Source organism: Oryctolagus cuniculus, chromosome 7 (assembly GCF_051225735.1).
Source record: "Oryctolagus cuniculus isolate XC-2025 breed Fujian yellow rabbit chromosome 7, ASM5122573v1, whole genome shotgun sequence".
Lineage (NCBI taxonomy): Eukaryota > Metazoa > Chordata > Mammalia > Lagomorpha > Leporidae > Oryctolagus > Oryctolagus cuniculus.
In genome coordinates, this window is record NC_142873.1 from 95,205,689 (window position 1) to 95,782,404 (window position 576,716).

General features: G+C 40.0%; 2 protein-coding genes and 2 pseudogenes across 8 annotated transcripts; 2 read left to right on the forward strand and 2 right to left on the reverse strand.

Moving 5' to 3' along the window:
* The first annotated feature begins 385 nt into the window (after positions 1 to 385).
* Positions 386 to 172,965, forward strand: PIGK (phosphatidylinositol glycan anchor biosynthesis class K). 4 transcript variants are annotated; one of them, XM_089300478.1, is made up of 12 exons: positions 406 to 582; positions 6,098 to 6,151; positions 9,485 to 9,576; positions 40,258 to 40,393; positions 43,825 to 43,936; positions 49,030 to 49,126; positions 52,970 to 53,087; positions 53,275 to 53,385; positions 65,579 to 65,751; positions 96,107 to 96,191; positions 151,354 to 151,554; positions 172,674 to 172,965. In XM_089300478.1, the coding sequence occupies exons 1-11, from the start codon at positions 490 to 492 to the stop codon at positions 151,549 to 151,551; spliced, it is 1,269 nt and encodes a 422-aa protein (XP_089156604.1). In that variant the 5' UTR covers positions 406 to 489; the 3' UTR covers positions 151,552 to 151,554; positions 172,674 to 172,965. The 4 variants fall into 4 exon arrangements, with proteins under 4 accessions (XP_051712305.1, XP_089156604.1, XP_051712302.3 ...); XM_051856345.3 differs by lacking the exons at positions 151,354 to 151,554; positions 172,674 to 172,965 and adding an exon at positions 146,044 to 149,731 and having other exon boundaries at positions 386 to 582; XM_051856342.3 differs by lacking the exon at positions 172,674 to 172,965 and having other exon boundaries at positions 151,354 to 152,858.
* A 12,423-nt stretch (positions 172,966 to 185,388) lies between these two features.
* Positions 185,389 to 390,575, reverse strand: ST6GALNAC5 (ST6 N-acetylgalactosaminide alpha-2,6-sialyltransferase 5). Of its 4 annotated transcripts, none has more exons than XM_002715552.6 (5): positions 390,429 to 390,575; positions 389,388 to 389,615; positions 212,180 to 212,589; positions 205,992 to 206,099; positions 185,389 to 189,898 (listed from the first exon to the last, which is right to left on the reverse strand). In XM_002715552.6, exons 1-5 carry the CDS (start codon positions 390,441 to 390,443, stop codon positions 189,667 to 189,669), a joined length of 993 nt encoding a protein of 330 aa, XP_002715598.1. In that variant the 5' UTR covers positions 390,444 to 390,575; the 3' UTR covers positions 185,389 to 189,666. The 4 variants fall into 4 exon arrangements, 3 of the variants coding, with proteins under 3 accessions (XP_002715598.1, XP_089156607.1, XP_069934338.1); XR_016210963.1 differs by having other exon boundaries at positions 189,762 to 189,898; positions 205,992 to 206,095; XM_089300481.1 differs by lacking the exon at positions 390,429 to 390,575 and having other exon boundaries at positions 389,295 to 389,432.
* LOC127493898 (U2 spliceosomal RNA) lies at positions 276,552 to 276,655 on the reverse strand (annotated as a pseudogene).
* A 65,518-nt stretch (positions 390,576 to 456,093) lies between the features above and the next one.
* Positions 456,094 to 471,520, forward strand: LOC100344583 (succinate dehydrogenase [ubiquinone] iron-sulfur subunit, mitochondrial pseudogene; annotated as a pseudogene).
* The last annotated feature ends 105,196 nt before the right edge of the window (positions 471,521 to 576,716 follow it).

Sequence of the window (576,716 nt, forward strand, 5' to 3'; positions counted from 1 at the left end):
GCAACAGCCAGAGCTGCGCCGACTGGAAGCCAGGAGCTGGGAGCTTCTTCCAGGTCTCCCATGTGGGTGCAGGGGCCCAAGGACTTGAGTCATCTTCTGCTTTCCTAAGCCATAGCAGAGAGCTGGATTGGAAGTGAAGCAGCAGGGGCTCGAACTGGAGCCCAAATGGGATGCTGGGGTTGCAAGCCAGGGCTTTAACCACTACGCCACAGCGCCGGTCCTAAAACTTTTTCTTATTTTATCTATTCTACAATACAATAACTAAAAATGCAGCTACAGTTATAAAGCCAACATTCTCCATTCACGCGGCCCCTGGAACACTAGAACTCGGTGGAAGCGTGGACTTCCACAGGCTGGAGGGGGGCGGGACTCGAGGAGGTGGGTGTGGCGTCGCAAAAAAATTCCCACAAAAACACGCGGAAGTCCCCCGCGCTGCTTTACGGCACTCGCTCCGCCCCTCCAGGTGCGGGAAGTCCGAAGCCGACAATCATGGCCGCCGCCTACTGTGTCCGCCAGCCTGCGGCTCTCTTGGCGGTGTTGTTGCTCTTGTCCTTCGGCAGCCTGGCCGCTAGTCAGATCGAGGTAGGAGTCAGCCTCTTTTGACGACGGAGCCTTGGGAGGACGGCTGTTCCGTGGGCTGTGAACGCCCCGGCTGATGTCCGACACAGCAGCTGAGTGAAACCTCTGAGCCAGGCTGGGCTGCAGTTGGGGTTTCACCGGGGGTGGGATAGGACAGGATGGGTCCGTTTCAGCCTTTGAAAACGAAAATTTAAAAGGATCATGTCCTCGGAGAAAGAACTGATCCTTTGCTCCTACGTTTGTGCAGTGCATAGTGGGGAGGTGGCACCTCCAGTGAATGGCAGCTGCTTTCCTACGACTGAAAGGCATCGCTCTCTTGATAGCAGTCAGATGGGTACAGTGTTTTTTCCTGATTTCCACTCCCCCTATTTTTAAAAAACTGGCCGCCCGAACTTCTGGTCGCCTTGTAACGTTTTCACTCTCCTGTATTCTGATGATTCCTCAGTCCAATTCTATAAGCAAGATCTCTAGCTGCATTTCCAGCTTGCGAAGGGACCGAGGTAATCAGATATATTTGGAAATCGGTGTCCAAAGATTTTTCTTCTGCTTATCCCACCTCCTCTTAAAAAGACACTGAAAAACTAAGCCTTCCTGTTCTCCTGCATTTCTTAGCCCAGAAATGGTGCTCCTAAGCTAGAAATACAAGTTGTTGTATCCCACATTTTGATTATCACTAAGTTGAATGTTCTGAACTCTTAAGATTGCTTTCACTTCTCCAGTTCCACTGGCTTCATTCAGGCCCTGGCCATTTCTGGTCTAGATGATTGCAGTTACTCTTATTTCTTCTAGGTTTCTGTACTCCATCACGGTGATGCTAGTCTTCATAAAATGTTAGCTGGATCAGGTTATTCTGATTGAATCCTTTCATTAATCTTTGTTCCATGGGTATAAAATAAAGAAAGTAAACATTTTAATCTGGTCCCTGCTTCCTTTAATAGTGTTCTCCCCATTACCTCAGCCCTTGAACTTGGACCCTAACTTTCAGTTAGAAAAAGATAATTGAGCATGCACTCTATATATGTTCATGCATTACTGATAATTTATGTATTCAATGTGTATATAGCATATTTTTAGATAATATAAATATGAGTAGAAGTTCTGTTTTCCCTTCTTCATTCTAGTGGATTATCTTGAATACTTTGTTTTGGATACCATACAATTGCTGTGCTTTTTCACTTTATTATGTTTTATACATTCTGTCCTTTTTTTTTTTTTCTTTTTTTTTTTTTTTTGACAGGCAGAGTGGACAGTGAGAGAGAGAGACAGAGAGAAAGGTCTTCCTTTTGCCGTTGGTTCACCCTCCAATGGCTGCTGCGGCCGTTGCACCGCGCTGATCCGAAGGCAGGAGCCAGGTGCTTCTCCTGGTCTCCCATGGGGTGCAGGGGCCCAAGGACTTGGGCCATCCTCCACTGCACTCCCGGGCCACAGCAGAGAGCTGGCCTGGAAGAGGGGCAACCGGGACAGAATCCGGTGCCCCGACCAGGACTAGAACCCGGTGTGCCGGCACCGCAAGGCAGAGAATTAGCCTGTTGAGCTGCAGCGCCGACCCTGTTTTATACATTCTGTTTTCTCTATTTCCTAAGATGCAGTAAGAGGATAACTTCTAGACCTTATCCAATCCTTATCATTGACTTTTTCTGTTGTAATTTGCATTAAAGCTTTTTCTGTTGTAATTTGTATTAAAGCTTCATCTATTGGAACCTATGTGTACTTTGTACTATTATTCTGTCATCTCTCAGGTGCAAGCGTTGCTTAACTTGTCTGCCATGAGTCAGTCAGTCTTCCTTCCTATCTGTTCTCCAAGTGCAGTGCAAATCTGATTGTGTCATTCTTATGTGCCTTACTGTTGCTTTGAAGAATAAACTCTTCATTGAGACTCAGAAACAAAACTGCATAATTGACCTCTGCTTATATTTCTTTTTTGTTGTTGTTGTTAAGATTTTATTTATTTGAGAGGTTGAGTTACAGACAGTGAGAGGGAGAGACAGAGAGAAAGGTTCTTCCTTCTGTTGGTTCACTTCCCAGATGGCCACAATGGCTGGAGCTGCACCGATCCGAAGCCAGGAGCCAGGAGATTCTTCTGGGTCTCCCATGTGGGTGCAGGGGCCCAAGCACTTGGGCCATCTTCTACTCCTTTCTCAGGCCATAGCAGAGAGCTGGATTGAATGAGGGGCAACTGGAACTAGAACTGGCACCCATATGGGATGCTGGCACTGCAGGCAGAGGATTAACCTACTGCACCACAGCGCCGGCCCCTCTGTTTATACTCCTAATTTGTGTCCCCCCCCCCACCCCTTTTCTCTCTCACCTCTCTCATTCCTCCACCCTTCCTTTTTCTCACCTTTTCTTTCCTCTTTCAGTCTTCCAGTTCTGCTAGTCTTTCAGTTTTTCAAAACTATTAGGGCTCATGTTCCCTTTATCTGAGCTTTTCTTCCCTCATATCTTCATCTTTTGGATCTTAATCCAAATGCCACTTCTTTAGAGACCCCAAGTCAGGTCCCCAATGTTATACTGTTTTTATTTACTATGGGTCTTTCTTTGATAGGATTAATAGTTTTACCTTAACTGCTTAATGTGTGTCTAGTTGGATAGCAGCCTCCTTGAAGGCAAGTAAGTACTGAGAGAATAATTGCTCATCATTGTATTCTGAATATTCAGGGCAGTGATAAGCACATGATGTTCAATCAATGTGATGAATTTATAATGTTACATTGTAGTGAAATAGGTATTCATGCTTGTCTTTACTGAATGCTGGTATTCTTGAGAGAAAGCAACATACTTTTTAGTAATTTTTCTATCAGTGTACATTATATAGTACCTGGCTTATGATAGATGCTCCATTAACTACATGGAATGAATAACTTTATAGTGACTGTATTGCCTAAAAAATCATGAAAGAGTTTTTTCATCTCAAATGTACACTAAAGTCTTAAGGAACTGACTTTGGAGCTGGAAGGTACATTAGATAATGTTTGAGTCAGTTATTATTTTCTATATGAGGAAAGTTGAGTCTAAAGTACTAAATGGCTTTTCTTGATCTCACAGCATACTGGAGAGAAACATCTGGTATTTAGCTCAGGTCTTCAAATTCTCAGACTAATGCTTTTTCTACTGCAATGTATTGCTTTCTTCAGCATCTAGTTTTCTTGAGAAAACTATGGTGGGTGAAAAATTTTATTTATGTGTACACCACACACACATTTGAATGGAATTTTTTATTTTCATTCTCCCTGAAATTTTTGTGTTAGCCAAAATTTAAAACTGCTAACATTTTTTAGGCAATTATGTGTTCTAGTTACTGTTACTACATTCTGTGAGTCAGACAATATTATTGCCATTTTCTAGGTTGGGAAATGGAAGGACAGAGAAGTTAAGCAGTTTTTCTAAGTTTGGAAGCAAAAGAGCCTAACTTTGATTCCAGGCACTCAGATGATTTAGTAATTACACTATGTGGGAGCAGATCTGTATGATTTATATCCTTTTTTTTTTTTTTTTTTTTTTGACAGGCAGAGTTAGACAGTGAGAGAGAGAGAGAGAGAAAGGTCTTCCTTTCCATTGGTTCACACCCCCCCCCCCCCCAAATGGCTGCTACAGCCGGCGCAGTGCTCCAAAGCCAGGAGCCAGGTGCTTCTCCTGGTCTCCCATGCGGGTGCAGGGCCCAGGCACTTGGGCCATCCTCCACTGCACTCCCGGGCCACAGCAGAGAGCTGAACTGGAAGAGGGGCAACCAGGACAGAATCCGGTGCCCTGATCGGGACTAGAACCCAGAGTGCTGGCGCCACAGGCGGAGGATTAGCCTAGTGAGCCGCAGCAATGGCCGATTTATATCCATTTTTAATAGATAATTAAAATCATGTTGATTAGGTGTCAGCATAGTATTGGATGCTGAAATTTTTAATGTCTCAATATGCAGATATAATTCCTACTTTAACAGATTAGTGAAAGGGTACATCAAATAACACTGAAGTATATTATCGATCAAATATCTTGGTGAATTCAAATAAATTACTAAGCACATAAGACTGGATGTTGAATGAAATTAGAAGAATTTGGCACAAAGTAAGAACAGATGTTGAATGAAGTTTTAACAGGAAACATATTAATTAGAATCCAGACATGACATAAGCCATTCACAATTTCAAGACTGAATGGGAAATTATAAGACAGTGAGGAAGCCCTGCTGTGTGTGTAAAATGTTTAAAAACAAACAGCTTTCACTAATATTACCCTGCAGCAAAAAATAAAGCTCAACAATCTTCATGGATGCCTCAATACATTTGTTTGAACTTTAATATTGGTTAATATTGTGACCAGTATTAAAGACTGACTCACCACAATTGTAGAGATTTTAGAGAATCAACAGTAATGATTATTAAATGACTAAAGCATTGAAGACTTCTATGTGACATTTAAGGGGTGATAATTTTGCTTCGCTTGAGGGTATAAGGGGATTATGTTATGTCTCACAACAAACTCATGGGGATAAAAACTGTATTACCTGAGTGAAATATTAATCTTTGAGAATTTCCTGGCATAAACATTTTAATCTTGAATTCTTACAGCAGAAAATGATCACTTTAGTAGAGGGATTACCAAAATATAACCTAAGAGGAAACTTTGAGATTTGTAGTTGTATGGTACAGCCTTTATGTAATAGCTGCTTGTGCTGAACCCATCATCTGTGTGGTTTCAGTGTTCTAGGAGAGACTCTTGCTTTGTTCACTTCTAGTCAAGGCATTTAGACCATATGTTCCTTAATTCAAAAAATATTCAAAATCATAAATAAGTTAATGATATGTAATGGGAGAAGATGGTGAACACAATGGAGAAAATAAATTATGGTGGAGAAAATAGTGAGGTTAGGTTGCAATTTTAAATAATATCCTGGTTAAATCTGTTGAACCAAGTCCTGTGTTCTCTATCGAGCGTGCTTTCTTTTTTCTTAATTGTTCTCAGGGTATGGGAAATAGGAAGATGTGAACTCTGTAAAATGCTTTTATTTGTATAATGCTTCATAATTTTTAGAGCGGAAGCCCTTGTACAGGCATGTTCACAGTCTGTAAAATAAGTCTGGTGTAGGAATGGCATTGCTTTCATTCTGCACATTAGGACGCTGAGTCTTACGAAACATTAGTATCTTGATTAAGGTTGCTATGTTTAATCAGTGTGTAAACCACAAATAAAACCCAGATTTCCAGTTCAGGACTTTTTTAAACTTTTTTTAACTTTTATTTAATGAATATAAATTTCCAAAGTACAGCTTATGGATTACAATGGCTTTTTTCCATATTGTAACCTAAGCTGTAAGTTATTTTTTTCCTTATTTCCATAAGATCAAATACTAGAATATTCATAAACTAATGATGTTATGAATATTCACAAATTTATTTCCTAAACTTAAGATGATTGTTATAATGACTCTTAAAAAAAAAAAAAAAAAACCTGTCCTTTGTTGGTTCTTATTCTGTGAAATTGTGGCCTTTTTTATCTATTTGTTTTGCTTTTATTTGCCTGTTAGGATCAAGCAGAACAATTCTTTAGAAGTGGCCATACAAACAACTGGGCTGTTTTGGTAAGTAAATTCTCCAAAGATATACCTTGCTGTTCACATTAGATAAATGTCTGAGAAATTTTGTGGAACCAAATTTTTGAAAATAAAATTTATTTTTCTGTATTTTTTTAAAGATTTATTTTATTTTATTTGAAAGTCAGAGGTCTTCCATCCGATGGTTCACTCCCCAATTGGCTGCAATGGCCGGAGCTGTGCCAATCCGAAGCCAGGAGCCAGGAGCTTCTTCTGGGTCTCCCACGTGGGTGCAGGAGTCCAAGGACTTGGGGCATCTTCTACTGCTTTCCCAGGTCATAGCAGAGAGCCGGATCAGAAGTGGCACCTATATGGGATGCCGGTGCTTCAGGCTATTTATTTGACAAGTAGAGTTACAGACAGTGAGAGAGAGAGACAGAGAGAAAGGTCTTCCCTCCGCTGGTTCACTCCTCAAATGGCCTCAACGGCTGGATCTACGCCAATCCGAAGCCAGGAGCCAGGTGCTTCCTCCTGGTCTCCCATGGGGTGCAGGGGCCCAAGCACTTGGGCCATCCTTCACTGCCTTCCCTGGCCACAGCAGAAAGCTGGGCTGGAAGAGGAGCAGCCAGGACTAGAACCGGCTGCCCACATGGGATGCTGGCGCCACAGGCGGAGGATTAATTTAGTGTGCCATGGCGCCAACCCCTTTTTTTGTATCTTATAACAAACTTTTTATTTTGACCTGGTCATGTTTTAAATTGACTATTTCATTAATAATACTGTAATAATATGCTTTGCCCACAGTATGTTAAGTGGTAACCTCAAATAGATATGAGAATAAATTGGCAGAGGGAGGGGGGGCTTGTGGCACAGCAGATTAAACTGCTACTTTTTTTTTTTTTTTGACAGGCAGAGTGGACAGTGAGAGAGAGAGACAGAGAGAAAGGCCTTCCTTCGCCATTGGTTCACCCTCCAATGGCCAGTCCAAGCACTTGGGCCATCCTCCACTGCACTCCCTGGCCACAGCGGAGAGCTGGACAGGAAGAGGAGCAACCGGAACAGAATCCGGTGTTCCAACCGGGACTAGAGCCTAGTGTGCGGGCGCTGCAGGCAGAGGATTAGCCTAGTAATCCGCGGCGCTGGCCTAAACTGCTATTTCTAATCTACCTCCCTTCTAGTGCACCTGGGAAGGCAGTAGGTGATAGCCCAAGTATCTTGGGTCCCTGTCCCATATGGAAAACCTGGATGGAGTTCCTGGGTCCTTGTGTTGACCTGGCCTTATCCTGCCTATTGCAGGTATTTGGGGAGTGAGCCAGCAGATAGAAGACAACCTCTCTGTCAATGTGCTTTTCAAACCAATCAATCAATCAATCAATCCGTTTTTTTTAAAAAAGAGCAAACTGGAGTGCTATTATTAAAGGAAGCATTTCTTAATTTTAAAAATTTATTTTCTTATGGACAGACAAAATGTATGTATTTATGTACAATATGATATTTTGATATACAAGGGTACTTTTAAAAATTCATGGAAAATGAAAAGACTAATTTATTTTGGTTCAAAAAACTTTGGAATCTTTACATACTCTTTTCTTAATAGGCATTTCCACAAATGTTTTAAAGATTGCTTGTACGTATGAATTTGCATTTTTTAGATTCAAAATGATCTTACCATTTTTGTACAAAAATCATTTTATATTTAAGAGTTTTTGATTATCATGAAATACTTTTTATGGACTTTTTTGAACTTTTTATGCACTTTTATGAAGTACATTTTTATGGGCTACAGTGCACTATTTATTTCAACACCATATAAACTAAAACTAGGCAGCTAGTTTTTCCTTTGTAGACTACCAGCTGCTCTATTTCAGTTCTATACAGGACATGACACATTATTGTCATTCCCATTTCCATCAGAAAGTTGAGTACTTATTTCCCTATACTTTTACCAATATTGGGAATTTTCAGATTTTTTGACACTTATCAATTGTATTTTTAAAGTATGATTGAGTTTGAATGAGCATCTTTAAGAGTTTTGTACATTTTAAATGCGTTTGTTGTGAGATGTTTTTTCTTTTACCCATTTTCAAAAGTGTTCATTTTTTTCTTATTGAATTATAATTAATATTAGTTTTTGAATATGATTTCAAGTTTTTACATTTAAGCTATAGTTTTGTGCTGTTTTTTGACATGGATTTATATTTTTATGTAGTTGAAATTTTATTTGATTTTTAAGTTGGATTCCAGGTTGAAAAATTTACTTTAATGAAAACAAATTGTATAACTCCTCTGTTTGGCAAGAGCAAGAGCATTTATGCTATTCTCAGAATTGTTTTTATACCTACTATAAGCAAAACCATGTAGTAGGAGGCAGGAGTATGCTTGGTGGATCTCATACCAAGTGATGCCAATCTTTGTTTACTTGACTTAGAATGGCTTTTTAAGAACATGGACTTTTTTTTTTTGACAGGCAGAGTGGACAGTGAGAGAGAGAAACAGAGAGAAAGGTCTTCCTTTGCCGTTGATTTACCCTCCAATGGCCGCTGTGGCCGGCGCACCGCGCTGATCTGATGGCAGGAGCCAGGTGCTCCTCCTGGTCTCCCATGGGGTGCAGGGCCCAAGCACTTGGGCCATCCTCCACTGCACTCCCGGGCCACAGCAGAGAGCTGGCCTGGAAGAGGGGCAACCTGGACAGAATCCAGCGCCCCGACCGGGACTAGAACCCGGTGTGCTGGCGCCGCAAGGCGGAGGATTAGCCTAGTGAGCTGTGGCGCCGGCTAAGAACATTGACTTTTAACATGAAATTAGATTTTCCTACTTGGTATAATTTTTGGGAATCTTTCTTTTTAAGTCTAAAAATTGATTGAATTATTTCTGGTTTTCTGTTCATTTCAAGAGCTTCTTTATAATACATCCTCTTTTGTGGATAAAACCCTGTTTTGTATGTCAAATTTTAGTCTATTTCCTGTGTTTCTCACAATTAAGGAAGCAATCCAGAGTGAAATGAATGTGATATGACTTAAAACATCTAATTTTCTTTTGTATTCTGTGAAAAAATTATGGACATTGTCTTTTGTTTCTAAAGAATTTAATCTTAGAAACAGACATATTAAATAATCATAAAAATTGAGAGTAACTGACTTGGTTCAATGTTTAATTAAATTCCCTGAATTTAAATTTAATGGTCTTTTTTGTTTAATACTAGTTATGAAGGATTGCTGTTCAGAAAGATTGGTTTTTATTGATGGTTCTCCATGTACTTTGCTGTTTATAAGCTTGAAACTCTTTTTTAAGCCATCCCTATATCCTGCTTAAAGACAAATATTTCTATAAGTCTATGGTTTATTTTGACTCATAAAAATTGTTTTTTTTTTAATTCTTTAGGTGTGTACATCTCGATTCTGGTTTAATTATCGGCATGTTGCAAATACTCTTTCTGTTTATAGAAGTGTCAAAAGACTAGGTATTCCTGACAGGTAAGAAACCTTAATAAAACTTGACTTTGAACCCCAGTGAAGATCACACTTAGATGATTGTTACTGTATTTGCATTTTCATTTTGCTTTTGAAAAAGATAAAGAAACCTGATTTGAAGTTTTATTTATGTTGTTATTGTTATTAGAATAGACCACTATGTATGGATAGTTGTATCTAAGATGATGGCAAATTAAAAAAAGAGAGGGAAATCAAGTACTAAGGTAAACAGATTTGATAAAATAGGATTGTTTAGTGTTTTTTTTTTTATTAGATACCTTAGAGTTTTTGTTTTACTTATTTATTTATTTATTTATTTATTTATTTTTTGACAGAGTGGACAGTGAGAGAGAGAGACAGAGAGAAAGGCCTTCCTTCGCCATTGGTTCACCCTCCAATGGCCGCCGCGGCCAGTGCATTGCGCTGATCCGAAGTCAGGAGCCAGGTGCTTCTCCTGGTCTCCCATGGGGTACAGAGCCCAAGGACTTGGGCCATCCTCCACTGCACTCCCGGGCCACAGCAGAGAGCTGGCCTGGAAGAGGAGCAACTGGAACAGAATCTGGTGCTCCAACTGGGACTAGAACCTGGTGTGCCGGCGCCGCAGGCGGAGGATTAGCCTGTTGAGCCGCAGCGCTGGCCGTTTTACTTTTTCTTAAAAAAAATGTATTTAATTTGAAAGCAGAGTGATAGAGAGTAAGAGAGAGATCTTCTGTGCACTGGTTTACTTTCCAGATGACTGCAACAGCTGGGGCTTAACCAGACTCAACCCAGGAGCTGGGAGCTCCATCTGAGTCTCATATGGGTGGCAGGAACTCAAATATTGAATCATCATCTGCTGCCTCCCAGGCACACTAGCAGGGAGCTGGATTGGAAGCAGAGCAGCTGAGAACTGAACTGGCATTTCAGTATGGATGTGGACATTCCAAGCAGTGGGTTAACCTGCTGCACCACAACACCTGGTTCTGCCAGAGGGTTTTTTTTTTTTTTAAACTTTTATTTAATGAATATAAATTTCCAAAGTACGACTTATGGATTACAATGGCTCCCCCCCCCCCCCCCATAACGTCCCTCCCATCTGCAACCCTCCCCTTTCCCACTCCCTCTCCCCTTCCATTCACATCAAGATTCATTTTCAATTCTCTTTATATACAGAAGATCAGTTTAGCATATATTAAGTAAAGATTTCAACAGTTTGCTCCCACACAGAAACATAAAGTGAAAAATACTGTTTGAGAACTAGTTATAGCATTAAATCTCAATGTACAGCACACTAAGGACAAAGATCCTACATGAGGAGTAAGTGCACAGTGACTCCTGTTGTTGACTTAACAAATTGACACTCTTGTTTATGGCTTCAGTAATCACCCTAGGCTCTTATTGCAGGCAACAGAGGGCGCTTGTTGATTCAAGCAGAAAAGGAATTTATTGAAAGCATATTGATTACTTCACTGAATTGTTAGGAAAGCTAGCTCTAGCTAGTCAGGAACAAGGAAGACTAGATAGCAGAAAAGACATCTAAAAGTCATGGCATGAGACCAGTCCGGTGACAGTATTTCAAGCTGCTGAAGGCTAGACTCAGCCACTGTGTGATTGGTACTGTTGCCTTTAGAAATTTAATGTTGCTGCTTTCTCCTGCTGCCAAAATCTAACCTTCATTGTCCTGGCTGCTTACTGTCTCTAACTCTTATAGAGTCCTTTTTGTACATGTCATATTGGCAGAGGCTAGATCAAGCACCATGTCTGTGCTGCAGGGTTTCTGGAAGAATGATGTATGGCATTATTAGCTTCTGTATAGGAAAATTAGCTCTGCTTTCTGTGAAGACTCATAAACTGGGAAGTTTCCTATTTGTTGGACATGAGTTCAGATGTAAGTCTCCACACTCATACCTCTACTCACATCCCATCCTCTACATAGACTTTGTCTATTACAGATTTGTTTTCGCTACTATCAAAGCAGGTACAGCAAGAAACTGCCATGAATTCAGCTATTTCGGTTTGATTTTATAAACTACTGTGAGGCATTGGGGAAGGATCTTGTTTTTTTTTTAAAGATTTATTTTATTTATTTGAAAGAGTTGCAGAGAGGGTAGAGACAGAGAGAGAGGTCTTCCATCCGCTGGGTCATTTCCCAGATGGCTAAAACAGCCGGAGCTGCGCTGATCTGAAGCCATTAGCCAGGAGCTTCTGGGTCTCCCACATGAGTGCAGGGGCCCAAGGACTTGGGCCATCTTCTACTGCTTTCCCAGGCCATAGCAGAGAGCTGGATCAGAAGAGGAGCAGCCGGGACTAGAACCAGCACCCATATGTGATGCCGGCGCTGCAGGCCAGGGCTTTAACCCACTGCGCCACAGCGCCAGCCCTAGGGAAGGATCTTTGTAGTCAGATATGAGTTTGAAATCTGACTTCAGAGGAGATTTTGTCTAAGTCATTTTTCCATCCTCGCCCACTTCTGAATCTTACATGATGATAGTGCTTTCTTCTTTTCAAAGTTCAAGTACTTGCAGTAAAAACAGATATGGATAAAGTGCTGCAGGAGCAGAAAGGAAGCAGTGCATCACTCAGGAAGCAGTTATATTTTGTTCTATGTAAATAGGTCACTTTAGCCTAAGAAACTGATAAAAGCATAATGCAGTTTCTATATTTCATCTGGAAATTAAGGCAATTAGCTATTATTACGATTTTAAAATTACATTAAATTAAGTCTGAGAAGGAGGTTGATTTGTTCTGTCAAGTGCATAATTGTAATTCTTGGCATTTGTCTGTTGGTTCTTTTAAATTGAGCTGTTTAGTCCTTTGCTTTTTAACTGCTATTGCTTCTTTACCTAATGTATTCCTCAGGAGAATCACTATGCATTGTTGGGTAGAGGTTTTTACTTTGGTAAATGAATCTTTATGTGTTCTGTGAATCAGCTGTTAGGATACATTGAAATAATTTACATATGCTTTGGAGGAAATTTTTAGAAATAGAAGATACTATTAAGATGTATTCTGTATATTACATTTAGTAAGTTTGTCTCTAGGTTTATGAAGGAATTTCTGTAAAAGCTTATTTCTGTTTTCAGTGGTTACTTGTCTGTGTCTCTGTTTATGAAGTCTTTGTTGTGAGAGTGAATTGGGGATTTAAGCAGTTGATAATTTAAACCATTTAAACTTGTTTGTTAATTTGACAGAGACAGAGAGAGAAAGAGAAAATGGGCATAGACTGACAGAGTTCTCACATGCTGGTTTACTCTCCAGTTCCTACAGTGTCCAGGACTATTGGGCTGGGCTGAAGTGGAGAGTCGTGAACTCAGTCCAGGTCTCCCATGTGGGTGGTGGGCACCCAACTTCAAGCCATCACCTGCTGCCTCCCTGGTGTACATTAGCAGGAAACTGGAATCAGGGTGAAGCTGGGATTTGAACCCAAGCACTTCAATATGAGATGCAGGTGTCCCAAGTAGCATTTTAATCTCTAGGCCACGTATCTGCCCCAAACCATTTATTATTTAACAAATCGAAATCAATAGAAAAGATTGTTGTGCTTTTAGTGTATTATGGTAAATGTTCCTCTTACTGGTGATGTATCATTTTACTCCAGCCTAGAATTGAGTATAAAAGTACAATTGTAGATGACCTTTAGTCAGAAAGTAAGAAATTGTTTTAATATAACAATTTGAAAATTTGAAGTCATTAAGCACTGTTTGTAATTTTAAAATTTGAATTTTAATTATGTATATTTTATACATTATGGAACACTTTCAGTAACTTCTATAATAATTCCTGAAATAATATTGAGGGGAAATGATTGATCACTACATTTAATAGCAATTATGAGTAATGTTCTGGTTTATTGGCCTCTCAAAAGAATATTCATTTTTTCTTTGTTTTGAAATAGAATGTGTTTGCACTAAGTCTTCCTGTGTGCTTCAGTAATAACTTAGTTCATATATAAATCATTTACTAAAGCCTTTGAAATAGATGATTGTCTTTTGTTTTGAAAGTTCTTGTTAATTATGCTAATCTGGTTTGAAATACATTAGTTATAGCCCTAGTCTTCTCATTTCTCTCTGGTTTTATCTTTGGATTTTTAGATACTCCAGCCTTGCTAAACTATTCCCTAGGCCTGAAATGGCTGTTAGTCCTTCTAGTGTGCTGCTACCTAGGCCTGCCTTGGATTCTGAATCAGTCATGGCACACATTAAAAATATGTATTGCTCAGATTTGGAAAATTCTGATTTATAAAATCTGAAATGAGGCTAAAATATAAGCTCTTTATGTGGTTCTGATATACAGTACAATCAAATTTGGGAAATGCAACTTTAATTTTTACCTTACCTGCCAATTTCCGTTTATTCAGGTATAGTTCCTGAGTCTGTCTGTCTTTTCTTTCTTTCTTTTTTTTTTTTTTTGACAGGCAGAGTTAGACAGTGAGAGACAGAGAGACAGAGAGGAAGGTCTTCCTTTTCTGTTGGTTCACCCCCCAAATGGCCGCTGCGGCCAGCGCGGTGCGCCAATCTGAAGCCAGGAGTCAAGTGCCAGGTGCTTCCTCCTGGTCTCCCATGTGGGTGCAGGGCCCAAGCACTTGGGCCATCCTCCACTGCCTTCTCGGGCCACAGCAGAGAGCTGGACTGGAAGAGGAGCAACCAGAACAGAATCTGGCGCCCCAACCGGGACTAGAACCCCGTGTGCCGGCGCCGCAGGCAGAGGATTAGCCTAGTAAGCCACGGCGCCGGCCATTCCTGAGTCTTAAAAAGGCATTTCCTGACCGTCTTGTTTGTTTTTATAGTATCTTGTGGATACATTCATTATAGCATATTTCTTCTAGTTGTAGTATGTCTTACTCATAGACCATAAACACTTGGATCTACCTGGCACTCTAGTAGGAGCTCAGCAGGTATTGGAGAAATAAGCAAGTGCCTTGGAAATATTTTTTTGTCAGCTGTAGAAAGCAAACACAGACTTGACATTTTTTTTTTTTTTAAGATTTATTTATTTAATTTGAAAGGCAGAGTTACACAGAGAGAGAAGGAGAGGCAGAGAGAGAGAGGTCTTCCATCCGCTGGTTCACTCTCCAGTTGGCTGCAATGGCTGGAGCTGCGCTGATCCGAAGCCAGGAGCCAGGAACTTCTTCCAGGTCTCCTACATGGGTGCAGGGGCCCAATGACTCAGGCCATCTTCTACTGCCCTCCCAGGCCATAGCAGAGAGCTGGATTGGAAGTGGAGCAGCCGGGTCTCAAACCAGCGCCCGTATGGGATGCCAGCATTGTAGGTGGCAGCTTTACCTGCTATGCCACAGCGCCGGCCCCCCAGACTTGACTTTAAAAGTAGAAATATTTATATCCCCTAAATTATGTTAGTATAGTTTTTAGAAAATGTTAATTTATAGTGAAAATACTTTAATAGATATGGTGCCAAGATTTTATATTATTTCAAAATATTGACTCAGAAAAAAGTGCTGTTGGTTCTGGGGGAGGGGTAAGGGAAAATATACTCAATTTTATAGCTAAGCTGCCTGCAAAAGAGGTGTCTTATAATTTGTGCTCAAACTTTTTCTGTAACTGTATTCAGTGCTTAGATATTTTGTTTTTATATGCCTGGTTTGAACTTCCTGAAATGTCTAACTATTTTTAGGCAATTTTCTGTCTTCAAATAATTGTTTGGACTAAGTCCCTATTTAGCTACTTACAGTGTGCTTAATAAGATTAAGATGAGGAAGAGAAAAGGCATTCAGCAGAGGTTAGGTTCTGAAGTCAGTAGTGAGCAAAAACTGAGCCTTAATTACTCTCAGAAGTTTAAGTAGCTCATGAATTACAGGATGATACTATCTTTCATCAGGTCTGACGTAGTCAGCTTTTCCTGTAGTGCTAGCACAGATTATTGTTTTCGTTATTTGAGCATGGATAAAAGTGGTTTTCTTATGATTAGGAGCCACGTTATATGAAAACTGTGCATATCTTTAACACTGTAATTATGCTGCTCATGCTGAGAGGCACATGGCAGTTGAGGCTGGCTGGGAAAATGTAGAATCGCAGTTCCCATATCAGGTTTGCTCTGGGAAATAAAAGCATTTCTTATTAGGCTGGAGATCTGTCTTGTTTACAGCAGAATGCGTAAGATTAAATTTATGAAGTAAAATGTGTATGTTTTTCTTAAAATATAATTTAGCTTTACTATAATTTGTGTGGATATAAGTTTATATAATGATCCTTGTAAGGAACTACCTATTTCTATAGTAAAATCTGTAGTAAAACCCAATAGCTTTTTTTGAGTCTATTTTTTCCATATTTCAATCATTATATGAGTCTCATTCTTAATTTAAATCTTTTATTTAAATCTCTTATTCAGGTATTTTTAGTATATGCAGAATAAGTATCAAATCCTTATCCTGGTACTCAAGGATTTTTGCCATCTGGTTCCACATCTGCTATTATGATATTTCATTTCAACCCCTTTGTGCTCCAGCCAGTTCCTTCTTGTATGTTCTTGTGTTGGCTTTCTCATTTGATTTTAACAGGTCCCTTTATCTACAATTCTTTCCTCCCCCTCTACTTTCTAGTTTTCTGATATCCAAATTCAATTCATGCATTCCCTAAGGCTTTCTTGCTTCTTCTTGCATAAATATTATTTTGCTTATTCTTATGGGACTTTTCTTGTGCTGGTCTAATTTGCTCAAGGCTGGATGTGATACTCTATGTTCCTGGTAGTGTATAAGTGAGTGAATTGTGTTCTAAAGATCCCTAGCTAAATGAGACTTTACTGATCTAGACCAGAAAGGAAATGTTTATGAATACTGTTTATTTGTATCTCCTTTAATTTTATTTCTCAAACTCAACAGAGCTGAAAGTGCTTGATTGTTGATTTGATAAACTATTCCCTAACTCCTACTTTAGGGATCCATGGGCAGAGAACAATCTTACTTCAATACTTCACTCTGATTTCTTTCAGACAGAAAGTTATAAGAATTTTGCCTAAGACAAGTCAACTTCAGCCTGATTTATCTGCTGCCTTCCTACCATTTAAATCACCTTAGGATGTACTTTTTCTTTTTCATTCCTTGTCCTTTTTAATTTCTTTCTCAAGAAATAAATTTTCAAATTAGAAGTAGTATATACTTAAAAAGTTATATGAATCATGATAATGTTTCAGTAAATTGGAAAAGAAAAAATGCTAATTACCTATTATTGTTTAAAAATCATATTGGTAATATAACTTTCCTGTTGCTGCTTATACTGCTGTGGAGTAGGCCTTATGTGTAAGAGTGCATATTTTAAGATAGATAATTAATGAACTATCTCAGCAAACTTAATTCCTCATTAATAATATGGAAAATATTATAGTTCCTTAAATGCATTTGTGGCTTTTTGTCTAATAAGGGCAGCCAAAATGGATCCCTGGTTCTGGCCTCCTTCCTATACCCTCCAGCATACTTCTTTATACTGAATTATTTCATTTATTCCTTGAAGCCTTTATGGGAGATTGTTTTTTCTCATTTTGCATATTAGAAATGTTTGCTCACAGTGGCTAAAGACTTGCTTAAAGTCCATTAAATAAAAATTGAAGCAGAATTTGAATTCAGGTCTTCTGACTTTATGATCAGAGCATTTCTTTTGTATCACACCTATTTCCTACCTGGGAAGTTAAAGCAGTTACTGTTTATGTATATTTACAATTGGAGAATTTTTTAAAAAAGATATATTTATTTGAAAGGCAGAATGACAGAGAGAAGGAGAGAGAGAGAGAGAAAATCTTCCATCTGCTGACTCAGTTCCCAAATGGCTGCCCTAGCCAGGGACTGGGCCAGGCCAAATCCAGGAGACTTTGGTCTCCCAAAGGTGGCGGGCCAAGTACTTGGGCCATCTTCCACTGCTTTCCCAGGTGCATTAGCAGAGATCTGGATCAGAAATGGAGCAGCTGGGACTAAAACTGGCACTGTGGTAAAGGGATGGCAATTTTGCAAGTGGTGATTTAACCTGCTCTACCCTTCCTCCCCCCTTTTTTTAATTTTTTGCCAGGCAGAGATAGACAGTGAGAGAGAGACAGAGAGAAAGGTCTTCCTTTCCATTGGTTCACTCCCCTAATGGCCCATGCTGCGCTGATCCGAATCCAGGAGCCGGGTGCTTCCTCTCGGTCTCCCATGCAGGTGCAGGGACCACTTGGCCATCCTCCACTGCCTTCTCAGGCCACAGCAGAGAGCTGGACTGGAAGAAGAGCAACCAGGACTAGTACCCGGCGCCCCAACCAGGACTAGAACCCAGGATTAGCCAAGTGAGCCACGGCGCCGGCCTAACCTGCTGTACCTCAATGCTGGCCCGTTATTTTATTCTCATGACAATCTATAGAGATTGGTATAACTGTGAACATTCATCATTTAAATGCCTTACTGAATTCTAAGATGTCTATCTAACATGGTAAATGTAGTGACTGTAGGACAGTCAAAATAGTTAATAGGGGCTGGCACTGTGGCTTGCTTGGTTAATCCTCAGCCTGCAGCGCCAGCATCCCATATGGGCACTGGATTCTGTCCCGGTTGCCCCTCTTCCAGGCGAGCTCTCTACTGTGGCCCGGAGTGCAGTGGAGGATGGCCCAAGTGCTTGGGCCCTGCACCTGCATGGGAGAACAGGAGGAAGAACCTGGCTCCTGGCTTCGGATTGGCGCAGCGCGCCGGCCGTAGCGGCCGTTTGGGGGGTGAACCAACGGAAGGAAGACCTTTCTCTCTGTCTCTCTCTCTCTCTGTCTAACTCTGCCTGTCAATAAAAAAAAAAAAAAAGTTAATATTAGTTTAAAAAATATAAGGAATACCTCTTTTTCCTGTTATTTTTTCCATGGTTTTTCCTTATTTCATGCTTCTGTACTTCAGACAGCTTTGTAGCTGTTTATTCACTGCCTCTAGTCTCTTTCTCCCTCCAACTCATCCTACACACAGCTGTTAGAATTATCTTTCTCAGACACCAATTCCATCTTTTCACTCCCACAATCAAAAACCGGCAGTGACTCTCTGTTGCCTTTCTAACAATTCTAAAAATTTTAACCAACCTTCAGGCTTTGACTAGTGTTTTTTTTAATGTCAGCATGATTTGTTCCTGTGTTGATTTGTTGTGACATCTACTACATAATATTAGTCACTCTTGTTTTTATTTTTGACTTCTGTTCCCACCTACAGCACCTAGGGTGTCCTATGTTTCTCTCTCTCTTTCTCTCTCTTTTAGATATTTAAGAAATTTATTTGAAAGGCAGAGTGACAGGGAAGGAGAGATATCTTCCCTCCAGTGGTTTACTCCCTAAATGGCTTCAATGGCCAGGTCTGGGGCAGGGTGAAGCCAGGAGCCTGGAGCTCCATTTGGGACTCCCACAGGGGTAGCATGGACTGAACTGTTTTCCCTGGTGTGTTAGCAGGGAGCTGTATCTGAATCAGAGTGCCTGGAACTTGAACCAGTGCTCTGATGTGGGATGCCTGTGTTGCAGGTGGCCACTTAACCCTGTACACCACATTGCTAGCCCTCTATGTTCTCCTTTCTATTCATAGATCCTTCTCTGTGTTGTTTCATTATGTAGGTCTTTGTAGAATACTCTGTACAAGAGGTCACTGACTGACTTGTGAGAAAGCCATTACAGTTAGTTTGTAAAATTTAAAAAATAACAATATGCATATAGCTTTGACATTTAATCCTTTTACTATTTTTATATTATTTTAATATACTCATGATCATATATTATTTTGTAATCTTGCCTCTTTTTAAAAAAAAATATTTATTTGAAAGTCAGAGAGATGGGGAAAGGCAGATGTTTAACACAGAGTTCCTGTCTGCCAGTTCACACACAGAATGTTTACAATTGCTGAGGCTGGCCTAGGTTGAAACCTGGAACTGGTAACTCAGTCTGAGGCTCCCACATACACAATATGAACCCAGTCACTTGAGCCTGCACCTGATGCGTCCCAGGATATTCATTAGTGGGAAGCTGGAATCAGGAATGGAGTCAGGACTTGAATCCAGTCACTGTGGTGTGGAATGTGGGTGTCCCAAACAGTATTTTAGCTGCTGTGCCAAACATCCTGTCTTTCCCCCACCTTTTTTGATGAACAAAATGACTGGCATTATAGTAAATTGTATTTTGAAAATAATTTGCAGCAGGGCTGGTGCTGTGGCTCACTTGGTTAATCCTCCGCCTGCGGCACCAGCATCCCATATAGGCGTCGGTTTCTAGTCCCAGCTGCTCCTCTTCCAATCCAGCTCTCTGCTGTGGCCTGGGAAGGCAGTGGAGGATGGCCCAAGTGCTTGGGCCCTGCACCTGCATGGGAGACCAGGAAGAAGCACCTGGCTGCTGGCTTCGGATTGGCGTAGCTCCGGCCTTTTGGGGAGTGAACCAACGGAAGGAAGACCTTTCTCTCTGTCTCTCTCTTTCACTGTCTAACTCTATCTATCAAATAAATAAAAAAAAAAAAAAAAGAAAATAATTTGCAGCATACTTTATTTATTTTTTAAAGATTTATTTATTTATTTGGAAGGAAGAATTACAGAAAGGCTGAAGAAAAGGCAAAGAGAGAGAAGGCTTCCATCCACTGGTTTACTCCCCAGATGGCTACAATGGCCAGAGCTGGGTTGATCTGAAGCCGGGAGCCAGGAGCTTCTTTTAAGTCTCTCATACTGGTGCAGGGGCCCAAGGACTTGGGCCATCTTCTACTGCTTTCCCAGGCTAGAGCAGAGAGCTGAGTCAGAAGTGGAGCAGCCGGGTCTCAAACCAGTGTCCATATGAGATGCCAGCATTGCAGGTAGAGGCATCACTCACTAAGACACAGCACTGGACCCCAAGGGCAGCATACTTTCATAGTTATTGTCATGATAATTTTTTTAAAAGATTTACTTATTTATGTGAAAGGCAGAGTGCTAGAGAGGGAGAGACAAAGAGAGATCCAGCATTCTCTGTTTTACTCCTTAAGTCACCAAAGCTGGGAGTCTGGAACTCCATCTAGGTCTCCTACATGGGTAGCAGGGGCCCAAGTACTTGGAGCATCATCTACTGCTTTCCCAGGTGCATTAGCAGGGAGCTGGATTTGGAAGTGGAGCAGCCAGGACTCAAACCAGCACTCTGATAGCAAATGTCTGCACCATATCACAGGCAGCAGCTTAACCTGCTGTGCCACGACACTAGCACCCCGTCACGATAATTTTGTTTCATGGCTTTTTTTTTTTTTTTTTTTAAAGATTTATTTATTTGAAAGGCAGAGTTACAAGAGGTAGAGGCAAAGAGGGACAGAGAGGTCTTCCATCCGCTAGTTCACTCCCCAAATGGCTGCAATGGCCTGAGCTGGGCTGATCCGAAGCCAGGAGCCAGGAGCTCCTTCCAGCTCTCCCACTCCGGTGCAGGTATCAAAGACTTGGGCCATCTTCTACTGCTTTCCCAGGCCATAGCAGAGAGTTGGATCAGAAGTGGAGCAGCCAGGACAAGAACTGGTGCCCGTATGGGACTCCAACACTGCAGGCAGCAGCCTTACCTGCTAGGCCACAGTGCCAGTTCCTGTTTCATGGCTTTTAATACTCTTCCTTTTGTCTCCTGTCATTTCCCAATGGTTTTTTTCTCTTATACTTTTTAAAAATGTTAGTAATATGGGTACTTATGTATTCTGAACAATCTGTCAGTTTGACTCTCATGTTGTCATGTTGGCAACTGATTTGACACACCACATGGTATTCCTGATGGAGAACTATATAATATCTTCTTCTTATTTTTTTGACAGGCAGAGTGGACAGTGAGAGAGACAGAAAGGTCTTCCTTTACCGTTGGTTCACCCTTCAGTGGCTGCTGCGGCTGGTGCACTGTGTTGATCTGAAGCCAGGAGCCAGGTGTTTCTCCTGGTCTCCCATGCGGGTGTAGGGCCCAAGGACTTGGGCCATCCTCCACTGCACTCCCGGGCCACAGCAGAGAGCTGGCCTGGAAGAGGGGCAACCAGGACAGAATCTGGTGCCCTGACTAGAACCCGGGGTGCCGGCACTGCAGGTGGAGGATTAGCCTATTGAGCCGCAGCGCTGGCCAAGTATATAATATCTTAAATAAAGATACATTTAGAATAGAGAGGAAGCTGAAATGTGCCCTCAGGAGAATAATGACAAAGGTCAAATGATAATTTTGACCAGTACCTTCTTGCTTGTATGTTTACATATTAACTAGGACCAATTTGCAAGACTAAGAAGACCCTGAAGGGGGGAACATTGGGGAAACTTCTTTATTGACTTATAAATAGATAAAATCTTAAGATGTTGAAGACAGGAGTACTTCTTCCTTTAGCAATGTCACAATATCTTCACTGTTGTCATTAACCTTATATCTGCTAAGCTGTTTTCCTTATATTTGTAATTTAGAATTTTCTTGGCTATTGTTGGGTCTTGTTTTTCCACATTGTTAGAATCAGTGTGCAAAGTTCTCAAAAAAAACCTTATTGGGATTTTGATGTATGTTGCCGTTTGGTAACATTTAATTGTTCTATAATTTTTATTTTTTGCTATAAACACCTTTGGTAGAACTTTTTAGTTTTTTCTGTTATTGTAAATGACCTTTCTAAAAACATGTTTGCTAACTTCTGTTGCTGTGCATGCAGTTGATATTTATATATTATTCTCAGTGCTTGCTGAACTCTTATTAATTCTGATTAACTTGACTATAAATCCTTTTTTGATAGCAGTAAAATCTGTGAACAATATGAATTCTTTCAAATCTTGTTTTTTAATTTTTTATCTTAAGATTTTGATATTTGAAAATTTTAGAATAAAAATGACCTTTAAGGGTCTCAAAATTAATAGTCTAGAAAAATATTTTATTTTCTACTTGAGAAAAATACGTTCCTGAGAGGTAAAATGACATTTAAGGTCAACAACCACCTGGTGACACACTAGAATTGTGATATAGTGATTATATTATAGTGTGTTGCCCAGTTTATCAGTGTAAATATTAAAATAATGGAAAAGAGTAAGTGAAAGCCTTTAATTTAAATTGAAGATAAACGTTGATATGCCTTAAAAGATGAAATTTAGATAACTTAATATACTTGATTTACTTTTACAAATAGTAATAACCAAAATTGTAATAGTTTATCTTCAGAGCCTTTTTCTATAATAAGCTGTTCATTTATTTCAATTTGAGGATGATTTAGCAAATTATTTTAGTTTTTTAAAAAGATTTATTTATTTATTTGAAAGAGTTACAGAAAAAGAGGGAGAGACAGGGAAAGAGAGAGAGGAAGGAGAGAGGAAGAGAGGGAGAGAGGGAGAAAGGAAGAGGAAGAGGGAAAGAGGGATCCATCTTCCAATTGCTAGTTCACTCCCAAAATGGCTGCCATAGTCAGGGGTGGGCCAGGCCGAAGCCAGGAGCCAGGAGCTTCATCTGGGTCTCCCGTGAGGGTGGCAGGGACTCAAGCACATGGGCCATCTTCTGCTGCTTTCCCAGGCACATTAGCAGAGAGCTAGATTTGAAGTGGAGCTGCCAGGACTTGAAGTGGCACCCATATGGGATGCCAGTGTCCAAGGCAGTCAGTTAACCTGCTGCGCTGCAATGCCAGCACTAGCAAATTATTTTTATTCTTATTTTTTGTATTTTTTGCAAATTATTTTTATTTGCACTGTGGTACTCCCAATTTAGTGGACCTTACTGATACTTTACATCTAATATTTATGTCAGAATGTACAGTAGCTTGGTTTCTTGAGTATTTCTAGTGGCCTTTTAATTTGCTTTGTTTAATGGTTGTTTTAAAATAAATTACAAACCAGTTTGAAATTCATATGCTTCCAAAGATTGTGTGAATGTAAGGACCTTAAATGGGAGGCAGTTTGGCATAGTGTTTAGGAGTATAGGCTGTCTAGTCAGACTAGTTTAAATTCTAATTTTCTTATTGAGTGAGACAGTAAGATAAAGCCTGGTCTGATTTTTAGAGATGGACAAGAAGGACAATGTAGCTTATATTGTTTTTGTTTCAGATTATTGTGAAGCAACACAAAGCATGTAAGGGTATGAGTTTATGGCTACAGCTTCTCTCTGCTCCCCTAGTTTCTCACTTTGGGGATGTTTGGCAGTGAGCATAGCCTGTAGAGAGAGAGAAATCTGTAGATCAGAGGAATTGAGAATGGTCAATATGAGAAGGACTTCAATCTGCTATCACATGTGAGGGTATTTCAGAAAATTTGTGGAAAAATCGAATTAAAAGATATGGTTATTTTGGTACAAAATGGTTCAGTCCACTCAGTTTTTGCATAATATGTCTTTTCCATGAACATTTTGAAGACTACTTGTAAGGCATTTCCTTATTGTGCCTGAGGTTCTTACTTAAATGTTTTACTTCTTATTATATCATCAAGCCTTTAGTAAACCTAGAGTAAAATTTTAGGTGTCACAAAGGGTTAATAACACCCTTTCTGCATAAGAATCTGATTTTTGATCACTTTGTAACTTTGTTCCTTTGGAAATATGATAAAGGAAGGTGTGATATTGCTTGTGATAAAAATGTCCCATTATTAATTTGATGACTGTAACTGGACTATGACAAATAAGTAATAAATACTTGAGAAACACCTTTCTTTGTGATGATTTTTATAATTGAATTGTTCTTTTTAGACTCCTTGAAAACTGTATCTATGAAGTTGCTACATAAAATTACCAGCTTCAGTGGAGCATGAATTTTCTAAGCCAAAATTAATATTGTGCTCACCTGGTGTAAATCTTATTCTTTTATACCTGAGTTGTCACCTGAATGACCAAAGAGAACAGCATGGGAAGAACACACACACACACACACACACACAAACCACTCTGTCAGCAACAAATTCTTTGACATGAAAGAGAAAATCCTGAGAAGTTAATGTGTATTGAGAACCTCTGCTGTTTAGAATACATTTGTCAATTTGTGTAATTTCCACTAAATTAGAGATATAAGGAACAAAAAATAGTAAGAGAATAAAAGCTGAAGCCCCCAAGAAAAAACTTAAGTACTTAGGTGCAGACAGTAGAAGTGACGTCAGAATCAGTCAGATTCAACTTGCCATTTTACCACAGAAAGTGGTGATAGTAATGTTTCTAAGAATGTTCTGAACTCTTTACCTGCTATGCCACAATGCTGGCCCATTTTGAGCTCTTTTAATGTAGAATCGATAGAAACAGTGTTCTTTCTGTCATGATGTACCTGACTCTTTCAAGGGTATTAAAAAGATAAGTGAAATGGACATTTGTGAATATGATTTTATTTCCTTGGAGAAAAGATATTTCACAGAATTTTTTTTTCTTGACAGGCAGAGTGGACAGTGAGAGAGAGAAACAGAGAGAAAGGTCTTCTTTGCCGTTGGTTCACCCTCTAATGGCTGCTGCGGCCGGCGCGCTGCGGCCGGTGCACCGCGCTGATCCGAAGGCAGGAGCCAGGTGCTTCTCCTGGTCTCCCATGGGGTGCAGGGCCCAAGTAGTTGGGCCGTCCTCCGCTGCACTCCCGGGCCACAGCAGAGAGCTGGCCTGGAAGAGGGGCAACCGGGACAGAATCCGGTGCCCCACCGGGACTAGAACCCGGTGTGCTGGTGCTGCAAGGTGGAGGATTAGCCTAGTGAGCCACGGTGCCGGCCCATTTCACAGAATTTTATACTAATGGTTTCCAAGAATTTTGCCTTAGCATGAGTGGAAGGCTACCTGACTCAGTGAAAGGTACCCTGATGTTAAATTTTTAACACCTATCCATTAACTTATGTTTAAAAGTATATTTCTCTCTCTAAGATTTCAAAAGATATGTTATTTTAGCAAGTAAAACTCATATTAATCAGATCTTAATTCATGTAAATTTCTGTTTTTCTGTAAAAAAGAAGTATAGGCCAATCAAATAAGACCTTGTTAAGAACCATGCTCTACAAGTGTATTTTAGGGTTTATTATATGGCAAGTAAAATCTGATGTAATTTCTTATATTTCATCTAGTTCTTCTGATATTTTTATTCTTAATTACTAGGCTTAATAAAAATAGATATTCAAATGTTAGTCTTTTAGGAACTATTGTGTTTAGTTAATTTTATTTACTCAAGTATGTTGTTTAGACATTGCCTTTTATTTTTTGTTTGCATTTCAGTATTTATTTAATGTTTGACTCTTGCAGTAGGCTTTCACAAGTTGGAGAACACTGAGAAATTATTTTTCCCAGAAAACTATAGCTGCAAGTTACCAAACAGTATAAATATATGGTTAAGCTAACATTAGTAAGCATCACCATTTTATTAGTTACATTACAAAACAAATTATCAGATATCCAAATAGTAAATTATACGCTCAAAGGCACATAAAATATTAGATGTCTACTCAATTCTTTAGCAGAAATCTGACTTTTTTTGTGAAAGGGTTTGGGAAGAGAAGGAAAAATATGTATTTCAAACAAAAGAAAATAGCTGGGAAACAACTTCTAGTAAGTTTGGAAGAAAATAGCAAGAATTCCAAAAACTTTATAATTGAAATGTTTTCAATCTTAAAAAAATGTACTAAACTTATATGTTCTTCATATTCTATACTAGAGAATGACAGCATTTTATTAAAAGTAGTTAAGAGCTCCTATGAAGTGACCAGGTAAATAACCATGTATGTCTGGCTTTCAATATTTGAAATGTCTGAAAGGATAAACCACAGAAGATCTAAAGTGTTCATAGTGCCTATGTTTTATTTCTGTATGACACAGATACCTTATGTATTGATAAAATTATGGTGTGGGAATAGATTGAAAGAAGACATAATTCAAAACTACGCAATTTCAGGAAAGGTAATCTTTTACAGATGATAAGCAAATTAAAATTGTTTTTGAAAAAATCTTATACGAGAGAGAGCAAGAAATCTCACTGATTCATTCCCTTTATGGCTGTAATCACCTAGGTTGGGGCAGGCTGAAGCCAGGATCTGGGAACTCAATCTAGGTCTTTGATGTGGGTGGCATGGATCCAAATACTTGAGCCATTTCTGCTGCTTCTTGCTTCTCAGGTGCACATCAGCATAAAGCTAGAATTGGGAGTGGCCTAGGATTCCTACCCAGGCACTCCTATATGGGATGTGGACATCCCAACCGGTAGCTTAACATCTAGGCCAAATGCCAGCCCTAGTAAACATATTTTAAATGCTAAACACTAAGGATGTTTTGCAAATTTCCAAATAGATTGCTTATAACTCAAATGTAAAAATTTTGTCTAGCTTATAACTTGATAAAACTGCTTTTCAATATTTTTATGGATGCGTCGTCAGATTTATTACCCAAACTTTGTTGGCTAATATATATGGCAAGTTAGATCCTGTCTCAAGCTCTGCTTGGAAGACAGTAACATCAGGCACCCCAGTTTTATGGTTGCAGCAGTTGTTTCTGGGACCACTTGAGTCTTGGCAGCATATAGGATACTTTTCCAGATGTAATAGTGCTGCATTTGTCTTATGGACTACATATTCATGTTTCATCTCATCTTCTAATAATGCTGAAGTAATACACACTGGAGTTGCCCCAAGGTTTGCAATGCCATGAACAGAAGTACAACAAGCAGGTTCTTCATGAAACTTGATTTTTACAAGGCTTATCTAGTCATAAACAGTCTGGATGTTGGTGCACTTTTATCAGAAGAACAGTTGAGAATATGCAGATCTTGTTGTCATAAATTGTTTCACATAGTTTTACTGTTTTAGTGATTCTGTACTTCTTAAGTTTCTCAATAAATTTGTTTAAGGTTAAATTGATTGGATTGTGTGTAATAAGAAATAGCATGCTCTTGTCTTGATTCCTATAGGAGCTGGATGGTTTATTCATGCTGGGTCAACTTAGTTAAAAAAAAAGCAGAGTTATGAACCAATTTTAGAAATTGTATATAGAAATCATGTAATGAAACTGAAGTCTTCTTTAATATACTTCCCCTCAAATTCTCTGTGCTTTGTGTATAAAGTCGGTAGTAACAGGAAATGGAATGAACCTCTCCCATGAAGCAAAAGTTCTTTAATCTAGCAACACTGAGGTAATAGAAAGGAGTACATCAAGGCTTACCAGGTCAGGGTCAGAATTGTAAAATACTCTCCCAATTTCTTTTCTTCTTTTTTTAAAGATTTTATTTATTTATTTGAAAGGTAGAGTTACAGACAGTGAGAGGGAGAGACAGATAAAGGTCTTCCTTCTGTTAGTTCACTCTCCAGATGGCCACAACGACCAGAGCTGCACCAATCTGAATCCAGGAGCCAGGTGTCTCCTCCCAGTCTCCCATATGGGTGCAGGGGCCCAAGGACTTGGGCCGTCTTCTGCTCTCCCATGCCACAGCAGAGAGCTGGATTGGAAGAGCGGCAGCCAGGACTAGAACCTGCACCCATATGAGATGCCGACACTGCAGGTATAAGATTAACCTATTGCACCACGGAGCTGGCCTGTCCCAATTTCAATATAACACTTTTGTGTCCAGATTACCTGCTCTTATGAGGACTTCTTAATGGAGTAGTATTATATTTCTACATGTCTCTTGCCCTCATAAAACTTGAGCTTAGCAGTAATCTGCATTGCCCTTCAGCAACTCTGTCATGTGTAACTGTAAAAAGAAGTATTGGCCGGCACCACAGCTCACTAGGCTAATCCTCCGCCTGCGGCACCGGCACCCTGAGTTCTAGCCCGGTTGGGGCGCTGGTTCTGTCCTGGTTGCTCCTCTTCCAGTCCAGCTCTCTGCTGTGGCCCGGGAGTGTAGTGGAGGATGGCCCAGGTCCTTGGGCTCTGCACCCACATGGGAAACCAGGAGGAAGCACCTGGCTCCTGGCTTCAGATCGTTGCAGCGCGTCGGGCCGCAACACGCCAGCCGTAGCAGCCACTTGGGGGGTGAACCAAAGGAAAAAGGAAGACCTTTCTCTCTGTCTCTCTCTCTCTCTCTCTCTCTCTCACTGTCTAACTCTGCCTGTCAACATGAAAAAAATAAAATAAAAAAAAGAAAGAGATGTTTTTACTCATTGAAGATTGTGGTCTAATATATTGCTGGTACCACGGTAGAGGCAATACAGGTGATGGGAGTGGCTGTGGCTGTGAGTGCAGGACAGAGGTCTGTGGTGATTGTTGGTGGGTGCACTAGGCCTAGAGTAGGTTTGTTATTTAATTTGGAAGGTAGAGACAGATATACGCACACACACACACACACACATACACACAGAGTGAGAGGATAAGAGAGAGAGATGTGAGAGACAGAGAGGGAGCTCTCTCATCTGGTAGTTCACTCCCTGAATTCCCCCAAGAGCTGGCCCAGGCTCAGGCCAAAGTCAGGAACTAGAAGCTCAATCCAGGTCTCTCACATGGGTTGCAGGGATCTGCCCAGCTACTTGAGCCATCACCTGCTACCTCCCAGAGTGTGCTTCAGGAGGAAGTTGGAATCAAGAGTAAGGTAGGGAATTGAACCTAGCCACTCCAGTGCAGGATGTGGGCATTACAAGCAGCAGCTTAACAACTGTGTCAAATGCCTACCCTCGGCATAGGTTTGAAAAATAATTTAAATCAGAGTGTCTCATTCTTTAAGCATTATTAGATAGATTTTATTGTAATTAAATTTGGCAAAGATCCTGTTTTTAAATGTGAGAATAATCAAAGTTTTTTTTAAATTAAAAAAGTATTTGCAAAGAAATTTTTAGCATACATTACTTCGACCTTTGTAAATGGAAGCACTAAGATGAGATTCTTGAAATGAAATGTTCTCTTAATATTTGTTGATGTAAGTGAAGTTAATTAAAGCTTTTCTTCTGGCTCTGCTCATGAGTTAGAAGTGTGATGAAAGGAAGTGTATGCCATTGTGCCCAAGAATGTAGTTGCAGCTAAAAGTGTGTGGCTTCTAAATCAGATCTGTCTTCTTATCAGTCATGCAATTTTGGACAAGTTATCTGATCTCACTGAATTTCCTTATTTTCAGAGGATTGAATGATTTAGTGAGAAGTAAGTAACTAGAAGGATACCAGCCTGGTGCCTGTCACACAATAAGCTCAATGAATGTTTATTTCCAGCATCCTGTTCTCTACTCCATTGCCTCTAGCAATTTGAATCACTGTTTCTATGTTACTACTGGAAAAAAAATTTCAAAGTTCCTTTTCTAAAATTCTTGCCTTCTCTTTTGTTTTTAATATGATACTAAAATTTTGTGTTCAAAGGCATTTTTAGAAGTTATATTATTCAACATACCTCTTCTCAATTTAAAACAATTTTCTCTTTTACTCCCTAGAAATTAAGTAGAGTTATTCTGTAACATTGGTTCTACTTCCCCGTTACTTTGAATTTTTTTTTCTTTAATCTTAGTGAAATGTCCAAGCCAAAATTTATAATTTGGATGAAGTTTTATTCTAAGCCTGAACACTTTAATATAGAGTGGTTAAATCAAATCCATGTGAATAGCATGTGTGTGTGGCCAAAGCCAGGAGCCCAGGAGCTTCATTCAGGTCTCCCACTTGGATGACAGGGGCCCAAACATTTAGGCTATCTTTCACTGCTTTTCCCCATGCCAATAGCATGACGCTAGATTGAAAGTGGAGCAGTTGGGACATGAACTGGCACCCATAAAGGATGCCGGCATTGCCGGTGGTGGCTTTACCCACTACGCCACAGTGCCTACCCCTCCTAGTTGACTTTTATGATCAAATTGAAGAACAGAGCACTGGCAAAGTACTCTTCACCACCAATGTTGCATATCTCTGTGTTTTCTCTTTTGCCAAATGAATTTTTAAAAACAAAAGGAGTTCTGCCTCCACAGAAGCAGAGCCATCTAAGTTCTCTTAATGCAAAGAATACCTGAGCTGTCAGCTTAATGCCTAAAGAAAACTAAGAGGACCTATTGATTTTCTTGCTATTTGGGAATAGAAATGTACCAGGGAAGGCATTTTAATGATGTGTGTATGTATTTTGTAGGAAATGAATGATCATATTCTAGAAGGTTGTTTATAGCAATCTGAAGATATACAGGTAGACTTTTCAAATCTATTGTTGCTAAGCAAGATTCCAAAATATTTCTCATAAAGTTATTGAGTTAGGGAGAATGATTGAATCAGTACAGATCATTAGTCAAAAAATAGCAAGAGAAAATTTTTTGTTAACATGAGGATTTATGAAACATTTCACATAAATAGTTTATGATGGATGATATGTAATGTATCAAGGTTTCAAAAGTTTTATATGTTTTGGAAAGTAATAAGTTGTGCTAGATCAGTGATATTTGTGATTGCAACCATTTTTGATTTCAACTATTTCTGTGAGCCATCCAAAATGTTAAAGAAATACAATAACTTATTATATTGGTACTGTAATAGCAATATTACATTATTGAATTTCAAGTCTTAGGAGTGGTGTATTTCAGTAAATCAGTAAGCTATTTAGTGTGGAGTTGAGCAGTGGAAAACAGGAAGAAAGACTTGGAGAACTTATCTACACATAACATTGATATTAACCTTGACAGAAAGTGGAAAGGGTGTAGGTGAGGCATCTATGTTACTTGCCCCACCTTTCATTATGGGAAGAATGGTTAATCTTGGGAGTGTGTTCCCTGCTTCATCTCTGCCTCCAAACACACATACCAATGACATATGCAGATGTAGAAAAAATGATGCTAAAATTCATGTGGAAACACAAGAGACCCCAAATAGCTAAAGCAATCTTATACTAGGAAAACAAAGCTGGAGGCATCATAATACCTTATGTCAGGACATACTACAGAGCAGTTATAATCAAAACAGTCTGGTACTGGCACAAAAACAGATGGATAGAACAATGAAACAGAATAGAAACTTCAGAAATCAATCCATACATCTAGAACCAACTTATCTTTGACAAAGGAACTAAAATCAATCCCTGGAATAAGGACGGTCTCTTTACCAAATGGTGCTTGGGAAACTAGATTACCATGTGCAAGAGTATGAAACTAGACCCCTACCTTACACCTTACAGAAAAATCCACTCAAAATGGATCCAAGTCCTAAATGTATAACCCGATACCATCAAATTATTAGAGAACTCTAATATTGGGGAAACTCTGCAAGACATTGGCATAGGCAAAGACTTCTTGGAAAAGACCCTGGAAGCACAGGCAATCAAAGCCAAAATTGACAAATGGGATTACATGAAGCTGAGAAGCTTCTGCACTGCAAAAGAAATGCTCAGTGAAGAGGCCACCAACAGAATGAGAGAAAATATTTGCAAAGTATGCAACTAATAAAGGGTTAACATCCAGAATCTACAGAGTTCAAGAAAGTCAACAATAAGAGAACAAACAATCCATTTAAGAAATGGGCAAAGGACTTGAACAGGCATTTTTCAAGAGAGGAAATTCAAATGGCCAACAGACACTTGAGAAAATGCTCAGGATCACTATCCACCAAGGAAATGTAAATCAAAACCACAATGAGGTTCTACCTCACTCCAGTTGGAGTGGCTCTCATACAGAAATCAACAAACAACAAATACTTATGAGGATGTGGGGAAAAAGGTTCTTTGGGCCATTGTTGGTGGGGATTAAACTGGTGCAGCCACTGTGGAAGACAGTATGGTGATACCTCAGAAATGTATATATCTACCATATGATCTAGCCATCCCACTCTTGGGAATTTACCCAAACCAAAAGAAATCAGCATATGAAAGTGTTAACTGTACCCCCATGTCCCCATGTTCATTACAGCACAATTCATGATAGCTAAGATGTGGAATCAACCCAGATGTCCTTCAACTGTTGACTAGATAAGGAAATTATGGTATATATACACTATGGATTACTACGCAGCTGAAAAAAAAAAAAAACGAATGCTTTCTTTTGTAACAAGATGAATACAACTGGAAACCATTATACTTAGTGAAATAAACCAATCCCCAAAACAGACATCATGCTTTACCTGATCTGAGGTAACTAATAGAATACTTGAAATATAATGTATTAGAGTGAAATAGACACTTTGAGATTTGATGGTTGTTTATAGCCCTTGTCTCTTACCCTGGGTAACAGTGTTTTTTTTTTTTTTTTTTTTTTTTTCTCTTCATACTATTTGTTGAGCTTTTTTACTTAGAGTAGTATGATCATTAAGTAAACTGAAAATAGATCTTTGTAAAAATTAGGAGTGGGGATGGGGGGGAGGAAGGGATGGAGTGTGGGTGGGAAGGAGGATAAAGGAGAAGTGTAACTATGTTCCTAAGTCTGTATATGTGAAATATACAAAACTTGTGTAACTTAAATAAAATTAAAAAAAAAAAAAAAAAGGGAGGGGCCGGTGCTATGGTGCAGTGGATAAAGCCACTGCCTACAATGCTGGCATCCCATATGGGCACTGGTTTGAATACTGGCTGCTCCACTTCTGATCCAGCTCTCTGCTGTGGCCTGGGAAAGCAGTGGAAGATGGCTCAAGTACTTGGGCCCCTGCACCTGCGTGGGAGACCTGGAGAAGGCTCCTGGCTCCTGGCTTCAGATCAGCACAGCTCTGGCCATTGCAGTCAACTGGGGAGTGAATCAGCAGATTGAAGACCTCTCTCTCTCTCCCCCTCTCCCTCTCATTCTCTGTGTAACTCTGACTTTCAAATAAGCAAACGAATCTTTAAAAAAAAAAAAAAAAGAAATAAAATGCGTTACCCTAGCATCAGGCTACTGGTTAGCTTAATTTGCTGATTTTTCATGTTCCAACCATCATTACATTGTTACAGAAGCACAATCCGCAGATTATCTTATAGTTTATGTTGGGGGTGGGTGGGGAAATCAACACCTATGAGGCAGAAACCCAAAGCTTCAAGAAAACATCTAAGATCTCCATAATGATAATGATAATGATAAAAACTATATGATTGCCATAATTTCTACTGCTTTATTTTAGCTATTCTAGTTGGGATAATGATATCATTGAAGATATAAGCTTGATGATCCTAGCTACAGTAGTTAACCATGCTCTGTGGTAGAATTATCTGATCAGTAGTATGGCTATGGCATGTATGGGAATTTTAAGAAAACACTGTTACAACATTTTGACTAATATAGTAATTTATTTAAGCTTCATCAGTGAAGAAATTTTACTATAGTATACAATAGTATACTAGTATATTATAAGTGAATCATTCTGCACTTTGAAATTTCACACTTTAATGGTCCATGACTGTGGAAGATTATTCATCTATTTAAAATGTGTTTATTTTAAAATTTTTTTATTAATTCTTTATTTTCTTATTCCTGAGTGTGCTAGGGAAGAGTTTCAGGTATATAGGTAAAGAATGGCTTAGCAGCCTTGTGGGAACTGTTCCTTCAGTTTTGACAAACATAATAATAGGAGCATATTTATTTTATATTATTTTTTCTTCATGTTTTTCAGATTGGATTTCATGACAGTTGTTTTCTGAAAAGTATTAAAATATCATTTTCTTTTTTTTTTTTTTTGACAGGCAGAGTGGACAGTGAGAGAGAGAGACAGAGAGAAAGGTCTTCCTTTGCCGTTGGTTCACCCTCCAATGGCCGCCGCGGCCGGCGCGCTGCGCTGATCCGATGGCAGGAGCCAGGTACTTATCCTGGTCTCCCATGGGGTGCAGGGCCCAAGCGCTTGGGCCATCCTCCACTGCACTCCCTGGCCACAGCAGAGAGCTGGCCTGGAAGAGGGGCAACCGGGACAGAATCTGGTGCCCAGACTGGGACTAGAACTCGGTGTGCTGGCGCTGCAAGGTGGAGGATTAGCCTAGTGAGCCACGGTGCCGGCTGACTTACCTCAAACGGTAGAGTTAGAAACATACCAGGGGATTCCAATTCAATCCCATCAAGGTGGCATGTACCAATGCCATCTCGCTAGTCCCAGTGATCAATTTCTGTTCACAATTGATCATAATGATAGGACTAAGAACCAAAGGGATCACATAAACAAGACTAGTGTCTGCAAATACTAGCTGATAGAATCAAAAAGGGAGAGAATGATCCAACATGGGAAGTGAGATACACAGCAGACCCATAGAATGGCAGATGTCCTAAACAGCACTCTGGCCTCAGAATCAGCCCTTAAGGCATGCGGATCCGGCTGAAAAGCCCATGAGAGTATTTCAGGCATGGAAAGCCAAGACACTCTGGGGGAAAAAAAAAAAAAACGAAATGAAAGATCTCTGCGAGTGGGATCCCAGTGGAAAGAATGGGTCATCAAAGAAGAAGGTACCTTTCTCTGAAGGGAGGAGAGAACTTCCACTTTGACCATGGCCTTGTCTAAATATGATCAGAGTCAGTGAACTCAGGGGGCTTCCATAGCCTTGGCAGCTCATGACAAGAGCCTAGGGTGATTCCTGATGCCATAAACAAGAGTGTCAATTTGTTAAGTCAACAACAGGAGTCACTGTGCACTTACTCCTCATGTAGGATCTTTGTCCTTAGTGTGCTGTACATTGAGATTTAATGCTATAACTAGTACTCAAACAGTATTTTTCACTTTATGTTTCTGTGTGGGAGCAAACTGTTGAAATCTTTACTTAAAGTATGCTAAACTGATCTTCTGTATATAAAGAGAATTGAAAATGAATCTTGATGTGAATGGAAGGGGAGAGGGAGTGGGAAAGGGGAGGGTTGCGGGTGGGAGGGACGTTATGGGGGGGAAGCCATTGTAATCCATAAGCTGTACTTTGGAAATTTATATTCATTAAATAAAAGTTTAAAAAAATAAAATATCATTTTTCAGGCTGGCGCTGTGGCTTACTTGGCTTACTTGGCTAATCATCTGCTTGCGGATTGGCACCCCGGGTTCTAGTCCCGGTTGGGGCACTGGGTACTAGTCCCGGTTGCTCCTCTTCCAGTCAAGCTCTCTGCTGTGGCCCTGGAGGGCAGTGGAGAGTGGCCCAAGTGCTTGGGTTCCTGCACCCGCATGGGAGACCGGAAGGAAGCACCTGGCTTCTGGCTTCGGATCAGTGCAGCGCGGGTCATTAGGGGAGTGAACCAATGGAAGGAAGACTTCTCTCTGTCTCTCTCACTGTCTATACCCTACCTGTCAAATTAAAAAAATGTCATTTTCATACGGAAGATGATCTTTTTTTTTTTTTTTTTTTTGACAGGCAGAGTGGATAGTGATAGAGAGAGACAGAGAGAAAGGTCTTCCTTTGCCATTGGTTCACCCTCCAATGGCCGCCACGGCCGTTGCGCTGCGGCCAGCGCACCGCGCTGATCCGAAGGCAGGAGCCAGGTGCTTCTCCTGGTCTCCCATGGGATGTAGGGCCCAAGCACTTGGGCCATCCTCCACTCCCTTCGCGGGCCACAGCAGAGAGCTGGCCTGGAAGAGGAGCAACCGGGACAGAATCCGGCGCCCTGACCACCAACCTGACCGCCCAACCTCAGATGTTTTTAAGATCATCATCAGGGCCGGCGCCACGGCTCACTAGGCTAATCCTCTGCCTTGCGGCGCCGGCACACCGGGTTCTAGTCCCAGTCGGGTCAGTTACCAAATAGTGGTAAAGGAAGAAAATATTAGCAATTTTAAAAAATGTTTGTTTAAAAAAAGTTATGCTTCACTAGTGTTTGTGTGTGTGTGTGTGTGTGTGTGTGTGTGTATTTAAAGTAGTAAATACATAAGACAGATACATACGGGTATGTTCACATGATTTTCTTTTAACGGTTTAAAAAAATGTGCAAATAATTGCTGTGTAACTGAAGTTGCCATACACTTTGAGTGTTCACTTCTCTTTTGGTTTTGTGTTGAGAGAAGGCCATATTGCATATGCTTTGTTGTGTGAAGTAGGTTTTGTAGGGGGTTGAGAATGAAGTGTGAGTTGAATCATCAAATACGATAAGCAGATTTGCCAAACTGTAAGAATGTAATTTTCTTGCATCTATTAGATGTGTTTGGGGAGGGTTGTTTTCTTAATTTACTGAGATAGAAAGAAACTTGTTGTTACTTATGGGAATGTATCAGTGTAGTTTTTTTTGTTTTGCTGCTTGATTTCAGCAGATTTATTTGATATCCATATAAGTGCAGACTTAAATAACTGCTGTGATGCTAACCTGATACATAAGTGTAAAAGACACTTTAAGGAGTCATCAAGTGAGAGCTCATAATGATTGGCTTTCAAAGAATTTTTCCTGGCAAATGCTTATTTAAATAGAATATTTGATTTTCCATGAATAGTAAGCAGAGACTGGAAGTTAGGAATTGCATATTGTACAACATACTTTTGTGAACAGGCATTCTTTTTTAATTTTTAAAAATTTATTTGAAAGAGTTATAGCACAAAGAGAGGTAGAGAGAGAGAGAGGTGTTCCATCCTCTGGTTCATTCCCCAAGTGGCTGCTATGCCTGAGCTGAGCTGATCCGAAGTCAGGAACCAGGAGCTTCCTCCAGTACTCCCACATGAGCGCAGGGGCTCAGGGATTTGGACCATCCTCCGCTGCTTCCCCAGGTGCATTAGCAGGGAACTGGATTGGAAATGGAGCAGCCGGGCCCCAAACTGGCACACATATGGGGTGCCAGCGCTGTATGCCAGGGCTTCAATCTGCTTTGCCACAGCACTGGCCCCATGTACAGACATTTTCGATATCATCACATTATATTTGTAGTGTAAACAGTAAAATACAGGGAAAATTAAATATGGAATCAGACTTGAAGCTGCCTGTTCAATATGAACAGTAGTCATTTAGTTTTACCAAAATAACATAATCTTTCAAATAGGCTTACTGCTTTTACATTATTATTAGTTTGGTAGTTTTGATAGAATTTAATTTAGAATTTTATCTGGTCTATAACTTTATGAGAACTATAAGAATAATTAATTTACTTGCTTGTATATATTTAAAATACCATTATACAGGCCGGCACCGCGGCTCAGTAGGCTAATCCTCCACCTGCGGTGATGGCACCCCGGGTTCTAGTCCCGGTCGGGGTGCAAGATTCTGTCCCAGTCACTCCTCTTCCTGTCCAGCTCTCTGCTGTGGCCCGAGAGTGCAGTGGAGGATGGCCCAAGTCCCTGGGCCCTGCTCCCGCATGGGAGACCAGGAGAGGCACCTGGCTCCTGGCTCCCGATCAGCGTGGTGTGCCGGCTGCGGCGGCCACTTGGGGGGGGTGAACCAATGGCAAAGGAAGACCTTTCTCTCTGTCTCTCTCTTTCACTGTCCACTCTGCCTGTCAAAAATAAAAAAAAAAATACCATTATACAAATAACTTAACACTCGAATAAGAATTTTGTTTTTCTCTAGAAAAGAGTTCTGAACATTTCTTAAGCTTCAGAAACAGTGAATTGGAACATGCTAAACTTTTGAAATCCATTCTTTTTCCTGGCTTGTTTTTCCTTTATCCATATTATGAATATAATGATTTTTAATGATATATTGACTATGTTAGTTAAAGATCACTATGTGTTACTTATACTGAGGCTCAAAATCATCTTCAGGAAAAATGTTGATTGAATTATGAATTTGCCTCTTATTTTTGATGTTGACATTGCATAGATATTTAATTATCATTTAATGATAGAGTAAAATTAACCTCCTACAAAAACTGTACCCTAAAGGAATACTCATTGATATCGGGAGATCAGTCCAGTTTTGTTTAACAATAAAAAATATGATTGATAACATCTTAATGCAAATTAGTGATCTCCTTAAGTTTTAAAAAAGGAAATATAATTTCCATTTTAAGAGTAATAACGTTCACCATCTTGTGAGTATGAATCAGTAACAGCTGAAGATCTGATCTTTGAATGTGGCAGGGTTGGAATGCTTTCAAAATAGAAATCTAGCCAGTTTTCAAGAAAAATCACAATGTTTCAGTTTTGAACTTTAATGTATTTGGACCATATGCAGTAGAACATTTTCTTCTTGCCAAAGTAATTACATATGCCACATTAATTTTTCTCTTATGTTTGGGAGTTTTCTTCCATGTTATATTAGAAAATATGATAGAACAAAGAATTTGATTCATGTTCACCAGGTTTAATGATAGGCTCCAGATGACTTGTGTTTAAGAGATATTTTGTAATTTCCTTTTAAAGAAATTATATGCAAAAATGAAAATGTTTCATTCACTTAAAATATTTATTGAGTATCTTCTGTATACCAAGATATATTACTAAGTCTAAGTGTTGTAGTGGTGAGTAGGACAAATAAAGTCTCTGTCCTTAGGGAGGTTATATTTTGATGGCTTGCTGGTGAGAAATGATTTTTTTTTTAAGATTTTATGTATTTATTTGAGAGGTAGAGTTACAGATGGTGAGAGCGAGAGACAGAGAGAAAGGTCTTCCTTCCATTGGTTCACTCCCCAAATGGCCGCAACAGCTGGAGCTGTGCTGATCTGAAGCCAGGAGCCAGGTCTTCTTCCTGGTCCTGTGCTGGTGCAGGGGCCCAAGGACTTGGGCCATCTTCTACTGCTTTCCCAGGCCACAGCAGAGAGCTGGATTGGAAGAAGAGCAGCCAGAACTAGAACCGGCACCCATACGGGATGCTGGCGCCTCAGGCGGAGGATTAATCTACTGTACCACTGTGCTGACCCCAGAAATGATGATTTTTATATTGATAAATGTTCTATAGAGAATAAAACACACGAAATAGAGTGCCCTAGCTAATTGGAATGATAAGAAAATGTAAGAGGAGAGAGATTTAGATTTGGTCAGTAGTTCCGAAGGGTTAGCATATTCCTGGAACAGAAGGAATATGTGTGGGAGAGCACAGTAAATGTAGTGGTGAAATTGGAGAGAGAGAGATCAGATTGAATGAGTTTTTTAGACAGTGTAAATTATTTCAGATATATTGTATTAATTATAATGGGGAGTCCTTGGAACGTTTTTTTGTTTTGTTTTGCCTTTTTTTTTTTTTTTTTTTTTTTTTTGACGGGCAGAGTGGACAGTGAGAGAGAGAGACAGAGAGAAAGGTCTTCCTTTGCCGTTGGTTCACCCTCCAGTGGCCGCCGCGGCTGGCACGCTGAGGCCGGTGCACTGCGCTGATCCGAAGGCAGGAGCCAGGTGCTTCTCCTGGTCTCCCATGCGGGTGCAGGGCCCAAGGACCTGGGCCATCCTCCACTGCCCTCCCGGGCCACAGCAGAGAGCTGGCCTGGAAGAGGGGCAACCGGGACAGAATCTGGTGCTCTGACCGGGACTAGAACCCGGTGTGCTGGCGCCGCAAGGCGGAGGATTAGCCTACTGAGCCGCGGCGCCAGCCTGGAACGTTTTAAATATTTAATGTTTTGACTTTCTAAAGGAAGATCACTTTGTGACTATAGGGAGAATGAACTAACAGGGAGAATGTGGAAAAAAGAAAGGGGGAGAAAGAGCAGGCTAGTATTAGGGAGATGGAGTGGGACTTGGGTAATGATTGGATTGGAGATGGGTTCTTGTGCTACACTGGTCACGCTTGCTGATTACACATTTTCATACCTAAACATTTGGGGTTCTTTGGAACATTGTGGTTTAGTGTGGACTCTGCAAGATTTGAGAGTGCAAAATATTACCAAAAATATTTTTTTAGATGTTCAGGGAAGACATTATTGTACTTTTAACTTCCTTTTGCTGTATGACAGAAAGTATACTCTGTAGTAACTTCCTGTTCTGTGATAAAGTTAATGCCATGTTGCCTTAACTTCTCTACTTTAACACTTCATGCTGATAAGAAAAAATAATTGAAATACTTTTTTAAGTATGTAGCAAAAATTTTACTTATTTGATGAGGAAAATTGATATCATTGCACATGACATAAATATACTTATGCGTTTAACTTTTTGGTTTTATTTAAAGGGTATATTTATTGGAATTTTTTTTTTCCTTAGTCACATTGTCCTAATGCTTGCAGATGATATGGCATGCAACCCTAGAAACCCGAAACCAGCTACTGTGTTTAGTCACAAAAATATGGAGCTAAATGTGTATGGAGATGATGTGGAAGTGGATTATAGAAGCTATGAGGTAAATTGTTTAATTTAGTGACATTTTTGAAATATTGTTACGTTAAGCTCTGAAACAGTGGTAATATAAAATTGTCTTAGATCTACCATATGACCCAGCCATCCCACTCCTGGGAATATAAACAAAGGAAATGAAGTCAGCATATGAAAGAGTTATCTGTACCCCCATGTTTGTAGTAGCTCAATGGCTAAGATGTTGAATCAACCTAGATGTCCATCAACTGATGATTGGATAAAGAAAATATGGCATATATACACTAAGGAGTATTGCTCAGCTGTTAAAAAATAATAAAATCCGATTTTTTGCAACAAAACTGGATGCAACTGAAAACCATTATACTTAGTGAAATAAGCCAGTCTCCAAAAGACAGATATCATATGTTTTCTCTGATTTGTGGTTGCTTAATTGGCATCTTGTGATTTGATTGTTGTTTATAGCCCATGTCTATATTCCTGAAGAACAGTGGTCTTTCTACTTTTTACTTGTTGATCTCTTTAGAGGATCATCAAGCCTCTAATTATGAAGTAAATTTTAAGTGTGTTATTACAAAAAATTAAAAAAGAAAGGAAGAAAGAGGGAGGGAAGGAAAGCAGGAGGGTTATATTTGTAGAATTGTATCTATGAAATACATGAAATCTGTTCTCTTTATATTAATAAATGTAAACATAGAAAAAATTTTAAAAATAGAACTACAAATTTCAAAAAAGAGTTTTGTTACTCTTTTTTTTTTAAACAGGCTCTTTACATGAAATACAGTGTTTTTTTTTTTTTTTTTAAGATGTATTGATTTATTTAAAAGTCAGAGTTACACAGAGAGAGGAGAAACAAAGAGAGAAAGAGAGAGGGAGAGAGAGAAAGAGAGATCTTCCATGCAATGGTTCACTCCCCAATTGGCCACAACAGCTGGAGCTGTGCTGATCTGAAGCCAGGAGCCAGGATCTTCCCTCTGGGTCTCCCATGTGGGTGCAGGGGCCCAAGGACTTGGGCCATCTTCTACTGCTTTCTCAGGCCATAGCAGAGAGCTGGATCAGAAGTGGAGCAGCCGGATCTTGAACCAGAGCCCATATAGGATGCCGGTGCTTCAGGCCAGGGTGTTAACCCGCTGCTCCACAGTGCCAGCCCCACTCTTTTCCTTAATCTTAATTTTTATCCTTGATTCTCTATGGAGTTCAAGTTAAAGAAGCAATAAATGAATAAAACTGTTAAAGAATGAACATTATATTTGCTTCTATGTATTTTTTTAAAGATTTATTTATTTACTTGAAAGGCAGAGTTACAAAGAGGCAGAGGCAGAGGCAGAAAGGAGAGCGAGAGAGAGAGAGAGAGGTCTTCCATCCACTGGTTCTCTCCTCAAATGGCTGGAATGGCTGGAGCTAGGCTGATCCAAAGCCAGGAACCAGGAGAGCCCTCCAGGTCTCCCATGCAGGTACAGGGGCCCAAGTATTTGGGCCATCTTCTACTGCTTTCTCAGGCCACAACTGAGAGCTGGATCTGAGGTGGAGCAGCTGGGACTCAAACTGGTGCCCATATGGGATGCCAGTATTGCAGGCAGTGACCTTACCCGCTACACAACAGTGCTGGTCCTACGTCTATAAAATTTTAGTGATGTTTCATTTGTGAACTTTCTTTTATAGCAAGTATAATGTTTGTTTTTTATATTTGATCTAAAATTTGAAGTTTATTATTTTTAGTACATACGTTGTGACAAAGTATAATGGTTAACAAAAAACCCACCCCTATTTCCACTACTTAGTGATAACCATCTTTAATATTTTCAATATTTTTATGTGTATATGATTAAAACTGTAAATTAAGAAAATGTCAGTATGCTATATTTTCTTGCTTTGGAATTTTATTTTAAATTTAATAATTTTGGGTATGTTTAAAATTTGAAATCTTTCCAGATAATTCCTCACCTTTTACAAAGTCTGCCAAAAGCAACAGTTTTTCTTCTGCATTTTTAGATTTCTTTTGAAGCAACCTTAAAATTAAAAGGTACCTGTTTCTTCCTATGCTGCCCAGTTCCTTGAAAACATGGCCTGTATTCTTAATATTTTTATTGTAGGCACTTAAAAATGTTCAATGAATTAATTTTATGTGAATGTTTAATTATTTACTTGTTTATCTAGTTATCTTAAAATGTAAGCCAAAAATTTCCCTTCCTTTTTTGTTAGTCAACAGGAAGTTCTATTAAAACAGTTGGCATTTTGCTATTTTGTGGAAAAATGTAAATTCAGCAGCTTACTCAGCCACACGTATATACATACACATTTACATAACCATGATCTAGGAAAAAGTTCAGCAAGAAAACTGGTGAGGTTTCTAAAATTTAGATATGCATAATATATGACTTGGCTGTTCACTTTAAATTAGCATTTTACTCTTCCTGAGTTTAAAAATGCCTTCGAAGAATCTTGGGCTAAAAATTTCAGACTGGTAAATGTGATTTAAAGTGTTATAAGTTCTTTACATGTTACAGATACAAAGTAATACAGTGCTTTAAAAAATAAAGTCTTGGAAGATTATTTATGAAATTTTCTTTTTAATAGTTAATCTATAATTGACCAAGTTGTTCCACAGAAAAATTGCAATAATGTAGCTGAATTTATTTACAAATTCTTATATTTGGGGGCAGCTTTTTAGTATAACGATTGAGGCATTGCTTTGAGACATCTTTATACTTGGGATGCCTGCCTCCTGTATTGGAATGCCTGCATTTGAGTTGTGTCTTTGCTTCTGATTCCAGTTTCTGGGTAATGCACACCTTGGGAGGCAGCTGGTGCTAAGTCAGGTACTTGGGTCCTTGCCACCTATGATGGAGACCCAGATGGAGTTCTGTGTTCCTGGCTTGGGCCTGGCTCTCTCCGGGCTGTTCTGGGCATTTGAGGAGTGAACCAAAGATGGAAGAGCTTTCTCTGTCCTGTCTCTCTGCATTTTAGTATAGGCTGAGTAATTCATAGAGAAAGAGGATTTTTTTCAAAAAATTTATTTATTTAAAGATTATTTATTTAATTTTTTAGTTATTTAAAGATTTATTTATTTATTGTGAGCAACAAAGAGAGAGAAAGGGAGACAGAGAGAGAGAGACAGACAGACAGACAGAGAGAGAACTTCAATCCACTGTTAACTTCTCAAAGGGTGGCAACAGCCATGTCTGGGTCAGGCTGCAGCCAGTCACCAGGAACCCCATCTGGGTCTCCAATGTGGATGACAGGGGCCTAAGTATATGAATCATTTTTCTCTGCCTTTCCAAGGGTTAATGGGGAGCTGGTTTGGAAGTGGAACAACTGGGACGTGAATTGGCATCCCATGGTATTGGAAGCAGCAGCTTAAGCCACAGCACTACAATGCCAGCTTCTGAAGGAATGTTTTTGAAATTAAAAAAAAATTTTTTTCCAAGTTTCCTGTCTGATTTCTCTTTTTCTCCCCAGGTAACAGTGGAGAATTTTTTACGGGTGCTAACTGGGAGGATCCCACCTAGTACTCCTCGGTCAAAACGCCTTCTTTCTGATGATAGAAGCAATATTCTTATTTATATGACAGGTAACTTTGGGATTTGGTGATCTCATAATAGAATATATTGAAATTCTTTTCAAAGCAAATCTGCTTGGAGAGAAATTTAAGTACACTAAGTTATTTTTTGATTAAAATATTTTATTTGTCATGTCAGTTTTTTCATGTTCAGAGGCTGTATCTTGATTAAAAAAAACTTTATTTAAGATTTTACAAATTTCATGTAATTCCTACATAAGGTTCAGGAACGTAGTGATACTTTCCACCCTACCCTCCCTCTTGCCCATGCTTCCAACCTACTTCTTCTTCCCTCTCCTATTCCTATTCTTATTTTTTCAAAGATCTATTTTCAGTTAACTTTATGCTCATAAGATTAACCATACACTAAGATTTCAACAAATAATAAGAAGGAAAAAAATGCTGTCCTCAACAGTCAAGGTAAGGGCTGTTAAAAATCATGGCATCTCAAAGTGTCAATTCACTCCTATAGATACAGTATTACTTGAAATGGCATTTGAATATAGTACAAGTTGAAAATCCTGAATCTGAAAATCAGAAGTCTGAACTGCTCCAAAATCTGAACCTTTTTGAGCTCCAATATGATGCCACAAGTAGAAAATTGCACACCTGACTTCATATGAATAATTGTAGTAAAAATGCAGGTACATATAAAAATACAGTATAAAATGACCTTCAGGCTATATATGTATGAAAGGTGTATATGAAACTATGTCCTTATTATCAAGATACCTCATGTATACACACATACTCCAAAATCTGAAAATATCTGAAACCCCAAATACTTGTGGTCCTAAGCATTTCTGGTAAAGGATACACAACTTCTATGTCTTTGTGTGCTATTCCTATTTTCTGTTATTTTTACTGTTGCACTGATAAAGTTTGTCATCTTTTATTTGATATCCTAGTGTAACAACCTGCCTTCAGGTTTATTTTCCTGTTAATCATCTTCCTAAAGTGTTTAGTAGAAACTGGAACTCTGACCCTCCTCTGTGTAAAGCTTTATAATGATTTCCTACCGACTGAGCCACAGATTTTAGTATGATTAAGGATTACTTGAGTGTAGATACTTTGGCCTTATGTTAAAATTTGTATTCAGTTTTGTTTTGGAGTAGGACTCATGAAAGTGCATTGTATACACATACTCCCCAGATGTGAGATGTAACATATGAGCTATAGTAGTCTTTTGACTACCCTTTGAGAAATAGTGGTGATCAAATGCTCTGTAATATAATCTAGTTATATAATATAATATAATATAATATAATATAGTTATATATATAAATCTAGTATAATAGTGTATAATACATGTTATGATTTAGTTATATTGTTTATTTAATTTCAGTTTTAGTTCTTATGCTTTTCCTGATTCCCCTTCAAGCACTTGACTATCCTGTTCTCCAAACATGTGCTTAAGCAACTGCCTTTTCCTAATGATGTCCTCTCAGTTCTCTGTCTAACTGATTGATTATTCCTTATCTTTTTTAGTGTTAGCTCAGTGATTTTTTTTTTTAAATTTATTTGACAGGTAGAGATATAGATAGTGAGAGAGAGAAAGAGAGAAAGGTGTTCCTTTCATTGGTTCACCCTCCAAATGGCTGCTACAGTTGGCACTGCGCCACTCCAAAGCCAGGAGCCAGGTGCTTCTTCCTGGTCTCCCAATGTAGTACAGGAGCCCAAGCACCTGGGCCATCCTCCACTGCCTTCCCGGGCCACAGCAGAGAGCTGGACTTGAAGAGGGGCAACTGGGACTAGAACCTGGCACCCATATGGGATGCCGGTGCCACAGGCGGAGGATTAACCAAGTGAGCCACGGTGCTAGCCCCTAGCTCAGTGATTTCTTATTTTATTTTTAAGATTTATTTTATATATTTGAAGGAGTTAGAGAGAGAGAGAGAGAGAGAGAGGCAGAGAGAGGGAGAGGGAGAGGGAAAAAGACACTCTTCCATCTACCAGTTCACTCCCCAAATGGCTCCAGTGGCCAGGGTTAGGCCAGACAGAAGGCAGGAGCCAGGAGTTTTTCTGGGTCTCCTGTGTAGGTGCAGGTACCCAAGAACTTGGGCCATCCTCTGCTGCTTTCCCAGGCACATTAGTCTTGATCAGAAATGGAGCAGATGGGTCTTGAGCCAGTGGCTATGTGGGATAGTGGTGTCACAGGCAGCAGCTTAACCCGCTAAGCCACAGTACCAGCCCCAGTGATTTCTTTTTTCTTTATTTCTTTTTTTTAAGGTTTATTTATTTATTTGAAAGAGTTAAAGAGAAGCAGAGGGAGAGAGAGAGAGAGAGAGAGAATGAGAGCAAGAAATATGTGAAGAGAGGTCTTCCATCTGCTGGTTTACTCCTAGGATGGCTGCAGCAACCAGAGCTGTATCGTCTCCCACCCTGGTGCAGGGCCCAAGCACTCGGGCCATCTTCCACAGCTTTCCCAGGCCATAGCAGAGGGCTGGATTGGCAGCCGGGACATAAACTGGCACCCGTATGGGATACTACGGGCAGCGGCTTTACCCGCTATGCCACAACACCCCGACCTCTCCCCCAGCGATTTCTTTTTTAAATCTAAGGTGACCTTTGTCTCCAGTTACCTGGGATACTCCTAGTTTATACTGTTGTCCAAGTGTAATTTCCTTTGTTCTCCTTCAGAAGTGTTCTGGTATGAATAATACATTTTATAATTGACTTCCCAAAGACATTTGTCTTTTTGGTTGCCGTAGGCTTTCCTCTTTGCATTGTCGTATAATCCTTAGTTCTGTCATAGCAATCCATTTAACTTTCTATTTGGGTTTATTTTGCCTTCATTGCATGTTTTGAATTCTAAGATTCTTTGATTATATGTTTTTTTATCTTTTTATTACCAATGCCTGTCTTATGGTAGTATTCAATAAATTTGAATATGAAAATATTTTAAAAAGTTCATAGGAAGTTGAATTAAAATATATGTTCCTTATGTTGCAGAAAATGTTCTCAAGATCTATGCATTAAGAGTTCTCCAAAAATTTTTTGAAAACTATATATTAAGAGAAAATTATGCATGGTTTATAGAAGTTTTTTGCATCAATGCAAACTTGGCTTTAATTCCACTTTCCATGAACTTTTGAAGTACTCTCATATTTATCAAAAGATGTTCATACATTTTTTAATAGGGAATTCTGTATAATTGATGATTAAAAACTGATGTGAAATAGCTGCAGGATGACTCTTAGATATCACAGTGATATCACTACAGGACAGTAATGGTCTCCTAGTTAGTGACTTTTCTTTATAATGTTCATGTTTTTTAAAATATGATCAACTGGCTGACGCTGCGGCTCACTTGGCTAATCCTCTGCCTGTGGCACCGGCACCCTGGGTTTTAGTCCCAGTTGGGGTGCTGGATTGTGTCCCGGTTACTCCCCTTCCTTCCTTCCTTCCTTCCTCCCTCCCTCCCTCCCTCCCTCCCTTCCTTCCTTCCTTCCTTCCTTCCTTCACAGGCAGAGTGGACAGTGAGAGAGAGAGACAGAGAGAAAGGTCTTCCTTTGCCGTTGGTTCCCCCTCCAATGGCCGCTGCAGCCAGCGCCCCAGGCCGATCCGAAGGCAGGAGCCAGGTGCTTCTCCTGGTCTCCCATGCGGCTGCAGGGCCCAAGCACTGGGGCCATCCTCCACTGCACTCCCAGGCCATAGCAGAGAGCTGGCCTGGAAGAGGGGCAACCGGGACAGAATCTGGTGCCCCAACTGGGACTAGACCCCGGTGTGCCGGTGCTGCAGGCGGAGGATTAGCCAAGTGAGCCGCGGTGCCGGCTAGGTTGCTCCTCTTTCAGTCCAGCTCTCTGCTGTGGCCTGGGAAGGCAGTGGAGGATGGCCCAAGTGCTTGGGCCCTGCACCCGCATGGGAGACCAGGAGGAAGCACCTGGCTCCTGGCTTCAGATTGGTGCAGTGCACCAGCTGTAGCGGCCATTTTGGGGGTGAACCAATGGAAGGAAGACTTTTCTCTCTGCCTCTCTCTCTCACTGTCTAACTCTGCCTGTCAATATATATATATATATATATATATATATATATATATATAAAATCAACTTATTTATGAATTCACTCAGTAGAATTAATGAAACCAAGAGAATTTTCATTTGACTTTATCTGAAAGTGTAGTTTTATAGCTTGATTTTATTCAATGCATAAACTAAAGGATTTATAATTTTTTTTTTCTGATCCTGTTGGTACTCTTTCAGAATAACTTTACAAATGGAAGAAATTCAGTAGGTTAAAATAGGGTTTGATAAACTGTGCCCATGAATTGGCTGCCTATTTTGAGGTGAAGTTTTTTGTGACCCAGCAGGTTATGTATTTGGTGGGAGAGAGTAATATTTTCCCCCAACCAAAGCAGAGTTACTAACTACTTATGAGCTTGCATATATGCAGAGGGAAATGCTACAATAGGCAGTTTTTCCTACTTTGATGCCCAGTGGATGGTGCTTTTAAAAATCTGCACAGAGCAGATATATACTTAAGTTGATGGTAGTCTTGCTGATACCTTTCTTACTTCATGACTGAGGAAACAAATGTATACAATGATTATTTGCCTACCATAACCCAGTAAGGGACAGGGGTTTGAATTGGTAGACTGGCTGTATAATGTATACTTAAATGTCAGTCTTCTGAATAACTCTCCTGGGGCTATGGTCAGCGGTAATAATGACATCAGATTTAGGTGAGAACTGCACTTCCTGGTAGTAATAGTAGTCAAATTATACATAAGGAATTATTCTAGCTTACCATGGGACTGACTGGAGTCTTATCTTCTTTTGTTAAAAAAATTTGCCTGGAATTGAAAAGTTTTTATGAATGGAGTAAATTTCTTATATAATAATAGAGCTAGTGGAAGTGTAGAAATGTGAATTGCTGGAATTACATGATTGAAAACCCTTAGAGATATTCTATCTAATATTTTTTACACAGGCTATCACTATTTTCTTTTGAATTGGTATAATAGAAAAGCTATTTGTTTTCATAATAGATATTTTAGAGTATTAAAATTATATTAAATACTGCAAATAAATAGATGTTTGTATCTGGGAATATGTAATTTACATTTAAAAATGTATCTACTTGATCTTTTTGACTCTTTCTACCAGGACATGGTGGAAATGGTTTCTTGAAATTTCAAGATTCTGAAGAAATTACCAACATAGAACTTGCAGATGCTTTTGAACAAATGTGGCAGAAAAGACGGTAATTAGCAATGACTTTTTTTTAAAGGAAAATTAATATTGTTTCCCCTTGGTAGATTTGTAGCTGTATTAGCTGTATTTATTTATTTATTTTAAAGATTTTTTTTTATTTATTTGAAAGACAGAGTTACAGAGAGAGGTAGAGACAGACAGAGAGAGAAAGGTCTTCCATCCACTGGTTCACTCCCCAAATAGCCGCAAGGGCCAGAGCTGAGCCAATCTGAAGCCAGGAACCAGGAGCCTACTCAGGGTCTCCCATGTGCATGTAGGGGCCAAGGACTTGAGCTATCCTCCTCTGCTTTTCCCAGGTGTATCAGCAGAGAGCTGGATCAGAAGTAGAGCAACCGTGACTCGAACTGGCACCCATATGGGATGCGGTGCTGCAAGCCACTGTACTACAGTGCTGGCCCTGATTTGTAGCTTTTATTAGTATTTTAACTTATTTTCATTATCTGTCCTACTCTTTTAAATTTCTTTCTTTTTTTTTTTTTTTTTTTTTTTTTTTTTTGGACAGGCAGAGTGGACAGTGAGAGAGAGACAGAGAGAAAGGTCTTCCTTTGCCATTGGTTCACCCTCCAATGGCCGCCGCGGTCGGCGTGCTGGGGCTGGCGCACCGTGCTGATCGGATGGCAGGAGCCAGGTACCTGGTCTCCCATGGGGTGCAGGGCCCAAGGACTTGGGCCATCCTCCACTGCACTCCCGGGCCACAGCAGAGAGCTGGCCTGGAAGAGGGGCAACCGGGACAGAATCCAGCGCCTGGACCGGGACTAGAACCCAGTGTGCTGGCGCCGCAAGGCGGAGGATTAGCCTGTTGAGCCACGGCGCCGGCTCTTTTAAATTTCTTGTTTCTACTTAACTGAATTTTTTAAGAGAAAAATCTCAGGCTTATTATTAACATGACAGAATCTCTTGTTATTTAGCATCTTTTTTTTTTTTTTTTTAAAGATTTACTTATTTCTTTGAAAGAGTTACAGAGAGAGAGAGAGAGAGAGAGAGAGAGAGATCCTCCACCTGCTGGCTCACACCCCAAATGGCTGCAATGGCCATGGTGGGTCCAGGATGAAGAGAGGAGTCAAGAGCTTCCTCCAGGTCTCCCATGTGGGAGCAGGGGCCCAATTACTTGGACCATCTTCTGCTGCTTTACCAGGCACATTAGCAGGTAGCTGGGCCAGAATTGGAGTAGCTAGGACTAGAATTGGTGCCCATATGGTATGCCAGCATTTCAGGTGGCAGCTTAACCTGCTGCACCACAATACTGGCCTCCAGCATTGTTTTTCTGAAGGAAATAAGAGTCCCTTCAGGCAAGTTCTCTATTATTTATGGATATTCTGAACATCCGTGTATTTTTCAGCTTGTGCCTATTCTTTTTAGCATGTTTTGTAGTCCTCAGTGTAGTAGCAAGTGTTATTAATTCTTTGAGAGAAAATTGCTAACATTATGATTAGCTTAAAATTTGTGGCTTAACTCACATTAAGGTTAATATATTTATATTAATCCTCAATAAGTATCCCTTTAGTTGGAAGTTGTCATAAACATGAAGTTAAATGAATTTAAAATAGCAAGAGAGTGGTTTTTAACCTCATTACCTTTGGTTAACAGTTATGGAATTCTTTCTATACATATGGTACAAAGGGGAATGTCATGCTTAGTCTATGTTTGAAGTGTTTAAAATCTAGTGGAAAATAGAAATATATATACAGCTGTGCTACCAAATAAATATAAATGTTGAAATGTAAGCATAAGTGGAATGTGTGAAAGTGTTGAGGAGGAAGCTTTTTACTAGATTCTGGTTATGTCTTAGTCTAGGTTACCTTTATTGAATGCATACTAGATACTAGCGACTGTGTTTTACACGTACTGTGTTTAATTTTAAGAGCAACCCTGAAAGACAGATGTTATTATTTTTTATTTTTGTAATGAATAAACTGAAGGACAGATAAGTTAAGTAACTTGCCAAACTTTATACAGATAGTAGTGCCCCAGCTGGGATTCATGCCTAAGTGGTCTGATCCCAGAGCCTATACTCTTAATTGTGTTATTATATTGCCTTTTAGAACTTTATTTTTTTTTTTTTTGAAGATTTATTTTATTTGAAAGGCAGAGTCACACACACCCACACCCACACCCACCTACAGAGAGAGAGAGAGAGAGAGAGAGAGAGAGAATCTTCCATCCACTGGTTCACTCCCTAAATGGCTGCAACATCCAAGTTTGGGACAGGCTGAAGTCAGGAGCCAGGAACTCCATCCGGGTCTCCTGCAAGGATGGCAGGGCCCTATGTACTTGAGCCAAAGTACTCTGCCTTAGTAGGCTCATTAGCAGGGAGCTGGATTGGAACCAACCCTCCAGGATGGGATGCTGGTGTTATAAGCAGTGGCTTAACCTGCTGAGCCACAATGCTGGCCCCTGCCTCTTATAACTTTGGATTCTTCTGATCATTTAGGGCCTCTACAATTTGTTTCTGAGCAAATATGTTAATTGTGTCTCTGTCACTCTCTTGGATATTGTGGTTCAGTATTCTGTGCTATCCCTTCTAGGTGTGTTACTAGCTGTTTACCTAGACCCAGCTTATAAAAAGCGCCTCCTGGAATGTTTATCTCCTTCCTTTTTTCACCATCACTAACTAGCCAACTTACTGTAAATTAGAAATCTGATTATGTTATCGTCTTACTTAAAAAAAGCTTAAGTGTTGGGGCCGGCGCTGTGGGGTAGCAGGTTAAGCTGCTGCCTGCAGTGCCAGCAACCCATATGGGCATCGGTTTGAGACCTGGCCTCTCCACTATCGATCCAGCTCTCTGCTATGGCCTGGGAAAGCAGTAGAAGATGGCCCAAGTCGTTGGGACCCTGCACCCACACGGGAAACCTGGAAGAAGCTCCAGGCTCCTGGCTTGGCTTTGGATCTGCGCAGCTCCTGCTGTTGAGGCCATTTGGGGAGTGAACCAGCAGATGCAAGATGTCTTTCTCTCTCTGCCTCTCCTTTTCTCACTGTGTAACTCTAACTTTCAAATAAATAAATAAATAAATATTTTTAAAAAAAGAAAGTTTAAGTGGCTTTCTCAAACTTGTAAAAAAAATTCTAGATTTCATATAGGATATTTTACAAATTAACCCTACACTTTGCCTTTTTTAAAACCTATTTCCTTCCATTCATCCAAATTTAGTTTGAACTCTGTTGTCCTTTTCCCAAACATTTATACTTTTCTACAGCAGGCACTTTTTCCACTGCTGGAATGTGCTCTCCCTTCACGGCCTGTCAGCTATCACTTTCCCCTGACCTTTCTTTCCAGTTCCCTCTGTTCCTTTCTGAGTACTCACAGAGCACTTTAGCTTTGTTAGTCTCTTAGCTCCATGAGGGCAGAGATTTTTATATCCCTACCATGGTGTGAGGCACGTTATACTTTCAATGTATATTTGTAATACTTATCACATTCCTGTTTATTTGTCTCCTAGTTACATTTTAAATTCTTTAAGTATGGTGACTAAAAATATTTATATATATATATATTTCTGAACCTAGTTTAGTTTCTAAGACAATATAGCTGCAAAATAAGTATTTGTTGAGCTGACTGTTCAGGTTCTGAATCATGTGGCAAAGACAAGGGAGAGGGAAAGAGTTGGGGCAGCTACTTATAGCACAGCCACTACTCTCTGTTGACAGTGCTTTACTTTTAATTTTTCTAATGCCAAATTTATGTTGGAAATTCTAGTGAAAATTCTTCAAATTCTTAGCTACAGAGATAATTAAGATATTACTTAGTCATCTTATGAAAGTATTATAGAAATATTATTCAGTGTATGATTGATAGAATGATTCGTGTCAAAGATCTTATCACTTTTCTTTCAGCTACAATGAACTACTGTTTATTATTGACACTTGTCAAGGAGCATCCATGTATGAGCGATTTTATTCTCCTAACATAATGGCTCTGGCTAGTAGTCAAGTGGGAGAAGATTCTCTCTCGGTAGGTGCCTTTTCCCCATTTGTGAACTGCAGTTCTGAAGTCACTTAAATGCTTTCTCAATGTATTTGTTATTTCTTATTCATGGAATTATTCAACATTTTAGAAAAATTTTTACTACATTTTCAACATTTTGTTACAAAGGTACTATTAAACATATATTTTATTTATTTATTTTTTTTCCTTATAGCATCAACCTGATCCTGCAATTGGAGTTCATCTTATGGATAGATACACATTTTATGTCTTGGAATTTTTGGAAGAAATTAATCCAGCTAGTCAAACTAATATGAATGACCTTGTAAGTATTCACTTGATTTGAGTATAGCTTAAGGTAGGCTAATTTTACTGTGGTAAGTGAAGTGGGTTATTCTGTGCATATCAATGGACTACTGTTTCATATGTTGAACTGTGGCCTTTTAAACTGTTTTAAATATATCTTCATACTAGTATCTGTCTTTACCATGACAGGCTTAAAGCTGTAGTCCAGTTCACTTGTTATTCCTGAGGTACTTTCTGTTTTCATTCAATTTTTAAATTTTTTCTCTACAAGAAATGTACCTTTCTTGTTGAATTTATACTTCTGAGGTCAAAGCAGATCATGCCTCCTCCTGGACATCTGCCTCCATTCTTTGCTGTTAGAGTTTATTTTACCTTTTCAGATTCTCCATACAACTTTCTTTTTCTTTTGTTACGTTAATGAAGTCTTCTCTTTTATTGATCTTTTTAATTGTATTTCTCACTTAAAGGAAAACTCCTGGAAGAGAAGGACTTTATTTTACATATTTTTGAGTGTCCTGTTACTTCTAGTAGAGTCTTTTAGCATGACATGTTGTATTTAGTTTGAAAGGTTTTCCTGACTTTTTATGCTGCTTGTCTATTTTTAATTAAATCTACCTTGAAGTTGTTCTTGAAAGTAGGTATAATAAAAGACTTGATGGGCTGGAATTGTGGTGTGGTAGGTGAAGCCGCTGCTCTCTACTTGTGTCCTGTCTACTCTGCTTCTGCTTCAGCTCCCTGCTAATGGCCTAGGAAAAGCAACAAAATATGTTTCAAGTATTTGGTCCCCTGCCACCCACTTGGGAGACCCAGATGGGGCTCCTGGTGCCTGGTTTTGGCACCTTGCTGTTGTGGTCATCTTGGGAGTGGACCAGTGGATAGATCTCTCTCCGTCTCTCTCTGTTTCTCCCTCTCTCTTTGTAGCTCTAACTTTCAAATAAATGAATAAATCTTAAAAAAAAAAAAGAAACCTGAAAACACCAGTTCTAGACTGTATAATCACTGTATGCTAATGACTTTCACTTTTTTTCTTGCAAATGCATACCTTGTTCATCTGTTCAAACATTTCTTGAGTTTGCTAAGTGCCAAGGTCTGGCTGTATGCTAATGAAAGAATCAGACTCTCCCATCCAAGTACTAGCCAGGCCCAACCCTGCTTAGCTTCCGAGATCAGACGAGATCGGGCGCGTTCATGCTGAGTGAATTAAGCCAGTCCCAAAGGGACAAATATCATATGTTCTCCCTGATCAGCGACAACTAACTGAGCACCAAAGGGGAAAATTGTTGAAGTGAAATGGACACTGTGAGAAACAGTGACTTGATCAGCTCTTGTCCTGACGGTTGATGTACAATGTAATACTTTATCCATTTTAGTATTTTTTTTTTGTTCTAGTACCATTGGTTGAAGTCTGTAATTAACACACAATTATTCTTAGGTGTTTAAATTTTAACTGAAAAGTGATCCCTGTTAGGTTTTTGGAAAACATTATGCTGAGTGAAATAAGCCAATCCCAAAGGGACAAATACCACTTGTTCTCCCTGATAGGTGACAGCTAACTGAGCACCAAAAAGGAAACCTGTTAAAGTGAAATGAACACTACGAGAAACGGTGACTTGATCAGCCCTCACCCTGACTGTTGATGAGCAACTTGATATGTTATCCCTCTTAGTATTTTTTTTTTGTTTGTTCTACTTAATACTTTTGGTTGAATACTGTAATCAATACACAATTCTTCTTAAGTGCTGAAACTTAACTGAAAAGTGATCGCTGTTAAATATAAGAGTGGGAATAAGAGAAGGAGGAGATGTGCAATTCGGGACATGCTCAAGCTGACTTACCTCAAACGGTAGAGTTAGAAACATACCAGGGGATTCCAATTCAATCCCATCAAGGTGGCATGTACCAATGCCATCTCGCTAGTCCCAGTGATCAATTTCTGTTCACAATTGATCATAATGATAGGAATAAGAACCAAAGGGATCACATAAACAAGAACAGTGTCTGCAAATACTAGCTGATAGAATCAAAAAGGGAGAGAACGATCCAACATGGGAAGTGAGATACACAGCAGACCCATAGAATGGCAGATGTCCTAAACAGCACTCTGGCCTCAGAATCAGCCCTTAAGGCATGCAGATCTGGCTGAAAAGCCCATGAGAGTATTTCAGGCATGGAAAGCCAAGACACTCTCGGGGGGGGGAAAAAAAAAAACCTGAATGAAAGATCTCCGCGAGTGAGATCCCAGTGGAAAGAATGGGTCATCAAAGAAGGAGGTACCTTTCTCTGAAGGGAGGAGAGAACTTCCACTTTGACCATTGCCTTGTCTAAAAATGATCAGAGTCGGTGAACTCAGGGGGCTTCCATAGCCTTGGCAGCTCATGACAAGAGCCTAGGGTGATTCCTGATGCCATAAACAAGAGTGTCAATTTGTTAAGTCAACAACAGGAGTCACTGCACTTACTCCTCATGCAGGATCTTTGTCCTTAGTGTGCTGTACATTGAGATTTAATGCTATAACTAGTACTCAAACAGTATTTTTCACTTTATGTTTCTGTGTGGGAGCAAACTGTTGAAATCTTTACTTAATGTATGCTAAACTGATCTTCTGTATATAAAGAGAATTGAAAATGAATCTTGTTGTGAATGGAAGGGGAGAGGGAGTGGGAAAGGGGAGGGTTGTGGGTGGGAGGGACGTGATGGGGGGGAAGCCATTGTAATCCATAAGCTGTACTTTAGAAATTTATATTCATTAAATAAAAGTTTAAAAAAAAAAAGAATCAGACTCTGTTCCTGCCTATATAGTGCTTAGGAACAAAAGGAGAAATGAGCAGTTCTGTAGTGGTCTCTTATTATATAGAAACTTCTAAGGTAAATTTTAATTAATTAAAACGGTTCTGATACAAAACTTCGAAAACCATTGCCATAGACTATCAAATTTTACAGAAATACTTACTAGTCTTTTTTTTTTTTTTTTAAGATTCATCTATTTATTTGAAAGGCAGAGTTACAGAGAGGCAGACGCAGAGAGAGAGAGAGAGAGAAAGAGAGAGAGAGAGAGGTCTTCCACCTGCTGATTCACTTCCAAGATGGCCATAACGGCTAAAGCTACACCGACCCAAAACCAGAAGCCAGGAGCTTCCTCCAGGTCTCCCATGCAGGTACAGGGGCCCAAGGATTTGGGCCATCTTTCACTGCTTTTTCAAGCCATAGCAGAGAGCTGGATCAGAAGTGGAGCAGCTGGGACTCAAATTGGTGCCCATATGGGATGACAGCACTGCAAACGGTAGCTTCACCTGCTACATCACAGTGCTGGCCCTCTTACTAGCTTTTTTTTTTTTTTTAACTAAAGCTTTTATTTAATAAATATAAATTTCATAGGTACAGCTTTTGGATTATACCAGTTCTTCCCCCATACCTGCCCTCCCACCCCCACTCCCTTCCCACCTCCTACTCCCTCTCCCGTAACATTCTTCATTAAGATTCATTTTTAATTGTCTTTATATACAGAATATCAACTCTATACTAAATAAAGATTTCAACAGTTTACACCCACACAGACACACAAAGCATAAAGTACTGTTTGAAGACTTGCTTTACCATTAATTCTCATAGTACAACTCATTAAGGACAGAGATTCTACATGGGGAGCAAGTGCACAGTGATTCCTGTTGTTTTAACAATTGACACCCTTATTTATGATGTCAGTGATCACTGGAGGCTCTTGTCATGAACTGCCAAGGCTACAGAAGCCTCTTGAGTCCACAAACTCCATCAGTATTTAGGCAGGTCCATTATCAAAGTGGAAGTAATGTCCCCTTCTTTCCACCAGGATCTCACTCTCAGAGATCTTTCATTTAGGTCATTTTTTTTTTTTTTTCCACAGTGTCTTGGCTTTCCATGCCTGAAATCTCATGGGCTTTTTAGCCAGATCTGAATGCCTTAAGGGCTGATTCTGAGGCTGGAGTGTTGTTTAGGGCATTCATCATTCTATGACTCTGCTGTGTGGCCTGCTTCCCATGTTGGATCATTCTCTTTGTTATTCTATCTATTATTATTAGCAGACACTTGATCTTATTTTTGTGATTCCTTTGACACTTATTCCTATCTTTATGATCAGTTATGCACTTAAACTGATCGCTTTAACTAGTAAGATGGCATTGGTATCTGCCAACTTAATGGGATTTAGAGTCTCATGGCAAGTTTTTAGCTTTACCCTTAGCGGTAAGTCCGAGGGAATGTATGCCGAACTGTACATCTCCTCCCTCTCTTATTTCCACTCTTATTTTTAACAGGGATAAATTTTCAATTGGATTTAAACACCTAAAAATAATTCTGTTAAGTAAATATTTCAATCAATGATATTAAGTAGAAAAAATAGTGAAAAGAAAATAGTAAGCTTTTGACAGTCAGTACAAGGTCTGATCTAGTCATTGCTTCTCATAGTGTCAATTTCACTTCTACAGGTTTCCTTTTAGGTGCTCAGTTAGTTGTCACTGATCAGGGATTGTCTCTGTATATAAAGATTGTTGGTTTTTGTGTGTTGATTTTATATCCTGCTACTTTACCAAACTCTTCTTTGAGTTCCAATAGTCTCTTAGTGGAGTTCTTTGGATCCCCTATGTATCGAATCAGGTCATCTGCAAAGAGGAATAGTTTGACTTCTTCCTTCCCAATTTGTATCCCTTTGATTTCTTTTTCTTGCCTAATGGCTCTGGCTAAAATTTACGGTACTGTTATTTTTCTGCATCCTTGAGATGCATTTATTTGGGGCTTTTCCAATTTCTTGATGTTGGCATCTGTTGCTATAAACTTTCCTCTTAACACTGCTTTTGCTGTATTTCATCAGTTTTGATATGTTGTATTGTCATCTTCATTTGCTTCCAGAAAGTTTTTGATTTCTCTTTTGATTTCTTCTATGACCCATTGTTCATTCAGGAGCATGTTGTTCAATCTCCATGTGTTTGCATATGCTCCAGAGATTCCTGAGTTGCCTATTTCCAGCTTCATTCCACTGTGGTCTGAGAAGATGTTTGGTATGATTTTGATTTTTTTGAATTTGCTGAGACTTGCTTTATGGCCTATTATATGGTCATTCCTAAAGAAAGTTCCATACACTGCTGAGAAGAATGTGTATTCTTTAAGTGTAGGATGAAAACTTCTATACCTATCTGTTAGTTCCATTTGGTCTATAGTGTCGATTAGGTCTGTCGTTTCCTTATTGATTTTCTGTCTGGTTGGTCTATCCATTGCTGAAAGTGGAGTATTGAAGTCCCCCAATACTATTGTATTGAGGTCTAAGTCTCCCTTTAAATCCCTTAACATTTTTTTAATAGCCAGGTGTCCTGTAATTATGTGTATATTTTTATAATAGTTGCATCTTCCCATTGAATTGATCCCTTAATCATTACATGGTGCTGTTCTTTGTCTCTTTTAACAGTTTTTGTGTTAAAGTCTATCTTTTCTGATAGTAAGATGACTATACCATCTCTTTTTTGGTTTCTGTTGGTGTGGGATATCTTTTTCCATCCTTTCACTTTCAGTCTGCATGTGTATTTGTTGATGATATGTGTTTCTTTTAGGCAGCAAATACATGGGTTTTGTTTTTTAATCCATTCAGCCAGTCTGTGCTTTTTAAATGGGGAGTTGAGGCCATTTAGTGTCACTAATTGCTAAGTAATGACTTGCCCTGCCATTTTTCCAAAGATATTCCTAAGTTACACTTTGAACTTCCTTTGATCTTTTACTGAGAGATTTTCTTCCTTTACCTTCTTTCTTACTGATGACCATGTTTCTGTGTTTCTTTGTATAACACATCCTTAAGCATCTTTTTGCAGGGCTGGATTGGTGGTGACAGATTCTTTAATTTCTGTTTGTTATGGACGGTCTTTATTTTACCTTCTTTCACAAATGAGAGCTTTGCAGGGAATAATATTCTGAGATGACAGTTTTTTTCTCTTAGGACTTAGACTATATCTCACCATTCTCTCCTAGCCTGTAGGGTTTCTGATGAGAAGTCTGCAGTGAGTCTAATTGGAGAACTTCTGAAAGTAATCTGGCCTTTCTCTCATGCACATTTTAGAATCTTGTCTTTATGTTTCACTGTGGTGAGTTTGATTACAGTGTGTCATGGTAAGGTTCTTTTCTGGTGACATGCATTGGGAATTCTGAGTACTTCCTGTACTTGGATGCCCCTTTCTTTCTCCAAACCCCGGGAAGTTTTCTGCTAGTATTTCACTAAAAAGGCCTTCTAATCTTTTTTCTCTCTCCATGCCTTCAGGAATTCCTAGAACCCGAATGTTGTTTTTTTTAATAGTATCCTGTAGATTCCCAACAATATTTTTTAGATTTCTAGTTTCCTCTTCTTTTCTTTGGTTTGACTGTATACTTTTCCTGTGCTCTGTCTTCTAAGCCTGATATTCTCTCTTCTGCCTCACTGATTTTGTCTTTAAGGCTCTCCCCCACATTTTTTATTTTTTCTATTGAATTTTTCAGTTCATTTTGATTTCTCATCAAGTTCTCAATTTCATGTTCTATTGAATTCTTCATTTCATTTTGATTCCTCTTTAAGATCTCAATTTCATGGGAGAGATTTTCTTTCATGTCCTGGTTGGATTTCAGTAGTTCATGTGTTTATTTTTGAATATTTCTAAGTAATCCTGTGATCAAAATTTTTTGAGTTCCGTTTCTTGCAATTCTTCTATCATCATTTTCACAATCTGATATTGATGTGTTGTGTTCTTTTGGGAGCACTATGTTTTCTTCCTTATTGTTGTTTCTTTTTTTCACTTGTTGTTCAGCATTTGTGGAGATACCTATTGGTTTCTTCTTCTTCCCCCTTTTTTTTTTTTTTTTTTGCTGTAATGGCTTTCATCATTCTACTATGACTCTGTAGATAAGTGGATTGTCTGCTGCTTTCAGTGAATCTCTGGAGGCTTGTAGTGGGTTTGGCCAGGGAGCTTTGGTGAATTCTCCAGAGTTAAGGGTGTGGCTAAGGGACACACCCAAGTTTGGCATTGTAAATCTTCTATCTTTTTTAGTCAGAAGGGAAGTGTATTCTGCTAAGCTGAGCTCTTTTCCTCAGTGGGGACCAGTGCCTGAGTGCTAACCCCAATGGATATAATATTCGTCCGCTCTTCCCAAGGACCACACAAAGGATCTGTGCAGTCCTCAATATAAGTTCATGTTACCCAGCAATGTCTCTCACCAGGTAACCAGAAACAGCTGAGCTTGTGGCGTCTTCCATGAGACTGCTCAAAGTCTCAGCCATACTGTGGTTCCCCCCACACACCTCAGTTTTTTTCACAGTGCCAGTTCAAAAGCTTCAGAAAGTCACAAGCTCCCAGCCCCCCCCCCCCCCCCCCCCAGAGTCAGGTTTCTCTGCTTGGCTGATTGCCGGGTGCAGACACAAGCTGGCACAGCTGTTATGCATGTCCAAAATGGCATCCGTTCTATCGGCTTGTCACAGAACAACCTTTGTAAAATGATTGGAGAGACAAAAACATGTCTGTCCCATCTTTTTTTATCCTCCTCTATTTTGTCTGGTACACTTTCCCCCACAGGGCTTCAAGCATCGTTCCCTCTGGGCTCTTCCTGCCGCTTTTTCCACAGTGGCTTGGACTGCTGCAGTCCGGTCTCACCTCACTTTCCAGCGCTGGTACCGTAGGCTCTCAGCTGTTGGAGTTCCGAGCCATGGGCGCCCACGCTCTCCACATAGGTCCACCGTGTCCCTCTAATTTCGATAGAGTTTCCTCTGCCATTTTTCCTCTAACTCTTCTCTGAGACTACACTATTTCCACTTTTTAAAAACTATCTTCTCCTGGGCTAGAGCAGTAAATTCCCTCCGTACTCCACCAGCTTGGAACCTCTCACTAGTTTTTAAAGATGATATATATTGATTAAATCTTGATGTGAATTTAAATATTAAAATAAACTTTTTGATAATGCTACTTTATGTTAATATTATAATCTTCTAAACTCCAGGTACTTTAAAAGTTTATTCTTGTTGTTTGTTTTGTACATTGTATATAATGCATGACATATTATTTCAGAAGTTCAGAATCTCAAAGTGTGAATTTCTAATGGATTCTTTAAAAACACTTCTTCATTGAAATTATATAGGAAAGACTGAGGAAACTAAAAAATTGTTTTTATTGTTCACATTGCTATTTAGTTTTAAAAATTAAAAAAAATATATTTGAGAGGCAGAAAGAGCTAGAGAGAGTTCCCATATGCTCTTTTATTCTCTGAATGCCCACAGTGCCAGGGTTAGGAGCTGGAAACCTGGACCACAATCCAGGTTTCCCATATGGTTGGCGCGAAGAACCCAACTTCCTGAGCCATCGCCATTGCCTCCCAGGGTCTGATTTGGTGTAAAACTGTAGTCCAGAGCCAGAACCAGAAGTCAAACCCAGGCAACTCCCTAATGGAATGCAGGAATCTTAACCATTAGGCTAAATGTCTGCTGCCACTATTTATTTTTTAATGAACATTCCTCACAAATATCTCATCTTGCCTTCCCAGCTTCATTTAAAAAATGTGTTGATAGATATTTTAATGTTACTCAGTAAGAATGGTTCACTTTCTTTCAGTACAGTGATGCTGACATATCTCTAAGTCAGTTGTATAATAATACCTATTTCTGATGGATTACATGTGTGTAATAAAATTTTCTGAGTGTCAGCTACATTGGTTGCTTCAGTAGCAAGAAAATTAGAAGACTGATGATTAACCCCCTGAAAACATTTTAACAGTTAAAATTCATTTTAACGGTTGAATAACACATTGATAAAGTGTGTTAGTAAACGTGAAGTTTCTGGACTCTCATCCTGTTTTTCTCTGTTAATTTTTTTAAAGATATATTTATTTGGAAGTCAGAGTTACACAGAGAGAAGGAGAGGTCTTCTATCTGCTGATTCACTCCACAATTGGCTGCAACGGCCGGAGCTGTGCTGATCCGAAGCCAGGATCCAGGAGCTTCCTTTGGGTCTTCCTTGCGGGTTCAGGGGCCCAAGGAACTAGGCCATGTTCCACTGTTTTCCCAGGCCATAGTAGAGAGCTGGATCGGAAGTGGAGCAGTCAGGACTTAAACCGGCGCCCACATGGGATGCCATCACTCCAGGCGGCAGCTTAACCCAGTACGCCAGAGCGCCAGCCCTTTCTTTGATAATATTTAACTCTTATCTTATACCATCATTATACCGAATATTGCACTGTAATTGTATTTGTGATATTATTGCAAAGCCTTGAGCTTCTTGAATAAGAAGTATAAGGACAGTGCTGTATGCATCTTAATATCTGTAGAACTTCAGTGTATTATATGTTGTTTTGTCAGTTCTCAATGAATGCTTCCTGAACGTATGAAGGGACTTGACAACAATGCATATTTGTATGATTCCTTTAAATATAATGGAGGCTAAATGATTAAAATTTTTCTTGGAAGAGGTAAATTTTCAGGTTTGAAGGAAGTATAGCATACTACAGGGAAATGGAATTCCTGCAGATGCATGGTATAGAAGTTGGACTAATAGGGGATCTTTGGCTTTGGTAATAAACATATAGCCTGGCTAAAATGTGGAAATTGTGTAAATGAAGGGAATTTGAGTAATTAGAGTGCAAATTAGACTGAGTAATGTGGAACCTGTGGATCATTTTGTTGCTGAGGCTAAGGAAATCAGATTGAAATGATGAACATTCTTGAAAGAAGGAATGGTTTTATAAGTGGAAGTTTGTTTATTTTAGCAGCAAGAAGAAGAAGAAAATAATACAGCTTACTGTTTCCCAAGCTCATTTAACTGTTCTTTATTTTCTTCTGCTGGTGCCTAATAAACTACATTTTTCATATAGAATTCTCGAGAAACCTGCAACATATCTGGGACCTCAGTCTGTCCCTGTGTATTTTATCTTTTATGTTGTTTCTTCAACATTCCATCTATTGTATGCTTCCTGGCATTTTACTTTTTTGGGCTTCACCCATTCCCATCCACCCCCATCCCCTTCTTTATTTCTTAATTTAAATCTTGTTCTCTTCTTTGTATTTTATTTTTAAAATTTTTAAAGATTTAATTTATTTGAAATTTATTATTTATTTATAATAAAAGATTTATTATTTACTTGAAAGAGTTACAGAGGCAGAGAGAGAGAGAGAGAGAAAGAGAGAGAGAGGTCTTCTATCTGTTGGTTTACTCCCCAAATGGCCACAACAGCCAGAACTGGGCCAATCCAAAGCCAGGAGCCAGGAGCTTCTTCCAGGTCTCCTACACGGGTGCAAGGGCCCAAGCACTTGGGCCATTTTCTACTGCCTTCCCAGGCCATAACAGAGATCTTGATTTGAAGTGGAGCAGCTGGGACTCGAACATGCTCCCATATGGTGTGCTGGCACTGCAGGTGGCAGCTTTACCCACTGTGACACAGCGCCAGCCCCTCTTTGTGTTTTGTTGTAGATAACTGCATTCTTGATTGAGAAAGGCAAGGATTACTGGCAGTTCGATGTTGGGCAAATTGCTTAGTCTCTTTGAGCCTTAGTTTGAAGTGGAGATGTGGCTTTTATACACTTCTGAGTTATTAGTAGGCTTAAATGGGGTTATCAAGAAATTGCTTAGCACTGGGCTTAGAGCATTGTGTTTTATAAATTGTGGCTTCTCTGCCCTTCCCCCTCTTTCTGTCCTCATGTTGGGGAATGCCTCTGCATCTGGTCTTGTCTCCATATGAAGGTGGGTGCTGTGGGCCTAAGCCCTTACTGGCAGGCCTGTGAGTGCTTTATTTATGTACCTTGTGCTCAGTCAAGCTAGGTCATTTGCTCTGCACTTCTGTGCAGCTGCTCCCTTATTAGGAATGTTTTTATTACCCATCCTTAAATTGTGCTTTCCTTCAAAAAATAGCTTAAACTCTACTCTCTCTCTCTTTTTTTGTTATAGAATTTTTTTAAAAAAAATTTTACTTTATTTGAAAGGTGAAGGTGAGGGGAAGCTAGATACCTCTTCCATTTGCTGGTTCACTCCCCAAATGGCCACAATAGCCAGGTCTGAGCCAGGCTAATGCCAAGAGCCTGAAATGCTCTCTGGGTCTCACTTGTGGTTGACAGGGGCCCAAATACTTGAGACATCAACTGTTGCCTCCTGGAGTGTGCATTAGCAGGAAACTGAATCCAACATAGAAGAGCTAGAACTCAAGTCAGGCCTTCTGATAGGGTACAGAGGCCTCCCAAGTGACAACTTAATGTCTGTGCCAAACACTCTGCTATATGAACTTTTCAGAAGGAGGAACTCATCTTTCCCCTACCTTGCTATGTTTACTCATCTCTAGGTAGACTTATAGCCTTGAGGACAAGACTATGTCTTAACAGTCTTTGCATTCTCTGTGGAAGATAACAGTGTGAACTGTGTGTAACAGATATTTTTTAATGCTTTGCTTAATGAGTGAATATGCGTTTGTCCTTGTTAATTCACTGACGTGGACTATCACTGGTTATATAGCAATGAAGTGGTTTTCACACTGTGTTCTTTGGGGCACCAAAATTTGAGTGGAGGCGCCTGGAATTTATCTCCATGATAGATAAACTAAGAACATTGTTTGATTTATCAGATGACATATATTCACACAGTGGACAGTAAGGGGTGGCTGTAGCGGCCATTTGTGGGGTGAACCAATGGAAAAGGAAGACCTTTCTCTCTTTCTCTATCCCTCTCTAGCTCTACCTGTCCAAAAAAAAAAAAAAAAAAGAGTAAGGGGAAGGTGCAGTAAGAAGGCTATGCTTCAATTTCCTGCAATCCAGAAGATTTTAGGCTTTTTTTAAAAAACATATTTAGTTCCCTTTAATATTTCATTTGAATTTCAAGTTTGATCAAGGATCCTGATTACAAAATGTTTGAAAACCATCTGAGATGAATATAAATACAGAAAAAATTCTGTTGTCATAGTGTTGAGTGTGTGTTCTCATTGGATAAAAGGATTCAAAATATACTTTGTAGGAGAAGGTTAAAAAAAGTGAATATTTTTCCCACTATCTTCCCTGTTAATTGCAGTATAATGTTTGTATAGGATTCTTAGAATATCAAGAATTACAGTAAGTATGAAACTTACATCTATAAAAACAGTAGCTTCTTTAGGGTGGGAGAGCTTTAAAAATATTACACTACATCTACTCATTTGAGATTTGGGTTTAATAAAAGTTAAATGTATATGTATGTGAATGTTTTATATATGTATTTTTTTTCCAGTTCCAGGTATGTCCTAAAAGTCTGTGTGTATCTACTCCTGGACATCGCATTGATCTTTTCCAGAGGGATCCTAAAAATGTCCTGATAACTGATTTCTTTGGAAGTGTACGGAAAGTGGAGATTACAACAGAGACCATTAGTTTGCAACTGGATTCAGAAATCATGGAGAGCAGGTATTCATCTTCAACAACTATATGAGTAAAATACTCTGGCCTCATAATTTGTAAATGTTTAGGAAACATTCTATTAGGAGATGCAAGTTGGTGTTTTTATAAGTGAAATTACATGTTCCTACCCAGTATTTACTTTATGGTAGGTTACGTGCTTTTCTGATGTATGGACAAAAGTTTTAAATGTCATTGGGAAGCTAAGATCATGATTAGGGTTATGGGGAAGTCCCAAAATAGAATATTGGTAGTACAATTTGAGACATGTTAATAAGGTCTAAAACTTTCCCATACCTGGCTGTTTTAGAAACATACTTTGCTGTTGGGACTCTTGATAATTCTTTGGGAAACTGAATAAGAGATGGATAAGCCATAAATTCCCTTCTTGGGGGAAGGGATTGTGTATTAGTGAGCAGTGAATATGCATGTGTGTTTGTGTGAAAAATTGATGACTTTGGATATATGAATTTTAGAAATATTTGTAATTTTCAGCTTTTTCCTCTAGTCATTTTTGGAGGCAAAACACATTATTAGGATTAAATAATGGCTCAGTTAATAGGCATTTTCTTGAAACACAAATAATATATTTTGCTAGCCATTAAACTTTATTATTTGTGATTGATTAATAGTATCTTTTGGCACTCATACCCCAGAAGAAATTCTGGTTTGCCAGATGGCAACAAATAAGTGAAAATTTCAAAGCTTTATAATTGAACTTATTAATGTTGTTGAACTAAATTTTAAATATAGCTCCAAATACTTTTCCTTTGAAGAGTAAGAGTTGATACTACTTCTTCTTCTGGATTTTAAAAACCTTAGATTCCTTTCTCTTTTTAAAAAAGATTTATTTATTTATTTGCGAGGTAGAGTTACAGATAGAAAGACGAAAGAATGGTCTTCCATCTGCTGGTTCACTACCCAAATGGTTACAATGGCCAGAACTGGGCCAGTCCGAAGCCAGGAACCAGGAGCTGCTTCCGTGTCTCCCATGTGGGTGCAGGGGCCCAAACACTTGGGCCATATTCTACTGCTTTCCCAGACTGTAGCAGAGAGCTGGATTGGAAGAGGAGCAGCCAGTATACGAACCAGCACCTATATAGGATGCTGCAATCACAGGTTGCGGCTTAGCTTACTATGCCACAGTGCTGACCTTTCTTTTCTTATTTCATATAGCTGTTGGCTTAAAAATATTTAAGACAGCAGATAAGATCCTATAAAAATATCACTTTTGTTTCATTTAAATAACATCTTTCAAATTGCCCTTGTTTTTTTTTTTTTTTGTTTTTTTTTGTTTTTTTTTGACAGGCAGAGCGGACAGTGAGAGAGAGAGACAGAGAGAAAGGTCTTCCTTTGCCGTTGGTTCACCCTCCAATGGCCGCCGCGGCTGGCGCACTGCGCTGATCCGATGGCAGGAGCCAGGTACTTCTCCTGGTCTCCCATGGGGTGCAGGGCCCAAGGACTTGGGCCATCCTCCACTGCACTCCCTGGCCACAGCAGAGAGCTGGCCCGGAAGAGGGGCAACCGGGACAGAATCCGGCGCCCCAACCGGGACTAGAACCTGGTGTGCCGGCGCCGCTAGGCGGATGATTAGCCTAGTGAGCTGCGGCGCCAGCTCAAATTACCCTTGTAAAGTTGCTGAATTATACCTTAATAGCTTAAGTTTACTATGTCTTTTATCAAATTCATTTTATAATTTATCTTGAACTTAAGCCTACAACAGAAATATTTACTTTCTCTTAACTAAGCATTGCATTGATTTGTTTTATAGGCAAAGGACTATTTTTATACTTCTGTATATGTAATAAAAATGATTTCAGTGGAATTCTGAATGTTCTCAAAGAATGGAAAATTTTGGCTCTCCAATATCCCCCTGTATTGAAAGAAACATTTGTTAGTGTGGAAGATTGTCTTAATTTTTATAGTATTTTGAGTATCGAAAGCTAGATGTGAAGTATAATTGAATTAGAGCACCCTCTAGTGTTCATAAATTTCATTTAGGATGTTTTACCAGCTGATTTTGTAATCGTTGATATTCTTTAGTCACTTTTGAGAATTAAATTTCAAATATGCTTCAGCAATTTTAATGTGGATGGTCCAAATCTTGTCAGTGTACGTTGGTGCCATTTACATGCAAATATGAATAGTAACTGGAAGTTTATTTACAGAAAAGTATATTCATGAAGTCAGATATTACAAAAACTATTTTATTCATGCTAGAATATATAGTTTTTCAAGTATCAATGCAGTGTGATTAAAATTGGCACTTACATTTTTAAAATAATACTTTCTGCATGTTATTAGGGAAACAGTGCAATCCATTGGTTCAGATTGTCCATGTTTATATTTTGCATGGTAATGTACACTAGACTAAAATCAGGTGTCATGAACTTTAGTACATAAAACTGATTGGAGTAGCTCTGTGAAATAAGAGTCAGTTTTGTATGTTTTCTGAAATTTAGATATATTAAGCAAGATAAAATTATAATACTGCTGTGAGTCTCGTGTGCATGTATCTCTGACACACTTGATTTCATTTGGACATATAACCCAGAAGTAGGATTGCTGAATCTTACAGTATTTCTGTTTTAAATTTCTTGAGGAGGGCCTGCGCTGTGGCTCAATAGGCTAATCCTCCGCCTTGCGGCGCCGGCACCCTGGGTTCTAGTCCCGGTTGGTGGCGCTGGATTCTGTCCCGGTTGCCCCTCTTCCAGGCCAGCTCTCTGCTGTGGCCAGGGAGTGCAGTGGAGGATGGCCCCAGTGCTTGGGCCCTGCACCCCATGGGAGACCAGGATAAACACCTGGCTCCTGGCTTCGGATCAGCGCGGTGTGGCGGCCATTGGAGGGTGAACCAATGGCAAAGGAAGACCTTTCTCTCTGTCTCTCTCTCTCACTGTCCACTCTGCCTGTAAAAAAAAAAAAAAAAAAAAATTCTTGAGGAACCACCGAACTATTTGCCATTATGGTGTGTTATAAATTTATATTTCTACTGATTTTTCAAAGGTTCCTTTTTCTTCATATCCTTGCCAAAAACAGTGCTTGTTATATTTTGTCCTTTTGATAATAGTCATTCTAATAGATATGAGGTGATAGCTCATTATGTTTTTAATTTCTATTTTCTTGATGATTACTGGTATTTAACATTTCTTCATATTTCTGCTTATTGTATATGTGTCTTTTTTGAGAAATATTCATTCTGATCATTTGCCACTTTTTAAACTGGGCTGTTTTCTTACTGTTGAGTTGTTTGACTTCGTTATATATTTTGGATACTAACCACTTATAAGAAGATGTATGTTCTGCAGATTACTTCTCCAATTCTGTTGGTTTTTCTCTTCACTCTGTTGATTGTTTCTTTTGTTATATAGAATATTTTAGTTTGATGCAATTGCATTTATGTATATTTGCTTTTATTCCCTGTGTGTTTTGACCAATGTTTATTCTGTTCATTTTACAGCTTTAGGTCCTAAAAATAAATAGTTAATACATTTTAAGTTGATGAGATAGGGTTCATTCTTATTCTTATGCATATGGATATCCTGTTTTCCCTACACTCTTTATTAAAAGGACTGTCTTTTCCCCACCATGTATTCTTGGCACATTTGCTAAAGATTAGTTCACCATGAATACTTGGATTTATTTTTCGGTTGCTTGTTCTTTTCCATTTGTCTGTATATCTATTTCAAAGCCAATATGATGCTTGATTATTATAGTTTTGTAGTATATTTGGAAATGAGAAATGTGATACTTTCCATTTTGTTCTTTTTACTCAAATTTTCTTGGTTATTCAGACCTGTGTGGCTTCACACATATTAGAATTTATTTTTCTATTTCTATCTGAATTGCCCTTTTTAATTTTCATGGAGATTGCATTGAATCTCTAGATTGCTTTTGGTAACATTAAATCTTCAATCCATGAACACGGAATGTTTTTCTATTATTTTGTGTCTTCTTCACTTTCTTTCATCAGTATTTCATAACTTTAAGTGTACAGACCTTCCCTTCCCCTCTTTAATTAAATTTATTCCTGAGTATTTTATTTCATTCATTTATTTTTTGATGCTATTCTTTTTTTTTCTCCAAAGAAGCTGTTTATTTAATAAGTACAAATTTCATAAGTACAACTTTAGGAATATAGTGATTATTCCCATCCTATCCACCCTCCCACCCCCACTCCCACCCCACCTCCTCCTCCTCCTTCTCCAATTCCCAGTCCCATTCTTCATTAAGAAAACAAAAACAGAAACAAAAACCTATTCCTCGACAGTCGAGACAAGGGCTGTTCAAGTCATTGCTTCTCAAAGTGTCAATTTCACTTCTACAAATTTCCTTTTAGGTGCTCTATTAGTTATCACAGATCAGGGAAAACTTATGGTATTTTCCCTTTGGACTGGCTTATTTCAAAATGATTTCCAGATTCATTTGGATGCTATTCTAAATCAGATTGTTCTCTTTATTTATTTGGTTTTTTTTGACTAGTTGTTGTTAGTGTTCTGGAGATTTACAACTCTTGTGTTCATGGTATAGCCCAGATAGAGAATGAACTGTTTTCTCATTCTAAATTCTTCAGAGGTTTTGTGATTAGCCTAGCTTAGTTAAGTGTCCACTAGTGTAGCGGTCATGTAACACAAAATTGTAGTTGTGGGGGCTCTCCCTTTTTTAGAGGAAGTGAACCCACAAAAAAAAAAAAATGACTTGGGAGCCAGGCAGATATCCAAAAGGGTGGTAACATCAATTTCATTTAATGCACATGGTAACTGTATGAAGCAGGTATTATTTCTCCGTTTTACAGATTAGTAAAGCTTTCTGAGGCCCAGAAAGTTTAAGAAACCACATGTAATAAATGGTAGAACCAATATATGGTTCAGGAATGCATCACACTCCTAAACAATATATATATTCTCTTATTCTTTAGTAATTTATCCTGAGCTATTTGCCTTGCTTTCTTTTAAAATTAATCTTTTTTCCTATTACACATACAGAAAAGAGCATAAAGTATAAATTTTATAAAAGGATGTAACATACAAAAGTTATAAATAAATGAATTATCACAAAGCAAATACTTATTGTAACCACCAGAAAAATAGAACAATGCTGGTATGCTGGAAGCTCTGTATCCTTATGCTTCTTCCTATTCTCCTACTTCCTTTCTCTTCATTTTAGTTTGATCCCCCAGGCATGTATTCCTAGACACTCTGTTTTGCTTCTTTTGTTAATATTATATTTGTGAAATTCAGTTATGTTTTTGTATATAGTAGTAGTTTGTTCACTTTTTTGGTTTCTAAAAAATGAAGTATAATTTACTCACAGTAAAATTAGCTTTTTATTATATAGTTCTGTTGGAAAAGATACATACAGTTGCATAAGTACCACGTTGGTCTATCACCACAAGACAGTTCCTTATGCCTCTTTTTGTCCAATTTTTCCCCATGTCACTGGAAACCCCTGATCTCTTTTCTGTCTCCATAGTTTTGCCTTTTCTAAAATGTTATACAAATGAAATCACACACTTTTTGTCTTTTGAATCTGGCTTCTTCAGTAGTGTAATGCATTTGCAGTCCATCCATGTTGTTCATTTCTGAATAGAATACTTCTGTATGAATATACCTCAGTTTATCCATGCATCAACTGAAGTATATCTTACCCACACCCAGCTTCCAAGAATTATAAATAAAACTGCTATAAACTTTTGCATTCAAACATAAATTTTTATTTTATTTGAGTTAATATCTAAGATTGGGGTTGCTGGGCCATGTGGAAATGCATATTTAACTACAAGGAACTTCTATTTTGAAGAATTGTGTATTCCCACAGATAATTGCTCCATCCTGGCTGGTTCTTGGTATTGTCTTTTCTTATTTTCTAGTAGTTGTGCAGTAATATCTCATTGTGATTTTTATTTGCCTATCTTTGATGACTATGCACGGAGAACCTTTTTTCATGTGCTTATAAGTCATTTGTACATTTTTCACAAAGTACTGTTCAAGTCTTTTGCTTATCTTTTAAAAATTGGATTGTTTTCCTTACTAAATTTTAGAGTTGTTATATATTCTGGTGACATATTGTCAAATTATAAGTATTGCAAATTTTTTTTCCAGTCTGGTTTGCCTTTTGTTTTCTGATAGTGTCTTTTGACGAGTAGAAGGTTTTAAAGTTGATGAAGTCTATTTATCAAATTTTTCCTTTCTAGGTAATGGTCCTTGCCACAAGGAATCTTTGCCTAACCAAATGTTAAAAAGATTTTCTTCTAGAAGTTTTATAGTTTCAGATTTTATGTTTATGTGTATAATTCATTTGAATTAATTTTTGAGTATGGTAAAGGGAGAGGTTGGGGTTCATTTTCTTCATTGTGCATATCCAATTATTCTAGAAAATTTTGTTAAAAATATTCATTCCTTATTGAGTTTATTTTGGTGCCTGTGTCATAAATCAGGTATTTGGATCTATTTCTGGATTCTTATTTTGCTGTATTGAACTCTACATCTTTACACTTATATTAGTGTTTTGATTATTGTACCTTTAAACTAAGTTTTGAAATTAGGGGTGTAAGTCTTCTAAATTTTTCTTTTTCAAAGTTGTTTTGACTTTCACTAAATCAGCTTGTCAATTTGTTTACAAAAAAAGAAGATAGGAAGGAAGTAGGGAAGGGGATTTAAGAAGAAAGGAAGGAAAAATCTAGGATTTGATTTACTCTGTATATCAATCTGGGAAATATATGGACAGCTTAACAACATTGAGTCCTCCTATCCATGAATATATCTGTACACTTAATTGTTTCTTCTGTAATCTCTCTCTGAATTGTTTTATAGATTCTAGTGTAGATGTCTTCCTGATTTTTCACTAAGTTAATTAGGTGGTTGTTTTGTTTTTGAATACTGTACTAAGTAATTTTCCATGTGTTGCTTAAATATAGATATCCTCTGTGGTTTTTGTTTTTGGTGGAAATTGACAAACTGACTCTAAAATTTATTTGGAAGTGTAAAGGATCTACTATAGCATATATTTTTTTTTATCTTTTATTTAATGAATATAAATTTCCAAAGTACGACTCATGGGTTACAATGGCTTCCCCCCCATACCGTCCCTCCCACCCACAACCCTCCCCTTTCCCACTCCCTCTCCCCTTCCATTCACATCAAGATTCATTTTCGATTATCTTAATATACAGAAGATCAGCTTAGTATACCTTAAGTAAGGATTTCAACAGTTTGCTCCCACACAAAAACATAAAGTGAAAAATAATAGATGATTTTTTTTTAAATGATGATGAAATCAGATCAGACCTATTGTCATGTTTAATCCCAGTGAGAGTCAAGTTGGGAATTGATAATTTCTTTTTTTTTTTTTTTTTTTTTTACAGAAGATCAGTTTAGTGTACATTAAGTAAAGATTTCAATCGTTTGCACCCCCATAGAAACACAAAGTGAAATATACTGTTTGAGTACTTGTTATAGCATTAAGCCTCAGTGTACAGCACATTAAGGACAGAGATCCTACATGAGGAGTAAGTGCACAGTGACTCCTGTTGTTGACTTTACAAATTGACACTCCTGTTTATGGCATCAGTAATCTCCCTTTGCACCAGTCATGAGTTTCCAAGGCTATGGAAGCCCCTTGAGTTCTCCGACTCTTATCTTGTTTAGACACGGTCATATTCAAAGTGGAGGTTCTCTCCTCCCTTCAGAGAAAGGCACCTCCCTCTTTGAAGACCTGTTCTTTCCACTGGGATCTCACTCACAGAGATCTTTTTGCCAGAGTGTCTTGGCTTTCCATGCCTGAAATACTCTCATGGGCTTTTCAGCCAGATCCGAGTGCCTTTAGGGCTGATTCTGAGGCCAGAGTGTACTATAGCATATATTATATCATTGAGCGTATGGATGCTAGTTTACGCTGCTTACCAGAAAATTAAAATGCTCATATTCAATAGAAACATCTGAGTGTTGAATAAAATTGAACCTGAGGAATATGAAACTTTGTGATCAGGTGTTTCAGTGAAAATTGCTTGTAATAAATTGACATGATTATAAAACTTGATGAACCAGGGGGTCATCAGAATGGTAGAAATAACAGTTGATAAGATTTCTGCCTCACTTTTCTGCCTACAACTATATTTTTCAAGGTGATTAATTCCCTCATCAGTATAATTCTGTATTATCTGAAGTATCTTATTTGGCCATTTGTTTTATAATTGTTAATAACTGTCACTTCAGTTGTTTGAGAACTTGTTAAAATGTAGATTCAGTGGTTTATCAAGATACTAAAACTGGTAATTAAGTTACATATTTTGTCATTTTGCATACACATAAGATTCTTACTGTTATAGTTTCATATTGTATTGATTATTTTTATGAAGTTTTAAAAACAAACTTTATCGCTACCCATAATTAACAAAGACATCCATTGAGTTGCTTTTTAACTTAAGAAATCCATGTATGTAAATAGTATATCTCACAATTATGGTATGAATCACATTATACTTCTTTGTTTAAATACAACATTTCTGAAAATTAACTGATAGCTGTCCTGTTAATTAAGAGTAGTAGTTTCCAACTAATGTTTTTTACTATTTCAAAATATATTAAATGAAGTTAATTTAAATACTAAACATAAAGACCTGAAATTTTTGAATTATATAAAATATAAAAATGAAATGATATTATTTCTAAAATCATTAGAAGTGATCCATTGGTATGCTTAGATAATAAAATTCTGAATAATATGGAAAAATAGATCATGGATTGATTACAATTTCTCCTAATTCATTGATTCTATGTCCTGTGACTCCCCTGATTTCTAGACTATCTGTAATATTGCTGTACTCCATTAACTTAAACCTTAATATTCTAAATGCAATAACCAATCTATTTAATGTCTACAAGCAGACACTTCAAGGAATATTATAGCATAGTAATTATAAGTACAGTCATTGGAATCAGTCAACTCCTGCATTCAGATTCTATGCTGTGTAATTAACTGTGTAACCTTGGGAAAACTGCTTGACATATTCCCAGTTTCTCCATCTATAAAATAGGAATAATAACTCCACATCATAGTGATTAAGGAATTCATGTTCATTATAAAGCACTTTCTTCTGTGCCTCAAATAGTATAAAATGTTCAATACATTTTCAACATTATTGAGAGAACTTACCATATGCACTAACAAAGTCAAATTACTGCTAGTATTCTATTTATATATTTTTGCCCATTTGCTTAGATTATCTATGTTGCTTTTATTAATATGAATTACTTATTTCATATCTGAAGGATCTCATTTATAAAAATACTATAAAGAGTTGGGAAACCATTTCACCACAAGATGGCAGTAGTATTACATATGAACAGTCTAATTTTTTTTAAATGCTGGAGATTGAGGTAGGTTCTTTCTTCCAATAAATCAGGATACTTGTTTCTTCAGGCCACTGATAGAAGAAAAAGACTTTTAATATTGAATTGTCAGTTTTAAAAAAGATGGTAGGAATTTCTCTTTATATGTATGTTCTCTTTAAGATGCCCAACAGTATGGCACTTTACCCATTAAATAGGTAAATCTATAGGATTTAAAAATCTATAGTTTAAAAATCTATAATTTTTAATTTACCACTGTCTGGTGTATTTTTAGATATTAGTTTTACATATCATTAAATACTTGATTAAGAAATGGAAGGGTCAAAACTCAAGATGTTATATGTGAGGATTATTTATCAATTATCAGTAATGAAGATAACAATTTCTGAATGGGGAAAGTGAATTCAACTTTTAGAGAAATGGATTTATATATAACAATGTTAGTAGTTGTTAGGTAAAACAAGAGACAGAGGCATTTTATTAATAATACAAATCTGTAATCTCCTTTTGGAAACTGGTATTTTTATCGAAATCATGGTGTGCTTGTCACATGGTTTTCTAGTATTCTGAAGGTGAGGTGTTGCCAAATTGCCTTTCCTAGAGCTAGAAGGAATGTTTAATTAAAGACAATGCAATGTAGAAACAAGCACATGGTGGTCAGTGGACTTGGATTCACATTTTGGTTTAGTTACTTGCTCTGTGTCCTTAGGCATGTTATTTAATCTGTCTTAAACTCAGATATTTCATCTGCAAAAGGGTGATTTACTTTCTACCTTCACAGTTATTTTGAGGATTGAAGATAAAGTATATAAAGTGAGCATACTTTGTCAATACCTTTTTTGAAAGCTCACCATTTATAACTCGTCTCTGTTATATTGATGTCTTTCCTCCAGTGCAAGAGATATAGTGGGAGTGTTATATTTATTTGGTGTATTATAGCTCTATTTATATAGCTCGATTTACATTTTTATCAGCTGTGCCACATATGGCCTGTCCTGAATGGAATTGTTGTTAGCTTACCCTTTCCTACTTAACTGTATAGTTGACATTTTAAACTATGCCAGGACTTTATGCTTATTTTTTATCTTAATATTTATAACATTAGGTCATTGTTATAGCCTGTCTTTTAGAATACTCACTCTAACATTGCACCTGGGGAAGCAGCAGAAGACGGCCCTAGTGCTTGGGTCTCTGCACTCATGTGTGAGATCTGGAGGAAGCTCCTGGCTCCTGGTTTTGGCCTGGCCAGCCCTGGCTGTTGCAACCATTTGGGGAGTGAATCTGCAGATGGAAGAGCTCCCCCACCCCCTTCTCTCTCTCTTTGTGTCTCTCCTTCTCTCTCTGTAACTCTGCCTTTCAAATAAATAAATTAAAAAAGAAAAGCAGGAGCCTAAAAAATCATGTTGATTTTGGCTATGTTCTTTGCTATAACGAGTTAATATGTGAAAAAGGGAAATGTGTTTCTTCAGGAAACAAAAAATTTTGTTGACAATTGTCATTTGAGCTACAGATGACATTAACCTACTAATAATAACTAGTTCTATTTTCATGTTTCTCTGTTTTAAATTCTTATATCCAAAATTGTTGTCATCCTCAGTAATATACCAGACTTTGTACTTCCTTTAATTTCAAGCAATTGTGACATATTATTCTGTCTACTTTCATCATGGGAAGCACAGTACTAACATTGATATGGAATGCCACTTTCAATGAGAATGATCATTTTCATTTTAACTTCAATATGAAGAACCTTTCTGTGTTCTTTATCTGATAGTATCAGCTTCTAATGTTAATTAGTATTTTCTAGTATGATTTCCTAGTAAGTGAAAAACAAGTAAAAATTAATAAAATACAAGAATAAGAGTTATAGGATATGATTCCTGAATTTGTCACATGATAACTACTGGTCATCATGTGAATTACTACTGTTGGCTGGGAATTATTTTGCACCACACCATATTTCTAGTCAGAGGTTCAAAAATACCTGGAGTGAGCAGTATAAACTGGGTTTTATTAAAATGAGTATTATTAAAATGAGTATATCTTTATACCAAAGATGAGTATACTCATATTTAGAACATGTATATTGAGAGATAGGGGTGGGGGCAGGAACTTAGTATTTTAGATGTCTTTCAGCTGTTTTAAAGATTGCATGATTCCTTTTGCACTTTTCAAGATTGGTTTGATTTCTTCATTTGAAAGACAGAGTGACAGAGAGAGATCCTTTATCCGTAGGTTTACTCCCCAAATAGCTGCATAGCTGGGGCTGGGCCAGGCTGAAGACAGGAGCCAGGAACCCACCTGGATTTCCCATATGGGATTCAGAGGCCCAAGCACTTGGGCTATCCATCATCTGCTGCTTTCCCAGATGCATTATCAGGGAGCTGGATCAGAAGTGGAGTAGCTGGGACTCAAACCAGAACTTTGATAGGGGATGTGATAGTTGCAAGCAGTGGCTTACCCTGTGTGCCATAAAGCTGGCCCCAATCTATTGCACTTGTATTGTAAGGTACTGAGACAGATAATAATGAGCTTTGTGGTGAGACATAAAGTTGTAAATGATGTAATTACTTTGTATAAGCATGATATATATTTTTAAAGTCTTGTATCTAACTGAAGGTCAAGCTGTAACTTACACTTTTAAGAAGTAAGTGATGGTCATAATGATTTCACTTTAGTGTGCTAAAATACTATTAATATGTGTCTTCTAAATCATAGGTAATGATTAAACGATATCTTACATGGTTTTAGTGTTAAGGTTAATATTTTTTTATATTTCTTTGAAAATTAGGTACAGTGAAACCTTGAGTATCTAGAAAATTGGATAACTTATGGTAATAAAGAGTACATGAAAAGAGTAAGTTAACACAACACTAAATACCAGAAATCCCAGATGTAAAAGAGCAACTTGCTTTTTTTTTTTTTTTTTTTTTTTTGACAGGCAGAGTGGACAGTGAGAGAGAGAGAGACAGAGAGAAAGGTCTTCCTTTGCCATTGGTTCACCCTCCAATGGCTGCTGCGGCCGGCGCACCACGCTGATCCGATGGCAGGAGCCAGGTACTTATCCTGGTCTCCCATGGGGTGCAGGGCCCAAGTACTTGGACCATCCTCCACTGCACTCCCTGGCCACAGCAGAGAGCTGGTCTGGAAGAGGGGCAACCGGGACAGAATCCGGTGCCCCGACCGGGACTAGAACCCTGTGTGCTGGCGCCGCAAGGCGGAGGATTAGCCTAGTGAGCTGTGGCGCCGGCCAGAGCAACTTGCTTTTAATGATCTTTGGCATTCATAGCTTCAAATTTCATCAGTAAGAAGCTTTTCCAAATAAAAGAATGCCCTATAGTTTTCAGTATGAGTTTCAGGGTTTCACTTTTTCCAAAACAAGAAATTAATAAAAATGAGTTAGAGAAGTGATTTGAAGTTAATAATAATCAATTGATTTCAGTTTTGGAATTATTGCTGACTGGACTTTTAGAAAAACTCTTTGTAATAAAATGCCCAGATGCTGTTTGAATTACCAAAACACACTTTTAAATACATAGCCGAGCTGCCAAGGGAATAGGTGTGTGGAGACAAATGACATTGATAAATAGAGTTATTGGCTTTTCTCAGATTGAACTAGAACTGGTTGCACTCCTTTATTCAGTGGAAGGGGCCAATCAGGCTCTAACTTTCTAAATTGTTTTTGGATGGTAGCAGCTCTTATTCCAAACTTGCACCTTCCTCTAGCAATTGGCGACAAGCTCAGATTGTTTCCTTTTGGAAAGCCAGTTTAGATTTCCTATAAAAACAGACTATCAGTGGAGTGGAGTCCTCCAGATTTAATTCTCTGAAGTCATTTAAGATGGTAATTTCCTTCGTTGTCCAACCCATGATGTTTCCAACTGCATCTTGAACCAAACATGCCTTTATAAGGGACTTTGTGCCTTATCTTGCTGTTGACCTGTTTATTCATGAGGAGAAAATATTTCCAAGAGCCCGTTGCAGAATTGTAGCTCTCAGTAGTAAGCTTGGCTTTGCTTAATAGTAGGGAAAACTTCTGAGGAAAAATACATGAGGAACTAAGACCTAGGTGCTGTGTGAACATCGACAAAAGGCTGTCAAAATGATAGTTACTGATATAGAAACCTAGAGTTTTGAATTAGAATGGATTTGTGTGAGAGTCAGGACAAGAGACAATGGAACCATATGTGGATACTAGGGCTAAAGAATTGCATAAAACTACTAACTTCCAAGATTTTACCCTCAATCAAAGAGTAGAGTGAAACAAAATTTTACAGACTTTGTGGAAGAAACTATGGAAATGTCTCTGATATGCTTTGGCTTCAGATGGAGAATGGAGGGGAGAGGCTTCTATGAGAATATGTAACCTTAGTGATACTCTGACCTGGCTGAGAGTTGTAATTTCCTTCTTGCTGAAGAATTTTAGTTGAAAAACTCAGCAACAGTAATACCAGGTTCATAGGAATCCCAAGCAAGATAGAAGCAAACTGAAATTCTCTTTTGAGGAATCACCTTCAACTGAGGTTTGTTAGAGTCCTCACATATTAAGGTCTGCCATCACATGGTCATGATCTTAAATTGAAATCAGTTTGAGAATATAAGCCTCCATGAGAATGTTAGTTTTCTATTGCTGTATAATAAAATGCCACAAATTTAGTAGTATAAACTGTACTCATTGTCTCACGGATTGTGTAGGTCAAAAGGCTGGTTATGGGCTAGGTGTGTCTTTTCTAGAATCTCACTGGCTGAAATAAAAATGTCAGCTGATGCTGAGTCCTGAGTCCTCATCCAATCTTCTCTGTTGCTGGCAAAATTCATTTCCTTTCACATCAGGCTGAAATTCCCCTTTTCTCACGGAGTATCAACCAAGAATCATTCTTAGCTTCCACAGGCTGCCTTAACCGCTTACCTACGGGACCCACCCATAGGCAGTTTGCTTCTTCAAAGTTCTACAGTAGAATTTTTTCTTACTTTGAATCTTTCTAATTTTAGAAAGGACGTAGTCCCTTTTAAAAGATCACTTGATTAAATCTGGCCCACCCAGGCCTATCTCCTGATTAACTCAGTGTGAACTGATTTATGTAGGATCTTAATTAACATTTGAAAAATCTTCTTGAATTGGCACAATTGACATAATCTATAATCTAGTCAGAGGAAGGAGCTCCATCATATGCAAGGTCAGGATGTGCTCAAAGACAGCAGATTACAGGGCGTGAATACCAGGGGATAATCTTGAGGACCATTTCAGAGTTCCACCCACCACAACATAGAAGAAACATATTCAATCCATGGTTCATTTAATTTGTGTACACAGAGCCCATGGATATAGAGGGCTGACTGTATTTATAATGGGATAAAACTGTATCAGCAATAAACATCTTTTTTTTAAAAAAAAAAAAACCAGAAACCTTTTATTTAAGGTGTACAAACTGTGCATTTCATAAATACAAATTTGGAACATAGTGATTCTTACCACACTACTCTCCCTTCTACCTGCATCTTAATAGCAACAGGTACTAGAGCAACTAATGTACTAGGTACATTACCAATAATATATTGAGAGAAAAATAGCCGTCTTTTTAGAATTTTACCCATCTAAACCATTGTGCTGCAGCATTTAAGCTGTTGACTTTAACGCTTGCATCCCATGTTGGAGTTCAAGGCCCAACTGCTCTGCTTCTGATCCAGCTTCATATTAAAGCACCAGGGAAAGCAGTGGAAAATGACTCAAAATACCTGGGCTCCTTTCACCCATGTGAGAGACCCAGAAGGAACTCCATGCTCCTGGCTTTGGCTTGGCCATTGCAGGCATTTGAGGAATGACCCAGCAGATGGAAGATCTCTTTCTCTCTCTGTCTGCCCTTTTCTCTCTTCTTCCTTTTAAATAAATAAAATAAATATTTTAAAAATAAAGAATGAACGGCCGGCGCCGCAGCTCAATAGGTTAATCCTCTGCCTAGCGGCGCCGGCACACCGGGTTCTAGTCCCGGTCGGGGCGCCGGATTCTGTCCCGGTTGCCCCTCTTCCATGCCAGCTCTCTGCTGTGGCCCGGGAGTGCAGTGGAGGATGGCCCAAGTGCTTGGGCCCTGCATCTGCATAGGGGACCAGGATAAGCACCTGCCTCCTGCCTTCGGATTAGCGCAGTGCGCCAGCCGCAGCGCGCCAGCCGCGGCGGCCATTGGAGGGTGAACCAACGGCAAAGGAAGACCTTTCTCCCTGTCTCTCTCTCTCTCACTGTCCACTCTGCCTGTAAAAAATAAATAAATAAATAAATAAATAAAATAAAAAAAAGAATGAACAAAAATTATACTTCCAAAATACAAAAGATGAGCATTTTGTAGCACAACTTTACCTAAATGACACCTAAAGCAGTGTATTTCTGGAAGAAGGAAAATGAGCCAGAAGGGAGATTTGACTGAAAGTAGGAAGGCTGAGCTAATACATTGGCAAAGTGTGAATAAATTTAAACAACAAATTAATGTAGTTTATAATTATAGTAATAATAGTAATGACAATGCTGCTAATTATTTGGGGCAATAAGATAAATTTAGCAACAATATTATGTTAGAGAAGTGATTGATTTTTTAAAATATGAGATTTTCACTTTGTTTTGTTTGGGAAAAGGATCATAAATTTAAAATTAAAAAAAATTTTTAAATTTATTTGACAGGTAGAGTTATAGACAGTGAGAGAGAGAGAAAGGTCTTCCTTCCGTTGGTTCACCCCCCAAATGGCCGCTACGGCCGGCGCTGCGCCGTTCCAAAGCCAGGAGCCAAGAGCCTCTTCCTGGTCTTCCATGTGGGTGCAGGGGACCAAGCACCTGGGCCATCCTCCACTGCCCTCCAGGGCCACAGCAGAGAGCTGGACTGGAAGAGGAGCAGCCAGGACTAGAACTTGGTCCCATATGGGATGCCGGCGCTGCAGGCAGAGGATTAACCAAGTGAGCCATAGTGCCTGCCCCATGGGAAAAGGATCATAAATTTTACCTTCAGTTTGTGAGGTAATTTTGCTTTGTGTTTTTTTGATGACTTTTAAATGAATAAAGATAGAGGAAATAAGATCAGAAACAATACAAGAGAATAAAACAGAATTAGAAAATCCTTGAGAAGGCAGCAAGGAGGGTAGATGGAATATAGAAAAGGCAGAACAAATACATAGAAATTACAAAGGCAGAAATAATTTTACTTATTACAATAAATTTATAATAATCTTAATGCTTTAAGACAGATCATGATATTAAGATAAAAATAATTTTTACCTATACTCAGGAGATGTAATGGTATTAAATAGCTGAAAATAAAAAGATTACCAGGTAACTGCTAATCAAAAGAAAGTTATATAGGTATGTTAGTATTAGGCAGAGTAGACTTAATTAAAGAGCATTATTAAATATAAAGAGTATAACTAATGATAAAAGGTTTATCTTACCATGAAGAAAAATCATGTAAGCCTTTTTTTTTTTTTACAGTTATTTATTTATTTGAAAGGAAGGCAGAGTTACAGAGCGAGGGAAGGAGGGAAGGAGGGAGAGAGAAAGAGAGAGAGAGAAATCTTTCATCTTCTGGTTCACTCCCCGAAAGGGCCTCAATGACCAAATTTATACTTTAAGGCGAAAGACAGGGACAAGATGAGAACACAAGCTGTTATTCATCTGTTTATCATCATGGTACAAACTTCAACTAATGGAGTACAGTAGTAAAAGAGATAGGAGGTATAAGAATATGAAAGGGCTGGCACTGTGATATAATAGGTTAAGCTTCCTCCTGTGGTTCTGGCATCCCATATGGGTGGCAGTTCAAATCTGGGCTTCTCCACTTCCGATCCAGTTCCCTGCTAATGTGCTTGGGAAAGCAGTAGATGGCTCCTGCACCCATGTGGGAGACCCGGGAGAAACTCTTGGCTCCTGGCCTCAGGTTGGCCCAGCTCCAGGTGTTGGTAGCTGAACCAGTGGATGGAAGACCTATATCTCTGCTTCTCTCTGTCATGTAACACTGCATCTCAAATAAAAATAAATCTTAAAAAAAGAATATGGAAAATGAAAACTCATTTGCCCTTTTTAAAAACGATATAACAAAATCTAAGAGAATCTACCATTATTAAATTTATTTATTTTTATTTAATTTATTTTTTAAGGAATACAAATTTCATATGTACAACTTCAGGAATATAGTTACTCTTCCCACCATACCTGCCCTCCCACACACGCTCCCACCCCTCCTTCTCTCTCTCCCCTTCTCAGTACCATTCTCCATTAAGATTCATTTTCAATTAACTTTGTACACAGAAGACCAACTCTGTACTAAGTAAAGATTTTGAAAATTTGTGCACACACGCACACACACCAAAAAAACTTTGAGAACTAGTTTTACAGTTAACTCTCATAATACAACTAACTGAGGACAGAGGTCCTGCATGGGGAGTTAGTGCACAGTGACTCTTGTTGTTAATTTAACAATTAACACTCTTATGTATGACGTCCTTGACCACCCAAGGCTCTTGACATGAGCTGCCTAGGCTGTGGAAGCCTTTTGAATCCACAAAGTCCGTCAATATGTAGACAAGGCAATAAGCTAAGTGGAAGTTCTCTCCTCCCTTTAGAGAAAAGTATATCTTTCATTGATGACCACTTCTTTGCACTGTGATCTCACTCATAGAGATCCTTCATGTAGAATATTTTTTACTGCAGTGTCTTGACTTTCCATGCCTGAAATGCTCTCATGGACTTTTCAGCTGGACCAGGAAGCCTTAAGAGCTGCTTCTGAGGTCAGAGTGTTACTTAAAGCAATTGCGATTGTATGAGTTTGCTGTTTAGACTGCTTCCCATGTTGGAACATTCTCTCAATTTTAATTCTGTCCATTATAATTACCTAACACTTGATCCTATTTATATGGTCACTTTAACACATAATCCTATCTATATGTTCACTTTAACACTTAATTTGATCACTTTAACACTTAAGATGACATTTTTATCACCCAGCTTAATTGGATTTGGGGTCTCATGACAAATTTTTAAACTGTACCCTTAGAAGTAAGTGTTTAGGAATGTATGCAGAACTATATAGCTTTACAGTTACAAAGTTCCTCCTCCCTCTCCTATCCTCATGCTTATTTTCAATAGACTTTATGCACATACGATTAACTGTAAGTTAAGAGTTCAACAAATAGTGTGAAGAAAAAAAGATAAAAAAAAAGAAAACAAAACTGTTTCTCGACGGTCAATACAAGTCATCCCTTCTCGAAGTGTCAATTTCACTTCTACAGATTTCGTTTTAGGTGTTTTATTAGTTCTCACAGATCAGGGAGAACATATGGTAATTGTCCTTTGGGACTGGCTTATTTCACTAAATATGATATTTTCCAGATTCATCCATTTTGGTGCAAATGACTGGATTTCATTTTTTTTAATGCTGTGTAGTATTTTTTAAAGGTTTTTATTTATTTATTTGAGAGGTAGAGTTACAGACAGTGAGAGGGAGAGACAGAGAGAAAGGTCTTCCTTCTGTTGGTTCACTCCCCAGATGGCCCCAAAGCCAGGAGCCAGGAGCCAGGAGCCAGGTGCTTCTTTCTGGTCTCCCATTCGGGTGTAGGGGCCTAAGGACTTGAACAGCCAGGACTAGAACTGGCACCATATGGGATGCTGGCCCACAGGCAGAGTATTAACCTAATGTGCCACGGCACCGGCCCCAATGCTGTGTAGTATTACATAGTATATATATCTTGTAATTATTTTACCCAGTCTTCGGTTGATGGGCATTTAGGTAGGTTCCATGTCTTAGCTATTGTGACTTGAGCTGCAATAAACATGGAGGTGCAGATAACTCTTTTATTTACTGATTCATTTCCCTTGGGTAAATTCCCAGGAGTGGGAAGGCTGGTTCAAATGGTAGGTCTATGTTCAGATTTCTGAGGTATCTCCATACTGTATTCCATAGTGGCTTTACTAAATTAAATTCCCACCAGTGGTGGATTAGTGTTATCATTTTCCCTACATCCTTGTCAGAATTTGTTGTTTGTTGATTTCTGTATGAAAGCCATTCTAACTAGGGTGTGGTGAAACCTCCTTGTGGTTTTGATTTGCATTTCCCTGATTGCTAGTGATCTTGAACATAACATTATTTCATCTGTCTGTTGGCCATTTGGATTTCCTCTTTTGAAAAATGTCTGTTTAGGCCCTTGGCCCATCTCTTAACTGGGTTGTTGATTTTGTTGTTGTGGAATTTCTTGTTCTCTTTGTATATTCTGGTTATTAATCCTTTATCTATAGCATAGTTTGCAAATTTTTTTCCCATTCTGTCGGTTGCATCTTCAGTTTCCTGACTGTTTCTTTTGCAGTACAGAAACTTCTCAATTTGATGCAATCCCAGCTGTTAATTTTGGCTTTGACTGCCTATGCCTCCAGAGTCTTTTCCAAGAAGTCTTTGCCGGTGCCAGTATCTTGCAGGGTTTCTCCAGTGTTCTCTAATAATTTGATGATGTCGGGTTGTAAATTTAGATCTTTAATCCATGTTGAGTGGATTTTTGTGTAAGGTGTAAAGTAGGGTTCTTCATACAATGCATGTGGACATCCAGTTTTTAGAGCACCATTTGTTGAAGAGAGTGTCCTTGCTCCAGAGATTGGTTTTAGCTCCTTGGTCAATTATAAGTTGGCTGTAGATGCTTGCATTGATTTCTGGCAATTCTATTCTTTTCCATTTATTTTTGTACCAGTACCAAGCTGTTTTGATTTTAACTGCCTTGTAGTATGTCTTGAATTCTGGAATTGTGATGCCTCCTGCTTTGTTTTTATGTTGTGTAAGATTGTGTTTCCAATATAATTTCAGCATCATTTTTTTCTATCTGTAAAGATTGTCTTTGGTATTTGCTTGGTATTGAATATTATCTATAAATTACTTTCAAAATAATGGACATTTTGATTTTTCCACTTTTTTTAAAAGATTTATTTTATTTATTTGAAAGATAGAGTTACAGAGATAAGTAGAGACAGAGAAAGAGGTCTTCCATCTGCTGGTTCACTCCCCAAATGGCTGCAATGGCTGGAGCTGTGCTGATCCAAAGCCAGGAGCCAGGAGCTTCTTCTAGGTCTCCCACATGGGTGCAGGGGCCCAAGGACTTGGGCCATCTTCTACTGCTTTCCCAGGCCATAACGGAGAGCGGGATTGTAAGTGGAGCAGCTGGGACTAGAACCAGCACCTGTATGGGATGCTGGTGCCTAAGGCCAGGGCTTTAACCCACTGCACCACAACGTTGACCCCCGTTTTGATGATATTGATCCTTCTAATCCATGAATATAGAAGATTTTTAAATTTTTTTGTATCTTCTTCTATTTATTTATTTTTTAAGATTTTGTAATTCTCCTCCTAGAGATCTTTGACATCCTTGGTTAAATTTATTGCAAGGTACTTGATATTTTTGTAGCTATTGTGAAAGGGATTGATCTTAGAAGTTCTTTTTCAGACACGGCATTGTCTATGTATAAAAAGGCTGTTGATTTTTGTTACTGATTTTATACTCTGCTACTTTACCAATGTTGCTCCTCCGCGGGCTCGCGGGAGAACGACACCAGACCGGACGCTGTTGTTTAAGCTAATGACTCTGCGTTGTGCGCTCAAGTTTGCTCCTGTGCTAACCGTATTCTAACCGCATTCCACTTGGTGTGTGTCCGCATTCTTGTTATTCTTCTGGCGCGTGGTGTGAGATGTCTGCGGAGCCTCGCAGCGCATAAGCAAATTTCCCTGCGCCGCTTCTGTCTCACCTTTATAGTCCTCTCCCACCAATCCGTGCTCTGCTACCCATGTGCTGAGCACGCTGTTCTCCTCCAGTCAGAGGTTGGATCAGGAATCAGCTAATTGACGAAGCAGTGTAAGATTTGTTTACTCCCTCTCAGCGCCATATGGTGGGAGATCAGGCGCATAGAGTTAGTCTCAATAGTCTCAGTAGTCTACTCTCGGTAGCCTCAGTACTTATTTCGCCATGTTGCGGGAGATGGGCCCTGCTCCCCACAACCAAACTCTTTTATGAGTTCCAATAGACTCTTAGTGGAGTCTTTTGGATCCCCTACATACAGAATCATGTCATCGGCAAATAGGGATAATTTGACTTTCTCTTTCCCAACTTGTATCCCTTTGATTTCTTTTCCTTGACTAGTAGCTCTTGCTAATATTTCCAGGAGTATAAGGAATAACAGTGGTGATAGTGGACATCCTTGTCTGGTACCAGATCTCAGTGGGAGTGCGTCCAACTTTTCCCCATTAGTAGGATGCTGGCCATGGGTTTGTCATAAATTGCCTTGATTGTGTTGAGGAGTGTTCCTTCTATACCCAATTTGCTAAGAATTTTCATCATGATAGGCTGTTGTATTTTATCAAATGCTTTCTCTGCATCTGTTGAGATAATCATGTGGTTTTTGTTTTGCAGTTTGTTAATGTGATGTATCACATTGATTGATTTGCGAATGTTGAACCATCCTTGCATACCAAGGATAGATCCCACTTGGTCTAGGTGAATGATCTTTTTCTGATGTGTTGTTGGATTTGATTAGCTAGAATTTTGTCTGGGATTTTTGTACCCAGGTGGGAGACGTGGATAGAATTCCTTACTCTTGGCTTCAGCATAGTTCAGACCACTATTGGCCACTTGTGTGGGAATCAGAGGATGGAAGCACTCTGTCTCTGTCTCTTCCTCCCTCTCTCTCTAACTGCTTTTCAAATAAATAAATAAAATAAATAAATATTTTAAAAGTTATTATAGAATATATTGGAACACTGAAGTGAAAGGTAGACCATGTTGAGGTGAGAAGGGTAATTATCATGTCATTTCTACCAGATATGTTAATGCAAATTAATTTTTCTTAAATTTCCAATATTTAATTTCCAGCATTATTCTAAGCACTTCACATTTATTGAATCATTTAGTCCTCAGAACAGCTGCAGGATGTGTAATCATTTTACAGTTGACTACAGATGCAGGGAGGTTGTATCTTGTACAAGCAGTGCTATCTGTCTGCTTTAACCATTCCTGTATTTTTTCCTTCCAGAATTCTTTATGGAACTTAATAAGCTGCTGACCAAATTCATGTGGACTAGTTAAGGAGCAAGAATAGCCTAGGACATTTAGATGATTAAAGTACATGGGCAAAGGTGATGAAAGAGAGCTGTTGACTCTGTTACTAACACTCTCTATTTTAAAGTTGTAGTGACCAAAATAATGTAGTACTGGCTCAGTTGATGTAAATACATGTGTAACAGATTATAAATAAGTCCAAAAGAGATCTAAACATAGCAATATATGGCAGTTAGGGATTTACAAAAAATTGGAGGAAAGGATAGAAAAGACAAAAAGTTCACATTGAAGAATTGGATTGCTACACAGCAAAAAATAAGATTATATTTCTCTTACCACTGAACATAAAAACAAAGAAATGGATTAAGAATCCAAATGTAAAAAGAAACATCACAACTACTAAAGAATGTCTTTTTGATTTAGGATTAGGTTAAGATGTTATGCTACCCAGAGTATAATTTGAGAAGAAACAAACATTATTAAAGTTTACAGAAACAAAAGTAAAGTATCTGGAGTGGACCTTTACCCTACCACTGAAGATATCCAAAACTGAGGGTGGTATTGTGATATAGCTTGTAGAGCTGCTGCCTGCAATGCCTGCATCCTATATGTGTGTAGGTTTGTGTCTCAGCTGTTCCAATTCTGATCCATTTCCCTTGCTAATGGCCTTAGAGACTCAACAGATGATGGCCCAAGTGTTTGGGCCCCTGCCACCCACATGGGAGACCTTCATGAAGCTTTTGCCTCCTGGCGTAGAACTGGCCCAACCCTAACTGTGGCAGCCATTAGGAATTGAACCAGTGGATGGAGGAGCGTGCTCTCTCTCTCTCTCTCCTCACTCTCTTTCTCTGTAACTCTGACTTCCAAATAATAAATCTTAAAAGCAAATAATAAAAAGATATTCACATCCCACATCAGAGGACCTGCTTTCAATGCCTAGCTCTGACTCCTGACTTCAGCTCTCTCTGCCAATGCAGATCCTAGTAATTGGATTCCTGCCACTCATGGTGGAGACCTGAACTGTGATCTGCTCTTCCGGCTCTGGCCCTGACATATCCACAGCCATTGCAGGCATTTGGGGAGTAGACCAGCAGATGGAAGCACACTATTTCTCTCTCAAATTAAAAAAAAAAAATAATAATAAGTGAAATACTATACTTTGGAAAAAACAGCAACCTAAGTTAGAAGAGACAGTTTGGATGAAATTATTTGCAATACATGTCAAAAGAATTTCTGTCTGAATTATGTTAGTAACTCTGCATATTGATTTTTTAAAAAAGACAAGCTCAATAGGAAAATAAGCAAAAGAAGTACAGTTTGAAAAGGAAGAAAGACTTATGTCCAGTAACCATTTAACTGTTTTTTAGAAAGGAAATAAGGGGCCAGCACCGTGGTGCAGTAGGTTAATCCTCCGCCTGTGGCACCTGCATCCCATATGGGTGTCAGTTCTAGTCCTGGCTGCGCCTCTTCCAATCCGGCTCTCTGCTATGGCCTGAGAAAGCAGTGGAGGATGGCCCAGGTTCTTGGGCCTCTGCACCTACTTGGGAGACCAGGAAGAAGGACCTGGCTCCTGGCTTCGGATTAGTGCAGCTCTGGCCATTGCGGCCATTTGGGGAGTGAACCAATGGAAGGAAGACCTTTCTCTTTCTCTCCCTCTCATTGTCTGTAACTCTACCTCTCAAATAAATCAATAAAATCTTCAAAGAAAAAAAAATGGAAATAAAATTTAAAACTGTGAGAACCTGTTTTTTTTTTAAGGATTTTTTTTTTTTTATTTGAAAGACAGAGTTACAAAGAGAGGTAGAGACAGAGAGAGAGGTCTATAAAAGAAGTGAAAGGGACTTTTATATACTTTTTGCTTGTGGTGAAATGTTACTCTTCTTTTGACTTGTTTTATTCAGCCATTAAAAAAATGCAGAACTACTCCTAGCTCACAGGATATCCAGGTAGAGGTGATAAGCCATATTCGACCCCATGTATTTGGATGAAAATGAAGTGACAGAAATAATTTATTAATCTAGTGATTTATAGATATTTATATATTTTTCATATGTACAAGGATATCTGTGTAAAATTAAATTAAAATGAATGGAAAAAATATGTATCTCCTGATATATTTAGTAGCTTAGATACATGGAGGAGTATGCAGTGATTTTGACAATTGTTTCTCTGACCCTTTTCCTCTTGATCCTCTCTGTGATTTTAGATTTGGCTTCAACTCTACAAAGATAGTTCTTTATGTTTACAAGGTAATTGATTGGATGATCTTTTGGAAAACCCACCTGTAACTTATGCCAGACAAGAATTTCCTTCCAAAGTTCCTCAAATGAACACTAGTGCCTTGCTTTCCAGGATTTTATTATATAAACTTTACTGAGTTCATTGGGAGATACTCTTTTTTAACTAATATGTACATTTCTAATACTATATTGCAAAGTGCTGACAAATAAGGTACATTTCAATGGTAAGGCCATAAATTAGAGTAACCTTAGTTCTCTTGGGAGTTAACTTTTATTCTACTTCATATTATGTCTCTTTGTCTGGCTCAGAATCTTCCTAGTGGTTTTGGTTATAACCAAGGTTAACATTAGGGTCTGGGCTTTATGCTCCAGTTAGGTGAAGAGGCAACTGATTGAAGCAGGAGAGTTTTATTGAAAATAGAATATCAGAGAAATATTGTGTTCTGCAAACACTCTGTTTCAAAAAATAGTAAAATAAGGAATACAGTTTTTTTTTCATTTAGATTATTCCTTTATTAAATTATTTAAACAGACTCTATTAATGAAGTGATGAGGCTTAGGAAGAACGAGTGACCAGAAGTAGCAATCTTAAAAAAACACTATCTGGGATAATGGAAGACACCTTGCATGGGGGAGGATCAGACTTGGGGACAGTTGGAGTCTTGGTGATGAAAGGAAGAAGAGAGCACCATGAGATAAAAGCTAGATGAAAATAAGATCCTTACCCCTCCAAAAAAAAAAAAAAAGAAAAAAAGATCAATTGTATCCTCTTGCTCCCACCGCCACAGAAACCACCTTTGATAAAAAGAAGCTACATTTCATTCTAGCTACAGAAGAGGGTGCTGTAGAACTGAGAAACCTAAGAAACCAGCTTATCTCCCTTCTCCCTTATCACAAGATAATTTGCTATGGCTAATCCTGAAAAAAAGCCAATACAAGCATTCCTCAACAGAAACAGAAGCCAACTCTTGTACAAAGTTACTGTAAAACAGAAAGGTAAAATTGAAACCTTTCGATAAATTAGACACACACACACATATACACACACACACATAGACACGTGCATATGCACACAGAGTATGAAAACAGAAAAAGGAAAGAAAAACATGACAGAAGAATTCTGAAATGCTGCACTTGAACACAAATCATGTCTATTAAGTAAGCGGTTGCACTAGAAAAGGACAGTGTGAGTGATGCCCAAACATTTACAATTGAAATGGGCATACAGAAGGAAGACCTTTGAGACAAGAAGTGACAGAACTCAGGAAAGAAACAGACAAAAAACAAAAATCATTTTGGAAATAAAAACTAAATTACAGGGTGCACAAGGGGAGATGGATATTACCAAAAGTTAAGTAAGAGGCATAGACAATAAATATGAAAAAGATTCAAGAAAATGATACTGAAATAAGAAAAAAAGAATCGGAGAGAAAATGAAACACAATTTCATTATATTAAGGCTTTGAAATAGAAAAAGAAATGGAAAATGAACAGAAACAATATTTAAAATAATTAAATATTTTTTTCTGAAATAAACAAATCTGAATTTCTGTGTTGAAAAGACTTGTTTCTTGTGTACATAGGAGAATTGCACTAACAACCAGCTCTTAAAGTATACTCTAATGTTAGGTCTTGAAATGAAAGGAGAAAGACCAAAAAAAAGAGAAAAAACTCAAGTAAAAAAAATGAAGAATTTAAAATTAAAAATAGATAAAAAAAAGAAAGAAAACTTGATATTATGCTTCTTGAAGAAAACAATAAACATTTTTAAGAAATTATGAACATGAAACATTTAATAGATTGTGAAACACTAAATAAGTAAAATAATTTTTTTTTGACAGGCAGAGTGGACAGTGAGAGAGAGAGAGAGAGAAAGGTCTTCCTTTTGCTGTTGGTTCACCCTCCAATGGTTGCCGCGGCGGCCGACGCACCTCGCTGAATCGATGGCAGGAGCCAGGTGCTTCTCCTGGTCTCCCATGGAGTGCAGGGCCCAAGGACTTGGGCCATCCTCCACTGTACTCCCGGGCCACAGCAGAGAGCTGGCCTGGAAGAGGGGCAACAGGGACAGAATCCGGCACCCCGACCGGGACTAGAACCCGGTGTGCTGGCGCCGCAAGGCGGAGGATTAACCTAGTGAGCCGCGGTGCCGGCTAGTAAAATACTCTTATGTCCTAGTGATACCCATGTGAATTGCACTTTGGCTTTGGAAAAATGCTGCCTTTATTAAAATTTTCAAGCATATCTTGGATAAATGCTAAAATATTTAGATGTAAACTGTCAAATTGCAAATTACTTTCAAAAATAGTTCAACAAAAATAATATATAAAATGCTTGATATTTTATAACAATTATTTCATTTAAAAAGTTACTGAAAACAAATTGCAGGATTTTGTGTATTTGCATGCTTACAGAAATGCCTTTTATATTACTGAGAAACATTTTATAAGTAAAATCTATTCCAATTTTTTTAAAGATTTATTTAATTTACTTGAGAGGCAGAGTTACAGAGAGAGAGAGAGAGACATAGAGAGAGGTCTTCTATCGCTGGTTCACTCCCTAAATGGCCACAGTAGCCACAGCTAGGCAGATCCAAAACCAGGAGCCAGGTGTTTCTTCTGGGTCTCCCACGTGGATGCAGGGGCCCAAGTACTTGGGCCATCTTCTACTGGTTCCCCAGGCCATCAACAGGGAGCAGGATCAGAAGTGGGGCAGCCAGGACTGAAGCCGATGCCCAAATGGGATGCTGGCACCTCAGGTGGATGCTTAACCTACTATGCTACAGTGCCACTAGCCCCTATATTCCATCTTTTTAAAAAAATTTATTTGAAAGGCAGGGTTACAGAGAGAAGATGAAACAAAAGAGAACAAGCACATTAGCAGGGAGCTGGAACAGAAGGGGAGCAGCCAATACTTGAACTGGGGTGGGGGTTGGGCTGGGGGTAAGGGTAGGGGTTGCAGGGGGAGAGAGAGATTGATTTTGTATCTGCTGATTTACTTCCCAGATGGCTTGTACAGCTCAGACTGGGCCAGGCTGAAATCAGGAGCCGAGCCTGGAATTCCATTCTGGTCTCCCACATCATGGCTGTTGCCTGAGCACTTGAGCCATCATGTCAGTAGGAGGCTTGACTGGATGTGGAGCAGCTGGAACTCAAACTAGTGCTCATATGGGATGCTGGCAGCGTACCAAGAGGTGGTTTAGCCCACTGCACCACAGTGCAGGTCTGCAAGACTGAATGTTTTGAGACAGCTTTTTTCCCTCCATGATTAGTGGGAATCTTCAGGGTTCCCAAAAATTAAGTTAATTTTATGCTAATTCTGCAAGTTTTACAAAGTAACTTTACTTAGAAAAGAGGTTATTGAAACTCTTAAATCATATGCAAACTTTTGTCTTTATTTGTAAATCTACATTTTTCTTGGGAGAGATTCCAGAGTTCTCATCAAATTGCTTAACTGTAGCTCTAGAAAATTAGACCCATCTTGTTTCATTAATTACTCTAGGTAATTCAAAGTTTAGATTTTTAAAATCTAATTTTCATTATGTATAATTCACAGAAAAAACAATAAAGGAAATATTTAAACATGCTTAGTCTTTATTGTCTTAAAATTCCATGTTTATTTACTATTTCAGAAAATGTTGATAATTTGAAAAACTTGTTATCAATTTTGTTTGAAAAGATTTTTTATTTTAGTTTTCTGCCCTTCACTATTTACTGTTATATTAGGTATGCATTGTGTCATATTTGCATCTCCTATTCAGTGTAGGTCTTAAAGAAAATGTTTTCCATATCAAATAACCCCTGAGTTGTTTTTATTTCATTTTATTCATATATTCATGTATTAATTCAGCAGACATTTATTGAATCTTTATTATATGATAAACATCATATATACAAAGAAGAATAAAACATGATTTTTATGTTCAGGAATGTAAAAAGAAAGTGCCTGGTTGGGAATAAATTTTTAAAAAGAATAAGGGGAAGATGTTTTCCACACTGGTTAAGAAACTTCATTTCATGCTTGTAAAGTATGTCAGAGATCCTGGGTTTGAGTTCTGCCTTTACTCCTGATCCCAGCTTCCTGCTAACGCACACTCAGGAAAGAGCAGGTGATGATTTAAGTAGCTGGGTCCCTGCCATCCGTATGAGAGACCTAGATTAAGATTCTGCCTCCCAGCCTCAGCTTCAGTTTGGCCCAGCCCTAGTTGTTGCAGGCATTTTGGGAATGAACCAGTGGATGGGAAATCTCTGTCTCTTTCTTTCTCTTTCTCTCTCCTTTTTGAGTAAATAAATAAATAAGTTTTTTTGGTTTGTTTCTTAAATAAGCAAGAGAATTGGTGTTTGGTCCAAATAAATGTAACAGCATGGGAAAGTAAGAAATGTAACAGCATGATGGGGGAGGTGCAGGCCAGTAGCTGAATATGGCCAATGGTAGGCCAGAGCACAGAGATGTCGCTAGGGGGAAAGTTTGAAAGTGTTTGGAGCCAGATGTGAAAACCTTTAAATGATGTGATAAAAAGCACCCTTGACCTTACTCCAGCTAGAATGGCTCTAATACAGAAATCAACAAATGATACAAGTTGGAGAGGATGTAGGGAAAATGTACCCTGATCGACTGTTGGTAGGAATGTGAATTGGTGCATACTCTGTGGAAGACAGTATGGAGATACATGAGAAATCTGAATATAGACCTATCATGTGACCCAGCCATCCCACTCCTGGGAATTTACCCAAACCAAAATAAATCAGCACATGAAAGAGTTATCTGTACTCCCATGTTCACTGCAGCACAATTCACAGTAGTTAAGATATGGAATCAACTCAGATATCCATCAACTGTAAACTGTATAAAGAAATTATGGTGTATATATACACTATGGAGTACTACTCAGCTGTAAAAAAAAAAAAAAAAGTGAAATCCTGCCTTGTGCAACAAGATGGATGTAACTGGAAACCATTATACTTTGTGAAATAAGCCAGTCCCCCAAAGACAGATATGTTTTCCCCGAGCTGAGGTAACAGAGTACCTGAAATGTAATGTAAATGTAATGTATTGGAGTGAAATAGACATTTTGAGGTTCAATGATTGTTTATAGCCCTTGTCTCTTCCATTGAGGAACAGTGATTTTTTTTTCTCTTCATACTATTTGTTGAACTCTTTTACTTAGAGTAGGGTTAACTATATGATCATAAGTATACTGAAGTATTCTAAAAATAGATCTTTGTAAAAATTAAGGGTGAGAATGTGGGGGAGGGAGGAAGGGTTGGAGTGTGGGTGTGAGGTGGAGGGAGTGTCACTATATTCTTTAATCTGTATATATATAATCTGTATATATGAAACTTGTATAACTTAAATAAAATATAAAAAAAGAAGAAAGCATCCTTGAGGAACAGAGAGCTCTTACTTACCTTTAAGTCTCAGAGTGAAAGACAGGATCTGAGACCATTAAATAATGTTAGCTTATCTTATTACACTGTAATTAAATACAATCTGGATATATCTTTTATCATTAAAAATTTTTTTATCATTAAAAATATCATTTTTGTCATTAAAAGTTGTATTAGGTGATCTTTTAGAAGTTATTGGTAAATATTGATTATTTCCAAAACTTACATTAAATGTATATATTTAAAAATATTTCACATTTGTCATATTTAAATATTTGCCATATTTAAAAATGGTATTTTCTTAGCCTTCTGTTTTTTATTTTTTTTACAGCTTTAAGGAAGACCGAATGGATGAAGAGCTAATGGAACCTCTTAAATATGCTGAACAACTTCCTGTAGCTCAGATAATACACCAGGTTTGCTTTCCATTTTATTCTTTTGAAAAAAACAGGAGTTTTAATCTCTGAAAAGTAATTGCTTTTGTTAGGTTTTTCGGAATCAATGTGCTGTGGCTGAAAGGCATTCCAGGCTGTCTGTCCCTATTTAGACTGCACCTATTACTGTTGAAAGTCTCTTTCAAAGCACAATGGTAAAAGGCTACTTGCTGTGTAATAATAAAATTCTTACTTATATAAAATACAGGGTAAAATCAGAATTATCTTTTGTGTATTACTTAACAACAAAACTTAATTTCAGAAAACTTTCATTTTGAACCATTGTATATAGTACTTGTTAGTGACAAGGAAAAAGAACTGAAAAAGTATCACTTAGTATAATTTTTTGGAGTAGCTAAAAAGAAAAAACAGTCTTACCCTACTTTCTCCACCTCACCCCATTATCAACCCTTGTAAAGTGTAATTCTAAATGTCATATGGGCAATTTGTTCATTTCCAATTATAATGACTCTGTCATTCCTTCTGTATAACTATAATCTTAGAGAAGGCAGTGTTGTAAGTATTTAAGCTTAGACTTTGTACTGTAATTTTGACAACATATAACCTCTGCCCTGCTGGGCCAGAATCTAACAGTTTTAAATGGTCTGTTGACTAGAGTTACAGCCTTTAGACCTAGAAGATTTTTCAGAGCCTTTCAGATGATTGGAAATATTAAAAGTCTTTCCATGTCAGAATCTCTCAGAATTGTTATGAATGTTAATTTTTATTGTCAGTCTTTCCATATGTCATTTTCAATCAAAAGAATGTATTTAACTGATATGGGTCGATTAGAGGAAGAAGTCCTAGTTTGAGCTTATTAAAAGAAATAGAAGCTTTTTTTTAAAAAAAATTATTTATTTGAAAGTCTGTTATAGAGAGGGATCTTCCATTGGTTCACTCCCCAAGTGGCCACAAAGGCAGAGCCAAGCTGAAGCCAGGAGCCTTGAGCCAGGGCCCAAGCAGTTGGGCCGCCTTCCGCTACTTTTTCAGGGAGCTGGATTGTAAGTGGAGCAGCCCAGACTTGAACTGGTGCCCATAGCGTCCTTCCTTTTTAAGAGCATGGAAGCAGCTGTCACATTGTGCTCAAAGGAATGAGCTGTAGACAATTGGTAACAGTAAGTTCAGATAGCTACGCTACCCCTGTACCCCAGTCTTTCTTTAAAAAAACCTTCAAAGTCTGTATTTTAAAACCATACCCAAAAAGCTTATGGATGTGCCATAAACCCCGAGGTAGAATATAGTTTGCAATGAATAGTCCCCCTCCTGTCTCCCCACCACAGAGCTCACCTTATGAACCAGAGAGGTGCTGGTCACTTTTGGGGGACTCCTGCTTTTCCGACTACTTCTCTACATCTGCCCGTGCTCCTAATGAAAACAACCTGTTCAGTCCTCATCCCTAGCCAGGCTCCTGTCCAGTGGTTCACAAAGTGGACATTGCATCCTCTGCAAAGGCTATCCGTGAAATTTCCCCTTGGCACGACCATTTTGACATCTGAGTTCCTACAGGAGTAGAGTTCACGGCTCCTCTCTCTGTGCCTCATAAAAACAGTTCTTTGACTGAAAGGCCTGGTAGGCGAAGAAATAGAAGCTTTTACTTTAAAATGTTGGCTATGTAGATCTTTTCATCGACATTAAAATTTAGTTTTAAAATTCTGCAAGAAATTACCAAAAGCCGATCAGGAATTTGCTCCTCTGGGAAGCTCATCTGTGCTTGGTAATCAGGTCCAGTTTGTATGTCAGGAATTCCCTAGTGTTGTCAGAGCTTAAATGACCTAAGAGTCTGCAAATGTCACATTTAAAATTCTGTCTTCATGGCTGACTCTTGGCATAAATGAATTAAATAGCAGAGCAGGCAGCAAGTCAATATGTTCTTAACAGTAAGAGTGAGCAATGAAACAGTTTGTGGTTTGTTCAGAATAGGTAAATAGAATCCTCCCAGAACAGTTCTCCTAGAATAAAATCTGAAAGAGTAACCAAGAATTAACCTTTAAGATGGTTGATCAGATGAAATGTCAGTAGTATTTTTATAGTGTGAATGAACCAATAACTACCTGGTTTGTGTAACAGCTGCATTTTGCTATTATCCCTTGTGTGAATTTAAAGATGAAAATTTTTGACTCTGCTGAAAATTTTAGATTGTATTTTTTGCAAGTATAGGATACTGTATTAATTTTAATATTTAAGTTTAAACATAATTACAATTCTGCAGTACTTATTTTATAAAATTTGATATTTAAGAAGTTTTCTATGATATAAGAATTTAATTTATTGAATAAAATTAATTGTTCTCAAAACAAGTTGAAAAGGTCATTGTTAGTACTTTTTGTTATTGCCCTTTTTTGATAGTGCTACAGCTTGGAGACTATTACATTGGCCTGTCCAAGTGGTTTTTAAGAAACATGAGTAATGTTGCCAGAAGTTCACTTATAAGTGAATTATTTGAAAGTGACATTGTCCTTCAGGACTGTCAATTTGTTAAGTCAACAACAGGAGTCACTGTGCACTTACTCCTCATGTAGGATCTTTGTCCTTAGTGTGCTGTACATTGAGATTTAATGCTATAACTAGTACTCAAACAGTATTTTTCACTTTATGTTTCTGTGTGGGAGCAAACTGTTGAAATCTTTACTTAATGTATGCTAAACTGATCTTCTGTATATAAAGAGAATCGAAAATGAATCTAGATGTGAATGGAAGGGGAGAGGGAGTGGGAAAGGGGAGGGTTGCAGGTGGGCAGGACGTTATGGGGGGGAAGCCATTGTAGTCCATAAGCTGTACTTTGGAAATTTATATTCATTAAATAAAAGTTAAAAAAAATAATACTCATGATAATTATGTGCAGCCAATTCCACAAATATTTTTACACTTATAATATATAGAATCATAGCATTTTGCATAACATATCCAACCTCTACCTGTAACTCTGTTTTTAAAAAAATTGTATTTGTTTGAGAGTTAGAGAGAGACAGACAGACTAACAGACAACCACAGAAGGCTCTCTTTGTTGGATCATTTACCAAATGCTTACAATGATTGGTGCTGGGCCAGCTGAAAGCCAAGAGCCAGAAACCTAATACATGCCTCCTGTATGTGTGGCAGGGACCAAACCACTTGAGTCATCACTCACTCCAAAGGGGCACATTAGCTGGAAGCGCGAGTCAGGAGCAAAGGCAAGACTCAGACCCAGCACTCTGATATGAGATACAGGTGTCCTAAATGCCAGGCCACATGCCTGCCCCCCACCTCTTTTTATGAGAAATAATCTTACATCATACGTTACCTGTGTCATATTTTTTAGAATGTGTCTCTGCTCTATGACATAAAGTTATTTACATATCTTATATTTCTTACTCGATAATCCATCTAGACAGTCTTGATTTTTTGGTGTTTTTTTCAGCATCTTACCTTGTGCCATGTCTGAATGGATGAATATATAACAATACCTTAAAAGTCAGAACCACCACCTCTTTCAGCATCGGATGCTAGAGACTCTCAGTGGTAGCACAATTTAAAAGCTGCAGGTGAGATGGAGACTTTTGGAGCAGGAGCAGGGACAGATGAGCATATTGTGAAACAGGAATGAGTCTCAGTCATCTGAGTAATTCATTTCTTGTGTATGAAATTTAAGTTGCTTTTTATAGTCAAAAGCTAGTTAGGATTCTCATTGTTGCCATTTTGTACTGCCAAATTATTTACCATTTTTTTTTTCAGTTATCCTAGCAAAATACAATTTATTTACTTATTTATTTTTATTTATTTATTTTTTGCCAGTCTTTTTTTATTTAATATATGTAAATTTACAAAGTGCAACTTTTGCATTGTTGTGGCTTTTTCCTCCATAACCTCCCTCCCACCCGCAGCCATCCCATCTCTCACTCCCTCTCCCATCCCTCTCTTCATCAAGATTCATTTTCAATTATCTTTATATATAGAAGATCAACTTAGTATATACTAAGCAAAGATTTCAACAGACTGCACCCACAGAACCTCACAAGATATAGAGTACTGTTCGACTAGTAGTTTTACCGTTAATTCTCATAGTAAAACACATTAAGGACAGAGATCCTATGTGGGGAGCATGTGCCCAGTGGCTCCCGTTGTTGATTTAACAATTGACACTCTTATTTATGATGTCAGTAATCACCGGAGGCTCTTGCCATGAGCTGTCAAGGCAATGGAAGCCTTTTGAGTTCACCAACTCTGAACTTACTTAGTCAAGGCCATATCACAGTGGAGGTTCCTTCCTCCCTTCAGAGAAAGGTGCCTCCTTCTTTGATGGACTGTTCTTTCTGCTGGGGTCTTGTTCACTGAGATCTTTCATTCATTTCATCTCTCCTCTCTCTGTTACTCTGCTTTTCAAATAAATAGATAAAATATATATCTACAAAAAGTTCATGATTTTACTCTTATTGCATATGACACACTAATTTTTTAAATTTTTATAAGGAACTAATACCTGAGCTGTGGCTTAAAAAACACTTGGATTGGGAATCAATATGTATTGTATTTGGTAATTTAATAATGTAGTAGGTATTTAGTATAAAACAATTAAACTTTTATTTCATGTTGTATACATAATAAATTTATGCATGCAAAATAAAGAAAGACTAAAAAATCTCAGAGTAACATTTAGGTGTCTGCAAATGAGGAAGAAATTCTTAATGAATAGAAAAACCGGAAGATATATTCCGTTATGTGAAAACAATATTTTACATGATACAAGGTACCATAAAGTTAAGAGGAAAATACTAGAATCAAGGCAAATACATTTACAAAGAATACAATAGTAAATTGGCTACTCTCTATCTATAATATGCAAAAAACTGGAAGTTAAATGCAAACAAAACAACTCTGGGGAAAAAAAAGACAAAAGAGATGCAAAGCAATTTAGGAAAAAATAAAAATGGCCAGTGAATGAAATGAAAGATCCTCAAATGAGTAAGGGAATGTATATTGCAAATTCAATGAAATTATTTAATATTCATCAGACTGACAGTGATTTTTTTTTCCAAAATGATGCTTTTGAAAACAGTTTGGCAGTTCTTAAAAAATTTAAACAGTTTCCATATGACCTAATGATTCTAACTTAATTGTATACCAGAGACAAATGGGGACTTGCCTTTCACATAAAAACTTGTAAATGAATAGTCCTTGCAGCATTATTCTTATTAGGCTCAAAGTGGAAACAATGCAAATGTCCATGAACTGATGAATAAGTAAGTAAAATATAGCACATTCATACATTGGAATATTATTCATCAATAAAAAGAAGTGAGGTACAGTTACATGCTGGAACATGGATAAACCTTGATCACACAAATGTATTGTGTGGTATATTTATATGAAATGTCCAGACTAGGGGTAGATTTACTGCTAATGGTACAGAGTTTCCTTTTTTGAAATGATGAATATCTTCTAGACTTAGTGTTGATCATTGGCTAACTCTGTGTGTGAATATTCTTTTTTTCCCATGATATATATTTTCCTTTATTTTTTAAGGAATACAGATTTCCTAAGTACAACTTTAGGAATATAGTTATTCTTGTTAACATATCAGCCCTCCCATCCACACTCCCACCCCTCCTTCTCCTCCCTCTCCCCTTGCCAGTCCCATTCTCCATTAAATTTTATTTTCAATTAACTTAGTATACAGATGACCAGATCTATACTAAGTAAAGATTACAACAATTTGCACACACATACACACTCAAAACTGTTTGAGAACTGTTTTGAGAACAGTTAACTCTCAGTACAACTCATTGAGGACAGAGCTCCTGCATGGGGAGTTAATGCACAGTGACTCTTGTTGTTAATTTAACAATTAACACTCTTATGTATGACATCAGTGACCACCCAAGGCTATTGAAATGAGCTGTGTAGGCCACAAACTCTATCAGTATTTGGACAAGGTGATAAGCAAAGTAGAAGTTCTGTCCTCCCTTTAGAGAAAAGTACATCCTTCTTTTATGGCCATTTATTTCCATTGGGGTCTCATAGAGATCCTTCATGTAGAACATTTTTTGCCACAGTGTCTTGGCTTTCTATGCCTGAAATGCTCATGGGCCTTTCAACCGGACCAGGAATTTCTCAAGGGCTGAGTCTGAGGTCAGAGTGTTACTTAAAGTATAATGTAATTCTATAAGTCTGCTGTGTGTCCTGCTTCCCATGTTGGAAATTCTCTCCTTTTTAATTCTATCTATTATTATTGCTGTGTACTTGATCCTATTTATATGATCTCTTTAACACCTAATCCTATCTATATGTTCACTTGAATACTTAGTATGGTCACTTTAACAATTAAGAGGCCTTTTTACCACCAATTTTATTGGGATTTGGAGTCCCATGACTAGTTTTAAACTGTACCCTTAGAATTAAGTCCATAGGAATGTGTGCAGAACCATACAGCTTTGCAGTTACAAACTTCCTCCTCCCTATCTTATTCCTACTTTTTTTTTTTGCTGGGATCTATTTTCAATAGACTTTATACATGTATGATTAACTGTGTGTTAAGAGTTCAACAAATAGTATGAAGAAAAAATGATTAACAAAAAGAAAATGAAACTCTTCCTCGACAGTCAATACAAGTACAGTTTTAATGTTAATGTCTATTTTGTCTTAATATTACGATGGCTACACCAGTTCTTTTTTGGTTCCTTTTTTTTTTTTTTTTTTAAGATTTATTGACTTTACTTGAAAGTCAGAGTTACACACAGAGAGACGGAAAGTCAGAGAGAGAGAAAAAGAGAGGTCTTCCATCTGCTGGTTCACTCCGCAGTTGGCTGCAATGGCTGGAGCTGTGCTGATCCAAAGCCAGGTGCCAGGAGCTTCTTCCGGTTCTCCCATGTGGGTGCAGGGGCCCAAGGTCTTGGTCCATCTTTGCTTTCCCAAGCCATAGCAGAGAGCTGGATAGGAAGAGGAGCAGCCAGGACTTGAACCGGCGCACATATGGGATGCTGGCACTGTGGGTGTCGGATTAACCGCTATGCCACAGTGCCAGCTCCTTTTTTGGTTTCTCTTTGCATGAGATATTTTTCCATTTTTTCACTTTTAGTCTGTGTGCATCTTTCTTGGTGAGATGTATTTCTTGCAGTCAGCAAATAGATGATTTTTGTTTTTTAATCCATTCAGCCATTCTGTGTCTTTTCTCTGGAGAATTGAGACCATTTACATTCAATTGACTGTTGAGAGGTAATGACTTTGCCCTGCCATTTTTCCAAAAATGTTCCTATTTTTTACTTTCAATTTCCTTTGAACTTTTACTAAGAGATTTTCTTCCTTTACCTTCTTTTGTAGTGATGTCTATGTTTCTATATTTTTGTGTGCTGCACAACCTTAAGCATCTTTTGTAGGGCTGGAGGGGTAGTGACAAATTCTTTAAATTTTGTTTGTTTTGGAAGGTCTTTATTTTATCTTCCTTCATAATTGAGAGTGTTGCAGGGTATAATATTCTGTGGTGACAGTTTTTTCTCTTAAGATTTGGAGTATATCTTGCCTTTTTCTCCCAGGTTGTAGGGTTTCTGACTTGAAGTCCTCCGTGAGTCTAATTGGATCCACTGAAAGTAATCTGGCATTTCTCTTGTGAACATTTTAGAATCTTCTTTTTATGTTTTACTATGGTGAGTTTGATTACAATGTGTCATGGCATAGATCTTTTCTGGTCATGTCTATTAGGAGTTCCATGTGCTTCTTGTACTTAAATGTTCCTTTCTTTCTCCTACCTAGGGAGTTTTTCTGTTATTATTCACTAAAAAGGCCTTTTAATTCTTTCTCTCTTTCCACGCGTTCAGGAACTCCTAGAACTGATATGTTAGTTCGTTTTATAGTCCTATAGATTCCCAGCAGTGTTTTAGATTTCTTTTCTTTCTTTCTTTTTTTTTTTTTTTTTGGCAGGCAGAGTTAGTGAGAGAGAGAGAAAGGTCTTCCTTCTATTAGTTCACTCCCCAAATGGCTGCTATGGCCAGTACGCTGCACTGATCTGAAGCCAGGAGCCAGGTGCTTCCTCCTGGTCTCCCATGCAGGTGCAGGGCCCAAGCACTTGGGGCCATTCTCCACTGCCCTCCCGGGCCACAGCAGAGAGATGGACTGGAAGAGGAGCAACCAGGACAGAACTGGTGCCCTGACCCGGACTAGAACCCGGAGTGCCAGCGCCGCAGGCAGAGGATTAGCCTAGTAAGCCTTGACGCTGGCCATCGAGCACTTCTTACCAGTGTCACGGGCACCTCTTCAGTCCATACCACATTCCCTGTCTGTGTCTCTTTGCATTCTGTACATCTTGTTAACAGAGGCTTTCCATTATAATAATAAGTCTCTCTTGAGAGCAAGGGTTGCGCAGGTTTGTTGCAGCCTCCTAAAAAGTATTTGAGATTTCCTAATCTTGGGATTCCTTGCCTGTTAGCTAACACCTGTGCATAGCATCTACCTGGATCTCCCACTGCAGTTGCCTCTGTGAGACTTGGGGGATAAAGTGAACTGGTCACACATGAAGCTCATGCTGATGCAATAAAGTCCTTTGTCTTTGACAGGAGTCTTATGCCAGTCAACTAGCTAGTTTGGTAACTTGGAAATGTGGCATACTTCGGCCCCTTCAGAGTTTTAGACAATAACTAATGCGACCTAACATCTAACTAATATAATAAACCTACTAGAAAAAGCAGAGAGAAAACATGGAGGGGACAGTATATTAAACAAAGATTAGAAGAAATATTTTTCAGAATTCCATAGTTCATTAAATGCTCAGCACAATGAGTAGCAAGTGTATCCCATAATAAGGATCAATCTTTGAAATTTTACATCAGTAAAAAAATAAATAAATATTCCAGAATGAAAAGAAGGGTACAATAACAACAAAAAGAGTCAGAATATCCTCAGAGTTTCCCATAGAGCACTTGAAACAGGGAAGCTATCTCCAAAATATGTGAAAAAGTAATTTACTGCTTAAGAACCTATGTGTTTCCAAATCATCTTTCACGTATCACGATATTCCAAGTCTCAATAAATACTTTTTTCTTTTGTGTTTATCTCTACTCAAGAAATCACTGAATATTTGATTCTTTGAAGGAAAGAATAAAACAAAAAACCCGAAATGATACCCAGGGCATAAGAAATTGTTCACACAAGTGAGATTGCTGGTGAAATTCTCAGATTGATGGTAAAGGGGAGAAAACTTGGGGTGACAGCTGTGTAGAAGTTTAAAGAGTCAAGAGTTTAAGTTGGAGCAGGACAATAGAGGACTCGAAAATGGGCACATGGGATCAGTAGTATGATGCTAACTTGTCCAATGTGTTCGACCATAATAAGACAAGTTTTTGATTTAAGAGATTTACTTGTTGTACAAGATTGCTTTAGCTATTTGAGGCCTCCTGTGCCTCCATATGAATTTCACCATAATTTTTTCCAGATCTGAGAAGAATGTCTTTGGTATTTTGATTGGAATCGCATTGAATCTATAAATTGCTTTTGGGAGAATGGACATTTTGATGATGTTGATTCTTCCAATCCATGAGCATGGAAGATTTTTCCATTTTTTGGTATCCTCTTCTATTTCTTTCTTTAAGATTTTGTAATTCTCATCGTAGAGATGAGGTATTTGATTGTTTTGGTAGCTATTGTGAATGGGATTGATCTTAGCAGTTCTTTCTCAGCCATGGCATTGCCTGTGTATAGAAAGGCTGTTGATTTTTGTGCATTGATTTTATATCCTGCTACTTTGCCAAACTCTTCTATGAATTCCAATAGTCTCTTAGTAGAATTCTTTGGATCCCCTAAATAAAGAATCCTATCATCTGCAAAGAGGGATAGTTTGAGTTCTTCCTTCCCAATTTGTATCCCTTTAATTTCTTTTTCTTGCCTAAAGGCTCTGGCTAAAACTTCCAGTTCTATATTGAATAGCAGTGGTGAGAGTGGGCATCCCTGTCTGGTACCAGATCTCAGTGGAAATGCTTCCAACTTTTCCCCATTCAATAGGATGTTGGCCGTGGGTATTTCATAAATTGCCTTGATTGTATTGAGGAATGTTCCTTCTATACCCAATCTGCTTAGAGTTTTCATCATGAAAGGGTGTTGTATTTTATTGAATGCTTTCTCGGCATCTATTGAGATAATCATATGGTTTTTCTTCTGCAGTTTGTTAATGTGGTGTATCACATTGATTGTTTTGTGAACATTGAACCATCCCTGCATACCAGGGATAAATCCCACTTGGTCTGGGTGTATGATCTTTCTGATGTGTTGTTGCATTCTATTGGCCAGAATTTTATTGAGGAGTTTTGTGTCTGTGTTCATCAGGGATATTGGTCTGTAATTCTCTTTCAATGCTGCATCTTTCTCTGGCTTAGGGATTAAGGTGATGCTGGCTTCATAGAAAGAATTTGAGAGGATTCCTTCTTTTTCAATTGTTCTGAATAGTTTGAGAAGAGTTGGAGTTAGTTCTTCTTTAAATGTCTGTTAGAATTCAGCAATGACTCCATCCGGTCCTGGGCTTTTCTTTGTTGGGAGGGTTCTTATTACTGATTCAATTTCTTTCTCAGTTATTGTTCTGTTTAGAATTTCTATGTCTTCATGGTTCAATTTAGGTAGGTTGTATGTGTCCAGGAATCTATCCATTTCTGATAGATTTCCCTGTTTGCTGGCATACAACTCTATCTTTTTCTTTTTTTTTTTTCTTTTTTTTTTTTTTGACAGGCAGAGTGGATAGTGAGAGAGAGAGAGAGACAGAGAGAAAGGTCTACCTCTTGCCGTTGCTTCACCCTCCAATGGCCGCCGCAGCCAGCGCGCTGCTGCCGGCGCACCGCGCTGATCCGATGGCAGGAGCCAGGTACTTCTCCTGGTCTCCCATGGGGTGCAGGGCCCAAGGACTTGGGCCATCCTCCACTGCACTCCCTGGCCACAGCAGAGAGCTGGCCTGGAAGAGGGGCAACCGGGACAGAATCTGGTGCCCCGACCGGGACTAGAACCCGGTGTGCCGGCGCTGCAAGGTGGAGGATTAGCCTAGTGAGCCGCGGTGCCGGCCACAACTCTTCATAGTAATTTTTGATGACTCTCTTTATTTTTGTGGTGTCTGTTATTACGTTTCCTTTTTCAGCTCTGATTTTATTGATTTGGGTCTTTTCTTTTTTTTAGTTAGTTGGGCCAGTGGTGTGTCAATTTTGTTTATTTTTTCAAAAAACCAGCTCTTCGTTTGGCTGATCTTTTGTAATTTTTTTTATTCAATCCTGTTGATTTCTTCTCTAATTTTAATTATTTTTTTCTCCTACTAGTTTTGGGTCTGGTTTGCTGCAGTTTTTCTAGATCCTTGAGAGGCATTGAAAGCTCATTTGTTTGGTGCCTTTCCAGTTTCTTGATGTAGGCAGCTATTGCTGTAAACTTTCCTCTTAACACTGTTTTTGTTGTATCCCATAAGTTTTGATTTGTTGTATTGTTATCTGTAAATATTTCCAAGTACACTATTATGTATCTATCATCTATTTTTCTAGTATATGTCATATACCTGAAAGCAATCTATACAGGATTTAAGAATAACAATAAAATATGGTTGTACTATGTCTCACTAAACAATAAAAAAAGAGATTTAGTTGTAACTACATGGAGTAATATTAAACCAACAGAATAAACTGTTAACTAGAGTAATAGGATAGTACAGGAAAATAGTATCAGTATATTTTATGAGTCAGTTCAAACAATAGTTACATAGTTGTAATAATGAAATGATAATTGTTGAAAAATTTTCAACCTAAGGATGAGTTTACTACAGTATTCTATGAAAGTATCAGAGGTTTGGTGTGGCTCAGTAAATACAGAGTTTAAACCTCCCAGTAGTCTCTCTGTTCTTGGTCCTCATAATTATTAATCCTTTTGTGAAATTAAATTGATCTTTACTTTTTAGCCCATTCCTATATTAAGCAAGCATATATGGCAAGATTTAAAAAAGCTTGAATAGAGATATTTTGGTAATTCCTTACTTGAGGTTTAAAATGTGTGAGAGATTGCCGTCGCTGTGGCTCAACAGGCTAATCCTCCGCCTAGTGGTGCCGGCACACCGGGTTCTAGTCCCGGTCGGGGCGCTGGGTTCTGTCCCAGTTGCCCCTCTTCCAGGCCAGCTCTCTGCTGTGGCCAGGGAGTGCAGTGGAGGATGGTCCAAGTGCTTGACCCTGCACCCCATGGGAGACCAGGAGAAGCACCTGGCTCTTGCCTTCAGTTCAGCACGGTGTGCCGGCCGCAGCGCGCTGGCTGCAGCGGCCATTGGAGGGTGAACCAATGGCAAAGGAAGACCTTTCTCTCTGTCTCTCTCTCTCTCTCACTGTCTACTCTGCCTGTCAAAAAAATAAAATAAAAATAAAATAAAATAAAAATTAAAATGTGTGAGAGATTAAATTCTGGAACTCAACATCATGAAGTAGTTTTATCTTCATCATTAATTTAGCCCTTCCAGTAAGACAAAAGCTCTGTGTAAACAAAACCATAAACTTATGTATGTTTTATATGTTTAGAAAAACTTATTCAAATGGCTATTTTTGCTTTGAAATAAGAATATTATCTATTGTCTTTCTTTGTATGTTCTTAACCATATTCCAGGCCTTTTCTAGATCTCTCTATTTGAATTAACAGACTTCTTACATATCCTTTTTTGGTGACATTAGTAGATTGCAAGATTTCTGTTTTAATGCATCACTGCAAACCGTATGTGTGTGCAGTGGTATAGTATAATCTTACTGTTGTCTTATATTTGACAAGCTGCACAGCCATTACAGATTTAGTTTCTTGGAAAGAAGACTGGAGTGAACTTGTAGGCCCCCACTTAAAACCTAGATTATCTTGCACAATCTGGTTTCATCTGTTGTTACACCTTTTTAGTCCTAAATATTTTTTTTTCTACTATAACCAGTTCATTTAGTATCCTGGTGTGCCCATTGTCTTTCTTTGGGGACATTATTGGCATTTGCTAGGGCAGTTTTATTGTGTAGGCCCGCTGTGTGCATTGCAGGGTGTTTGGCATCTCTGATCTTTAAAAACACTGATTGCCAGTAGCATTCCTCAGTCAGTGTGATACCAAAAAATGCCCTCACCTCTTCCGAACTCTCGTGCTTCCTGTGGAGGGCAGTGCCACCTCCCATTGAGGTGCAGGTAATTATTTACCATGTCTGTTATGGAACCATAGTATGCTGTAGGAAATTATTAGCTATGACTGCCTGTACAAACTTTTATTTATATAATCCAGCCTCTTAACCTTAGAAGTGTGATCTTTCAAAATGTCTATAATTGAGAATCTCTTCTCACTTTTTGACTTTTTGAATGTTGCCTTTGACTCTGCAGTTCTAGCTCCTGTCATTATAAGGCATGGATTGGGGGTACATTTTGAGTTCTCCTGTCCTTGTTTATGATTACTCTTCTTCATTTTATTCTTCTATAACTATTTTGGCATTTTAATGTTTTTCAATTTGAGTAATGCCTACCCTATTATAGATAAACTTTACTAAAGGTTGACTGAAATGTCTATCAAATAGAAAGTCCTCTGATACCTTCTTTTGAAAAATGTAGTTATTGAATTATCGATATCTGGAAACTCATCAAAAGAGTGCTCAATCTATATCACTCTCTCTGCCTGGGGACTGACTAACTTATATTGCTTTAAAATCTTATGGAGTTTTCCCTAACCATAGAAACTTTAAGTGTAATGAAAAATAAAATACCGTTCCTTTGTTTTCATTGAGATTGTATGGCCAGTAATGAAAATTAAACTACTTGAAGGCTTGAGCTATTCTTTTAATTCAATTAGGATATGTTTTTAAATTAATATAAAGTAACCTTTCATTTTATAACTTATGACAGTCACTTCTAAAAATGCCACTTCTCAGAGAATAAATGGAACTATAAAGCTGTTTGATAATAGTGATCAAAATTTCAATAATGGTATTTCATCAGCTTTATCTAAGTTGGAAAGTTTTTGATCCATCCATAAATTTGTCATCATACTACTTTATTATATATTGAATTCCTATATTAGAAATGAAAATCTGAGCCTCATTAGTCATTAGTATTCATAAATAAAAGCAGATACTTGTTTCCATGAAATTTGTGAAAATTTAGAAAATGAGAATAGCTGGTGCAGCATGGAGATGGGCATGCTTACCATCCCTCTTTTTCCCCTCCCTCTGTTTTCTCCTCCCCCCATCATTTTCTCTCGCTCCCTCTCTCTCACAATATTCATATATTACTGGATTTTAATTCCCATTTATTCTCTCCCTTAACTCTCTCTTTATCTGCTTCATTTCGTTTTGTTATGCAGCTGCAAAACTTCTTATTTCACAATTGGTAATCATCATCATCAGAAAATAACTGGTACGTCTTTGTAGTACTACCTTATAATTTTTGTTTTATAAATTAAAAACTATTCTGAAATAAAATTTAAAAAAGAAAATAACTGGTGTAATTGAAGTTATTCCCATTTTCCACATGAATAAATGTATGGGGTTCAGAATAGTTTAACTAATTTACCTAAGATTTTCCATTTTGTAAGTAGCAAAGCCAGAAATTAAATAAATTTCAAAGTTGATCTTCCTAAGTACTAGGCCATACTTTCTCCTTATGGACATTTAAAATTTCTTAGAAAGGAATTTTGACCACATAAATTTGATAAATGAAATTTCAATAAGTCTAATTTACAGTCTGGCTATTTGAAGCCTTATTTTGGAAGAACTGTATATTCACAGACTTAGTTCAATTTTTTTTTATAAGGTGACTATTCCTCTCTATAATTCTATTTCTGATTTCCTTCTCCACTATAACTGCATTTGGCTCCCCGCTATGAAGTGAAGACAAGTAGAGATCTGTAGGAATGTGGATATAAAAATGATAGGGAAAGTGCTAAAGGTTGGCTTTGCTTATTTAAAACTTTACCTGCAGGTTATTCACTATATATTTTAAAAATTATTCATGTATTTATTTGAAAGGCAGAGTTATAGAGAGAGAGAGAAAAGAAGAGACAGACAGAGAGAGAGAGATCTATCCGCTGGTTCACTCCCCAAATGGCCACAACGACTGGAGCTGGGCAGTCCAAATCCAGGAGCTTCTTCTGGTCTCCCACATGGGTGGAGGGGCCCAAGTACTCGGGCTGCTGTCTTCTGAGCTGCTTTCCCAGTCACATTAGCAGGGAGCTAGATAGGTAGTGGAGCAGCCAAGACGTGAACAGGAGCCCATATGGGATGCCAGTGCTTCAGGCAGCAACTTGCCACAGTGCTGGCCCCAGATTACTCACTTTAAAAAAGAGTAATTTTTACCTTGTGACCTTCTATTTTGAGGGTTTATATTTAGTTATGATTCGTTAAGGTTAAATAGGCTGTCGTGAACTATCTAGAAAATCTAGCCACCATTTATAGCTTGAATTTCAAGCACATTTTTTCTGGGAAGGGTGTTGTGGTATAGTGGGTTAAGCTGCTGCTTGGTATGTCCACATCCCATGTTGGAGTTCCTGGGATCAAGTCCTAACCTCCACTTCTGATCTAGCTTCCTGCTAATGCACCTGGGATACAGCAGAAAATAGTTCAAGTACTTTGTTCCTGCTGCCCACTTGAGAGACCTGGATATAGTTTGAACTTCTGGCTTTGGCTTGGCAAGTCTCCCCGTTGTGGGTAGTTGGGGACTGAACTAATATGCGGAAGATATCTCTCTCTCTCTCTGATTTTCAAATAAATAAATAAATAAATAAATCTTTTAAAAAAGAACATTATGGGGCCGGCGCCATGGCTCACTTGGTTAATCCTCCGCCTGCGGTGCCAGCATCCAATATGGGCGCTGGGTTCTAGTCTCGGTTGCTCCTCTTCCAGTCCAGCTCTCTACTGTGGCGCTAAGGGCAGTGGAGGATGGCCCAAGTGCTTAGGCCCCTGCACCCACATGGGAGACCAGGAGGAAGCACCTGGCTCCTGGCTTTGGATCGGTGCAGTGTGCCGGCCGTAGCAGCCATCTGAGGGGTGAAGCAATGGAAGGAAGACCTTTCTCTCTGTCTCTCTCATGGTCTAACTCTGCCCGTCAAATATAAATAAATAAAAAAGAACATTATTACTGATTCCGTAAAACTGATAGCAAAGACAGTGTTTAGAATATAACTCATTCACTTGTTGAAGATTGCCTCCACTATTTTTTTTATCTGCTCCCCTCTACTATGAGCAACCTATTAGATGATGGAATGTCCACAGTTGGAAGAAAACTGAATGTCAAGGAACCCTGATGATCACTTGTGTGACTGGACCTTGAATACTTGAGAATTAGCTATACACAACTTAAACAACCAGTAATTGGAAACAGCTTGATAAGTACATCTTTCTTTCACAAGTCAAAGGGACTTAAAATTTGTCATATTTAGAAAGCAAACATCCCTAATGAATATGATATTTGATTCCTTCATACTGCTTTGAATATGAAGATATTTGGTAATTAACTTTATTCCCTTTGTATTACAATTTCATCATCTTAATTACCAAGACAGAAGGCTTTCAGAAAAGCTTTTGATGCTTTTTCACAGAGTGTATTATAATTTTTTCCTTTAAAATATTTTGATAAATAGTAAAAAGTTGTTAAGATATGTTTTTAAGTGGCTCTTCATTGTTTGAAACAATATCATAGAATCATATGGCAGTTCTAAATTGAGTTTTGGTCTTTAACTAGCAATCAGGGAAATGCAAATCAAAACCACAATGAGGTTTCACTTCACCTCGGTGAGAATGGCTCACATTCAGAAATCTACCAACAACAGATGCTGGTGAGGATGTGGGGAAAAAGAGACACTAACCCACTGTTAGTGGGAATGCAAACTGGTAAAGCCACTATGGAAGTCTGTCTGGAGATTCCTCAGAAACCTGAATATAACCCTACCATTCAACCCAGCCATCCCACTCCTTGGAATTTATCCAAAGGAAATGAAATTGGGGGAAAAAAAAAAAAAAAAAAAAAAACGGTTTGCACCTTAATGTTTATTGCAGCTCAATTCACAATAGCTAAGACCTGGAATCAACCTAAATGCTCATCAGCAGTAGACTGGATAAAGAAATTATGGGATATGTACTCTATAGAATACTATACAGCAGTCAAAAACAATGAAATCTGGTCATTTGAAACAAAATGGAGGAACCTGGAAAACATTATGCTGAGTGAAATAAGCCAGTCCCAAAGGGACAAATATCATGTATTCTCCCTGATGAGCGACAACTAACCGAGCACCAAAAAGGAAACCTGTTGAAGTAAAATGGACACTATGAGAAACAATGACTTGATCAGCCCTTGTCCTGACTGTCGAGGAAAAGGTTACTATGAAAATGGACCGGCGCTGCGGCTCAATAGGCTAATCCTCCACCTAGTGGCGCCGGCCCACTGGGTTCTAGCCGGATTCTGTCCCGGTTGCCCCTCTTCCAGGCCAGCTCTCTGCTATGGCCAGGGAGTGCAGTGGAGGATGGCCCAAGTCCTTGGGCCCTGCACCCCATGGGAGACCAGGAGAAGCACCTGGCTCCTGCCTTCGGATCAGCACAATGTGCCGGCCGCAGCGCGCTGGCCGCGGCGGCCATTGGAGGGTGAACCAATGGCAAAAGGAAGACCTTTCTCTCTGTCTCTCTCTCTCACTGTCCACTCTGCCTGTAAAAAAAGAAAAAAAAAAATGAGAGAGAGAAATGAAAATGAATCTCAATGTGAATGGAAAGGGAGAAGGAACGAGAAAGTGGAGGGTTGCGGGTGGGAGGGAAGTTATGGTGCGGGAAGCCATTGTAATCCATAAGCTGTACTTTGGGAATTTATATTCATTAAATAAAAGTTTTAAAAAAATAAATAAAATGTATAATCACAACCAACCACATTTGATGACAAAGATCACCTTACATTTTAAAAATAAAGCACAAATATTAGGTAGTGTGAATGTATTTTACATGAAAACCTTCCTGTGGGGAACAATCCGGACTAGACTGAGTTACTGGAATTAAGACTTATTCTATGCATCTGCTCTCCCACAATATGGCGCTGGGAGAAGAAAACAGCTTCTACACAGGTGCCTCCAGTTCAGCCAATAAACTGTAGGACTTGCTCCTGATTGGTGGAGAGCAGCGTGCTCGGCGTGTGGGCAGCCGAATTAGGATTGGCGGAGCAGGACTATAAAGGAGGAGAGAGACGGCATGCACCGGGAACATCTAAGGGGAACATCTATCCGAATAACACCTGTGCAGCCCCCGAGAAAGCCGGCCGGCGGAGTGCCGCTCCCCTGCGGAAGTGGGGAATGTGGCCAGGGGGAACTGCCCTTCCACGGAGGTGGAAGGGATAGTAGCCAACCCGGGAAGAACCAGCAGCAAACCCGGGGAGGGCCGAGCAGACAAAAGAACAGCGCAGGGTCCTGTGTTGCTCCTCCACGAAGAGGGGGAGCGACATAATGGTGCCGTGACTCGGATAGGAAACCCAGGACGGATAGGAAACTTAGGACGGATAGGAAACTTAGGAGGGAAGAAACGGGAAGAAGTGGGAAAATACCGGAGAGAGAGACTAGCAAACAGCCTAGGGAAAAGCCGGCCGAAAAAGGTGCCGGAAGAAGCTATTGAAAGCCTAGGCATAGACTCGGATACGGACTACGGGGGGGAAGCTGGGAGAAATCTCTAAGGTCGAAAGCGAAAGTGAAAGCTAGAACAAACAGACTCGGACGCGGACTGTGGGGAGAGGCCAGGAGAAATGAGGGAGGAATATTGTTGGAAGAAAACTTAGGGAAACATACCGGGTAGAGAAAAGTGTTAGGGAAATTGAAGCTGCGGGGGGCAGGCCGAGGCTGAAACGAAAGCCACTTTGGGATTCTCAAGTTAGCCCGGGAATGGGGGGCGAAAAGTTGAAACCAGAAGCTGAAACGTAAGCCAGATTGGGATCCGTCTGATTAGCCCGGGGAGCAAAGGACGGGAAGCCAAACCGTGGGGCGGAGACGTAAGCTGGGTTGAATTCGCCAGGCTAGCCCGGGGAACTTAGATTGAATGCTAGTGGCGGACACGTAAGCTACGCTGTGTGACTCGCGGAGGCTGCCGCGCGCAGACAGAGCGTGCGGGGCTCAAGTACATAGGGAACGCGGGGCTGGCGTGAGGCCGTGGTTCATACGCGAAAGGGTTAAGTGCGAGACCGCGGAGTGTGCGCGCAAAGCCGAGCCGCACAGATGAGAGAGACGCGGGCTGAAGCGGCTCAGCCGGAAAACCGCCGAGAAGCAGCCTCGGGGCGGAGCCCGCCGGCAGGTCGAGGCGCCGGGAGGCCGCGGGGATAAGAGAAACAGAAGTTTAGAAGTAAAAGAGAAATAGGAATGCTGGAAGATAGAAGTAAAATGGGAGAAATAGGAATGCCCAGAGATAGAGAAATAGAGAAATAGAAAGGCCTCCCTACAACACAGCAATGTGAGAGCTTGGATTCGGTCTGCCTGATTAAGGCGGTAAGCGCCAGCAGGCGGCTCGACCAAAGTATGAGCCGCAGGTCACCGAAGACAGGCACGTATCAGCGCCTAAAAACCTCCTCACAACATGGCGAAGAGAGGACCCGGATTCGGTTTGCCTGATTGATAGGACTTGTAAGAACCTGTGGCAACTCTAGCAAGTAGAGCAGAGTGTGTGCCGCGGGACACCGAAGACAGGCGCGTATCAACGCCAAAAAAATAAAAAGAAAGGGGGATCTGTGGGGAACAATCCGGACTAGACTGAGTTACTGGAATTAAGACTTATTCTATGCATCTGCTCTCCCACAATATGGCGCTGGGAGAAGAAAACAGCTTCTACACAGGTGCCTCCAGTTCAGCCAATAAACTGTAGGACTTGCTCCTGATTGGTGGAGAGCAGCGTGCTCGGCGTGTGGGCAGCCGAATTAGGATTGGCGGAGCAGGACTATAAAGGAGGAGAGAGACGGCATGCACCGGGAACATCTAAGGGGAACATCTAAGGGGAACACCTGTGCAGCCCCCGAGAAAGCCGGCCGGCGGAGTGCCGCTCCCCTGCGGAAGTGGGGAATGTGGCCAGGGGGAACTGCCCTTCCACGGAGGTTGAAGGGATAGTAGCCAACCCGGGAAGAACCAGCAGCAAACCCGGGGAGGGCCGAGCAGACAAAAGAACAGCGCAGGGTCCTGTGTTGCTCCTCCACGAAGAGGGGGAGCGACACCTTCTTACTATTAAAATATATTTAATATGTAGAGCCGGCGCCGTGGCTCACTGGGCTGGTCCTCTGCCTTGCGGCGCCGGCGCACCGGGTTCTGGTCCCGGTCAGGGCGCCGGATTCTGTCCCGGTTGCCCCTCTTCCGGGCCGGCTCTCTGCTGTGGCTGGGGAGTGCAGTGGAGGATGGCCCAAGTACTTGGGCCCTGCACCCCATGGGAGACCAGGATAAGTACCTGGCTCCTGCCATCGGATCAGCGCGGTGCGCTGGCCGCAGTGCGCCGGCCGCGGCGGCCATTGGAGGGTGAACCAACGGCAGAGGGAGGACCTTTCTCTCTGTCTCTGTCTCACTGTCCACTCTGCTTGTCAATATATATATATATATATATATATATTTAATATGTTAAAAAATTCCTTGTAATTTTGCAAATGTGCCAAATATGAAGGTGTTTTATTTTTCTATATTCAATTATAGCAAAATGTGTCACATAGTTTCCAATATTTTTGTTTCCTCAATATATTTGTCTCAAGGATGGAGTATAACCCATAATATTAATGACATGAGTGTGCTTTAGTGGAGGATTGATGATTTTTAAATAAAAGTTAACTTTCTGAGGGTTGAAATAAATGGTAGTGGAGGTAGTGATGCACACTTTTCTAGAGCCAGGAAAGAGAAAAGTGATGTTAGTTCTCTAGCTATGTATTTGCACCAACTTCTAAGGAGGGGGAACTACAAGGGAGAAAAAAAAAAAAAAGACATTGCATAGTGAAGAAGGCAGAACCAAATTACTCATACCTAATGTGTCCTGTTAACATTATTTATAGTGCAGTAGGTAACATCTTATTTTTAAAATATAGACAGAAGAAACAGTGAGTAAGATGCACTGTTGCTCTTATCAGTTGACTGATTTTTATATAACCATTTTAATAAACTTGACATCAGTCAAACTCAGAGATCTACCACAATTTTAGAAGTACTAGTGGAGGTGCTAGCATTTGGTCTAATGGTTAGGATGCTGCTTGAAATGTCCACATCCTGTATTGGAGTGTCTAGGTTCAAATCCTGGCTCCACCCCCAATTCTAGCTTTCTGCTATTGTACACCCTGGAAGGCAGCAGATGAAGGGTCATGAAGTTGGGTCACTGCCACGTGTGCAGGAAACCTGGATTACATTCCCAGGTCCCTGTCTTTGGCCAAGCTTAATTCTGGCCATTGCAAGCATTTGGGGAGTGAATTAATGGATGAGAGCTCTCTTTGTCTCTATCTGCCTTTTCAATTAAAAAAAAATAAGTACCAGTGGAAAAAGAAGTAGTTTAAGCCCTGGGGCATCTCTTCATATAGAGATGAAGAAACTGTTTCGAAATACATATAATAAAATACAGGTCCCTTCAGGATCATGCTGTATACTTGGGAGTAGTTACATACTTATTTGTAGCAGATCGAAATTGTGTAACTGGGAGTTACTTAATCTGTCATCTGAATTGACCTGAAGTCACCTTAATGTGTTTCCTGATAAGAGTTGAGATTATCGTTTACTTTGAAGCTGATCTATTCATGTCAGAGAAGCTATATTTTATATTAGAGGAATCAATATCTTTAGTTACAGATTTAACATGCAAGATTAATTTTCATTCATTGTACCAATCATAATTGATAAATAACTGTATATTATTATTTCAATTGTCTCACATTATAATATCTGATAATTTTTAAATAAGCACAAGTTTTTCTTTTAAAATATTTTATTTTCTCCAATCTGCATTCAGTGGTATTCATCAGTATCTAATCTAATCAGTGTATTTTTAAAGTTTGTTTGTGTCTTTTTTATTCACCAGTTCTATATCCAGGTTTATTAATACTAAGTAAAAACAGAATAATGTCCATGTTACCTAGTTTTGATTAATTAAGGTTTTTCAAAAAAATTAAGGGTTTTCCTCAAGAAAACATAAGATACATATTAACAAATGAGGAATGAAGTGTTGTCATTTAATTTTAGTTATTTACTAGAATATGACATTTTATCTAGTTTATTCTGGAAAAAAAAAAGTAAGATCCCATCAGGATATTGACTTTTACATGGTTAGAAGGTGATTTTTTTTAAAAAAAAATCAGCATCCCTTAATCAGAAATGAGGAAAAAAAGGCTGTACAATTTTTTAGCCCATGATATTAGAAGTACAATTAGAGAACATAAGTAGATGAAATGTACAAGTAGAGAATGGCTGAGGCCATCAAATTCTGAGAATTGATATATTGCAATTAAAAGTCACATAATTAATCTATGTTATTAGAGCGACTCACTGTGCAACCATAGGTTGAGAAGTGAACTGAGTTTTTCATAAAGATGTGGTAATTCTTTTTTTTTTAGATTTTTTTTCAAGTTTTATTTGGTAAATATGGGTTTCCAGGGTGCAACTTTTGGATTGTAGTGGCTTTCCCCACTGCAGCCTCCTTCCCACCCACAGCCGTCTCATCTCCCGCTCCCTCTCCCATCCCATTCTTCATCGAGATTCATTTTCAATTATCTGTATACAGAAGATCAACTTGGTGTATACTAAGTGGGGATTTCAGCAGTTTGCACCTGCGCAGATGCACAAAGTGTAAAGTGCTGTTTGAGTGGTGGTTTTACCATTAATTCACATAGTGCAGCACATTGGGGACGGAGATCCTGCATGGGGAGTGGGTGCATGGTGGCTCCCATTGTTGATTTAGCAATTGACGCTCATTTGTGACATGAGTGGTCACCTGAGGCTCTTGTCATGAGCTGCCAAGGCTGTGGAAGCTTCTTGAGTTCACAAACTCCAAAGATGTGGTAATTCTTAATATTCAATATTAAATACAACTCTGAGGGTAGATTTGCAATGCTTATTTTCTCCAAACATTTTTACAGACTCTAGGTATAATTAGTCAGGACTGCTTTGTTGCTTCCTGCAGTCCGTTGAGTATTGCAGTAGAACACCATGAATCATGGTTTATTATAGGAAGTTGTTAACATATTTATTTTCCATCTCAATGTCATTGACTATTTAAGAACAGGTAGTATGCTTTTATGTTTTGCTGAAATAGTACAATTTGTTTAGTTTTTAAAACTAGTGTAATCTAGATATTGCATGGAGCTAAAAGCATAAAACCATCTTCCAAAGCTCAAATTTGCTGTTTATCTTACAGCACTGGGTTACTCTATTATCAACATCACCACAATCACCACCACCACTACTACTAGATGAAAGAGTTGACTTTAATTCAAGACAGAATTATAAAACTTATTTATTTATTTATTATTTTTAAGAGCCAGACAACTTTAAAACCATTCCTCAAGCAAGTCTTCACATTTTAAGTATATTACTTTGTTTGTGGTTTTGTAATTTCCAGGATATTTTATTTTATTTTACTACCATCTGATATGTTACTTTTTTGTGTTTATGTGATATTAATACAAAGAAAACATTGAATATAACTCATGGATATATTCTAAGAATATAATGGTATTCCTTTTCTTCTCCCTCCCTCTCCTTTCTTCATTCCTTCCTTGTTTCTTCTTTCTTTCTTTAGATTTTGAGGTAACATTATTTTTTTAGCTCACATTACACTCAAGGGCTTAATTTTCCATGAAATGAAGAGTTCAACAAGTAAAAAGAGTCTTGTTCAGTGGAAATATAATCAAGGGCTATACACAATAATCAAACAGAAAGATTTTTAAAAATAAATTTTTGGGGGCCGGTGCTGTGGCACAGTGGGTTAACGCCCTGGCCTGAGGTGCTGACATCCTATATGTGTTCAAGTTCCAGTCCTGACTGCTCCATTTCCTATCCAGCTCTCTGCTGTGGCCTGGGGGAGCAGTGGAGGATGGCCCGAGTCCTTGGGCCTCTGCACTCTCGCATGAGAGACTGGGAGGAAGCCCCTGGCTCTGGGCTTTGGATCAGCGTGGCTTCTGCCGTTGTGGCCAAAATGGGAGTGAGCCATTGGATGGACGGCCTCTCTCTCTCTCTCTCTCTCTCTCTCTCCCCCTCCCTTCCTCCCTCCCTCCCTCCCTCCCTCCCTCCCTCCTTCCCTCCTTCTCTCTCTGCCTCTCCTCTCTCTGTGTAGCTCTGACTTTCAAACAAAATAAAATAAATTTTTAAAAATAAAAAAAATTAAGGGTTTTCTACTTTAAAATGTGCCAATAGACATCTTAATTAAACATGTTTACATTTAGGAAGTGCTGTTCCATCCATAGCATCATTAAATTGACATGTAGTGATTTCATAGATATGGTATGCAAATTCAAAGTATTTTTTTTCTTCTTCTAAATAGCTCCCTACTATTATTAAAATGGTTCACATTTGCAATAGAATACTGGATTTAATCAGTACAAGCTATTAATTTTTTAGAGATCTCAGACTTATTTTTTTAACTTTTTTTTGGCATACCTTAGTTGACTGTCTGCTTAAAATAAAAGAATTATTCTAATTGACTTTAAACCTTACCTTGCCATCTTGAATTGGAATGGAAGTAGAAAAGGAATATTTTAAGAGCTTTGTCATTGATTAAATAGAAAGTTTTTATTCATGGAAAAATCATTATAAGTAGAACATGAAGAAAAAATTGTCTTTCTTATAGAAGTATGTTAAACATTTTAATAATGATTACTATAGCTAAATGTGACTTTATTTGTTTAAAAACACTTTGTCAAACCTTTTTTTAAAAGCAATTTAGTTTATGATCTTTATTGATACAGGAGAATAAAGTTCTAAAAAATTAATTTGACTGAAATTAACTTATTTCTCCCAAATGTGATTTCATTTAAGTTCTTACCAATATTCTGCTAAGTAATAGTTTTGTTGCCTTGGGCAATTTACTTATGTCTTTAAGGCTAGTTCTTCATCCGTAAAATAGGCTAATAATTTTTTGGTATGTGTGGGGGTAGTATTTCTTCTTTTCCAATCTTTCCCTTTTTTGTTAGTCTCTTTAAAATATTTTTTAATATTTTAATTTTTAATTAGTTTAACAGATTCAGAATGGTTTGTAGGTACAATTCTAAGAACATAATGGTAAGCACCTGCTCCATTCTTGACACTCAGCAGTGTTGTTTTTTGATAGATATTGACCATCTTCCTCATCCTCCTGTCCCCTTTTCCAACATTCTTCCCTCAAATTGAGGAGAATTTATTTAACAGCACAATTTTGTTTTTGAGGCAGAGGTTAGTTAAAATAAGGACACCATAGAAATCACTTAGGTAATGCATAGTTATTGGGAGGAAAGAATAGATCAGCAGATCTTCCGCCTGCAGCTCCGCACCTCAGGTTCTAGTCCCGAATGGGGCGCCAGATTCTGTCCTGGTTGCTCCTCTTCCAGTCCAGCTCTCTGCTGTGGTCCGGGAGGGCAGTGGAGGATGGCCCAGGTCCTTGGGCCCTGCGCCCGCGTGGGAGACCAGGAGGAGGCTCCTGGCTCCTGGCTTCGGATCGGCGCAGTGCGCCGACTGTGGCAGCCATTTTGAGGGTGAACCAGCGGAAAAAGGAAGACCTTTCTCACTGTCTGTGTCAAAAAAAAAAAAAAAAAAAAGAATACATCAGCAATTACCCTAAACCCTACATCTGTTAATTTAGGATGGCTAGGAATTTTGATGATTATTAGTGATCAGAATCAAATAAAGAATAATGTTTTGCAAATTTCATTGAAAATTTATGTATCAGTTTCTTTTAAAATCTGCTTGCTGCTCAAAGGAATGTTGTATACCCTTTGTAAAGAAAAACAGCCAGAATCCCTGTTAGAGGATTTTCACACAATTTTACTTTTAATTAATTGTTTTTATATTTCATCATTGGTTGCTTGTCTGTGCCATTATAATATAAGCTCCAAATATGTCTTGTCTGTCCTCACTGGTTTGTTCCATTGGCTAACCTAATATCTGGCTCATTAGGCACTCATTTCATGCTTATTGAATGAATAGTTGAAGGAATAAACCATTGTCCCATATATCTGATTGGTAAAACTGGGTATACATGTAGAAAAATTCATCTAACAAGAACACAGCTGTTGATATACATAAATAACCAGACATTTTTGGAGTGTGCATCTATTTTATTCTGCCTGTCTGTGTCTTAAATTGAAGGTGGGGTTTTATTGGCAGCATATCATGGGGTTTTATACTGACAACCTCTGCCTTTTAATTGGAGTGTTTAGACCCTTTCATTTCCAATTGTCAGTATGGTTAGATTTAAGTCCCGCATATTCCTATTTGTGTTTTATTTCTCCATCAGTTCTTTTTTTAAAAAAATTTTTTCACTTTTATTTAATGAATATAGATTTCCAAAGTACAGCTTATGGACTACATTGGCATCCCCCTCCCCTCTGATGACTTCCCTCCTACCCGCAACCCTCCCCTTTCCCGCTCTCTCTCCCCTTCCATTCATATCAAGATTCATTTTCAATTTTCTATATATACAGAAGATCAGTTTAGTATACATTAAGTAAAGATTTCAACAGTTTGCACCCCCATAGAAACACAAAGTGAGATATACTGTTTGAGTACTCAATATAGCATTAAATCTCAATGTACAGCACATTAAGGACAGAGATCCTACATGAGGAGTAAGTGCACAGTGACTCCTGTTGTTGACTTTACCAATTGACACTCCTGTCTATGGCATCAGTAGTCTCCCTATGCTCCAGTCATGAGTTTCCAAGGCTATGGAAGCCCTCTGAGTTCTCCGATTCTTATCTTGTTTAGACAAGGTCATAGTCAAAGTGGAGGTTCTCTTCTCCCTTCAGAGAAAGGTACCTCCTTCTTTGAAGACCTGTTCTTTCCACTGGGATCTCACTCACAGAGATCTTTCATTTAGGTTTGTTTGGGGTTTTTTGGTTGTTTGTTTGTTTGTTTGTTTGTTTTTTGCCAGAGTGTCTTGGCTTTCCATGCCTGAAATACTCTCATGGGCTTTTCAGCTGGATCCGAATGCCTTTAGGGCGGATTCTGAGGCCAGAGTGCTGTTTAGGACATCTGCCATTCTATGAGTCTACTGTGTATCTCACCTCCCATGTTGGATCACTCTCCCCTTTATTTATTCTATCGGTTAATATTTGCAGACACTATTCTTGTTTATGTGATCACTTTGACTCTTAGTCCTTTCATTATGATCAATTGTGAACTGAAATTGATCACTTGGACTAGTGAGATGTCTCCATCAGTTCTTAGTTCTTTTTTTGTTCCTTTCCTGCCTTCCTTTGGATTGGGTACTCTGAGTGATTCTGTTTTATCCCCACTACTGTTTTATTACTGAATCTAATTTGTTGTGGTTGTTTTAGGATTTATAATATAAATCTTTAATTTATCACAGTCTACTTTAAATATTATGTAACTTCATATGAATTTTAGTACAAGAATTTACAATAATGGATTCCTTCTCAGCTCCTCCTTTTACTTTCGGTTCGCCCGGCGAATTCACCTAAGGGCCTGATCATCCCAGAACTCAGAACCAAGTCATCTTCCCTCACTCGAGAGATGTGACACTCTAGAGACACCGTGTGGGCATACAGCCTGGACCAAACAAATCAAGGAAGTTCCCCACTAAGCACAGGACATACTTACGATCTGATACACCACTGTCTATTTGTCTAACAAAGGGAACCCCCTGAAAAATGCCATCAGCTTCTGAGGTGCTAGGAATTTACTTTGTTATGGCAGCAGTGCTGTGGGTGTCTTTCTTTTGGCTAGAGTTGGCATGGCGTGTTGTTCTTAAGCTCTCAAACATGGGAAAGATACCCCCCTCTCCGAAGCCCACACAGATTACCAAACATAATGAATTTGTGTGATAAGAGCCTGTCACTCCAGGCCTCTGCCTCACAGGCAACAATTGATGACTTAGGGACAGAGAACTCCGCCAGTGAAAATGACATGACAGCAAACAACGTAGCAATGCCTAGTCAGCCACCCCGCCCAAATACCCACAGGATGAACTTAGATGACCTCGAGGTGATAACCCACATGAGGTCATCCCATCCGCACCCAGTGAGGATCCCCACATTATGGCAGTCCCCAGGCACCCCAGGCTCTCAGGGCAGCCGCTAGACCCCATCCCACTCACATGTTTGCTGTAAATGTAGGAGTGGACGCAGAATTTAGGCCCTGGATTCCAACGCCCATAAATGACCTTACTATGCTAAAAATGGCTTCCCAAGAGTCAGGCCCCGACTCTCCCTACTTTGAACAGGTGCTCACACAATGGGCGGCCAACCTTCAAACTCATTTTGACTGGGTTATACTGCTCAAAGCACGTTTGTCAAGACTACAGTTCTTACAGTGGAAAGCCTCCTATGAGGAAGAGGCTGAAACCATGGCAAGGAATAATGCTGCCTCTGAAATTGCAGTAATCTTTGATATACTTATAAGCATATATCCTCATGAACATATATCCTCATGAACAGGCCCACATTGGAGTAGTTGCCTATTTTGATCAGGTCAGAGATTTGTCACTTAAAGCCTTAAAAAACATAAATCCTCCTAATTATAGTCAACTCTTTAGAAACCTAGTTCAAGGCCCATGTGAATGGTTCCCCGATTTCCTTGCCAGAGTCTTGGAGGCTGTAGAGAAAAGATTACTGCTTGGCCCTGATCAAGACAATTTGGTCAAACAATTAGCTTGGGAAGGTGCTACCAAAGAGGCAAAAGCTGCAATCGCCCCAATCTGTAATGAAGACATTTCTAAATGGATAGTAGCTACAAAGGAAGTAAACCCTGCTGACATACCCATACAGGCCCTAACTGCGGCCGTTAACAAACTGAACACAAGGAAGTATAATGACCCTCCAGTTTGTTGGGATGTCAGGAACGGGACACCTACGGCGAAACTGCCCAAACACTGACAGATGGGGCAAGCCCAAAACTCTGTGACCCAGATGTAAAAAAGGCTTTCACTGGGCAAAAGATTGTAGGACCAAGCCTTTAAACTCCCAGCGGGGTGGCCCTCAGCCCAGCAAGTAAGAGAGAGTCTCACCACCATTACCTAGTCGATGCCTATCTTCGATCTGAGGCCAAAATTGACCCTATATTTAGATGACATTGCCTTTGTGGGTTTAATTGATACGGGAGCAGATGCCACTGTCTTAAAAGCTAGGGATGCAAGAAAAATGCAACACTGGATGACAGTGCCTGGGCCTGACCTCCAAGGTGTTGGAGGATTAAAATTGGCTGATCAGGTCATCACGCCTGTAACGTGACGAGATGACTATGGAGATACGGGAACCATCTTTCTGCTAATTGCTGAGGTTTCTATGACTTTATGGGGGAGAGATGTGCTCTCACAAATGCAAGTGGTTCTTACTACGGATCACAAATCTCCACGAGCCAACAACTTTAATGGAGAGCCTATAATTAAGATTCACCCCCAATTCTAGGGGCCACTGCTCACCTCATACAAAAGCCAGGCCCAATCCCCATTGAATGGGAAAAAATAGGAAACATCTGGATAGAGCAGTGGCCAATATATATATATATATATATATATATATATATATATATATTTTTTTTTTTTTTTTTGGACAGGCAGAGTTAGACAGTGAGAGAGAGAGAGAGAGAGAGAGAGAAAGGTCTTCCTTCCATTGGTTCACCTCCCAAATGGCTGCTACGGCCGGCTGCGCTGATCTGAAGCCAGGAGCCAGGTGCTCCCATGCGGGTGCTGGGCCCAAGCACCTGGGCCATCCTCCACTGCATTCCTGGGCCACAGCAGAGAGCTGGACTGGAAGAGGGGCAACCGGGACAGAACCGGCACCCCACCCAGAACTAGAACCCAGAGTGCCGGCGCCACAGGCGGAGAATTAGCCTAGTGAACCTCGGCGCCAGCCAAGGACGAGCCAATATTACAACCCAAACTTGGCATCCTTAGAGAATTGGTACAGGAACAATTGGAAAAGGCGCACATCGAGCCCTCCACTAGCCCTCACAACATGCCCATTTTTGTGATACCAAAGAAACAGGGAAAATATAGGCTACTACAGGATTTGAGAGCCATCAACAAAATCATAAAAAAGATGGGAACATTCCAGGCTGGCATTCCCCATCCAGGGGCCATTCCTAACGGATACCACATAGTTAGCATTGATATCAAAGATTTCTTCTTTTCCATTCCCATCGCGGAGGAGGATAAGGCCTACTTCGCCTTTACAGTATGGGAGCCCAATTTCCAGCTCCCCGCAAAAAGATTTCAGTGGACAGTACTCCCGCAAGGCATGAAAAATAGCCCTACCATTTGCCAAAGATACATTTCTCATGTGTCTAGCATACTTAAAGATCAGTGCTTGGTCATACATTATGTGGACAATATCTTACTTGCTCACAAGAATGCGGCAACTCTGAAGACCTAAGTGAGACAGTAAGAAATTTACAATTCCTGGGTTTGTCTTTTGCCACAGAAAAGGTACAACATTTTCCCCCCTTTCAATTCTTAGGTTATCAAATCTCCTCCCATATATCTCCAATGGGCCCAAACCTAAAAGTCAAGCATAAATACTCACTTAATGAACTTCAGCAGCTATGTGGCCAAATCAATTGGCTGAAGCCCTTGCTTCCCCTAACACCTGCAGAACTTAGACCGCTATACGCAGTATAGTATTTGCCATAACCATATCTACCCTCAAGGTCCCCTTAGGAGTTATTTGGCAACAACATGGACCATTTTTTTGGTTGCACATAGCCTGGAGTGAGTGTCGTAAAATAGTTAACAAAGTAGTTGCCATCCTTATGATGAGACTTAAATTAAGATATTATGCCAATAAGATATTTAACACAGAGCCAGACATAGTGGTCCTACCCCTGTCACAATTAGAACTGTCAACATTGATGCAGAATACCATGCTCTTTCAAACTTTAATGATAAATTTCCCAGGATAGGTTGACAATCACCTGCCAGCGGACAGGCTACTCCAGACATTACAAAACTTAGAAATAGACTATCCAAAACATGCTTTCTCTGCTAATCAACCTATACCCATGGCACCGTGTGCATTTACGGATGCCAACAAGTCACTGCTTTGGAATAGTGATCAAATCCTCAACAGAAAAAGAGCCCACATGGAAACAGGGTCAACAATGGTATGGCCAAGAATCATGACTCCCATTGCTCAAAAGTAAAAGGAAAGGGGGAAATGTGGTGGAATGAGAAGGTCATGCAAAGATGGCAGCTGGCAACAGAAACTTCCTGACAACAGGCTGTGATTGGATGGTTTCAGAAACCACATGACAATGGAGCCTGACTGACAACAGGCTGTGATTGGATGGTTTCAGAAACCACATAGCAACAGAGCCTGACTGACAACAGGTTGTGATTGGATGGCTTTGGAAACCACATGACAATGGAGCCTGCCTGGCAACAGCCTGACTGGCAACAGGCTGTGAATGGATCACTTCGGAAACTGCCTGGCAACAGGGTGTGATTGGTTAGGGCATAGACCACCCCTTGACCAGATTGGCTGCCTTGGCTATATAAGCTGCTGTACCAACTGAAATAAATGAGTCTGCGGGCTGCTCGCTTCTGGCCTGCTTTCTCCCGGCTCCCAGGGTCTGTGTGGTGACTCTGTGCCTCTTGCCCCCACCACGCTCCTCCTCTCAGAACGAATCCACTGCAACACCCAATTCCTTCTTCTATCTTTGGTGCTGTTGTATACATCTATACTCTACACATTTTGAACCTCACAATATCTTATTTTTAGAGAATAAAATGAATATTTTATTATTTATTTTTATTTAAATCCATATATTTACTCTTTTTATCTTTCCTCACTTTTTAGTGTGAGTTCATATTTACATCTGGCATAATTTTCCTTCTGCCTAAAGAACTTCCTTTAGGGGTTAGCACTGTGGCATAGTAGGTTAAGCCTCTGCCTATGGTGCTAGCATCCCATATGGGCACTGGTTTGAGTTCTGGCTGCTCCACTTCTAATCCAGCTCTCTGCTAATTGCCTAGGAAAACATTGGCAGATGGCCCAGGTGCTTGGACCTCTGCCCCCCCATTGGGAGACCTGGAGGAAGCTTCCGCTTCCTGGCTTCAGATTGGCCTCGCATCCATTTGAGGAGTGAGCCAATGGATCTTTCTCTGTAATTCTGCCTCTCAAATCAATAATTTTAAAAAATTTTTGGAGGGCTGGCATGAATTAGCAGGTGAAGCCACCGCCTGCAATGCCTACATCCTGTATGGGCTCAAGTTCGAGTCCTGGCTGCTCTACTTTGATCCAGCTCTCTTCTATGGCTTGGAAAAGCAGTAGAAGATGGCCCAAGTCCCTAGGGCCCTGAACCGTGTGGGAGACCGGAGGAAGCTCCTGGCTCCTGGCTGCTGGCTTCAGATCGGCGCAGCTTTGGCTGTTGTGGCCAACTGGGGAGTGAACTAGTGGATGGAAGACCTCTCATTCTCTCTGCCCCTCCTTCTCTGTGTAACTCTTTCAAATAAATAAATAAAATCTTTAAAAATTCATTTAAAAAAAAGAACTTTTTTAACACTTCTTGTGTTAAAGTTTTGCTGATGTCGAATTCCTAAAGCTGTTTTACTGAAAGATGTTTATCTTAGTCTTTGAAAGGAGTTTTTTCACTTTGGTACATTTCCCCCAGACTTCTCAGTTAATAGTTTTTCTTTCAGCACTTTAAAGCTGCCTTTCTGTTGTCTTCTGTCCTCCCTGATTTCTGACAGCCCATCTTCAATCATTCTTATTTTTGTTCCTCTGTAGCAGGGGTCCACAAACTTTTTGAAAGACCAAATAGTAAATATTTCAGACTTGTGAGCCACATGATATCTGGTGCAGTTTCTCAGTTTTTGCTGTAGTGTGAGAGCAAGCAATAAATGAGTAAGCATAGTGTATATCAATGAAACTTTATTTATAAGGTCAGGTGGCTGGCACATGTGTTGTAGATTTCCAAACCTTGGTAACTAAGAACAAATCTGTTGATCTAATTGCTTTTAAGAGTCTTTGTTTATCATTGTTCTTCAGCATGATATCCATTTGTATCACTTTCTTTATTTCTTCTAAGTAGTTTTTGTGCTTTGTGGATGTAGTGATTTATGGTTGTAGAAATTTGGAATCTTTTCATTCATTATTTGCTGTAGCTATATTTCTCCCTCCCACTTAGACTCCTAATGCTTGAATGTAGCCCTGCAGTAGCTCACTTTTAAGTGCTTTGTCCTGCCCTTTTTCTTTCTGTATTTCACTCTGAATGATTTCTATGACTGTCTTACTCACTCTGATATTTTTTATGCAGAACCTAATCTGCTATTAATACCATGTAATGTAGTTTTCACATATCATAATTTAAAATTAGAATTACTATATGGAATTCATTCATATATTATATTTCTTTCCTCACATTTCATGTTTTCCTTTACATCTAGTTAATAGCTATTTAAGATCCCTGTCCTTTAAACCCATCATATGTTTCAGTATGGCTCTGTTTCTGTTAATTTTTCTCTTGGTTGTTTCATATTTTGTTCCTCTTTACATGTCTGCTTTTTATTTTTGTTTTAAATTGTATTCTAGGTAGTATTATATTTTGTTATTGTTGGCTTCTAGATTTGAGGGGGTTTGTTTCATTTATATAGTAGTGAGAAATTTTCTTCTAAGGCCTGTTTGATCTCTTTAAGAATTACTTTTGGGATAGACATTTGGCCTTACCATTAAGACACACTGGTCCCCCTGGCAAAGTTTTAAAAGGACCTATTCCCGAACATGTTGTTTCTTTCTCTCTACTTCTATCTCTCTCTCTTGATCTTTGTCTCTCAATCTCTCGCTCGCTTGCTCTCTCTCTTGATCTCTCTCCTACTCTCTCCTTCTTCCTCTTTTCCTTCATCATCCCTTCCCTCTGGATTTTTGGGTTTCCCCCAGTAAACTCTCTCCCTTAAAAAAAAAAAAAAAGATACACTGGTTCAGATGCAGGCATCCATGTTGGATTTCTGGGTTTGGGGCCACTTCTGATTCCAGCTTCCTGTTAATGTGCACCCTGGGAGGCAGCAGGGGATGGCACAGATGGTTAGATTTCTGGTTCCCAATTTGACCTGTCCCAATTTTGATCAAGGTGAGGATTTGGGATTGTGTCAGGGATAGCAGCTCTTTGTGATTCTGTTTATCTGTCAAATAAATAAATAAATCTAAAATTACTTTTAAGTAGTTTTAGGTAGATCTAGAATAATCTTTTTTAAAAAAATGTTTAATCTCTCAAATGTGTTGTTGGATTCAGTTAGCTATTATTTTGTTGAGGATTTTTGCATCCATATTCATCAGGGATATTGAGCTATAGTTCTTTTTCGTTGTTGTATGTTTTTCTGGTTTAGGAATTAAGGTGATGCTGGCCTGATAGAAGGAGTTTGGGAGGATTCCCTCCCTTTAAATTGTTTTGAATAGCTTGAGAAAAATTGGAATTAGTTTTTCCTTAAAAGTCTGGTAGAATTCAGCAATGAAGCCATCCAGTCCTGGCTTTTCTTCTTTGGGAGGGTCTTAACTACTGATTCAATTTCGTTTTGGTTATTGATCTGTTTTCATTTTTTGTGTTTTCATGACTCAATTTTGATAGACTATATGTGTCCAGGAATCTATTTCTTCTAGATTTTCCAATTTGTTTTTTTGGTTTGTTTTTTAAAGATTTATTTTATTTATTTGAAAAGCTGAGTTACAGAGAGGGGAAGAGACAGTGAGAGAGATCTTCCATCAGGTAGTTCACTCCCAAAATGGCTGCAACAGCTGGAGGTTGGCCAATCAAAGCCAGAAGCGAGGAACTTCATCCTGGTCTCCCATATGAGTGCAGGGTCACAAAGACTTGGGCCATCTTCCTCTACTTTCCTAGATACATAGTAGGGAGCTGGATTGGAAGTGGAACAACTGGGACTTGAACTGGCACCCCTATGGAATGCTGGCAGTGCAGGTGGCAGCTTTACCCACTATGCCACAGCACTGGCCCCTAGAGTTTCCAATTTTATGGCATATAGCTGTTTGTGGTAATTTGGATGATTCCTTTTATTTCTGTGGTATCCATCTTTACATTTCCTTTGTCATCTCTCATTTTATTGATTTAGCTTTCTCCCTTTGCTTTTTTTTTTTTTTGGTTGTGACAGTGATGTATCAATTTTGTTTATTTTTTCAAAAAAGCAGCTGTTCATTTCACTGATCTTTTGTATTCTATTTTTGGTTTCAATTTTGTTTATTTCTTCTCTAGTTTTATTTCTTTTCTCCTATTAATTTTGGGTTTGGTTTGTTGTTATTTTTCTAGATCCTTAAGATGCATTGATAGCTTATTTATGTGGTACCTTTCCAATTTCTATCTTTTTTTTAATGATTTACATATTTCTTTGAAAGGCAGTTACAGAGAGGCAGAGGCAGAGCGAGAGAGAGAGAGGTCTTCCATCGCTGGTTCACTCTCCAAATGGCCACAATAGCTGGAGCTGTGCCGATCTGAAGCCAGGAGCCTGGAGCCTCTTCTGGGTCTTCTACGCTGGTGCATCTCTGCTGTTCTCCCAGGCCATAGCAGAGAGCTGGATTGGAAGTAGAGCAGCCAGGATTCGAACTGCCCATATTGGATGCCAGCACTGCAGGCAGCAGCTTTACCCTCTACACCACAGTGCCAGCCCCTCCAATTTCTTGATGTAGGTAGCAGTTGTTATAAAATTCCCTCTTAATGCTGCTTTTTCTGTATTCCATAAGTTTTGCTGTTATATTGTCACCTTCATTTCTTTCCAGAAATTTTTTATTCACTCAAGAGCATGCTCTTGCCTCTCCATGTGTTTGCATATTTTTTAAAAGATTTTATCTATTTACTTGAAAGTCAAAGTTACAGAGAGGCAGAGGCAGTGAGAGAGGTCTTCCATCTGCTGCTTCACTCCCCAATTGGTCACAATGGCTGCAGCTGCACCGATCCGAAGCCAGGAACCAGGAGCTTATTCTGGGATTTCCACGCAGGTGCAGGGGCCCAAGGACTTGGGTCATCTTCTACTGCTTTCTGAGGTCATAGCGTAGAACTGGATCAGAAGTGGAGCAGCCGGGACTTGAACAGGAGCCATATGGGTGCTGGGACTGCAGGCAGTGGCTCTACGCCACAGTGCTGGCCCCGTTTTTGCATATTTTCTAGAGATTCTTAAATTAATTGCAGGGATGGTTCAACATTCACAAATAAATCAATGTGACACAACACAATAACAACTGAAAATAAAAATGATATGATTATCTCAATAGACGCAAAGAAAGAATTTGATAAAATCAACATCCTTTCACATTGAAAACCTTAAAAAAAAGGGGGGGGGGAATAGAAGGATCATTCCTGTACATAATCAAGGCATTCTGTGACAAACCCACAGCCAGCATCTTATTGAATGGGGAAAAATTGGAAGCATTTCCACAAAGATCCAGAATCAAACAAGGATGCCCACTTTCACCATTGCTGTTCAGTATAGTCCTGGAAGATTTAGCCAGAGCCATTAAGCAAGAAAAAGAAATCAATGGTAGACAAATTGGAAAGCAGGAAGTCAAATTATCCCTGTTTAAGATGACATGAGGGGCCGGCACTGTGGCGCAGTGGATTAATGCCCTGGCCTGAAGCGCTGGCATCCCATATGTGCGCCAGTTTGAGACCCGGCTGTTCCACTTCCAATCCAGCTCTCTGCTATGACCTGGGAAAGCAGTAGAAGATGGCCCAAATCCTTGGGCCCCTGTACCCGTGTAGGAGACCTGGAAGAAGCTCCTGGCTCCTGGCTTCAGATCAGCTCAGCACTGGCCATTGTGGCCAATTGGGGATGAACCATCGGATGGAAGAGCTTTCTTTCTCTCTCTGCCTCTCCTTCTCTGTATAACTCTGACTTTCAAATAAATAAATAAATCTTAAAAAAATGACATAGTCTATATATAGAAGAACCAAAAGTCTCCACTAAGAGACTATTGGAACTCATAAAAGAGTTTGGTAAAGTGGCCAGATACAAAATTAACACCCAAAAATCAGTGGCCTTTGTATATGTAGACAAAGAATTTCTAAGATGAATCCCATTCACAACATCTACAAAAAGAATTAAATACTAGAATAAAATTAAGGACATCAAAGAACTCTACAGTGAGAATTATAAAACTTTAAAGAAAGAAATAGAAGACACCAAAAAAAAAAGTAAAAGTCTTCCATATTTGTGGGTTGGAAAAATTAATATAATCAAAATGTCTATACTTCCTAAAGCAATTTACAGATTCTATGTGATCCCAATCAAAATACCAATGACATTCATCTCAGATATAGAAAAAAAGTTGCTAAAATTATATGGAAACAGAAAAGACCCTGACTAGCTAAAGTAAAATTCTACAACAACAACAACAAAAGCAGGAAGCATCACAATACCAGATTTCAAGACTTGCTACAGGGCAGTTATAACCAAAACAATCTGGTACTGGCACAAAAATAGACATATAGAACAGAATAGAAATTTCAGAAATTAGTTCTCACATCTACAACCAACTTTTCTTTGACAAAGAAGCTAAAATGAATCCCTAGAGCAAGGATACTCTCTTCTACTAATGGTATTTGAAAATTGGATCTCCGTATGCAGAAATATGAAAAAAGACCTCTACCTTATAGCTTTTTTGTTTAACCTATTTTTCACCCTTTCAATGTGGGCATGGGTGTAGTTTTTATTTTTATTTTTTTATTTTTTTTTTTTGGATTTATTTTATTTGAAAGACAGAGTTACAGAGAGAGGGAGAGACAGAGAGAGTTCTTCCATCCAATGGTTAACTCCCTAATCGGCTGCAATGGCCGGAGCTGTGCCAATCTGACGCCAGGAGCCAGCAGCTTCTTCCAGGTCTCCCACATGGGTTCAGAGGCCCAAGGATTTGGGCCATCTTCTACTGCTTTCCCATGCCATAGCAGAGAGATGGATCAGAAGAGCAGCAGCCAGGACTAGAACTGGTGCCCACATGGGATGCTGGCATTCAGGCCAGGGTGTTAACCTGCTGCACCACAGCCCTGCCCCCACCACCTTTTATCTTATACAAAAATCAACTCAAAATAGACCAAGAATCTAAATCTATGACCTGATATCATCAAATACAAGAGGAGAACATTAGGGAAATCCTGCAAGACATTGGCATAGGCAAAGACTCCTTGGAAAAGATCCCAGAAGCACAGACAATCAAAGCCAAAATAGACAGATGGGATTTCATCAAGCTGAGAAGCTTCTGCACTGCAAAGGAAACACTCAACAAAATGAAGAGACAACTGACAGAATCAGACAAAATATTTACAAACCATACAACTGATGAAGGATTAATATCCAGAATCTATAAAAAGGTCAAGAAACTCAACAAGAAAAATGAACCGTCTAGTTAGGAAATGGATAAAGGATTTGAACAGGCATTTTTCAAGAGAGGAAATTCAAATGTCCTAGAGACACATGAAAAAATGCTCAAGAGTGCTAACCATTTGGGAAATGCAAATCAAAACCACTATGAGGTTTCATCTCAACCCAGTTAGAAATGGCTCTCATAGAGAAATCAACAAACAATAAATGCTGGCAAGGATATGGGGAAGAAGGTATTCTAATTCACTCCTGGTGGAAATGTAACTAGTACAACCACTGTGAAAACCTAATGGAGATACCTCAGACACTGAAAGTAGATATACTATATGACCCACGTTTGGCCAGTTTCTGTGTCACTTAGTTTTCTATTGCTGTGTAACAATCTTAGTGATTTAAAACCATTATTTATCTCAGTTTCCATGGGTCAGAGATCCAGGCATGGATTAGTTGGTCATCTTCTTGGGCCTCACAACTTCAGTCAAGGCAGCAACTTTAACAGTGATCTCATCTGAGGCATAGGGTCATCTTCCAGGCTTACTAGTTAGTTCTTTGAGGTTGTAGGACTGAGACTGTTCCCTTCCCACAGTCCACTCCACCACATTTCTCATTTCTAAGAGGAGAGCATCTTGACTCTTCTAAGGTAGATGTCTTTCTGCCATCTGTCTTTGATATCTAAAATGTCTTTTAGAGGGCTTGCCTGATTATGTCAGCCCTTCTCAAGATAGTCTCCCTTTGGATTAATTGAAAGTCAGTGGATTCGGGACCTAAATTACATCCTCAGTGTCCCTTCATCTTCGTGCTGTAATGAAGTCTAATTACAGGAGTGATATCCTAATATATTCACAGATTCTGTCAAAACTCAATGGATATTTATTTTATGGAATATATATGATAGAGAGGGGAAATCTTTTTTTTTTTTTATCAGATAGAGTTAGACATTTAGAGAGACAGACAGAGAGAAAGGTCTTCCTTCCACTGGTTCACCTCCCAAATGGCCTTCATGGCCAAAGCTACGCCGATCCGAAGCCAGGAGCCTCCTCCTGGTCTCCCACACGGGTGCAGGGGCCCAAGCACCTGGGCCATCCTCCACTGCCCTCCCGGGCCAGAGCAGAGAGCTGGACCAGAAGAGGAGCAGCCGGGACTAGAACCCGGCGCCCATATGGGATGCCGGTGCCGCAGGCAGAGGATTAACCAAGTGAGCCACGGCACTGGCCCCAGGGAGAGGGAATCTTTATAAGTATCTTGGATTTCTGCCTATTATACTTTGACTTATGCATTCATGTAAATGAAATTCAAAGATATTTTAACAATGATTATTTTGTTGTAAAAAGTTTGACATTTATGCATTCTTTTTCCATAATACACATTTTCTATGAACTAGTCCCCTCATGCTAGTACTACAATTTAATAGATATAAATTATATTGTATATAAATTGACATTGAAAGACCAGAACTGGGGCCGTCGCTGTGGTGCAGCGGGTTAACTCGCTGGCCTGAAGTGCCGGCATCCCATATGGGCGCCTGTTTGATCCCCAACTGCTCCACTTCCAATCCAGCTCTCTGCTATGACCTGGGAAAGCAGTAGAAGATGGCTCAAGTCCTTGGGCCCCTGCACTCGTGTGGGAGACCCGGAAGACACTTCTGGCTCCTGGCTTCAGATTGGCACAGCTCCGGCTATTGTGGCCAATTGGGGAGTGAACCAGTGGATGGAAGACCTCTCTTTCTCTTTCTCTCTTTCTCTCTCTCTGCCTCTGCCTCTTCTCTCTCTGTGTAACTCTGACTTTCAAACAAATAAATAAATCTTAAAAAAAAAAAAAGACTAGGACTATAAATATTAGTGAACTCTACCACTCATAAAATAGTTGAAAGCTATTTTCTAAGTTTTATAAGTAATTAAAATGTAACAGCTTTTTATAATTAAAAATTGACAAATAGTAATTGCACATATTTATGTGGTAGGCTGTGACATTTCCATGTGTATATACAATGTCTAACAACAAGATCAGGGTAATGCATCTACTACCTCAGACATTTATCATGTCTTATTGAGAACATTCAAAATCCTTTGTACTAGCTATTTCAGAAGTATACAATTATTATTGTCAACCATGGTTATCCTTCTGTAATATAAAACTTTAGAAATTACTGCTTCTACTCAATCTACCCCAGTACTTGTTCAATATGCTGTTTCTATCTTCCTCCTCCACAGATTCGACAGGCCCTGGTAGCCACTCTTCTATTCTCTGTTTCTATGAGATCAACTTTTTAGCTTCCCCATATAAGTGAGAACATTTGAGGTCTTCTGAGTCTGACCTGTTGGTCAAATGACAGAATTTCATTCTTTTTTTATGGCTGAGTAGTATTTTGTTTGTTTTTACATACCCATTTTCTTAATCCTTATCCATCAAGGGACACCTAAGTTGATTCCATGTCTCTCAGTTGATTCCGTGTCCTGACTATTGTGGATAGTGCTATAATAAATTTGCAAATGAGGATGTTTCTTCAAGATACTGATTTTATTTCCTTTAGAAAATGGAAGTATCAGTGGGATTGCCAGATCACAAGGCAGTTCTGTTCCTAGTTTTTTTGTGGAATCTCCATAATGTTTTCCATAAAACATTATGTACCGCTTTACAATTTTCTATTTCCTTAGATATAATTTAACTGAACTGATACGTTCATTATGCTTTAAGAAAATAGTCTCACTGAAACCTTGGAGATTTTCTATTTGCTTACTAATAAATGCATACAATTTAAAAAATCTTCAGTTCTTCTTTTCATATAATTTTCATACTTAGACCTATGCTCTGTTAACTCTTGGAATTAGGTGGTAGCATTCTCCTAGGGACATGAAGAGGGAGTGCTGTTCATAATCGGAAGTGCAGTGTGTTGCTTAGCTACCTATCTTTGTAATTTGAAATATTAGGCATTTCGGTAAGAGGTAGCCCTTAAGCTTTTAAGTGTTTTCTCATGACACATTGCAGTGTTTTATGAATGCTTTTCACCGTTGTATTGGAACTGTTATTGTGAAAGGTTAAAAAGAAAGGGGAATGTATTTAATAGTAGTCAACAGAGCACCTTTACTACATAAAATCAGTCATTTTGTAAGAAGCTGCAGTGGACACAAATGAAATAACAAAATATGCCTTAACATGAAGTTACCTCAAATATAACTATACTACAGAATGTAATAATTATACCAATCTGTCACTTATTATAAGTAAAATCATTGTAGAATGTCTGAAATGTTGTATATGGGAGCTTTTCAAATAACTATATTGTTATACAGTAGCAATATCATTAAACACATACTGAAAAAGCACTTTTTATGTTGCTGTCATGCTATTCATGTTACTTCTTAAACTAGAATATCAAGTACTAAGCAGTATTACTGCAGTGCATCTCCTAATTTGGGAGAGAATAAATGAAAATTCTTGCAGGTGGAATCTTGTAATACAAATTTTTCCTACATATTCTCCCCTTTTCTCCAAAATAATTAAAGAAATAGATACCTTTGTAGAAAACATTTTCAAAAGTGTGAATAATTATACAAAAGAGATTGAGTTACCTGTAATTCTAATTCTCTCAGAGAAACAATACAGACTTTGCAGTGTTTCCCTAGTTTGAATATTATAGAAGTAAATATCAATTTCATATTCATATTGCATCTTTATTTTAGCATAAGCATCTTTTCAAATAATTAGAATTGTTTGTAAACCTTTCTTTTTTTTTTTTTTTTAATTTGAAAGGCAGACAAATGGAGGGCAGTTCCATCTGATAATTTACTCCCAAATACCCACAGTAGACAGAGCTTGGATTAGGCTGAAGCCAGGAACCAAAAACTCAATCTTTTTCTCCCACATGGATGACCGGAACTATTGAGCTATTCCCTGCTGCCTTTCAGGGAGTTGGAGTTGGGAACTTTAAAGCTGGGACTCAAATCTAGACACTGTAATGTGGGTCGCAGGTGTGTTAACTGGTGTCTTAACTCTAGGCCCAATGCCTATCCCTAAATACATTTTTTGACTGATTAATATGCAGATATATACTGTTATCCATACTACTATTATATATATAGATTGTTTCCTGTTTTTTATTATATACATAACCCTGAAAAGAAAATCTTTGTACAAAATCCTTGTCGACATTTCTGAATTTCTTAATGTATATCATGAAAGTGTTACAGATCCTAGGAATGAGAAGAAATAAACATTTTAAAGTCTTTGAACATGTCATTGGATTACTTTTCCTGAAAAATTGACTTATTATTTACTGTTTTTATTTTATAGAGGAAGCATTAGTTAATATGTTGTTTTGTTTGTTTGTTTTTTAGGATTTATTTATTTATTTGAAAGTCAGAGTTGCAGAGAGAGAGGTCTTCCATCCATTGGTTCATTCCCCAAGAGGCTGCAATGGCCAGGGCTGAGCCAGACTGAAGCCAGGAGCCAGGAGCTTCATCTGGGTTTCCCATGTGGGAGACAGGGCCCAAGTTATTGGTCGGTCTTCTGCTGCTCTTCTCAGGCCGTTAGCAAAGAGCTGGATGGAAAGCTGAGCAGCCGGTAAACAAACTGGTGCTCATATGAGCTTTGCACCCTAGGCTACAATGCTAACCCCAGTGTGCTGTTTTTATAGTTAAGAAGATTGAAGTTTTTCAAATATTAAAATCTGCCCCATTTTAACTTGTATACTTTAAAATTTGAGTTATGCCTGGACTGATCAGACATATTTCCCATATTAATAGTAATGTTAACAGAATTCTTGTCACAGAAAAGTTAAAATCATGGTTAAGGAGAAATTATGATCAACTTTCTATTAAATGAAAATCACTGTTGAAATAAACCATCCTTAATTATCTGAGATTAGATTAACTGCTTTGCAAATATGCCATAGGTAAAGTGCATAAAGCTCTTGAAAGATGTTCATCTCTCCAGCAGGGAGCAACATTTGATTGCCACTAATTGGTATATTTAAGAAGGAAAGGAGCCCACTTCAAATCTAGATTGTCCTGGGGAGCAGGAAGTATAGCAGGAAGCTAGGTGAGTTTGTCCCCAGATTCCCCCACAGCAGTTCCTGACCTGGTGACAGGTGAGGTCTGTCTTTCCAGGAAGAATTTAAGGGAGAGCTAAAGGTGAGCAGCATTGCAGCTCTCTTAAGTGAGGAAGGTGACAAAGAACATTCACAAAACTGACCTCTAGAGGACAGTAGAGCAGGAGTTTTATTTTAACAGCTTCATCAGAATCCAGTGCCAAGTACAGGTTGAGTGTGACAGGTGGCTGTGAAGTCCTTACTTTGTGGGGCTTGATTTTTCATTCTAGGAGGGTCAGTGAGATTATCTTGACAGACCTCTACCACCCCACAGAAGTTCATGGTAGACAAGGCTTTTGATCAGCTGCCCTTTATGCTATTCTTGTTTATAATAATGTTGGAGAAACCTGAAGCTCTAAGTGTATAAATGGGAACTGTTTCTGTTTTCCTATGATGAAAAGGATCAGGGTTCTTCTTTCCACATAGATTGTCACCTGAGTGAATGTATTCCATAGCTTTTGATGCATTAAAAAAAAAACTATAAAACTAAATGACTTAAAGTATCAGCCATTTATTTAGCTCCTATTGTGCAGCTTGGCAACTCATTTGGGTTCAGCTTTAAATGAGTTATGTGGCCTCATGGAGGTTGGCTGGTTTTTGACTGAGGGGACTTCTGTTCTTCCCCATATAATGTTTCTTCGTCCAGAAGCTTGGGCTTTTTCTCATGGTGGTGGCAGAGGTCTGAGTGAAAGCGGAAGTACACAGAGCCTCTTGAGACTACACTTGGAACTGTGGCATTATTGACTTGCATTATTGACTTGGCCCAAGGAAGTCCTACAAGCTGATTTAAGGGGTTGGGGAATAAACTCCACCTCTTGATGAAAATAGTTTTAAAGCTGCCTTGCAAAGGGTATGGACACAGGGAAGTGTGGAAAATTGGGGCCAAATTTGCCACCAATCTAACACAACTGGGTGACTGAAGGATTTGGAGGTGTGCTCAGAACACTATGTTCCTCATCAATGGGAGTTTTAATGTTGTTATCATAAAATAATGTCACCCAAATCCCTTTTTAACTCATCCTGTTGTCTTGGTGTATTATTTCCTTTTCTCTTTATACCATTATTTTATTTTCATTGCTTATTCAACTTTGTTAGAATTCATGCCAAATACATTTTTTCTGAAATTATCTTTTGGTTCCTTATTGAATTCTATTCAGACATATCTCCTCTGCTTCTTCAGCACGTAATTTCTCTCTCCTTTGTTTATTTTTCCTTTTTCTTTAGACGCTGTTGATTATCTTATCTGCCAGCAGAATGTGTGGCTGCTGCTCACTTCCCTCTTAGGGTTGAATGCCTTCCTAACTCTATATCTGAGGAACAGATTATTTTATGGTTCCCAGTGATGCAGGATGTCATCAAATGTGACTTTGTTGAACTAAACTAAGATCATCTTATGCCATGTATGTTTGGTTTGGGAACACTTTAAAATGGTGAAGTATATGGAAAACCTGTATTTATTAACATGAACTACTAGAAGGATTTTCCTGTATTTTTGTTCTCTGCAGAGTTTTTCTTGTGGATGTTGAACCTCCTCTTGTCTGCTTTACTGGGAATTGCATTTAATGAATGTACAAAGAGATGTGCCACTGGGGAGTGGGAATGACCAATAGAACTCTGGCTGCCTCATAGTGCCATCCTTCCACTACATAAACACATTGTCTCTTAAACAGCTGGTGGAAAGAGAAAGCAAAGTTAAGTTCCCTTCTCAGCTGGTAGAATTATTATGTTTCACAGAGCAGAGCATTCATCTGCCTGGGTTGTACCAATCAGAAAACTGGATTTTGCAGGGTGGGCATTTGGCGCAGCGGTTAAAATGCCACTTGGGATGCCTGCATTTAAGTCCTGGATCCACTTCCAATTCAAACTTTCTTCTAATGCGTACCCAGGGAGGCAGCTGGTGATGGTCCAACTAGTAGAATCCATGCCACCCCAAGGAGAGATCCAGATGGAGTTCTGGGCTTCTGGCTTCAGCCTGGCCCAGTCCTGGCTATTGTGGACATTTGAGAAGTGAACCAATGGATGGAAGATTTTTCTCAGTTTCTCTCTCTCTCTCCTCTCCCTTCTCTCCTCTTTCCAGTGTCCTTTCTCTCTCCCCTCCCTTCTCTCCTCTCTCCAGTGTCATTTCTCTCTCCCTCTTTTCCTCCCTCCTTTACTCCTTCCATCCCTCTCCTTTGCAAATTAAAAAGTGTTAAGTGCTACTAAAAAAAAAAAAAGAAAGAAAGAAAATTAATTGAGTCCACTGTTAATTTGTTTCTAGACCTGTTTCTGAAACTCAGATAGTGAAACAGATTTCTCATCAGAGGTTAGCTTAATTCTGGTGGAGGTGCTGTTGCCTTTGTATGGACAGTGATGAGAAGATAGGGAGAGCTGCACTGGGGGATTCTAATCATATGCCCTCTTAAACTGAGTCTAAATTATGTTTAATTAGTAATGCATTTTGTATTTTTTTTGGTACTCAAAAAAAGATCTGATGAGTGTACAACAAAGAAACACAACAGTTTCAAATAGCATTTTTGAAAGGCCAAGATCTGCTGCTTTTGTTATCTTATGCAGTATTATAATGTGAATTAATATACTATCCTATTATAGTTGTGAAATAATTGTGTGTATATGTGTGTGTGTGTGTGTGTAATCTTTCATTATTATTTATGAAGTTTGCTGTTGAGAACTATGGCTCTAGTGCTTTGCTTTTATCTTTGACCCTCATCTGGCCATTGGTAGTCTCGATGTGGCATGCATGCCTGTTCAGGAGGTTAAAGGACCAGAAAGTGGTGCCTCCAGAATTCTCTGAGCCAGCCAGCTGGCCCTAGGAATGACAGATCACAAAGCGGCTAGGGCTTATTGCTGCATCTTTGGAGAAATGGTAGTTACTTTCAAAGGTGGTGTTTTTTTCCTTAGTTGTCTTATCTCTGGCAAGTGTTGCTGGCTGTTAAGTTTAAAACCTAATGGTAGAATTACAAACTCAGGGAATCCATTTCATCAGAAAGTTAACTTGAGTTCCTAAAGCTGTAGAAATGAGACTTAATATTAACTACTTGATTGTTATGTACTTTAATGAGTAATAGAGCTTAAATGATCTTCACTTTTTTTTTAATATAACTTGGTTTAAACACTTTCTGGACTCTTTTAGCACTGATGGTCATTAATTTGATTTATAAAACAATTGTCTATAGCCTGTTATCCCCAGTTAAGAGTTTAATGCCACATTTTAACAATATTTATTTCACTTTTCTTCTGTAATAATATAGTTGTGGGGGGGGGGGGTTGGGTGGGGGGGGTCAGAATCGTTTGTCCTTAACCAGGAAGTTAGTGCTCATGAACTGGGCACCCAGGGAACATCTGCAGGGTGTCCTGTAACAGTGTGCTGCTACTAGTTACAAATAGTGCTGATCTTTTCCCAGTTTGTGGAAAAATAATTTTTAGGCTTAAGCTATTTTTGACCCTTTTATATTCACTATTAGAAAATAAGTGGGACAAAACCCAGTAGTAGTCAGTCATGTTTAGTGCACCTGCTTGTTTTTTTTTTTTTTTTTTACTTTTATTTAATGAATATAAATTTCCAAAGTACAGCTTATGGATTATAATGACTCCCCCCCCCCATAACGTTCCCTCCCACCCGCAGCCCTCCCCTTTCCCACTCCCTCTCCCCTTCCATTCACATCAAGATTCATTTTTGATTCTCTTTATATACAGAAGATCAGTTTAACATACATTAAGTAAAGATTTCAACAGTTTGCTCCCACACAGAAACATAAAGTGAAAAATACTGTTTGAGTACTAGTTATAGCATTAAATCTCAGTGTACAGCACACTAAGGACAGAGATCCTACATGAGGAGTAAGTGCACAGTGACTCCTGTTGTTGACTTAACAAATTGACACTCTTGTTTATGGCCTCAGTAATCACCCTAGGCTCTTGTCATCAGCTGCCAAGGCTATGGAAGCCCCCTGAGTTCACTGACTCTGATCATATTTAGACAAGGCCATGGTCAAAGTGGAAGTTCTCTCCTCCCTTCAGAGAAAGGTACCTCCTTCTTGGATGACCCGTTCTTTCCACTGGGATCTCACTCGCAGAGATCTTTCATTTAGTTTTTTTTTTTTTTCCCCCAGAGTGTCTTGGCTTTCCATGCCTGAAATAGTCTCATGGGCTTTTCAGCCGGATCCGCATGCCTTAAGGGCTGATTATGAGGCCAGAGTGCTGTTTAGGACATCTGCCATTCTACGGGTCTGCTGTGTATCTCACTTCCCATGTTGGATCATTCTCTCACTTTTTTATTCTATCAGCTAGTATTCGCAGACACTAGTCTTGTTTATGTGATCCCTTTGGTTCTTATTCCTATCATTATGATCAATTGTGAACAGAAATTGATCACTTGGACTAGTGAGATGGCATTGGTACATGCCACCTTGATGGTATTGAATTGGAATCCCCTGGTATGACCCTTTTATATTCACTATTAGAAAATAAGTGGGACAAAACCCAGTAGTAGTCAGTCATGTTTAGTGCACCTGCTTGTTTTTTCATTGATATATGCTTGTGATATTTGTATTTACATTACTTATTTCTAATGTAACTATGTTTAATGTTAGTCTGGAATTCTTACTATACTTAAATCATAACGTTTCACAGTTGTACAAAGAGCACTGAGACTTCCAAGAGTTTTGCTGTTTAATTGGTTTGAAAACTGCTGAGTTGATCATCTTGTAAGACAGCAGGAATTTTTATCATCATCATTATGTGTGTAGTCAGAAGCCATTGCAGACCCTTGATGGGAAGTAACACAAGGAAAATCAGATTTCATATAATGGAGCAATATTTGGGGGAGTTTTCTGGAAGAGGAGAGGTAGAGAGTGAAAATGGGTATAGAAATGAAGATAGAATACAACCTTGGCAAATGATATTGTTAGCTCAGATCATATCAAGCATTTGATTAGAAGTTCCTATAACTCTAGCATCATGATTCAAATTAAAATATTAGGGACCGATGCTGTGGAATAGTAGGTTAAGCCTTCACCTGCAGCACCAGCATCTCAATGGGCACCGGATTGAGTCCCGGCTGCTCTACTCTCAATCCAGCTTCCTTCAGATGGCCTGGGAAATCAGCAAAAGATGACCCAACTGCTTGGGCCCCTGCACCCATAGGGAGACCTGGAAAAAGCTCCTGGCTCTGGCTTTGGATTGGCCCAGCTCCAGCTGTTGCAGCCATTTGGGGAGTGAGCCAGTGGATTTAAGGCCTCTCTCTCTGTCTCTGTCTTTCTGTCTGTAACTCTACCTCTTAAATGAATAAATAAACCTTCTAAAAAATTAAAATATTAAGGTAGCTTTCTTTAGTTTAACAAGTTAATTTTGCGTTGATGAAAGTTAGACATAGTAACTAAAGCAAATTTTAGATTACAGTTTCTCTTTTTAATCTACTTTCAAATATGATTCTTCTATCATAAATATTCTTAGAATCTTGAACAATAATTCAGTAAGTATATTCCTAAAGAGATCATAGTCACAAGTCTATAGATACTGGAGCACAATGTAACTGTTGAAATGGAGAAGATGGGTCCTTGCTGAATAAGAAAACATTCAAGGCATTTGGCTGGGGGATAGGAGTGAAATAAGGGATGCAAAATGGACTCAGGCTTGGGCTCCAGGAATTTTTCAGGGATATGAATGGTAAAACAAATTCAATGTTAGTAGTAACAGTAGAAGAAATTATATATCGGGTGCCAAGAAAATAATATAACAGCTTGGAAAAATCTAAAGGAGTTGGTATTTGAGTTAGTTACTTTTGAATAGACAAAATGGGATAAAGAGCATTCTGCCTCAAGGAAGAAATACAGCCAAAGGCACTGGCCCCTAACACAAATATTTGTTGGGTAATTTAATAAATGGAATTGGGTAGCATTTGTTTTTCTGTTGATTTATTTGGTATGACACATTGAGTGTCTCCTGTGTGCCTGCTACTGTGGCAGGTAGTTATGGGATATAACAAGATGAATTTGAAAGAGTTATAATCCAGTAGGAGAGATGGATAAAACTGACAAATGAATATACAAATTCAAAGTGAGGAGGACGATTAAGTTACTGAGTAACTTAATAAGGAAATCTGGTTGGATTGGATAGTCAGAGAAGGCCCCTTTGAGAAAACTAAATATAAGCTGAAGGGGATCTTTGTTAGAATCTGATATACCCTGTGGGATATATATCCTGTTGGAAGCCTTTACCATTGTTGTTATTCTAGTACATATAATCTGGCTAAATTAAAAACACAACCTGTGAAATTTCTCTTTTTCATCAGTTTTTGCTTTATTGATTACTGAATTATATACCTATTGTTACTTTTGTTTTGCAGAAACCAAAGTTGAAAGATTGGCATCCTCCTGGAGGTTTTATTCTGGGATTATGGGCACTCATTATCATGGTTTTCTTCAAAACTTATGGAATCAAGCATATGAAGTTCATTTTTTAGACTTTGATAGATGAAGAAGAAAGCATGGAAGACTACAACCTTGGATAAAAATTTCTGTCATATGATTTTAAAGATACAATTCTCTTTGCATGAATTGGAGAAAACTATAAAGAAACTAAATTTAAATAAGCTGTTGATAACTAAAAGAAAAATAATTGTTAATGCAGTTGCTTAATGGCACCAATTATATTTCAACTTTATTTTGTGTGTTATAAAAACAACTGGGGCAGAGAAATGGGAATGTACTGATTGATTTTTTTTAGAATAACAATTTCCCTATATCTCCTGTTTATTCAAAAAAGAAAAAATTGTGAAGTCATGAAATTCTGATAGAAGCAACTTTTTAAATAATTATGTGTCCTCCTGGTCATTTTATTTTGCAATTATTTTCCCCAAGTGGAGATCATACAGGAAACCACTTTTATAATTTATCCTTTTTCATTTTACTATATATAATGTTTCCCTTTCATTGGATATTCAAGAATGCCTTGTGAACTGCTGCATAATACCTGTTATATGAGTGTGTAGTCCTTTATTTGACAGCCTTAGACTGTTGGACTACTGACCTTGTTCCCGAAGTTTTCCTTTGATTGATTCTTTATGTATGAACCTATTAACATGTTACTTTCAGTCACTCATAGAATTCTGTAGCTTTAATTATAAGATTAACAAATTGATTTCTTAATCTATGTCACTGACAGTCTCCAGTACCTTGTTTGTGGTCAGTGTATCTGTGACTTTGTAGCTGTTGGGAATTTTACATATTGATTGCTCAACAGAAGCACACTCCATTATTTTTGACTTCTAAGTGTTATAATCTTTCAGAATTGGTCACCTCCTTTTCAGTTTCTCACTTGAAACAGACATCCAGCAAAAACTTTTATTTCATTTTGTTTAAGATAAATCTTGCCTACTGGCAGGATCTGTACTTTGCCTGAAAACAATCCCATAAAATGGGTGACCTACTTAACTCTGTCTTCACATTTGACTAATGGGTTACACAGGCATTAAGTCCTTTCAATTTTTAAGCCTAACAGCCAGCTTCACATCTTTCCCATGGATATGTTATTGAGATTCTGCTTTCTGATTGTGATTTCTTTTTAAATTTTTGCATGTGAAGAGGGAAAGGGCTGAATGCTCAGTTCTCTTGTCTCGAGGAAAACCTTTATATGTGTTTTACCTATTTTATCCAAGAACTTATGTGTTCATCTTTATTCATTGTGGTTATCTGTCTTATAATGGTAGATAACGTTAAGAACAACTCATCCACCACCGTAAAAGCTCCTAAAAGCAATATTACTTAGAATTTCCCTTTTTTTTTAAACTAAATGGACTTTTATTTGTTTTAAAATCATTAATCATTCAAAGCTAAAAAAGTGTACTTTTTTTTTAAACTTTAACATTGATTACAGGATGAATGCCTCTGGTTATATTAACAATGGAGTTAATTTCCTTTGCTCTAGATAGTGTTCTATTTTTCCACAGAAACTTTTCATTTAAGGTGTAGAAACTTCATTCATTTAGTAAATAATTTGTTTTCCTTTTAGCACTTAAAATATTGTCCTTTAATAACATGCAAAATGGTCAGACTTTTTCACAGACAAGGGATTGAATATGTGTATCTCCCTTAGAGCGAATGATAAAGAGGCTTTCATTAGTTCTAAATCTTCACTTGAATTATTTATTTTATTGGTGTACCATACAAGAAGATAATGTGCATTTTCCACCAACTTTTTGAAGATCTCATGTAAATGAAGCAAGACAACTTTATCTGATTGTATAGGGGAGAATTTTTTTGTACCTATTTGAATAGCGTGGTCACAGTAGCATTAACAGACAAAAAGACTGGCCATGTCATCTTCCAGTCACTTACTTAAGGTCGTGAATACTATGGTGGAGTGGAGCGATTTAGAGAAGTAAAGGAATTATGATTTTCACGAGCCAAAGTGATTTAGCTAGAATAAAATGAAGCATACCCTGATGGTAAAGACTGTTAGAAAGTAAAAGAATTCTTCCTTTGAGGTTGTTAGAAGGTGCCTTTCTTACTTAAAACCAAACTGGGAAAAGTAATACTGGATATAATATACAGGATTAATTTTGCCTAGGCAGGACTTCAAAGGGCAATTATTTTTTCTCTGTTTCATTATTGAATTTTCAGAATATAGTTAAAGCAAAAGGCTTAAAATATGTTAAATGTTTAGCCCATGACCATAATCTTTTCACATAAGGTATATTCTGTCTTCAATAATAAGCAAATCCTCTGCACGGGAATATTGTAAGTGCAATTAAATGGCCTAGAGTTTAAATGATTACATAAAAGCACATCATTAAATGCATTCTGCTGGAGTCACAGTGAGCTAAACAATGGGAAGATGTTTGCTTTTTTGCCTTTGTCAGTGTTGTGCTGAGGATCTGATGAGATAATGTTATGACTAAACACTTTGGAAATCAGAAATACATGCTGATATTATATCCGTGTGGGAAGATGCCTGGGGCGGGGGTGGGGGGGAGTTAACGGTGATAGTGTCCCTCTTCATGTAGCACTTCTTTAGCTTTCTAAGCCACTCAATGTGTCTCTTGTTCTTCTCGGTATTCCTTTTCTCCTCCTCGATGGTATCCTTCAGGGAGACAAGATGTGTATAAATGGACCCCAGAAAACCTGTTCTGACATTTCAGAGAGGGACAAGGTGTAATGATACCATCCTGCAAAGGCAATCTGAGGGCAAACAAGAAACCCAATGATATGGATTTTAAAATTACAAAAGATATTCATTTGCAGCTTATGAAAGGAAAATGTAGTTTGCATGCAAAACTGATTACAATGGATCAAGGAAAATTAGAATTAAAAACAAAAATAATGCATGTATTTATGGTTTCAATTTTTATATATTCTCAGCTGCTTGGAAATGATGACTCCCACGACAAGCATAACTTAGCTTGTTTCTGCTTACTGAGTATTTTCTACTATGGTATATATTGATAACACTTCTTCCATTATGTATGTTCTATAGCAGAGTTACAGTTACTGTGGGAATCATCATTTGAAATTTCGACTCATGTTTCCAAAATATTCACAACAAATATTGTATTAACATAGAACGTTTTTTGGTGGATTTTACCAAAATTAGTCCCATCTGTAGTAGACACTGTTTTAACTTAAGAAATATTTTATAAGCATACTATAAGGTATGGCTATAAGATAATGAGATCTGTGTCCATTTTTGCTTCTTAGAATCAACTTTATTGTTTCATTGTCACATCTCAAACTTCAGAGCATTTGCCACAAAGAAAGTGGTTTTGTTGCTACTTTCCCTACCTACACATGTACCTGCTGCTTAAATTGGAAAACTTTTCAGTTCATGGCCAACACATCTTGGTGATAATCAGGCTGGTTTTTTTTTGGGGGGGGAGAGGGAGGGAGGAGAGGGTTAGGGGTACAAAAATTTATTGTTGTAGAAATGTATTATAAGCTATTTGGCTAAATTTAACTTTGTCAACTATAGGATAATGGGATTGATATAAATGGAGGTGTAACCAAGAAATAGGTTATTAAAAATTCATGAACTCCAAATATGGAAAGATTATACTGTCATTTTTGTCTTACCTATGCTGCTTGCGGTCTCAGAGTCAAGAAAACTTTCAGATTTGCCTGTGTCATAGAGTCTGCTTGTGGCAGCCCTAGGATATGATCCACATTCAGTTCTGGCTGTGCTAGAAGTTCAGGGACAGTGGCATGAGGATGTAGAGGTAAATTTCGTACATTACAGCAGGCAGTATGTCCTGTTTAGGACATGGCCAATGTTTTGTTCATCGCTGAGTGGGAACCTACCTTCCTACCTACCTTCCTGTCTTGCTTTAACCTTTATTCAGGGCTGCTTGCTTCTTCAAGAGTGTTAGCTTTACTTCTCCTAGATTGAACAATTCACTTCTGTTCTTAGCAAACAATATTTTTCTATGACAGTTTATTTTCATTTTTGTTCAGTGTTATCCAACAATTCCGCTCCAGACTTTTTTGCCTTTCCTGGATTTTTTTTCCTGTTTTAGCTGTAGTTTTCTAATGTCTCTATAGCCTATAGCTTGGTACATCCTCATTCCCAAACCCCAAAAGTCTGGATAATAATCCTGGTTCCCAAAGAGTGGATTCTGTGCTTCAGGAAGAAACCTCTCTTTTCCCAGTGTTGGAACTTTTTAAGTTTCAAATGATAAAAACTCATGTGGAGCAAAGGCAGTCCAACAGGGAATTCGCTGCAGAGGTATTATGTTACCTCATGTAAAATTCTTGTGGGACTGGGCTTGGTCTGCACCTCTTCAGGAGTTGGAATGTCACCTGGATTCTTTTCATTCTGCCTTGATCCCTCCTGGAAACTGTCTTTTTGCGTGTGGCTGGTGACTACAGAGCCTCAGAGCTCATTCTTCTACCATGAGAACAATTACTGTCTTCCTTTAATCCCAGTTACAAAATCTTGTGGAAGAACCAATTTACCTCATACTTTGTCAGATGGCCAAGGACTTGTAAGCACATAAAGATCTCTGTTGACATGGGGGAAGAGAGAGAGAACAGGAGCTAGGCAGTCACTCTTACTTTCTTCTAATTTGCTATTCAACAGGTGGCCCTGTAAATCCCAGCATCTGTAGCATCATCTAAAACTCTTTAAAATGCAGACTGCCAGGCCCCATCTGTGAATGAGAATCTGCATTTTAACCATATTCCCATGTAATTTGAATGCATTTGAAAGTAGGAGGAACATGGATCTATTATACCTTCCTAGACTCAATAGTTCAATTTTATCTCCTAAAAAGAGATTTTAAAAGAAGATTGAAAACACTCGTTTGTACAACAAAACAGCCATGGGTAGCATATTTTATATGTTAATTTACTCAGGCATCATTACCAGCTTCTACTCAGACCTTTTAAGACTATGTACCCTTCTCATTTTTTTGTTGTTGTTGTTCCTTCTGAGACTTATTCAAAATGTGATAAATACTTAAAACAGGCATCTGGTTAGCATTTATTGTGTGTAGTGTCTGCAACTTCTTCGATACTTCAAGAGGTGAGGGTAAATTCCTCTCCCCTTGAATGTGGGCTGATATTAGTAACTTAGTTTGATAAGTGAAATATGACAGAATAAGACTGCATGATTTCAGAGGGTAGGCCATACAAGGAGATAGAGCATCTGCCTTACTCTTTCTCAGCATACTGCTCTTGGAATGCAGCCACCATCCCCAGATGAAGCCCAACCCACCTGGAGAAGGCACGTTTGGAGGACAGCCCAGCCATGTAAGAGCCAGCATCAGGCTCCATGGATGCAAGAGGAGATTCCTGACTTCCTGACTGCAGCCACAAGGGAGGTTCCTAAGTGTGAACCACTTGGAAGATCCCCAGAAGTGTGAGAGGTAATAATGACAGAAAGGGTTATTTGCCCCACTGGTATAGAGTGGTTTGTTGTAACACTCTTAATGTGTTGCCTACTCTAGATGCTAGCAATGTGGCATAGTAGGTTAAGCTGCTGTGACTCTGGCATCCCTTAGGGGAGCAGTGTGAGTCCCGGCTCTTCTGCTTTTGATCCAGCTCCCTGCTAATACACCTGGGAAAGCAGCGAAGATGTCCCAAGTACTTGGGCTCCTGGATGGAATTCCTGACTCCCAACTTTGGCAGGTCCAACCCAGCCATTGTGGTCATCTGGAAAGTGAACCAGTGGATGGAAGATCCATTCCTCCATCAATGTTGCTCTGCATTTCAAATAAATAAAATAATTTTTTTTGAAAAATGTGTTCCCACTGTAGTAGATGCTTATGAGTGAATATAAACACGATTGTTCCTAAAAAGTCACAAATTGATTCTAGAAAGACATATATGAAAAAAGAACTTAGCAGGAAATGACAAGTGCCATTTAAGAGGTATATGATAGGGGCTGGCACTGTGGCTAAGCCTCTGCCTGAGGTTCCTGCATCCCATTTGGGCACCGATTCGTGTCCTGGCTGCTCCTCTTCTGATCCAGCTCTCTGCTGTGGCCTGGAAAAGCAGTGGAAGGTGGCCCAAGTCCTTGGGCCCCTGCACCCACGTGGGAGACCCGGTGGAGGCTCCTGCCTCCTGGTTTTGGATCATCTCAGCTCCTGCAGTGGCAGCCATTTGGAGAGTGAACCAGCAGAAGGAAGACCTCTCTGTCCCTCTCAGTGTGTAACTCTACCTCCCAAATAAATAAATAATAAATCTTTTTTAAAAATGGATAGGAAGTTTAAAGAGAAACTGCTTTTTAATCATTTCTATGTACATGAAAGTTACCAATATTTATTAGTGAAGGGTCAGAGAGCATGTGTAGTTGGAAGTGAAATGTGAATGATGGTTTAAAGACAACCAAATTATATTTATTTTTTCCCTTCTCCATTTTCTGCCATTGTTTCAATTTTCTTCAATTTTCTTGTCCCTCCAACTCAGTTCTTCCTATCATCATAAAGCTTTGCTTTGTAATCGGAAAATTAAATTAGGAAAGATAACCAGTTTGACTTCCAGCTCTATCTTCTACATAATTACGTCTTATTTTCTCCCATCCCACCTCTACCCTTCTGCTTTGGACTCAAAGGAGTGGACAACCCTCCAGCTATAGTCATTGGTCCCGTTCCTTCTTCTGGAATCTTATCACTAATATACAATCATCTCTCATTTCTTCCATCAATTTCTTCTTTGCATAGAACTGCTTTCCCTTATATTTTATGATGTTTAAATCTTCATCTTAAAATTTTAAAAAACCCCATGTTCTCTTCTGAATGCTTTGCAGGGCTCTGTTCTACTTGGTTTCAAAGCTATTATTTTAAATGAGGGGGCCAGGTTCACTGCCTGAGCCTTCCTGCCTTGCCTTCATTGTGAACACTCTGCAATTTAGCTTCGCTCCTACCACTCCCCTGAAGCTATTCTCTTTGCTGATAACAGCGACTCTCTCTTTGCCAAATATAATGTAGAATTTTCTTTCTATCCTTTCCACTTTTGTTTTATTCATTTTTAATTTACTTGAAAGGCAGGCAGACAGAAACAGAAAGAGTTCATCCATACTGGTTCACTTCCAAATTGCCTGCAAGAGCAGGACTGGGCCATGTTTAAACCAGGAGCCTGGTTCTCAATCTGTGTCTCCCATGTGGGTGGCAGGGAGAGCCACCACTTGAGCCATCACTTCCTGCCTCTCACAGTGTGCATTAGCAGGAAGTTAGAGTTGGAAACGGAGCCAGGATTCAACATCAGTCACTTCAGTATGGTACATGAGCACAAAGCACTCACAAAAAATCCCACTTTTAGAAAAACTTCCCTCTCCAAGGGGCTGGCGCCTCAGCGTACTAGGTTAATCCTCCGCCTGCAGCCCTGGCATTCCATGTGGACACCGGGTTTTAGTCCCGGTTGCTCCTCTTCCAGACCAGCTCTCTACTGTGGCCTGGGAGTGCAGTGGAGGATGGCTCAGGTGCTTGGGCCCCTGCACCCGTGTGGGAGACGCGGAGGAAGCTCCTGGCTCCTGGCTCCTGGCTGCTGCCTTCGGAATGGCACGGTTCCAGTCATTGCAGCCATTTGGGGAAGTGAACCAATGGAAGGAAGACCTTTCTCTCTCTCACTGTCTGTAACTCTGTCAAATAAATAAACATCTAAAAAAAGAAAAAGAAAGAAAGAAAGAAAGAAAGAAAGAAAGAAAGAAAGAAAGAAAGAAAGAAAGAAAGAAAGAAAGAAAAACTTCCCTCTCCAGAAAGCAGACATTCAGCCTAGTAGCTAAAATGCCCACATCTCACAGTGGAGTGCCTGGGTTCAGTTCTTGACTCCAGCTTCCTGCAAATGCAGATACTGGGAAGCAGCACTGATTGGCTCCTGCTACGCAAGTGGGAGACACATTGAGTTCCCAGCTCTTGGCTTCAGCCCTGTGGTTGTCTCAAGCATTGTGGGGTGACCAGCAGTTGCAGACTCCCTGTCTGACTTTGTATCTATCTGTCTCTTAAATAGATTAACTTAAAAGAATATTTCCCCTGCCTTCATGATCTTGGTATCTTCCTAGTTTTTCTGCACTTAGCACCTCCTTTCCAGTCTTCCAAGTGCTTCTGTTCAGTAGCCCACTCCAGATATTCTGCAGTTATTTTCCAAACTTCAAATTCTGCACTCTCTTTGGATATGCTCTTCCTGATCTATGATTTCCACATTTGCTTTGCATCATTGGCAGCCAACTTTCCTTAAAAAAAAAATTTTTTTTTTTAATTTATTTGAAAGAGTTACACAGAGAAGGAGAGGCAGAGAGAGAGAGACAGAGAGATCTTCTATCTCCTGGTTCACTTCCCAGATGACCGCAATGCCCGGAGCTGCATTGATCTGAATCCAGGAGCCAGGAGATTCTTCTGGGTCTCCCATGTGGGTGCAGGGTCCCAAGCACTTGAGCCTTCTGCCACTGTTTTCCCAGGCCATAGCAGAGAGCTGGATCAAAAGTGGAGCAGCCAGGACTTGAACCGGCACCCATATAGGTACTCTTCTTTTTCTATTTTCTTTTTTCTATTCCAAACCTTCTCTGAATGGTCACAGATTGTGAAGGTGTATGTCCTATGCAATGCTACCATAGAATATTCACTGCAGTGGAGGTTCTTATCAGGTGGATAAAATGACATGCTCTGTAGATGTCAGCTTCTTTTCCCAGCCATCCTGGTGATTGCTCAGTGGACTCCTGAAAAGTGATTATGGTGCAAGGATAGGAAATATGTTTGGACTGGGCAACTTGGACTTCCCCTCACCAATACTTGACCTGGCTAATGCTATTACTGAGTACCCAAGCTGCCAACTGCAGATAACACTGAAACCCACCCACCAACTATACGGTGCCTCCATTTTGTAGGAGTCAATCACTCAACTAGTGTTAGGTTTATGACATTGTTCGCTTTGTTCAGAAGGGTAGGTAGAAACACATCCTCACTGGCATAGACATATTCTGGGTGTGGATTTGAATTATCTACATTATGTGTGGACTCACAGATACCTTGCTTACCATCATGGCATTCTTCTCAGTACCGAGTCTGATCAAAGAATTCATTTCATTGCATGGGAAGTGCAGCAATGAGCCTAGACTCAAGGAATTAACTGAACTTATCATATATTCCATAACCTAGAAGTAGCTGACCTAATTGAAGATGGAATGCCTTACTGAAGACTCAATTATGTCACCTGTTGAGACTCTGAAAGGAGAGGGTTCTGTTTTGCAGGGTGCAGATAGTCACTGCATGGTATGGTTTTCCCCATAGCCAGATGCATAGATCTGGGAACAAGGAAGCAAATGTAGGGGTTCTGACCCTATTACATCATGGGTGTTTGCTTATTCTATCTGGAGACTTAGAGCTTTGCTAGTTTGGAAGTCTTAGCCTCCAACGGAGGAATGCATTCATCAAAGGCAAAATCAAATGGAATTTGATTCCACTGCATTTGAAGGAAAGATTGCCACCTGATCTTTACAGGCCGTTTATATCACTAAACCAACAGGCTGCAAATAAGGTGTTACTCTACTGGCTGGAGTGATTGATTCCAATTACCAAAGAGAAATTAAGTTGCTGCTACACACTGGGGATGAGGGGGGTTTTGTAGAATCCCTGGGATTCTCTGAAGCACCCTCTAGTAGTTCAATGGCCAATAGTAAAAGTTAATGGAAAACTAACAAATCTAAGCAAACAAAAACAGCAGGACAATTGGGTCTCTCTACCAGATAAAGAAGTAACCAACTGAATTTCTGGTGGAAGGCAAGAGAAATATACTTCAGAGGCATCAACTATAGTCCTACAGACAACTACTAAAGGACCAAAGTCACTTAGCATATTATCTTTGCCTATAATATGTGTTATGTGTATGCTACTTTCTTTTTTCCATTTTTATTTTTATACAAATTGTGGTGCTTAATCCTGTGATACAGTCTGTTTAAATAATTATTTATTTATTTGAAAGGCAGTTACATAGAAAGAGCAAGAGAGTGAGCTCCCATCCAATGGTTTACTCCCTAAATGACCTCAATTGCCAGGCTGAAAACAGGAGCCTGGAACTCCAACCTTTTCTCCAATATGGGAGGAGGCAGCCCAAGTCCTTGGGCCATCTTCCAATGCTTTCCCAGGCTCATTAGCAGGAAGCTGGATTGGAAGTAGAGCAGCCAGGATTTAACCAGCACTCTGATATGGGATGCTGGCATCACAAGCAATGGACTAACCTGTTGGGCTACAATGATGGCCTTTTTTTTTTTTTTTTTTTAATTTCAGCTTCCACATGTAAGGGACAGCATGCAGAATTTGTCTTTCTGTGTCTGGTTTATTTCTCTCAACATGATAGCCTCCAGTTCCAACTATTTTGCTACAAAAGATAGAATTTCATTCTTTTTTATAGCTGAATAATGTTCCATTAAGTGTGTGTGTGTGTATATATATATATATAATATTTTCTTTATCCATTTACCAGATGGTGGATACCTTGGTTGATTCTACATATTGGCTATTATTTTTTTTTGAATTTTTTTTAACTTTTATTTAATGAATATAAATTTCCAAAGTACGACTTATGGATTACAATGGCTTCCCCCCCCATACCGTCCTTCCCACCCACAACCCTCCCCTTTCCCACTCCCTCTCCCCTTCCATTCACATCAAGATTCATTTTCAATTATCTTAATATACAGAAGATTAGCTTAGTATACATTAAGTATGGATTTCAACAGTTTGCTCCCACACAGAAACATAAAGTGAAAAATAATAGATGATTTTTTTTAAATGATGATGAAATCAGAGCAGACCTATGTCATGTTTAATCCCAGTGAGAGTCAAGTTGGGAGTTGATAATTTCTTTTTTTTTTTTTTTTTACAGAGGATCAGTTTAGTATGCATTAAGTAAGGATTTCAACAGTTTGCACCCCCATAGAAACACAAAGTGAAATATATTGTTTGAGTACTCGTTATAGCATTAAATCTCAATGTACAGCACATTAAGGATAGAGATCCTACATGAGGAGTAAGTGCACAGTGACTCCTGTTGTTGACTTTACCAATTGACACTCCTGTCTATGGCATCAGTAGTCTCCCTATGCTCCAGTCATGAGTTTCCAAGGCTATGGAAGCCCTCTGAGTTCTCCGACTCTTATCTTGTTTAGACAAGGTCATAGTCAAAGTGGAGGTTCTCTCCTCCCTTCAGAGAAAGGTACCTCCTTCTTTGATGACCTGTTCTTTCCACTGGGATCTCACTCGCAGAGATCTTTTGCCAGAGTGTCTTGGCTTTCCATGCCTGAAATACTCTCATGAGCTTTTCAGCCAGCCATATTGGCTATTATTGACAGTGCTGCTATAAACATGATGGGACAGATATCTTTGGTACAGTGAGTATATCCCAGTAGTGGGATTACTGAATCATATGGCAAGTCTATTTCTAGTTTTTAAAGAAATATCCATACTGTTTTCCATAGTGGCTTTACTAATTTTCATTCCCACAGTGTATAAGAGTTCCCCTTCCTTCACATCCTCACCAACATTTGTTATTTTCTGTCTTTTGGATAATAGCCATTCAGACAGGGGTGAGATTTCTCATTTTGATTTTGATTTGAATTTCTCATATTGAGCATTTTAAAATATATTTAATAACATATATTATTTAATATATTTGTTGACCAGTTGTATTTCTTTTATAGAAAAACTATTCAGGTCCTTTGTCTTTTTCTTAACTGAACTGGTTGGTTTTTTTTGTTGTTGTTGTTGTGGAGTTTTTTGAGTTGTTGATACATTTTGGATAATAATCTTCTATCAAATAAGTAGTTTTCAAAAATTTTCTCTCATTCTGTCAGATGTCCCTTCACCATATTTGTATCCTTTGCTATACAGAAACTTCTGAGTTTGATATAATCCCATTTGTTTAGTTTTGCTGTGGGGCCTTATCCAAGAAGTCATCATCTACACCAATGTCTGAAGTGTTTCCCTACTTTTTCTTCTATCAAGTTCATAGTCTGAGGCCTTAAAATTAATTATTTGATCCATTTTGAACTGATTAATGTGAATGGTGAGAGGTAGGGATCCAATTTCATTCTTCTATATATCTCCAGGGGCAGTAACATTTATTGAAGAGACCTTTCTTCAATGTATTTCTGGGTATTTTTGTCAAACATTAATTGACTGTATGTACATGAATTAATTTCTGGGCTCTCTATACTTCCTATTGATCTATATGTATATTTTTATGCACTTCCATATTGTTTTAATTATGAAAGCTTTTGAGTATGCTTAGAAAGGAGGTATTGTGATACCTTGAATTTTAGGATTATTTTCTTCTAGTTCTGTAATGAATATATTGGTATTTTGATAAGGATTACATTGAATCTGCAGATGCTTTAAGAGTATAGACATTTTAATTCTTACAATCCATGAGAAAGGAATATATTTTCATTTTCTGTGTCCTTGATGATTTCTTTCATCAATGTTTATAATCTTTCTTGTAGAGATCTTTCCCTTCTTTGGTTAAATTTGTTTCTAAACATTTGAATGGCTTTTTTGAATGGAATTTTTTTTCTGATATATATTTTGGCAAATTCATTATTGGTGTATAAGAAAACTACTGTATTTTTGGTATTTTTGTATGTTTATTTTGTAATCTACAACTTTACTGAATTGGTTTATCAGTTCTAACAGCTTTTTGGAGAACTGTTTAGATATTTTCATATACAACAGCTTGTCATCTGCAAGCATGTTGACTTTCTCTTTCCAATATCAATGCCCTTTATTTCCTTTTCTTACCTAATTTCTCTTATTAGTACTTCCAATATTATATTGAAAAAGAATGTTATAGTGTCACATGTTTTCATGATGTTTACTTCCTCTGTAAGACTCTCTTTAGAATTTCTTTTAAGGCTGATTTGGGGGTGATGAATTCCTGTTTTTGCTTATCTGGAAAATATATTATTTCTTCCTCACTTCTAAAGGATGTCTTCACTGGATATAGTAGTCTTCTTGGTAGTTTTTTTTTTTTTCTTTTAAGACACTTGAATATATCATCCCATTATTATTTTGGAGTTTCTGATGAGAAATTTGCTGTTAGTCTAATTGGTTTTCCTTTATATGTAATATGACACTTTCTCTTTTTTTTTTCTTTTTTTTTATTTTTTAGACAGGCAGAGTGGACAGTGAGAGAGAGAGACAGAGAGAAAGGTCCTCCTTTTTGCCATTGGTTCACCCACAATGGCCGCTGTGACCGGCGTGCTGCAGCCTGTGCACCACGATCCGAAGGCAGGAGCCAGATGCCTCTCCTGGTTTCCCATAGGGTGCAGAGCCCAAGCACTTGGGCCATCCTCCACTGCACTCCCGGGCCACAGCAGAGAGCTGGCCTGGAAGAGGAGCAACCGGGACAGAATCCAGAGCCCTGACCGGGACTAGAACCCCGTGTGCTTGTGCCGCAGGCGGAGGATTAGCCTATTGAGCCATGGTGCCGGCTGGCACTTTCTCTTACTGTCTTTAGAATTCCCCCCATGTCCTTAACTTTTGGTAATTTACTACATATGCCTTGGAGAAGATCTTTTTATTGGTTGAATCTGCTTGTAGTCCTTTTAAACTTCTATATCTGGATGTTCATATATCTTTCAAGACTTGGGAGGTTTTCAACTACTATTTCATTTAATAGGTTCTCAATGCCTTTTTCCTTCTATTCTCTTTTGGGAATCCACATAATAAAAATATTTGGTTGTTTAATGGTACCCAATATTTTGCATAGCCTTTCTTCATTCTTTTTAATTCTTTTATCTTTATTTTTGTCTGGATTATTTCAAAACTCTTGCCCTCCAGATCAGTAAATCATTCCTCTGGTTGGTCTATTCTGTTGCTGAAGTGCTCAACTGCATTTTTTATTTTATTGATTGAGGTTTTCAGCTTCAAAGTTTCTGTTTGGTTCTTTTTAATGAACTCTACCTCATTAATGAATTTCTCATTCATGTCACCTATTGTTTGATTGTTATCTTTGAATTCTATTTCAGACATTATATAAATTTCCTTCAGATTAGGATCTATCTGTAGAGGACTGTTGTGTTCTTTTGGAGATGTTATGCTTTTTTGCTTGTCCATGTTTCCTATGTTCCCATGTTGACATCTCTGCTTCTGGTGTAATAGTCCCTTCTTTATGGAGTACGTTTTGTTAGGAAAGTTTTTTTGTTTTTTTTTTTTTTTAATGTGGGATGCAGGGTATCACTTGGTTTGTTGTTGCTTTGGCTTTGGTTCTAGGTGAGCCTAGAAGTGTAACCTCTGAGTGATTTGTTTTGCTTTAACCAATGTCAGCAGTGTCTATAAGTAACACAGTTGTCTATTCTGCAGCAGTGCATGGAGGTCTAAATACATCTTTGAAGTAGAGGCGGACTTCTTAAGGTGTATATCTTCAGTCTTCAGAAAGTTCGGTATCGGTTACACTCAAATTTATAATAACCTGAGCCTTGTTTTTGATGCTGAGAGACACCAACATTGTGTCCCTTGTCCCACTGGGCAGACCTGAGTGATGTGGGGCTTTTTGCACCAATATCCATGGCTCTAGAACTGTGTGAAGTAGATAGGACCTTCTCTAGGTTCTGCTGGGAGACAGGTGCTGGGTTTTATAGCACCAAAAGCCCTTACTTCCAGAACTTAGCAATGTGGAATGGGGACCCTGCTGTGGATCTACATGGTAACTGCAAGTTATCCTGGAGATTGTGCACTGGCAAGTATGAGTCTGGACAGGTGAAATGCAGCAGATTTTTCCCTGGGTCTCACAGGGTAAATGTTGATGCATCTGAGGAAATTAATAATAATTCTAACAGTCCTGGTCCTGTGGAATGCTGTGGGGTCATTACCTACGTCTCCCAGGATTACAGTCAGTTGTGTTGGGAATGGTGGTAGTTACTTGCCTGAAATAGCATCTCAGATAGAGCTCTCCAGATACCTCAAGTGAGTATGAGTTACTCCAGAGATTGTAATACCAACATCAACAATACCAGCTCTGTAAGGCACTGATGGAAATGTCTCCCAATTCCCACATGACATGCAAGGGTGATGCTGGCTGGTGTTTGTGCCTTGGGTTCCCAGCACTGTAATCTAGGAGGTGCAGAGGTAACTTCCTCCAGTCTCATCCTCTTGAATTTTATCTAAGCTGCTCCTGGTGCTAATGCCAAGAAACCAAGAGGAAACCCCCTGAATAACACATAGGGAGTGAGCTCAAGCCCAGGGTCTTATCCCTAGAATTCTCACAGTCACAGGCCACAGGGTGTCTGCTCTCTGCTCTGAAAAGCACCCTGTTCTGGCACTAGTGGCTTTTGGTAGCAGCAGAACTGCTCGCTGTCCACTAGAACAGAGTTCAGTGGTGAATCTACCATAGTGAATTGAGGCTGGCACTTTAGCAGGGAGGGAACATTTGGCTTTCCTATGTAGAGCTTAGACACCAACCAGTTCCCTAGGCTAGACTTGAAGTTAGTGGGGACCATGGAATTCTGACACAGGACTGCCAGTGGTGGGAGCCACAGCACCTTCTTGCCTCTTCCCAACATGATGCTGTTCCCTGTCTGAAAGCTGGTGGAGTAGGTGCTGAGGCAGCTGGTGGCAGTGCTATGTCTGTCCTCTCTCTTTGCTGTCTTATAGAGTCTTTTTGCTCTTCTATCACTTCTTTGCTGGAAATTTCTCTCAGTTCCCTCTGAACACAATCCTCGCTATGTTTTTCTGGAATTTCTCTGTGGCTGAGATGAGTGCAGTTTCTCACTCTTCAGCCATCTTTGATCCTGTCATGATATTTTCTTGGTCTCTTGATTTATATGTGTATTCTCTTCTTGTTGTTAAAAAACACATTTGGAAAGTTTATTTTCCTTTTGTTAAAATATATATCTATTTGAAAGTCAGGGTTCCAAAGAGAGAGGGAGAGACAAAGAGAGAGATCTCCCATCCACTAGTGCACTCCCCAAATGGCCACAATGGTCAGGACTGGGCCACACAAAAGCCAGGAGTCTAGAGCCTAGAACTCCATCCAGGTCTCTCAGGTAGGTGACAGTGGCCCAAGTACTTGGCCATCTTCTGCTGCTTTTCCCAGGCACATTGGCAGGGAGCTGGACAGAAAGCAGATCAGCTGGGACTTGAACCAGTGCTTTTATGGGATGCTGGTATTGCATATAATGGCTTAACCTGCTCTGCCACAATGAAAAGGTTTTTTCTTTTTTTTAAGCTTTTATTTAATATAAATTTCGAAAGTACAACTTTTGGATTATAGCGGCTTTTTCCCCCATAACCTCCCTCCCACCCGCAACCATCCCATCTCCCACTCACTCTCCCATCCCATTCTTCATCAAGATTCATTTTTAATTTTCTTTATTTACAGAAGATCTACTTAGTATTTATTAAGTAAAGATTTCAACAGTTTGCACCCAAACACACAATGTATAGAGTACTGTTTTAGTAATAGTTTTACCGTTGATTTTCATAGTACAACACTTTAAGGATAGAAATCCTACATGGGGAGTAAGTGCACAGTGACTCCTTTTGTTGATTTAACAATTGACACTGTTATTTATGACGTCAGTAATCACCGAGGCTCTTGTCATGAGCTGCCAAGGCTATGGAAGCCTCTTGAGTTCACCAACTCAAGAGACAAGGCCACAGTCAAAGTGGAAGTTCTCTCCTCCCTTCAGAGCAAGGTACCTCCTTCTTTGATGGCCATTTGGAAAGGTTTTTTTCTAAGTTGTTTCTTATATGTCCAGTATTAGAAGTTTACGTAAGTTTTCTCTGGAGGATTTCAATATAGTTACATGACAAAATTTTTAAAAATTGCTTTGTAGCCATATGTTCACTCTATAATGGGTATATTTTCTACTTTCTATCTGACAGAGTCTTTTTTAAAAAATTATTTTATTTATTTGAAAGATAGAGTTATAAGGAGAGAGTTAGAGACAGAGAGGGACAGAAAGATCTTCCATCTCTTGGTTTATTCCCTAGGTGGCCACAATAGCCAGGCCTGGGCCAAGCTAAAGCCAGGAGCCAGGAGCTTCCTCTGGGTCTCTTACATGGGTTGCAGGAGCCCAAGTGCTTGGGCTATCTTCTAATGCTTTCCCATGTGCATTAGCAGAGAGCTGGATCAGAAATGAAGCTGCCAGGACTTAAACCAGCACTCATAGGAGATGCCGGCATCCTAGGCAGTAGCTCATCTCACTGTACCACAATGCTGGCCCCTGATACGATCTAAAGACAATATTCAGTGGAACAGCAGATTCAGTGAATGCTGGGTAAATGCACTTCCTTATTTTGGTTTCTTCATTAAAGAATAGGGATATTTTGTTGGGTCGATATACAGCATTCTTTCATTGTATAGAATTCAACTGTATGAAGAACGGTGATAGAGTAGCCAAAGGAATCCACTGTTCCAGTTACTGATTCCTTATCTTTCAGCTCCACATCACTCCTTGCTGTTCTATGGGAATGGAATTGAACCCTTTAAGGATATCTTCAGAGTGAACCTGATGTTAGCTTTGTCACTAGAGCATGCTGGAGGAGGGTTGCTGGTAGATGAATCTTCTCTTCCTGTTCCTGGTATCCTCCTCTTGCAGTGTGTGTGTGTATGTGCACATACATGTGTGCATGAGAGTGTGGTTCTTGCAGTGCCCAACACCTGGTAGCACAGCCCATCCTCCTGTAGGCAGCTTCATAAGGAAGGGCTACCAGCAAGGCATCTCCTTATGAATGGCTGCCTTGGGCAATCTAGCCTCAGCAGCTTTGCAGTGAAATGCAGTTGGTGGGCAACTGCACCCCTCCTTGGCCATCTACATCATGGAGTGCTACTGGCTGGACACTTCCCCCTGACCAGTATTCCCCACTCCCCTCCAGGTGACTTTTCAGTAAGTTTTTGAGACATGGCTCCTCCTTGAGATAAGCTTTCTACCAAATCCCACTGAACGTATCTGCCATCCAGTGAGCTTCACCATGCCTTCTCCAGAGATGTCTGGACCTCAGCCCATGGAGTGAGAAGGTCTCTCCCTTGTGTTTTTTCTCATTCATAGGGGTTGCCACCTCTCAGTTTTTAAAAGATTTACTTATTTTATCTGAAAGGCTGAGCTACAGAGAGAGAGACATAGAGAGGGAAAGCTAAAGAGAGAGATTTCTTTCATTTGCTGGTTTACTCCCCAAATGGCCGCAATAGCCTGGGGCTGGGCCAGGCAATGCCAAGAGCCTGGAACTCTGTCTAAGTCTCCAAAGTTGGTGCAGTGGTCCAAGCACTTGAGCCATCTTCTGCTGCCTTCGCAGGTACATTAGTAGATTGGATTGGAAGTGGAGCAGCTGGAACTCGAATCAGTACCCATATGCGATGCTGGTGTTATAGATAAGGGGTTAACCAGCTGTGCCATGACGCATGCCTCTCCTCTCTGCTTTGAGTTCTTTTTATCTCTTGCTAGTAAATCCTCCATCCCTCTAATGTCTTGCTTAAATCACCGTGTGATGCATGTCTCCTGATTGGACTTTGACAGATACAGCTTCTTACAGAAACCAGATGGCAGTAAGAGGTGACATCCTTGTTCACATTCATTTTTTAAAGGTTTGTTTATTTATTTGAGAGGTAGAGTTAGAGACCGAGATAGGGAGAAACAGAGAGAGGAAGAGACAGAGAGAGAGAGAGAGAGAGGTCTTCTATCTGCTGGTTCACTCCTGAAATTGCTTCAATAGCCAGAGCTGGGCCAATTGGAGGCCAGGATACAGGAGCTTCCTCTGGGTCTCCCAAGTGGGTGCAGGGGCCCAAGCACTTGGGCCATCTTCCACTGCTTTCCCTGGCAATCTTCAGGGAGCTGGATGGGAAGTGGAACAGTTGGGAGAACCAGTGCCCATATAGGATGCCTGTAGTACTGCAGAGGGAGGCATAACTTACTACAGCACAGGGCTGGCCCCTCACAATAATTTTTATTGTTCAGATTATTCTTCTTTAAAAAGAAGAAGCCCACCCTATACCCCTACCCCAAAAGAGTCAGAGCCCATTCTTTGCCATCTCATTCAGAAGGCCTCCCTGGAGATATCAACTGAAGGTTGCAAGATGAATGGGGCACCACCTCTGACATGGTTCTGGCCCGTGGCATTGGCCTGGTGATGCACACAACTATCATATACGAGATGTCTTCAAAAATTCCTAGAAAATTAGCATTGTTTAAGAAACTATATATAGATTTCAAAGGTTTTTATTCCCCCAAAAAAGCAATTTTATGCATATTTTTAGCTAGTTTTCATTCAAGAAAAAGAGAGCACTCCCTTGTACTGGTTTACCCCCCAAATGCCTGCAATTGATGAGGCTGGGCTGTGGCTTAAGCTAGGAGCCCCATACTCAGTCTAAGTCTCTCAAATGGTAACAGGGATACAATTACTTCAGCTTTCACCTGCTGCCTCCCAGGGTCTGCATTATTGGACAGCTCCATTCAGGGGCTAGAGCCAGGAATAGAACGCAGATACTCCAATAGGGATCCTAGATATCCTAAATGACATCTTAACCCGCAGACCAAAATCCTGCCCCTCCATGAACTATCTGAAGTGACTTCATAGATTGAAACCACCCACCAGTCTCATCAGCTGACTTTGTTTTAAAAAGCCCTGATTCTTCTGGTCCGGGTAGTTTTTCCTGGCTCTGAAATTAAAAATAAAAACAGGGAAAAATGAGATAAGGGGAATAAAAATTTAGATGTTAAAATGAGAAGCTAAGACTCTAAAGGATATACTTATGAATAAAGTAAATTACAAATTGGAAACAAAACTCTTTTCAAGTGAAAATAATAGAAGGAAAAATTAAATTGAAAATAAAGAGTAATCCAGGTAGCTGAAACATTTTAAAGGAAGATTAAAAATAAGCTCACATTAGTGAAAGAATATAACATTCTGTAAGTGCTAAACAGTTAGAGAACAAAACAACTAAAAATAAATACAGAAGATAAGAGATGAACAATTTAAAACATGAGAACATTTTTCTAAAAGGCAAATTACCTGCTTTTAAAAGACATCTAGCTTTTGTTATTATCCAAACATTAACACAGCCACAAGTTCCAGTAGCTTGTATCTGTGGCTTTGATTTCCAAGGTCAGGATCTTGGCAAAGCACTCTTCAGAGTCCCATTGGAGTAGCAAGCAGTTAAGAATGTTTAGCTCTTCTATTTCCTCATTCTCCAAAGGCTCCTGTCTCCTCTGATTGCCTGGTTTTTAATTCAGTATCTTGTAGAGTTGGGTATGGAAAGAGGCTAGAGCAACACATGCCCTTGCTTGGCCAGCCCTGTTTGCTGTGGCTCTAGGAGCAGGCCTGCCGATAAATCCTTTACTACCAGCCTGGAAACCCAGGAGTAGGCCTATAAGGATGTGGATTGCCCAGGTATCTCCTGATGCTGAGGTTGCTGTGTGTCCTCCTTTCTTTCCCTCACACTGCTGGCTGCAGCTCAAGTAATCAAACTGCTTTATAATATATCTTGCCCCAGGAAAAGGCACATTAGTATTTTTCATACCTTTTGGTTAGAACCTACAGTAAGAAATACTTTTCCTACTCTTGACTCAGTACATATATGTGTGTATATACATATCTATAGGACTGAAAAGGCAATTTTACAAAACAAGTCCCTCTCTATCATTTTCTATTCTTTTGTATTCTGTATTATGGAATTGTCTCAAATGGGAGCTAGATCAAAGGTTTTCAAAAAATATTTGGCTTTCATATACCCTAAAAATGCATGTTACATTGTGTTTCCTAATGTATATATAAGCATATGCATGTACATAACTAAAATAAAATCTTACAGAACAATTATGAGTCTTCTTTCATGTAGTACACCTTTTAATTTTCTACTCTATTGTGTTACAGTTCTTAACTATATCTGCCTCTAGTTGCATCTCCAAGCTTCCCACTAACAGTGATAGCATGGAGAACCACAGCCAAGGAAAGTAGTCAGCAGGGTGGTTTAATAATCATACACATTTTAAAAAATATTTTTATTTATTTATTTGAGAGGTAGACTTACATAAAGAGGAAGAGACAAAGAGAAAGGTCTTCTATCCACTAGTTCATTACCCAAGTAACTTCAATAGCCAAAGCTTGGCCAGTCCAAAGCCAGGAGCCAGGAGCTTCTTCTGGGTCTCCCACATGGATGCAGGGGCCCAATGACTTGAGCCATCTTCTACTGCTTTCCCAGGCCATAGTAGAGAGCTGGATTGGAAGAGAAGCAGCCAGGGCTTGAACTGGTGCCCATATGGGATGCCAGTGCCACAGTTGGAGGCTTAGCCCACTATACCGCAGCACCGGCCCCCATACACATTTTTGTACCAACAACATACTTAACTCCTCCCTCTTGCTGATTGGATCTATAGTTTGCACCCTTGTTCCTCTAATGCTTATGAAGTATGAATACCTTGTATATGAATGAAAATCTCTTTCTTTGTGGTATATACAATAGAGGATGAAGATCTAGGACCCTGGTGAAGAGAGCTCCAAAAGGGTTTCTAGAAGGTGGAGACATTGAATGTTCGACACAGGTTTCTCAAAAGTGGCAGAACCAACACACATATACCTTAATAAAAAGTAGAATTTATTTATGCAGCTGAATCTCTAGTAGAGATTTGTCTTCAGGTTCAGTTTAATCCAGGACATGATGACATTCTGGGACCCATTTCTCAGTTCTGTTTCCTCTCAGATGGCTTTGCTCTCAAGGTGGTTCTTCTTGTGGTAACAAAAACTGAAGCCCTCCTGAACGCTAAAGGACCATGAAGTGAGGTGAGAATGTGTGGGAGGTAGAGGAGAGGAGTTTGTATCCCTTTATAGGATCATGTTTCCATCTCTATTTATTGTCTCTGGAGAGACAATCAATGGACATTAAAGAGACAATAAATGTTTCCATCTCCATTTATTGTATCTGGCCAACAAGTTTAAGCCAGTGAGGGCCTGTCCCCTGGAGCTACATATAGAGCATGTCCCCCATAGAGTGGGCTGATTTTTCCAAAGAACACATGGGGGATTGTGTGTGAGAAGATGGAGGCTGGTGTTTACCCCCAGGGAGCCTTGAAGGCTGTGTGGAGAGGGAGAAAGAGTTTGATTGGGGAGCTGTGTCAACAGTTGGAGATTCAAAGGAGGATACAGTGCTTTATTTGGGAGTAGAAGCTGGCATGAAGCCTGGAGCCACCTTTGTTCCTCTGGAGCATAAGCATACACTGGGAGCAGTGGGAGGTGAGACAAGCTGGTAAGGCAGCCTGTGGGTTCTGAAGTCCGGGCTACAGAATGAGGACCACATCCAGCAGCTGGTCATTCTCCAGAGAAACGTCTTAAGTAAAACCATTACTTTCAGACACTAATTTTGGAGGCAGAAAGGACTAGAGAAAGACAGTCCTAGAACTTCACACTAGTCCCTGCAAGAGTTCAGTGAATGCCAAACAGTGAAGCTGTGATTGTGGAGGGAGGAGGGAACTTACTGGGAAGCTCTTGGCTCTCTGCCTCATAATCCCAGGAAACTTTAAATAAATGCTGTTGACTTACGCTGTGTAGAAGAGATCCTTTAATATTTAATGACATTCAACAAAGATTAAATAAATTCAACAGGCTTTGCTTTCCAAAAGAAATCACCTTTTGGAAGAAAAACAAACTAATGGTTATGCGACTCATTAACCATATCAACCTTATCAAATGGTTAAATTACTCTGTAGTATATGAGAGAGAAAAATACCACCACTTCTAACTCACCAGACAAGCTCCAGAGGCCTCCCTAGAACCTTGTGGTCACAATTCCTCTCCTCCCTCTCCTACAGAATGAGGTTCCAAAGGTGTTGTTTCAGCCTTGCACTCTCCTGTGTGCATCTTTGTGGCCTCTAGCTTTTGGTCAGTATGACAGAAAGCTCTGGCAGTTGAGTGAAATAATTTCCCAAGCACCTGTAGCTGGATTTAAGCACTAGAGATACAGAGATGAATCTCAGCAAAACCCAAAAAAAGGAGGCTCTATTCTAGTGTGTCAAATGAGATATTTGTAGAGTGCAATGGGAGGAGAGGTCAGCTGTGTGTGGCAAGAATAAGAAATGTCTCACATGAGAGAATCTTTAATAGTGAGTCTTAGAAAATAAGTAGCCAGAGAAGATGGGTGGGAAAGAGGAGAGCCATGGGGAAGTGCTTCCCTGGCAGATGGTTGTATTCACCTGGTAAGGCCATAACAACTTTGACCTCATGGATGTCTCAAGAAATCTGTGGCCATTTCTTTAGAGCATGGTTAGAGCTCCGTTCCAGTAGCCTGAATCCAAACCGTTGGTTCTACCCTTGCTCAGTTTGGGACTGATTATTCTAGTGAAAAGCAATGTGCAGATTGATAGTTTTTCAGGAGCCTTTCACATGGTCTTTTTTTTTTTTTAAGATGTAGTCATTTATTTAAAGGCAGAGTTACAAAGAGGAAGAGAGAAGGAAGCTTTGGAGCTGTGCTGATCTGAGGTCAGGAGCCAGGAGCTTCTTCTGGGTCTCCCAAGTGGGTGCAGGGGCCCAATGACTTGGGCCATCTTCTACTGCTTTCCCAGACTGTAGCAGAGAGCTGGATCAGAAGTGGAGCAGCCGGGACTCGAACTGGCACCCTTATGGGATGCCGGTACAGCAGGCGACGGCTTTATCCGCTACGCCACAGTGCCGGCCCTGGTGTTGTTTAATTCTTACAATAATGCTGTATGATAGTAATGATAGGAAGGATGCTAGTTCTATGGAAATCCTCAAGAGGCACTCAGCCAGGAAGGGCGTGGAGGGCGGCCTGGGAGAAGTTGTGGCTCACAGGTCTGTTTGCTCCACTAGTGTACATGGATGTCACCTTCTCTGCTTGCTGGACTCTGTGTTTTCAGAGTTGGATCAGATTTGAGAACTGGGGCTCTTTGCTGCTCACAGTGATGCCACCACTTCATTTTATGTATCAGTCATCCTTACAGTTTTTCCATTTGCTTGATGAAGAAACCATTATAGATAGAATAAACTGTACACACACAGGCACACACACATACACACGTATCTGGCAAGAATGATGACAAATGTATGGTAAATGATGTATGACAGTAAGAATACAAGTTTACACTGATAGTTATACTGAGAAAAAGGAGTAATGTTGTAGAAATTGAAACATTGACATTTAATGTGATTTTGATGTCTTTCTTTAAAGGAAAACTTTTATCAGAAGAAAAAGTTTTTACTCTTTCTAGAACTCTGTAAGTTCATTCATTACATCCATGCTTAATGAACTTCAGTGATACACTGCTAACATTGCCAAGTCCATACCCTTCAACTTGAGATTCAAGGTGTATTTCACCACAGGCTATGTTCCTAGTTACACATCCAAGCTGTCTTCCCCACCCCTGTAGTTTCCCTCCTCTGTCCCTGCTCACTTCTCTCTGCTTACCTTCAGTTTTCAGCCTCCTCAGTGAGACCTACTGCTCTTGACAGTACTCTCTGTGCTGAGAATTCTTGGCAGTAAGCCAAAACATCTTCTGAGGACTAAAGCCTTGATGTGATATGTGATATGTGATATATGGTGGGCACAAATCTCTTGCCAGTAAACTCTATATAGGTCTTCTTTCACCTTGTGAGTGAACCTGGATGGATGTACCTCCTTTTCTAGGTATACTTTTTTAATAATTTAATTGATTAATTAGTTTGGAAGGCATAGACAGAAAAACACACACATACACACACACATCTTCCCTCTGCTGATTCACTCCCCAAATGCTCACAATAGCCAGGACTGGACCAGACCAAATCCAGGAGCCTAGAACTCAATCCTGGTCTTCCTTGTGGGTGGCAGGGACCCAAGCACTTGAGCAATCGCCAACTGCCTCCCATGGTGAGCATTAGCAGGAAGCTGAATTGGAAGCAGAGCTGGGACTCAACCCAGGAACTTCAATATGGGATGTGGATGTCCTAGGCCATGACTTAACTGCTGCATCAAATGCCTGCTCTTAGATATTTTATACAAAAGAGTAGCTCTATTCTCTTGGAGGGCCTGTAGGTGGGTGGGCTATTTCATAACCATCAAGCCCATACCTGATTACAACCTCAAAGAAGGACAGGTACTGAGAGTGAACAGTCAGGGCATGGGATTTCATCAAATTAAAGAGCTTTTATATAGCAAAGGAAACAATCAACAGAGTGCAGAGACCACAGGAAAAGGGAAAATATTTTCAAGTTATACATCTGATAAGGGATTAATAGCCAGAATATATATGGAGCTCAAGTAACTCAATGGAAAAAAAAAACCAAATAATTCAATTTAAAATGGGAAGTAGATTTAAACAGATATTTCTCAGACAAAACCATAGGAATGGCCAACAAATCCACAAATCCAAACCACAATGAGATATCACCTCATTCCAGTTATATGGACTGTTTTCAAAAAGATAAATGATAACAGTTGCTGACAAGGATGTGGAGAAGAGAGAGCCTTGCGATGTTCTTGGTGGGAATATAAATTAGTACAGCATTTGTGGAGAACAGTATGGAGATTCCTCAAAAACTTAAGACTAGAACAGCCACATGACTCAACAGTCTCACTACAGGGTATATATCCAAGGGATATGAAATTAGTCTGTAAAGAGACATCTGTATTCTAATGTTTATTGAGGCAAGATTCATCACAATAGTCAAGAAATGGAAACAACTTTTCCATTCACTAATGAATGAATGAAGAAAACATGCAAATAATGGGATACTGCTCAGCAACAGAGAATGAAATCTTGCCATTTGCAGCAACTTGAATGGAACTGGAAGTCCTTATGTTAAGTGAAATAAGCGAGCACAGAAAGACATATATCATGTGATCTTCCTCACATGTGGAGCCTAAGAAAAGGTAAATCATAGATGTAAAAAGCTCAATTGTGGTAACCAGAGTCTGGAGAGAGAAGAATAGGAAAATGTTGACTAACAGGTACTAAGTTATGGCTAGCTAAGAGTAAGAAGTTCTGGAGTTCTCTCCCAAAGTAAGGTGACTATGCATAATGTTGATGCATTGTATATTCTCATATATAAAGAAAAAAGTTAGAATACAAGATTTTGAATGTTTATGCCCTATAAAGAAATGTTAAAGGAGGATATGGGTATATTTACTCTGATTGTACACTCTACAATGTGTATGTGTGTATATTGAAACATAACATGGAACTCTATAAATACATACAATTTATTTAAAATTTTTTTAAAAAGTAAAGCAAGTCATAAAAGCAAACACACAAGCAAGCACGCACGCCCCCACTTCAGTGCCTTGTCTCATCTTATTCCTTGTTAAAAATGCCAAGGCAGTTAAAAGAAAGACTCATATGTCTCTTGAAATCCAGGGAAGGAAGGAGGCAGGTGTGTTGGCCAAAGAGGTGAAAGGACATGGTCTGATGCAGAGAAGAGGAAGCTGAGAACCATAGCAGAGAACTGCAGGGCAAGGGCAGGCTCTCAATGAGCCCAGCGTCATGAGAAAGGGCTTGGAGCATTCTATGTTTGACGGAGAACTTAAGAGAAGGAATACAGCGTTCAGTGTGTGCTAACTTGGTTTTCTTTTTTAGGTTGGTGACAGGCCATGGGGATGATAGAGACAGAGAATGTTTGCATCGCAGTAACATGACTGAAAAAGTCTTCCTCTGCATCCATGAAAAAGAAATGGTGAAATCTGCTGTGAATCCCAATAACAAGCACCAGGTGGACAAGTCACATCCAAATTACCAGCTTTCTATTAATATCGGAAAGCCTTAGCTGCAATGCCATCTTCTAATAATACACTTATGTACTTCATGTTTGGCATAAACAATAAGGGATGCAATATTGTTAGAAATGACAGAATTAAAGTGACTTTAGCAAGCAGATACTGATATCATTAAGTTGAATGTAGATAACTGTTGAGTTTTATTTAGGCTGTGTTCTGAAATTGATGTGATCTGGTCTATAGGAGTACAGGCAGATGCTGCTATGGGCTGAAGGTTTGTGTGTCTCTGAACCCCTCCTATTCCTGTGTTGAAGCCTGTTCCCCAGTCCAATGGTATTGGCAAATAAAGCCTTCAGGTGGTAATTAGGCCCTGAAAGTGGAGCCCTCATGAATGTGATTAATACTCTTCCCCTTCCCCGCCCCAAAGGCAGAGTTCAAAAGGGAGAAACAGAGGCCAGTGCCGTGGCTCACTTGGTTAATCCTCTACCTGCGGTGCCAGCATCTTATATGGGCGCCGTGCTCTAGTCCCGGTTGCTCCTCTTCCAGTCCAGCTCTCCGCTGTGGCCCAGGAAGGCAGTGGAGGATGGCCCAAGTTCTTGGGCACCTGCACCAGCATCAGAGACCAGGAAGAAGTACCTGGCTCCTGGCTTCGGATCAGCGTAGCTCCAGCCATGGTGGCCATATGGGGGATGAACCAATGGAAGGAAGAACTTTCTTTCTGTCTCTCTCTCACTAACTCTGTCAAATAATAATAATAATAAAGTGCTCAGAAAGGGAGAAACAGAGAGAGAGGTCTTTCATCTGCTGGTTCACTCCCAAAATGGCCACAATGGCCAGGGCTGGGCCAGGCAGAGCCAGAAATTTCATCTGGGTTTCCTATGTGGGTGTAGGGGCCCAAGCACTTGGGCCATCCTGGCTGCATTCCCAGGCACATTAGCAGGGAGCTGGATCAGAAGTGGAGTAGCCTGGAATAGAACCAGCACCCAAATGGGATGCTGGCACCACAGACAGCTGCTTTACTTGCTATGCCACAGAGCTGGCCCCAGATTAATAATATTGTAAAAGGAGGAGACATAAGATCATTCTGCTGTACACCACACGAAGGTTCAGAAAAGAAGTTGGTCCCTTTTAAACAGTGATCTTGGACATCCCAGTCTCTAAAACTGTAAGAAATGCTTGTTTAAGCCTCCCAACTTATGGCCGTTTCTTATAGTAGCACAGACTTCATAAGATGCTATCATCCACTGTAGTGGATGATAAGAAAACTTGCTGATTTGAAAATCCATGTAAAATATTTTTAATATCCCACTATAGTTATTTTATATTGGATATGTAATCCCAGCCTCTTTTTAAAACAATATTTACTTATATATTTTATAGTAAAATATTTATTTATTTATTTATTTTACCCAGAAACCTTTTAGTTACCTATACACACTTTATGCATTTCATAAATACAAATTTAGGAACATAGTGATTCTTCCTACCCTACCTTCCCTCTCTCCTGCACTCACATCCTTTTTCTTGTTCCCTCTCCTATTCCTATACTTATTTTTTACTAAGATCTATTTTCAATGCATTTTATACACATAAGACTAACCCCATACTAAGTAAGAGTTCAAAAAATAATATGAGGAAAAAAAAAAACCTGTTCCTTAGCAGTCAGAACAAGGGCTGTATAAAGTCATCACATCATCACATCTTGAGATGTTAATTGAAATTCTATAGATTACATTTAGGTACTTTATGAGTTATCACAAATCAGGGAGAACATATGGGACTTGTCCTTTGGGACTGGCTTATTTCACCAAGTATGATGTTTCTAGTTTCATCCATTTTGTTGCAAATGACAGGATTTCAGTTTTTTTTTTTTCTTACCACTGTGTAGTATTCTCCATTGTGTACATATCCCACAATTTGTTTATCCAGTATTCAGTTGATGGACATTTAGTTTGATTCCGTATCTTAACTATTGCTGAGCTGCAATAAACATAGGCATATAGATAACTCTTTCATATGCTGATTTCATTTCCTTTGGTAAATTCCCAAGAGTGGGATGGCTGAGTCATATCCTAGGTCTACATTCAGATTTCTGAGGTATCTCTATACTGTCTTCCACAGTAGCCGTAGAAGTTTACATTCTCACCAACAGTGGGTTAGAGTATCTTTTTCCTCATTTCTTCACCAGCTTTTGTTGTTTGTTGATTTCTGTATGAAAGCCATTCTAACTGGCATGAGGAGAACCCTCATTGTGGTTTTGATTTGCATTTCCATGGTGTCTAGTGATCCTAAGCATTTTTTTATGTATATGTTGCATTTCCTATTTTGAAACATGCTTGTTCAAGTCATTTAGCCCATTTCTTAAGTGGGTTGTTTGTTTTGTTGTTGTAGAGTTTCTTGAGCTCTTTATAAATTCTAGATATTAATCCTTTATCAGCTGAATAGTTTGCAAATACTCTCTCCCATTCTATCAGTTGCCTTTTCACCTTCCTGAGTGTTTCTTTTGCAGTGCAGAGGCTTTTCAATTTGATGTAATCCCATTTGTCAATTATGGTTTTGATTGCCTGTGCTTCTGGGGTCTTTTCCAAGAACTCTTTGCCTGTGCCAATGTCTTGCAGGGTTTCTCCAATGTTCTCTAATAATTTGATGGTATCAGGTCATAGATTTAGGTCTTTGATCAACCTTGAGTGGATTTTTGTGTAAGGTGTATGGCAGGAGTCTTGCTTCATACTTCTGCATGTGGAGATCCAGTTTTCCGGTTTTAGCTACTGTGTCAAAGATAAGTTGGTTGTAGATGCATAGATTGATTTCTGGAGTTTCTATTATCTTCCATTGGTCTAAAAGTCTGTTTTTGTGTTAGTACCAGGCTGTTTTTTTAAACTTTTATTTAGTAAATATAAATTTCCAAAGTACAGTTTATGGATTACAATGGCTTCCCCCCACAATAACTTCCCTCCAACTCGCACCCCTCCCATCCCCAGCTCCCTCTCCCATTCCATTCACATCAAGATTCATTTTCAATTATCTTTATATACTGAAGATCCATTTAGTATATATTAAGTAAAGATTTCATCAGTTTGCACCCACACAGAAACACAAAGTGTAAAATACTGTTTCAATACTAGTTATAGCATTACTTCACATTGGACAACACATTAAGGACAGATCCCACATGAGGAGTAAGTACACAGTGACTCCTGTTGTTGACTTCTTAACAATTTGACACTCTTGTTTATGGCGTCAGTAATCTCCCTAGGCTCCAGTCATGAGTTCCCAAGGCTATGGAAGCCTTTTGAGTTTGCTGACTTCGATCTTATTCTGACAGGGTCATAGTCAAAGTGGAAGTTCTCTCCTCCCTTCAGAGGAAGTTACCTTCTTCTTTGATTTATAACTTCCCTGTGCTATGTCTTGAAATCTGGTATTGTGATGCTTCCAGCTTTGTTTTTGTTGTATAAGATTGCTTTAGCAATTTTGGGTCTCCTATTTGTTCATAAGAATTTCAGCATCAGTTTTTTTCTGTAACTGAGAAGAATGTACTTGGTATTTTGATTGGTATTATATAGAATCTCTAAATTGCTTTTGTTAGTATGGATTTTTTTTGAACTTTTATTTAGCAAATATAATTTTCCAAAGTACAGTTTATGGATTACAATGGCTCCCCCCCCCATAACTTCCCTCCTACCCACACCCCTCCCATCTCCTGCTCCCTCTCCCATTCCATTCACATCAAGATTCATTTTCAATTATCTTTATATACTGAAGATCCATTTAGTATATGTTAAGTAAAGATTTCATCAGTCTGCAACACACAGAACATAAAGTGTAAAATACTGTTTCAGTACTAGTTATAGCATTAATTCACATTGGAAACACATTAAGGACAGATCCCACATGAGGAGTAAGTACACAGTGACTCCTGTTGTTGACTTAACAATTTGACACTCTTGTTTATGGCGTCAGAAATCTCCCTAGGCTCTAGTCATGAGTTCCCAAGGCTATGGAAGCCTCTTGAGTTCGCTGACTTCGATCTTATTTAGACAAGGTCATAGTCAAAGTGGAAGTTCTCTCCACCCTTCAGAGCAAGGTACCTCCTCCTTTGATGGCCCGTTCTTTCTACTGGGATCTCACTCACAGAGATCTTTCATTTAGGTGGTTTTTGTTGTTGTTGTTGTTTTTTTCCCAGAGTGTCTCGGATTTCCATGCCTAAAATACTCTCATGGGCTCTTCAGCCAGATCCGAATGCCTTAAGGGCTGATTCTGAGGCCAGAGTGCTGTTTAGGACATCTGCCATTCTATGAGTCTGCTGTGTATCCCACATCCCATGTTGGATCGTTCTCTCCCTTTTTTATTCTATCAGTTAGTATTCACAGACACTAGTCTTGTTTGTGTGATCCCTTTGACTCTTAGACCTATCAGTGTGATCAATTGTGAACTGAAATTGATCACTTGGACTAGTGAGATGGCGTTGGTACATGCAGTCTTATGGGATTGAATTGGAATCCCCTGGCACATTTCTAACTCCACCATTTGGTGCAAGTCCGATTGAGCATGTCCCAAATTGTACATCTCCTCCCTCTCTTATTCCCACTCTTATATTTAACAGGGATCACTTTTCAGTTAAATTTCAACACCAAAGAATAAATGTGTGTTAATTACAGAGTTCAAACAATAGTATTAACTAGAACAAAAAATACTAAAAGGGATAAAGTATTAAATTGTACATCAACAGACAGGACAAGGGCTAATCAAGTCACTGTTTCTCATAGTGTCCCTTTCACTTCAACAGGTTTCCTTTTTTTTTTGTGGTTGGTCAGTTGTCACTGATCAGGGAGAACATATGATGTTAGTATGGATATTTTGATGATATTGGTTCTTCCAATCCATGAACATGGAAGATTTTTTCCATTTTTTGTATCTTCTTATATTTCTTCCTTTAATGTTTTGTAATTTTCACTGTTTAGGTCTTTGGTGTCCTTGGTTAAATTTATTCCAAGATATTTGATTTTTTGTAGCTGTTGTGAATGGGATTGATCTTAGAAGTTCTTTCTCATGGGGTTGGCACTATGGCATAGTGGATAAAAGCCATCACCTGCAGTGATGGCATCCCATGTGGTTGCCAGTTCGAGTCCCAGCTGCTCCTCTACCAATTCAGCTCTCTGCTATGGCATGGGAAAGCAGTAGAAGATGGCCCAAGTGCTTGGGCCCCTGCATCCATGTGGGAGACCTGAAAGAAGCTCCTGGATCCTGGCTTCGGATCAGGCAGCTCCAGCCATTGTGGCCAATTGGGGAGTGTATGGAGGATGGAGGATCTCTCTGCCTCTCTTTCTCTCTCTGTGTAACTCTTTCAAATAAATAAATCTTTAAAAAAGAGAAAGAAGAAGGTCTTTCTCAGCCATTACATTGTCTTTGTATACAAAGGCTATTGATTTTTGTGCATTCATTTTATATCCTGTTACTTTACCAAATTCTTTTATGTGTTTCAATAGTCTCTTAGAGGATTCTTTTGGATCCCCTATATATAGAATCATGTCATCTGCAAATAGGAATAGTTTGACTTCTTCCTTCCTAATTTGTATCCTTTTTATTTCTTTTTCTTGCTAATGGCTCTGGATAAATCTTCCAGGACTATAGTGAACACAATGGTATGAGTGTGCATCCTTGTCTGGTTCAGGACCTTAATGGGAATGCTTCATACTTTCCCCATTCAATAAGATGCTGGCCATAGGTTTGTCATAAATTGCCTTGACTGTATTAGGAATGTTCCTTCTATACCCAATTTGCTTAAGTTTTCCATTATAAAAGGGTATTGTATTTTATCAATTGCTTTCTGTACATCTATTGAAATAATCATATTGCTTTCATTCTTCAGTTTGTTAATGTGATGTATCGCATTGATTGATTTGTGAATGTTGAACCATCCATGCATACCAGTTGGTCCACTTGAATGAACTTTCAGATATGTTGTTGGATTCTATTGGCTATTTTGTTGAGGATTTTTGTGTCTATGTTCATCAGGGTAAATGGTCTGTAGTTCTCTTTTTCTTTTGTATCTTTTTCAGGTTTAGGAATTAAGGAGTTTTGGAATATTCCCTCCTTTTCAATTGTTTCGCATAGCTTGAGAAGAATTGGAGTTACTTCTTCTTTAAATGTCTGATAGAATTAATTGGTGAAGCCATCTGGTCCTGGGCTTTTCTTTTTCTGGGAGGATCTTTATTACAGTTTCAATTTCCATCTTGGTTATTGTTCTGTTTAGGTTTTCTATGTGTTCATGACTCAATTTTGATAAGTCCTGTGTGTTCAGGAATCTATCCATTTCTTCTAGGCTTTTGGCATTCTGGTCTTTGGAGTAATTCCTAATGATTCTTTTTATTTCTGTGGTATCTGTTGTTATATTTTCTTTTTCTTCTCTAATTTTATTGATTTTGGTCTTTTTTTGATTAGTTGAGCCAATGGGGTCAATTTTGTTTATTTTTTCAAACAACCATCTCTTTGTTTTGCTGATTTTTTCAAATTTTGTTTCAATTTTGTTTATTCTCTAATTTTAATTATTTCTTATCTCCTATTAATTTGGGTTCTGGTTTGCCATTGTTTTTCTAGGTCCTTGAGATGCATTCATGGCTCATTTATTTGATACCTTTCCAATTTATTGAGGAAGGCAGCAATTGTTCCAAACATTCCTCTTAACACTGCTTTTTCTGTATCCCATAGTTTTGATATGTTGCATTGTTGTCTTCATTCATTTCCAGAAATTTTTGATTTCTTCAATGACCCACTGTTCATTCAGGTGAATGTTGTTCAGTCTCCATGTATGTGCATATGTTCCAAGATTCTTGAGTTATTGATTTCCAGCTTCATTCCATTGTGGTCAGAGAATATTGGTGGTATGATTTCAATATTTTAAAAATTTGCTGATACTTGCTTTATGGCCTAGCATGTGGTCTAATCTGGAGAAAGTTCCATGCACTGGTGAGAAGAATGTGTATTCTGCAACTGCAAGATTGAAAGTTCTGTAGATATCTGTTAGTTCCATTTGGTTTATAGTGTTGACTAACTCTGTTGTTTACTTGCTGATTTTCTGTCTGTTCACTGCCCAAAGTGGAGTATTGAAGTCCCCCATTACTACTGTATTTGAATCTATGTCTCCCTTTAGATCCATTAACTCTTCTTTTAAATAGCCAGGTGACCTATAATTAGTTGCATATACATTTATTAAAGTCACATCTTCCTGTTGAATTGATCCCTTAATCATTACATAGTGCCCTTCTTTGTTTCTTTTTTACAGTTTTTGTGTTAAAGTCTCTTTTGTCTGATATTAGGATGGCTATACCAGCTCTTTTTGGTTTCTGTTAGCATGGAATATCTTTTTCATCCTTTCACTTTCAGTCTGCATGTCTCTTTGATGGTAAGATGTGTTTCTTGTAGGCAACAAATAGATAGGCTTTGTTTTTCAATCCATTCAGCAAGTCTGCATCTTTTAACTGTAAGTTGAGGCCATTTATATTCAAGTTAACTATTGATAAGTACTTACTTGACCCTACCGTTTTTCCATGAATATTCCTATTCTTTACTTTGGATTTCCTTTGTACTTTTACTGTGACATTTTCTGCCTTCATCTTCTTTCATAGTGATGACCATGTTTCTGTGTTTCTGTATGTAGCACATCCTTAAGTATTTTTAATTCATTCATGGATTTGCTTCAGATTACTTCTAGTAATCCTATGATAAATTTTTTGAATTCCATTTCCAGTATCTCATCAATCTCTTCATCTTCACATTCTAGTTTTGAAGTATTGTTATGATCTTTTGGAGGCATGATGTTGTACTCCTTATTCTTTTTTCTTGAATTTCTGTGTTTATTTTTAGGCATTTGTGGAGATACTTGTTGGGTTTTTTTAGCCCCTGTTATGGCTCTTATATTTGGACTGTCTCTGTGGTTTAGTGAAATCTCTGCTCTTTCAGTGAACATCCAGAAGTGTGTGCTGGTTGTAGCCAGTAAGCTCTGTTTAGTGCTCCGCACGAGAGGAGTATCCAAGGTGATACTCAAGTTAGGTATGATAAATTCCCTCATTTTATTTTTTATTTATTTATTTTATCAGAAGGAAGGGTTTGGTCAGCTCTGTTGGTGTAGTCTCATGCTCACCTCTCTTCCACGGCAACTAATGCCTGAATGCTAGCCCCAGTATGTGTAATATATGTCCATACCACCACAAGAACCACACAATGGATATGTGTAGTCCTCAGTGTGGGCAGAGATCCTATAGCAATGCCCTCCCCAGGCAATGAGGGAGCCCCAAGTGTGTGGAGCTGCCCACAGCGACTGCCCAGAGACCGAGCCGCATCCTGCACCCTCTCACACAGCCACAGTTTTATCACAATCCTAGCAAACAAGGCTTCTACAGTCATGGGCACCCAGTCCCTGTCAATTCTCCCAGCATCTCCTCTCGGCTAGTTGCTGAGCTACAGATACAAGCTGATGTAGCTATTACATATGACCAAAATGGCCCCTGGCCTCTCTCAGCTAGTTACAGGATGCCAGTAACTAGGTGATCAGGAAGAGAGAAACATGCCCTCTTTTTCCCCTTTAGGTTGGCAGGTACACTGTTCCCCACAGGGTCCCAAGCCAGACTCATGCCAGGCTCTCCTCGCAGATTTATCGCTGGTGGCTTGGGCTGCTGCAGTCTGGTCTTACCTCACTCTCCAAAGCTGGTGCTGAGGTTCTTGGCTGCTGGGGTCTTGCATTGTTTCCATGTTCCTGTTATGTGTCTACACTGTCCATGTACATCCACAGCATCCCTCTAACTTGCTGAAGTTTCCACTGCCATTTTCTCCCTATCTATTTTCTGAGATTGCACTCTCTTACTTTTTTTAAAACTATCATCCCGTAGACTAGAGCAGTAAGCTCCATCCCTATTTCACCGTCTTGGAATATCCTGTATTTATTTTTTATTTATTTATTGGAAAGCAAGAGTTAGAGAGTGAGATTGAGAGAGAGAGAGAGAGAGAGAGAGAGAGAGAGATATCCTCCATCTGTGTGTTCACTCCTCAAATGACCACAATCATGTCTGGGCCAGGCTGAAACCAGAAACTAGGAATTCCATCTAGGTCTCTCATGTGGGTATCGGGGGTCCTAGTACTTAGCCCATCTTATGCTGCTTCCGATTCCAGATTCCTGCTAATGTGCATCCTAGAACACAGCAGGTGATGGCTCAAGTACTTGGGTCCCTGCCAACCATGTGGGAGACCTAGATTGAATTCCTGGCTCCAGATATCCACTTGGCCTAACTTCAGTTGTTGTGTGCATTTGGGGAGTAAACTAGTAGATGGAAGATTTCTGTCTGTCTCTCTACCAAGCAAAATAAAAATAAACATTTTTTTATAAAAAGAGTGCAAAGCTTTTTGAAGTTATATGATTTATATAAGGAAATATATGTTTATTTTGGTGCGAAAATTTTGAAATGTGCAAATTTTTTTCATAATATGAATTTTTATGAACTATTTGAAGTACCATCACACAAGTTAAGATCACAGTGAAGCATAATTTATATACACCAGCTGGGCAAAAACTTACAGTCTGGCAATGCTGAGTGTTGGCAAGGGTATGGACAACTGCTGTTAGGAATAAAAGGGGCCCAGTCACTTTGGAGGAAAAAATTGGCAATATTGTGTGCATATGGACAATTGTACTCACTAGCACAGCAATTTTATTTGTAAGTATATTTTGTAAAAAATTATTGCACACATGTATGGGTACTAGAAGAACTTTCTAAGAATATTCAGAAAAACATTGAACCTATGCAGTGATTCCAATGTGATTTGTCCCCAAAAGGTTTATGTGTTGGGATCATGGCCCTCGGTGTGGCATTTTTGGGAGATGAGACACATTTAAGAGGTGTGGTCTAGTAGGCGGTCATTAGGTCATTGGGGCTATCACCCTAAAAAGGTTAATGCTGATCTTGTGAAGTGAGTTAGCTATCCCATGAGAGAGTTGTTATGGAAAGAGCAAGCCTGGCCCTCAGATCCCTCTCTGGCTTCTTGTCTCATCGCGTGTTCTCTTCCCCACACTTCCCCACCGTTGTGATACCAGCTGCCATAAGACCCTCACCAGAGACCAAATTGGTAGGGTCTCCTAATCTTGGACTTTCAGCCTCCAAAACTGTGAGCTAAATAAATCTTTTTTTAAAAAAAGTAAAAAGGCATTTTGTTATAGCAACATAAAACAGGCATATTAGTAACAAGCAGAAGACCCAAATGTTCACTGACAAAAGAATGGATAAAAATAAATTATGATGTATCCACACAATGGCATTATACAAGAGTGAAAATAATCAAGAACTCTATGCAAAGAAAATGAATAAGTCTTTAAATAAAGCAAGTTCCAGAAGACTCTACACAATTGTTCAAATAGTTATAATGTTTACAAATATGTAAAACTAAAGAGTATAGTATTTATAGATTATATGTAATAAAACTATTTAGAAATCATGAGAATGGTAAATAGAAATTCAAAGATAATAGAAGGATAGTGTCTGCTTCAAGATTTTGATGTCTGCTTCAAAATTTGCACAATTGTCACATTTTGTTTGGTATGTATCAAATATTATTATGCAGTGATTATTCTAATAAAATTGTTACCTATAAGATTACAATTCTGTAATAAGAACATGGTGACCAACAAAAGAAACTGCACAGATGCACTGGTTTTTAATTGCCTTTCCCACTTAATAGTGGTAAGACCTTGGGGGAGTTACAGAAGTGTCTTGTACCTCAATTTTCACATCTGTAAAAGGGGAATGAAAAAAGAACCTAGTTGATGGGATTGTTGTGAGAAGTAAATGAATTTACACACATAAAGTACTTAGAGGAAAGCTTGGTACAAGCATGCTGTTTGTCCATTTTTGTCTTCATCACCCTGAGGCCCAAATGCACAGCTTCTCTTTGTCTCAGTTTGCTTATTTGCATCAGGATAATAGGATTATGGGGAAATAATATGAGTATATATGTCACGAATGTTATTTGCAAAACACAGTAGATATTCAATGGATAAAAATGTAGTTGCAAAGGTTTTGACTCACTTTCATGGGTTTCCTATATTTGATTTTTTTGTTTATTATTATTTTTTATTTTTATTTTTTGACAGGCAGAGTGGACAGTGAGAGAGAGAGAGACAGAGAGAAAGGTCTTCCTTTGCCGTTGGTTCACCCTCCAATGGCCGCCGCGGCCAGCGCGCTGCTGCCAGCGCATCGTGCTGATCCGATGGCAGGAGCCAGGTAATTATCCCGGACTCCCATGGGGTGCAGGGCCCAAGTACTTGGGCCATCCTCCACTGCACTCCCTGGCCACAGCAGAGAGCTGGCCTGGAAGAGGGGCAACTGGGACAGAATCCAGCGCCCCGACCAGGACTAGAACCTGGTGTGCCAGCGCCGCAAGGCGGAGGATTAGCCTAGTGAGCCGCGGCGCCGGCCCCCTATATTTGATTTTAAAATTAAATATCTAGCCTCATGCTAAAGAACTATAGCCTTGAGGTGATTTATGTAGTGAGTGAAGACATTTTTTTAAGTGTAGTTACATGTGGCTATCTTTCCTAGCACCCCTGCTAGAATTCTGTTTGAAATCCTGTTACAATGTCTTTTAATATTTTATGAAGTAACATTTTGTGATTGTAATAAAAGTATTGAAAATATGGGAAAATCTATATAATTCTATCTCTTCAGAAATAAGTACTCAACTCAGTTTAATGTAGTGTCTTGTAGCTTTTCCCCTATGCTTTAAAAAGTGAAATTAAGATCACACAATTAAGTAAGTATGTGGAAGAGCCAGCAATGAATGAGAGGTGTTCTGAAAAAATCCACATATCCAAGAAAGCAATGGTTATGATTCCTCTCGGGGGCAGCCACTGGCTGTGAATTCACCTTTACTGGAGCTGTGAGGTCCCTAGAACCAGGTGTTGGCCAGTAGTGATTCAGGAGCCTGGGACACTCTGCCAGGGACACCTTTTTCCAAGAATTCTTTCTCCTCATATTGTGAAAACGTTAAAACCAGTTTTGATTGTTTCACTGGCACAAAAGGATTTTGGTTTTTTTCATTTTGTTCTTAAGATAAACATGCACTTAATTTTTATACATCCTTAATAACCATCAGTTGGATTCCCAATAGCTTTAGGAGGCTGTCAAGGTTAAGTTAAGTTACACCTTGTCTCAGTTTAGCCCTTCTTTTGTTAAATCAAAAAGTCAGAGCCTGAGCTGCTTTTTTGCCCTTCTGCTGATGGTGTAGCATTTGTCAATACTAAATTTAATTTCAACTAAGACCAGTGCATGAACAGCAAAAACATAAAGCTTGTTAACTTGACTTTGTCTGTGTGCTCCGTACAGCCAGCATTAGCAAACCTAATGAATTCAGCAACATTATTCTATCCAAATCTAGGTCAGCTATGTTGATTAAAAAATTATAAGATTAAAGACTGGCCCTATAAAAACCCACTTAAAATTTAATTATATCATAAGCTATTGCATCTCTTGTACTTATAGAATGTATTTTACACCCAATTACCAATGCAGTGGGTCAACATTAAGAGATCATCATCAACAACAGACATTTATTGAGCGCCTATTGTGTGCAAGGCACTGTACAAGGTATTGGGCTACAAAAACAAAGGAGAAATAGTCCCTGCCCTCAAGGAGCTTACAATCTAATTAGACTCACAGGACACATACATACAAAGACAAAGAACAATCCAAGGTAGCATATAATGTTAGGGCACTGAGTAGAAACCAACAAGATTTCAGCCTTTTTTGCATTTGCATTTCAATACCCTGAGTAGGTGGGGGGTGAGTAAGCTAGAATAGAGGGGCTACTCTTGTTGACACTCTCTCATCTCTTTCCATGCCAAAGTATCTTCTGGCATGTGATAAAACCTAGACAATGGTTTACTCCCCTTCCCCCCCACCTCCCAGCTCATTATAGTTCTTGAGGTGGCAATTAGACAGGGTGACCTCCTGTCCCAGTTCCAGGACTGCCCTAATGTTAACATTGAAAGTCTATGTCTTGGAACTCCCACCTCTACACTCCTCTCGCAGTCTTGGGAAAACAAGGAGGGTATTTCTGAAGTACCTTGTTTGTTGCCAGATGTATGCCTCCCATCTATGACAGTCATTACTCTGGCAGTCATTACTCTATCTGTTCCCCAGATAGTTCTCTAGCTAAGAAACCTAGGAGGAAGACCTTAACAACCACAAAGACTGCTGGTGTAGACAAAAGAATGACAACTCAGACGGAATGGGTCCCAAGAGAGATGTGAGGATGAGAGGAATGATTGAGCCAGTTATGAAATATGTCGTGTGTTGCATTATTGCATCTTTTCCTAACACTGTCAAATGAGAATGTGGCACAGACTCTCTCAGGGTAGGTCTACTTGACATTTGGAATCACCACTCTGAACCCAGGATAGACTCCTAAAATGACGCCACTCTACAGGGGCAAATATTTGGACAGGTACTAAACAGGTACAAGTGCATTTAACTAGCACTGCCTTCATCCTAACAAAATTTCTACTTTTCCCTTCCACTATTCAGCTAGCATTCATTAGCTTATAAATGAATCATTTTAACTTTTCAAGGGGGAGTTTATTTCAAATGAGATAATTTCCCTTCATTCTAACGTAATTCAGGTAGATCAGGGATGGAGAGAACTGCAGAGCAAGAGCAATTTAAGTTGGAAGGTATCTGATAAACAAATGTGGTAATAACCTAAAGATTCCAAAACACAAATGTGGTAGTAACCTAGGGATTCTGAGAAACCACATGAATTTCTCTTTTAGGTTCAATACTCTGTTATATTTGTTTGCTTTTCAAGAAAACATCTAATGCTGAAATCTTAGCATGTTGGACATTTTAGAAGTGCTCTAGTTTTATGTCTAGCCCTTAGGAGTACACACCAGGGTTAGCGAGGCACAGGGACTTAGTTGCCAAATACCCATTAACAGTAATGGAAATCACATAGCTAAATCCCCATGCAGCACGCTGAATATTTACCTCCTAATGTTCTTTTAATGTATGTTTTCTTGGGTGAATATTTACTGTAGAATATTAAATGTGAGATTCCTCTTTTTATGGGCCATTTGCAGTGATTGATTGTGTTTGTGAATCCCTGTATCTTTGCCCATAATGGCTATCTATTGTAATGGCCTCTGCCAAATGTTCTTGCGTTGAAATAACAGAAGCCATGGATCGACCAGCTGTGGGATTGTATTACCTTGGTCTTAAAAGCTAGGAGGGAGCTCATGACACAGCTGGAGAGAGAAGAAAAAGGTATGTTGCAGGAGTGTGTGACTTGGGCTTCAAACACAATCCTATCCAGTGAAGTTGGTGAGGTCTGTAAATGTGGTTTTGTAGTCATCTTTTATATCAGAGTTTATATTGAATGGTGTTGAATGATGTTAAGACTGACAGTCATGAAATGATAGTAGCAAGACAAGAATTCAATTGCCCACAACCATGTCCATCAGCACAATCTATCAGAATTCTAGGCATTTCCCTTCATGCTGTGATAAAGCATCTATCCAAGCAATAATTTCTTACAATTATTTACACCACCATTTTTTTAAAAAAAAATGTGAACTCACATATCCTAGCTACATGTGATGTAAAACATTTCCCAGTGAAGACAGGATTCTCAGAATTTGGTTGCTTTTCACTCTTTTGAGTATTGAAGAGGGAACAGTTACCAAAAATGGAATTATCATGATTTAAAAAAAATCCCTAAAACCTGAAATACACAGACATATGAGATACTATTAGATAACTATATTTAGTTATATCCTTGCATGTCTCAAATAGTCCATACAGATTTCCAAGAATAGAGAATTCTTAAAAGATTCATTTACATCTGAGTAATAGAATCTACCCAAGTGACTGTAAAGTGGTCTGTAGATAATTGTACTGAATTCATACACCTTTGCAGACCTTCAGAAAATACGGTATTCAGAGTCCATGCTGCCTAAGATTATTGGAAAAAAATTCATAGTCCCTTCAAAAACTAGGAGAAAATTTAAAGACTGTGTTCTAGTTTGTTTTCATCAGCCATTTCAACTTTACTGGCTTTTAACAGCTCAAGCCACATCACCCTAATACCAACTTTGGTTTTGCTGTGTGAACACTTGGATTGTGTTTGTATTTCAACAATGGCACTCTATAATTAAGAGTACCAGTTAGTGTAAGGGGATGGAACCTCATTACTAATTTTAAAAGGAGAAAGATGTGGTAATGTGAGTGACCTTTAATCATAAGCCAGGTCATGTTCTATAAAACAGTGTCAGATTCCATACATAATATTTGCTGGTGCCTTCAAATTTGAAATTAAAGAAACTAATGCCTCCTAATCCTGGTATAAGGAAAACACTATAATATTTTTAAAATACTGTTTTTGTACATGACTCTTTTTTAAATGAAAATCTATAATACTAATTTATCTTGTCTCTGCATACTGTAAGTCCTTCATATTCCTTCAGACCAGGGAATGGTAGTGAATATAATCTAAGAAGATTTGCAGAGAGTATAAATAGTTCGTAGAATAAGCGAGTTATCTGATAGGAAATCTCTTTGTATTCTTTTTTCACAGAAGGTCAGCTCCTCCCTCTTGTAGACAGAAAACACCGCAGAAGTAAGTCTGTGGTATGTGGATGTGTGGTCCTTTCAGAGAAGCAGGGGATAGATTTTAGCTAATGGAATTGCAGGAAGAAGTATGTTTTTAACCACAAGAGGGTGATTACTAGCATTATGGAAATATTAATGCTCCCCCCATGTTCCTACTATTGTTGTAGTCTGATTTTTCCAAGTATAAAGTTCTCAAGTGGGTCAACAGGAGGCTCATAGAATTGTAGATTCAGAATAAAACCTTAGAGGTCATCTGGTAGGGTGATATCACCCTACTGAAGAGGAGAAACTAAGGCATTCAAGAAGCTACTTACATCACCTATTATTCAAGAAAACTCTCTAAGTTTTATCTTGTTAGCATGTTTTTGTTTTAATAACACAGTTTTTGGTTTTCAATTTTGTCTTTTTGGAGCAGTTCTGCACATTAGAAAATGTTGTAGCTATTCTTACTATGAACAAGCAATTTGCCTGAAGCCTAGGTGTTCAAAGAATGCAAGACAACATTTCCAAGTCAAATACCAAGTGCATGCTAACAATGAGTATTGTGAACACAGTAACTCATCAATCCAATTCTAGGCCATTTTCAAAAATCATTCAGGATTAAAGAGTTAGGAAGAATAAATCACCACAGAATCATAATCTATAAAAATACTGGCCTAGAGTGCACTAAAAAACTCTCAATAAATAAATATTGGACATTTGCTTTATGAAAGTTAGTGGAGATGTGCTCTTCAGAAATCAAGTCCATATTTTCAGATTGCTTTGTACAAATCACACATACAGAGTCCAACAGATGACAAAGGTTACAGATCAGGTTAGAATACAACTGGATAGAAAAATGTCTTTTGACATGGTATTTTTATAAAGGAATGTGATTATTCTTGTTGAGTTGCTCATGTTTCGGTTTCAAAGGCAATACTTAAAGTGATCCAAAATGTTTTTAGCCAGGGTAGCATCAGTGAAATGAGTGTTGAGCGCCTAAGGTAGCCCCTTTCAAAGAGGCAACACTCATTAGGATGGATTAATTCTGGTATTTTCCCTTTAAACCAACTGTACTGCCTGTAGTCCTGGGACATAGGCATCTGTCCATGGTACTAGAGGATTGAAACTGTTTTTTGCTACCTGTTCCTGTCTGGTGGATCAGGAAGTCCAGCACCCCTGTGTCTGGTACAGTGGGTATCTGAGATTACAGCCTGGCATGCTCATTTCTCAGAACGCAGGTTTATTTTCAGGATGATTTATAGCAAGTGGTTCTGGTTTCCAGTCTGGCTGAAAAAAGTGGATATTGAATGTCCGTGCCCAGTTCTTAAAGACTCTCTTCTCTGTGATAAAGCGGTGATGACTGCCCTTCCGTCCTCGCTCATGGGAGAGATACATTGTACATTCATCAGGTCCAAAAGGCTCATAATAATGATAAGGGACGGAGAGGTGATTGGGATCCCTGTAGGAGGAAAAACGAGATAACTGATTAAAGCAAAAAATTTTTTTTCCTTTGACTGACTCAAGTAAGATGTTATCTTTAATAAGCTGATAAGCACAAATCATACTTTCTAGTTAAATGAATTTCAGGAAATGGTTTTTCTGATGTTTAAGCAATAAACAAGTAGAGAGGTTTTGGGGTTGTTAAATAAATGCAATGACCCTCAGTCTCAAACAAAGAGATTAAATCTGTGTTGTGGGTAGTCAGGCTTCCAGGATGGAGACATAACATATCACTAAAGTACCACTGGAGTTCCTACTTCCGCTCTTGCCCCCTTACAGTCTGTTTACACCAGCAGCTATAAAGGTATTTACAAAGAACAACCATATCATGCCCCTCCTCCACTTCAACCCCTCAAACCCTGCAGAGGCTTCCGGTTATACAGAGAGCAAGGCATACAAGACGCTCCATGAACTGGCTATTCTCCAGAGTCTCCTAATTCACCTTACTTGTTCACTATGCCCTGGCCATATCTGTCTTTCTGGTCATTTGCTTCAGGTCCTTTGCACTGTTGGGAACATTCTCTGCATGAGTTCTCTCCTCATCACTGGGAATAAACTCAGATGTATATCCCTCACAAGAGGCTGTTCCTGACACCTACTCCTTTCACTTCATCACATCTTTCTTTTCTTTATAGCATTAACTGCTCTCCAAAATTGCTATTTTTGTTCATTTATTTATTGACTGTTCACGAGGGGAGAGATTTGTTGTATTTCTGGAATATCACCTGGTAGATACTCAATAAAAAAAATTTTGGAATTTCTTGTTACTGAAAATGATTTAAATGGGCTCAGCAGCTAAACAACAAGCTTCTAAAGACATTTTCTCATCCAAGTCTGGGAAATAGATTTCTTAATTTGATCTCATGGAGGAACAAGGAAGATATCAAGTCAGACACTTCTGTTTTTCTCTTATTGCTCTAAATGGTTTATGTGTAAATGAATTCCCCAAGAAGTTCATGGAAAATGGAATTAAAAGATCAGTTCATTTTGCTACAAAATCTTTTGAAATCCATGCATATTCATAGTGAACATTAAGTCAGTCCAAAAATTTTACGTTGTCAATCTCTTGTTGGTAGTCTGGCAATCCCAAAAACTTTTGGCCTTTATATCCCCATCTCAGCCTCAAACAAGAAACATTGGCTCATTTCTTTAAGGCAGTGTATACAGGAATAACATGCCAGGATGGTGGTGGTAGATGCCCTTGTTGAAGGGTTAGCAGACTATTTAACTCCCAAAGAGTACTGATCTAAGACTGGTCTCCACTCTATGTCTACCCCATTTTTTTTCTGTCTTTTAAAGAGTAGATGAAAAGGTTAGTCAAGGTTTCTCAGAGGACAATCTTTCTATCTTGAGTTTTGCTCACCAGTACACCTTGCTGAAGAGCGCAAAAAGAGAAAAGGCGCAGGCTGCCCAGCTTCAGAAGAATCACCTTTCAAGGCTGATGACCTGGGGTTCCCTCTCCAGTTGCTTAGGCTCTCCTGCAGGTCTCATAACTTGATTCCCCACCCCCACCCTGATTCTCCTCCTGCTGGACACCTACCTGTGTTTTCAGAGGAGATCAATACACAAATGGCGTTTAAAGCAGCAACTTTACTGGGGTCAAAGATTGAAGTCTTTTATCATGAAGGGTATCGAGTTTGTGGTTCTGACAATAAACATTTGAGTGGCTTCTCCTCTCAGGGTAAAGTTCTTCCAAGAAGAGAGATTTTTTTTGTCATGTAGCATCAAGACATTTCTCATTCCACCTTGGATACTGTATTGAATTAACATTTTGCATCTCTAACATGCCTATCTCAGAAATCTCTGTGTTCTATTGTAAAACTGTGGACTTGCCTGTCTGATTATTGCATAGTTCACTAATTTACTTACTTTAGAACTGGGATCCCTGTAACATTTTAATAAATGTGTTATAAATACAGAAAATACTGCTAGGAGCAGTCCAGTATAAAGAAGGAAGTCAACAAAAAGGAAGAGAAAGTTCTGAGACAAATCTCCCCAGATTCATGTAGCATAATTTGGGTAAGCTGCCAAGGTCAGCCTGCCATGGTATACTTAGGGTTAAGCTCCTGTTCAATCACAAGGCAGTCTCTAAATCCGGTCCATCTAAGTTTTGGACACATTATTGGCATTAGTCTGACTAAAGAAACAATTAGGTTTCTAAAAATATCAGGAGATTGATTAGACATCTAGGAATAGAAGGTAATTGGAAACCAGCTAAAGGATGCTATAGGATCAATTTCCTTATTCAGGAAGACCATCTCTTTCAATGGAAATTTACCTGGCTCTATATTGGTCACCTAAAGGGAGAATTGAATTTCTGTATTTGGTTGTTAAGATTTCAGAGATATCCAAATAAGTTATTTGTGTAACTGAGAGTTGTTGTTACACTGGAAATTTTGTCCACCTGGCTGAAAAGTGCTTTGCTGGACTTGGAGAGGCAGAGCCTGGAACTGCAGGACCAGCTCTCAGGCCCTGAGAACTTAAGGTCCTAATTCCTGAGGTCTTTCTCAAGCCCACCTTTCTAAAAGCTGCCTTTTCTCCCTCCACCTGACTACAGTGAAAACCACCGAAAACATCAGCAGAATTTCCACAGGAGGAGGCTGTTGTGAAAGGAAGGATTCTGGTGCCCAAGCTCCTGTTTGGGGCCAAGAGAAGCCAAAGGAGAGGAGTGTGGGCTGAGGGTAGACAGGAATATGGGCACCGATGTGCTAACCTCCAGTGCAGGAACAAATCCTGCTAAATGTGCAAATAAAGATTTTTCTTAAAGAGAAAGTAGAGGGGAGAGTGAAGCAGCTAATATTTAGTGCAGACAGAGAACTTGAAAGAAGCACCATGCATGCACTCCACAACCATAGATTTTGGTTTACGTGATTTGGTAAGGGTCCCAGGTAGGGATATTTTTAAAAAGTGCCATAGCATCAAAATAAATAATGGTAGCATTGAGTTATAAAATCTATGAAATGAAATAAATATCTATGAGTCCTTGATGATTTCAGTAAATAGCTGAATAAATAAATAAGGGAGGAGAAGAAACAGCATTTCATTATAGAAGCGGATAAATGCAGAAAGAATGAAGGAATAGAACATCACCCGTAGAACAGAGCAGCAATTGTTGTGGGCAAGATGCACCAATGAACAGAATATTTTGAGAGGGGGAAATGAAGAGAAATATATTATTTGCATACTCCTAAAATTTCTCCCCGAAGGTATTTATGAATTGCAAGGGAAAACTCAGAACTTTAGAATGTGGGTAAACTTAACAGACATCACTTTAACCAAGCGATCAAAGTCGCCATTGCCAGATAAGTCTTACTGACATTATGTACTTCCTGATATGAGATGCTGAGGAGGGCTCATTGCTTCTGTGGCAGTCTCCCTAAGAAAGCATAACCTCAATCTACTCATGGGGAAGTTACCCAAAGCAAAGGACATTCTACAACATCCTGACCAGTACTCTTAGAAAGAGTCAAGGTCATGGAGGACAAGGACAGATTTGGAGAGATTAAAGAGACATGATAAGTAAGTGCAAAGGGACCTTGATTAGGTCCTAAAGGAGACAAAGGACATTAGGGGAAAAATAGGTAAAAATCTCAATAAAGCCAGTCATTCAGTTGAGTCTTGTACTGATGTTCTTGCTTTTGATAACTGACCCACACTTATGCAAAACATTAACATCAGAAGAAGCTGGAAAAAGGGTCTATGAATTCTGCCACTTTTGGAATTTTTCTGTGCCTTAAAATGAGTTGAAGCAAAAATATATATAAAATATGTATCTTTATAATAAATATATGAGGACCCTTCAAAATGTTTGTGGGGAAATGGAATTAAAATTAAAATTTATTTTGTGCAGAATAGTTTGAAGTTGATGTGTAGTTGTTTTATATTATGTATTTCCCATGAGCTTTCGGAAGGGCCCTCGTAGGCTCGCCTTTACGTCTCTGTTTCCCTCTAAGGCACGTTTTGCTGCTCCTGTTTGATAATGAACGCCTGGCACCCAAGTAGAGAGTTCTGTGCCTGGCTTTGGGCACACACCCTCGACCATGTCAGGCTAGAGTGCAGGGTTCAACACTCCACATATGGTAATCCTCACAACTTTCCCCTAAGAAAGGTAGTATCCCCACCCCTATTTTACCGATGCGAAAACCCAGGCACAGGAAAGCTGCAGATGTTTCAGAGCCAGATATGGATCAAGACCTGTTGCCAGCAGACCGTGTACTATCAACAGGGAAGTTGTGGGTCTTAACAGAACTCCTGTCCTGTGGGTGGGGATTCTGTATTAATGGCAGCCTGAGGCTTCTGTGGGAGCAGCAGTGGCACATGATCGTGCCTCATTCTTTCAAGGTCCTTGCTGCAGAGGTGCCCTGTGTGTGGTGCCCGCTCTGTGGAGCTGGTAAGAGAGGATGTCAGACAGAGGCCTCACACTCATTACAGTTCTCCCCACTAATATTCATGGCAGCAGGGGCAGCTGAATATTTGTAACATTCCACACTTGAATCTCATTTGTTCTCATTTTTCCCTCATCCTTCTCCTTTAAAACAGAACACAAAAGAATTCTCTGACCTTCTTCTAAAGAAGATTAAAAAAATCCCTTCATTATGGACATATCCTAAAGTGAAGTAACAGTCTTATTCTTGAAGACACAGAGGTGGCAAGAAGAATCTTAACAAACAGGCCTTGTAAAATCTCCCACCTCTCAGTTTATTACCAGTAGATCACATACTCTTTGTCCAACCATATTTCTCCACATCTATTGACTTTTTCAGCATCTTTGTATAAAATATGTATGAATCCCTCTTTTTTCTCTTCTTTTCATTTAAGATTTATTTTATTTATTTGAAAGACAGAGTTGCAGAGAGAGGTAGAGACAGAGAGAGGTCTTCCATCCTCTAGTTCACTCCCCAAATGGCTGCGATGGCTGGAGCTGAGCTGATCTGTAGCCAGGAATCAGGAGCTTCTTCTGGGTCTCTCATGTGGGTGCAGGGGCCCAAGGACTTGGGCCATCCTCCACTGCCTTCCCAGGTGCACTAGCAGGGAGCTGGATCAGAAGTGGAACAGCCAGGACTTGAACCAGTGCCCCTATGGGATGCCGGTGCCACAGGCCAGGGCTTTAACCCGCTATGCCACAGCACCAGTCCCATGGATCCCTCTTTCTTAGGGTCTTCATTTCTGAAGACTCCAATGTCCCAGAAAACTCATATTAAGTAAATGTACTTGTTTTTCTGTTGTTACTCTTTGGGTATAGGAGCTCAACCATGAACCTGCTGGTGGGTGAGGGAAGGAACTTGTGGGGAGCAAACCGGACTAGACTAAGTTACTGGAATTAAGACTTATTCTATGCATCTGCTCTCCCACAATATGGCGATGGGAGAGAAGTAAACAGCTTCCGCACAGCTGCCTCCAGTTCAGCCAGTAAACTGTAGGACTTGCTCCTGATTGGAGAGCAGTGTACTCGGCGTGTGGGCAGCCGAGTTGGGATTGGTGGAGGAGGACTATAAAGGAGGAGAGAGACGGCATGCACCAGGAACATCTAAGGGGAACATCTGAAGGAACGCCTGTGCAGCCCCCGAGAGAGCCGGCCGGTGGTGTGCCGCTCCCCTGCGGAAGTGGGGAATGTGGCCAGGGGGAACTGCCCTTCCACGGAGGTGGAAGGGATAGTAGCCAACCCGGGAAGAACCAGCAGCAAACCCGGGGAGGGCCGAGCAGACAGAAAGAACAGCGCAGGGTCCTGTGTCGTTCCTCCACGAAGAGGGGGAGCGACATAATGGTGCCGTGACTCGGATAGGAAACCTAGGACGGATAGGAAACCTAGGAGGGAAGAAACGGGAAGAACTGGGAAAATATCGGAGAGAGAGACTAGCAAACAGCCTAGGGAAAATATCGGAAAGAGAGACTAGCAAACAGCCTAGGGAAAAGCCGGCCGAAAAAGGTGCCGGAAGAAGCTATGGAAAGCCTAGGCATAGACTCAGATACGGACTACGGGGGGAAGCTGGGAGAAATCTCTAAGGTCGAAAGCGAAAGTGAAAGCTAGAACAAACAGACTCGGATGCGGACTGTGGGGAGAGGCCAGGAGAAATGAGGGAGGAATATTGTTGGAAGAAAACTTAGGGAAACATACCGGGTAGAGAAAAGTGTTAGGGAAATTGAAGCCGCGGGGGGCAGGCCGAGGCAGATACGAAAGCCACTTTGGGGTTCTCAAGTTGGCCCGGGAATAGGGGGCGAAAAGTTGAAACCAGAAGCTGAAACGTAAGCCTGGTTGGGATCCGTCTGATTAGCCCGGGGAGCAAAGGACGGGAAGCCAAACCGTGGGGCGGAGACGTATGCTGGGTTGAATTCGCCAGGCTAGCCCGGGGAACTTAGATTGAATGTTAGTGGCGGACACATAAGCTACGCTGTGTGACTCGCGGAGGCTGCCGCGTGCAGAGAGAGCACGGGGCGTGAATAGATAGGGAACGCGGGGCTGGCGCGAGGCCGTGGTTCAGACGCGAAAGGGTTAAGTGCGAGACCGCGGAGTGTGCGCGCAAAGCCGAGCAGCGCAGATGAGAGAGGCGCGGGCTGAAGCGGCTCAGAGCCGGAAAGCTGCCGAGAAGCAGCCTCGGGGCGGAGCCCGCCGGCAGGGCGAGGCGCCGGGAAGCCGCACGGAGCCGTGAAGCTGCCGGCAGGGCGAGGCGCCGGGAAGCTGCAGGGATAAGAGAAATAGAAGTTTAGAAGTAAAGTGAGAGAAATAGGAATGTTGGCAGACAGAAGTAAAATGGGAGAAATAGGAATGCCCGGAGATAGAGAAATAGAGAAATAGAAAGGCCTCCCTACAACACTGCAATGTGAGAGCTTGGACTCGGTCTGCCTGATTAAGTGAGGCGATGAGCACCTGCGGCGGCTAGCAGCTTATGCGCCGCAGGTCACCGAAGACAGGCACGAATTAACATCAGTAAGGCTTCCCCACAATACAACAATTAGGAGGCTTGGATTCGGTCTGCCTGATTAAGGCGGTAAGCACCAGCAAGCAGCTCGACCAGAGTATGAGCTGCAGGTCACCGAAGATAGGCACGAACCAACACTAATAAGTCTCCCCCACAATACGGCAATGAGAAGGCTTGGATTCGGTTTGCCTGATTGTTAGGGCTTGTAAGCCCCTGCAGGCAGAGCAGAGCATGCACTGCAGGGCACCGAACACAGGCACGCATCAGCGCCTAAAAACCTCCTCACAACATGGTGAAGAGAGGACCCGGATTCGGTTTGCCTGATTGATAGGACTTGTAAGAACCTGTGGCAACTCTAGCAAGTAGAGCAGAGTGTGTGCCGCGGGACACCGAAGACAGGCGCGTATCAACGCCAAAAATAAAAAGAAAGGGGGATCTGTGGGGAGCAAACCGGACTAGACTAAGTTACTGGAATTAAGACTTATTCTATGCATCTGCTCTCCCACAATATGGCGATGGGAGAGAAGTAAACAGCTTCTGCACAGCTGCCTCCAGTTCAGCCAATAAACTGTAGGACTTGCTCCTGATTGGAGAGCAGCGTACTCGGCGTGTGGGCAGCCGAGTTGGGATTGGTGGAGGAGGACTATAAAGGAGGAGAGAGACGGCATGCACCAGGAACATCTAAGGGGAACATCTGAAGGAACGCCTGTGCAGCCCCCGAGAGAGCCGGCCGGTGGTGTGCCGCTCCCCTGCGGAAGTGGGGAATGTGGCCAGGGGGAACTGCCCTTCCACGGAGGTGGAAGGGATAGTAGCCAACCCGGGAAGAACCAGCAGCAAACCCGGGGAGGGCCGAGCAGACAGAAAGAACAGCGCAGGGTCCTGTGTCGTTCCTCCACGAAGAGGGGGAGCGACAGGAACTTACTTTTTCTCCCCTAGAATACCATCGAAGGTTGACCCTGCTCCTGGGTTTGTGGCTTGACCATCAAAAATGGAAACATATCCCAAAGACAGCATGTGGTCTTTGCCTCTCTCTCTCTCTCTCTCTCTCTCTCTCTCTAGACTCTCAGACACTCTAAACACATTTCGATTCTTGGCATGGTACCTGCCTATTGTAGGTAGGAAGCGTTTGAAGAATGGTTGCATTAACAGCTGTCAAGTGGCTGGCTTGTATTGTAATTGGGCTGTATGGGCAGCCATTAGGGATAGCATGTAGCATTCAGATGAAAATGTTCAACAGCAGCCCTTCCTAAACGCCTGTCTCAGGCCCATGAGATTCACTTGGCCAACTTCAGTGTTTTTGATTGAGTTCTTGCCCTTAGAGCCTCTTTAAGAAGTATCACAGCTGGGCCGGCGCCACAGCTCAATAGGCTAATCCTCTGCCTGCAGTGCTGGCGCACTGGGTTCTAGTCCTGGTCGGGGTGCCGGATTCTGTCCCGGTTGCCCCTCTTCCAGGCCAGCTCTCTGCTGTGGCCCCGGAGTGCAGTGGAGGATGGCCCAAGTCCTTGGGTCCTGCACCCCATGGAAGACCAGGAGAAGCACGTGGCTCCTGCCTTTGGATCAGCGCAGTGCGCCGGCCACAGTGGCCATTGGAGGGTGAACCAATGGCAAAGGAAGACCTTTCTCTCTCTCTCTCTCTCTCTCTCTCTCTCACTGTCCACTCTGCCTGTCAAAAAAAAAAAAAAAAGTATCACAGCTGCATACCTTGGAAGCCTGTGGAATGACACTTGTGGGTCTGGGACACACAGGACATCAAGAGCCTATAGCAAAGAGACAGAGTGAATCACCTGAGCCCCACCCAAGCCCCACAACCCAGGCACCTCAGGCGGTGCCGTACATCTCATAGTGGAACAATGGTGCCCACAACCCAGAGACTGGAAAGAGTTGACCAAAGTTGGAAGAAACCATAAGCATTGAGGAAGAAATGCCTCAGTATATTTGAAGTATATGCCGTAGACTGTAAGCCACTGGGGGATATTACTATTCCACACCACCTTCTGAGAGCACCCCCTTCTGCAGGGCAGACTGTCACCAAGTAGGAACTCTCCCTGTCACTGACACTGGCAGCTTTATTAATGTTCACTAAGTAATAATTCCAGCAGAATCAACTCTCTGGCATTCATGATACCTTTGAGATGTCCTTCACATTATGGATGAAATATTAATTTAGTTCCATGACAGTGATCACTCTGAATCATTACCCCACTAATTAATACTGAAGAAATGATGGGTAACAGAGAGTTGTAAACTTGGTAATGTGCTAAGTATGACTGGAAATAAGATTATTAGGTGGAATTTAAATGCTAGACCCATTATCATCACAAATAATTTACAATGGAGAATGAGATTAAAAATACGCACCGTAACTTAGTTTGGAAAGCAATGATAACAGACCTTTTCACTGCAATTTATAGTCCATCCAGAGAGGATGGATTGAGCTTCCTGTGTGGAGATGGCAAGATTTAAGGGCCTACTATCCACAGAATAATATATTTTGATGCTCTCTCAGTGCAACATGGCATTAATATTCTCCAGTTTTCAGAACACTGATGAGCCCGAAGTCTGGTGATGAAGGCAGGTGGGGCGGGAGGTGGGGGGAGGGGCTGATGCCTGAACTCTTCTCTGAGAATTCCAGGCTGGCGGTGGCTTGCAATAAAACATGATGGCCACCATTGACTTCTGGGGATCCCTCAAAATATGAATTTGCCATTTGCTCATTACATTTTTCATTCACCTAGCACTTTTGGCATTATGATAATAAGTCTAGAATTAATCTCTCAAACACCCCCCAAAAAATCTTTTTGTTATCTATTGTTGAACCAATCTATATTGAGTATAAACTGTGTGCCAGACACACACGGCGATTGAGTCATGCCCCTCCTCCCAGGAGCCCAGAGGCAAACAAGGGAGATGGGGCAGGTGGAAACAGAGGAAGGCCCATCGCACCCAGAAGGTCTGGTTCAAGTCAGCAGTCAGGGAGGGTGTGAAGAGGAGCAGCTGCTGTCTCTGACACAGTGGAATGAAAGGTTATAGATGTGCTTTTGAGCACAGGAGTCCTGGATTAAAATCCTAGCTAGCTCTGCAACTTATCTGTTCCATGACCTTGGCTAGCTGTCTCATGCCTTTTAGCCTCATATGTAAAATGGTGAGAGTAAAATGTCTTTTTCATAAGATTATTAAAACAAACTTCAATGAAAGAATGCATGTGTTCATGCTAAGCACAGAGCTGGCATGAGCTATGCAGACAAAATGTCAGCCATTATTATTATAGTAAAGAATGGTCATCAGGTAGATTAAAAAACGTGGGGTGTGTTACAGTGGGTTAAGACACCACCTACAATGCTGGCATCCAGAATGAGCTTTTATTTATTTATTTTTTTTGTAAACAAAATTTACCTTATCTTTATTCCCTGACCCAGAGATAGTCATTGTTAATGTTCCAGAGTCTGAGCTTTCCGACTTTTCTTTGTGAACCACCACCAAAATTGTAAGTGATATCATGTTATGTCCACTTCTCATGGCATGGTTAATGCTCGCAGGACTCCAGAGACACATGTAGAGGGATCACAAACTAGGCCCAGTCCTCTGTTCCTTGGTAGGTGTGGTTTGATTCCCAGCTGCTTCATTTCTGATCCAGCTCCCTGCTAATGCACCTGGGAATATAGTGGAAAGTGATTCTAGTGCTTGATCCCCTACACACATGTGAGAGACTGAATGAGATCTGGGGTCCTGGCTTTGGTCTGGCCTAGTCCTGGCTGTTATTACCACTTGGGGGAGTGCAACAGGGGATGGAAGTTTCTCTCTCTCTCTCTTTCTCTCTCTCCTCCCCCTCTAACTCTGCCTTTCATATAAATATAAATGAATCTTAAACAAAGAAGAAACTGGGGGTATGAGCTCTTCAGGGCAAGGGCATCGGGACTGGTGTCTGTAGGGTGAGTTTTTTTGATAAGCTTTTCAGAATGGCTAAGATATATCTGTGACTACAGAAATGTGATTAGAGCAGCACGCAGAAACAGAACTCTGAAGGGCTCATGTGCTAAGCTAGGGAGTGTGAACTCTGTCCTAAAAGCTTTGAGGGAACAAGTGAAAACCTTGAAGTAACAGGGCCAGATTTGTGGTGGTATCTAGCAGCACAGGGATGGTTGGTGAGGAGGAAGACCAGAGTGGGAGAGAAGCAGGAGGTTTTATAGAAGCAAATGAGCTTCCTGCTCAAGTGACTTTTGGTCATTATTAGACTCTGCCAGGTTGAGTAAGAAATGTCACTCATCTGCCACCATGCCTCTACTTCCACGGGTGGTTTTAAATATGAATATGGGGATATCATTCTTGCCAAAGAATCTACGTGCCTGACAGTTTTAGGGGCTACTCGAAGTTTTCTTGCCAACAAATGACTGACGGCTGGAAGTAACTCAGGCCCTTGGGTGGGCTGAGGTGGCCAGACCTCCAGGCAAGCTGGATGGAAAATGACAGTTCCAGCTTGGTAAGGATGAACATTCTACCCAGGCTGTCTGGGAGATCAAGCACTTGGGGCCTGCTTAGCTGCTTTTTCTCCCCCAGAGTATAATTCAGGCTCCTCCTCCCTCCCTTCTGCATCCCCTCACTCAGGACCAGGTCGGTCGCTGACCATCCCTTTGGGCACCACCACAGGGCAAGTATAGTGCTTTGTTTCTCTGTGCTCAATCTTCCTGGCAGTAAGGAGGTGATGAGTAAACTCTCCTGAAAAATGTGTGAGAATTTAATTTAGGCCTGAAAGCAGCACGATTGCATCTTACTCCAGAGGTTGTCAAAGTCCTTATCTACCAAGGGATCTTTCACTGGGAAGAAATCACAAGAGCCCATTTGTAAAACAGATCCAAGGGAGTCCGTTGTTGATCAAGTTGGGTGTGGGTGGGGGGAATCTCAGGTTCTTTGGCTGCAGAGAAATGCAGATTCCTCCAAGTCCACTTCAAAGCCAGAGGCAGATGTTCCAAGAGAACTCAGTGGTCTGATAGGCAGAGAGTGAATATTTTTTCTTCTCTTTCTCATGAGCACCACTGTCCCTCATGACTGGATTGTGGTCCAGTGAGACTTGGGGCACTGCAGGCAGAGACGGCCTCATGTGTCTTTGATTACCTCCCCAGTGCCCAGCATGAGTTAGTGGAATGAATGAAAGTCTCTGTGATATATTTAGCTAATGACTTCTTTTGAGGGTACTAATTGCATCTTAAGTTCAGAAACTGCCAAAAATGAACAGTTGGCTCTCCATTTCCTTGCTGAAATCATGGATTGTGTGGCTAACTTTCAGTCCACTGGGGGACAGGGAACTTCAGAGAAGCAACAGAATGACTGGGTACATTATGGGCAGTCCACATGATGTCCCACAAGGAGCTGGGGGCCATGGGAAGCCAATTCTCAATGGGGAAGAAAATTGAGGTCCTGTTCACACAAAGATAACACGTAGCCCTCCCTTTTCAGGAACCAGGCCCCCCTTACCAATGAGCATTGATCATTCATGCTCTTGGGCTCTTCTGTAAATTGTGCTAATGCATACCCACACTTGAAGATCACCAAATCCTCCTGCCCTGGTAACTTTCTGTGTGAATAACATACCCTGGCAGAGCGCTAGGCACTGCTCCTCTACCATCTCCTGGAACTCTCAGAGAAACTCTCAAGGCAAATATCATCCTCAGCATTTTACAGACACAGAAGCTAAGACTTCAGGACACAGTCATTAAGTAACTTGCCAGGGCCTCTAAGGCTCAGTGAGGTCAGATAACTTTGCCAAGATCACAGTTTCTGAGAAACCAACATGGTTATTTTTCATTCATATACAAAACCCTCCACCACAGCACTAAAGAGAGAGAAGAGGATAAAGTCACTGACTGACTTAATAATTGGGAAGCATCTGCTGTATATTGGGACAGTACAGATCTACAGCTCTGTGCAGTAGGGTCCCAGTCCTGAACCAAACACACAGAGCTCCCTGCCCTCCATGAGGTTATGTTTGAGCACGCTGGACTAGTTTCAGCTGTGCTCTGTCACAAAACTGTGCCTAATCTATTTGGGTCCTGGTGGTGATATCTTATCTCCTTAGGTTCTAGATCTCATGGCACATGGATCATGCTTTGGGTCTCTAATAGTTCTCAGCTTCTTTTAAAATAAAGACAACAGGGCAATAGACTGGTAGCAGGACTTATACATTAGTATTTCATTCTCACATGGCAGATACTGTTTGTAAAGGTCTTTGGACTCTTACATGAGTATTGCAAAAGCTGCTTCCTTTCACAGTCACATGGTAAGTGGTAAGTGACTGTGGTCACTTTGTTTTTTTTTTTTTTTTGCCCATGGTCTTTTTTTTTTTTTTTTTTTTTTTGTGGTAAGGCTTATCATATGCCTGTAGTAGGCAAGTGTTCTGGTCTATTTTTAAATCTTTTTCTCTAAATTTTCTGTCTCTCTTTTTCAAAGATGTATTTATTTAAAGTGGGGCCAGTGCTGTGGCATGGATGGTTAAGCCTCTGCCTGCAATGCTGGCATCCCATATGGTGCCTGTTCAAGTCCCAGATGCTCCACTTCCGATCGAGCTCCCTGCTAATGCACCTGAGAGGGCAGTGGAAGATGGCTCAAGTGCTTGAGACCCTGCAATCACATGGGAGACCCAGAGGAAGCTCCTGGCTCCTGGCTCCTGGCTTCAGCCTGGTCCAACCCTTGATGTTGTGGCCATTTGGGGGAATGAACCAGTGGTTGGATGATCTCTCTCTCTCTCTCCCCCTCCTTCTTTTTATGCTTCTATCTTTCAAATAAAAAAAAATAAATCTTTTTACAAAGTGAAGATGTGAGGAACAAGGGCATCAGTCTTGCTGCTCTGGGCTTCCCTGCTGAGCCTCCGCCAGACTGGCATCATGATGGCTTGGAGGGGAAGAGCAGGATGCACTCTCCAGCCCTAAGCCTCTCCTCCATGCATTCCGGCAGAAGCTGGGCATAGGCATCCTTTTGAACCATTCTTGCTGAACATTGTCTTGTGCACATAGCTATGGGATCTTTCTGATGGTAGCTGAGGAACAGAAACTCAGAGCTGGTGGCAACATATGGTGCCTTGACATTATCTTTTTTTTTTTTTTTGACAAACATTATCTTAATTTCCTTGTTAGTATCATTCAATGAATTGTTTCCATCCTACTGTACAGGAAGTCCTAATGAACTAATTCTGAGTTAGAGAAATGACAGGTTAACTTGACTTTCATTTGTTTTCCATGATAAAGGAATACTCTTTGAACACTCTAAGTCATTAACATTTCAATTTATTCACGCTTTCTCTTTCTGGCATCCTAATGGCAACAGTATGTAATTACATCTGCTGTAAAACCATCAGTGTTGACAGGTCCTTGCATGTCTGTAAGTGTTGCCCTACTGCCTTTGTTAGCCTGTTGGTCTGCAGAGGCAGATTGCTTCTTTATGGCATGCTACCTACTTTTTGCACCTACACTGTTTAAAAAGGAAACAAAGCCAGTGAATTAAATGCTGAGGAACTGGGTGAGGATCCAAGCTACTTGCCTCGTGCTTGGTAAGTCCTAGGTGCTGTTGCAAACACTTCACTTGTATTCACTTGGTGTATCCGCCCCCGACCTTCTGAGGCAGAGTCTGTTGTCATCATCACACCCACTTGTACAGCTGAGGAAGCTGAGACGTAGACAGATCAAGTGATTGCTCAAGGTCACACTAGTCTGGTAAGTGCCAGGCTGGCCTTCACTCCTGGGCAGTCAGTCGGGCCCCGGCATAGGAAACCCATCAAAAGTTGGCTTCATCCCTACCTTCCCTTCTCCTCTGTGACCTTTTATAAGTTGGCACTGCTGTTGCTTTGGATCTTTAGGCTATAAAAAGTGGCAAAATGCTGATGCTGTTGCCATGGTTTGAATGTCCTCACCCAAACTCAAGGGGAAATTTCATCTCCATTGTGAGGTGTTTAGAGGTAGACGGGTGGGATTTTTAGATTAGGTCATGACAGATTTACCCTTGTGAATGGAGGTGGATGAGGTAAGGAGTTATCTCTAGGGTGGGTCTGTCATTAAAGCTGGTTTGGCTCTGTTCTTCCTGAATGTGTCCTTCCTGCCTTAAGGTGCCCCGGGCTACTCCAGACTCTGCACTATGTCCCCAACAGCAGATGCAGCCCCTTAACCTTGGACCCCGCAGCCTTAGAACCATGACCTGAATAAACCTCTGTTCTTTATAAACGACCCAGTCTCTGGTCTTCCATTACATAGCAACAACAAACAGACCAACACAGACATGGTTAAGTGCCCTTTCTCATCTTGGCTTTAGACCTTGACTTTCTAGTTTTTGCCTGAAGACACAGAGCCTTTGTGTTCTTGTTAGTTTAAAACACATGAAAGTTTAGGCAAGCATACATTTTAATGAGCAAGTTTAAAAATGTCCCCCATCCCAAGTCTGACCACTTGAAGATCAGGGCATTAGGCGTTCCTGAAAATTAGGGAATTTTTTTAAATTGATTGTCTGCAGTACTTTCAATTATGGGTGATTAGTGGACTTCTGCAAATCAGGCCCTGAATTTCACTCAGAGAATCTGTTGGAACACACCAAACTCTGAATACAAATATTCCCAGAGGGGACTTAGGTAGCGATAGAGATGTGCGCATATTTCCTTTAAAGAGATACATCAAAATAATTTGCTGGTGTTTTTGGCCATAAAAGTACAAACTGAGGCTATTGGTGTGGCAAGGGAAAGGAGCCTGGAGGAGTATTTTAATTTTAGAAAGCAGGCCTCACTGTCAAAGGAATTACCCTCTTTAGTTCATTAGAAAATTATCACATCCTTTCAAATGAGAATAAAACTGATATTTCTTAATGCTTGTTCTTCGTTAGTATTATGTCAATTATTGCACTACTTTCAGGTGATAAATATTCAGAGGATAAATGAAGCCCACAAGATGGATTAATTCTCCATCAGTACAAACAAAAGCTTTCAATATTTTATATCACATAATTAAATGCGGTTTGTTGTTTCTAGAACCAGAACTTGGGACATGCTAATTAATTGCTTCCAGAAGACAGTTAGGTATGTCTCATGGTTGATATTCAGAATCAGATTATTTGTAAACACTGTGCAGCACTGCTGATGATTTACATTCACAGAATAAATCCTACCTGCAGAAGTCCGGGGGCACCATGCCATAAACATTGATCCTGTCACAGAGTTCCAGTGCAATCGTCATGGTGAACCAGCCAGTGCTCAGCCAAGTGTTGGAGATCTTCCTGGAAGGAACCAAAATTAAGCCTGCCAACTGGTAGAACTATCATTACACCAGGCACAATTATAGCTACTACCATCCTGAATCCATCCTGGAGTAAGGCTGACCATAAACAGACGTGCTCTTGCTCTTTATCTTTCACCAATTAGTAGATATCTGGAATTTCACCAAATTGAAATATCTTAGCAATATTACCATAATCATTAACTGGCATCGATTCTCCATCATGATGGATTTTTGACACTAAATGATGCTCAAGGGACTTCTACATCCTCAAAGTCTATGGCCAAAGTTTCGATGTTCAGTTGTGTGTTAGCCTAACTCAATTCCTTGTAGATGGTAATGTCTGCATGACAATTCTTTAGTAACTAGAGTGCTTGACTAACTAGAAGTTCTCAAAGCAGGCTAGATAATGAAGAACTTATGAAATATGAATAAACATGTGGATTTGAATATCAATCAATATGTTGTTCAATCAATCTCAGAGTAAAAGGTTGCTTTCAAGTAAACTAATTAATACCAACATCTTGATTGAATGTCTTTCCTTATGAAGAATACTCTCATTTAGGAAGAGGTTAAAGACCAGAGAAAAAGGGCCACAGAAATCCTAATATTTAAATGAATATGTGCTGTATTTTATCTCCAAACATTCAGGGCCCTTTGAACATTTTTATTAAAAGGCCAAAAACTGACAAAATTTAAGGAATAAGTCCATGCATTCTACCATTCATTACTTTGCCCATTCACAATCAGTACCTAGCCTCATCCATGTGCCATGCCTATGGATAACCGTGGAGACATTAACATCAAGGTCTAAACTGAACGTGTGAGAACAACTCATTGGTCTACCACACTGTGCTGCGGCTGACATTAATTTCAATTCATCGGGGGTTGCCACTTTTACTTTTTTTTTCAGTGCTTATGGCATGCCTCATTAGCCAGTTTCAAATACCTTATCCCCAAGGTCAGACTGTCTGCCTTTGTCCAGCCATAGCACCATATGTGATGTGAATAACAGAGTTGCAGAAAGCCTTTTCTATGTGCACTGTGTGGCCCCCTTCTTTCAGGAGCAGGAAGATTTTTGTGTTCAGCACTTTGCATTATTTCCATTTGACATAGGACCAAAGAAGAAAAAAAGAAAAAAGAGAACATTTTAAGGAATCCTTTGTTTTGTCAAATATCTGACAGGCAAGGGTACTTTTGGTTATTCTGGAGTTCATGGCTTCACCTTTCTAGTTCTTCAGCCCCTTCTCACTCACTCCAGGCTCCCCTACATTCTACTGTGTCCTGACCCAGCAACGTCTCAGAAGCCAAGGGGGCATTAGAAGTTCATGGAAAATGCATGTCCTAAAAAACACCATGCATGGATTTCAAATTATTTTTTGCAGTAAAATAAGCTTATCTTTTAATGTAATTTTCTATGGACATTCTGAAGCCCCCTCATACATACAAAAAGCTTAAAACAATGGGAATCTCATGTGCTTGAATCTTACCTGGTTCTAGCATGGACAACTGGATGATCTGAGGCAGCTTATTTCTGATCTCAGACCCTTGATTTCTTATCTATAAAGTGGAAAATGGTAGCTCTATCCTCTAGGCTCTTTGGGAACTAAATGAGAGGCCATCTATGAAAAGCATCCTGCTTGAGGTATTGATACATCCAGATCCCTTCCTTCTATCTTTGTTGCTTAGGTGGAGCAAATGAAGTAATTCAGTCATTTCTGTCTGTGCTTTTTAGTATCCATGAAGAGAGTCCTTCCAACACTCTGCTGCTGGGTTCTTGCAGGAGCCACCATCAGTAGTCAGGACACTAATTACAAAATTCAGTAGCCTCCAGCTTACAGAGGTATTAACAACTCCTTTTGTTCTCAGCAGAGCTATATATTCATAAGGCATTCGAGACTGAAGGAACCAGGATGGAGCAGAGTTGAGTGAATGGTGAAGGCTAAGGGCAGAAATGCTTCCCTTAAGTTAGAGCCTCTCTTCACTTCTGTGCTGTGACAGTGAACTCGACCAGTCGGTCTAGACCTAGTCCAAGTGAGTGCGTTAACCGGGAGGAAGTAGGATCCATGAAGTGAATGACAGCTTCCTTGAATTGCCAAGATCCTGATGTGGGAATCCAGGCAATAGCCCCATTTACAGCTAGTGGAAACACCAAAGGGGATTTTTCCCAAGGGGCATCCTTTTGGCTCTCCTTTGCATAATGCTGGCGGGATCACCAGCCACAGCATGGAATCTGGAAAGATGTGGCTCTACAGAAAAAAAACTTCATGAGTAAAAATGGGGGAAGAATACAAACTAGGACTAAAGAAACTAAAGTGAAGAATTCTGTAAAGCACCACTTAAAATTCCTCAGACTTCCTAAATAATAGCCTTCTGGTATCACGTGCTACAGAAATGCAACTGCTTTGTACTGTCTTCCTAAAAGGATTTGAACTCTTTTTCCAACAAAGGAATATCTACTGTTTTTACACTTAATCAACTGTAATGAAAGAATATAAAGAGCTGTCATGTGCTTATTAGGGAAAATTATCAGATATTCTTTTATATGATGAAGTAACACACTGAGCTGATAATTCTATAGTGCACACTAAATTACAATTAAAGGCCTTTCTGCTCCACCAGAATCTCATTTATAATCTCTATGGAAATATTCTTCCTGCAGTTATTTCATTTATGCTTCCTTTATCTAATTACTATAATATTGGTTCTGAATCATATTTTCCTAATGTACCCTTATTCAATTATAAAGTTATTTTCAAGTACAGTTACTTTCTAATATCAAAGAATACCACTTGGCCATCTATGTCATTTGTCATGCTTCTTAATTGCAGATTGCTCCTGAGCCATTTTCCCCTTCCAGTTTTAAGTAGAATCAAACTTCTATAAATCCAAACTTACTGAATAATCCAATGTCATCAAAGTATTAGTCTGAAATGAATGTTCTGATCTTGAAATATGCAAATTAGATATTCCACACTCCTTGTAACTTCAATATATGCTACCGTTTTGTTGGGTTTTGAGAAAAACCACACACAGAGGAAATACTGTCACACACTAAGTCTTTTGTGCTTTAATTTACAGATTTAACTTTGTTGTGAAGGGCTGTTTCTGACTTGCTTTTTTCAGCTTATATTACAGCAGGCTACCAGTCAAGAATGTAGACACATAAAAGTCTTGGGTGAGTACAGTACTAACTTTTGAAAGACAGTTTCCTAAAGGTGACTGGCACAGTTTGTAGAAGTAGCATGTACTTAGTCACTCTACAAATCGTAAGTGTGATTCTCCTGAGTAGGGACTGTGTGGCCCTAAGTAAGGTGGATGCTTGCAGAAAGAATCGCAGTAGCCAATCCATGAAAATCTGGCTCCTTTCTCATCAGCTGGGACTACCAGAGACATAGACATGGTCAGACTTTAGTGAGTAGGCTTTGTCTTTTAAAGATTTTATTTATTTATTTGAGAGGTAGTGTTACAGACAGGGAGAGGGAGAGATGAGAGAAAGATCTTACAAATATTGGTTCCCTCCCCAAATGGCCACAATAGTTGGAGCTGGGCTGATCCAAAGCCATGAACCAGGAGCTTCCTCCAGGTTCTCCCACATGGGTGCAGGGGTCCAAGCACTTGGGCCATCTTCCACTGGTTTCCAAGGCCATAAGCAGAGAGCTGGATCAGAAGAGGAGCATCTGGGACACAAACCAGTACCCACATGGGATGGCGGCACAGCAGGTGGAGGCTTAGCCTACTATACCACAGTGCCAGCCCCCTAGGCTTTTTCTTGATATGGGATATTTCTTAAAGATCCTAAGTGGCCAAGTCTTTAAATGATGAATTTAAAATAAAAAATCTTATAGGAGATCTAGAGCAATGTGTAATTATCCTAAATAGCTAACCCTGCAGCAGAGTTTCACAAGAAGTTTAATTTAGCAAATAGTCATTACCCTAAAAAAAAAAAATGAAAGAAACAAGTGTTTCCTATTGAACAGGCAGTTTCTACTGATTTTGAATTTTCCAACAAGATAAAAAACGAAATAATTCCAGGCACATTCCACTCCTTTGTCCCTTATAAAATGCTTTCTTGGCTAAGGACTCACTCAACTGATGGGCAGTCTCTGTATTTGTGGGTTTTAAGGGCAATGCCTGCTTGGATTTTGTGGCATATTGTGCTGGTGACCAGGATGGCCAGAGAGACCCAATGGCAGAGCTAGCCTGGGGTTTGCTGGGCCCTCCATGTGCCAACAGCAGCTTTCTCTCTCCTGTCTCTACCAAACTCCAGCCCACTCCTGCCAGGCCAGCCCTCACGAAGTCACAGTCAGGAGGTTTCCAGGATGTAGAAAAGGTAGCTCCTTCACACAAAGAATCTGGGGACAATGGACTTTAGTCTTTCTTTAAGACTCTGTTCTCCAAACAATGTGTTTAGTACTTTATGCTCCTTATTTCAGTCATCTCTGTATTTCTTAAGATAAAAACAGGCTCAATAGTATTTTTCTTCTTGTATGAGAGATGAATGATATGATTAAATCTACGTTGATTAGAGAGCCTGTGTTTTAGAATTGAAGAAGCAAGGACGTTCAACTTTGGAACAGGCCACCATGTTCTTTTCACATGTGAGGTCACCAAGTGTCTAAAAGGTTAGCCAACCTGAGCAAGGCCACACACCTGGGGAGAGATGGAACCAGACCTCCAACCCACAGCCATGTATTTGGGCAACTCCATACCGCTGCTCTCAACACCGAGCTGTCCTTTATCCCGTCTAGGTTTGGGCAGCTCGTAATCCTTCATCTCTCAACTTCCCCTTGTGCCACCCCATCCAGTCTTTCTGATCGCAGCCATGGGGGGCTTTTCTCCATCCCTCTACATGTTCCCTTATGTGTGATTTCTTGGATGCTAGGGAGGTCTCTCTCTTCTCTTCCCAGTTCTTTCCTTGGATAAATACAGGATTCCTTGGTCTGGGTCTTAGGTTAAACACACCTTTTTGACAAAATCTTTCCCTTATCTCCTAGAGAAGTAATTTTCAAAAATTTTCAAACTAAGGTGAAAAATACATCTTAAATCATAATTAAGAATTACATGAAGGATCTTCAAAAAGTTCACAGAAAATACATATTGCAAAATAACTGTGTAACATTTGAAATTTTTTTGCACCAGCAAACACAAGCATTTTGAAGGATTCCTTTATATATTTTTCATTTCATTTTATTTTTAAGCATGTAATTCAGTGATTCTTTTTTTTTTTTTAAGCACATTCACAGGTGTATACCATTAACTCCAGAACATTTTTCCTGGCCTCAAAAAGAACTTGACATCTATCTGTTTCTAACAAAGTGGAATAAAATTTTATGAAACAATACTTGGCCTTACTATGTGGGATGAATGCTGAAATTGTCTGTTCTCTTCCATTCCATTTGATTCTACTCCATTAGAAAATAATCTTTCAGGGTGTCACTACATTGATTTCAAGTTTCATGACTGGGTTATTACAAAACATGGCCCTAGGTCACGCAGTGTGTCTCTACTCCGCATGGTACAGCACCATTCTCTTCCCCTGGATGACCCTCAGCACACTGGTCGCTACCTGGTGAATGTCTATGCCTTTATTTTCTTGTGGGGGGAGGGGGACAGGATCTTGCTTTTGACTGTATCCTCAGTGCCAGGTGCACTGTTGAGCAAGTAGTTGGTGTTCAGTAAATATTGGTTTGACTGAATAAATGCCTTTGGAGAGACGAGGAAACCCACACACTTCTTTCTGATTAGTGTTCACACAAGCAAAATGAAATGCACCAGAGCTATTATATTGCACTTTCTACCAATATAGGCCAGCAGCTGGGAAGCTTCTTTCTCAGATATAAAGATTGGGCCCTGAATTATCCACAGAATTGTCCCAGTGCTTCATTTCACTTTGCTGTTATTTTACCTTGAGTAGCCACGCCACCAGGAGAACCCTTCCTGTGACCACTGCTGATGACGTCATCAGCAAGGGCTGCGACGAAACCCTTAGCGGAAGCTTTACTGGTGGTGAATCAGCCGACAACCATCGGTCCTCCCCTCCCTGCCGCCTCAGCCGCCTCCTCCCCTGTGCCTCTGTACCTGTCTTTGCCCGTCTCCTGCTTGAAGAGTTCATCGAACTGCAGCATCTTGTGGCGCGTGATCATGAAGGCCTTCAGTCGCGGCAGCACTTGGCTGAGCAGCTGCAGGTTGTTGTAGACCTGGCCTTTGCCGTCCCGCCGCATGTAGCTGCTGGGGCCCCAGAAGATGAAAACAGTGCCTTGGCTCACGTTGAGCAGATCGTGGCGGTTGCGGAGGATCCTTTGGATGCTGGAGTGGGCGATGACCCTCAGGCTGGTGCGATTGCCCACATCGCGCCCGTAGCCGCGGGTGGGGGCATCATTCATGCGGATGACACACTCTGTCTGGTCAATCTGGGGGCCTTGGTGACTGCGCAGCAGATGCCCTGAGCTGGTCACCAGGGCACAGTCCCTGCAGTGCATTTTCAGAGGCTGAAAGGCATGAGGAGAAGGACATTGTCAGGGGCAAAAGGGCTTAACCCTCAGGTGGCACCAGCAGGTCACTTCCCTGCCTCAGGAACAGGGCACCCACCTTCCTTCTCCCTTCTGCTCTGGCCTCATGGACCCACACATTGTCTTCTACAGTGGTGACAGGGAGCAAAAGGCAGGAGATAGAGAAAGCAAGCAATGACCTGTCAAACACTGAACTGGGGTTTTGCAGACGTTAAATGACCAAAACAACACATCAACCAGCAATGTTGCTCTGATACTTGTTTTACAGATGAGGATACTGAGGCTTAGAAATGGTGAGAAATTTATGCAAGGATTCATACCTAGCAAACAAGGAAGTCGCACTTTCTAAAGGACTAGAACTCTCCGAATCCAAAGTTATCACCAAGTGAAATCAAGGACTAGACTGCCAATTGTTGTGGAAACAGAACTCACCTTATCGTGAGTTAAGCATTTATATTAACATTCTTGAGTGCTGTACAAATACCTTTACCGTAAACAAACAGCGTCTTGGAATTACACGAGAAGTGAAATGCAGATTGTAACCCCTTGAAAATCTCAAGTTCATGTCACAGACCTCATCCCGGAATCACAGGGGGGTCTGTCTCCTTCCTTCATCTGCATTGAACACATGTCCTGAGAAGGCCCTTGGCTAGTAGTGTCCACCGAAGACAATGCCAACAGCCGTGTTCAGTTCAACACCCTGAACTCATGATTTGCGCTATGAACACCTACGTTCTAACAAATTAAACATTCTCTTGTTCATGTTTAATGAGAAGTACCTTTTAGCTGCTATTTGAAGATCATGTAATTAAGGCCTGAGGCCAAGGCCAGGAAGTGCACAAGAAAATGACAGTCATGATGTTCTGAAGGAATGTTGCACTGTTGGATTTTCCCCAGAGCTCCTGCCCTTCTTCTCTGTTAACTTTGAACAGGGCACACTGGTTCCCTGCACAGCCTCAGGAAATCGGATCTAATTTAGTGCTACATATATTCATTTTTATATCTACTCTGGGAGTTTCCTGAGCCATGGCTCTGTCTTCAAAACCAGATCAAGAGCACCTGAGGGCAGCCACCTGCCTTGTTTCCACAACCTACCAGCTATGGGACTTGGTGAGAGACTAACCTCCACCACTTCAGTTTTCTCGTCTCTAACTGAGGATAAACTCTCCATTCTACCTAGATAGAATTAAAAAATTAAGATACCCACAGTATTAGACTGAGACATTTGAAATTGCCAATATTTGACCTGTGAAATTATAATTGCATATTGTTGAACCCAAGCCTTATCATAGGATCTGTCACAATAATCACTCAGTAAGTGAAAGGTATGTTCATAGAATGTTCAGAGTGGGGAACATTGTTGCTATTCACTGAATCCGTACTGAACACCATGGGTTGACAAGACACATTCACTTGTAAATGGTGAGAATCTCCTCACTCATTTAACACCCAATTACTCTTGGGTTCTAGGCACTGTGCCAGGCAGAATGCAAAAATGGGGAAAGCAGAACTCCTCAAAGCTTACACTTTAGTGAGGGACACTGGATCAGTAAAAGAGTGCATTAAAGTGTGAGAGAATAAAGGCAAGAGTGATCAATTAGCTGATATTTATTGAGTGCTCTTCATGTGCCAGGCAGTGTTCTGAGCCTTCTGTGTAATTGTATTAATCCTTCAAATAATCCTGTACTACATTATCATCCCAATTTTACAAATGAGACTATCAAAGCATAGTACAGGGAAGCAATTTGCTGAAGATTAAACAAGAAGCGGCAGAGCTGGGACTTGAACCCGGGAAATCTGACTACAGAGCCAATGGAATTGACCATTGTACAGTGCGGTGGAATAAGTAGAGTAAGTGTAATGGGACGTTTGCCTAACTCAAAGCCTGCCTTATTTCATCCCAGTGAGAAACTTGGTGATGCTTTCTTAGTCAGCAGTATTGCTATTACTGCTCTGAGGGCACAGGGTTGGGTGGGTGCAGTGAAGGGACAAGGATCTTGTAGGCAATGCTGTATTCCTCAGGGGAATCACTGACTAGGATGCTGAGTCCAGGTGGTGAAATGTGCAGTAGCCTGTGCTTCCTTTTGAGGAACAGCCACACTCCAGATGATCAGAAAGTGGTCTTTGTTTCCCCTAGGAAATGGCTAGAACCTGGAGTAAGGAGTGTTCTGAACCCCCTGGGTGAACTTCTAGGGCAAGGGGCAATTTCACTGGCCAAAGGATGGGGGAAATACATAACATTCTTATATGCACATCCCATACTTAGATGCTGAAGAGGGAGAGTTTTACAATAATTTATTCAGTGGCAGAGTCCCCAACATGTGCTGGGCACTGAACGTGCTGCTGTTGATCAAAGGATAAAGTTCCTTAAGGAGCCTTATCGTGCAGGGAGAGGGTGCCCCAGATCAAACACTATAGGACTGTGCAGACAGCACTGTCATATAACCCCAACAGAAGAGACTATTTCAGAAAGGAGGGAGTGAAATGGAACCTTTCATGACACAAATAGACCTTTGATGATTGTTCTTCTGGTCAGCAACTCCTACAGGTCATCTATGTCCTTATGAAATCATGAGTGATTCTCCTGGGCACCATCCTTGACCAGTGGTGCATCATGTGACAAGCAGTTAAGAGAAGTTCTCTTTATTACCAATATCTTCCTAAATGCACACAGATTTGTAGTGTAGCAAGTTTGGAATAGATCTCTTTATCTAAATTTCTGTATAAAATATATCAAGCTTGACACATCTGTCATAAATTGCAGTAGTCAACTGGTCATCAAGTTATGAGTTTCTACAAATGCCAGTGATAATTTTCTCTCAGAATAACCTGGGCCCAAATTGTTTCAGTAGAAAGAGTTCCCTATTTTCCTTTCTTTCTTCCTCCCTTTTCTTCCCTTTCTTCTTTCTTCTTTCCTTTTTTCTTACCTTTCTCTCTGTTTTCTCTCTCTTTATTCCTTCCTTCCTTTGTTTCTTTCTTCTCTTTTTTCCTATGTACTTTCTAGGTTTTAATCCAGGTGTACATCCTTATAATTCTTCTGGAAATACAGTTTTTTTTTATAGTTGCACATTATATTTGTTAAATAAAATATGCATCCTACCTTTTACAAAGACTGGTTTCTTTGTTTTTTTTTTTTTTTTTTGTTTGTTTTGTATCTTTAAAATAGATTGTTGTGGCAGAGTTCCAAGATGGTGGAGTAGGGAGGGATCTTACTGCTGTAGTCTAGGAGAAGATTGTTTAAAAAAAGTGGAGAGAATGCAGTCTCGCGGAATAGTTAGGGAGAAAATGGCAGAGGAAACTACTCAAATTAGAGGGACACAGTGGACCTATGTGGAGGGCATGGATGCCCACAACTCAGAACTCTAGCAGCTGAGAGCCTATGCACCAGTACTAGAAAGTGAGGTGAGACCAGACCACAGTAGCCCAAGCCACTGGCTTGGAGCCACATGGGGGAGAGTGCACCTGCCAAACGAGAGAAGAAAATAAAGAGGGACATGTTTGTCTCTCCTTGAGCACTTTACAACAGTGTCCTGTAACAAGCCGATAGAGTGGGCACCATTTTGTACATACTTAACAGCTTTGCCAGCTCATGTCTGTGCCCAGCAACCAGCCTAGTGGAGACTCCTGATGCTCGTGGGGAGAACTGACAGGGGACTAGGAGCTCGTGACTGTGGGAGGCTTGTGTGCCGGGACTGTGAAAAAGCCTGAGGCCTTGTGGGAGGATTCAGGGTGAGGCTGGGACTTTAGGCAGTCAGTGTGGGAGATGCCACATGATAAGAGCTTCCTGGTTACCTGATGAGAGATGTTGTTGGGGAATCTGAGCTTACACTGGGGAGAGAACTAATCCTTTGTGTCAACCCAGAATACTATACCCTGCAAAGCTCTCATTTATGAATAAAGGTGAAATAAAGACCTTCCATAACAAACAGAAATTGAAAGAATCTGTCACCACCCATCCAGCCCTACAAAAGATGTTCAAGGATATGCTTCACACAGAAACACAGAAAGATAATTATCACTACAGAAGAAGGTAAAGGAAGAAAATCTCTCAGTAAAAGTTCAAAGGAAAGTCAAAGTAAAAATATAAATATTTTTGGATAATGGCAGGACAAAGTTGGTACTTACCAATAGTCATGTTGAATGTAAATCGTCTCAGCTCTCCAGTTAAAAGACACAGACTGGCTGAATGGATTAAAAAATAAAACCTATCTATTTGCTGCCTGCAAGAAACACATCTCACCAACAAAGATGCACACAGACTGAAAGTGAAAGGATGTAAAGAGATATTCCATGCCAAATAAACCAAAAGAGAGCTGGTGTAGCCATCCTAATATCAGACAAAATAGATTTTAACACAAAAACTGTTAAAAGAGACAAAGAAGGGCACTATGTAGTTATTAAGAAACAATACAACAGGAAGATGTAACTATGATAAATGAATATGCACCTAATTACAGGACACCTGGCTATTTAAAAGAAATGTTAAGGGATCTAATGGGAGACATAGACTCCAACACAATAGTAATGGGGGACTTCAGTACCCCACTTTCAGAAAAGGACAGATCAACCAGACAGAAAATCAGCAAGGAAACCACATCGTTAATTGACACTATAGACCAAATGGATCTAACAGATATCTACAGAACTCTTCATACTACAGTTTCAGAATACACGTTCTTCTCAGCAGTGCATGGAACTTTCTCTAGGGTTGACCAGATAATAGACCATAAACCAAGTCTCAGCAAATTCAAAAAAATAAAATTCATACCATGCAGCTCCTCAGACCACAATGGAATGAAGCTAGAAATCAGCAACTCGTTATCTATGCAAACACATAGATGCTGAACAACATACTCCTGAATGAACAGTGTGTCACAGAAGAAATCAAAAGAGAAATCAAAAACTTTCTGGAAACAAATGAAGATGGCAACACAACATATCAAAAAGTGTTAAGAGGGATGTTTATAGCAATAGGTGCCTACATCAAGAATTTGGAAAGGCACCAAATAAATGAGCTATCAATGCATATCAAAGAACTAGAAAAATAACAGCAAACCAAACCCAAAACTAGTAGGGAAAAGAAAAAATTAAAATTAGAGAGGAAATCAACAAAATTGAATTAAAGAAATACAAAAGATCAGCAAAGCAGGAGCTGTTTTTTGAAAAAATAAACAAAATTGACCCACTATTAGCCCAATTAACCAAAAAAAAAGATAAAGAAAACAAAAAAATCAATAAAATTAGACATGAAAAAGGAAATTCCATTGGTTCACCCCCCCAAATGGCCGCCACGGCCGGCGCACTGCGCCGATCCGAAGCCAGGAGCCAGATGCTTCCTCCTGACCTCCCATGCAGGTGCAGGGCCCAAGCACTTGGGCCATCCTCCACTGCACTCCTGGGCAGAACAGGCGCCCCAATCGGGACTAGAACCCAGTGTGCCAGCACCGCAGGCAGAGGATTAGCCTAGTGAGCCGCAGTGCTGGCTGACACTGTCCTTTTGAATGTGGAAAAATTGGAAGCATTCTCACTGAGATCTTGTAGCAGACAAGTATGCTCACTCTCACCATTGTTATTCAATGTAATCCTGGAAATTTTAGCCAGAGCCATTAGACAAGGAAAAGAAATCACAGGAATACAAATTGGGAAGGAGGAAGTCAAACTATCTCTATTTGCAGATGTCATGATTCTATATATAGGGGACCTAAAAGACTCCACCAAGGAACTATTGGAACTAATAGAAGAGTTTGGTAATGTATCAAGATATAAAGTCAATACACAAAAATCAGCAGCCTTTGTATTCACAGATAATGCCACAGTTGAGATTGAGCTTCTAAGATCAATCCCATTCACAATAGCTACAAAAAATCAAGTACCTTGGAATAAATTTAACCAAGGGTGTCAAAGTTCTCTACAATGAGAATTACAAAACATTAAAATGAAATGGAAGAAGATACAAACAAATGAAACATTCTTCCATGTTCATGGATTAAGAATCAATATAATCAAAATGTCCATTCTTCGAAAAGCAACTTACATATTCAATACAATACCAATCAAAATACCAAAAATGTTCATCTCAGATCAAGAAAAAATGATGCTGAAATTCATATGGAGTCACAGGAGACCTAAAATAGCTAAAGCAATCTTATACAACAAAAACAGAGCTGGAGGTATCATAATATCAGATTTCAAGACATACTACAAGGCAGTTATAATCAAAAGAGTCTGATACTGGTACAAAAATAGATGGATATACCAATGGAACAGAATATAAATGCCAGAAATCAATCCAAGCATCTATAATCAACTTATATTTGACCAATTAACTAAACTAATCCCTGGAACAAGGACAGTCTCTTCAACAAATAGTGCTGGATCTCTATAAGCAGTAGTATAAAGCAAGACCCCTTCCTTCCACCTTACACAAAAATACACTCAAAATTAATTAAAGATCTAAATCTACAACCCAACACCATCAAATTATCACACAACATAGGGGAAACCTTGCAAGATTTAGGCACGGGCAAAGAATTCTTGGCAGTCAAAGCCAAAATTAACAAATGGAATTACACCAAACTGAGAAGTTTCTTTACAGCAAAAGAAACACTGAGGAAAGTGAAGAGGCAACCAATAGAATGGGAGAAATTATTTGCATACTACACAGTTGATAAAGGATGAATAACTGGAATATAAGAGATCAAGAAACTCCACAACAACAATGGACTAAAATAGACATTTTTCAAAAGAGGAAATCCAAATGACCAACAGACTCATGAAAAAATGTTCAGGATCACTAGCTGTCAGGGAAATGCAAATCTGAACCACTGGGAGGTTTCACCTCACCCCAGTTAGAATGGCTTTCATACAGAAATCAACCAACCACAAATGCTGGTGAGAATGTGGGGAAAAAGTTACCCTAATCCACTGTTGGTGGGAATGTAAACTGGTAAAGCCACTATGGAATATAGTATGGAAATACCTCAAAAATCTGAATATAGACCTACCAAACTACCTAGCTATCCCACTCCTGAGAATTTACCCAAGGGATATGAAATCAGTAAACAAAAGAGTTATCTACATCTCCACGTTTATTGCAGCTCAATTCACAATAGCTATTACATAGAATTAACCTAAATGCCCGTGAACTGAGGACTGGATAAAGAAATTATGGAATGTGTCCACTATGGAATACTACACAGTGGTAAAAAAATGAAACCTGGTGTTTGTAATTAAATGGAGGAATCTGGAAAACATCATATTTAGTGAAACAAGCCAGTCCCAAAGGGACAATTACCATATGTTCTCCCTGATCTGTGAGAACTAATAAAGCACCTAAAATGAAATCTGTAGAAGTGAAATTGACACTTTGAGAAAGGATGACTTGAGCTGCCCTTGTCTTGACTGTTGAGAAACAAGTTCTTTTATTCTGTTGTTTTTTCTATTTTTTATACTATTTTTGAATTATTTACTTAACATAGAATTAATCATATGTGTACTGTAAAGCTGTATAGTTCTGCATACATTCCTACAAACTTACTTCTAAGGGTACAGTTTAAAAACTTGTCATAGGATTCCAAATCCCATTAAACTTAGTGATAAAAATGTCATCTTACTTGTTAAAGTGATCATTATTAAGTGTTAAAGTGAACATATAGATGGGATCAAGTGTCTAGTAATACTAGATAGAATTAAAAAGGAGAGAATGTTCCAACATGGGAAGCAGTCCAAACAGCAGACTCATAGAATGACAATCACTTTAAGTAAAACTCTGACCTTAGAATCAGCCCTTAAGGCTTCCTAGGCTAGCTGCGAAGCCTGTGAAAACTTTTCAGGCATGGAAAGCCAAGACACTATGGCAAAAAATGTTCTACATGAAGGATTTCTGTGAGTGAGACCCCAGCACAAAGAAGTGGTCATCAAAGAAGGATGTAGTTTTCTCTAAAGGGAGGAGAGAACTTTCACTTTGCTTATGGCTTTGTCTAAATATTGTCAGAGTTTGTGGACTCAAAAGGCTTCCATAGCCTAGGCAGCTCATGTCAAGAGCCTCAGGTGGTCACTGCCATCATACGTAAGAGTGTTAATGATTAACTTAACAACAGGAGTTACTGTGCATCAACTCCCCATGCAGGACCTCTTTAGGTGTGTTATGAGAGTTGACTGTAAAACTAGCTCTCAAACAGTTTTTGTGTGTATGTGTTTGTGTGTGCAAATTGTTGAAATATTTACTAAATATAGTTGGTCTTCTGTGTACAAAGTTAATTGAAAATGAATCTTAATTGAGAATGGGACTGGCAAGAGGAGAGAAAGGAGGAGGAGGGTTTGGGATTGTGAGTGAGAGGGCAGGTATGGTGGGAAGAATAACTATATTCCTAAAGTTGTACTTATGAAATTTTTAGTCCTTAAAAATAAATTAAAAAAGAAAACTAATTAGGAAAGAAAATAAATATAGTAAGATAGAGTGTTAGATTGATGTTTTTTAGGTATTTCATATTGGTTGAATTCCTTGGATCTGGACTTTATATTTCTCTTAAGGCAGCATCAATACAATGGTCAGAGTTTTTCTGAACAAGAAAGTGTCATATTTTGTGTACTGTAAATGTGATTAGAATAAACCTTTAGAACAGACAAACAACAGCAAAAAAAGAGGGTGTGTTCAGTGGCATCAGAGGCCACAACAGGACCAGTGAAACAAGACTTGGAGCATGTTGCTTAGGTCTGATGACTTCAGGAAAAATGGTCTCTGTTGGGCCGAGGTGATACAGTCTGACTGTGGCTAGCAGGAAGGAAGTATGGCTGCAAAGGATTGGTAGAGTTGATGGTGGAGCTCAGCAGATCCATGGGACTGACTCTCACACTTTTAGGGTGACCAGATTACTGAGTTTGCCAGGGGTTGTCTGGGTTTTAGCATTGGAAGTTCTGCTTCCTGAGAATGTCCTGGGCACCCCAGGATGTTTGGTCACTTTAATAGTAATTCACAGAGAAACCCCATTAAAAATTTGCTGCAAAAATGATAAGGGACATCTGTAGATAGTGTGCTATTCCATCATGAGTAGGGCCAGAAAGCTGGAATCTTTAGCTGACTTTTTCACAAATGAGGGAATTAATTTTCTCATTCATTTCAAACAAAGAAAAGATCAATGAGATACTTGTGGCCAGGTGACATTGATTTGTTCATTCATTCAAAAGACCTTTCCCAAGCACTTAATATACCCCTGAGGTTCTGTGTAGCTCAGTACATGTGCTTCATAAGGTTATTTTGTCAGTTCTTCTCAGGTCCCCAGAGGCTATGGGAGCCTGCTTTTTCTCATGACACTTACTAGAATCATCCTGAATTTTCTTGATTGATCTATAATTTCAAGACATCGTGAATATTGTCACTGAGGAAAACATTCTGAAGAAGGGTCCCCACAGCATCTCTTTCCCCCAGCGTTAACTGTTCTGCTGTGATTTTCACAGGTCAGGCTGATTGACCAGTGAAACCCATGTCATTTAGTGACATTACTGGGGACCTCATGTGCTCTCTCTTCTCTGTCTTCAGCCCGTAGGAGGCCAGCTGCAAACCCTGACAGGCAAGGCCAAAGTGGATGCACCATGTTGACCCCTTGAGATCACTGGGCACCATCAGAGCACATGGGGTCCACCCTGTTCTAGAAAGCCTTTCTTCATGGTTCCTGCCCACCCACCTGAGCTCTGCGGTACTGATTACTTCGGATACTAACACCCATTCTTTGAATTGCACAGATGCACCAAACAATGCCAAAAAGATTGAAGTCTGAATTACGCCTTAAGTGCCTTTTGGCAAGTGGTGCCAATAAAATGACAATAGCTGTTCTAAACACAATGCTACACTTTTAGCAACTGAGAAGAGCATGTACCAAAGTCTGAACCATTTCCAAAGGAGGAAATGAAGTCTGGTCTCTGCATTCTGAGGGACTGATGATGCCTCGGAAGCAGAATGACTAAGAATTATGCACACGGTGTGACCTTGTTTCTCAGGATGTGCCCTGATTCTCTGAGAGAGCCATGTCCCTCTGTATCTCAATACTCTTAGTACCCTTTTATGTCTTGATGACATGGGTAGAAATATTCATGCCCTGGTGAGTTCAGATTCTGGATGCAGTATTTGCAAGTTCTTCCCTTAAGCATTCAGATGCTGGTTGATGAATCAGTAAGCAGAGCGCGGGACCGTGAACTCGGGACTCTGCCCATGAGCCTGTGAGATAGAGCACAGCCAAGAACGCAGGAAGGGAGGCAGCCTCCGGTGGACTTGCTGTCCAGCCAGATCTTTTCTCTGGCTCCTTCCTCACAGTATTCAGTCTCCCAGATTCTTTGGGACATTTTCTTTAAATCTCAGGCGGTGAGATTCTCTGTTCATTCATTAGTAGGAAACAGGGTCACCCATATTAGGTTAATCTTGATCATCTGTCTTCCATCCTGACACGTTAAAAGCATTTAATTAATACTGAATAGATAGATGGATGGATAAACGAGTAAATGAAACCCAACCTCTAAACCTTTCTGTCTTCTGAGAAACCCTATGTCCTGAGACACAAAAAAGTAGATGGGATGTAAAGCCGTGATAACAATTTGCCTACAACCCCAGCCCTTGTTGCTGATGCTACAGAGAGAAGAATGGGGAGTGAGCTACAGAAGCCTTGTCAACAGAGAAAGAGGCTGCGACCAGTTGCCTCACGGCAACCTCTGGATCCAGGGAGCCATAATGGCCAGAGCCCAGGTCACTGCTTGGAATTAATGGCTGGCGGGGAAAATGGCCCAGGACACGGTAAGGGCCATTAAGCCCAGCCAGTTATTAATCCCCAGTAAGAGCTTGATGCCAAGGTTATCAGAGCTGTTGTGAGGTGAAAACTGCCAGGAAAATCCACAGCACAGGGAGGAGTCACCCATCTCCAGGTAACAGATGCTGAGAGCCATGATCCCGGGCTGCACAGGTGAGGGTAAGAGCACAGGGCTGCCCAGCACCTGTGGGAGCTGAGTGGGCTCTCCAGAGGGTGTGCACACATGCACAGACCCAGAAACTGAACACATGGAACTTGCTATTTATTTTAATGTCACTTTTGCTCTTGAATGTTTTGTGAGCATTTGCCATCACCCAGAAGCTACGACAGTGTCTGCAACTTAGTGGGAGGGCTCATGCATATTTTAGAATGTGTAAATGAATATCTCCCTCCACCAACCCCAGATGCCTTTCTCCCACCAGAAAACAGCACAACAACTCAAAATCAGGCACCGGGGCAGCATGACAACTTTCATCACAACAGACTCCTTCGGGCTGTGGCGACGAGAGCAATACCTCTTGGGCGAGGGAGCTCTGGGAATCAAGGTCTGATTTTCTGTCACCATCCGAAGACCAAGAGCAGAAGGAATTCTCTCTGTGACCCAGCTGATGCCTCCAGAGCCTTTCTTAAGAGAATAGAGCAGACCAAGTCAAATTAAACTTGACACCTAAAACACTCAGTGATGTCCTTGCAAACATTTGCAGCACGGCAATCTCAGGCTTCACTTTGTAAAATTCTGATTTATTTGGCAGAGGGAAGGGTACTTTAGAGCATAATGCCCATTAGCTCAGTAATGAGCCTGCTCTTGCTCTGGGAGCTGCCTCCTGGTCTGGAGCAAACATCAGATATATTAAACAGCTTCAGGTGTTTCGAGAATCTCTGCACTTTCCAATCTGATGTTTTCCTGTAATTACTGGGCTTTCATTAGCTGTCAATCTAGCTCAGGCTGACACGGTGTAGGCCATGCCGATTATTTAATGTGATCCACTAGAAAAATGTTCCTCTTCCAAGCCTCTCCTTTCCCCTTTACTTGACAGCAAGCCTCCACCCAGCCTTCATTGGCAAGAAGACTCCTGTCTCCTCTGGACTCCACCTTATCTGATTCTCACCTATTGCCTGGCAAAGGTTGGATGAATGCCAAGCGGAAGTCAGAACTGAGCAGCATTTAAAATACAGCCCTGGGAACCCCTGACTTTGTGTGTTGGTTTTTTTTTTAATTTATTTGAAAGACAGAGTTACAGAGAGAGGCAGAGACAGAGAGAGAGGTCTTCCATCCGCTGGTTCACTCCCCGGATGGCCGCAATGGCCAGAGCTGAGCCGATCTGAAGCCAGGAGATAGGAGCTTCTTCCGGGTCTCCCACATGGGTGCAGGGGCCCAAGGACTTGGGCCATCCTCTACTGCTATCCCAGGCCATAGCAGAGAGCTGGATTGGAAGAGGAGCAGCCGGGACTAGAACCGGCACCCATATGGAATGCTGGCGCTTCAGGCCAGAGCTTTAACCCATTGCGCCACAGTGCTGGTGGGAGCCCCTGACTTTGAATCTGTTTTTCCCACTCCTTAGGTGGGTAATTTGGGGCAAGATTTTGCTTAGCTTTTCTGAGCTCCACGTTTTTCTTCTGTAGCATAAACATATCTAAAGCCCATCTGAAAGGGCAAGAATGCAGGCAGGCATTTGGCACAATGGTTAAGATGCCACTTGGGGTGCCCACATTGGAACATCTGAGTGTATTGGAGTGTCTGAGTTCAAGTCCCTGCTCTCTTCTCAATTCCAGCTTCCTGCTAACATGTTGAGGGGCAGTAGATAATGGATCAGACATTTGGGTCCCTGTCACCCTCATGGGAGAGCCAGATGGCATTTCTGGCTCCTGGCTTTGGCCTCATCTAGCTGTAGCTGTTGTGGGCATCTGGGGATTGAGCAAGTAGTAGGGTGTTTTCTCTCTCTTTCTCCCTCTCTTGTCTGTTTCTCTGCCTTTCAAATAAATTAAGGAAAAAATTAAAATTTGCTTTCTTAAAAAGAGAATTTTGCCATCTTGATTGACAACACATCCTCTATTCAGCTGCTCAAATCAAAAATTCAAGGATGGGCCGGCGCCACGGCTCACTAGGCTAATCCTCTGCCTGTGGTGCCGGCACCCCAGGTTCTAGTCCCGGTTGGGGTGCCGGATTCTGCCCAGTTGCTCCTCTTCCAGTCCAGCTCTCTGCTGTGGCCTGGGAAGGCAGTGGAGGATGGCCCAGGTGTTTGGACCCTGCACTTACATGGGAGACCAGGAGGAAGCACCTGGCTCCTGGCTTTGGATCGGCACAGCGCACCGGCCATAGCAGCCACTTGGGGGGTGAACCAATGGAAAAAGGAAGACCTTTCTCTCTGTCTCTCTCTCTCACTAACTCTGCCTGTCAAAAAAAAAATTCAAGGATCTTTTTTTTTTTTTTTTGAGGTACTTCCCTATTGTTTCCCACAGCAGCTGTCCCATTGTATTTTAAATTTTTTCCTCTATTTGAAAGATAGGCAGAGCTAGAATTAGAATGAGAGCAAGAGCAAGTGAGAGATGGTTGATTCATTCCTTTAATGTGCTCACTAGTCAAGACCAAGCCAGGCTGAAGCCAGGAGCCAGGAAATCAATCCAAATCTTCATAGATGGCAAGGACCCAAGTACTTGAGTCATCTTTTTCTTCCCAGGGTACATTGTAGCAGGAAGAACCTGAACTCAAAGGCTTTTTTGTTTTCCCCCCCAAAATTTATTTATTTAAGTCAGAGAGAGAGAGAGAGAGAGAGAGAGATCTTCTATCTGCTCAATCACTCCCCAAGTGGTCACAACAGCCAGGGCTGGATGAGGCCAAAGTCAGGAGCCAGAAGCTTCTTCTGCGTCTGTCACGTGGATGCAGGGGCCCGAGAACTTGGGCCATCTTCCACTGCTTTCCCAGCACATTAGCAGGGAGCTGGTTTGGAAGTGGAGCAGCCAGGACTCAAACTGGCTCCCATATGGGATGCCGGCATTGTAGCCAGTGCCTTAACCTTCTATGCCACAGTGCTGGCCCCAACTCGGCATTTTAGTTACTGTGTCAAGCGTCTGCTCCTAAGGACCATTCTTGATAACCTCGCTCTCTCTCTCTCTCTCTCTCGCTCTCTCTCACTTTTTACTTCCCTTACAACTCATTTAATCCTCTTGGATCAGCCTACATTCATCCCAAATTCTATCACTTCTCATTATCCCCACTACCTCCATCTACAATAACATCATCCCTCCTTAGCTTCTGCAGCAAGGATAGCTCTTAACTTTACTTCCCTTACTTTCTCTCTCCCTGACATTTCAGCCTCCATGAATCTCCTGGCAGGCCCTTAAATATGTAAATCAGATCACATCACTCAGCTGCTCCAAACCTCCTGTAGCTTTCTATTATACTGGGAATAAGAAACCAGAGTTTAAGCAAACTCTGTGCCACGACCCACCAGCCCTGCACCTTCTATTCTTGTGTATCGTTCCAGCATCCTCTTGCACAATGCATCCCCACTGCTTGCTGTTGGAGGTGCCTTATGTTGGCTGCTCCCTCCCACAACCTACTCTTCTGATCACATCCTTCAGGTGTTACCTAGGGAGGTCTTACCTGACTATTCACTCTAAACCAATCCCGTCTCCCATCTGCTGTCACTCTCTCCCATTATTCAGGCTTATTTTTTTAAAACTCATATCATTACTTAAAATAATCACAACTATTGATTGTATTTATTTTTATTCTCTTTCTCTTTTCTAAGATGTAAGCCCCACAAAATTTAAGGTTTTGTCTTACTCACATTGTATCTTCAACAACAGGAACAGCATCCAGGACGTAGAAGGTGTTCAGCAAATATTTGTGAATGAATAATTGAATTACAAGGCATTGTGCAGCACTTGCCCTACTACCTGGCACACAGTGCTTTTTGTATTTAAGTTTCATGATTGTGTTAGTAATCAGTACTTTTTTTTTTTTACTGGATTGCTAGGTTTTAATGTCTAAAGCAGAGTATTTAGAATGGTGTGTGTAGGTCATAATCACCTGTAGCAATAAGCGACCCTCAAAGAGAGGCTGAGGAAATTCCATTAGTTTTTTAAATTTAATTGTATTCTATTTTTAAAAGGCCTTTTTAAACAGCTTTATTGAGATATAATTTGCATCTATAAAATTCACCCATTTTAAACATGAACTGGGCAGCCATTACCACAATCTAATTTTAGAACATTTTTACCATCTTGAAAAGAAACCTCATGCCCATTTATAGTCAATTTCCATTACATGTCCAGCCTCAGGCAATCACTGATCTACTTTTTGTCTCCACAGATTGGCCTTCTCTGGACATTTCTCATAAGTTGAATCCTACAATACACAGTAGGCCCCCCTTAACCACAGTTCCACATTCTGCAGTTTTACTTCCCATGGTTTCAATTACCCATGGCCAACTGTATCCAAAAATATTAAGTGGAAAATTCCGGAAATAAGGAATTCATGTTTTAAGTTGCTTGCTATTCTGAGTAGTGTGATGAAATCTGGCATAGCCTACCAGGGATGTGAATCATCTCTGTATCCAGGGCATCCATCATGTGTCTATTCATCACACCTCTTATTCACTTAGTAGCCGTCCAGGTTATCAAATTGACTGTTGCAGTATCACAGAGCCACCCTTACCTAGTAGCCTCACTCAGTGTCACAACATCTGCATCATTCACTTCATTTCATCTCATCACATAAGGACTGTATCATCTCACATCATTAACAGAAGGGTGGGGACAGCAAAACTGGGATTTTTAGAGAGAGAGAGAGAGATCACATATGTTTTAATACAGTGTATTATAATTGTTCTATTTTATTATTAGTTATTATGATCAATCTTTTACTGTGTCTAATTTACAGATTAAATGTCATCATGGGAATATTCTCACATGTATAGGAAAAAGCATAGTCTATAAAGGGTTTGGTACCACTCTCATCTTTGGGCTTCCACTAGGGCTCTTGGAAAGCATGTCTCATGGGTAACTGGGGACCGCTGTGTAGTCTTTTGTATCAGGCTTAATTCACTTGGCATAATAACTTTGATATTCATCCATCCTGTAGCATGTATCAGCACTTTGTTTCTACTTGTTGCTATAATATCTCATTGTATGCATATACAATCTTTTGTTAATCCATTCATCAGTTGATAGAATTGGGTTGTTTCCAAGTTTTGGTTATTACTAATAATGGTATTATGAACATTCACATGCAGATCTTTATGTTGACATGTGTTTTTAGTTCTCTTGGGTGGATATTGAGGTATGGAATTGTTAGATCATGTGATAATTTTGTTTAATCTTTTGAGAAATTGCTAAACTACTTTCTAAAGTGGCTAAACCATTTTATATTCCCACTCAGAATGTATAAGAGTTTCAATTTCTTTTATTTTAAAGTTTTTTTTATTTGAAAGCAAAGGTACAGAGAGAGGACAAGAGACAACAGAAAGAGAGAGAGAGATGGCATTGGTACATGCCACCTTGATGGGATTGAATTGGAATCCCCTGGTATGTTTCTAACTCTACCGTTTGAGGTAAGTCAGCTTGAGCATGTCCCGAATTGCACATCTCTTCCCTCTCTTCTTCCCACTCTTACATTTAACAGCGATCACTTTTCAGTTAAGTTTCAGCACTTAAGAAGAATTGTGTATTGATTACAGTATTCATTCAAAAGTATTAAGTAGAACAAACAAAAAAAATACTAAGAGGGATAACATATCAAGTTGCTCATCAACAGTCCCAGTGATCAATTTCTGTTCACAATTGATCATAATGATAGGACTAAGAACCAAAGGGATCACAGAAACAAGAATAGTGTCTGCAAATACTAGCTGATAGAACAAAAAAGGGAGAGAATGATCCAACATGGGAAGTGAGATACACAGCAGACCCATAGAATGGCAGATGTCCTAAACAGCACTCTGGCCTCAGAATCAGCCCTTAAGGCATGTGGATCCAGCTGAAAAGCCCATGAGACTATTTCAGGCATGGAAAGCCAAGACACTCTGGGGGAAAAAAAACCTAAATGAAAGATCTCCACGAGTGAGATCCCAGTGGAAAGAATGGGTCATCAAAGAAGGAGGTACCTTTCTCTGAAGGGAGGAGAGAACTTCCACTTTGACCATGGCCTTGTATAAATATGATCAGAGTCGGTGAACTCAGGGGGCTTCCATAGCCTTGGCAGCTCATGACAAGAGCCTAGGGTGATTACTGATGCCATAAACAAGAGTGTCAACTTGTTAAGTCAACAACAGGAGTCACTGTGCACTTACTCCTCATGTAGGATCTTTGTCCTTAGTGTGCTGCACATTGAGATTTAATGCTATAACTAGTACTCAAACAGTATTTTTCACTTTATGTTTCTGTGTGGGAGCAAACTGTTGAAATCTTTACTTAATGTATGCTAAACTGATCTTCTGTATATAAAGAGAATCGAAAATGAATCTTGATGTGAATGGAAGGGGAGAGGGAGTGGGAAAGGGGAGGGTTGCGGGTGGGAGGGACGTGATGGGGGGGAAGCCATTGTAATCCATATTCTGTACTTTGGGAATTTATATTCATTAAATAAAAGTTAAAAAAAAAAGAAAGAGAGAGAGAGATAGAGAGAGAGAGATATCTTCCATCTACTGGTTCACTCCCCAAATGGCTGCATTGGCCTGAACTAGGCCAGACTGAAGCCAGGAGCCTAGAGCTTCTTCTGGGTCTCGCACATAGGTGCAGAGGTCCAAGTACTTGGGCCATCTTCTGCTACTTTCCCAGCTGCATTAGCAGGGAGCTGGGTAGGAAGTGGAGCAGCTGAGTCTCCACCTGGCTCCCACATGGGATGCCAGCATCACAGAGGGAGGCTTAACTTGTTATGCCACAACCCTGGCCCCAAGAGTTTCAGTTTCATACATTCTTAGCAACCCATTATTGTCCCTTTTTGATTATAGTCATTTTAATGAATGAGAAGAAGTATTACATTGTGCTTTTGATTTGCATTTTTCTAATGGCTAATAATGTTGAGTGTCTTGTCATGGGCTTATTTATGCCATTACTGTCAAGTTTCTTATCTCATCTCTATGCTTCATCAACCATGTCCAAATAACTGCCACCAAAAGTAGGTGATTGTATTGAACTTTGAGTGTAGTACTTAGCTGACTTCTGCAGGAGTCTTGTGTGCATTGGAATCACTAGCCAGAAGAGTGTGGGTGGTCTTCTAAGCCAAGAATAGAAGGAAAGAAGGGTTACATAATCAACACCCTTAAGTGTGGGGAGGTAAACCCAAAGTAAAAAGGTAGGTAAGCTGTGGCTAGGCATATTTTTAGATTGTAATCAAACTTTGCTCATTAAAATTAGACAATTCATTTTACTTGCCCATATTGTTACAGGAATTCTGAGTTGGTTCTTTGACTCTTGATGATGAAAAATTACAACGTGAACAAAAACAAATGGGGTTGAGCAGAGTAAGCGAAAGTACATTTCATGTAGAGACTCCTGCTTGCTGGAATGGGGGGGGGCTCCCCAAGGGAGGAATTTGTTCTAGGTCTGGGTATTGGGAGCTTATATAGGGACTGTGTATCAATTGACCAGCTCTTCTACAAAGTTCCAATATATCAGGGAGTCACTTTTTTTCTCCCTTCTGTCTCTCTGGTAGTGGTCATGGTTCCTGACCAGTTAACAAACGTTACCATGTTGACCACTTGAGATGTGACAGTTGAGAAATATTGTTGACCTGAGCAATTAAGGTAGGTTATGTCAACCTGATGAGTTGCTAAGCACTTGAGACATGCTGCTTTGTGATGTGTTCTGGTGTGATGCCAGAGCCTAGCTTCTCATAGGGTTATCTATGGATATAGGTCCCGTTGTGATCCCTAAATATCAATCTTTACATTTTCTTGGGACAATACTTTTTGTCTAAACAGCTGACGTCAGGTTTTGTACAAACACCTGGTCCTTTATTCTCACAGAGGTCTTTCCTAACTGGCTGTTAACCCTTTAATGCCTCACAATATCTCTGGCAGAAATCTCACATATTATCCAATAATTCTCCCAGTGTGATCCCCAGGACAGCAGCAATAGTCAAGGACTTGATAGAAACACAAATTCTTAGGGCTCACTCCAGATCTCCTGCATCAGCTGTTCTAAGAGGTGGCCCAGGTCTTTGTATTTTAATGAGCCCTTGAGAATTCTGATGCATCCTCAAGGATAAAAACCACTGGGCCAGCCTACAACCCTCATTTAACAGAAGAAGCTGAATTCAGGGGATTATGAGATTTACTCAAGACCACATGTTAAAGGCAGCACCTGGGATGAATCCCAGGTCTCCTCATTCCTAAAAATCTAAGAAAACACATCTACATTCATTTTGTATGAATGTATAACTTTGACTTGTCGAAGTTACCGGTGACTCACTGAAAACAAATCAGGAATTGATAGCACTTAACAGGCAACCTAAAAATGGAGTTGGTTTTGTGGAAACTGATCTTTGAGAAGGAACATCCTCTGTTGGGTGTGTTGTCCCTGCTCTGCAAGGCTGTCTGGCTCTGCACCACCTGCCTGCTGACTAGAGTGAGAGACCTGGCACAGCCCCCATTATGGTACCAAATGCTTCTGCTCTGTGTGTCACTAGGGGCTGCTCTTGGTCCAAGAGGTGGACAACTGAGGCCTCTTGTAGGCTAGCACAGTCTCTTCAAGGCCAGCCAGCTAGGAATCTCCTCTTTGTAGTGGGTTGAATTGTGCATCCCCCAAAAGATGTATTGGTATGTGAACCACAGTACCTGTGAACTTGACCTAATTTAGAAAAAGTTTTTGCACACACAATTCAGATGTAAGTCAAGCTGAGGTCATACAGGATTAGGGTTCTCAGTCCAATCAGAGAGGAAGTTACAAGAGATGTAGAAACACAGACACACAAGAACACCCTGTGATGAGGAAGGCAGAGACCAGAGAGATGTCTATACAGGCAAGGAACACCAAGGATTCACTGGCAACCACCAGGGGGCTGGAAGACACAGGGCGGATTCCTCTTTAGAGTCCTTGAGGGAGTAGTGTCATGCCGACAGCTTGATTTCCAGGCTCCATAACTGTGGGAGAATACACCTCTGTTGTATGATGACTCCCCAGGTTAGAGTGACTTGTCCCACCATCCCTAGAAATTAACACTTTGCTATCAACAAGATCACTAACCTCTGCCCAACACCATTCACCAGCATCACCACTCTTACCCTTGCTATTTCTTCCCCCATCTGTCAGCTTTCACCTTGATGGCTCATTCCTGGCATAGCCACCAGAATAGTGTTTCAAAGCATAGCTCACGCCGGTGCCACAGCTCACTAGGCTAATCCTCTGACTAGAGTTCTGGTTGGGGTACTGAATTCTGTCCCCGTTGCTCCTCTTCCAGTCCAGCTCTCTGCTGTGGCCTGGGAAGGCAGTGGAGGATGGCCCAAGTGCTTGAGCCCTGCACCCGCATGGGAGACCAGGAGGAAGCACCTGGCTCCTGGCTTTGGATTAGCACAGCGCGCCGGCCGTAGCGGCCATTTGCGGGGTGAACCAATGGAAAAGGAAGACCTTTCTCTCTGTCTCTCTCTCTCTCTCACTGTCTAACTCTGCCTGTCAAAAAAGAAAAAAAATAAAAAGCATAGCTCACCTCACCACCGTGCCTGGCTTATAGAAGAAAACTCAAGTTCTTTCCCTGGTCAGAATCTTATTGGCCTGATAGTTCTCACCTCATTGCCTGCTCCCTCTCTCTTGCTGTCCTTCTCCAGACCTGCCAACTGCCCATCTCTTGCCTGTTCCTGGGAGACAGCAGATGTTCTTTCACTGATCTCCAGCCTTTGCCTCTCCAGCTATTTCATATGCTTGACCTCTTCTCATCTCTCAGGTCTCAGCTTAAAAACCATCTCCTCCAAGAGGCCCTCCCTGTCTGCCTCCTCTACTTATATAACATACACTAATCACTCAAAATGCCAATTAAACATTCACCTAACATGCCAGGCAGTTTTGTGAGCACAGAAGGTACATGATGGAACCCAATCCTAAAAGTAGCCCTGAGAAGCAGATTCTACCATTCTCTGTATCAGATGAGGAAGTCAAGGCACAAGTAATAGTCTGTCATGATCCTGAACACAAGCCTCAATGATTTAACACTATTATTTCTTCATTGTCTGTCCCCAACCATTAAAATGGGAATTCCAAGGGGCAGGGATGGCACACGGTGCAGGTACATGGCACACAGCAGGTGCACAAGGGAGAGCTAAAGAGATATCTTGCTACATCACTGCCTTTCTTTCTTGGCAAGCAATTGATGATTTTCCATCGTCTGACAGGGGTCAGTGGGAAAAACCAGCTTTGAGAGCCCATTTCTGCCTGGAATGCTGGCACACTGGTTGATGCTTTGCACTGGCTCACCTTGGTGCCTTCAAATAACTCCCTGATGTGATTTCCAACAAAAGGTCACTCATGTGCAATACTTCCTCCAGGAGGAGATTGGACATAAAGGCCCCCTGTGCTCATTAAAACAAACAAAAAGCTGCATTTTCATTATAGGAAGGTGAGATTTAATGTGACCAGACAAGCCTGATTCCACAAAATTGACTTCTTTGGCCTCTGCTGCATTTGAAAAGGCCCCAGGATAAACACAGCATGGCCCCAAATCTGGAAAGATAACTGAGAATTGATTGTCAAATTCAAGACAATGATGAGAACCTAGAGTTCCATATATAGCTGAGGAATCTGAGTTCCATATATAGCTTAAGTGAGGGAGGAAGCCATAGTTTCTGTTGACCCATTGAGAAAAAAAGTTTAAATGAACAGAACAATGTATGATGTTAAAGTGTAAAGATTACCAGCTTGGGAGTTAGACTTGGGTTGAAATCACAGTTCAGTCTCCTACTGGAATGTGATTCTACATTGTCAGCCTCAGTTTTCTCATCTGTAAAGTGGCCATGATAGATATTCAATAAGGAATAGCTATATATATATATTATTATGCCTTAATTTTACAGAGTTGAAAAAGAGCCCTCTTAAGTAATTCAATACCCTCTCTTCATGTCCAGTCACTCATTTACCCTGTTGACATTAATCATTTTGATGCACCTGAATGCTTCCCCCATACCATCTCTGGTTTGACTCACCATTGTCTTCAGCTGATCACTGCCGTGCTCCCTAGCCAGTCCTCTTGCTTCCATTTCTGTCTACACCAATTAGAGTGGCCTTTCTAAACTGCAACTCTGCTTAGTATGGCTAAATGGCCTCCTTTTGCTTTGAGAATGAGGTACTTCTAGTGGTTAACCAAGCCCTGATACCTCACCTAGTCCCTCTGGATCTTCCTCCACTTACGGTTGTCTATACTCAAGTCCCAGACAGTAGCTTTATTGGACCTTGTATTTCCATGTGACTCCAAGTGCCACCATTCATAAATCTTTGCCTCAGGGCCTTTGTACATGATTTCTCCAAAGCCTGAATAGATCAAAACAGCAATAACTATCTTGCAATTATTTTGTGGCTTAACTAAGATAATAATACTATTCAAAATTTCCTTTCTTGCCTTCTCCCCCATCTATAACTTTTGTAACTGCTTCAATTCTTATTCAAAGGATCACTCCCTTGGGAAAACTTCCTTAAATTCTGCACTCCATTCCTCTTTTTGTAATTAATTGTCATTATATCTAAAATCATTGAATCAATGTCTTTCTTCTCTACAAAATTACAAGGTTCTTAATAACTTGTTTCATGTCTGTTTTAGGTTTAGATTACCATAGTATTCTTAGTGCCTGCCACACAGAAGATACTCACTAAATATTTGTTGTACAAGTAACTAAATTAACTATTGCAGGGAAGGGGAACATCCCATTTCCATCTGATTTGCCTAAAAAGAGATTAAGAAATAAGTTTATGCAAAATAAAAAAGAAACTAAATTTGGAGGCAAATACTTATTTTTCTCATAGAAGGCTGAGTAGCAAAACTGAACCAAATTACACTATAACCTGACTTCAAATCTTTTTATATCAGCAGAAGGGTTTCCAGAATGAGTTACCATGTGAGGCTCTGGACACTGACTATCGCCAAGCAGCAAATAACCAGATTGTGCCAGTGTTGACACTTTGGTTCTCCAGCTGATGGTTTGTTTATTGAACTGCCTACTTAAGGGGCTCTGGGATAAGAATGGTCATGTGCAGCCTGGATAACAACTCAGCACCCCAGCTGGAAACACATGAGTAAACAAATTCATAATTTTTCACTTTGCCAAGCTCAGTAAACTCCATCTTGATGAGCTACTAGCAAGGTAGCCATTAGTTAAATAAATAAAGCATGAGACCAGGAGCAGGGTTTCTGATGCAGGCATGAGCTACTCATTTGCTGACCATTGATGGACATTAACCATGATGTACACACTGGGGAGATACTTTACCACCTGCTTTAATATTGCTAAACATGATGCGTCCTCTGGGTGACAGACAGGCTTACTCTATATTAGTGAAAAATCACATTTTCTTCCTTTCCCTTTTCATTTGCTTAACACATAGATACTAAGCACCTACTGTTTATGTAATGGAAACTCTTAGGCAAGTTGCCCAGTACAAAACTGCCGTCAGTCCTCTGGCTATATCCAGACTTGGCGAGGGGTTGTAAAATACAAGGAAGCAGATTCCTGGCAAGAGGAGACCGAGGCATCCCAGCTCCTTCAGGAAGCCTGGGAGTGAGGGAAGGCAGACAGGATTGATAGCTTCAGAGAGTTTCATGGTTCAGGACTCTGAACCCCTCCCCCATTCTGTTTTTGAGAAAGAGGGAAGCTTTTAACCTAGTCATCTCCCATTTTTTATTATCTTCTTCAGCTTCATCCTTTTATAGTAGATCTTTCTTCTCATTCTGCTCAAGCACATTAACAGCTTGAGACTTTCAGGAGCCTGACTCTTGGCTTTAGCCATAATCTCCTTGAAAATGTCACCTTTTTTCTAGTTCTTCCTCTGTCTGGATCTGGATTCCAATTCTCTGGAGCCCTGTGGGACATTTCTATTTCTATTAACAGTGCCAAAACTAGGTCTCAGAAGGGCAAAAATAACAACAATAATGACCACCAATTTTATAGAGAAGCATTTATTATTGTTACTACCTCGGCTAATTCTAAAGTAAACCTGTAAGACACATGTTGTCTTGTATTTGAGGGAAAAATGGGGAAGTCAAATCATTCAAGGTCACAGAGTTTCCAAGGCAGACCTTGTGTTGGCACAAAGATCAACAACACTTCTGAGTGCGTGTATACGCTTTCCACCACAAGGCACAAAACAAAATGAGTGGAAGGATTGAAAACAGAAGGAGACTAGACTTACATTCTAAAGAAAGATGAGCTCAAGAGGGGAAGGACTGGCAGATCACAATGTTGAGAAATGTGTAAAGGAGAGGCACTAAGACACAGGGATGGTAAAAATCCTGGGGGTCCACAAAGGTTAAAGAGAAATCTTGATGGGACTGCCTAGAATTCAGGAGGCCTTCAGTGCTAAAACAAATATTTCCATGCCACTCAAAAGCTGTTGGAATACAACATCCTGCTTTACGATAAATGACATTCACAGTGGCGATCCTGAGTCATCAAGAAAAGCTTAAATTACGTTAAGCTTTGTTCACTTAGGTGAGAACGCATAAAATCAATTTGGAACCTTCAAAAGTAATTTAGACAAATAAGATTTGGTGCTAAAAGGGCCTGTGCTTATGTTACTTTAAGCTGCATTTGCTCATAAAGCTCATTCCTTAGCCAGGCTTCAAAATGAGGTGCTAGACGATGAAAAGTTATTGCTGAAGGATAAACAAGCTTTCTTTCCTCACTCAGGTAAACTAATGATGGTTAACTTTCCATCAAAAGTGGTGCTTCCCCTCCAGGGTGTAAATCATGTTTGGAAGTGGCTGCCCAGTTAGGGACTGCATTCCCAGTGCCCAGGCCTTTAGGAGAAAACCATGTGCCATCTTGTCTGATTGCAGCAGAAATCATGGGAAAAATGCAAGAAGCAAGTGCCTCCTCTGTCTCTTCTGAAGGCAGAAAACAGAAGTCTCATGTCAAGGGTGGAGTGCCAAGCAATTAAAGGAGACTAAGTCCTTGGATAACTAGTTGGGTGAGAGACATTAAGATTGCCCACTTTTGCAACCATTTTAACAAGAAAAGTAGATTTTGGAGGTATCTATTTGTGACAGCAGAAATTTAATGCAAATATTATATCAGGCAGTCAGGAAAGTTTCTTTTTTCCACTTATTTTACTAGGTGGAGAGCATCTGGGGATCATATGTTCTTTCTATCTTTTTAAAAGATTTGTTTTATTTATTTGAAAGTCAGAGTTAAAGAGAGAGAGAAGAAGAGATAAAAACAAATGTTTTCAACCTGCTGGTTCATCCCCCAAATGATCACAATGGCAGGGCTGGGACAAGCTGAAGTCAAAAGTCAAGAGCTTCATGTGATTTCCAAGTGGGTAGTAGGGGTCCAAGCACTTGGACCATCTTCCACTGCTTTCCCAGGCACATTAGCAGGGAGCTGGATCAGATTAGAGCAGACAGAACTTAAACCAGAACCCATATATGATGCTGGTATTGCAGGTGGGGACTTAACCTGCTATACCACAATGCTGGCCCCTATATGTTCTGTCTAAAATACAGTTCTGATGCCACTGCTCCTGTTCAATGACCCACTGTAGCTCTCTATTACCTACAGAGGGAGAACTGCACTCCTAAAAGTGACCCTTAATGGTTTGTCTATCAATGATCTGTTTCAAGAACTCAGAATTCCCCAAATTGGGCCACTATTCACTTATCCATATACGTCCTGTCCTTCCCTTTGCAAAGTGGCAGACACACCTCCATCTGGTGGTTCTCCTGGCTGTCTCAGGTCTAGCCACTGAAAGTCAACCCTCCCTTCCAGGTCCCATGCAAATGCCATGGGCTCAATAAAGTTGTCCTTAATCAAGATTGCCTGGATTCAAATTCCACTACTTATTAAGTTTCCTTTTCTCAGCTTCCCTGTGTCTCCGCTTTCACATTTACAAAATAATGGTAATGAGAGAATACATCTCATAGGCTGGGAGGATTCAATGAGCAACTCTATAGAGGAGCTTCCACCCGTTCATGTGCCACCAGCAGAACCCACTTCACCCTGCAGTTATTTCTGAGCCAATCTGAACCTTTCGTGTGTCATGTCCTTGGGAGGCAGAACAACTTTTGTCTCTGTGTCACACACTGTCCCACAAGTTGCCATAGGAAGTACCCAGTAAATGTTGGTTGAATGAATGAATATATGAATTTGTGAAGCTGCAGGAACTGAGTTTCTTCTTTGCTGTCACTCAGGCTTCATCCAGAGGAACCATGACATTTTCCTTCAGCTTGAACTCTAATTGGAGAATGACAGATCCTTTTTAATCTGCTCAAAATTTGAAGAGGCTCTGATCACTCTTCCAACTCCAGTGAAGGTGTCTTCTCCTTGATCATGGAGTACCTGCTTTACTAAGATTTCAGCTTTGAAAGAACAAGACTTAGTGAGTGGCTCCAGTCAGGGTGGGGCAGAGGAGCCTGCTTCCTCTTCTGTGCTTATCCCTAGACATGGCTGAGATTTCAGAGATACTCAGGATTCGCTTTGAGAAACCATGAAAGGGTTAAATAATTTGAGGCTTCAAGGACTAAATATCCTTTAGAGCTGACAGTGCAGAGGCCCAGGGCAGAGGCCGCTGAAGGAAGTCATTGTTAAATATGGAGGCTGACAGACCGCATTCCCGGTTGGGCTGGCCCCGCTCATTTTTACTTGCACTCAGGGCTGCTAGGCTGTTTGTTTCAGAAATAAGATTCACTTAGGAGGGATCCCAGAACTGCAAATCAGTCTCTTGTCAAGCACAGGGGACACATTCTCTAGAACACTACTGGAGTTAAAAAATATGAAAACAATGAAACTCCCCCACTTTAAAAGTGACATTGCATATTAAATTATTTCACTTCCTAATGATCTCTTCCCCTTGGATAGCACATAGAAGCTCACAACAATACAGCAAAGCCAAACTCATCTTCCAAGTCTCCAAATCTGCCACTCTTTGTTCTACATGGTGAGGGTCCCAACTCTACCTGGATACACAATCAGAAACCCAGGAGTCACACCAAGCCCTCCTTTCCTTCTCCACCCCAACCAACCCATCATTCAGTCTGTTATCCTTCATCCCAAATTCCTCCCAGCTCAGTTCTCATCTTTCCATCCCCTCTGTCAACACCTCAGTTCAACACCCCAGTCTCTATCCCCGAATAACTCCACACCCTGATTGATTTGCCAATGTAGATGCCATGTGGATGTTATCTTATCCAGAGAGTCTGACATACAGTGGATGTTCAGTAGATGACCATGGAAGAGACCAATGGGAAAGTAGACCTTTGCCTCTTCCCCCAGGACCAAGCCTCTGAGTCTGGGTTGTAAGTGTAAGGAACTGCCAGCACATTTCAATCCATCTTCAGCATAAAGGCTAGTACTAGTCTTTGCTGGAAGTGACCAGAGGGCAGAGAATGTATCATTTGGGATTAATTGCATTCTAGGACCTTGAAAGGATCCACAAGCCCTATGCAATGGGAGTTGGTGTTGGTACCAGTTGCTTGCCTTGGTGTCTTTGAAATTCGTTACTTCCTGTCATTGGAGCAGAGATGAAGAAACTCTTCTGTGAGCACCATTCTTCCTGGACCTCCATTGCTTGGGGGAACATGCAGACTAAGAAAAAGAGTTATTGGGTGGCTGATGACTCTTACCATTGTGCCCACAGTCTAGGATTCCTCTCTGCCTTGCTCTTGATCACATTAGACCTAAACAAACTCCAAAGTGCATTCCACAGAATGGCATATGTACCCAACACATCCCCATTCACTCATTCAACCAAATAGTTCTTTAGTAGTCTTCTATGTTCTGGAAACTGGGATAGATGCTAAGGATACAAGAATGAGTCAATCTGACAGAAACTCTACCATTATGGAGGGTACAAACAAATTGAGAAGACAGACAGTAAATCGATAAACAAGTAAAACATATCTACTTGTTGACACCTGCTGTCCTTTCTCTGCTGACTTTGCAGAGCTCTGCTCATTCTACTGCTCCTTGGCACAAGGAATCAGGGCTGTATTTCCCCTACCAGGGGAGGTGCTGAGGTTAGCCCTCTGAACCCCTCTCAATGACACCTCTGTGGTCCAGTGCCAAGGCTGGCAGTAGGCCCTCAAGATGAATGAGTCCCAACTCCACACAAAGAAAGCCCAGCCAAGACACATGAATGTGTGCCATTTAGACAGCAATTTCAAATGCAGTCGGCCATGCTGTGCCCTTATATGTAGACAGCATGGTTGGCAAAAAACGAGGAGGAAATTAACACAAAAAAAGCTCAGGCTGAGCCACAGATGCTCACAGGGTCTGAGCAGGAAGGTCCTCTCTCCCAGCTGACGGGCCAGAGTCCTTTACTTAATCAGATCTTCCAGGGCTTTCTTCCCAAGAATATAGTAGCTAAGTGGACACAATATAATATATATTATTAATATACAGATATATCGAGGCTCACAATATAATATACATTATTAATATACATTATATATTAAAGTAATATACAATAGATTATATTTATAATAAACCAGAAAGAGCAGCCCTGGGGGGTGAAGGAGTTTGCCCATGGCTACCCAGTGAGTCAGGGCCAAAGCCAGGACCAGAAATCAGGTTACAATATCCAGCCAGTCCCTTTCTCATTTTGTGATGCTTTCTACTAACAGAAAATCTTGGGGGATAATACTTTTTCCTGAAATCATGTCTGGACAAATCTGCCCCCCTCCCAGGGGATCAGAGCTACTGAAGTGCCTGTATTTACCTGTTTGCCACCTGTGCAGGTGGCTAGGTCTGTGGCTCCTGGCAGTAGCAGGCAGAGGCTCTGCAACAGAAAGGAGGAGACTGTCTGCAGTGGACGGGGAGGCTGAGCTGGGCTGGCTGACCTTGACATAATAGCTAGATCTTGAACTAGCAAACTACATCTTCCTTCAGCCCCTTCTCCCATTGTCATCTTCTGTGCATCATCTCCACATGACTCCCCATCGCTCACCTCATCACATCATCAGCACCTTTATGCAGCCTGCTTTTCTGCCACGCCAGCACCCCACTGTAGCTACATATGCATCTCATATTCCAGACCTTTCTTACCCAGATTTCCTGATAAAAATCAATCTACATCATGACCCACTTTTGAAGACTATGTCAGGGACCCCCAAGAGAACTAATTGCCACAAAGGACTTGTGTCCAGGTATAAGGAAGCAATTCTCTAAGTCAAGAGTGACTGTCATCAAAGACAGAGGTACTTTTCTCTGAAGAGAGCAGAGAACTTCCACTTTGCTTGTGGCTTTGTCTAAATACTGACAGAGTTTGTGGATTCAAAAAGCTTCTATAACCTAGGCAGCTCATGTAAAGAGTCTTGGGTGATCACTGACATCATATATAAGAGTTAATTGTTAAACCCATGCAGGACCTCTGTCCTCAAAGAGTTGTGTTATAATTATGTCTAGGTGCTTGCAAAAGATGTAACATTCTTGGGTGCTTTTTTAAAGTTAATTAAGTTTATAAAGAAAAAAAGAAGTGACATTAACTTCAAGATGTATTGACTTTGAACAGTCCTTGTCTCGACTGTTGAGGAACAGGGTGTTGTTGTTGTTTTCTGTTTTGTTTTGTTTTGTTTTTTGGTGCAAATTGTTGAGCTATTCACTTAGTACAGAGTTGGTCTTCTATGTATAAAGTTAATCAAAAATGGATCCTAGTGGAAAATGGGGCTGGGAATGGGAGAGGGAGGAGGAGGCGGGGTGGGAGTGTGGATGGGAGTGCAGGTATGGTGGGAAGAATCACTATATTACTAAAGTTGTACTTAGGAAATGCATGAAGTATGTGTTCCTTAAATAAAATATTTCTTTGGGGGAAAAAAGGTGACTGTGGTGAAATATCAGGTATTTTAGCATCCTTAGTAGAATGGGGGTGGGGATGGGGTAAAAGGCATCAGAATCAATGGGGCTTTCTCAGCACCTCTCAACGCCTAGGGCAGACAGAATCCAGAAAGGGGGAGTACTGGCAGCAGGGGTCAGAGACAGAAGAGGGTAGAAAGGGTGGATGGCCAGGGAGATGATTTGCCCAGTGTTGGAGCAAGTGGAAAGGTGGGCCATGGCGGGTGGAGTTGGGAGATAGGAAACTTCTCCCCATGCTTAGCTGGACAGCTGGGGATTCAGGTGCACTGTGGACTGTCAGGTTTTGTAGGGCAGGGCTGGAAGCTGCTGAACAGCCTGTGTATGCATCTCCTCCTTCCCAGATACCATCTTAGCCCAGACTTCACAGCCAGCACCCCTACCCCTGCCATACTTGAGAGCTCTTTCTGAAATGTCAAGAATCAGATGCTGCTCTTGGGCCCTTCTCTGGCTTTCCAGAAAACACGGTATCAGAGGTGAGATGTTGACCCAATCTACATCACATCACCTGCAATCTGAGGCCCTGAGGCATACACTTCTTAGCTCACCCCTGGCAGGACCCTACCTGCTGCCCTTGGCACCCCGTGCATCCTACGTTGTCCCATGCCCGTGTGAAGTTCTGATTATTTGAAGAAGTGAAGGTAGTATCTACATTCATTCATTCATTCACTCATTCAAAAAAAATGTCAACTTTGCTGGGGACCACACTAGCTACCGAGGATACAATGAGAGTAGAAAAGCCACAGCTGCAGCCACCAATACATACTTTAGTGGGGAAGAGAGATTTTAAAGAAATGATTGCACCAGCACAGAATTACAAACTGCAATAAATGCAGTGAAAGCAAGTGTGGCTGCTATGCAAGCATTCTCCAGGGAGCGGGTCCGTTCTGCTGCTGAGGCGACAGGATACAGTTGTGTAGCCCTGGCTTCTGAGAAGCCCTCCGGTTTTCAAGTCCACACCGGGCAGGCAGCTCTTTCGGCCACTGCCCCGGGCCTGTGAAGCTGCTTATTGCCTGAGCTCTCTCGGAACCATTTCCATAACAGTGACCCCTTTATCCATTCTGCTTTCTCTGTTCGATGTAACTGGGTCTGAAGTTTAAAGCTGAAATAGAAAACAAGCCTGCCTGGCCTGATTTTGCCAGCATCAGCCCAGGACACCTGCCGATGGCCTTCAGATGGCTTCATCCTCTCGGTCCTTGTGAAGAACTCTGCCACTGCTTTGTGGCTCATGCTGTGCTGGTCGGCTCCAGAATGGCCCGGTTCTCCCAGACCCCCACCCAGGGCCTCTGGATTCTCTGCACACTGTCAAAGATAGTGGCAGGAAGCATGGCAGACACAGACACAAAGGCCCCTCCTATATCCTAACTTGGAAGGCTTCTGCCTCCTCCTGCGCCACCATTGCTGAGACTGTCCCGGATGCAGGGCTGCTCTTATGGGGTCTCCCCCCTCAACTTGGGTCACCCCACAGTTCCAATGGCTCTGGACTCTCTCATTGGACACTGCTTTCTCAGCACAATCCTTGGGTTACTTTCCATGGCTCTCAGCGGGAGCCTGTGTGGAATGGGTTGAAATGCATCTGTCGGTGCCCAGGCCCTGCCTGACTCCATGGAGAAGTAGACTGGGCCACAGTCACTTTGTGCAGAGCTATAGCTAAAAGTGTGCAAAGAGCTTTTACTTAGTTACATGGAAAAGTTTGTTGCTGTTATACGCAGGCAAAGCTCCCAGCTTACTAGCTTGTTAGGGCTATCACAACAAAATAGCAGACCACGGGGCCTCAGCGATGGGAATGTGTTTTCCCATGGCTCCTGAGGCTCAAAGTCCAGGACGAAGGTGCTGCACATTTGGTCTATGGTCTGCCTTCTCACTGCCTCACCTGGTTGCCCCTCAGGCTGTGTTGTCTGCGTCCTCATCGCTTCCTCTCATAAGGATGCCAGCTGATGGGATTAGGGCCTCCTGAAAGACTCCATTTTCACTTAACTGTCTCATTAAAGGTCTTGCCTCCAAATACAGTTCCATTCTGAGGTCATGGGAATGAGGACTTTGATATCTACATTTTGGAGGGGCACAGTTCGGTCCCAACACCTGAAGTGCTGGGAAACCTTTATCCAAAAAGAAGGCTGGTGTCAGGGCAGGAAATCAGCTTCTGAAACATCACCTTTCCTAGAGGCATCACACTTTCCGCTGTGAGGACAAGATTGAAAACAAATTCAGTGTTTGAATATTTGTTTTCCACAACAGAAATTCAATCAGGATCGTTTCATATATAACGGAATTTTTCATTTAGAATATAGAACAAACCTAATTTCATAACTCTGTTTTACTGGGTCACAGTGTGCCCGTACTGAAGTGTGAATGACAGCCTTTTCCTCTGGACTTCCTGTAAACTCATTAGCGAGTCATGACTCCAGCCTGGGTTGCTGAAGTTTGAGTCCCCTAAGTCCCTTCCATGTTCTGAGTGCAAGGCTTCGTTTCCAGGACACACCAAATCCAGGACTTTTGCAAGTGAGCATTGCATTACAATGGCTTCCTTGGCCTGCATATTTGTGGGGTATAGACGTCACATGAGAAACCAAAACTTTTCACAGCACACTTTACTGGGTCTGGAGAAATCAGACTTTAACACTGAAGCATATGTTAAACAAAGAGGTACCATTGTCTTTTGCTAAAAATTTCAGGGACTCAGTTCCCCAGGAAGAGTGAGTGGGTCTATTATAAAGCAAGTTTCTGCTTCTGTGAGGGGTTTGCAACCACACTAATTTTCTGTTTTCATAGAACTGATGGCAAGCAAGAGCTTTCATTAGAGTAATTAAAATACCACTCTCCTCAGAAGAGAGAAATGATGCATGCTGCGCTTCTAGAACTGGCCAGGTCCCAAATAGCACTTACCTAGATGTGCATTTTGTTGGCTGGGAAAAAAAAGACTAATGGGGGGCACAGCATGGACTGCTGATTGACAGCATCTGCCTATGAAAGGCATTTCTGTTCTTATTGGGGGTCTGATTACACGGTTCTCAAATTCCCCCTTAAGCCTCCTGAGATGTGTGTGAGGTGCAACCTTGTAAATTGTCAGCACATAGAAAGCTAAGATTTAGAGAGTGGTTTCCACTGTGCATCCTATAAAATGTGTCCCACGAGGAAGATTAGTATCAATCACAGGCTTATTGGAGAGGGAGATAGGATCCAATGATAACCTGGCACCATCAGCTAGAGTAATGGTCTAAGAAGCAAAAGCAATCAGAGAGGAGAAAGGGATATCCACAAAGAAAGACAGAAGTAGAAAATCGGAGTGCAATGCATCATATTGATGAACAGGAACTGTTATCCAGGACAAAAGCTCATGTGAACAATGGAGGTGCTCACACAATGGATAATGCCTATTGCTTATCTTAAGGAGAATGGGAGGGGACACACGTGTCACACAAAGCAGCCTGACTCCACATACAGCAGCACCAAGTGTAATGAAGTCATTACACCCAGGTGTCTTACCTGTGCTACCTCAGGATCATTTCTAATTTCAAAAGAGCAGCTAGCACTGTAGTTTCATCAATAACTCCATCTTGGAGGCAATAAAAAGACAAAATATCCCAGCCCCAGCCAATTTGGTTAGGTGGAATCTGTAGAATTATGCTGGTTGTTATTCCTCAGGACATGATAAGAAGGATATGGAGGAAAAGTTTGACTACTTTTTTTTTTTCAAAGTTTTTCATGTTTTGAAATTATTTGGAGGCTAATTCCCCTTGTACTAAATGTGGGCTGATCTTGGAGCCTCCACTTCCAATGACCAGAATGCAGTGAATAATGTCACAGTGGTTAATGACCCTGTGACTCCTGAGGATAGATTAGAAGTAGCAATATAACTTCTGTCTGAATTTCTCTCTTGGATTGTTCCACCATGGAGAAAGCTCAGACAACACAAAAGGCTGTTTGCAGATGTTCTGGTCCATAGTTCCTGCTGAGATCCCAGCCAACAACCAGCATCAGCTCCCAGCGATGTAAGGCAGCCTTTAATGACTCTATTTCCAGCCACAGTCTACCTGCAACCACAGGAACCCTACGAGAGACACTGAGGGAGGCCTATCTGGCTGTGTTTGGTCAACTCTCAGAATTCTGGGAAATAATAATAAATGATTCTTGTGTTATGACACCAAGTTAGGGGTGGTGGTTTGTTAGTGATTCCTTCAGTAAGAGGCATGGCACAAAGCAGAGTAAGTGCTGGCTAAAGATAGCCAATGTGGCTGCTGGCTACATACCCATGTAGACCTGTAGTTCATTAGAATAGCATTATAATAAAATTACCATGGCTGACATTCCTGCTACCATAGTGCACCTGAGGCCATGACACTCCTGAGAGTCCCAAGAAAGAGCAAAGAAATGGATGGGACTCCACCCTGCCCCAAGCTTTCCCTCTAAGAATATTCAAACTCTGTCTCAGACACCCCTCCCCATGCCTCTAGATCATACAAGTGGATGACCCTGAACCTTGTTGAATATGGCTGCACTTCTGCAAGTATGTGCTTTTGGTTTGCATGCAAATAAATTCTGTTGCTTTGCTAAGCTTTACTTATGTCTCATCCTTGAATTCTTTTTGGTATTAGAAATAAGAACCTGGACCCCACTGCCCCATCTGATGACATCTTGACACAGCAAACCTATTATGCTAAATTCCTGGAATTATGAGCAAATCAACACATTTTAAAAAAAGTATTTTATATATATAATACTTACTTAAAATATATATAAAATACATCATACTTATATATTATATATGACATACCGAGAGAGAGAGAGAGAGAGACGGACCTCTCCTATTCATTGGTTCACTCCTTAAATTTTTGTAGTGACTGGGTGTAGGCCAAAGCCGGAAGCTGAGAACAGAATACAGGCCTCCCACATGAGTAGCAGGGACTCAACTACTTGAGCAATCACCAGTACCTCATAGGGGGCACATTAGCAGGAAGCTGAAATCAGGAGTGGCACTGGGACTCCAACCCAGGCACTCCAGTATGAGATGTGGACCTTTTAATTGCTAGTCTGAACACGTGCCCAGAACATCAATCTTTAAACATAACAAAGCACATTTTAAGAAGCATGTACTGGGCTGCAGGCACATGTAAGGTGGATTTTCTACCAAAATGGAATTAAGCTCCTAAACACTGCAATTGTAACTGGATCAAACTTTCAGGACCCCTTCTGCTTCTCCTAGCACTTTGAGCAACGGACTCAGGGCTGACTTTTCCATAAAGCTGAGCTAATTATAAATTCTGTGCAGAAATTCCTCCCGGCCAGCCTTTAGAACTGACTTGATGTGAGAATTGAAATGGTGCTCCAGATAGTTCTGGGACCTTTTCACAGAAATTGCCTACATGAACTGCTTTCTAGCACTCTGCTTTCCTTTACCTGTGAAGTCTGAGGCTCTCATGGTGGGAACTTGTAGCAGTCTGAGCATCTTGCACCACAATATGATCAGAAGAGAACAAGGGAAATAAACCTGGCACTGAAGGGCGTTTGCTTGCCCTGGGTCACCCGTGCTGCCAGGCGCTTGTGTGGGGACAGCAAAGTGTGCTGCCCTCCTGCTCCACTCAGTTGGCAACAGCTGGAGAAGAGGTCTGTTCTCCAGAGTTCCGTGGTTCCCTGCCACCAGCCCGTGGGGAGCGCTGACTCCTGTGTGTAACAGATGACACAGTGCTTTCTCTCTGCCCCATCACCTGGCATAAGTGATTTCTAGACAATGAGACAGTTTGAAGCAGACATGACATTTTTTTACCCCCTCCCAGAAGCTCTGGAATTGGTGTGATTTCTTTGCTTCCCCGTGGACTTTGAGGAAACCATCCATTCAGCTGGCAGGGCTGAGGGACCAGACGGGGGCAGCACACGTGCTTTCTCAGCCCCTGTCTCTGTCTCCCTTGTGAAATGTCAAGTGCATCTACTAAGTGATTTCCTTGCCTTTCTGCATGACAACATGGCTTTGCAACCTTTTTCTTTGGGCAGTTTAATAAGAGCCATTAGAGAATACTAATGGACTTATAACAATAATCATCATTATCTATTAAATGCTTCCAATGTTCCACTTATGGGACTCAGTACCCAGCATGCTTTATGTAGGGCTCACTAAGCCTCAATCAGAATTCTGATTCCTTCCCAATTACAGAACAAAATACTGAGGTTTCAAGAAGTCACATTTCTTTTTCAAGGTTATTTAGCAAGTGGCAGATGCAGGATTGAAACTGAGTCCTCACTCACAAGAGCAGATGGTGTGGTCGGTCCTGTTTTGGCCTCTTGATGGAAATCAAAATCCAAGCCTTGGCATGAGGGTGCTGGGTCGCCTGGCCCTCTTTGCTGTGTGAATGCACACATGGCTGTTCCCTTCTAAGCCCCAGGTCTTCCCTCTGCAAAACATGTCCAGGAATGGGTCTGTAGAAGACTTTGCTAGGGGCTGCTGTGAGGAATGTGGCCCGAGGTCCCGGGCCCAGTACCTTGGGTGTGGTGAGAACTTGGTAGGTGATTGTTGCTACTGCGATTCTTAACTGTTGATGGGAGGCTGAATAAGGATTTTTAAAACAGAAGAGAGGGGAATTCTAGTGGCCAGAGGCCCAAGGTGTGCTAGCATTTGTCTAAGGGGCAGCCCTTGCTAGAACCATCTTTTTTCTTTTCTTTTGTCTTTATTCTGTGAACCTCTGGCAACCTTTTTATTCTTGCCTGGAATTGTGTAATGGAATGGAACCTCATGGTTCAGAGTGAAACAAAGAGTGCTCAGTGCTGCTGGTGCCGGGACACCACTGAGGGGCTGCGGCTGGGTGTCAGTGTGGGTGAGGCTGCCGCCATCCAGCCAGAAGAATCTGAATCCAATCTTTGGTTTTATAGATGATGAAATGGAGGCAGGGACTGACTACATCCTGGCCTGTGGATGCACGGAGACTTAGAAATTCTGTAGTCGGTGTCCGGTGCTCCTTCCATCGTGCCACCTTATTCGTACTCATGTATCATCTCTGCATGGATGATATTTAACACCAAATCCTAGCCCCACATTCATTCCATCTCATGCTATTGAGATTTACACAATCCTGCGAATCCATGATATACAGTAAGCCATCACTTTTCTTCCTACTAAATGAAGGTACGAATTTATTTCCTAACATCTTAATTACATGACAACACCTCAGAGTGAGGCATTTGCTCATTTAGAAATAAGAAAAAGGAACCCACAAAACCCAGAATTTCTGCTTCCCTTGAAAACTCGGGGTATCTGCATCACTGGGTCCCTATTCCCTTGTGCTCACCAACACTCGGAGCTGAGCGAAGTCCTAAATGTGCAGGGATGGTTTTGGAACCAGTGTCCCGGACACACACCCGGGTCAGCCACACTCCAGTCAGCCTCACGTATCTGCAGCTCTTTCCTGGCTTCTGGAAGCACTGCTATTTGTACCCTCTAAAACCATTCTAACTGGAGATTTACTAACTCTGTTATCCGTGAAGAAAGAGTAGGGCTCTCTGACATTTAAATAGCTCCTGGAAATACCCCTTCTACTTCACTGACTTTCTGATACCAAAGGAGACAGAAATGGGTGTGAGGATGCCTCTCAGCATGTGGGCCCCTTGATGTGCTGTTTACTGCTCCAAGGGGGGCATTATGTCTCCACTTTCATCTATTTTTTGCCTTTTCCGGGTTATGGAGCATGTAGTACAGGTCTGAGCCTGGGCCAGCTTCCTGCTCCCTCCTGCTGGACAGCACTGAGATATTACAAGGCCCAGTCTCTCCCTCTCTTTTCCGTTCAATGATTATACACCGTTCATGCCCCTGCTATTTATCCTTCCCTGTAAATTGTTCATGTCACCCAGAAACAAGAAGTCTTAATAATGAGGCTTCCCACATTGTTTCAGCAACAATTATGAGTTTATTACTTTCTTCCAATTAGAAAGGAAACATCCAAGAAGTTGTTAGAAATCCTATTTTCAGTGCAATGTCCTCACTCTCTTTGTGGATGTAGGCTCAAGAACGATATCATTTTCTCCAACATGAAATAATTTGGAAGAGAAAAAGATGTAAATGAAAGGGTGCGCATCACAGTGAGTTTTTGAGTGGAAAGGAGAACACACAAAGAGGCCAAGGCGGCATTTAGATCCCACAATGAAAGCAGCTGGGGCAGGCAGCCTGCTCTCAGACCCCAGCAGCAGCAGGGGAACTTGCTGAAGTCCCTGGGGTGGAGCTGGGTGGGGGGATGTGGAGGGAGGCATCCATGCTGGGAGCTCTGCAGCGGAAGCACAGCTGTGCAAAGAGCAGGATGGTGACCCAGGGCGAATCTTCTTTCCTCTGGAGAGGGGGAGGGGTGGGGAAGGCTGAACTTGCTGAAAGGGAAGATGGGGCCCCTGTCTTTCAGGGGTGTTGGAAGAGGAGCCGGGGTTCTGAGAGCAGAGCCCCTTGTCTGCTTATTCGCTGCTCCACAGAAAGGCCCGGGGCTTCCCAGCCCGCCTCTCTCTCTCCCTCCTTGTGTTCTAACTGCCACATCTGTCTGCCAAGCTCCATCTTTCCTCTGTGGTTTTGTGTGTGCTGTCCTCTCTGCCTGGAAAGTTCTCTAAATCTGGTTCACTCCTGATGGTCCTGGAGACCATAAGTGATTTCTCTCAGCTACACAGTGCTGGTCCCACATTGTATCATTTTTTTTTTTTAATTTTTTTTATTTGAAAGGTAGACTTATAGAGACAGAGAAAGAGATAGAGATCTTCGCTCTGTTGGTGCACTCCCCAAATGGTTGCAACAGCTGAGACTGGACCAGGTTGAAGATAAAAGCCAGGAACTCCATCTGGATCTCCGACATGGTTGAAAGGGACCCAAGCACTTGGGTCATCTTCTGCTGCTTTCTCAGGCACATTAGCAGGGAACTGGATCGGAAGTGAAGCAGTAGGTACTTGAATGGGTGCCTAAATGCAATGCAAGGGTCAGTGTCCCATATGGTGGCTTAACCTGCTGTGCCACAATGGTGGCCCCATACTGTATAAGTTTACATGCTTCCTGGTCTGTCTTCCCCACTACGTTGTGCGCTCCTTGAGAATGGCTGTGATGCGGTTTCCCACATCAGCTTGCCTGGGCCATGGCCTGCCCAGACTCAACATTACTTACAAGTGTGTCCACATGGTGTTTCTAGGGTGAGATTTGCAATTGAATTGGTGGACTCAATACAGTAGACTGATCTCGCCAATGTGAGTAAACATCATCAATTTGTTGAGGTCTTGAATAGAAGAAATGGTGAGGGAAGGAGGGATTGGACCTCCTTGTCTTTTTTTTTCTTGCCTCATTGCTGGAACTGGGACACCTTATTTCATCTTCTGTTGTCCTTGAACTGGGACTTACACAATTGGTCCCTGAGAAAGGCCTTGACTGACACCACTGGCTTCTTTGAGTCTCCAACTTGCAGTCTGAAGATTGTGGGACTTCTGTCTCCATAATTGTGTGAGTCACTTCCTCATGTTTCCACATATATGGAGACTATATATATATATATATATATATATATATATATACCATTGGTTTCTTCTTTGGATAATTCTGACTATTGTAGCAAGCTCAAGCACATAGTTAGTTCCCAGTCAATATTTACTAAGGAACAAGGGAGTAAAGAGGGTATTTGCAAGAGTAAGTTGGTAACTCCCAACATACTTACTGAAGAAATATGATTTTGGCAAAAAAGTATCTAGCTTTACCATTAAGTAGACACACGTTAGGGAGATCATTCAGATGTCTAAATCTTAGATTCCTAAGCTATAAATACAGATTTAAGGGGCCAGCTCTGTGGAGCAGCTTGTTAAGCAACCACCTGTGATGCTGGAATCCCACATGGGTGCCTGCTTGAGTCCCCATTGCTCCAGTTCTGATCCAGCTCCTGTTAATGTCCTGGGAAATTCAGCAGAAGACAGCCCAAGTGCTTGGGTCCCTCTTCTACCCAGGTGGGATGTTGTGGATTCATTCTGAGAGGAGAAGCATGGTGAGGGCAAGAGGCCTGGAGTCACCACACCGACACCGAGAGTTGGGTGAAAGCCGGCCAGAGGCAAGCAGCTCACAGACTCGTTTATTTCAGTTGGTACAGCAGCTTATATAGCTGAGGCAGCCAATCTGGTCAAAGGGTGGTTTATGCCCTAACCAACCACACCCTGTTACCAGGCAGACTCTGTTGCCAGGTGGGTTCTGAAGCCATTCCTGAGTAACTGATGCTCACTTGCCAGCAGTCATCTTGGCATGGCCTTCTCATTCCACCGCAGTGGGAGACCTGCATGAAGCTCCTGGCTTCTGGCTTCAGCCTGGTGCAGGCCTGGCTATTGTGGCCACTTGGGCAGTGAACCAGCAGATGAAAGATCTCTCTCTCTCTCTCTCTCAGTCTCTCCTTCTCTCTCTGTTACTCTGACTTTCAAATAAATAGATAAATCTTTAACCCCCCTTCCCCCAAAAAGAAGAAAAATAAATTTAAAAGCCCAACACTTTCTGCTTTTTAAATAAAAAATATGATCACTTTCCACATGGCTGTGTTTCCCAGATAATTCCTTTCTGGTTATTTCCAGTGCTCACACCCCTGGGCCTCTTCCTAAGGATCCATTAGGTACCTGCATGCCAGGAATGGTTTGGGACACACGGCGGGAGAGGAACTCTGTGTGTGAATCTCAGTCTGTCTCCCTGCTTTCCTCATGATCTGTTTGCCCAGCCAGGTGGGTGCTACTGGCCTGGGCTAGTGCTGGTTTTTAGAAACTGCCAGTCAACTGAGTCAAGAGCACATTCCATGTTACAACTTCTCTGGAGAGGACAGCAGCCAATGTCACAGAATTCACTGTTTGGATCCTTCTCATCTTCTTTTTTTCAGGGAAAAACATCTTCTTCCTTACATTCTGTACTCATAGCTTTTCAGAAAAGCTGCCATCTCCTCCTGCTAATTGCTGTACCCATCTACATATGAAGCTCTACAGGCCTATCCACTGGAAGAAAGTTGAGGAGCCCCTCACAGCCAAAGGCTTGGTAAGGAAACCTGTCATTTGGCCAGTGGAAGGGTAATATATGTGGAAGTAAGAGAAGAATAATGGATCGTGGGGCTTACAACCCAGCCTCCACATCCAAGCTGCCTGGAAAGGTTATGGGATTATATGGCTGAGCTGCATCAATTATGAAACATCAACTACTCTCCCTTCCCCTTCCATGGCAGAGGTGGTAAACAAGTTATAGTGGCTTCCGTGCAAGAGCTAAGACTCTGCTTTTATGCTCAGCCTGGGGTGCAAGTAAGTGAAGGCAAGAGGGAAACACAATCCCAAGAATGACAGGCAATGATCCTTTACTTATGACTTTATCCACAATTTGCCTTGACAATTGATGGGAAATGAAGTGTGATCAATTTTAGCCGACTGCACATCACTTCCCATTGACTGGCCTGTCAAATCACTGATTGAATAATTAGTTAAAGTTCAGTCGGAGCAGCTATTTTGCACAGTCCTCTCTGAGACAAGTCCTAATGGCATCCCAGAAAGGCCAGCCTGCCAGGAGCTGGGACATTAGTTGTTTATCCTTTCACTTAAGGCCGTGTGCTATCATGTCGATGTAAATATGTGCAACAGTCCCCAAGGGATGAATGACAGCTGGGAGTGTGGCCAACCACTTAAAGAAACACAGTGTGGCTTCAGGTTGTATAGATAGCATCTCCTCAAAGCAAGGGATATACCCTTATGCGCATGGAAGCCCAGGAGAAAACAAGTCACCACACAGTGCTAGATTATGAGAGGACACTGCTCAGGGACTGATTCAGGCAAACAGCTACAGTTGGCTAGAAGTTGCCAGTAAAGAGTGTTATAAGGGATCTTCAAAAAGTTCATGGACAATGCATGTTACAAAAAAACTATGTATGGACTTCTGATTGTTTTGCTCCCAAATAGATTTATCTTCTTTTAAATTTTTTTATTTATCTATTTTCTATTTTACTTGTTTGCGAAGCAGATGCACACACCTACACACACAATCACACACAAACAGAGAGAGAGAGAGAAAGAAAGAATGTGATCTCCCATCCATTGATTTACTCCATCAAAAGCCCACATTAGCCAGGGCTGAAGCAAGCAGAAACCAGGAGACCCACTACCTGAACATCACTGCTGCCTCCCAGGCTGCATATTAGCAGAAAGCTGGAATTGGAAACAGCCTGGCTTCAAACTCAGACACTCTGATGTGGGCAGGTGGGGTCTTAACCATCAGACTAAATGCTTGCCCTTAAACCTGTCTTTTAATTACATTTTTCCATGAACTTTTTGAATTACCCTCCTGTGTAAACAACAACAACATCTTCCCCAACCCCTCTGTGCCTGAAACACAGGAACTACTCAAGAAATACTAGCTCCTTTCCTCCTTGGCAATTCTAACTTCATATGAGGGGTTGACCAACTTTTCATGCCATCTATTTTCCAGGTGATATTTGCATGAACTTGTGCAAAGAATTACACAGGAGGCTCTAGAAACAGGGAAACTGACTTCTTGCTGGGGAATAGACCTTGACTTGGGATTCTCAAGCTTGTAGATCTGGATTCAAACCTTTCCCCAGAAGGGCTTCTAAAAGATGGGAGAGCAGAGACTGGTTCTGGTTGCTCTCAATGCACTTGTAGGCTTGTGAGGCTGTACCTGCCATCTGTTGTCCTATGCACACACTATTCAGGGGAACGCCCTCCCACAACTCAAGTACTCCATTGCGTAGTGCAAGGTTGCCTCCTGAAGGCACTTTGCTGGACTTGAATTTCTCATCCCTAAGAAGTCTAAGTGTCCTTGCCCCATAGGCATTTTAACAATTCTTGAATACATCTTTTTTTAATGATTTATTTATTTATTTGAAAGGCAGAGCTATAGAGAGGTAGAGGGAGGGAGGGAGGGAGGGAGGGAGGGAGAGAGAGAGAGAGAGAGAGAAAATCTTCCATCCATGAGTTCACTACCCAAATGACTGCAATGGCTGGAGGAACTTGGCAAATCTGAAGGCAGGAACCAGGAACCTCCTCCAGGTCTCCCATGTAGGTGCAGGGACCAAAGGACTTGGGCCATCTTCCATTGCATTTCCAGGCCATACCAGAGATCTGGATTGGAAGTGGAACAGCCGGGACTCGAACTGGCACCCATATGGGATGCTGGCATTGCAGGCGGTTGCTTGGCCTTTTATGCCACAGCACTGGCCCTTTGAATACATCTTAATCACCTTAAGCTGCTACTGGTTTTATTGTCTGTCTTTACTGTACATTTGTGAGATTCTTATTGAAAAAGACCATTTTCTCATCATTTCTGTATCCTCTTCCACCAGATGCTTTTCTTCACTCACTTGAGAACTACCTGGCTCATGAAAAGCCACTTTTTTTTGCATCAAGAAAGTTTACATATTAATAAATAAATGTTCTTAAAATCTGTTACACAACTCTTAATTCACCCATAATCTTCAGGAACTTTGATTAAGAAGTATCTAAAGTATCTAGACCAGCTTTTATAAAAAGCCCTTCTACTTGCTGGCAAAGGGCAAGGGCTCCCCCTGAAATTAGAAGTCCAGGCAATCCAATCCGAACTTGTCTTTCTAGCTGTTTCTGTCAGTGCAGAAAACAGAGAACCTAACCAATCTTTTCATCAGAGATTTGAACAATCTCTTTGCATTGTAAGTATTTCACTCTACTGCCCCTGGTTCTATCTGACATGCAGAGGCAGGCTGTTCTCCCATCCCCAGCTGGATGTAGCCCAAGAATGGCTACACAGTGATGCTTTTTCTTATCCATCTCCAGAGCAAGTCCTGACCTGGATTCCACACTTCTCTTGGCAACTTGGCTAATGGGCTTCTGCAAAGTCTTTGAACTTGGACATCAACCAACTAAGCATGCTCCTGACCACACAGAGATGGTCTAATTTACTGAAGATTCAAAAACACCTCTCACCACTAGTTCTGCAGAGAAGACATTGTTCTTTCTCTTCCCACAGATTTTTTTAATCCTCCTTCTTTTTATTGATAAGTGATGCAACCTTCTCCAAATTTTCCAAAAACTTCTGGTCCTGTGGATTCTGTGCAATGTGCTGGTTTAAATGTCTCAGACACCAGAATCTCCAGGTCTGGATGTCAATTCCAGTTCCAGCACTTTCCAGCTAAGGGACCTTAGGCAAATCACTTAAGTTCTTTGTGTCTCTCTGTTCTCATCTATAAAATGGTGATAAAAGCATCACCTCCTTCAAAGTCATTATAAGTATTAATTGTGATAATACATGTAAAGCAATTAAAACAATATCTTGTATATAGTAAATAGTACTTGTATATGCATAGTTAATATATTATAACCATGATTGCCACTTACCAAATATCAATATTGTATACAAAATAATCATATTTTTGTGTTATATATTTTATACACAAAATATTAAAAGAAAATTCTTTAACTTACAAACTTACAATAAAATAGATTACATAAAATTAAAATTAAACAAGTTTAATCAGTCTAAGATACAACTATGTAAACTACATAAAGGAGATTGCTCCAAAGGACTGCAATTTCCAAACACTGTCATGTTGGGATACCTGCTAGAAAGCAGAAATAACTGGGCTACATTCCTGGGGAATACCTCTAAATGGCTTTTCTGCCCCTTGACAGTGAATAAGATTTTATTACTTCAGGACTTGACCTGATGTCATCTTCACTGACCGCACTTCTGCATCCCTAAGTCTCTTCTCCGGTTTGAATGCATGACCTTGTATGGGCCAGCAAGACCAAGGTAGATGGAGCAAAAATTTTTCTCCATCTCTTAACTGCACACTAGGAGTCAGATCTCACAGCAAAATGTTCTCATTAGCTCTGATCTTCATCTTCTACTGGCTGCCACTCATAGGATTCTGTTCCAGTTGTGGGTAGTCTAGCGAGGTGCCTTCTGCCTTTTAGAAAGTGCTTGGCTGTTCTGTCCTCTGCTTTTCAGAAGCCAAGTGCGGCAGCCTCAGATGTTAAGGGAAATGATCAAAGGCTGTAATCAGCACTGAAACACCAGGGACTGGAGACATTTCTGCCTCTCAAGGGTCTCCAACATCAGAATAATATGTAGAGAAGACGGAGGCAGCTCAGCTTTCTGTTCAAACATCATTTTCAGGAGAACTAGTGAAGTGAATCAATTTGTCCCCAGGCTGCAATTGCTTTCAGAAATAGTCTAAGAAATTCCATTTCCAAACCAATTAGAGCATGATCTTTAACATCTTTAAGGACAGGAGTAGTCAAGTGTTCAGTCCAGAACGCCCAGGTGTCCTGGAGCCCCAGGTTTCGAATGGTTGTCACACACTGAGCCTTCCAGCAGTAAAGACCCTGGGCCACACATTTAGATGGCTCAGCTGAGGGGGACTGCTCCAAGGAAGCAGGAAATTGCAACTATACTTGGCAAGGTGGGTTTTTTAAGAGATAGGTTTTCTTCACAAACACTGAGTAAATGTTTGGTAAGCAGTGATTGTTCACCAGGTCTTGTGTTAAGGCCTGAATAAGGCAGGCACAGTGAACAGAAGCCCTCTGTCTATAGTGCAGTCACTTCATGGATGGTCACTGGTAAAAGTACCCAAGGACTCTGCTTGGAAACAGACATTTCAGTGCTGTAAATGTGGTTGTTGCCACTAGGATGACAACTCCTTCCTTCAATTTTTCTGTCTCTAGTCTAGAAATCAGAAAAAATAGCAAATGGGAAGGGATCAAGGTCACCCTATTACCAAAAAAAAAAAAAAAGGCATTTTAGTGTTTTCCATAAAAGAGGAAATTGGCAATCTGTCCTAAGAAAATACTCCAAGACTAGTAAGAAACTTGAAGACACCTCAGTTTTCACAGTGATAGAATTACGATGTTCTCGAGGTGAAAAAGATCACCTGTAACAAGGTAGGAGGTGAGACACAAAGCAAGGAAATAAATACAGCCTCTGAAGGAAATAAATCCTGGCAGAGATCTGCTTCCTGTCACGTGGAGGAGGATAGGAAGATGGGAGTTTTTCACATTGTGTTAAGGTTGCTCCTGTAACACAGCTAAAAAGTTTGCCTTCCGCCCTTATTCATTTTCTCTCTGGATTTCTTCCTGACTCCTGATTCTTACCTCTCTGCTCTCCCCAACTCCTAAGAAGTGCAGCTTCTCCTGGCTACGCATAGGGAGCATCTGACCCTCTCCTGTGCCCCAGCTTTATGATGAAGCAAATGTGCTGCACGATTTCTATAACCATGCGAAATCTCTCTTTTCTCCTCTTACCTCATAGGACCCCTATTTCCATCCATCCAAGTCTACTTGCAACTAAACTCCCACTGGGCCCAGCTGTTACTTTCAGCTACATCCAAAGAGGAAATCAATCAATATACATTTTAGTAGTGAGGCCTTCCAGCAAGTGTGGTGGAAAGTTACACAGGTGATATTTTGGTGGTGTTGTTCTAAGCCACCTAAATCGTCCCTGCCAAGGTGCTAGTGTTTGAAGTGCTGGTGTTTGATGTTGTTGCAGAAGGAAGGACTGCTTTTACAGTGGCTCCATGTCACAGAAAAATTGCAGAAATAGTGGGAAGTAGCCCAAATAGGAATCCCTGATTGGCTATTTAAAGGGAAAAATTCACTTTTATAAGTGTATTTATCTCAGCTTGGTGCATGCTAGGGTATTCACCGTGCCTTCTCTGTAGCTTAGATTCTGGCCCCAAGAGCCAGGCCCCAAGCACCTGCATGTGGTGAAGAATCTGTAGGTCAGAAAAGTACTTATTGAGATAACAACCTTTATTTGATATTTTTATCATGTGCGTACTACAGGTGCTATCCCAAGAATTTTACATGCATTATCTTAGCATTTCTAATTTCGTGAGGCAGCTAGTGTTATCATTCCATTTTATAGATAAATAAACTGAGATTGAGAGACCTTAAGTCATTTGCTCAAGGCCAATCTGAGTAATGGACACATCCGTCTGAATAAAGTGCTGCTGTGAACATCCCTATGGACCATCTCCCGATTCTCCTGATGGCATTGCCCAGTTACCCTGAAACATGAAGCTTGCCAGACAGGCAGTGAACACTCTTGTTCATGTCACTTCCCTATACTGAGTGTCTCAGCACCTCTGAACCCCCAGCTGGACATTAAAAGTCAATCTCAACTTTAGGTATTGACCCACATTTTGGATTATGAAAATAAAAAATTCCAACAAAGTAATGATATTTTTAAAATGCTGAATTCTACTATTTTCCCTCAGGATTAAACACTGGAGATAATAAAAAGAAAAAAACCCAAAAAGTATCCATAGGAAATGTTTGTTCTAGATAGCCATCATGGTTCAGCATGTGTGATTCTTGGGTGCCCCTTGAGCTGTCAAGATCCTCTCTTGGGATTATTATAAAGTTTTAGCCACCAAGCCTTGCAGAGTCACAGAGAAGGTGCTTATCTCCCAGTCTTCTACATTATAAGCCAAAAGTGAATTCGCATGTCCTAATACAGTTTCCCATTTACTTCTTTACATTCAAATACCTGAAACTTTTAACTAAACTATTTTTTTATACTCAAATGTTAACAAAATTACAAATGGATGAAGAGTAGGGAATGATTAATATTTTCCATGTACCTTTTTCTTAAAAACACAAAAAGCTTCCTTTCTGGATATTTGAAGGATCCAAACACTTATTCTCACTCCCAAAACTTTTGCACCCACAGTAGAATGAATGTGAGTCCCAGGAGAACAGGGACTTGAACTATATTGCTGATGTCCTTATCCCCAGGGCCTGGAGGAGTTCCAGACAGAGTAGATTCTCAGTAATCATCTAGCAAATGAATGAATGAGCACACAAATGGTGAGCATTGTAGAGATGCTGAGGCATGTAGTTCTGAGGCATGCAAACAACTTCAGACACTATTATGCCCCAACTCACTGGTTTATTATGGCTGGAGAAAGCTTTCAGATAACCCACAGTTCATCAGAAAACTGAATTAAGCAGCAGGTGAATTGTGGTGGAGTGAAAATAGTGTTCCCAGTTCTCATTCTGCCTCTCCATATTCACACTGTTTGATGGCCCAGGCTTGCTTCCATGGTTCAAAGTTTCTCAGTGCAGCAAGAGGGCAAGCCAACAATGCAGAAGTGCCATGCAAGTCTTTGTGAGCATTTTGTTTGCATGTCCCATTGTCCAAAGCAAGTCATCTGACCGTGCCTAGGGTCCATATGGAGGCTACTAGCAAATAGTGCATGGAGTATAATAGCAACACTCTACTCAACAGCCAAATGGGGGAAACCATCCAAATGCCCATTGATGGATGAGTGGATAAGTAAAGTATGTACATACATACAATGGAACATACTTCGCTTTGAAAAGGAATGAAATTCTAATAATGTTGCAACATGGATAAACCTTGAAAATAAGCTAAATTGAAATAATCTGAGACAGAGTAAGAACAGGGCTCACCAAAATCAAGCCCCATCAGACCTGACATGTATCCATCTCCCAGCCCAATATCTTTCCATCTTTGGCTCCAAACTAATCAGGAACAAGGACTCTTCAGATCCTAACAGCAAAAGACCCCCTGCTGCCCTGTTAGGGACTTCTCAGACCTCATCTGTACACATGTTCCAAATAGACCAATGTGGCAGACATACGGTCTTCCCGGGGTGGTGCTAGTGAGCAACACTGCCATTTTGAGCATGTTGTATAGAGAAGAAGGAACTACATCTGTGCAGAGCTTGGAGCCAGGTGCAAACCACAATGCTGGGTGTCAGGGTAGGGGTGGGGTGAGGGGGGAAGTACCACACTTTCCCACTGGATAAAAAATTCTGCCCTGCTCCTCTCATTGAGCCAGTTGGCGAAACTTCTTCCCTTGTGCTTGAGTATAAGCCCCCAGTAAACCTTGTCTAGGGTGCACATTGACCTCTATCCAATTTTTATTGGCAAGTGAGCCAAATAACCTGGAGTCAGTAACAAGTCTAGAATTCAAAACTACAAATGCTATTTGATTTCACTTACACAAGGAATATGGAATAGTCAAATTCATAGACAGAAAGCAGAATAGTGGCTCTCAGGGGCTGAGGGGAGAGAGGAATGGGCAGTTACTGTTTCATGAATACAGAACTTCAGTTTTGGAAGATAATAAAGTTCTGGATATGGATAATGGTACTGTTTGGACAGCAATGTGAATGTACTTAATTCTACCAAATCGTACACTTGAAAACAATTAAAGTGTTTTGTTATGTATATTTTACCGTATTTTAAAAAAGATTTATTTATTTGAAAGAGTTACACCGAGAGAGAAAGAGATGCAGAGAGAAAGGCAGAGATAGAGAGAGGTCTTCCATCCTCTGGTTCCCTCCCCAATTGGCCACAGCAGCCAGAACTGTGCCAATCTGAAGCCAGGAGCTTCCTCCAGGTTTCCCCATGCTGGTGCAGAGGCCCAAGGACTTGGGCCATCTTCTACCACTTTCCCAGGCCATAGCAGAGAGCTGGATCGGAAGTGGAGCAGTCAGGACTTGAACTGGTGCCGATATGGGATGCTGGCACTGCAGGCAGTGCCACAACGCTGGTCTCTATTATATTGCAATTTTACAAAAATGCTGAAGCTACACATTTCCAGACCTGACCCCAACCTTGGTCACTATCTCCAGTGCAGGATCAGGTTTGTACTAGACCAGCCCATCTTCCAAATTGCCTCAGTATATAACTCCACATGACATTCAGAATTAAAATGTCTTTTCTCTTTACCAACCATGGATATATCTGGAAAAGTCACAAGATAGAGGCTATGTTTGAAGGATTAAGTTAAATATCTAAATCCTTTATTTAATTCTAGAAAGGCATCAGATTTCAGATAAGACACAAAACAGGGAAATCCCATAGTGTCCTCCAGTTCAAATCTGGCAAAACTGCCTATTTTCCATCGCTTGGGCATCCAGAGGAAATACTATGCTGAATCCAAAAGGTGATTCTAACCTTTCATTTTCCTGCAAATTGGAGCAAGAATAAGTTAAGCCACTGTCTGAAAAGAGCCAGCCACGCGACTCTACTTCCCTTTCATAGTTACTAGATCTTACTAATAATGAAAATCTATGGCATGGAGATGTTTCTTAAAAAATTTCCATTCCAGGTATGAAAACACTGCCTCTCTTCTGTAAGAGGCTGACTGTTACTTATGCTAGATAGAACTTTCAAATAGTATCCCCAGGTAGGTAATTCACATGGCAGAAACTATTCCATATTCTGCGGTGTATAATTACAAAAGAGAGTTTCATCTTCAAACATTTCACACATATTAGTCACAGAACTTTTAATGCCTCTGGATTTTTGATGGATTACTCAATGATGGTTCAGGTTTTGCAAAAGTCTCTGTGGATTTAAAAACTCTAAACTTAAAAAATTTAAGTCCTAATAATGAAAAGAAAACCAATATGCAAGCAATATGTAAAAGAATGGAGATTTTCTTTTCCTGCAGAGTGCCCTTCATTCTGTTCAGCAGTGAACATAATTCATCTCCTTGTCTACAGTTATTGCAGATTGTAGTTGGATCTGAAATAGGAATACATCTTGTTCAAGTACACAATGCAGTTATTTCTAAACATTATTCCATTTAGAACGTCATTTGTATTGTATTTTTATGCAAGATACAACCTAAAATTGTTAATGTTCCAAATGTAACTTGGATTATAGACACTTGATTTGATTTCTGTATTACAAAATGGAAGGAGGACATTGGATCTCGACACTCTGTAGTATTCAACAAATGGTATTTGAGTTTCCTGGTCTGTTTATGAGGAATCAACTATTAAAAGTACATGAGAAGCTCCAATCCATATGGAAGAATCTTCTGTACTATAGAACTGCTCTGTTGAAAACTTTTTATGGAAGGTTTTTAGGTTGTTTTGACTAAGGTGCCATAGTTTCATTACTAATTTGAATGTCCCCCAAGGACCCTGTGTTAGGGAGCTTGGATCTCAAAGTCTTGTGTTAATGGATTGTTAATGATTTGTTGACTAAGAGTGTAGACGTAATCCAACTGTGATGGTGAAGGTGGGCCTTTAAGAAATGGTGACATTGGATTAAGTTGGTGGGGTGGAGCCCCATGATTGAATCCAGGACACATGGACATGGGGGACAAGTGTTGTCCCTGCCTCTCTTCTTTTTGGCTATCCATGTGATACTTTTTGTACATGTCAGATCAATGGACTGCCCAATCTTAAACTTGGAACCTTTACAACTGTGAGTCAAAGTAAATCTTCTAAGTACCTTCTCCCAGGCATTTGCTGTAGTGGTAAGAGCTGACCAATCCACAAAGCTGGCCCAATCTGTCTCTGTTGTACTCTATGCTTCATGAAATGACTCCATACTTAAGTACCACTGTGCCTAATGGACTAGTCTTCTACCTTTTTGGAAACTAGAAAACCACACAAACCCTCTGTATCTTCCACCTGCGAAAGTGAATTCTCTATTCAGGTTTCCTTTCTGAGTTTCCATGCACTTGCAAGTCTATTATCCTCTTTTATTTTTTAAGGACATGTGCTTTGAAACAGATAAAAATGCATTTGTTTTGTACTCCACACTTCCTGGGACCTCATCTCTGCTGTGCTCTACCAAGTGCACCCAATCTGTGGGTGTGATTGCCAATCAACCATCTCTGCTCTCCAGCAGCTCCAGTGACATTCCTGAGACTGACCCTTCTGGGAAGTCTTTTAATCAAAATGTAACACAGCCCGGTACAAATCCTGGAAGATTACATTCATGCATGAAAGTGCCATTTCCTTCCCTGTCATCTCTGATGATCTTACCTGCTCAAATTTTGTAATTTGCTTTCCATCTCACCCTTTTGTAGATTCTTTTCTCACTTGGAATTCTATGTAGGCACTCAACAGTAGAATGAGGGAAAAGACAAAAATGTGCTTGCTGCTTGTATTTTGCAGAGCAATTCCTTGACAATGCCAGTCTGGTTCCAGCTGTGCAGGCTGAAAGAAGTTCCATGACTATTTCTAAAATATAGGCCTCCTAGCTTCAGCTCTGCAAATACTCTCAATGGTAAACACATGAGCAGAATGATTAAAATCCAAACCTGAAGCTAAGTCATCATGCCTTGCTTTTCCATCCACTTAACCTGTATTTTACTATAACAGGAAGTCTGATGGGATTCTGACCACACTCATCAACTTGAATTGGAAATTTACATGCTCAAAACACTTCACTGGAATTAGATTATGAGTGTTTTCAAGAGCAAGGACCATAACTCATTCATGTTGGCCACTTGAAATCTCCATGCAATGCCAGGTATAGACTATATGTTTAACATCCCTCTGTTGAGTAGGGGATGAGCTGCGATCATGGCTTTCTACATGCATGGAGTGGCTTACTCTGGTACAGAGAAGTCATCATAAAAGTAGAAAAGGCTGCCAATACAGGGAGCTCAGCTGGCCTGGCTCAGGGTTAGAAGACAAGGGTACAAAGGGTTCAAAATTTTGTTCTGCCACAATTTAGCTGTGCAACTTTAGGCAAGTCATTTACCATCTCTAAGTCTCAATCTCTCATCTGAGGTGGAGTGGGGGACAATCAGGCCCATCCTCTTTAGAGTAAAGCCATGTTTGTAAAAGCTCATTGTAAATGATAAAGGCACTTATAAGACAGAAGTGTGATTGAGCCACATTGATCAACTAGACAATGAAGTCTCATGTTCTCTTTTTCATTTATTCGTTCATTTAATAAACACATATTTAGCCTCCTTGGACTCTCTGCTTAGTCACTGAAAATGAAATGGTGAACTAGAGACACACAATCCTTTCCCTCATGAAGCCAATAGTCTCACAGAAGACGCAAGATGTAACAAACACTTAGATCAATGCCAAAGCATGGAGTGCGCATTACATACCCAAAATGGAGGTTCTTCATGTGTGCTCATAGTTTTCAATGAATGTAATTTGCATTATTTTCTTCTTTCATTTAAAATTAACTCAAGGGGACAGAGTGAAAGCCGAAGGAAGTAGAGAGAGAGGAAGAGAAGGAGGCATAGCAATTTGAAAAGTGCTGGTAACGTGTTTGTCAACAAAACAGTTCAAGGTAGGGTCTACTCATCTATTCTTCATCACTCTGTACCAGATCTTTGCTTCCAAGGCCATTCTGAAGGTGATTCCTAGTATTTCAAGATACTAAATTTTCTATGAGGAAAGCTCAACTGAAGTACCAGTAATGGGTGATTTATAGATTTTGGTGGATAGTTCTTACTAAACATCATTGTCTCTTTAAAATTGACTTTAGAATCAACCCCAGTATTGAGATGCATTACAAAGCTGGGGGTTTAAGCTTGAATAGACAGGACAGGAGTCTCCTCAGTCCTTGAGTCTGGCACAAACCCACATTTCTACAAGGGGCCAAGACCACCTTTTTAGCAATTGCCTCCAAAATGTAGACCCAAAGACTAGCCAAAAAATCAAGTAGGACTTCCCTGCCTTTAGCTTGGACTTGTCCTGTGTGTATTTTTCTTTGATACTGCAGGAGATGACCATACTGTGGTCTGATATGGGGATACCCATGAGTTCCTTCCTATTTGTGGTCCAAAACAGCATTTTAGGGTCAGGTTTAGAAGCAGGTTTAACACCCAAGTTACCCAAACTGAAGGTTCCAAGTATGTGTTGTGGTTTTTAACACACCGTCCACATTCTCTTTCATTAAAATAAAACTTAGCAAGAGGTATACATTTCATTGAACAGGAGGCCATAATGCAAATGGCTCCAGAGAAACTTCGGGAAATCAGTAACCTATCCCAGGTCATGTCATTTTGAATTTTGTTATAAATGTTTTGTCCACAGAAAAAATTCTCACCTTCCTGAGTACTACAAAGTCATTTCGGAAAGAGAGCCAATGACCAAATTAATTCTTTTATGGAGCTGTCAGATTTGATTACATTGTTAGACCACATTTTAAAACTCATTAGCAGGAACTATCAAGCCATTTTGTAAGTGATTTTTTCTAACATCTTTACATTTACTGTCCTGGAAGGCTTTTGGTGTCAATCAAAATAGATGACAATGCTAAATCACTGGCTTCATAACATAATTCAATACTGGCTGAATTCAGCTGTCTCTGTGAAATATGACCTTGCCAGAGCAGCTGATTTGCCTGTTGTCTTCTCTGATAAGAAAGATATATTTATAACTATGTTGTGATTCTACGTATATTTCACAGTATCAGAAATATGTTTAATTGTAAAGAAGCTGCTTCTAATATTAGGTGAAAGAATTAACCTTTAAAAGCAGCTCACTTTCTTCTTTTTCTCCTTTTGGGCCAAAGATTCCTCAAATAGATTGTAAGTCAGGAAGCTCCAGAGGAGAGAAATTCACACTTGAAAACAGAAGGAATATGGCTTTACTGGGTGAACTTAATGAAAGAAAGTGAAGACAGTTGGATAAATCTGCACAAAGGAGGCGTACAATGAGCACTTTTCAAAGCTGAAAGCTAAACATAACACAATAGCAATTTAACTGCTTAGGTACAAGGACTGGAGCCTGGGAAAGTCAAGCTTTGCAAATTTCTCTAACCACACAATTCCTAGGATGGAAATCTCAGGGATTTACCAAATAAAGAGTTACAGTTATTATTTATAGCAACACAAGAAAAGCATCCAGTACCTCCCCTTACCCATGGAGGAATGTGTCCTAAGACTCCCCACAATGGATGCCTGAAATTGCAGTTAGTACTGAACCCTTAGATTATTTTTCCAATACAAGCATACCTATGATAATGTTGAATTAATAATCACTGTAAGAGATTAACAACCATGTATAAGATAGAAAAATTGCATCAATAGATTGTAATGGAAGTTATGTGAACGGTCTGCATCTATTTAAAGGGTCAAGATGAGCATGTGACGACCTTTTTAGAATGTGGCTGACCACGGATAACTACTGCAAATGCGGAAAGCAGGGTCATGGATGCCATGGATGCCAGGTGACTGCTCCATGTAAGAATTAAGTTCTCATGTGACCAAAGAAGAACACAGCCATAATCCATATTTTTCACAGAATTCATTAGACAAAGCTGCAGAAAAATACAACACTGAAACATGGAGAGATGGTTCTGCTTAATGGAGACTAAGAATGAACTATGAGTGTAGGCTAATAAAGGCCTCACTAGCTTAGCAATCATTGATTGAGTTTTACCATTTTCCAAATTTTTCCTTGAGGGAGAGGATTATCAAGAAACATTATAGTACCATGTGGTCCTTTTGGGCTTGTGTTTGCCAGGTAGAAGTTTCAAAATCTAATTACTGGATGGCACAGAGGACAAAACACTGCAACCTCAAAGAGAGGAAACAACTAAAGCAAGTGAGTTCACAAGGGCAACATGCTGGGGTGATCTTTGAGGTGTTTCTTTTGCAAATGTTTATTAATATAAAGAGAACAGATTTTATGTATTTCATAGGTATAATTCTAAGACCGTATTTCCCTCCTTTCTATTCTCTTTTCTGCCCTTCCTCCCTTCCTCCCTCAACCCCCCTTCTTCCTTTCTTCCATTTTTTCCTTTAATTTTTGCAATAACATAATTTCAATTTACTTTATAATCACAGGCTTAATGCACCACTTTGGGGTGTTTCTTAAAGCACGAATAGGAACTCCCAGGAGTAGGAAGGGGGCATGGCACAAGAAAACATTTTCGGGGAAAGGTTGAAGTATCCCTCTTCTAAGAGAGTAAATTGTAAGGATGAAAATGTGGCTATAAAGGCAAGCTTACAGCCATGCTGAGTCAGGTCTTTGTAGCAGAAGATGACGCTCTGACTTAGTATATTAAGTTTCCACCTGCAGCAATGGCAGCCCATATAGGCACCGGTTCTATTTTTGGCTGTTCCACTTCTGATTCAGCTCCCTGCTGATGGTCTCGAAAGAAGTAGAAGATGACCCAAGTACTTGGGCCCCTGCACCCATATGGGAGACCTGGAGGAAGCTCCTGGATCCTGTTTTTGGATTGGCCCACCTCCAGCTGTTGAGGCCATTTGGGAAATGAACCAGCAGATGGAAAACTTCTCTGTCTATCCCTCTCTCTGTCTGTAACTCTGCCTCTCAAGTAAATAAATCAATCTTTAAAAACCAAAGAAGTAAGGTGTACTGTAGGGTCAACACTCAGTACTCAAGAGTTATTTTTGGGTCTAGCAAGAAAGGGAGATGTGGTAGGGCCAAAATTTCACTTTAGGCAGGTAACTGGTGAAGGGAAAGGATTAGAGGGGGTACACTTGGAGGCAAGAAAGAACTTGGCAGGCTTTTCAGTGCTCCAGCAAAATAACCTGAAGATCATGGTAGCAGCAGAGATTAAGTTCTGGAAGTAGAGACAGCTAGAAGGTTGAAAGACGGAGAGTCAGTTATTCAATACATAGTCATTCCGGTGTCAGGCTCTAGGAACACTGTACCACGCAGAGAGGATACAAGTTGACACGGTGGATTTGGACCACCTGCATGTGGGACCCAGCATGGGTACTGGGAATTACTCCTGGGATATGCATTTGGGAAACTGACCCCTCACAGACTATAGAAATTGATGATTTGCTTTCCATTGTAGGAAGCATTGGTGAAAAATTTGAATATTTGCTTTTTATCTCTACTCAAAAGAAATTTTCTCCATACATTTATCTATCTTTGTTAGAAAATAAAAATGAAGAGAATAGAATGCTAACTAAGTTTGTAATTTAGGAGCAGGCATGGGGTGTGTGTGTGTGTGTGTGTGTGTGTTGGGGATCATGGACAAGAAGGCATCGGATACCACTTTGGGTTTTCACATGTAAATTTCAGACACCTGTGGTGTGTCCAGGTGAAAATGTCTAATAGACAGTTAGACCTATGAACTGGGAGAAAAATAGTTTGAATCCCACTGAAGAAGTTGTGGGAACTGGTGTCAGAGAACTGTCTACAATAGAGTAGAACTGGCAGAGAAGTATGCTGAGATAGGAAACCTAAGGATTAAAATGAGGTGGGAAGAAGGAGACTGTTTATGGAGATTAAATTATATTTTCACAGGGAGATTCTGGGTGAAATGGTAACAACAGTGAAATGATTTTCAGATAATGTGCAGTGAGTACATGTTCAAATAATACTATGGCTTAGCTGTCATCAAGGTGATTATTCATTTGAAAATAATAATATATAACTATGGTGGGCCCTAAAATTCACCATGTAATTGACATATGAGCTCAGATTTATGTCTTCTTTAGGCAAATCTTGTGTTTGCTTTCTGTGAGCCAACAGTCTTTATCGCATGTTGGCGACAGGATAAAATCCCTTGCAAGTTTTGTCTCATTAACTGGTGGATCCCTAGAGTGCAGTTGAACTTCTGTGTGCCTTTCCAGGTCCTCCCTCCACTCTCCTCCCTCTTGTCCTGGGAGACTGACCTTTGTGGATTGATCAAAGCCTTCATTTGCCATCTGGCTTTTAATTGAGTTTGCCTGGTGAGAGGCACTGGCAGGAGCTAGGAAAATGAGATCCAGGAGCTGGGATTTTTCCTTACTTTCCTCCTTATGCGGGCTACATTCCTTCACTGACGGTCACAGCTCCTTTCTGGAAGTCCTCATGATAGAATGCCCTCACTGGGTCTGCAGCATTCCTACCTCGGTCCCGTCAGGTCTAGCGATAGCAGAGAGGCTTCCTGCCATTGGTAAGCCCCCAAATGGTACACCGTCTCTTCACTGCTTTTCCCAGACTCTGAACGAGGATTCGTGGTCCTGCAGGGTTAATCAGTAGCCCCTTTATTCAAATTTCAAACCACACAATTTGAATGTGGTATCAAACCGGTTGCTGCCAGAAAGAGCTTAGTTCATAGAATACTTTGTAATTTGTCAGTGATGAGCCCGGTATTTAGGTGGGGGAGGGAGCAGAAATCAGTCTGGGGAGGGCAGAGATTTCCTGCACTTGGAGTCTGGCTGTCTGCACAGAGCCTTGGAGCCAGCACCAAGATCATCCTCCTAGGGCATTTCTATGTAACCCTTTAGCAACGAGAACCAGAGACAGCAGGAGGCTGAGAAGGTGCACGTCTCGCCCTGATGGAACTGACGGATGGGGGGAGGAAGCCTCAAATGTCTGGGTTTTCAGGAAACTGCTGTTGGAGTTCATACTCAGAACCATCAATTCTGTGGAGGAGAAGTTTCATCAATCAGCCTGCCACACAGTGAGCAATGCCTCCAGTTGCAAAGAAGATATTCTGGTACTATTTTTGGCCACTGTATAAAGAAACTAAGGTGGCAAAAGAAGGAATTTTTCAAAACATAGAAGAATATCTTTCTGGTGGATGTTGGGGATGGAGTGGCAACTCCCAGCATAGACACATGGCCACATAGCTCAGCCACCCCCCAGCCTTGTCTACCTGCAAACTGCCCTTTGGCAAATGAAGAGCCGACAAGGCAAACAAGCACTCAGTTCCTAACAAAACTTAAAGAGAGATTCCAATCTAATTTTAAGCTTTCCTAAAAGCAGAAGTGAGAGAGCTGAGGAGAGGAGCTCAAGATCTCTGTGGGAGAAGCCTGATCTCAGGACATGCCCCCAGCCACCCCCTTCTGTGAAGTGAGAGGTCCCTGGGAAACAGAGCCTGTGCCCCTGATGGCAAAGGTGAGGCAGAAACAGAGTCACTCTCCACCCCATGAGGACCGGAACGAGTCCAGTGAAGAGGAAGAAGCAAGGCCAAATGAAGATTCAGACAGACAAGGGGCACTTTTGGAAGCATCCCATGTTTGTGGAAACTCTGAAGAGATCTTTTGTATTGTGCATCTCCATGCTAGACAGGAGTGCTGAATTGATCCAGCCATGAGAAAACTCTTATTAACAAACACCTGGTCTAGGAAAATGGAAACCATTTACTAATGCATAATCTACAAGAAACATCATGTTGTCCATCTGATGATACTCTAAGGTAAATGAGTAAAAATGGACAAAATGTCTTAACAAAGTACATTGTACTATAAAATATAGGGTAAATAATATTTTTAAAAGTGTTTATTTATATGAAAAGGAGAGAGAGAGAGAGAGAGTTGTTTTACTACCTGAATTCCCTTGATGACTGGGTTTGGGCCAGGCCGAGGCCAGGAACCAGGAACTCCACCTGGGTCTCCCACATGGTTGACAGAGGATCTAATACTTGGGCCATCTTTTGCTGCCTTCCCAGGGGCATTAGCAGGTAGCTGGATTGGAAGCTGAGCATCCTGGACTCAAACTGGTGCTCTGATATGTTATACCAGTATTACAAATGGTAGCTTACCTCACTGCTCCACAGCACTGGCCCCAGTAAATGAATCTTGTGAGTAAATATTTTTGAGATTAATTTGGAGGAAAAAAAACCCAAATGAAGTTATCACTTAAATGGACAAAGATGTATAATAATGCAATACTGGGAGAATTCATGGAGAACATGGTAGGAAATAAGATATGAACCCACAGAACTTAGAAAGGTGTACAATTTTTTAAAATTATTAAAGAAATTAAAAGACAAAAAGAAACATAAAAGAGAATAAGCACTATCTAAACCCAGTAGATTCATAGAGGACAGGAATGAAAAAGTTAATGTAATGAAGCAGCAATAATAGAAAGACCCAGAATGAACAATGAAAGTACTAGGCTTCAAAGATAAAGAAAAGTTCTTCTGAGCAGACAGATGAAAAGATCAGGTCGATTTTATAAAGAGAGAAGAACCAAGCTAACCTCATATTTTTGCACAGCAACACTGAATACAGATATTAGACCTACAAGATTCTCAAAGAAAGTTCGAGATAAGGACAGTACATTCACACAGACTCTTCCAGGATCAAAGCTACACACAATGATTTAAAGGTGCAGAACACAGAGAAGTAAATATTTTGTTGGTATCTTTTTGTAGAAACTAATAAAGCACAGCATTTGGCCAATCAAGCAGGAGGCTGCTTATATTCACCAATTCCACTAAACTAGAAGAAATGTGTCTCCAATGGAAGACACAGCACAACTGGACAACTGTGAGGGAAAGACGGAAAAATCTGGAGGAATGTTTGCTATTTCATACCCAAGAGCTGGAAGCCAAAGGATTTCTTTAAAGTGACAAACCAAGTAACAAAACATAAGCACAGATAACTGTAACAGGGCAAACACAGGGAAAGCAACACAGACTAAAATCAATACTGCAGGAGAGGTGGAAGGAGAGAAGAGGGCTAGTGATTGAAGTCTTCATAATCATAAATAATATGAAGACAATTCTGAAGATAACAGGATGAAATACATTCTAATAAGAGCAAAATAAAAAACTTCACAAAAGAAAACAAAATGAAGAAAACTGACCATAGAAATGTCAAATTAATTAAAATTTATGTAAAACACATGAGAAGAAGTGATAGCACCAATGCCACACCTATGCCATATCCCTATAACTAGCTGGACCACAATTACTGGGTAAATGAAAGTGATTCCAAATGGGCTATTTGGTACAATAGAGACATATTTAAAATGAAGTGAATCAGAAAAGTAAAACAAAAATTGCAAAATGAACAGATATCTTAGATAAATGAAAACAAAAAAGCGGAGTGGACAGTGAGAGAGAGAGGCAGAGAGAAAGGTCTTCCTTTGCCATTGGTTCATCCGCCAATGGCCGCCGCGGCCAGCGCGCTGCTGCCAGCACACCGCGCTGATCTGATGGCAGGAGCCAGGTGCTTATCCTGGTCTCCCATGGGGTGCAGGGCCCAAGTACTTGGGCCATCTTCCACTGCACTCCCTGGCCACAGCAGAGAGCTGGCCTGGAAGAGGGGCAACCGGGACAGAATCTGGCGCCCCGACCGGGACTAGAACCCGGTGTGCCGGCGCCGCAAGGCGGAGGATTAGTCTAGTGAGCCGCGGCGCCGGCCCCTAATAGAGCTTAGTAATTGACAATATTGAATATTTATACAGCACTTGCTATATTCTAAGAATTATTTCAAGGGCAGCATATATGCTAACTTATGTAATCTTCTCAAAACCCAACAAGACAGTTGCTTTCAGGATGTCCATTGTTCTTTTCAGTTGAAGAAACTGGCACTAAGACACATCAGCAATAAGCTGTAAAGTCAGTATTGAAACTTGGTCAACCCAGATTTTGTGATTTTAATGGTGATATTTCCTGCCTATTCAGGCAAGAAAGCTTTAAATGAGAAAAAAATGTCAAAGGTACAATTCACAAAGCAGAATATAACAGTTATAAACTGCACATGCATCTAAAAACTGGTATTAAGATTGACAGAGTAAAACCTTAGAGGGATTTTTACAAAGAGAAATAAATAAGCAGAAAATTGTAGCAGAGGTAACATTAATTTTTAAACAGCATCATTGAAATAAAATTCAGATGCCACACATTTTACTCATTTAAAGTGCATGACTTGCTGGTTTTTAGTATATTCACCAGGTTGTGTATCCATCACATTTTCATTAAACCAAAAAGAAATGATAGACTCACAGCAGTCATTCCCAGGATCCTTTTGTCTGCCCCCTCCCAGCCCTCGGCAGCCAGTAGTCTATGAGGGTACAAAAGTTCATGGAAAAGGGAGTTAAAAGGTAGTTTTATTTTTTGCAAATAATTTTGACATTCATTCATGTAAAGGATCTTCAAAAAGTACATGGAAATGCATGCTACCAAAAAAATGGAAGGATTTCACAATTTTTTTTTTGCAACAAAATATACTTACCTTTTAATTCCACTTTCTATGGACTTTCGGAATTACCCTTGTACTTCCTGTCACTGTCCATTTTCCTGTTATAGGCACTTCATGTAAGTGCAATCAGAAGCCATGTGGGCCTTTGTGACTGGGTTCTTTCACTGAGCGTATATTTTCAAGGCTCATTCATGTATGTATCTGTACTTCATTTCTATTTGCTACTGAATTGTATTCCATTGTATTTATGTACCAGATTTTATATATCATTTCATCAGTTGATGATCATTTGGAATGTTTCCATTTTGACTATCATGCATAATGTTGCTATAAACATTCAGATATAAGCTTTTGGTGGATATAGAATTTCCTTTCTTGTGGGTAGATACACAGTAGTGGAATTTCTGGGTCACACAACAACTCTATGCTAACTCTTTGAAGAACTGTCAGAATGTCTTCCAAAATGGCTGATTATTTACATTCTCACCAGCAGCAAAGGAGGGTTCCAATGTGTCTACATCCTCACCAACACTTGCCTTTATCTGTTTTTTTTTTTTTTAATATAGCCAACCTAATGGGTGTCAAGTAATATCTTAACATGATTTGGGATTTGCATTTCCCTAGTGATTAACAATAATTAATCCAGGTGTCTACTAGCCATTTGTATATCTTTGGAGGAAGGTCTATTCAGATCTTTTATCTATTTTTTAATTGAGTTATTTGTCTTTTTTATTAAATTACAGTTTTTTCATATATTCTAGATGCAAGTCCCTTGTCAGGTAATGATTTGTTCAAAATTTCTCATGATCTTTGGGTTGCCTTTTCACTCTTTTGACGATGTCCTCTAAAGCAAAAAAGCTTTTAATTTTGATGCTTTCCAGTTTGTTTTTTCCTTTTGTTGCTTGCGTCTGTGGTGTCACGTCAAAGGTTCCATTGCCTCATGAAGGGATTTTGTACTTTTAGCTCTTACATTTCCACCTCTGATTCATTTTGAGTTAATTTTTGTGATGCAAGTTAGGGCCCAACTTCCTTACCTTCATGACTGTATCCACCTGTGCCAGCACTATTTCTTGAAAAATAATCTTTTTCCATGTAAATGAGATTTGTTTATTTCTATTTAGAGCTCATTAGAGAAAAAATTTGAAAAAGTATACAAGTGCTAAATAATTTAATACCTAGCACTAAATGACAAAGTATTGCTGATATGTTCAAACTATATACTGTGAAAATCCAGATTTCAGGATTTTATTTTGTATTTGTGTAACATTCACCAAAATTAACCACAATTCTGAGCCTCAGAGAACATTTCAATAAATTTTAAAAAGCATAAAATGTCTGGCCACTGTCTCTAATTACAATGCAAAAAAATTAAAAATTAATATGATTCAGAAAACAAAGGTCCAGATCACTTAAAAGTTAAGAACTTCTTTCATACAACTCACAGGCACAACTGAGAAATATCCAAATATCTATAAAAAGAGATGGTAAAAATGCCATATGTCAAAGTTACTCAAGCAGAAGATAGTTGTCTTCACAGCAATTCATAGAAACATTCAATATGATAAGTGATTAATGACTTCAGCTAGTTAATTAACTTTTTAAAAGTATTTTCCTTTAATAATCAAATGGAATGAAAATAAAAGTATTGAATATCTGTTTCAGTATATTGGGAACAAATTGAAGGCAGAAACTACTACAGATAAAAACATATAATGAGAAGAAATAGATGTGCTAGGACATTATCATGCACAATTTGAGCCTTAGGCTAGCAGTATTGGTATCCCTGGGTACCGGCAACAAATGCAGAATCCTGGATCCCAGGACAGAACTACTGAATCAGGGTCAGCACTGTAGCTAGACTTCTAGGTGATATGCAGAGAGTGCAATGTTTGAAAAGCAATGATTTAGACACTATAATAACCAGATAAGTAAATACAAATACACAACACTCCAATTATTAATTTCATTAATTAAGGGAAAGGAGGAGAATATTCAGGTTCACAACTAGAAGATGGCATGGAAAGAAAACCATTAAAACAGAGGAAATGAAAATATTATATGGCACTACTTTATTTTGATGCAAATAAGAAAACCTATATAAAACAGGATTTTCTAGGAAACTGTAATTCATGAAATGTGAACAGGAATACCGAACAGTCCTATGTGGACCAACTTTTATAGACAAACAAATCTAAAGCTTGTGGGGCAGCCATTTGGCCAACAGTTAAGACCTTCCATCCCACACTGGAGTTGGAGTTTGAGTCCTGGCTCAACTTCCTGCTCCAGGTTCCTATTAATATGTACTCTGGAAGGCAGCAGGTAAGAGCTCAACTATGTTTGTTCTTGCCCCCGATCTGGGAGACCCTGATGGAGTTTTCAGCTCCCAGCTTTGGCTTGACGCAATCCTGGCTGTTGCTGACGTTTGGGGAGTGAACTTGCAGAGGGGACATGTCTGTCTGTCTGTCCATTTCTGTACCTGCCTTTCAAATAAATGAAGAAAAAATAAAAAATTTTAGAAAAATAGAAAACTGTTAAAGATCTATCTCTTCTGAAACATACAGGAAAAAAAAAACAGGCTCAGACAGATTTACAGGAGACTTCTACTAAATCTTTATACAATGAAGAAATTAAACTGATAAGAACAGATACTACACTTGATCTTAGCCAAAAGGCCTAGAAGCGATATACAATGAAGAAATTACATGGTGATTTTAACACTTTCTGAGCTAAGACCAAAAAGGTATAGTTCCAAAATCTTTGATGTAATCAGCATACCAAGTTTCAAAAATGAATAAAAGCAAGAGAAAACTATAGACACCTTCACTTTTGGATGGTGTAGCAAAAACACTAAATACGTTATTAGCAAATAATTTAAAAAGGCTTTTTCATAACCTAATAAACACATTAGATGTAAAGCTCTATGAATTATTGTAGAACATGTATGTATGCAAACACTGCCCACTTCAAGATTCCAAACATTCCAGCACCTGAGAAATCCCCTCATAACCCTGTGCAGTCACCTTCCCTGCCTTTTAAGGTAACTGTTCTGACTTTCACAACTGTCTCCTTAAAATACACATCCTCATTTATGACAGCTTAATTTTTCCACATTTGTATGTATACAAATAAGGTCAGGCACTATTTATTCTTTTGTGTCTGTGTCTTTTTTTGGGGGGGGTTGGTGGTGAAGGATACAAAGTTAGTTTATAAGATTTATTCATCTTGGTGCAGGTTCTCATAATTTGTTAATTTACATTTACTCATAACTTTAAAACTTTGCCTTTAGTTATTTATTTTTGAGAGAAAGAGAGACAGCTAGTGACCACAACAAAAAAAGGGCTCCCACCCACTGGTTCACTCCCTGAAAGCCTGAAATGGCTGTGGCTAGGCCAGGATGAAGCCAGTAAACAGGAACCCAGTCCAGGTCTCCCATGACAATGGTAGGGACCCAACTACTTGAGCCACCACCATTGATACCTCCCAGTGTATGCATTAGCAGGCAGTTGGACTTGAGAGCAGAGCTGGGACTTGAATCCAGGCACTCTGATTTGATATGGGATGTAGGTGTCCCAGTTGACATATTAACCAATAGACTGAATGCCCACCCTTATGCATAACATTTTACATATAAAAACACTGCAACTTCTCTATTACTCTGTTGATGATATTGTGGATTGTATTTCTAGTTTTTGAATTTTATAATGCTGTACCAAACCTTTTAATCCTGCAAATTTAATCATTATGATCAAATAGAATTTAACGCAGCTATACAAAGACTGTTCAATATTGGGTAATATATGGGTTAAACTTAGCAGTTTAATAGGTTAAGAGAGAAAAAATATACTCTTCATTGATATAGAAAATCATTCAAAACATCTAAATCCATTTTTGAAAAACAGTAATTTGTTAGCAAATGATGTTAATCAATAGATTAACATGAGCCAATGTATCCACTTCTGTCCCAAAGCCAGTGCCATTATTGATGGAGAAACACTACAAGAATCCTCACAAGAAAAGAATATCAAGTATTAACATTATTATTTAACTATGTACTAGACTTTCAATCTCATGAAATTATAATGAGAGAAAGATCAGTTATGAAAATTGGAAAGGAGAAGGAGTGATATGATTTCATATCTAAAATTCTATCAAAGCAATAAAGAAATGCAGTAATGTATCAGGTAATAAATTAATATACAAAAATCAATAACTTTCATACCACACCCCATTTACAACAGCAACAAAAATAATAAAATATCTATGAATAAATTTACTGAGAAAATTTGCAGACTTCTATTAAGGAAAAATGCCTCTAAAACAGGTCTCAAGAATACAAAAGCAGACTTCAACAAATGAAAAGGCGCACTACGGTTTTTGAAGCAAAGAGTCAAAAATCACAAAGATGTAAATCTGTGCTGATAATTTCAATTAGAATCTAATAAAAGCACTTACCATTTCTTCCCTGTAACTAGATCAGTTGATTTTTCTTTTTTATAAATTAGAATAGTTAAGAAAACAAATGAGAGATAGAGCTAGCTTTGTCAGAAATTAAAACTCTGGAAAGCTTCAGCAATTAAAGTAGCCCAGGGCTTGGGATGCCTTCGTCTGCATCAGAGTGCCCGGGTTCCAGCTCTGACTCCACTCCCAATGCCAGCTTCCTGCTAATACTCACCATGAGAGGCAGCAAGTGAGGGCTCCAGTACTCAGGTCCCTGCCACACACGTGGGGGAGCCTTGCTTTAGTTCTAGGCTTTTAGAATAGATTTGACCCAGCCCTGGCTGTTGTAGGCATTTGGGAACTGAACCAGTGGATGAGGTCTCCATATTTCTCTCTCTCTCTTTCTCTGTCTCCTCCTCACCTTTCAAATAAAATAAATTTAAAAAATTAAAAGAAAGCCCTAAACACAAAGCAGTCCATTTTCATTGCATAATTAGGCAAATGAATCAATTCCATCAGAACACAAATCTCTGACAGAGATCTAAACACACTTGAAACTTTAGTAAAAGGTTGACATCTTAAGTAAGCGGGGAAAATAATTATGGTTCTATTCAATACATGATACTGGTACAATTGGATACCTTCTGAACACACACACAAAAGAGAATTTTCAATGGAATTAAACATTTAACATAAAAGAAAACCATTATTGGTAAAAATGGAAGGATTCTATTATAACTTTGAAGTGGGAGAGAAGTCTCCAAATATGACACACAAAGCCAGAAGCTGTAAAGGAAAGTGTGATAGCTAATTTCATGTGTCAACTGGCTGGGTTTCGGTGCCCAGATACTTGGTCAAACGTTATTCTAGATGCTTCCCTGAGGGTGTTTGTGGAGGTGATTATCATTTGAATTAGTGGACTTTGAGTAAAGCAGATTGCTCTCCATAAGGTAGGAGGGTCTCATCCAATTAGTTGAAGGCCGTATTGCTGCCCCACAAGGAAGAGGGAATTCTTTGAGCAGACAGTCTTCAGATTATAACTACAACATTTGCTTGCCTGTGGGTCTCCAGACGTCCAGCCCACCTTGCAGAGTCTGGACTTGCCATCCTCCGTAATTGTGTGAACCAATTTCTTTTTAAATAAACCTCTCTGTAGCATCATATGCATCCTATTGGCTCTGTTTCTCTAAAGAACTCTGATTTAGAAAGCTTGATAAATTCTGCATTTACAAAAAAAAAAATTCTCTATATTTCAAACAAAACTATAAACAGGTAAACAAACTGAAACAAATTCTTTCCGTCTGCAAAGTCAATGCACATGTAGCAAACTGGGAAAACATTTGCTAAAACAAATGATTAATGGCCCTAAGAGAGAATTCTCTCCTATCAGTTGATAAAGACCAACCAAGCAGTGGAAGGGTAGGTAAAGGGGTAGCGCTGTTTTACATGGTTCCTCAGCATCCACAACCATGCTCACGCTGCTCACAACTAGAAATAAGAAATAAAGCCACCATGAACAACTAAATTCTGAAAGTATTAACTGCTGAGAGTGAGAATAGGTGGAAACAGGCAATTTCAGTTATTGATGATGAGAGTGTAAAATGGTACAACCTATATGGAGGGCAGTTGGCACTGTCTGCCAACATGACAAATACATCTACTTACAGACTCAGAATTTCACTTCCAGAAATTTATTCTACAGACAGTATATTCTCATGTGCAACATGACATATATACTATGTTTTAAAATTATGAAAACGAGGGAAGAGAAATAACTCAGAATTTCATGAACAGGGTACTGACTGAAGGAAGAGGTATGGTATATTCATAGGAGAGAAATCTATACATTATCAAAAAAGAATGAAGATTCTTATGTATTGATAGGAAAAGCTTTTAAGGATGTTTTAGGCAAGTATATAAAAGCAGAATTGTAAAGTATAACTTCTGTAAAAATGGGAAGGTAGTAAAATATTCTTTTAAAAATTATTTTATTTATTTGAAAGAGAAGGCCTCACATAAAAGCACAATAGAAAGATATCCAAAGAAACACTCTGGTATTGAAATGTTTTGATACAGAATTTAAATGAGTGAAAACAGAAGGTTGATAATTTGGTTATAGAACTGGAAAAACAAGGAATCGAATAGAGGCTACAGAGCTAAAAAGTTACCAACATCAAAAAGGAAGTTAATAATTTGATTTAACAACAGATTGTAATTAGTGAATGACAAGTCCTAGCAGAGTGAAGCACAAAGGTAAAGGACAGAAGATACTTGGTCAGCATAAGAGGCAGTAGCTACATGGAAGTTTAACATATACACAAGGACAATCCCAGGAGCAAGGACGAGAGGAGGGGTAGTAGCTGTAGTTGAAGAGATAATGGCTGATGATTTTTCCAAACATAAGAAAAGCATCAACCACAAATAAAACGTTGTAAAAACACAAAGTGGAGGAGTAGCAAAATAACATTCACAGTTAAACACATCATGGTGAAATATCCCAGCAAATTAATGTTTAAAAAATTAGAAAACAATCAGAAAAAACCTATACATTATCTTCATAGGAGCAATAATTACGTTGATAGGTTTCTTTCTCAATTAAAGAAAAAAAAAACAAATAATGAAGGTCAGAAGGGGACAGAAAAATATTTTTAAAGTGATAAAGGAAAATATCTATCAACCTAGAATTGTATACCCAAAGGAAATTTTCTTTAAAAATGAGATTAAAATGAAAATATTTCCAGACAATTGAAAATGAAAAGAATTTGTCACTGACAGAGCAACACTAAGAATATGAAAAATTCTTCAGGCATAAGGAAACAATTCCTGATAGGAAATTGGAACCACAAAAAGAAAAAAGCTATGTAAAGCAAGGAAACCGAGGACAGGCATTGAGCCTAGCGGTTAAAGCATTCACATCCTGCAATGGAGTCTCTGGGTTTGAAACCCAGTTCAAAGTCCTAACTCTAGCTCCCTGTCAATGGGAGGCAGCAGCACTCTCTCTCCACCTGGCTCTTAAATAAATAATAAATGAAATTTCTTTTAAAAAATGAATTGTTTGGGTACATTTAAATCAATATTATTAACTATACAATAACAATAATGATAATGTTTTTGAGTTTTAAAATTTGACAAGCTTTAATATTTATGATAGCAATTATGCATAATTTTGGAGTGAGGTAACAGAGTTAAGTATTCTAGGATCTTTGAATTGTCTAGAAAGGTTAAAGTACCAGTTGAGATTAAACTGTGATAAATCAAGGAATGCAGCTTATAATCTCTTACAGTGGTTCTCAAAGTGTGTGTCTGGCTAGTTGTGTCAGCATCACCTGGGAACTTGAAATACTAACTTTTTCCCAGACTGATGGACTGAAATACTCAGGGGATAGAGCCCTGATACCTGCAAGACGTTCTTCAAAATGTTGTGGGAAATGGGAATAAAAGGTAATTTTATTTTGGAACAAAAATATTTGAAATCCATGCATATGAAGGATGTTTAAAAAGTTCAAGAAAGTACATATAAAAACTTGATTTTCTACTAACTTTTAAATCTGATTTCTTTTTTTTTTTTTAAGATTGTTTTATTTATTTGAAAGGTGGAGTTACAAAGAGAGAAAGGCAGAGGCAGAGAGAGAGAGAGAAAACTTCCATCCACTTGCTGGTTCACTCTCTAGACGGCTGCAATGGCTAGGGCTGGGTCTAACTGAAGTCAGAAGTGAGAAGCATCATCCAGGTTTCCCAGATGGGTGCAAGGGCTCAAGTACTTGTGCCCTCTTCCACAGCTTTCCCAGGTGTATTAACAGGCAGCTAGATGGGAAGTAGAGCAGCCAGGACTCCAACTGGCACCCACAGGGGATGTTGGCATGGCAGACAGCAGCTTAACCCACTATACCACAGATCTGGTCCGTTAAATCTGGTTTCATCTTCTGACTTTAAAAAGCCCTCCGGGTCTAGTCCAAGGAAGGATCCTTTTTAAAAAGTGGAAAGAGTGTGGTCTCAGGTAAGAATTAGGGACAAAACATAAGAGGAAACTATACACAAAGTGGAACTACGTGGAGGATGTGGATGTGCACAACTCAGGACCCAAGCAGCGAGAGCCTCTGCACTAGTGTTGGAGACTGAGGTGAGACCAGACTGCAACGGCTCAAGCCACTGGCAAAAGAGCTGCAGGAAGAGCATAGAGAGAATCTGGCTTGGAGCCCCATGGGAGATAGAGTCCCTGTCAAACTAGAGGAGAAAAACAAAGTGAGGGCATGTTTCTCTCTCCACGATCACCATGCAATGGCATCCTGTAATAAGCTGGTAGAGAGCACGTGCCATTTTGAACATATGTAACAGCTGCACTAGCCCCTGTCTGCACCCAGCAACCAGTCAAGTGGAGACTCCTGAGTCTGGTGGGGAGAACAGACAGGGGGCTGGGTGCTTGTGATTATGAGAGACTTGTGTGCTGGGATTGTGAAAACACTGAGGTTGTGTGAGGAGACTCAGGGTATGGCTGGGACTTTGGGCAGTCACTGAGGGAGGCTCCACATGCTTGGAGCTTCTTGGTTATCTGGTGAGGGATGTTGCTAGGGAATCTGAGCTTACACTGAGGACACACAGATCCTTTGTGTGGTCCTTGTGGCATGGCAGACAAGCTAACACCCAGGCACTGGTCTCCTTTGAGAAGAGGAGCTCAGCTGAATCTACACCAACAGACAAGAACAAGCTTCCCCTCTGATTAAAAAAAAGAGAGCGAGAGATTTACCACTCTAAACCTGGGTGTGTCACCTTAAGACATGTCCTTCACCCTGGAGAACTGAACAGATCTCCATGGCCACACCCACCACCCACCTCTAGGTATTTATTGAAAGCAGACACTCCACTAATCTGCAGAGGAATAGTACAAAGATAAAAGCTGCCACAGTGAAAAAACAAAGAAGAAACCAAGTATCTCCACAAATGCTGAGTTAAAAACACACCAATTCAAGAATCAAAAAAAAAGGAAGAAAATATGATGCCTCTAAAAGAACATAACACTTTAATACTAGATTGTGAAGATGATGAACTTGAAGAAATGCCAGAAATGGAATTAGAAAATTATCATAGGATTACTTAGAAGTAATCAGAAGTATATACATAAACTAATGAAATCCATACATGATGTGAAAGAAAATTTCTCCCATTAAATTGAGAAATCAAAATGAGACCTTGGAAATGAATTCAATAGAAAAAATAAAAAATGTGTGGAAATCCTTAACAGCAGAATCAGTGTAGCAGAAGAAAGAATATCCAAGTTAGAAGGCAAACCACAGGAAATTATACAGTCAGACCAAATACATGAAGAAGAAATTAGAAAACTAAAAAACACTGTTGGATGTCTACAGGATACTATCAAACAATCCAAATTACAGGTTCTAGGAGTTCCTGATGGCGTGGAAAGAGAGAAAGGATTAGAAGTTCTTTTTATTGCAATAGTAATAGAAAATTTCCCTAATTTGGAGAAAGAAAGGGGCATCCGAGTACAGGAAGAACATAGAACTCCTAATAGACATAACCAGAAAAGATCTTCACCACAACACATTGTAACTAAACTCTCCACAGTAAAACATAAAGGAAAGATTCTAAAATATGCATAAGAGAAAGGCCAGGTTACTTTCAGAAGCTCTCCAACTAAACTGAGAGCAGACTTTGAGTCAGAAACCCTACAGGCTAGGAGAGAATGGCAAATATATTGCAAGTCTTAAGAGAAAGGAACTATCAACTCAAATACAATACCCTGCATTGATATCAACTCAACTGAAATACTCTTCATGGGAGCAATAACTACATTTCCCATAACATTTTAAAGGACGTCTTGAAGGTATCACCTGTATTCATTTCTGAACAAAGGTGAAATAAAGACATTCCATGACAAAGAGAAATTGAAAGAATTTTTCATCCAGCCCTGCAAAAGATGCTTAAGGATGTGCTGCACAGAAGCATTGTCAACACTTCAAAAGAAGTTAAAGGAAGAAAATCTCCTAGTGAAAGTACAAAGGAAATCCAAAGTAAAATATAGGAATATTTATGGAAAACCAGCAAGGCAAAGTTGTTATTTATCATTAGTTATTTTGAATGTAAATGACCTCAACTTTCCAGTTAAAAGACACAGACTGGCTGAATGGATTAAAAAATAAAACCCATCTATTTGCTGCCTATACGAAACACATCCCACCAACAAAAATGCACAGAAAGTAAAGGATGGAAAAAGATATTCCATGCTAACAGAAACCAACAAAGAGCTGGTGTGACCATCCTAATATCAGACAAAATAGATTTTAACACAAAAACTGTTAAAAGAGACAAAGAATGGCACTATGTAATGATTAAGGAATCAGTTATACAGGAATATGTAACTATTATAAACATATATGCACCTAATTACAGGGCACCTGGCTATTTAAAAGAAATATTAAGGGATCTAAAGGGAGACATAGACTCCAACACAATAGCAATGGGGGAATTCAATACCCCACTTTCAGCAATGGACAGATCAACCAGAAAGAAAATCAGGAAGGAAACTACATAATTAATTGACACTATAAACTAAATGGACCTAACAGATATCTACAGAGCTTTTCATACTACAGTTTCAGAATACACATTCGTCTCACCAGTGCAAGGAACTTTCTGTAGGATTAACCACATACTAGGCCATAAAGCAAGTCTCAGCAAATTCAAAAATATCAAAATCATACCATGCAGCTTCTCAGACCACAATGGAATGAAGCTGGAAATCAGCAACTCAGGAATCTCAAGAACACATGCAAACACATGGGAACTCAACAACATGCTCCTGAATGAGCAGTGGATCATAGAAGAAATCAAAAGAGAAATCAGAAACTTTCTGGAAACAAATGAAGATGATATACAACATATCAAAAGTTATGAAATACAGAAAAAGCAGTGTTAAGAGGAACGTTTATATCAGTTGGTGCCTACATCAAGAAATTGGAAAGGCACCGAATAAATGAGCTATCAATGCATCTCAAGGATCTAGAAAAACATCAGCAAACAAAGCCCAGCTATCAGGAAAAGAGAAATAACTAAAATTGAAACAAAAAATAGAAAAGATCAGCAAATCAGGAGCTGTTTTTTTAAAAATATAAACAAAATTGACACATGCCATTGGCCCAACTAACCAAAGAAAAGAGAAGATCCAAGGCCGGCGCCGTGGCTCAATAGGCTAATCCTCCACCTTGCGGCGCCGGCACACCGGGTTCTAGTCCCGGTTGGGGCGCCGGATTCTGTCCCTGTCGCCCCTCTTCCAGGCCAGCTCTCTGCTATGGCCAGGGAGTGCAGTGGAGGATGGCCCAGGTGCTTGGGCCCTGCACCCCATGGGAGACCAGGAAAAGCACCTGGCTCCTGGCTCCTGCCAGGATCAGCGCGGTGCGCCGGCTGCAGCGGCGGCCATTGGAGGGTGAACCAACGGCAAAAGGAAGACCTTTCTCTCTGTCTCTCTCTCTCACTGTCCACTCTGCCTGTCAAAAAAAAAAAAAAAAAAAAAAAAAAAAAAAAAAAAAAAAGAGAAGATCCAAATCAATAAAATTAGAGATGAAAAAGTAAATGAAACAACAGACACCACAGAAATAAAAAGAACCATCAGGAATTACTTCTAATAGCTGTATGTCAATAAACTGGAAAACCCAGAAGAAATAGATAGATTCCTTGACACACACAACCTACCTAAATTTAGCCATGAAGAAATTGAAAACCTAAATAGATCCATTACCAAGATAGACATTGAATCAGTAATGAAGACCCTTCACACAAAGAAAATTCCAGGATTGGATGGATTCACTGCTGAATTCTACCAGACATTGAAAGAACTAACTCCAATTCTTCTCAAGTTATTCAAAACCACTGAAAGGGAGGGAATCCTCCAAAATTCTTTCTATGAAGCCAGGATCATCTTAATTCCTAAGCTCGAAAAAAACACAACAGAGAAAGAGAATTACAGACCAATTTCTTTGATGAGCATAGATGCAAAATCCTCAACAAAATCTAGGCAATTGAATCCAAAACACATCAGATATATCATCCACCCAAACCACGTGAGATTTATCCCTGGTATGCAGGGATGTTTCAACATTCGCAAATCAATCAAAGTGATATATCACATTAACATCTGCAGAACAAAAATCATATATGATTATCTAAATAGATGCAGAGAAAGCATTTGATAAAATGTGACACCCTTTCATGATGAAAACTTTAAGCAAATTGGTTATAGAATCAATATTACTCAACACAATCAAGGAAATTTATGACAAACCCCCAGACAGAGCAGTATTGAAAATGTTGGAAGCATTCTCACTGATAGCCATAATCAGACAAGGATGCCCACACTCACCATTGCTATTCAGTATAGTCAGTTTTAGCTAGAGCTATTAGGCAAAAACAAAAAACAAAAAAAAAAAAAAGAAAGAAAAAGGAAGAAATCAAAGGAATACAAATTGGGAAGGAGGAAGTCAAAATATCCCTATTTGCAGATGACATGATTCCATATATGGGGGACCAAAAACTCCACCAAGAGACTATTGGAAATCATAGAAGAGTTTGGTAAAGTAGCAGGATATAAAGTCAATACACAAAATTCAGCAGCCTTGTATATACAGACAATGTCAAGACTGAGAAAGAACTTCTAAGATCAATCTCATTCACAATAGCTCTGAAAAAAATCAAATGCCTTGGTATATATTTAACCAAGAATGTCAAAGATCTCTTGGATGAGAACTACAAAATATTAAAGAAATAGAAGAAATTACAAAAAAATGGAAAAATTTTCCATGTTCATGGATTGGAAGAATCAATATCATTAAAATGTCCATTCTTCCAAAAGCAATTTATAGATTCAATGCAATACCAATCAAAATACCAAAGACATTCTTCTCAGGTCTAGAACAAATGATGTTGCAATTCATATGGAAACACAGGAGATCTTGAATTGCTAAAGCAGTCTTATACAACAAAAACAAAGCTGGAAGCATCACAATACAGATTTCAAGACATACTACAAGGCAGTTATAATCAAAACAGTCTAGTACTGGTACAAAAACAGATGGATAGATCAATGGAACCAAATAGAAATGCCAGAAATCAATCTAAGCACCTACAAACAACTTATATTTGACCAAGGAGCAGAAACCAATCCCTGGAGCAAGGACAGTCTCTTCAACACATGGTGCTGGAAAAAGTGAATCTCCATATGTATGAAGAAAGACCCCCAACTTATACCTTACACTGAAATTCATCCAAAATGGATTAAAGAACTAAATTTTTTGACCTTATAACATCAAATTATTAGAGAACATTGGGGAAACCCTGCAAGACAATGGCATAGGTAAAGGGTTCTTGGAAAAGACCTCAGAGGAACAAGCAATGAAAGCCAAAATTCACAAACAGGATTACATCAAACTGAGAAGCTACTGTACTAAAAAGGAACACTCAGGAAAGTGAAGAGGCAACCAATAGAATGGGAAAAATTATTTGCAAACAATGCAACTGATAATGGACAAATAACCAGAATATACAAAGAGATGAAGAAATTCCACAACAAAACAAACAATCCACGTAAGAGATGGATAAAGGACTTAAACACATTTTTCAAAAGAGAAAATCTAAATGGCCAACAGACACATGAAAAAGTGCTCAGAATCACTACCCATCAGAGAAGTGCAAATCAAAACCACAATGAGGTTTTACCTCACCCCAGTTAGAATGGCTTTCATAAGGAAATCAACAAGCAACACATACTGGTGAGAATGTGGGGAAAATGTACCCTAATCCACTGTTGGTGGGAATGTAATCTGCTAAAACCACTATGGAAGACAGTTTGTAGATACCTCAGAAACCTGAATATAGACCTACCAAATGACACAGCAATCCCACTCCTGAGAATTTACCCAAGGGAAATGAAAACAGTACATAAAAGAGTTATCTGTATCCCCATGTTTTTTTGCAGCTCAGTTCACAATAGCTAAGACATGGAATCAACATAAATGCCCCTCAGCTGAAGACTGGATAAAGAAATTATGGGATATGTACCCTATGGAATACTACACAGCAGTAAAAATAAAAATGAAATCTGGTCATTTGCAACAAAATGGATGAATCTGGAAAACATCATACTTAGTGAAATAAGCCAGTCCCAAAAGGACAAATACCATATGTTCTCCCTGATCTGATAACTAAAAAGCACCTAAAAGGAAATATGTAGAAGTAAAATTGATACTTTGAGAAGCATTGACTTGAAAAGCCCTTGTCTTGACTATGGAGGAATAGTTTTATTTATTTATTTTTTTACTCTTCATACTGTTTGTTGAACTCTTTACTTAATACAGAGTTAATTGTATGTGTATAAAATCAATTGAAAATTTAAAAAAGTCCTCCAGGAGTTTTTATGTGTTCTAAAGTTGTAAATCATTGTTTTAGTATAACCACTAAAAGGATAATGAAAGAGTATGTAATTTCTGAGTTAATGAAAGGATGAAATGGAATAATTGGAATTGCAATCAATCCAAAAGAAAGCAAAAACACAGAGTCAAAGAAATACAGAGTCTCAAGGAACAAATAAAAATCAAGTTGTAATATAAATACATCAAATCCAAGGACATCAGTAATTTCATCAAATGTAAATGCAATAAGTGGAGCATTTTCAAAATAGTTGACATATTGGAGTTTTTCTAAAAAAAACCATAGGCTGGAGACATTTCTAAAATACACAGATGTAAAAATTTCACAAAGCAAGACATGGGGAAAGGAATCATGGGACAATAACTGAAAGAAATCTAATGTATCTCTACTTACATCAACAAAGAAGAGAATAAGATGAGAAGAAGTGCTAGGAGATAATAAAAGGAGCAGTGTCCTAGATAGATAATAATTCTAAATTTGTACCAAATAAAATCTTTCAAAGTTAAAGGAAAAATTGGCTTAGTTATTAAAAGAACTAGATTAATCAACAATCATAGTAAAATAATATTTTAGTACTACTCTGTAATAGCTAAAATATGACAAAAATATATTTATATTCACAGAAGATTTGAATAAGATGTTACAGTAACTCTTATAATTGGTTGACAATTATAATGCACAATAAATGCACTGTGTTCATTCTATATAAGAACATACAAAAATTTACAAATATCATCCACTTGTTGAGTCATAAATTACTGAAATAGTATAGTACATTTTGTTGACCATATAGCAAACTAGTGATCAGTAACCAAAAACATCATTAGAAAGTACTGTATTTTCAGAAATTAAGAAATGTTGTTCTACATCATGCTGAGTGAAATAAGCCAGTCCCAAAGGGACAAATACCATATGTTCTCCCTGATCGGTGACGACTGACTGAACACCAAGAGGGAAACCTGTTGGAGTGAGGTGGACACTATGGGAAATGGTGGCTTGATCAGCATAGCCCTGACTGTTAATGAACAACTTAATACATTATCCCTCTTAGTAGTTTTTTTTATCTGTTCTACTTAATATGACTGGTTTAGATCTGTAATTGATGCACAGTTATTCTTAAGTGTTGAAAATTAACTGAAATGTGATCCCTGTTGAACATGGTGGTGGGAATGGGAGAGGGAAGAGATGTATAATTTGGGACATGCTCAGGCTGACTTGCCCCAAGTGGCGGAGTTGGAAGCATACCAGGGGATTCCAATTCAATCCCATCGAGGTGGCATGTACCAATGCCATCTCACTGTTCCAGGTGATCAGTTTCAGTTCACAGTTGGTCATGGTGAAGGGACTGGGAGTCAAAGGGAACACATAGACAAGTCTAGTACCTGGTAACGCTAACTGATGGAGTAAATAAAGGGGAGAGTGATCCAACATGGGAAGTGAGATACTCAGCAGACTCATAGAATGGCAGATGTCCTAAATAGCACTCTGGCCTCAGAATCAGCCCTAAAGGCATTCGGAGCTGGCTGAAAAGCTCATGAGAGTATTTCAGGCATGGAAAGCCAAGACACTCTGGCAAAAGATCTCTGTGAGTGAGATCTCAGTGGAAAGAACAGGTCATCAAAGAAGGAGGTACCTTTCTCTGAAGGGAGGAGAGAACCTCCACTTTGACTATGACCTTGTCTAAACAAGATAAGAGTCGGAGAACTCAGAGGGCTTCCATAGCCTTGGAAACTCATGACTGGAGCATAGGGAGATTACTGATGCCATAGACAGGAGTGTCAATTGGTAAAGTCAACAACAGGAGTCACTGTGCACTTACTCCTCATGTAGGATCTCTATCCTTAATGTGCTGTACATTGAGATTTAATGCTATAACGAGTACTCAAACAATATATTTCACTTTGTGTTTCTATGGGGGTGCAAACTGTTGAAATCCTTACTTAATGCATACTAAACTGATCCTCTGTAAAAAAAAAAAAAAAAAAAAAAAGAAATTATCAATTCCCAACTTGACTCTCACTGGGATTAAACATGACAATAGGTCTGCTCTGATTTCATCATCATTTAAAAAAATCATCTATTATTTTTCACTTTATGTTTCTGTGTGGGAGCAAACTGTTGAAATCCATACTTAATGTATACTAAGCTGATCTTCTGTATATAAAGAGAATCGAAAATGAATCATGATGTGAATGGAAGGGGAGAGGGAGTGGGAAAGGGGAGGGTTGTGGGTGGGAGGGACGGTATGGGGGGGAAGCCATTGTAATCCATAAGTCGTACTTTGGAAAATTATATGCATTAAATAAAAGTTTAAAAAAAAAATAATAACAGAAAAAAAAAAAAAAGAAATGTTGTTCTAAAAAATCACTGGGCAAAAGTACAAATCACATGGGAAATTAGAAAGTACTTTAGACTAAGAATAAAACATGACTTGTAGGCTATATTTATATTCATGTTTTGAGGGAAACTTATTTAAGTTATTCATTTTGGTACCTTAGAATAACAGTAAATTAAACTCAAAAGGAAGGCAATAGCAACAGCAAAACTACTCATGTACAGATTCTTAGAAAAACATAATTTACCAAAATAGACCCAATAGGAATAGATAATCTGAATCTCCAGTTCAAAAATTTTCCAATAATGAAACTCCCTATCTACATGATTTCTTTGATGATTTTCACTAAACATCTAAGGAAGGAATTGGAATAGAAAGAGGTCATCCCACAGCTTGCCTTATGAAACCAGAATAACCTTGAGTGTAAAATCTTATAAGAACATCATGAGAAAGAAGAACCATGAAATAGTCTCATTTATGACACTGTAAAAATCCTGAATATTAGGAAATTTAGCCCAGCAAAATAACACACACACAGACACAGACACACACGCGCGCGCGCGCGGGTGCACATCATGAACAAATTCCAGGTATAAAAGGTTGGGTTAACATTTTATTTTATTTATTTTTTTGACAGGCAGAGTTAGACAGTGAGAGAAAGAGACAGAGAGAAAGGTCTTCCTTCCATTGGTTCACCCCCCAAATGGCTGCTACAGCCAGCGGCGCAGCACCAATCCAAAGCCAGGAGCCAGGTGCCTCCTCTTGGTCTTCCATGCGGGTGCAGGGCCCAAGGACCTGGGCCATCCTCCACGGCTTTCCAAGGCCACAGCAGAAAGCTGGACTGGAAGAGAAGCAACCGGGACAGAACCGGCGTCCCCACCGGGACCTGGACCCAGAATGCCCGTGCCGCAGGTGGAGGATTAGCCTAGTGAGCCGCAGCGCTGGCTGGGTTAACATTTTAAAGATTAATTTAATTCACCTAGTAACAGTCTCAAGCAGAAAATATGCAATGATCATGTTGGTAGATGTGAACTAATTATAAATTCCAACATTAATCCATGTCAAAAGTGTTTAGCAAATTAGACACAGCAGAGAATTTCTTTAATCTGATAACTGCTTTCTACAAAACAAAAAATAACTCTTACCAAGCATCATACTAATACTGATTTGCTGAAATTTTTCTTTGTGATATTGAAAATGAGACAAGAATGGCTATCATCAAAATTTTAAATCACAACTGTAGTAAAGTACTAGACAATGCAATCAGGAAAGAACAAAACAATAAAGATAGTTTTGGAAAGTGTCTTAATCTGTTTTCTATTGCCATAATAAAGTATCTGAGCTTGGGCAATTTAAGAAATATATGCAACATTTTTGACTCATGGTCTGGGTGCTCAAAAGTTCAAGAGCAAGGTGTTGGCATGAAGTGAGGACCTTCTTGTTGTCATGGCATAGGGTATCACAAGGCTGGCAAATGTGCCAGCTTAGATCACTCTTCAACTTCTTATAAAGCCACTAATGCCTGGGCTGACACTGTGGTATAGAATGTTAAGCCTCTTCCTGTAGTGGCAGCATCACATATGGGTGCCGGTTTGAGTCTTGGTTGCTCCTTTTCCAATCCAGCTCCCTGCTGATGCACCTGGTAGGGCAACAGAAGATGGCCTTAGTGCATGGACCCCTTTTACCCAAATGGGAGACCTAGAAGAAGCTCCTGGCTCCTGGCTTTGGTCTGGTCCAGCCCCAGCCATTGTGGCCCTTTGGGGAGTGATCCAGTGGATGGAAGATCTCTCTCTCTCTCTCTCTCCTTCTCTCTCTGATATCATCATAAGTGTCCTAGCCTCATGATCTCACCTGTTCTAATGACCTTTCAAAAATCTTTGAAGATTGAATTTTCAACAAATGAAATTTGGAGGGACACATTCAAGTTAAAACAAGAAGTAACAAAATTTTCCTTGATTATCTTGAAGTAATTGTTTATGTAGCAAATCCAAAAGACTTCATAGATGAGTTATTTGAATAAAAATGAACAAATTCCAAGTACAAGCAAAGTATGATTCTCAAAGATAGTACTGAATGAAAGTCATACTGAAAGGAATACTAATTCATTATTCTATTTATATGATATTCAAGAAACTGAAAAAACTAAATTTTATAACTTAAAGACATACACATAGATAATTACATTGTGAAGAAAAGCAGGAAAACAAGTATAAAAGCCAGGAAAGTCACATCTGAGGGAGAACTTCTGTGCCCAAGGTGGGGAGGGGAGGAAGGTAGTCTGGGCCATTAATAATTCTGGGTTTGGTCTTAAAGGAATGGACTCATTGAACAGTTTTAAGCCAGCCAATATTATTGAACTTGTATTTTTCAAGAGAACAACTTGGGACAATTAGGGGTTATGGAAAGACAGAACTGGAAATAGCAGAATCAGTTGAGAGGCTATTGCAATAACTAGTTCGGGTGACTATAGCTGGTGGTTGACATTAGAGGACTGTATTAATTTTCTGTTGCTCTTGCAACAATTTATCACAAACAGAGAAGCTTAGAACAGCACAACTTATGATTTTTGCCTCTCTGTAGGTTAAAAGTCTGATACAGGTCTCGCTGGGCTGAAATCCAGGTACTAGCCGGGCCATCTTCCTGATGACTCCAAAATAGAAGCCATCCCTTTCCTTTTCTAGTTCTTAAAGGCCATACACATTCCTCGGCTCATGGTCCCTTCTTCCATCTTCAAAAACATTTTTCCCCAATCACATTTCTCTTTGAATCTGATTTCAGCCAGTAGAAGTTCTCCTTTTTAAGAACTCATATGATCAGGATGGATTCACCTGGGTAGTACAAGGAATCCTTCCATTTTAAGGGCCCTCGCCATCTCAGTCTACTTTCGTTGCTCTAACGGAACGCCTAACAGAGTACTGAATGAAGAGCTTTATTGCATTTGCAATTCTGGTGACTGCAGCATCCAAGCGGCCTGGCTCCAGCATCTGGTGAGGGCCCCCTTGGCTATCACAAATTGCAGAGAAGTGAGATGGGAAACAGTTGTGTGCAGAAGGAGCAAGTGTAAGAGTGAGGAGGCAACCGAGGAAGAGACTGGGGAGGGGCCAGGCCCACACTTAAATGACAACCTGCTCACATGGGAACTAATCCTGTGCCACAAGGCCTGATCCACTCCTACCAGACAGTGTTTTTCCATTCATGAGGATGGAACCCCAAGACCTTATCACATTACACTCGGCTCCATCTCTTAGGTGCACCATCATCTTCACTACCACACTGGAGACCAAGCTTCCAGCACTTGAGCCTTTGGTGGACAAACCATATCCAACTAAACCCAGCACCTTAATATCTGCCAGTCCCGTTAAGTGAGGTAAGGAATTGGAAAAGAACATACTCACAGGTTCCAGGGATTAAGACACAGACATCTTTGTGGGTTTTTATTCTCCTATTACGGTGGTACAGGTAGAAGTGGAGAAAAAAGCACATGCTCAAAGCATTCGTCTGCCTTTGAGAAACACTCTGGATGCCTCTGGTAGTCTTCGTTGACCGACCATGTGAGACTCCCAACCCACTCTACATGTGATGTTTACTAAACTAGGCCAGGCCAATGATCTAGGCACCCCATTCTTCAATTCAAGCCTGTCCTGAATTTGTTCCTTAGTCTCCATCTTGCTCAGTCCTACTTATTTCCTCTTCTCAAGGGCAAACATATTCAGATCAACTAAAGTCTTTGATCATGCACAATTCCATGATAATTTTGTAAGCAGAACTGTAACTGCTCTAATGGCGATAGTTGTAAATGCACAGCAATCCTATTAGCCATAAAATTTATTGTGTGACCTTGGCCTATTATCAACAAAGCAGTGGATAGTCATATTAAATTTGATTTTTCTTTTTGCTGGAAGAAAATCATATGACAATTTGTAGTTAACTACATTCTTTAATGTGGTAAATATAGACAAGTTCTATTTACCACCATATTTCCGTTTTGTCACCTGCCTTTGCTATGTCCTTTGTCATCATACCAACTCCCTTCTCTATTCTCACCATAACTTCCACAGTTTTACCTAATAATTCTATGTACAAATTGTCCAGAGGGTGGAAAAAATGTACTTCAAGAACTATTCCATGTCCATACCAGTATGCAGTATAACACAAACATTCTACAAAATGTCAATGTTCAGCTATTTCCTTCAAAGCTTTTGGCAAACACTAAGGATTATAAATCTCCCTTCACTTTGGGAGTCAATAGGATACACTAATGAGTGGAAAACAACAGCTATATTCCTGCTTCTTTCAGACTATGATAAAAGAGGCTGATTCAAATGCAAGATAAATGTGTACTCCCTTGATTTAAAAGATCCAAATTACTGCCATGTTTTTGTTAGACTCTTTAAAAAATACTTTTTAAAAAATAAATGTGTGTGTATGAGAGAGAGAGAGAGAGAGAGAGAGAGAATTCATTCACAGATTGAACAATGCCTTCTCATTAAATAGCAACTTCAATACCTTATACTACCTTATACCTTTAAGTCCTTTAGTTGCTGATGATAATAAAAAATATTGCATACATTTGCTTTGAATTGCTAAGATCTCTGCTTTAGGATCTGTGCTATGTAAACAGGTATTTGTTAAAATGAAAACAGCTGACATGATCACATGCAGCCATAGAGCTTTGAATCTCTTATTATATCTCCTTCAAGTCCTCTTGACTTTCCCCTTACAAGTCTTGATGCTGTCTGTGAGCTGCCTGATACTGGATCTTGGATCATGCAGGCTGCCCCGCCCCGGCTCTTCTCCCTGTCTTTGCACTCCTGTGGCAGTGATGTGACTAGAAATGAATGCTGCTTTCAGACATAGGCAGCAAGTAGCTCTGAATTTTTGATCATGTTTTCTTCAACCTTCTTCCTCAACTTTTGCTCTTGGTTAATCCATCTGTCTCTCAGGCTATGTACATAGTTGTTTTAGTGTCTTTGTCAGAGATGACCAAATAATGACTTTTTAAAAAATCAACCAACTGTTCATCTGTCTAAATGATTATTCCATGTTTGTTTCAATTTAGATAGCCCTCACCAGCTGCTTTGTGTTGATCAGTTCCTTTACATGTGCAACAGGGATTTTACACAGCACCACCAGCAGGTCAGTCTTTGTTCTAGGCACATAGGAGTCAACAGTTGGTAAAAGTTAATTCAGTCTTGCACTGGTGGAGAATATAGTCCCATGGGGGAGGGAGGAGGACATTATTAGTGAAAAGATCTCACAAACTATATAAAATTACAACTGTAAGGAATACCCTAGAAGCATTAGTCGTGATGAGGCTTGGCAACAGGGCATTGACTGTGAAGGAGTCTTATTTGACCTGAGATCTGAACAACACACAGCATGAATTAAGGAAAGAGTTGCAATTGGTGTAATCAAGGCAGTGGGAACACATACGCACACACCTCTGGTAGGAAGATTCTCAGAGGTGTGAGAACTGAAATGAGGGGAATGTGGCTGGTACACAGAGAGCCAGAGAGTTGGGGCAGCAGATAATACTGTAGAAGCTGACACTAGGTAGACTATGGAGGATTGTGTAGGTACTGTTAAGGATTTGCTCCTCATCCTAAGACAAGGAGAACTGTTGCAGGGCTTTATCCAAGGAGGAGTTATTTCATCTAATTTTCATGTTCCCCTGTCTTTTTTTTTTGTTCTTTGTTTGCATTCCAGGAAGATGTGTGTGATATGTATCACAATTGTAAATAGGAAAACTCACAGAACTTCATCTCAGATCTTTTGAATTTGCAATAGAGTGATTCTTAATGGGATTCACAATCCAGTCCCTCTAAAGTGCTTTATGGGCCTTGCCTCCGCAGCCAGCTCGTGGGTGGCTGTTGTTGGATATACCCATATAATACATATTTAAAAGGGAAGAGTGACAGCTTCCCTTTTCTTACCACTTCTTGAGCAGAATGAAGTGGCCTGAGGATATAACAGAGTCAGGTCTCACAGGCTGCAAAGCCCATGAGTGCTCCTGGCCTCATTCCTGCTCAGATGCCTTTCTTTCCCATCAGTCCCCAAAGGAAACTAAACTGCTTTTGATGTAATACCTCTTGTGATCTCAAGAGTGAGGCTTTCAAAGGTGATTGAACAGTCTCTGAGTACCTGCTCTGGGCAAGGCTCCAGCCAGATGCCCTCAGAGGAAGGAGGGAGGAGTCGCTCATGAGAAGATGAAAGCTTAATAGAGAATTTGGGGCACAAGCAAGTGACTAAGAACGAGACAATCCAAAGCTGCTCTGAGGAATCTGACAAGCCGCCAGATTTGAAGGGCAGTTGGCTCTCAAAAAACTCAGTGGAAATGAGAGCCTCAAGTGCCAAGAGGCTCGCACTCAACTTTTCTAAGAAATTTGCAATCAAGACTTCCCTTGCTCCTGCCCATTTGGTGCTTCAAAAAGCACTGGCCACATTTGGACCACATTTGGACAAGGCCCTCGCTTGCCCCTCATTTCTCTAAGCATCTGTCCATTTCTAAGCAAACTGGGTCATGGTTCCTTATGTTCTATTTTGCCCACAGGCAAGAACAGAAGGTCTAGATAAACAAGCCAAAAGCAAGGAATAATTTCAGAAGAATTAAAGAGTTAAATATAAAAAAGAAAACCACAAAAATTTGAGAAAAAGATAGATATAATGCCTCTATATTTGATTTTAAAAATCCAAAATATTCATACACAATCGTATTTATGTTTAAACATCAAAAAACTAAAAATACATATATGCAGGCTTTGAGTTTCTACACATTAAACATGCAATTCTCCACAGGTGTCCTCTGAAATCTATAGAGATGAGCAAGGAGAGAAAATAATTCCCTTCTACCCCTGTCTACAGCATAAGTAGGAGGCATAAGTAGGAGGCAGAGAATTCTACAAATTTCAATTCACACAGAAGTAGGGAAATAAAATCTGAAGCCTGCAGAGCCTCTGCTGGGGCTGAAAGTTAGCTAGAGAATATTCAGGAAAGAGGACAGACAGTGGGAGCGAGCAGTGGCACCACACAGATCAAATCACTGCCAGTAGGAACATGTTACACTCAGAGAGGACAAAAGTCCAGAGAGGTCCCTGACCTAGGTGACTATGACTAGTCACCTGACCTAGGTGACCATGACTTATGCTGGGGCATAAGACGAAGCAGCTTGCAGGTGCACAGATTCAGAGGTGACCATCTGGGGAAGGCACATCTTCTGGGAGAAGAGGTGTCCTTGGAGCCTCAGTGGTGCAGTAGAAGAAAGTCTTTGAAATTAAGGGTCCATTAGAAAAGGAAGAGAAGGTACACCCCCCTTGCCCCACCCAATACACAAAGTATGCCTTCTATTTTAAACTAAGTTCAGTGCACTTCATCAAATCAACAGAAGACAGTGCTCTTATTTTTTTTAAATGATTTTATTTATTTATTTGAGAGGCAGAGTTACAGACAGTGAGAGGGAGAGACAGAGAGAAAGGTCTTCCTTCCGTTGGTTCACTCCCCAAATGGCCGCAATGGCCGGAGCTACGCCGATCCGAAGCCAGGAGCCAGGAGCTTCTTTCTAGTCTCCCGTGTGGGTGCAGGGGTCCAAGCACTTGGGCCATCTTCTACTGCTTTCCCAGGCCACAGCAGAAAGCTGGATTGGAAGAGGAGCAGCCGGGACTAGAACCGGGACCCATATGGGATTCCAGCTCCGCAGGCGGGGGATTAACCTGCTACGCCACGACGCCGGCCCCCACAGTGCTCTTGAACCAGAAAACCAAGTAAGCCTCCTCCAAATCTGATCACTACCTATACAGAATTATCCTTTTTTTGCTGGTCAAGGAAAATGCAAGGTAATTAAAAGCTAAAACAGCAGATAACATCTCCACAAAGCCACTGGAAAATGAGAATCAAAATACTTCAGCAACTACATGGCAGTAGCTCCAAAACTGAGCTAAAAGTCTACAGAAGAGCATTTAGAGATTTTTGCTACAAACCACTCATCAGAAGTTCAGAAGCTCGGAGCAGAAGAGGACAAATGAAGAGACAGCAGGAAACAAGAATTGTGGGACTCAGGGTACAAGGTGAAGTACAATGGGGAGCTACGGCTGTACGTACCATGGCTCAGGGATCATCCTCAGCATCACCACTCAGGGAGCAGAGTGGCATCAGGAGCCTCCTGATGTGATGGATCAGGTGTACACAGGGTCATCCATGTCATGTTCTCCCCAAAATGTCTAACCTGACCCTCGTGATGAGGAAATAATCAGATAAGTTCAGAGTATGGGACATTCTCAAATTCAACTGGCTTGGACTCTTGAAAAATATCAGTGACATGAGAAGAAGGGAAGCATTTTTCTAGCCAAAATTGACAGAGACATACTAAATAAATCTCTTTTCTGATGCTTTAATCAATCCCAAATTTGGGGAGAAAACTTCATCAGCTATAAAGAATATTTTTAAAATAAATAAGGACATTTGAATATTATCTCTATATCAGCAGTTTGAGTGGGTGGATAGAGGGGTGAATGAATTTAAGGGAAAACAAGCATATCAAAATATTAACAACCGGTGACTGTATCTGTAAGGGGTTGAATAGCGTCATCTCCCACCTCCCTCCCATTCTTGCAAACTCAGAAGTGCAGAATGCGACCTTACATGGAAATAGGGCCCTTGTGGATGTAATGGCATTGAGATGAGGTCCTACTGGATCAGGGCAGGTTCTGAATCCAGTCTGACACATTCCTTACTGGAAGAGGAGACAAACGCACAGGGGAAACGCCAGGTGACCGAGAAGGCAGAAGCTGAAGTGATGCATACACAAGCCAAGGAACACCAAGGACTGGTAGCAGCCACCGTAAGTTGGGAAGAGGAAAGGAAAGCTGCTTTCCTCGAGACTTTGGAAAAAAAGAAAGGCCCTCCTGATATCCTGCTTTGAACTTGCACCTCCCAGAACTGTGAGACAATTCATTTCTGTTGCTTTTTCTTTTAATTATGTTTATTTGTTTGGGGCGGGGGTGGGGTGGGGAGATCCTTTATCTGATTATTCACCACCTAAATGGCCTCAACTGCCCAAGTTAGGCCAGGCTAAATCAGAAGCCAGGAACTCCACCTAGGTCTATGCGGGTTGCAGGGACTCAGGTCCTTGTACTGAGTCATCATCTGCTGCTTCCCAGGTGTATTAGTAAGGAGCTTGATTGGAAGTGGAGCAGCTGGGACATGAACTGGTACACGGATATGGGATGTGGGCATCTCAAGTGGTGGCTTAAGTCCTTGTAGCCCAATGCTTGCCCCAAATGTCTGTTGTATTAAGTCACTCAGTTTGTGGTAATTTGTTATAAGGAGCCCCAGGACACTAATATGGGAGTTAAACGTACATAGTGTTCAGTAAAAATATTTTTAGTTTTTTTTTCTATAGTTCTGATTTATTTCAAATCACAAGTTTGGTAACATAAAAATAAATGAAATATACTTAAAAAGTACATGCATGAAATACAATTAAATACACCAATTAAAAGAGGTTTTCCCTGACTGTGTTGAGAAGTCCTTAGCTCTCCAGTGACTTCAGAAAACCTCCTAGATCTTTATTAAAAGCCCATGAGAGTATTTCAGGCATGGAAAGCCAAGACACTCTGGGGGGGGGGGGGAACTAAATGAAAGATCTCCGCGAGTGAGATCCCAGTGGAAAGAACGGGTCATCAAAGAAGGAGGTACCTTTCTCTGAAGGGAGGAAAGAACTTCCACTTTGACCATGGCCTTGTCTAAATATGATCAGAGTCGGTGAACTCAGAGGGCTTCCATAGCCTTGGCAGCTGATGACAAGAGCCTAGGGTGATTACTGATGCCATAAACAAGAGTGTCAATTTGTTAAGTCAACAACAGGAGTCACTGTGCACTTACTCCTCATGTAGGATCTCTGTCCTTAGTGTGCTGTACATTGAGATTTAATGCTATCACTAGTACTCAAACAGTATTTTTCACTTTATGTTTCTGTGTGGGAGCAAACTGTTGAAATCTTTACTTAATGTATGCTAAACTGATCTTCTGTATATAAAGAGAATCAAAAATGAATCTTGATGTGAATGGAAGGGGAGAGGGAGTGGGAAAGGGGAGGGTTGTGGGTGGGAGGGACGTTATGGGGGGGAAGCCATTGTAATCCATAAGCTGTACTTTGGAAATTTATATTCACTAAATAAAAGTTAAAAAAAAGAACAATTAAAAAAAAAAGACATACTTATTCATCTCCATCCATCATTCTCAAATGTGTGCCCAGGACTGTATGTGGCTTTGGTTATTGGGTAAAATTTCTATATGTTCAGAACTAGGGAGATAGTTGGGAGTTACACTGCTATGAATGGAAAAGGACTTGGGCTTCAGGGAAGGTTCTGGAAAGAGGGTAAAGGCACATGACACCTTCCACTAACAAGAGAAATAGGCAACATCACATAACAAGCTAGATATAGACAAAGCCAATACAGAGAGAAAGAAAGAAAAGGTGTTGCCTTCACACAGCAGGAAATGTGTAGGGACAGGAGGAGGACTGGCAGTGGTCACTCAGTGGTCTGTAGTCTCACACTGATGGTTGGCTTGCAGATTCTAGCCCCAGTTCCCCTGGGTCTGAATTCAGGTTCTGTCTCTTTCTGCCTCCGTGACTTTAGAAAATGGGGTCATAACAGAACTCACAAAGGATTGTCTTAACAATATGTTTGCCATGCATTTAGAATAGTGCCCACACCATAGTCTCAGGCAGGTAATACTGATGTGTGTTTGTTTTTTTCCTGGATCTTTGGCCCATGTTGGGTATTTTAATTAGTCTCAAATTGCTATAGAGGCAAAGCAGCAACCTTAGCAGAGTTTAACAACAAAAGTTTGTAGCTATCACACCCACTTTTTGAGGAAGGGCAAAGACTGCTAACAGTAGCATCACAAATAGTTTCGATTTTGTCCTTTGCTGTTTATATTCGATTTTCTTCTAATAAGGCAACACTTATTTGATAATCAAGAAAAAACAAAAGAAGGAAACAGAAAACTGTTAACCATGTCTCTCTCTCTCTCTTTTTTTTTTTTTTTTGACAGGCAGAGTGGACAGTGAGAGAGAGAGACAGAGAGAAAGGTCTTCCTTTGCCGTTGGTTCACCCTCCAATGGCCGCCGCGGCCAGCGTGCTGCGGCCGGCGCACCGCACTGATCCGATGGCAGGAGCCAGGTGCTTCTCCTGGTCTCCCATGCGAGCGCAGGGCCCAAGTACTTGGGCCATCCTCCACTGCACTCCCTGGCCACAGCAGAGAGCTGGCCTGGAAGAGGGGCAACCGGGACAGAATCCGGCGCCCCGACCGGGACTAGAACCCGGTGTGCCGGCGCCGCAAGGTGGAGGATTAGCCTAGTGAGCCGCAGCGCCGGCCAACCATGTCTCTCTTACTCTTCATCTTCCCACCAAACGATGGAGGTGGTAGAGACAGTGACGAGGAGGAAAAATGTGCTTTTAATTTGAAGCAAGAACATCAGCCAAGAGGCGAAAGCCCTGAGACGCTTGCACAGGCCCCATCTGTGTCTTCTGCCTTCCAGACAGCCTACACTGCAACTGGGCGCTCAGTAAGTCAGAGGAAACTTAGTGATTAGCCAGCAAAAAATTAAAATGAAAGAAAAGATTCAGATTGAGGTCAGTGAATCACTCTGATGAAAATATACAAGGCGAGCTGGAAAGCAAAAGGACATCAATAAGGTTGGATGTTTATTTAATGTGGATTTATGGACTTTATTACAAAAAAACATCGATCAACAATAACCTACTTCCCAAAAAAACTTGAAATGTACCAAGAGTTGAAAATAAAATTGGTCAACACTTCAGTAGTCGTCTCATAGTCTTAGGTTTCAGAAGCCTAGCTCCTTAAGTCTTTCTACTAATTCAGTTCATTAAGAGCACAATGAGTAGAGAATATAGTGGGAAAATGTGATTAAAATATGAATACCTACATCTAATCCACTGACTAGCATATTCACTGCTGAATTTATTTGCATGATTATGTAAATGAAAGGAAGAAATCCCTGCTTGCCACATATGATGGTCAGAGATTTTTAAAATAGATGGAGGACCTTACAGCACATGCAAGTTAGGGCTACATGCAGCAGGCATTACAGTATGCAGCAAAAGTGACAGGAAGGCAGGCCCGCAGATGAGTCTTTCCCAACTTTTTCCTGAGCCAGGTTGGTCTTAATTTAATCCGTAAGGATTAGGACAGCTACCACTTAGTGACTTCCCAGTGCTCAGAGCAGTGCTGTGTTTTTGTTGCCTGTGTGAATCACAACATCTGCATTATTTCCCTTGATGCTGCTTATCAAAATTGTGGCACCAGTTTTCTGGGGTGCTTATTTGCTCACCGTCCATCTCTTCCCTCTGAGTTCAGAAATCATGACAATTTTGCTTATGGCTGTATCTCCAGTCCTTTTTTTTTTTTTTTTTTTTTTTTTTTTTGGACAGGCAGAGTGGACAGTGAGAGAGAGAGACAGAGAGAAAGGTCTTCCTTTGCCATTGGTTCACTCTCCAGTGGCCACCGCGCTGATCCAAAGCCAGGAGCCAGGTACTTATCCTGGTCTCCCATGGGGTGCAGGGCCCAAGGACTTGGGACATCCTCCACTGCACTCCCTGGCCACAGCAGAGAGCTGGCCTGGAAGAGGGGCAACCGGGACAGAATCTGGCGCCCCGACCGGGACTAGAACCTTGTGTGCCGGCGCCGCAAGGTGGAGGATTAGCCTATTGAGCCGTGGTGCCGGCAATATGACAGACTCTTACTGAGTTCCCAGCTCCCATGTTTGGCCTGGCCCATCCCTAGCACGGCAGGCATTTGTGGAGTGATCCAGAGGTTGGGCTCTCTCTCTTTCTCTTTCTTTCTTTCTGCCTTCCAAACAAACACATAAATAAAATAATTAAAGACAAAAACAACCAACCAAACAAAATTATTATGCCATATAAAATTAATTCAAAATATTTCAGGATTTAAAGGTAAATATTCAAACTAAAAAACTTTTATAAGAAAATGTAGGAGAAAATCTTCAGGCTCTAAAGCTAGGTGAGGATTTCTTAGCCATGACAGCCAAAGTATGATCCATTAAAAAAAAAAAAAAAAAAGCTGAGAAATGTTGTTTGAAATGAAAAACTTTTGTGCTGTAAAAGACCCCTGTAAGTAGATGAGAAAACAAGTACAGACTTGGAGAAAAAGCTTGAAAACCACATATTGACAAAATCCTCATATCTGGAATACATAAAGAACTTTCAAAACTCAGTATTAAGAAACATATAATCCAATTAAGAGATGAACAAAGACATGAAGAATCATTGCATCCACAGTCATTTCCTAGTTTGCTTGCCAGCACTGGGAAAGGTGTCTAATATTGTGAGCTAGTAGCAAATAGGAGTTAAAACCACAATGAGACGTCAGTTACACAACTTTTCAAACAGCTAAAAGGAAACATATTGGTAACATAAAATCCTATGAAGGATGTAGAGAAGCTTGGTCTCCCACACACGCTGGTGGATAACAGTTTGGTGGTTTCTTTATTAGTCATACCACTCATAATCACTCCTGGGCACTTATCCCAGAAAAACAAAAAACTACATGTATACAAATGTTTATGTATCTTTATCCACAATAACAAAAAACAAATCAATACAAATATTCATCAACAGGTGAATGGTGGAACAGGCACGTATGTCCGTACAGTGGGATGCCACTCCAGGAATGGCCCATGTAACAATGTAGATGAAGGACAGGTGTGTTTCCTACTAGTTAAGATGGCTGCACAGCATACCAGAGTGCCTGGGTTTAGTAGCCAGATTGACCTCCTGGCTTGTTTTGTGTCAATGCATACCCTGTAAGGAAGCAGTAATGACTCCAGTAATTGAGTTCTAGCCACCCATGCAGGAGATTGAGGTCCTGGTTCCCAGCTTTGGCCTGACCCAGCCTTGGCTGTTGCGGGCATTTGGGGACAGAATGAGCATATGGGAACTTTCTGTATCTCTGACTCTTTGTCTCTCAAACAAACAAAAGAACAATCTAGATCAAAGGAGATTGTGCTTAGTGAAAAAAAAAAATCAGGCTTGAAGGTTTACATACTATGTGGTTCTGTATTTATAACATCCTGGAAATAACAAAACTATACAGATGGAGATCAGATTAGTGGTTGTCAGAGGATGATGAGGGATTAGTAATGTGGGGAGAAAGCAGGAGGGAGCCCCTTTGCTGTGACAGGACAGTGCTGTAACCTGTATGCTGGTGCTTACATGAATCTATACATGGCACTACACTGCATAGAACCACACATATGTAATCCCACCCACAAAGGAGTGCACATGAAAATGGTGATAACTGGTTAAGATCTGAAAACTAGTAGTAGCATACTAGTCTCAAGTTCCTGATTGTGAAATTGTATCAAGTTATATAAGCTGTCAGCACTGGAGGAAGCTGGGTGAAGGGTAGGCGGTGCTCTGTGTAACATTTTTTTCGATTTCCAGTGCATTTATAACTGTTTCAAAATAAAATGTAAACAAAACAGAACAAGAACAGAAAAAATAAATGACACATCATTTTCTAATTGGCTACTTTTTAAAATTAACTATATCGTGAGGCTGTTTACATGATCTGTATGGTGAGTGTATCAGTTTTGGCTGCTGTAACAAAATGCCATAGACTGGGTGGCTGAAACATCAGACACTTATTTTGTATGGTTCTGGAGACTGAAAGTCCAAGATCAAGGTGCCAGCAGAGTCAGTCCCTGGTAGAGTCTTGCTTCCTAGTTTATAGCCAGCCCCCTTCTCATTGTGTTCTAACATAATGGGAAAAAGAGAGAGAGGGAGAGAGAAAGCGAGCAGGAGGGAGGAATAAAGTGAGGAGGTGGGGAGAGAGAGAGAAATAGAGAGAGAGGGAAGTGGGTGCTGGAGCAAGCACCACTCTGGTCTCTTCCCATGAGGTTATTAACCCTGTCATGAAATCCCACTTTTATGAGCTCAAGTAAACCTAGCTATCTGCCTAAAGCCCCCCTGCCAAATACTATCACACTGATGGCATTGGGCTTCAATATGGGAATTTTGAGGAAACACAAATATCCGATTCATAATAGCGCAAACAACACTGCCACTGGCTCTCTTCCCAGTTGTTTACTAAGTGATGTCTCTCCAATAGCTGAAAACTAGACATATGGGAGTATTTAGATCAGAAATAATCCAACAGGACCAGTCAGAACTTGTTTGTTGTATGATTGATTGCTGAGAGACTGATGGATGTTGCCTCTGGCTTTTGCCTTTCACAGATGCCAACTTTCAGGGACATCAGTCTGACCTACAGTATGTCCAGAATCACCATCTACTTTAACTGTAACTCCTGGACTTCACAGGAAAAGGGTTCTAGTTTCCCCCCATGAAGAGACTAACAGTGAGCCAGGTCAGTTCCAATTTGCTTGTAAGTTTTCTAATGGTGTACAAAGTTCCTGACAGATTTTGTTTTCTTTTTGTTCATTTATTTTTCTGTAACAAAATCAGAAAGCGTGATTTCTCTATGGTAGGTAGTTCATGAGAATAGTCGTATTCAAGCCTTATACTTTACACCCACCATCGCTTTGTTGTGATTATGCATGGATCAAATGTCAAACTCCATGATCTGCTCTTTAACCCCTTGTAGGGTAGCGACGCTTAGGCTTTTTCTGGCTTTTCATCCCCAATTTCAGTGTCCAGAATCCACTCTTGTTTTAGAGACATGATTTAATTATCTGTCCCTTGTATTTCCTTCCTAACCCATAAAATATAAAAGCAAACAAACAAAACCACATCTGTTTCACTGATTTCCCTCAGAATCTAGCCTAAATCTCCTCTCACCTCAGTCCTATCCCTCTGTTAGAGTACTGTTACACAAGTCTGTGGCTTATGTTGTATATTACCACCAACTTCTTGAGGGCAGAGTTCTTTCCCAACTTTTCTCTAAATTCCACCCCAGTGACTAGTTGAATGCCTGTGCAAAGTAAAGGTTCAAAAAATGTTCAATGAAATGAGTAGCCTTTATGTCACCAAATGAGTAAGTTGTTTTATCTCTGTAAGCCTCAATTTTCTTACCTATAATCTGTGAATAAGAAGTTACAGATATGTTATATATAATGTTAAACATATTTATAAATATATTGTGAATATAATTATCTTCTTTGGCACTGTTATTATTATATACTATTGATTTTTAGATTTATTATTTTTTTATTTACTTGAAAAGCAGTTAAAGAGAGAGAGGTCTTCATTCACAGGTTCACTCCCCAAGTGACTGCAACAGCCATGGCTGAGCCAGGTTGAAGCCCAGAGAAAAGAGCTTCCTCTGGGTCTCTCATGCAGGTGGCAGGGGCTCAAGTACTGGGCCATCTTCCACTGCTTTCTCAGGCATATTAGCAAGGAGCTGGATTAGAAGTGCAGCAGCTGGTACACTAACTGGCACCCATATGGGATGCTGGCATCGCAGGAGGCAGCCCAACAGCTGTGCCAAATGCTGGCCCCCAAATTAATATTCTTAATATTAGATTCAAACTTCGGTGAGCTTGCCTATGACTTATCCAGTGCAATGTAGCATAAGAGAACTGGCCTGAAAGTCAAGAGTCGGAGATGTAAGTTCTCATCTCAGTTCTGTACACTGCTCATGACCTTGGGTTAGTTAACCTCTCTGGCCTCCTGTTCTGTTGTCTGCAAAATGTTCATGAACCTGAAGTGTAGGCAGGACCTCTTTGCAGCTTTGTCTGTAAGTCCACAGTGCTGTGTGACACTTTTGGCGGAGCTGGGCTCCCAGTGATGGGTGCCGCTCCACCTGCTCTAACTTCCTCTCTAAACCCCCAGCCTCTCCCTTAGCAGTGGGCTATGTACCGTTTGGTAAAGATGTCTTGGAGACATAGTAGTAGCTGCAAAGATACCTCTTGATTCTACTTCGGTAACTGTACCAATTGGAGAAGGATTATTGCTTTCTTCAATTTGTGACGATAGTGAGCATTTGAAGTTATAGGAAAAAAAATCAATGCCAATGGGCTGCAGAGGTGAGGTGTCTAATGCTATTTTTCTGGGCAAGTCACTGTGGGAGGGATGCTTCTAGAGTTGATGAACTTGATGACACTGCTTCAATCCATCCTCCCTGCAGACCCTGTGTGACCCAGGACTGGAGACCTCAATTACAGAGGCAGGATCACAGATGCCCAGAATAACAGGCTGTCACAGCTGGAAGAACTCTTGTTTAGTCCAAGCCTTCAATTTTACACATGAGGAAACGGGAGCTGAAGGAGGCCAAAGAGCACCTCCAAGGTGGCAGGGCTCCCGGCAGAGCTGGCTATGGGAAGAGCACTTCCTGGAGACCTGTTTTGCAGTTGCTGCTCCTCCTTCCAGCTCCACCCACTGGGACCTGGCATTTCCGAGAGCAAAAATGAGTCCCAAGTAGGCACAAACAGGCAATGGCTGCAATTTATCTTCCTCCCTCATTCTCAAATAAAGTCCGATAGATCAAGGCTATTGGAGATAGCTGAAGCTGATCTGGGGAAAAACTAGTTCCCAGTTCTTAACTACAATACAAATAGTAAATCCTTTGTCTCTAAGGTACTGTGGGCCTATCCTGGAGGAGATTCTTCTGGAGCTGTAAGCACGCGGTGTCCCAAGGGCCTTTTTCTTTTTACGACTGAGCACATACCTGGCAGCACACCTCAGGGTGTGAGTTGCAAGAAGCAGTGATTATGCTTCCTGTAGTATCTGTCAGAACTTGGATGGCATCTGCTAGACCAGAGGCTCCTTGAGATGGATACAGCCTCAGGATCAAGCTGGCAGAAGGCCTAGTACTTAGAGGACATTCAAAATGTTGGTTGGATGATTCCAGCAAGTGTCACTCATGCTGATGACCACAATGTCACAGATTGTTCAGTAGAATACGAAACAGCATAGAATATGAAATAGAATATAAAAGAAGTGAGGATAGGGTAGGTAATGAGACTCAGGAAAGAAACTTAAGGCTCATGATATATTTTTGGAGTAAGAAATCAGACATACACTTGGTCATATTCACTGCAGTGGGAGTGGTTACACCGGAGGAAAGAAAGTAGAGTGAGAAGTGTATTTTGATTTATTTCAATAGTATGAGTGTATTTTCTTATTTTTACAATTCTCTTTCACTCTTCTTGCTCTCTGAGAGAATGATGTGCTGGATGAATTCTACTCTGAAATTCGATGCTTTGGGGGCGTTGTATGATAGCTACTCCCACCCCCATCCCGCTTCCATCTCCACCTGCCCATCTCCCTCTCTCTCACTAGATGTTTTTTCTCTTTGGAAGGATATTGGTACTGAGGGATCCAGGGTGCACAGCACAGCCCTGAGGAGGGAAAACAAGGATCTGGCTATGCAGGCCGGAAGAACATATTGGAGTCATGAAGTCTCCGTTGGCAGTTTCAGTACCTACTTCCTGTCCTCTGCCTGACCATACCCTTCCCAACTTCCCTGGTCTCTAGTTGGGTACATGTGGCTGAGCTCTGATCAGTGAAATGTGGAAGGAAGAGTCATCTGGCACTTCTAAACCTGGCCATTCTACACATACCTGGTGCACATTTCAGCTCTCTTTCCTTAACACAGCAACCTTGTATAGGCTCCAAGATGGAAGAGGGCCATGTGATTCATTTTGGACGTTGAGTACTCTCAGTTTATGACAGGTCCCTCTTGGGAGTTTGTTACTGAAGCTTGCCCTACTCTCTCCTGACTTTTCTTCCAATCTACTAAGCTCGCCTCATCTGAAGCTGACAAGGAAGGCAAAAATGCAGGCCAAGGAACTTCTGCAGGATTAAACATTTGCATTCATCTACAGGTCCGGTTCTCTTCTGTTAGGAACAGGAATGTGTCAGTGCAGGAAAGAGGGATGTGAGGAGAGGTCAAACACAGACCCAGATTTTCTCTTCCACTTTACCACTTTCCCCGAGTCATAGTTTCCCTAATTTCTCCTTTTTGGTTTTAATGTATACTAGAAGAAAACTTTCAAGATTAAAGACAAAACTTAAAGATGAGTGACATATTTCAAGTTGTTTTTGAACTATAAACTTTAAATAGTCGTGTAATTTAAAAAATATTTGAAAGGCATAGTTACAGAAACAGAGAGGGAGAGGGAAAAGGAGAGAGAGAGAGAGAGAGATCTTCCATCCACTAGTTCACTCCCTAAATGTCTGCAATGACAGGGGCTGGGCCAGACTAAAGCCAGGAGCTTCTTCCAGGTCTCCCACATGGGTGCAGGGGCCTAAGCACTTGAACCATTTTCCATGGCTTTCTCAGGCCGTTATCAGGGAGCTGGATCAAAAGTGGAGCCACTTGGTCTTGAATCAGCACTGATATGCAATAGGGATGGGGATGGGTGGCTTAACCTGCCATGCCACAACACTGGCCCCAGACTTTTGTAATTTTTTTACACATTTTTTTATTTAGTAAATATAAATTTCAAAGTACAGTTTACGGATTACAGTGGCTCCCCCCCCACACAATTTCCCTCCCACTTGCACCCCTCCCATCTGCCGCTCCCTCTCCCATTCCATTCACATCAAGATTCATTTTCAATTCTCTTTATATACAGAAGATTGATTTAGTATATATTAAGTAAAGATTTCATCAGTTTGCACCCACACAGAAACACAAAGTGTAAAATACTGTTTCAGTACTAGTTAATAGCACTACTTCACATTGGACAACACATTAAGGACAGATCCCACATGAGAAGTAAATACACAGTAACTCCTGTTTTTTTTTTTTTTTTTTTTTTTTTTGACAGGCAGAGTGGACAGTGAGAGAGAGAGACAGAGAGAAAGGTCGAAAGGTCTTCCTTTGCTGTTGGTTCACCCTCCAATGGCCACCGCGGCCAGCGCGCTGAGGCCGGCGCACCACACTGATCCAAAGGCAGGAGCCAGGTACTTATCCTGGTCTCCCATGGGGTGCAGGGCCCAAGGACTTGGGACATCCTCCACTGCACTCCCTGGCCACAGCAGAGAGCTGGCCTGGAAGAGGGGCAACCGGGACAGAATCTGGCGCCCCGACCGGGACTAGAACCCGGTGTGCCGGCGCCACAAGGCGGAGGATTAGCCTAGGGAGCTGCGGCGCCGGCGACTCCTGTTGTTGACTTAACAATTTGACACTCTTGTTTATGGCGTCAGTAATCTCCCTAGGCTCTAGTCATGAGTTAGCAAGGCTATGGAAGCCTTTTGAGTTCGCCGACTTCAATCTTATTCTGACAGGGTCATAGTCAAAGTGGAAGTTCTCTCCTCCCTTCAGAGAAAGGTACCTCCTTCTTTGATGGCCCCGTTCTTTCCACTGGGATCTCACTCACAGAGATCTTTCATTTAGGTCCTCTTTTTTTTTTTTTTTTCCAGAGTGTCTTGGCTTTCCATGCCTAAAATACTCTCATGGACTCTTCAGCCAGATCCGAATGCCTTAAGGGCTGATTCTGAGGCCAGAGTGCTATTTAGGACATCTGCCATTCTATGGGTCTGCTGTGTATCCTGCTTCCCATGAAGGATCGTTCTCTCCCTTTTTGATTCTATCAGTTAGTATTAGCAGACACTAGTCTTGTTTGTGTGATCCCTTTGACTCTTAGACCTATCAGTGTGATCAACTATGAACTGAAATTGATCACCTGGACTAGTGAGATGGCATTGGTACATGCCACCTTGATGGATTGTATTGGAATCCCCTGGCATGATTCTAACTCCACCATTTGGGGCAAGTCCAATTGAGCATGTCCCAAATTATACATCTCCTCCCTCTCTTGTTCCCACTCTTATATTTAACAGGGATCACTTTTCAGTTAAAATTTAAACACCCAAGAATAATTGTGTGTAAATTACAGAGTTCAACCAATAGTACTAGAACAAAACAAAGAAAAAATACTAAAATGGGTAAAGTATTACACTGTACATCAACAGTCAGCACAAGAGCTGATCAAGTCACTGTTTCTCATAGTGTCCATTTTTACTAATCATGATCTAAGTTGAACCTGAACAATCCATCATTTCAAGTTAAACAGTTTAAAGAGCTTAATTTTAATTTATTTCCTGCTATATGGTAAAGGAAAATTTCAAAAAGCCACAAGAGATTGCTTCTAGATCAACATTATTCATGTTATCAACTTAGATGTGTAAAATAAATTCATCCTAAACTCAGTTAATGTCTAATGAATATACAGGTAAATTCATGAATTCTAGACCTGGTTGCATTAACTTTGTCTCAAAGTTAATCTGTTGTTAGAAAAATAAATTATTGTTATGAGTTTGAGGTATTGCCCATGCAAATTAGACCTATGGGTGATTATAAATAAATAATAATGTGCTTGAGTTATTGTTATTTTTTTATTTTTAAAGAAGGTAAAAGCAAGATGAACAGGAAGAGAGATGAGAGCGAGAGAGAGGGTCCCATCGACTGTTTCACTCCCCAAATGCCTGCAATGGCCAGGGTTGGACAGGACCAAAACCAGGAGCCAGGAACTCCAACCAGGTCTCCCCTGTGGATGGCAGGAGCCCATATGCTTGAGCCATCACCACGAGCTCATAGGGTTTGCATTAACAGGAAGCTGGTGTGAAGAGGGGAACCATGTATCAAAAACAGGCACTCTGTATAGGATATGGGCATCTTAACTGGTAGGCTATATATGCCTGCTCAGAGTATTGGTAAATTTGTGTCAGCTTAGTATTAAACAAGAGGAAACCAGACTCAGCTTATACTTTTTATATACTAAAATGATGTAATTCATATCAACTTAATTTTGTAATGTGGCAGAAAGTGAATCTACCTATTTAGGTAAAAGGTCACCCATCTGAAAATAGGTGTGTGTGCTTATCCTTGCATACAAAGAATGCATCATCAAATTTAAATACAAAAGCCCAGTTCCAAAGTCATTTAAATGCTTAGGTTAATTCACTTGAAGTATTAAAACTAAACAACTGCCACTTAAATTTTTTAACATCTGTAGACCACTGGGGGATCACTCTTGCAAAAAAAGTTCACAAGGCAATTTGGGTTGGAGGCATTTTTCTTCTTTGCCTCTTCTGAATACAGCTTTGTATTCACATGTTCAATAAAGCAAGTAACACTTCCACTGGATTACTTGGAGCCGTTCTTGACCCTCATTTCATTCTAGTTGGAAGTAATTACTTGCTTGCTGCTAATGCAAAAAGGCTGCTAGAGATGGCCTTAAATTCTGTTGAACTATATTATATACTTGGAATCAAACCTTTCCAAATTCTTCGCTTCAAACAGCACCATAACTCCATTTTCTACTTCTCAAGCACAAAAGGCAACATGATTTTTGGGAGTAAAAACTTTTTACTCCAAGTAAAATATTGCCCTGGACCTGGTGGAGGAAGTGGGTGAGTTACTTTGGAAATGAAGTGGGGATTGCCGAAGTTGATAATAGCAGAGGTGAAGTGTCTACATTCCGTGAATAATCGGAATGGTGGAGCTTGGTTTCCAGTCCCTTTTCTCATAGCAGTGTGTGCAAAACACAAGCTCTGTTGAGGCAATCTAAGAAGCAACTCTAAAATTTAGTTACAGTCACTGAATAATTTTGTTGTTTATATGAATCTAGATGGGAACTCTGAATATTAACTCATTTAAATTCAAATCAATCATTTCTCTATACTAAGAACTCATCTTTGGATTAATAATATTTACAGTAAATTGGAGCAGCATTTCTCTTAGCCTGATTCCTGGAATCAATAAAAAACAACAGTAAAAGGCTCATTTTTTGTGAATACCTAAATGACTTCACAACCATTATTCCACTCAGAGAAAAAATTATTCTTATATCACAGCAAGGGGGAGAGAATGCACAGCTTCTCTTAAGACTAATGGAGGCTGAGACACAAAGTTCAGTTGTGAGGATGAACGTTTTTGCCACAGGCTTGGGGAACTGGAGGGGGATTTACTAATTAGCTCTTTCTAAACGAAGGAGCTTTCTGTTTTACTGTCTCTCCTTCCTGAGAAAACAAAGCATAGGATCATCACAGATTCCTGCAAAGAGTAAATTAAAGATCCTCCAAAAATTAAGAAGACGGCAAATATAATAAAACAAGCTTCAGTACATGGGGTTGTGCATTAGTTATTTTTCACAATGTAGAAAATTATAGTCTACAAAATACAGCAACCTTATACTTAAAAAATAGAGAATAGAGGGGGATGATTTATGACTTCAGTTCATCCCCAGAGGGCAGGCCCCAAGCGTGTTTTCTACTACATTCTACTGTTTTCCATTTTCTAAAATTATGCATCTGTTTTAATCAAAACACTATTTTGACACAGCCTTTTTAATCTCCCTTTTTATCCCTCCCACATATACCACCTCCGACACCACAAATCCATTTTATTGGCAACTATAATCTTATGCTTAACAACTCATCCTTAACCTGGGACCCTCTGGACGTCTTTTATTTGATCTAGATGAATCCTAGAATCTTAGAATGTCAGACTGGGCTCAGGTCACTGGGGAGGGCTTCACAGAGCTTCACCAAATATGGCCCATCCCAAAGGCATTTCACCCAGTGCCTCAGGCATTGCCCCACTGTTCTGCTGGGCCAGGACAGACTTTAGCTATAGTCGTGATTCCTGGAAGACCCATGTCAGGCTGGGTCTAAGCTGCTGAGTGTCCCTAGAGCAACAGAGGGACCAACTGTCTTGAGCTCAGATCTCCTACATATCAAAAGATGGTCAGACGTTGGGGTGACTCAGTTTGCCAAACTCCAAATGTCAGGACAACATACCTTTTGCTCAGGTGAATTATGCTCAGAAAAAGCTATTTCTACACATGATATACAAATGCTGGGGTACAAAAACTGGGGGAGGGAAGCAGAAAACCATTGCTAGGGAAGAGCAACATTGTTGGTCTGGAAGCCGACATACCAAACTCTTCTGCGTTCTCTTTACATTCTGCTCCTTAATCAAGGCTGCCGCTTTATAGACACTGTGTGGGCTTATTTTAAGTAATTAATTATTTTGGTGGGATAATGCTTCAGATTGCAATTCATTCATTCCTCACTTATCAACAAGTAAGTGCTGAATACAGACTATTGCCCTGATTCTGTTCATGGCACTGGGAATGCCTTATGGACAAATGGACAAGATCCCTACGCTCATATAGTTCACTTTCTTGGGAGGGAGGAAGAGGCTGGAGGTATAAGGGAGGGCAATAGAGAACAATTTATGTATTTGTTCCCAATGCCCAAAACACCTCTCTGTACTTATCCGCTTTGGGCCTGGGATTAAACCGAAATCCTTTTCCAAACAAAACTCTTCTTTTTCATGTTGTATCACAAACATCTCATTTCTTAGCTACAGGCCATCTTGACCTATAAGCCATTAGCTGTGGAAGTGATATAATAGCCATCTATTTCTCTCTTTTAGAAAATGAAAACAATTGTTGCCAGCACACTCAGACAGAACTTGCATGCTTTTCTCCAGACTTCTCACACTGTACATCAGCGGAAGTGCTTCTGCATCCTATCAAGATGAAAACTATTGCCTTGGGCAGCCTTAGGGTAAGAGAAGCAGAGCTGGGGACAGACAGTCCTCCCCTTGTTTGATCTGCTGACATTTGAGCCCTTGAGCTCCTCAGCACAAGACCACTAAATAAATGACTTGCTGGGCCCACAGCTTTCTTGCATTCTACCTGTGTAAGCCCACTCTATAACTTTTGTTGAAGAATGCAATATTCAGGTATTGTTGTACTCCACAGAAATCCCACACAATTTGAGATGTATCGAAGTGAATCCTGGTTACTAATGTGCCCTCATGCTTTATGAGTAGTTTCCATGAGTTAGATATATTGCCTTGTCACAATATTGCATTAAAAATCATGAATTATATATTGAGATGCTATGGATAAAAAAGATCCTGGTTAAATGCTCACTCACTTGTATCTTGGATAACTCATATAAGCAATTGGGCACCTCCCCAAATGGTCAAAAAGGGATGTTGTGTGGGGAGAGCCCATGCTGTATGGCAGAAGTCACTGCAGCTGGGTCCCTTCTTTCAGGGCACAGAAGAATGGACTGGAAAAGGTGCTCTCTGACTGGGAGCAGTTTTTTTTTTTTTTTTAAGAAATTACTTATTTGTTTATTTATCTTATTGAGAGGTAGAGAGACACAGAGAGAACTCCATCCACTGGTTCACTCCCCAAATGCCTGGGGGCCAGGAACTCAATCCAGGCCTCCCATGCAGGTTGCAGGATCCAACTATATGGTTCCTTCTATGGTGTGCATTAGCATGAAGCTAGAATCAAAACTAAAGCCAGGCCTCCAACGCAGGCACTCTGATATGCGATGTGGGCATCCCAAAAGGCGTCATTAACCACTGTGCCAAATACCCACCAACTGGGGGCACTTTTTACCTCCACTAAATGCAGGACTTTAATGAATTACCTTGACACTTTAATATTCAGTTTCTCCTTTTCCTACCATTTGGCCTCAAGCAGAGAGATTAGTACCAGGTATTCAAAGAATCTGAATTCTTTACAATTTGGCTACTGATTAATCAAAATCCAGTCACAGATAGGTGAACAATGCATGTAAGTTTGGTTCTATGATGGCAGTCTAGTATAATGGTCAATGAGCCAAACTATCTGGGTTTGAATGCCACCTCTGCTTTCTAGTTGTATGAAAATTGAGCAAGTTACTTAACCTCTCTTCAACCCAGTTTCCTTATGTATAAAATGGAAATAAAATCACCTATCTCAGGTTGCTTTGAGGAACAAATGAATTAATAACTCTAATATGGTCAATGCAGTGTAGGGCAGAATAAATGCTCAATAAACATTCATTTTAACTAAAGGTTGCTTGTGAAAAACAATTGGAATTGGCTAGTCAAACTCTTTGTGAGTGACAATTTTTATCCTCAAATTATAGGAGAAATTAAATATGGAATTTATTTATTTCCAAATTGTTTTTTGAGAGGGAGGGAAGGAAAGAGGGAGAGAGAGAGAGAGAGAGAGAAAGAGAGCAAGCTATCACTTCCATTTGTTGGTTTACTCCCCAAATGCCTTCAGTGACTAGAGCTAGGTCAGGTCAAATCTGGGAACCAGGAGCCTAATCTGTATCTACTTCAAGGGTGGCAGAGAACCAACTGTTTGGGCCATCACTACCTCCTCTCTGGTTCTGCATTATCAGGAAGCCAGGATCAAGAACTAAAACTCAAACTCAGGTACTCCAATGTGGGATATGGGTATCTCAAGCGGATTCTTAACCACTAGACCAAACACCTGGCCTCTTTAAGGAACTTATGGTTAAGAAGGGTAACTCTTCAGATGGCTGAGTGGTAATTCCAGTGGGTCTTGTTGAGCTCTGTCTAGACCTGGAGTTGGAAGAGCTGCTCCAGATGTGTGTGGAGGTGGAGAGGGAGAGGGAAGGAGATTTCGGCCAAACACATGGTCCCACATTTCCAAAAGCCTCACAGATGACTGCATCTACTCCAGAGCTCTCTTTTGGAGTCTGGATTGTTCTGACTAGGGCAGGCAGAAGAAGGGCCTGAAAGAAAACCAACAAAATTAGATCCCAAAGGGATCTCAAACACCAAGGTCAGTGTCTGACCAGATCCAGAGGTGTGCTGCTGCACTGAGTGCTCTGGGAGTTCAGCACTGAGTCTGTTCTGTGCTCCGCTGTGCACCTAGGGCCTTACATGGTCCTGGCCCACATGGGATGCAAAGGCCCCTGCAGAATGAACATGAGGCAAATGTGAGTAGCATCTCTCTAGGTGCACCCAGTCAGTGCTATGACTGCTCCAGTCTTTCTGGACAGTAATCCGATGGGTGTCCCTTCATCTATTTGCAGGTGAACTTGCCAACATTGGAAAAAACTGGTCCTTTGTGTGGCAGACACTAGAGAACGAATGGTAAAAGAAATATGAACTCTGATATAAATAAGCAATAGAAATACTTAAAAGCAACTTAAAGAATATTACTTGCTGGAGTGGCTGGCTCAGAGTTCCAATTGTTCTTATATTACAGGTTAGAAGAAAAAGGCTGAGATGTCCTTTCAACACGTGCTTGTGAGGAAGGGTAAAATGGCAGCACAGGTGAGAAACAAGCAAACAGACAAGTCTTTTCGGAGTGAAGCACCTGTGCAGAAGGATATGTACACATTTCTTCCAGAATCTCAATATTGGGCTTCCTCACTGCTTCTACTCCACAGGGCCTGCTTGTCTCTTCACATGCATACCCATGTTCTGCATAACCAACTCGGACAGATGCTGCCCCCACCTCACACTTCTCATTCAGAGGAGAGCTGCCTTGCAAGTGTATCATTTTCTGGTGCCACTGAAACCAATTATTACCACAAGCTTGATGCCTTAAAACAAGAGAAATGTCTTGTCTCACAGTTTGAGTGGCCAAAAGTCAGAAATCACCTTGCTGGCTGGGCCAACCTCCTTCTGAAGGCTTGAGGAAGGGGCCATCCTTCCTTGCCTATTTCAGACTTTGTTGCTTCCAGATATTCCTGGCTTGTGGCTGCATCATTCTAATCTCTGCCTGCATCCTTATAAGGCTTTCTTCCCTTCTCTGAGTGGGTGTCTTCTCTTGTCTCTAATAAGAACACTTGCCACTGGATTTGGGATTCACCTGAGTAGTCTAGGACAAGCTCAATTCAGCATCCTTTACTTCTTTGTAATTGCAAGCACCCTTTTTCTAAAGAAGCCCTCATTCACAGGTTCTTGGGCTTAGACATTGAAATGTCTTTGGGTACCATCATTCAACCACATAGCATGTGAGAATGCAATCAGTTCTCCTGGCTCCAGGGGTGGAAGCCAAAGAACTCTGCACATGAAGAGTGATGAAAGGGTAGGGGCGCTGTGGCACAGTGGGTAAAGCCGATGTCTGCCGCACTAGCATCCCACATGGACACTGGTTCGAGCCCTGGATGCTCCACTCCCCATCCAGCTCCCTGCTAATGCTCCTGGGAAAGCATCGAAGGATAGCCTAAGTACCTGGGCCCCTGCACTCACATGGGAGATCCAGAGGAAGTTCCTAGCTCCTGGCTCTGGCCTGACCCAGCCCTAGCTGTTGTGGCCATTTGGGAAGTGGATCACTGATCTCTCTCTCTCTCTCTCTCTCTGCCTTTCAAATAAACAAAATACATCTTTAAAAAAATAATGATGAAGCTCCTTGACGTGGGAAAGCTCATGATAAAAAGATAAATCCCTGTCTACTTTGAAAGGTGCTGCCTACTGTCCTTCCTGACTGCTGTCTCAAGTTCAATGCACACAGCTCAGCACAACATGAGATATTTAAGACAGGACAAAAGCAATGTTTAAGAAACCTGTGGTGAACAGAAAATTTCAAAATCTTTGACCCATATCCAGGCTCACAATCATCAATCCTGACATCTGGTCACAGCCACATTTTTTATCTCTTTTCTCCAAATGCCACTTAACTGGGTTGTGCCCAGCCATGGCAACTGTTACTTAATAACCATGATTATTTTTATATTATAAAATATATTTTACATATTTTAATTTTGTGAGGATACCAAACAAAAGTTTTTTTGTGAGTCTACACAAGCATAACTCATCCATAGCAATGCCAGCCATGAGCCAGCTGTGATTGTCAGTCCCAGGACTTCTGTGTTAGGGTTTTATATTCACGAGGAACTGGAAAACACAGGTGGCAGCAAGACAGGGAGACTTAGAAGGCAAAACTGGTGCACTCCAAACTTCTAACTAAGCTTGCCATGAAAGAGAAAGGCATCTGCAGCCTACCACTGTGGTGTAGACCTTCCTCGTTGACACTGTCCTCACACATGAGAAAAATAGCCAGGGGGCGAAGCACTGCGGGGTACAGCAGAACTTTTGCAGCTGGGGCAAAAGACGGGATTTTAGTTCACGGTTTACCACCGCTGTTACCTAGCCAGTTGCTTCACTTCTCCAAGTCTGAAGGTTCAAGCCCCTGAGAGAGCCACACTAGTCATTTCTAAGGTCACTTTCATTAAATTTATGTTGTCTGTACCCTGCCATAATGATGCAAGTTAACATGCATGGATGTGTGTGTATGTGTGGGTGGTGGGTGTTCATGTGTGTGCCAGCTACTATTCATATTTGATGTGTACAAGCACCAGTCGTAGGGCCCCACGGCCAGTTTTACTTACAAGGCAGAAGCTCATCATGAGTTTCTGATTAATGCGAAGATTTTCAAGCCTATTAATGATAATAAACAGTGCTAATAACATCTAGCATTTATTGAATCACTCAGTTCATATAAACTATAAAACTAATGTTCCTGACTTGCTCCCCAGACTCAGCTGTGCTCTCTAACATCTGGTCACATACAGCCCTGTCTTCTGTTCTTGTTTCCAACTGCTACTTAAACTGGAGTTGTATCCAGGAAGAGGACTTTTGATTTAATATTCATAATTAAAATGAAAATTTTGTTAGGCCTCAAATACAAGTTTTTAGTTTTTAGTGAATTGATACATGCATAACTAATCTACAACCTCATGAGGTTAGTTGTAAGTGCCAGTCTTAGGGTTCCTGAATTGCACGTGTATTTTCATGTGCGTAGTAACATAATCATAACTAACCTACAAGGGGAATGGTTATTCTCATTTAACAGGGCTACAAAGGTTAAGTTATTTCCCCAAGGTGATTCAGCTAATAGTTTGCAGTTGTGACTCAAATCCAGGGAGTATTTATGGACTGTAAGTTCCATAAAGGTAGCAGCCATGTCTGCCTTGCCTTCTCTCTCAAGTGCCTGGTACAATGCCTGCGGACAATATGTGATCACTATGTATTCGTGCAATGAATGGAAGCCTAATGTGTATGACTCCCTCTTAATCACTATATGCTATATAGATCACATGATCAACCCTCCCTGAGATTGGTAGTTGGTGACAAGACATTGTAAGTGAGCATAGGTGGATTAGCACAATTCCTTCTTTCTCCACTCCAAGAAAACCAACTGAAACTAATTCACATTTTTTGTGGTCATGGTCCCCATCTTTTCACACAAAGGAAATTGGCCCTGTAAGATTTTTGTGCCAGAAATGCCAGGGGAGATAAGCCTGTCTTGTTGGCCTTTGGAAATTGTATTCTCATTGACAGCCTTGAATTTGTTTTGGAAAAGCTTGCTGGCCAATCAATTGTGTGAGTGACTATCTCTTATAGGAGTTATGATTAGTTTTCATCATGTCTCTGCCTTTTGACCACAAACAATGTTTTGCTTTCCTATCATCTGCACTGGCTCCTAGTTAATGAATTCTCCAACCCTAACAGAAAAAGAAATTGTGAGGGAGATGGCAGGAGTGTCCCACTGGCACTCGGCCTGTTCATGCTAACGCCGAGCAGGGCGACTCATCCAATTAGAGTTGACAGAGTGTTTCTGAGACAGAAAAGGATGCTCTGGCTGAAACCAACAAGCCAAGAGTTCACTCCCCTCCCAAACACTGGTGTGCAAAGGAGGACTCCTGGAGCAAAGGTTTGCTGCAAATCAAAAACATTAGCTCTGTGGAATCCAAGAGGGTTGATTGTTTAGTAAATATTTCATTGAGAACATTAGCTGTGGAATTTGGATGCTTAAGTAATGCAGATAATTAAATGTAAATAATTAAAAATTAATAATGTTTGAAATGTTAAGCATAATTAGGCAGGCAATCCATCAGTAATAAAAGGGCTCCATTCATGCTGAATATCTGCTCAGCAACTTCAGGGCTGTGTCACAGCAGAAATGACCTACTACAATTCCCAGCTGTTCTGGGGGGAGTCACCCTTCATGCTGACTTGGCGAAAAGCCTTATCTGCCGATGTCTTCTGGTAGAAAATGTCACAGTACAGGTATCTTTACAAATGGACTACACAGAACATCTACTCGGGTGTGTTTGAAGGGTGTAGAGGAGATTCTATAAATACATTGTGAGAAATCACACTTGCAGTCAGAAGGAGCTGGAAACAAGGATGAATCCACATTTGTTTAGTGAAATATGTAATGGAAATAAGCTCTCTGGGGAGTTGTTCCATTTATTCTTTTCTTCTGCTCTTGCTCTCTCATCTTCAATCACTTCCCTTTTCCTCCTCAGTAGCTACTTCTCTTCATTCTAAAAATAATACATTCAAGCATTCCTTGTTGTACAAAGAGAATTCGCTCAACACATCTCTCGTGTGAAAGCAGCCAGTCTTACTTGCTCTTTTCTTTTCGCATCAAACTTGAAAGAGTGGAGCATATTCCCTCCCTCTCTCTCTGTAGCTGCCTTTCCCTGGTGCGGCAGCCTGGCTCTGCCCCCATTCACTACACGAGAGCGGCCCTTACCACAGTAACCAATGCTGTCCTCCAATGATGAGAACCAATGATCTCGCTGGGCCTCTTGGCAGGATGTTATATTCACAGCTCTGCTCCTTCTTTGGCTACTACTGCTCTAGCGTTTTCTCCTGGAACTCCATCTATGCCTCTAATGGCCAGTTCTTAGTTTCTGGTTTGCCCTTAAGTGTGATGAGTTTTTCCCCTTAGGAATGTGTGAAGTGGATGAGAGAGGAGGGAGTATAAAATTCTAGGGGTTGGTGCAACCTGTGGCAAATGGGTATTGAGCAGTCCTTAGTGCATTCTGATGAGAATACAGACAGTTCTGATCTCTTCAGGAGCCTTACTGTGGGTAATGAGTTATAAGCATAAATAGTCTTGGCCAGATAGGGTAGGTAAGAGAAAAAACCATTTCTTCATCATGGTTTTTTTCCCACCATTTTAACAAGTAACAGTAGCTTAGCACCAAGTGTATGAGCTAGTTGAATGCGTGCATTGCCTGTTCTTCCTTTAAATTTGCATGCATTCCAACTTGGATGTTTATGTTGGGCGTTTGCCCTTGCTCTTTCTTCTACAACTCAAAGGTCTCAACTTTTTCTTACAGTACCTTTCATAAAGCTATTAATCATTTTCTTGAAAAAAAGATATTGGAAATTGGACATCTTTTTAAATCATGCTGATAATCGAATACTGTTGTCTTTTTGTTAGTATTATGATTGCAAATCTATGAGTTTTGAATATTTTGCCATATTTCCATGTTCCCCATAACTGATTATTTTTAATACATAATTTGTAAAATTTTTGTCTTTCAGAAAAGCCTGTATAGTCAAACATTAAAAAGAATGAAAAAGAAATGACAAGCCAAAAATCAAAAACCACTTTCAGGGCCAGTTAAAATATCTATTGTTTACCTCTCTCCAAGCAATTTCGGTTTTCTTCCAGGCTTCTGTTATTGCCAACATGTTGCTGACTCCCAGATTTATCTTCTCCAGGTGCCATGGCTTGGGTATTCGTTGGGTGTCCCTCAAAGGCCCATGGGTTAAAGGCTTTGTCCTCAGGATGTTGCAATTCGGAGGTGGTAGAACCTCTAACATCAGGAGAGGTCCTTAGGTCATTGAGATTGGACCTTCAGAAGGTGGTTCTTTTGTGACCTCATGAGAGGGCTGTTATAAAGGCCTGGTTTGAGCCCCCCTACTCTGTTTCCTGGCTTCCCTCACCCTTCTTCTGCATACACTCTATGCACTCTACTGTCTCCCATGGGGCCTTTCCCAAAGCCTGCCTCATGCTCTTTGGTCTTCATTCCCCAAAACGTTGTGCTAAACAGACCTCTCTTTCCTTTACAAGGGGCCTGTCTCAGGTATTCAGTGATAGTGATGCCAAGCTGACAAATACGCCAGCCCAGTCCACTTTCTTGAGAGAGAGACAATATTCAGTGATCTACAAAACATCTCAATGTGACATTTCCAAAGACTGTGTCCAAAGTGAATGTCTCCTAACTCCTCTTTCACCTCACCAACACACACATATGTACACACACGAGAGAGAGAGAGAGACAGAGAGAGAGAGAGAAACCCTAATTCTCTTCCTGTCATGACTTGGTTTTCACTTCAGTCAAACCAAGAACTAAAAATCAGCCTAAGTTCTTCAGGATTCCTATCAAAAGCTGTCCAGCACTGCTGCTCAATAGGCTAATCCTCTGCCTGCGGCGCCAGCACACCGGGTTCTAGTCCCGGTCAGGGCGCCGGATTCTGTCCCAGTTGCCCCTCTTCCAGGCCAGCTCTCTGCTGTGGCCAGGGAGTGCAGTGGAGGATGGCCCATGTGCTTGGGCCCTGTACCCCATGGGAGACCAGGAGAAACACCTGGCTCCTGGCTTTGGATTGGCACGGTGCACCGGCTGCAGCGCGCCGGCTGCGGTGGCCATTGGAGGGTGAACCAATGTCAAAAGGAAGACCTTTCTCTCTGTCTCTCTCTCTCTCACTGTCCACTCTGCCTGTCAAAAAAAAAAAAAAAAAAAAAAAGGTCATGAGTTGTGAGGATAAATTTCATTAGTCAAGTAGATCAGCAGCAAACAAAATCAGATCATCTTGAGAAACATTTGCGGGTGGGAGGGACGTTATGGGGGGGAAGCCATTGTAATCTATAAGCTATACTTTGGAAATTTATATTCATTAAATAAAAGTTAAAAAAAATATTTGTTCCATCTGGCCAAAGACCTAAATAGACATTTTTCAAAAGAGGAAATCCAAATGGCCAACAGACACATGAAAAAATGTTCAGGATCACTAGCAATCAGGGAAATGCAAATCAAAACCACAATGAGGTTTTACCTCACCCTGGTTAGAATGGCTCACATTCAAAAATCTACCAACAACAGATGCTGGAGAGGATATGGGAAAAAAAAGGACACTAACCCACTGTTGGTGGGAATGCAACCTGGTAAAGCCACTATGGAAGTCTGTCTGGAGATTCCTCAGAAACCTGAATATAACCATACCATACAACCCAGCCATCCCACTCCTTGGAATTTACCCAAAGGAAATTAAATTGGCAAATAAAAGAGTTGTCTGTATCTCAATGTTTATTGCAGCTCAATTCACAATAGCTAAGACATGGAATCAACCTAAATGCCCCTCAACAGAAGACTAGATAAAGAAATTATGGGATATGTACTCTATAGAATACTAGACAGCAGTCAAAAACAATGAAATCCAGTCATTTGCAACAAAAAGGAGGAATCTGGAAAACATTATACTGAGTGAAATAAGCCAGTCCCAAAGGGACAAATATCGTATGTTCTCCCTGATCAGTGACGACTAACTGAGCACCTAAAAGGAAACCTGTTGAAGTGAAATGGACACTATGAGAAACAATGACTTGATCAGCCCTTGTTCTACTGTTGAGGAACAACTTACTACTTTATTCCTTTTAGTATTTTTTTGTTCTACTTAATATCAATGGTTGAACTCTGTAATTAACACACAATTATTCTTAGGTGTTTAAATTTAACTGAAAAGTGATCCCTGTTTAATATAAGAGTGGAAATAAGAGAGGGAGGAGATGTATAATTTGGCACATGCACACTCAGACTTACCCCTAATGGTAGAGTTATAAACATGCCAGGGGATTCCAATTCAATCCCATCAAGGTGGCATGTATCAATGCCATCTCACTAGTCAAAGTGATCAGTTTCACTTCATAATTGATCATAATGATAGGATTAAGTGTCAAAGGGATCACATAAACAATACTAGTATTTGCTAATAATAACTGATAGAATTAAAAAGGAGAGAGCAATCCAACATGGGAAGGGGGATACACAGCAGACTCATAGAGTGGCATTTGTCCTAAACAACACACTGGCCTCAGAATCAGCCCTTAAGGCATTTGGACCTGGCTAAAAAGCCCATGAGAGTATTTCAGGCATGGAAGGCCAAGACACTCTGGCAAAAAAACAAAACAAAACAAAACAAAAAAAAAAAAAACAAACACCTAAATGAAAGATCTCTGTGAGTGAGATCCCAGCAGAAAGAATGGGCCATTAAAGAAGAAGGTAACTTTCTCTGAAGGGAGGAGAGAACTCCCACTTTGACTATGGCCTTGTCTAAATAAGATTGGAGTTTGTGAACTCAAGAGGCTTCCATAGCCTTGGCAGCTCATGACAAGAGCCTTGGGTGATTACTGATGCCATAAACAAGAGTGTCAATAGTTAAGTCAACAACAGGAGTCACTGTGCACTTACTCCTCATGTAGGATCTCTGTCCTTAATGTATTGTACTATGTGAATTAACAGTATAACTAGTACTCAAACAGTACTTTATACTTTGTATTTCTGTGTGGGTGCAAACTGTTAAAATCTTTACTTAGTATATACTAATTTGATCTTCTGTATATAAAGATAATTGAAAATGAATCTTTATGAGGAATGGGATGGGAGAATGAGTGGGAGATAGGATGGTTGTGGGTGGGAGGTTATGGGGGAAAAGCTGCTTTAATGCAAAAATTGTACTTTGGAAATTTATATTTATTTAATAAAAATTAAAAAAAATAATTTTTTTCCATCTGATGGATGTCAATAGTGAATTAGAGTGATTTTCTAAGCCTCTGGTACTTAGACGATCTTTTGGTAGATGTCTGTTGAATGAATGATGAATTGTACACAAGTATATTAGGGAATGCCAGATTACCGCCTCCTCCCCCCACACATATCCACCTAGCACCACCACTCTTATTTCAAATTCTGTCTTAAAATTCTTCCATCAGCAAGAGAAAAGGGAAGCTATCCAGCATCTGGTCAGAAGGATTGACATCAGGGGATCTCTTGCTTCTTGGAGGTGCTCAGAGAACTGATGATTGAATCTGGGGATTGCTTTGTTCTTGTAACACAAGGGGACACTTTCTTTTTCAGTCTTTTACCTTTTCTTCCAGTCACCTGCTTCTATTCAAAGGAGGCTGAGTCTGGAGGTGATCAAATGCTAGTTCATTATGTATAATAAATCAATTAGAAACTGTCTGCTCCTATGACTTTTAAAATGTCATTTTAAATGATTATGTAGAGCACATTTCTCTACTTCAGATTCATTTGGTAATGTCCAATTACTTAAGTGGTCATTAATGGACTCCCTATTTAGGCATTTATGACTCTTTACAATAGGTCCCTACCTACCTGTCCACCTTCAGCCTTCAGTCACTCATGTAAAACTGCCTACAGTCTGCTTATCCTATTCTGTTATTTTAAGACTTTATTATTAGAGAAAGAAGGAGAGTGCTCATTTCCATTGGTACACTCCCCAGATGCCTGCAACAGACCTATTTCAGGAGCCAGGAACTCCATCTGAATCTCCCATGCAGGTGGCTAGTACCCATATGCTTGAGTCAACACCTGCTGTCTCCCATAGTGTACACTAGCAGGCACTAGAATCAGGAGAGGAGCTAGGACTTGAACCCAGGCATTCTGATAAGGAATGGGAATGCAGACATCCCAAGCAGCATCTTAACCACTGCATCAAATACCTATTCTCATGCCTCTTTTTAAACATATCTTATTTATGGTCTTTCTCTGTTTTGGCTTAGTTATTTACTTCAATCTGTTGTGTCTTCTCCTTTGAGTTTCTCTTATATCCTTCTTATCCAGATTCATAATTTCCTCTGTTATAAGGACTTTCCTGACCCTCTTTCCCTTTAAAACTGATTTCCTCTGTTGTAAGGACTTTCCTGACCCTCTTTCCCTTTAAAACTGAATATGTGGTCTATCTCTTTTAAATCTCAAATTACCTAGGAATTCAGACAATAATTTTATCAATAAAGGCATATTATATGGTCCTTCCAATACTCTGAATATCATTAACATTTTAGACTACAGTTCTTTGTTTTCTTGATTTATTGCATACATTAACTTCTTGACACTAATCATGATGTCTTATTCAGCTCTGCATCTCCTAGGACAACCAAATGGCATCTCTGATTCTTGGACATGGTTCCTGTCTCCTTTGCCAGTTCTTCTCCTTTATAAAACCACAATATTGGGGCTGCTCAGGGTTATATCCTGAATTATTCTCATCTCATGCATTTCTTACATTATACATTTGCATAGTTTTAAATATGCCTACTAACAACTTTCAAATGTGTGTCTTTGGCTTTAAATTTTCATGTGAACCTCAAACTCATACAATCAAGAATCCAACTCAGATATTTAAGACTCAATATGTATAACTGAATTCTTGAATTCCATATCTTCTAGGAAGGAGAAAAAGAAAAAAGAAGAATTGAGAGAGAGAGAGAGAGAGAGAGAGAAATCACATCTATCAAAAAAGGTGAAGGCACAGGCATTTAGCCTACTGGCTAAACCTCCAGTTAAGATGGCTGCATCCCACATTAGAATATCTGAATTCGATACCTGGTTCTAGTTACTGATTTCAGCTTCCTGCTAATGCAGACTCTGGGAGGCAAAAATGATGGCAATGATGGGTCAAGTAATTGGGTAGTACCATGCATACAGGAGCCCAGGATTGAGTTCCTGGGTCCTCACTCAGCCCGTTGGCTTTTATAGGCATTTGAGGAGTGAATCAGTGGCTCACTCCCATGAACTTAGAGTTGCAAACTCTTCAAGGGGCCTTAGAACCATCTAGCCCATATCCTCATTTGCTGTTCAACACATGTTCCAAAATCCAGTGTTCTTTCCACTACATTACCAGATAACTTCTAGTATTTAGTATTCATGATTCATTATCAAAAGTTCAACAATTAATATAACTTCAAAAGGTTAGTGATTATAAATTAAAGTAAATGTCTGAAAATTACTCCATTTGGATAACTTCAAAAACATTGTTGAAATATAATTTCTCTAAATTATGGGTTGACACCACAAAAGGAACTACCCCATAGAAAAAATTCTTCTCCTTCAGATTCCAACAGCATATGAATGTAGAATCTCAGGAAAGAATGTCCTTCAGTGAACCAGGCCATGAATTTTCCTCCAAAGGGAAAGACTCATTTGGAAAAAGAAATTGACCATGATTTTTGGTGTAGACCTTTTCTTACTACATGTTGGGTTCTTACTTCAATCTGAAGATAATTTGTCGCTTTAAATTAAAGTTAATGATTTAGACATTTGCTTTAAAAAGCCATGTATCAACAAAATAAATAAAGTGACAGACACAGTCACTAGTATTAACACGTACAACATAGGCAGAGTATCTTAATTAATTAATGAGCTTCAAGTGAATGTAAGAAAACTGACTCCTGGAAAATAGTCAGACAATTTATGAAAGAAAATAATACAATGAGTAAACAAATATGTGGAAAATTCACAACCCAACTAGAAGTGTCTTTATTGTCTGCTTTGTTAGCAAATGCCTTTCGAAAAATTAGGAGTTTTCATGTGGTATGCATTTGGCTTAACAGTTAAGGTGCTGGATAACACACTTGTACTCCATATCTGAGTGTCTAGGTTCAACGCCTGGTTCTGGCTCCTGATTCCAGCTTCCTGCTAATGAAGACCTTGGGAGGCAGCAGGTGATGGCTCAGGTGGTTGGGTCCTTGCTACCCACATGGGCAACCTGGATTGTATTCATTACTCCCAACTTTGACCCAGCCCAGCCTTGGCCATTGTGAGCACTTAGGGAATGAATCAGCAAAGAGGAGCTGCTTCTCTCTGTACATCTCTCTATTCACCAACCATCCAATTCTGTCTCTCTAACTCTCAAAAAACAAAAAACCAAAAAAACCCCAACAGGTACTTTCATTTCTACAGGAGATAAACTTTTGACCATTCTATAAGAATGTCTGAGGGTTTGTGGAATCAGGCAAGAGCTACTTCCTATTTCTTTCCTTAATTAAAAAAAAAATGATTGCACAGAATTTCAATTTCCTCTGGTGAAGATTTATCACAAGTACACCTGAGATGGCATATACAGAGTCTGGTACAGAAGCCATGCCTAATCAGCATACGTTCACAGGAGTGGGCTGTAATTCCCAGGGGCTAGAAAGTGTCTGGACTTTGCAGGCATTTAATAATAATCATAAGCCTTGAATTATATTATGCCAAGGTAATTTGAATTAGCATCTTGTTATGGGCCTTTTATACAAATCCCAAATGTTTTTTCTTTAAATACTAGGGCCAAAGGTCTTTAATTTTTGTGCTAGTTTTGCAATTCTGTTGTTCAACATCTGGGCAATTTCCCCTTTACAGAAAAAAAAGAAAAGGGTTAACCAAAGAATTTAAATCATAACAACCAACTAGTGCAATGAAAATTCATTTCCAAATTAACAATATTACTTTTAGTTATTTAGCACTTCACAGCAGAATTAACCAGCCAACCTACACTTTATATATATAAATAAGTTTATATATATAAATTTATATATATATTTGTTCAATTCAACTAGTGTATGTTCTGCCACACTCGCTGAATATTACCACTGCTGATGATTTGTGCCTAAATAATAACTCCTGAATAGAGCTCACTGTTTTATGGGTCTTTGGTGAGAATTTTAAAAAATAAATTCTGCAAAAGGGATGACATTAGAAAGGAAAAAACCCCATAATCTGATTTCCCCCTATACGGACATTGTGTTAGTTTCCTTTTATTAATCTAAGCAATAAAATCACTTTGACACACTGTTATTTATTATTTATTTCCCACATATTTCCAAAAAAGGATTTAGAGTAGTTCGTTTTAACATGCTGTTAGTGTCTTCAAAATTCGGTTCCCTGGAAACAGCCATGAAATTGAATATATACAGCTAAGCTCAAGCTAACACGTTATAGAGCCTACTCCTCCCGTGACAAATAAATAAGAGTGTTTATTATATTCCCACATACTTATTTTGCTGAAATGACTTCTATTAAATCTGCAATTAAGCAAAGAGAAATTTGACTTATGAAACAACCAATAGTAGAATGAGACGAAAGTAATTACAGTTTAATTTGTGAATATTGCATATAGCTTTTGACTATGACTTACAAATTCCTAAAATAATTGATTAGCTCAAAATGTCAAATTCATAACAGAAGACTCCACAGAGACTTTCAAGAGGGGGCTCACTTTCTTCCCTGTCCTTTTCTGTTTTCTCTTTCCTTGGATTGCTTCAGAAGATCTGAGCAGCAAGGCTTCCCGTTTAGCCTGTTAATAACCACCAAAATATTCACAGTATTCCCTGGGCTTTCACCACTCCTCACATCGCCAGATTTAGCATGCAGGCCTTACTCTCAGCCCAATTACCTGGATATGAAGCAGGAACTTCACAGCTGTCACAAAACACCTAGACCATTTTAGCAAGGCATTGCTATCAATAATCAAAAATACGGGATTTCAGCGCAGACAATATGTGTAATTGCACCTTGCCTGGCAAAGCCATTGCAGGGCCCCTGATGATAATATTATTATAGTAATTACCATATGTCTTACATCAAATGCAACTCCAGCTTGATTATCATTCAGGTTTTCTGGAAGGAGATAGGAGAGAGCTGTCAGAGATAGACAGAGAGCTTGTCCTCTATTCAACTGCCAACACTGGCTTTCTATTCTCCTCAAAGAAACACAATTACAGCTCCATTTGCATTGAGAACAAGAGAAGCCCTGGGTTAATTACAGGTAAGGTTCTGTTTACATTCCCTGGGGCCAGCCGCAGTTCAGATTCCATTTCTGAGGTGAAAAAAAGCTGCTGGAGTTTGACCTAAATCCACATTTTTTATTCCACTCTTGAAATTCTGTGTGGCCAAAGGGAGCCTGTCACTCAATATCTTTCAAACGTAACCTCAGAAACCTTCATTTTCCAGAGTCTGAATATAGTTAAAAAAAAAACCCAAGTTCAGAACCCAAAGCCTAAACTAAAGAAGAGAGAGTTTTGGGGGCCCCTATGTGTGAATCAGGAAGAAAGGAGGTGACACTGCGTATTATTAGTGTTAATGTAATCAATTGATAAAAATCCTAAAACATGGGGTTGCAACTAGGGATTGGGTGTTATGGAAATAATCTTTTTCTCTCAGGCTTACTGTCCTGTTCTCTTCTGGCTTTCTGGAATTTGTTTTTTTGTGAGCAGGAGGACAGGTGCACCCTACTCAGCTCAGCTGATGTCAGGGGTGTGACTCTGCTCTCAGGCCCACAAAGGGAATCACTTTTCGTGACAGATTCAGCTTTCCAAAAATACAGGCACAACAGATCTTATGCCACTTATGTTCCTGCCAAGGCACTCACAAGCAGTTTAGCTGTCCGGCTACAATTGGAAAATCAGAACATGGCAGATCCTGGGTCTCTAAAGCCAAGATATTCTAGCCATTGTCCATCACCTGTCCTGTAATAGTTTGTTCAGACATATGCCTGCCTCACAGTTTTGTCTACTTGTTTATTTTCAACATCATTCTCTCTTACTACACACAGACACACACACACACACACACAGACGTTGGCTCCCTGAAGCAGACATTCTTTCCTGGAGACAGGTAGCATCTGATAGGCAATGGTGTTTAATCATTGTGTTATAATGATTTTAGAGGACCTGAATGCTGGCTATGGCAGTAGCCATTGGCAGGCTCCGTCTATACAAAGATGATCTAGATATGGAGAATTTTTTATTTTTACAGATCATTTCACTTTCATTTTAAAAAGTAAAATAGAAAATGATTCCAGTTTTACAGTCTTAGATTCCTTTGTAGAAAAACAAGTTACCTTTACAGAGTTGTAATCCAGGCAGTTTCCAGAAGAGCAAGTCCTGAAGGATGAAGAAGGGATGAATTTTATCCCATTTTCCTTAAACATGGAGAAGACAGACATGGGGACTGACCATATTTGCAAAGGGAAGAAAAAAGTAGAGTAGCATCACTCCTGGTGAGCATGGCATACCACCTACTACAAGGAACAACTCCCACAAATTGAATTCCTCACTTCCAATCTGAAGACCTGAAGTTTTTCTTCCCATGACTTCACTACGTTAAAACAATACAAAAACCTAGTTTTTTGTTTGTTTGTTTTTTAGCCAAGAAGCATGAGAATAATCTGTATGAGTGCAGGAGGAATGCACTGGCAACAGGCTTGGAGGCTGGGCTGGAAGGTATTTCTCAAGTTCAGATTCCTCACTCTGATGGAAGCAAACCAGATTCCCTTGACCTTCATATGCAAGGGAGATTTCATGATAGTGTTACTTTCAGATTAGTGAGATTTTCAACTCTTCTTAGGAGCTTAGCTGTACTCAGCAAGTCATTTGTATTTAGTGGGTTTTCCCTCTAATTTCTAGTAGCAGTTTTGCCTCTTCACCCAATTCCCTAAAACCCCTACTCACCCTACTACCCCCTTACTCCCAGCAAATAAGAAAACCTGAGGTCACAGGAAGTCTCTGATTCCCAGTCTCACATCTATGAATGTTTCTACTCCCCACACAGGCTAGTTTTCTTCCTTGTAGCTGGAGAGAGGGAGGTCTTCTACACCATCTAGGACCAAACACTCCTGGACCTCACTTTAATAGTGTTCCCCTTCCTTTCCCATGTGGACTTATCTTATAACTCCTCAAGGCTAACAAACGTAAACACCTGTTCCATTACTAAAGAAAGACTCTGCCCTTGACTAGATGTTTACTTTAGCATTTCCTTAAGTGAGCATTTAGCTCTTCTTCCTCATTTCTAACTTACTTAGTGACTCGCTGAAATCCAGCTTCCAATCCACCTTACTTAAAGTCAAGGATCACTTCCTAATTCCTAAATCCTACTAATTCAGGTCTTAGTTTACTGTTTGTTTGTTTGTTTTTTTTTGTGTGTGTGTGTTCTTTTTCTCTCTTTGGTGAAACTGTTAGCACCTCTGACATCACTCTCTTAGATCTTGCCTCCCTTTCTGACTTGGTTTTCCTTTTGCCAGTTCTTCTTACGTATGATTCTTAAATGTTGTTTCTTTCCGGGACCCTATCCTTAGTATTCTTTATCTTCTACAGATGATCAAGTGGTTTATTCCATTTCAGGAGCTCTGACTACCATTTGGAAAAACGAATAACTTGAAAAACATTTCTCTGGTCCAGAAATCTCTCTGGAACTCTAAACACATGTTTGTCCTGCATTTCTAGCTATGCAATCATGTCAGATCTGCACGATGCAAAATGAATCACATTCTACTAACCAGGAGTCTGTCACATATAGACTACTTAAAATGCTATGACATATTGGAAATGTAGAAACTGTTTTTATTATCATTATACACCTAAGTCCTTCAGCCAGGCTTACTGAGATAGCAGTTGCTACTAACAAGAAGGAAAAGAACACCGAGTCCCAATAATTTCTATGTATATAACACATTTTGTTCATAAAATATGTCTAGAGGTTACATTTGGAAAAGTCAAACTATCAATATGTGAGTTGACAGCTGATTACCATGAGTTAGTGACTTAAAATAACAGAGACTTATTGTCCCATTATCTGTGGGTTAGGTTCAGGATCCGGGAATTTTGCACTGGGCTCTCTGCTACAGTCTCACAAGGTTACAACCAAAGTATTGGTGGGGACTGTTGTCTCATCAAAGACATGACTTGGGAAGGATCCACTTCTAAACTCAATCTAGTTGTTGGCAGAATTTAGTTCTTTGCGGTGGTACAGTATTGGCTCGCTGGTTGTAGAGGCCGAGCTCAGCTACAAGAAGAACCAGCAACTTCTTGTTTTGGGTGACCCTCAACACAGATGTCCACTTCTCTTCATTAGGGGAATGAGAAACTTCAATAAGACAGGCACTACCATTTTATGTTCACATTATGGAATCATAATCATCCCATCACCTTTGCTATTTTGTGTGCATTAAAAGCACACCCTAAGTCCTTCCCACCTGTAGAGCAGGCATCACACAAGGATGTTAGCACTGGGAGGCAGGGATAGGGGGCCACCTTCAGTGTCTCTCTGCCATTTCAACTTAATATGCAAATTTTATAAACATCTTAATTTTTGACTGACCTCAAAGAGTCTCTTCTCTAGTTAGTTAACAAGCACATGAATACATGGAGGTTTGTGGACGGCTGCCAACAATGCTCATTAGTGGATTCATTTTGTGAAGAATTCATTCACTAACTTTGAAGCCTGGATTTTCATATTTTAGATTTCTTTCAAGGTACCCATGCAAAGTAAGGGAATCACAATAATATGAAAAGAAAATTTATAGATTTGCTATTCATTTCAACAGCCTTCTCCCAGAGGCTCTACTACAGAGTAATGTAATTCATTCACTTGAGTTTTGCTCCTTTCCCTCTGTCTTTTCCAGAGGAAGGAGCTGGGGGCTGGAGGTAGGGAGAAAAAGGCAGAGAGAAGGGAAGTGAACAAATAAACCATCAAAACTGTTCACTGTGTCAGTCTATGATTGCTACTACTGCCCATAGGAAAATACAGGCTATTCATATGACTGTTGTTTAAAAAGTATTTTATTTCTTTGATAATTCCACCTACTGGGGTGAAAGTGCAAGTGACTAGTAGATTTATTTACTTTATTCAACTAACACGTTAAGAATGAATACTTTATGCCAGACACTATTCTAAATGACTCACATATGTCAACTATTCCAACAAAAGTATGAATTAAGCACTAACGCTATCTTCATTTTATAAGATGATAGGCAAGAGATTAAAGATAGATTAAGGGGCTGGACACCGAAGTGTGGCAGGTAAAGCCACCGCCTGCAATGCCAGCACCCCATATGGGTGCCGGTTGCTCCTCTTCCAGCTGCTCCACTTCAATCCAGCTCTCTGCTGTGGCCTGGAAAAGCAGTGGATGACAGCCCAAGTCCTTAGGCCCCTGCACCCAAGTGAGAGATTGGGAAGAAGCTCCGGGCCCCTGGCTTCAGATTGGCCCAGCTCCTGCCGTTGCGCCAATTGGGGAGTGAACCAGCAGATGGAAGACCTCTCTTTCTCTATCTGCTTCTCCTTCTCTCTCTGTGTAACCCTGACTTTCAAATAAAATAAATACATCTTTAAAAAATATAGATTAAGCCAGATACTAAAGGCTGCTAACTGAATAGGGAGAAGGATTTTCATTTGAAATGAAGTAGTCTGCCTTCAGCCTCTGTCATCCCTCACTGTATACTTGCCCTAAGCAGTAGCAATATAACATAGGCCACAAATGAAGCCACATATGCAATTTTAAATTATCTACTAGTCACAGACATTAAAATAACCAGGGGAAATTAAATTTAATAACATTTTATTAAAACCAAACTATCAAAAATACTACCTCAACATATAATCAATGCACAAATTATTGAGATATTTTAGACATTTATGCTAAGTCTTTATGATCTGGTATGTTTTACAGTTAGAGAGTGTCTCAACTCTGAAGAGTACATTGCAAGTGGTAATGGCTGCATGTGGCTAGGGGCCACTGTAACTCATAACACAGCTCGCTCTGTATTATGTATCTCTAGTATACTGTGGGTCAGTAGGAAAGCTCCAGATGCAAGTTTTTAAATATGAGGGGATACTTGATTTGTTTGTCCAACCTGAAATGTGAGCACATGTGACTCAGAGAAACAAGACCGCTGAGTTATTCCACAGATTTTTAAGCCCCCAAAGGCAAAGGTTATTTGTATCACTTTAACCACTACACTCTTTGTGCCAAGAACAGTGTTCACAAAATAGCCAACACTTGATGATTATTTTTGAGAGGAAGAAAGAAAAGCTTGAAGAAAGCCGAACTTTGTGGTTTTTTTTGTTTGTTTGTTTTGTTTTTTTGACAGGCAGAGTGGACAGTGAGTGAGAGAGACAGAGAGAAAGGTCTTCCTTTGCCGTTGGTTCACCCTCCAATGGCCGCCGCGGCCGGCGCGCTGTGGCCGGCGCACCGCGCTGATCCGATAGCAGGAGCCAGGTGCTTCTCCTGGTCTCCCATGAGGTGCAGGGCCCAAGCACTTGGGCCATCCTCCACTGCACTCCCTGGCCACAGCAGAGAGCTGGCCTGGAAGAGGGGCAACCGGGACAGAATCCGGCGCCCCGACCGGGACTAGAACCCGGTGTGCCGGTGCCGCAAGGCAGAGGATTAGCCTAGGGAGCCACGGCGCTGGCCCGAACTTTGTGTTTAATCATCAATGGTATACATTCAGTGCGCACTATGTTAAGATGATAAGACTGGGTTCATGCAACTGAACTCGTCAAATGCCAACCTTGCTAGTGCCTAGGAGGATATACAGATGACAGGCTCAGATCTTGCCCTTAAGATGCACACCAGGAAGACCGATACTTATACAATGCAGTGTGGATGTGGAATACAACTTGAATAGCTTTGGGGATGATTATCACTGTAGGCAGAGGGTGAGGGTAGGGGCATGGGGATGCCAAAGGTCATTTTCACAAGATGAGAGGTGACAAATGATGCAGTGAAGGAAGAGTAGACATGCACATTTTCAAAATATCTCACTTAGTATGGTTAGCTAATTATTTCTCTGACCCATATGGTTGGGGGTAGACTCACCTATCTGATGAAGGTAAAATGTCATGGAAACCAGAAGAAAAACTTGCAATGTTTTAAAACAACTGAACAATATAGGTAAAGCAATGGGATGAATGTGCTGCAACTATTGCCATGAAATTGAGAAAACACACCCCTACTGAATTAGATATATGAAGGACTTGATGTGACAGGGATGATATAGTATAAACAATGACAAACATTTCCTTTTATTAAAAGCCAGACTTCCAAAAGCATAATTTTGGTGTGGTACACTAATGAAAAAGGCTATAGTACATCAATCTCATCACGCTAAAAATCAATGAAGGATGAAAATACAAGCATGGTATCCAAAACAATTCCGATCAGGATAAAACTGTTAATCTTTATGTTCTGCTCCCTGGATTTAGTGGAAAAAGGAGAGAGGGAAACAACAGAGCCGGTAGTAAAATGTGAGACTATATTTTATCCTGGGGCTGAGAGTTCCACAGTGTAAACTGTTGAATGGCAGCAAAGTAATACAAGGTCTGCCTGGGGGCTCCCTCCCAACTGTGTACTCCCAGATTGTCTCCATCAAACTTCGTTTTCCTCCAATAAATCACACATTGAAAAGATCACAATTTTCTACTTTGAACCCCAAATTAGACCCCACAGCATATGGTTAATCTTCTGTAAAGCAGCATTAATACTGGCATACACAATTATACCAGAATCACAAATAAATGACTTTAACAGATTTACAAACAACCTTTCAGAATAAACTCATCCATCAAATTTAAATGCTTGAATAACGCAATGATGCCATTTATTAGACAAGCATACAGAGGATGGATATATTTTATTGCTGCCAAGAGTAACAAAATGATATAGAGATCATTTGAGACCTTGTAGTTAAGGGGGAAAAAGACCTTATGTTCCACTGAAACCAACAAAAGGGATGTGCACAATGAAGAAACATGGGGGCTCAATTAAAATCATAGGTCTACCAGAGCACACATATAAAATATGCAATGGTCTTCTGTCACTGAGAAGAAAAAATTATTTATTTTCTCCCTGGGCTACTTTTTCTTAACATGAAGCTCATCTTCTTTTCAAAATATTCCAGAGGGGCTTGGCTAAATCTTGCTTTCTTTCCTAGTAGTGATAAAGGAGAAAAGTCTCACCTGGCTTTCAGTTTCTCTTGTCACCAGAATTTTGAGGATCCCAGTTACTTTATGTTCTCTGTCTGCTCATCACCTCTCTAACTCTCTAAGACAGGACTATTTATAGTGATGAGAAACTAAAAGTGAAATAAAATAGAGAAAAACAGCAAACAGTAGGAAATAATGGTACAATGCTAAAGTGGTATTTCATGTATTCATTAAAATATTGTTACAATCTTTAATAACAAGGGGAAAAAAGCAATACAATGTTAAAAAGACAAAGGACAAGTATGATATTTTGCATTAGATGTTATTTGAGGGTTCTAAAATATACACATAATCTGAACATTTTTGTGTAGTAAAAAATATAAGTTTAAAAAATGACAGTGCAAATATTTTTAACACATAACATACATTAAATATGCATTTACAATATAACATGAGTCTTTGCAAAACCATTTTAAATGAGGTAAAAGCCAATTTAAAAACAAGTGGTTCAGAAAAGACTTAAGATGGTCAATGATGCTTGGCTGCACTATTAATGAAAAATGACCATTGACAAAAATGACCCATCATATTTACCAAACAATGAGGTAAATATTTCATTTTATCTTAATAAATTGGGAAAACATTAGCAACACTGGTAAGACTTTGGGGAATCCTCTTTTCTTATGAATTGCCAGTGGGTGCATAAATTTTCACGACCTTTCTTTTATCACTCCTGAAATGGATATCAAAATTGACCCAGTAATTCCTCTTCTAGAAATTGTTCTCAGAGAGCTATTTGGTTAAGAATAAATTTCAAGGAACTTCACTGAAACATTTCAGGCTAGAAACCAGAAACAACTGATATACTCATAAATAAGGGATTAGCTGCCTATATCCTAGAACATCTATCCATCCATTTAAAGGGATTATTGACAAAAAGACTTTTTATATATTTCCTGATATAGAAAGATCTCTCTGAAATACACTTGGACAAAAAAGAGCAAGATGCCAAATATGATATAGAGGATGACCTCCTCATGAATTATAGGGATAAGAGGGTACAGGTATGAATAAAAGATAACCTGGTATTCACTGACATATGTATTATTTACTATTTCTTGAGATAACATATTTTTAATTTACATTATAGCCAAAGGCTTGTTGACGCCACTTAATAAGGGGCTCAACAAATAAAAAACGAAAAAGACCACAGTCAAGCATGAAAATTGGCATGGACTATACACAATAATCAAAGAAAAAGACATTAACTTCACAGACATAAATTTTAAAATAGTCACAAAATCGGGCCAGCGCCATGGCTCACTTGGTTAATCCTCTGCCTACAGCCCAGGCATCCCATATGAGCGCCGGGTTCTAGTCCCGGCTGCTCCTCTTCCAGTCCAGCTCTCTGCTGTGGCCCGGAAGAGCAGTGGAGGATGGCCCAAGTGTTTGGGCTCCTGCACCTGCATGGGAGACCAGGAAGAAGCACCTGGCTCCTGGCTTCGGATCGGTGCAGCCCTGGCCGTGGCGGCCATTTGGGTAGTGAACCAATGGAAGGAAGACCTTTCTCTTTGTCTCTCTCTCTCACTGTCTATAACTCTACCTGTCATATAAATAAATAAAAATCTTTAAGCAAAATAAAAAATAAAATAGTCACAAAATTATTAAAAGTATGATAGTAAATAATTACCATCAATTTATTAGGAATGGTTTTTTTTCCTATATTGATTGAATTTTAAATGAATAATTTTGAAAAAAATCTTTATAGACAAATATAAAGTGATTTTTTATTAGAGGAATTGCATTTTTTCTTCTTCTAAAGTTTTTGATATTTTATAATTTTTTTATTATTACTTTGCTTTATTTTCATAACACTAAAATAAAATAACAAGAAAGAAAAGAATTTCTCCTGATTCTACCCGGGAGATTTATTTGTGCAGTTTTCTCACAAACTTGTCAGCTTTTGGGAAGTCAACAGTTGTGTGACTTGTCCATGTTTTAAGCCAGTGCAGTTAAAACCTGCATGTGGTGTCCTAAAGAGATGAGTGTGGATTGAAAATCCTGGTTTCAGTGTGACTGGCTTACAGATTAACATGTCAGTCTAGGACTTAAACATCTCTTCTGGAGAGTTTTGTCACTAGTTATCTTTTAAGATACTGTCTCTGTAAGGTTGACAAATGTAAAACAAGTAGAGTTTTGAAATGGCAATTTGTGTCTCCCACAAGTTCAAGAATGGAGGAAACATTTGCACTTAATAATAATAGTCCTGCAAAAAGCTAGAGTCTGGGTTTTGATTCACATATTTGTTTCTATGACATCATTGGTGATGGAGTATACCACACAAGACATGCATGCCCCTTTAACTGCTAGTCTTTTTAGGTGTCAGATATTGGGCTTGGTGACTATACCACATGATGGATGCATTACAACTATTGGATGCCTTTCCAAGAATGGCCCTGGCGTTGGAAATTTTCAGGTAAGGGACAGGTTGTTCTTACTCTTAATTAAGTTGAGTACAGTATTGACTGACAGCAGACAAATGGACATTGCTCTGTTCTGTTCAGCCCTATGATCTTTAAGGATGAGTTATTCTGATGGCAAACGTAAAATAAGTCTTCAGTTTTGAACCAGCAAATTACAAGGTTTCTGGGATCTTTAAAGAAACTGGGCATCGCCGGCGCCGCGGCTCACTAGGCTAATCCTCCGCCTAGCGGCGCCGGCACACCGGGTTCTAGTCCCGGTCGGGGCGCCGGATTCTGTCCCGGTTGCCCCTCTTCCAGGCCAGCCCTCTGCTGTGGCCCGGGAGTGCAGTGGAGGATGGCCCAGGTGCTTGGGCCCTGCACCCCATGGGAGACCAGGAAAAGCACCTGGCTCCTGGCTCCTGCCATCGGATCAGCGCGGTGCGCCGGCCGCATCGCGCTGGCCGCGGCGGCCATTGGAGGGTGAACCAACGGCAAAGGAAGACCTTTCTCTCTCTCTCTCTCTCTCTCACTGTCCACTCTGCCTGTCCAAAAAAAAAAAAAAAAAAAAAAAAAAAAAAAAAAAAGAAACCGGGCATTTAGAATTATTATTATTATCATTATTTTTGTTTCAAAAAAGTGAAAAAAAGTCTAATTACTACTGATAGTTCTGTACTTGTCAGCAGTGTTTGAACCAAAAAGACTACTTATTTCCTAACCTCTCAAGGTTTCTTGGAACATCTTGAAATGGCACCTAATACAAAACCCTGTGTGTTTGAGTCCATAAAACTGGAAACGCTCCAGTCATTTTGTAACCTATGGTAGAACGCAGAGAAACTATGCTCTGTGTGTGAAAATATCTGAGGAAGCTAGAGAAACACGGTTCCATCAGTGGTGATGTCATCACAGGGAAAGAGCCAGACAAAAATTGTGGGTTATGAACATTTCAGGGAAAGGACAGTGTAATAACGGTATGGTGTCCTCCATCAAGTTCAGCAAACATTAAGCACGCAGCGTGAGCTCAGTGAAATGTGTAGATTTGCCCCACCACTTAATAAATACGTATGTGCCCCTATATTAAAGCAACTGTGGCTGAGATAACAAGACGCACGAGATGGACCTGCTGTGGAGGAACTTTGCTTGAATGAACTTTCCCAAATAGAAACCCTGTCTCTTGACACTTAGGTGGTGGACTATCTCTTCAATGTTCTGCCTTTCTTCTCACAGCCGAAATTGGAAGGGATGGGCTTAGCAGTATAAAAGCAAAGCCACCAAACACTCTGGTTCCTGTGATTTACGACATAATGCTTCTTTTATCTGCAAGTAAATATTCTTAATTTGGGCCTATGATTATACAATCTCTGTCTCTGTTCTATGTCTGTCTGTCTCCCTCTCTCTTGCACGCGTGCACACACACACACACACACACAAAGGCAACCCACAGAAATCTGTCTCTCCCTCTCTGGCATCACAGTAGTTCCGATTTTCCCCTGCTTAGTTCTAATGCTCATTTTAGTGCCATCATGCTGTGTTTATTTGACCATGTTTTCATTTGGACTTTTATCTGAGGCACTTGCAAAGCCCAGGGGTGCCACATGCAATATCTTTTCTTTGGAATGGCACATTGATTTTAAAAACGTTGAAGCTGATACATGATAGCTTCTGTAGAAATCTGCATGGTTTGTACCAAATGTGCTATGTGATGGTCGTATATTGGAATCATGCTTTTCTAAATACAGTTAATTATGTAAATTGTTTTATTGCAAATCCATGAGATTTGACTTCAGCAGGGCTAGTGATGGAACTAGATAATTCTTTTATTTATCTTCAGTTGACAAACAAGTGCCTTCCACATTGGCTGTTCCAAAGCTTGTCCTGTGGCTGCTGGGTCTCTAATCTCCAGCCCTGATCTTCCACTCACTCTTTTTCTTTTCCTAAAATAATTTTTTTTGACAAAAACCTTTTTGTTTTGAAATAATTATCAACCCCAACTACACAAAGTTATAACAGAGATATGGTACATGCCTTTTACCAATACTTTCCAACTATAACAAAACACTTTGCAAAAGTGTAGTATCAGTATTATAGTATCACCATTGATATAGCAAAGATACATTTCAAAGATCCTTTATGTTACCCTTTTATGCTCCAGTACCATTTGTGGAAAATGCTATCCTTCTTCCTTTGAATTCTTCTGCATCTTTGTTGACCATCACTTGGACATATTTGTATGAGTGTATTTTTGGGTTCTGTATTCTATTCCATTGATCTATATGTCTGCCCTTCTGGCAATAACATATTATCTAGATTACTGAAGTTAAATTGGGCAGTGATTACCCTCATTTTAATGTTTATATTTTAAGAATTTCAGCTATTCTAGGTCCTTTGTATTTACATATAAATTTTAGAATGAGCTTGTCCATGGCAACAAAAAATCTTGCTTTTATTTTAATTGCATTTGCATTAAATTTATAGATCAATTTAGAGAAAATTGGCACTTTTGTTACCTTGACTCTTCCAATCCATAAATGTAATATGTTTCTCCATTTAGTTAGGTCTTCTTTTATTTTTTGTACTGCAGTTTGTGGTTTTTATTATGCAGATTGTGCATATTTTGATAAATTTATGCCTACATATTTCATTTACTTTGGAATGATTACAAATGGTTTTGAGTTTTAAATTTCTATTTCCATATGTTCACTGTGAGTAGATGAAAATGCAATTGCTTTGTACATGTTGATCTTTTATCTGTGAATATACTCAACCTATTTATTAGTCATAGCATGTTTTTAAAATGGATTCTATGGAATTTCTTACATATAAAATATGTCATCTGAATGGAGACAGTTTGACTTCTTCCTTCTTAATATTTAAAAATATTTAAATTTTTTGATAACATATTTTTAATTTGTATTGCAGTCAAAGGCTCAGTGCTCCACAAATAAAGAGATCAACAAGTAATCAAATGAAGAGACATCAATTTCACTCATATACAGTAAATTTCAAAATAACCACTGATGATTAAAACTATAGGCAGTTTGTCTTTTTTTTTTTTTTTTGACAGGCAGAGTTAGATAGTGAGAGAGAGAGAGAGAGAGAGAAAGAAAGGTCTTCCTTCCATTAGTTCACCCCCCAAATGGCCACTACAACTGCGCTGTGCTGATCTGAAACCAGGAGCCAGGTGCTTCTTCCTGGTCTCCCATGGGGTGCAGGGCCCAAGCACTTGGGCCATCCTCCCCTGCCTTCCCGGGCCACAGCAGAGAGCTGGACTGGAAGAGGAGCAACTGGGACAGAACCAGCACCCCAACCGGGACTAGAACCTGGAGCACCAGCACCGCAGGTGGAGGATTAGCCTAGTGAGCCATGGCGCTGGCCTAGGTAGTTTGTCATTCTTAACACCTCATTTTACTAAGTTATAAAACAAAGTTTGACAAAACAATATTTGTAACAAAACTGTTACATACTGGCCTTTCTCATCTTGCTTTTGTTTTTTGATTGCTTAAAAAATTTTCTATCTTCCACATATAATGGAGAACATATGGTATTTGTCTTTCTGTATCTAGCTTATTTCACTCATGATGTCCCACCTTTGTAACCATTTTGATGCAAATGATAGAATTTCATTATTTTTTGTAGCTGAATAATATTCCATTGTGTGTGTGTGTGTGTGTGTGTAACCCCTTTTTATCCTTTTATGTAATGATGGACATCTTGGTTGATTCCATGTGTTGACTATTGTGAGCAGTGCTGCTATAAACACAGTGGTACAGGTATCTCTTTGATACAATGTGCTCATCTCTTTTTTTTTTTAATTTTTTGACAGGCAGAGTGGACAGTGAGAGAGAGACAGAGAGAAAGGTCTTCCTTTTGCTGTTGGTTCACCCTCCAATGGCTGCCACGGCCGGCGCACTGCGGCCGGCGCACCACACTGATTGGATGGCAGGAGCCAGGTACTTCTCCTGGTCTCCCATGGGGTGCAGGGCCCAAGTACTTGGGCCATCCTCCACTGCACTCCCTCATCTCTTTTGAGTCTGTACCCAGTAGTGGAACTTCTGGATCATATGGCAAGTCTATTTCTAGTTTTTAAGACATCTCCACATTGTTTCCCATGGTGGACTACATTCCCACCAACAGTGTCTAAGGGTTCCCCTTTCTCCATACCCTCCCAGAACTTATTACTCTCTGCCATTCTGACAGGGATGAGAGCAGTATCTCATTGTGGTTTTGATTTGCATTTCTCTATTGATGTTGAGCATTTTTAAAAATATTGTTCTGGATCATTTGTATTTCTCCTTTTGAGAACTACCTGTTGAGGTCTTTTCTTACCTTGTTTCATTGGCTGACAGTTCCAGTACAATGCTTAATGAGTGTGGTGTCAAACATCCTTTCCTTGTTCTTAATTTAAAAGGAGTGTTTAGTCTTTGACTGTTAAGTATGATTTTATCTGTGAGCATTTGTGTGTATGTGTGAGAGAGAGAGAGAGAAAAAGAAAGAATGCACAGAGAGAGAGAGAATTTCTTATCTAGTTAACTAAGTTCCCTTCTATTCTCAGCTTACCGAGAGCTTTTATCATAGATGGATGTTGAATTTTGTCAAATGCATTTCAGTGTCAATGGACAGGATCATGGTTTTTCTGTGCTTTAGTCAGTTAATATGGCGATTGATTTTCAAATGGTGAATTTGTTTTGCACACCTCTGGAGCTCTTTAATTACAAATTCAATTTCATTAGTGATTATGGGAGTATTTAGATTCAGGTTTGGGAGTTTGAGGTTATTAAGAAATTGTTCTATTTCTCCCAAGTTGTCAAATTTCTGAGTGTAAAATGGCCTCTTGTATCCCATTATTATCCCTTTAATGGCTGCAGAATTTGTAGCGATATCCCTATTTTATTCCCGATGTTGGTGATTTGTGTCTCTCTCTCTTTATACCTTTGTCATTCTTGCTAGAGGTTTATCAATTTTATCGACTTTTTTGAAGAGCTAGCTTTTTGTTTCATTGATTTCCCTCATTGTTTTCTTGTTTTGCATTTCCCATTCTTCTTTATGCTGAAGATCAGGTCTTCAAGACAGGAAAAGAAAAACTTTTCCTCTCATTTTCTTCCTTGGTGCTTCCTCCTATTATTTTTTCAAGCCTTCTGCCAGAGGAAGATTCTTTTTTTCCTTCTTTCCAAAGCTAATCACCCTCTTCCAAGTTTGTTTCAGTTTTCTCTCATGCCACATTCAGTAACTTTGCTTTATGTTCCATCTTTAAGACACTCCTCGGCTTATAAATTGCCTCCCACCTCCATCCCACTCTAAATAAAGTCCCCTAAGTAGAATTCCTGCCACACTATGACTTTATTGCTTTCCTTCATCAGCAAACCTCTCAAGTGGGTGGTCTACATTCTCTGCTGCTAGTACCGTGCTTCTCCTTCACTCCTAGCCTCGTGACTTTTCCCTAACCATGACGCAGTTTTCTGCTGATTGTTAGTCAGTTTCCACTCCTCCTGACATTAACTACTCACTCAATGATGGTTTATTGTGCTACAATGAACTTTGACCTCTCTCTTACTTCCATTCTGTGTCTTCTCTTTTTTGTGGTTTCTGCCTTACTGTCTGCCTGTTACCTGTGTGTTTCTGGGCTTTGACATGGATCTAAAATTTGTGTCTCTACATTCAAACTCATGAAGATAGCGCAGTGGCATAGTAGGGTAAGCCTCTGCCTGCAGTGCCAGCATCCCACATGGGTGCTGGTTCATGTCCCAGCTGCTCTTTTGATGCAGCTCTCTGCTGTGGCCTGGGAAAGCAGTAGAGGATGGCCCAAGTCCTTGGGTCCCTGCACTTGCGTGGGAGACCCAGAAGAAGCTCCTGGCTTCTGGTTTCGGATCGGCCCAGCTCCGGTTGTTGCAGCCATTTGGGGAGTGAACCAGTGGATGGAAGGCTTTCTCCCTCTCTTTCTCTCTCTCCCTCTCTCTCTCTCTCTGCCTCTCAGTAACTCTGCCTTTCAAATAAATAAATAAATCTTAAAAAGAAATTCACTGGAATTTCAAAAATCCTGATGTGTGGCACTGTGCCTGGAGAAGTTGTGGTAGGACAGTTGACTCTCCTTTCCTGGACATGAGGGATGTGAGTACTCTTTCCATTCCCCCCCTTTTTTCTGATTTACATGTGAAATAAAGTCATCATCAGAAAGATAGATACAGCATGTCAAAACATGAAACAGGACATTATTTCTCACTGCCTTACTTCTCCACAAATATTTCCATCTTCAAGCTTCAGCACAGCTTTCTACCCTATTTAACGCCATATTTATGGTGTTTTCTCTGATTTTTATTAGCAGTCCTCTGTGAAATTGGTTATGGGTCTTTCCTATTATTTCTTGTACAACACTAAAAAATTCATTCAACAGCACTACAGTTCTCATTCTCACTTTAACTTCAACTCCCTGATTACAAAGTTATTTTTAGGGAAAACATATTCTGAATTTGACAAGATTTTAATGAAGAAAGGTCAGAAGTTTATTGTTTCAAAAATGTACCTACGAACTCTTGCCTTCATCTTTGGAAATCAAGCTTGATTTAACCCACAATTACCAAGGGCTTATACTCTGCTCAGCCCTGGGGAGGATAAAATGAATTAATACAGATAAATAAAATATTAATAAATAATAATATAATAAATCAAAGACCTAACAATCTAGTAGATGAAATAGTTGGAAACACACCCAATATCACTATTGCTAAATTTCTTCTGGGTGGCAGAGGAAAGGCACCTTGTGTTTTTGAGGGAGCAAGAGAACATGTTAGAGAAAACTTTCCAGACAGGAAGATGCCCGAGTTGTACCTTGATGAAGGAAGGGAAATTCGTAAGGAGAAGGTGGGAACTTCAGGAACTCATGAGTGGCACTAAATAGTGTGAACAATGCTCCTTTTTCTTTCTTTCTTTCTTTCTTTCTTTCTTTCTTTCTTTCTTTCTTTCTTTCTTTCTTTTTTTTTTCTTTTTTTTTGACAGGCAGAGTGAACAGTGAGAGAGAGAGACAGAGAGAAAGGTCTTCCTTTGCCATTGGTTCACCCTCCAATGGCCACCGCGGCCGGCGCACCACGCTGATCTGATGGCAGGAGCCAGGTACTTCTCCTGGTCTCCCATGGGGTGCAGGGCCCAAGCACTTGGGACATCCTCCACTGCCTTCCCGGGCCACAGCAGAGAGCTGGCCTGGAAGAGGGGCAACCGGGACAGAATCTGGAGCCGGTGTGCCGGCGCCACAAGACGGAGGATTAGCCTAGTGAGCCGCGGCGCCAGCCAATGGCTCCTTTTTCATACTATTTAGTACCTCTAGAGATGACATGGCTGGCTTGGAGTAGAGGAACCTGGAGCTGATTAGGGCAAGATGGGAGAGTCAGAGCAAGCCAAGCTGAGTCGTCACTCAGTCCTCAGCTTATTGAGGATGCCTGGAAGTGATTTAAGTTGGGAGAGCCCTGGTCATACTGATTCTTCAGGGGCCACTGGATCCGTGGTACGGAAGATGAAAGTGAAGGAGTAAAACCAGAGGCAGTCAAAGCAGCTGAGAAAGTTCTGCACTCACCACTAAAGAGAGACATAACAAAGGCTGAGAACCCAGTCACTGGGAAAGAGCTGGGAGGTGCTTATTCAAGGAATGAAAAGGGGATTCTGATGCTCTTCTACACTATGCTGACCTCACCCCAGGAAACAGCCTTTGAATACAAAGAAATGGAGACGAACACAAGAAGAGGGTAGAATACAAGCCTTATGACTCTCCAGTTATAGAGGACACTTCATGTCAATAAACGTCGTTTTAAATCTGTGTGTGCATAAAATATACATTTCATTTAACAGTTATGTGTGTTACTGTCTGGTAAAGGAAGGTGTCCACTAGCACCAAAATCTGGCAAACACTAAAGCAGAGAGAAGGATGAGGCGTGCCTGGACCAGGGTTTGAGGGCTTATTCCTCTGACTTCCTTCTGTAATACTAACTGATACATTGGTAAAAATGGCCCACACGTTAGAAATATTTTATTTGACATTTCTTCTTTCCCTCATTTTCAAACTGAAATAGAAACTGGAGAAGGGATTTCACACATCATCAGCTCAACTCTCTTCTATGACTTTATTTTCTAGGACAATACTTTCTGTTTAACTGATTAACTGTCTGTTTTTTAAACTTTTATTTAATACATATAAATTTCCAAGGTACAGCTTTTGGATTAGAGTGGCTCCCCCCGCCCCCCAATAACTTCCCTCCCACCTGCAACCCTCCCATCTCCCTCTCCAATTCCATTCACATCAAGATTCATTTTCAATTATCTTTATGTACAGGAGATCAATTTAGTATATATTAAGTAAAGATTTCAACAGCACCCACAGCAAAACACAAAGTATAAAGTACTGTTTGAGTACTAGTTATAACATTAATTTACATCGTACAATGCATTAAGGACAGAGATCTTACATGGGGAGTAAGTGCAGAGTGACTCCTATTGTTGACTTAACAAATTGACAGTCTCATAATCACCCTAGGCTCTTGTCATGGGTTGCCAAGGCTATGGAAGCCTTTTGAGTTTGCCAACTCTGATCTTATTTAGACAAGGTCATAGTCAAAGTGGAAGTTCTCTCCTCCCTTCAGAGAAAGGTACCTCCTTCTTTAATGACCCGTTCCTTCCCCTGGTATCTCACTCACAGAGATCTTTCATTTAGGTGGTGTTTTGTTTTGTTTTTTTTTTTTTTTTTTTTTTTTTTTTTTTCTTTTTTTTCTTTTTTGCCAGAGTGTCTTGGCTTTCCATGCCTGAAATACTCTCATGGACTCTTCAGCCAGATCCGAATGCCTTAAGGGCTGATTCTGAGGCCAGAGTGCTGTTTAGGGCATCTGCCATTCTATGAGTCTGCTGTGTATCCTGCTTCCCATGTTGGATCATTCTCTCCTTTTTAATTCTTTCAGTTAGTATTAGCAGACACTAGTCTTGTTATGTAATCCCTTTGACTCTTAATCCTATCATTATGATCAATTATGAACTGAAACTGATCACTTTGACTAGTGAGATGGCATTGGTACTTGCCACCTTGATGGGATTGAATTGTCTTTAGAAAATTTTTATGTGTTATCTAATGTGGTAGTTAGTTTATATCAACTTGCCTGGGTTACGGGGTGCCCAGACATTAGGTCAAATATTATTCTGGGTGTTATCTATGAGGATGTTTCTGGATGAGATTAAATACTCGGAGTAACGTGCACTCCCTTATGCAGGTGAGATCCATCCAATCAGTTGAAAACTTCAGTAGAACAAAAAGATACAATAAGAGGAAACTCCTCCCACTGCCTGAAGGGAACACTGGTCTTTTCCTGCCTTTGGAAACAAGTCTACAGTCTGGCTTTAATTGAGTCTGATGCCTGCCAGCCTTTGGACGAGACATCATTGGCTTTCCTGGGTCTCCTGCTTGCCAACTGCAGATCTTGGGACTTTTCATACTCCTTAAACACATGAGCCAATTCTTTAGAGGAAATCATTCATTTCCAGAGGCTACCAAAATCTTAATGTACAAAGAATCTTACATTCATTGAAAAATAAAATTTAGACCAAGACCATAACTGGAAGTGACAATGTCTTGGTTATGATACTTTAAATTCAAATTTTTAAGACCAATGCATGGCATTTGAACAGGGTGTACAAAGTTATTTTTAGTTTAAAAGGAACTAAAGAAAAAACAAGCAAATTTAGAGTCTCTCTGGTAATGCAAGACTTTTTGAAATGCTGAACAAGGATGAGTTGTTAGAGACTATTTGAAGCAGCTGCTTACAGCTGTGTGGGGTTGGCTTATTCACGTCTCTCCTTGATGCACGATCTGTTCCAACTTCCCACCTGCAAACTCTGTGTTTCAGAGACACTTACTTAGCACACAGGTACAGGATTGTTTGCAATCAAAATTCGGATTCCTTTTTTCATTCAAAGATAAAAGACAGTTTTCTCTTAAAGATTATGAGTTGGTGCCAGCAATGTGGTTCACCGGGTGAAGCCACAGTTTGTGATATTGGCATCCCAAAGTTCAGGTTGCTCTGATTCCAATCCAGCTCCCTGCAATTGCACCTGGGAGGGCCGTGGAAGATTGTCCCTGTACTTTGGGCCCCTGCCATCTATATGAGAGCCCAGGATGAAGTTCCTGGCTCCTACCTTTGGGCTGTCCCAGACACAGCTATTGGGGAGTAAACTAGCGGATGGAAGATCTTTCTGTCTCTGTTTCTGTTTTTTTTTTTTTCCCTCTCTTTGTATGACATTCTGCCTTTCAAACAAATAAATAAACATTTACAGTATGAAAACCTATGAATTCAGTGAATCAGTGGGAGATCTATTCTATGTGAGTACTTCAGTGAGTTGTTTTTTATTTTTTATGCAGATAACTAGATCAATCTTGCTTTAATTTTGGTGGAAAATGTGTTTTCCATTCACCTTCCAGATTCTCAAGTACACAAAATAATTATCATCAAGAAATTTTATAAATGTGTTAAAATTTTAACAAAGATGTATACCAGCCTCAAGTATTCTGAGTGAGCATATATATACTCTTCTATCAATAAGTGCAATTCTTTAATTAAAGATGAATGTAGCTCAATAGACTGGGCTGCCAACACACATGGAATTCTAGAGCTAAAGTGGTTAGCTTGATTAAAACCTGATTTAATTAATGTAGGATTCCAGTGGATGCTGAACTTGAATTTTGCAATTTTTGTGGCCTTGACCATTGAAGTATACTATTTACCTAACATGTAATTAGTGAAACAGAATTGTAGTCACGAGGATTTTGAAAGGCATATAAATCACCACTATTTCTGTCATCACATCAGCATAAATATTTCTAGCTTTGTAGCTAGATGTCAATATTGACTATGAATATCCAGTTCAGGGTGTTAATAAATGCTTCTTCAAACTCACATTGATAAAATGTGGTAAATGTATAATTAGAAGTATTTTATGTGTTAAAGCTAATACTGAAACTTTGCAAGTGATTTGCCAGACAAGCATCAAACTGGTTATTTAAAGCTAAGATTTCTAAATCTCTAAGTTATCAGAACAGGCAAAAACAAAACCCCTTATCTATGTTTAAATAAAAATGTTTGGTTGATTTCTTTGGGCAATCAATTTAGACAGCTAAAATACTTTCCCCTGAAATTACTATATTTACATGGCTTTTATTTTTTTCAAAAATTAAAAAAATTATACATCTTTAACCACTGCAATTGTGACACTGCGTATCACCACCCGCATGTTCTAATTCCATGATTGCATATATTTGCACAAATTATATAATAAGATGCAATTACAATAATTACAGAGGAATAGGCAACAATTGAAAAAATTAGAAATTCCTACTAACATAACACTAAATGATATGAAAATCATCAGACAAACCAATAAAAGAAAGAAACTGTTTTAAGATGAACTCAACTATAGCATGGCAACCAATCTAGAAAAACACCTTAGTCTTAGCAAAGTGAAACATGTTACACTGGGAAATTGAAAGCTTAAGGTTTAATGGTCAGATTCTTTTCTCCTTTAAACTGGATTCTTTGTTCTACCATGTTAATGTTTAATATCTTGACTTTCCTAAACATATTATGACTGGAGAAGCTTTTTCCTTGGTGATTTCTTATTGTTATTTCAAAGGAAAGAGGAAGGATAATTACTAAGGTAATAAAACACAACAACTCCATGGAATTTTAATTAGGAAAGAGCAGGTCCCGCCATGCTTTTCTTGTCATCTTTGTCTATAAGCTGTCTCCAAGTGTACATCTCATTTGCAAGGATTTACGTTCTTAGGATATTGCTTGTTTTCCCTTAAGGAAAGGCTATTCATCAGATAAGTTATGCAACTCATACATTTGAGCTCTCTGTAAATTGTCCTATAGTGTATTTTATTTGTATCCTAATTTCTTAGATTGTTTTATGGTTCAGACAAATGTACTTAATATTAAAACTGGGACGTTTACCTCTTCGGTCTCTTTTTGTAATGAATTACCAGATCTGGAACCATGTCTTACCAACTGTCTGTGGCAGTGAAAAATCAATGTTTTGATACACTTGTATTCTTCACAAAGGAATATAGGTGTATCCTTATTCTAGGGTATTCATAATGTCTAGATGAGCCTAGTTCTTTATGTATATTGTATTTTACATAATGTTTCATAAAAGTCTTTTAAGATGATCTTTCATACCAGCAGAAACCCCATTTTAAAGATACACAAACAGAGGTTTTGAAAGCCTACATATAGCTAGCTATTGGCAATTACAAAGTAATTGAGGCAAGATGTAACATTTACTGACTTGAAACACTGTGTTAGCTATGAGATTATGAGAACTGCAGAACATGGTCACTGGCTTTGAGGCTAACTTACTGCTTTATAGGTAGGAAAGACCCAATCACTGGTATTTCAATACAAAATGGAAAGTGCTGAGAGGAGGGCTTCAAGAGATTTTACTGTGAAAAAACTTTATTTTTTTTAGAAAAGATTTATTTATTTATATGAAAGGCAGAGTTACAGAGAAGCAGAGGCAGAAAGGGGGGGGGGGGAGAGAGAGAGAGAGAGAGATCTTCCATCCGCTGGCTCAGTCCCCAAATGGCTGCAATGGCCAGAGCTGAGCTGATCCGAAGCCAGGAGCCAGGAGCTTCTTCTGGGTCTCCTACGTGGGTGCAGGGGCCCAAGGACTTGGGCCATCTTCTACTGCTTTTCTAGACCATATCAGAGAACTAGATAGGAAGTGGAGCAGCCTGGACTCAAACAGGCGCCCATATGGGATGCCAGCACTGTAGGCGGTGCCTTTACCTGCTACACCACAGCACTGACCCCGTGAAAGAACTTTTTAAGGTAGTACTAGATGCCTCACATGCTTTATTGTATAGTAACATGGCTTTATTAGACACTGGGTAGTGATGATTTAAAGTAGGGGTAAATTATATTCCTTAACAAATGAAACTACTGTGTAATTTCAGAAAATAATATTTAAAGGTCTTAGAGCATCAGAGAATTGCATGGAATTGTAAATTCTTTAATTCACTGATGAAGTGATGATCAGAATGTTCTGTTCACTCATTTATTAACAAATGATCATTAGTTACATGTACTGGGCGAGGTACTGCAGCAGGCTCTGAGGCTGCAAGGATGAATAAGAGAGAAGAATCTGCTGTTAAGGAGATTACACCTCCTCCAAACAACCCAACATACTAGTTACTTGCTGTGTGATGGGAGAGGAAGATGCTGTGCAAGCACACCAGGAATCCCAAACCCACCTGTTCTGGAGGAAAGGAGGTCTAAAAACTGTGATGAAGTAGACAAGAAACGAGGAAGAGTAGGGCCCTGGTGCTCCTGAGGCCACCTCTTATATAAAACCTGTGAATGCTGGCTCTCTCCCAAATGTGTATGTTGATATCTGCTCATCCACATGATGGTGTGAAGGCGAGATGGGTGAGGAGGGCAGAACCCTCATGAATAGGATTACTGCCCTTATAAGATGCCTGAGAGAGATTGCTCACATCTTTTGCTATGTGAGATGACAGTATGGGGCCGGAGTTGTGGTGCAGTGGATTATGCCACCACCTGCAACACTGGCATCCCGTATGGGCACCTGTTTAAGTCATGGCTTCCAATTCAGCTCCCTGCTAAATACATCTGGGAAAGCAGCGGAGGATGACAAAAGTGTGTGAGCCACAGTATTCACGTGGGAGACCCAGATGAAGCTCCTGGCTTCTGGATTTGGCCTGGCTCAGCCCTGATCATTGTGGCCATTTGGGGATGGCGCCAGCAGATAGAGTCTCTCTCTCTCTTTCTCTTTCTGTGTGTGTGTGTGTGTGTGTGTTTTTCTCCTTTTCTCTATGTAACTCCGCTTTTCAAATAAATAAATAAATCTTTAAAAAGGGAGAGGGGAGGCTGGGTTGTGTCTGAACACCTGTGGGGATGGCCTGCCTTAAAATTTTTTTTTAAAGCAAAAAGATCAGTGTCCATAGAAAAGTGGTCCCTCACCACACCCAGAATCTACTACCAACTTGATCTTGGTCTTCTTACTCTCCAGAAATAAATTTTTATTGTTAAAAGTCACCTGGTTTATGACATTTTTAAATAATATCCTAAACACTCTTAGAGAACATGGCAAAAAATTTAGTCTGCTTGGAGCCATGAGTGGGAAAGGAAAATGGTGAGAGACCAACAGTAGATATTGCATTAAAATTGGGCTGGACCTAATTATATAAATGGAAGAGGAACCTGTCCAGAGGTTCTACAGGTGGTAACACAAGCTAGAAATATCTCAGCTGTTACTCAAATAGAAATACTGTAAAATACACTAAATTCATGCTTGTCAAGTTCTTGGTTAATAAGATGTATTGACACAAGGTTAAAATATAATGGGGGGGTGGCTGGAGCAATCTTGAGACTAAAACTAAAACGAGGAATTCAGCAGAGACAAAGTTCAAGCACCCATCTTCATGAGACTAATTATGAGAACTTTGTCTTTCTGTAAACCTCAGATTAATGGAACCCTTAAGACTGGGGATAAGGTAATGTAGGCACTCAATTGAAGTTGGAACAATATGAATCCTGTACAAAGAGTGAGATGACATGAGGAAACACTTATGAGTGAATTAAAAGGACTGAACACAGTCTGGTCATGTAATCAATTGTGGAGAAGAACTTTCTCTTACGAGTGAAGTTGGATGCAGAGAAAATTAACTGAATGTCTTTCCTACTTATCACCATCACTCAGCAGAAGGGCTTGCTAGCTTTAAGAGTCAGCTTGGGCTAATAACAAAGCTGACAGTTTGTTACCTCAACTGCACTTTCTTGCTGCTAACCGAGAAGGGTAGGCATTCTCAACAATAGGAACTGTGTGATTCATAGTGGCTAGAGTTGTAAACAGGGTCAAAATCTTGATAGAACCTACAGACTGTATTATGGATTTTATACCAAGAATAATAGAAACCCCAAAATATTGATATATTGAAAGAGCCCTTCTACGATAATGATTTAAAGGATGAAAGAGAGTAGGTGGCCACAGGAAAACTAGTTAGCAGAATGTTGAAGCAATCAAGTGGAGGAATGATGGCAGCCTCTGCTAGATGGGCAACAACAGTGGGCTTGCAGAAAGTGGTTGGATTCATAAGATCCACAAGAGGGGATGCAAAGGGGGTGTGTCTCTGGAATTGCAGAATCCAACCGCGATGACTTGATGGATGATTTATTTGAAAATAACTTAACAATGATTAATAGAAAACAAAAATAGGAAGCACTAATAAGGGGCCAGTTTTGGTGGGCAGGAGAATCATGAGTTGAAGAATTTTATTTTTAATATATTGAATTAGCATCCCTGGGGGGGAGCTTTTTACTTTTTTAAAGATTTATTTATTTGAAAGTCAGAGTTACACAGAGAGAGGAGAGGCAGAGAGAGAGGTCTTCCATCCGCTGGTTCACTCCCCAATTGGCCGCAACGGCTGGAGCTGCACCAATTAGGAAGCCAGGTGCTTCCTCCAGGTCTCCCACATGGGTGCAGGGGCCCAAGGACATGGGCCATCCTCCACTGCTTTCCTAGGCCACAGCAGAGAGCAGGATTGGAAGAGGAGCAGCCAGGACTAGAACCAGCTCCCATATGGGATGCCGGCGCTCCAGGCCAGGGCGTTAACCCACAGCGCCGGCCCCTGGTGAGGAGCTTTAAAGGCGATATCTCTAGCAACTAGTTGATTACTCAGATCTGCAGCTCAGGAGAGAGGATATATAGAGATGTCTTGTGTTAGCCACCAACACTTGAAAGCAAAAAAAGAGACAAATTCAATTTCCATACACATATACCTTACTATTTAAGAGAGATTTCTTAAGTTGCTTTTTTATATTCCATCCGAAGTGTCTTCTTAAAATTCTTATCATGCCTGTACTCAACAATCAAAAAAATTATGTGGGGAATACTGTATTGAATGATGGTATTCTTCTAAAATTCAACAGTTTAAGTGATATTAATTCTCTTTTCCTATCTTATACAGACTTTCAAAAATAATTATCTGATCAGGAAGTTCAAAAGTTCAGATATTATTTTAACTGCCTTTCTCAATTCAAATTCTCCCTTCACCTTTTTGCAGCAGTCATGAAAGACATCTCCACTTTATCTCCCTCATGGAGAAAATGATTCTTGAGAAATGCTGCCAACAAACACCTGTGTGAGAAACCTTAATGAGTGCAGCTTTATTCTAGAAGCTCTCAGAAAACCCACTTCGGTTGGGGGTTGTGCCACTTTTCTTGTCAAATTCTTCATTGTGAAAGGGCTTTTAACTTGGTTATATTATTGTCCAGTAGAAAAAAATTTTGGCAGGTCATTTTTGTTTTACAGTAGGTTGGAAATCTGTGTTGCTAGATAACAGCTTAGCTATCACTGCTATGCTTTGGTTAAGAAAAAGGAAAAAGAAAGGAAAGACTTCTCATGGCTTTTCCTCCCTCAAGGTGATGAATACGCTGATGATTAGAGCATTTTGTTTCCTTTCTAGCAGTCAGGTCAGGCTAACTTTCTGCCTGCTTATGAGAGTGAAGCGGCAGCAACAGCACTGAAGAAGACACCTTTGTTAACCTGAGCAGCAGCTAAAAAAAATCACTCTGCCCTAAGAAAAGATTGGAGCATGTGAAGGAGATAAATGGATCATTCGTCTCCCCTACCTCAATATTCTCATATATATCAAAGACACCTAAACATATCTAGGGAATTTATTGGAAAGATTTTCTTGATATATGGGCCCCAGTTTGCAAGACTGATTGAAGAAATTAAAGTTTTGTCCTATGAAGGTAACTTTGCAATGCAGAATGGAAGTTTTGTCTTTATAAGTGGGAACATTATTTTCATTCATTATCAAAGCACAGATTTCCTAGTGCTTTACAAAACTCAAATACATCTTTACCCAACCAACCACAGTTTGAAGAAGAGGGCCTTGGTAATTAGAAATTATATATCTTGGGGCTGGCTATGTGATGTAGTGGGTTAAGCTGCTGCCTACGACACCAGCCTTCCATATGAGTGCTGGTTACAGTCCAGGCTGCTCCACTTCCAATACAACTCCCCGCTAATGTGTCTGGGAAAGCAGTGGAAGATGGCCCAAGTACTTGGGCCCCCGCCACTCACAAGGGAGACAAAGAAGCAGTTCCAAATTCCTTGCTCCACACTGGGCCAGTCTCAGCCATTGTGCTCATTTGTGGAGTACACCAGGGAATGGATGGAAGATCTTGCCCTCTTTCTCTCTTTCTGTATCTCACTCTCTGTGTAACTCTGCTTTTCAACTAACTAAATAAATCTTAAAAATTATATCTCTTGGCCGGCGCCGCGGCTCACTAGGCTAATCCTCCGCCTAGCGGCGCCGGCACACCGGGTTCTAGTCCCGGTCGGGGCGCCGGATTCTGTCCCGGTTGCCCCTCTTCCAGGCCAGCCCTCTGCTGTGGCCAGGGAGTGTAGTGGAGGATGGCCCAGGTGCTTGGGCCCTGCACCCCATGGGAGACCAGGAAAAGCACCTGGCTCCTGGCTCCTGCCATCGGATCAGCGCGGTGCGCCGGCCGCAGCGCGCCGGCCGCGGCGGCCATTGGAGGGTGAACCAACGGCAAAGGAAGACCTTTCTCTCTGTCTCTCTCTCTCACTGTCCACTCTGCCTGTCAAAAAAAAAAAAAAAAAATTATATCTCTTACTGATGGATGAGCAAGTTAGAGGATGGCTTCTAATTTGTATATAAACACACCATAGATAAAGACACTTTGTTCCCTCACCTATTTGCACCTCTGACTATACTACACTCTTCTAACTCTATGTAAATCTGGGAGGGAAGATGTCAGAGCAGCCTGACCAATGTGCTAGTGAATGACCACAACCCTTAGCTAACAAGACATTAGGAAGGACTCTTGGACAGTTCACCTACAAGACAGTAAGAACGAAAGGTCAGGCTAGAAGGAAATCTATTGCTCAGGCAACACCCTGTAAGTCTGAATCATATAAGTGATTATCCCTCCTCTGTCACTGGGTAAATCTCTAACCCTGCTGTAGACATAAACATTATTTGCTTTCTCTCTTTACAAAAAGTAGACAAAGCTCTTTACTTCTTTTCTTCATCTTTGTCAAAGTACAAGAGACATAGAGAAAGGCAAATAAATAATAAGTACACAGCTCAATGAAATTTCATGAAGTGAAAACCTTCAGAGCTCATGTAAACAGCACCCAGATCAAGAAAGAGAACATGTCAGCCCCTGCAGTCCTTCCTTTCCTCCCTGTTTATCCACAGCTCCCCACAAGGATAAATACTAATCTGTCTCCTTATAACACAGATTTATTTAGACTACTTTTGAACTTTAAGTAAATGGAATCACAGTTCGCATTACCATGAATAGTTCTTTTCATTCAACATTAGATTTGTGAGTTTCATTCCTATTATGTGCCTTAGTAGTTTATTAATTCTTGCTGTCATACAGTATACCATTTTGTATATACAGTGATTTATTTGTTCATATATTGATGACTATTTGGAGCTAATAATGCTATTGCTATCTATATTCTTGTACCAATCTTTTAATGAATGTATGCATGCCTGGCACAACACCCTTAGTTATGAAGTTGTCCCATCTTTCTTTTCCCAAATGAAAATCTTATATAGCCCTCCTTTTCTGAAGACCCGCGCTCTTGATGAGCACAAGAATATGTGCAGTAGACTTCTGATCATTTACTGTCTGGCATCTGTTCATGCCCTTCCAGGAATATTTCCTTACGCCTTTTCATAGCCCATGTATCCAGGCAGAACTCCTCACCTGAAAGAGACAGGAAGCACCCAGCCTGGGCCCAAGACAGGGAATCACATCCCTGTGTTTTACTTTTACATCTCCATTGAGACATAATTCACAGGACATAAAATTAGTTCACTGAAGTGTATCAATGAGTGGTTCTTAGCATATTCAGACATAGATGAAACTGCGAACCATAATGAGTCTTAGAACATTTTTATCACTTCACAAGGAACTCCATGCCCTTTGTATATCATCCTTCTATCCACCAATTTCCCCCAAACCCAAGTTATAACTAATCTGATTTCCATGTCTATGAGTTTGCCTATTATAGACGCTTCATGTGAATGGAATCAAATATTCAATGGCCTTCTGTGAGTGTTTTCTTTAAGCATAAGGGTTTCATGATTCATCCATGTAGTAGGATCTATCAATACTTAATTTATTTTTATGGCCAAGTAACATTCAATTGTATGGGTATGCCACATGTTGCTTACATGTTCAATAGCTGATGGACATAATACTGCCATAACATTTTTGTACGATTTCTTTTCTAACTAGATTTTTTCAATAAATTGGTATGTACTCAGGAATGGAATTTGTAGGATATATGGTATCTCTGTGTGTCACTGTGGAAATGTCACACTGTTTTCCAAAGTTGCAATATCTTTTTAAATTACCATCAGCAGTGTATGAAGGATCCAATTTATCCACATCCTTGCCAATAATTATTGTTATATCTGTTTGAATACAACTATCCTGGGGGGGAGGTGTAGTGGTATCTAATTGTGTTTCTGCTCTGCATTTCTCTTATCACTAATGATGTTGAGAATATTGAGAATGATGTTGTGCTGTAGTGCATTTGTATATCTTCTTTGGAGATATGTTTATGGAGATTCTTTGCCCATTTTTAAATTAGGGTATTTCTTTCTAACATTGACTTATGAATTCTTTATATATTCTGGATACGAGTCCCATATGGATACAGGATTTTGAAACATTTTGAAAACTCTATTCTGTCATTGTCTTTTCCCTTTCTTGATAAAATCCTTTGAAGCATAGAAAGTTTTAATTTGAAATGAACACTAATTTATTTTTAATTTTGTGGCTCATGTTTTTGGTGTCACATCAAAGAATGCATTGTTGCACCCAAGGTTATGCAGAGTTACCTTAAACTTTCTTCTGAGAGACAGAGCAAAGATGGTGGGATAGGGAGGGAGCTTACTGATAGTCTGGAAGAAGACAGATTAATAAAAGTGAAGATAATGCAGTATCAGGGAAGAATTAGGGAAAAAAAACAGCAGAGGGAACTCTTCCATAATTAGAGGGACACAGTGGATCTACGTGGAGGGTGTGGGCGCCCACGGCTTGGGACCCCAGCTGCCGAGAGTCTCTCCGCACCAGTGCTGGAAAGAGAGGTGAGCCAAAACCGCAGTAGCCCGAGACACTGGTGGAAAAGTGGCAGGAAGAGCCTAGAGAGAATGAGGGTTGAAACCCCATGGGGGAAAGTACACCAGCCTAACTAGAGGAGAGAAAAAATAACAGGGATGTACAGACACAATTCTCTCTCTCCAATCACCTTACAAAAGCCTAAGAGCTGATAAAGCAGGCACCATTTTGGGCATACATAATAGCTGCACCAGCTTGGGGCTTCAGCCGGCAGTCATCCAAACAGTAAAACCTTACTCTGGTGGGGAGTAATAACAGGAGACTAAGACCTAGTGATGGTTGGTCCTCTGCCTGTGGCGCCGGCATCCCATATGGGACCGGGTTGTGGTCCTGGTTGCCCCTCTTCCAGTCCAACTCTCTACTGTGGCCCTGGAGGGCAGTGGAGGATGGCCCAAGTGCTTGGGCCCCTGCACCCACATGGGACACCAGGAGGAGGCACCTGGCTCCTGGCTTCGGATCAGTGTAGCGCTGGCCATGGTGGCCATTTGGGGAGTGTTCCAATGTTCTGTCTCTTTCTCTCACTGTCTATAACTCTAGCTGTCAAATAAATTAAAAAAAAAAAAGATAAAAAAAAAAGACCTAGTGAATGTGTGGAGCTTATGAACTGGGACTGTGATTAAAAAAAAAAACAAAAAACAAAAAAAACTGAGGGTGTGTGGGAGAACTCATGGTGTGGCTGAGACTTGAGTAATCTCAGTGGGAGATGCCACAAACTCAAGTGGTCCTGGCTACCCTGTGAGAGACATAGCAAGGGAATATGAGCTTACACTGAGGACTACACAGATCCTTTGTGCGGTCCTTGGGACAGAGCAGACAAATATTATACCCACTGGGTCAGGCGCTTAGGCACTAATCACCATCAAGGAGAAGAGCTCAGCTGAGCAGAATTACTTCCATTCTGATTGAAAGAGAGAGAGAGAGAGAGAGAGAGAGAGAGATTTACCACACCAAACCTGGGTGTGTCACCTTAGGCACACCCTTAACCCTGTAGAACTGAGTAGAGCTCTCTGGCCACACCCATCACAAGCCTCTAGAGAGCCAGTGAAAGCAGACAGTCCAATTATAAATGGCAACAACAAATGCAACAACTCAGGAAATAAGAACAGGAAGACAACATGACGCACCCAAAAGAACCTGACACATCAATACAAGATTATGAAGATGACGAGATAGAAGAAATGCAAGAAATGGAATTCGAAAAATTTATGATAAGAATATTTAGAAGTAACCAAAAACAAATGCATGAAATATTGAAATCCATGAAGACTGTGACAGAAAAATCTCTCATAAAAATGAAATTTTAAGGAGGAATCAAAATGAAATGAGGAATTTAATAGAACATGAAATTGAGATATTGAAGAGAAATCAAAATGAAATGAAGAATTCAATAGAACAAATAAAAAACACATTTGAGAGCCTTAAAAACAGAATCTGTGAGGCAGAAGAGAGAATATTGGACTTAGAAGACAGAGCACAGGAAAGTATACAGTCAAACCAAAGACAAGAAGAGGAAATTAGAAATCTAAAGAATATTGTTGGGAATCTACAGGATACTATTTAAATTCGGGTTCTAGGAGTTCCTGAAGGCATGGAGGGAGAGAAAGGATTAGAAGGCCTTTTTAGTGAGATACTTGCAGAAAACTTCCCGGGTTTGGAGAAGGACAGAGACATCCAAGTACAGGAAGCACAAAGAACTGTCAATAAATATGACCAGAAGAGATCCTCTCCACAACACATAATCAAACTCACCACAGTGAAACATAAAGAAAAAATTCCAAAATGTGCAAGAGAGAAATGTCTGGTTACTCTCAGAGCAGGCATGGAAAGCCAAGACACTGTCAGAAAAATGACCTAAATGAAAAATCTCCATGAGTGAGATCCCAGGGGAAAGAACAGGCCATCGAAGAAGGAGGTACCTTTCTCTGAAGGGAGGAGAGAACTCCCACTTTGATTATGGTCTTGTCTAAATAAGGTCGGAGTTTGTGAACTCAAGAGAATTCCACAGCCTTGGTAGCTCATTACAAGAGCCTCGGGTGATTACTGACATCATAAATAAGAGTGTCAATTGTTAAATCAACAACAGGAGTCACTGTGCACTTACTCTCCATGTAGGATCTCTGTCCTTAATGTATTGTACTATGTGAATTAACGCTATAACTAGTACTCAAACAGTACTTTATACTTTGTATTTCTGTATGGGTGCAAACTATTGAAATCTTTACTTAGTATATACTAAATTGATCTTCTGTATATAAAGATAATTGAAAATGAATCTTTATGAAGAATGGGATGGGAGAGGGAGTGAGAAATGGGATAGTTGCGGGTGGGAGGGAGGTTATGGGGGAAAAAAACCGCTATAATCCAAAAGTTGTACTTTGGAAATTTATATTTATTAAAAAAAGTTTTTAAAAAAACTTTCTTCTAAGAGTTTTATAGATTTATAATTACACACATCTTACATTTGTGTCTTTGATCCATTTTGAGTTAATTTTTTTATGTGATGCAAGGTAAGTGTCAAAGTTCAGTCCAAAAAGGGTAAAATATTAGTTTGAAGAAAAAAGCCTTTATAGGAGCAATAGGAGTTCTATTCAAATTGAAGCAGGAACAACCATAAAATTTATGGTGAAGTAGAATGGTGAAATCATTGACACTTTATGAAAAGTTTATGGGGATAATGTGTCAAAGAAATAAGCAGCTTACCAATGCATAACTCATTTTAAGGGATGAGATGATGTTGAAAATGAAGCCCACAGTGGCAGACCAACCATGTCAACTTGTGAGGACGAAATTAACCCTTGTTTGAGCCCTCAGGGAAGAGGACCAAAAAGTAACACCAGAAACAATAGCCATTACCACAGTGGCGCAAGTGGTTCAGGATACACAATTCTAACTGAGAAATTGAAATGAAGCAAATTTGATGCCTGATAGGCAACAAAGCTGTTGTGCCCGATCAGCTGCAGATAAGAATGAAGCTTTCAATGGAAATATAAACACCTGAGATCAAGATCCTGAAGCATTTCTTCAACTAACTTGAACAGGAGATCAGAAATGGTTTTACCAGTGTAATCCTGAAAGGAAAGTACAGTCAAAGCAATGGTTATCAAAGCCACATGTCAATCAAAGCAAAGATGGTCCAAACAAAAGTGGACCAGTTAGGAGCAAAAGTAATGACAACTGCTTTTTTTTTTTTTTTTTTTTTGATACTCAATATATTTTGCTAGTTGAATTTCTAAAGGACCAAGGAAAGTTTATTATAAAGGAAGCTTCAGCGGAACAATCCCCAGAAAAACTTCACCTGGGGATCTTAACCTTAACAATATTCCTGCTCTTCATTGTCCTCAAACAAATGCAATTTTTTTGAGAGATTCCACAGGCAACAATTAGGTACCCACTTTGCAGTCCTGATTTGGCTCCTTGTCACTTCTTTTTGTTTTTTAATCTTAAAAACAAATCATCCAAGGACACCTGTTTTTCCTCAGTTAATAGTGTAGAAATGATTGCATTGGCATGCTTAAATTCTCAGGACTCCGAGTTCTTCAGTGATGGACTAAATGGATGCTATCATCACTTACAAAAGTGTCTTGACCTTGTTGGAGATTGTTGAGAAGTGAATTTTTATAATTTTTACTTTCATATTTTAATTCCATTTTTACTTTCATATTTTAATTCCATTTTTATGTGAACCTTTTGAGGTCCCCTCATATGTCTATTTCTATGTTAGTAATACAAGTCTTGACTACTGTCAATTATTTGAAATTTGAAAGCTTCCAACTTTATTCTTCTCTTTTAAGATTGTTTTTGGCTATGCTGGGTCCCCTAAAATTTCATAAGAATTTTGGGGTCAGATTGTCCAAAACTGGTATTCCAGTAGGTATTGTACTGAATCTGAATTATTTGTGAAGTACTGTCATTTTAACAATATTATCCTTTCTGATCCATGAGCATAGACTATTTTTCCATTTATTTATGTATTCTTTCATTTCTTTCTATAATGTTTTGTAGTTTCCAGAGTATAAGATTCACATTTCTTTTGTTATATTTTTCCTAAATAATTTGTTATATTTGATACTATTATAAATGTAACTATTTCATTCATTTCATTTTCAAATTGTTCATTTCAATGACAATTAATATTTGGATACTGAGCTTGTATTCTGAAACTTTACTGAACTCATTCACTGTCTTTATAGTTTTTTACTGTATTCATTAACATTTCTTTATAAGTTCAAGTCCCACGTTTTTTCCGTAAGAAACATAATCACCATAAGGAGGGAATGCATGATCTCAATGTATCATTTCTTAATAATTTTCTGGAAATGAGAAGACAACATCTTATGACACTTAGGGGGAAATCTGCAAAGGAATTCAGAGCAGTGATACAGTCCACTCCACTTTGTCAATTTGCTGTACAACTGTACTGGCGAAGAAAAAATGAAACCACACATAATATCTGCTCATTGAAATAGGTTGTCCTATTAAATGGCTTAAATGGCTGCCTGGCGAACACACCCAAGAGAAATTTAAAATCAGCTATATAATAAGGTGAGAAAGTAAAATTCAATTCTGTAAAGGTATTATGGAAACTTCCAAAAAGAATAATTAGGATTATATTTGCTACATTAGATGAAAGATCAAGATAATATTAACCAGTTCAGAAGACTGATATAATGGAGCCAATTTGCAAATAGAAAATTTACTCATACCCAGTACAAAGCATTTCTCATTTTCAAAATACTGTATATTCCCAAAGTACCCCGTTCTCTTGTTTTTTTTTTTTTTTGTTTTTGTTTTTTTTTTTTCAATCAGCAGTTTTTGAATGTACGATAATTTATTCTCATGTTTCCCAGCTACAGTGCTTGATGACTTGTAATCAAAGTGCTAACATGATACCACGGTAGACTGTGAGAACATACCATCACGACAGCCCTACTTGAATTCTTCCACGTGAGCACCTAGGTTTTAGCCCATACTAACCACCGCCCACTGAGCCCTGAGCTGGCAACAAGCTCAGTACTGCCCTCTCCTGGTGAATGCCAAAGGAGGGCCTGGGTAACAGCATTTGGAGTAACCAGGCTCTTTCCAACCTAATTGGGGAAAGTCCTTTTATCCTACTAAAGAAAACTTGAGGATTAAGGAGGCAAAATGTATCAAATGAATCCATAGTTTTTCAGGAACTGGGAATATTCTGTGGCCTCACTCTTGACGTGTTTAAATTTACCAGTGAAAATAAATTTTCTTTAGAAGAGGATGTCGAATTAATATACCATGAACAATTCTTGCAAGTATCCCATTTCCTCGGCTTCCATATTCTAAAGTTAAACACTTTCTCATTCTCAAGACTACCGAGGCACTTTATAAAATATGTATTATTTAAGTAAGAAATCTATTGACATCTAATGAGAATAATGTGCTAACTAAATATCATCTTAATTGCTTAAACATTATGTTCTGAGCAAAGATTAATCCATAAGAGTGTTCACAATGCATTATATTAATTACATATTCAGATAATTTTCAACAAACCAGTTATTAAACTATGAACAATATTCATTAGCAAATTTATCTACATATGATTAACATAGAGGAACTAAATATATATTTAAGAAAAATTATTTATATTTACAAAAGATAAAACTGAAAGATTTGAGATGACAATTCTAAGTTGTTCACTTTTGAAATCACAATTGGCCACTGTCTTACTTTCATTTTGTTCAATGTGAGATTTTTCATACGCTGTGATCAGATATCAGGGAAATCTAATAAAATCCTAGAAGGAAACACTACTAATTGGCTTGTTTTTATGACAGGTTTGATAAATACTTTCTTTTGCAAAAATACATTCTATTGTTGGAAATACCCTCTATGTGATGTGACTCATACAAGCTTTGATAAATGTAGTTAGGAATCTGAAGTCCTGGTTTTACTACTGATTGTGGTGAAAACACCAAATCTTGACTAATTTCACACCTCAAACAGATCTTGATATTTATCTTCTGCCAACCCACTTTTGTTACACACCTACCATTTGTAAGATATTTAGTAGCATTTAAAAGGATTTGGATTAACTACTGGAAAATTGCCATCTCCACTCATGAAGCTGCATTGCTGGAAGATGAAAGAAAAGGCTTTTTTTATGCCCCCTTGAGTGTGACCTCAATTACCAGGTGACAAGTGACAATAGGGAGTCCATCAAGTTCACAGGGAAGGCCCATTGGGCACAGCTGGATACAAAGATTCCTTGCCTAAAGTCCTTCCTGTCTTTTGTGTGCTCCAAACTCCCATATCCACTGATAGCATTACCTACACTTGGCTGATTTTTGACATAATTCCCCACCTGGAGCTCCTTAGGGTTCTGAACACTGCTGCCGCAGGGTCGGTGCAGGCAAGAGATGCACACTGTACAGGGACCGAGCCTGTTTGGGTCGTCAGGAGTTCAGCTACCAAGAGACCTCATTCCTGCAGCTCCAAAGTAGATTCAAAGTAAACCTCACAAAGTTTTATGATGATTTTTCTATTGAAGCTTCCAGGAAGGTCAAGGGCGAAACTTTAGAGATTTGACAGATTTTAGAAAGGCAAATGACACCAAAAATACATTGTTTCTTCTGCAGAAGATTTCATGAGAGCATTGTCTTGAAGTCATTTCAAAGGTAAAGAAACATCTAAAAAACTACCACTCTGGTCTGAGTTGGCGTTTTTATACTTATGTGTCATGGTTACATTTGACAGTTAAAGATAATCTGAATACAAGCAGCTTTTTTTTTTTTTTAATTTATCTGAGAGGGAGAGTTACAGACAGTGAGAGAGAGAGACAGAGAGAAAGGTCTTCCTTCCGTTGGTTCACCCCCCAAATGGCCGCTACGGGAGGCGCTGCGCCGATCTGAAGCCAGGAGCCAGGTGCTTCTTCCTGGTCTCTCATGCAGGTGCAGGCGCCCAAGCACTTGAGCCATCCTCCACTGCCTTCCCGGGCCACAGCAGAGAGCTGGACTGGAAGAGGAGCAATCAGGACTAGAACCCTGCGCCCATACGGGATGCCGGTGCCGCAGGCGGAAGATTAACCAAAGTGAGCCACAGTGCTGACCCACAAGCAGCTTTTTAAACTTACTGAGTAATATCCTCTGAGTTCTTTGTATGTGCTGGGTGTTGTAATAAATAGGTAACACTATCTAATCAAATCTTCCAAATAATCCATGAAGCAGATACTCTTATTCTGTACATATTATGTAAGGAATTGGGCTCAAAAATAATTAAGTGAATTGCCCAAAACCACAGCTGATGAATGGCAGATCTAAGATTCAAATCCAGGCTGTCTCCAAAGATAACACACACATTTTCCTCTCTGGTCCTATGCTTTTCTGAACATTCTGGTCTTTTATGCCACTTCTGTGTCTCAGTATAATGAGTTCATGAGTTTATTCATTTCCCTCTCCTTCCTTTTCTTTCTCTTTCTTCATTTCTGTATTAAAGAAATTTACCAAACATGCTACACCAAGGTATCTTCTGAGTGTTAACAAAGCCTCCAACGCTTATACAATCTTTGAGGGCAGATTTTAATTTTTTTCATTGCAATATTTTCTATTCCTGCCAAGACACAGGCATATATTAAAGAGTGAATAGTGGGTGATGTTTAGAACAAAACTCTTCTGTCTAGGAACAACACGGCATGCTTGAGGCTACAGCAGTGAATCTGGTCGCCGCGGCACAGACACTGGGTAATGGAAACAAAAAAGTTATGGTGAGCAAGAGGCAGGCATTGATTCACTTTGGGCAACTGGCTGTGAAACAGCTAGGAGCACAAGCTGCTCATTTGCATGTTTAATCCTCCTTTGGTTGCACAACTGGACAGACTAAGGTGCAAAAACTTAAAAAGAGAAATTCAATTCTGAGTGCTGGAGTTTACCAGGTGTGCCTTATGTTGTTGCATTTGTTTGTTGCTCAATTGACACCACATGTAAGAAAGTGACTCTCTCCCACCCTTCCCTCCATTTTATAAACTGTGCAGTTGTGTGGTGTCCTTCTGTACTTCCATCTCAGACATGCAGTGTTTCATTTTGGAATGAGTTTAACTGGTCTGGGATATTTAAAATACATTTAGCTGTTTGTAGAATTGAAAGGGTAGTTTGAGGAAATTCTTTTGTTCTATTCCTATTTGCAAACACATAGACTGTTCATAAAGATGAGTATCAGAAACCACATTTATCTTCAGTGTTTGCAAGTAATGGCTAACATCTTCCAGGACAAATGGAAAAATCAGACTAAAAGGAAAAAAATGCATTAAACACAGCTCTCTAAGCTCCTTCTTAAGGTGTTGCTGCTTATTGCAAAATGAATTTGGACAATAGCTTCATGAAACAAAGTGTGGGGAGCAATCCGGACTAGACTAAGTTACTCAAATTAGGACTTATTCTATGCATCTGCTCTCCCACAATATGGCGCTGGGAGAGAAGTAAACAGCTTCCGCACAGCTGCCTCCAGTTCAACTGATAAACTGTAGGACTTGCTCCTGATTGGAGGAGAGCAGCGTACTCGGCGTGTGGGCAGCCGAGTTGGGATTGGCGGAGGAGGACTATAAAGGAGGAGAGAGACGGCATGCATGAGGAACATCTATGGGGAACATCTAAGGGAACCCGTGCAGCCCCCGAGAGAACCGGCCGGCGGTGTGCCGCTCCCCTGCGGAAGTGGGGAATGCGGCCAGGGGGAACTGCCCTTCCACGGAGGTGGAAGGGATAGTAGCCAACCCGGGAAGAACCAGCAGCAAACCCGGGGAGGGCCGAGCAGACGAAAAGAACAGCGCAGGGTCCTGTGTTGCTCCTCCACGAAGAGGGGGAGCGACAACAAAGAAGCCCTAAATGACAATAGCAGCACTAAAGACGTAAAGTCTTTCTCTCTGTCCATAGTAACACTCTCACAGGAATACTTTTATTTGAGACTGTCATGTACGAGTTGTGAAATCAAGCTTTCTGCAAGTGTGAGCTCTGAGAGAGTTGAGAAATTTTACAACCTTTTAAGTACTGATTCAGTAGCGTACAACGTAGACCTATTCTTAGTCTGTATAAACCAAACAAACTCTCAGCTAAGCAGGCGGCTTCACAGGTTCATAGGATCTTTGGAGCTAACAGATCACTATTCTATTCCATGGTCAGTGATCATCATTATCTGTGCCAGTCTTAAGCTTTTAAAGACATGTGATACCTGGCATGGTCAGGGATGATAATGCAGTGTGTGTGTGTGTGTGTGTGTGTGTGTGTGTCTTATTTTCCAATCTCTATTTGACAAGAGTGCCAAGATGGGGCAGGTTTTGTGGAGCAGCTGTTCATCCCATTTGGACACTGGTTCAAGTCATGGCTGCTCTCCTTCCAATCCAGCTCCCTGCTAATGTGCCTAGGAAAACAGCTGAATATGGCCCAAGTGTTTGGGCCCCTGTCACCCATGTGGTAGACTGGGATAGAATTCCAGCATCCTGACTTTAAAGTACACATGATGAATTATTACTACTTTTACATTTTAATTGGATATATGAGGATTTAGATAATCATTTGGAGAGTTGATATGATTTGCTGCAATCCTCTCTATATAATGCTCCATCTTCCCACTTGTGAATATCTTCAATTATGCTTAAATTGATATACTGATATGATCTCATCTATGAGAAAATGCACATAGAGCAAATCAAAGTTTTTACAAGGACTATGCTGTGTATACTTTATAAAATTCTTGATGATTTTTATTTTATGTTTCTCCTTTTCTATGATTCCAAATTAATCATAATAACCAATTATTAATTTAAAAATACTTTAAAAGTTGCCATTGATACAAGCACTCACATTACAGAATTTCTAAAAAAAGCCAGATAAAATATTTTAAAATCTTTTGTTACTAAGTGAATTAACAATTAAGTCAGAGAAATTCAGAGATCCAATGATGAAGTTGGAGTATAAATGTACCTAAGGAGCAGGCACTGAAGACAGTTGCAGCTCTAAGGGTATGGGCTGATTTGTAGCCTAGATTCTTGTATTCCAACAGACGTGGTAGGAAAGAAGGCAGAGGCTTGAACCTAGGCAATGAGGAGAAATAAAAGGTCTTATCTGTGAAGAAAGAATAAACTAGAAATAGAAAATCCAGCCTACTCAGGAAAGTCAAAGAAAATTCATTAACTCTGTCCTTGGCTCTGAGCGAAGAGGTGAAAACCCTCTTCATCAAACTTGAGATTTTATAAAATTTATGTAGATTATTGCTCTACAATCACACTACTGACATGTGAGCGGAAGGTCCAGGCTTATTTTAGAATAGCAGTTCTTAGTTGGTAGGGCCTCCACGAGCTTGGTAAAAGCAAACACAATCCTTCTTTGGAGAAACACATTTTCAACTTGGGCAACTGAGAATTCCCTAAGACACAGTTCAGTTGATCATGGAGTCATGATTAACATACAAATCCAAACAAACAATACACATAACGAAATAAATTCCTTTGAGTGAAATCAGCACAGAAACAGAAAGCATCCTTGCAAAGAATTAAAATAATGGAGGTATCAGGTACAGAAAGAAAAATGCATATATGGAATAGGACACCAAGAAAGAAAGACCATATGACTTCAAAAAAATTCTAGAAATGGTAATTGAATTATTAAAATAAAATACTTGGAAAAATACTTAGTAGATGAGTTAAATGACAGGTTAGACACAGGCTAGTAGAAAATTAATAAAAAAATAAAAATACATCTGGAAAAAAGAAACAACAGCAACAAAAACAGAAGAAATTGCCCAGAATGCAGCATAGTGAGATAAACAACACATTGTAAAGTGAATAGGCTATGGGAGCGATGATGTACTTAAAGAGTCCATAGTTTAGAATATCTAAAAATTAGTGAAAATTAGCCTGACAACAAACAACTCAATATGAACACCGACATGGAGAAAACACAAGAATTAGATTTCAAAATATTGACAAAGAAAATAATTGATGTGGAGAAAATATATTTTCAGATAAAACGAAAGAACTACATTAGTGGAATTTATAGAATTATATTTTGGGAAGAAGTATAACAGAGATCTAAGTTGCAAAAAAGAATTGTGAATGAATAAATTGGTAGCATGCAAGTAAATCTATATAAATACTGACTATTTGAAATGACAACAGTAATAATGTTAATATCTACTTTGTTCAGCTTAATAAAAGTAACATACCACAATACAATGGAAGATAATATTAGTGTTTAGGTCGACTGGAGTGGAAGTGTTAAGGTCCTTGAATTATCTAGAAGATTAAATACATTAATTAATTAATTAATATGTGGAATAAAAAAATTGAACTCAAGGAATCAGAGTAGAATGGTATTTACAAAGACTAAGTGTTGCGGAAGAGGTGAGATGTTGGTCATAGGATATAAAATTTTTGTTAGACTGGGAGGAATAAATTCAAGAGACCTATCACACAGCATGGTGACTATAGTTAATAACAGCATACTGTATACCTGGAAATGGCTAACACAGTAGCTTTTGAGTATTCTCATCACAAAAAATAAGTATGTAAGTTATTCATATGTTAGTTTGATTTAGACATTCTACAATGTTATGCATTTATCAAAACATGTTGTATACAACAAATAGGTTTTCATTGTCAAATAATTTAAAACTATATCAATTAATTTACGATTTTTAAAGTATGCATGTTAAAATCTCAAGATTGGGGCTGGCGCTGTGGTGTAGTGGGTAAAGCTGCCGCCTGCAGTTCCGGCATCCCATATGGGTGCCAGTTCGAGACCCAGCTGTTCTACTTTTGATCCAGCTCTCTGCTGTGGCCTGGGAAAGCAGTGAAAGATGGCCCAGGTCCTTGGCCCCTGCACCCATGTGTGAGACCCAGAAGAAGCTCCTGGCTCCTGGCTTCGGACGGCACAGCTCCAGCTGTTGAGACCATCTGGGGAGTGAACCAACGGAGGGAAGACTTCTCTCTCTCTCTGCTTCTCCTCTTTCTGTGTAACTCTGACTTTCAGCAGAATAAATAAATCTTTAAAAAAAAAAAGCCTCAAGATTGATGTTAAAAGAGTAGAAACAAAGAGTTTAATCTGTAGGCCCTTATGACTCTAAAAAATGAAATAAGAGAGAATAATAAAATTCAGAGAAAGGAGAAAAGCAGGCTGAAAACATAAGCAAAAGCATATGGTGTAGGCGTTTGGTCTAGCGGTTAAGGTGCTGGTCAAGATGCTTGCACCCCACATCAGAATACCCGAGTTTGATGTCCAGCCTTGGATTTTGATTTCAGCTACTCGCGAATGCAAACCCTGGGAAGCAGTGGTAATGGCTCAAGTAGTTGTGATCCTGCCACCCATGTGGGAGACCAGGGATTGAGTTCCAAGTTTTGAGATTTGGATCCCTGGTATTGACATTTGGAGAGTGAACCAGCAGATGGGACCTCTCTCTTTTTCTGCTTCTCAAATAAATAAATAAATAAATTTTAAGGATATCATAGAAAGTGTCAAATACAAAACCAATATTTAAATAATAGAAAACTCCCAACGTATCAGTAGTAAAAATTAAAATAAATGTATATGAAGTAAATATAACTCTTAAAAAGACAATGATTGTAATTATAAATTAAGAGTAAATTCCAGCTATATACTATTTACATAGGAGACACACAGTATTAACTTTTACTATCATACAAGAGTGGGCCCTCTCCTGAATCGTATGCTTCAGAATCTTGCTACTCAAAATACGGATCTTGGACCAATAATAGCAGTGGCATTACCAGTTGCATTAGAAATGCTGACTTTGAGGCCCTGCCTAAACCCAGAGATTCAGAGGCTGCATTTCATACGATCCTAGGTGACTCACACACGCATTAATGTTTGAGAAGCACTGAAATGGCATAGTCTATCACATACAAGCACACAAATTACATTAGAGACCACAGAGCACCTCTGTCATTCTGTCACAGCACCACCTATAACCTTAAGCAACCACTGTTGTGTCTATCGCTGCTGCCACTCCAGAAAAAGTGCTTCTCCATATTACTTCTCCTATAGCCTTGAAACAAAAGGCCACTGTGCTCAAATGCCATGAAGATTTGTGTGTTGTACTGGCTTCTCAGGAGGAGCTAGTCATTGCCTTAGGGTGTATATGAGGGGCAGGGGAATAGAATGAGCAGAATTTGAGATTGTGATAAAATATAACCAATGAGAAGGAATCCTGGGGTTGGGAAGGAGCTGAAAAAATAAATAGACAAATAGGCAGTCTGCTTACATTTTTAAAAACTAGAAATAATTAAAGTGGGTAAACTTTTGTCAAGCATTACTCACAAAAAACATCCCAAGCAGCATATTTCATATCTTTTATTTAACACAGATCTACTTACTTAATAATCACAATAAAAATGAGTAAGAGAATTTCTCTGATCAAATTCATAATTGGAATAGGTCAAATGAAATATTTGAAATGTTAAAATCTTCCCCAAATGAAGAAAAAAATCAGTGAATAAAGCAACTAGAATGTATGTGGACATCCGTCTGTACTGCTGCCTCAGAGCCTGCAACTGTTAGGGACCAGGCCAGGACATATGAAAATGCAAAGTACTCTGAAAGCCTGAAAATCATAGGATGGGAAGTTATAAAAGGCGGATGCTAACCAAAGGAAACCTTAATCACTATTTTAATATCAGTAAAGCAGACACAAACAGACAAAATCTCATGCACTTTTAAAAACATGCAAAAAACTCACATTTGGATTTAAAAAAGAATGCAGGGGCAGCCAGTCAGTCCAGCTGGTAAGACACTTGTTTGGGACACCTACATTTCATATTGGAGTGCTAGGGCTCTGCCACCACTTCTTCTTGCTAATCTACCCTGGGAGGCAGAAGGTGATGGCTTCTGTAGATGGGTCTTTGCTACCCATGAGGAAGACCTGGATTGAGTTCCTAGCTCCTGGCTTTGATCTGGCCCAGTCCAGGCTGTTGTGGGCATTGAGGGAGTAAACCAGGGGACTGGAGATCTATCTGTCTCCGTCTGTCTCTAAAGCAAACACTTAAAAACAATGTCTGTTTCTAAAACAAGCAGTTAAAATGTCTTTTTAAAAATAGAATGCAGTAATGCAAAAAGTATCAGAAATAAATCAAAATTATATCACTACATAAATGAAAGTATTAAGAGGATTATGGGAACATTTTTAATTTCCTATTTTACATGCTTTTCAAAATTTCTGACAAGAATACAATTAGTGCAATTAATTTTTTAATTTCTACATTTATTTATGCATGTGTATTTAGGTGGGAGCAGCTGGAAGCTGGGCAGCCTCGACAGGTATGGGAGCTGGAGAGTAAGATGCTGCCATGAGGTTGGGAAGGAGGGAGGTTCTTATAAATAGGAATGGAAGTACCATTGCTCATTACCACGTTATTCTCAATAGCCAAAGGGTAGAAATTACCCAAGTGTCCATCAACAGATGCCTGGAAAAACAGAGTGGCATATTCACACCATAGAATATCATTTATCCTTTGAAAGGCATGAAGTTCTGATACATGCTGCAACATGAATTAACCTTGAAATAATCATGCCAATTGAAATTAGACACAGATGACAAATACTGAATGATTTCACTCATGAAATATCTGCAATAGGCAAATTCAAAGAGATAGAAAATAGAACTGAAGTCACTGGGGACTATGGGGAGAGAAGAATGGGGAGTAAATGTTTAATCATTAGAGAGTCTCTGGGGGTGATGAAAATTTTGGAAATAAATGCTGATGATGGCTGCACAACCATGAACATAGTTAATGCCACTGAATTGCCCGCTCAATGACTAAAATGGCACATTTTATGTTATATATATATATTTTATGTTACCACTATAAAAACATTTCCAAAATAAATGGGAAAGATTCAGTGGTTCCTCCATTTAGAGTGCAAAGCAGAGCTCAGGCAGCAAAACAAAGGACTGATTTGATAAAGAGCTTGTTGGCAAAGATCTCTGGTGATCTCAAACACATCTCTCCTTGGAAGCCACCAACCAAGACACATAAAACTATCCTCCCTGCCAGTTGGCTGTCATGGGAGAAGCAGGCCCCAGCATCACTCCTGACAGATTTATCCTATCCATGGACTGGAAGAATAACAAGGAGTTTTGATGCCATGCCAAAATCAAGATATAACTGTATAACAGTACATATTTGAAAAATGAAAGAAATAAAAAGTAGCTCAAAGACCTTGTTTCGTGTGTGTATATATATATAGTGTATATATATATATATACACTATCAAGAGGAACTGCAGTAGAAATCATAAGTTGGGATAAATAATATAAAGGATTTAAAAGATTTTTGTAAAGCAACCGTGTTGTGGCACAGTGGGTTAAGCTGCCACTTACAATACTGGCATCCTATATTGGAGTACCAGTTCCATTCTTAGCTACTCCACTTCTGATTCAGCTCCCTGCTCATGCACCTAGGAAAGCAGGGGAGGATAGTGAAAGCACTTGGGTCCTTGCCACCCACACAGGAGGCCCGGATGAAGTTCCTAACTCCTGACTTTGGCCTGGCCCAGCCAGAGCCTTTTTGGGGATTGAACCAGTAAATGGACGAGCACTTTCTTTTCTCTGTCTCTTCCTTTCTATCTGTCGCTCTGCCTTTCAAATAAATAGATAAATTTAAAAAAATGTTTTATAAACATGGAAAATGAAATACAGAAAAGTCTGCAAATTAATAAGAAATTGATGATTATAATTATTTGTGTTGTAGCAAACAATGATGTGAAAATAGACCTGTGCTATTTTTGGGACATGTAATTAGATCTGCATTATTTGTCAACAGAGAAGTAAGTCACAGAGTAGGAGCCCAGGAAATAAAGACAAACATGAGGGCCACTTTACTGACCATAAAGGTGAAGGTCACTTTCAACAGTGTGAAGTTATCATGACATGCCCCAAGTAGCTACTGATCAGGGGGAGAGAATTTAGTGAAAGTTGACAGGAAGGATTAAAGGATTACTGGGCATGATTTATAAAATTTAAAAATTGCTGAACAGGAGTGGAGATTGCTGCACTGTTTAAGACACCACTTGGGATCCTGCATCCGAGTGCCTGGGTTTGCGTCTTAGCTCTGCTCCCAAGTCCAGCTGCCTGTTACTGCACACCCTGGGAGCCAGCATCTGCTGGCTCAAGTACTTGGGCCCTGCAACCTTTTTGGGAGATCCAGATTCAGTTCTTTCTGCCTGGATTTGGCCTGAGCCATTCGTGGCTGCTGTGGGCATTTGAGGAGTGAAACAGCAGATAAGAGGTCTCTGTCTGTCTCTCTCAAATAAACAAAAAAATAAAAATTGCTGTAACATATTTTGTAGCTGAGTAAACGGGTCAGAGGTCAAGATAGAGGGGGATGTATTGCCACAAGATAAATGTCTAGGAGCTTGTAAACAGCAGGGAAAGAAAGGAGTTCTTAAGCTCGTAGAGGGGTGTGTGTACCTCCAGGATTAGTAAGTGGAGAATTTAGCATAAATGTCAAGACATATTTCTTAATATTCCCACTCTAATTGGAAAGTATTTTAGTTTTAAGTGATTAGACAAGATAAGTCTTTATAATTAGGGACTAATGACAAGATGGCACCCTCCTTTTTACCACTGATCATATTGGTAAATCAATGTACACACAGATCCCACAAATCCAGCATATATGAATAAAACAGTGAAAAGAAGCCCATGAAAATATCATATATTCACATCATGACATGTATGAAAATATCTGTTAAAATTCATTAACATATCAGCAACAGTAATGATGTCTTGGTGGAAGATTTCTGACTGCCAGCCTCCATTTTTACCTTTTGTCATTTTGAGAAGACAATGAGTATTAAAACATTTACAGCTTTGAAGGGGGTAGTGCTTGTTTCTCAAGACTAGCATTCTGGCCCTCTCCTTCCTTATTCAACATACTACAGTGGGGATGGGATGAGTCAGAGGAGAAATTTCCCAGATAGAAGGAGTTCCATATTCTTATATCTGGTCTACAGGCACAGTTTGCAAGAGATTCTGCTGAGGTTTGGTGTTCACAGTTTGGTTCAAAACCTTTGGAGATGCACAAAGTAAGGTCTGATCCCATTCTATCTTTCCAAGCTTCCAAAGGTTCGGATGCTCTGTGAGCCCATTAAGAATAGTCCTTTTCTTGGCAGATCAGTCAATACCAAGATTTATGACTCCCTAGAGGACCCTAGTCAGTGATCGCAGAAGGGCACTATGGTGTTCATTCCAGAGTAAAGGAAGCCCCCTTACTATTCTTCCCCAGCCATCCTAGGCAGAAAAACTTACTTTTGATTGATTCCTTTGTCCACTGATTCTGTTATTGAACAGCTTATAAAATCATAATCAAATGTTGATGTCAAAATAACAGTGAACCCTTTTTAAACACCTCAGAGCCCATGACAAGCTACTCTTAACTGGCTTTCTAGAACCCAATCAACACTTCATGTGTAAATTACCAGTAGGAGTCTCTCTGGAAACAGGGAAGAAGCACTTTGCCTTGTTTCTCACTCCAGTACTTCCTCTTAGTCTTAGGTCTAATTATGCTATGTTAACCTGTTATGGTTTGACTGCCTCCAAAATTCAGGGAATGCCAATATGATAGGATGAAGAGGTGGAGCCTCCTAGAGATGATTAGCCCAGGAGGGCTCCTTGCTGGTGTGTGGGATGAGAAACCCTTAAAGAGGGGCTTGAGAGAGGGCACTTGTTCTTGCCATTCCACCATCTGCCACATGAGGACACATCCCCTCTGGAGGAGGCAGCTCTCAACAGACACCAAATGCTATGGCCTCCATCTTGCACTTCCTCCAGAACTGTGAGCAATAAATGTCTGTTCTTTGTAAAACACTCAATCTGTGGAATTTTGTTATAGCAGCACCAAATGGACCAAGACAACCCTTTACCTGCAGGCTCATTCAGGCTACACACCTTGATCTCCATGACATCTTTCTCTGACTTTTATTTCTAAACATTTGGGTTAAAAACTCATCACATTTCAAATTGAGTCCCAAACCAATTGAGTCCCAAACCACACTCAGTTGTAATAATGGACATAATTCTTGCAGGGATTAGTGATGGCAAGTACCAAGGTAGAGCTTCATTCATGGTGGCAGGGGCATTGCTGATCGGAAACACACACAGGTGCCCACAATCCCTTTCCCAAGTGCTAGAATAAAAGCAGCACATTATCACTTCCTGCGCTCTAACTGTTCCAAACCTGTACATGTGGAATAAAGATTAAACGAACCAGCTTTACGATTTTTCAGCACACAGTGGAAGCATATTCCATGTCAGCTAATGTGAGAAACGTGGATATATCCCTGACAGCAGCCTGGCAGGTGTGACATTGCCAAACAACTCCAAATATGGGCCCCATAAAGCTGGAGTTCATTCAGATGTACAGTATACGTTTTTGCTACCAATCAAAAGCTTTTGAATAAATTAGGATCCAGACTCCTTCTTGACAAATTTTACATTACTTTATGGCCAATTTCCTTCTGAGGCAAGTGAAATGGAAACTTTACTGTCCTTAGAAGTTGTTACCAAAGTTCAGTGATTTAAAAGAATGGTAATTGCTCTCTCTATAGTTACATGGGAAGTGAAAGGAGAGGAAGCTACTCTCTATCCCATACTTCTACTTGGTAAGAAGGATTATGCAACAGTCTCCCTTGACAAGGTTATTCAAGAATAAAATCTGCTCCCCACCCCGCCCCTACTAGAATCATTGCATGATAAAGTCTCTGCCAACACACTTACTCCACATCCCTCTGGCTCGGCTGCAGGTGGAGGGTTTAATTCCTGTTTCTGCCAGTACACATCATGGAGTCCCCACAACAGCTTGCTTCAGCCCTAATCATAATGGCACCATTTCTTGTTTTGCTCAAGTCAGTATGTGGTATTAAGATGCACAGCGAGGTTCAAAATTAGACAAACTTGAAGCGCCATCTGTGATCCTCCTCAGACTCCCTCCACCACTGATGGAGAGGCAATCTTGAACCTCAAACCTTCTGCTGTTGGAGAATTTCCATTTAGCAGACACAGTGGGATGAGCAATGGCAGAAACTTAGGGTGGGCAGAAACCTTAGGTGTCTTCATCTTTGGGACAGCATGTCATTCACTGAGACCACAGCAACGTTCTGCTGACTGGTCCCTCCGCAATAACCAAGGGCTAATACAACTGACCGCATCCCAAAGCCAGGGTTACCCTCTGAAACCCACAGCTGATGGAGTCACTCTGCTAATTTATCCTTAAAGCCACCTCCAGAGGTCTCAGGATAAGAGCCAATGTTGACAGCATATAAATATTTTTATTCAAATCTGCACTGTAATTTTAATGACTCTTTTTTTTCTGCCTCTCCTAAAAGAGGTAGGTTTTATGAAGTCAGAGATCACACCTTATTCATTGTTCATTGTCTCTTGGGTTCTGAACACAATGTCAGGAATATGGAAAGCACATAATTGCTACCTGATCATTGAGGGAATGAATGGAATATCATGTAACTCCCTCTTCTACAGACTAACTCAGGCCTACAAGTTTTGTGACTTGCTCAAGAACTCACATCAAGTAAAAGGCTTGGGTATGTCCCCTTGCCTTCCATGAAGCTATATGTTCTTCAAATATAGACCCTGGCACTATTATATACTAACATCTAGTCTCCCATTTTGGAATGGTCATCACATGTTGCTCTGTATTTAAATGAGAAGCAGAAAGTAAACATGTGTGACAGCCATATGCATGAAGTCCTTTTTCCTCTATTTATCATTTCTGGGCTTTTCTTGGTTACAATTAATAAGTCTACTGGCCAGATGTGTTCAAATATCCTCCTAGTATATGTAATTACAACAGGATTTTGTTTAACCCTGATCAAAGATTTACTGGGCTTCAATGTGTATGAGAAACAATTTTAGGTTCTGGAAATATCCAGATGGACAAATTATGTTCTTGGCCTCCAGAAGATAGTTTAGACATTGAGCATGAAGTTGAATAGTTGCAATATTATGTTATCAGAGGTATGTAAGATACAAAAAATAATTTAGCACTTCCCAAATATATATAATATTTCCTACACTGATTCTCATTTTCCCCTTCTGTCTAACACGTAGTAGGTCTCCAGCCAATATGTGATTGATAACTGATGCATGAATGGTATGAGAGAATGTCTGGTCTACTCTGCATGGCTGTTGCTTCTGGAAAAATTTTAGAGAGGAACTGCTTGAGCTGGGTCTTGATGAATTAGTTCTCCACCTGGCAGAGAAAGGGAGAAAGGATACTCTTTGCCAAAAGAAAAACAGAAAAGTAGACAATCAGCTGTGTTCTCAGGGTGTGTGGAGCCTGGGTTTAGGGGAGCTATGGGAGATAAGGTTGGGGATTTAGGCCACAATGACCCTGTATGACATTGTGAGTTTTACAAGTAGTCAGAGCTTGATCTTCTAGGCAAAGGAAACATACAAGGAACCTTTGCAGATCTGTAAGTTAGAAATTTTAACAATACATGTGGTTCAGCAGGTAGTGATGTCCCACATGTGCAATTAATTTCCAGAATATGCTTTCTTATAAAAAATTGTTTACCTCTGCATTTCAGTTTGCAGCATTGACTCAGATTCTGTGAGGTTCCCAGGAATTCCACAGACACCTCCGTAGCCATTAAGAGAGAACAGAATACAAGTATCCTTTTCATACTGAGCTACCGTAACTATCCAGGTTAACTTCCCTACCACAGGTGAAATGGTTTCTTATTTGTCTCAAGTAACTCTCCCCCAGAGCAAGCATTACCTCTGAGAATGTCGGGGGAGTCAGTGGTCTCTGCACGATGGCAGTTCTCCACGCAGTTACTTAACTGCGTCTCCTGATGATGATTTCTTCCCCACTGTGGAGAAGGTAATTCAGCTAAACGAGTGGTCTGTTTGTGTCATTTCCTGCAAATAATTAAACATGACCCTTTTTTGGGCTTGGTTTACTTTTTAAAGGCAAAATCAGATTGCTCCAATAGACTAGTACCAGGCATTTTATGCAGCATTCACAGTACCCATTGCAAGTCAGTCGTGGGTGCAAGGCTGTCTTTAACTATCCAGAGGCATATTCTTACATTCATTTCAGAATAATAAGATGTTTAAATATTTATTTCTTCCCAACAACTGGGTAGGCCTGGGCTCATCATTTTAATAAATTCTATCCAAATAATGTTGAGTCACTGCTTAGAAGATATTGGCACCGACTTTCCTTTATGGTAATGATGTTCATGTCAGAGACCCACATTTTATCCCCAGCTCTGCTGCTAACCTGCGACCTTGGGCAAATCACATGACTACTCATGAATTCCTTTTGATGATTTTTAAGTTTTCCTTCTAGCTCTAAAATTCTGAGTATGTTTGAAGAGATCTGATTAGTACAAGAAGGTAGAAATGAATTAGTTACAGAACTACAAATTGTAGCAGAAGAAATTGGTATTTATGATGTGAAGCTTTTTTCAGTAACTCCATATGGTCAAAAACTCTTGAGGTAGGCTTATTTTAGAAGAAATTTAAAATTCTTATGTAGATATACTCACTCATTCAAAATGTATTGAAGATGCATTATACGCCAAGGAGTATGTTAAAGGCTAGGAATACGAAGGCAAAAAGGGGAGGAAAAATTCATGACCTTCAAGAAGCGATCATTTAGTGAAGAAATCGGCCAATGCTAGATAAGAAATAACAATAAACAAGAATAGGTATTATCATGGGATCCTGGCTATGATGACCAAACATAAAGTTCAGGTCTAACAGGCCTACCAGTCAGGGAAGATTTACCTGATGTGATAAGCTGAGAATAAACATCCCTGTGATCTGTATTTGAAGATCATATTGAATACAGCATACAATAAAATATTTATTTGTCCTAGGTTCAGACTAAATAATTAGGAGCAAAAGAGCCTGTGAAGAAGACTCTGAGTAGATCTCATAAATGTCCCTACTCAAGTTTTTATCAATCATTTGATCATAAATTCACTGGTCACAGTGAATTCTTCTATTGGATCAATACTATTTACAAAATGATCATTCATGTCTTTCCATATTTAAAATCTTACATAGCTGCTTAAACAATATAATATGTGAGCAGGAGGTTTTGAGCAATGATTTGATGATTAATGATACATTTTAACTTTTTGAAGTCTTTCTTGCTTTGAATCTCACTTTATCCCAGTATTTGCAGAACAGGAATTATGCACTGCCACCTTATCCTAGAGGTTATAGAAATTCATCTCTATAACAGATGTCATGTTTCCAGGACAGAGCCGATTGCAGATATTCTGTTTTGTGGCCAGCACAATTATATTTGCATTCATCTTAGCCTGAGCTATGAGATTTAGGTTGGATAAAGTGATCACCATATGTTATAGTGACAGTGGAACCAGGTCAGCCCCCTTCAAGAATCCAGAAGAGTGTATGTCATGCCAAAGGAAAATTACAAAGAGGCTTAATATTTTTAATTTAAAATCAATCACTTTGAAGTTGCTTAGATATTCAAACTTTTTACTCATTATTCTTTGGATGCCACACACACATAAACACCTACATGAAGTTAATAAATAAGGGAATGTTGATTTGAAAGTTTCACAAATGTATAAGGTATTGATAGTATCTAACTTACTTTATAGATGGAGAAAGATCAGAGATATTACCTCCTTTTAGTGTTAGTACCTTCATTTATTGCTTCCTGGTTTCATATTATTATTCATTAGTTGCTTTATTAATTAACTTTCCTTGCTCCTTTGTCTTTTCTCTCCAGTTAGATCAAAGGTTCTTTGATGGTAAGGACTGCATTATTCCTCCAGAATGCCCCATTTTCAAACTACTAGGCCTCCAGTGAGCTTTTACTAAGGGTTACAATTAGTTTCAAAATGTAGACATAAATTAACTACATAATTATATAAAGTGATAACTAAAAAATTTCAAATGTTGATTTTTTTTTTTTTTTTTTTGACAGGCAGAGTGGATAGCGAGAGAAAGAGATACAGAGAGAAAGGTCTTCCTTTGCCATTGGTTCACCCTCCAATGGCCGCAGCGGCTGGCGCTGTGGCCTGCGTACCGCGCTGATCTGATGGCAGGAGCCAGGTACTTATCCTGGTCTCCCATGGGGTGCAGGGCCCAAGTACTTGGGCCATCCTCCACTGCACTCCCTAGCCACAGCAGAGAGCTGGCCTGGAAGAGGGGCAACCGGGACAGAATCTGGCGCCCTGACTGGGACTAGAACCCAGTGTGCCGGCGCCGCAAGGCGGAGGATTAGCCTAGTGAGCCGTGGTGCCGGCCTCAAATGTTGATTCTTAAACTTCAGTGCATATAAGAATTTTGAGAAGCTGCTGAAAGCTAGATTCTTAAATCTCATTCTCAAAGATTCTTATATTTTATATCATTTCCTCTTCTTCATCCCCAATACTACTACCTTTTTTGCAAAATAATTTTAGGAAAAATGAGACATACTAGGGACTTGGCACTGCAATGATGTTACTTATAGAGAAAGAACACAAAGGGAAGCAGCTCTGTTCTTCCCTGCTCCATTCCCAATTTCTTATTTGTTTCAGTAAATATTTATGGTGCATCTACCAGGTGACAGACAGTTTTCCAGATCCTGGAGTTCCAATGGTGATGTACAAACATTTTGCTGTCACAAGGCTTATATTCTCATTGTGGGGAGGATACTCAATGGAGAAGTAAACTTTGAGATGATTTCTGATACTGTTAAGTATTCTAAGGAAAATAAAGCAGACTAGTGTGATGAAGAGTGACTGTAGAGGAGGGAACTGTTTCAAAAGTGTGGTCCAGAAGGGGATGACATGTGACCTGAGAACCAAATGACCAGAAGACACCAACAGAACAAAAGACCTTGGGGAACAGCTTTCGAGGAAAAGGGAAGAGCAAGTGCAAAGGTCCTGAGGCAGAATGAGGATGAGAAAAAGTCAGCAAGCTTGGAATTCAGAGTGAGCCAATTTAAACTCTTCTATTAGGTACAGGAAGATGGAGGTATCTTGGGATTACCCTTGTGGGAATCCACAGCAATGTTCCTGGATGTCATAGAAATATGAACTCTTCTATTAGAAGCAAATATATTACAGCAACTCCTCTCCTTGGGGGAAATAGTTCATTTCATGATTCCTTTTGGTTGATATTTAGTAGTAGTAGGATTCATCATCATTAGCAAATTATATCTTGTGCTACCCAAGTACTGAAAAATAGATCACTTGAATTTCTTTGAGATCCAAATGATTTCTCATTTATTGGCTGACTCAAATACCATAAATAGGGTCTACTAAATGGTGTAAATGTGTATTTGAGAATTCATATACTTTTCTAAAGAAAAAATATGACTACTTTTAAAATAAGTTCTATGGTATATGTCTTTTTCTGGTTTGAGATGATTATTTAATTCTGGCATCATCGCTTGACATCTACCAAAGATTAACACTAATACTGCTACCATAAGTGGTTCTGATCTGTCTGAATAGCTGAGTACCTAAGGAAAGAAAGGCTCAAGGACAAACATATTATTGGTATGTGGTTAAATCCATCCCTGGGGACCACTTCTAAAGTGAAGAGATACCTGCTCAGCTACAGACCCCACTGACACTGCCCTTCCAGAAACTAATTCAGAAAAGACCAGTGCAGGTTGACAGTAGGCCCTCTGCAATAAGGGCCTGTCCACTGGAAGTGGGAATCAGCGCCCAGTCATAGGGTCTACCAGATGGCCAATGATTTTACCTACACAGGCAAATCTGGACTAGGAACTAAATCTGATTCCATGTCCCCTTCCATTCTGCTGCAAGACATGGAGCGTTCCTCTGATAGTTACATGATTTAATGTGTGTGAGTATGTACATGTGTTAGCTTGGTTAGACGCTATGCTGTAGTTCTGAATGCAGAAGTTTTCCACACCACGAAAATTGGCTACTTCACTTGTATCTGGCTAACCTGGTCAAAAATCAATGGCTTCCGGAAAAGGAGACCAGGGGAGTAATGGCAGAATCCAGGCACACTAGCTGCAGTGACAAATACCCAAGATGTCAATGAGTTGGTGGGACATTTGTGAGAAAATGTCTAGGGTAAGAGATTGGGAAATAAGGGAAAAGACTATTAAACAGAAAATGAAATGTTTTCATATCTCAAGCAACTCTGAGTAACCTTCATTTAGGCACACTGGAATTACAATTGCAGCTCACATTGTGAAAGAGGAAGTAGGGAATCTGACCGGGGAAAGTGATATTTTAAGCTTTAACACATACCGCTCATCACTGACTTGACTTGCAGCATATCTTTCAACAAAAGCGCACAGTGATTTAATCTCAACAATAATTCAGGCAGCAGCCATATGAGACAAGACTATCATTGCAGACAGGCTGTAATTTGTGAAATTCAGGTGCTGGGGATTAGGACCACCTGTTGAATTTAATCTTGGAGTTATAATGTTAATACCATCATGTAGCTGAACATAAACACTACATATTTATCAGTCTTTGGGACCTCCAGCTATGGTGATGTGAACATTTTCCAAAATAGTATCTATAACTCTCTCCAGGCTCAGTAAATCAACAACAAATAAAAAGTCTGCTGGAATTCTGATTCAATATGCAGCAGCATATGGCTTGGTGGACATCACATTCAACATATCCTATAATTTTTCTGAGACCTCATGTGAAAGTGAAAAAATATGCAATCTGAGTATCATTGGCACTAGAATGAGAATAGAAAAGCTTTCATGTCTTACCATGCCTGGCATCAACAGGAGGAAAATGTCTCCAGCAGCATAACAAATGATTTCAACCTCTGCTTAAGAAGACTATAAGAAAATCTCAAACAAAACCTAATGGACAGCAACTTTCAGAGAGGACCCAAACAACATTTTACAGATGTACCTTCGGAAGTGGAACTCTTCCCCAGGTCCAAGCAGCTAAATCGTAGTAGGAAAGGGGTTGAGTGAATGTACTCTGAGCACAGAAGTTTACATACAGTTCAGTGGGACATTTGTGATAATCGCTATGGAGAAGCCATGGTTTAATATTTGCTTTTGTTCCTTTGCTTACAGTGGTAGAGTAGTTTTGTTGACTCCTTTGGGTGTAGAATTTTGAGATACTGGCTTTCTATGAAGAATTTCATTGGGATTGATAATGGTCCAGAAGGACCCTTCTGCCAAGAATTCCAAGGGCTTTCACGCAATATTTGTCACTCACATAGCGTTTCAGTCTATAAAGCCCTTTTACTAGATTGTTTTGAATTTCATGTATAATTTCACATTAAAAGTATTATGAATCTCTTCCCCCAAGCAGCTCAGCAAGTGTACATGTTGATACCCCTATTAAGCAAAGTTTTTTTTTTTTTAATTTTTTGACAGGCAGAGTGGACAGTGAGAGAGAGAGACAGAGAGAAAGGTCTTCCTTTTGCCATTGGTTCACCCTCCAATGGCCGCCGCGGCTGGCGCGCTGCAGCCGGCACACCGCGCTGATCCGAAGGCAGCAGCCAGGTGCTTCTCCTGGTCTCCCATGGGGTGCAGGGCCCAAGTACTTGGGCCATCCTCCACTGCCTTCCCAGGCCACAGCAGAGAGCTGGCCTGGAAGAGGGGCAACCGGGACAGAATCTGGCGCCCTGTTCGGGACTAGAACCCGGTGTGCCAGCGCCACAAGGCGGAGGATTAGCATAGTGAGCCGCGGTGCCCGCTTATTAAGCAAAGTTTTACAAGTAAAATGGCTTCTTAAGTTAGTCATTTCCACAATAGCCATGGAGAGCTCCCAAGTTCAACATCTTCATCATACATTAGTTACACATAAACAGCACATCCATCCATGTCCCGAAGCTGATGTCTACACTTTCCTAGAACTTCAGCCCTTATGGGTTGCTTGCGCAGGCAGACACAAAGTACACAGTCAGTCAACAACTAGGACAGAAAACTGAAACTGGCATTGTGAAACAGCTGGTCCTCTGCTTTGGGGTTACAGCAGTCTATCACCCCCTCCCATTTCCACCCCCCCATCCCAATTCCTTCCTAATGAACTTACTCCCTCTCATCTGCTCCCCTGTGTTCTTTCAGAACAAGTTCCACCTTTTCCAAGAAACTTTCCTTGCTCCTTCCAGAAGACTAATCTTTCTTATCGCTGCACCCCTATAGTACTAAAAGCGTATACCCAGCATTTACTATGCATTTATATATCAGTGTACCCATCCATGTACATCCCACGTTAGTTGCTTGTTTCTCAGGCATTGAAAGGTCCCTAAAGGCTAGCTCCTGCCTTAATTCTTTTGTACCCTCCAAATCCTTAGCATTATGCATTGCTCCAGTGAGTGACAACGTTTGATTGTCACTTTAAAAAAAGTTTGCTTTTTTTTGATGCCCACTAACAGTGATCTTTATGCACAAAGGAAGCAGCTGCTAAATATTACTTTGGTTCACAGTGATAGAATTTAGTAAAATAGCAAGTGGAATAACTGGGGGATTCCAGGACATCCTCTAGCTGTAGAGCAGATACAGAGTGGAATGGTGTTTTAATAAAAACATATTAGCAGCTTCAGATAATGAGGAATACATTTAAACTGAATTAAAATATCTTCAGGATCAGAAAACTTGATTAGGATTCTCCCAGAGGTTTCACACACTGAAACCAGAGATTTATTATTCCAGCGAAAGAAGGCTCAATTTTAAAAAATTCATCTTATTAATTATTAGCCAAGCCATGAAGCCGCTTCCCGAAAGGCAGAGGAAAACAGGCTTTCAAGCCAGTGCAAGCTGTGTTTGTGCCTCAAGCCTTCTGCGGCCGCCTGGGCACCGCTCCCTGGGCCTGAGAAGGCGAGATCAGAGGAGCACCTGCGGTCCTCAGCGGCGGCCGGCCGCCGGCGCCTCTCGCGGTGGGAGTCCCGCTCGGGGTGGAGCCCCTGCCATCCCGGCTTCCTCAGACCAGGGCATGACTTGGTTGCCAGACCCGGAGCTTTCGCAACCGGACATACTCTGGCAGCTGCAATGCTGAGGATCAAGGGGTTCTAGATTCAGGGTTGGTTCCCTTAGAGGAATTGGGTTTGGGATGCGCGCATCTCACGCCTATTCCTTGGAAAACTTTACACCTTTCTCCAAATAGGAATCCAAAGCAGGTCGGAACTAGCCCACCCACCCCGAGGGTCCACTCCCACTCCAGCCTCCGCGGGGCACCTACTCACTGCGCCTCCCAGCCCCGGGAAAGGGTAGAGGCTCAGGCGCGCGGGATCCCCAGGCTGAGTGGCGCGCGGGCTGGTGGGCGAGCCGTCACCTTGTGGTCCGCCACGCCGAGGTATCCATCCAGTGTTCGCGGTCCCGCGGGGGCCCCGGCGCCCGGCTGGGGGCTGCTCTCGGCCGCCGGTTGCGCGCTGCCGGTCTCAGGCGGCTGCTGCTGCTGCTGCTGCGGGGGCCGCTCCTTCAGGCCGCCAAGGCTGCTGTACACGAGCAACAAGCTGGTGCACATGGTGGTGAGCGCTAAACACACTGCCAGACCATGGCGCTGCGGGCGGGCGGGAGAGAGCAGAAGAGAGCTGCTGAGCGTTCGCCCGGAGGAGAGCGCCCGCCGGGGGGACCCCGGCGCGCCGCTCAGACTACCCGGAGGTCCGGGTCCTGGGTGCCCGGGGCCCCCTCTTCCGCGCTCAGCCGCGGGGCAGAGGAGGTGCTGTCCCCGCGCTCGGAACGGGATGCTCCCGGCGCGTCTCTGCTCCTGGCCGCCGCCGCGCCCAGATCTCTCGGTAGAGGGCAGGTGGTGCGCGGCGCCGGGCTGCGGGAGGGAGGGCGCGCCGGAGGCCAGGGCAGGGGTGGGCTCGCACTTTGGGAAAGGAGGCCCTGTACCCCAGCCTAGCTGCTGGCATCTTTAGCCTTGGCATCCCCTCTTTGCTGGACCCCCAATAGCTCTACCACGGCGAGCCTTTTCAAGTTTTCCACCTGGCAAGGAAACCAAGAAAGTCTGCAAAGGTACCCCTTACCCTCCCCTCTTAGTTTTTGCCAGGCTGTTGCTTTGGGGCATCTCTCGTACCCGCGGCGTCCTGCAGCTCCTCCACCACTCCTGCTGCTTTGAGGCCGCCCTTCGGACCTCTCGCGGGAGAGCCAGGAGCCCAGGCAACCCGAGTTCCCATCCCGGCTCTGGGATTCCCAGCCAGGCGCGGCCGCGGATCGGGAGGCGACGCGGAGCAGGTGGAAAGTTGTCCCTTTGTACCGGTCGACCTGGCGGCGCAGGGTTGGGCTCCCCCAAGGCTCCCCGGAGCTTCCCAGGGACGTTGAGCCCGTGGATCCCCGCCTCTGGTCAGTGGAGTTGCCACAACTGACTCACCATCAGGGTCTTCATTTTGGGCACCTATTTTGTGCGGAATCCTCAGGCACGCGCGTCCGGGGCCACTTTTTCTTGGAGGGTTTCCATGGTGGGTGATGGGGCGGAGGTGGCTCCGATTCTCGCCCGCGGCCGGCCGCTGCTGAGCGGGCGCGGGAGCGGCGGGACCCGGGAAGCGCCGCTGTTGCAGAGATTAGAGACAGAATTAAAACTGAACCGGACCCTCGTAGTCTCTCCGTGATCTACACAACTGCCGCCTGACGCCGCCTGCTGGGTCCTAAAGACCTCTGCATCCCCCCTCCCTGCCCCCCAAATAATAATCCGTTCAGCAGACTGAATTTCTGGGGCGAGAGAGTTAACTGTGCCAGTGTAGCCACTTCTTGGTCCGAGGGCTTATTTATCTTTTATGAAGTCATCAAGTGAAAAAAGGACGGAGGACCTGGCTGCATTCTGAACATGATAGCCATTTGAAAATTTTCAAACTAAATTTCCTGTTTCGTGGTTTGCATAAAAACAAGTCAACCTCCCAAATGCCAAAAGCTCTATTTATGTTTTTTTGTTTTTTTGCATTTATGTTCATAGCTTGGAGAAATCTATCACGAAATCATTTCTTCTAAAAAATTATTGATTAGCTCAGTTTTCCTATGTAAGCATTATAATTTTCTCTTTTCCCTTAATTTTATTTTCTTAAAGCCAGTTATTCTTATGCAATTGTTAGAGCACCATTTTCATCTAAATTATTTCATGTATTATTTGCTTCAAATATTGTACTTTATATTTTTACTCAAACTTCAAGGTTTCTAGCAGTGTTCATCCCAAGGATTTTAAAGTTTTAAAAACCTTCAACATATCATATCTACATGAAAAACTGGACCTATCGATTCTTCCTAATTTCAATGAGGACTTTCTGGATACTGGAGATAAAGCTGCCTTTGGTTTATTTCATAAGAATCCTAAGGCCTTTGGTGCTGGCTTTATGTTGATTCACTGCATTGATGGTACATGATTTCACATTTAGAACTTCAATTAAAATAAAAGATGTAACTTGTTTTATGTTGGGCAATTCACATCAATAGCCTGTTTTAAAGATACTTTCTTCCCTGCATTGAATTACAAATGGCATTTGTTGAATGTCTAATTTAGCTAAAACCATATTTCTTGTGACATTGCCCAGTAAAAACAGTTGTCTTAATATATTACTTAACACTTCACCTGTAGCAATGTAATGTTAAAGATTACATTAAGATGAAAATAATCAACAGGCCAACTGAACCATGGGCACAATAAGAGCGTTCTCAAGGCCAAAAAAGGCATTACAATCCTTTTTTAATCTTCACTAATCTACTGCTAGACTGATGATACAACAGTAACTATTTTTAAGCTTTGAGGCATTTATCCATACTTAGTATTAAGAAAGTTAAAATGAATGGTGCGATAATGAATATCTAGGCAACATATTTTGGGAAAGGGCAAGAAATACCCAGTATTCGGCCTTTCAGGGAAAAACGAAAAATTCAAAACACTGTCCAACATTGCCAGTCTTGAAGCTATTTATTCAATTTGTGCTTTAGGCATGAATAGTACCCCTTGTTAGGGCAGGCAGAGCAGCAGCCAGAGGAGAATCTTATCTGGTCCTGGCAATTCTTTATTGTATGGTTGCACTTGACACTCAAATTAATGAAACAAAGAGCCAACTTGATGAATCATTGCAAGCAGATTATCTGTGTTTCTCCAGGGCTCCTTTTGAGATGCCACTAGACACAGCTCTTGCATTTTTCAGGATTGTTCTCCCCTCATCTAGCAAGTTGTCCAGTGACCGATAAAACACTTCTAATATATTTTGCCATGCCAAGCAAAGGCATCGTATTGATGATTTAAGCTCATGGCAGCACATTGGACATCTGTTACATGGTATGTCTGACCAAATTCATTAAGCTTCAAGCTTATGCTTTCTCCCCCCTCCCGGGATAGAAGTTAGCTAGTTGCTAAATCTACTTATGAAATGGCCAAATTTAAAAATTTAATTCTGAGCTTTAGTTGAATGATTTCAAGGTCTTTGGTTTTCAAATATTTGATTAAATTGATGTGACACTTAGGCATTCTGAATGGAGAACCAAATGGAGGGAGGGCAGATAAAATAGAAAAAAGTAAGGAAGCTACTTCAATTCAATCATCATTTATCAATCACCTGCTATCTGGTGGCTCTGTGTTAAAACAGTACAGAGATGAACAAGACGTGTATTTTCCTCTAGGGGATCACAATGTTGTATGTGTGTTGACATACATTCGTGAACAGGGAATGAAAGACAATGCTATAGATTCAACGTATGGTTATCAAGCAACTATAACATTAAGTCCCTTCTATGTTGAGCAGCTAATGTGGGTCAAGCATTGGAGAATGGTTGGATCTACAAAAAATATAATGTCCTAAAGGAACTCACAGTCTATTCCCAGGTAGGTAAAAATAAAGTTTTATAAAGAATAGGAATAGCAGACGGAGGAAGGAGGATGGTGGGGTGGGAAGGATCAATATGTTCCTAAATTTGTTTATATGAAATGTATGAAGTTTGTATACATTAAATAATCTTTTAAAAAGGCTTTTATTTTCCAAAGTACTAGGAAGAATCAACATGCTTGACTTGCTCTTCAGCTCCCCTGAATGCCTGCTTACTTAAGATCTGAGGGGTTTGATGTTTTGAGGGCATTCATCTATGTTTATATAGCTTGATGCACACCTCTAACTTAATAATTTGAATAACCAGAAAGAGCAGAAAATAGGCAGCATTCACTAACACTTGATTGACTTAGAGACAAGTAGACAGGTAGACAAGTCAATGAAGCTTTTTCAGTTCATCTAACTTGCATAATTCAACACAATTTGCTCCTCAAAATTCCAGTAGCTGAGATGGATTTCTCACCATTTAAAATTTTGCCACACTTAAGCCTTTGGTGCCTTCACATCCAATCAAATCGATTTCTACTTAAAAAAAGGAAAGAAAAGGAATGGAAAATAAATTGAATGTTCCACAAGGTAAGTTATGTGATAAAATGAAGGTGAGAATTTATGAAACCAGGCATGCCATGAGATGATGAGGGAACAGGTGGGATCCAAAGCTCAGAGGGAGTGCTAGCCTATGCGCTCAGCCACAGAGGCTCCCCAGAGCTACCAAAGGAGGAGGGAAGACTCCTGGAAATCTGTCAGCCTTGCCCACAGTTCCCAAGTGACTTCTTGAATCAGAAACAAATGTCTCAACCATTTCAAAGACGGATGAGAAGCAGACAACATGGTATTAGCAGTGTTTGAAATAAGACTGCTTTCTATCTTATGATCTCAAAGGAAGAGAAGAAAGTTGTGCTAAAGGCAACAACAGCAAAACAAACAAACAAACAAACAGCTTAATAATGGCAGAAAGTCTTGAAACAAATTTGATGCGTGGCCATTTGTGTTCTGCCGTGTACATAACAGTCTTTGTTTTAGAGGCCAGGCCAGGAGGGTTGGTTGGTTGAGAACGAGTGCCTGGAACCAGGCTGCCGGGAACGTGGTTCTGACTTTACCACTTACGAAAGTTCCATGACCTGGGGTGTGTTACTGCTATGCCTTAGTTTCCTCAACTGCCAGACAACAGCCACCTCAAAGCACTGCTGCAAAGGTTAAATGAGATACTACAAGGGAAGCATCTGGGGTGACAGCTATATCTTGTTAATAGTACTTTATGATTGTGATTAATTGACTGCATTTAAAGCCAAAACACCAGACTTGAGCTTTATTTCTAATAGCTATATAACCTACAGCAACGAACCTAAAACTATATTAAGTTGTTAACTTATCTATAAAAAATAAATGAAATAAATTTCCCAAAGGCTTACTAAGATACTGTATATGGTACTTTTTTGTAATTGTGAAGCTTTGCATATGCCAAGGTGATGATAACTCATTCCTTATTTCAACAAATATCAGGTGAGCATCTGTGTGCCAGGTTTTATCCTAGGTGGGTCCTACAGATGTGAAGAAGCCCCACCAGAGTGCTTCCCCATGAGGCTTAGCATTCAAGAAAGGGCTATAAACCAATAGAGGATGTCAGACCCTAGGAAGAAAAGTAGACTAAGAATTTAGAGCTGGAGGTGTCTGTTCTGTTTTGGTCAGGGTGGTGACAGTTGAGCAGAGATGTGGATGAAGTGAGGGAGTGAGCCATGAGACAATCAGTAAGAAGGACATTCCATGCAAAGGGAACAGCTTGTTCAAAGGCCACAAGGTAAGAGAGCTTGCTGGGTATGTTAAAGAGACACAAGAAGCTGAAGTGGGGGAACCCAGAGGGAAGATTGGAGTGATAGGGGCAATGAGATAGTTTAGGACCAGATAATCTTGGACCTTCTAGGCCATGAAACAATGTGGAGAAAATCTATTGGAGGGTTTAATGCAGGCAAGCATCATGCTTCATGATGTTTCAGGAAGATCACCTGGCTGCTGTGATGAGAATCACTTTGGGGAGAGGGAAGAGTAGAACCAGTGAGATCAATTCTGCTATTGCAGTAGTTTAGGGAGGAGGAGGTAATTTCACTTTTAGAAATGCTGAATTCACAATTGTGCTGAATGATGGATATAAGATAGAAGAAGAGAGGAGACAAGGAAATCTGCAAGATTTTTGGGCTGGGCTATTTGGAGAATGGAGCTGTATTTCTGATATGGAGAATGCAATGGAAGAGGCAGGTATTAGAGGCCATGAATGAAGAACTTGGATTAGATGTCCTCAGTGTGAGATGTCTTAGGCAATTGCAGTTCAGGCTCAAAGGCACATACGACTGAGAGCCAGGACCCAGAAGAGAAAAAGTTACAGGCCTGAGCCCTGGCAGGTCTAAAAATTCAGATGACAAGACAGGAGGAGTCTTTGTAGTAATCGTAATACTGAAGTATAGTAAATGACTATCTGAACTTGATTTGATTTAGGTGGCTGACTGTTTTCATTTTGAATGGGTTTTCCATGCCAAGGCAGTTAGTCATTTATGTTCTCAAAGCACTTTCAAATTCTATTATTGTGCCAAGCATATTTGGTCATGTTTATTTATGTATTTATTGTTGATCCTCCCTTCTCAACTATAAATTTTCTAGAACTAGGACTATGTCCTACTGCTGTTTATATCCACCAAGCCTGGCATAAAACTGAGGATAATAATATTAATCACTAACAATTTATCTAGCCCTTACTATGAGCTAGTGTTATTCTAAGAATTTCACATCTGTTAGTATGTAAAACTGATTTAGTCTCCACAACTACAGTAAGATGAGCACTATGAATATCCTCAGTGCATAAATGAGGAATCGAATGTCTGTCCATCATGTATCCAAAGATACCCAGAAAGAAAGTGCTAGCATTGGGATGAATAAATACTTATTAAGATAAATATGTACTTGTTAAAGAATGAATAAATAGCAACATTGTAGGTTTTCATTATCAAGTTCTTTAACTGAACTCTAAATTGGTCTGTTTTACAACAGTTTTGTTAGAATCTGATCTTTAGAGAATATAACCAAAGGCAGCTCTTCATTGTGTGATATATTTTTTTGCTATCGTGTTTTAGGGTGTATACATATGTAAAATGTACAAAATGTAAGTGCACAATTTGATGGGGTTTGACAGAATTATCCAGTAGTTTACCACTACCATTGCCAAGGTATAGATCATTTCCATCACCATGACGGCTTCCTGCAGTCATACCACCCTGACCTGATTAGTAAACAAGGAAGCACTATTTTGTTATTTATTTATTCTATTTATTATTTTATTCTTGATTTATTTGAAAGGCAGTGGTGCGGGAGGAGAGAGAGAGAGCAGGGAGATATGGAGAAAGATTATTCATCTGCTGGTTTATTCCCCAAATGCCTACAGGGTATTTTGGGCCAGGTCAAAGCCAGGAGCCTGGAACCCAGCCTGGGTCTCCCATGTGGGTGGTAGGGCTCCAAGCACTTGAGAAATTGCCTGGTGCCTCTCAGGGTGCACAATAGCAGGAAGCTGGAATCTGAAACAGATCTGATACTTGAACACAGGCACTCTGATAGGCTATGGGATTCAATTATCCTAACCAGCTTCTTAACTGCTGCCAAATGCCTACCCCCATTCTGGTTTTTCAACCAAGGAGAATATTGTTCTGAGTAGCCTTGTCTGTTCTAGAACTGAGTTTAGATGATGTCATACAGTAAATACCTTTTAGTCTTTCACTTATCATGATTTTTGAGGCTTATTCATGCTGTTGCATGTATTAATACTTTGTTCCTTTTTTATAGTCCACTATTCTATTGTGTGAATAGAGTACTCATTTTTAATCCATTATCCTGTTAATGAATATTTGGGCCATTGAAATTTGGAACTGTTATGAGTAAAGTTACTGAGAACACAATTATTAAGTTTTTTTTAGATCTAAGAGAATGCTTTCATTTTTCTTGTGTGAATACCTAGAAATGGAATATTTGGGACATCCAACAGGTATACAGTTAACTTAGAATAAACTGTCAAACTGTTTTCCAAAGTGGTCGTACCATTTTATATTCTATCCAGAAGTGAATGAGAATTCCATTTGTTCCACATCCTTGTCAGCACTTGGTGTGATTTTTTAAAAAAATTGTGCTTTGATTTTAAAAAGATTTTTACAGTTTTGAAGAAAAATCACAAGTGATTACCTAGTGCTTTTCATAACTATGTGCACTTCATTCCTTTTTTACCTCATCTCCTTATCCTCTCCAAAAGAATCATTTGAACTGACCACAAACACTTGTCTTTATATTCATTCATTGAGTCTTTCAAGAAGCCCCTCTGTCTCCTACTCCTTCACATTTCAGGCTGTGCCCCTCCACCAATATTCCTCACTTCCTAAACCTCCAGAAAGCCAGTGAAGTCCCTCTTTTATGCTTCCATAATTCAGTTCAAAGCACAAACTCGCAATTATACAGACCAGGTTTGCCAGCCTCTGATGCTTAATTCTAGTATGACCAAGATAAGTCACTGATGGCTCTTCTCAGTTTCCTCATTGGTAACAGGTAGATAGTCAAATTTTTCTAGCACAGTGCTTTGTGGACAAAGTATATTAATGCATGTAATGTGCCTGACATCCAAAGGGATCACATAAACAAGACTAGTGTCTGCTAATACTAACTGATAGAATAAAAAAAAAGATCCAACATGGGAAGTGAGATACACAGCAGACTCATAGAATGGCAGATGTCCTAAACAACACTCTGGTCTCAGAATCAGCCCTTAAGGCTTTCAGATATGGCTGAAAAGCCCATGAGAGTATTTCAGGCATGGAAAGCCAAGATACTCTGGCAAAAAAAAAATGACCTAAATGAAAGATCTCTGCGAGTGAGATCCCAGTGGAAGGAACAGGTCATCAAAGAAGGAGGTACCTTTCTCTGAAGGGAGGAGAGAACTCCCACTTTGACTATGACCTTGTCTAAATATGATCAGAGTCAGCGAACTCAAAAGTCTTCCATAGCCTTGGCAACTCATGACAAGAGCCTAGGGAGATTACTGACGCCATAAACAAGAGTGTCAATTTGTTAAGTCAACAACAAGAGTCACTGTGCACTTACTCCTCATGTAGGATCTCTGTCCTTAATGTGCTGTACATGGTGATTTAATGCTACAACTAGTACTCAAACAGTTTTTTTTTTCACTTTGTGTATCTGTGTGGGTGCAAACTGTTGAAATCTACTTAATATATGCTAAATTGATCTTCTGTATATAAAGATAATTGAAAATGAATCTTGATGTGAATGGAACGGGAGAGGGAGCAGGAGAGGGGAGGGTTGCGGCTGGGAGGGAAGTTATGAGGGGGGAAAAAGCCAATGTAATCCATAAGCTGTACTTTGGAAATTTATATTTACTAAATAAAAGTTAAAAAAATGATGAGGAAACATTAAAAAAATAAAGTGCATGACATCTTTCTGAGTATACAGATGGATCAATCTATAGGTATATTTTTTTTAGGGGACAGCCTGTCTGGTAGAAAGGGAGGCACATTCATCCCTACTGAGCTTATAGCAAAAGTAACAGTTAATATGTGTTGTGTGAATGCTGTCAGTCACAATGCTTGTTATGGGCAGCAGCTTATTTAATCTTCGCAGGATCTGTCTGAATGGTAATGGTAATTTCTCTATTTTGCCACCAAAAAAAAAAAAACCGAGATGTAAAGATATGAGACCATTTGTCCAAGGCTACAGGGCTAGAAAGTGGCAGGTGCTGTGGTTGACCAGGTCTGTATAACTGGAGAGTCCTCTTTCCCAGCCTCTACATCCCACACTCCACTATTTTCAAAACACTATGACTCTAGGCGGAGCCCTCCACTAGATGGCTGGGGCCACTAAGGGGAGTTACTGTGGCAGACAAGCCCATGAGCAGATAATTATAACCCAATGTGCTAAGAGCAGCTTGAGTTACAAACAAAGAAGACAAAGTGGCATGGAAGAGGGATGGCTTGGATATGATTTTTAGTGAAGCAGAATTGTTCAGATGGTTTTAAAGGATCACTAGGAACAGGCCAGCAAAAGATCAGTGTTTCCTGACAGAGAGGATGGTATAAACAGCAACATGGAAGCATGGGACCTCATAATAGGTGTTGGGAGTAGACAAGCAGTTTGTGAGAGAGGCTGGGGAGTTGTCAGAACCAGATGGTTCCATGCAGTTGTGCAGGTTGTGTAGTGCACACGAATGCACATTTAAGTGGGCATCACTCCTCACAGACATTGAAGATTTGTATATTTATTTTATCAATTTCCTTGAAAATGACTATTAAGCATCTTCATTTCTAGAATATTACAAGAGTTTCTCATCAGGTAGAAGCAAATTTGTTTGGGCTGCAGGTAGTCTGGTGAGAATTTTTGTTTTCTGGTTGGAAGTAGACAGCAAGAAAGATGGGTTTGTGAGGGGAACTAGAGCCAGAGAACAGCCAGAAGACTTAGAAAATTGCAGATGAGAGACACAGGTTTCTACCACAGTGGTGTTGGTCCAGATGTATTGAAAGAATTTTTAAGCATAAGTTATGTTATACTGACTGACATGGATCAAACTCAACTTTTCAGGAGAGAACTTATAAATACAAAGCAGTACTTTCCCCATGCAAACTGTATATGATTCTGACCACTTTTCAAAATGATATGGAGTAATAATAATAAATGATTTACTTGTTGTCATAATCTGAGTTCTCTCAGAAGCAGACCCTGGGATAAGGATTCACATGCAAGTGTTTATTTGGCAGGTGATGAAAATCTCATCGGAGGAGTAGGAAAGTTACATAGGAAGGGAAGGCAGCCAATGAGTGGTGCATTTCCAAGCAAGTCACTCCTGCAGGCAACTTGAGCTCAATCCTGCTGGGAAAACTCTGGCAGCCAGTGTAGAACCTAGGCCTCAGTTATTGCAGCTGAGGGTGACAGAAGGACAATGCATATTTGGTTGAGGGCTGCTCTGGGTGTGGGGTAGGGAACATTGATTCCTTGGCACACATAGCCTGCAGCACAGGTGGCACAGGAAGCAAGCTCTTGAGACTAGAAAAATCCCTCAGACAGACATGCAGATGCTAAAGGGTTCAGTCCCCAGTTTGCACTGAAGTGGCAAAAGCATGTGGATATGGGCAAGGTGCCAATAGCATCTGCTGCACATGGAGATTACTCTTTAGAATTTTTGAAGGCTTACAGTTTATTATGTCGTTTGGATCTCCAATAACCTTGTGGTGAAGAGGAATGTGCAGTTTTCAAACTGTATTAATCTGCTCTTTGACACTTTATAAAATAGGCAAGCAGAGTTTTGTTTTGTTTTGTTTTCTTAAGAAAGCGTCTATTTCAGCTTGTAATTTGGAGGCTACGGTTTGGGATCAGGTGGTCCCATAGGCTGGCATCTGTGGAGGCTATTCATGCTAGGTGTGGAGGAATGACCATTGAACTAGGCAGAGCTTGAATTCAACCCATCTCTCCAACACCACAATTAGATCAAGTTTTCATCCTTAATCCATCAACCATTAACATTAAGACATCTGAGTTAAAACACCTGCATGAGTTTTGGGAGACAAATCCTAAATTTTTAACACAAATTAAATCAGGGCATTCCTTATGAATGGCCAGTTCCTTCCACCTTTGTAGCTACTATTCCCACTCAGATCCATCTCTTGTCAAGAAACATCTTGTGATGGATTTGTCTCCTGATCTATGTTATGAGTGGATGAATTTAGAAACTTTGAATTAGTCACCTTTGCTAGCAAACAGAAGGTGCTCATCATATGTGATTGTGAATGTGTAAATTATTATTATCATCATTACTTTAATTGTGAAAACCAAGAGAGCTAAAAAAAACTTCCCCAAAGTCACAAACTAGTTAGTAGCAACACAACTTGGACTTAGCTCATTCACATTTGAGAAATCTTTGTTCTTCAACATGGTTCCAGAGGGTGGATGTGGCAAACCTTTGTTGAGGATGCATAAACCATCCCCAGATGAATTAAGTGTTGAGTATCTGTGGATACAGGTCCAAAAGTACATACTTCCACCTCCCGTGGAACCTGATTCAGAGTCCCATTAGTAGGCTACATATAACTTGAAGCCCAGTAATACTACACAGTGTCCATTACTCTTTATTCCCTTTAAGATATTACATTCATATTATACAGATAAGGATTAGGGGAAGTGAGAAGGAAGGAAGAAAGATATTTGTTAAACTAGGCACATGTAAACATGATACACCATGAAGGACTATCTGAGTATAAGCCAATAACTGTGAAGAACAACCAGCAAGTTTCAATAAAGGGAGCTTATCACATTAGGAATTGACTTTTTTGTTTTGTATTTATAATGTATCCAAATAAAATGGGGAAGGACAAATAGGGGTGGACACTATATGACCTCCTTAAAAATACAACAACCATGTCCTCTAAATAAAAAAGATAAAGGACTGTCCGTTTATCAGGATCCAATGTAACTCCTGCCACATAACTCCCTGTGTGCCTGGCTAAATCAGGAAGTCAAGGATGATACTGGCCCACACTGAGAAAAGAAGGTGTTTTTGTGCTTTTAACACAACATGCAACAGAAACGGTAGCAGCTGCAAGCAAGGAAACCAGTTAGTTTTCAAATGAATTAAAAGTGCATTCTTGAGTGTCCTTGTGATATCTCTGCCACTGTAAAAGGCATGATTGATTCATATGCATCTTCTGCCTTTCTTCCCCTGCTAATTTATACCATTTTTATGTCTTCTTAATTTTTGTTTGGAAATGTTGCATATGCCATTTTAAAGAGCTGATTTATTTAAGCAGCATTGAAATGTTGAACTTTTAAAAGTCAACATTAAGAAAAAAGTCAATTAGAGCCTTGCTACCTCATCAAAAGATCTAAATTTGAGATTTTTAAATTTCTTTTTAATCTGTGGAAACTACAGTTCCCCACTGTGTACGATTAAGCATTCAGGCTCTCCTGTTGACTGGATCTTTGTTTCAATCCCAGCTCTGCCACTTAGGGACTGTGACCTGGCTCAAGGTACTGAATCTCTGAAAGCCTCAGTTTTCTCACCTGTTCGGGAGACATGACAACACTGCCTTCCTCATATTGGGCCACTGTAAGGATGACACAAAAAATACCTTACTGTGTATACATCATTTTTTTGCATAATCCTCACTACAATTGTTTCAGGTAGGTTCTGTTGTCTCCCTGGGACACAGGGAGGCATGGTATATTGTCCAAGATCACCTCATTTCTATTTGGTGGCATCGGTGTTTCATCCTTGACATGTAATGAATTTAGGCAAACAAATGCTATTAATTATTACTCTTGTTAACATAAGAAGCTCCCCAGAAGCTCATGGTGTAAATTGAAACTGGAGCTGCTCTGCTTGATGTAGAAGGGGGTTGTTCAGATATCTCCTTCCTCCTGAAGTGGCCACTCAGGCAGTTTCTTAAAAAATAATAATGAAGTCCACTGGACTTCCAAATGCTGGTGGAGAAAAACACACTTTAATAAAAATGAAAATAGGCTAATAGATCCCTGTACATTATGCTGTTTCTAGTGTGCCCTGTGTCTTATTGGCTACTTTTCACCACCTCTCCAATTGTTTCCTGGGTAGACAGCAGCATGTCTTATCATGACAGTCCAAGGCAAATCGCCATCCCTGCAGTTTTTTTGTTCCTCTTTTTATGATATCCAAGCATGTGTATGTCAGTGGTACAACCAAATTTTTCTGTGTTGAAACGTGTGCTTAAATAGCAACTTACAATGTTTAAAAAATGTTTACTCATTTTTTTCCTTCCTTCCTTCATTCATTCAACAAATATTTATAGAGTACAAAGTATGAGTCAGATATGGTTCTAGCATGGGCTGAATATACTGAAGCAGAAACCCAACTGCATGCCCTTACCTCCTTCCTTGGTTCCAGCCAGAGCCCCCACTACCTGCTTGTGCCAGCCTGCGTGTATTCTAAATGATCCCTCTCTTTTCGCACCATCTCAACTTGACACTGCCATCTTTCTGCACTAACCCCATGTGTTCTGTAACATTTCAGCAAAGAGAAAGCCTTCTCTTCCAGGGAAGGCATGGATTGTTTTTATTTTTATTTTCAGAACCTGCCTCCCATTGCTTTCACACCGTGGCTAACTTCTCTGATTTCCCTTCCCAAGTCAAGTAGAAGACAGGGTTCTCCTTAAGACAGTGCTTCTACAGCCCCTAACTTGCTAGATTATCATAAAACTTTACCTTATCAACTCTTTTGACATGTGAACCAGACCCTGACACTTAGTAGACCCTCAGTGACATGAGATTTCCCTTCCGCTTAAGGAACATAGTAGCTTAAATGAAATACTATGTGATCATTTACAATTTATTCATTGTGATACATCAAGGACTTAAAAATATGGGGGTCATTTCTTCCTTTTGTAAGTTATCATCAAATAGAATTTATGAACCTCCAGATACATGAGGTTGGGATAATAGAACAAAATTGAGGCAATGAAACTTCACTCTATACTTTTGCTTAGAATGTCTTTCTCACACATTTTCCTTCATAATAATAATATTCTGCAGTTGTAAAACATATTTTCAACCTGGACATCACTACCAGGGTTGGTGTTGTTTCATACTTATGTTAAATAGGTATGTGTCTCAATAAGTAGAGTTTTAAGATTTTATATCTTAAAACTATATATATATATATATATATATGAATTTGAGCCTGGATTTATATGCTTCCTAAATAGAAATTCCAGTTGAGAAGTGAGGCTTAAGTTGAAGTGACTTGATGTGCAGTGGTTTCTAAGACTAATTAGTTAATTACTTAATTCACTGATGAAGCATTTATTGAGAGGCTACACTGTGAGTGGCAGCAGGCTAGGAACTAATACTATGAAGAAGGAGGAATTTCTTGGGTTCCTGGCAGACACAGTTTCTTTAGGGAAGTGGAATGTTCTGGTGTGTGGAAAGTGCCAAAAAAAAAAAAAATTCAAACCAAAGGATCCAAACAAACAAAAAAGGCAAAACTAGTATGTTCATGTATTGTGATGGCAATAAAGCAGGAGCAATCCATTCACAAGTTTTAAGATCTAGGTTTTGTTATTGTTCAGGTTTGCTGAGAGCAACAGATCAGGAGATGTTGCCACTGAAAAGATATCCAGGCATCCTGATAGAGGAGGTACAGCCTGCTTTGGAAGCCCCCAGGGGAAGCATTAGACTGTGAAGAGGTGAAGGCACAGATTAACATTGGCTGCTCTGAAAAACTTCAGCATAACTTCAGCAGACTTTGGGGTAAGAGAACTGACCCTAGTTGTATGGGACTTGGTTCTAGGGCAATTAGAATACTTAAGAGGGCCCTTCAAAAACATGTGTGGGCAAATGGAGTGGATGTTTGGTCTGCTGGTTAAGAGGCCTGCATCCCACAATGAAGTTCTTGGAGTTCAAGTTCCAGCTCTATATGGGATTCCAGCTTCCTGCTAATGTGCACCCTGGGAGGCTGCAGTGATATCTCAAGTAATTGAGTTGTGGGCAGCAGGCTCCAAGTTAGGCATATTGTAAGTTCTTTTCTCCACATGTGAGATAATTCAAAGGTGGAGGTGTACAGATGTACAAGAAAGCAGGATTTATTGTTTTTAAAAAAGTGCAAACTCAAGAAACTAGTGCATGACCAACCAACCAACAATGAAAAAAAAAAAAGACCCAGAAGAAAAACTCACCACAGTAAAACATCCAACAGTGAAAAATCCATCTATCAAAGAGAAGCTCCCAACTGAGAAAGAACCTTTCAACCAGGTTAGTTGGACTTTCCTTTATACCCTCTAGAAGCAAGGTATAATGGGTAGGGTTCAGTTGAACATTCTAAAGGAGATGTGATTTGGGATTGTGATAGAACAACACCCATGTCCATGCTCTTTTAAGAAACAAAAGAAATGTCATGGCATCAGGTGCATAGTGGGAATGGGAATACACTTCATGGTAACTATTATGGCATTATAATGACCTAAAAGTCATGAGCAATAGGGTGTGGATTATACATCCTGCAGTCATATTGGATATTCCCAGCTAGCACTGCTTCTAAGTTCACAACATTATAGAACTTGTGGCTTTCACTACCAGAAAATGGGTGGGGTGGAGGTGCTTGTTGGTACATCAGAGGTAGGCCTAGATGGTGCACAGAAAGGGATGCTTGGGATATACACAGGAAGGGAAGGTAGTTTGAATGTGCGCAGAAGGGGGCTTTTCATGCAGACTTGTGAGGCTGTCTCATGAGCCAACTGCAGTCCTCCTGCAGGGATTGGGTTGCAGCTCTCAACCCATGGATTTCCTGGAGCAGTCCAACACCAACCCAGAGAATGAGCAAGGAGCTGTCCAGCAGCAGTTCAGCTGAAGCTGCCAGGCCTCAGCTTCTCTCTCTAGCTTCCTATGTGGTACCTAGCTACCACAACAGTTGGGTCTCTGTCTTTCGCATAAATTGCTTGGATGAGTCCTGGCTTTGTTCTGGACCAGCACTTGTCATTGAGGGCACTTGGGAAGTGAATCAGAGCACAGGATTTCTCTGTCTCTCTTCTCAAAAAGAAAGGACTAATTTTATTTTGGTGCAAAAAATTGAAATCTAGACATAGTTTTTTTCAAGTTGTGCATTTTATGTGAACTTATCTACTCTATGTGGATGAGAATTGATAAAGAAGGCAGTTAGGTTTCTGTGCTATGGATTGATTAGTTTGCATAGCTTATTCTTGTGTTAGTTCTTTACTATCTCTAGGAATTAGTTGAATTTTGGAGGGGCAGTCACTCTAAAGGTCAGCAATGATCAAGGCATCACAACACCAACATATACAAAATAAACCAAAACATCATTAATACAACCATGCGAGGTTAGAGAGGCTGGAAGACAGGTGTAAATCAGAAGGAGAGAAACCTTCTTGGCAGACAGTTCATCTTATACCAATGCCCAGGTATATGGAAGAGCTTGCTTGTATTTCAATGTGTTTGGAATCTGCAGTGAGGATGCAAAATGAGTAATAAGACAGGAGTGAGTAAGTGAGTGTGTGTGTGTGTGTGTGTGTGTGTGTTTGATGAAGGCAGGGGTCAGCTCTTGAAGTTTGGCTAAATAATTTGTACTTTAAAGACATCAAAGAAAAGGTAAATGATTTTACATTGGAGGGTGACAGTGATTTTAGTTTGCTTCTGTTTGGTGAAAATCTATGCCAGTAAATCTATGCTACTTAAAAATTAATGAAGTTTCACATTTCATTTTTGTAAGATAAACAACATGTTATGTTTAGTACTTTCAATGGTTATGTAAAGAATGTTTACTCTTTCTCTCTTAGGGATTATAAATCCTTAGTGTTCTTTTTCTAGTGCCCAGATCTCAGGGAGTTAGTACAGCAGAGTACAGAGTCTAAGGCAGTAATTAGATGGTCAGAGTCCTGGTTATTGCATTGGTTGAGTCACCTAATTTCTCTGTGGAACGGCTCAGTGGTTAAGATCATCTACTAGAGGCAGACAGTGGGTGTGAATCCTGTCTCAATCACTTACTGTGTGACCTAAGACAAGTTATTTAAGTTCCAATTCAATTGCCTCATATATAAAATGCAAATGAGAATATCTGCATCAGTATATTGATAATATTTGGATTTTTTCCCATACTAATCATGAGTCTGCCTGCACCAACTCTTGGCATACTAATACCTTTTGCAATGTTATGCTCATTGACACTACAGTAAACCAAATAATGCACAGTGTAGCAGAATAAAGGGCAATGAGATGAAACTTTTTGGAAATCACTGGTACTATTTTATATATATATATATATTATATCTCTTATCCAAAATGCTTGAGGGGTGCACACTTGGCACAGTGCTTAGGATATTGTTTAGGATTACCCCATCCCATACCATAATGCCTAGGTTTGAGTCCTGGCTCTGCTTATGGTTCCAGCTTTCTACTAATGCACACTTTGGGAGGGTGTACTTGGCTCAAGTAATTGGGTCCCTGTCACCCATGTGGGAGACATGGATTGCATTCTATGCTTCTGGCTTTGGCCTGGATGTTGTCAGCATTTGGGGAGTGAATCAGCAGATGGAAAATCTCTGTATCTTCTTACCTTTCAAATAAAATGAAAATAAATAAATAAAATTTAAAAAAAATGCTTGAGATCAGAAGTGCTTTGAATTTCCTTAGATTGTAAAAATTTTTGTATATAGAATGCAATATCTCTATAATGAAGGCCATGTCTAAACATGAATCTTATTTATGTTTCATATGCACATTGCACACATGGACACATGGCCTAGAGGTAATTTTATACAAATACTTAGTGTGTCTATGTTTCAATTTATCCATCATATGAGATCAGGTATGGAATTTTCCACCTGTGGCATCATGGCAGTACTCAAAAACTTGGAGTTTTGGAGCATTTTGAGCTTAAAATTTTTAAATTAGGAATACTATACTCAATTTGTATTTTCACACCTAGGAGCAGCTACTTTTATACAGTGGAGGAATGAAATATTGAAGAATATCACACCTGGTTGACACTAAAACCCTGTGAAATTGATGTACTTTTCTAAATATTGGTATAAATGAAAGATCAATTTATGGACTGTTTCCTCCTTCTGCGCTCCAAATGCAGACATCAGAGAAACAACAGGCAGAGGGAGTGGTGACTTGTAGTCTTGTATCTAATGGCCTCCTAGCAACGTTTTGCTGTTGTCCTTGTGATGTTGGGTTCCATGTGTACCAGGAAACATGGTTATTGTTCACTTGAATTGGCAGCTGCCTGTGCTGCCTTGCTCTTTAAGGTACTTCATGTCAGTAGGCAATCACACAAAAAGAACTTGTGTAGGCTGGGATGATTGACCCTGAATAGCGAGGTAAAATAAGGTAGCTTTGAGAATATCAGAAAAATGGAAGCTGTAGGTGTATGGAACATTAACAGAAAACTATTGAAATCCCCCATAAGCAGATATCCCAAATGTTCAAATCCCTACAGAATGAAAGTCTTCATTAAGAACTGAGAAAAGAACCCCAGTGACTGAATTGATGATTCAAAGCAAGAGAACACAGAATGTGTGTTTCATTCTTTGCCATTCTGTAGAAATAATAGATGAATGTCACATATATATGTTTAGTAAAATTCCATCCCAACATGAAAAATAGGATTTACTACCCTGCCACATGTTCTGCTACTATAAGTTTAGTGAAAATATAATATTTATTAGTTGCTCTTTGAGTCACCATGAAATAAAATGTTTTCAGTTATTGGTTATTTAGGAACTACACCAACTATTACAATCAGAATATGTTCTAATCATGTCCCAAACAATTATAATATAATCACTCTCTAATTTGACCATACTGCTAGTTCCTCTAGAGAAAATAGCAACTTAAGTCTAGTTCAATTTTAGAACAGGAGCTAAATGGAATACAAAAGTAAACAAAAATAATTTATTGATGTATTCTTCCTTTGGGATAGGGCAAATAATGAAAGTTTTGTTTTGATTTGGTTTCATGACTATATCTGATAATGTTATTGCTTGAATTAAGTCATAAAGAAGTAAGTTTTGTTAATTTTCTTGCTGCCCAGAATCCACTCTTCTTGATTTTCTTCTGTAGAATTACCTCTTCCCCATTTGTGGCATCTAGATGGCACTCTCAGTCACTCTCAATGCCCTCCTCTAGCCAATGGATGAATTTATGACCCAGGACAGTGTCCTAGGCCAATCAGACTTCCCCTGCTGGGATTTGAGAAGTTGAGCATAGTGATGAATAGATGAAAATAATCTGATTGAAGTGGACTTCTCCTCAGGGTGGTAGCACCTGTGATTGACTTCTTCATCAGACAGGAACTCTTTTGTTTTTTACCCCTTCTGAGCCTGGTTCTGCTAGTATTCCTTCAACCTTGTGCACCATCCTATGGCATTCCCAAAGATTCATTTTGTCTTGTGTTAATCAGAGTCTTGAAATTTAATAGCCCTAAGTCAGAGTGTAAAAACTTTTAAAACAGGCAGGAAGGAAAAATTGATACTCTTGACATAAGGAAGATGTAGCAAAATGAAGAAGATCTCAAAGAATAAGATGAATCTGGATAATCCCAAATCAGACAAGAAGAGGGCACAAAATTAATTCTGAAGGAGTTTTTAGGCTCACTAAGTGATTCTTATTATGTGGGCCATAGGTCCCTAAGGTACTGTCCAGTCTAAAAGACAAAGTCATAAGAATTCATATGTGGCCAACTCTCATCTATAGATTGAATGAAATCCTTAGTGTTACTATCAAGTGATATTGTGTGAAAAAGTTTAAAATGGGGCTGGCATTGTTTTGTAGCAAGTAAAGCCGCCACCTGTGACTTCGATATCCCATATGAGTGCTGGTTCACGTCCTGGGTGCTCCACTTCCATTCCATCTCCCTGCTATGGTCTGGGACAACAGCAGAAGATGGCTCAAGTGTCTGGGCCCTTGCCACTTGCATGGGAAACCAGGGTGAACCTCCTTGCTCCTGGATTTGTTCTGGCCCAGCCCTGGCCTTTGCAGCCATCTGAGGTGTATACCAGTGGATAGGACAGTGAACCAGTGGATAAAAGATAGCTCTCTCCCTTTCTCTCTGCCTCTCCCTCTCTCTCTGTAACTCTGACTTTTTAATAAATAAATATATGTTTCAAAAAATGTTAAAAAAAAGAATCAGTTTAAAGTAGGAGAGTTCTGACACTGGTCTAACTCAGCAGTTCTCAACTGTAGACTGGTTAACACACTTTGTCAGGGAGCACCTTGATACTAGTATTAGTTAAAATGTCAAGGTTTATAGGTGCATGGCTTCTTTTACAAATCAGTGCAGATTCAAGCTGTCCTTTCTATAAATGCATCTTGTCTACTTGTATTCTGGTTTGCTTTCTTGAATGGAAGAGAGTGGTGTAGAATTTTAATTGCTGCTCCAAGAATTGCACACCAATCACCATCTATTCTATTTTAGTACCAGAGCATGGGAGGCCACTGGTATTGATGTGACATTAATAACTGCAGTGATAATGAATTGTTATGGTGTTTGTGACTTGTAATTCCATCATTACTTCTTGTTTATTTTTCATTTTACCCATATATACATTTATTATTTTTTTAAAATTCATTTAAAAATCATTTGGTCTAGTGGTTAAGATGTCATGTGGGATGCCAACATTCCATATCTAAGTGATGGATTTGAGTCCTGGCTCTGCTCACAACTCACTTGCTAATGTGTACCTTGGGAGGCAGCAAATGGTGGCTCAAGTGGTTGGGTCCTTATCACCCATGTAGGAGAACTGGAATGAATTCATGGTTTCCAGCTTTGGTCTGTCCTAGCCCTGGTATGTTGCAGGTATTTGAGTAGTAAACTGGTAGATAAGAAGTCTGCTTTTGTCTGTTTGTCTGTCTCTATCTCTATGTGTCTGTCTGCATTAAAATTATGTCTATTAAGTAATTTTAAAAATTCAATGGTATGCAGAAGTTAACAGAGCAGTGCAAAAAAATTTCCAATTCACTTCACCTGAATTTCTGAACTGTTAAAATTTTATCACATTTACCCTACCTCTATTCATAAATTGTGTATATAATACATACCCACACACCCACACCCACATCCACACCCACACACCATTCATTTCGGAGGTATTTTTGCAGAGAATGTCTCTGACCATGACAAAACATTGTATGAAGCCAGACTATGCATTTAACTGCCTTGTTTCTTAAGTCTCCTTCAATCTGGAACATTTCTTTTTTTTAACTTTTATTTAATGAATATAAATTTCCAAAGTACAGCTTATGGATTACAATGGTTCCCCCCCCCATAACTTCCCTACCACCCACAACCCTCCCCTTTCCTGCTCCCTCTCCCCTTCCATTCATATCAAGATTCATTTTCAATTCTCTTTATATACAGAAGATCAGTTTAGCATATATTAAGTAAAGATTTCAACAGTTTGCACCCACATAGAAACATGAAGTGAAAAATACTGTTTGAGTACTAGTTATAGCATTAAATCACCATGTACAGCACATTAAGGACAGAGATCCTACATGAGGAGTAAGTGCACAGTGACTCCTGTTGTTGACTTAACAAATTGACACTCTTGTTTATGGCATCAGTAATCACCCCAGGCTCTTGTCAGGAGTTGCCAAGGCTACGGAAGCCTTTTGAGTTCACCGACTCTGATCGTATTTAGACAAGGTCATAGTCAAAGTGGAAGTTCTCTCCTCCCTTCAGAGAAAGGTACCTCCTTCTCACTGGGATCTCACGGAGATCTTTCATTTAGTTTTTTTTTTTTTTTTTTTTTTTTTTTTTTTTCCAGAGTGTCTTGGCTTTCCATGCCTAAAATACTCTCATGGGCTTTTCAGCCAGATCTGCATGCTTTAAGGGCTGAATCTGAGGCCAGAGTGCTGTTTAGGACATCTGCCATTCTATGGCTCTTCTGTGTATCTCGCTTCCCATGTTGGATCGTTCTCTCCCTTTATTATTCTATCTGTTAGTATTTGCAGACACTAGTCTTGTTTATGTGATCCCTTTGACTCTTAGTACTATCATTATGATCAGTTGTGAACAGAAATTGATCACTTGGACTAGTGAGATGGCATTGGTACATGCCACCTCGATGGGATTGAATTGAAATCCCCTGTTATGTTTCTAACTCTACCGTTTGGGGCAAGTCAGCTTGAGCATGTCCCAAATTGTACATCTCTTCCCTCTCTTATTCCCACTCTTATATTTAACAGGGATCACTTTTCAGTTAAGTTTCAACTCTTAAGAATAACTGTGTATTAATTACAGAATTCGACCAATAGTATTAATTAGAACAAACAAAAAAATACTAGGAGGGATAATGTATTAAGTTTTTCATCAACAGTCAGGGCAAGGGCTGATCAAGTCACTGTTTCTCATAGCGTTCATTTCACTTTAACAGGTTTCCTTTTTGGTGTTCAGTCAGTTGTCACTGATCAGGGAGAACATATGATATTTGTCCCTTTGGGACTGGCTTATTTCACTCAGCATAATGTTTTTCAGATTCCTCCGTTTTGTTGCAAATGACCGGGTTTCATTGTTTTTGACTGCTGTATAGTATTCTATAGACTACATGTCCCATAATTTCTTTATCCAGTCTACTGTTGATGGGCATTTAGGTTGGTTCCAGGTCTTAGCTATTGTGAAATGAGCTGCAATAAACATTAAGGTGCAGACAGCTATTTTGCTTGCCAATTTAATTTCCTTTGAGTAAATTCCAAGGAGTGGGATGGCTGGGTTGTATGGTAGGGTTATATTCAGGTTTCTGAGGAATCTCTAGACAGACTTCCATAGTGGCTTGACCAGTTTGCATTCCCACCAACAGTGGGTTAGTGTCCCTTTTTCCCCACATCCTCGCCAGCATCTGTTGTTGGTAGATTTCTGAATGTAAGGCATTCTCACAGGGGTGAGGTGGAACCTCATTGTGGTTTTGATTTGCATTTCCCTGATTGCTAGTGATCTTGAACATTTTTCCATGTTTCTGTTGGTTATTTGGATTTCCTCTTTTGAAAAATGTCTATTGAGGTCCTTGGCCCATCCCTTAAGTGGCATATTTGTTTTGTTGTTGTGGAGTTTCTTGATCAATGTGGAACATTTCAGTCATTATTTGTCTTTCACATTAATGACAGGTTTTTCTTTTTTGAAGGGTTGTGCCAGGGTTGGAGCTAGGAGCCAGGAATTTGATCTGAGTGTCACAGAACCAATTACTTCAGCTATCACTGATGTCTCCCAAGGTCTACTTTGGTGGGAAGCTGGAGTTAGGAACCAGATTTGGGAACTGAACCCAGGCACTCAGATGTGGGAGGTGGATATCTTACCACTAGATGGAAAGTTCACTTTCTTCACAATATGTTTAAGTAGTGGAAACCTGTCATTCTTTGGATAGCTTTGCTCATTCATTGCATGAACCACAAATATATTTAAAAATTGTCTAGTGGTCACATTACAAAAAGCAAAAACAACTAAGTGAAATTACTAGTCATAATAAATGTATTTAGCACATTACATTAAAATGTTATTTCAAAATATAATCAGTGCAATGAAAAGCCCTGAAAAGCTAGCATGAGATTTCACAGCAGAAACCTTGCAGGCCAGGAGACTGTGGGATGATATATTCAAAGTGCTGAAAGAAAAAACCTGCCAAGCAAGAATACCATATTCTGGGGCCAGCATTGTGGTGTAGCAGGTTAAGCCACTGCCTGTTGCACAGGCATTCCATATGGGAGAGAATTTGAGTCCTGTGTGCATTACTTCAGATCCACCTCCCTGCTAATGTGCCTAGTAAGGCTGTGGAAGATATTCTGAGTGCCTGGGCCCCTGCTATCCACATGGAAGACCCAGATGGAATTCTAGGCTTCTGGCTTCAGCCTGGCTCAGCCCTTGATGTTGTGACCATTTGGAGAGAGAACCAGCAGATAGAAGACATTCTCCATCCCTCCCTCCCTCCCTCTCCCTCTCTTTCTCTCTAACTCTGCCTTTCAAATAAATAACTCAATCTCCAAATGAATACTATATTCCACAAAACTGCCTTCGGAAATGAAGAAGAGATAAAGACTTTCTCAGTGAAACAAGAACTGAGAGGATTTATCACCATTAGACCTAACTTGCAAGAAAAGCCAAAGGAAATTCCTCAAGTTGAAATGAAACGATGCTTATTAGCAACATGAAAACATACAAAAGCAGGGGCCGGTGCCGTGCCTCACTTGGTTAATTCTCCACCTGCGGTGCTGACATCCCATGTGGGTGCTGGGTTCTAGTCCCGGCTGCTCCTTTTCCAGTCCAGCTCTCTGCTGTGGCCCGGGAGTGTAGTAGAGGATGGCCCAGGTGCTTGGGCCCCTGCACCCGCATGGGAGACCAGGAGAAGCACCTGGTTCCTGGCTTCAGATGGGCACAGCGCAGGCCGTGTGACCATTTGGGGAGAGAACCAACGGAAGGAAGACCTCTCTCTCTCACTGTCTAACTCTACCTGTCAAATAAAAAAAATGCAAAAGCGCAAAATTCACTGTATAGGCAAGTATATTGTTAAATTCAGGATATTCTAATACTGTCAGGGTGGTGCATAGACTACTTTTAACTCTCATATAAAAGTTATTAGCAGTAAAAATGTCTGTAGATAAAATAATTTATTAATATATGCAGTATAAAAAGATGTAAAATGTGACATCTAAAGCATAAAATGTTGAATAGAGGGGAGTAAAAGTCTGGACTCTTGTATGTATTTGAAGTTATTTTGTCTTATCATCTTAAAATAGGCTGTTATAACTATAAATGCTTTATGTAAACCTTATGGTAACCCTCCTTAGGAACTTAAAGAATATTCTCCAAGCTTGTACGTTAAGTCACAAGATAAGTCTTAACAAATTCAAGAGGATTGAAATCATACCAAATAGCTTTTCCAAGCACAATGGAATGAAACCAGAAAGTAACAGAAAGAAAATGGGAAAATTCACAAATATGGGTAAACTAAAGTGGCACACTCTTGAACACTCATGGATCAAAGAAAAAATTAAAAGGAAATTTCACAGATGTCTTGAGACAAAAATGAATACACAATACTAAAATGTATGAGGTATAGAAAGAAGAGCTAATAAGGGAGTTCATATCAACAAATTCTCAGGGAATGAGAACAAGAAAAATAAACTAATCTGTTAGTTATCAAAAGGAAAGAAATAAAGATTAAGGCAGTAATAAATAGAAAAAAGTTTAAATCAACAAAACCAAGAGTTGCATTTTGGTAAAATTAAATCAACAATGCATTAACTTGACTAAGAAAAAAAGGGATAACTCAAATAAACTAGAGATGAGAGAAAAGAAATTATAACGTATGCCTCAGAAGTAAAAAGGATCAGGAGAGGTTATTATGAACCATATATGCCAAAAAATTGGATAATCCAGATTTGTATGAATTCCTAGAAACATGCGAACTATCAAAACTGAATCAAGAAGAAACAGAAAGTCAAAACAGATCTATAATAAAGAGATTGAATCAGAAATCAAAAACCTCTCACCAAAGAAAAACAGAACTATATGTCTTCATGGGTGAATTTTTCAAAAACATTCAAAGGACAACTGATATCAATCCTTCCTAAACTCTTGAAAAAATAGAACAGAAAACATCCAAACTCATTTTATAAGGCTAGCATCGCCCTATTACTAAAGGCAGACACTATAATAAAATTATAATACTAATTAACATAGATGCAAAAAACCTCAGTATAATACTAGTAAACCAAATTCAACAGCACATTGAATATATTATTTATCATAAACAAGTGATATTTATCCTTGAATGCAAGAAAGGTTCAATATCAATCAATCAACCAAGTAAACAAATAAGAAAGGAAAAAACCCACATGATCATTTTAATAGGCACAGAAAAACCATTTTACAAAGGTTAACATCCATTCATAATTAAAATTCTCAATAAAATAAGTATTGAGGAACTTACTCCAGTGCAATAATGGCTATATATGAAAAACCCACAGCAGACCTCATAGTCAGTGCAGGAATTGGATATCCACATTCAAAAGAATAAAATTGGATGGTTATCTAATATAATGCACAAAATGAACTCGAAATGGATAAGAGATTATAACATAAGGCTTAAAGCCATAATAGAAAACAGAAAAATCTATTGACATCGGTCTTGGTAATAATCTTTTTGGATATGACACCAAAAGTACAAGCAACAGAAGCAAAAATAAAGAAGTGAGGTTGCATCACATAAAAAGATGTACACAGCAAATGAAACTATCAACAAAATGAGAAGACAATATGAGAATGGGATTATGTATTTGCAAATTCTTTATCTGTTATGGGCTCAATATCCAAAATCTTTAAGAAATTGGATCAATTCAATAGCAAAATCAAACAAACAAACAAAAAACAACTAAAATGAACTGAAAATATGCTAGACATTTCTCAAGGCCAACAGGTATATGAAACTGCACGTAGCATCACTAATCCTTAGGGAAATGCAAACCACAGAGTGATATTGCCTCAGTCCTATTGGAATGGCAAAAGATAAATGTTGGTGAGGATGCAGAGAAAATGCAACTGCTGTACATTGTTAGTGGAAATTTCAATTAGCATATTCATTCTGGAAAACTGTATGGAGGTTCCTTAAAAAATTAAAAATAGAGACTAACATTGTGACACAGTGGGTTAAGCCGCTGCTTACAAAGGTGGTATTCTGTTATCAGAGTGCCAGTTAAAGTTCAAATATTCTGCTTTTGATTCAGCCTCCTGATAATGCACTTGGGAAGGCAGTAGGTGATGACTGTCATCCATGTGGAGACCCTGATGGAACACCTGGTTTTGGCCTGGTTCAGACCCAGCCGTTGTAGCCATTTGGAGAGTGAATCAGTAGATGGAAAAGCTCTCTCTCTCTTTCTTTTAATTCCTTTCTTTTTCTGTCACTCTGCCTTTTAAGTAAATAAATATTAAAAATGTGAAAACAGACCTACCTTATAATTCAGCAATCCCCTTCTCTGTATCCAGTTAAAGGAAATAAAGTCAGTATCCCCATTATTCATAATAGGAAAGATAAGGAAACATATTGGGTTCCCATAGGTAGATGAATGAATAAATAAAATGTAATATATATATATATACACATGCATATGTGTACACATATACAATACATGTATACATGTATACAATAATATTATGGGAAATATGCAGGTGTGCATGAAATACATATACATTTAATGTGCATATACATCAATTACAAAATGAGTTCATTTTGATAATACCTATTCCAATCCAACACCTTGGAGTTCTTTCTAGGTTTTTCCTTTTCTACTTTGTAATCCTTTTTCTGACAGTGAGAAACTTCACTCCCATTATGTTCAATATAATTTTTTTGCCATCATCCCTAAGTATCCAAGGGGATTTGCTCCATAATACCCACCTCACTCAAGGATACCCAAATCTGCAGATGCTCAAGTTTCTTGTATGGAATGATATACTATTTGCAGACAGCCTTTGCAATTCTCTCTAACACTTTGCTATTCATCTCTAGATTATTTGTGATACCTACTACATTGTAAATGCTATATAAACAATTGTATATAAACAACTGTATTGTTTATGGAATAATTACAACAAGCAATATCTGAACATGTTCATTACAGATATTTGGTCGGATCTACATATGTAGAACCTGAGGATATGGAAGGCTTACTGCGTTTGTTCAGTCCCAGACATATCATCACTCTAGTTCATGCTGCTGTTCTGGGTCCTCAGCCCTGTTGTTGACTGGTGGCCTTATTGCTGCCTTCTTGAACCCACTGTCTCCTCCTATGCATCCTTGCCTCCTTGGCTCCCTTACCCTGCAGTCACCTCTTTGCCCCTGCTACCTCTCAGCTTCATCCCTCTCTTAGCCTCAACTGTGCCACTGTCTACAAGAGAAAGGGAAAGGAAAGGGAAAGAAAGAAGAAATGCTTCTTTTAAAAAAATTAAAAAGTCAAGCATAGATTTGGGCTTTTGGGAAAAGTGGCTGATTAGTTATTTTGAAAACTCTCCCACTGTTAGACACCTAGAGTGTGGATAAATTAAAATCAATTAAATGAAAAAAGTTTTAGACACATTTCTAAATGTGCAAGAAAATAATGCCAGTAACTAAGGCCAATAGACCTCAACCACATGATAAAGGAATAAAAAATTACAAAAATTAGGATTTGAAACCAGAGTGATAGGACACAGAAAGCTATTACTGTCTTGGCTGGAGGGAGGGGCAAGAAATGCAGTTGCCAGTACAATAAAACTTGGAGGGTTAATGCCACATGCAGGGATAGGATATATTAGTCCCCAGGGCTATGCAATGTGGACAGCTGAATGAGTCACTCCCACCCTACACTGGAGGCAATATATGGAGCCACACTTTCATTGTAAGAGTGGGTTAAACAATGATGATGACATTGAAACTGTCCACGTGGTAGAACAATATTTCTGGAGAATTTTCTGCCATAGACCTACTTTTATGTGACCAAATAGCAAGCCAAGAGATTAAACTGCTTCTAGCATTTTAAGTTTTTTCAGAGCTTCTCCTTACATGTTTAAAGATTAAGTTACAACATATACTAGCTCATGATTAAAAAAATAACTTACCAAACACATGGGACAACCAGCTACCATGTTTGAATATCAGCAGAAACAACCCATCAAGCTCTGGACTCTATCAGCTTTACCTATTTGGAATATCAGATACATAATAGAAAATCCCTTCTATATGCTGGATTGTGTACCCTTCACTCTCCAGTGTTGTGTGTTGCAATCTGAACCAATAGTACACTAGTATGTGTATTTGGAGATGGTGACTTTAATAAAGTAATTAAAGGAAAAATATATCATTAGGGTGGGACCCTAATCCAATATGACTAGTGTCCTTATAAGAACAGGAAATTGGACTTGGATCTGCACAGAGGGAAGAAAATGTGAAGACAAGGGAGAAGGCATCATCTACAGGGTAAGAAGCGAGGCCTCAAAGAGTTCCTCTGCTCATGGCTCCTAGAACAAACCAACCCCAACAATACCTCGACCTCAGACATCTAGACCTCAGAACTGTGGGATAATAAGCTTGTGTTGTGTATGTTGTGTAAGCCATCCAGCCTGTGATACTCTGAAACAATAGCCCTAGGAAATCAATACAATAACTATGTATGAAATGGAAAAGAAATGAAAAAATCAAAGAACAAGGGAGAAAATCAGGAGCAGGTGCTGTGTGTATTAGTTATGGCATGACTTGGGGAGCCCACATCCCATTTCAGACATCTACATTTGAGTCCTGGCTCCACTCCTGATTCCAACTTCCTGCTAACACACTAATGTGCACCCTGAGAGGCAGCAGTGAAGGCTCAAGTAGTTGGGATCCTGTCTCCCATATGGGAGATGATGGATTGAGTTCTTGTCTCCCAAGCATTTGGGGGCTGAATGAGTGGATGAACCTCCTTTCTTTCTTCCTCTATTTCTTTCTTTCTTTCTTTCTTTCTTTCTTTCTTTCTTTCTTTCTTTCTTTCTTTCTTTCTCTCTCTCTCTCTCTCTTTCTTTCTCTCTCTCTCCTTCTTTCTTTCTTTTTCTTGCTCTCTAGTAAATAAATAAATGCATAAGTAAATAAATATACACTTTTTAAAATCAGCTATATTTAGGAAGAAATATAGAGTATTGAAATTATGAATGGCTCAAAAACATCCAGAATTCTCATTTATGCTGGAGTGTACATTGGTACAAACACTTGAAAAAACTGATTATGTCCATTAAAAGTTAACTTATAGTAAAATTTACAGCCCAACAATTTCATTCCTAAGTGGGCATGTATGTGCACCAACTCATGTCCTGAAAGGTTCATATCAGCAATATTTTTAATAGTTCTTAACCAAAAACTGTCACATGGCCTTCAGCAACGCAGTATAATGACATATAAATTATGATAGAGTCATATAATGGAAAACTGTTAAGTAAGGAGAATGAACAAACTACAAGTTCACCCAATAAATGTATGGACTTTACAAATAAGTTATGATGTTATGTGGAAATCAGATACAAAAGAGTATATAGTTAGGATTCTATTTAGTAAAATTTAAGAGCAAAATGAATTCATGCTGTGGAGGTCAATGATCTCTGGTGGTATTAGTGACTGAAAGTGCATATGAAGAGCCACTCGAGTTGCTCAGCATGTTGTGTCCTCTGCTGTTTTATGTGTTAGTTATATGGATTTGTCCAGGTTGTGAAACTCATCGTGCTGTATGTTTAGAGTCTGCAAGTATACTTTTCACTTTGTATGTTATGCTTTAATTAGAAGTTTGAATCATAAAAACATGCTAGCATAAGAGATAGTGAATAGTACATCAATATTTAGCCATTCATTAAACAAATATATTTTCACCTGTTCTTATGGGGATAGAGCAGTTAAGAAAAATCTTGCCCTTAGAGAGTTTATGTTTTGGCAGCGATGGTGGAAAATAAGCAAATAAACAAATGCATTATAAAATTTCAGGGAATAACATATTTAAGGAACAAAAATAAAGGATGTAAAGAAATAGATGGTGTTGAATGGGAGCACTCATTAAAGTCTCCCTGAGGAGGTGCCAATAGAGTACACATTGGAGTGAAGTGAGAGAAAACTGTGTAAAGATCTGGGATGATGACAAAGGTCCTGAAGTAGGAAGAAATGTGTGGTTCTGTAGAGAGGAAAAGGGAAAGTCAACTGTGCTGAAGAACTGAGATGGGCAGGATTTAGGGATTATCTTTTCATGAACTGAAATGGGCCACTTGTTGCACATGCATAAGTTTCTTGTGACAAGCATTTGCAATACTGTTTGCTTTACTTATCCATTAAATCTTGGCAGTGAGCTTTGGTCAGTGATGTGTGGGTTCTTACATATTCCTGACATTTGTCCTGTGCATTGCCAGGGGAAAGTTTCTGAATGTCATTGCCCTGGGCCATGAGAAGCCATTGAACAGAATCAAGTAGGGGAAGAACCTGATGAAATTTTTTTCTTATGTATTTAAAGGATTATTCTGAATACCATGTTGAAGATACAAAGAAAAGAATCCTGTAGCCATAGAATACATATGACAAGGAGAGTGGAGGAGGGATAGTCATTCCAGCACTGGCAGCCCAGAGCAGTAACAGCCAGCAACCTGAAGCAATGCAAGGAGAGAACACTGTGATATTGATGTTCTGGTGGCAAGTGTGTTGCTTGTAAAAGGACTAAGCTGTTAGAGCTGCTGGTGGGGATCATGGTGATGATACTCGGCCCCCACCTCAGTTTCTGTTTAATAGGTTGTGTTTTCATTCAATATGCGTAAATACTGATGAAGGGCTTGCGAACCATTTGTTGTTATCAGAACTTGGATTAAGATATCTCTTGGAATCAAAACCAATTGAACAAGTCATTTCCATATTCTTAGAGATATTGAATAAAATGTTTCTTGGTACCCTTTTAACTACATCCTCTGCAACAAGCAAGGAAATGTGTTGTTGAAATATGTTGCTGGCCCCCCTAATTTTACTGAACAATAAAAAGATTCACCCTCCACCAAATAAAGAACTCAACAAACACTAAGTAGAAAAACCACTTTTCCTCAAGAGTATAGACAAGGGCTGTAAAAAATAATCAAATTTCAAAATGTCAATTTGCTCATATACACTACATTTTTTTGTGCTCTGTATATAAATTACCACAAATCAGGGGAAACATGATATTTATCTTTTTGGGACTGGCTTATTTCACTGAGCATAACAGTCTCCAGGTGCATTCATTTTTGTTGCAAAAGATAGGTTTTAATTGTTTTTATGGCTGAGTAGTATTCCATGGTTTATATATACTACATTTTCTTTAACCAGTCATCAGATGATGGATATCTGGGTTGATTAAAAATCTTAGCTATTGTGAATTGAGCTGCAATGAACATAAGGGTACAGATATGTATTTCTTTCATATGCTGATTATATTTCATTTGGGTAAATTCCCAGGAGTGGGATTTCTGGGTAATATGGTGGATCTATTTTCAGATTTCTGAGGATTCTCCATACTATCTTCATAACAGTTGTACTAGTTTACCTCCCCACCAACAGTGTATTAGGGTATTCCCCCACATCCTTGCCGGAACTTATTTTTTTTTATTTTTTGGATGATAGCCATTCTAACTGAGGTGAGGTGAAACCTCATTGAGTTTTTTATTTGCATTTCCCTGATGGCTAGTGATCTGGAGCAATTTTTCATGTGTCTGTTGGCCATTTGAATTTCATCCTTTGAAAAATGCCTGTTCAAATCCTTTGCCCATTTCTTGACTGGATTGTATGCTTTTTTGTTGTTGATATTCTTGAGCTCTTTATAGATCCTGGATATTAATCCTTTTTCAGTTACATAGCGTGCAAATATTTTCCCCATTCTGTCAGTTGCCTCCTAGCTTTGTTGAATGTTTCTTTTGCAATGCAGATGCTTCTTAGTTTGATGTAATCCCAATTGTTCATTTTCACTTTTATTGCCTATGCTCCTAGGGTTTTTTCCAAGAAGTCTTTACCCATGCCTATATCTTGCAGAGTTTCCCTGAAGTTTTCTACTAATATTTTGATGGCATTGGCTCAGAAATTTAGATCCTTGATCCATTTAGAGTTTATTTTTGTATAAAATGTTAGGTAGGGGTTTTCTTTCATATTTCTGCATATGTATATCCAATTTTCCCAGCACCATTTGTTGAAGAGACTGTCCTTCTTGAAGAATTGATTTTAGCTTGTTTGTCAAATATTAGTTGCTTGTAGATATGTGGATTAACAACTGGGGTTTCCATTCTTTTCTAATGATCTACATGTCTACTTTTGTGCCAGTATCAGCCTGTATTGTTTATAACTGCCCTGTAGTATGTCTTGGAATTTGGTATTGTGATGCTTCCAGTTTTGTTTTTGTTGTTTAAGATTGCCTTAGCTATTTGGGATCTCTTGTGTTTCCATATAATTTTAACATCATTTTTTTCTAGATTTGAGAAAAATGTTGTTAGTATTTTGATTAGGATAGTATTGACTCTGTAAATTGTGTTGGGTAATAGATGAAATTAATTCTTCATATCCAAGAACATGGAAGATTTTTTAATTTTTTGGTGTCTTCCTCTATTTGTCTTTTCAATATTTTATAATTTTCATTGTAGATATCTTTTATGTTTGGTTAAATTGATTTCAATGTATTTAAATTTTTTGGCTTTAGTGGTTGAGACTGATCTTGCAAGTTCTTTCTCAGCTATGGCATTGTATGTGTATACAAAGGTTGTTGACTTTTGTGTGTTGATTTTGTTTCTTGCAACTTTACCAAACTCTCTTATGAGTTCCCAAAGCATCTTAGTGGAATCTTTTTGTTTCCCTATATGGAGGACCACACCATCTGCAAATAGGGATAATTTGACTTCCTTTTTTCTAACTTGCATTCTTAAGTTTTCTTTTTCTTGCCTGATAGCTCTGGCTACAAATTCTAGAACTACATTGTGTAGCAATGGTGAAAGTAGGTATCCTTGTCTGCTTCTGGGATCTTAGCAAAGATATTTCCAGTTTTCCCCCATTCAGTATGATGCTGGCTATGGGTTTGTTACATACTGCCTTGATTATGTTGAGGTATGTCCTTTCTTTTTTTTTTTAAGATTTATTTATTTATTTGAAAGAGCCACAGAGAGAGAAAGATAGACACAGAGAGAGGAGACTGATCCTCATTTGCTGGTTCATTCTCCTACAGGGCCAGGCCAAAACCCAGAGCCAGGAGTTCCATCTGGGTCTCTCACATGGGCACAGGAGTCCAAGCAACTAGGCCATTCTCAGTTGCCCTCCCAGGCACACAAACAAGAATCTGGATCAGAAGTGGAGTAGCCAGGACTCAAATAATCAGTTTTATGGGATGCTGGAATCTCAGATGGCAGCTTAACCTGCTGTGCTGAAGTGCCAGTCCCTGTATGTTCGTTCTTTCTTTTTTTAAATATCTATTTCTTTATTTGAAAGTCAGAGTTACATACAGAGAGAGAGAGAAAGGTCCTACCTCTGCTCTACTCCCCAATTGGCTGCAATGGCCAGAGCTTCAACGATCCAAAGCCAGGAGCCAGGAGATTATTCCAGGTCTCCCACACAGGTGCAGGGGCCCAGGGACTTGGGCCATCTTCTACTGCTTTACCAGGCCATATCAGAGATATGGATCAGAAGTGGAGCAGCTGGGTCTCAAATCGATGCCTGTATGGGATGCTGGCACTGCAGGCAGAGGCTTTATCTACTACACCACAGCACCAGTCCTGCACTTTCTTTCTATACTCAATTTCTTTAAGATTTATCATGAATATTATATTTTATCAAATACTTTCTCTGCATCTATTGAGCTTAGCATAGTTCTTTTAATTCTTCAATTTGCTGATGTGATGTATCATAATTATTGACTTGTGTATGTTGAACCAACCCTGTATACTTGTTCTGGGTGAGTGGTCTTTCTGATGTGCTGTTGGATTTGGTTAGCTAGTATTTTGTTGAAGATTTTTATATCTATGTTCATTAATGATGTTGGTTTATGGTTTTCTTTCTTTTGTGTCTTTGTCTGGTTATTGAATTAAGGGGCTGCTGGCCTAATGGGATGGTGTTGGAGCTCTGAAACTGGACTTCCAGGTAGAGTTGTGCAGATTGGCACTCCAAAAAGGGTATGACCTGAGTGAAGTGGGGAAGTATGAAATAGCATGGCCTGTTCATGGGGCTGGTAAATCACAGAACTCCTGCCATGGTGCCTGAAGGGTAGCTGATCCTTGGGAATTATTGAGTGAGAGACAGCTAGAATCCAAATCCAACTTTGTATTCCAAAGGATATGTAGTCTCCATTCAGACAGTCTGCATCCATCTTTAATATCTTTGGTTCATTAGCACTGAGAGAAAAAGCTTTCTTAATTTTTCATTTTATCTCAGATGCAGAAATACCACATTTTGATATGGAATAATCACATTGGAGCAATGCCGGTGTGAAGGCGGTAGGAGCTTAGTCATTCTGGCCATCCTTGTGATGGTAAACAGGCCACAGTCTGCCTGGCACATCTGTGTTTGGCAATGGACTACTAAGTGAGTCTAAAATTAGTTTCAGTGAACACTAGAAGGCAAGAGTCCCTCTGGAGATGATTGTGTTTCTGTGAATGTGATGTTGAGTCTGAGGTGAGAGGGGCAGCATGATTGTACATGGATACACAAGTGCTCAGACCTGGGAGGGACCATTCCTGACATCCTTCAGGTATGGTAATTCAGCACAGCTTCATGATGTAAAGGCAAGTTGAAAATAATTGCCGTAGACTATCTCTGTAATGCATCCTGCCACCGCTTGGAATTCAGTGTAAACTTAAATAACTTATCCAAGGGAGTTATCTTAATCAAATAGTAGAAAAGAACTTGTCCCAAGACATTTCACATGCAAGGCAGGGCAATAACATGAGTGGAGACATCACTGGTTAAGAATTCACTTTGATTTTTTTAAAGATTTGTGTATGTATTTTTTTAACTTTTATTTAATGAATATAAATTTCCAAAGTACAGCTTATGGATTACAATGGCTTACCCCCCCCATAACTTCCCTCCCACCCGCAACCCTCCCCTTTCCCTCGCCCTCCCCCCTTCCATTCACATCAAGATTCATTTTCGATACTTTTTTATATACAGAAGATCAGTTTAGCATATATTAAGTAAAGATTTCAACAGTTTGCACCCACATAGAAACACAAAGTGAAAAATACTGTTTCAGTACTAGATATAGCATTAAATCACCATGTACAGCACATTAAGGACAGAGATCCTACATGAGGAGTAAGTGCACAGTGACTCCTGTTGTTGACTTAACAAATTGACACTCTTGTTTATGGCATCAGTAATCACCCTAGGCTCTTGTCATGAGCTGCCAAGGCTACGGAAGCCTTTTGAGTTCACCGACTCTGATCATACTTAGACAAGGTCATAGTCAAAGTGGAAGTTCTCTCCTCCCTTCAGAGAAAGGTACCTCCTTCTTTGATGACCTGTTCTTTCCACTGGGATCTCACTCACAAAGATCTTTCATTTAGGTCTTCTTTTTTTTTTTCCAGGGTGTCTTGGCTCTCCATGCTTAAAATACTCTGCTGGGAAAATTGGATTTCCATGTGCAGATTTGTGTATGTATTTTAAAGGCAGATATACAGATAAGCAGAGGCAGAGAGGGAGAGAAAGAGAGAGACGGAGATTGCATCTGCTGGTTCAATCCCCCAAATGGCTGCAATGGCCAAAGCTGGGCTCATCCAAAGTCAGGACCCAGAAGCTTCTTCCAGGTCTTGTACGTGAGTGTAGGAACATAAGGACTTGGGCATCTTCCACTGCTTTCCCAGGCCATGGAATAGATCTGTGTCAGAGTTGGAGCAGCTGAGACTCCAACCAGTGCCCATATGGAATGACGGCACTTCAGATGGCAGCCTTAAATGCTATGCCACAAGGCTGGCCCCACTGTTTATTTTTCTTTAACTTTTTATTCATAAATATGTTTCCAAAGTACAGCTTTTGGATTACAGTGGCTTTTTCCCATAACATCCCTCCCACCCACAAGCATCCCATCTCCTGCTCCAACTGAAGACTGGAAAAAGAAAATATTGTATATGTACACTATGGGATATTCACAGCAGAATAGAAAAGAAAAGAAAAGAAAAGAAAAGAAAAGGAAAGGAAAGGAAAGGAAAGGAAAGGAAAGGAAAGGAAAGGAATCCTGTCATTTGCAACCAAGTGGATGAAACTGTAAAGCATTATGTAGTGAAATAAGACAGTCCAAACAGACAAATACTATATGTTCTCCCTGATCTGTGGGACCTAATAGAGTGTGTAAATGTAATCTAGAGGTGAAATTGATACTTTGGTTTTTTTTAAAAACTTTTATTTAATAAATATAAGTTTCCAAAGTACAGCTTTTGGATTATAATAGCTTCCCCCACCCCCCATAACTTCCCTCACACCTGCAACCCTCCCATCTCCTGCTCCTTCTTCCATTCCATTCACATCAAGATTCATTTACAATTCTCTTTATATATAGAAGATCAATTTAATACATACTAAGTAAAGATTTCAACAATTTCAACAGTTTGCACCCACACAGAAACACAAAGTATAAAGAACTGTTTGAGTACTAGTTATAGCATTAATTCACATTGTACAACACATTAAGGACAGAGATCCTACATGAGGAGTAAGTACACAGTGACTCCTGTTGTTGACTTAACAATTGACACTCTTGTTTATGGCATCAGTAATCACCCTAGGCCCTTGTAATGAGTTGCCAAGGCTATAGAAGCTCTTTCTGTTTGGCAATTCAGATCTTCTTTAGACAAGGTCATAGTCAAAGTGGAAGTTCTCTCTTCCCTTCAGAGAAAGGTACCTCCTTCTTCGATGGCCCATTCGACCTCTGGGATCTCACTCACAGAGATCTTTCATTTAGGTCATTTTTTTGCCAGAGTGTCTTGGCTTTCCATGCCTAAAATACTCTCATGGGCTCTTCAGCCAGATCCGAATGCCTCAAGGGCTGATTCTGAGGCCAGAGTGATGTTTAGGACATCTACTATTCTATGAGTCTGCTGTGTATCCCACTTCCCATGTTGGATCGTTCTCTCCTTTTTAATTCTATCAGTTAGTATTTTTAGACACTAGTCTTGTTTGTGTGATCCCTTTGACTCTTAATCCTATCACTATGATCAATTGTGAACTGAAATTGATCACTTGGACTAGTGAGATGGCATTGGCACATGCCACCTTGGTGGGATTGAATTGGAATCCCCTGGCATGTTTCTAACTCTACCGTTTGGGGCAAGTCAGCTTGAGCATGTCCCAAACGATACATCTCCTCCCTCTCTTATTCCCACTCTTATATTTAACAGGGATCACTTTTCAGTAAAAATTAAGCACCTAAGAATAATTGTGTTAATTAAAGAGTTCAACCAATAGTATTAAGTAGAACAAAAAACACTAAAAGGAATAAAATAGAAAACTTTTCCTGGAGAGTCAGGACAAGGGCTAATCAAGTCACTGTTTCTCATAGTGTCCATTTCTCTTCAACAGGTTTCCTTTTTGGTGCTCGGTTAGTTGTCACCAATCAGGGAGAACATATGATATTTGTCCCTTTGGGACAGGCTTATTTCACTCAGCATGATGTTTCCAGATTCCTCCATTTTGTTTCAATTTACTAGATTTCATTGTTTTTGACTGCTGTATAGTATTCTATAGAGTACATGTCCCATAATTTCTTTATCCAGTCTATTGTTGATGAGAATTTAGGTTGATTCCAGGTCTTAGCTATTGTGAATTGAGCTGCAATAAACATTAAGGTGCAGACAGCTATTTTGCTTGCCAATTTAATTTCCTTTGGGTAAATTCCAACGAGTGGGAAGGCTGGGTTGTATGGTACGGTTATATTCAGGTTTCTGAGGAATCTCCAGACAGACTTCCATAGTGGCTTTATCAGTTTGCATTCCCACCAACAGTGGGTTAGTGTCCCTTTTTCCCCACATCCTCGCCAGCATCTGTTGTTGGTAGATTTCTGAATGTGAGCCATTCTAACCGGGGTGAGGTGAAACCTCATTGTGGTTTTGATTTGCATTTCCCTGATTGCTAGTGATCTTGAACATTTTTTCATGTTTCTGTTGGCTATTTGGATTTCCTCTTTTGAAAAATGTCTATTGAGGTCCTTGGCCCATCTCGTAAGTGAGCTGTTTGTTTTGTTGTTGTGGAGTTTCTCGTTCTCTTTTTAGATTCTAGTTACTAATCCTTTATCTGTTGCATATTTTGCAAATATTTTTTCCCATTTTTTTGTTGCCTCTTCACTTTCCTGTCTATTTCTTTTGCAGTACAGAAACTTCTCAATTTGATGCAATCCCAAATGTTAATTTTGGCTTTGACTGCCTATGCTTCTGGGGTCTTTTCCAAGAAATCTTTGCCAGTGCCTATAACTTGCAGGGTTTCTCCAATGTTCTCTAATAATTTGATGGTGTGTGGTCATAGATTTAGATCTTTAATCCATGTTGAGTAGATTTTTGTGTAAGGTGAAAGGTAGGGGTCTTGCTTCATGCTTCTGCGCACGGAAATTCAGTTTTCCAGCACCATTTGTTGAATAGACTGTCCTTGCTCCAGGAATTGGTTTTAGATCCTTGATCAAATATAAGTTGGCTGTAGATATATGGATCAATATCTGGTTTTTCTCTTCTGTTCCATTGGTCTATCCATCTGTTTCTGTACCAGTACCATGCTGTTTTGATTATAACTGCCTTGTAGTATGTCCTGAAAGCTGGGATTGTGATGCCTCCGGCTTTGTTTTTGTTGTACAAGATTGCTTTAGCTATTTGAGGTCTTCTGTTTCTCCATATGAACTTCAGCATCATTTTTTCCAGATCTGAGAAGAATGTCTTTGGTATTTTGATTGGTATAAATTGAATCTATAAATTGCTTTTGGGGGAATGGACATTTTGATGATATTAGTGGAAGATTTTTCCATTTTTTGGTATCCTCTTCTATTTCTATCTTTAAGATTTTGTAATTCTCATCATAGAGATTTTAACATTCTTGGTTAAGTTTATTCCAAGGTATTTGATTGTTTTTGTAGCTATTGTGAATGGGATTGATCTTAGAAGTTCTTTCTCAGCCATGGCATTTCTGGTGTATACAAAGGCTGTTGATTTTTGTGCATTGATTTTATATCCTGCTACTTTGCCAAACTCTTCTATGAGTTCCAATAGTCTCTTAGTAGAGTTCTTGGATCCCCTAAATAAAGAATCATATCATCTGCAAAGAGGGATATTTGACTTCTTCCTTCCCAATTTGTATCTCTTTAATTTCTTTTTCTTGCCTGATGGTTCTGGCTAAAACTTCCAGAACTATATTGAATAGCAGTGGTGAGAGTGGGCATCCCTGTCTGGTACCAGATCTCAGTGGAAATGCTTCCAACTTTTCCCCATTCAATAGGATGATGGCCACGGTTATTTCATAAATTGCCTTGATTTTGTTGAGGAATGTTCCTTCTATACCCAATCTGCTTAGAGTTTTCATCATGAAAGGGTGTTGAATTTTATCGAATGCTTTCTCTGCATCTATTGAGATATTCATTTGGTTTTCCTTCTGCAGTTTTTTATGTGGTGTATCACATTGATTGATTTGCGAACACTGAACCATCCCTGCATACCAGGGATAAATCCCACTTGGTCTGGGTGGATGATCTTTCTGATGTGTTTTTGCATTCTATTGGCCAGAATTTTATTGAGAATTTTTTTGTCTATGTTCATCAGGGATATTGTCTGTAATTTTCTTTCAATGCTGCATCTTTTTCAGGCTTAGGGATTTAGGTGATGCTGGCTTTATGGAAAGAATTTGGGAGGATTCCCTCTTTTTCAATTGTTCTGAATAGTTTGAGAAGAATTGGAGTTAGCTCTTCTTTTTCTTTTTCTTTTTCTTTTTTTTTTTTTACAGGCAGAGTGGACAGTGAGAGAGAGAGACAGAGAGAATGGTCCTCCTTTTCTGTTGGTTCACCCTCTAATGGCTGCTGCGGTCGGCACGCTGTGGCCGGTGCACCATGCTGATCCGAAGCCAGGAGCCTGGTGTTTCTCCTGGTCTCCCATGCAGGTACAGGGCCCAAGGACTTGGTCCATCCTCCACTGCACTCCTGGGCCATAGCAGAGAGCTGAACTGGAAGAGGGGCTACTGGGACAGAATCCAGCGCCCTGACCGGGACTAGAACCTGGTGTGTCAGTGCCGCAGGCAGAGGATTAGCCTATTGAGCCATGGCACTGGCCGGAGTTAGCTCTTCTTTAAATGTCTGGTAGAATTCAGCAGTGAATCCATGCACTCCTGGGCTTTTCTTTGTTGGGAGGGCCTTTATTACTGATTCAATTTCTGTCTCAGTTATGGGTCTGTTTAGGTTTTCTCTGTCTTCATGGTTCAATTTAGGCAGGTTGCATGTGTCCAGGAATCTATCCATTTCTGATAGATTTCCCTGTTTGCTGGCATACAACTCTTTGTAGTAATTTTTGATGACTCTTTTTATTTCTGTGGTATCTTTTGTTACATTCCCTTTTTATCTCTGATTTTATTGATTTGGGTCTTTTCCCTTCTTTTTTTAGTTAGTTGGGCCAATGGTTTGTCAATTTTGTTTATTTTTTCAAAAACCAGCTCTTCATTTCACTGATCATTTGTATCACTTTTTTTGTTTCAATTTTGTTATTTCTTCTCTAATTTTAATTATATTTTTCCTCTTAGTAATTTTGGGCTTGGTTTGTTATTGTTTTTCTAGGTCCTGGAGTTGCATTGTTAGATCATTTATTTGATGTCTTTCTAATTTCTTTTTTTTGTTAAAGATTCATTTATTTGAAATGTAGAGTTACAAAGTGGGGTAAGAGTGAGAGAAAAAGAGAGAGAGATCTTGCATCTGCTGGTTACTCTCCAAATGCTCGCAACGGTTGGAGCTGGGCTATTCTGAAGCCAAGAACCATAAGCTTCATTTTGGTCTCCCACATGGATGGCAAGGGCCCAAGCACTTGTGCCATCTTCCATTGATTTCCCAGGCAATGGGAAGGAGTTGGATAGGGACTGGATCAGTCAGGACTTAACAGGTGCCCATTTGGGATGATTACACTGCACATAGCAGCTTTACTGGCTATACCACTGTGCAGGCCCCTTCTACATGTCTCTTAACACTGTTTTTGCTATGTCCTGTAAGTCTTGATATGTTGTGCTTTCATCTTTGCTTCCAGAAATTTTTGGATTTTTCCTTTTGATTTCTTCATTGATCCATTGTTCATTTAAGAGTGTGTGTTGTTCAGTCTGTATGTGTTTACGTATTTTCTAGAGTTTCTGAAGTTGTTAATTTCCAGCTTTATTCCTTTGTGATCAGAAAAGATACATTGTATGATTTCAATTGCTTTGAATTTGTTGAGACTTGCTTTATGGCCTAGTGTATGGTCTACCCTAAAGAAAGTTCCAGGCATTGATGAAAAGTATGTGTATTCTACAGTTGTGGGCTGAAATTTTCTGTAGATATAAATTAGGTCCATTTGGGTATAGTGTAGATTAACTGGATGTTAAGAGAGACTTGGACTCCAACACAATAAAATGTGGGACTTCAACACCCCATTTTCATTAATGGACTGATCAACTAGACAAAAAAAAAGCTGTAATGAAACAACAGAGCTAATCTAAGAGAATTAAGTTCATTTTCCCACCACCTCCACCACCAGCGGCTTTTAGTCTGTGGTAATGCACGAAAGAGTCTGTTACCTGTCAACTTCAGTGATGCTGATTTCTCCCACTGAGTTCGTTTAGTCAGCCTGGGATATGAAAAGTTTTCATTTCCATGTGGGCATCTATTGGCTGTGGATCTCTCCCTGGAACTACTGTGGACACTCACAGGACTGTCATAATCGTGTATGCCTTCCCACAAAGTTATTTAACTGAGGGTACATACTCCAGAATAGGAAACAATGCATTTAGCAACATAAAAGATCTAGCACATATGCAAATATTGGTAGCCTTCAACAATAGTGTTTTCTTTGTAGGTTTTTGTTTGTCTGCAGTACATTGAGAAGCATAAGTAATGTCTTTTTAAAAATGACCTACTCACTGTGACCTTCCCAGCCCTTCACTTCAGAGGATGAACAAGAGCTGAAGCACTCACCCATGGCTGTCTGCATCCCTAACGGGAAAAGGTGGTGACCGATGGAAGGGTCCATAGCTTAAGAAGAATCTTTATCTGTTGTTAATATCCGAGATCACACACATTCTTCGTTAGAAATTCATCATCTTGATTTAAGGGAATGCTTTCTGCCTCAATACAAAACCATCTGTGGAATGTCAAAAACTGAGAGGAGTCCGAGATTTGACCCACTTGCAAGGTAACAAGTTAGCTTGCCGCTGTTTCTTAGGTGCTGGTAGGAGACTTGAGACTCCTGGGTCAGAGACAAATGCTGTTATTGCTGATCATGCAGCACATGGCGTAAGCTTCTTGTTCATACCAGTTCCTCTCTTCCCTAAGTATTGGAGGGGAGATGCAGAGGCAGGTGTAGGAGATGCTATACACGAAGTGTATAGAAGGAAGTGGATACACAGAATAGAGATGGAGCCTGTTCACAGGCATATTTGATGTAACAGCATCTAATATTGTTTTAAGTTACTGGCAATTTGTACCTGGTTATTTTCACAGCATAAGTTAGTGAAAGCTGACTGATTCAGCTAGACTAACCAAATACCCCAAGTCTTGGTGGCTTAACAAAAAAGAGTTTAATGCACTCATTTAGGGTGGTGTAGGAGAAGCTCCATTTTTCTAGGATGTAACCTCCTTGTAGGCATTGCTAAATCAATTGTCATGAGGAACTGTGGCTTTGAACTTGATCAACTTATATCTATAACACACATAATGACATACAAAGGTACTTCAGAAAGTTCTTGGAAAAATGAAATTAGAAGCTAAGCTAAGTTTGGTGAAAAAATTTTGAAAAGCCATGTACAGTCTTCATAGCAGCATTTTCCATGAGTCTTTTGGAGATACCTTCTATGAACACATCCACTATGAGGGCCCAACTATTATTTTTATTTTCTTGTACTTCAAATTCTCCTCACTTGTTTATATAGTTGGATTCTTGTCATTTTGAGATTTGTTTGGATTTTGGATGTGCCTTGTCTTTTTATCATTAAAGAAGGATTAGTTTGTTCAGTCCAAAATGAATTCTATTCTGCTTTCCAAACTCAATATTCTTTTGAACTTATTCTGGAAACTTCACTGGAGTTGGTTTCATGATGGTAGTGTTTTTGGGGCTCTGCAATCTTGGTGTGAGGGAGAATGTTTATACACAGCACTCTACCTCCTTGCTCTCAGCCTCAAACCTCACATAGCATTTCTAAATGAACCAAAGTAGCCTGCCTATTTCTCTGTTATCTAAAAATGGTGATTATAATGAGCTCAGTGCTGTAGTTCTAGGAGCTTTGAACACATTGCAGCAGCTCAGTCCATCTTTGATTAGGATATGTTCATTTAGGTGATTCACTCTTTTAAAAACTCGTCAGTAAATTTCCAAGACCCTTGTCTAACACAACTGACCGATTGCTTTTCCAACTCCCAGTCCTGAAGGAGTCTAAAATCATTTCTCTGACATTCTCATTGACTAATTGGACTTTGGTTGGTGTCAGCTGCTGACAACTGTGATAAAACTGTTTTCAGTAACCATCAACATTCTGGAAGTGACATTAGGTCACTTCCTCACACTTACAAACAACAATGTTTTACATTCTAGAAGATAGTTGAAACTATGGATAATCTTTTATTTAACAGTTCCAAAGAGCAAATTGATATAATTGGAAAAGATGCTAAATCTAGAAGGAAGGAAGTACTGCCCGGTTTTAAAATCGCTATGTGGCGAGGGAGAGTCCACATGTGGGTGAAAAAGAGACAAGAGGAAGTGCACAACAGCCACTAGCTTACCCCGTGGGAAACATAACACTATGGAGGTATATGTGTAGTTGTGTATGAGTGTGTGTGTGTGTGTGTGAGAGAGAGAGAGAGAGAGAGAGAGACAGAGAGAGACAGAGAGCGAGCGAGCAAGCATGGTGCTTTCTGTTCACTCGAAGTCTACATACAAAATAGACTTCACATGCAATAACTCATCCCATCTAGCCACCGCTTCCATGAGATATTATCATCCCTATTTATAGATGAGAAAACTGACCTCCTCCTGGAACTCATTAAGGACCTGTCATTAGCTCAGAAGTTGTACAGGCTCCTAAGGTAGGTGACTGTGCCAGTTAGAGAAGAGAGACAAGAGCCCTGCTCACATTCTGGCTGCCATGGCAGAAAAGAACCGGAACTGCTGGCACAGAGATGAGGCTCCCTGCAGTGACTGACCTGGGGCTGCAGCTCTATCTGATTTCCCAGGGCAGCCAGATGGCTCAGCTCACAAAGGGAAATGGCAATAAATCTAAATCCTTTTTTTTCCTATTTGTCTTGAGCCTGAGATATTTGATCAGAGACCCATATTCTTGGTGGCAGAATCTTCCTGAACTCCTGGGAGCTGTCCCTTTACAGAGTGGCCAACCAGAAAACTCGCTGAATACATGAGCAGCAGCAGAAACTCAAAAGACAGTGGATTCACTAATGAACCAGGGCAAAGGTTGTCCTTTAAGTGGCAGGAAGCAGAAGGAAAACTCTCAGGAAATCTCTGATTAGAATTTTCGACAGTTGGATACTGCATTTATGATGCAGATATGGACAGGCTTCAAAAAGAGTCCAAGAGTCAGATGTATTTTTTGGACATGAAAAACATGGATTCTGAACTCATGTAACAAAGGAAGCAGACAATAAATCGAACACAGGGAAAACTCAATGAATGGGTGAAAAATACGCTTGGTAACTTGTGTGAAGACACTAGGGAAGGGTAAAGAATGGAAACAATGAGAGAAAAGAGATGTGGGATATGGCCTTGCTACTTTGACAACATATACCTGAAACACCTTTAGGAGAGGACACAACAGGTGGAAAGAAGTAACAATCACAGAAATTTGCAAAAGAGAAATATTTTAAGAGGAGGAAAAAGTTTAATCCTAGAATTGAAATAATTAAAATGACTACGTATATCAGGGAAAAGTTTTTCTTTTCTTTAAATTTTTTATGTGTTTATTTTCATTTTATTTGAAAGACAGCAAGACAGAGAATGAGAAAGAAAAAGAGACATCTTCATCTGCTGATTCACTCCTCAACTGCCTGCAGCATCAAGGGCTTGGGCCAGACTGAGGTCAGGGGCCTAGAATTCAATTCAAGTTTCCCAAATGGGTGGCAGGGACTCAAATTCTTGAGCCATCATCTGCTACCTCCCTGGATGAGTATTAGCAGGAAGTTGGATATGAAGCAGGGGAGCTGGTGCTCAGATCAGCACTCCTTCATGGGATGAGTGCATCCCAAGCACCGTCGCAACTTCTGCACTAGACCCTTGCCCCAGGGCAAAGTTTTTAGATTACAATGATTTTTCAGTCCTTGAAAGTAGGTAGGTAAATTTGAGAGAAATAAATAGATTTATTGTTAAAGAAAATTATCTAGTTGACATCAGAACTCTTCTCTTTACAATGAGTACTGGCAAAAAGTAAGGGGATGTTGTCCACATAATTTCAAGGGGCAAAATACTGTATTCCTAAAATTCCAGTCCTACTCACATTAGTCTTAGGAGGGTAAAGGAAAAACAAATTGATGTTCAAGCCTTCAGAAAGTGTGCTGTCAGTGTATCCTTCCTGAAAGAATTACTTGAATAAGTGCTTCAGTGAACCAAGAAATTAATCATAATAAAGAATTGAGAAATCAGGAAGATTTATCAAAGAAAATGTAGTGAAGGATGGAAGCAGTGGAGTAGCATTAGATTTAGATTGCTATTGCTAATGTAGTTATGAAATTTACAGCAAATGTCAAAAATAAAGAAAAAGAGGAGATACAGAATGTCAAAAATGTATTAACAGGATTGAGATCTAAAATCCTAGTCATTTCCAGCACAAACTGAGCAGTGAGGAGTGTGTGCGTGTGAAATTTCCCATTTTACAGAGAGGGGTAACTACTATGTCGCAATGGATGTGATAGAAAGATACTTCATTTATGTTTTTAAAGATGAATATCACCATGATAGGTTACATTTTAGTTTCTAGCAAGTTTCTAGCCATTGAAATCCTCCCCTCTCTCCTAAAACACAGCACACGCCTGAAAATGAAAGAGGCGCCTGTGAAGGCCGCTCTGAGTGAGACGGAGCAGCAAATCCAAGACTTTAACTCCCATCTTCCGCTTCACCTGCATCAGGGTTCTGAGGCTCTGTAACAAAATCCTAGAGCTCTTATAACACAAGCTTTTTATTGATTCACTTAGTTATTTATTTGAAAGGCACAGTGACAGAAAAAGAAAGAGTGATGGGGCGGGGGGCAGGGAATCTTCCATCCACTGGTTCACTCCTCAACTAGCAGCAACAGTCAGGTCGGGACCAGGCCAAAGCCAGGAGCCAGGGATTCCATCCTAGTCTCCTGCAGGGTGGCAGGGGTCTGAGTACTTGGACAATCTTCTGTTGCCTTCCTAGGCACGATAGCAGGAAGCCAGATCAGAAGTGGAATCACAAGGCCTGGAACGGGCACTCAATGTAGGATGCTGGCATCACCAGGAGCAGCTTTACACCTTGCACTAAAATGCTGCACCCCCAAATTCTAGAAGCTGCACTAGTAAAATGCAATTAACGAAACTTCTAGTTCATTAGACCAAAATTTTTAGCCAACGTGCAATTAATGGATAACAGGCATGCTATAGCTACTAATCTCTGGCGCTGGGGTTGCTGGATAGGCCTAAGACTGTGGAGTCCCAAGTTTTTGACTTGAAGTCACCTCACCCAGGTTCCATGAAAGGTGTGGGTGTGGTGGTCTGATAATATGCACCTTGGTCCACTGGCTGGCAATGTGCTTTCTTCGGGAGGTTTTCATACCACTGGCCATCTTCCATCAGCAGCAGATGTTAACAAGATGTTGTGTCTGTGTGTCAGGCGGTGGTGGCATGGTACTAGCCGCAGATGGGGTTGATCCCATGTGGCGGCTCCAGTGGGTATAGTGTCCAGTGATCACCTCAATCTGTGTATTCACACATATCTGAAACTGGCCATTTCTGGCTGAGTGTCTTTCATAGCAGCAAATTAGCCAGGTTCAGGATGGTCTTTCTAAGAATATATGCTCATTCTGAAAATGAGAGCATTACCATTATATTGAAATACTTAATAAGAGAAAATTTCAGTGGATTCAAAATCCATTCACATTATCACAAGAAATTTCAATATTACATTAAGAGATAAAAGAAAAGGCAGAGCTGTTAGTTTCTTTAAACATAATTTAAATGAGTACATTTTTGAATTATTGTAAAAATGCTTAAAATTTTTTATCACCTACCTATGCAAACAGAGTTTGTCATAGCAGTGCCTTTAAAGAATTTAAAAATATCACCTTGAAATATTCTTCTTCAGGAGTGTTGTACAGTTGTTTCAAGCCTAAAACCTGACATAAATAAAAAAGTGTGGACGCAAGCTCAAGATTTCATTAAACACCCTGAGAGTGTTTTAATTGGAAGCTTTATACAAAATCCATACTTCATGTGCTCTTTGTTTTTAGTTTATGTAGCTATTTTGCTTTTCAAATCAGAATATTCTATAATCTAAGAAATATTTATATTTGCATTGAACCCCGTGTGTGTCCTCATTTTTCCTCTGGTTTACTAAGGGTGCCACATATCTTAGCATAGTTTTCAATATGTGTATGCCATGGTGCAATGTTTTAGGAAGCACTGCATTAGGGAAACAACTATGCAGTAGATTCCATTAATTACAGAAATAAAGGGAGGGGGGATGCAGGAAGCTCATTAGCTGTTATGCATTAAATGAAGGAGAAGGTCATTAAACAATGTATGTGCTTTAGTGCTTTATGTGCACTTGGCAAAATAAAAATATTAAAACTACCATTGGTGGGTATGTATGATGGTTTCACCAGTTCACAGTGCTTCCTTGTTTCTTGTCAGCCCAAACTTGCATTTGCAATGGGAATAGGCAAGTTTATAGGACATGGGCATGATTAAGGATGGCAACTTTGGCCAATCCTTATTTCTTTCCTAGTGGGTTTTGGGATTGTGAGCAAAAGTGTTCAGCAGCTGTACGGCTGCTGTATTGAATACAGTTTTAAAATCATAAGACATTGGTGTTAGCCATTTCCTGTTACAAGATGAGGAAATGAAAGTGAAGGAGACAGAGTATAAATTTCCCGAATTCCCTGTGTTTTACAGTCTCAGGCCTAAGGTATTGTAGAGCAGTGTGCAGGGAGACACTCTACAATCCTCATAATAAACCATCCTTTTTCTCCAATTACTTTAATTAGCTTTCCTTTGCCTACATCCAATAAATGCATTATCTATATACTGAGTCATAGGGAAAGATCAGAGGGAACCTTACACTAAAAACATCAGCGGAACTTAACTTGGAGGGTGGAATATGGTCAGTTTTGTTTTTGTTTTTAGCTAGATTTTTCTAAGAAGCATGTATTGCTCTTGTGACAAATGGAAAAATTAAAGAAATTATTTGTGTAGGGGTGAGTTGGGTAACACAACCAAGCCAAAATTTTTACATTTAGGCTCTTCATTTTGCTCTTATTATTCATGACATAAAATGAGAGACAGCAAATAATTCTGAGAAACTGTAGTAGTATAATCTTATTACTAGGACTATAATACTGAAATAAAAATAAAGCAATCTAATTTTTCTTTAAAAATTATTTAAAAGTCAGAGTTGGAGAGAGAGAGGGAGAGATAGAGAAAGACCTTCTATCTGCTGGTTCACTCTCCAAATGATCCCAATAGCCAGTGCTGGAACAGGCTGAGTCCAGGGGCCTGAAACTCCATCTGGCTTCCCACATAGGTTGCAGGGGTCCAAATTCCACTACTTTCCCAGATGCATTAGCTGGGAGCTGGATCAGAAGTGTAGCAGTCAGGGCTTGAACCAGCATTTCAGCAGGATGCTGGCATCTCAGGCAGTGGCTTAACCCGCTGTGACACAATGCTAGCCTCAACTGTTTAAATAAATATGAAAGTAGCTTTATTTTTAATTTACCTGCGAGGGGAGGAACTTAAAAACTTTCTGTTTGCATGAAAGTCATACTCCATTTAAAGGAATATTTAATGAAGAGGATAGATATTTGTCTTCAATTAAAAAAAAAAAAAGAAAAAGTAAACTATAGGAAAAAGGAACAGATTTCCAGTCCTGATCTTTTTGGTGATTTTACACTTCCATGCAATGTTTGTGACATAAACTGAAAGGGGTAAAGGATGGTGAGCAGGGGTGAGGACAACGGGTTTAGAAGCTGCCCACTTGTTAGTGGATTGACAAGAGACACACAATTTTGATAAAGTAGAGAAGAAAAAGGGTGCAGGCTCTGTAAAGGCAGATTGCTTTCAAAATTCAGGAATTCTAAGCTCTCAAAACCCTAGTTTTAAATTCGTGATTCTAGGGTGGTGTGAGTTAGAACTTCTTTCTGCATTTAGTCTCCTTCTGAGAAAAGACAAAAACATCCAGCACATTAATAATTTGGCAGAGCTGGTCATCTGACTCAAAAAGCTCACTTGCTGAAATAATTCATCTTGAAGATTGTGTGGTTTTATGCTTAGCACAGATGGGTTCACCTGTGTGAATTTCTGTTCTTATTTAACATTGTTGTCTTTAAGGTGAGAAATGGAAGTTTGACATTTTCTGATGCATTTTCATGGGCAAGTCTGGAGCAGAAGTAATCACTAGCATTATTTGTCTCATGACAGTACAATGGGTTAAAACGAATGATGACAGCCCTTGGCACCTGTGCTTTGGGTGAGAAAGGATAAGAGCTATCTTTAGGAGAAGGAAGAAATATTTGCTTAAAATAAAAGACTGTTGTATAAAAGAGTGTTCAAATGTGTGGAGCACACTTTTTTCCTCCTCGATACTTAGCTCTACAGGTTGCTTAGGTCTTGTTCTTGAGTCCTTCACAGACCTCAGTTTCCAACTAGGAGCTAGTGACTCTGAATGCCACCGTTAGTATTCTCTGAGTCCAGCCAGAAATCAGTTACAACGGGCAACAGCCCCTTTCTCAGGTGTCTCATCAGAGTGAACACAGTCGTGGACTCAGTATTCGTTTGAATCCTAATTGTAAAGCAGTACTTTGCAAGGTAACTTAATCTCACTGAATTTTGTCTTTCTTCCCTATAGAAAAGGCTAATAATACTCACCTCCCACATAGGGATGAAGTGTGATGAAACTACCCGTTATGTTCTCTGGCATAATATACACTCATGCAGAAAATTTCTCTTCTTTATTGGTATTACACCTAAGGCTTAATTTCTGCTCTATACTTGTCCTCTTAAAAAATGCACAAAATAGCCTCCGTAATAATCTGTTTTCAATTGTTTTACTATCTGAGACTGGGTTCCTTATTAAGAAAAGAGGTTTATGCAGCTCAGAGTTTTGGAGGCTGAAAATCCAAACAGCACAATACTGGCTTAGGCAAAGGTCCCTGCACTACACAATATCACAGCAGACAGCATCATGGTGGGAGTGTGTGTGAGACAGAGAAACCACATAGTGAGAGAGGAAGTCAGAGATTGGGCAAGGATCAGCCTTGCTCTTTGACAACAACCCTCTCAAAAGCATTAACTGGGCTGCATAAGAACTACCTCAATCCCATCTGAGGGTAGAATTCTCAGTGGCCTAAGGACTGCCCACTAGGACCTGTCTCCTAAACATCCCACTACCTATTAATTTTGGCACACTAGAGACCAAGATTTCAAAATGTGAACCCTTGGGGGACAAGCCATAATGAAGCAATCATAGCTTTCTTATCTTTGTTTACTGCTTCTGCATTCTTATTTCTTCAGGATTGTCTAGGCATTTGCCATTTGAAAATTTTCAAAAGTGTCTCCTAGGACCTTCTTTGCTCTGAAATTGATGTCATTAATTGTTGGGTTTGAAGACCGTAATTAAGTCAATGGATTGGAAATAAGACTTGTTTCTGAGAATTCAACTGTGGCACTATCACAAACTAGAGGTTGGCTGGACTTGTCTTATATGGTTGTTGTCAGGACTAAGTTAGGAAGCCATTGGCATGATGCCTTGATGAGGCCATGTCTATGGTGATGCTGATTATATTGTGTCTTAGTCTGTGTTCTGTTGTTGATGACACTATACCACAGATTGCATAAAATTATAACAAAAAGAGGTTTATTTTGGCTCACAGCTTTGACCCAAGGTTAGGGTGCCATATCTCTTGATGGCTGTCTTGTTGGTAGAAGCAGCACAGGGCATCACAAGGTGAGAAGGAATGCACTAGAGCTAGCCAAACAGGCTTTTAGAGCAGACTCATTCTTGAGATAACCTATGAATTCGTCAATCATATGAACAGATTAATCCATTCATGAGGCAGAACTCTAGTTCCTTCTTAATGGTCCTTCTTGGTTCCACCTCTTAGCATCTAATAATAGGGATTAAATTTCTAGATGAGTTTTTGAGGAAACAAACCATATTCATACCATATCATGTTGAATTGTCTTAAGTATGCGAGGTTAAACAACAATTTATAAGCAGTTAACATGTTGAAAACTTTTCTCACTTAGTAGAATAATAGATACAGGATAGAGATTCAAAACAGGGCTTGATGACTCTGCCTGCACGCTGAGTTAAGGAAATCCCAGCTGTGAGAAAAGGAAAGGAAATGCTGATGGGTGGCATTTATTTAGTAGACCTCTTCTAGATCATTTTTTTTTATTTTACTTTTTTTTTGTCTGAAGCTTGTTTAGGTGATTCAGAAGATTTTTTTGATTAATCTGTCTTTACTCATTCTCACTTTCTAGTGTAAAGAAAATCCTCCATGATGACAAAAAATTGAAGGATAAAATAATGAAAAACATATTCAAATTCCACAGAGGTAGTTACTGGAAAATTATAAGGAAAAAGAGTCATTATCAATTTTAGAGTTAAGTAATCTATAAAAACTTGGAGAAAAAACTGATAGTAATTAAAAAGAAAGACTAGGGGCCGACGCTGTGGTGTAATTAGGCTAAGCTTTTGCCTGTAGTGCCAACCTCCCATATGGGAACCGATTTGAGTATTGGCTACTTCACTTCTGATCCAGCTCTCTGCTGGCATTCCTAGGAAGGCGGTGGAGGATGGCCCTAGTGCTTGGGATCCTACATTCATGTGAGAGATCTAGATGGAGCTCCTGACTCCTGGTTTTTCCCTGACCCAGCCCTGGTCAGTTGGCCATTTGGGGAGTGAACCAGCGGATGGAAGATCTCTTCTCTCTCTCTTTCTCTCTCTTTCCCTCGCTCCCTCCCTCCCTTCTCACTGTAGCTCTTTCAAATAAATAAATAAATCTTAAAAAAAGAAAGATTAGCACCCGTTGAAATCCCTGATCAATCAAGACAGCAATAGTGTTTTCTGATGATCAGTTTTCTTCCTGCAAATGTAGACTTTAACTACTGTGTGTTTGTGCAGTAGGATGTTTCCGGCATTGCCAAGCCTTGTAGAGCAGTCAGACTTATAAGAATCCTACATTAGAAGTATTTAGAAATTCTGGTTGCAAACAAATTTTAGTTTAATGTGACAAAGATTACTAATAGTTTCCTAATATCCCTGAATGGACACTAGACATAGTACTTATATGTATTTGGAGGCTTTTGGAGATTAAATAAGATGGCAAATGAATGGTGACAATATTGGCTGGCACACAACACAAGCACAAAAAATGTTAGTTATGAATTCAAGCAATTTTTGGAATTCTAGTGAGGTGCTACTACTTAAATTCTTCTCTTATATTTTTACTAAACTCTAACTACAGCACTTGATATTTTTTCTTTATGGTTCTGAGAAACATTTAAAATAGCATACCAACTTAAGATGACTAACTCTTCATTCCTTTATGCATGTAGCATATTTGTAAGTGCCTGTAATGAACCAGACACAGTGCAATGTCCCACTAGGGGGAACAAGTCACTGAAGCAAATGTCATGGTCCAAAACCCCGAGGAACTACGAGTCATTCTGGAATGTGCATGGCTGCCTGGCTTAGTCTGATAACTTCTGTGATCTGGCCCCAAACTCTCTTTCCAAATGGATTTCCCATCACAGTATATTATGCTGTACCCACATTGAACCATGATTTCAAAGTAATCCTTGTGCTTCTCGAACCCTACATCTTGTGTGCATTGTATTTTTGCAACTTGAAAGATTACCATTCTCATATTTGGAAGAAATAGGTTAACTATAACATTACCTGTGAAATGTATTTTGCAAATTTTTATATACTTATTTTATTTGTTCAAGAGAGCAAGAGATAGAAAGCTATCTTCTGTTTTCTGGTTTACTCCTCAAATGCCTGCAACAGCTAAGGCTGAACCAGGTACAAGCCATAATCTGGGAACTCAATCTGGATCTCTCATGGGGTGGAAGAGAACCATGAAATTTATTAAAGAAAAATCTATAATAAAGTACTAGAGCCATAATCTACTGCCTCCCAGGGTGTGTGTTGGCATGAAATTCTAATCAGGAGCAGAGCTGGGACTTGAACCTAGGCACACTGACATGGAATGCAGCCATCCCCAGCACTATCTTAACCTCTTGTCAAATGTCTGTCCCAATTTGTAAAATCTTGCGTATCAGTATGAAAGCAAGCTTCCTTGCTTCATGTAGCTACCACAGTATATATATTTTTTGTGGGGGTGAATGCTTGTGTGAATGAGTAGATAGGTTTTGATATTATCATAGTCAAGAGACATGGGACAAAGTATGTCTTGGGCATAATAGGAGAGTCTGCAGAATAACATGACAAGAGATTCTGAAGACCAATATCAGTGGCTCAGAAATTAATGCATATGTACCAGAAACCATACCGTCCACTGAGGCACCAGGTCTGGAATCAAATTCCATCCAGGGGCCAGTGTTGTGGGGTAGCAGGTAAAGTGTCCACCCTCAACACAGCATCCACTGTGTGGATTCCAGTTTATGTTCCAGCTGCTCTACTTCTGATACAGCTCCCTGATAATGGGCCAAGAAAGCAGTTGGAGATGGTCCAACTGTTAGGGTTCCTGCCACTGAGACCTGGATGAAGCTCCTGGCTCCTGCCTTCAGCCTTGCCCAGCCCTAGCCATTGCAGCCATCTGGGGAGTGAACCAGTGGATGGAAGATTCTCTCTCTGTCACTCAGACTTTCAAAATAAATGAAAAATCTGTAATAAAAAAGAACACCTCCATCCAGCTCCAGCTCGCTCTCCAGTGTATGTTCTCAAGCAAGTTACTCAGTTTTCTCATCTGTAAAATGGATATGGCAGTAATGTCTACACCTTTGGGCACTGAGAATTAAATAAGATAATAAATAGTAAACTGTTAACATGATCTGTACTGAGCATATGGCAGGAATTAAAAAAGTGTTAAGTATTATTATTATTTGATATTTTGCTGACTTGTCATTCCCCATGGACCTGTGAAAGACTAGGCCTAGTGCTTGTTTTGAATCTAGCTTTTTGGATCCATTCTTCTTGGCAGATAAACATTATAATTTTTTCTGCAAATATAAAATTGGAGACTGTCAGGAGACCATTTGGAGCAGCAGGAAATGTGGTTTGTGGAAGTTATATTACCTGTTTCAGATAAGCCAGTTCTCTAATTGGCCACTTCGATGTGGTTCCTACTGCACTGTCTTTCAAGATCACATCTATCACATTTGATGGTCATCTCCTCTTGTTAGCTGGCAATAGTTGAGACCAATTACAATGCAATTAATAAATGATAACTCTAGTGTAGAACGATGCTGGCTAGTGGCAGAGGCGTTTGGAGGCGAACAGCCCAGCAGGGCTGTCAAGTTGGCAGAATAAACTGGAAACCTATTTAAATGTTCTTTGAAAACAACCAAAATGCTTTCCTCCAAGTGTCAACAATCAAGCACAAAAACACAAAATCCAAGAGCATATTGCTGTGGTGCTGTTTGCAGCAAATTTCCCTGATCAGGGACAAATACATTGTTTATACTCTATTTTTTGTTTGCATATGAACGCTTAAGAAATGTATGCCATCCACGAAAACAGGAAATTTGGATAATGTCATTTAGAGAAAAGTGCAGATGAGAAGATTAGAGCCTTATCTTCTGCAACACTAGAAAGGATGTGAAACTCAGCATTTGAGGTCACTCAGAGGTTCTTTGAAATCATTTTACATAAGGTACTTAAGCTACACCTCATTTGCGGTTTCACAGTTTCCAAGTGGATGCGTAGGTCAGAGAGTATTTGGGTGAATCCCTCACACAACAGAACTAAGAAATGTTTGAACTAGGGATGAAACATGACAGGAAGGAACATCATGGGGGAGAAGAGCTGGAGGAAGAAATGGCACTTCTGAAGGTGCTATAGCTGAAGTGGTTATCTGCTCCAGTTTGCTTGGGAGAGTCTCAGCTTATTCTTTGTTCAGGCACCTTATCTATTTAGCAACATTTTCCTCCCTTAAAAAGTCTTGGTTTATGCAATAAACTATATAGACACCAACGTTAACACTGAAGTGCTCAATTTCACTCTCCAAAGCCCAGAAAATGTTATGTGGGGTCAAAAACCTATCCTTGATTGCTGAAATTCCATATTGCTAATAGGGATTTATTAGGAAAGGGAGGAGGATGCATATTGAGAAACCCAAGTACATTCACTTGGTTACTTAAAGATGGCACACCTGGGACTGGCAAGCTCATCAACACAGATTTGGTCCTCTGGAGGACTGGTAATCAGTTTGCCTAGGATCTCCTGATCACTGTGTAGCAAAAATGCTGCTCACTTTCCAAGGTGGTTGAAGTAAGGGGCAGGTGATGTGGCACAGGAGGTTAAGCTCCCACATAGGATGCCCATATCCTGTATCAGAGTGCTAGTTCGAATCCCAGGTACTCCACTTCCAATTCAGCTCCTCCCTAACGCGCCTGGGAAGCAGTAGGTGATGGCTCAAAAACTTGAATTCCTACCACCCACAATGGAGACCTGGATGGAGTTCTTGGCTCCTGGCTTTAGTCTGGCTCAACCCTGGCAACTGAGGCCAGCCGATAGAAGATTTCTCTCTCTCCCTCCCGCTCTCTCTCTCTCTCTCTGTCTCAAATAAATTTTAAAAATCTTAAAAAAAGGACAAATCTCATAGATAATCATGAGAAAAAGGAGATAGGCTAGATAGAGATATGGTCAAGGGACAATTCCAGTCCAAGAGCTGGACTTTTTTTGTCCTGGAAGCAGATCCCACCTGTTCAAACATTTCCTTAGATATCTGCATGTCTGCCTTGGAGGGGCTTATTACCAACTTGGAGAGTTAGAATTTAGCTTGCTTTTCTTAGGCAGCACATATGCTAAAAATGGAACAAGTCAAAGAAGGTTAGCATTGCTCCACTATAAGCACATTATAGAAATGTTCCAACTATTGTAAGCCATATGTTACATTGTACTAGTGATTCTAGCCGTTGGTGTAATGCAAGAAAAAGAAACAGAAGTTATTTTGACTGGCAAGAAATAAGCAAACTGAGACTATATAAAAATTGTCTAAATAGAAGATCTAATGTATCCTGACATAGCACACACATACACAGAGTTTAATAAGATTGTTAGAGGTACAATGATAGACAATTGCATTAGATAACAACCAGTAACTGTAAGATATTTATTTTAGATAAAATGTGCTTTTAAAATAGCAACAAATATATGATAATAAAGAGTAAATTAAACAAGAAATGTCTGAGTCCTGTTTAGAAAATTACAAAATTTTACTGAAATGAAGATCTAAATAAATGGAGATCTGATGTGTTTCTAGTTAAGATGATTGTGTTTCCCATATTCATTGGTTAAAATATCAGTAAAGCATATATATATATGTATATATATATATATGCTTTAAAGATTTATTTATTTGAGTTAGAGAGAGAGAGAGAGAGAGAGAGAGGTTTTCCATCTGCAGTTCACTTCCCAAATGGCTGCAGTGGCTGGAGTAGAGCCAATCCAAAGCCACAATCCAGGAGCTTCATCTGGGTCCCCTACATGGGTACAGGCATTTGGGCCATTTTCTGCTGCTTTCCCAGGCCATAGGAAGAGCAGGACCCAGGACACGAACCAGCACCCATATGGGATGCCTACTATGCCATATAACTTTTAAAAGCTTAAAAGTTAGTTTTATTCTTCATATCTTAGCTATTCACCAGATATAATTTTGAAGATGTGAACTATAAGATGTGAAAATATTAATTTTTAAAGTTTCCAGCTGGCCACAGACCCTCATCAACTGATTCAAGCATCTCACTTATGTGCTTATTTACAACTGGATTTATAATTTAAACTTTGGCTCATCCCTGAACAAATTTACTGAACATGGTCTAGTGATCAGATTAGCAGGCCTCTGTAATGTTTTAGCCAATCCCAACCTCAGCATATGCATAATACAATTTTAATGACGCAGAACAACATATTTAGTCATCAAGTATAAGCAGTTTCCCCATTAGCAATTTCGTTGGAAATCCCCCAGTATGTAATTTCTATTAGTGACTTTATTATGAAGTTCCATTGCTGCCTGCTGAGGGCTGTACCAGGAACCAGATTTGATGATTCCAACAAATGTTACTTCCCCAATAAAGCCTTACCAAAGCCTGAAGGCAAAATTTGTTACTCCCTTCTGCATATCCTTGTTTGCAGAATAGAGACTACTGACATCTACTGTCTATATAGTTCACAATGAGAAACAAAGGAATTAATGCCTTTAGTGCTCAACAAATATTAGCTACTCTTAGATTTGTTTTGTATTTGTATTCTTATTCAGATGACTCTATTATAATGCATACCACAGTGTGACATGAATCAACTAATTATTTATACCACTATCTCCCTCTTAATATAAACCTGTTGAAGATGAGAAGTGTATTTCATTCATCCATGTGTTCCTAGCACCTAGTATTGTTCCTAGTGGGTGGTAGGCACTTAATACATATTTCTTGAATTTGATTTAAAAAGAATTACTTTCACACTTTCATATTCTTTTAAAAATCAGGATTTCCATATCTATTCCAGGTTCCATTCCTTTGAAAGCTCCTGAAATTTGTGTCCCATTGGGAGATGACAGTTCTGTTTTGTTTTGTTTTGTTTTGGTTTTGACAGGCAGAGTTAGACAGGGAGAGAGAGAGAGACAGAGAGAAAGGTCTTCCTTCCGTTGGTTCCCCCCCCCCCCCAAGTGGCTTCTACGGAAGGTGCCTTGTGGCTGGCGTGCTGCACTGGTCCAAAGGCAGGAGCCAGGTGCTTCCTCTTGGTCTCCCATGCAGGTGCAGGGCCCAAGCACTTGGGCCATCCTCCACTGCACTCCCTGAACACAGCAGAGAGCTGGTCTGGAAGAGGAGCAGCCAGGACAGAATCCAGCGCCCCGACCAGGACTAGAACCTGGTGTGCCAGCGCCGCAGGCAGAGGATTAGCCTAGTGAGCTGTGGCACCGGCCTAGGAGATGACAGTTCCAATTGCACTTGCCCATTATTGGATATAATCAAAGGCTTAGTGATGCCACATGACAAAATTATAACAATTTAAAAATATTAATTGGCTTTATTTTGTGATTTTAGAATAAAGTAACACTTCATTTCATAAATAGAATAAGTTTTCCAAAGAGCTGAGCAGAAGTTGGATTTATAGACAAAACAGAGCTTAAGAAAGCAGAAACAAAGAACAAAAGGTGTATTGGTTATTTCAAAATTACTTTCATTGTAAGGCAGGAACAGAGAAAACAGAAAATAGCAGATAGTTAATATAAGGTTACTTCAGGTTGCTTTTTTTTTTTTTTTTTAAAGAAAGGATTAAACCAGAGGCAACTTCATTATCATGTTGGCCTGTTTGGGAAATTTAGCCATTACCTCTCCTCCCTCCTGATTTCTTGGAAGGCCAGATAACTGAGGTTTGATAATGTGGAACTCCAATATGAGTGACTCAACTTTGTGTGTGTGTGTGTGTGTGTGTGTTTAAGATTTACTTATTTATTTGAGAGGCAGAGATACAGACAGAGAGAGGGAGAGACAGAGAGGTCTTCTATGCACTGGTTCACTCCCCAGATGGCCTCAATGGCTGGAGCTGGGCCACTCAGAAGCCAGGAGCCAGGAGCTCCTTCCAGGTCTCCAACATGGGTACAGGGGCCCAAGCACTTAAGTCATCTTCCATTGCCTTCCCAGGCCATTAGCAGAGAGCTGGATTGGAAGAGGAACAGCCAGGACATGAATAGGTGCCCATATGGGATGCAGGCAATGCAGGTGGAGGCTTAACCTGATACACCACAGTGCCAGCCCCTGGGTTTTGGTTTTTAATCTGGTCTATTGGAGCCTTGTGCAGGACCTTAGCCTGGAACAATGCTTCCTATAACCTCTGTTTAACCAAAAGATGATAGAATTCTCAGAAGCACTCCCTGAGGAAGGTGAGAAATGTCCAAGTTAGGTTGGATAGTTTGCTACTCTGGACAAAAGTTTCTTAAAATTGTTCTTCATTACTACCTGGGTTGGTCAGGAAATGGAAAATGTAGGATCCAAGCATGAAAAAAAAATAACCTTTTTTACCCAAGACTGACTGATTTATTGAAAATATCTCTTTCAAGTTCATTTAGAGACAGATCTGATCAACTGGCTGCAGATTTTATTTATCTGTGTGGGTCAACCTGAGAAACAAATGGGAGCTGATCCAATTCAGGGCAAGGTGAGGGCTAGGGACTAGGGACATTGAGGAATTAATGCAGACTTGCATTTTAATCTTGACCTGTGACTGATCCTAGTAGTACAGTCATGGGCTAGAAGTGTTTAAGAATATCTCTGAGAGGCAACACAATGTGACGTGATATGTAGTATATATCAGTTCAAAATTTTATTGGGAATTTTATTAGCTTAATTCATAAGCATATCAATGTATTTGGTTAGAGGGTTTATAAAGATATAATTATGTGGTTACATATGCTTGGAGACAATTTGTGTTATGTTAATGGAAATGGAACATAATAAACAGAGAGAATAGGTTTTTAGATAGTAAGCTATTTTAAGGTATTACTGAAATGGAGAGGAAAAGGCTGTATGGATCTCTGTTTTTGTGATCATAGTGAAAATGAGAGCTGGGAACATTATCAAGAACCTCACCAAGTGGGTCAGAAATCTTGGGAAAGAATAAATTCTATAGGCATCACTCTTGGTGATCCAAGTACAGAACCCCTCCCCATATGGAGATGTTAGGAGACGAAAAATTGCATACAAATGCAGTTACAAAGGCAGAGTGGAGCATGGTCTTATCAGCTGGCCTTTTGAATAAAACTTGGGAAGGACTGAAGGAATGGTTGGTGTTGCTGGAAAGTATGAATCAGATGGGGAAGGACTTTCATGGAAAATAAGCAGAGCATGCCCAGCTTTCACCCGCAAGAGTCTGGTATGAGAAGCAGTGCTCTGACTGGTCATTTGCCTTCTTGAGATGCCATGACATGCATCAGAAGACAAAGGTTCAAAGACCCATATTCCCTCACTGCTACCGTCACTCTCATGGTGTGGAAGGAAACCCTACAAGCAGATGGTAGGGAATCCCACAGTATAGAAACATATGACTTTGGAGTTAAGAAGCACTTAATAATTAATTAAGGCCAACCTCTGTCATTCATAGGATATGAAATCTTGTGTAGGTGACCATTTTTAAAACGGTTTCCAAAGATTTTATAAAATGGGATGTATGTAAGTTCTTTTTAAGCTACTTATTGATTGTTCTGCTGTATTTTAATTGAAAATTAGGGGTTGTATGTATTAAGTGCCTGGTACATTGTGGGTCCTCCAATTTCTCCTTTACTAATAAGCATTCTTTAATGTTTATTTATTTTTATGCACTTGAAAGGGGAAAGAGAGAGAGAGAGCCTTATGTTTGCTGATTAACTCCCCAAATGCCTGCAACAGCTAGGGCTGGGCATGGCCAAAGTCAGGAGCTGAACTCCATCTGGGTATCCCACATGAGTAGCAGGGACCCAAGAACTTGAGTGATCATCTGCTGTCTTCCAGGATGGATTAGCAGGAAGATGTATTGGAATTGAAGGATCTGGGAGTTGAATAGGCACTCTAATGTGGGATGAGGGTGTCCAACGTTCCAACTTAACCTGCTGCCTCACAATGCCTGCCCTCACTATTAAACATTACTGAGTCTTGGGGCCAGCGCTGTGGCATAGCAGGTAAAGCCACAGCCTGCAGTGCCAGTATCCCATATGGACTGCAGTTCGAGACCCAGATGCTCCTCTCCTGATCCAACTCTCCGCTGTGGCCTGGGAAAGCAGTAGAACATGGCCCAAGTCCTTGGGCCCCTGCACCCACTTGGGAGACCCAGAAGAAGATCTCGGCTCCTGGCTTCAGATTGGTGCAGTTTCAGCCATTGTGACCATTTGGGAAGTGAACCAGTGGATGGAAGACCCTTCTCTCTATGCCTCTGCCTCTCTGTAACTCTGCCTTTTCAAATAAATAAATATCTCTTTAAAAACAAAAAGAAAAGGATTAAGTTCTTTTGAAAAAAAAAATTACTGAATCTTACTCTGTCAGCTCTGTGCCAGAATCAGGGAAAGAAAGATGAATGAAGTGCTATTTGTATTTTTCTTCAAGGATCTTACTATCTGGTTGAGACAATAGGTAAATCTGTGTCATAACTGTTTTATAAAGAATGAAAGAAACTGCTAGATGTCGTTTAGTATCCTTATTTCTTCTTTCTCACAACCAAGAATTTCAGTTTTTGTAGAAACCATTTCCCTTTAGCTAAAATAGTATTCTCCCAACCCTATTTTAGAGCTAAATATGGCCTTGCAATTAATTTATAGCCAATGAGATAAGCAGTTCTGTATGTGACACCTGGGATATTTCCTGAAGGTGAAGAAATGTTTTTCATCATCTCCTTTTCTTTGTTGTCTGGAGTGTGGATGGGATAGATGGAGTTTGAGCAGCCACCTTCAACTTGAGGTGGAAATGTTGCAGGGGGAGAATATTTCAAAGCAAAGCAGATTTATCATTAAATCTCCATCTTTGATGATCATGAAGCCAACCTCTGGTTTGGGACTTCTACCTTATTTTATGTTAGAGAAAAGTAAGTGTATCTTTTGTTCTTTACAGTTTTATGCAACTTGCCATCTAACTTAATTGAACTAATGCAACAGGATACAGCTAGAGACGCTAAGGAGGGATGCAACCTTTTTATTAGAACCACAGAAGGCTTCTTGTAAAAGGTGATGGTCAAGCAATATGGAAGGGTAAGTGCCGGCGCTGCGGCTCACTAGGCTAATCCTCCGCCTAGCGGCGCCGGCACACCGGGTTCTAGTCCCGGTCGGGGCGCTGGATTCTGTCCCGGTTGCCCCTCTTCCAGGCCAGCCCTCTGCTGTGGCCAGGGAGTGCAGTGGAGGATGGCCCAGGTGCTTGGGCCCTGCACCCCATGGGAGACCAGGAAAAGCACCTGGATCCTGGCTCCTGCCATCGGATCAGCGCGGTGTGCCGGCCGCAGCGCGCCAGCCGCGGCGGCCATTGGAGGGTGAACCAACGGCAAAGGAAGACCTTTCTCTCTCTCTCTCTCTCTCACTGTCCACTCTGCCTGTCAAAAAAAAAAAAATATGGAAGGGTAAGCAGCAGGGGCTCCCGCTTGACATTGTGCTTCATTAAGAAGATGGCATTGAATCTGTTTATGATCAATGCCTAGACAAGCTTATTAGAAGGACGGTTTGAAAGTTTTATGTAAATTGGCTTGTCTTTTCTTGAACAAGACAAGGTTGGAGATTTTCATTGGAAGGCTGAAACAGCTGGACTTGTATTTTATAATTTCCTCAGTTGTGTATGCATGTGTGTGTGCTTGATATAATGCTTTGGAAATACCAATATATTTTTCTCCTTGTAGTTACTTTTATTCCTTGACCCTTCTCTGACATATGACCTTTTAAACTATTCAGTGTTCATTGGATCAGAAGAAAAAAGTGACTACATAGAGAGGAGAAAAGGGAATTGCTTTTCTGGCTTTTTAAGTTTCAAAAGCAGATTCTGAGCAGATTCTCATACAGCCCAACAAAGAATGGAAGAGAAGCAGCATGGTACGTCTCTAAGGAAATTCTGTGTGCCTGAACTCTAAGCCCAGCTCCCAGTCAGGGTGCAGGAGACCACTGGAAAACCAAGTTGAGTTTTTTGGATCTGAACAAAGGACTCTACATCTTCTTGTAGGTCAGATGCTAGGTAAGGGAGAGGCTCCAGAAGACAAATGACTGTGCAGAGTCTAGGCAGACTAGACCTCATATACCCAGAAACCCCTTGAATTCCACTGTAGAGTAGGAACTGCAAAATGATGCTACGAGTGGCCCAGAAATAGCAGAGAAAGAGCTGCTGCACCCAAGGGAGTCTAATTGAGTAAGAGAAATGACTCAGTAAGGCCAGAAGGGATATTCTGTGTGGGTGTCAGCTCAGAAGTATGACCTTGAAATCTTGCTGTCTAGCTTCCACCATCTTATCACTGTGTGAGATCCCAGATCTTACATGTGATGACTCCGCCAGAGAAGAGGGACTGAATCACACACTGTCAATCTGGTAAAGAGCAGCTTGGTGCAGTTAAAGGGAACAAAAACCAAGAGATTGTTCTTGTAGACCTGAATGTGAAGATACAGATTAGGATCTGTTGCTGATTCATTCAATCATACAAAAATAATATCTTGAGTGCCTACAAAGTGGTTGACACTGTTCTAGCTATTTTTGATTCTGTAATACATAGAACAGATGAAATTCCCACCTGATGAAGATAGGCAATATACAGATAACACAAACACTATTACATTATTGAGTTAGGTAGCATTAAAAATGAGGTAAATTGTTCAGTGTTTGGTGCATGGCTTCATTTCCTGGATTGATCACACCATGTTTTAGTTCCAGTTCAAGTTCTGGCTAACCCCCTTCTGATATAGTTTTCTGCTAATGTATATCTTGGGAGGCAGCAGTTGAGGGCTCAAGTACTTGAGCACCTGACACCTATGTGGGGGACCTGGATGGATTTCACTTCAGCCTGGCCCAGCCTTAGCTGTTTTGGGTACCTGGAGATTAAAGCAGCAAATGAAAACTTCTCTCCCACCCCCCTCTCTCTGTCTTTCAAATAAAATGAAAATAAATGTTAAAAAACTATTTATAGGCTAGGTAGAAAAATAAAGCGTGATAAAGAATAAGTTACGCATACTAAGTAGTGAATATAGATATTAATAGAGTCTGAACAGAACTCTTTGATCTTGTTACCAATATTGTATACTGTATTGATCCTGTACAACTGAACTGATAAGATCACACACTCATTGATCATTCTCAACATGGTGGATGCAAGAAATGATGATGAAGTAGGTAAATTTTCTATCCTGATTTCAAAGATGAAGGTCAAAGTTAAAGTTTGGTATGAGATTTTGACTCTGAAACCCAGTACTGAAACTGAATATCAGTGTCAACCTCATGAATTATATTTTTGAATCCTTACATACACCCCACATGATAAATATCTGTGCTCAGTTTTATAGATGAGAGCACCATCCTTCAGAAAAATTAGTCAACTGGATCAAGGTTGTACCAGAATACGAATTTAGAACTGTGAGTCCAGAAGGCCCTTACTCTAACACTACACGAGTTCAAATAGTCTAGGAGTGTTCATAATTGCATTCCTGGACTCATTCTTTGCAACCAGCTTTCCGATTTCAAAAATAGGAAAGGCCTGGGAAATCCTCTGAATTGATAAAGGGCCCACTTTTGACAGGTGCGGGGAGCAACTGAGACTAGACTAAATTACTGGAACTAAGACTAACACTATGCATTTGATCTCCCACAATATGGCGCTGAGAGAGAACAAACAACTTCTACGCAGCTGCCTCGCCAATTTGACTAACAAGCGGCAGGAGCTGATCATGCTCCTCATTGGAGGAGAGCAGCGTGCTCGGCGTGTGGGCAGCAGAGTTGGGATTGGTGGAAGAGGACTATAAAGGAGGAGAGAGACAGCATGCACTGGGGAACATCTGAAGAACATCTGAGCAGCCCCTGAGAGCAGGCTGGCGGTGTGTCGCTCCTCCGTGGAGGCGGGGAAAGGGGCGGGGGTGCCGCCCCTCCGCGGAGGCGGGGTGGGGGGGGGGCCGGCAGCAAACCCAGGAAGGACCGGCAGCTAACCCGGGAAGAGCCAGGGAAAGAGAACAGCACAGGGTCCAGTGTTGTTCCTCCGCGAATGGGGGAGCGACAGACAGGTATGCCTCAGAGTCACAACAGAGCCATTTGAGATGGAGGGTGAAGTGGAGAAAGAGGGGGATGTTTAGCAGTGAGATTCACAGAAGTGTAGGTCACTCTGTAGCATGCCTCCATAGGTCATACTCAGTTGCAGTAACTTTGCAGATGACAAAAATGTAAGCTGTAGTCCTAAACCAAAAGGTTAGAAAGTTGGGAAGGATCTTGGAGGTTTCCTTACCGTTGTAACTGATGAATTTCCTCAGTGGGATCTCTGAAACAGAACCACTCCATCTTTTTTACCCACCTTCTCATCTTTTGTTTTAACAGAGAAGTTCTTATCTCACTGAGCAAAACACTTATGTTCAAATCATTCTTTCTGTTCTAGAGGTGAGCAAGGGTAATGACCACATGCCAGGGATGAGTAACCTTATATTGTATGCAAGGGGCAACTAGGAACTAAACTCAAGGGACTTTATCCTGATTCCGATGAACAAATTGCTTATGGCAGAAGAAGAAAATTGGAGCTGGCTATAACATAGTGGGGGCCATAGATGTCAATTTCATGGCTTTCCTCAATAAAGATATTAACAATTGGGCAAAGTTATTCACCAATTGACTCAAAGAATAAGCATTAATAAAATAATTGAACCTGAACAATGTGCTGTTTTATGGCTAGCACATGTAGGCTCACCTGTATGGATTTACTATGCTTATTTAATATCCTCTTTAAGATGAAAAATGAGACAGCTCAATGTTAATAGCATCTTCTGACACTGAAAAAGTGTCCCTGTGGGTTGAGTGGAAGTTGCTCCATCTTCATATGGAGATTGAAAACTTTACCTTGAATGTCTTGCACTGATGATGGCATCCCTTGAGAACATGAGTACCAGAGTGCACAGTAATGGAACAGTGCATTGCCACAGGTATCTTGACTTTGCAGGCTCTCCAGTCATGGATATCTTGGTTCAGAAAGCCTTTGTCAGTTGCCGCAAAGCTGGTATAGTAACTGCCAACTAACTCCTGTTTCATTTCACAGGTCAGTTCTTTAGATAGATATTGTTTTCCACTCCATACCTTATTGCAGTACCTCTTTGAGTCTATAAATCTATGACTTGGGAAAATTATAGATTTATGGAAATACTCTGTTATGAAATTATCTGGAGTTCCCATAAAGATGCTAGAAGTGATGGAGAATGTGCTATGGTAATACTACAGAAAATTCCAGAGCATAAGAAACAGGTGCTGGTATTTCCTGAGCTTCAGACCTGTCTATAAACTTAGGGAGAGTCTGAAAATATCGTTTACCTCTCATATCTCAGAAACCTGTAATTTATTCCCTGCTTTTAGGAATAGATTGTTAGGAAAAGCTTCCTATTCAGTAATCCAATATTTTGTTTTCATTTTTTTCTACATAGGTTAGTGTAAGCTTCATATAGCACTGGGCAGAAAACAGCATTGGAGTAGGTCTAAGGAAGTAAATTGTAGTTTTGATGAATGAGAATTGTATGGCTTTGAGTAAATCACTTAAGTTTTCTAAATTTTGGTTCATTTATAAAACAAAAGCACTAGATAAAACTTTTCTTCTTAGTTCTAAGAGTGTAAGTTCTTGTGGATTGTTGAGATTATGCTATATGAATTGTTACAAAAATAAATAAACAAAATGTACAATTTTTTTAAACTTTTATTAAATGAATATAAATTTCCAAAGTACAGCTTATGGATTACAATGGCTTCCCCCCCATAACGTCCCTCCCACCCGCAACCCTCCCCTTTCCCACTCCCTCTCCCCTTCCATTCACAACAAGATTCATTTTCGTTTCTCTTTATATACAGAAGATCAGTTCAGCATACATTAAGTAAAGATTTCAACAGTTTGCTCCCACACAGAGACATAAAGTGAAAAATACTGTTTGAGTACTAGTTATAGCATTAAATCTCAATGTACAGCACACTAAGGACAAAGACCCTACATGAGGAGTAAGTGCACAGTGACTCCTGTTGTTGACTTAACAAATTGACACTCTTGTTTATGGCATCAGTAATCACCCTAGGCTCTTGTCATGAGCTGCCAAGGCTATGGAAGCCCCCTGAGTTCACTGACTCTGATCATATTTAGACAAGGCCATGGTCAAAGTGGAAGTTCTCTCCTCCCTTCAGAGAAAGGTACCTCCTTCTTGTTGACCCGTTCTTTCCACTGGGATCTCACTCACGGAGATCTTTCATTTAGGTTTTTTGTTTTTCCCCAGAGTGTCTTGGCTTTCCATGCCTAAAATACTCTCATGGGCTTTTCAGCCGGATCCGCATGCCTTAAGGGCTGATTCTGAGGACAGAGTGCTGTTTAGGACATCTGCCATTCTATGAGTCTGCTGTGTATCTCACTTCCCATGTTGGATCATTCTCTCCCTTTTTTATTCTATCAGCTAGTATTTGCAGACACTATTCTTGTTTATGTGATCCCTTTGGTTCTTAGTCCTATCATTATGATCAATTGTGAACAGAAATTGATCACTGGGACTAGTGAGATGGCATTGGTACATGCCTCCTTGATGGGATTGAATTGGAATCCCCTGGTATGTTTCTAACTCTATCGTTTGAGGTAAGTCAGCTTGAGCATGTCCCGAATTGCACATCTCTTCCCTCTCTTATTTTGTACAATTATTGTTTTGACTTATTTCTAATAGGGTCAGAATCCTTTAAATAGAAAGCAGGATTAGCCTTTTGGGAGATTACACTGGCAGTGTGGGTGGAATATTGCATAAACCAATATCTTTAGGAATGGTTTCATAGACATCTAAGCAGCTATAAATGCATACTAGGGGTCTACAAGTTCTTAGATAAACACTTGTCTAGAGCCACCAAACCACATAAAGGAGTTCAGAATCTGTCACCCTAAAATAAACTACTCTAGCATATTAACTATTTTGGGATAAAGGCACTTGCAAAACAGTATATGTAAGCACACTCTGAAGTTTCCTTTTCTCCCAGAAGCAGGAGATGAGCCTCTCTTGTGAAAGCTGCTCTCCATGTGGCCAAAGAAGAGAATCATTCTTATTACCAGGAATAGGAAGTTGAAGCTGAAGGAAACCTGTACAAGCAAACATTATTAACTGAATCTTTATCTTCCAATTACCCTTCCAAGATCAATGTTCTAGACCAAGACTCTTTGCCTTGTCATGGATTTCAGTTTTACTGCATTTTGTCCAATTTAGTATATAAATATTCCTTTCTAATTTCTACTTTGTGCCTTCTTTGTGACTTCGGTCTGTTCCAACTTTGGCTGTTTGAGGGATTTGGGGAGTGAACCAGTAAATGGAAATGCAGCCCCCAAGCCCTTTCAAGTAGATGAAAATAAATGTTTAGAAACTGGATCTGGGGCCAGCACTGTGTTGTAGCAGGTAAAACCACTGACTGTGGTATCTGCATTCCATATGGGAGTCAATTTGAGTGCTGGCTGCTCTGCTTCCGATCCATCTCCCTGCTGATGCACCTGAGAAAGCAGAGGAAGATGGCCCAAGTCCTTGGAACCCTGTACCCATGTGGGAAATCCAGAAGAAGCTCTTGGCTTCTGGCTTCAGCGTGGCTCAGCTCTGGCTGTTGTGGCCATTTGGGGAGTGAGCCAGTGGCTGGAAGACTACTCTCTCTCTCTGTATCTCTCTCTTTCTCTTTCTGTAACTCTGCCTTTCAAATAAAATAAACAAACCTTTTTAAAAAACTGGTTTTGCCTGCGCCACGGCTCACTAGGCTAATCCTCTGCCTGCGGCCCCGGGACCTGGGTTCTAGTCCCGGTTGGGGCGCCAGTTCTGTCCCAGTTGCTCCTCTTCCAGTCCAGCTCTCTGCTGTGGCCCGGGAGTGCAGTGGAGGATTGCCCAGGTCCTTGGGCCCTGTACCTGCATGGGAGACCAGGAGGAAGCACCTGGCTCCTGGCTTCAGATTGGCGCAGTGCACCGACCACAACACATTGACTGTAGTGTCCACTTGGGGTGTGAACCAACGGAAAAAGGAAGACCTTTCTCTCTGTCTCTCTCTCCACTGTCTAACTCTGCCTGTCAAAAAAAAAAAAAAAAAAACAACTGGTTCTAAAATTTATGGAAATTTGATAGTTTCTCACGAGTCCTACTTTCTCCGAGAGGTCAAGATAAATATAGACAAGAATATTCTAGATTTGTGGTTGTTGGAAAATGAAATTTAAATATGCCAGAATTTCATTTAATTGTTGGTGTTTATTAATGATGCCATTTGTTTTACAATTTCCTTTCAAGGTTGCTATCTTAATCTGGTCTTTAAAACAATACTTTGGGTATTTTTTTAAATCCTTACTGTATAGATAAAGAGAAGGTGGCCCAAGAGTTGGACCAATTTGCTTGAGGTCACACTGGTAGTAAGTAGAGCTGATTCCAGTGTTGATTCCACCACACACCTCATTATTTTGAAAATACTGAATGCAAAATTCCTTGAGGGGGATGCTAGAACACCAATTTATTCATCCCCTACCTTTTCTTTTTGCAAATGATAAAAATGACAATTTTATTTGTATCTAATGGACTAATTTTTTTTGAGAATTGAATTTAAACGTCATCATCATTCACCTTCACAGATGATATTTGGCTTCAGGAAATAAAATTAAAAGGGTTAAAGCAGTTAAGCATGTGTTTTATTTCTCTTTTGCATTTTTAACAGAACCAGAATAGAGTATAACATCCATACCTGTTTATTGTTTGCTAAACACTATATTTAACTTGTTCTCTTCTTTAATTGAGAAAAATTTCATGTGAAATTGAGAATCTGCAGATGGATTGTTTATACATAAAATGTCAAGTTTTTAGTTCACACATTTAACTTCTTTTTGGCCTCAGAGAATTCCTCAATCCTAAGGAAACTGTTAGGTAGGGAAATGCAAAGAATCTGGCTGCTGCCTGGCGCTTTTCTTCCTCTTTATGTATTTTTATGCTATCTATTTTGCAATTACTAAATGGTGGTCTCAGGGATACCCATCTGTCATGCCTAATTAGGGACTATAAATGGGTCTTCAGCAAATATTTCATTAAAAATGAGATTTCCAAGTAATAGAAAAATATTATATCCAGACTATAATGGCAAGTGCTTTACAAAAATATTACAGAGAAATAGGGAGAAAATGAATAATATACTGTATTATACCAATTTTAATTAGACTCATAGAATGTTAAAATGAAAAGAGAGCTCAGAGAGAAAGTGGCTGGGAGGTAGAGAACTAAACATCCATTTAAATAAATGTGCTTCATTTAACACCCACAGCATCACTAGCAAATGGAATAATTATTGTTATTTTACACAGATGCTGGGGCTCAGAAAGGCTTTCAAATTTGCCCAACATCACACAGCCAGACAATTGAAAACCAGGATTTGTAACTTGGTTTGTCTGGATTCGTCTCTCAAGCTCAAACTGACAAATCAATTACATCCATAAGACCAGAACCCAGACTTTGTGACTCCTAGCCCAGTGTTCTTCCTACTCCTTATGATGTCTCCAAGACACACTCTGACACTAAGAATAAAGCCTGAGGCTTTGAATGTTTTCTTTACCCCTTCTAATTCTCTCATATTCTTTAAATAATCACATGTATGAACTTTATTTATGTTACATGTAACTCACTTAACTTGTAAAAAGAGAAAGAACTAAAGAGATATCTATATCTAGTTCTTCATTGTAATCAACTTAAGCATCTTATTCTCAATGTGTCAAGAGTTGTGATTGCTTAGCAAATGTTTGCAAAGCCATGCTTCTGGATGGGTATCATTGACTTTGGGAGCCAGATTATTCCTTAGAGATAATGTCAGCTTTCCTCTTATATTACTCCATATATGGTAGCATATATAACAAAATAAGTAACTCTTCCAGAGATCTAATTATCTGAAGTCATGTCAAGTCAATTCCCAGAATTCTTCTGGCCTCTAGGAGAATGTGTTAGGCTCTGGATTGTTCCAGAAACAACAGCAAAACAATATAAACAGCAAATAGTCCCAAAGCATGTTCTGCTGAAGCAAAGGAAACTCAAGAAAAACTTAGAAGTGTCCTATTGACATTCACAGGAAAAGAGCGAATGATATTCCAGAAAGATAAATCAAATTGGCCTCAAGTTTTAGAGATATTGGAGTGATTTTTTTAGAGATCTGAGAAGAATAAAGAGAAACTCAAGAATTTGCATCAAGCAGACAGGAGAAATATATTCTCAAATAATTGAGCTATCATTGATGAAGAAATCAAGCCAATCATGAGAATCAAAGAAAGTACTCTGGCGTTAGAAAATCATAGAAAATGAGAATTAAGAGATAATAAGCTATGATAATTAAAAATGTAAATGTTATACTTGACAATGTAAAAGCAACAATATAGTTGGCAATGCCAAGATGTGAGGTGGGGGGAGTTTGAAAAGGAATAAGGAAAGAATTCAATAGAAAATTGTTAAACCAGGAAAGAGAGACATATGTGTATTTCATGTAGTTATAAGAAGCAATGTCGGAAGAACTAAAAGCAGATCAGAAATGAAAATTTGCAAAACAAAATAAAACTAAAATACAGACCATTGAGCAAACGATTGAAAAGGCATGAAAATGAGGATGGTTTTATGATCTCATTTATATAAAAATGAATGCATATAAAATATTTATACCTCCCACACAGTACCTGTTCATAATGATGACATATGGACTGAACTGGGAAGGGAAGGGGAGAAACATAACTTTTTACCCCTAGCATTTTTATTTTATACTGCATGGTATCACTTTTATAATATAGTGAATATAATCAGATATTTTAAAAATTAAACAAGCAAATGAAAAATTGCCCTATAATAGGGCAATCGAGATTATCTTAAGTTTTTAGCAATTATTCAAGCAAAAAAATCCACCCTGGGATATATGAATAATTACCTATCAGCTGCAATTAACTACTAACATGCTGTCACCTCAGTGTCCCAGATAGCAATTGGAATACCATGTCTGTCTGCCACCAAGGTTTTAGACACCTTGGAAACCACTAATACTTTCCTATTCCCAGATTGGGTTAACACAGATCTACTAAATTGTGTAAGAACTCAAACTTCATATCCAATCCAGTTATTTTGGCTCATCTACATAGAAAATTATTTTGATACAAATTAGACTTTTCTTTATTCCACAAATGGTACAAGCAGAACTTTCAGTTCTTTCTCTGCCTAGGCAAGTGGGATGCAATAGCAAGCTAGGAATAGAATGTGACAAAAAGCAGGGAATTCTTCATCACGTTTTGAGAAGTATGTTCTTACACATGACATCTGATCTCACCAAGCATGCCTTCAAGTTCCCTTTCTGTTTTTCCGTTGGTGTATGGCCTTGCAACTAACACCACACATGATTCAATAAAACATTTATTTCTGTTATTTTGAATATTTGAAAATAAACTTTTACAGTACTTTACTCATTTTCAACTATAATGATACATTGCCTTTGAGTGACTGAAAAAATTTTAAGCTGGGATATTGAGCGAAAACAAAGTAGCTTTTTATTTCTATATATAAAGTTTTAATGTCTATGAAATGCTGTTTTCCTCCAAGACAATTTATTGATAATACAAGTTCAATAATTATTCTTTTATAATGATATTATGTTATTTATAAATTTATGAAATATTAAGAAATCTGGTTATTCAAAATGCAGATAAAATGTGTATTATGTGTGTTTTAGTGTGTCTGAGTGTGTGTAAGGATGTGTTTGTAGTTGTGACAATTTGATCCTGACAAAGTATAGTAACCGTCATACCATTGTATGCCTACTTCAGACTACAGAAACAGCATTTGTCCCAGGAAGGCAAGAATTTACATTTGGGCAGAGATCAGAAATAGTTCTACCCTGGGCCCAGTTAAATCAGTCTTCTTGAGGTTCAGTCATTTATTCAACAAGTATTTCTTAAAATTTTTGTATATGTCAGGCAGCAGTAGGCACTAGGAACACAGTAGAGACCAGAGCTATGATTTCAATGTTCTGGTAAGTTGTGTGGGTTGGTGTCCCTAGGGAACACACTTGTAGCTGGGAATATGTTAGGTTGTGTTCTTGGATTCAGCACATGGGGATGTGAAGGGCAAAAAGTATTATATGTCTGCAGAGTGAGCTGCCCTATACACTTGGGACTTTACAATTATGGAGTCATACTCAGCGAATCCCTCTTGTGTAGGCCTTGTTCCCTTTATTTCTGTCTGTCTCCTTTGAGGCCTTTGACTAAATAGTCAAACCATTTCCCACTGTTCATTGATTCATGTATACTCTAGTTAGGCTACTTTTCTTTTGACACAAATAGAATGACCCAGGAAACTGCCCAAATTTTTGCCCATTGAGAGGGTTTCCACTCACTACTATCTCAAAGGCACTCAGTGTGAGGTTACATGCCGATGCTCTCCTTTTCAGTTTTCATTTCTACACCAATTGTCCTATCTGTAAACCAAGTGTGGGGAACTATTACTCATCCATGAATGGGTCATGGAGGTAATCCCATGATGCCACAGGGTTTGGCAAGGAGGTGATAGAGAAGTGTTGGTGCAAGAATGTAGTATGCAACATGTGGATCTGTCCTATCTCCTCATGTACATTGTTTCTACAGTCCCGAACTGCTCATGCTCAATCCTAGCTGTGCCACTTCCAACTTAAAACGGGTTGCTGCTGGACCCACCCAATTTTATGACTTGGTGAGTCTGACAGAACTTGGGTCATGATGGACAGTTCTGCCTGCACGAACATTTGATGTCCAGCGGTCTGCCTTTTTCATCAATGCCCAGAGGCAGTGCTGCAAGTATGCACTGCTCTCTGTTCAAGGGAGTCCAGCCATTTCTGATCCTCCTTGCTGATAGGGCTGGAGAAGAACTCATTTGCCAGATCAATAGCTGTATAGCATCTATTTGCAGTTGTGCTAGTCTGTTCTAGTATAGATAACATATCTAGCAAGGCAGCTGCAATAGGGGTTCCTACTCTTTGAGCTTTTAGTAGCACACATCATTCTCCTGGTTCCATCTTCCTCTCTATAGGGGTCAGATTTATAAATTAAATGCTGTTATTATGGGGATCACTATCCTTACATCTTTAGGTCTAGAAGTGGCACTAATTTCTACCATTCTGCACAAGAAGTGAAATAATTTTTAATTTCCTGTCTTGGTTTAGAATGTGGAGCAATTTCAGAGACTCCTACTTGGTTTTACACACCAGGATAACTCTTGCCTTACAGATTAAACACTCCCTGTGTCAGTTGTGCTATCTACTAGGTGTGATCACACTAATTATTCATCTACAGGCTGAGGTAATTAATACTTGGTAGGTACATAATAGATTCACCATGAACTGAAACTGGAATTAATAGATCCACCATGAACTGAAGCCGGGACAGTGGTAAATTTATTGTCTTTTTACTGTATATTCTCATGCTAACAAGTGACCATGATGCCACCTTGGGTATCCACATATCAATGTCAACTCAGACCTTGTGTCTAAAAGTCTTCTTACTGATTGGTTAATTTCCTTTCTTCAGTGTACTGCTACTCAGTAAATAGCTGTAGGTTTTGGGGATGTGATATTGTGACATAATGTATATTATAATGAATAAGTATTCAGTCTCTATCTCCAGTTCTTGGCATAGAATTCTTTTTTTTTTTTCTTTTGACAGGCAGAGTTAGATAGTGAGAGAGAGAGAGTGAGAGAGAGAGAGAGAGAGAGAGAGACAGACAGAAGTCTTCCTTCCATTGGTTTACCCCCCAAATGGCTCTTATGGCCAGCACTGCGCCAATCCAGAGCCAGGAGTTAGGTGCTTCCTCCTGGTCTCCCATGTGGGTGCAGGGCCCAAGCACTTGGGCCATCCTCCACTGCCCTCCCGGGCCACAGCAGAGAGCTGGACTGGAAGAAGAGCAACCGGGACAGAACTAGCGCCCCAACTGGGACTAGAACCCGGGGTGCTGGCGCCACAGGTGGAGGATTAGCATAATGAGCCACAACACCAGCCATTTGGCATACAATTCTTAAAGTTCTAGTAATTTCCTGAGCAAAAGCATCTTCGATTCTTAGTAATAATAATAATAATACCAGAATCCATGCTAATTAGGTGACTCTTGGTGAGCCCCTAGATAGCTTCAGATCAGGGACTGCTTACCAGAAGATCCAACCATGTCATTAGAGGGTTGGGGCATTCAGCCTTACCCCACCCTCTAAGAGAAGGGTTGGAAATTATGCCCAGTCTCCAATACCTGATAATTTTATCAACCATGCCTAGGCAATGAGAACCACCTGCCCACCCCACCCTGCCCCCCCTTAGAAATCTCAAGTGACAGGATTTGCAGAGCTTCTGAGTTGGTAATATATATTGAGCGGCTGGGAAGGTGGTGTGCATTGAGAGGTGGGGAACCTCTGCAAACTCTTGTCCCCACACCTGGCCCTATGTATCACTTCCATTTGGCTGTTACTGATCTATATTCTTTATAGCAAACAGAGTAGTAAGTCAGCTGTTTTCCTGAGTTCTTTGAGTCATTACAGCAAATTACCGTGTCCAAGGAAGAGGTTATGGGAACCTTCCATTTATAGCTGGTCAATGGGAACCCTGGGAGGTTTGGGTTTTCAATTAGCATCTCTGTGGCAGGGGGTGGGGTGGGAAGTCTTGTGAGACTGAGCCCTTAACATGGGGGATTTGATACTAACTCCAGTTAGATAGTGACAGGATTAAACTGAATTGTAGGACTCCTTACTGGTGTTGAAAAATTGATTGATAAGGAAAAAAAAATTTCACAATTTGGTGTCAAAATAGTTGTGAGTGAAAACAGTTCCTAAGGGGAAATCATTATTATGTACACTTGTGTGGCATTATATGGCCCTTCCTCCTGTGGCTCGGCTTCTCTTCCAGTCAATGGATCTGTGTCTGAAAGCTGGCTCATACCTGAAACTGGGCAAGGAATTTAAATTTTCTACTGGGTGACTTCTCTCTGTCTTGATTCTCATCTTTGCAAGGTATCATTTCATTTATCCTTGATTTCTTTTGATAATATTTAATTATTAATACCATTTTGACTGTGTATCAGTTTATCCCTCAGGGATGTCTATAAGCAATTAACTATCTTCATAACCTCTGTAGGCCAGCATACTCCAACCCCACACCCAGTCCTTTGGTCTTTGTCATTGACCATGATTGCATATGTTTAAGTCTTTGATGTTTTAGAGTCCTATCATCTTGCTATTTGTGAGCCCAGTCCTGCAATGGCATCTTCAACTGTAAGCTTGGCTTGCAGAAGAAAGCCACCAAACCTTCTGAGTGACATTGGTATCCATCTTATCAGACCATTCTTTGTTACTTTGGTAAATTTTGTGTCATTTGAACTCTTGGGAGAAACATACTGCTTGAGTTGTTTTTTCAGTCTTGCATCATATATCCACTTTATTATGGCCCACTTCTTTGAATTTCTTATTCTTTTCTTTTACCATCTGTCATAGTTATTCTAGCTCACTTTGCGTGGATCACCATTTTTACCATCTTCTAGGTGTTATCCTACTAGTATGCTCACATCATCTTCCAAAATCCTTGCCAGGGTGTTAAATCTTGTATCCTGGGAGAGTGCTCCCAAACTGATAAGCTTTTCCTTATAAACATTATGTTCAACTCCTTGATCAAGCATCCTCAGAATCTAGTCGCATATGTAATCTCCCAGCCCTGCCATTACATGCTAGCTATGTCTTACAGCTCTGTTGGGGTGTACTCCTTTTGCTCTTATCTAGTCCAACATGTTTCTGGCTGGGTTAGACTGTAATTTTACTCCAGTTATTTGCTTAGTGACCAGGAAACAAAGTGAAGTTATTGCTGGAGTGGAGTACATTTTGTCTTGAACAGTGGTCTCTGCATTATCCTTGATCAGGGGAGGAATGCTAGTTCTTAAATTCTGGGCTACTTCTGTAGGCTCAGAGAGTTCAGGATGAGGGATTCAGTAATTTCAGGTGCATCAACCCAGATGTCCCTGTCCCATGTATCAAGGTCATGTTCTGTTTTAATCAAGGCCCTGAGCTTGGCATAGCTGACATTCCCTGGTTGACAATTTGACTTTATTTGAAGTCTGCTACTCTTCCAATAAAATATCAGACTTGGGCTGCAGCTTTCTTGGTCTTTACCCTTAGAAGATAATAGCATTTTCACATGTTTCTAATGAATTCCTCCAACTTTCACAGTAAGCTTTTAACCAATGATTAAGAATTCCTAACTTTTTTTTAAATCATTTGTAGAGGTCAATTTGGCTTGAAAAATAATCATCAGTTCTATACTGTTAATAGCTATGATTTCTCCCATATCTCTCAAAAACTTGATACATCAACCAGCTCATATGTTACCATCCACTAACATACCTTCTCAATTTACTGGTGAAAGTTTTAACAAGAGCACCATGTGTCAAGGACTATCAGTTCTCTACCTGCTACCAGTGATGAAGTTCTCATTGCCATCCCAACATTTCTTTTTCTAATGTTCTCTAGCACTAATTGTTTCAGGCTTGGGAAGCAGATTCTGAAGTGGAGATTAATATGCATAATTTTTTAAAGATTTATTTATTTATTTGAGAGTCAGAGCTACAGAAAGGGGAGAGGGAGAGGCAGAGAGAGAGAGAGAGAGGTTGTCTATCTGCTGGTTCACTCAAATGTCTGCAATGATCAGAAGCCAGGAGCCAGGAGCTTCTTCTGGGTTCCCCATGTGGGTACAGGGGCCCAAGCACTTGGGCCATCTTCTGCTGCTTTCCTAGGCACATTATAAGGGAGCTATATGGGAAATGGAGCATCTGGGGCTCAAACCTGTGCTCACAAAGGATGCTGGTATCTCAGGCAGAGGCTTAACCTACTATGCCACAGTGCAAGTCCCAATATGCATGATTTTTATTGGGAATATTCTCAACTGTGCAAGAAGCCTGTGGGGGAAAAGGGAAAAGTTGAACTGTGATATAGTCTCTGTGGAGGCTGAACTGACCCTAAGGGGTATTCTAAAGCTGGGGCAAGCCTATAGAGTTGCCCTGAATTGGAGTGTAGGGGTTGAGCCTTTATGTCCCATGTGGATAAGTCACTGGGAATTGGTTTCTCTGATTAGTGATGTGACCTAAGAAAAAGTGGCTCTCTGAGCCCTTGACTGCCCCTGTAGAAGCTCGAAGCTAGGAGCTTTCTTCTGGCTGACCTCTCTACTAGGGACAAAATGCTATCTTCCTGTAGGCAAATCTGTAGTGGTGCATCAGGTTCTACCATAGTCATAACAATGACAGTCTGTATTTCTCACAATTTGGCCTATGTTAAGCATTGTACCATGTATATTATTGACATTATTTTATCTAATCTTCTCCAGAATCCTATGGGATAAGTACTGTTATTTTCCAAATTTAAATTTTAAAACTGAAGCCTGGAGTGCTAACGTAACTTTTCTGGAGTGATCAATAGTAAGCAAGGGAACTGGGAGTTGAACTTACACCCAGGAGCCAATATGGAATCTTCCTCCTATTCTCAGCTGATGTCATCCAGCATCAAAATTTAGCCCAGCTGAACAAGAATTTTGTATCCTTTGCTGTCTATTCTGACCCCTTCTTCAATATTCAAGAATGTCATTTGCCTACTGATGCTGAGACTTTGTGAAAATTAGAAAATTGTGCCTGCCACTCCTTTCTCCAATGAGTGTCACAGTTTCTGGGGGTATGTGGCTTGCCCAGAAAACAGGACATTTTGGTGAACATTCTTTCCTCTAAGGATCCGAGGTCTGCTCCAGGGTATAAGGCTTGGTAAGTCAGATCCAGATTGTATTTGAGCCCCACCTGTCTCTTTGAATCAGTGACTGTTCACAGCACATCACATGAATGGCTTTAAGACTGCTGCTGAATGCAGTTGGCTCTTAAATTCTCATTTCCAGCCCACAACACTGCCTTGAATTTCATACCTATTGAATCAATGAGCCGCCAGATATTCCCATTTGTAATTTCTACACACACTTAAAACTACTCATGCCTAAAGCAGAAATTCCTCATCTTCCTCCTACATCCCCACAAAAATCTGTTCTCTGTTCTGTATTTTCTAACTCTGTTATTGGCGCTGTCCTCATTTGCCTAGGATAGAAACATGAATGCAACTACCTCATATATATCTGGTACCGTAGTTATGAATAATACAAAGTCCTTCTCATCATTGAATTTATGGCATAGTGACAGACAGGCAAAAGCTAAGGAAAAAAAAGTAAAATAATTTTCAGTTGAGGTTTCTATTAAGAAAAACTTTACAACTTTAGCACAATGATATAGTAGATATTGGGAAGGGATTTATTTTTAATAAGATGGTCAAGTACTACTTTTCTGATGAAATGACATTTTAACTGAGACATGGAAGGAGAAAAGCAAATGCAGGTGTTTCAAGCTGGATGAGTCATTTGCAATACTTCAACCTCCTGCAACCCACACAACCCAGGTCTATGACTTGTATTTTCTAAACAGCTCATGAATCAGCCTCCTTCCCTCCAGTTCCCCTGCATGGTCTTGCATTTAGGTCATCATGCTGTTTTGCCTTAATTACTTCAAATGCATCCAAACACTGCTATAGTCAACTGTACTGACCTTGCTGCATCCAGCTTCCATAAAATCATACCAATTCATATCATTTCCCTTCTTGAAATACTACAGTGGTTTCTCTCGTATTATGTATCCTAGCTTGGATAATGTCAGTCTCTCCAGATTCCCCCTCAAAATTCTCTGCATTCATCTTGCCTACCATGCACACATGAATCACTTGCATGCACCATTTCCTCTCCTCTATTAATTCCATGCATAGTTACATATATCCCACCCTCTCCCCTGGAGCATATCAACATGCTTGGTGCTATGAGGCTGGTGGCCAATCTACTTCCTCACAGTTTTTCCTTGAGCATTCCTACTTGAACCCTCATGATGGCACCTTTCTTTATCATGCCTTCTGCTCTCCATTGAATGTTCTTGATGGCTATATTTATTTACATTTCCCTTGCACACATATTCATTTAAAACACTCTAGTTCAGACGATTGTTTTCTTTCAAAAATGTTGTTCTAGTTTGACAGATATATGGAAAGAGAACTTCCATCCACTGATTCATTCTCCAAATGCCTGCAACAGTTGAGACTGAGCTAGACTGAAGGCAGAAGGTGGTAACTTAATGCAATTCTCCTACATTGGTGGCAAAGACCCATCCACTTGAGCGATCGATCACCTATTGTCATCCAGAGTGTGCATTAATAGAAACTGAAGTCATGGAATAGAGTTGTGTATCAAACCCAGGCACTTCAATGTGAGATATAAATGTCTTAACCTCTAGGCTAAATATCAACCATTCTTCCAGCTTTTGTGACATGTATTTCATCTATTGCCAGAAATTGCATCCAACACTAATTTTGCTCACCTAACATCCTGTTTAGAGATATTTGATTCAATGTGTTTCTTTCTTTTGTGGAGACAGAAATGTTTGTTGGAGTGGGGTAATGAAATGTGTATAGGTGGTCAGGAGCCAAGAGTGTGGCAATGGTCAAAGTCTCCTTGAGTCACCAGTTCTATCTATAACTTTTGGCAGAGCCTGTGTGCAGGCCTGCCCAACAGCCCAGACACCTGCAAGCCTCAGCTCTCTGAATCAAAAAATTTGCCTTTTCCTGATAGGATCCAGACAAGGCTGGAAATAAAACTTCATATGCAGGCCCAAGAATTTAATCTGGACGAATGTGGTACCATAGTACTGGATCTTAAGATTAAGAATGAAATTGATTCTATCTTGACTTTATGAAGATCACACAGAGAAGTATCTGTGTCTCTTTTGCAATGGAGGCCACATTCTGGCTTGCACCTGAAGGATTGACACGAACCTTGGTAAACTCTCAAAACTCATCCATCTACTGCATATGTGTGTACTAAAGGACGTTGTTCCTGCTTTGAGCAACTCTAACACAGTACAAATCCATTGAGCTCTATTTGAAGAAGGATGAATCTCAGTAGGGCAAGCAGCAGTACCTACTGTCCATAGAGATGTACTATATGAGTGCATCCTCTATACTGGGGGCAGCATCAGCTGTCCCAGCCACTGATGGAACAAAGACAAATACCAGGGGCCTGCAATCCTTATGCATGCCTATCACTGGATGATTGGCTCCAGAGATGAGCTCATGGAGGAGCGCCTGGCCAAGCCACAGGACCCTGACTTTACCACTACCACATCATCATAAACTGCACTAGGACTTGTCTTAAAGGCTGAATATAAGGAAAGCTGTTGCTGACATCAAGAAAATGATGGCAACCAATAAATAGAAAGAGTTAAGGTTTAAAACTGTTTCCATGCTAAACACAACTTCCAGGCAGCTCAGAGTTGAGCATAATTCATGTCTAATTTGAGTTCCTTCAAAGTTCTTGATTTTTCATGAACATAGCACGCTCAATAAAAATTTTAAGAAATAAAAAATGTGCATAGGTCTCCAAGTCCTACTATTGCCTTGTAAGAATTTTGAACATACAAGGATGATAACTAGCTTTCTCTTAATTACATCATTAGCTTTGGGGATATTCTCATCACATACAATATTTATTCATTCATTCATTCAAATATCATTGATGGAACACCTTAATACAGCTATTAAGTTCAACATGCATAGATCAAATCTTATTCCACAATGTTTCAACTCCTGCTCAAGTTATTCAAACTCTCTGAGCATGAGTGTCTTTATTCAACATTGATAAAGTGGGGAAAATTGACTCCCACGATTATTTGATTAAAAGGTGATGATGCATATGATGCACATAGTCCAGTGCCTGGCACACAATGAGTGCTCAATAAGCAGTGGCTCATTTACACAAAGACACCCTACGAGGGATAGGGAACATTTTTCTGCCAAGGGTCATTTGGATATCTATAATATCATTCATGGACCATACAACATTATCAACTTAATAATTAGCCTGGTATGGATTCATTGAATTTCAAGTCCATCCTCTGGTTCTCTTCTAGGGCCACACCAATTGGTTATGCAGGCCTTATATGGTTATTCCCCACTGGCACTGAACTAGTAGCTAGGCTTCTATCTTGGATGTTGGGACAGAGTGTCCATTTTCATCACAGTGGTAGCAACAAAAATAATAATACTTATCCATTTTCTCCATACCAATCCTTGCTAAATGTGCTATATGTCTTGTTGTAGATGTTCACATCATCCCTACAAGTATGTGTAATTAGTGTCTGTTTTATAGATCAGAGATTAAAGGGCTTTTCTAAGTTTGCTCAGCTAACGAGAGTTGGTCTGGGTCTAGGCCTGCCTGACTCTAAATCACAACATTCTTAGCTAATCCTTCTGGTAACTGCAAGAGAATTTATTTCACACTTAAAACTTGTCCCTTCTCTTTGAGATTAGAGAGATACTGCTTCTCATCTCTCTCCATAAACCTTTAGATATATTTGTTACAGCTCTGGAGATCCTGTTTTCTCCTTATTTTAATTTTGTTAAGTTTGTTGAACATGTCAACAACCCAGACTATTTTTTGAATAGTTTAATCTGATTTTGAGTAGTATAATTTACTGAAAAAAAATCAGAACAGCACCAGGATATAAGTTCAACAACACCCAGCTCCCTGTCCATTCTGATTATTTGATGTTTACTTATTTTAGTGTTTTTAGAAATTTTTTATTATTCAATTCCTGTGTAATTATTTTATCTTGTCTTAAAATTTGTCATCTTAACAATACATAGTCACACAGAAAGAATTCCTCAAGTTTTTTTCCAACTTAATTTGCTTACCTGCTGATTGGTTTTCATTTTTAACATAGGTAATTGGTTACCACCTAGATAAGAAGTTAAATGGAATCCTTACCTTGAAGGCAAGTACAGCTTTGTGAAGACATTCATATAAAATCCTGGAAGGAACCATGTGGGATCAGAAGTGAACAGAGGTTATTTCTGGGTGGCACCTTGTTGGCTGATTTTTTAATTGATGTCTTTCAACTTCTTACATTTCTTACTTTCAATTCTTTTCAGATTATTGGAGTGTTTGGAACACCTTTCTTCTCCTTAAAAAATAAATGCCTGCTTTGTGGAAACATAGCTACATAAAGTCACTTGTTACAGATAAAAATTCTAAGCTGTCTTGGCTAGTATTCTCAGTCTATACCATCTCTTTGACCATCTTCTGAAATGTCAGTATTAGCATGAATTAGAGCCAGTCATATTGCCAAGCTCTATTGATTTCAGGAAACAGCTATTCACAAACCCATGTTCATGAAGCTATACACATTCTAAGTTTAGAAGGGGCTGATATAAATCTTTAAGAAAATGAGAAGTGCCCAATAGAAAGTGGGCCAAGAGTATACAAACATAATTTACCAAAAGCAGAGATAAAAACAACAAGCACAATATTGTAACTTATCCTTATTAGTAACCAAAGAAAAATAAATTAAGACTATTATTCCTCATTGGAATATTAAAGATTTTTAAGTTGCTATTAGTTGAAGCTAGCAAATATTGAATGAAATGAACTCTTGCTGGCAGTGGACAGTAATTTGGAAATTTGAATTCCAAACTTTACTCATCATATTCTTTGATGCAAAAATCCCTTCCCAGAATCTGGCCTAAGGAAATAACTACACAAACAGACAAAAATTCAGTAACAAAAATATTTATTAGAGTGCTATTTAATGAAATGACAACAAAGAAAATTATCTCAGATTAGGTGGTAGGGTTAGGTAGAATATGTATGTCTGTATAATGAAATATTAATGCTAGCTATTAAAATTATGTTTATGAAGAATTGTAATGTTATGGTAAAGTGATAACATTGTGTCTCATGAAAAGAATTCAAAATTGGATATTTAGATTGCTAACAGCTTTGTGAAGATATTCATGTAAAATCCTGGAAAGAACTATGTCAGATCAAAAGTGAACAGCAGTTATTTCTGGGTGGCACTTTGCCGGCTGATTTTTTAATTGACATCTTTCTACTTTACATTCTCCTTCTTTTCAAGTCCTCAGTAGCAAAATTAACATTATTTAAATAATCAGTATACCAGAGCATTCTTCTTACTATCTGTTGCCACGTTCTAGTTATTTTGTTCATGTTGAGTATCTTAAAAAAAACTGTCCTGATGTTGTTTCTTTCCTGTCCTCAATTGAGATGAAGGACTAGTGGAGCTGGTCATTTGTAAGCCATGTCATTTATAGTCCTCAGAGCACCTGGTCCTCCTGCCCTTGGAACAGCTCCCCAAATCCCAGTCTTCTTTTGTAAGTGCCCTCAGGACAGGGGTCCTCAGAAGATACAAGGAACAATGAGCTTTCCTTCCTGCTACTCTGCCAAGTAGAGGGAGTAGACCAGGCACTTGCCCAGAGCTATCAACTCACAGCTGCAAATCAAAGTAATTGGCTGGATTTGGTCAGATATATGGGGAGGGCGTCTTTCTTGGAAATAAGAAAATGGCAAATTGGTTCTGTCTGTACTCACTTTCCTATCCCTTTGTTCCTTGTTTAACATCATGTCTTTGATGACTTATGGGCTTCTGAGATAGGGAGAGTTGAATAAGTCTTAGTTTTATATGTGGTTTGGATCAGAACAGTATATTTATTATAGAAATACTCAAGAGACATTAATAATCAAGATGAATTGTGTTTTGAGTGGTTGCTATCACAAGACTCCTAATAAAATACTAAATTCCTGAGACTGTCAGGAAAACAAAAATGTAGAGATACTGATGCTGTGGTGTGTGCATACAGGGCATGTTGGGGATTTCCCTTTATTATTTGGTGTTTTATGTAGATAGTGGACAGAAATACAGCTTTTTGTTCATTCTCCAAGCCTATATGACAATTATAAAAATACCCAACAGTGAATAATAATTTTTATGACATGTTCTCATATACACTACCTCATTTGAAAGAGGAAGTCAGCAAGATGAAGGGGAGGAATTCAGGCTTTGGATTCAGAAAGGCTTATACTTATGTCCAAACATAGTCATGCACTACTTGTTGTATCTGTAAAATTTGGAATTAACACCTACTTTACAAGTTTGACAAGAATATTATCAATTACACATGCAACTACCTGGCTTGCTCATTCATTTTTAAAAAAATTTTATTGAAGTTATACAAGTTGCATGTATTTCATATTTACAGATTTAGGAACATAGTGATTCTTTCCACTCAGCCTTCTTTCACACCTACACTCCGACCCATCTTCCTTCTCCTTCTCCCATTTCCACTCGTAATTTTTATAAAGATCTATTTTCAGTTTACTTAATGATCTTAAATCTAAACCTACACTAAGTTAAAGATTTCAACAAATAGCATAAAGAATAAAAACACTGTTCCTCAATGGGAAGAGACAAGGGCTATAAACTAAATCACTGAATCTCAAAATTTCCATTTCACTGCAATACATTATCTCAGATCATGGAAAACATATGGTATCTGTCTTTTTGGGACTGGTTTATTTCACTAATTATAATGGTTTCCAGTTGCATCCATCTTATTGCAAGTGACAGGATTTCATTTTTTTAACAGAGTAGTATTCCATATATATATATATACACATACATACATACACACACACACACATACACTATATAATTTCTTTATCCACTCAACAGTTGTTGGACATCTGGGTTGATTCTGTATCTTAGCTATTGTAAATTGTGCTGTAAGGAACATAGGGGTATAGATAACACTTTCAAATGCTGATTTATTTTGGTTTGGGTAAATTCCTATGAGTGGGATGGCTGGATTATATGGTAGGTCTATATTCAGATTTCTGAAGTGTCTCTATACTGTCTTCCATAGTGGCTGCACCAGTTTACATTCCTACCAACAATGTATTAGGGTAACTTCCCCCCCCCCCCATATCCTTGCCAGCATTTGTTGTTTGTTTATTTCTGTATGAAAGCCATTCTAACTGGATTGAGGTTAAACCTCATTGTAGTTTTGATTTGCATTACCTTGCTGGCTAGTGATCCTGAACATTTTCTCAAGTGTCTGTTGGCCATTTGATTTTCTTCTCTTGAAAAATGCCAATTTCTTAACCAGATTGTTTGTTTTGCTGTTGTTGAATTTCTAGAATTCTTTATGGATTCTGGATGTTAACCTTTTATCAGCTGCATAATTTGCAAATACTTTCTCCCATTCTGTTGGTTGCCTTTTCACTTTGCTGAGTGTTTCCTTTGCAGTACAGAAGCTTCTCAGCTTGTTGTAATTGCATTTGTCAATTTTGGCTTTGATTGCCTATGCTTTTGAGGTCTTTTCCAAGAAGTCTGCCTAAGCAGACTGTCTCACAGAATTTCCCCAATGTTCTCTAATAAATTGATAGTAGCAAGTCATAAATTTAGATCTTTAATCCAATTTGAGTGGATATTTGTGTAAGGTGAAGGTAGGGTCTAGCTTCATACTTCTGCATGTGGAAATCCAGTTTTCACAGCACCATTTATTGAAGAGAATGTTTTTCCACTGGGGATTGGTTTTAGCTCCTTTGTCAAAGATAAGTTGGTTGTAGAAGCATGGATTGATTTCTGGAGTTTCTATTCTGTTTCTTTGGCCCAAGGTCTGTTTTTGTGCTTCTACCATGCTGTTTGGATTATAACTTCCCTATAGTATGTCTTGAAATCAGGTATTGCGATGCCTACAGCTTTGTTGTTGTTGTTGTTGTTGTTGTGTAGGATTGTTTTAGCTATTCAAAAGTTCTCTTGTATTTCCATATGAATTTTAGCATCTTTTTTCTAGATCTGTGAAGAATGTCATTGATGTTTTGATTGGGATCACATAGAATCTGTAAATTTCTTTCAGTAGTATGGACATTTTGATGATATTGATTCTTCCAATCCATGAACACGGAAGATTTTTTCATTTTGTAATGTCTTCTTCTTTTTCTTTCTTTAATGTCTTGTAATTATCATCTTAGAGATCTTTGAAATCTTTGTTTAAATTTATTCCATGGTATTTAATCTTTTTCTTATCTATTGTGAATGGGATTTATCTTAAAAAGTTCTTTCTCAGTTATGACATTGTCTTTGTATACAAAAGCTATTAATTTTATGCTGATTATATATTTTGTCACTTTACCAAACTCTTTTATATGTTCCAATGGTCTACTTGGGGAGTCTTTTGGATATGTTATATATATAGAATCATGTCATCTGCAAACAGGGATAGTCTGATTTCCTCCTTTCTAATTTGTATCTCTTTGATTACTTTTTCTTATCTAATGGCTCTGGCTAAAACTTCCAGGATTATATTAAATAGTAATGATGAGAATGGTAATCCTTGTCTGGTGCTGGATCTTAGGGGGAATGCATCCAGCTTTTCCTAATTCGATAGAATGCTGGCTGTGGGTTTGTCACAATTTGCCTTGAATGTGTTGAGGAATATTCCTTCAATATCCAATTTGCTTAAAATTCTCATCATAAAAAGATGTTGTATTATCAAATGCTTTATCTGTATCTATTGAGATAACCATATGGTCTTTGTTCTTCAATTTGTTAATGTGATGTATCACATTTATTGATTTGTAAATGTTGAACCATCTCTGCATACCAGGGACAAATCCCACTTGGTCTGCATGAATGATCTATTTGATGTGTTGTTGGATTCAATTAGCTAATATTTTATTGAATATTTTTGCATGTAGGTTCATCATGGATATTGACCTATAGTTCTCTTTTTGTATCTCTGGATCACACGTGTACACGTGAGCCACTGGCCAAATGTTGCTAGTGACTGCTAGCTGCCAGGGCTTCATTCTGAACACAGGTCATGCTCTCCCTCTGGCTATATCACCACCCTAGATCACCACGAGTTGCTGCAGCCCAGTCTCATCTCTGTCTACACGCTGCTGCCTGCTCTGCCTGCTCCACCAGCTCTGGCACTCAACTGCTGCAGTCTTGTGTTGTGTCCATGTTCATACTGCATGTCCACACCTACACTTTTTAAAAAACTACTTATCCCTAGCCTAGTGCAATATGTCCTTCCCTTTTCCTTCATCTTGGAATCTCCCTCATTCTTTTACTGACTATTCAAAAGGCACTGGTTTTGTTCAACCTCAGTAATCAAAGAAACATGAACTAAAACAACAAATATCAGAGATGGAACAAATCAAATATCACTCCTTTTTATATAGCAGATTTAGATAAACATTAACCAAATGATAGCAAATATATTAAAATGATTATTGTGATAAATATAGAAAAGAACCTGTTTCAGATCTTAGTTAGGGAAATGTGCCTAATCTGAGATCTGAAGGATGTATAAGAGTTCCAGGGAAAATGAGTGAGGAGCATTCTACGAGGGAGACAATATGTGCAGATACTGGGAGTGTGGTAAGTAAGGGGACAGATGAAGTAAGGAACAAAGTGAAAATGTTTAGAAAGGATAGCAAGGGCCAGGTTGTGCAGGGATTTTTTGGTGAGTTAATAAGTTTGTCTTAGTCCTATCATTATGATCAATTGTGAACAGAAATGGATCACTTGGACTAGTGAGATGGCATTGGTACATGCCACCTTGACAAAAGATACTACTTTAGGATAGAGAACAGAGCTACACAGGTACGGTAGCTCCCTCTTGCCAAATCCTCTGTTACGTATGATGATTTCAGTTATATTCTGTAATTGCCCCAAGCCAAAAAGTCAAAAACAGGGAAGGGTCTCTGGATCAAAATACTATTCCACATAGGGTGTTGCTGGAGCCCAGTCTCTGCCAGACACGCATTTTGGGTCTGTGTTCCAGTGTGAGATGCCCACTCTTTATAGGACAAATTTGAGAAAATGCGATTGCCATTGGAGGGATACACAAGCTGCCCAGTAGAAAACTGAATTTGAGGAGCCAAGAGTTTGGGAATTTACCAGGAGGGATGGCTCTTCTGAAACTGGAAACTTGGGCCAGCAGCTATTATACTTGATCCTGCTGGAGGGGGTAAACTTCTTGATCCACAAGACTTGAGCTTGGGTGCACCCCCTCCTTCTGGGAGGGGAGAAGAAGCAGTCCTGGTTCCAGGTCCCTGCTTTCTCTATCTCATTTAAATAGTGAGGGTAAGCTTCCAGCATAATTTTTGAAAAATTCTGCTCCTTACACCACAAGTTAAAAATTATTTTATGGATGAGATTAACCAGACTTGGTAACTAATTGGATTTGGAATAGGATATGATGTAGGGACAGAGGAGTCAAGAGTTACTCTGAGGGTTTATCTTGGCTAATTGGATGTACAATGAGTTCATTAACTGAGATTCAGGATGTCAAAGAATGGGAAAACAAGGGAAGAGAGGGGAATTTTAACATATAAAAGATAGTTTGATGTAGTAGATCAATTGTTGAGTGGGGGGAGAAAATACATGATTTACTTTTTAGGAAATAAAAAACTTTTTTTTTTTTTTTTTTTTTTTTTGACAGGCAGAGTGGACAGTGAGAGAGAGAGAGACAGAGAGAAAGGTCTTCCTTTGCCGTTGGTTTACCCTCCAATGGCCGCCGCAGCCGGCGCGCTGCGGCCGGCGCACCGCGCTGATCCGATGGCAGGAGCCAGGAGCCAGGTGCTTTTCCTGGTCTCCCATGGGGTGCAGGGCCCAAGCACCTGGGCCATCCTCCACTGCACTCCCTGGCCACAGCAGAGGGCTGGCCTGGAAGAGGGGCAACCGGGACAGAATCCGGCGCCCCGACCGGGACTAGAACCCGGTGTGCCGGCGCCGCTAGGCAGAGGATTAGCCTAGTGAGCCGCGGCGCCGGCCAGGAAATAAAAAACTTTAGACATCAAAGAACTGTCAAAAATGAACAATTCAGAAAATGCGAGAGTAATGAAAGCATATTTTGCTGTTGTTTAGAAATGTATGAGTTAGGAAAAGAGATGATGTCCTGTTAGGAATTTGTATTTTTAACAATAAAAATTCTTAATTTCTAATTATTTTCTCCTAATTTGTAAATCAGTGTGTACATAGCCTGTGAAGGAAGAGCAAGCCTGTTGAGGTAAATTGAATAGGTGGACAGAGCATGCTGTGAATTTTGGGCTAAAGATTGTGGAATTATTTCTTTGAGTAATGGGAAAGAATTGAAGGGTTCTAAGTAACAAGATTACATAATCACAGGAGCTAAGGAGGTGGGTATTGTGGCACAGCAGGTTAAGTTACAGCCTGAAATGCCTACTCCCCATACTGGAGTCCTATTTCCACTCTGATCCAACTTGCTGCTAATACATTCCCTAGGAGGTAGCAGATGATGGCCCAACTACTTGGTGTTTGCTATGCGGGAGACCCAGGTGGAGTTTCTGGCTCTTGGCATTCACCAGCACACCCATCCACAAAGGATGTCTGGTCCTTTGGATGCTGCCAGAGTTCTGGGCTCTCTATTTTAAGCTTAATAAGCACCAAATAGCCCAGGAGTGTGGTTGGCCATTTTTTACTGAGTGTGTTGCTCCTAGCTGTGTTGTTAATGGCTATAAAGCATCATCTCACCCTATTATAGATTATTTGAGTCTACCAATTTTCTTTGACAAATGCTGTTCTACAAAAAATACCTACAGTAGATTCAGTTTTCTCCAACAGAGGACCCTGATTAGTCAAGAAAGTACTAACCTAAGGAACAATGTATAGTATAGGCTGCTTCTTATAATGTGGCAAATTTAAATTGTTTATATAACAGGATGAATACATGTCATTTTATCAATGACAACGTAGCAACCACTTAATTAACTCTCCTCTTAATATCACAAAAGTGCTGCAAATTCAACATGTCCACACTAGTAACTCCTAATATTTGCCTTTCAACGTTGCTTTTATGCCTCTGGGTTGCATAATTCAGAAGCTTAGGAGGCTTTGTAGACATGTACCTCAATGCACACTTTTACACTTTCATTCTATAGCCAAGTTATAGTTCACTGTTTCAATATTTCTGGATCTCACCAACTTTTCTATACTTTCACCATCACCTATCCCATCCTAGCTATCTTGGTCTCTCTCCTTGATCAGATGGATAGACCAATAGAACAGAATAGAAACACCGGAGGTCAATGCAATCATCTATAACCAACTTATATTTGACAAAGGACCTAAAACCAACCCCTGGAACAAGGACAGCCTCTTCAACAAATGGTGCTGGGAAAACTGGATGTCCACATGTAGAAGTATGAAGCAAGACCCCTACCTTACACCTTATACAAAAATCCACTCAACATGGATCAAAGAACTAGAGATGTGCCATGACACCATGAAACTAATTGAGAGCATAGGGGAAACCCTCCAAGATATTGGAACAGGCGAAAAATTTCTGGAGAAGACTCCAGAGGCACGGGTAATCAAAGATAAAATAAACAAATGGGATTACCTCAAATTGAAAAGTTTCTTTACAGCAAAGGAAAGAGTCAGGAAAGTGAAGAGGCAACCAACAGAATGGGAGACGTTATTCGCAAACTACACAACAGATAAAGGATTAACAACTAGAATCTATAAAATGATCAAGAAACACCACAGAATCAAAACATACAACCCAATAAAAAGATAGGCCAAGGATCCTAACAGACATTTTTCAAAAGAGGAAATCCAAATGGCCAACAAACACATGAAAAAATGCTCAGGATCCTTAGCCATCAGGGAAATGCAGATCAAAACCACAATGAGGTTTCACCTCACTCCGGTTAGATTGGCTTACATACAGAAATCAACCAACAACAGATGCTGGCGAGGATGTGGGGGAAAAGGGACACTAAACCACTGTTGGTGGGAATGCAAACTGGTAAAGCCACTATGGAAGACAGTTTGGAGAGTCCTCAGAAACCTGAATGCAGCACTACCACAGGACCCAGCCATCCCACTCCTTGGAATTTACCCAAATGGAATTAAAGGGGAGAAAAAAAGAGCCATTTGCACCTCAATATTTGTTGCAGCTCAATTCACAATAGCGAAGACATGGAAGCAACCTAAATGTCCATCAACGGATGACTGGATAAAGAAACTATGGGATATGTACTCTATGGAACACTATACAGCAGTAAAAAACAATGAAATCCGGGCATTTACAACAAAATGGAGGAAGCTGGAAAATATCGTGCTGAGTGAAGTAAGCCAGTCCCAAAGGGACAAATATCATATGTTCTCCCTGATCGATGGCAACTAAACGAGCATCTAAAATGATACCCATTGAAGTGAAATGGACCCTATCAGAGACAATGACATGATCAGCCCTTGTCTAGACTGTTGAGGAACAACTTACTATTTTATTCCTTTTACTATTTTTGTTGTTGTTGTTGTTGCTCGGTTTGTTCTAGTTAATACCACTAGTTGAACCCTGTAATCAATACACAATCATTCTTAGGTGTTTAAAAAAATTGGCATTTGAGGGCAGGTTTTTGGCTTTAGTGGTTAAAATGTCAGTTGAAATTCCTGCTTTCTATATTGGAGTCCTGGGTTCAATACCTGGTTCCAGCTGCTGGCTGAAACTTCTGTAAAACTTGAGAGGCAGTAGTGACAGTTTAAGAAATTGTATTCCTGCCACCCATGTGGGAGATGTGGACTGAGTTCCTGGTTCCTGGCTTCGTCCCATCCCAATTCCAGCCCTTTCAGTCATTTGGGAGTGAATCACTGGTTGGCAGCTATCATATTTGCTCTTTCTCCCCCTCTTTCTCTCTTTCTTAAACTTGAAAAAAAGTTTAATTTGTTTTTTTTTTTTATGATTACTATACAGGCAGAATTCAGATAAGTAGGCAGTTTGAATACCCTAAAATACATTAAAATACAAAACAAAGCTGTGATGTTACTCAGTACTTTAAACACCATTCTTCAGTAAATGGCATTGCCCTCTTTGACCTTTCTAAATTTGATACAGAAACAGATTAAGCATGAAACACAGAAATGTAGAAAAATTCAGCTTTCTCTTTATACTCTTCATCTTTTACATTAAATCAAAGTTGCTAATTAGAATTTTATTAATTTTCCATATTTTAAACCATTTAATTGTATATTTCTTTTTTGGATTCAGATTTGTATATTATCTAGGTGAAAAAGAAGTGGATATATCTAGTCTTATCTGTCTATTGATTCTGTTAGAATTATAATAAATAATTTATGTCAACACTGGGAGTCCAAATTTATTTTTTCTTTAAAAAAGAAATATTATTACAGGGCCTATGTTGCTACCCAAAGATTTAAAAATGTGAGTAGATGATCAGGTTTTTATTTTTTAATTGTATACAACATATGCATGCATTGAAACATCATATGATAGCCCATAAATACAAGTAGGTACAATTTTGTGTGTCAATTATAAAAGAAAAAATACAATAAAAAGACTTTCATTTATTTGTCCGCAAAGCAAAAGATTAGGATGGAAACTGGCAAGATCTAAGGCTGAGTTTTCAATTGGGAGTGGTGGGAAGCTGTGGCTATGATCCCATGAAGAATAATGAGAACATATGATATTTGTCCCTCTGTGACTGGCTTATTTCACTCAGCATGATGTTTTCCAGATCCCTCTATTTTGTTGCAAGTGACCAGATTTCATTGTTTTTTACTGCTGTATGGTAGTCTATAGATACATGAACTATAATTTCTTTATCCAGTATACTCTTCTTTTTTTTTTTTTTCTGACAGGCAGAGTGGACAGTGAGAGAGAGAGAGACAGAGAGAAAGGTCTTCCTTTTTTTTGGTTCACCCCACAGTGGCCACTGAGGACGGCGTGCTGCAGCCGATGCACTGTGCTGATTTGAAGCCAGGAGCCAGGTGCTTCTCCTGGTCTCCCATGAGGGTGCAAGGCCCAAGGACTTGGGCCATCCTCCTCTGCTCTCCTGGGCCATAGCAGAGAGCTTATGCAGTCTACTATTGGTGGGCATTTGGGTTGATTACAGGTCTTAACTATTGTGAATAAAGCTGCAATAAACATTAAGGTGCAGACCGCTGTTTTGTTTGCCAATTTAATTTCCTTTGGGTAAATTCCAAGGAGTGGGAAGGCTGGGTTGTATGGTAGGGTTTTATTCAGGTTTCTGAGGAATCTCCAGACTGTCTTCATAGTGGCTTTACCAGTTTGCATTCCCACCAACAGTGATTTAGTGTCCCTTTTCCCCCACATCCTCGCCAGCATCTGTTATTGGTAGATTTCTGTATGTGAGCCATTCTACTCGGGGTGAGGTGAAACCTCATTGTGGTTTTGATTTGCATTTCCCTGATTGCTAGTGATCCTGAACATTTTTTTTAACTTTTGTTTAATGAATATAAATTTCCAAAGTACAGCTTATGGATTACAATGGCTTCCCCCTCATAACGTCCCTCCCACCCGCAACCCTCCCCTTTCCCACTCCCTCCCCCCTTCCATTCACATCAAGATTCATTTTTGATTCTCTTTCTATATAGAAGATCAGTTTAGCATACATTAAGTAAAGATTTCAATAGTTTGCTCCCACACAGAAACATAAAGTGAAAAATACTATTTGAGTACTAGTTATAGCATTAAATCTCAATGTACAGCACATTAAGGACAGAGATCTTACATGAGGAGTAAGTGCACAGTGACTCCTGTTGTTGACTTAACAAATTGACACTCTTGTTTATGGCCTCAGTAATCACCCTAGGCTCTTGTCATGAGCTGCCAAGGCTATGGAAGCCTTTTGAGTTCACCGACTCTGATCATATTTAGACAAGGCCATGGTCAAAGTGGAAGTTCTCTCCTCCCTTCAGAGAAAGGTACCTCCTTCTTTGGTGACCTGTTCTTTCCACTGGGAACTCACTCGCAGAGATCTTTCATTTAGTTTTTTTTTTTTTCCCCCAGAATGTCTTGGCTTTCCATGCCTGAAATACTCTCATTGGCTTTTCAGCCAGATCCGCATGCCTTAAGGGCTGATTCTGAGGCCAGAGTGCTGTTTAGGACATCTGCCATTCTATGGGTCTGCTGTGTATCTCACTACACCAAAGGGGAAACTTGTTGAAGTGAAATGGACACTATGAGAAACAGTGACTTGATCAGCTCTTGTCCTGACGGTTGATGTACAATGTAGTACTTTATCCATTTTAGTATTTTTTTTTTGTTCTAGTACCATTGGTTGAACTCTGTAATTAACACACAATTATTCTTAGGTGTTTAAATTTTAACTGAAAAGTGATCCCTGTTAGGAAATCGGAAAACATTATGCTGAGTGAAATAAGCCAATCCCAAAGGGACAAATACCACTTGTTCTCCCTGATAGGTGACAACTAACTGAGCACCAAAAAGGAAACCTGTTAAAGTGAAATGAACACTATGAGAAACGGTGACTTGATCAGCCCTCACCCTGACTGTTGATGAGCAACTTAATATGTTATCCCTCTTAGTATTTTTGTTTGTTTGTTCTACTTAATACTTTTGGTTGAATACTGTAATCAATACGCAATTCTTCTTAAGTGCTGAAACTTAACTAAAAAGTGATCGCTGTTGAGTATAAGAGTGGGAATAAGAGAGGGAAGAGATGTACAATTCGGGACATGCTCAATATGACTTGTCCCAAATGGTGGAGTTAGAAACATACTAGGGGATTCCAATTCAATCCCATCAAGGTGGCATGTACCAATGCCATCTCTCTAGTCCCAGTGATCAATTTCTGTTCACAATTGATCATAATGATAGGACTAAGAACCAAAGGGATCACATAAACAAGAATTGTGTCAACATGGGAAGTGAGATCCTGAACATTTTTTCATGTGTCTGTTGGCTATTTGGATTTCCTCTTTTGAAAAATGTCTATTGAGGTCCTTGGCCTATCTCTTAAGTGGGCTGTTTGTTTTGTTTTGTGGAGTTTCTTGATCTCTTTGTAGATTCTGGTTATTAATCCTTTATCGGTTGAATAGTTTGCAAATATATTTTCCCATTCTGTCAGTGGCCTCTTCACTTTCCTGACTGTTTCTCTTGCAGTACAGAAACTTCTCAATTTGATGCAATCCCAAATGTTAATTTTGGTTTTGACTGCCTGTGCCTCCGGGGTCTTTTCCAAGAAGTCTTTGCCTGTGCCAATATCTTCCAGGGTTTCTCAAATGTTCTCTAATAATTTGATGGTGTCAGGTCATAGATTTAGGTCTTTAATCCATGTTGAGTGGATTTTTGTGTAAGGTGTAAGGTAGGGGTCTTGCTTCATGTTTCTGCACATGGAAATCCAGTTTTCCAGCACCATTTATTAAATAGGCTGTCCTTGCTCCAGGAATGGGTTTTAGATCCTTGATCAAATATAAGTTGGCTGCAGAGGTTTGGATTTATTTCTGGTGTTTCAATTCTGTTCCATTGGTCTATCCATCTGTTTCTGTACCTGTATAAGGCTGTTTTGATCACAACTGCCCTGTAGTATGTCCTGAAATCTGGTATTGTGATGCCTCCAGCTTTGTTTTTGTATGCAGGGATGGTTCAATGTTTGCAAATCAATCAATGTGATATACTACATTAACAGACTGCAGAAGAAAAAACATAGGATTATCTCAATAGATGCCGAGAAAGCATCGATAAAATTCAACACCCTTTCATGATGAAAAATCTAAGCAGATTGGGTATAGAAGGAACATTCCTCAATACAATCAAAGCAATTTATGAAAAACCCACAGCCAACATCCTATTGAATGGGGAAAAGTTGGAAGCATTTCCACTGAGATCTGGTACCAGACAGGGATGCCCACTCTCACCACTGCTATCCAATGTAGTTCTGGAAGTTTTAGCCAGAGCCATCAGGCAAGAAAAAGAAATTAAAGGGATACAAATTGGGAAGGAAGAACTCAAACTATCCCTTTTTGCAGATGATATGATTCTTTATTTAGGGGACCCAAAGAACTCTACGAAGAGACTATTGGAACTCATAGAAGAGTTTGGCAAAGTAGCAGGATACAAAATCAATGCACAAAAATCAGCAGCCTTTGTATACACAGGCAATGCCATGGCTGAGAAAGAACTGCTAAGATCAATTCCATTCACAATAGCCACAAAAAACAATCCAATACCTTGGAATAAACTTAACCAAGGATGTTAAAGATCTCTACAATGAGAATTACAAAATCTTGAAGAATGAAATAGAAGAGGATACCAAAAAATGGAAAAATCTTCCATGCTCATGGGTTGGCAGAATCAATATCATCAAAATGTCCATTCTCCCAAAAGCAATTTATAGATTCAGTGTGATACCAATCAAAATACCAAAGACATTCTTCTCAGATCTAGAAAAAAATGATGCTGAAATTCATATGGATGCAGAGGATACCTTGAATAGCTTAAAGCAATCCTGTTGTTTTTCTTATAGCTGCTGAAAAAATATTCATGGCTCCAGAATGGAGACAGTAGGCAGATATCAGTAAATTGTGGAAGTGACTCATTGAGATTGTTTGAAAATAACTTGACTATAAGTCAATAGTCTAATGTATTTCCACTTTGTGATTAGGAAGAAAGTTTATTTAATATATAGCAAAAGCCTTCTTTAGAGTGCCTCATGATGTTATTTGGCTTTTACTTGACAAAAACAAGGGATTTTCTTAATAATTCAATCTTTCTTTCTTTGCTATAATCCAGAAACACTTAAAGGGGTGCAGTACAATATTGTTATCATGATTTTATATCAGAGACTCAATATACTGGTTACTTTATAAAGCAAAAATCATATTCTATGAAAATGATTTATATTTTAACTATCATTAAAAAAGACTTTAAATTTTAACTGGTAAAATAATCTAACATGGATACAATGAATACCGTGTAGGACAATTGTCATGTTGACATTTGAATGTGTCAGTTTAACCCCATGCAATCAAGTGTATTTACTAGCACATTAAAAGTTGAAAACTGCCACTTTAGGTCAGAGTTGCAAAATGTTGGTGCAGGATTTTGTTTGGATTGCACAATTATTGCTTTTAATATCAGAGTTGAATACATTTTAAAATGGAGCATGTAGTCTTTAATAGACCATGGGCCTTACCACTTTGATGGGTTTATAGCTAGAATCATCAATTATTTACAAAATGAAATCTATTAAGTATTCAGCTCCCATACTCTATCAATTCAAGGTGACTATAATGGAACCATGGGCACCATATGATAGTAATTAAATGATCCAAAACATATTTATATTCATTTTACGGTTGTTACCTTGTTTTGCTTTGTTCTATTTAAATGGTCATCAAAATGGGGGAAAATATTTTTTCTGGTAGAACTTTTGCACCTTAAGAGTGTCCCCTTATTTCTTTGACCTTAAGAGTCCAGGGTCTATGGTTTGATTCATATTAGCCTATAGGATGAAATGTTCCTAAAAGGAGTGTCTACTCCATTTGAGTGTCAGTAGACCTTCCCATAAGATAATCTGTTCTCCAGCCACATGAATTTCTCCTCTTTCCTTAGACATTCCATACGTGTTTTGATGCCTGCATGTATTATCTTCCTTTTGCTTAGAATGGCTATACCACTGAAAAACTTTCACTCAAGATTATTTGCAACCCAGTTGAAGTTTTATCTCCTCAGTGCAGGAATCTGCGCTCCCCATTGCAGACTTAATTGCTTCTTGCTCTGTTTCTTAGAGCACTATTTTAAAAATATTTAGTTGTAGCATTGACCCTTTGGCACTGTAATGAGCTCTTTGTGGATCACTCAATAAGTCCTCTACTTCACTTTTTTTCTGTGAGAGGCTGGGAAGCTATATCATCACCATTTTTTTAAGGGCTAGAGGCCTTACAGAATTTTTCCAGGACAAATGTAGATGATAAACCTGTTGAAGTGAAATGGACACTATGAGAAACAATGACTTGATCAGCCCTTGTCCTGACTGTTGATGTACAATGTAATGCTTTATCCCTTTTAGTATTTTTTTTTGTTCTAGTACTATTGGTTGATCTCTGTAATTAACACACAATTATTCTTAGGTGTTGAAATTTAACTGAAAAGTGATCCCTGTTGAATATAAGAGTGGGAATAAGAGAGGGAAGACATGTACAATTTGGGACATGCTCAAGCTGACTGGCCCCAAACGGTAGAGTTAGAAACGTGCCAGAGGATTCCAATTCAATCCCATTAAGGTGGCACATACCAATGCCATCTCACTAGTCCCAGTGATCAATTTCAGTTCACAATTGATCACACTGATAGGTCTAAGAGTCAAAGGGATCACTCAAACAAGACTAGTGTCTGCTAATACTAACTGATAGAATCAAAAAGGGAGAGAACAATCCAACATGGGAAGTGGGATACACAGCAGACTCATAGAATGGCAGATGTCCTAAACAACACTCTGGCCTCAGAATCAGCCCTTAAGGCATTCGGATCTGGCTGAAGAGCCCATGAGAGTATTTTAGGCATGGAAAGCCAAGACACTCTGGGAAAAAAAAGACCTAAATGAAAGATCTCTGCGAATGAGATCCCAGTGGAAAGAACGGGGCCATCAAAGAAGGAGGTACCTTTCTCTGAAGGGAGGAGAGAACTTCTACTTTAACTATGACCCTGTCGGAATAAGATCGAAGTCAGCGAACTCAAAAGGCTTCCATAGCCTTGGCAACTCATGACAAGAGCCTAGGGAGATTACTGATGCCATAAACAAGAGTGTCAAATTGTTTAGTCAACAACAGGAGTCACTATGTACTTACTTCTCATGTGGGATCTGTCCTTAATGTGTTGTCCAATGTGAAGTAATGCTATAACTAGTACTGAAACAGTATTTTACACTTTGTGTTTCTGTGTGGGTGCAAACTGATGAAATCTTTACTTAATATATACTAAATGGATCTTCTGTATATAAAGATAATTGAAAATGAATCTTGATGTGAATGGAATGGGAGAGGGAGTGTGAGATGGGAGGGGTGCGAGTGGGAGGGAAGTTATGGGAGGAAAAGCCATTGTAATCCATTAACTGTGCTTTGGAAATTTATATTTACGAAATAAAAGTAAAAAAAAAAAAGAACTGTAAAGAAAGTGTAAATGATTCCTCCATTTTGTTGCAAATGACCGGATTTCATTGTTTTTTTTTACTGCTGTATAGTATTCTAAAGAGTACATATCCCATAATTTCTTTATCCAGTCTACTGTTGATGGGCATTTAGGTTGGTTCCAGGTCTTAGCTATTGTGAATTAACATTGTGCAATAAACATTAAGGTTCAGACCGCTGTTTTGTTTGCCAATTTAATTTCCTTTGGGTAAATTCCAAGGAGTGGGATGGCTGGGTTGTATGGTAGGGTTATATTCAGGTTTCTGAGGAATCTCCAGACTGACTTCCACAGTGGCTTGACCCGTTTGCAATCCCACCAACAGTGGTTTAGTGTCCCTTTTTCCCCACATCCTCGCCAGCATCTATTGTTGGTAGATTTCTGTATGTGAGCCATTCTACTCGGGGTGAGGTGAAACCTCATTGTGGTTTTGATTTGCATTTCCCTGATTGCTAGTGATCTTGAATATTTGCAACAAAATGGAGGAATCTGGAACACATCATGCTGAGTGAAATAAGCCAATCCCAAAGGGACAAATATATGTTCTCCCTGATCGGTAACAACTGACTGAACACCAAAAAGGAAACCTGTTGAAGTGAAATGGACACTATGAGAAACGGTGATGTGATCAGCCACAGCCCTGAATGTTGATGAACAACTTAATACGTTATCCCTCTTAGTATTTTTTCTTTGTCTGTTCTACTTAATACTATTGGTTTAATTCTGTATTTAGTACACAGTGATTCTTAAGTGTTGAAATTTAACTGAAAAGTGATCCCCATTAAATATAAGAGGGGGAATAAGAGTGGGAAGAGATGTACAATTTGGGACATGCTCAAGCTGACTGGCCCCAAATGGTAGAGTTAGAAACATACCAGGGGATTCCAATTCAATCCCATCAAGGTGGCACGTACCAATGCCATCTCACTAGTCCCAGTGATCAATTTCAGTTCACAATTGATCACACTGATAGGTCTAAGAGTCAAAGGGATCACATAAACAAGACTAGTGTCTGCTAATACTAACAGATAGAATCAAAAAGGGAGAGAACGATCCAACATGGGAAGCGAGATACACAGCAGACTCATAGAATGGCAGATGTCCTAAACAGCACTCTGGCCTCAGAATCAGCCCTAAAGGCATTTGGATCTGCCTGAAAAGCCCATGAGAGTATTTCAGGCATGGAAAGCCAAGACTCTCTGGCAAAAAAATGACCTAAATGAAAGATCTCTGTGAGTGATATCCCAGCGGAAAGAACGGGGCCATCAAAGAAGGAGGTACCTTTCTCTGAAGGGAGGAGAGAACTTCCACTTTGACTATGACCTTGTCTAAATATGATCAGAGTCAGTGAACTCAAAAGGCTTCCATAGCCTTGGAAACTCATGACTGGAGCATAGGGAGATTACTGATGCCATAAACAGGAGTATCAATTTGTTAAGTCAACAACAGGAGTCACTGTGCACTTACTCCTCATGTAAGATCTCTGTCCTTAATGTGCTGTACATTGTGATTTAATGCTATATCTAGTACTGAAACAGTATTTTTCACTTTGTGTTTCTATGTGGGTGCAAACTGTTGAAATCTTTACTTAATATATACTAAATTGATCTTCTGTATATAAAGAGAATCAAAAATGAATCTTGATGTGAATAAAAGGGGAGAGAGAGCGGGAAAGGGGAGGGTTGCGGGTGGGAGGGAAGTCATTGGTGGGGGGGAAGCCATTGTAATCCATAAGCTGTACTTTGGAATTTATATTCATTAAATAATAAAAATAAAAAAGAAAAGAGTAAATGAAGGAACTGAAGGGTAAATGTCAAAGAATAAAGAATGCTGTGATGAAAAGATCCAGCTTCCTCTAAACACAAGGAAAGAACATTCAGTTTGGAGCAGTAACCTGTCATCTACTATTTTCTTTTCAAATATTGTTCCCATTCTATTCTCTCTCCTCTCCATCTGGGAACCTGATTTAAATGTGTGTTATACAGTCTCAAACTGTCTTCTGTGCATTTTCATTTCTTTGTGCTGTAGCCCATAAATTGTCTTCTGACCTTTATTCCAGTTTACCAGTTCTCCCTTTAGCTAGATCTAACATAGTTTAAATACAGCAACTTAATTTTTAATTTCAGTTATTGAAATTTAAGTTTTAGAATCTCTGGTTATTCTTCAAACTTGCAATGTAACTTTTTATTGGTTTTATTGCTTGCAGATATTCTGTAGCATCCTTTTTATTTAAACATAGTACCAAAATATGTTGTTTTTTCTGTCTGATAATTGAAGCTAATCTAGTGCTGTGGGTATAGAAGATACTCCACTCCAGTGCCCTCAGCCTTTACTCTTTCAGTGTCTGCTGTCCCTACTGCTAGCATCTGCATCTCTCTGAGATCTTTCTCTGATGTTCTGATAAGGAAGCAGCTTTGCCTCTGCTGTCTTGCTCCTAAGGTGAAATTTTTGATTTCTCGTATCCTAAAATTCTTCAGCAGGATTGAATTCCAATCTCCTGCAGAGATAATCAACTTGACAGCCCCATGCCCTCTGTGGAATGTTTCCTTTCCATGTATACATCTCTACTTCTCCACAGGTTACTTATTTTTTTTTAATTTGACAGGTAGAGTTATAGACAGTGAGAGAGAGAAACAGAGAGAAAGGTCTTCCTTCCGTGGGTTCATCCCCCCAAATGACCACCATGGCCAGAACTGTGCTGATCTGAAGCCAGGAGCCAGGTGCTTCTTCCTGGTCTCCCATGCGGTTGCAGGGCCCAAGCACCTGGGCCATCTTCCACTGCCTTCCCAGGCCACAGCAGAGAGCTGGACCAGAAGAAGAGCAGCCAGGACTAGAACTGGTGCCCATATGGGATGCCTGTGCCACAGGCGGAGGATTAACCAAGTGAGTCACGGCGCCGGCCCCCACAGGTTACTTCTAACTCAAATACTCAACTCAGTGAATCCCACATTAAAGTAGTGAATGTGTTTCTGTTGTGCACTTTATTTTTCTCACTATCTTGCTTAGAGTATCATGTTTCTGTGCTATCTGGAAGTATTTCTGTATTAGCTACTATTTTTTAAAAAATTCCAAATGTATAAATGGCAACCAAGGATAATGCTACTTTTCATCAAAGGGAATTTTTGTTGGCCTATAGCGGGGGCTTGGGGTAATATTAATTTTGGACAACATTAATCAGATTTTAATAGTTGAGATCTCCTAGACCCCGAGGTACTATGAACCTGGACTGAAGGTCCAGCAAGGCTTCATTTATTTCTGGCTCAACCTTGAGACTAAGCCCCTTGGAGCCCCACTTTAATGTGATAGAGTTCTCAGATTTCCCAGTCTGGGCAGACTCTAAGGTTTTCATTTTTCCTCTCATCTTTTAAGACCACCAGAACCACAACTCAATTTTGCGGCTATTTCTTCCAAATAGGCAGGTGTGCTCAAGGCAAATGTAGCCTCGAGTTTTGAGCTGTCTTTTCTGTATCCTCTGCTTCTGCAAGAATGCAGATCCAAAAGAATGTAGCTGAGTCACTCTTCGTATGTTGCTACCTCTTAGGTGCTTATTACATTCCATCCCTTTTCTTTGTAGTCCTCAGTAAGAGGGTTGATTAAAATGATGTAGATGGCCATCATTTGAATAATTTTCTAGGTGGTGGCTTTATTAAAAATTTCTTTGACCCTTAAGCTTTTCATCCCCAGCATCTGGAACAGTGCCAACAGGTACTTGGTTGGCACTCAACAAATGTTTGCTGTTGGTAGAATCTCTGAAATACTGAGAGAAATATCTAACCTAATGAGCTATTTTAGGGGGAGAAGAGATGACATAAGTGAAAACACAAATTCAAGATGTCATAGGACAGATCCAGAGGGATTTAGTCCTCTGTTCAAGTCCCAAATCTTAGTGTGGAAAGCAGCAGAGGGTAAACCTGTATTCCTGATTCCCCCTCTGGATTTCTATGACAAACGATGCTCCAATGAATAATTGTGTTGTGGTAATGGAGCTCAGTACTAATAGCCTTTTATCATGACAGAAATGTTTCAGTGCGACATGACTGCTTCCTGGGATCTTCCAGCATGCACATAAATTGACTATCTCAACTCACAGTGTGGTGATACTGCATTGCATGCACAATTCAGTGAAGCAACAAACCAAATGAATGTAACATGCATAGCACTGCTACAAAAGCAAAGTAGCCTGGGAAAAAAAAGCAGTTTTTCTCTGGTCACTGTCTCTGCCTTAAAATTGAGCCTAGATCTGTACTGACTTTGACTAGGACTATGTAGTGGAATGCGATAAGAAGAATGTTGCTGAGGATTGAACCTTTAATCTATTCACCTTAAGCTTCACTCATTAAGATTGGCTTAGTCAGCATCCACTCACTAAAACTGGCTTAGGTAGCACCCACTCAGTTCAAAAGCATTTACTGAGGCCAAGCCATGTGCACTGTGCAAAGAGTTTGGAGATCAGCAATATTAATTACACACTGCTGACTAGTGGGTATGGAATGACACAAGGACACAATTTTTATATTTCAGATGTTTCACTATAGAAGCCCTCCAATAATCATTGATTTGGGGTCTGGGTGTGGGGGCATTTCTACAGGTGAGCCCAAAAATTTCAACCCAGTGAACATTAACAGAGTAGACACTGATCTCTGCATTAGGCCAGTGTTTGACCTAAACGGAAGTGACAGCAGACTCACTTACTGTTTCTAAGAACGTGTGTATTTCCTTCAGTGATGTGTCCTTTAGTTGTGAGAACAGTTTCCCTGGTCCTGAATTTTTCCAACTGCCAGAAGGAAAGAGTGTTCTCAGTTGAAAATTCTGCCTCAAGAGAAGCTGGAGACTATGCAAATCTTCTGAGAAATCTGTTTCTCACCAAATTATTCATTCACTTTACAAATTCAAAAGCTGGGATAAGTTTCAGGAAAAGAAAAAAAATCAGATAAGCTCCCATGCTTCTTAGCTTTTGGGCACTAATTCACTCTGAACTGATCCAGCTTTTACCATCTAATATTCCCACACATCTCTACAGGATACAAAGAATAGAAATCTCTCAATTTACAGGTCAGGTAATGGTGTGTGGGGGGTGGTGGTGAGGGGTTATGATAGGAAAGAGTGGAAATAAAGCCTACCTGAAATGGCAATAATGCACAGCCAAAGTGAATCTGGCATTTGACACTGAACAGGATGAATTTTCTGCATAGTATTTGATATAAATGGGAAAAGGGAGGGAGGGGAATGGTGCTGTGTCAGCATATGGATTGCAAATGCAATAACAAAAAAGGTATCTGTAACTCCGAAGGGGAAATGAGAAGCAATGTGAAACACTGAGTAGAAAAAGACAAAGCAGGTAGAGTTGCTTAAATGGACAAAAATAAACTCGAATCAAAAAAGGAAGGGGGGAGAGGAAGAGGAAGAGGGAGGAAGCCAAGGAGGCAAGAAGAGAGGAAGGGAGGGAGGGAGGGAGGAAGAGAGAGAGAGAAAGAGAATGCTGATTCTAATTCTAGAAGACCTTGGTCTTCCTTCAAATTTTGTGAAAATAGGAAGCCTGTGTTCTTTGAGAACTGTCCCCTCTGCCTGCATTTCCTCTTAATATTTTTCTTCTATGTGCCCACCCAACATTTACTCTGGCATCCAGTCTCCTTTGGGATCCTGAATTTTCCTGTTAGTAAGGCAAGTTCTTGGATAAAAGTCCCTGACACTGAAGTGCTAAAATAACATTCTGCCTCATGGAGATCTGATAAAATCATTGCCAGTAGCAGAAGCATGGGAGCTGTGGTGGAGACATCTTCCAGGAAGACCACCTTTCTAGAAAACTTCAGATACATCTTTCAAGTCACCAACAATCACACCATACCAAGAGCCAGTTCTGAGAATGACAGAAAAACCGAAACTAAATTCAAAACTAGATTTCTAAGAGGTGGAAAAAAATACCCTAATATTAGGGGAAATAGGTACAAGTAAGAATTTTCATTATTGAAAGGCTTCAAAAGGTCCATGAAAAATTGAATTAAAAGATGTTTATTTGGGTATAAAAAGTTAAAATCTTTATATGGTTTACTCACATTGCACATTTTCCATGAACTTTTCAAAGATATCTGGTATTTTCATAATGCCAAGAGAGTAATGTATAGGTAGGATTGTAATTACCAGAATGGAAAGAGAGAAACCATTTATTGATTACTCACTAATGCCAAGTGTGTTAACATTTGTTTTAAGATGTGCTGTCTCCATTCCAACAATAACCATATGACGTAGCTTCTACCATGTGCATTTTACAAGTGAGAAAACTAAGGCCCAGAAGCATTTGTAAATTTACTTAGGTTAAACTAGCTTCTAATTACTACCAATAGTAATGCAAAATTATCAATTATTGAGAGCTTCTCTTGTGCCACACTCTGGGTTCAGCACTTTACTAATGACCACATCCCAGATGTTGGTTCTTCACAGTGTACCTTTCTGTCTTCCTTTAACTCTGGACAGTATGTCCTACACCCTGACCTTGACCTTACTCCTCAGCAGTAGGTGCTGTTCTGCATGCACCAAATCTTTAAAATCACCTGCAAAGCAGGCATTAATATCTCTATTTTACAGATGAGGAAACTGAGGCTTAGGGGGTCAGCTAACTCTCAAGGTCACATACTTGGAAATGATGGGTTTGGGGTTAAAATGAAATCTGTCTCACTCTGAAGTCTGTGATTCCTGCAGGGTCTGTTGAGCCTGTTCTGGGGAGTAATTCTGTCCTCACAGTGGGGCAGGGGATTAGAATGATGAACAAAGTGCTTTCTACTCATTTTACTCTTTGCTTAGTACCAAACTCTAATTTTTCCAGTGTGAAAGGGAGCCTTTGCAAAGTAAAAAAAAAAGTATTTTCATTCTAGAGAGAGTCCTAAGAATGGAAAAAAATGGAGTGGGGAAGGAATGGGAAAAGAAAAGCAGTGGGAGAGAAAGTTAATAGCACTAGTTTCATTCTCATAAGGGAAAAGGAGACATTTCAGAAAAGATTCATTGTGTGAAGTTGAAAACGAGAAATAGGGTTGCAAGTGCCATGGTCAAAGTCCGTGGAGGAAGTAGCCACCAGAATAATAGCCTTGATTGCAAGCCAGTGTTAATTAGGCTGGGGGTGTGTGTAGTGAGCAAAGATTGAGCCCTCATCAGTTCCCACATGAAGGCTTTTTGTAATATGAAGAAGTTATTTAATTTTCCTTTCACGTTGTCCTGTTGAAATCATACTCTAATAAAATCATTTTCAGTTGGAAATATGAGCAGAAATGCGAAATACTAACGGCAAGGTTTTCTAAAAAGCTGCCCATAAGAAGCAGCTAGGAAACTGATACCTGAGTGCCAGGCACTCAGGTTTTTTTACAGTTTTTCTCTTTACCATGGACCAGAGATCATTGTCCATGGAGAATTTCCAAGTTTCTGGATGCATCGTGCTGAAGAAAGCCAGAATCCAGCACGAAGGAAGCATTTCTGCATGCTTGGCTTAACTGATAGAGAAAGCATGAAAGCAAGACAGAGTTTGTACCAGAAGAAGAAGGTAAGATACTCTGGGAAAAGAGAACAAGGGAGACTCTTTCTCCATCATGTAGTCTACGTACCCTGGGCGTCCAGTTCTTGATATTGATTAATATTATTTGCTTAGTATCCACTTCCCTTGAGGTTGGGTTTATATCACTCAATCTCTGTGTAAGTAGAGTTAGGATTACTGTGTTCAAATTCAAGCTTTGTTCCTTCCCATCTTTGTAACCCTGGAAAAGATCAATCTTCTAAGCTACACATCAAGGATGAATTGTCAGACCAACCCACAGGGTGACTGGAAAAGCAAAATGCTTCCATATTTGTGAATAGTGTCCGATGCCTGGATACAATTCTGCTGCTATAATTATTCAACGCAGCTGCATGCTTGGGACTTAGTATAGTGATTACGTTTAGAGCAGTTAGAAAAAGATGAATGAATGAGACAAACACTTCATTTCTTTTTCCTCTTGGAATAAAATAGCTTTTCTCTTAAATAAATGTGTCCAAATTGGCCAAACTATCTTCATTTTACCCCCAATATAAGAATAAACTCAAAATCAAGATAAAAACCCAAAGTGGTAGGGTAAATTTTCTTGCTCATGTTTCCACACTCCCAGTGAGTCTAACATATGTGTCTTAGTTTTGTGTTGCTATGATAGAATGCCACAAACTCTGGGAATTCAAAAGTCTGTAACCCTCATCTATTGAATCATCCCATGGGGGAAGGCAGAAAGGGAAAAAAGAACATGATGGTAGAACACTCATGATCTGATCTCCTTTTACAATGTCCCACCTTCAACACTGTTGTACTGGGGCTTAAGTTTACAGCACATGAACCTGGGGGACACATTTAAACCATAGCAATATGTAATTTCTACCTCATGATTGTTTACAATGCAATCATATCTGTGAAAACTCACATGTATCCTTGAACATATTTGATTCTTAGTGAATACACTTTAGCTTTTTGTAAAAATAAAATTAAAGTTGACTCACTGGGAATTCTGTAGAACAAAGAGCTTCCCTGTTTAGAACTTCCTTTGAAGCCAATTTATTATTCTTGTTGTGAATTTTAATGTCTCTTTTCTTTCCTTAAAGTTACATTTCAAAATACCTATTGTGAAGGATACACTGACCAAGGAGTAAATAATTCTCTGTAATTGGTACAGATGGCAGAGTTGAGACTATTGTTATTTAAAGAAGCAACACCATCATTTAATTATGTATTTAGTTTGAGATGAGGCTGAAAAATTTGGAACACTCTAATATTTCTCTGCTCCTTTAGGATGGACTCCAATAACCCCAACTGGTCTAAATATTCTTTGTTGGACAGCTTTGTATTCAGCAACCACCTGTTTTGAATATTTCTCTTCTGCACTGAGACACCCTGAAGAGATAAAACAATGCTATCTCATTGTGTATCAACTAGAAATCTCTCTGGATTCTAAGCAATGTAAACATTCTTGTTCACCAAAGGCATCCAGGTAGCTTCCATGTGTGTCTCCTTTGTCTCTTTTAAAAAAAAAATATTTATTTATTCATTTATTTGAGAGGCAAAGTTAGAGAGCGGTCTTCCATCTGCTAGTTCACTCCCCAAATAGTCACAATGGCTGGAGCTGGGCCCATCCAAAACCAGGAGCAAGGAGCTTCTTTTGGTCTCCCACATGGGTGTAGGGGCCCAAACACTTTAGCCATCTTCCACTGCTTTCCCAGGACATCAACAGGGAGCTGGGTTAGAAGTAGGGGAGCTGGGACTTGAACTGGCATCACAGGCTGAGGCTTAACCCACTAAGCCACAGTACAGACTAATCTGTTCTCTATTTATATAGTTTGTCATTCAAAGAACACTGCATATATAAAATCAGACGACATATCCTTTGTTTTACCTTTAGGAGAAGAATGCTGTGGCTAGTGACAGGGAAAAAGTGAAAATTTCGATCCTTCCCTTGTGTCATTTCCAGTTAGCAGCACTGAAACATCACAAAGCTGCCTTCCCTTATCTGTAAGATGAGTTAGATCAATCTACCTCAATCTTCTGTTCAATGCAAAATTATAGGATTCTGTGACTTAAGTGATGTCACAGCTGAATTCCCACTGGAAGGTAGAACTAAGGTTTAGGGAATGAGGAGGGTCACTCTCTGGGCTTCTGTCTGGGGAAGCTACCTGCTGTATTCTCACCTTTTCTAATAGAGGGGCATTATAATTTACTTCAAAAAGTTCATGGAAAACAGAATGAAAGTAAGTTAATGTTGATAAAAAATATTTAGAAATCTGTGCATAGTTTTTCATAATACACATTTTCTATGAACTCTTTTTCTTAACTTTTATTTAATGAATATAATTTCCAAAGTACAGCTTATGGATTACAATGGCTCCCCCCCCATAACTTCCCTCCCACCCCCCCCCCCGCTCTCTCTCCCCTTCCATTCCCATCAAGATTCATTTTCAATTCCCTTTATATACAGAAGATCAGTTTAGTATATATTAAGTAAAGATTTCAACAGTTTGCACCCACATAGAAACACAAAGTGAAAAATACTGTTTGAGTACTAGTTATAGCATTAAATCACAATGTACAGCACATTAAGGACAGAGATCCTACATGAGGAGTAAGTGTCTATGAACTCTTTGAAGTCCCTTAATATTGGATTCCCTCCAATCATGGAAAATCTTCCTTCATTTGCAGTTATGGAAACCAGTAGAACATTTAGGAATTTTTCTCCCTGATCCTTCTTAAGGGTATGGTTTAAGAAAGTTCACTGAAACTCAACTAAATAGGAAATGTATAAAATGTTATTTGAAATCTGTCTCTCCTTATTATCTATGAAACCCACAGGAAGGACACTGGAATGAACCACCATGTTGGGACACTTCCTTGCAATTAGATGTCTGCAGGTCAAGCAGACTTCAAGCCAGAAGCTGATAAGAGGATAGTCAGTTCAACTGCTCCAATGCTCCAAATGAAAGTTACAGTATCATGGGCAGTTTATTTCTTTATTTTTTTTAAAGATTTATTTATTTATTTGAAAGTCAGGATTACACAGAGAGAGAAGGAGAGGCAGAGAGAGAGAGAAAGAGTTCTTCCATCCACTGATTCACTCCCCAATTGGCCTCAACGGCCAGAGCTGTGCCGAGCCAAAGCCGGGAGCCAGGAGCTTCCTCCAGGTCTTCCCATGCAGGTACAGAGGCCCAAGGACTTGGGCCATCTTCTACTGCTTTCCCAGGCCATGGCAGAGAGCTGGATCAGAAGTGGAGCAGCCAGGTCTCAAACTGTTGTTCATATGGGATGCCTGCACTGCAGGTGTCAGCCTGCCCCACATGAAAGTTTCTTTCTTTTTGTTAACTTTTATTTAACAAATATAAATTTTGAAAAATACAACTCTTGGATTATAGCAGCTTTCCCCCCCATAACCACCCTCCCACCTGCAACCATCCAATTTCTCACTTCCTCTCCCATCCTATTCTGCATCAAGATTGATTTTCAATTATCTTTGTATACAGAAGATCAACTTGGTATGTACTAAGTAAAGATTTCAACAGTTTGCATCCACACAGATACACGAAGTATAAAGTACTGTTTTAGTAGTAGTTTTACCATTAATTCTCATAGTACAACACATTAAGGATAGAGATCCTACATGGGGAGCAAGTGTACAGTGACTCCTGTTGTTGATTTAATAATTATATATATAATTATATATGTATAATATAATTATAATGTCAATAATAATAATACAATAATTATTTATAATGTCAGTAATCACCCAAGGCTCTTCCACTTTGATTATGGCCTTGTCTAAATAAGATCGGAGTTTGTGAACTCAAGAGGCTTCCATAGCCTTGGCAGCTCATGACAAGAGCCTCGGGTGATTACTGACGTCATAAATAAGAGTGTCAGTTGTTAAATCAACAACAGGAGTCACTGTGCACTTACTCCCCATGTAGGATTTCTATCCTTAATGTGTTGTACTATGAGAATCAATGGTAAAACTACTACTAAAACAGTACTCTATACGTTGTGTGTTTGGGTGCACCAGGGTTGGCAATGTGGTGTAGTGGGTAAAGGCACTGCCTGGAGGCCAGCATCCTATGAAAGTGCTTTACTTCTGATAGGGCTCTCTGCTGATGGGCCTGGGAAAGCAGTGGAAGTGCTTGGGTCTCTGCACTCATGTGGAAGACCTGGAAGAAGCTCCTGAATTCTAGCTTTGCATGGGTCCAGCTCCTCCTGGTGCAGCCATTGTGGAGTGAACCAGCAAATGGAATCTCTCTCTCTCTCTCTCTCTCTCTCCCTCTCCCTCTCCCTCTCCCTCTCCCTCTCTCTCTCTCCTTGCCTTTCAAATACATAAATAAATATTAAAAAAAAAACCTGCTCCACCACTCATAGCCATGTAAACATGGCATGTTACATAATATTTTTGTTCCCACCTTTACAGTGGAAATAATCCTTCTCCAATTTGGGTAGGTGCTCACTAAGTGCTATGTTATTACTACTACCACCACCATATGAACCTGTTCTGTGATGTCATCTTTATTGGCCACATTGACTAAGCTCTGAGGAGCTCTAGCTGCACCTTCCCCTCACCTTCATTGCCTAGATTATAGTGTGTTCATTAGGATTTTCTGCAGATATGGGAATATTCTATAACTGGGCTTTCTAATGAACAGCCATTAGTCACATGTGGCTCTTGATCTCTTGAAATACGTCTAGTGTGACCAAAGAATTGAATATGTTCCATCTTATTTTGTGGAGACTTAAATAGCTACATGTGGTTAGTGGCTGCCACATCGAATGGTACCAAAAAAGGGACTTGATTAGATATAGGATAACATAGAATCTTTGAGAGTAACAAGCACTGGGATTTCTCATCTAATAGGGTTGTAGCTGAGTTAGAGGAGAGAGGGTAGTTAAAATGTCCTCTTCTCTCCCCTCCCCTCCCCTCCCCTCTCTTCTCCCCTCCCCACCTTCCCTCCCCACTTCTCCTCCCCTCCCCACCTCTCCCCTCCCCTTCCCTCCCCCCACCTCCCCTCCCCACCTCTCCCCTCCCCTTCCCTCCCCTCCCCATGTCCCCTCCGCTCCTGTCCTCTCCTCTTCCCTCCCCTTTCCTCCCCTCCCCACCTCTCCCCTCCCTCCCCTCACCTCTCCTCTCCTCTCCTCTCTCCTCCCCTCCTGTCCTCCCCTCCTGTCCTCTCCTCTCGCCTCCCCACCTCCCCTCTCCTCCCCTCCCCACCTCTCCCTTCCCTCCCCTCCCCTCTCTTCTCTCCTCTCCTCTCCCCTCCCTTCCCCACCTTCCCTCCCTTCCTCTCCTCTCCTCTCCCCTCCCCTTCTCTCATCTCCTCTCTTCTCCTTTCCTCTCCTCTCTTCTCCTCTTCTCTCCTCTCCTCTCCTCCTCTTTTTTGTGATTTTTACTTTTCTCTCAATTGCGATTGATATAAGATAATTGGATTACTGGGATCATCAGGATTTGGAAGCCAGAGGGGTCAAAGTGGGTCCTAAGGTGATGATGAGAGTGAATTGAGCCATCAGTCTTTAGACTTGATTTTAGTCTAAAATATTATTCTTGAAATTTCCATGTAGAACAGCCCAGTTCACACACACCACGGTGGGAGACATGAAGGGAAAATTAGAGCAAAAGTCCAGTTAGTGACTAAGCTTGCAATTTCTGAGGTCTCTTTTAGACCTCTATTCATTCCAAAGTACAGCTCATGGATATTGATATGTACAACTGAAGGTGTGATTTGCCTTTTTCCTTGTGTTTGCACATGTCTTTGCTTTTTTAAAACTTATTTAATAAATATAAATTTCCAAAGTACAGCTTTTGGATCCAGTGGCTTTTTCCCCCCATAACTTCCTTCCTACCCGCAACCCCCCCAACTCCCGCTCCCTCTCCCATTCCATTCACATCAAGATTCATTTTCAATTATCTTTATACACAAAAGATCAATTTAGTATATATTAAGTAAAGCTTTCAACAGTTTGCACCCACACAGAAACACGAAGTGTAAAGTACTGTTTGAGTACCAGTTATAGCATTAATTCTCATTGTACAACACATTAAGAACAGAGATCCTACATGGGGAGTCAGTGCACAGTGACTCCTGTTGTTGACTTAACAATTGACACTCTTGTTTATGGCGTCAGTAATCACCCTAGGCTCTTGTCATGAGTTGCCAAGGCTATGGAAGCCTTTTGAGTTTGCTGACTTCAGTCCCATTCAGACAAGGTCATAGTCAAAGTGGAAGTTCTCTCCTCCCTTCAGAGCAAGGTACCTCCTTTGATGGCCCATTCTTTCCACTGGGATCTCACTCACAGAGATCTTTCTTTTTTTTTTTTTTTTTTTTTGACAGGCAGAGTGGACAGTGAGAGAGAGACAGAGAGAAAGGTCTTCCTTTGCCGTTGGTTCACCCTCCAATGGCTGCCGCGGCCGGCGCGCTGCGGCCAGTGCACCGCGCTGATCTGGTGGCAGGAGCCAGGAGCCAGGTGCTTTTCCTGGTCTCCCATGGGGTGCAGGGCCCAAGCACCTGGACCATCCTCCACTGCACTCCCGGGCCACAGCAGAGAGCTGGCCTGGAAGAGGGGCAACCGGGACAGAATCCAGCACCCCGACCGGGACTAGAACCAGGTGTGCCGGCGCCGCTAGGCGGAGGATTAGCCTAGTGAGCCGCGGCACCGGCCAGAGATCTTTCCATGCCTAAAATACTCTCATGGGCTCTTCAGCCAGATCCAAATGCCTAAGGGCTGATTCTGAGGCCAGAGTGATGTTTAAGACATCTGCCAATCTGTCCTAAACAGCATTCTGGCCTCAGAATCAGCCCTTAGGGCACGTGGATCTGGCTGAAAAGCCCATGAGAGTATTGCAGGCATAGAAAGCCAAAACATTCTGGCAAAAAAAAAAAAAAAAAAACCCTACATGAAAGATCTCTGCGAGTGACATCCCAGTGAAAAGAGCAGGTCATCAAAGAAGGAGGTACCTTCTCTGAAGGTAGGAGAGAACTTCCACTCTGACTACGACCTTGTCTAAATATGATCAGAGTCGGCGAACTCAAAAGGCTTTCATAGCCTTGGTGACTCATGACAAGAGCCTAGGGTGATTACTGATGCCATAAACAGGAGTGTCAATTTGTTAAGTCAACAACAAGAGTCACTGTGCACTTACTCCTCATGTAGGATCTCTGTCCTTAATGTGCTGTACATTGTGATTTAATGCTATAACTAGTATTTTTCACTTTGTGTTTCTATGTGGGTGCAAACTGTTGAAATCTTTACTTAATATATGCTAAACTGATCTTCTGTATATAAAAAAGTATCGAAAATGAATCTTGATGTGAATGGAAGGGGAGAGGGAGAGGGAAAGGGGAGGGTTGTGGGTGGGAGGGAAGTTATGGGGGGGAGCCATTGTAATCCATAAGCTGTACTTTGGAAATTTATATTCATTAAATAAAAGTTAAAAAAAGACATCTGCCAATCTATGAGTCTGCTGTGTATCCTGCTTCCCATGTTGGATCGTTCTCTCCCTTTTTAATTCTATCAGTTAGTATTAGCAGACACTAGTCTTGTTTATGTGATCCCTTTGACTCTTAGTCCTATCATTATGATCAATTGTGAACAGAAATTGATCACTGGGACTAGTGAGATGGCATTGGTACATGCCACCTTGATGGGATTGAATTGGAATCCCCTGGCATGTTTCTAACTCTACCATTTGGGGCAAGTCAGCTTAAGCATGTCCCAAATTGTATATCTCCTCCCTCTCTTATTCCCACTCTTATATTTAACAGTGATCACTTTTTAGTTAAATTTCAGCACTTAAGAATAATTGTGTATTAATTATAGAGTTCATCCAATAGTATTAAGTACAACAAAAAATACTAAAAGGGATAAAGTATTAAGTTGTTCATCAACAGTCAGGGCAAGGGCTGATCAAGTCACTGTTTCTCAAAGTGTCCATTTCACTTCAACAGGTTTCCTTTTTGATGCTCGGTTAGTTGTCACCGATCAGGGAGAATATATGATATTTGTCCCTTTGGGACAGGCTTATTTCATTCAGCATGATGTTTTCCAGATTCCTCCATTTTCTACATACAATCTTTCTATGTAATATTTATTTAGATATAATATTGCTAAGGTGTCTTCCTCTAAAGGATTTTGCAAAATGCTGGTTTCTTGATTCCTGTTAAGAAGGTACATGAAGGCCGGCGCTGCGGCTCACTAGGCTAATCCTCCGCCTTGCGGCGCCCGCACACCGGGTTCTAGTCCTTGTTGGGCTGCCGGATTCTGTCCCGGTTGCCCCTCTTCCAGGCCAGCTCTCTGCTGTGGCCAGGGAGTGCAGTGGAGGATGGCCCAAGTGCTTGGGCCCTGCACCCCATGGGAGACCAGGATAAGTACCTGGCTCCAACCACCGGATAAGCGCAGAGCGCTGGCCGCAGCGCGCTGGCCGTGGCGGCCATTATAGGGTGAACCAACGGCAAAGGAAGACCTTTCTCTCTGTCTCTCTCTCACTGTCCACTCTGCCTGTCAAAAAAAAAAAAAAAAAAAAAAAGAAGGTACATGAAGGCAGTATCAAGAAAATACACCTTTTTCCTTAGCATTTCCTAAAGTGAACAGCAAATTTTTTGACTGTTGGAGACATCCACACTGCCTTGAAAAGAAAGAGAATTGTTGCAGTTGAAATATAAACAGGAAAAGGAGTTAAAGTTTTTTCATTTCCAAAATATAAATCCACAGCAGAAACTGATTTTCCAAAAGTTTATTTACTTATTTGAAAGGGGAGGAGAGCAAAAGATCAAGAGCTTCCATCTCTGCTTCATTTCCCAAATGGCTACAACATCCAGGGATGGGCCAGGGGAATCCAGGAGCCTGGAAGTCCATCCACGTCTCTTAAAGCAGGTACCCAAGCAACTGCACCATCATCTACTGCTTCCTAGGGTGCATTATCATGAAGCAGGATCAGAAGCAGAGTAGCCAGGACTTGAACTGGTGCTCTGATATAGGATTTGAGTGTCCCAAGTAGCAGGTTAACCTGCTGAGCAACAATACCTGCCCCAGAAATCATTTTAAAAGAAATAAAATTAATTAGGAAGAAATTACTTAAGAAAAGAAGGCTTTAAGAGTCACAAAGATAGCTCTCAAACACACAGAATCTAAAAATTAGATCAAAATATTAAACTGGAAAGGGGAGCACAAAGACCCAGATGACCCTGCTCCTAGAGACCTGGAGGGGGGTAGGAAATGGAAAGGAGCTTGGGCTGAAGAGGGAGCTGGGAGAAGGGCCCACCTAAGGGACCACAGGCAGGGAAACGGAAACAGCAACAAAAAGATCACAGACCACCAGTGTAATAATGGGGCCTTGAGGAAATGGAACCAATTCTGTAGACCATCCACCATTCTGGGAAGCACAGCACATAGATGACAGATATAGATATAGATATAGATATAGATATAGATATAGATATAGATATGGATATGAATATGGATGGGGATGGGGATGGGGATGGAGATGGAGATGGAGATGGAGATGGAGATGGATGGAGATGGAAATGGAGATAGAGATAGAGATGGATAGGGATAGGGATGGGGATGGGGATGGTGATGGGGAGGGAGAGGGATGGGGATGGGGATGGGGATGGGGATGGGGATGGGGATGGAGAGGGAGAGGGAGAGGGATGGGGATGGGGATGGGGATAGGGATGGGGAGGGAGAGGGAAAGGGAGAGGGAGAGGGAGGGGGATGGGGATGGAGAGGGAGAGGGAGGGGGATGGGGATGGGGATGGAGAGGGAGAGGGATGGAGAGGGAGAGGGATGGGGATGGGGATGGAGATGGAGAGGTAGAGGGAGAGGGATAAGGATGGGGATGGGGATGGGAATGGGGATAGGGATGGGGAGGGAGAGGGAAAGGGAGAGGGAGAGGGATGGAGAGGGAGAGGGAGGGAGATGGGGATGGAGATGGAGATGGAGATGGAGATGGAGATTGATAGGGATAGAGATAGGTAGATACATATATAGATAAATATACAGATATGGGTATGGGTATAGATATAGATATAGATACACACATATACACACATATTTATGGACACATTCGTCCTTTTTTGTCATCCCTGATGCCTTGTGGGATGCATGTAGTGATGATTTCCAATCCCAAGCCACCTGCAGTTGGTGGATTGCCCTTCAAAAACAGAGGTTTGTTGAGCCCTCTCTGAACTGTTCCAAGGGGGGAATCTTCCCACTTTTCAACCTTCCCAGGACACCTGCGGCCTCTTAATCAAACAATGAAAATAGGTGATGCTCACAGACATGTGGGAAGGAGGAAGAGGATATGCGTGGTTTGTGTGGCATAGATGCCCACACAAGAAACGTAGGGAATGCTTCACTGTCTCATCATACTGGAAGCTGAAGCTTTGTGTCTTTGTAATCTGGATGTTGTGAGCCTTCTTTCTATGTTTTGACTTCCTTGGAAGACGAGGAGGCACAATTTTAACTTTTTTTTTTTATAGAAAATAACTTGCTTATTTTCTCTCTTTTAAGTAGAAATGTTGGTTCTGTACATAAAGGACTTCAAAAAGCTGATAGAAAAATGTAATTAAAAGCCACTTATTTTGGTGCAAAAATTTGTGAAATCCAGCCAGTTTTATTTATAATATGCATTTTCCATGAACATTTTGACACTACCTTGTAAGCAAGGATTTAATTTTCTTTGCCAAAATGAATCATCTTTTTAAAAGATTTATTTATTTATTTGAAAGTCAGAGTTACACACACAGAGAGAGAGAGAGAGAGAGAGGGAATCTTCCATCCGCTGGCTCACTCCCCAGTTGGCTGCAATGGCCGGAGCTGCACAGATTCAAAGCCAGGAGCTTCTTCCGGGTCTCTCATGTGGGTAAAGGGACCCAAGGACTTGGGCCGTCTTCTACTGATATCCCAGGCCATAGCAGAGAGCTGGATTGGAAGAAGAGCAGCCGGGTCTCAAACCAGCGCCCATATGGGATGCCAGCACTTCAGGCCAGGGTGTTAACCCACTGCGTCACAGCACCAGTTCCAAAATGAATTATCTTTTATCAGGAACTTTTGCAAAGCTTTATTTATTTTTTTATTTATTTCAAAGTCTGAGTGACAGAAAAGAATTGACAGATTGAGAGGACGCTATAGAGAAGGAAAGAATGACAGAGAGAGAATTTCCATTTGCTGGTTCACTCCCCCTGATGCCTGCAACTGCTAGGGCTGGGTCAGACTGAAGCCAAGGGCCAGGAATCTGGGTCTCCCAAATGGGTGATAGGAACACAAGTACCTGTGCCATCATCTGCTGCTTTCCAAGGCATATTAGCAGGAAATTGAATTGGAAGCAGAAGAGCTAGGACTCAAACGAATCACCTGGATATGGGATGCAAGTGTTTCAGGTGATGACTCAACCTGCTGTCCCACAACACTTGCCCCATCATATTAGAACTAAATAATCACTTTTTGCTGCAATAATCAAGATGATATTCCCAAGCTGCAATACCAATACTGCTCATCTTGGAAGCACATTCAATTAAATGTAATCATATTCATCAAGTATACATTAAGTGCCAACTCTAAACCAAGCATCTAATTAGTTACTGTTTGTTTGTTTGTTTGTTTGTTTTTTTAGTTACTGGTGTTGCAAGGTTGAATAACATTGATTACAGGTGATTACAGGTATCAACAGTCCAGATACAGGTTAGTTCTAGTAAATGATACTATTCATCCACTATATGCCTGTTGCCAGAGTGGGGCAACTGATATACATAGAAACATATCAATAAATGAGTTTGGCTCTTTCCATCCATTGCTACAATCACTGATTCATTCAACAGTGACTCACACAGCCTTTATGGAGGGGAAAGAAGGTATTTGGTGATTCTGCCTCCTCTGGCCTCTCTTTGCATCAGTTCCTACCATTGTCACTCAAACTTCTCAGACCCAAAACCCTGTCTCACTCCCCTGACTGCCATAGTTTCCCACCTCTCTTGCTCCAGAACAGACCGCTGGGTTCTTCCCAAGCTAAATTCTTACTGGCTTCCTTGTTCCCACTTAGCGCTTGGGAACAGCTGTTTGAAGGTGGCTGAGTAGGTGTTTGGAGTCTGTCCAGCGCCATTTGGCTTGTGCTAATAATTTAGAATGTTTTGTTTCTTTCATTTGTTTCCTATTCTGGACTGAAAAAATGGAGATTTGTCTACTGAGAGGAATGGAAAGGTAGTGGGTGGGCGAGGCTGAAAGAACAGCACGGAGCACACCATTCCTGCCACCTGTTAGCTGAGAAATTCAGTTCCTTTCTCTTTGGTGCATTGTCCCAGCCATCTGCCAAGCTATATTAGTCAGGTATCTTTGGTTATGAGTAACAGGGACTAACTTGACCTCACTAAGTCAAGTAGACGTTTGGGTTAAGGACACTGGGATGTTTCACAGAACACAAAGGCAGGAATATAGGTGGACCTCAGGAACGACATAGAATGAGCACTTTGACAGTCTGGATCTCTCCTTTCCCCATTCCTTATCTTCTTTTTTATTTTTTATTTATTTATTTATTTTATTTTTTGACAGGCAGAGTGAATAGTGAGAAAGAGAGAGAGAGAGAGAGAGAGAGAAAGGTCTTCCTTTTGCCATTGGTTCACCCTCCAATGGCTGCCGCAGCCGGCGCGCTGCCATCGGCGCACCGCGCTGATCTGATGGCAGGAGCCAGGTGCTTCTCCTAGTCTCCCATGGGGTGCAGGGCCCAAGCACTTGGGCCATCCTCCACTGCACTCCTGGGCCACAGCAGAGAGCTGGCCTGGAAGAGGGGCAACCGAGACAGAATCCGGCGCCCCGACCAGGACTAGAACCCGGTGTGCCGGCGCCGCTAGGCAGAGGATTAGCCTGTTGAGCCGCGGCGCCGGCCTCCCATTCCTTATCTTCTTATGATCTCCCTGCCAATCCCAAAGACCCTTGTTCATTTTCTTGTCCAGCCGCTGGAACGTGGCCACCCTGCAGCATTCAGATGCTATGGAAGATTAATTCTCTGTTGCAGATCCTCACCCACAACTGCTTGGTAAGCTTCATTCTGATGCTCATCTCTGGCCTGATAATCATGAAGAGAGGAATGGGATTCGGTAGAAACCTATTAGGAAGATCCACTTATGTGATCCCAGAGGTAATTCCTAAATAAGGGGAGACAATGGTGACTGGGGCAGAATGACTTGGTATGCTCATTCTGCCTGATGAAAAGCTACCATCCCCCTTTCTCCTTCAAGATTCTTTTGGTTAATTATTGACAGGCTTTTGTATTAAGGAAAAGGTGATCACTGGAACTCTTCAAGGATACCTACCTGTACCTAGTTGCCATGAATTTGCCATTAAAATTGAAAATGTCTGTCCATGCCCAATTGACTGTTTAGTACCCAATATCAAGAATAAAGGATGAATAAAGGGTTTTTAGAGTCCTCAGTTTTCTTCCTACATACCCAGAAAGGGGGATGGTGATGTTTAGAAGATTTGACTGCTTGACCTGCCTCCAATTATTTTAGAGGACTCCTAAAGAGGCAGGGATAAACAAAACACCTGAATACACCCAATAGTGACTCATATTGCCTTGAAATTTGAGTAAAGAAGCATTGTTTTCTCAATATGGATTTAGATCAAAATGGAATTTAGATCAAAATTGGGCCAGTGGCCTGACAAGTTCTCAATTTTGTATTTTGTTTGGATGCGACAGTAATTTTTATGTTTTATGGCTTTAGTATTAAATAACACTGTACAAATTGAGTTTCCCATATTCTCTACTGTCTTATACCCAAATCATGAACCCATTTGTGATCTCCCTGACATCATCTGAGTTCAACACCCATAGCTAATGATGTGTAGAGAGTGGGGTTTGGTTAAATTGCCTAGTTAAGATGCTGTCATTGGGCCGGCGCCGCGGCTCACTAGGCTAATCCTCCACCTTGCGGTGCTGGCACACCGGGTTCTAGTCCCGGTCGGGGTGCCAGATTCTGTCTCGGTTGCCCCTCTTCCAGGCCAGCTCTCTGCTGTGGCCCAGGAGTGCAGTGGAGGATGGCCCAAGTATTTGGGCCCTGCACCCCATGGGAGACCAGGATAAGTACCTGGCTCCTGCCATCAAATCAGTGCAGTGCACCGGCCACAGCGCGCTGGCTGTGGCGGCCATTGGAGGGTGAACCAACAGCAAAGGAAGACCTTTCTCTCTGTCTCTCTCTCTCTCACTGTCCACTCTGCCTGTCCAAAAAAAAAAAAAAAAAAAAAAAAAAGATGCTGTCACTGAAGTCCCTGATGGGACTATTGTCTTAGTGGCGAGCTACAGGACAGAAATTCAGTGCAGGATCCAAGATCACCCTTGCCTGAGAAAGCGAACATCATTTGAACCCTGGCAAGTAGAGAGACTCAGAAGGTGGAGAGCATCTCTGCCCACCTGGCTGAAACATAAGGCTGTGTCTCAAGGCTGCAGGAATCCCATTTGGAAGATGGTGCATGGCCTAGTGGACAAGAGGTTCTGGGACTGGGAAGTGTTTGCATTTTCCTGGAGCAGAGAGATTTCCACCAAGGAATTTAAGAAAGAATAGCTCTGGGGAAAGAGCCTGCTACCACTATGGCAGGGTACCCTGATCAGCAGTAAGGGAAATACCCATGAGGGATACCTTCTCTTTGAGACTCAGGAAAGTAGTAGAACCTTCTGTTCTTTTCTAGATTTATTTCTCCCCTTTCAAGGTTTCAATACCTCTGATTTACAGTCTGGTGAGTTTGAGAAGACTAAGAGATCAGGTAGCAAGCAGGAGAGGGGTGCCCTGGTTTAGCTTGTAAAGGGTACCCAGGTGGATTCCCTGTGCTACAACCTGCACTAGGACAGCCATGGTGGCTCAGGAGACAGATCCATGGGGAAGTCCTGGAAAGGCTGCAAGAGGATGCCAGAGGAATATGCTCACATCTGAAAGGCCAACAATCTCAAATGCTCTTGGATATCACACTGACCATCAGTCCTGCTGCAGGAGCTGTAGCCCAGATGGATTATAATCCAGAAACTCAGCGAGGTGTGGAGGTGGGGGTTCCATGCATCAGTATTAAAAATCTTGACTAATGATATCAATGTTCAGTAGAGACTGAGAATTACAGGGTGACAAAACTACGCCTCCTGAAGGGGATCAGAGGGACCCGTAGCATTGCCTGGTTTATATTTAGTCTCAACAACAACATTAAGTGAGTTTAAATAGAAATTCAGCATCCCCAGACTTCTACACTATGGGGAACTTGATTTGTTAGCGGGAACAACAACAACAAAATGAGTGGCTTTGGGATGGAAAGTCAAAAATACAGTTTGAAATAAAATGCTTTGATTTTTCTTCTCTTTGCTTATAAAATTTGCAAATTTTGCCCATGCAAGGTTGGATTCCTACCATATTTTACATCTTGCAGCAATTCTACTGCCTAGTATCAGATGCCTTCCAGCCCCACCCTCGGTTCACAGATCCAAAGAGGTTGTGTGTTCCATCTGAGAAATTTATTCTTCCTTGAACTTACAACATGTTTCCACTCTGAGGGCATTTGGAAGGAATTGCTTAGAAAAAGCCCGGCAGGGAGGCTGTCATAATGATGCAGTTTTAAAGAACACCCCGGACCACTTGGAGGGAATCACTAACCACCCTCCTGTGTTTTGTTTGCTTTCTAGGTCTCCAAGCTTGCTACAGATCTTTGGTGTGGTTTCCAGGACAGAATTTATGACATATTGTTGACTGAAGAACAATTCAATTTTATATACCAGTCTTGTAGGGTTTCAATTTCTCACCAGGAGGACCAGGTAATATTTTCCCATGGTTTGTCCCAATACGTTCCTTGTGTATTTTGTTCCATATCTTTCCTCAAGGTGGAAGGGAATGCTGGTGGGGTGGGGCAGCTAAACCAAATGCCCTTCTCAAAGCAGGTCTCAGGTGGAGATGTTTCTCCCTTTTTCTAAACAGGGCAGCTGAAACTGCCTGTGTCTCTGCATGTATGCACATGTACGTGTGTGTGTGTGTGTGTGCATGCACATGCACTTGTGTCATTAGGGTGTGGGAATAAAAAGAAAATGAATCTTTGTGGATGGCTTCAAGTGACAGGAGCTCAGACTCGCCTTGCAGACAGACTGCCTACTCTAGTTTTGCGACACATTGCCTTGGCATCTGAATCTCTGAGCTTTCTGCTCAGCTAATTGTTCAGCCTAGTAAGCAGCTGTTTTGTGTGGATATGATTGGGATTTAGAGGATGGATGAAATTGAATGGCCAGGAAGTTTGCTTGCAAAGTTTCATTTTTAACCAGAGGATGCCAGTTGCCTTTTTTTTTTTTTTTTTTTTTTTTTTTTTTTTTTTACAGGCAGAGTGGACAGTGAGAGAGAGAGACAGAGAGAAAGGTCTTCCTTTTGCCGTTGGTTCACCCTCCTTTTCTTACGAGATCATATACCATTTTATGTGTACCTAGAAGAACTCAGTTCTCAGTTGAGCGATTTTTTTTTTGAGCACACACACACACACCACCCCACAGAAAAGCTAAAACCAGATTTTGTATGCTTTCCCCAACTGTTTTCAAATGATTTATTCAATACTTGTTTCTCATCAAATTTTGAGCATCACTTCCCATCTCTTCACATTCCTGAGGCTAGTTTGCTTTCCAATTAAATGACCCGGCTAGCTGTCCTTCTCTCTCTGCGCTACCATTGTTTCCTTCTCTACTTTGCTAGCAGGCCTGAAGAAGACTCCACAGGTGTTGTCATACTTAGCATATTTTCCTAGCAGGTCCCACTGAAGACGGTGCCTCTGCAGTGTCTGATATGAGTCCACAGGCTAAATCGATAATAAGCCTGTCGAGACAAATAGGCCAGCAATTGTTCTAGCCAGGCCAAAGAAGGCGAGCAAAATGCCAATTGCAGACCCAGTGGTGAACCGGGCTGCTGCGAGCAGACAGGACCGGATTAATGAAATCGCAAGCGCTCAGCTTGCGCCCGGAACTAAAGCAGCTTTGCGAAAGGCATATGGCAAAAAATAAGCCCAAGTTAATCGCAAAGTCAGGCGTCCAATAAAGCAGCATCTGCTAGAAAAGGAAAGCACATCAGCCGCTGCACAGTGGCTTCCCTCCTGCTCCGTCAAGCAGGGGAGGTTCAGAGAGGGATTAGCCGAGCAAAGGCCCACCGCGCGCGGCTGCCAGGGTGGCGCCGGCTCTGGCGCGGGTGCGGGGATCCCAGTCCCGCTGGCGCGCCGATCTGCTGCTGGGCTGCAGCAGGGGCGGCTCCGGGGCTCACCCTCTCTCCCTTTGCTTCCTGCGGGAAATCACCATGGCCTGTTGATACTCCCTGCCCAGTTCTCCCTGCACTGCCAGGGACCTGCAAGTGTCTGTGATAGGTTTTCCCCTCCTGGGAACTCCCGGTGCGGCTGTAATTGCCCTGAAGAGTTTCTGGGTCCGGGACTTAGGAACACTCCCATCTCCTCCCAAACGCAAGAGAAGAGGCCAGAGGATTAGGGATGGCCATAGGCTTACTGGGTCGCCTGGCATTGATTTTCCCTGCTGTTACACACCACGAGTTCAGTTTAAGTCTTGGACTACTCTCAGATTGGGTTATTTGAAATCCTCCTTTTTCTCTTTTTTTCTCTTTCTTTCTTTCTTTCTTTCTTTTTTTTTTTTTTTTTTTTTTTTTGATGTATTTCTTGGAAAGCTAGTGGGATGTAAATGGATGTCACTTACTACAATAGATTTCCAAGTAACCTATATTTAAGAAAGATGACTTTACAAAGTTTTCTTATTGTACAAAGCATTTTTATTGTACCTGACTCAATATTTTTAAGGGGCCTTGTGGATGTGAATAGTGTATAGAACTGGCACAGTTTCCCAGTTTTACTTTGACCTTAGAATTTTTTTTGGAAGAACATGATATTTTTGGAAGTAGGATAATCACAGATGTAGTTAGGTAAGATGAAATCATACTGGAGTGCCTTGGACCCCAATTCTATATGACTGGTACTCTTATAAAGAGGAAAATTTGGCAAAGCAGAGAAGTACACACAGATACACACACACACACACACACACACACAAAGGCTGACAGGTGAAGATTGGAGTTCTGCTGCCATGGTCCAGGAGCGACCAGGAGGTAGGAGAGAAGCCAGGGACAGCCCCTTCAGAAGGAACAAGGTCCTGCTGACTCTGATCTCAGATTTCCAGCCTCCAGATCTGTGACACACAAATGCCTATTACAACCATTCTGCTTGTGCTACTGGCCACAGCGTGTAAGGGAATACTGTTTTGATGAACTTACTCTGAGCAATGCTGCTGACCAGGCTGACTGCAGTAGCTGAGATAGCGATCTAAAAACATACTTTTAGAAGTTTACCATTTTAAGAAGTCTGAGGCTCCATTTAAGTTTTCCTACATATTTTGGATAGTGTTAGTTCTCACTATATTGAGGCTACTTCTCATTTTGAAGAAAAATCTTGGCCCAACCATCTGAGATATTTTCTAAAGGAAAGGGACACACTGCATCCTTATATGCCCACATGCTCAAATTATAAAACTAGTTTCATTACTTAGGCAGGTGATAACCTTTATGCCTTGCTTGAATAACTGCAGCAGCCTTTAATTAGATGGGTTGGCAAAATTGTCCCAGGAGTTACACTAGCCTGTCTGTATTGTATTCCTTTCTCCCACAGGCTTGAATTAAAATGGAATGTCTTACAATCCATGGCTGCACATGAGCTAGGGTGCAGCTATTTTATGGAAGAAATTTCTAAGGTTGAATAGTAATTAGTCACATTTGGGTATTTCATAGGTTAGTAAATATTAAAAAGTTAATTTGGGGACCTAGGTTCATAAACGTTTCCTTTTGTCAAGCCAACAACTGATAAATCAAACAAGAATCAAAAATCACTATACTGGGTAAGAATGTCTATACAACCAACGAAACATACACAAAAAATCAAAATAAATACCTTTAGTAACCGTGCACTAAGAATATTGTTTATGAAAGTAAAGGATATTTCCAAAAAGGCAGAAAGAACCACTCGTCGTGTGATACCATCTGTTTTGAGTGCTGTGTGCTAGCCATTGTTCTGAATTCTGGATGTGCTTAAACGCAGTCCTCACAAAAATCCAAGGTTGAAATGATTACCTTTACTTTATAGGTGAGGAAACTGAGGCGCCAGGCTTAAAAGGTGACTGAGATCCCTCACTGGCCACTCATCATCAGGAACCTGCATCACTATTTAGACGCTTTCCAAAAAGGAAACCTCAGCAGTCTTACTCAGATGCACTTGCAGATGAATGTGTGTGGCTCTTGTAGTCTATTTTTCCCACTTTGCTGCAGATTCAGGATAAAATCATCACCAGGCCGTCTGGGCTGGCATTTAGGAAGTCCTAGCCTGCAGCTGTAGGCTGCAAGCCAGTAAAGGATCCAAAATGGAAACGTGCCATGTTGTGTGTAGAGGGAACTTCTAAGACAGCTGGAAAGTGACTCATTTTTCTTTAATCAGTCATCCACGTTTTGTGGTAGGGCTTGAGCAACTTTCTAAAAGGTGAGTAGAAATCAATCATTTCAGGTGACATTTTGAAAATACTTCAAGGGTGGCAGAAAGTTAATGTATCAAATGCCATTAGAGGTTAAAACAACCAAACCAAAACTGATATTCTTTAAACTTAACCTCAAAACATGAGAAGTTGGCTGGCGCCGTGGCTCAATAGGCTAATCCTCTGCCTGCGGTGCCAGCACCCTGGGTTCTAGTCCCGGTCGGGGCACCGGATTCTGTCCTGGTTGCTCCTCTTCCAGGCCAGCTCTCTGCTGTGGCCTGGGAGTACAGTGGAGGATGGCCCAAGTGCTTCGGCCCTGCGCCCGCATGGGAGAGCAGGAGGAAGCACCTGGATCCTGGCTTCAGATCAGCGTGGTGCGCCAGCCACAGTGCGCTGGACGCAGTGGCCTTTCAGGGGTGAACCAATGGAAAAAGGAAGACCTTTCTCTCTGTCTCCCTCTCTCTCTCACTGTCCACTCTGCTTGTCAAAAAAAAAAAAAAAAAAAAAAAAAAAAAAAAAGGGAAGTGATTCAATGTTGAGCTTGGAGGGTGTGCGTGTGTGGGGAGGGGGGGAGACATATGATTTGGTTTTGATAGCCAGGATATGAAATAGTACATAAACCACTCAAAAGGTAATAATAGGCCGGCGCTGCGGCTCACTAGGCTAATCCTCCGCCTTGCGGCGCCAGCACACCGAGTTCTAGTCCCGGTCGGGGCACCGGATTCTGTCCCGGTTGCTCCTCTTCCAGGCCAGCTCTCTTCTGTGGCCAGGGAATGCAGTGGAGGATGGCCCAAGTACTTGGGCCCTGCACCCCATGGGAGACCAGGATAAGTACCTGGCTCCTGCCATCGGATCAGCACGGTGCGCCGGCCGCGGCGGCCATTGGAGGGTGAACCAACGGCAAAGGAAGAACTTTCTCTCTGTCTCTCTCTCACACTGTCCACTCTGCCTGACCAAAAAAAAAAAAAAAAAAAGAGGTAATAATAATATTAAGAACAGAAATGGCTTTCTGTACTGGAAAGTTATAAAGATACAGCTTTTGCAAGGTAAAACATTTGTCATTTAGTATGATTTAGTGAAAGAAGCACATGGTTAAGAACAGGTTAACATGTGTGCAGGTCAGAGGTCTACTCTTTCTTGCTAGTGATCTTGGAAAAGTCAATATCTAAGTCCATTCAGGCCACTATAATACAAACTAGAAGGCTTAGAAACAAGAATATTTCTTTCTCCTGATTCTCAAGGTTATGAATTCCAAGATCAAAACACTGTAAAACTCAAAGTTTAGTGGGAATCCATTCCTCATAGACGGTGACTTCTCATTTGGTCTTCACTTAGTGGAAGGTGCAGATAAGCTCCCTCGTATCTCTTTTATAAGAGTGTAAATCCATGTATGAGGACTCTGTCCTCATAACTAATCGCCTATCAAAGATTCCACCTCTTAGTTCTCTCACACTGGGGATTAGGAATCAATATATGAATTTGGGGGAGACAACCTTCAGGCTATAGCAGTCACCAAATTAACCATTACAAGCCTATTTCACTTGTTTTAAATGAGAACAATAAAAACTTATTCTACAGTTTCAATATGAGGATTAGGATAATTCATGTCCAATGGCTAGCATTGTTATTGGTCAAAAAAGGAATTTTATTTTTAGCAGGTATTTATGCAACATTGCAAATATTCATAATAACTCTATGAAGGTAGGGATTATTATTGTTTCTACTTTATAGTTGAGAAAATGAGGCATAGGGAGATTGCATGACTTGTCCAAGGTCCCAAAGCATCTGGGAGTGGGCATCTGCCTCCAGGATGGCTCTTTTTTTTTTTTTTTTTTTTTTTTTTTTTTTTTTTTTGACAGGCAGAGTGGACAGTGAGAGAGAGAGACAGAGAGAAAGGTCTTCCTTTTGCCATTGGTTCACCCTCCAATGGCCGCCACGGCTGGCGCACTGCGGCCGGCGCATCACCCTGATCCGATGGCAGGAGCCAGGTGCTTCTCCTGGTCTCCCATGCGGGTGCAGGGCCCAAGCACTTGGGCCATCCTCCACTGCCTTAGTGGGCCACAGCAGAGAGCTGGCCTGAAGAGGGGCAACTGGGACAGAATCCGGGGCCCCGACCGAGACTAGAACCTGGTGTGCTGGTGCCGCAGGCGGAGAATTAGCTTAGTGAGCCGCGGCGCCAGCCCAGGACGGCTCTTACTCCTCTCTTCTCTCTTCCATTTCCTTAGAGCATCCTCTCTGGCCTGACCCACCTCATTTACCCTGATTTTTTGCCCTGATCCTCACCGGATGCTGGGGCTCTTGACCTCCTTCCCTGGCTTTCTGCCTTTGTGACTGTTGGAGGTGTGGGCTGCCATTCTTCCAGCTCCTACCCTGATTCTAGGACACTCTCTTCCTTATCTCTCTTCCTCACCCCCCTCAGGCTCTGGCCTCTCTCTTACACAGAACTTCACCAGTCCTGCCTCTACTCTGCAGTCCCATCAGCCTCCTGTCTTTTCCTTTCCTTCACTGACATACATCTTAAGGGAGAGTTTGTACTCATGCTCTCTCCTCTGTCTGTGCAATCCGCCTCTCAATTCCTGTAGTCTATTTGGCTTCTTTCCACAACACTTGACTGTATGGCTCTCGTAGTGGTCATCAATGCTGTGTTAATTGTTGAATCCAACAGCATCTTCTCAGTCATCACACATGACCTCTCAGTGAGTCCCTGCATGGTCTGGCTCAAGGCCTACTCTCTTGCTTCATTTCCTATTATATCCTTTTTACTTACCATGCCACAACTCCAGTGGCCTACCTACTGTTCTGCAAACAGTAGTGCTGTCTTATGGCTTTTGCATGTGCTGGTGCCTTTGCTCTTAGAGTGTTACTCTTCCTGATATTTGCAAGGCTGGCATCTGCTTTCAGATCTCTGTGTAGATGTCACTCATTAAAGAAGCCCTTTGTGAATGCTGCTGTCTAAAACAGCAACTCAGCTTCTCCTCACTCTCCATGCCCTACCTGATCTGGTTTTCTTCAAATCACTACCTACCTGTACTTCATCTATCCCCACCAGGTACAAGGACACTACTTTTTTTGGCAAGTTTATTTTAACAACCATATTAGTACCCAGCACACAGTAGATTTCTCTATAAATATTGAATTGAATGGGCAAAGTTGGGTATCCATCATCTCAGCCTCTGTGGCATCACCCTTTCTGGCTCTTCATGACTATGACTTCTCCTGTTTTTTCTTGATCTGCTTTATCCACCTTAGGTATTAAAGGATTCTGTCCTTGGTCCACTTTCTTTGTATCTTGCTCTTGGAATATTGTAGCCTGTCCTCCTTTTCAAGGTTATGTCTCTTATGTTTTTATTCCTGGAACTTTTCTACCAAGAGTCAGATCCACATTTCTAACAGCTCTTTGGACAGCTCCACAAAGAGATACCTCAAAGTCATCATAGGTTCTTTATTCTCTGTCTCAATTGATGGCTCTCTTATCCACCCAGTTGTCTACACTAAAAACACCTCACGTTTCCCCGCTTATCTAATCTGTGGGAGGTATAATTCAGAAGAGATCAATTTCTTTCACCATACTTGCTTCCAGTCCTCATCATCTCTTGGCCAGACTATTTTTTTTTTTTTGACAGGCAGAGTGGACAGTGAGAGAGAGAGACAGAGAGAAAGGTCTTCCTTTGCCGTTGGTTCACCCTCCAATGGCTGCCGCGGCCGGCGCGCTGCAGCCGGCGCACCGCGCTGATCCGATGGCAGGAGCCAGGAGCCAGGTGCTTTTCCTGGTCTCCCATGCGGGTGCAGGGCCCAAGCACCTGGGCCATCCTCCACTGCACTCCCTGGCCACAGCAGAGAGCTGGCCTGGAAGAGGGGCAACCGGGATAGAATCTGGCGCCCCAACCGGGACTAGAACCCGGTGTGCCGGCGCCGCTAGGCGGAGGATTAGCCTAGTGAGCCGCGGCGCCGGCCTGAGGCCAGACTATTTCAATAGTGTACTATATGGTCCTCTGCCTTCAGTTCCTCTCATCACCTGTCTGACATAAGTACATAAACCACAGCCACAAATGTTTTTCTAAAATGGAGATTAATTGCCATTTTCCTCCTTCAAGAATCTTGGTAGTGAGGCTGGTGTTGTGGCATAGTTGCTAAGGCCACCACTGTGATACTGGCATCCCATATGGATGCCAGTTCATGTCCTGATTGCTCTGCTTCTGATCCAACTCCCTGCTAATGGCCTGGGGAAAACAATGTAAGATGGCCCTAGTGCTTGGGCCAGGTCACCCACATGGGAGACCCAGAAGAATCTCCTAGCTCCTGGCTCCTTGCTTCAGCCTGGCCCAGCCCTGGCAGTTGTGGCCACCTGGGGGGTGAACCAGCAGATGGAAGAGCTGTCTCTCTCTCTCTCTCATATTCTTTCCCCCTCTCTCTGTAATTCTTTCAAATAAATAAATAAAGACATCTTTAAAATAAAGAATCTTGGTAGATATCCACTGTGTCAGGATTAAAAGCTGAACTGCTTAATATGACTCCTAGGCTCTCATGATGATTTTTAGGGTACTTAGAATTCTGAGATTAAAAAGGATTTAATGTGAGCTCTAACACTGGAATGAGTGCCTTTCCTTCCGGGAAAGAGAAAGGCCAGGTGTTCTCCTGTTTCATACTTCAACCTGGTTCAGGTGGGGCAGGGACTAATGAAGGTTTCTCAGCATGAAGTGGGGGTGGAGTAGAATAGTCAGTCTAAGAAGTTAATTCAGTGCTGTTCTCACTGGCAAGATGTTCCTTCCTCCCAAGATACAGAGCTGTTAGTGAGTGTCTTTTTGAAGTGTGCTTACTTCATGGCAAATAACAAAGTTTACCATTCACTATTTGTGAGGTATTATTCTAAGCACTTTTGTATGTATGTATTCATTAATCATTAAACAACATTAGGTTGATGCTAATTCTCCCCACTTTACAGATAAATAAAGGTCTTACAGGTAGAGGTGGATCTGGGATTAATATTCAGGCAAGGTGTCTCCAGTATTAGTAAAACATCAGGGGAATTGCAGGTCTCATTGAGAAGGAAGTCCTATTGGAATTGAGGGATTTATATTTCCTTCTTCCTTAGGGCTCTCAATAAATGGACTGATGAGAAAACCATGAGTAACTGAGGCAAGAACAAACTTGTATGGGAAGAAATTTTATGGGGAAGAGTTTAGTTTTTTTGAATAGTTTGAGTTGCTGAAGAGAGATATGAAGGAGTAATTTGGAGGAAAAAAGGTAAGGGATGGAGATATGGAGTGGAGAGATTAAGAGAGCAAGAGACACATAGAGAAATATCAGAGGCCAGTGGTACTGCTTTGTGCCCTCCCTTCAGTGAAGCTCTGAGGATCTGGGAAATCCTTCTATTATTTGATGTAAGTCAAATGACTGAAATGTGACTCTTTGTTCTTCTCTCCCTGGCCTCTGCTATCCCTCTAAGAATCCTTGTACCACTGTATCTCTTGGAGAGTTTTGTCAAATGGCAGTAGTTGGACATAGTACCCAGAATAAGGGTTGATTTCATTAGTCTTCTGGATTTTGATGGTGAAGGCATTACAGGGATTTCTGTTACTGCCCTGGAATGGTGTCTTCAACTGCTCAGAAGACTCACCTTTAGAGGCAGTTGTTTGGACTAGCAATGAAGATACCCATATTCCATCTTGGCAATCCTGTGCTCTACGCCAGATTCTGGCTCCCAGTTCCAGATTCCAGCTAATGCAAACTGGGAGACAACAGGTGATGGCTCAGTTGGTTGAATCATCTCCATTCATGTGAGAAATCTTGATTGCATTTCCAAGTTTGGGCTTTGGCCCCTTGTCAGCATTTGGGAAATGAATTAGCAGATGGGAGTGATCTTGCTTTCTCTCTCTCCTTCCCCTCTCAAAAAAGCAACTCACCATTGACTACTCACTAACTTGTCAACCTGTATTTCTCCCATATCTGAAATTATCAATGTGCTGTCTTCTCAGATGACCTTCCTTCTCCCTCAATTTTCTCCTCTTTTCAACTTCCTTAATTTCTTTTTCTTTTTTCTTTCTTTCTTTCTTTTTTTTTTTTTTTTTTTTTTTGACAGGCAGAGTTAGACAGAGAGAGAGAGAGAAAGGTCTTCCTTTTCCATTGGTTCACCCCACAGTGGCCGCTGCAGCCAGTGCACTGTGGCCAGCTCACCGCGCTGATCCAAAGCCAAGAGCAAGGTGCTTCTCATGGTCTCCCTTGCGGGTGCAGGGCCCAAACACTTGGGCCATCCTCCACTGCACTCCCGGACCACAGCAGAGAGCTGGGCTGGAAGAGGAGCAACCGGGACAGAATCCGGCGCCCGACCGGGACTAGAACCTGGTGTGCCGGTGCCGCAGGCAGAGGATTAGCCTATTGAGCCATGGCGCCGGCCTCAACTTCCTTAATTTCTTTCTCCTCTCTGTGGAGGGCTCATAGATCTCAAAAGACATGGTTATATTTCTATTATCATATAAAGCATATTAAATTATGATTCTCTTATTAAACTGAGAACTCCTCTAAAAGCATATTATAAATTTCGTTTTTTATTCTTCCAGCAAGAGATATAGAGCACATGGTAGGTGCTTAATAAATGTTTGATGAATACATAAATGAATGCATACCTGTAAAACATTTAATGTTGCTGCAGCTGTTGCTGCTGTCACTCCCCATGCATCTCAGTGGATTTTATTATTTTTGTGTGTGCTGTTCCCACTGAGAAATAAATAATCCTTTTTCCCTTAGGATATTCCAGGGGTGTTGTTAGTTACATGACGCTCCTTGTGGCAAGCAAATAATCCCTCATCCATTGTCCTTTCTGTTTCCTGATTTAAGGAATCTGATTTTTATTAGAACTCTCCTCTGACTGAGAATTGCCAGCAAAAATATTTTAATTCTTGATGATGATTGTGGAAAATGTCACTGAAGGGTTTACTTTATGCTAGTTACTGTGTTAGACACTTTGAATAAATTTTCTCATTTAATCTTTAGAGCAAATTGTATTTTTAAAAGATTTATTTAGTTATTTGAAAGGCAGAGTTGAGAAAGAGAGAGAGAGAGAGAGGGAATGGGAATGAATCTTCCATCTCTGGGAGCACTCCCCAAATGGCCACAATGGCAGGAGCTGGGCCCATCCAAAGACAGGAGCCAAGAGCTTCTTCCAGGTCTCCCACATGGATGCAGGGGCCCAAGCACTTGGTCCATATTCTGCCACTTTCCCAGGCACATTAGCAGGGAGCTTGATAGGAAGTGAAGCAGCCAGGACTCTAACCAGCACCCATATTGGATGCTGGTGCCACAGGCGGTGGCTTTAATGGCTATGCCATCATGCCAGCCTTAATAAATTTACTTTAAAAAGCATTATTTCTAATTTTATAGTTGTATATCTTTCTTAATATAATCTTATTAAGAGGAGAAATCAGAATCCAAAGTCAAATTCATTGGAGTTCAAAATCTGTGCAAGGAGGAGCCATGGTGAGACCTGTGTCAGGAGACCTTTCTGATGGCAGCATGAGTACTTCTCTGAGGCCCACAGTCGGAGTATGAGCACACGGCCTTGATTCCTGTGAGAAGTGACTGGGATCTCGGCTGGGGTCTGGTGATGCAGACAGAGAGAAGCAGACGGATTGACATATTTAGGACATGAAGTTTGAGGAATGTTATCATAGATTAGACATAGAAATTATACAAAGGAAGATTTGCTGGTAACCTTGTTCCCGGTTGGTTGTGTAGATATAGGGGTGCATCATAGGAAAGACTGATAAAAAAGGAAACAGGATTGGTGGGGAAAAATTAGTTTGAGTGTGTGTACATAGGGATACTGAGAATCATACACTTGGGGGTCCCAAGTGGAACTAATCTGTATAGCCATTTGTTCTATATGATCATTGATTTAAAGTTATTTCTAGTTAGTAAACGTTTTCCACTTAATGCAAATCAAAACTACCATGAGGTTTCACCTCACCCCTGTTAGAATGGCTTTCATACAGAAATCAACGATCAACACATACTGGTGAGGATGTGGGGAAAAGAGTACCCTAATCCACTGTTGGTGGGCATGTAAACTGGTACAGCCACTGTGAAAGACAGTATGGAGATATATCAGAAATCTGAATGTAGTCCTACCACATGATCTAGTCAGCCCACTCCTGGGAATTTACCCAAGGGAAATGAAATCAGCATATGAAAGAGTTATGTATACCCCTGTGTTTGTTGCAGCTCAATTCACAATAGCTAAGACATGGAATCAACCCAGATATCCATCAACTGAAGGCTGGATAAAGAAAATATTGTAGGCTGGCACTGTGGCTCACTAGGCTAATCCTCTGCCTTGTGGCGCCAGCACACAGGGTTCTAGTCCCGGTTGGGGTGCCAGATTCTGTCCTGGTTGCCCCTCTTCCAGGCCAGCTCTCTGCTGTGGCCAGGGAGTGCAGTGGAGGATGGCCCAAGTACTTGGGCCCTGCACCCCATGGGAGACCAGAATAAGTACCTGGCTCCTGCCATGGGATCAGCGCAGTGCGCCGGCAGCAGCGCGCTGGCCACGGTGGCCATTGGAGGGTGAACCAACAGCAAAAGTAAGACCTTCCTCTCTGTCTCTCTCTCTCTCACTGTCCACTCTGTCCAAAAAAAAGAAAGAAAGAAAGAAAGAAAGAAAGAAAGAAAGAAAGAAAGAAAGACAAGACATTGTATATATTCACCATGGAATATTCACAGCAGTAAAAAAAAAAAAAGAGGAAAGAAATCCTGTCATTTGCAACAAAATGGATGAAACTGCAAAGCATTATACTTAGTGAAATAAGCCAGTCCCAAAAGACAAATACTATATGTTCTCCCTGATCTGTGTGACCTAATAGAGTATGTAAAATGTAATCTATAGAGGTGAAATTGATACTTTGACATGTGATAACTGAACAGCTCTTATCTCAACTGTTGAGGAACAGTTTTTTTATACTATTTCTTCAACTCTTTTTTTTTTTTTTTTTTTTTTTTTGACAGGCGGAGTTAGACAGTGAGAGAGAGAGACAGAGAGAAAGGTCTTCCTTCCGTTGGTTCACCCCCGCAAAATGGCCACTATGGGCAGTGCTGCGCCGATCTGAAGCCAGGAGCCAGGTGCTTCCTCCTGGTCTCCCATGCGGGTGCAGGGCCCAAGCACTTTGGCCATCCTCCACTGCCTTCCTGGGCCACAGCAGAGAGCTGGACTGGAAGAAGAGCTACTGAGACAGAATCCGGTGCCCCAACCGGGACTAGAACCCAGTGTGCTATTTCTTCAACTCTTTACTTAGTGAAGGATTAATCTTATATGTTTAAAGTTAATTGAAAATAGACCAGTAAAAAAATAAATGGGAAAAGGAGAGGGAGGAGGAAGAAGGGTGGGGGTGCAGGTGGAAGGGAGGGTAGAATGGAAAGAATCGTTATTTTCCCAAATTTGTAAATATGAAATGCATAAGCAGTTTGTATATCTTAAATAAAATGTTTCTAGGTAATAATAAATAAATAAATACATAAGTACATAAATAAATAAATAAAAAGTTTTCAGCTTAATGGTGAGAGAAAATGAAGTGAATGTCAATTATCAAATCAGAGCCTGCTGGTCCGTATTATTCTGTTAAATGATTGGTTGAGGTTTCTCCTTTATTGCATTTTCCCATGCCTGAAATCATCTGGCATCCTTGAATTTATTACATTGCCTATTGTTCCTCCTCAGGAAACAAATAACCAATTGTGTCACCTGTACTTATATAGTCTCAAGCCTGTCTTGGTTGTGATGTGGAATATTCACATTTATGAATTGTCTCCAGCTGTCCCTTTCAAAATATGGTTGTAACATCTATTTCTATTATACATAACCTAATTTTAAAGAATTTCTATTTTTTTCATTAAGTTATAAATAAATTTGTCCCATCAATATATCTTTGTTTATAAATGAAAATACTGTGATTAAATAAGTTCAGGGGTCCCAGCTCATATTATCTCACCAAAGAGATGGCAAAATGCTCTAAGATAAAAGGGAATACAGTGTGGTAACAAACAATAGAAGCATTTTTCACTGGACACAGGAAGGAGGACACACAAAGCGAATGTGGCTAACTGCAGATTTCTCTGCCTTACATTGGGTGTCCAGTGTAGCTTGCTTACTGGAGTTGACTATTGTGATGAATTTTGGCTTCCCTGCATCTGGACAGCATTCACATGTTTGTGAAACCCCTATCAAATTACAGAGAACTGGCTGCTGCTAGAGAAGCTGAAAACATCATGGTCGTTCTCACAGACCCTGCAAGCTAGGGTGAGGGCACACAACACAGATGCTGGCAGTGAGAGATGGCCACGCCAGCCTCGCAGCTGGAGGCAGAGGAGAAGCAGGGATCGCCTGGACTCCATTCTTGTGAGAGTGGCAGCATGGCAGCAAAACAGTTCCAGAGGCAGCAGAAGGACATTCTGGGGACACAATGCTGTGTCCACTGCCATGGATTGGAAGTTCACATGGTGGAATCTGTGTCCAGCTCTTGTGTCATTGGTCTCTTCAGTATGTGATTTTGGACACTATTTTTGTCTGAAAAACCTCCATAGCTGACCCTCTTAGGGATTTTGTAAACTACCTAATACCCTTTTATAAATCCATTTTCTGTTCTCATCAGCCAGCACTGCCGTCTGTTGCTTCCATCTGAGTGATGCATCCCCAATTCCTTGTACCATACTTCATTTGCAGAGTTCTGATATTCTGTCCTCACATACTTTTTCTTTAGAAATATCATTAGGATGAATTTCCTTTTGTCTTGCATTATAATTACATCTATTTTTAAATTTTATTTATTCAATTAATTTGAGAGCAGAGAGGCAGACATACAGAGAGATCTCACATGTGCTGGTTCACTCCCTAAATTCCGAGGAGCTGGAGCAAATCCAGGCCTCCCATATGGATAGCAACCATCTAAGCAATCATCCACTGCCTCCTAGGGTACACATTAGCAGAAAACTGGAACTGAGAACAAAGTCAGGCCTCAAACATGGGCACTGTGATATGACAAATGGATCTCCCAAGCAGAGTTTTAACCGCTGCGCTGAACACTTGCCTCTAAATGAGAATTTTGACAGGCCAAGACTGTATCTGATTCATCTTTGTATCCTTAGGCTAATGCCTCACTCCAAATGCCTTGGGGGAAGTAAGCAATATTTACAACATCAACTTCAGCAGGATGTTAAATAGGTGTTACAGCTGCAAGAAGCAATGTGACCTAAGCCTACTACTGTGACTGGACCATGTACATCTGAGAAACACCAGTCAGTCTCCTCCCACAGTTGAAACTTAAGCAGTGAGATGTTCCCCAAGAGGCCCTGCCTGTTAGGTCTAGGCAACTGGCGAGTAATAGCCACAGTCAGGGCAGTAATCCCTCCTCTAACAACCTCCTGTCAGGGTTTATTCCCTGAGCAAAAATAGTCTGCACCTCAATGCCCACTGCATCATCTACTGAGTTATTGTATGGGACCAATGCAGTTCTTCTTTTCTAGTTGGAAGCTTCTGTTAAAGAAGAAAAAGGGTAGCTCTTGATACAGAGCTGTGTGTGCTCCATGTAATAGTCTATTCTGAGGAGCTCCTTTCCTTTTATGGATATGAAAAAAAATCCCTATGTGAGGTTTGCATCTATTTCTCTTACACAAAAGTCCACCCAAAGCCTAATTTTTCATGATACTTGTTGGACACACATAAAATATGATATCTATAGTCATATTTCACTGCTATTTGATATCAGTCTAGTTATCACACCTCTATTTAGTATGCATATCAAACCTGAAATTGGCTATGGATCTAGCTCATTATAGCATAAACATGACTTAAGGTCATTTTAAAATAATTTCTATTTATATAAGCTGAACAAATTTCATGTATTTCATATATATAGATTTAAGAGCATAGTGATACTTCCCACCCTACCCCCCCCTCCCTCCCATGATCCCAGATTCCCCTCTCCCTCCTTTCTTATTTTTTTTTAAATTTTTATACTGACATACTTTCAGTTTATTTTATAATCATAAGCTTTACCTTCCACTAAGTAAAGAATTCAACAAATAGTAAGAAGAAAAAAAACACTGTTCCTCAAAAGTAGAGATAAAGTTTATAACAATAATCAATTATAAAAATGAAAATTTCACTCACACACATTATATTTTTATACTCCACTAGTTACCACAGATCAAGGAAAACATGATATTTGTCTTTTTGGGAATTGCCACCAGGGACTGGCTTATTTCATTACATAGAATGATTTCCAGTTGTATCCATTTTGTTGAGAAAGACTGGATTTTATGCTTTTTTGTGACTGAATAGTATTTCATGGATGAATAGTATGTATGTGTATATATTTACACACACACACATACACACACATATATATCACATTTTCTTTATCCAGTCATCAGTTGATAGACATTTAGGTTGATCCCATATCTTAGCTATTGGGAACTGAACTCCAATAAACATGAGGGTACTGATACCTCTTTTGTATGCTGATTTCATTTCAGTTGGACAAATTTCCTGGAGCAGAATAGTTGGGTCGTATGGCAGATCTGTTTTCAGTATTCTGTGGTATCTCCATACTGTCTTCCACAATGGCTGTACTAGTGTACATTCCCACCAACAGAGGATTAGGATACCTTTTCCCTCACATCATTGCGAGCACTTATTGTTTTTTGACCCATCTTTGAAGTTGATTATTGGTACTATCAGATACTTACCTTGCCATTTCAGTTGCATTGTTGATCTCTTCCCTACACTATGATCTTAAAAGATATGTGAATTCTATTTACAGTTTTCCTCTAACCAGTTTACTGTGACTTACCAAATAACTTTATGAAATGACTTCAAGACGTTTATGGAAAAATGATTTTAAAAGATCAAAATAAAAATATAAATTTTATTTTTAATATAAGATCTTCAAATTTAAGATACTTTTGTAAGCCAAAATACCAGCCATTTAGTCCCTCTTTAAAGAAAAATGAGAGTCAAAATTTAATCATGTTAATGAAGTCTTTTTAGAATATTAATTGAATAAAAATAGGTTTCCTTTGGAGATTTTTTAAGATTAGGAAACAAAAAGAAATCAGGAGGAGACTAATCAGGACGTAAGGTAAATGCTTAATGATTTTCCAAGGAAAGCCTTGCAAAATTTTCCTTGTTCAATGAGAGTAATGAGCAGGAGAATTTTCTTGGTGAATAAGCATTTTCTGGTGCAGATTCCCTGGGCATTTTCTGCTAAGGTTTTGATTAACTTTTTCAAAATACTGTCCTAATAAGTAGATGTTATCAATGTTTGGCTCTCCAGAAATTTAACAAGTAAAATGTCTTGAGCATTTCAAAAAGCTGCTGTCATGATGTAGCTCTTGACCAGAACACTTTTGCTTGGATGGGACTACTTCTACCTCCTGGTAGCCACTGCTTTAATTGCACTGTGTCTTCGGGAGCATTCTGGTAAAGCCATGCTCCATCACTTGTTACAACTTTCTGAAGAAATGCTTTAGAATCTTTCTTGATCCCATGTATTTAAAATTCTTGTAGAAATTTTGTGTATAGCCTATGTGAGTGCAATGGTTTTTACATTGATCAGAAAGTACACTTCACTTAATTTTTCAGCTAAAATTGTGTGAAATGAATAAGTTGAAGTATCTATGGTGTTAACTATTATTTCTGTTGTTAACTATTGTTTCTCTTCAATTAGGATTCAGACAAAATTAATTTTTTTCCTCAACTATTGATGTGGATGGTCTTCTGCTTTGGTCTGCGTTTCAACACAATCTTGTCCCTTCTTAAAATGAGTCATCCATTTGTGAACTGCTCATTTCTTTAGAGCTTTTCAAGAAAGCATAAATTATTTCACCATTGTTCTACCCAAGCTTTATCATAATTCTGATGCAAGACTTGCTTCATTTTGAGAAGAATCTAATTTTATTTTGCTCCAATAGGAGCCCTTTCAAAGTAATATGTCATCTTTCTCAGTGCCTCAAACTACATATAACTCAGACATGCTATAAAAAGTTACTGAGTTACTTTTGTTGTTTTTCTCACTTAACCTATTGTTAAGTGTAAGTTTGTCTCCAGCTAGCTGGGGTTTTTTTTTTAGCACAGTCCTTAGGAGAATAGTATAATGTAGTGGGAAAGTACACCTGTTGATATTAGACTGTTAGGGATCAAATCCCAGTTTTTCCATTGGATAGTTATGGACTATTAAAGTCATTGGATCTTCATTCCCTCACCTGTAGTAAGCATATACTAATATTCTTCAGTGTTGTTGTGAGGAATAAATTAATTTTCACGTGTAAAGACTTAGAACAGGGGGTTGCAAGATGGCAGAATAGCAACAGGGAGATCTATTTTAGGCCAGGAAAACTGCTAGGGAAAACTGCAGTGGGAGGTCCTGAGAAAGCAGTGGAAATGTCCTGGACCTGAGTGGAAGGCAAAGACTTGCAGCAACAAGCATGAACACAACAAAGGACCTTGCAGCCTGCTCTGGTGAGCAAGGTAAAGTCAGACTGTATGGGCCTATGCCACGTGATTACAGCTGGAGGGAGAGTCTAATGGACAGCACCATCTCTGAGCCTGGCCCAGAATCCTCAGGGGAGTGAAGTGACTGCTCACTCAGAGGGGGAAAAAAGCAACGCATCTCTTTCTCCCCCATTCCTCTCTCCAGAGTAGCGCCCTGTGGTTAGCTGTGGGAGGGCTGGTGCCATTTTGGACATAAACAGGTAGCAGTGCTCCAGCTATTCTGTGCATACCCAGAAACGAAGTGGGGACTGTTGGCAGGCAAAACTGTGGAAGTTTGAGTCAACTGGCAGAGATTGTCCCAACCTTGTCATCGGTGCAACAACAACAGCTCGACTGAGCCCACCTGGCAATGGGTGGGAGAAGAAGCCATCCCAACCAAAGGGAAGTGCTGCCCTCAGGGAATCTTATACACACCCAACACAATTGTGGAAGGAATTGGGCTGCAGCCAGCAGGTATTCTGCGTGCATGAGATCCAGGGATTTTACCAGGGGGAAAAATTCATGTTCCTCAATGACTTTGAGTCTTGCTGTAGGGGAGGATCAGGCTCATTCAGCTTGAGTGAAACACACATGGGCAGTGGCTCTGGGAACCCCTCAGTCTCTCTGTGGACAGGACAGGCTAGTGGGGCAGAGTAGATCCTCCTGCATACTTTGAATGTAGGAGCCCTGAGTATTGAGACTGTGAAAACACTGTGACTGCATGAGAGGCGGCAGGAGGTAGCTGGGGTTCTGGGAAAGATTTGGGTACAAAGCCAAACTCGCGGAACTCATTTTCTGTGAGGGCAGCTCACTGCAGCTGGACCCTGCTCACAGTGAGGACTGTACAGATCACTTGTGTGGTTCCTACAGCAGCGGATGAATGTTGAACACACTGAGGACTAACACCCAGGCATTGCTCAGTGTGGAGGGAAGGAGGTGAGGGGGTGATCGCACCAACAGATGACCATCCCCTCTCTTCTGTTAATGAGAGGAGAATTACCACCAACAATTTGGGTGTTACCCTGGATACTCACCCCACCATAGAATGCTGACAAGAGCTCCCTGGGCACACCCACCACACATCTTTTAGTATTCACTAAAAGCACAGATATTTCACTAAACCACAGAGGTGCAGCTCAAAAATAAAAGCTATCAGAGAACAAAAATAACTCCACAAGCTGAAAAATAAATGCAGAAATTAAAAAAAAAAACAAGAATAAGGAAAACACCATGAGTCCCCCAAAAGAACACAACAACATTTTGATATTGGAGTGTGAACATGAAGACATTGATGAACTGCCAGGAATAGAATTGAAAAAAATTAATCATAAGATTACTAAAGAGCAATCAGGAGCAAATCTATGAACTAAAGAAAAGAAAACCATAAGGGACATGAATGAAAATTTTTCCCATGAAATTGAAATTTTAAAAAGAAATCAAAATGAAATATTAGAAGTGAAGAATTCAATAAAACAAATTAAAAATGCTATTGAAAACCTTAACAACAGACTTGGTGAGACAGAAGAATATCCAAGCTAGAAGACAAATCTTTGGAAATCATTTAGTCAGACCAAAAAAAATTAGAAAACTTAAAAATATGATTGCAGATTTATGGGATATTGTCAAGTGAACCAACGTACAGGTATTAGGAGTTCCTGAAGGTGTGGAAAGGCAGAATGGACTAGAAGGCCTATTTAGTGAAATAATTACAGAAAAATTCCCTAATTTGAAGAAAGGGACATCCAAGTACAGGAAGCACACAGAACTCCTAACATACACGACCAGAAATGACCTTCACCATGACATATTATCGTCAAACTCTCCACAGTAAAGCATAAAGAAAAGATTCTAAAATGTGCGCAAGGAAATACCAGAATACTTTCAGAGGATCTCCAATTAGACTCACAGCTGACTTCTCATCAGAAACCATACAGGGTAGCAGAGAATTGTGAGATACATTCCAAGTTTTAAGAGAAAAAAAAACTGTCAATCCAGAACACTGTACCCTGTTAGGCTCTCATTCATGAATGAAGGTGAAATAAAGACCATCCATAACACACAGAAATTGAAAGAATTTGTCACCACTCATCCAGCCTTACAAAAGATGCATAAGGATGTGCTACACAGAAACACAGAAACATGGTCATCACTCTGAAAGAAGGTAAAAGCAGAAAATCTCTCAGTAAAAGTGCAAAGGAAATCCAAAGCAAACATAGTAATATTTATGGAAAAATGGCAGAGTCATGTTATAATTTATCAATAGTCACGTTGAATGTAAATGACCTTTACTCTCCACTTAAAAGATGAAGACTGGCTGAATGGATTAAAAAACAAAATCCATCAATTTGCTGCCTACAAGATACACATCTCACCAACAAAGATACCTGCAGACTGAAAGTGAAAGGATGGAAAAAGATTATATGCTAATAGAAATCAAAAAAAGAGCTGATGTAACCATCCTACTATCAGACAAAATATACTTTAACACAAAAACTGAAATAATTAAATTAAGGAAGAAAGAAAGCAAATTGAATAAAAATTACAAAAGATCAGTGAAATGAGGAACTGGTTTTCAGAAAAAATTAACAAAATTGACACAACATTGGTCCAACTAACCAAAAAAAAAAGAGGGAGAAGACCCAAATCAATAAAATCAGAGATGAAAAAGGAAATATAACAACACATAGCAAAGAAATAAAAAGAATCAACAGGAATTACTACAAAGAGATGTATCCCGACAAATTGGGAAACATCAAAGAAATAGATAGATTCCTGGACACAGACAATCTACAAAAATGGAGTCATAAAGACATAGAACATGTAAACAGACCAAGAACATGTGGAAATTGACCCTCCCAAACGAAGAAAATCCAAGTCCTGATGGTGTCAATGCTGAATTCTACCAGACATTTAAAGAAGAACTAATCTCAATGCTTTTCAAGCTATTCAAAATAACTCAAAGGTAGGATATACTCCCAAACTCCTTCTATGAAGCCAGTATTACTTTAATACCTAAATCAGAAAAAGGAACAACAGAGAAAGAGAGCTAGACCAATTTCTCTGATGAAAATAGATACAGGGGCAGAGCCAAGATGGCAGAATAGTGAGGTTGCACACTGATAGTCCGGGAAAAGATAGTTTAATAAAAGTGGAGTTACTGTAGTCTCAGGAAATGGCTCAGGAAAAAATTGCAGAGGAAACTCTTCCGGATCTAGTGGATATGACATTTTTTCTCACAAAAATGAAATATTAAGTAGGAATCAAAATTAAATGAAACAACTAGTAGAACATGAAACTGTGATAGTGACGAGAAATCATAATGAAATGAAGAATTCAATAGATCAAATGACAAACACATTAGAGAGCCTTAAAAACAGAATGGGTGAAGCAGAAGAGAGAATATCAGACTTAGAAGACAGAGAACAGGAAAGGATACAGTCAAACCAAAGAAAAAAAAGAGGAAATTAGAAATCTAAAAAATATTGTCAGGAATCTTCAAGATACTATTAAAAGACCCAACATTCGGGTTCTAGGAGTTCCTGAAGGCATGGAGAGGGATAAAGGATTAGAAAGCCTTTTTAGTGAGATACTAGCAGAAAATTTCCCAGGTTTGGAGAAGGACAGAGAAATCCTAGTACAGGAAGCTCATAGAACCCCTAATAAACATGACCAAAAGAGATCCTCACCACGACACGTTGTAAACAAACTCACCACAGTGAAACATAAAGAAAAGATCCTAAAATGTGCAAGAGAGAAACGTCAGATTACTCTCAGAGGATCTCCAATTAGACTCACAGCTGACTTCTCATCAGAAACCCTACAGGCTAGGAGGGAATGGAGAGATATAGCCCAGGTACTAAGAGAGAAAAACTGCCAGCCCAGAATATTATATCCTGCAAAGCTCTTATTTGTGAATGAAGGTAAAATAAAGACCTTTCATAGCAAACAGAAATTGAAAGAATTTGTCGCCACTCACCCAGCCCTACAAAAAAAAAATGCTTAAAGATGTGCTACACACCGAAACACAGAAACACGGCCATCAGTATGAAAGAAGGTGGCCGACGCTGTGGCTCAATAGGCTAATACTCCGCCTGCGGCGCTGGCACCCCAGATTCTAGGCCTGGTCGGGGTGCTGTATCCTGTCCCGGTTGCTCCTCTTCCAGTCCAGCTCTCTGCTGTGGTCTGGGAGTGTAGTGGAGGATGGCCCAGGTTCTTGGGCCCTGCACCCACATGGGAGACCAGGAGGAAGCACCTGACTCCTGGCTTCGGATTGGCATGGTGCACCGGCTGCAGAGCGCCACCGGAGCAACCATTGGAGGGTGAACCAACAGAAAAGGAAGACCTTTCTCTCTGTCTCTCTCTCTCTAACTGTCCACTCTGCCTGTCAAATGAAAAAAAGAAAGAAAGAAGGTAAAGGAAGAAATCCTACCAGTAAAAGATCATAGGAAGCTCAAATCATATGCTAGATAGTATCTTTGGGAAAACGGCAGGGCAAAGTTACTACTTATCAATAGTCACATTGAACGTTAATGGACTCAACTCTCCAGTTAAAAGGCACAGAATGGCTGAATGGATTAAGGAACAAAACCCATCTATTTGCTGCCTACAAGGAACACATCTTTCGAACAGAGATGCATGCAGACTGAAAGTGAAAGGTTGGATAAAGATATTCCATGCCAACAGAAACCAAAAAAATGCAGGTGTAGCCATATTAATATCAGACAAAATAAACTTAAACAGAGACAAAGAGGGACACTATATAATGATTAAGGGTTCAATTCCACAGGAAGATATAACTATTATAAATGTATTTGCACGTAATTACAGGGCACTCGTTTATTTAAAAGATATGTTAAGGGACTTCAAGGGAGACTTAGATTCCAATACAATAGTACTGGGGGACTTCAATACTCCACTCTCAGAAATAGACAGATCAACCAGAAAGAAGATCAACAAGGAAACAGCAGATTTAATTGACACTATTGCCTAAATGGATCTAACAGATATCTACAGAACTTTCAATCCTACATCTAAAGATTTTACATTCTTCTCAGCAGTGCATGTTACCTTCTCTAGGATTGACCACATACTAGGCCATAAAGCAAGTCTCAGCAAATTTAAAATAATTAGAATCGTACCATGCAGCTTCTCAGACCACAGCAGAATGAAGATGGAAATTAGCAACTCAGGAATCATTAGAGAGTATGCAAACACATGGAGACTGAACAACATGCTCCTGAATGAACACTGGGTCATAGAAGAATTCAAAAGAGAAATAAAAAACATTCTGGAAGTAAATGAGGATAACAGCACAACATATCAAAACTTATGGTATATGGCAAAAGCAGTGTTGAGAGGCAAGTTTATAGCAATAGGTGCCTACATCAAGAAATTGGAAAGGCACCAAATAAATGAGCTTTCAACACATCTCAAGGATCTAGAAAAACTGCAGCAAACCAGACCCAAATCTAGTAGGAAAAGAGAAATAATTGAAATCAGAGAATAAGTCAACAGGATTGAATAAAAAAATACAAAAAAATCAGCCAAGAGAATAGCTGGTTTTTTGAAAAAATGAATAAAATTGACACACCATTGGCTCAACTAACTAAAAAAAGAAAAGACCCAAATCAATAAAATCATATATGAAAAAGGAAATGTAACAACAGACACCACAGAAATAAAAAGAATCATCAGAAATTACTACAAGGACTTGTATGCCAGCAAACGGGGAAATCTATCAGAAATGGATAGATTCCTGGACACATGCAATCTACCTAAATTGAACCATGAAGACATAGAAAACCTAAACAGACCCATAACTGAGACAGAAATTGAAACAGTAATAAAGGCCCTCCCAGCAAAAAAAAAAAAAAAAAAAAGCCCAGGGCCAGATGGATTCATTGCTGAATTCTACCAGACATTTAAAGAAGAACTAACTCCAATTCTCCTCAAACTATTCAGAAAAATTGAAGAAAGATGTAATCCTCCCATATTCTTCCTATGAAGGCAGCATCACCTTAATCCCTAAGCCAGAGAAAGATGCAGCACTGAAAGAAAATTACAGGCCAGCGCCGTGGCTCAATAGGCTAATCCTCCACCTGCAGCACCGGCATACCGGGTTCTAGTACCAGTCGGGGTGCTGGATTCTATCCCAGTTGCCCTTCTTCCAGTCCAGCTCTCTGCTGTGGCCTGGGAGTGCAGTGGAGGATGGCCCAAGTCCTTAGGTCCTGCACTGGCATGGGAGACCAGGAGAAGCACCTGGCTCCTGGTTTTGGATCAGTGCGGTGTGATGGCCATGGCAGCCACTGGTAGGTGAACGAACAGTAAATGAAGACCTTTCTGTCTGTCTCTCTCAATCTCTCTCACTGTCCACTCTGCCTGTCAAAAAAAAAAAAAAAAGATGATTACAGACCAATATCCCTGATTCACATAGACGCAAAAATCCTCAATAAAATTCTGGCCAATAGAATGCAACAACACATCAGGAAGATCATCCACCCAGACCAAGTGGGGTTTATCCCTGGTATGCAGGGATGGTTCAGTGTTCGCGAATCAATCAATGTGATACACCACATTAACAGACTGCAGAAGAAAAAACATATGATTATCTCAATAGATGCTGAGAAAGCATTTGATAAAATACAACACCCTTTCATGATGAAAACTCTAAGCAGATTGGGTATAGAAGGAATATTCCTCAATACAATCAAAGAAATTTATGAAAAACCCACGGCTAGCATCCTATTGAATGGGGAAAAGCTGAAAGCATTTCCACTGAGATCTGGTACCAGACAGGGATGCCCACTTTCACCACTGCTATTCAATATAATTCTGGAAGTTTAGCCAGAGCCATCAGGCAAGAAAAAGAAATTAAAGGGATACAAATTCGGAAGGAAGAACTCAAACTATCCCTCTTTGCAGATGATATGATTCTTTATTTAGGGGATCCAAAGAACTCTACTAAGAGACTATTGGAACTCATAGAAGAGTTTGGCAAAGTAGCAGGATATAAAATCAATGCACAAAAATCAGCAGCCTTTGTTTACACAGACAATGCCACGGCTGAGAAAGAACTGCTAAGATCAAACCCATTCACAATAGCTACAAAAACAATCAAATACATTGGAATAAACTTAACCAAGGATGTTAAAGATCTCTACAATGAGAATTTCAAAATCTTAAAGAAAGAAATAGAAGAGGATACCAAGAAATGGAAAAATCTTCCATGCTCATGAATTGGAAGAATCAATATCATCAAAATGTCCATTCTCCCAAAAGCAATTTATAGATTCAATGCAATAATCAATCAAGATACCAAAGACATTCTTCACAGATCTGGAAAAATGATGCTGAAATTCACATGGAGATGCAAGAGACCTCGAATAGCTAAAGCAATTTGTACACAGAAACAAAGCCAGAGGCATCACAATACCAGATTTCAGGACATACTACAGGGCAGTTGTGATCAAAACAGCCTTATACAGGTACAGAAACAGATGGATAGACTAATGGAACAGAATTGAAACACCAGAAATCAACCCAAACATCTACAGCCAAATTATATTTGATCAAGGATCTAAAACCCATTCCTGGAGAAAGGACAGTCTATTCAATAAATGGTGCTGGGGAAACTGGATTTCCACGTGCAGAAGCATGAAGCACAACCCCTACCTTTCACCTTACACAAAAATCCACTCAACATGGGTTAAAGACCTAAATCTATGACCCGACACCATCAAATTATTAGAGAACATTTGAGAAACCTTGCAAGATATCGGCACTGGCAAAGACTTCTTGGAAAAGGCCCCGGAGGCACAGGCAGTTGAAGCCAAAATTAACTATTGGGATTGCATCAAATTGAGAAGTTTCTGTACTACGAAAGAAACAGTGAGGAAAGTGAAGAGGCAACCAACACAATGGGAAAAAATATTTATTTGCAAGCTATGCTACAGATAAAGGATTAATAACCAGAATCTACAATGAGATCAACAAACTCCACAACAACAAAACAAACTACCCACTTGAGAAATAGGCCAAGGACCTCAATAGACATTTTCAAAAGAGGAAATCCAAATAGCCAACAGACACATAGGAAAATGTTCAGGATCATTAGCAATCAGGGAAATGCAAATCAAAACCACAATGAAGTTTCACCACACCCCAGTCAGAATGATTCACATACAGAAATCTACCACAACAGATGCTGGAGAGGATGTGGGGGAAAAGGGACACTAACCCACTGTTGGTGGGAATGCAAACTGGTAAAGCCACTATGGAAGACAGTCTGGAGATTCCTCAGAAACCTGAATATAACCCTACCATACAACCCAGCCATCCCACTCCTTGGAATTTACCCAAAGGAAATTAAATTGGCAAACAACAAAGTGGTCTGGACTTTAATGTTTATTGCAGCTCAATTCACAATAGCTAAGACCTGGAACCAACCCAAATGCCCATCAACAGTAGACAGGATAAAGAAATTATGGGACATATACTCTATAGAATACTATACTGCAGTAAAAAAAAAAATGAAATCCGGTCATTTGCAACAAGATGGAGGAATTTGGAAAACATCATGCTGAGTGAATTAAGCCAGTCCCAAAGGGACAAATATCATATGTTCTCCCTGATCGGTGACAACTAGCCAAGCACCAAGAAGAAAACCTGTTGAAGTGAAATGGTCACTATGAGAAATGATGACTTGATCAGTCCTTGCCCTGACTGTTGATGAACAACTTAATACTTTATCCCTTCTAGTATTTTATTTTTCTACTTAATAATATTGGTTGAACTCTGTAATTAACACACAGTTATTTTTAGGTGTTGAAATTTAACTGAAAAGTGATCCATGTTAAATATAAGAGTGGGAATAAGAGAAGGAGGAAATATACAATTTGGGACATGCTCAGTCGGACGTGCCCCAAATGGTAGAGTTAGAAACATGCCAGGGAATTCCAATTCAATCCCATCAAGGTGGCATGTACCAGTGGCATCTCACTAGTCAAAGTGATCAATTTCTGTTCACAATTGATAATAATGATAGGACTAAGAGTTAAAGGGATCACATAAACAATATTAGTGTCTGCTAATACTAACTGATAGGATAAAAAAGGGAGAGAATGATCCTACATGGGAAGTGGGATACACAGCAGACTCATAGAATGGCAGATGTCCAAAACAGCACTCTGGCCTCAGAATCAGCCCTTAAGTCATTCGGATCTGGCTGAAAATCCCATGAGAGTATTTCACAAATGGAAAGCAATATACTCTGGCAAAAAAAAAAAAAAATGACCTAAATGAAAGATCTCTGTGAGTGAGATCCCAGTAGAAAGAACGGGCCATCAAAGAAGGAGGTACCTTTCTCTATTCTTTTTATTTTAAAGGTAATTTTTCACAATTTTGTACATGTTTAGTGAAACATAGAAATGGAATATTTAAGGAGAATAATTAAACTTGAAAATATTTAATAAAGATGATTTCTTGTAACAAGACTTAAACAAAGCATGAGTCTTAATAAGACCTCAATCAATGTTAGCTCTCTTTATTCAATTTTTCTTTATTTGTACCACTTGCAATAACTGTAACAGAGAACAGTCCTTAGGTTTTGTAAACCTATAACAAACAGAATTCAAAAGAAACCAGTACTAACAGTAAAGCTTTGATTTTGCTGTTTAGCATGTAAAATAGATGTAGAAGAAAGTTGTCATAAATTGATTTTAAAAACCTAGTAAATTAATTAATTATTATTAAGTACCTTCTATGCCATGAAAGTATTATTTAACTGAATAGGAAATTTGTTCTATGTAGCTCCTAGCTTTTTGTATATCATAAGCATGTGATTCAAAATGGAATCCTGGCATTTTAGACATTGTAGACTGAATTGGAGTCTTAGGTATTAGATGTTCTCACTTATGTCTGAGAAGAAAGGCCAGTTGCTCAAGGACTCAAATAGTTAGAGATTTCAAGCCCTATAAAGCTCGTGTTTTGAGTAGCAGGAGGACTAATTGGAAGGAAAGGAGTTAACTTTAAGACTGTACTAACTACCAGGGTACACACCAGCAAAAGAATTTAGTTTACATAGAAGTAGACAATGTTAGACTTCCACCATTCTAAATGATTCTTACAGAGTAAAATTCATATCATAAGGGAACAAATGTGTCCATATGACTGAATTTTACAGGTAACTAAACATTTAATCTTAAGAATTTACTATTCTCATCATTCAAGTCTCAGATCAAATGCCACTGACTTAGAAAGTGCTCCCCTAGCCATCTAAGTTAAAATTTTCCCTACCTCAGTAGCTCTCTCCCCTTAGAATTTATTTGTTTTTCTATATTTTCTTCATAAACTCTATCATTCATTTATTTTTATTCTCTCTGTGTCTTATTAGAATTTAAATTCCATGAGAATATGGAGTATTTTGCTTAATATTCTGTTTTAGAATTATGTCTGAGAAATAACAGTGTCTCAGTAAAAATATATTTTTTCTATGAATTAGTACATGAACGGTTTGCTTAGGAAGTTTGGTAAGTGCAGTTGAAGAATTTGATGTAGTAGAGTTTGATCAGGGTTCTATGTTAGAAAGACCCTCTGGCAGCATTATGTGTCTCCATTAGTGCATAAGAAATTAAGTTTACTTTTTGAACTTAACTTGAAAACACCAGCAAATGTCATTTGGGCAAACAAAGACACAGAGTTTGAAGACACTTGAGATTAGAAAAATAAAAGAAACAAAGAGGTAGAAGGAGGAGAAAGAAGATGAGAAAGAAAAATATGTGAAGAAAAGAAAGGATAGAAACTAAAGGTCTGTGAAAACAAATACCTAGGAAAATCAACCCCAGACAACCAAACTGACTCATCTTAGTAGTGTCAGAGAAAGCCCTGGCAAGAGGGAAAGCTTAACTGAATTAGAGAAGTCCCCTGTTACAAGCATTGGGTTGTGAGATGCTCTATATCTGGAGGTCAGTTAGGACCTGCACAACGTTATTTTCAGTTACCCCACCATCTTTTCATCCACATTTCTCATTAAATTCTATACTGATGCATGGACTTAATGATCCAGGAAGTTTCCTATATCTTGGGGACTCTATTTAACCCTCACAGTCACGTATAGGCACCAAGGAAACTGCTGGTGAGATTGAAGGTGGGGGGAGCAATTTCAACACAATGATGGGCATTGCTAACTGCAGCAAAGAATAACAAGGTCTCTTAGAATGATGGATTCAATTGTAAAACCTCAGGTGATGAAAAGGAGAAGCCACATAATTAACTTTCACTTAATGGAAAGAGAACAGTGTCATGAATCACAGCAAACAATAGATCATTTTTAAATTGCATATAAAACTGGACTTCAGGATGCACTGTGACTTCTTTGGCAGAAAATTTAAAATCATGTTTGCTTTTCTTAAGCTAAAATTAAATTAGTTTGTGGTCTCTCTGTTTGAATGATATTTGGCAATAGGGGGATTGAAAGAAAAAGTGTAAGGGGGAGACAAGCAGCTCCAGAAGAATTTTTGGCTTTTTGGAAAGTTCAGGCCAGGATGAAAAATTGCCATCCATATGTAACCTGTATGGAACAGAATTTCTACACATCTACAACAAAGAAGGAACTGTATAATCTATTGCTAAAATTGAAAGTAGCAGGCCCAAATAATCTGCATTCAATAAATATTTGTTGAATGGATAAGAAATTTTTTCTCTGCATTTGAAGTAAGAACTCCTTATTTCATGGTAAATATGCAAAAGCATTGTTTAATTTGTATTGAGTGCTGTCTTGGTAAGAAGTTACTTTAGTTGGGGATCTCCTGTTCTTGAAGGTCTAGACATTTTTGATACAGATCAGCACAACATGTGCACATTTAACTATTGCTATTGAAACTAGAAGCCCAGTATTTACTTGCCCTGATACTTCTGGCCAGCATCAAGACTATTCTCAGCTGGCTCTATCAGAGAACAAAGTTTTGGCCACCTCTCCAAGACAGCCTAAGACAAGTGGACCTAAGGCAAGTGAGCTTAAGGCAGCACAGACTGTTGCTCTTATATGAGTTGGGACCCATTCGTAAGAAGTAATCCAGATCTCTGGCTATCAAAATAATGCCCACTAGTGGGATGCTGTACAATCTGCCACAGTGGTGAGAAACTTGCAGCCCTAATCTGTTCTTTGGTGGGGACCCTCCATTGTCATCTACTAGATCTCAGCAGGATCAAGGTATCAAAGTCTGCCTGTATTGGTATCCAGGGGCATGTGAATTTTTAACTTCATATCATTAGACTAATCTTGGAGAGAATCTGCATCCATGTCTTCCAACTAATAGGCATCTGTTATAAGACACTATGTCTCTAAAAATCTCATATATACCTAATCAAATGAGAAGATGCCCCTTTCACTCATACATAGTACATTTGAAAATAATGACATCATTAAAATTATAGTAGTATGTCTATTATATATTAACACATATATCTAATATACAATATACATACAACATAATAATATATGGTATATGTTATATAATATATAACATAATAATGTATTGTATTAAATTAATTAATATAAAACAATACTCAGCATATAATATGCTATATATTTTATGTATAATAATATATTATAATTAACATATAATATATAACATATATTAATACTTTTTGTGTTTTGGGGTTTGGATTATTTCACTTAGCAAAATGCTCTCCAGTTACATCCATTTTGTTGTAAATGCCAGGGTTTCATTCTTTTTTATGGCTAAGTAATATCCAATTGTGCATATATATCACATTTTTTTGCCCAATTATCTGTTGATGGACATCTATGTTGGTTTCATATCTTAGCTGTTGTGAATTGACCTGTAATAAATATGGGGGTGCAGGTAACTCTTTCATATAATGATTTCATTTCCTTTGTATATGTTCACAGGAATGGGGAAAACTGGATCATATGGCAGATCTATGTTCTATTTTTAGTTTTCTGAGGAATCTCCATACTGTGTTCTATAATGGTTGTACCAGTTTTTATTCCCACCAACATTGTGTTAGGGTATCCTTTTCTCCACATCCTTGCCAGAATTTGTTATTTTTTGATTTTTGGATGATAGCTACGCTAACTGGGGTGAGATGATACCATGTTGAGGCTTTTATTTGCGTTTCCCTGATATCTATTAATCCTGAGCATCTTTTCATGTGTCTGTTAGCCATTTGAATTTCATCCTTTGAAAAAATATCTGTTCATGTCCTTTGCCCTTTTCTTAACTGGATTGCTTGCTTTGTTGTTGTTGAGTTTCTTGAGCTCCTTATACATTCTGGATATTAATCCTTTATCAGTTGTGTGGTTAGCACATATTTTCTCCCATTCTGTTGGATGCTTCCTCATCTTGTTGAATGATTCCTTTGCTGTGTGTAAGCTTCTTAATTTGATGTAATCCCATTTATCTATTTTTGCTTTTACTGCCTGTGCTTCTGGTGTCTTATCCAAGAAGTCTTTGTCTATGCAAATGTCTTACAGTGTTTCCCTTATGTTTTACTGTAGTACTTTGATGATTTCAGTCTTAGGTTCAGAACCCTGATACACTGTAAGTTGATTTTTATGTAGGGTGTAGAGTAGTGGTCTCGTTTCATACTTCTGCATGCAGACATCCAATTTTCCCATCACTGTTTGTTGAAGAGGCTGACTTTTCTCCAGGTAATGATTTTTGCTTGTTTGTCAATGATTAATTGGTTGTAGATTCATGGATTAATTTCTGGGTTTCTGTTCTGGTCCATTGGTCCACACATCTATTTTTTGTGTGCATACCAGGTTGTTTTGTATATAATAGCCCTGTAGTGTGTTTTGAAATCCAGTATTGCAATGCCTTCAGCTTTGATTTACTGTTTAATGTTGCTTTAAGGATTTGGAGTCTTTTTTATTTCTATATGAATTTTAGGATTATTTTTTCTAGTTCTATGAAGAATGTCCTTGATATTTTGATTAGGAGAGCACTGAATCTGTAAATTACTTTGGATAGAATGGAAATTTTAATATTTTTCAATTTTTTGTGTTTTCTTCTCTTTTATAAATGTTTTCGCAATTTTCATTGTAGAGATCTTTTACATCTTTAGGTAAATATACCCCAAGGTTTTAAAATTTTTTGTAGCTATTGTGAATGGAACCAATCTTACAAATTCTTTCTCTGGCAGAACATTGTTGGTGTATAAGAGTGCAATTGATTTTTCTGTGTTGATTTTGTGTTCTGCAACTTTACCCAAAAATCTTCAAAGGGATAGATATATTGAAGAAAAATCATACAAAAATATTAGAAATGCTTCAATAAAGCAAAGAAAAAATACAGTGGAAAGTCATAACAATGGATTTGATGAAGCAAAAGAAAGAATATCATATTTTATCTAGAATACAGGTCTTTTGAAACATTTCAGAGAAAATAAAGAAGAAAGAATGATAATAGTGTAGAGAATCTACAGGATACCATCAAATAACTAAATATATGAGTCTTAGTAGTTCCTGAAAGTATGAGAAATGGCTTAGAAAACTTACTGAGTGAAATAATGGCTTAGAAAACTTAGAAATGGCTAAGAAAATGGCTTAGAAAACTTACTGAGTGAAATAATAGGAGAAAATTTCCTCAGTGTGAATATATGACATACAAATTCAGGAAGCACATGGAACCCCAAACAAGCATGATCAGAAAAGATCTTTACCCATGACACATCACAGTCAAACTTTCAAAAGTAAAACACAAGAGAATATCCTAAAATTTGCAAGAGTACAAAAGAGAAATGACAGACACTTTTAAATCCCCCCCTCATCAGATTAACCACTGATTTTTCAATGAAGCCTTACAGGGCAAGAAAGAGTAGAGATACATATTCTATGTTCTAAGAGAAAAAAAATCTGCTAACCCAGAATAGTTTACCCATTGAAGTCTGCATTCATAAGTGAAGGTGAAATAAAGACAATCCAAGAAAAGCAAAAAATGGAAAGAATTTGTCAGAACCTGAGCAGACTTAGAAATAATGCAAAAATATGCACTATACAAAGAAACATGGAAGGGACCTGTTTTGTGGCTTAATGGGTTAAGTTGCCACTTGCAATGCCAGCATTCCATATGGGCACCAGTTTGAGTTCCAGCTGTTCCACTTTGGATCCAGCACTCTGTTAATTCACCTGGGAAAAGCAGTGGAAGATGGTACAAGTTCTTGGGTCCCTGCACCCACATGGGAGACCCAGATGAAGCTGCTGGCTCCTGGCTTTGACCTGGGCCATCATTGGCCATTGCAGTCATTTGGAGAGTGAACCAGTAGATGGAAGATTTCTCCCCCCACCATTTCTGTAACTCTGTGTTTCTAATAAATAAATCTTTTTTAAAAAAATAAAATAAAATAAGCAGAGAAAGACATTTGGCATCATGAAAGGATGTGAAGACAGAAAACCTCCTAGTAAAAGAACAAAGGAAGGGTGGGTGTTGTGGCAAAAGAGGATAAAGCTGCCCTGCCAGTCCCACCCTGGCCCAGGGTCTCCCCATTCAAGTCCTCACCATGCCAGAACATGAATCCATGCCCATATGGTATGCTGGCATTGCAGGCTACAGCTTTACTCAGTACACTACAACACTAACACTTATACCTGGGTTCCTAAAAGAGATTTTGTTTGAGATAATTTATTTGAAAGCAGAGTGACACACAGAAAGAGGGTGGGGAAGGGAGAGAGAGGGAGAGAGGGAGAGAGGGAGAGAGGGAGAGAGAGGGAGAGGGAGAGAGAGAGAGAGAGAGAGAGAGAGAGAGACTGAGACTCTCATCTGCATGTTTACACCTTAAATGGTCACAGCATCAGGGCTTTGCCAGCTAGGAACCTGGAAATCCATCTAGATCTCCTACATGTGTGGCCCAGCAATTTGGGCCATATTCCACTGCTTTTTCAGACACATTAGCAGGAGATGGATGGAAGCAGAGCAGCTGGGACTCAAATCAGCTCTCCAGTATGGGATGTCTGTTGGCCTAACCCACTGCACCATAATGCTGGCACCCTACATCTGGTTTGAGTCCTAGTTTTGATTCCTGATTGCAACTTCCTGCTAATGTGGACCATGAGGGGCAGTGTTGAAGGCTCAAGTTCTTGGGTTCCTGAAACCCTTGTGGGTGTCATGGATTGAATTCCCAGCTCCTGGCTTTGTCCTTGGACCACTCCCAGCCATTGTGGCCTTTTGGGGAGTAAATCAATGGATGGAGGGAAGGTGTGTTTGTGTATGTGTGTGTGTGTGTGTGTGTGTGTGTCTGTTGGTCTCTGCCTCTCAAATAAATAATTAAACTGTAAAACACTACAAAATAGTATACAATAAGCTTTTCTTACGTATATCCTGCTTTTTCATGAAAAGAGTAAAAGGAGTTGAAGAATTGTTACTACTTTAACCTGGCTACTGTGGGAAACACACACATACCATAGCTTACAGATAGCTGAAAAGATAAAGTATCATTTAGTTTATGGAAGAAAACATTGAATAGCTTGATGGATGGTTTTTGAGAATATAGGAACCCATGAATACAGAAGAAAAGGAATTAAAACACAAGAAAATTCAGCTAAGTATTGTTACACAGTGAAGGTTTTAAAACTCTAAAATGGGTTAATAAGGTTCCTTTCACTAGGAGCTTTAAAAAATAAGAAAGGTTCTCATCTGTGGGAGGGAGTTTAAGTGCAGAACGCTAAGAATAGACCATGCGGCCTGCTTCCTTGAGTGTGTCTTTGAGCCTTATAATCTCTAAACTCTGAGAATTCATTATCACTTCTGCTTATTTACTTCAAAATAACAACTGACACTTTACAATTTACAAAGTGCTTTCACACATAGCCTCTCATTTAGTTCTCACAGCAGCCTTCTAATATATTATGCACGTTTTCCCAGAAGTAACAAAACTAAAATTTGAACAAAGTTCTACAGAATGTAAATTGGATGCTCTTTTCTGTACAACACTTCTACTTCTCATTTCTGGGTGGTCATGCTGTGGCTGGAAAGCTGGGGAGTTCATTGCCTTCCACTTCAAACCCACTCCTTTTATAGTCCTGGCTTTTGTTAGTGGAACTACTTTCTACCCACTTGCCTGAATCAGAGACCTAAGACCCATACAAAGCTATCTGTTCTTGTTCTCCCATCTCCAGCCAATCATGGCCCTACTGATTTTAGCTTTAAATGATCCTCAAACATTTTCCTTCTCTCTGCCCCACCATCAGGTTTTCATTTTAAATATTTATTTTTTTATTTGAATTATTGCAATAATTTCCCCTTAGATTTTCTCCCTTTAGCATTTCTCTCTCAGCTTCAAACTGGGGTCAGAGTAAAGATCTTTTAGAAGCAGAGAAAAGTCATGAGTTTCTCAAGGAATTTCCAAGACTGGAGCCCTTCAGTAACTCCTTATCTCCCATTGTACTGATTTCTACACTTTAGTTGTCTTCAAAGTCCTTGCATATTGCTGCAGATGTCTTAAACCACTGAATGTGATACTAGGTATGTTGTTGAAAAGCCTACACTAATACCCACAGACATTCAATATAAGATAATCCATGTTACCAACCCATACTATGTGCTCTTTCCAACTATCCAAAGAATTGAGAGAGAAGTTTCAGTTGTTTAGGGTTTGCAACATTCCTTACAGTGTACTAGGCCTGAAATTCATTGGTCTAGCTAGGATGCATCGCCAGGGCAACTATTTTAGTTAACCCAAGACTTAATTAGTTGAATGTGCTAGCCATGTGTCTCCTGAATTTATATTAAAATGTGTGAATTTATATTAAAATGTGGCGCTGATCTGAAGCCAGAGAGAGAGAGAGAGGGAGAGAGTGTTTGAAATTAGAAAGTTTGTCTTTTGTCTGAAACCATCCCTCTATGCCAGCGAAAAATTTGTTGTACCTTGGAAACGTCTTAGTATGACATCCATGAGTCTGTCATTTGGCCTCTGGTTCACAGGGTAGGCTCATCTGTAGGGCAATTAGGTAAGTTATAATACAAATCAGGATACTTTGAGTGTGAAGTGAGGGGTGCTACTGGCAACACAGATAGAAGAAGTATAATACTGAACCATCTCCGGAAAACCTGGGCATATGGTCATCTTACTCATATACTCATTTCTAAATTTCTGCTCCAAGCACTTGAACAATACCCAATATATACTCAGTATTTTTAGTTTTTTTATAAATACCATATGATTTAAAGCCCTAGAATTTTTGCACACCCTATTCTTTCAGCCTGGAAATTTTATTTTATGTTTCTTCTAGTATCTAGTTCCTAGGCATTACCTTCTTCAGTAAGCTCTATAGACTTCAGAATGTACCTAATGGCTATTCCTCTTTTGAAAAATGTCTATTGAGGTCCTTGGCCCATCTCTTAAGTGGGTTGTTGGTTTTCTTTTTGTGGAGTTTCTTGATCTCTTTGTAGATTCTGGTTATTAACCCTTTATCTGTTGCATAGTTTGCAAATATTTTTTCCCATTCTGTCGGTTGTCTCTTCACTCTCCTGACTGTTTCTTTTGCAGCACAGAAACTTCTCAATTTGATGCAATCCCAATAGTTGATTTTGGCTTTGACTGCCTGTGCCTCCCGGGTCTTTTCCAGAAATTCTTTGCCTGTGCCAATATCTTGAAGGGTTTCTCCAATGTTCTCTAGTAACTTGATGGTGTCGGGTCATAGATTTAGGTCTTTAATCCATGTTGAGTGGATTTTTGTGTAAGGTGTAAGGTAGGGGTCTTGCTTCATGCTTCTGCACGTGGAAATCCAATTTTCCCAGCACCATTTATTGAATAGACTGTCCTTGCTCCAGGAATTAGTTTTAGATCCTTGATCAAATATAAGTTGGCTGTAGATGACAGGTCATCAAAGAAGGAGGTACCTTTCTCTGAAGGGAGGAGAGAACCTCCACTTTGACTATGACCTTGTCTAAACAAGATAAGAGTCGGAGAACTCAGAGGGCTTCCATAGCCTTGGAAACTCATGACTGGAGCATAGGGAGATTACTGATGCCATAGACAGGAGTGTCAATTGGTAAAGTCAACAACAGGAGTCACTGTGCACTTACTCCTCATGTAGGATCTCTATCCTTAATGTGCTGTACATTGAGATTTAATGCTATAACGAGTACTCAAACAATATATTTCACTTTGTGTTTCTATGGGGGTGCAAACTGTTGAAATCCTTACTTAATGCATACTAAACTGATCCTCTGTAAAAAAAAAAAAAAAAGAAAAAAAAAAAGAAATTATCAATTCCCAACTTGACTCTCACTGGGATTAAACATGACAATAGGTCTGCTCTGATTTCATCATCATTTAAAAAAATCATCTATTATTTTTCACTTTATGTTTCTGTGTGGGAGCAAACTGTTGAAATCCATACTTAATGTATACTAAGCTGATCTTCTGTATATTAAGATAATCGAAAATGAATCATGATGTGAATGGAAGGGGAGAGGGAGTGGGAAAGGGGAGGGTTGTGGGTGGGAGGGACGGTATGGGGGGGAAGCCATTGTAATCCATAAGTCGTACTTTGGAAAATTATATGCATTAAATAAAAGTTTAAAAAAAATAAATAAAATAGAAAGCTGAATTTTAAACAAACAAAAAAAAAAAGAATGTACCTAATGGCTATTCCTAGTATTTTCTGAAAATTATTAACATATTTAACTTATTTTAATTTTTAAAGGATTTATTTATTTGCTTGAAAGACAGAGATACAGAAAGGCAAAAGCAGAGAGAGAAAGAGACAGGTCTTCCATCCACTGGTTCACTCCCCAGATGGCCACAACGGTGGAGCTGTGCTAATCTAAAGCCAGGAGCCAGGAACTTCTTCTGGGTCTCCCACATGGGTGCAGGGGCCCAAAGATTTGGGCCATCTTCTACTGCTTTCCCAGGCCATAGCAGAGAGCTGGTTTGGAAGTGGAGCAGCCGGGACTTGAACCAGCGCCCATATGGGATGCTGGCACTGCAGGTAGCAGCTTTTCCCACTATGCCAGAGAGCTGGGCCTTTAATTTATTTTTTCTTTTTTTTGACAGGCAGAGTGGACAGTGAGAGAGAGAGAGAGAGACAGAGAGAAAGGTCTCCTTTACAGTTGGTTCACCCTCCAATGGCTGTTGTGGCTGGTGGGCTGTGGCCAGCGCACCGCGCTGATCTGAAGCCAGGAGCCAGGTGCTTCTCCTGGTCTCCCATGGGGTGCAGGGCCCAAGCACTTGGGACATCCTTCACTGCACTCCCGGGCCATAGCAGAGAGCTGGCCTGAAAGAGGGGCTACTGGGACAGAATCCAGTGCCCCAATCGGGACTAGAACCCAGTGTGCCGGTGCCACAGGTGGAGGATTAGCCTAGTGAGCCGCGGCGACGGCTAATTTATTTTCACATAAGAAATTCTCCAGAGAGGAAACCATGTATTACTGATTTTGTTACTTGAAACACTTAGCACAGTTTGAGATATGCATTAATGTCATATAGATGGCTCACTATTGATTAATTCACTTAATTAAAGTTAACCTTAGCCTTACTGATGACTCTACCCCAAAACATTGCTTACCTCTTGGGAAGCTGGTGACTTGCCTCATCTCTCTTTTCTCTATTTTCCTTCATTTCATGTTTAGAGGCAGAATATCATGGAGGCTAAGATTTGGTTTAGGAGTTAGACTTGCCTTAGAATTCCTGATATACACTTACTAGCTTTGTGACTCTGGGCATATTTTTCAATTTGCTTAAACTTCAATTTTATTGTCTATAAGATCTGGATGATAATTTTGTGGAGATTAAGTACTATCATGCAACTAAAGAGATGATGATAGTGCCTATGTGCAATACATGCTCAATATAATTGTCTCAGAAAGTGAGGCTGGCAACATGACAAACTAGGAGAACTTGAATCCTTCTTATCCTACTAACACACCAATCCAGGAAAAATTAATGCATATCCTTTTTTGAGAAATCAGAAAATAATTGAATGACTCTTGCCCCGTATAGAAAGCAAAATATGACTTGATAAAGCCAGTAAGGAGATCTGGGACACTCTTTTGCCAGAAGCCCTGACACCAGTGCAGCCATACATGATCAGAAAGAGACTACGAAACCTCCAACTTCACCCAGAGGAGGCAAGAGTTTCCACAAATTTAGCTCCCCAACTTTTATGAAGAGACTCCAACAGGATGGGCTTCTGTGTTGAGAATCTTAGAGCTTTGATGGATCAGCACAGTCTAGCCACATGGGAAAGAACAAAAGTGGTGGCTTGGCTGATAGATGCCATTTATCCTCAACCCTGCTGAGTTCAGAGTGAGTAGATGAAAGAATCTCAGCTGTCAGGCAAGAGAATGAGGTGATCCATGCATCCAACATTCTTATATCAATGAATCTACTCAAAGAGTGAGCGTCTATCCCACCAGCCCTCGTGCCCCCAATAGGTCTGGCACATTCTGGTCACCTGGCACAGAACAGAGATTTCTGCTTAGATAGATAGATGCCATAGCTCCACCTTCTAATTTTTCACAGTGTAAGCAGACAAAACTATTACTATCTGATTTTCAATGGGGAGGGAAAATGTTGACAGAAGGACCTATAATCTGACCAGTCTGTTTGGAGGGCTCCTCTCTACAAGGACTTTGAAGCCTGAAAGAGATACTCACTTTATCTAATGAATAGACACCTCCACAGAGTTAAGAATAATGAAGAACCAGGTAAAAATTTTTCAAACAAAGGAAAAAAAAATGAATCTCCAGAAAAAAACTTTAAAGAAAGTTATATAGGAGGAGGCAAGATGGCGGAATAGGAAGGGAGCACACTGATAGTCCGGGGAGAGACAGTTTAATAAAAGTGGAGATACTGCAGCAGGTTCAAGGAAGAGTAGGGGAGGAAACAGCAGAAGAAACTCTTCCGGAATGTGTGATTCACAGTGGACCTGCGTGGAGAGTGTGGGAGCCCACAGTTCGGGACGCCAGCGGCAGACTCAACACACCAGCGCTGGAACGCGAGGTGAGCCAAACCTCAATAGCCCAAGACACCGGCAGGCAAGCGGAAAGAGGAGACTAGAGGGAACGACCCCCGGGGGGGGAAGTTCACCAGGCTAACTGGAAGAGAGAGAGAGAGAAAAAAAAAGGAGACTGGTACGGACACGGGTTTCTCTCTCTCCGCTCACCTCTCAAGGGCGAGCAAGACAAAGAGCAGGCGCCATCTTGGACATACGTCATAAGCAGAGTGACCTCAGGTCTGCACCGGCCCTGAGCCTAGCAGAAAAACCTGACTCTGGGTGGGGCGAATTAACAGATTAGGACCTAGTAAATTTGTGGTGCTACTGAAGTGAGACTGTGAAAAAAGAGACAGTGGGGGAGAGAACTCATGGAATTCACGTGAGTACTCTCCAGAGACGCTACAATTCCGTAACTTTGGCAACCCAGTGGGAGACTGAAGGAGAATTTGAGCCCACTCTGAGGGCAGAACAGATTCCCTGTGTGGTCCTTGGGAAAGAGCTTCTGATCTCTGGCTCCTGTGGGTATATCATTTGCCTGCTAACTACCTCCAACTTCGTTCAGCTGTGTGGAATTACTTCCCTTTTGAATCAAAAAAAGAAAGAAAGAAAGAAAGAAAGAGAGGGAGAGAGATCTACCACACCTAACCTGGGAGTGTCACCTTTGGCACACCAAACAGAGCTCTCAGGCCACACCCATCTCAAGCCTCTAAGGCTCCATCAAAAACAGACAGTCCACTTAATCTAGAGTCATAGTATAACAAGAAAAAGCACCACAGTGAAGAAACCAAATATCTCCAATATGCCAAACAAAAAACACAAAAACCGAGGTAATAAAAACAAGGAAGTCACCATGACGCCCCCAAATGAAAAAGACACCCCAATTCAAGAATATGAAGATGATGAGATAGAAGAAATGCAAGAAGCAGATCTCAAAAAATTGATAAGAACATTAAGAAGTTCTCAAAAACAAATTCTTGAACTACAGAAATCCAAAATGGACAAGATAGAAAATCTCTCTCATGAAAATGAAATATTAAGGAGGAATCAAAATGAAACGAAACAACTAGTACAACAGGAAACTGTGATTGTGACGAGAAATCATAATGAAGTGAAGAATTCAATAGATCAAATGACAAACACATTAGAGAGCCTTAAAAACAGAATGGATGAAGCAGAAGAGAGAATGTCGGACTTAGAAAACAGAGAACAGGAAAGGATACAGTCAAACCAAAGAAAAGAAGAGGAAATTAGAAATCTAAAACATATTGTCAGGAATCTTCAGGAAACTTAAAAAACCCAACATTCGGGTTCTAGGAGTTCCTGAAGGCATGGAGAGGGAGAAAGGATTAGAAGGCCTTTTTAGTGAGATACTAGCAGAAAATTTCCCAGGTTTGGAGAAGGACAGAGAAATCCTAGTACAGGAAGCTCATAGAACCTCTAATAAACATGACCAAAAGAGATCCTCACCACGACATGTTGTAAACAAACTCACCACAGTGAAACATAAAGAAAAGATCCTAAAATGTGCAAGAGAGAAACATCAGATTACTCTCAGAGGATCTCCAATTAGACTCACAGCTGACTTCTCATCAGAAACCCTACAATCTAGGAGGGAATGGTGAGATATAGCCCAGGTACTAAGAGAGAAAAACTGCCAGCCCAGAATATTATATCCTGCAAAGCTCTTATTTGTGAATGAAGGTGAAATAAAGACTTTTCATAGCAAACAGAAATTGAAAGAATTTGTCGCCACTCGTCCAGCCCTGCAAAAGATGCTTAAAGATGTGTTACACACAGAGACACAGAAACACGGTAATCAATATGAAAGAAGGTAAAGGAAGGAAACCTCACAACAAAAGATCACAGGGAATTCAAAGCATATATTAGAACTTATCTTTGGCAAATGGCAGGGCAAAGTTACCACTTATCATTAGTCACATTGAACGTGAATGGCCTGAACTGTCCAGTTAAAAGACACCGATTGGCTGATTGGGTTAAGGAACAAAACCCATCTATTTGCTGCTTACAAGAAACACATCTTTCCAACAAAGATCCATACAGACTGAAAGTGAAAGGCTGGAAAAAGATATACCATGCCAACAGAAATGAAAAAAGAGCGGGCGTAGCCATCTTAATATCGGACAACATAAACTTTACCACAAAAACTGTTAAGAGAGACAAAGAGGGACACTATATAATGATTAAGGGATCAATACAACAAGAAGATATAACAATTATCAATGTATATGCACCTAACTACAGAGCACCGGTTTATCTAAAAGATTTGTTAAGGGACTTAAAGGGAGACTTAGACCCCAATACAATAGTACTGGGGGACTTCAATACTCCACTCTCAGAAATAGACAGATCAACAGGACAGAAGATCAACAAGGATACAGTAGATTTAAACGACACTATAGCCCACATGGATCTAACAGATATATACAGAACTTTCAATCCTACAGCTAAAGATTTTACACTCTTCTCAGCAGTACATGGAACCTTCTCTAGGATTGACCGCATACTAGGCCATAAAGCAAGTCTCAGCAAATTTAAAATAATTAGAATCATACCATGCAGCTTCTCAGACCATAAAGGAATGAAGTTGGAAATTAGCAACTCAGGAATCCCTAGAGCATACACAAACACATGGAGATTGAACAACATGCTCCTGAATGAACAATGGGTCATAGAAGAAATTAAAAGAGAAATCAAACATTTTCTGGAAGTAAATGAGGATAACAGCACAACATACCAAAACTTATGGGACGCAGCAAAAGCAGTGTTAAGAGGAATGCTTATATCAATAGAAGCCTACATCAAGAAATTGGAAAGGCACCAAATAGATGAGATTTCAATTCACCTCAAGGATCTAGAAAACCTACAGCAAACCAGACCCAAATCTAGTAGGAGAAGAGAAATAATTAAAATCAGAGAAGAAATCAACAGGATTGAATTCAAAAAACATTACAAAAAATCCGCCAAACGAGGAGCTGGTTTTTTGAAAAAATAAACAAAATTGACACCCCATTGGCCCAACTAACTAAAAAAAGAAGAGAAAAGACCCAAATCAATAAAATCAGAGATGAAAAAGGAAACGTAACAACAGACACCACAGAAATAAAAAGAATCATCAGAAATTACTACAAGGACTTGTATGCCAGCAAACAGGGAAACCTATCAGAAATGGATAGATTCCTGGACACATGCAACCTACCTAAATTGAACCAGGAAGACATCAAAAACCTAAACAGACCCATAACTGAGACAGAAACTGAAACAGTAATAAAGGCCCTCCCAACAAAGAAAAGCCCAGGACCAGATGGATTCACTGCTGAATTCTACCAGACATTTAAAGAAGAACTGACTCCAATTCTTCTCAAACTATTCAGAACAATTGAAAAAGAGGGAGTCCTCCCAAATTCTTTTTATGAAGCCAGCATCACCTTAATTCCTAAGCTGGAAAGAGATGCAGCATTGAAGGAGAATTACAGACCAATATCCCTGATGAACATAGATGCAAAAATCCTCAATAAAATTCTCGCCAATAGAATGCAACAACACATCAGAAAGATCATCCACCCAGACCAAGTGGGATTTATCCCTGGTATGCAGGGATGGTTTAATGTGTGCAAGACAATCAATGTGACACACCACATTAACAGACTGCAGAAGAAAAACCATATGAATATCTCAATAGACGCCGAGAAAGCATTTGATAAAATACAACACCCATTCATGATGAAAACTCTAAGCAACTGGGTTTGGAAGGAACATTCCTCAATACAATCAAAGCAATCTATGAAAACCCACAGCCAACATCCTATTGAATGGAGAAAAGTTGGAAGCATTCCCACTGAGATCTGGTACCAGACAGGGATACCCACTCTCACCACTGCTGTTCCATATAGTTCTGGAAGTTCTAGCAAGAGCTATTAGGCAAGAAAAAGAAATTAAAGGGATAGAAATTGGGAAGGAAGAACTCAAATTATCCCTCTTTGCAAATGATATGATTGTTTATTTAGGGGACCCAAAGAACTCTACTAAGGGACTATTGGAACTCATAGAAGATTTTGGCAAAGTAGCAGGGTATAAAATCAATGCACAAAAATCAACAGCCTTTGTATACACAGACAATGCCATGGCTGAGAAAGAACTTCTAAGATCAATCCCATTCACAATAGCTACAAAAACAATCAAATACCTTGGAATAAACTTAACCAAGGACGTTAAAGATCTCTACAATGAAAATTACAAAACCTTAAAGAAAGAAATAGAAGAGGATACCAAGAAATGGAAAAATCTTCCATGCTCATGGATTGGAAGAATCAATATCATCAAAATGTCCATTCTCCCAAAAGCAATTTATAAATTCAATGCAATACCAATCAAAACACCGAAGACCTTCTTCTCAGATCTAGAAAAAATGGTGCTGAAATTTATATGGAGGCAAAAGAGACCTCGAATAGCTAAAGCAATCTTGTACAACAAAAACAAAGCCAGAGGCATAACAATACCAGATTTCAGGACATACTACAGGGCAGTTGTGATCAAAACAGCCTTATACAGGTACAGAAACAGATGGATAGACCAATGGAACAGAATTGAAACACCAGAAATCAACCCAAACATCTACAGCCAACTTATATTTGATCAAGGATCTAAACCCAATTCCTGGAGTAAGGACAGTCTATTCAATAAATGGTGCTGGGGAAACTGGATTTCCATGTGCAGAAGCATGAAGCAAGACCCCTACCTTACACCTTACACAAAAATCCACTCAACATGGATTAAAGACCTAAATCTATGACCTGACACCATCAAATTATTAGAGAACATTGGAGAAACCCTTCAAGATGTTGGCACAGGCAAAGAATTTCTGGAAAAGACCCGGGAGGCACAGGCAGTCAAAGCCAAAATCAACTATTGGGATTGCATCAAATTGAGAAGTTTCTGTACCGCAAAAGAAACAGTTAGGAGAGTGAAGAGACAACCGACAGAATGGGAAAAAATATTTGCAAACTATGCAACAGATAAAGGGTTAATAACCAGAATCTACAAAGAGATCAAGAAACTCCACAAAAAGAAAACCAACAACCCACTTAAGAGATGGGCCAAGGACCTCAATAGACATTTTTCAAAAGAGGAAATCCAAATGGCCAACAGGCACATGAAAAAATGTTCAAGATCACTAGCAATCAGGGAAATGCAAATCAAAACCACAATGAGGTTTCACCTCACCCCGGTTAGAATGGCTCACATGCAGAAATCTACCAACAACAGATGCTGGCGAGGATGTGGGGAAAAAGGGACACTAACCCACTGTTGGTGGGAATGCAAACTGGTCAAGCCACTATGGAAGTCAGTCTGGAGATTCCTCAGAAACCTGAATATAACCCTACCATACAACCCAGCCATCCCACTCCTTGGAATTTACCCAAAGGAAATTAAATTGGCAAACAACAAAGTGGTTTGGACTTTAATGTTTATTGCAGCTCAATTCACAATAGCCAAGACCTGGAACCAACCTAAATGCCCATCCATGGTAGACTGGATAAAGAAATTATGGGATATGTACTCTAGAATACTATACCGCAATAAGAAACAATGAAATCCAGTCATTCGCAACAAAATGGAGGAATCTGGAACACATCATGCTGAGTAAAATAAGCCAGTCCCAAAGGGACAAATACCATATGTTCTCCCTGATCGGTGACAACTGACTGAACACCAAAAAGGAAACCTGTTGAAGTGAAATGGACACTATGAGAAACGGTGACTTGATCAGCATAGCCCTGACTGTTAATGAACAACTTAATACATTATCCCTCTTAGTAGGTTTTTTTGTCTGTTTTACTTAATATGACTGGTTTAATTCTGTAATTAATCCACAGTTGAAATTACACTGAAATGTGATCCCTGTTAAACATAAGAGTGGGAATAAGAGAGGGAAGAGATGTACAATTTGGGACATGCTCAATCTGACTTGCCCCAAATGGTAGAGTTAGAAACATACCAGGGGATTCCAATTTAATCCCATCAAGGTAGCATGTACCAATGCCATCTCACTAGTCCAAGTGATCAATTCCAGTTCACAATTGATCATAATGAAAGGACTAAGAGTCAAAGGGAGCACATAAACAAGTCTAGTACCTGCTAATACTAACCAATAGAATAAATAAAGGGGAGAGTGATCCAACATGGGAAGCGAGATACTCAGCAGACTCATAGAATGGCAGATGTCCTAAACAGCACTCTGGCCTCAGAATCAGCCCTTAAGGCATTCGGATCTGGCTAAAGAGCCCATGAGAGTATTTCAGGCATGGAAAGCCAAGACACTCTGGAAGAAAAAAAAAAAAAAAACACTAAATGAAAGATCTCTGTGAGTGAGATCCCAGTGGAAAGAACAGGTCTTCAAAGAAGGAAGTACCTTTCTCTGAAGGGAGGAGAGAACCTCCACTTTGACTATGACCTTGTCTAAACAAGATAAGAGTCGGAGAACTCAAGGGGCTTCCATAGCCTTGGAAACTGTTGACTGGTGCATAGGGAGATTACTGATGCCATAAACAGGAGTGTCAATTTGTAAAGTCAACAACAGGAGTCACTGTGCACTTACTCCTCATGTAGGATCTTTGTCCTTAATGTGCTGTACATTGAGACTTAATGCTATAATGAGTACTCAAACAGTATATTTCACTTTGTGTTTCTATGGGGGTGCAAACTGTTGAAATCTTTACTTAATGTATACTAAACTGATGTTCTGTAAAAAAAAAAAAAGAAATTATCAATTCCCATTTGATTCTCACTGGGATTAAACATGACAATAGGTCTGATCTGATTTCATCATCATTTAAAAAATCATCTATTATTTTTCACTTTATGTTTCTGTGTGGGAGCAAACTGTTGAAATCTTTACTTAATGTATACTAAACTGATCTTCTGTAGATAAAGAGAATCGAAAATGAATCTTGATATGAATGGAAGGGGAGAGGGAGTGGGAAAGGGGAGGGTTGTGGGTGGGAGGGACGTTATGGGGGGGAAGCCATTGTAATCCATAAGCCATACTTTGGAAATTTATATTCATTAAATAAAAGTTAAAAAAAGAAAGTTATATAATTTATCAGAGAGAGAATTAAAAATAATTCTTATAAAGTTCCTCACTGAGATAGAGTAGACAATGTATGAACAAACTGAGAATTTCAACAGTATAGAAAGGGTTAAAAAGTACCAAACAGAAATCATGGAACTTAAGAACACAATAACTAAACTGAAAAACTCATTAGAGGATTCAGGTTCTACAGGAACATTAAATTAAGCAGAAGAAAAGATTAGTGAATTGAAGACAGGTCACTGGAAATTACATAGCCAGAGACACAGAAATTTAGCAAGAATGGAAAAAAGTAAAGATAATTAAAGGGAATTATGAGAAACCATCAGATGAACATATATTGTAACAGTCTCAGAAGAAGTAGATGGAGATAAAGGAACACAAAGTTTATTCAAAGAAATAATAGTTATAAACTTCCGAGCTTTAGGGGAGAAAATAAACATCCATATCAAGTAAATCCATTATATACCAAATAGATTGAAATACAGCCATACACAAACACACACACACACACACACACATCCACAATGAGACAAATGGTCAAGTCAAGCAGAATTTTGAAAGCATCAGATGTAAGTGCCTAGCCACCTACAAGGAAATCTTCATAAGACAATAAGTAGATTTTTTTCAGTAGAAAGATTGAAAATCTGAAGGTAATGGGATGATAAATTCAAAATGTTGAAAGAAAAATAAATTCTGAACCAAAAATATGCCTGACAGAATTCTCTTTTCAGGAGGTGTTTGGCACAATAGTGACGATGGGATTTAGGATGTTCATATACTGTATGAAAGTGCCTGGATTCAAGTCCTGGTTCTATTTTCAATTCTAGATTCCAGCTAACTTGCATCCTGGGAAGCTACAGATATAGCTCAAATATTTGGGTGCTTGCCACCTAAATGGAGTTCTGAGCTCCTGCATTTGGCCTAGTCTACCTCTGATTCTTGTGGGAATTTGGGATGTGAACCAGCAGATGGAGATATACTTTTAAAATAAACAAATAATTTTAGAAATTATCATTCACCGTTTCAGTTCACAATTGATCATACTGATAGGACTAAGAGTCAAAGGGATCACGCAAACAAGTCTAGTGTCTGCTAATACTAACTGATAGGATAAAAAAGGGAGAGAACGATCCAACATGGGAAGTGGGATACACAGCAGACTCATAGAATGGCAGATGTCCTAAACAGCACTCTGGCCTCAGAATCAGCCCTTAAGGCATTCGGATCTGGCTAAAGAGCCCATGAGAGTATTTCAGGCATGGAAAGCCAAGACACTCTGGAAGAAAAAAAAAAAAACACAAACACACACACACACACACACAAACCTAAAGGAAAGAACTCTGTGAGCAAGATCCCAGTGGAAAGAACAGGCCATCAAAGAAGGAGGTACCTTTCTCTGAAGGGAGGAGAGAACTTCCACTTAGATTACGACCTTGTCTAAATAAGATCTGAGTTGGTGAAATCAAAAGGCTTCCATAGCATTGGCAACTCATGACAAGAGCTTAGGGAGATTACTGATACCATAAACAAGAGTGTCAATTGTTAAGTCAACAACAGGAGTCAGTGTGCACTGACTCCCCATGTAGGATCTCTGTCCTTAATGTGTTGTACAATGTGAATTAATGCTATAACTAGTACTCTAACAGTACTTTACACTTTGTATTTCTGTGTGGGTGCAAACTGTTGAAATCTTTACTTAATATATACTAAATTGATCTTCTGTAAATAAAGATAATTGAAAATGTATCTTGATGTGAATGGAATGGGAGAGGGAGCAGGAGATGGGTGCGTTGTGGGTAGGAGGGAAGTTTTGGGGGGGGAAAAGCCATTGTAATCCATAAACTGTACTTTGGAAATTTATATTTATTAAATAAAAGTTTAAAAATAACATAAATAAACAAATAATTTTAGAAATTATAATTCACTGTTTCTTTTTTATTTTTTGAGATAACATATTCTAAATTTACATTACAATTAAGACTTAATAATCACCAAATAATCAGTTTCATAAATGAAAAGCAAAAAGACCCTAGTTTATTTGGAATGTAGACAACTGCTATAACAAAAAATTGAATGGATAAATGATCATTTCACTTAAAAACAGAAAATTTTAAAATAATCCCAGAACATTAAAACTATTGAAAAAAAAAAGGGAAAAGAAGAGAAGTTGGGAGGGAAAGATGGGAATGGAGGAAGGAAGGAAAAATATCATTATGTTGTTAGAATTGTATCTATAAAACACTAACTAAATTTGAAATAACCAATTTAAATTAAAATTAATTTAATTGTAATTTAATTTAAATTTAAAATATCCAAAAACAATAACAAAGAAAATGCTGACAATTAATCAAATCCAAAATTTCTGCTGATGAAAATAGCATGATTTTCTCTATTAAGGGTGCATCTATTTTTATTAATGTCTTACATTATCCAACTGATATATTGTACTATAAGGTTTTGAGTGTTGAAATAAATTTGTTTGAAGGTCCAAAAGATTATTATTCAAAAACACAGGACAAACAAAATCTGTGGAAATACATTACCACTGCATGTCTTATGAAAAATACAAAAAGGAATTCTTCAAGTTGAAATGAAGATATGGTAAACAGCAACATCATAGCATACTCTATTACTGTAACAGTGGTAGCTAAATCACTTTAAAGTTTATAATAAAAGCTAAAAGACAAAGTATTAAAATAACTAAAAGTGTGCTAAAAGATTTACAATAAAAATATATAAATTATGACAACAACCTGAAGTGGAAAGTAAAAATATAGAATTTTTGTGTTAGTTTGAACTTCACTTGTTATCATCTTAAAATAGACTGTTAAAACTATATTTTATGTAAGTCCCAAGGCAAGTCCTCTGCACACATACATAAATGCACACACACAAACTATAGAAGTTAAAAAGAAAAACAGGAAGGAGTCAAAGGATATCCAGATTTTAAAAAATGAACAAAACATAAAGAAAACAAAGAAGGAAAAGATATACGAGTAAACCACAAGACTAAATGAAACATCTAATGAGATGAACATATTTTCCTATGAATAACTATTTTAAAGTGTAAATGGATTAGCATTTTCCAATCAAAAAACATAGAGTGACTTAATGGATGACGAAACTAGACTTACATGCTATTAGAAATTTTTTTATTTTATTTTAAAAATTTAATTATTTAAATTTCATTTGAAAGGCAGAGGGACAAAGGAGGAGAGAGTGAGAGAAGTTGCAAGAGTGCAATATACAACAATCAATAAATGTGACATAACACGTTAGCAGAATGCAGGCTGAAATCACATGGTCATCTCAGTAGATTAGTAAAATATATCTCAGAAATTCAACATCTTTTAATAATAAAAACTTAATAAACTACAAATAAGAAAATTACCTCAAAAAATAAAAGCCATATATGAAAATCCCACAGTTAACAAACTAAGTGATTAAAAACTGAAATCTTGGCGCTGACGCTGTGGTACAGTGGGTTAACATGCTGGCCTGAGGCGCCGGCATCCCATATGGGCGCCAGTGCTAGTCCCGGCTGCTCCTCTTCTGATCCAGCTCTCTGCTATGGCCTGGGATGGCAGTAGAAGATGGCCCAAGTCCTTGGGCCCCTGCACCCACGTGGGAGACCTGGAAGAACCTCCTAGCTTCGGATCAGCACAGCTCCGGCCATTGCGGCCAATTGGGGAGTGAACCATTGGATGGAAGACTTTCTCTCTCTCTGCCTCTCCTCTCTCTGTGCATAATTTTGACTTTCAAATAAATAATTAAATCTTAAAAAAATTGAAATCTTGTATTCTTTTTTTAAAAACTTTTATTTAGTAAATATAAATTTCCAATGGACAGTTTATGGAGTACAATGGCTTCCCCCCCCATAACTTCCCTCCCACCCTCACCCCTCCCATCTCCTGCTCCCTCTCCCATTGCATTCACATCAAGATTCATTTTCAATTATCTTTATATAGAGAAGATCAATTTAGTATATAGTAAGTAAAGATTTCATCAGTTTGCAGCCGCACAGAACATAAAGTTTAAATCACGTTTTAGTTCTAGTTATAGCATTAATTCACATTGGACAACATATTAGGGACAGAGATCCCACATGAGGAGTAAGTGCACAGTGACTCCTGTTGTTGACTTAACAAATTGACACTCTTGTTTATAGCGTCAGTAATCTCCCTAGGCTCTTGTCATGAGTTGCCAAGGCTATGGAAGCCTTTTGAGTTCGCCGACTTCGATCTTATTTAGACAAGGTCATAGTCAAAGTGGAAATTCTCTCCTCCCTTCAGAGAAAGGTACCTCCTTCTTTGATGACCCGTTCTTTCCACTGGGATCTCACTCACAGATATCTTTCATTTAGGTCTTCTTTTTTTTTTTTTTTTTCTTCCAGAGTGTCTTGGCTTTCCATGCCTGAAATACTCTCATGGGCTCTTTAGCCAGATCCGAATGCCTTAAGGGCTGATTCTGAGGCCAGAGTGCTGTTTAGGACATCTGCCATTCTATGAGTCTGCTGTGTATCCCACTTCCCATGTTGGATCGTTCTCTCCCTTTTTTATCCTATCAGTTAGTATTAGCAGACACTAGACTTGTTTGCGTGATCCCTTTGACTCTTAGACCTATCAGTGTGATTAATTGTGAACAGAAATTGATCACTTTGACTAGAGAGATGGCATTGGTACATGCAACCTTGATGGGATTTTATTGGAATCCCCTAGCACAAGAAATCTTGTCTTCCAAGATAAGGAGCAAGGCAAGGATACCTACCCCTCCCCCCTTTTTCTTTTCTTTCTTTCTTTTTTTTTTTTTTTTTTGACAGGCAGAGTGGACAGTGAGTGAGAGAGAAGAGAGAAAGGTCTTCCTTTGCCGTTGGTTCACCCTCCAATGGCCTCCGTGGCCGGCGCACTGTGGCCGGCACACTGCGCTGATCCGATGGCAGGAGCCAGGTACTTATCCTGGTCTCCCATGGGGTGCAGGGCCCAAGCACCTGGGCCTTCCTCCACTGCACTCCCTGGCCACAGCAGAGAGCTGGCCTGGAAGAGGGGCAACCGGGACAGAATCCGGCACCCCGACCAGGACTAGAACCTGGTGTGCCAGCACCGCAAGGCGGAGGATTAGCCTAGTGGGCCGTGGCGCCGGCTGGATACCTACCCTTGCCACTTCTATTCAATATAGTATTGGGAGCCCTTGTCAGAACAGTTAGGCAAGAAAAAGAAAGCAGGGTTTCAAAATTTGTAAGGGAGAAACAAATGCGAGTGAAATAATCATAAATGTTGAAAAAATTAAAAAACAACAAAATAATCTATTAGAAATAATAATTTCTGTAAAATTGCCAAATGCCAAAGCAATATTTACATTAATAATGAAATAACTGAGGAGGAAATTATGAAAACATTCCCATTTACAATAGCACCAGAAAAATAAAATACCCAGGGAAAAACTCATGAGAAGAATTTGTGTACTGAAAATTAGAAAGCATAGATGAAAGAAATTAAACCAGGTTCAAAGAAATGGAAAGACATTCTGTGTCCATGAATTGTAAAACTTACTACACTTGTAATTTCCTTTTTTTTTTTTTTTTTTTTTTGACAGGCAGAGTGGACAGTGAGAGAGAGAGACAGAGAGAAAGGTCTTCCTTTTGCCGTTGGTTCACCCTCCAATGGCCGCCGCGGCTGGCGCGCTGCGGCCGGTGCACCGCGCTGATCAGATGGCAGGAGCCAGGAGCCAGGTGCTTTTCCTGATCTCCCATGGGGTGCAGGGCCCAAGCACCTGGGCCATCCTCCACTGCACTCCCGGGCCACAGCAGAGAGCTGGCCTGGAAGAGGGGCAACCGGGACAGAATCCGGCGCCCCAACCGGGACTAGAACCTGGTGTGCCGGTGCCGCTAGGCGGAGGATTAGCCTAGTGAGCTGCGGCGCCGGCCTTACAATTGCAATTTCCATTCCAGCAGCTATGGTGAATGCTTAGGTTCCTTCAAAATTCATGTGTCAAAACCCTACTCACCAAATTGAGGATATTTGTAGGTGTGCCCTTTGGGACATGACATGATTACATTATGGAGATGAACACTAATGAGTAAGCTGAATACCATTATAGAAGTTCCTAGTGATATTTTTTTTTAGTCAAAAAGTAGAAATTTATTATAAGGACATCATAGCATTTCTCAGAATCTTTTAACTCAATTACATTTGGATATCAGGAGGACTTTTCTTTCTCCTGCATTACTCTACATTATCTAGTTTTTTTTTAGAAAACTTTTATTTAATAAATATAAATTTCGAAAGTACAAGTTTTGGATTATAGCGGTTTTCCCCCCATAACTACCCTCCCACCTGCAAACTATCCCATCTCCTACTCCCTCTCCCATCCCATTCTTCCTAAGATTCATTTTTAATTATCTTTATATACAGAAGATCAACTTAGTATATACTAAGCAAAGATTTCAACAGTTTGCATCCACACAGACACACAAAGTATAAAGTACTGTTTGAATACTAGTTTTACCGTTAATTCGCATAGTACAACACATTAAGGACAAAAATCCTACATGGGGAGTATGTGCACAGTGACTCCCATTGTTGATTTAACAATTGAAATTCTTATTTATGACATCAGTAATCACCATAGGCTCTTGTCATGAGTTGCCAAGGCTATGGAAGCCTTTTGAGTTCACCGACTCCGATCTTATTTAGACAAAGTCATAGTCTAAGTGAAAGTTCTCTCTTCCCTTCAGAGAAAGGTACCTCCTTCTTTGATGGCCTGTTCTTTCCGCTGGGATCTCACTCACAGAGATCTTTCATTTAGGTCATTTTTTGCCACAGTGCCTTGGCTTTCCATACCTGGGAAACTCTGATGACATTTTAGCCAGATCCAAATGCCTTAAGGGCTGATTCTGAGGCCAGAGTGCTGTTTAGGACATCTGCCATTCTATGAGTCTGCTGTGTATCCCACTTCCCCTAGTGAGATCTTTTAACCCTTCTGCTATGGGAGGTTATGGTCAGAAGACATCTATTTCTGAAGCATTGGGCCTTCATCAGACATAAAACTTATGGTGACTTGATCTTGGACTTCTTGGCCTCTAGAATTGTGAGAAATAATTTTTGTTGTTTATAAATCATCTAGTTGATTTTTTTTACTGTAGCCTAAATGTACTAAGAAACTTCCCAAATCAATTTATAAGTTCAATGTAATGCTTATAAAATTGTAAATTTTTTAACTGAAAGAGAAAAGACAATTATAGCATTCATATGGAACTACAAACACCATGGATAATCAAACAAATCCTTAGGGAAAAAAAAGACAGCTGGAAAAAAAAAAAGGTAACATCACATTTCTTGACTTTAAATTATATCACAAAGCTATAGTAATTAAAAAAGCATAATAACTGTGTAAAGACACTCATTTTAAAAGACCCTTTTATTGATACTTAACACAAATACAATATTCATATCTTAAGTGGAAAATTCCATTAGAGCACATATATGCACATTCATAAAACCACCCTATATCAAAACATGGAACACTTGTATTTCAGTAGCCTTTGTCATGTCCTAGCTTAGTTGATACCGCCAGAAACCCAACCTCTAGCACCAAAATAAGTTTTGAAGTTTTTTTAAATTTAGAACAATGGGACACAACAGGGAGCCCAGAAATTTAACTACACATTTATGGTCAACCAATCTTTTACAGAGAAACCAAGAACATATGACAGGAAAGTACAGACTTTTCAAAAATAATAGTGGGAAAATTAGATATCCACATGCAAAATAAAAAAAAAAAACTGGATCCTTAACTTATACTGTACAGAAAATATCAGTTCCAAATGGATTAAACACTTGCAAGAACTAAAACTATAAAACTCCTAGAAGAAAACATAGGAAAAAGCTTTCATCACTTTGGGCTTGGCAGTGGTTGTGTGGATATGACACCAAAATGTCCAGATAACAAAAATAAAAATAAAACCAATGAGACTACAACAAATTAAAGTAGGCTTCTGCTCAGGAAAAAAATATCAACAAAATGAAAAGGTAACCTATTGACTGGAAGGTAATAGTAACAAACTGTATCTGAAAAGGGGTTAATCAACATATCTAAGGAACTCCTACAAGTCATACTAAAAATAAAAACAAAAAACTAATGAAATAGAAACGAAAAGCAATTAAAATCATATTAAAACAGGCTAAGGACTCAAATACACATCTCTTAAAAGAAGACATACAAGTAAGTGGCCAGCTGGCGTATGAAAAAAAAAAAATGCTGACCATCACTAATCATCCAGGAAATGCAAAGCAACCCACAGTGAAACACCACCTTTCAACCTTCATGATGGATAATACATTTAAAAAAATGTGTCGGTGAAGATGTTGAGGGAACTGTAGCTGGAAATGCAAAATGGTGCAATTACCATGGAAAGTCGTTTGGACTTTCCTCAAAATATTCAAAGCAAAACCACCATATGATACAGTAATCCTACTTCCGGATCTATATACAAAAGAATTTATGTATGGGATCTCAAAGAGATTCTAGTCCCTGTATGTCCATTGCAGCACTATTTACCATTGTTAAAATGTGAATGAATGAGTGAAGGCTGAATAAACTCAGGAGATCTTCTGTGTAACATTTTACTTAGTCATCAGCAATGTACACTTGTCAGAGAAAACTCAGAATTTATTCTGCATTTCCACTACTTTATGAAAAGAACGTTCAAAATAAAAATAGTATTGATTACAATAAAATTAATGAATGAATGCAAGTATATGCTGTGAGCTTATAGACTGACTCATTAGAGAACCTTAGATTTTCATGCCTTCTAGGCTTGAACCCATCACAAAATACCATTTGCACTTACTCCTCATGTAGGGTCTTTGTCCTTAGTGTGCTGTACATTGAGATTTAATGCTATAACTAGTACTCAAACAGTATTTTTCACTTTATGTTTCTGTGTGGGAGCAAACTGTTGAAATCTTTACTTAATGTATGCTAAACTGATCTTCTGTATATAAAGAGAATCGAAAATGAATCTTGATGTGAATGGAAGGGGAGAGGGAGTGGGAAAGGGGAGGGTTGCAGGTGGGAGGGAAGTTATGGGGGGAAGCCATTGTAATCCATAAACTGTACTTTGGAAATTTATATTCATTAAATAAAAGTTAAAAAAATACCATTTGCCAAACTCTCAGGTATTAAGGAATGAAAGTGGAGAATGAAGATCCTACTTTAGGTTACATATATTTCCTGACATATGAAAATTGAGCTCTAAAAAACATTAATGTTTTTCTTCTACAATATAGCACTGAGATAATTGTCTGCTTGAGTTGTATTTGTACCTCTTAATGCCACATCTTGTGTGTATCTGGAAAAAAATAGATTTTAAATCCCTAGCGTCATCTCCTCTCTGTTCCATGAACAATCTGATTAATTAATCAATCATGCAGTAATTAATTAATTGATGAACCAAAGTATTATGTGTGTATAACATAGCAGGTGCTTTTCTCTGCTGTCATCATGTATTTAACATTGTAGTATTTACCAGGGATACAACGATGATAAAGTAAGTACCTGGCCTTGGGGCTCAAGTTAGTCAGATAAAGCTTTAATTACATAAGTTCCATAAATGTGGCAGGCAGGTCCCTGACAAAGCCATGCCCAGGTGCAAAGGGAGCATAGGGAAATGGTAGTTAACCACCCATGGGAATAGGAGGAGCAAGTTAGGAAAAGCTTCTGATCTGTTTCACCATTTTTCATTAATGGAGATTAAGTGACATGGATGATGCAATCAATCTGAGAGGAAATTCACAGGACAAAAGCAAAATCCTTTTTTATAGGGTCCTCTGACATGATAGTTTAATAAGGCCATGAGGGTGTTAAGGCAGACCTCCAGGGATTCAACCCTATCTCTCTGCAACATATCACCACCCCCACCCCTCAATGCTCAATGTCTGGATAGAGAGAATTGGGTAAAAAGGTACTTTAATTAGGTGATCTCTAAAACGCTAGGAATAAAACACAGGCAGGAATAAATGGAATGGAAAAAAATCTCAGTTTAAAAGAAACCAAAGGAAGGGAGAAGAATTTTTATAACACCAAGATTTCAGCCTAAGGTGTCTTGATGATGATGAATAGTATCAGGAGTTAGGGAATCATGGGAAATGGCTACAATGGAAGATTTACCTCATTTTTAAAAGGATATAATTTTTAACAAGAACTGATCTTTCTCTGGGACTGTAAGTGGCAATTGCCTTCTGCTCAATGTTTTCTCATTTTCTTAGGTTCCAAATAGAATGGATATTGTCAAACATGTCCTAGTGCTACCTAAACACTCTAGATACAGAGTAAATTTAACATTGATTAGAGTGACAGTAGAATTCAGTCTCTGCACAGCTCCAGGCAAACTGTCAATTGTCAGCAAATGATTTCCAACAACCCATCAGTTATTTTTTTATGTTTCTGTAGACATGTTTTGAAAAAAAAATGACAGATTAAAAGTATGGTGGCTGCCAACCAATATTTGGCATGCTATCCTTGACCACCTAGGTGGCACACGCATCCTTGAAATATTCTTTGAAACATCACACTGTTGAGTACTTAAAATAAACCTTGTCACAGTGGTTTACAGTGCAAAGATCATATCTAGTAATACTGTTCCAGGCAGGAATAGTCAGGAAAATTCTGGACTGTGAATTCTCTTAAAACAGTTGCAAGCATCACTACACCCACTCTGTGTTGTGTGGATTATGCTGACCAGTGTGTTGTTAGATCGCTGTCCAGCCTGAATACAGAAAGAGAGAAGAAACAGGAAATGAGGTGGAATAGTGGGCGATGTCATGCAATATACAATGAGAGCACTGCTGTGTCTGAACTGTGGAACATGGAATTGGTAGAAAAAAAAGAATCAGGAAGATAACAGAAAGAAGTTGTTAGTCTAAGCAAGGGCCACCTACTACTTTGGAAGTTGAAGATGGTGAGAAGTGGTTGAATGTGAATATCTATTGATAATTGGATCTACGGGACTTGCCGAAAGATGAATGGAGGATATGCCAAAAACAACAATTAAAGATAATTTTGGTTGGAGGGGTGGTGTGTGTGTGTGCTGTGGCAGAGTAGATAAAACCAACACCTGCAGTGCTGGTATTATTACCATAATACCAGTTCAAGTCCCAGCTGCTCCACTTTCAATCCAGCTCCCTGCTAATGTGCCTGGGAAAGCAGCAGAGGATGTCCCAAGTCCTTAGCCCCTGGACCCACATGGAGACCCAGAAGAGACTCCAGGTTGCTGGTTTTGGATCAGCCTAGCTCTGGCTATTGCAGCCATTTGGTGAATGAAATAGCAGATGGAAGATCTCTCTCTCTCTGCCTCTGCCCCTGCCTCTCTGTAACTCTGGCTTTCAAATAAATATATAAATATTTTTAAAAAGGGTAATTTGGGGCTTTTGGCTTGAGCTTCCTGGTCAGTGGTGCCATTTACTGAAATGGAAGCACTGGGAAAAATGGAAGCAAAGCCTTATTTTATAGCATATTAACTTTGGGGTAGATTTTTAGACATTAGAGATCTCTCATAGATTGTCGTGGTTGTATATCGGTAACTAACAAAAGGGTCAGACTTAGCGATGTAGATTTGGAAATCCTAAAGCTAGATCAAAGAGGTTAGGGCTTAATAAATGTATGACTCCTGTAGGGTCAGTGGAGGACTGGATTGGGAGGACCAGTAAAACGGAGTAAGAAGAAAGACACCCTGTTCTACACCTAAGAAATACATCGAGGGAGATAGAGAGGGAAAGTCCACTCTTGGGGGAGTTGCAAAGAAAGTGACATCTTCAGCAGGAAATTGTGGTTCCAGTGACAGCATCAGAATCTTCCAGGGAATTTGTTAACATAGATTTCTGTACTCCCTCCCTGCAGTATTGGACTTAGTAGGCCTGGGGTATGGCCTGACAATTTGCATTGTCCCAGTGTGCAGACCATGCTCTGAGAACCACTGACTTTGAGTCTGAAGCTTCAAAGAAGCTAAGGGTATCAGGAAAGGCTGCTGGTAGGGGTGGCTGCTAAAGACTCACGTGGGAGTTTTGGGAGAACAAGAAGGGATATGGTTCCCATGATGCCCGAGGACACCAGAGATGTAAGGTATCCTAGGCTGAGTTCTTGCCATCCTTGGAATGAAAATGATGGGGAAAAACCTTTTGGTTTGGGTCAGCACGCATCTAATTACTTTTCTTACTTGGACTGTTATGCTGGTCAGCAGCACAGTCTAGGGGCTCCATGGAGGCAATTTTCTGTCCCAGCAGGAATGAGAGATGTGACCGTCAGGCCACTGGCCTCTCTCTGCAAAGAGGGCCTGACTCCACATGAGGGCAAGACTTGTTGTAGGGTATCAGGCAGCTGAGGTCACATGGCTCGAGGTATTGGGTCATTTGGGACTTGGAGAGGTTTCAAAATAAGTTGGGCATCTGGCACAGCAGTTAGGATATCCCTTTAGAAGCCTATGTCCAATGCCAGTGTGCCCGAGTTTGAGTCCTGGTTCTGCTTCCAATTCTAGCTGTATGCTAATGTGCACCCCAGGAGGCAACAGGTGTTGGCCCAGGTAGTTGGGTCTCTGCCTCCCACGTAGGAGACCTGAATTGTACGCCAGACTCCTGGGCTTCATTCTGGCCCAAATCCAGGTGTTGTGAGCATCTGGGAAGTGAGCCAGCAGATGGGATGGGTCTCTCTGCCTTAAAAAAAAAAAAGCTAGATCAAAAGGCCTGGAACCCTTTTTCTGCATGATGACCAAAATAGGGGCTATTATGGCAGGACAGGCTTTTCCCATTAGTGTCTCCAAATCCTGGAAGTGCAGAGATAAGGGGAACTTCATTAATCATGCCTTTTTCTATTGCCAATCACTTGGAGTGACTATTTTCAGGCAAAACTGGATCCAGGTGCTGAAACCCTTTCATTCAAACTTTCTTGCTCATACTTTCTTCCCCAAGGATTGAAGCTGTGTTGGCTTCATTTCCAGGAAGGATCTCTCTTTCTGGCAGTGATCAACAGCACCAACTTTGTACCCTACCACTTAGAGAACTTGGTGGAAGAAATCTTCCCTTTTCCATTAGCCTCACATCAATTGGGAAGACTAATACATGAACCAAAAAATGGTAGCCGGTGGTACAGGTGCTCTGATTTGGCCTGGCTTATGCTATGAACCCTGGACAGGAGAGGATCCTCTATCAGCTCCACTTGAACCACATGGAAGGAAAACAGAGGGAATTTCTTTCCTAAAATAAAGTTGTATATTATGATACAAATGCAATAACATTTTTTGTTCATAACTCTGGTGTTTTACATGCATGATCTCATTTAAGTTTCACATGCCTGATGGGCGTAGAGCTATTATTATCCCAAATTTTGCTTGAGTACTGAAAGCTTAGGTCATTCCTTAAGCTTAAAGGGCTTGTGAGTGGGCAATGAGCAAGGATAAAGTGCGCATGGGAGAGTTCTGATACAGGAACCCAGTAAGAGCTGTCTGGATGTAGATGAAAAGAGTGAGGCCAACAGTGGGCAGGGCAGTAGCAGGTGTACCTGGGGGAAGGCCCATTCTTAGTGCAGGGGTGGGCAGTGTAGACAGCCACTCAGCAGTGCCAGGAAAGGAAGCAGTTCAGGGTGGGCAGAGAGTGTCAAAAATGCAGCACTTTCAAACTCAGAAAACTTCAAATAAGCAACGATGGACTTAATGAGGCTTCACTGTGCTAAGCTGCTCCTGTCATGATCACTTACACCATCTGCAAACGTATTTAAGCTGAGGTAGCACAAATGTTGACGGTGAGAGAACTTGAGTCATGTGCCATATTGATACTCCATTGACATGTTTTGGGGAGCAATCATACATTTCCCATCTGTTTTTCAATTTCACTTCATGAAATCTGGATTCTTTTGCTTACAGATATACTCCTTTCCCCCTATAGGGCAGAATTGTGCAGAATTATACTGAACTTGAGTAGAAAAAATGTGATTATTATTCCAACTTTAGCTGTAAGACTTTTCATGTTGTAATCCCACACAACACTTTGAAGTAAGATTATGGAATAAGAAATTGATTGGAAACTTCTTGTAGTTGTGAAGCACATGGAACCTTGCATGTTTCTTTTGCTCATATCCAAAAGGAAACCATTTGGTGACAAAATCACCATGGTCATGGTGTGTTGTGTATGATTAGGCTGATGTGGTGGAACTCCTCCTCTGCTCTGTGTAGGTTTTCCTCTCCTTGTTTGCCTTCAATTGATCATAACGGTTACCATAAGATGCACTTCACTTTAATAAAAATGAACCAGAAAGACTATGTCTATGCATTCCAACATAGCTTGCATAAACAACCATTGATCTGGAAACAGGCTGTGCTTTAGCCTACTAATGCTTAACTTCATCTTTCCCAGTCAACTTTCAGTGGCTGTTACTGTTGCCTACAAAATAAGTGCCCTAGCAGAAAGACAGGGTAGTGGAAAAACAAGAAAGTCTCTCCAGGGTCAACAATTCATAATCAGGAAAATTGCAGAGGCCCATGTATGTTCACTGAATAGTTAACTGAATAGTTAAAAACCCGTGCTTTTCTCCCCTTTATATCATAGGCATCAGGCTTGCTGACTGTCATCGTTAAATTCAATTTCTTCAGTATAGCTGATAATTGTAGTATCGAACAATTGATTTCGCATAACCACATAACCAAAGCTGCTTTGGCTGTCATTACTGTGAAAGGAAAAATGACAGTGGTTGTGGCTGAATGCTGTGTACCCCTAAAGAATTGTTAAGGAAAATTATACTCAAAGGCATCTAATTCTTTCCGGATGGGCTGTTTTGCCAGCTCCTCATTGTGATGTGAGAAGACAACCTGGAAGTGACAGCAAAATCACACCACACCATGGCTACCTTTACTCTTATTCTGCAGTTTCCATCCTCTTCAAGCCACAAAGTTTATGGATTAATGAGGTCATTTTGCCAAGGACACAGACCTCAGAGTGGTTCCAAGAAACGGACATCAAGTTGTGTGCTCTGCCTCTTATTTTAATGGGAACAATAAAGCCTGTAATATTCTATTCTACTCAATAGAGGTTTATCAAGTGCCCAGCACATATCTCCAGCTCTGTGTTTGTGGCTGCAAGTCCTGTGATTTCTGTATACCTTGTTTCCATTTGTGTTTGAAAACGCCACGGGGATGTTTCCTGGGGAAAGCATTTCACTGCCAGCTAGATTTCTGCTTGACTCCATGGCTGTCATAGTGTGTTATTGTGTCAACTAAGCACTTACAAAAAACACAGACCGAGCGGAGCACCACAGCTGTTGATATTCCAGGTGCCTTGCCCTCAAGTAGGAAGATGCTACTGAGCTAAGTGGACTTCACACTGCTGGGGAGACTCAGAAAAATATTGAGGAGTAAGATTTGGCCTATTCGTCCTATGCAAAAAAATGATAATTGAAGATAAAGAACAGAAAAATGTGATAAAAACACAATAGGCTGATGTCAGTGATGGAGCTGGGAAAGGCTTTTTGTTTAGGCAGAGTGAGCCTCCTTCAGAAAACAACACTAACAGTGAGTCGAGCAAACCAGCCATAGGAAGAGCATTCCTGTTCATGAAGAAGAGACCAGTAAATGCAGAGCTGTAAAGAGGAAGCCAGCTTAATGGGCTGAGGGGACTTGATGAGCTAGAAGACCTCTAGCTGGAGCAGAAATGGAACAGAAGGCCAGGAGGGAGAGACCGACAAAGGAACAGCTATTTTCAACACAGTATTTCTATGTGAAAACCAAGCCATTGGAGGATGGATTCTTTTACTTCTTTTGAAAGATTTGTTTATTTATTTGAAAGGCAGAATTACAGAAAGGGAGAGACAAAGAGAGATTGACCATCTGTTGGATCACTCCCAAAATGGTCTCAATGGTTGGGGCTGGGCCTGGCTGAAGCCAGGAGCCAGGAGCTTCTGGATCTCCCACGTGGGTGCAGGGACTCAAGCACTTGGGCCATCTCCCACTGCCTTCCC

What these genes read in the sequence shown, in the direction of transcription:
- ST6GALNAC5 (XM_002715552.6), bottom strand. An exon ending in TCGGCGTGGCGGACCACAAG is followed by an intron (nt 212,590 to 389,387) that starts GTGACGGCTCGC and finishes CATGCCTTTCAG; the next exon opens with CCTCTGAAAATGCACTGCAG. An exon ending in GTGCCCCCGGACTTCTGCAG is followed by an intron (nt 189,899 to 205,991) that starts GTAGGATTTATT and finishes TTCCTCCTACAG; the next exon opens with GGATCCCAATCACCTCTCCG.
- PIGK (XM_089300478.1), top strand. Translation starts at nt 490, where the DNA reads ATGGCCGCCGCCTACTGTGTCCGCCAGCCTGCGGCTCTCTTGGCGGTG. An exon ending in AGACTAGGTATTCCTGACAG is followed by an intron (nt 9,577 to 40,257) that starts GTAAGAAACCTT and finishes TTTTTTCCTTAG; the next exon opens with TCACATTGTCCTAATGCTTG. An exon ending in TATTCTTATTTATATGACAG is followed by an intron (nt 43,937 to 49,029) that starts GTAACTTTGGGA and finishes TCTTTCTACCAG; the next exon opens with GACATGGTGGAAATGGTTTC.